Source organism: Anthonomus grandis, chromosome 15 (assembly GCF_022605725.1).
Source record: "Anthonomus grandis grandis chromosome 15, icAntGran1.3, whole genome shotgun sequence".
Classification (NCBI taxonomy): Eukaryota; Metazoa; Arthropoda; class Insecta; order Coleoptera; family Curculionidae; genus Anthonomus; species Anthonomus grandis.
This window is the reverse complement of record NC_065560.1, coordinates 12,659,157-13,234,206: the sequence shown is the minus strand read 5'-3', so window position 1 is coordinate 13,234,206 and position 575,050 is coordinate 12,659,157. Positions and strand designations below refer to the sequence as shown.

General features: G+C 33.3%; 15 protein-coding genes, 3 long non-coding RNA genes and 1 other non-coding gene across 28 annotated transcripts in view; 9 read left to right on the top strand and 10 right to left on the bottom strand.

Moving 5' to 3' along the window:
* The first annotated feature begins 11,347 nt into the window (after positions 1 to 11,347).
* On the top strand, positions 11,348 to 12,514 carry LOC126745149 (chymotrypsin-2-like). Its single transcript, XM_050452871.1, has 5 exons — positions 11,348 to 11,476; positions 11,530 to 11,704; positions 11,783 to 11,948; positions 11,999 to 12,268; positions 12,321 to 12,514. Exons 1-5 carry the CDS (start codon positions 11,422 to 11,424, stop codon positions 12,384 to 12,386), a joined length of 732 nt encoding a protein of 243 aa, XP_050308828.1. The 5' UTR covers positions 11,348 to 11,421; the 3' UTR covers positions 12,387 to 12,514.
* A 10,554-nt stretch (positions 12,515 to 23,068) lies between these two features.
* LOC126745148 (centrosomal protein of 131 kDa) lies at positions 23,069 to 50,425 on the top strand. Its single transcript, XM_050452870.1, has 14 exons — positions 23,069 to 23,222; positions 23,279 to 23,401; positions 23,463 to 23,568; positions 23,622 to 24,578; positions 35,042 to 35,327; positions 35,381 to 35,506; positions 35,556 to 35,853; positions 35,904 to 36,047; positions 36,100 to 36,317; positions 40,129 to 40,300; positions 40,355 to 40,599; positions 40,658 to 40,829; positions 50,023 to 50,165; positions 50,221 to 50,425. The coding sequence occupies exons 1-14, from the start codon at positions 23,184 to 23,186 to the stop codon at positions 50,351 to 50,353; spliced, it is 3,162 nt and encodes a 1,053-aa protein (XP_050308827.1). The 5' UTR covers positions 23,069 to 23,183; the 3' UTR covers positions 50,354 to 50,425.
* LOC126745154 (uncharacterized) lies at positions 43,151 to 45,240 on the bottom strand. The gene is made up of 3 exons (XR_007663446.1): positions 44,745 to 45,240; positions 43,805 to 44,061; positions 43,151 to 43,644 (listed from the first exon to the last, which is right to left on the bottom strand). It is a non-coding gene; the product is annotated as an uncharacterized LOC126745154 (long non-coding RNA).
* LOC126745150 (ras-related protein Rab-28-like) lies at positions 50,355 to 104,399 on the bottom strand. 7 transcript variants are annotated; one of them, XM_050452879.1, is made up of 7 exons: positions 97,286 to 98,148; positions 76,409 to 76,545; positions 62,904 to 63,029; positions 62,662 to 62,847; positions 62,489 to 62,609; positions 50,651 to 50,758; positions 50,355 to 50,597 (listed from the first exon to the last, which is right to left on the bottom strand). In XM_050452879.1, the coding sequence occupies exons 3-7, from the start codon at positions 62,976 to 62,978 to the stop codon at positions 50,542 to 50,544; spliced, it is 546 nt and encodes a 181-aa protein (XP_050308836.1). In that variant the 5' UTR covers positions 62,979 to 63,029; positions 76,409 to 76,545; positions 97,286 to 98,148; the 3' UTR covers positions 50,355 to 50,541. The 7 variants fall into 7 exon arrangements, with proteins under 7 accessions (XP_050308836.1, XP_050308829.1, XP_050308834.1 ...); XM_050452872.1 differs by having other exon boundaries at positions 50,655 to 50,758; positions 97,286 to 98,146; XM_050452877.1 differs by lacking the exons at positions 76,409 to 76,545; positions 97,286 to 98,148 and adding an exon at positions 104,331 to 104,399 and having other exon boundaries at positions 50,655 to 50,758.
* Positions 63,160 to 74,337, top strand: LOC126745151 (neurophysin 1-like). The gene is made up of 3 exons (XM_050452880.1): positions 63,160 to 63,288; positions 73,930 to 74,137; positions 74,193 to 74,337. The coding sequence occupies exons 1-3, from the start codon at positions 63,160 to 63,162 to the stop codon at positions 74,279 to 74,281; spliced, it is 426 nt and encodes a 141-aa protein (XP_050308837.1). The 3' UTR covers positions 74,282 to 74,337.
* LOC126745152 (uncharacterized) lies at positions 94,783 to 100,333 on the top strand. Its single transcript, XM_050452881.1, has 3 exons — positions 94,783 to 94,949; positions 95,080 to 95,200; positions 99,825 to 100,333. Exons 1-3 carry the CDS (start codon positions 94,908 to 94,910, stop codon positions 100,049 to 100,051), a joined length of 390 nt encoding a protein of 129 aa, XP_050308838.1. The 5' UTR covers positions 94,783 to 94,907; the 3' UTR covers positions 100,052 to 100,333.
* A 3,372-nt stretch (positions 104,400 to 107,771) lies between the features above and the next one.
* On the bottom strand, positions 107,772 to 125,264 carry LOC126745238 (carboxypeptidase M). Of its 3 annotated transcripts, XM_050452991.1 has the most exons (13): positions 125,048 to 125,264; positions 123,466 to 123,645; positions 122,813 to 122,945; positions 122,623 to 122,756; positions 122,427 to 122,563; positions 122,148 to 122,338; positions 122,037 to 122,066; positions 116,569 to 116,708; positions 110,683 to 110,838; positions 110,442 to 110,618; positions 108,460 to 108,552; positions 108,213 to 108,323; positions 107,967 to 108,110 (listed from the first exon to the last, which is right to left on the bottom strand). In XM_050452991.1, exons 2-12 carry the CDS (start codon positions 123,634 to 123,636, stop codon positions 108,219 to 108,221), a joined length of 1,467 nt encoding a protein of 488 aa, XP_050308948.1. In that variant the 5' UTR covers positions 123,637 to 123,645; positions 125,048 to 125,264; the 3' UTR covers positions 107,967 to 108,110; positions 108,213 to 108,218. The 3 variants fall into 3 exon arrangements, with proteins under 3 accessions (XP_050308946.1, XP_050308947.1, XP_050308948.1); XM_050452989.1 differs by lacking the exon at positions 108,213 to 108,323 and having other exon boundaries at positions 107,772 to 108,110; positions 125,048 to 125,263; XM_050452990.1 differs by lacking the exons at positions 108,213 to 108,323; positions 122,037 to 122,066 and having other exon boundaries at positions 107,772 to 108,110; positions 125,048 to 125,260.
* An 8,248-nt stretch (positions 125,265 to 133,512) lies between these two features.
* Positions 133,513 to 156,639, top strand: LOC126745237 (septin-2). Of its 2 annotated transcripts, none has more exons than XM_050452988.1 (7): positions 133,513 to 133,767; positions 144,548 to 144,800; positions 145,891 to 146,079; positions 152,093 to 152,409; positions 156,012 to 156,165; positions 156,234 to 156,312; positions 156,370 to 156,639. In XM_050452988.1, the coding sequence occupies exons 1-7, from the start codon at positions 133,761 to 133,763 to the stop codon at positions 156,460 to 156,462; spliced, it is 1,092 nt and encodes a 363-aa protein (XP_050308945.1). In that variant the 5' UTR covers positions 133,513 to 133,760; the 3' UTR covers positions 156,463 to 156,639. The 2 variants fall into 2 exon arrangements, with proteins under 2 accessions (XP_050308945.1, XP_050308944.1); XM_050452987.1 differs by having other exon boundaries at positions 156,219 to 156,312.
* Positions 156,640 to 172,440: 15,801 nt separating this feature from the next.
* Positions 172,441 to 201,848, bottom strand: LOC126745023 (esterase E4-like). Its single transcript, XM_050452672.1, has 11 exons — positions 201,685 to 201,848; positions 186,620 to 186,843; positions 177,985 to 178,110; positions 177,770 to 177,929; positions 177,526 to 177,711; positions 173,910 to 174,100; positions 173,683 to 173,851; positions 173,451 to 173,629; positions 173,247 to 173,400; positions 173,058 to 173,193; positions 172,441 to 172,854 (listed from the first exon to the last, which is right to left on the bottom strand). The coding sequence occupies exons 2-11, from the start codon at positions 186,839 to 186,841 to the stop codon at positions 172,671 to 172,673; spliced, it is 1,707 nt and encodes a 568-aa protein (XP_050308629.1). The 5' UTR covers positions 186,842 to 186,843; positions 201,685 to 201,848; the 3' UTR covers positions 172,441 to 172,670.
* Positions 201,849 to 212,271: 10,423 nt separating this feature from the next.
* Positions 212,272 to 423,401, bottom strand: LOC126745020 (matrix metalloproteinase-2-like). The gene is made up of 12 exons (XM_050452670.1): positions 422,713 to 423,401; positions 310,680 to 310,849; positions 301,660 to 301,758; positions 237,368 to 237,517; positions 237,169 to 237,311; positions 236,946 to 237,110; positions 236,707 to 236,896; positions 236,580 to 236,653; positions 236,291 to 236,529; positions 213,109 to 213,413; positions 212,948 to 213,054; positions 212,272 to 212,891 (listed from the first exon to the last, which is right to left on the bottom strand). Exons 1-12 carry the CDS (start codon positions 422,887 to 422,889, stop codon positions 212,644 to 212,646), a joined length of 2,067 nt encoding a protein of 688 aa, XP_050308627.1. The 5' UTR covers positions 422,890 to 423,401; the 3' UTR covers positions 212,272 to 212,643.
* Positions 388,221 to 389,110, top strand: LOC126745030 (uncharacterized). The gene is made up of 2 exons (XR_007663412.1): positions 388,221 to 388,444; positions 388,506 to 389,110. It is a non-coding gene; the product is annotated as an uncharacterized LOC126745030 (long non-coding RNA).
* Positions 423,402 to 463,387: 39,986 nt separating the features above from the next.
* LOC126745022 (kelch-like protein 18) lies at positions 463,388 to 481,774 on the bottom strand. The gene is made up of 11 exons (XM_050452671.1): positions 481,423 to 481,774; positions 481,235 to 481,365; positions 481,042 to 481,182; positions 480,795 to 480,983; positions 480,573 to 480,743; positions 468,243 to 468,376; positions 467,965 to 468,187; positions 467,697 to 467,863; positions 467,526 to 467,637; positions 463,814 to 463,921; positions 463,388 to 463,760 (listed from the first exon to the last, which is right to left on the bottom strand). Exons 1-11 carry the CDS (start codon positions 481,603 to 481,605, stop codon positions 463,550 to 463,552), a joined length of 1,770 nt encoding a protein of 589 aa, XP_050308628.1. The 5' UTR covers positions 481,606 to 481,774; the 3' UTR covers positions 463,388 to 463,549.
* On the top strand, positions 477,488 to 479,926 carry LOC126745032 (uncharacterized). Its single transcript, XR_007663413.1, has 2 exons — positions 477,488 to 477,907; positions 478,022 to 479,926. It is a non-coding gene; the product is annotated as an uncharacterized LOC126745032 (long non-coding RNA).
* A 169-nt stretch (positions 481,775 to 481,943) lies between the features above and the next one.
* Positions 481,944 to 482,014, bottom strand: Trnag-ccc (transfer RNA glycine (anticodon CCC)). The gene has a single exon. It is a non-coding gene; the product is annotated as a tRNA-Gly (tRNA).
* Positions 482,015 to 492,581: 10,567 nt separating this feature from the next.
* LOC126745026 (dehydrodolichyl diphosphate synthase complex subunit DHDDS) lies at positions 492,582 to 493,649 on the top strand. The gene has a single exon (XM_050452676.1). The coding sequence runs from the start codon at positions 492,693 to 492,695 to the stop codon at positions 493,560 to 493,562; it is 870 nt and encodes a 289-aa protein (XP_050308633.1). The 5' UTR covers positions 492,582 to 492,692; the 3' UTR covers positions 493,563 to 493,649.
* Positions 493,650 to 513,997: 20,348 nt separating this feature from the next.
* Positions 513,998 to 539,263, top strand: LOC126745024 (U3 small nucleolar RNA-associated protein 15 homolog). The gene is made up of 8 exons (XM_050452673.1): positions 513,998 to 514,247; positions 514,313 to 514,725; positions 514,778 to 514,964; positions 531,936 to 532,088; positions 532,147 to 532,355; positions 532,409 to 532,618; positions 538,904 to 539,004; positions 539,066 to 539,263. Exons 1-8 carry the CDS (start codon positions 514,158 to 514,160, stop codon positions 539,245 to 539,247), a joined length of 1,545 nt encoding a protein of 514 aa, XP_050308630.1. The 5' UTR covers positions 513,998 to 514,157; the 3' UTR covers positions 539,248 to 539,263.
* A 14,858-nt stretch (positions 539,264 to 554,121) lies between these two features.
* LOC126745029 (deoxyuridine 5'-triphosphate nucleotidohydrolase-like) lies at positions 554,122 to 558,557 on the bottom strand. Its single transcript, XM_050452680.1, has 3 exons — positions 558,464 to 558,557; positions 554,512 to 554,751; positions 554,122 to 554,454 (listed from the first exon to the last, which is right to left on the bottom strand). The coding sequence occupies exons 1-3, from the start codon at positions 558,525 to 558,527 to the stop codon at positions 554,249 to 554,251; spliced, it is 510 nt and encodes a 169-aa protein (XP_050308637.1). The 5' UTR covers positions 558,528 to 558,557; the 3' UTR covers positions 554,122 to 554,248.
* On the bottom strand, positions 554,748 to 558,365 carry LOC126745018 (uncharacterized). The gene has a single exon (XM_050452668.1). It carries the CDS (start codon positions 558,348 to 558,350, stop codon positions 554,796 to 554,798), a length of 3,555 nt encoding a protein of 1,184 aa, XP_050308625.1. The 5' UTR covers positions 558,351 to 558,365; the 3' UTR covers positions 554,748 to 554,795.
* A 15,314-nt stretch (positions 558,558 to 573,871) lies between the features above and the next one.
* LOC126745028 (glucose-induced degradation protein 4 homolog) overlaps positions 573,872 to 575,050 on the bottom strand; it is a 1,256-nt gene continuing 77 nt past the window's right edge. The window contains exons 1-4 of the mRNA XM_050452679.1: positions 574,840 to 575,050; positions 574,553 to 574,720; positions 574,267 to 574,499; positions 573,872 to 574,210 (exon numbers count right to left, since the gene is read on the bottom strand). The exon at positions 574,840 to 575,050 is cut by the window's right edge and continues 77 nt beyond it. Coding sequence (XP_050308636.1) covers positions 574,147 to 574,210; positions 574,267 to 574,499; positions 574,553 to 574,720; positions 574,840 to 574,986 — 612 coding nt within the window. The 5' untranslated portion in view covers positions 574,987 to 575,050 and the 3' untranslated portion in view covers positions 573,872 to 574,146. The remainder of the gene's footprint in view (positions 574,211 to 574,266; positions 574,500 to 574,552; positions 574,721 to 574,839) is intronic.

Here is a 575,050-nt window from a genome sequence, read left to right as displayed (position 1 = left end):
TTTCTTGGTATATATTTGTTATTTTCCCTAATATTTGACACATGGAAAGGTCAATTATCTTTTCTATTGATAAACATTAAGAATTTTTATTTATTTTGTTAATTTTTTTCGCCTCCGTGTTTTTTTATTTAATTATATGCCTATATTATTCCTTTAACAAAAAAAAAATGTTGTTTAAAACCACTACTACCCACGTTGGGTTTCTCATTGGGAAATAATAATTGAATTCATGGAAAATCACAAAAACTTGTTGTGTTTATCCACTTTTGGTTTTAATATGGCAACACGGGTGCAATCAATAGGACCTATAATACTAGGGAAATTGGATATTGGATTGGAGACAAATTAATAAATTAACATTTATTGAGAAATGTTAATTTATTAATTTGTCTCTCATCTCTTATATTTGGAAAATTAATGAATCGGTCAGCAAGGTGATAATTCCAGCAATTTTATGGATCCAACGACAAGCAGTATCCAATTAGCAATTTTTCGACGCGACAACGTTGCAAATTGCAACACAACGTTGCATTGTTACGTTGTCTTAACCGTAGAGACAGCTCCGTTTTAGAACAATCTACGCTAAATTGAAACACCAATTTGAAATTGCTTTTTACACCAATTTGAAAGAGATTTTTATGTTTGTCTCAACGTTGCGCAGTGACTACCCGTTAACTTTCTAAACGCTTTTGCGACGTTTTTAGAGTTATCGATTTTTGGACGGTTGGCGCAATAACGACAGAAAAATTAATTACTTTTTTAACAATAAGCTAATAGATCAAGCAGCTATTCCAAAAATACAACCTTTTTAATTTATCTTTTGAACAGTCCTTATCAATATTTGTTTTGTATGTAGTTTAATATAGTGAATTATACGGGTAAAATACCCGTTTTGAAAGATATACAGGCACTTAATTTATAAACTGAACATAGTTTACTGTGAAAAGATGTTATTTTAGCCCTAAATAACACGCGCGCCCAGAATTTATACCGGATTTCGAAAAAAAAAATAATAAGTAATTTTTTTTATTGGTTACATAAGAAACCCGCTGTCGTTGTTCCTGGTTGGCCTCGTCAAGGGGAAGAACGGATGGACCTAACCTAAAATTTTAATATTTTAATTATTGTTTGCAGTTTGTTGCGCTTATGCAGCACGTTTTACAAACTTTAGTAAACAAAAACTTTAACTTCTTAAAAAAAATCATAAGCTCTTCGAAAAATATAAACTCCGAAAGAATGGAAGAACATTTTAAAGTAGTCCACATGTAAAATTTACTACAAACCTTTCAACTGTTATCTTCCGCTACTTCCATTGGTTCTACATAATCCATATCAACTTCAGGTAAGCTAGTTGTGGGCATTTTTGCATCCATTGCAAGTTACAGAATATTTATTGTCTTTATGTCTTTATATCTCTTCATTTTTTAAAGAAAAACGAAAGAATAAATCTCAATTATTCCAAGCAAAAAATGAATTATAAAAAAATAGATTAAGTAGGTTGAATTGAATATTTTTTCTTCCTCTTATTCTCTCTACCTTTGTTTTTCATCTTCTTCCTTAAACTCTTCAAAACATGTCAAAAAGCTCCCTCTACAGCGAAAAATGCTCAATACAGACGATCAGGCATTGTAATACCCATTTGCTAACGATGGGAAAACGTTGTTCTTACTGGGTTTTTGATTCGAAAAATTGTACACGTCTGCACGTCGTTGTTTTAAGTGTAAATTACTACTGCTACCATCTATAGTAAAAAAATACATTGTAAAAAGAGCAGAGTTTTACAACAGTTGCAATACAGGTGCAGTACGTCGAAGTTTGGTCGAATATAAACGTCGTTGCAAAACCAACGAAATTTTGTACTGAAAACAACGTTGCAACTAGTGAAAATAATAGTAATCTCAACTTAGGTGACTGTAAATTGTTACTCGAGTAGTTTCGCTAATTCCAATTTTAAAATCTTGTCCAATGTAACTTCTTTGGTAACAATCTGTGGCATAAAATCTTGACATACTAAAACCGCCCATTCAATAGGAACTCTACTTTCTCTGCCATACTATTATTAACAAAAAGTTGTGGAAAATAGGGTCGAATTAGATCTATTGGTTGTCGTCTTTAAGAAAGCTTCTTGACATACAAATTAAAACATTGGTAAACAATCAATGAAACAAATACAATTAAAAAAGAATGCTGACACATTGTGCACGTATTAAATAAGGAAGAAACTATATCGTCAGATGCATACGATATACCCAAGTGTGTCGTCGACAAATCGTTAAAAACTAGGCAATCCACAAGACATTCACGATTGAAAATTTTATTTAGAATCAGTCATATCCAACAATTGTGTCGAATCGTAATTTTAGAATCTCAGTACAGGATTTTTTATTTAAAGTTAACTTTAACTGATATCCCATCCACCCGATAAAGTTAACTTCTACACCTTAAAGTTAACTGTGACATGTAACATTATTCCATAAGTTAACTTTGAGTTATTTGTCAAAATAGTTTTATAATACCGGCCCTAAGGTGATTATCTTTACAAATGTGTGTTGTTTGATTGAGTATGGGATTTTGGTTATCTTTATTTATATTCAACTTTAATTCCGGTCAAAATATATATACATACATATAAACCGTTTTGGTTTAACCAGTGTTTATTGATTATAAATAGTAAATAATAAACAAAAACAATTTTATTATGTGTACTGCATTCCCATTTCTTACATATTATTCCTCTAAAAACAAACATATTTCCTAATCTCTTGCAATTATTTCTTGTGTTTGTAGTTCCTATAATTTCTAATTTCGTTTATTTGGACATTATTTAGTATCCAGTATTTTTTGTTACATTAATTTGATTATGTATGATGACCAATCCTATTCGTAATACTGGTATTACTAATCCAATAATAATACTTATGTGCTTACTGGCTGTCGATTTTTTTTAATGAAAATTACATATTAAATAATTCTTACTCTGAAGGAGAAATATATCCCTTCTAATAAAGTGGCTTCAACAGAACTTCGACTAATAGAGTACGACGTATACAAATTCAGACTTTATTTTTATTATTTTTTAAAGGATGTTTTGGCATTTGAAATAACCATTTAAATAAAAATGAAAAACCACTAGGCAATTGGGTATTTACCGCTAATGTTGGTGACAACTTTGACAGTAGATTGATGACGTCATTTTTTAAAAAACAACAGCACCTAAACGTTTTGGTAAATAATAATAATAATAATAATAATAATAATAATAATAATAATAATAATAATAATAATAATAATAATAATAATAATAATAATAATAATAATAATAATAATAATAATAATAATAATAATAATAATAATAATAATAAAGTCTTTTTATTTAGAAAAAAAATACAATTACAAAGTTAATAGTTTAAAGGCGAGATTCAGCGCACAAGGATTCAGATGTCTAAATGCCCGTTCTTCCATCTAGCCTAACTATCTATACTATACTAAATTGCAAAATAGGAATAATATAAACGCTATAAATTATAAAGAATACATCAAAAGAACCAGCAAAAAAAAAGAAAATCTGACAGCATATATGCCTACACAAGAAAAAAGAATCAAATTCAACCCCACAAACAAAACACATCACAAGGCAAAAGATACAGTCTGTTATATGTATATATATCATAATAATATATAGTCTATTGCACTAACTGTTTTTGTTATCATCATCGGAATAGAGAAAAGAAAGTAAAAATAAATCGAAACACCTACTAAATTATGCTTTATTGTTCCTGCAGTAATTTCCTAAAAATATATTTTTTTAAAGAATATAAGCTAAAAATGTTTTCGGTATTAGTTTGGCAGCTATTTATAATGTTTGAAATTTGATAAGAAAATGATCTTTTATAAGTTTCGATTGGGTGAAGCGGAGGTGTTAGCCTTCCTTTAGCCACAATATTAATACTGGGTATTAATATTGTGAACATCTGTGCGAAAGTCTATTTTATTATATAAGTAAGGTGGAGATCTTAAATTATTTATTTTAGAAAACACTGAAGATGCGTGAAAAATCCTCCTATTCATAGTCAACCACCTGGTTTCCTTAGGCTTGTGTTTTATGGGGTTGCGCTTCCTTATGTCATATATTCTAAAGGTATGGTCTATCTACTGCGGAGTGCGCAAGCGGAGTACGCAATGCGGAATACGCATGGATTGATTCGTGTGTAAATAAATGCAGCTGTTTTATGTATCGCGCACTCCGCACACGCTACGCAATCGTCCGTTGCGCACGTCCGTCGCTATTGAACGTGAGGCGATTTCGACGACTGGTCCGCAGCAGTTGTAAACAAACTACTATGAGAGAATCACGTTTTAAATTAAAATTGAATAAAAAGCAACTTTATTATGACAAATCCAAAAAACATTTGCTAATTCTCTAAAGAGCAGGACGATATCCTAATTGACAGCGTGTCTCAACATCTTGGGCTGTATGATGCCTCTCAAAAATCGTATAAAGACAATCTGATGCGAGAGAACATATGGAGGGAAATTGCTGGAATTATTAAAAGAAGCGGTAAGTTTAGTTTATATATTTAAGAAAAACACTTATATTTACATTATTTTTTATTTGTTCGATTTATTAATTTTTGCTGCCAATGGACTTGTCCTTGTCTACTACAAAAGTAGTTCATAATTCCTCCCGTGTTCTAAATGCCTGTAATGTGGCATTTCCCCCAGTTTTATTTAATGGTACCATATTTTTAGTTGGAAGAGTTGTGGCAGGTTCTTCTTCACTTGCAGTTCTAACACAGGGCGAGTTTCTTAGCAAATAATATAAACAACAACACGCTGTAATTAACAGCTCTGATGTATCTGGTTTAATAGCAATAGCTGTGAAGAATATTCTAAAAGTTTGGCACAAGATGCCAAAGGCATTTTCTATAGTTCTTCTTGCCCTACATAACCTATGATTAAAGATACGTTTCTGATTATTATCAGAAACTTGATCTTTTGGATAAGGACGTAACAGGTGTTTTGAAAGCGGAAAAGCTTCATCTCCTATAATAACATGTGGTAAAACTGTATTAATATTTGGCAAGGGTGCTTCCTCTGGAATGCAATAATCTTTGCTTGACAAAAATTCATAAAGCTTTGACTTTTTAAATATGCCACTGTCGCCTTCTTTTCCATACGAACCCACATCTATGCATATAAATTTATATTTAGCATCAACCAAAGCTAGCAATACAATTGAAAAATACGATTTATAATTAAAATACAACGAACCGGTATTACTTGGACATTAGGAAAGTTCCATATTTCTTTAAAGTCTTCAGCAACAGCTCTCATACTTTGTGTTGTGGGTACTGATAAATAAATAGGTACTAACTTCTTGCATATTGCTGCTAGCACTTCTTTAACAATTAAACTTAAGTGGTTATGCGAAATTCTATAAGCAAATTCTAACGAACGGAAGGATTTTTCTGTTGCCAGATATCTGAAAAAAATACATTTTAGCTCAAGACTGCAAAACAAGATGGAGAACATTAAGAGATTTATATAATAGGAAACAAAAACTAATCACGAAGCAACCAAGTGGTACTGCTGCAAGCAGGAGTATTTGGATCGCATGTCATTCCTAAGAGAAGTGCCACATGAAAAGGCGTAAGGTTTTTAAAAAGGTGACCTTTATAGAATGCTATTTTATATAATTTTTTTACATAGGTCCTTTACTAATGTTTCCGGAACTGGGTCTCCAACCTCTGATGGACTTTATGAAAATGACCAAGACAAAGAAAATGAAGAAACTGTTATAGATAAAACTGAACAAGAAGAGAAAGAAGACAATAACACTAAAAAAAGATGTTTTGAGGAGTCTGAAATACCCAAGAAAAGTGCAAACAAAAAGAAAACTACAGATCGCATTCTTGCAGCTTTAGAGAACAGAGGCAAAGAGAGAAATAAATTAATTCGTGATTTATTGTCAGCCCCATCTGAACCTATCACTACGCATGAAACAAATCCGATAATGACATTTTTTCAGAGTATGGTTCAAACTGTAATGACTTTTCCTCCCCACCTAGCAGTTGAGGCAAAAGCTAAAGTTTGCCAAATTGTTACCGACTTGGAATACCGTTCAATTTCTCATAATAAGCAGGCAGACCATTCCTGCGAGCCCTATTGCTATCAGCAAAATAGTATACCAAGAGACGATATTTCTGAGGCTCAGTCAAGCAGTTTAGATGCTATTTCTGATGGGACAAGTTTTCTACTTAATCTTGACTTTAAGACATGACCATATTTTTTTAAATAAATGCTATAATGACAAAAATTATTGTTTACTTACCTAAGAGTTAAAGCGATTTTTTCATATCCACTTATTGAATCTTGAACAAAGCTGTTAGGCTACTTTTCCAATAAATGCGATATTGTTTTACAGTCTTGAGCTAATGTTCAGAACTTCCTTAAATTGCAACTTACTTAATCTAAAATATTCCTTAAACTTTGGTTCATTTTCTTCTAAATGGTTTTAAATTAGAACTTTAAAAGTTCCTTCAGTTCTTCTCCTTTTAAATATGTTACTAACTTTACGCCTTATATTTAATATTGAAAACAGTACCAAATCATCTACCTCTTTCTCTTCTTCTAGCAGCAAAGATAATATTCTTTTTCTCTTGTTCATAGCACGTCTCGTAACAAAACTCCAAAAGAAACTAATAAATAAAAATGTAAACAAAATTATATTGCATTGCGCAGTACGTATTCTAAATAGACCACCATAATATGCGGATTCTGCAAGCGCAAATATAAACGCGACGCAACGCGTACTACAACGCTTGCGAACTCCGCAGTAGATAGACCATACTTTAAGGCACGCATTTTGGTGTTTCTGAATTCTACTCTTTTCAGCAGTTCTCAAGCATGGACCATACACTGCATCGCAATGATTAAGCTGTGATAGGACCAGCGAATCACACAGTACAATTTTTGCTTTTTAGTATTGAAAATACTTCTGGGCGCACGTATATGGGACCCATCTTTGAAAAAACGACATGCTACAAAACGAAATGTAACAGTCCGGGTTCAATGACCTGCCTCATCAACGCGATGTCGGCGTTGATCAGGGAATAGAGCAAGGTCGTTCAAAGGCCGCAATGAGGTTTGGGTTTTAAGTCAAGTATGTAGGTGAGAGAAATTTTATGTGATATCCGATTTATAAGCCATGAAGCGAATAGGGTGCGTGTTATATTCAGGATTCTTTTATTTTATTTGTTCCTTTCGACAAGACGTGTTACTAAAAAACTTGTGTATTCGAAAATAAAAGTGTGTGTGTGTCAATTATTGATACAAGGATTACAAACAAGGGTGGTCTTTTATAAAATAAGTGAAAATAAAATAGGTAAGTTCTTAGTGAAGTAGTTGAGCTTTCTATGTTGGTGTCATGGGGAATATAAAAATTGACCACTTGAAAAGTATAGGTAGATATAATAATTTATAGCTAGCAAATTGACAGTTTTTCGACCAAAAATTTATGTGGTGGAAGTTTATCCACAGATTCAGAAACGAAAATCATGTTTTACAGTCGCCCAGACAAGTTTTGGTTTTAATTTTTTTTTTGTTTTTAAAAGCTTTTATTTAACTTGCAATGTACCTATGTATGTATGTATGTAAGTATGTATGTAAGTATGTATGTAAGTATGTATGTAAGTATGTATGTATGTATGTATGTATGTATGTAAGTATGTATGTATGTATGTATGTATGTATGTATGTAACTATGTATGTTTGGGTCAAATCTTGGAAATCAAATTTGACCAACTTCCAGATGTCCGATTTACGTGAAATTTGAAACACATTCATATTTCCGATGACAATGCAATTTAGTGCTATCACAATTACAAAAAACAAAATGACGGATCCAAAATGGCGAAGTTTAAAACCAAAACTTGTCTGGGCGACTGTAAAAACATGATTTTCGTTTCTGAATCTCTAGCTAAGTTCCACTACATAAAAATTTGATGAGTAAACTTATTTTGGGCAAGACTGTACCTGTCGAATGCACACTTTTTATTTATGGAAATATAAAATAAAGGCACTTTAAAATTAAAGTTACCTGTCAAATTGTTTATTTTTCGACGATTTTGACTAAATGTTTTTAATGTAAATAAATTATAAACTATTTTACTTCCAGAATGTCCCTCCATTCACATCAATTGCCGTTAAAGAAACGGAAACTTAATATTGTAAAAAATGAAAACGAAAAAGTTTTACCATTCAAGCAGAGAAAAATAACTCTTATAGAAGATAAAAAGGAAGCTGTCGAGTTATAGTCAAATGCTGAATGTTGTGTGCAATCAAATGCAAATACTGAGAAAAAACATATTAAAACTGTTTTACTTTCTTTGGATGCAGAAGACTGTGGGAATTAATACTAATATTTCATTACCAAGGACTAGCGGTGCTACCGCACTTAATAAAAGTCAACCTGATAATAAGAAGCAAGACAATGTCAAACTTGCCTTGAACACTAAACGTTGTCGGGAATATAGGCAACGAAAAAAGTTGAATAAAATAATTTCTTCGAATCCCAATACTACAGTTGATGGTGTTTCTGTTTTCCAAGATGTCTCTTCTGTTCAACGATCTGAGGAAAAGCAGAAAATCCAATCACGGGGAAAAGGTTCTACCAATAGTTCATGGGGTATCATCATAGAAAAGAAAGAAGCCAGGGAAGCACCAAATAAAACAGGTAATTGTGAGTCTTTTGATTCAGATATTTTGAACTTTTCAGGATATCTCAATAATTCAATAGTTATTTAAATCCAACAAATACAAAAATTTTTGAAAAGAGAACATTATATTTAGAGCATTTTATGAACACTAAATTTTATAGTAATAATTTAAACGAATTCTGTCGTATATGTGACCGAATTTGGCGGACTAATGATATTTGCTCCATAACCAAGGATATTCTTCCCCTCCTTTATGAAGCTGGCTACCCAAAAATGCATTCGAGTATCGAGGATGAATGCAAATTTTATAAGTGTTGTCGTAACTGTTATTCCACTTTATCCCGTAAAAAAACGATTCCTCAATTATATTTACGAGATACGCCATTATACCGAAAATATGATATTAAAATTAATAACACATTCTTGGGTATACATAAAGGTTATGATTTTGCAGAAGAAAATCAAATATTTTACGACCAGCTTTTCGAGATAAGGAATAGTCAAGAAGACATGATGGACGTAGTTTCGTCGCGTAAAGAAAAAATTTTAACAACTGAGCAATTATTAAACATGCAACAGCAAACAATGTTTTGGGGGGAAGATATGGTGTTACATTTAGCCCCAGGTCAGAAAAACAAACCGTTTGCATTATCTTTTGACGCTGATGCAGAGGAATTATCATTTCCTGCTATCTATTACGGACATGAAAGACAATTTAAAATTAATGTAACTCCTTATATGATGGCAACTAGTGAAATCCGTAGAAGAGATAGACGTGGTGTTACCCCTAATCACATTCTTTACATGGCAGCCAAAATCATGCGTTTGAGAATTATTCAAACATTTCAAGTATTGTTTCGCAATAATAACCATGAGGTAAAAAATATTACAAGAGAAGATTTATTAGATCCAGAATTTGTGAAAGAAAGCATGGAAAAGAATGAGTCGTTTTTAAAAAATATACCTAATTCGATACAATATTGGCAGTCAAAGAAAAAGGACTTATTTTGTATGATGCGTCAACTCGGAAAACCAACTGTATTTGTAACACTTAGTGCATCAGAGGTACATTGGAAGCCACTCTTAAAATGCGCCTATAAATTTCAACAAAATTTAGACGATGAAGATAACATTGACGATAGTATCTTTGATATTATGTCTAATAGTGCTAAAGCGGAATTAGTGAACAATGATCCTGTTATTTATTGCCTATATTTTAACAAATTAGTAGATACAATCATGATTGCTCTAAAAAAAAAGAGAGATGGCCCATTTGGAAAATATTATTTAAAAGATTACTTTCGTAGGGTGGAATTTCAGCATAGAGGTAGTCCACACTGTCATATGTTATTATGGCTTGAAAACGCTCCACCTTCCCACGAGGCACAGTTATTAAATGATGAACATTTACCGGAAACTATTGCATTAATTGATAGTATTGCCTAGCCGAAGAATGTTTAGTTTCAAGCCCCAGGAATTTATAAACGCATGCTCATACTCATACATGCTACAAAAAAAATACAAAAAAATGCACTATTGGCACCATTTTGGCCAATGGATCAAACTAGGGTATTAATTCCGGTATTGCCAGTTAATAAGGATAACTCAAAAGTTTTGTTATGTGAAAAAATGCATGAAGCTTTAGAGGTGGGTTCTTTGACAAGTTTTGAGGAATTCCTTCAAAAATTATTTATTTAGAGTCATTTGATGAGTATTTGGACATTCTTCGACATGGCATTCATCGACCCTCGGTTTTTATGAAACGTGGGATTGAAGACATTTGGATCAGTCCATTTAATCCATGTATTTCGAAAGCTTTGCAGTCAAATATGGATGTTCAGTTTATATTAGATGAATATTCCTGTGCTGCTTACGTTGCCGAATATGTGAATAAAAGTGAGCGTGGCTTTAGTTCCCTTTATCGAGAATTAATAAAAGTTCGTGATAAATATCCAGATATGGATTATGAGATGTGTATGAAAGAATTGGGTAAACTAGCATTAAATAATGTGGAAATGTGTGCCCAAGAAGCAGCTTGGTATTTGTTACGATTATCCATGTCTGAAGCGTCTAGAAAAGTGGAAGCCATACCTACACAGCATCCAATGGAAAGATTTTTAATGAAGAAATCATTGAAGCAAATGAATGAACACTTGTATCTGGTATTTTCAATACGCCTACGATGTTTGCGCATGTTGCAAAATCTGTGATTTTTTTATTTAAAACGTAACAATGTGGATAAATATTTTTAAGGTTTAAAAGTCCTTTTTGAATACATGAATTTACGTGCTGCGTGAATCGCAGGTCATTATCCAGAATCAAACCCAAGCTCTTGGAGTGCTCGACGTGTTTTATAGGCTAGTTATTGATATGAATTAAGTCCCCATAATACTGTAAAAAATTCTTACGGCTACCCTTTTCCCCAAATACTATAAATGCCAAAGCGAATAACCAAAACGCTCTGGTTATTCGCCTAAAATCGGTTATAGTTTCTCAGCCTTGTTTATAAACTTTCTTGAACTAAATAATATTTATGTATTGCAATTTTGAATATTCTTAAAAAAATTATCTAATCACCTCATATAACATATTTCTTGATAAATACATCAAAAAAAATATCTTTGAGTATTAGTTCCGGTACTTAAAGATATAAATGACAATAATATATAAACAATGATCATTTATTCAGCCAATCAGTTATAAAATGTTTAAATTAGCATTTACTTTGGTTATTTTGGGAGCGTTGTGCCCTAATATTGGTAAGATACCTACCAAAAATTCTATATTAAAATACAAATAATATATTTTGTAGTTCAATCTAAATCACCACCTTTAGGAGTGCGAGGAGGAGACAATGCCAAAGACGGCGAATTTCCCTACATGGTGGAAATAAGACAAAAAGGATGTTTTATTTGTGGTGGTACTATAATTAACGAAAACTGGATTCTTACAGCTGGTCATTGTATCAATGAGACTGAAATCGGGAAGTTAGTAATTTAATGGAAAATATGCAGTTTCTTAAATCTCAATTTCTAGTTAATAGTGTATTTAATAAATCCTACTAGGTCAGGTGGATATTCAATAGTTTACGGCACCAGATGGTTGTATAATTGCTACGACTCAGATCCCGACCCTGAAACTGTTATAAACGTAAAAGTTCTTCACAGACATCCAAAATGGGGTAATTTACCATTTACCAATATTCCTAGTTATGACGTCGGACTTTTAGAGGTAAAACTTACAATTATTAGCTACTAGAAGAAAACCACTGTAAATTTTAGCTTAATTCTAGTATACCATATTCTTCACTGGCTCAACCAATAATTTTAACAGAATCTCAAGAGGAGTTACCAATAGGAACTGCAGGAAATTTAACAGGGTGGGGAGCAGCTGTAGTTGGCAACAAACCCATACAAAACCTACAAAAATTAAAAATTGCCGCCTTGCCAAATGAAGAATGCTCGGCCAAGATTGATAATGTGCAAGAAAACGTTTATTTTAATAAAACTCAGTTCTTTTGCACCAATGATACCGACAATGGAGCATGTAGTGTAAGTTTATCGTATTCTTGATTTAGAAAATAGATTAAGATTGTTTAAATAGGGTGACTCGGGAAGCCCGTGGGCTTTTAACGGAATCCAATATGGAATAGTGTCTTGGTCTATTTAAGCCTTGTGGTGCCTATCCAGCTGCCTTCACCAGAGTAGCGTTGCCCGATAATAGAGGGTGGATAAGAAATGTAACTGGAATATAATTATTTTTATATTTTTTATAAAAAAAAACATTAAATTTAGAAACTTAGTTTTTTTTTAAATTTTTGATGCCACCAGCCTTTTTTCTAGCTCAAAAATGTTTCATTTAAGGATTCTTCTATATTTATGTTATAGCTTTCTTAACCTCTCTTCAAATAAGAAATTTAAATTATTTTGTATATTTTTTTCCAAAAAGAAGAGTTCTAGGAGTTTTTTTGATTTTCGGCAGAAACTAATAGCAAAATTTGAGATTTTTAAATACTGGGCAAAACCCGTTTTTTATATTACTTTTTGGTTATATGTTTAAACATCAATCTATAAACTGGCCTCTCCATCTAAAAAACAAAACTAAAAATAAGTGGCACGTAAGAATAGTTGATTGGTCAAATTTACTTCGCAAATATATTTTCTGCTAAATAACCTTAGAACATTGAAAGGCTAGAATTAGCATTATGGTGAAACTATAGGCATTGTGTTTGCATGCAATGCCTCTAATGAAATGATGCCAAATACTTAAGTAGAAATGGCAAAAAAACTTATAATATAAAACTTTCACTTATTTTGACAGGCGCAAAACAATATTATTCCTCTTTAATAAAATATGAAGCATTTTTTTTCATAAAATATGATAAGATGCTACATAAAGAAGTCAACATTCAAAGTTAAATGAATGAAGGTAACCTATATTAGAGAAAAAGGTAACAGCATCGCAACGCCGCTCGATCGCATTGTTGATTCCAATCGACGCAATTTATCTTTACCAGCGACGTCGTTAAAAAAACATTTACATGATAAATATTTATTATTAATAGATAATGCTTTAAATTATAAACAATATTATCGTTTATGAACTCGTGATGCATTTTTTAACATACTTCATTAGTATAAAGATACTTATCTAATAGTAATCTAATAGATTTATTAATAGGTTTTTATTATCCTACGTTTATGACGATGGTTGTCCCTTGATATGATAATATCGATATTTACTTGTGAAAAGATCGGCTTAAATTGCCTTTTTTCCATGGTGCGGTACAAGCAGTACAAGTTTTTACTATTGTCGCAGTTCACAAAAACACTCAAATGACTCACTTTTTATAGTCAAAAGCTAAAGAAAAAACATAGAACTTCACAAATGCCTAATGTAAATACAAAGCCGTTTGCCAAAATTAAATTTCGCAAGATGACATCAGCTTTTGCCTGTGGTGTTTGCGTTTGAAATGTTTTAGAAGCGGTTGTAGGAATAAGAATGTTAATAATTTTTGTTTTGTTTTGAAGATGTTATTTTTGCGCTTAGAAAAACATATATCTATTTCTACTTTTTCTTTTTAATCCAAAATCTAACATCAATAAGTTAAATTAAAATTTTTATATATGAGGCGTCCGGTTTCTAAACTCTCTAAATCCATTTTATACAAAAAATGAGGTAAGGGCCCTGCTGCCATCTATAATTGCTTTTTTATCTTTCTCTAAATAATATCTGCACTAAAACTGACAATTTTATTCTGAAGCATACTTCCCAAAATGTTCCGAAGAGACGCCGTCCAGTTAAAGGTACACGCAGCAATTCAATTTCTTTATCTTATTTTATTAAAACAAAAAAAGGAACACTGTCGGTTTGCAGCAATGCATTTTTATCAATTCTTGGAATCTCAAGATTTAGAATTTGAGCAAAAAATTCTTATCAGATGGTTGTCCTCCCAAAGAAAATCGGGGTGGTGACCGAAAAAGCAGGCATTGTGTTCAAAAAAAGCAATGGGTCACAAATTTTATTAAAAGATTAAACTGTGTAGAGTCTCATTAAACGAGAAATAAGTCCGAACGTCAATATATGGCAAGTGATCTGAGTATTAGGAAACTTTGGAAAATATACTGTAGTGAAAATAAAGATCTAATAGTGAAATATGATTACTTCAGGGACATTTTTACAAAAGATTTTAATATAAGCTTTCAAACCCCAGCTACAGATGCATGTTCTGTGCATTAGCTTAAAATGTCAAATTACAGCTGCTTCGAATCCTGAAACCAAGGCAGAATTAATGTGCAAATCACGAGTTCAAAAACTTAAGGCCAAAGCATTTTATGAGCTTCTTAAACAGCCAGAAGATAATACCATTAAACTTAGTTTTGATTGTCAAAAAAACTTGGTGCTGCCGCGCATTTCAGACCAGTCAGCCCATTATTCAAGACAATTTTATTGGTATAACTTTACCATATGTGATGGTCATTCTAAGGCAACACAAACAAAAGATACTGTAACTTCTTACACTTGGACCGAGAACATAGGAGGAAAGGGATCTAATGAAATAGTTTCAATGTTTAATCACAAATTGTCCACATGCACTTAATCTGGCAGAAACTAAGTGGATTAAGCTATTTTGCGATGGTTGTCCTGGGCAAAATAAAAACTCCATCATGATTGGCATGCTTATGCATTGGCTTCACTTTACAGAAACTTCAGTTCAAGAGATTCACGTAATATTTGCCATTGTAGGACATTCGTTTTTGCCACCTGATAGAGTCTTTGGAAGAGCTGAAAAAAAAGTTAAAAAGAAGGAAGTTTTCCTTCATCCACGAGAATATCGAGAAATATTATCTGATGGTGCGACCGTACTTGATCTTGAAAAAGATTTTGATATCTTTGACTGGAAAAAAGCAATTGAGGTCTGTATTAAGCCACCTAATCAATGGCATTTCCAATTTTCAACTGCAAAGAGAATATCTATAAAGAAACAAAACCAACAAACAGGTAAAAGTATTGTTATTTAAGGAGAAGTAAACTTTAGATCGGATCTTGGTACCTATAAATCAGTGCTAAAAAAAGGGAAAAGCCTTACTTTAATAAAGCCTGAGCCGTTGCCAAAAGTTCATTCTATTAAAAAAGCTAAAATTAAAGATGTTGATGCTCTTTTGAAAAAACATTTTGGATTGAACTGAAGATATACACCAAACGAAGATTTGACTTTCTACAAGAATATTTTTGACAATAATAGTGCGATAGAACAGGAAGATAATGCGAATACTGAAGATGTCATTTATAATATTGAAGAAGACGATGGGCTTAGAATTTAATTTTATTTGGTACATTAATGAAAATATAACTTTGTAGGTTACACTTTCAAAATATTTTGCATTATTTTATAAACTATACGGATCGTTTATCACTTTCGGGTTTTCATAACTCTTTAAATCCACTGTTTGTTAACAAAACTCGTTACATCCAAACTTTTTTATCAAATTGTTTCTCTAGTTACACCTAAAAATATGATTTTTTGTCAAAAAACTAGAAGGGTCTTATTTTTACATATAATAAATTTTATAAATGTATTTTAAATAGTTTTGATACTACAGGTTTTTTACATTTTCTGTAAAACTGCTTATCTTGGATCTAGAGACTTTTGAAACCGGACGCCTCATATGTTGATATGTAGCTGAAAATTTCCTCTTTTGAAAATGCGTCTAAACTTGACAATAGAGAATCAACGAATATGTTTGTAAACAAAACACCCCTTTTGCCCCTGTTAAACTCAAACAAAGTTGTTGTTTACTTATTCTAGCCTTTCAATGTTCTTTACATATCAAAGTAGTTAACTTTGATATGGGAGGGAAGAGTGTCCAAAAAGGCAAGGTCCTAAACTCAAGTGAAAGCAAAACCAAAATTTCTCAAGAAACATAATCAACCTACTACGATTCACGCCCTATTATTTCAGACGTCGATATGTCCGACGCCGAAACCTTCATTAAACTACCCCACGAACTCAAAAAGAACCCGTACTCAAAAAAACCTAAATTCCCAGGCCTTACAAAAACAGCCTAGATAAATGATTCTATAAACCCATTATGTATCCACAAAAGTAATTTATCTATAGTCCTTCCATTTCTATGAATAATTCTTGCCAAAAATTTTACAAAGTTTCATGATCATTTCAAAACCATTGATGAAATCGCAATTTAGAAAAACATTACAGTTTCTGATGTCAACAAAAACATCTCTTGGGACTTGCTTTTGACATCCCTGACCTTTATAACCACCGTAAAGAAGTATTTTAAGTAACATAACCTCGAGTCCCTTACTTAAACAGAACAAATCCAGACAAACTTATGGCAAATAACAATGCTATAATTGCCAGCAGTGGAGTCACTCCCTGTAAAACTTCTTTGAAATCCCCAGATGGCACAAATGTGGCCCAACTGGACATTTAAGCTCCGAATCTCTTAAGCTTACCGAGTATTTCCCCAGCATGTTGCAACTGTGGTTCTACAGCCAACCCCATTACTTCTCATCCTTGAAGATCGGATGCGCTGTGCCGAACACTCACTACTGTAAGAACTCCAGCATGACAAAATGCCAGCTAAAAGCAAAGCATACATACACATATGCACCGGATCACATCGAAATTACCGCCATAGAACCTGATTAGTGCTGCAAAAGGCGCCTTACCGGTTAATTCATGGGTCGCGTGATTTTACATATGTCATCCAGGCTAATTCTTAGTGTTAAACTATATAAATAAATAATTTTTGATAACACAACTTTTATTTGAGTATCAATAAAGGTTTAAAGAAATTACCAAATGGGGAAGTCTTTATGTCCAAGAAACATGCATGTAGGTCACTTAGGTAAATGTATTATATTATTATTAAATGTATATTTCGGCTGTGTAAACAGTCATCATTAGAATAAATAAATAGCAGCAATAGAGCAAATAGTAACAATAGAGCAGACTTTCCATTTGCATTTTGTCCTTTTTTTCAAATTTTTAACCAAAGATGGCGTTGCAAACTATATACACTTTGCTACAGTATTATGCCACAAAAGACGTTCCAAATGCACTTTGTCCCATGCAAATTAAATAATGAAAATACCTTGGACTTTCTATATGGTATATAACAGAAGTTTGTCCTTGCACCGTGGACTTATTGCCATTTGTTTGTCGTTACACTTGTTGCGGTTAGAAGTGTTTATTTTGAGTACTTTCAAGTTCTTTGTTTTTTACAGAATAAATTTAAAATAATGGATTTCCCTGTGACAGGAGATCATAAAGTTGGTGATACGGATCGTGGCAGTAGAAAAAGGAAAAAAAATCTTACGTCTAAAGAGCGTAAAAGTAATGTCAGGTAAGTCTTACCTTTCCGCTACGCGGCCATTCGTATTTGCCAGCGGATCGTGTTTTCGGGCAAATAGAAAAAGTTACACGATCCTACAGTACAATAAAAACACCTACAAAATATCATGAGATATACTCCAAGAAGGGAGACGTTAGACAACTTGGTAACGACTGGGTTGTTTACGATATAAAAACTGCGTTAACCTCTTTAAAGAAAATTGAAGGGATCAGTGCGGCCAAACGGATTATTATTAAGAGATCACAAAACAACAGCAATATTTTGCTTAAGACCGAGTTGTTCTACAGAAATGACGATCCATCCAAGCAATTTCAAACATTACTAAAACGCGGAAAAAAGCTTTCGACTTTACAGCTACCTGTTGTAATGCTTCAAAATGATCTTAAAACAAAAAAACTCCAAACCCTCTCAAAACTTTTGGTGGAACTATCAGGGGCAAATTGGATTAATGATCCTAAGTTAACATGGTTGCAACCTATTCTCTCTAATAACCATGAACAAAATGAGAATCAAGTGAACCAAGATGAAACTGAGGGTGATAATGCTAGCGAAAAAGGTGACATGCTATGTGATTACAATAATGATGACGACGGGAACCTCTATGACATTTAAAAATATTTTGTATATCAAAAATAAAATACTGATCTTATAAACCTACTTACGTTTTTTTCATATCCTTGCTATACTTATTCATGCCGCTTTGTATATACAAACAAAATGCAATTTGTCCAAGGTTAAGAAACTAAATGCAGTATGTCCTACAGTTTTTCAAAGTTTTTTAGGATATAATCAATACCAGATTGTCTGCATATAAGTACATCATTTGCATAATTTTTGATCAATTTTTCGGGTATATCATATTTTCGATAAATTTCTTGTCAAAATTACAAAAAATGGACAAAATACATCTAGAAAGTCTGCTAAACTGTTTTATTTTACCAAATAAAACAAAAATTACCCATATATGTTTTTTGTAATGTTCTGTATCTGATGATGGCTGTTTACACAGCCGAAATGCATAATACATTTACCTAAGTGACCTACATGCATTTTTCTTGGAGATAAAGACTTCCCCATTTTGTAGTCTTTAAAAATTTCAAAACTAAATTACTGTGTATTTATTGAAACACAATAAAATAATATACAGAGAAAATACAACAATTATTACATACAACATTTTTCAGGTGTTCACTACGCACTTATTTTTAGCAATTTTCGCCCGTAGTTCTGTGTTTACAATCGTGGCAACGACCTTTGGCACCTTCGCTTGCAACACCAAGGAGGACACAAGCCCGCTTCAAAAATTCGATAGGTAGTTATAATACTCCCGATCGGGCTACTATGCGTACACTCTATTTTTCCATTCGATTCTTTAGTCTTTTTTAATACTATCCGCAGTTAGTGCTTCATCTGACTGCGGACCACTGCATCGTCAACGTATGAACTGGAGCAGAGAACAGCAACATTGAGAGGCAGAATAGCATAACGTCATCTTCAGCGATAAATCGCAATTCTGTCCAGGTATGCACGATGATCGTAGAAGGGTAAGACGCCAACGTGGAGAATGTCGCAACATTGGATTTGCTGTTGACAGGCATGCACACAGGACTGTTAGAGTAATGGTATAGGGGGTTATTGCCTGTGATTTGCCAGATTATCCCTTCTCTTTTTGCGAGGAAATACGACTGCTGAGCGGTATGTTGATGATGTTCGATAGGCCACTTTACTTCCTTAGCTTGAGGCCTGTCCACATGTCTTTTTTCAGTCAGATAATGCACATCCTTATATTACTCGTCATACTATGGACTTTCATCAAGAAGCAGGTGTTACTGTTTTACCATGGCCACCCCATTCACCGGATTTAACTCCCATTCAACATGTGTGGGGTATAATTAGGAGAAGACTGACTACATTGCACTATCAGCTCATTCCATTACATCATTCAGCTGCGAGGTCGCCAAACACATTTTTTTTTCTTTTATTACTTGTTTATAAAAATATTTGCCAATGTTATAGTTTCATTCTTGATGTGAGACTACCTCATTGCCAAAACGTTCAGTTGATGAAATTATACCTTTTGAGTGTATCACTTCTTATGACAGTTATATTTTTTTAATAAAATTGTAATTATCTAATTTTTAACATCGAGATTTTTCATAATCTTATAATTTTTTCTTTTTTGAATAACTTTGTTTGAAACTTAGTTTGAAAATCTATATTGAGCCGTCATACTATGGACTTTCATCAAGAAGCAGGCGTTACTGTTTTACCATGGCCACCCCATTCACCGGATTTAACTCCCATTCAACATGTGTGGGGTATAATGAGGAGAAGACTGACTACATTGCATCAGCTCATTCCATTGCATCATTCAGCTGCGAGGTCGCCAAACACATTTTTTTTTTCTTATTACTTGTTTATAAAAATATTTGCCAATGTTATAGTTTCATTCTTGATGTGAGACTACCTCATTGCCAAAACGTTCAGTTGAAGAAATTATACCTTTTGAGTGTATCACTTCTTATGACAGTTATATTTTTTTAATAAAATTGTAATTATCTAATTTTTAACATCGAGATTTTTCATAATCTTATAATTTTTTCTTTTTTGAATAACTTTGTTTGAAACTTAGTTTGAAAATCTATATTGAGCCGTCATACTATGGACTTTCATCAAGAAGCAGGCGTTACTGTTTTACCATGGCCACCCCATTCACCGGATTTAACTCCCATTCAACATGTGTGGGGTATAATGAGGAGAAGACTGACTACATTGCACTATCAGCTCATTCCATTGCATCATTCAGCTGCGAGGTCGCCAAATACATTTTTTTTTTCTTATTACTTGTTTATAAAAATATTTGCCAATGTTATAGTTTCATTCTTGATGTGAGACTACCTCATTGCCAAAACGTTCAGTTGAAGAAATTATACCTTTTGAGTGTATCACTTCTTATGACAGTTATATTTTTTTAATAAAATTGTAATTATCTAATTTTTAACATCGAGATTTTTCATAATCTTATAATTTTTTCTTTTTTGAATAACTTTGTTTGAAACTTAGTTTGAAAATCTATATTGAGCCGACCGTTATAAAATTAGTTTATAAAATAACAAGGGGTAAGATGTGCTAATTTCCTTCGAATGTGAACTTTACTGCCTGAGCGAAGCGAGGGTGAGACTTTTTCACTAGCTGATTTCACACAAAGGAAGGGTTTAAAAAGTTTCTATACCCCAATGGAACAGAGAGTAATGGGAATAGACCAGTATCGAATACATAGCGGAAACAGAGTCGTAGCTGCCCTGAGAAAATTGCGAACTCCACGAAATTTACCACGAAAAGTGAAACAATACAATACAATAGTGATCCCTGTGATCCTGGATGCGAGTCGCTGACCAACTATTAGAAAACAAGAAAAGCTACTTTCCTCCGAGAATAGTCTTAAGAAAAATATGTGGACCCATTACAAGATTCAAAAAATAACCTGTGAAGGAAAGGCACGTGTGGTGAAGTGAGGGAAATGACTTAACAACCACGGATCACTAGCACAATAACATTTAGAAAGCTTGCATGAGTAGGTCATGTAGTCAGAGTAGAGAATAGGGATATTGGTATTATTTATAGGGACAGGCCAACTGAAAGAAGGCCGCCAGCACGACCTATACAAAAGTGAAAAGATAATGTAGAGACTCAAGAGCGGAAATATGTTAGAAATACGAAATTGGGAAGAACTAGTAAAAGATAGGACTAGATGAAGGATCGATCTCCTCGATGGTCGAGGAGGCTTAAATGATTAAAGTGTTGTTTGGCCACGTTAAGTAAGTAAGTAAGATTTCTGTGTAAATTCATGCTGGCATCGCCTAAATGCTAAGGAAAGTCAATGGAAAGTCAATGGTGTGCATCTTATGAAAGTAAAACTCGAAATATTTAGTTTTCATACTAAGTTTGCCATAATAATTAAGAAAAAATTAAGATCCGTATAAGATACCTTATAAATGCTATGGGCTTATACTTGATTATTAAATATTATACGATATTTTACTGTTTTCAAGACTATCAAAATATAACATCTCAGGATCCTTATACAGGGTGTCCAGAAATCACATCGCAATATTTTACCAGCCGCATCTTTGTTTTAAAATAAGAAAAAAACTTCATATACAAGAATCTTGAAAAGTAAATTGTTTTTATGTTACAGGGTGTTTTATAATTCCTATTGAAGATGGTTTTTTGTAAATATTTTCGAAACACCTGATCGTTATTTTTCGAAATTTTTATCGTCGGTACTCTCGTCTTATTTCGTTAGAAGCCTCTGGTTTCAAGAAATTTTTTGTTTGTTCGTTTGGTATTTTCAGTTTTCTTTTCTTAGCTAATAAGTTAATTGTTTTAATTTTTCTCAATTATTTACAATTTTGAAATAAAATTTAAAATTTTAAACAAAGAAAACAGTTTTTGATCTTGAAATTAAGTATTTGTAATAGTCTTATGTCATGTTTATACCTGATGATTTGTAACATACCTTTTAATTTTATTAAACGTGATTAAAAATACTTTATGAGTGTAGGTTGTGAAACATTTATGTCTGACAAGCCTGGTACACGCGACTTCGTCCGCGGAAACACCCTTATCGGTGGAATTTCAAAAAGTTCGTTCGTATCCGGGGCCTACATTATAAAAAAACATTGTTGCAGTTAATTTTTTTTTCTTAAGTTGACGCCTGCGACTCGTTGGTGCGGGCAGTCTCCGTTTAAACTTCGAAGCCACGCCCCCTTAGTTCTCGAGGTCACGGGTAACAATTTTCCCATTTTTTACCCCTTATCGGTGGAATTTCAAAAAATCCGTTCTTATCCGATGCCTACATTATAAAAGGAACCCGTTGGCAAAATTTCACGTTTCTAGCTTTTATTGTAGTTTGGGCTCTGCGATGATGAGTCAGTCAGTTAGGAGAAACTCTTTTATATATGTATATATATATATAGATTATTTTAAAAACGGACGCTTCTATCGAAATAAGACTAGAGCAACTTTTTTATGTAAAAATGTTGTTTTTTTTTTAATTTTACTATTTACATAATTAAAAGTAACCAGAAAAAAGTTATGACATTTTTATCTTTGCTGACCACTAATTTTAATCGACCCTGTATACATTTTAGCATAAAGTGTTATAAAATCAGTTAGTAACAATAACAGTAGTATACGATAAAAATTTCGAAAAATAACCACCAGACGTTTCGAAAATATTAGCAAGAAACCATCTTCACTAGGAGCTATAAAACACCCTGTAATATGAAAACGATTCACTTTTTAAGATTTCTGTATATGAAGTTTTTGACTTATTTTTAGACTTAGATGCAGCTGATAAAATATTGCGATGTAATTTCGGGACACCCTGTATTTTACTGACACTCTACATATCAATCAATCAACAATAAAAGACAATTGTTTGTATTCTTCATATCGAATTCACCCCTGTAGTTGCTAGGGTTATAGCTATAAGTCAATCACAACAAATAAACTGATAACCCTACCTTATGTCATATATACCTAAGTTTATTTACAATTTATTATAAGCTGAACTGCTATTAGAATGGATAAAAAGAGTGAATTAAAATTAAGTGGAGATAAGGTACCAAAACATAGTTGGATTAAAATTAACATTTAATTAACATAATTGAGTTTTAGATTAATTTGGAACATAGACCATTAAATGAATTTAGAACAGCCAGTGGTAAAAGTAATGCGTTTTTAACCAAATGCTTTTCCAGACCCGTTTCTGCTTTACCAACGTTTGATTTAGTTGATCAGGTAAAAAGATTGTTTTAACATATATCATAAATTAATATATATGTCATTAATTAAATTTTAGGGAGGTAACTCTAACAGAAGTGGTCAAAGGCCATTTTCGGCAGGATATCTAAGCAAAAACTGGTCTAACAACCTAAATACGGAAGCAAACTCTGAGAGCACTGAAGGTATAACAAAAATACAATTAAGTGTAAAATTTTAATTAAAAAATCCATTTCAGATGATTGGCTTCCCTCATCCAACTTATACAAAAGCCTCTGTTCACAAAAAATTAAACCGTGGGGCATGTACGAGACAACTTATCAAGAAAGTAGCGAAAATAGCTCAGATTTTCCCAATCAAACTAAAGAAAATACCAGTAAAGAAAATAGTTCACTTTCTTCTGAAGAAATGCCTATTGAACAAGTAAAATCAACCCTGGAGCCGGGCTTAGTTACAAAACCACCATTACCAAAAACTGCTGAAAATGCTAAATCAAGTAGCGCCATTCAAGCATATTTTAATATAAAATACGATACGATTTTACACAAAGACAAGGAAGAAAATAGTATAAATCGCGAAACAAAACTTGATTGGAAAGAATCTGTTTTAGACAAGGCAGATTGGAGTAATGATAACGTAAAGGAACCAGATGCAACTTGGAACGAGAATGTGTCTCAAAAAGAAAACGAAACGGATAAGTATTTAAACGAATTGAAAAATGTGCAAAATAGTAATTTTACCGATAATACGAAAATTGTGGACCAATGGAATAACAAAAACACGGAATTAGAAACAATTTTTAAAGATGAAGCTGATTTGAAATTTGATAAATTTTTCCAGTTGAGCTTAGATAAAAAAAGTTTAGAAGTCGACGAAAATAATAAGCAGAAAACGATTAAGCCTAATATCAAACCAAAACCCAAACAAAAAAAACTGAAGCAAATTGTATCCAAGCCACTAAAGGCAGGAAAAGATTTTGAATCCGAGAAACCAAAATCCCCTGAGATTGAGCCATGGGTAGAGAAAATGTCGAAAAAGCCAAATTATTTAGATTTCCTCAATAACATAAGTGATATTGAGGACATCAATGACATGAACCAGAAAGAAGAATCTGGTGAAAAAAATAGTGTTGGAGGCAGTTTGGATGATATCGTTTCCTTACTTGAAGTGCTGGAAAATGAGGATAAAAGATCTCGTAAGTTATTTAATATTTTAAAATATATGTTAATATATTAATATTTTCTAGTAAGAGGGGATTGGAAATTTAAAATAAGAATACTTTTACATTTAAAGCTCATTTCTTACAGACACAATTTTAGTGTCCACTAGTTAAATTTACGAATTAAGGAAAGCTGAAAACTTATACAAAATTATCTGATTCATGCATTACTTTAGATTTAAAAACAAATATATCACAGTTTTCTAAGTATTGTTTAGCAATCCTATCTGCGGTTCTAAGGTATTGATAACGAAGACGCAGTTAAAAAAAATATGGCTCATTTCTTCCATAAAATGTTTCAATTCCAAAAGTTCTTCATAGAAACGAGAAAAACAACTAAATATGTGTGATCAAACCGCATCGACAGGCTTAACGTCACGCTGAAAATAAAAAAGGAGTTTGGGAAAAGACTCATGATAGAATAATATATGAATATATGAATTAAAATTGGAAAATCATTATGTCGTTTACAGAAATTCTGCGAAGTCAGTAAATGAGGTCGATGCAGGCAGTATCGATATGAAAGTTGAGTTTTGCAGATAAATGTGGAAAACGGACTAGATGTGTTCTGTGTAACAGTGCACAGCATGGGATTGGTACAGGCAGATGCGAGGTGTTTAAGCAGGACCTGAGCACTGCTAGGACATACAGTTTTACGGGAGAGAGAAAACAAAAGGAGAACATAGACTACGATACAAAAATAACTGTGACAGTAATAGCAACTGTGATACAAATTATAAACTTAAATTATGAACTTAAATTATAAACTTTATAGTATGTACGCGCTCATAATGAAGATACTACAGATAAATGCTGACATATCTGTTAGTATTTATCTGTCGTATAACATCGCGTGGAAAAGAATGTTAATATGCTGGTAGTCAGAGAACCCAATTTAAGGATTGTTCAGTACATATATTACGGTAATTAACCAATTTACAAAATAAATATAGTATATAAAATATTTAACAAAATAAGATTTTATATCGCAATAAAGCACTTGAAGTATTAGTACTATCATTAAATATCTAGCATAAATAACAGATAACAGGTAACATCAATAAAATAAAATAAAACATAAGAACAACAATGGTTTAAAACAGAGTAACTGCAATAGAAAAGAAGACACACTTTAAGCAAAGTCAAGATATAAAATTATATTGCACTTAAGCAAATTTTAAAACTCATTGAACTGAACTCAGAGAACAATGAAACAAATCTATACTGACACTATTTGAGTTAATCATCATTCTGCCTATTGCACAGTTTTCACCATCCAGTGTACGATGTTGTTCAAGGTAGAATAATCTAGTCTGTCTGAGCACTGTAGTAGGAGGAACATTTAAATTAAGCTGACACAACAACTCAGGAGACTGTATTACATTGTTAAGAATCTTATATGTTGTGACAATATCGCAGTTTTTACGTCGAGTCTCCAACTTTTCAATGTTCAGCAATCTATACATTTCACTGTAGTTAATATCAATACAAGGAATATTAAGCTTGTAAACAATGTATCTTATGAATTTACGTTGAACTTTTTCTAGACACATTATATATTTAGCATAATAAGGTGACCATATACATGAATTCGACTCAAGTTGACTGCGAACCAATGAAAAATACTGAAATTTGATGGAATCAATACTGCTGAAATCATGAGTGTGCCTCTTAATAAAACCCAACATTTTGTAAGCCTTATTACACAGGTTTTCAATATTTTCGAAAAAGTTAGTCTGCAATCAAAAAGCACCCCAAGATCACGTATCTCTGATACCTTCTCAATAAGTGAACTCATTAGATGGTACTGATGAAATGGTGGACTAAAACTCCTGGTAAATTGAATATATGTATTTACATTTTTTAGCATTTAGGACCATTCTATTGTTCTTGCACCATAATTCAAATTTATGAAGATCAGAACAAAGTTCATGATGTGCCAAGTTACTGTCTATAATTCTAAAAATCTTAACATCATCAGCAAAAAGCAACACATTACAATAATCAAAACAATGAACAACATCATTAATAAAAAGATTAAATAAAAAAGGGGCAAGATGGGCACCCTGAGGAATCTCAGAAGTCACTGTAAAAGGACTAGAATAAAAGTTATTTATCTTTACAATCTGTGTTCTTCCAGACAGATATGACTTCAACCAGGCCAGAAGACAACCACCAATGCCATAGAGTGACAACTTTGCAACCAGGAGAGAATGATTAACCCTGTCAAAGGCCTTGGAAAAGTCAGTATATATAGAATCAACCGACATACCGCTCTCCAAGGCCCCCGACAAAGCTGTTTGGTAAAGCAACAAATTAGTGGTAAAGGACCTACCCCTGACAAACCCATGCTGCTTAGTTGAGATTATGTTTTTAAATTTCTCTGATAAAAAATTTCTGACAAAACTTTCAAGAACCTTTGCAAAGTGACAAGCCAGAGAAACAGGACGATCGTTTTTCACATCATCCCTCTGATCTGTATTCTTAAATATAGGAGTCAAATAATTTAACTTCCATGAGGTTGGAAATCTACCTGTCTTGAAAGACAAATTATAAATCAGCTATAGTGGACGTGCCAAAGCAAAAACACAGTGTTTTATGAAGACAGCTGGAAAACAGTCAGGCCCAGGGCCCTTATTAACATTGACATTGGTTAACTTTTCAAAGGCTTCAGATATTTGTACATGCATTTCATTAATATCAAAAGAACATGCAATATCAGGCTGCGTAAATTCCTGAACATCAAATTCATCAGGAGAGTAGACTGAAGAAAAATATTGTGCAAATAAAGATGCTATTTCTTGGCCATTTTCACCCACTGCGTATAAATATTTCACAGTAGATGGAATACTGTTATTTTGTGTCTTATCTCTTATATATTTCCAGAAATATTTAGGGTCACCGGAAATAGAAGATTGAGTTTGCTCAATATAGTTTGAGTAGCACTGATCGGCCTGATTTTTACAGATTGCTCTAAGATTACTGAACATTTCATAGTCTTTAACGGCCTTAGACTGTTTATACTTTGCATGTGCCAATCTTTTTTGCAAGACATTTGATTTCAATTCTGCGCTGAACCATATTGGAAACTTGAATTTATTGTTAATTTTTATGATAGGTACAAAATAGGTGAGAGCGTTGCCCAATGCATTATACAAACAGCCCACATTACCGTTAACATCAGATGAGAATAAACTATCCCAATCGGCATCAAAAAGGTAGCTGTTAAGACCTGCATAATCTGCATTCTTGAAGTCGTGTATTTCTTCACAATAATCAAGAGATTCAAAATTGTTTAACTTTATAAAAATCACCAATGCAGGATGATGTCGATCACATTTAACTAAAAGATTATTTGAGCATGATAGGGTATCATTACTATTGTTACTAAAAACTAGATCTAGATATACCCCATTTGCATTTTGAATGTTATTGATCTGATACATGTTAAGGTATGACATTGTTTCTAGTAAAGATTCTGCAGGCCCCACAACACCACTACCAAACATTCCAAGAGAGTCATTACACCAAGTCAATTTGGTAGATTAAAATCACTGGCATTCAAAATTGAGCTGTCACCATAGTCTTCGGCCACCCTCTCGGTTGTCTCACAAAAACGTTGGTAGTCTTCGGGTTTAGAATTGGGAGGTGTGTAAAAGCAACAAAAAATTCGTCTCACTTTACCAAAAATAACGGAAACCCAGATGGCTTCAGATTCTTCATGAGCCATAGGCAGCAATTCAGACTCTAGAGACGAGCGAACAGCAATAAGTACTCCACCATTCCTGGTTTTACCAGTCCGTTCAAGACATCTGTCCCGTCTATAAATGCACAAAAGCTATGCAGACCCAGTTCACTGTCCAAGAAGTTGCTGTTTAATGAAGTTTAACTCAACATCATTACACCGTATACTGGAGTTGAAGCATTTTTGCAAACTTCAACCAACTTTGTTCTTAAGCCATTTACATCCTGATACTACACTGTCACCTCATTAAGAGCTATCAATTGCCTTGTATGTGTACATTTGGTCTTTGGAAATTTACATTTGAATTTCTGGGTTTATATTCAAATGGACAAAATACAATTCCATCTGGCCAAAAATATTGATCAGAAATTATGTCATAATATTTGTCACTTACACCAACTTTAAATGATTTTATGCTATTACGAGAAGATAGCTGATATATAACTACGTTTTTGTTGTCATCTATCTTCGCCTGATATTTGACAAGTCAATAATGGTACCCTCACAGACTTCTTGGAAGCCATCAGATGTGACAATTGTAACGGACACCCTTCCAGCATATAACCATTTCTTATGAGTCACTGCTACTCCAGATAAATGTAGGTTTTTCCCTGTGCCTCTTAAAACAGCTGGCTTGGAGGCAGTTTTATTGTAAGGCTCCAAAGATGATGTTCCAGGGCTAGATTGTGATAACTCAGGACTGATTTTAGAAGACCCCGAACTGGTTAGAGAAGATCCCAAGTTGGTTTGTGTAATGGCGAGACTGACCGCTGTCTCCAAAGCCTTTTTTGACACTAATGGCTCTTTATCCTGAGTTCTAGAGTTGTTTTTATAGGGATTGTTTGGTTTATTGTTGTGAGCTGGGGCTAGTGATTTTAAACCATTTGGTTGCAATCTTGACATATTAATGTTTGAGAACTTTCAGTTCAAATCACTGGTGCTGGTTGAAGGAGCAGAGTTACCAAGCTTGAAAGTATTGCCGTCAATTTTGTTCAACATAACATTGACTAGCTCTTTGTTTGTTTCATAAATATTTTTCGTAACTGATTCAAGCTTGGTGTTAATTTTGGACTCCATAACATCAAAAAGACCTTGGATCATTTCTTCAAGTCCCGTCATAATGTCATCAGTATCACATCAATAGTAGGTGTTGTCTTAATCTTTGCATAAGTAGATATACAGCATTTTCACCAGGCAAGTAATACAGGTTTTTGCAATAAAACACATCTAACCTCACTTGAAGAAAGACCACTGCAAGATTTACAAATATCTTTTCTACACCTTTGGCATTTGAAACCAAAAAAGACATTTTTCTCTTCCTTAAAATAGCAATTGTTCTTACATGATTCACAGATAAGCTGAATATCCTTGCCCATTCGGTCATCTGAACCACCCTCACCCATTGTAGATCAGGTAAGACAGTATAACCTTAACCCTTATGGAAATGACTAAAAGCACTGCCTTATAGCACAGTATACATAAGTTCAATATTAGAACGCACAGATCACAAGACTAATAGATTTATGTGACAACACTGCCTACCTGGTTTGTTTACAAAATGCACAGCTGATTTTTGAGTTTAACAGTGTATTATAATGAGAAAAACTGTTTTTTAAATCAAACTTGAAATTTCATAGCCTCTGTGTCATTTAAACAAACAGATGCAACACTTTTCACAAATTAAAATGACGAAAAAATCACAAAAATTACTGAGTTTAAATACGGCACAAACAATAAAGTCGCGTGATGTTGCCACACAATGGGGATGGATGTCCAAGCAAGTACACAAATAGATGCAACAATCTGGAAATACGAGGGCCTAAAAATATTATGGCGCACGGCTACAGCGGGTCGAGAATTTTAATGTATTTGGATGCTACATGTCACCAAACATCTGGAGGCATATGAGCAGTACATAGACAATCCAATAGCAGAACGAGAACGGTGGAAACAGGAGGATGAGAAGCGTTGATATTTGGCGATTTTAATTCAAAAGTTATGGAATTGGTCTCAACATCTGAATGGAGCAGGGGCACGACTAACACTGGTGGTGCGCAATGACGGGTCGCTGACGTTTGAAACATTCACAATAGACCCATATAGACTTTACTTTCTCCATAACCTCTCTAGCAAGAAGAGTACGTAACTGGAGAATACTAGATAATGAGCCACTATCCCCACATAAGCACTTATCAGACGTAGATGCTCACAATAAGGCGTTCTTGCCGTTAAGGGATAAGATAACAAACAAAAGCTAAATAAAAGAATCCAAGAGATAACGATGAACCAGGTGTTGGCAGACCCCAATATATTTGCTGATTGACCTAAGACAGGTATTTAATTTTATGATAAACACACCGATGGACAGAATGGCATATGGTACTTGGTCCTATAGTTGTAGAATAATGAGATTAATGAGTTAAGAAATCAATATATCACAGCAGAAGAAGAATGAGCAGAGAAAAAAAAACATCGGCAACAACCCAAGGTGAGGAACAAGAGTCTAATAAGGAAGCATACAAAGAAAAGAGAAAGATTCTACGAACTAAAATTAATTTTGGAAAACAAAGATGTTGGCACAAGCTGTGCACTAAGCTGAATAACGATGTATGGGACAAGCGTACAGGAAGAGATGAAGTAGGAAAAGAAAGGTGGTCAGTATTAGTCACTTTGGGTACCAAAAACGTTTTCAATACTGCACCGCGAAATAGGATAATAAAAAAGCTGAAAAGATCGGAGATCTCACCATATCTGATTAACATCATAATGGCTTTTCTGGATGATCGAGTACTTAGATATGATAAAAATAAAAGAGACCTAACAGCAGGGGTACCACAGAGTATGTGTATCTATTCTTGGATCATTACTGTGGAACATTCTGTATGACCAAGTGCTGAGGCTAAATCATGGACCAAACGTTAGGGCGATGGATTATCCTAATGACTTGGGTATGGTGGTGGCAGCAAGAAATAGAGAGGAACTGATGCTTGTTGTGAATAAAGAACTTGGAATGGATGACGAGCAGAGATTAACACTTGCAGCGGGAAAGACGGAAGCAGTTATCTTAAATGGCCGAAGAGATCGACGAAATATACATTTTATCCTAGAGGACATCTCGTCACAGCTGCTCCACATGTAAAGTATCTGGAGATACTGGTTGGCCAAAATATATTCTTTGGACCACATGTAACATAAGCAGCAAAAAAGATACAGGCCGCGACAGCCGCGGCGGGATATCTAATTTGTCAGAAATTGTGCAAGAGAAAGTCTTAGAGGTTCAGATGAAAATATTGTTGAAATTGAAATGAAATTGTCGAAACAGTGGGCTGCCAAGGCAGTTGTGCATATAGGTCTCCTGATGGACCCGTCATGCCCCACCGGGGGTTACCAGAGCCCAACGGCCTTAGAAAAACCAATAAGGCCTGAAGGACTTAAAGCCACTCGGTGCACTGAAAGTGTTACCCAAGTATTTGAACCTGACGCGCGTGAGTGCTGGGCACTCCCCAACTACATGGTCAACGGTTTCCGTTGCTCCTCACAGCACCACCGGCATTCCGGTTGTCCGCAATACCGATGGTATGGAGATGGCTTCATAAGTGCCAGTGACCGGTTAAAAGACCTGTCATTAGCCGAATTTCGCATCTTTTTAGGTGTAGTAGATTTTTGGTGAGACAGGCAGAGGGCCTACCTATGTGCGCTTTGGCCTGTCTCATACCAGGGGACTCAGTCCATCTTCGGTGGGTCTACTTGCCCAGCAGACCCTTCATTGACGCGACCGCTACGCATTTGGCAATACCAATTATGGGTTCCAGCCCCATCGGCACATTCGCGTATCCCAGTCTGGCAAGAGAGTCCGCTTCCTCATTACCTGCATGGCCTGCGTGGCCAGGTATCCACAGACGAGCTGGACCCTACAGCCAACCCGCACCAGTTTTTTCAGGACTTTTATGCACTCTAGTACAAGCTTGGAGCTTACCTTTGCGGCCGTGATAGTCTTAATGGCAGCTCTGCTGTCCAAGCATATTGATACGACTGTATTGCGGTGTCCGCAGCTTAGGATTTTCCGCATTTTAATACAGCGAATACTTCGGCCTGGAAGACAGTGGCGTGCTCCCCCAGCGAGTATGCCCTATGGGTATGTGGGATCCCACCACAAAGTGGGATCCCACCACAAAGTGGGATCCCACCACAAATTCCCCTATTTAGCAATGCAGCTCTGTTGGAATGCTTCTCTCCTCTCTGCCTGCAATGTGCGTCACGAATCCCTTGCAGTCCACAGTCACTGGAACCATGCAGGCACTGCCCATCAGAAGGAGAGGATATTCCTGTATGGCCCGTGACCAAATTTTTGCGGGACCGGTCTCGCCAGCACGTAGTTCGCTGAGGACGTATAGCCTGTACGCAGTCCTCATTGCCTCGAATTGAACAACGAGACCCAGAGGCGGAAGGCTCAGCACAGTCTCAAGCGCTCTAGTTGGCGCCGTTCGCATGGAACCCGTTATGCTGAGACATGCAAGACGTTGGACTCTGTCCAGTTGAGCACGAATTTTTGCTTTCTCCGTACATGGCCACCAAATGATAGCCCCGTATGTGAGAAGGGGTTTCACAATGCGCGAGTAGATCCAGTAGAGGATCTTAGGTGACAGACCGCAGGTATTGCCGAAAGTCAGGCCCATAGCGCGCAGGTGGCCTTCTTCATTCTGGTGTCTGCATGATCGTACCAGGAGAGTTCGGGATCTAACTTGATGCCCAGAAATCGACCTGTCCTGGAGTAATGCAGCTGCACGCCACCTAGAGATATAACAGGGGGCGTGCCAAAGTTACGTCTCCTCGTAAATAGTAGGAGCTCTGCTTTATTGGGGTTAATCCTGAGACCCTCCGAGAGGCACCATATGTCCAGCATACGCAGAACTCTCATCATAGGGCCCCGCATTGAGACGGCGTCTTTCCCCAGGCAAAGGATTACCAGATCATCAGCGTAGGCCTGTGTGTATAGGCCAGCATTGTTTAAAAGATTTATCAGGCTGTCGACCACAAGGCACCACAAGGTAGGGGACACTACTCCTCCCTGCAGGCAGCCCCTAGCCGCCAACGTTTTGACAATGAGCATGGCCTCTATCCAGCTAACCAAACAGGGTTCTGAGCCTCGGCTCTCAAGTACTTAGCAGATTAATGCGAAAGGGGTGTTGTGGAACGCCCCTTCAATGTCTAGAAACGCACCCAGGCAGGCCTTGCCACTACCCACAGCATCCTCCACCTTCCTCACGAGGTGGTGTAGGTCCGTGGATTTACCCGCCTGATAGGCGTATTGGTGCACATGCAGTGATTTTTTGACCAGGATGCTTTCCTTAAGGTACTGATCAATCAGCCTCTCCATCACCTTCGGAGAACGGACCATTTTATGACTCAGGCTCTATCAGGACATAGGTCCTTTAGAAAATATACACTAAAAATTAAAAAGACGGAGGGCCACTGGTGTATCTACTATAGCAAAAAAGACTCACCGGAACACACGCTTTTTAGTTGTGACAGATGGGTAATAGAAAGGCAGAATTTACAGGCAGAATATTAGGGATCACGGTGACAGTGGACAATTTGACTACCCTAATGATATGCTACGCTATGGTGGGGCTGCATCGACAAAATTCGGCGGATCCCACACTCTCTGAAAGGAGATAAGAATTTAAAACATTTCCCCATATACAGGGTGATTGAGTGAATTTAAAACATTTCCCCATATACAGGGTGAGTTGATAAGACATTAGCCGTATATGAAAAATGAAACGCAGTATTTTCCTGAAAATTTAGTAGTCATGGTAAAAGATAATGCTCTATCGGTCTAAAATATTTTTTAGCACTGCAGCGTTGCCGCTTATATAGAAAAATGGTAACACCTTTGCTTTTTTAAATGAAATACCCTAAATATTTTTATTTAGGGTATTGCATTAATTCATTAATTCATCATTTCATTAATTTATCTGTATAATGCTGACTAAATCAGAGCATACAAAATTAATTAAAATAGTACCTTAAAGTGATTTTTTTAAATTGAGCTTTTTAAGAACTTAAATGACTGAGAAAAAAACAATAGATATTCCCTGATTTTTAACAAAAAACACGCAAAATTATGTTTTTTCTCGAAAACCGCCGGGAAAAGGTACAGGGAATTATGGTTTATCAAATATATAGGATGTTTGATTTAAAAAATCAAAGTTTGTGTTGCCATTTTTCTATATAAGCGGCAACATTGCAACGCTGAAAATATTATAGACCAACAGAGCATTCTCTGTTACCATACCAACCAAATTTTCAGAAAAATACTACGTTCTGTCTTCCATATATCGCTAGTGTAACATCGGTCATCAATCACCCTGTATAAGTAAAAAAAAAGTCCGCATCACGTAGTAGTAGTAGTAGTAGTAGTAGTAACTTGAAGAGCCCAAAGGCGCTAACTAGGCGAGCTCCTCCTAATGAAGAAAAGCAGAACTTCTCAGTTCAAATTGTAGATTTCCTCACATGACCATTTTACTCCGCAGACTAGCCTGCAAATTACATATTGTAACACCAAATCCGCTACTGTACTCCTGTTGGAAAAAAATATGTTAACTTTAAATAACATCTGAATATAAATAAAAAAAAACATAGTCGGAAAAACTTTATTGATAGGGACATAAAAAACACCAATCCATTTCAGATATGCAAATTGCGTCGGTAAAACACTTAGTGGACCATACTCTGAATCAATATGCCACAGAAGATCAAGCAACCAGCAAAATTGTCCACCAAAATGTCAAAGAAAATAATATGATAAAAAACAATATAAAACCGCAAAAAGACCCAGAACGCTACGTCACATTTTCTCCAATCGTATCTGAGATACGACAAGAATTTTCTGAGTCACCCGTATCTGAGACAGGATATTCCAGTTTTGATTTTGGTGAAGTGGTATTGGGAAAGAATCATGACAGTAATAATTACTGGTAATAGTGGTATGGGTAAGTTTAATTAAAATTTGTAATTCCTTTACTTTTAGTCAGCTCCTATCATTTTTGGACGAAGTGGACAAAAATTGTACCAAATCCCTAAATGAAGCCAAGCAAGGAGCAGCTTTAGCTTCAAAAGTGATTGAATGTTCTATCAATTTAGATTCCATTCCCAGGTGAGTTAAGTTTACTGTGCTATTGCCTTATTAATCCAATTGATTATAGGCTACAAGATCTAGAATCACTTACAAAACAACAGCTCTGTCATCAGTTGATAGATCTCAACTTGCGCCTGAAAGACAAGACCTCATGTGTAAATCTTCTGCAAAGCGAAATGTCGACTTTAAGGGAACAGGCAATGACCCAAAATAAAGAAACTGAAAATTTAGTAAAACAAAAACTAAAACAGCAAAAAGACGAGTACGAGGGCGTTGTAAAACGTCATCAAAAGTTTATAGACCAGCTGATTGCTGACAAAAGAACATTAAACGAGCAATATGAAGGGTTGGTGCAAGAAATGAAGGTATTTTGAATTATCCTAAAAGAAATATTCTATTTTTAAACATATTTTAGTTACTAGAAGACCGTTACAATACAAATATGAAAGCTCTGGAACACAAACACCAAGTGGAAGTAAAGAAATTAAAAGAAATGCAGGCGGCCGGAGAAAAACTGCGCAGAGAGCGATGGATCGAAGGAAAAACTCAAAAAATTAAAGTATGACTTACTTTTTAACTTTATAAAACTTTTTTTCATTAATTTATTACAGGAATTAACAGTAAAAAGCATTGAGCCGGAAATTCAAAATATGGAAAAGAGGCAGCAACAAGAACTGGCCGATTTAAGGGCATTACATAAAAGGGAGATCGAAGATTTGGAGTTAAAGGCGGCAAGGAAGTTACAGCAACAATGTGAGAGCTTAAGGGAGCAATTGGTAGAGGAGAGGGAGAAAGCACTTGCGCACGAGAGGGAAGTTATGAGACAGAGGTAAGTATATTAAGGTGTTAAGGGAATGTTAAATTTGAGAACTTAGGTTTATCTTGTGGCAATTTTTCGAAATTTTTAAACTTTGTTATATGCGAAAATCGATATCTATTTTTAATTCAAGAAATCTCTTTGGCTATCAACTGAAATTAAATTCATTTAAAAAGTGTCTCAATGTACTTAAGCAAGCTTGTCGTTCCGCCACAATTAAAAGCAAAACATCCTTAAACTAATGTACTTCACATTTCCACTAATATAATAGCCATCCATCATTAGATACTAAAAAACACAGAAATCCTAAATTTTTAATTTAAATAGGTAGTGTAGCGTTTTTTCCTTTCGTTAGGTTGGAATTAAAACAATCGAAAATAGTAAACTAATTTATTTACACACTTTACTACGAAAATACGATCACTCGCGATTACTAGAGATATTTATTTTTATTGTATTTATTTAAAACTATTTAAATGTCGCGCCAGTATTTTAAACTTTACTTCACTGAATTAACAACTATCGGCGATCCCGCTTCTTATATACTCGGCTGTTCCGGAAGATTACTGCTAACCTTCAAGACCTCGTGCGGTGTACTACTTGTGTCATTCCGGAATGACGGAGAATTAGCTGGTTTCTAGGTATTTACAATATCGTTTTACTACTAAAAACTTATTAGAGTGATATACAACAGATCACAAACATTGCAGATCAACCAAGCAAAGAGTTAAAACTTCGATACCGGTCAAAGTTAAATATCTACAATTTATGTAAAAAGAACAATGAACAATAAGGAACTCTTGGGTACGTGTATTGATAAAAGAAGAATTAATTTTAGATGAACCAAGGAGGAGAATATATTAATTATTTATTAATTAACGAGGGCTAATTGAATTAAAAAGTTACAAGCTGTCAAAGTTAGTAAGTTCACTGCAGCAAATAAAGTTTAAAGATTTACTGGCTCTATTTATTTCAAACGCTTTGAACAAGTCTAACTTCAACCCATTCTGACAGACACGACACGAGGGGCTTCTGTATTGAGTCCCGGATCAAAATGATGACTTGATTCTAGAATATGGTTCGCTAAAGCAGAATTGATCTATTTATTCTGCCCTTAATTCGCCTTCCGCTTTGACCCACGTAGTAAATTTTACATTTTGTTTGGGAATAATCAATTCGGTAAACATCAGATCTATGTATTACTGGAACTCATCTTTGGGGTTGACCAAGTGTTTCAATAAGCTGTTCCTATTCGAGAATATATTTTAGAGTTTATTCATTTGTTAGAGCGAAAACACTTGGCAGCACTGGACGAGACATTCCCAAAATAATTTAAAGAATGTTATGTTTTAGAAGTTTCTGCAGTTTGCTCCAAAAGCAGTGAATTATTCAGTTTTTTGTATAATCTTTTGATTATATAGAGAGGGTAACTATTATAATAAGCCACTTGCAGAATGATATCGTATACTTTCTCGTATTTTTTATTACCTCGAACTTTTCATCGGATAGTGGAAGATTAAATAATCTGTGAAAGAGTAATTAAAATGAAAATTTTTGGCTAAAGGGATGGTTGGACATGACTGTGTCTGTTGCTAAAGGCCTACAAGTTTATTTTAAACTTAAAATGGCTATTATTAATGTAGCTTTTTAACCGTTTGTAAGGTGTGAATTTTTTTTTTATAGTAAACACAAGCACAAAAGCAAAGTCCTATGTCACTCTTGGAGTGGTGCTTGCGCGAAAATATTTGTGGTCATTTATCTTGAATCGCTGTAGGTTGTATACGTCGGGAAATATGTGAGGTGGAAGCCCGTTCCACAAAGAAGATATTCTCCAGATGAATGAGTCCCGATACAGCGACGTCCTTGGGGTAGGCAGGTGGACTCAATGTTGATGAGCCGCAACTGCTAGACGCGTCCTTCTTGCCGGAACAGCCCTGGGTGGAATCAGGCCTGCCAGCTCAGAGGAGCACTTACCGTGATAATACCGGTAGAATAAACAGAGATTAGCCACCTTTCTCCTGTGCTCCAGACTATCCAGACTCTTTGTCAGTTCTGGTTTGTCGATAAGACGAAGAGCTCTCTTCTGTATAGAATCCAGCAGGTTTAATCCAGCAGACATGCGAGCAATACTCAAATAAAAATACTCGATATACAAAAATACTTAATTGACTTATTTATACACTTATACTTCTAATCACGGTTACCTACTACTACTAGAAATGTTTATTTACATGGTATTCATTTACTACTCTTTATGCTGATTTAAAAGCCGTTCCAATATTGCGACTTGAACTGTTAACTGACTCCCAGAGGTGACGGGATTCCTTTTATACTCGGCTGACCATGACTCCGGAAAATTCCGGATTTCATAAACTCTGACACCTTTTATTGCTTAAACTCAAATCCCACTATCAAATTTACTGGTTCATTAAAACTTACTTTTAAGCAAGGATTTTTAACCCTTTATCATATCGGGAAAAAACGTATTGCTATGAACCCTTGCAACCAGCTTTTATACTATTTATCAAAACTGCATAGAACGATTGTTCTGTTCATCCAAACTTTCTTTTTGGCTAGCACCTTTATTACCATTTCTCTCTTTAAAATTTTAATAACACTTTTTGTATAAAAAATTACGAATCTCTTTCTTAGCAGACCTCCCGATAATTGTATCATTAATATCAGAGAAATGCTCTTTAATGTGACTTTTAAATCACCTTCTCATTTATTTATTAGACTTATGCTCGTTAGTTGGCTGTGTGATTCTTTAATTTTTTTTTTACAGTTTGATGGTCGTTGTTTAAACAGAGGTCTGGTTTGGCTATGGAATTAAATCTTTCTCCGTTTCGTGCTGGGACATTTAGTACAATATGGAACAATTAGTGACCATGGACTTAAAAAAAAAACATTAGAACATGGCTTCGGTACGATGATGATTTTATAATATTAAAAGATACAAAAAAGATCAGAAGGATTTCCTTAAATTCATTGATTCAATTCATCCTAATGTATAAAAAGGAGAGGAATTTTTTTCTGTCATTTTTACACCTTTTATTTATAGATAGCCATTTTGATTTGTAATTATGCCGCAAGCCTTCAGCAATAAAAACAGTCATACCTTTAACCAAAAACTTAAATTAATTCACTCCGTTCACACCGTTCTTTAGCTTAGTTCGGGAATGTCCTCTCCAGTGCTGCTAAGTTTTTTTCCCTAATAAATCAAAATTAAAGGTTTTAGAACAGGAACAGATTTGCGAAACAATTAGTCAACAACAAATAAAGAGTTCCAGTAAAAAATATATAGAACTGCTGCTTACCGAAATGTTTGTTCGTGTCCCGAAGGTAAGTTGCTACGTGGGTCAAAGGTCAAAATGGAAAGAGAAATAGGTCAGGGTAAATGAGCACCTCAGACTTATAACTATGATCCGGGATCCAATAAGGCCTTTTTTGTCTGTCAGAAAGGGTTGAAACTAGACTTATTGGAAGTTTTTGAAATAAATAGGGCCATTAAATCTTCTAATTTTATTTGCGTCAATGAATAGACTAACTTGGACAGCTTGCCATTTTTTAATTTAATTAGTCCTTGTCAATAATTAAGTAATAATTAATATATTCTTCCTCTCTGTTCTTCAAAAATTAATTTTCCTTTTGTAAAATACACGTACGCAAGGCTTCCTTATCGTTGTTTGTTTCATTTTACATGTAGATATCTAATTTTAACCTGTATCAATGTTTTAACTCTTTGGATGTACTTAACATGATTATTGTGGGGGGAACGTCAACCTTGCCTAGCCTTCTTGCCTTCTTTTTTTTCTTATTCTAGGTATGAGAAATTAGTAGAATCAGAAGAAAAATCTTACCAAGAACAACGTAGAAGATTGCAAAATGATCACGCAATCAGAATTAAAGAATGCGAAGAACGAGAGGCCCAGCTTCAATTGGAGAAGGAGAGAGCTATTAAACAGGCCCAGGAGGAATTTAATGATAAACTTGATGTAGGGAGAATTTACATTTATTTATTATGACTATATTGGCATTAATTTTTTTAGGTCATAATTCGAAGACATTCGAACGAATTAAAATTACTAAAAGAATCTGGTCAGATCGAGTTCGAGACTTGGAAAGCTAATTTTAAAAAGCAGCAGCAGCAAGTCCTGTTAGAGAAGGAGGCGATTATACGAGACCAGTGCAGGAAGGAGAGAGACAAGGAGATTGAGAATGTCATCGAGAGGCTTGAGAGTGAAGCGAATGAATCGAAGCAACAAATGGAAGAAAGTACAGAAAATAGAATTAAGTTGGTCCTAATATTTTAATTTGAAGATTTCCCATTAAAAATTGGTACTAACTTTTAGACGTCTCAAAGAGAAATACGAGAAAGAAATTAAAGACTTGGAAATTGCGGAGAAAGAATCTCAAGCAAAATTTATAGAGTCTAAAACTAAGCTTCTTGAAAACGAAGAGATGGTGATTCAGTTGAGAAATACCATTAAGCAGCTTGAGAGTCAATTACAAGAATACAAGCAGGTATATAAGATATAAAAAATTGTGTTTATTTCCAACTTTTTCAAAATTAATAACAATAAGCAAACGCTAATTAACACTACATGAAAATAAATATGCTCACATTTGTGGCGGTACTACCTACTAGTTGTGAGTAGGAAGTCCATATTGGTTATAACAATCCATATTTTGTATTTTAGTCACTTCTAGATTTTAAGTCCATGTAGGGAGTCAGTCCTAATTAACTAGGTTAAGTTAACCCTTATTTCAAATCCATACACCTATAACCATACACATTTTCATAATTTATTAAATAATATAAATACATGTTTCAGTGGACATGGGGTAAATCACCCAGTTATTGGCACCTTAAGGACTTCTCAGGTTTGACATATCCACTAGTTTTCAGAAAATTGATATTATAGTCAGCTTGTGACTAGTTTATGTTCTTTGATGATTCTACTTTGTTCTCAAATGAAAAAAAAAGGATTTTTAAAAAAAAATAAAATAGCAAAATAATAAAAAGTAAAAAAAAGTTTAGAGCCTAATTGTTGGCACGCTTTCCCAGTCATTGGCACCCCCCAGTAGTTGTCTCATCAGTTATTGGCACATTGTCCACTACGCACCTCAAATATTAATGACTAAAAATTTTATGATTATTATATAATATCGGTTTGTTAAAAAAACAATAATTAATCTTTATTATAACATGTAATAGCACTAAAAGTAATATCAAAATAATATTGTTTATAAATAGAACGAGCTAATATTCAAAGGTTTACAAAACGAATAGTTAAACTTGAAAGTAGGATAATAATATAATGTCTTATAAAAATATTTACAAAAAGCAGCCTAAGACTTAGACAAACAAGAGGCACAAAGAAATTCTTTTTTATATAGACCTTTCTTTTCCAAACATTCTACATGATATGTTCTCGTACAATTCTGGTTTCGACCAGTTTTTAAAGTCCTGGTTTCGACCTGTTTATATTTTTCACGCAAACATAGCAAACTTTATTTTGTAACAAATTCTCCATTGATGAAGTGGATGCCGTCAAAGGTGTGCAGAGAGAAAGACGCTTTTTTGGCGGAGAACTGAAAATTTTTCTAACATGGCTTTGATGATCATCCTTCCTTGCAGTTAGAGTCTTGCCTTTGTTTTCCTTTTCTGTCTTTTTTCCAGCCTGTCGCTTGTGTCTCTCTTCTTTTCTTTGATTCTTCTGCTCTTCCTCTTCCCTCGGAAGCTGTTCTTTTTCCTCAACAATATTTTTTAAACCCGACGACGAAATAACATAAGGCATTTTGGTTACTGCTCTTTTGACCTTCCTCTCAAGTGTTTGTGATTTAGGTAAAAATAATTCTATGGACGACAAATTATCAACCGGTGTTAGAATTTCGGTATCAGTATTCATCTTTTCATTGGCGTTATTCTTCTGCTTTTCTTCTATATTTGTGTCGATTACCTCAATAACTGTGGGTTCAATGGTGAACTGTGCTTTATTTAGGTCTGAAAGTCTTAGGATATTATAATTTTCCCCTTCTAAAACAATAGACATATTTGCTATTTCCTCTTCTGTATAATTTGTTTCAAAATCGCCATCTGCCATTTGCCTAAAGGATGTTGAAAAAAGATCTTTTTCGCTTATTTCATTAAGGTGGTTAAATAATCTTTTTAAGGCTGCAAAATTCTCGTCGTCCGATGTCATTCCCGCCTGTCCCAGTTCCATAAATTTTCACCTATTAGCTTTTTGAACAAAGTCAAACTTATTTGTTTTTCTGATCGGCCTTCACTAATATTTGCTTCTAGTTCTCCTACACTATCAATAATATTGGCATTTTTTCCTAGGCACTTGGTATAGTCTATTGCATTAGAGTCCCAAGGAAATAATCCACATGCTTTAAGGCCATTTGATATAGTTGTTGCATGAAGTTTTTCTACTGCCGTGTACAAAATAGGAGCAAAATCTTTCTTTCTTTCTTTGAGCAAAATTTTTCTTCAAATTCTTTTTTTTGTAGTTTCATGAATGGATGATTTCTTTTCCAGTGCAAAACCCCATAACGCCAAAGATTTTTTAATGGTGTGAAACTGGCAACATCGGCGGGTTGAAGAATTCGAGTGAAGTTGGGATATAGGGCTATTAGGACTATCTCCAGCCTAGAGCATAAAGTACTTAATGTTTTGTGTCCATCAACAAATACTTATACTGGAAACACAACTCTAGATTTGATAAGGCTGGGATGTAAGACAAATTCAAGGTAAAATAAAAAAGTTTCGGATTTCATCCAGCCATTATCAGTTAACGCATATGTCGCACGCATGTATATGCATATGTATAACGCATCGTCCTTCTGGAACACTGTCCTTTACCGATTGTGGAAGTCTCTTGTTTGGGAAGATGATCATCGGCGGTGTTATTGTACCCGATGCTGAGAAGGTGAACATCACAGTGAGATTCTGTTTCGCATCTCCCATATCTACTTCGTAAACGTTCTTGGAGCCTTTTAGAGCAACGACTTTTCCAAGTTTTGGCACATAATAAAAGTTTATTTCGTCGCCATTAAAAATTCTGCTGGGATCCTTCATGATGTCAAATAGGTCCTTCTTTTTTAAATAAAATTCGATATCTGTGAAGCACTTTTTAATATCGCTTTCTGCTACATTTGCTGAAGCTGAAGTAACCGCCTCTGCAGTTCGATTTGCTAATTCGGGATGCCGCTTTAAAAAAATGGTTCAACCATTTATCGCCTGGTAAATTCTTTTTAAATGGTGCTCTTCTATCAGTTTGATTTAGAAATGTTTGAACAGATGTTTGAATGTCAATTTTACGCCTTGGGCAACCTTTGTACTGACTATCAATAATCCATTCTTTTAAATGAATCTCCAAAATGGTTCAACCATTTATCGCCTGGTAAATTCTTTTTAAATGGTGCTGTTCTATCAGTTTGATTTAGAAATGTTTGAACAGATGTTTGAATGTCAATTTTACGCCTTGGGCAACCTTTGTACTGACTATCAATAATCCATTCTTTTAAATGAATCTCCTTTACCTCTGTCAAGTATGTAGACGGACCTTTTTTTATTTTTTTGAATTTTTTACTAAGTCTGAACTATAGGGTTGCCCTTGGAATCCCATGCTTTCGAGATGTTGCCTTTTTTGATTCTCCTGATCGAATTTCTTCAAGAGCTTTTTGAATAATTTCCTCGCTATATCTAGTGGAGCCCTTGAGGCGATTCTGTTTTTGTTTTGGAGCCATCCTAAAAAAGAAAGGAACCTATAAAACCTCCATACTTAGGTATCAGTGGCAAAGCGTACGAGTAGACAAGGTAGACACTGTCTACCCAAAATTATCCAGTTATTTGTCATTAATTTATCACGTAATTATTTCATGTAATTGTTGAATTAAAATTAAAAAAAAATTAACACAGAACGTAGTCGCTATCCTTACTATTATTATATAGTATCTAAACATGATTAATCTGAAGGCGCCTGCCGCACCAATTAAGATAAAAATACAGGGCTGACACCCAATTAATGTATACGAGCCCCAGGAAGACACATTCATATTTGTCTTCCGAAATTTGGAGCATCTAATCGAACCAAATACGCATCAAGCAGGCTACAGAGGTCCGGCCGCATCAGCATTCAGCCTATTACGTATGCAAAATTTACTCGCGGGGAAGACATTCGAGCTTTTGTCTATCGAAGTCGACCAGCTATTTTATTATGCTGTTGAGGGTTATTGTTTATGGACACGCTTGATCTGGTCGGCCGCAATACATCTTTAGTTTTGTTTTGTTTTTATGAATCTGCATTGGGTGGGGGCGCGTGCTATAGTAATTTAATAATTAGTATTTTTATTTTTGGGTGTATAGAAAAGGTTTTTTTAGTGGTTATTTATGAACGTGTAAAATGTGGGTATTTTTAAAATTAAACTTACGTGAGTATTGACAATGCAGTTCATTCAGCGAGCTCCACCATGTATACAGCAAGAGATTGAGAGTACCATGAAACAAAAATGTTTACGATTTACTGTACTGACCCATCTAATAAAGATTAAGTTTACTCACCGGGGAACCTCGGTCCCCTTGATTCAATCATGCCAACAACCATCAATATAGTTACTTTATGTTTGCTTATAATTTACATATATATCTTCTTTCTTCGACGACTAGCTAGTGTCCCCTAAAATAGTTAAGGCTACCCCAGACGCTCCACTGCCGCTAAGCAGTAAGCATCTCAATACTCGGAAACTAAGATAACGTATACCGAGATCTTAGAATCCAAATGTGTCAATCGAGAAGACAAGTGAGGGCCCTCTATAACTCACAAGACCAACTCGAAGGAACTGCGCGCTCAGAGGGCATCCCTGTCGATTGCTACATAATCGACCACAACCTGGTAATACCTCGCTAAACAGCGACAAACTCTGGTATACCATAAAACTCTAGCCATGGACTTATATAACAACAATATAAAATATACATGTCGACATGATTAACCTGTGCACAAAACAATCACAACCATTCTAATATCCACCTAGTGGACAAACACCACCACACCTGGTCAACTATGACCACTGGCTCTTTATAAGCCGAAGTGCCTCTTTTACTTTTCTGGGTCTCTCTCAATCTCTGCTTATTTTATTATTTATGTTTGGGGTATAGATTTTCAAGGATGTAAGATAATTCTCGGGCGATTGAGACACTTTTAAACGAATACAAGGTTTTTATAAAAATTACGTTTATTAAATATAATTAATTACTTTAGGATATTTTACAAACGACTGTTCGATATTGGCAATTGTATTTTAGTTGTGTTTTTTGTAAGTAGGTAGTATTTATTTTTATCTATCTATCTTTTTATGCTAGTAGTAATTATTTTTTATATCACTACATAATTTTTCTCTTTGAGTTAATATTTCATGCGCTTTCATTCTCTATTTCATTAAAGTGAATAATATTCAATACACATTTTTTTCTAATTAACGATTTAACTTTAGATTTAAGATTTTAACGATTTATTGTTTACCCGAAAAAAAAGTTCACGCTTCGCCACTGTTAGGTATGTAAGTTTTTTCTTGATGAAACAGCCTATATTTTATATGCTATATTTTTTAAATTATAAACACCGCAGATGTAACATGGAACAAGTTCCCTTGTTACATCTGTTTAGATACATTAAATTTTAGGAATTTTTTTTTGTGGGTATAACAAATGCAAAACAATGGCTGATTGTTTGCATTTGTTATACCCATGATTTTTTTAAAATGAATCCCTGAATTCATGATTTTTTTAAAATGTAAATAAAGCCCTGTATGAAAATACAGTCAAATAATTTTTGGTTTAAAAAATATACAGGGTGTTTAATAATTGAGAGCCTATAATACAAGAGTGTTTGATTTTGAGAATAAAAGTTAATAGGAACATATTATTATATCGTAAGCCTTAAATTTAAAAAATAATGTTTAAAAAATTCTAAAAATTATACCTGGTGAATTTAACAAAAAAAAATTTAAAGTTTTAAGACAAAACTCATTGCTTCGGATGAGCAAATAAAAAAATAAAATAGGGTGCCAATGATTGGGAGAATATTATTAGCAGCAATAATCCAATAATTGGCATAGGTGCCAACCACTGCCAATATAACATTTTTCTCTGCCTATCATTGGCACCCTACAAATTTTCATTTATATTGAAAAATATGTATTTTTTTAAACGAAAAATCATTTTAAAGATAGTTAACAATATCACCAATAAGAAAAATAACTATTTGATTAAGAAGTCATAAAGTTTTCACGTTAGTTATGAGTACCAAACCCTTAACAAAATCATAAATTCCTACCTTGTTTCAGTTTCACGCACGACACGTCAAATTCGATTCGCAATTTTACTTAAACTTAAAGAATAATAATACGCGTTGGCGGTTCACTAGTCTCGGCGATGTTGCCAAAATTACCTTCATTAATAAGTTGACGATAATACTGTCAGATTCATTTTAATTTCTGCAAAAAATTAAACGGGGTGCTAACAATAGGCTGAGTGCCAACGATTGGGTGTTTTACCCTATATATTAAATTTTTTACATATTTATAAAACAGCGATCTAATTAAATAAATTTTGAAACTTACTGTTTAAATTGTAAATCAATCTCTAAGTTCCGCCTTATATTTTGTTATTTTTTTCATTTCTTTAATTTGATTTGGAATCATATTCTATATTTTAAATACTAACGAAGTAAGATTTTTTCTTGCTTTAGTTTCGTGACATCAATGTAATGTACTCATGTTATTTACCACACTTCTGGTCTTATGTGGATGGGTTGGATAATTTACAAGTTTCTTTTCCTTAAAGATTCTGATTTTCTGCAATTTTTTTGGTACAATTCCCTAACATTCAAAAATTTAGAGTTTAAAAAAGTTGCTCTATAAATTATCTAATGTTTCTAGTATAAATACCTTTAATAATCATTTTGATATGGTATTTAATCTTTGCAGACTATAGTTATTTATGCTTTCCTTTGCACACAGACCACATGCTAAATGAGATTCTACAAGGATAAAATATAGTTTTCTTAAATTTGTTTGATTTAAGCAGTCTCTGGTATATAAATCTAGAAACAAGATATCTTAATTTGTTAATCAAATAGTTCATCTGTAAGTCCCACCTCAAATGTCGATCAATTTAAAAGAAAGAAAGAAAGAAAGAAAATGTGCTATATTACGTAAGAATAATCTTGTGTACAAGCATTCTACAAGCTAAAAAAACAAAACAAAAATACAAATAATTTCAAAAATTGACAAAACAATGAACAAAATTAAACACAAGAAGACAAAACTTTTTGAATATACTTGAATTAAAGATAACTAAATAAAACAATCAATTACTAAATAAAGGTAAACTTGTTGACAAAACTAGAGAAAAAAAACTTTTCAACATGTCCAAGGTTAAAACCTATCATTAAAAAAGTCAGCCAGGTTATAATGTGCCTTAGCCAATAAAAGCGTCTTTAATTCTCTTTTAAATTTCTTAACATCCAATATATGTCTAACGCATAGAGGAACATGATTGTATTTTTTTTTACTTATGTAAATTAATGAGTTTTTGGTAAGGGAAGACGTAGGAATAGGTAGAGGAACATCATTTACACGACGAGTCAAATGGCCAGTGTCAGAGGGTAGTTTGGGAATTTTGTGAATAAGAGCAGCTGTTTCTAAGATAAAGAGTTAGGATTTTTTTAGAAATGAAGAGGGGTTTGCAAGAATCTCTTCACTTAGCAGAACAGGCTTTTTTTTTAATAACAAAGACAATGTTAAGTAGCCCCTTATTGGTTAAACCCCAAAAAGGCAAGCCATACCGAATATGAGATTCAATAAGTGAAAAGTACACTGAACGTGCAACCACCCCTCCCAACTCTTGTTTTGCCATTCTTACTGCAAAACATCCAGAAGATAATTTCACAGCTAAATGTAAAATATGATCTTCAAACCGAAGGCGACCATCAATGGTAATTCCTAGGAACTTGCAGCACTCTTTATTCTGCAAGAGGGAATTTTCGTCAAACATCAGACCCTGAACATCGCACTTAAACCCCATAATAGACGTCTTTCTTACATTAAACACGAGCCTGTTGGAAGCACACCACCCTGATAAAATCTGAAGGTCTTCAAGGATACAAGTCTTAATATAATCAGAATTTCTATGGCTCCATAGTATGGTGGTATCATCAGCAAACTGAACCACCTTGCCCTGCAGTTTTAATGAACTCAAGTCATCCACATACAGTAAAAATAACAGTGGTCCCAACACTGAACCCTGGGGAACGCCGCATTTCAGGGATCTAAAGCAGACAAACGCCCAGACACTGTAACCTTCTGAGTACGATTTGATAGATAGGACTCAAGCCATCGCAACGCTACGGCCCTAACACCATATTTATCGAGCTTAGATAACAGTATTCCATGATCCACACAGTCAAATGCTTTAGATAGATCACAAAATACTGCCGCCGATGACTCTCCAGAATTCAAGGATACATAGACGCTCTCCAAAAAGTTAAAAACAGCATCATGAGTCCCTTTACCGGCTTGAAATCCAAACTGATTTGCAGACAAAATGCCATTATGATGTAAAAAGGACAAAATTCGACTTTTTGCAAGTTTTTCAACTATCTTAGAGAGGGTAGACAAAATAGAAATGGGACGGAAATTACAAGGCTGATCCAAATCTCCACCCTTATGAATAGAGATAACCACTGCCTCTTTTAAACATGAAGGAAAAATGCCAATATGTAAAGAATTGTTTATGGCAGAAACTAAAGCATTTAAGGCTGAATCAGGCAAAAAGGGTAACAACCTCGAAGATATCCCATCGGCTCCAGATGATTTATGGTTTTTTAGGCGTTTGATTTAATTTTTTACTTCGTTAAGATCGACAGGATGAAAAAAAAATGAATGCTCAACCGACACTTGTTGAAGATAGTGTAAGGGATCAATGTTACTACGAATGCCCTTGAGCAAGATATGAATGAGATGCTGAATTACTAGATATTTTATTAAATTAATAATAATTAGTATTTATAGAATCAGATATATGTAACGTATTAATATTAGAAATTCCTGAGTAGTGTAAGAACTAAATGTTATAAAATGAGTTTTATTAGCATTTAAGGTGAGAGCATTAAAATTAAACCACTCCTTTAATTTTGTGAACTTCTTTACTTTGCCTTGCAATGTTTTCTTTCTCTATCCACGACTCAGATTTAACGAATAAAAATGTACCCGCAAAATAAAAATATCATCCGTAACGCTTCCTATTTTTCGATTTAGCTTCAGGTCAAATCCATCATTCATATAAAGAATAAATAATAATGGACCGATAACTGTGTCCTGCGGAACATATTTTATAATTTTTAAAGAGATTGTTGTTTCACCTATTTTACAGCTTCTTGCCGATCAAATAGACAACTTTTTATTAAATCAAGACACCTACCAACAGATTCTAATTACTTAAGACGCTTGGAATGACAAACGGTTTCAAAAGTTTTGGCTAGATCGACGAATATACATACATAGAAACGACTCTTTATTTTCTAGGGCCTCATAAATTGGCTTCATTAAAGAAACTATAGCATTCTTAGTCGATCTGCCAATACTAAGATAGTGATCCTACATTAGAAAAGCTGAAACTATAAAAAAATTTAAATGTCCGCTATTTTAGATGACTGACAACCTAACCAAAGAAAGAGTAAACCTGAAAGATGCCTTACGAAAAGAAATGGGAGAGGAGGTGCAGAGTCTGGAAAGAGAAGTTGCTCGCTTAAAAAACAACAGGGATAAGGAGATTCAACAGTTATATTCTAGGTATTTCTTTAGCATTTTCTATAAATCAGTTATTACATCTTTTACATTTTTCTAGGATTAAAGTATCTGTGGCCAGAAAAGACGAAATATTAAGCGAATTACAAATTGAGCATAAGGCTCTTCAAGAAAAATGCATCTATTTGGAAAACATGTTAGAGCAACAAAGAAAGGAGTATTTAATTAAATAAGTTTGATATTTTCTAATTTTTAATTTTAATAAATTAAGTGCTACTGCATTAAACAAGAATCTTTCGACTTAATCGGTTGTTTAACTTTAGTTTGTTTTTTGTTTCTGTGTGCAACTTGTTTTTCTACAATAGGAGTTTTAGGTATTAGTTCTACTTTGAGCACAGATAGTTGTTTGTCCTTCTCCTGGCTACTTAACGGCATACCTAGATATTTTGCTATTATTTCTATAAATGAAGAATTTACCTAAAAATGCCAGAAACATAATTTCAATATTTATTTAAAGTTTCGTTATTTACCTACATTTTCTCCTGTCTTGGCAGACACGAAATAATTGCTTAGTTTATTCTCATGTACAAAATGGTTTGTTCTGTCTAACCTGACCGCCCTTTTATGTTCTATATCACCTGCAGAAATAAAATTTACTTGTTAGTTTTATTTTTTAATAATAATGACCTTATTGTATTATATTATATTAGTGATATGATTTAAGTAAGACTAATTTGTTTTTTTTAAGGAACTAATTACATTACATTATAAAAAATAATTTATCGAAAATATTGTAGCGTTTTAACCGTTTGTTAGGCGTGAATTAAAATAATGCCATGTGCAAAAATAGTCAAATGATTCATTTAAAGACCTTCACTCGTCTCACGATCTCTTACGAGTACTAAAATTATTTAGTTTCACTTTATTTACTACAACTTATGTCCGATTTAAATATCGCGCCATTATTTCAAACTGCACTGCACTGAACTGTCAACTAATTCTCAGCGGCGATGCGGCTTCTTACATATTCGGTGACCATGATTCCGGAAGACTTGCTGATCTTTCACGTGTCTCCAGACGTCATACAGTAGATTACAAAGATGGTGTTAGTCGATATCGGCAGAAGGTTCCCCTCTTGTAACTAGACCTATTGTAGAAATAACAGTCAACAGTTTTCTTTAGAGAACGACGTTGGGGAATATAAGAGCACAACAGAACTAATACGTACGTAGCCCACTTCTAACATAACTTTGACGAATTATCCTCCAGTCCAGGTTATTGAATCTGCATGCGAGTTTGGGAATTGCTAGGCATCTCAGATCCTCCGCAACTTCTTCTTTAGAAAACACAAAGCAACTTATAGGTTGGATTCTGGTGTGACGCCTTTTGTAATCAGGTAGAAGATCTTTGTATAATTTCGTATAGACCTGAGGGGACGTGCCCGCGACGCGCGCGCGACGGGCCAAATTCGTGCAGTATGTACGGGCTCGAAGGAGGCGCGCGAGCCGCCCGTTGTGGGCGCGCTGCGATCCATTTTCTGTCGGTATTTTCGACGCGCTCAAAGAGGCCCGTCGGAGGCGCGTTGGTACAAGTTAGTATGGTTTGTGGCAGCTTCCGAGGGAGACACGTCGGAAATTAATAAAAAAAATTAAAAACAAAATCTGTTGCGATTTGGACCGAAGACAAACAACTTGATTTAATCGATTTGTATAGGGGATTTCCAAATTTATGGGATCCAACAAATAGAGATTATTTTAAGAAGGACAAAAAGCTAGATGCATGGAAGGACATTGCCTTGTCACTAGAAATTGAAAATGTTGATGATGAAATGTGCAAAAAAAAATTAGCAGCTATTATCGACATATCGAAAGGAGAGGAAAAAACAAATATTTTTTTATTTTTGAACAGATAGTTATATAGGCTCCTTAATGCTTATTATGTAGAAAAAAGTATTTTCATTAATACTTTTATTTTTCGCTTTTATATTTGAAAGATAAATATAAAAAATATCCGACTTTTAGGTGGCGCGTGGCAGGCCCGTCGCCCCTCGCGGATAAAAAAGTCGCGTAGTGGGCGCAGTAGGCCCGTCAGAATAAAAAGCCCGAGAAAAGCGCACCGCAGACGCGTCGCGGTCACGTCGCGTGCGCGGCGCTTTAGGTCTGTACTCGGCTTACCAGTCTCTTCACTTATTAAGTTGGATATATTGAGTACTTGCCCAACTATGGGGTTAGACCGACGCAGCTCTAGGCTTTTTCTAAACTTTTTACGAAAAACCTCAGGTATTCCTCGAGACATTGGTAAGACCTTAAGTCACGTATACATTGAACGGGACGTGCACGCGACGCGTCTAATAGAATTTTTAGTTCGGACACGCCTACCGCGCGCTTACTAGGCGCCATTTTTAACCATTAGGAGATACGCGCCTGCCACGCGCCACCAATCGATTTTATCGATTGTAATAAAATTTTCATTTAAAAGTGCAAACAAGCTTTAGTTTACTTTAGCTTTTGAGTAATAGTGTAAGGTACTTCTTGACTATCTCTGACAAGACATTGCAGCATTATTGACCCTGGGTTGCATAGTAATTGCAGAAAGTTTACTAAAAAAAAATTAAAATCTCGCTGATGATGGCGATAACTGATTACTCAGTGTTATATAAAACACTGAGGCACATGTTATAGCTTAGCGTCTTCGTGGTTTTCATACTAACCCAGAATCACTCGAATGACTCGATCTTTAACCTTTGGCGACCTCTGTATCTTGTAAATACCATCGTTGATGGATTTCAGCATTTTGTATGGCCCATCCCAGAATGTTTGAAATTTGACAGATCCTTCCGTCTCCTAGGGTCATAGAGCCAAGCTAAGTCACCGTTAATTGTTCCATAACCTCTGGTCTTTAGCATTGACATCATATGCGTCCTTCATCCGATTACTGGCATCTTGAATGGAAATGCGTAGTTGATTATAAATGATATCCATTCTTCTACGCAGCTCACTGACATAGTTCTTCCCGGCAACATCGCATCCTAACGGGCAACCAAACTTTGGTTTGCACAGAGATCGCACAGAACAAAGACTTTTTGAAACTTAATACCTTGGTCGAGCTCTATTTTTGTCATCCATCAACATTTTCAAATGGTTTACGCCTAATTCAGCTTTTGGTTTAGTGACGTTTAGTTATCACAGTTTATTACCTCAGTTTCTGTAAGTACCTTGTCTTTAGTAAATTTTATTGATATTCTGACTGACTTATTTATTGATATTCTGACAAGCTGATAGCTAATTAATTCAAAAATAATAGCAGTAAACATTACGCCCCGTTAAAATTTATACTCTACACAAGATTCAGAAGTATGACGTTCCTGGAAGTCAAAATTAATTTTATGACAGGGAATTATTTTAAAGCAGAGTTAATATTCTATGCTAATCATGATTACGTGACAAGTGACAAAAACGACATAAAAATTATTTTGTTCAATTAGAAAAGAAAACTCGTTAAAGCTGGTAAATATCGACCTGATAAAAGGAAAGCGTTCCTGTATCATAGCTAAAAAATGCGAATAAGTAACACATAGCCTCAGTCTGAATCCACATTGATACGTAATTATGGATCCGTTGGGACCACGTGATTGCTATCAGCCAATAAGAGGCCCGAAAGTTTTCACGTACTTACGTGAAGAAAACACGGAGAGAAATTGGAAATTCGAACTTCATTCCGTTTTTTTGGTCCGTTGTACTATTTGTTTTTTATTGTTATTTTTGAGTTTTTACCATTTTTTTTTACTAATTGTTATTTTGTACCATTCTTTTTAGAATTTTGAGTTTGGGTTTGACACCGAGTTCCAGATATCTTAAATGTGACTATTGCGGCATTTTAATTAATAGTCAGTGCAAAAATTATTTGGAACACCAAAGTTTCCAAATATAAATAGAGGAAAACCAGGGTTTTACTTTCGAGCGTTGCGCCAATGAGGACAATATTTTAACTTTAGGAGCCAAAAACACAGCAAATTAGATGACGAAATGTTGGTTTTATTCATTTATGTCAGAAAACCTCTATGGGATCCAAAAACTCCTTTACAATCAAGGCGTAAAGATAGGTTGAAGCAATTGTGGAAGGTCAACACCAAAAATTCGAATAAAAATATAACGTCATTTTACGGATACGCATGTCTCTAGTGGATGGAATAAAAGTCACGGATATGCTTGACAGCCTCACGTATCAGTAATTACGTACCAATGTGGATCCTAGCTTTCTGGTACCAAAAAAATTTGACCGGTGCGTAATTACGTACTAATGTGTATTCTGGCTCAATCCACATTGTTACGTAATTACGGATCCGTTAGGACCTCGTAATTTCTATCAGCCAATAAGAGGCCCGAAAGGTTTCACGTACTTACGTGAAGAAAACACGGAGAGAAATTGGAAATTCGAACTTCATTCCATTTTTTTGGTCCGTTGTACTATTTGTTTTTTACTGTTATTTTTGAATTTTTACCAACTTTTTTTTTACTAGTTGTTATTTTGTACCATTCTTTTTAGAATGTCGAGTTTGGCTTTGTCACCGGGTTCCACACATTTTAAATGTGACTACTGCGGCTTTTTAATTATTAGTCAGGGCCAAAATTATTTGGAACACCAAGGTTTCCTAGTATATATGGAGGAGAACCAGGGGTTTACCTTCGAGCTTTGCACTAACGAGGACAATATTTTAAATTTAATGGCCTCCATGGGATCTGAAAACTCCTTTACAATCAAGACATAAAAATAGGTTGAAGCAATTGTGGTATAGGTCAAAACTGTAAACATCAAAAACTCGAGTAAAAATATAACGTGATTTTACGGATACGCTTGTCTCTAGTGAATGGGATAAAAGTCACAGATAGGCTTGATAGCGTCACGTAACCGTAATTACGTACCAATGTGGATTTAGGCATAGTTTTACTATTTTCGGGTGTGCTATTCTTACATAGATATATCTATGTAGGCACGTTTTCGTAAAGATAAGTAAATTTTTCAAAATTCTTTGTAAGGCTTGCGAGCATATTTTTCTGACAGTCATGATCAAAATCAAAATGAAGGTAAATTTGGTAAAAACCTTGACATATATTTTTTTGTTAATTTAAATTTGGGACTGTCATGACAATATATGACAGTTTCAGTCAAGATTCAACACATCTAATTCAGTGCGCGTCGAACCGAATTATGATGCGGGTTTTTGTTGTGTAGGCGGTTTATTCAGAACCATAAAAAGGTAGAAGCAGGAATAGTGCTTTTAAATACTTTAGCCGTCTAATTAAACCGGCATACAAAATACAACTTTTTGCATGTAAGTAAATATTTCGAGACTGTCTAGTTTTAAATTGAGTAAGCTCCAAAAAATGAGTAGGTATTCGGAATATGCAGAGTAGTCAAAGTAGATTATTGAACAGTTTTATCGATAACATTACCCCCAATAATCAAAATGAAATTTAGTTAACGTGAGCAAACGCATTAATTGCAATAATAGTACCCATAAATATAACGAAAAATACATATTGAATACATCTTTTTTTAAAAAAAAATTTACCGTCGGTTACTCCCATCAGGTTTTGTTTTATCTAATATGCTTCTAAGCAAGGGGTACAATGAAGTTGGTGCAGTAACAGAAAATGGGACAGTAACAGTTCTTGGAATTCAAGTTGGTATTAAAAAAAAAAATTAGTGTGCTTGAGACTACATGACTAAAGTAAAACTAGCTTCTTTAGCTCAGTAATATACGAACCCTAACTTTTTCTTTTTCTACCTTTACTAGCTCATATCTTCTTCTCAACTACTGTTCACACTTTTCGTAATGCATTTGCCAGCTTACTCCCCACCTCAAGCGTGCGTAAAAAAGTTTCACTTCCAAAATAAATGGTTTTTGACCAGATAATGTTGCGAATATAAAGAAATCTTGGCATATGCTACACAGTACATATTAACAACTAATTTCGCGTTATGGTTGTGCAGCTCATAACTTAACGTTGCTAGTGTCTGACATAATCAAACTAAAAACCACTGAATCCGTCGTTAAAGCGTCAATTAAAAAAGTAACAGAATATCAATCCGTGTTAAGTTCTGATATTTCAATGACTCATCTTCGAGTCGCAGGTATCCGCCACAGAGCACTAAGCGTTTTATGGGCTCTGGTTTCCCCCTTTACGTGAAGGCAACTAGGGTGATTTTTGCGGGGTTTACCCTTAGTTGTGCTTCCATGCATTAGTACCCGACAACGTTCAGGTCTTTGCATTTTTTCAATGATATGAGCTTGGTTGCCCTCTCATGCTAGTAGAACGCTGTCGTCTGCATATCCGCAGCAAAAATATGCACTGTCGTGTCAGCAGGCTGTCCCCCCTGCAATCTTCCCTTGCACACCTTGGCTTTTACCGTGATGCTGTTGAAAATCGCTGACACCTTCCTATGATTTAGCAATTAGAACACTGAATACACATAGGCATTCAATGTTTTAAGGTTTAGCATTTGGTTGACCCAACCACCTCTATCATAGGATTTATATCTCGTGTACCTATGGCATGGTTGATTGAGTCATATGACGTGTTGTCAAATGCTGCATCAATATGTAAGAAGGCTTTTTGGTACTATTAGTAATTACCACACCCAAGTAAAATATTAAACAATATACGTTGCACTAACTCAGGGGCATTAACTGTAATATTTAATATTTTATGTAAATATGTAGTATTCCCTAGTTTCCTCCTGTTTTCGTAAGTAATTATATTCAAAGTTTTCGTGTAAGATAAAATAAAAAAAAAATTTGATTTCTATATTGATAAGTGAAATAAACCAGACTCCATTTAATTGAGGCAAAATTGTATTTACTATACAGGGTGTTTCAGAACTATGGGATCAAACTTCTAGGAGTTGTTCTGTGCAATAGTAGAATCCATTTGAGTATAGGAATCCATGTCCGGAAATGTGTCACTACGCCACTACGGCCCTAAGACGCGTTTAAATTTAGAAAAAATATTAATTACCTAAATAGGATCTGATGCATTTATTTTTACCTTTTGTATATAATACCATCACAACAATTGTTCAAAATGTCTTCCTCCAACCTCAATACACCGATTTAAATGCCGCACATGATTTCGACGGACTACACTAAAAATTTGATCCTCGTTTTGAACGATTTCAAATGCTGCTGTTATTCAAACAGCGTAGACTAAAGACTTTACATGTCCCCACAAGAAAAAATCGAGCGACGTTAAATCGGGTGACCTAGAAGGCCAAGAAACTGCTCCAGCTCTGGCAATCCAACGGTGCCCAAACCGCTGAGCCAAATACTCGCGTACTTGTACAGCAAAGTGAGCCGGCGCTCCATCATGCTGAAACCACATTTGCTGTCTAACGTTTGTGGAACATTTTCAAGGAGTTCTGGGAGAACTTCCTCCAAGAAACGCAGATAAATAGGTCCTGTTAACCGTTCCGGTAGAAGGTATGGCCCAATTAAATAATCATCAACAATGCCTGCCCATACGTTAACAGACCAACGATTCTGATGTTTTCTTGGAAAAATTGGATAAGGATTTTCTTCGCGCCAAACATGGCTATTCCTACTATTAAAAATACCGTCTCTTGTGAAAGAGGTTTCATTGGTCCACAAAACATATCGTAAAAAATTTGGTTGTGCAATGATGTGATCCAGAAGCCATCGACAAAATTGAACTCTAGGATGATAATCGGCTGCAGTCATACCTTGAACTTTCTAGAAGTGGTAAGGATGGAGTTGTTGCTCGTGTAGTACCCGCCAGACAGAAGCGTTACTCGTATTCATATTCTTAGCGACGTCACGTGTGCTATTTGATGGTTCATCGGCAACTCGCTGAAGCACCTCTTCGTCAAATTCGACCGTTCTTACGGTTCGAGCAACACCAGTATCATGCATCTTGGTCTTAAACATGTCTGTCTCAGCGAGCCGCCGATGAACCGCAATAAACTTTTTGTATCCAGGATGCTATCGTTCGGGATAACGTTCATGATACAACCGCGATGCTGCTCGTGCATTCATCATTGCAGTTTGTTGCTCCGTATGCCAAATGCATATCCGCCAATTCTTGATTGGTAAAGTTTCCATTAGCAATAAATGTTTAAAAATTGTAAGCTATAAAATTTTTAAACACGACATTGAGAATTGACTTCGAGAAGCATTGATTTTAAACAATTGTTGTTATGGTATCATGTACAAAAGGTAAAAATAAATGCAGCAGATCCTATTTAGGTAATTAATGTTTTTTATAAATTTTAACGTGTCTTAGAGCCGTAGTGGCGTAGTGATGCATTTCCGGACATGGGTTCCTATACTCAAATGGATTCTTCTGTTGCACTGAACAAACCCCAGAAGTTTGATCCCATAGATCTGAAACATCCTGTAGACAAAATGCATAATAGAGAAAAATATGATTTAACATTTAGTAACAAACACCTAAATTGTCTGTTATTAAATTCTAGTACTTAGAAACATTTTGAAACCATGAGTAATTAATATGGTTATCAAATAAAAATACATCAATCAAAGATTATACCAAAGTCTATCACTTACACTCTTTTTTAAAATTGACTTGATGAAATTATAATTAATTTTGTTTCTTTGCTTATAGGTTATAGCATTTATCTACATTTATTCGAAGTTTATTGAGTTTTCTTGTATTAGTAAGCAACCGTTAATGGCTTCAACCGGTCTTAAGATTTTCAGAGCATCTGCATAAAAAGCAAATTTTCAATGATCAAAACATTGAGAAATATCATTGATATACAGGGACTTGGAGGGGTTGCAGAGAGACTCAAAATAAGCAAGTTTGCGCAATAAACCCAAAAATCCAAAAATCATTAGATTTTGAGATACAGGGTGCCAAAATTTTAAGAAATCTTAATTATCACGATATATTTGATATCCCTCTAGATATTTTTTTGAAAATTAGTAGTATGTTAGTAGTTTCTAAGCATTTAGTACTATTTTTTAATGCATTTCATTTATTACTTGAGTAGCGTCCGTGCAAGGTAGAACCTAGAGAACTCTTTAAAAAAATGGTACAGCCCTGTTGTTTTCAAATAAAAAATATTTCTCAACTTTTCATTTAATTTAGAGTAAATTTTGTCTTTTGGCTTTGTTTTCTCTGACGTACTGTTTCCGAATAAACAATTTAAATCCATTGTTGGAAATTTATTCCTCGCTAAAATGTTAGTTTGTAAATTCATATGTTTGATACTATTTACGGTATTTATTGTAAGGAAATAAATACTTGTATTTAATGTGAAATTCGGTACCAAAAAGTGCATTTTTGCCCTTTTTAATGTTAAAAATAAGATGTTTTGTTATTTATTTTTCTTATAAGATACTTTCTAATTTTATCACCTTGTATTTCAAAACATAATCATTTTCGAATATGGAGGAGGCTCTCTACAACCCCTTCAAGTTTGTCCCCTAATTATGAAACACCATGTATATGGCAAAAAATTAAGGTTAAAGATGAGATCCTTGAAGAAGTCCAGTTCTTCAGTTTCTTACATAAATTCCATTTATGTAAACATTAAACATGCAATCATTTAAATAGGAGAAAACCAATGTTAATATAGAACCACTTACCAGAGAAAAACAAACCTCCGTTGGTGGTTTGTTTTTCTCTGCACTTACGCCGAATTTTGATTTTATTTCACATACACAATATTCTTCGTCAAACAGCTTCATAAAATCTCTATAAATCAGATTAACCCCTTACCGCATACTGTGCCAAATTTAGAACATGTTTTTTAAGCCTAATTTTTAAACAGGCATTGTGGTTTTATGCCGCGACCGCAATTTGTCACATATTTGGCACCTTCGCTTCTTTATTTTCAATTAATATTGCCGCCGCCTAGCCCTTATTTTGTGAATTAGGTCAAATCTTGTTTAGCCGCCGGCATCCACATGTTACAACGTTTATTTACAATGTTGAAGTGATCATAAACCACATAAAAATCTTTTTTTTTTGTTTGTAAGATGATCTATGTTTTGGAAAGTATTTATTTATGTGATCTGGGTATAATTACGCCCTTCGATGCATATAGTTTTCAATTTTTTGTCATTTATTTACTTGTGCCATATTTGACGCAACTTGCAGTAAAGGAAAAATCATTTATTTTTTCAGATGAATCCAAAACGGTTTTACGGTAGTAAAACTGTTGATATTCTAAATCAAAGTGGTAGTGAAGATAAAAATTTGTCAGACGGTAACCTTTGCCAAAACAGAACAATATTTTTTAAAATTTTATTGGAAGAGTCCAGCGAAGATAAACAGATTGAGAGAAGAGTTGAGGATGACATAATTTGTAAAACCGATTAGCCTGATAATGAAGATGATGTTCCCCTTTCAACCCTAGCTGCAGAATACAAGACAAAGAAAACAAACAAGGTGGTTCTTGAATGGGAAAAAAACATATGAAGGTAGCTGAGGAAGACAAATTATTCAAAGGAACTGAAATTTCAGGAATCGACATTTTGAATTTTGATGATAATATGATTTTTTCAAGTTTTTTTTTACTGATGAAATATTGGTGTATATAGCGGAACAGACTAATATATATGTTATCCAATGTAGGCCTGAAAAACCAGCAAATATAAGCAAGGAAGAAATAAATATTTTTATTGGAGTTTGCATATACTATACATGTTTGTAGCACACCTGCCATCTACTAGAACTTATTGGAGCAGTACCTTGGGTATTATTGCAATAACCGAAGCTATGACATGCAATAGATTTGAAGAAATAAAGCGTTTTATTCACTTCAATGATAATACAAAGCAGCAACACAATCATGATGAACCTGACTATGATAAGCTTTTCAAATTTCCCTTTTTAGAAAAAATGCGAGAAAGATACTTACTTGTTCCAAAAGAAGAACATCTTGCAGCTGACGAACAAATTATTCCTACAAATGCTCGATCAACCCTTAAGCAATATAACCCGAAAAAACCCCATAAATGGGGTTACAAAGTATTTGTACTAAGTGGAGTATCAGGCTTCAGCTATAATTTTGATTTTTTTTCTGGACCAACTAAGTTGCACGCTCATCAACCAGATCTTAGAGCAAGTAGTAAGTCAGTTCCTACGAATCAAAATTACAGTTTTTTTTGATAATTGGTTTACGAGCCTTCCACTACTTCTATATCTCAGCAAAGAGGGCATTTTGCCTCTAGGTACTGTTCGCAAAAATCGAATTTCAGATTTTGATTTTACTAAGGAATATGCAATTAAAAAAAAGGAAGGGGCACGGTTGTTGAAAAAGTGGCTCGATAATAAAATATTTACTACAGTCAACCTATTTCTAAAATGCAGAGATTTTGCAGAAAGGAAAAAAAGCACATTATGATCCCTCGTCCAAAGTGTATAGAAGTATACAATAATTATATGGGCGATGTGGATCTTTTGGATTTCATGCTAGGCTATTATAGGATACTAATAAGATCAAAAAAATTTTACCTAAGAATTTTTTTTCATTTCCTCGACATGTTATTTTGTAACTGTTGGATATTATGGAGAAGATCGGTCATAAGTACGAATTCTGACGAATGTTCTTGGCTTGGGAGTTCAAACTTGGATTGGCGGAAATTTTAACAAGATCTAATGTAATATCAGGAAAGCGGGGCAGACCTAGTTGCGCACATCAACAACTAGAATTTAAAAAATGGAACTATCTTTTTGCGCAAATACCAGCCCAACAAATTCGTCGCGATAATGTGGGCCATCTTCCTGAGTGGTATGAAGATCGTCAGAGATGCAAATTTCCTGAGAGTAAGGGTAAAACCCAAACTACATTATGTGAAAAGTGTAATATCAGGTTGTGTTTAAATAAAGATCGAAATTGTTTTCGCCGTTTTCACATGGAATAATTAAATATTCTCAAGGTTTATATTTAGTTTAAATATTTTTTGATGTATTTATAATGTTTTTAAATAAATACGTTTTCTGGTAATTTTTTTATTTTCTTTTCCTATGGGAAAATTTGTGCCAAATCTGGCACATGTCAAAAATGAATTTTTTTTTTTCAAAAACAAAACATTATTAATTTTTTTAAAATATTTTTCTACTTAATCTTACGGCATAAACTATCACATAAATTTTTTTCAACTTAAAATAAAAAATCATGCAGTATAGGGTTAACTATTAGAAGTTAAAAAAGTTTGGCGGCGAAAATACAAGCTTTACTAATTAGATGATAATTGTTTTTTTTTAATCACTCACTTAAAATAGACCCCAAATATGATCATTTCCATACATCTAGGTAATGACCATTTTAGAGGGATTGATTAGTTAAACATAAATAGAAAACCCTGATAAAATACTTACATTTATTTCCAAAAGTGGTTATAACCATTTCTTCTGGCGAAATACTTTTAATTTTGCTCAGCCAATTTTCCAAAGAATCAAAACTGGGATGGCTGGTTATATCATATACCAAGATTATAATCTAAAGAATACTACTACAAACTAGAACACATAAAATATTTAAATATCCTCACGTTAACTTGAAACAAATAAGTTGCCATCATGTGCCCGTTGAGTTCTAATCCACTTACATCAGTGAGTCTAACTGTAACCTCTTTATTTCCCAAAAACGATAGTCTTTTGACATAAAAGTCGGCTCCTATTGTGGGCACGTAAATTCTAGAAAATTCTTCAAAACAGAATTTTTTTATTAGGTTAGTCTAAAATAAAAGTAAAGTTAAAATATGTCGTCTTTATAAGATCTAACCATTTTGACCTTTCCAACCATTTGCTCTCCCATCAATACGACTTTCAACTGTTTCTCGTTAGCTTCCTCTTCGGAATCAGACATTTTAGTCACAGCTACTATTATTCATATGAAAAGCCTTTTGTCATTGAAAATCTAAAAATCATGTAAGGGATTTTATATTCAAACCGTATTTTTATTGTAATATTATATGAAACGACGTATAATATAAAGAAGCTAGGAGGTTCTGGATTTAGTTTAGTCTATTTTCTCTGAAGTTGTAAAAATGTTGAAAACTCTTTTATTGTGGGTAGTTGCTTGTAATATTTTTGTGTCGGGTTGTCTCATTACTAATTGCCCTAGAGGAGGTAAAAGAAATGAAAGATATGAGCTTGTAGAGGCTAGAGTCAAGAAGGTAAGATAACCAAAGTCGAAAAACAATTTTAAAATGAACATGTAAACAGAAAATCTTTAGGTACGGGATATCAGACAATGCATGGATACTCATTAAAATATAAATTATCAAATTAAATCAAAATTAAATTACCAACCATACCATACAAATCATAATATTAGCTCTGTGGTTTTAGAAAAGTCGATCGACCGTGGATGAAATATTCACTATTAGGATGCTGAAGTATTGGAAATAAAACGGAACATTGAATCAGGTATTAAAAGATTTTAAGCAAGCATATGCTAAGAGTGAAATTGTGGAATACCGTGACAGAACTGGGCATAAAAATAGTTTAATTATAAGATTAACTAAACTTGCTTGTGCAAAAGGAACTAGAAGTGCAGTAAGAGTTGAAGTAAGCCTGTGAATCTTCTTTAAAATCAACAGTGGTCTAAAATAAAGAGATGCGTTATCCCCATTTTTTTTAACATAACTTTGGAAAGCATTGTGTCAAAAGCAGAGACATAAACAATACTCTTTGAAAACCAGGGTCCTAGTTTGTACAGGGAGAGATCATGAAACTGGAAAAGGCTGCAAAACAATTTAGACTTCGAGTAAATGCAGATAAAACAAAATATATGTCTAAGAATTCTTAGGAAGTTAAATGGCCCAGTTAAGAACAACACACAGCAATACAGAATAAGAACTAATATAAAATTGGAAGAACTATATAACGAACTATATAAAAGCTTGAGATGGGCCATGTTAAGAGACAAGATCAACGTCTGTAAAAATGCAGGCAGATTGTAAAGTCAGCAATGACTTACCCTGGGTTGAAATTCTAGAGAGAAACAGAAAGAGAGCTATATTTTATATTTCCATAAAATATGGGATAGAGCTTGGCAGAAAAATGACCTAACATTGGCAATTTCGTGGCGAAGCACTTATTTTGGATTCACTTACTTTTGGATGATTTAACAATGACACGATTCAACTTATAAATATACTCCATTTTCCGATAACAGATATCACAATATTACAAAAAAAAAACAATAAATGTCATTAAATCACTTAAAGCACAAAAAAGGCATATAATCTAACACCCAAATCAAATGTTTAAGCTAGAAATGCTAAAGTGGTTTTATTAAACTTAAGTTTATTTATTTTTTTTAAGAGTTTAAGCTAAAATATCAATTAATAAGCACAGTATTTTTAAGAACTTTTTACCTAGATCTGTACTATTGGTCTGTAAGCTTTTCAAAGAAAAGTAGTGCTGGTCCTTGGTGTCTTGCTAAACATTTAGACCAAGGTGAACGTTCTACAGAGTATATTTTAAGTTTATGGCCAAAATAAAGAAAACGGTGATGCACTATTAATGGAGCAAATAATGAGTTGCAATATTAGTGACAATTGCAGCATGTAAAGAATATGATTTCTCTTGACGAATTTTTTATTGTGATTCGGGAATCTCAAAAACCAATTTTCTAAGAAGGAGATAAGCAGTACTTATGATCGATAAATTTAGGTTAAATTATTGGAAACAAATTATTTGGTTGTTTTCGTATTAAAAGATGGATCAAAATATCATAATTTTTTTTAAAGTAATAGATCAGGATCTTCACTATTTAACGTTCTTATTGATTTGTTTTTTTACTTAATATTAAATGAGTTTGTTAAATATTCTTCAAATTTAAAATCTTATTCTCCAACAGGTAACAAATCCTAATAATAAGAAAATTAATTAAATATTTACAGATAATTTAATAAATTCAGTAATTGAGTTCAGAAGCAGTAACAGTTGCTGATGCTGCTGTTACTGCTTCTGATTTTCTTTTTGCCAAAATTGCGGGCCCATATACCGGGTGGTGCGTCGCCGAACGGAACATAGGAAAACCCATGTAAATTTTAAGGGGGTCAATTATTGGCTTCCCTGTACATTTTATAAAAAAAATGTAACATAACTTTTTGAAGAGACCAATCTGGCAAACCCTGGTGCAAAGTTTCCGAAAATTTTAATAAGCGAATCTTGAATTATTCAATTAAATGTAATTGCAAAATTAGCAAATTTTCAGTTCAGGTAAAACCAAACGGGCACCAGTAAAATGAATATTGTTACTGACGTGAGGAATTTGAAGGAAATGAAAATTGAAAACAAGTATGATTTATTCAATCAACGAAAAAATAGCCATAATTAAGTGGCATTATGCGGGAAACAATAAAATTAATTAATTAAGTAATGCTAACGTGTCTTACTTTGAATGTATGGTTGTCAGATTGATAAAACGAAAAAAAACATTTCTTATATTCGGCTGTACGTCAGATTTGACAAAGCCTTATAACAAATTGTTTGCTGGTGCCTGGTGTCTGGTTTTACCTGAACCGAAAATTTGGTAATCTTGCAATTATATTTAATTAAATAATTCAAGATTCGCTCATTAAAATTTTTTGAAACTTTGCACGAGGGTTTGCTAGATTGATCTCTTCAAAAAGTTATCTTACATTTTTTCTGTAAAATGTACAGGGAAGCCAATAACTGACCCCCTTAAAATTTACATGGGATTTCCTATGGTCCGCTCGGCGACGCACCACCCGGTATATAGAGAACACTTATACAATTTATAATGAAAGACATAATGAATAAACAAGACCCAGACCAAGAATGGGAAGCATTGAGAAATGTTATTAAGACGACAGCAGATCACCTTCAACTAACACATAACCCCATAAATCGGCCAAACAAACCCTGGATCACACAAGCGACCATAGAAACAATCAACAAACGAAAAGAAATGAAAAGGAAGGGCACCCTAACGAGAGAAGACTGCGACCTGTACAAGAGGTTAAAAAAAAAGATACAGAGACAATGCAGACAGGATACAAACAACTACATTAAAAAAATATGCAGGGATATAGAGGAACATCAACTCACCCATGACACCAGAGACTTGTGTCAAAAAGTAAGGGAAATAATACGCAAATTCAAACCAAAGACTTTCACAATTGAAGACAAGGACGGAAAGATAGTATGGGAAGATGAAAAAGTGATAGAACGATGGAGACAATATTGTGAGGAATTATGCACCGAAGAAACCAAAATAGCGATCGAACAATAGAAAGAAAACACACAATTTGAAATGGAGCCCAATATTCTTATGTCTGAAATTAAAGAAGCTATATAAAACCTAAAGCTAAACAAATCCCCAGGAACAGACGGAGTTCGTGCTGAGCTCATAAAAGTACTAGGAGACCCGGGAACCAAAATCCTACATGATATATGTAATAAGATCTGGCAAAGTGGTCAATGGCCTAAAGACTGGAGAACGTCTGCATTTGTACCTATTCACAAAAAGGGATCCACCAAAAAATGCGAAAATTATCGAACGATATCTCTAATCACACATGCCAGCAAAATCCTGCTTAAAATAATAGATAGACGATTGCAAAACTACGTAGAGAGTCAAATCCCTCCAGAACAAGCAGGCTTCGTTAAGGGAAGAGGGACTAGGGACCAAATATTCAACATCCGCCAATTAATCGAGAAAGCCCGGGAGTTCAATACCCCCATGCTCTTGAGCTTTATAGATTACAAAAAGGCTTTCGACTGTGTTCGATGGAGTAGTCTCTGGAACGTATTGAAAGAAATGGTCCCTCCGCATTTCATATCTCTAATAACCAACCTATATGAAAATAACAATGCCATAGTTAGTCTCGACAATAAAACATCAAACATTTTCAAAGTACATAGAGGCGTCCGTCAAGGATGTATCCTATCACCGAGACTCTTCAATGCCTACGGTGAATTCATAATGAGACGAGCCCTGGAAAATTTTGAAGGAGGTGTGTCAATCAATGGTAGAAAGATATGTAATCTCAGATACGCGGACGACACTACCCTAATAACAAGAGATGAAGATGAGATGGTTACACTTATTGATCAGGTCGCTAATGAAAGCCGAGCTCTAGGCCTCGAAATAAATCTAGACAAGACCAAGTTAATGGTCATTGACAGGAGTAACACCATATAGTTAAGAAATCTGCAAAATAGAATTGAAGTAGTAGATGAATTCATCTACTTAGGGTCCCTAATAAACAGTAAGGGAGGGTGTGAAACAGAAATAAGAAGGCGGATAGCATTAGCGAGGACAGCAATGTCAAACTTATCCAAGATATGGAAAGACAGACCCATAACCAGAAACACGAAAAGAGCCCTGGTAAACACCCTAGTGTTTTCGATATTTTCGTATGGTTCCGAATCCTGGACAATAAAGTCGAGCGACAGGCACCGAATAGATGCTTTTGAAATGTGGTGCTGGCGGAGGATGCTTCGCATACCCTGGACTGCACACCGGAGCAATGTGTCGATATTAAACGAATTAGGAATCACCGATCGATTGTCTTCCAGCTGCCGACGCCGCATTCTGGGTTACTTCGGACACATCACCAGGAGAGACCAAGACAATCTAGAAAAACTTATCGTGCAGGGCAAAGTAAAAGGTAAAAGATTAAGAGGAAGATCCCCATCACGGTGGATAGACCAAATTAAAGAAATTACAGGGCAAGCCTTGCAGACAAATATAAGAGTAGCAGAAGACCGACAACAGTGGAGACAATCGATCCATCAGTGTTCATAGACATGACGTTACAACTCTTCAGGAATGAAGATATGATTAAGAAGAAGAATACAACTTATATTCCGGAAAATTGTCTTTAAACATAGTTTTTTAGTTAATTTGGTTTAAAAATTTCTGCACCGAAATCTGAATGTCAATTTTGCTTTTTGGAACACTATTTGTTTGGCTTTTAACAATTCAGTTAACATTTTTCGTTTCTTCATCAGATAACGCTGTGAAATAATGGTCCTATAAAAATTTTCTTAAATGTATCCCCCATACTGATACTATAGGATTGCATTTGTCAATAAAAATCTTATTATTAGAAACTTCTTATTTATTAGAAATATCTTATTTATTACAAACTTAATTTTCTTTAATTTAAATTTAATTTTCTGCAAAAAAAAGAACAATAAAAGGAGAGTGCCAATAATACGCAAGTTTGTAATTTCGTGGTTCCTATAATTGGCAGCTCAATATTTTAAAGATTTTAAAATTTTTTTACTAAATAAACATTTTTGAAGAATTAAAAAAAACAGTCAGTACTAACTGAACTTTTTTTTTTTTATGGTAAACACAAGCACATAGACAGAAAGTCCTATGTCACTCTTGGAGTGGTGCTTGCACGAAGATATTTGTGGGCATTTATCTTGAATCGCTGTAGGTTGTATGCGTCGGGAAATATGTGAGGTGGAAGCCCGTTCCACAAAGAAGATGTTCTCCAGATGAATGAGTCCCGATACAGCGACGTCCTTGGGGTAGGCAGGTGGACTCGATGTTGATGAGCCGCAACTGCTAGACGCGTCCTTCTTGCCGGAACAGCCCTGGGTGGAATCAGGCCTGCCAGCTCAGAGGAGCACTTACCGTGATAATAACGGTAGAATAAACAGAGATCAGCCACCTTTCTCCTGTGCTCTCCTGTACTAACTTAATTTGTATATGACATTTTTTATTTACAATAAAAGTAAAAGTGACAAATATTTAAAAAAACACAAACTTTTAAAGGGTACGAATAAATGGAAAACACGTATTTCTACTACCCAATAGTTTACACTGTCTTTTTATACAATCATATGGTTCAAACTAAATTAAAAATATATTTTAAAACCATTACTTAGACCTTAAAGCACATAAATCTGCATATTAAGCCAGATAATATTATTTAAAGTACGGCCCGCAAAAGTATTTAATCCGCCCCGCCGAGGGTCGAAAAGTTTAAAGTAAATTCTGCTTAATAGAATAATAAATGTATAGCCTATAGGAGAAGTGAAACTATAACTAAACTTATATATTATAGTTGTGTAGTTCATGCGTTGCGTAATAAGGGGCGGAAAGTGTGGTGAAAGGTGAAAAGTGAAACTCAGACGCCAGCTTTTATGTTAATTTTATCTCTTGTTCTTATTTGTTCGCATAACTCTTTACATTCATAATTTAAAAAAAAATAAGCACCCCTATTACGATAATGAAGTATAAAAAAGAAAAGCCGATTCCAATGTGCTTTGATGAATGACGCAGAAAAAAAGATATATGCAGAAATCTCATGAAAAACATTATTCTGCGTTGAGCAGATAACGGATTATGTTTATAAAGCAAAACAGGGCTCAAAAGGCTTCTCACTGGCTGGATATGTTATGGCTTAGAAAATAGCTAAATGTAACAAACCATCCTCAGAAGTAAAAATTGTAAAAGATTGTATTTTGAGTATGAGCAAAGTTTTATGTCCAGAAAAAAGAGTTTGAGTCTGTCAACTTGTCGCAAAAAACAGTAACAACGTGAATTGATGCCATTGCATCTAATTTGTCGACTCAATTTAAGCAGCGTATAAAAAACTTAAAATATTTTTTCGTGACGACAGATGAAAGTACGAATAGAAGTGACACTGCACATTTATTAGTCTTCATTAGAAGCGTTTATGACGATTTTCTAATTGGAGTCGACGCAGATGATTCTTACCTTCTTTACAACACAAGGAAAGAACCAATTTACACGAGTAGTGTGGCGAAGAATGATTGAACTCACTTTCCGCCTTTAAAATACATCTAACCTGTGAGTGAGGACAAATTAAAGGAATTCAGTTAGGCATTTTTCTTCACACACGAAATTTCGCAAAAAAATTGAAACTAGGTTTCAAGATTTTAAGAACATTCAATCAACGCTAGATATTTTCTTGATGCCGTTTCATGTAGACCCGCAAAATGTATCCGAAAAACCGAGCGCTAAATTTCAAAGGATGATTGCTCACGCCTAGAAAATGTTGACAATGTTTGGGTCATCTTGTGCAACATACTTTTTAGACTACGAATTTGCCGAAAAAATCAATCAGAAGCCTATTGACTGTTGAACACATTTTCGCATTGCTAAAAGTTGCTTTATATAGTAGAGCCGCATAGGGCGAAAAAAAGTCGTCTGCGTGCCAAACGGTGATGAAAGCAAACAACATATAGAGGTTAGTTAGTATTAAGTTACTGATTACAGAAAATAATGTTGCCCTCCCCCACCCCTGCGTCTCTCATCCCCCAACCCCTAAAATGTATTTTTTTAATTGTTAATATCTCGGATATCAATAGAGATAGAATAAAAAAAATTATCTGTTATTTTCACAAGTGCGAGGGGCATAACAAATGTTATATTGACTAAATCAATATCTCGAAAACTAAATGAGATATATAAAAATATAGTGTATGATAATTTATTACACATTTTTCTTTTGTAAATATTTTGAAAACAAGTGACCTTCTCGGAAAAAAAGGTTAAAATAAAAGTTTTTGCAAATTTCATAAGCTCTTTAGAAATGTATATAAGTGAGGGTAAAATCACTTCCTTCCCTAAAAATTTTAAAAATATAAATTCGCGCTGTTGGTCGGTAAAAGGGGTGTTACATAAAGGTGGCACAAACAATATATTATACCTGCCTAATTATATAATGGCTAACAAATTAAAAACCTTTTTTAACCCCACCCCTCGCTCCAACCCCCAACTCCCAGCCCCAACTTGAATTTTTTTTGCAAATATGAACAAAGAAAAAAGCTCGTATTTCGCGAATACGAGCAGGTCTCTATTTTTAATTTGAAGAAATTATTCCAGAAAGTCAACGTGGTAACTTGCATATTTTCAAAATAAATAATTTGTTGCCTAAATAAGGGTATTTTTAAGGTAGTTTTGTATTTAACATCAACATTTATAATATTGTTATAATTGATGGCATGGCAGAACTTCATCTTTTGCAAAAACCTAAAAGCATGAGGACCTATTTAAATTTGGCCAACCATTTTATATCTGTCCTTTGGAATAAATATGGAAAATATGACGAAATACATTTAGTTTTTGACAGATACGATGATTCTTCTCTCAAACAAAAGACTAGAAATAAAAGGTATGAACAGAGCACCACCAAATAGTTTACTATTGGAGACCCTCTTAATATATCAAATGTTCAAATCAGAGATTTGTTGTCAAGCAATAAAACAAAAAACGAATTATCAGAGTATTTGTCAAAAAAATGCCTGGACTCAGATTCGTTCAACAACAAAAAACTTTTTGCATCTTGGAACAGAAGCTGCATGACCAAAAGCGAAAATATTGAAGATCTTGCATCCAGCCAGGAAGAAGCTGATACCAAAATCATTTTACATGCTACATATGCTGCCAATCATGCTGAAAAAAAAAGAAGAAACATGTATTACTGTGTGCTCTCCGGGTATGAATTTACTACACGAAATATGTATGTAATAAAATATTTGTACATTTATTATTATATTTTTTAGACACCGATATATTTATTTTTCTCTTGAAGTACAGCGAAATCTTTGGTTGCCAACTGCAGTTTCAGACTGGAACAGGAGCAAAAAAGAGAAATGTTTATAAAAACAAGATAGGCCAACAGCTCACGTACTTACAGAAACGGGCTTTACTCGCGTTTCATACGGCTACTATCAGGCTGCGATGTCACAGGAGGGTTTGCAAAAAAAGATAAGAAAATATTAATGATTAAAACTTATAAAAATAAAACAATGTTTTTCTGCTAGTTTACATTGTCTTTAGGCAAACTGAAGTTTTTTAAAGCGTTTCAAGCTGCAGATGATCAAATATTAGCTTCTTTAATCGATCTTGGCAATACTGAAATAGAAGTGGAGAAAATATCAAATCAGCTAGAAAAATTTATTTGCATGGTGTACAACCTAAAAGCCAATATAACGACACTGGAGGAGTTACGCTGGTGGGAATTTTCCAAACAGCAGCTGGAAAGTGAGCAGCTCCCTCCAACCCAAAGTTCACTATTAACAGCTTTACGAAGAGCCCGATTACAAGCATATATGTGGATAAATGCCCTTAAAAAAACTCAAGTAGAATTAGAACCAATCGAGTATGGCTGGCGAAAAGAAAAGAATGTGTTTCTACCAGTTCTATCTGATCTACCAAATGTTGCGCCAAATGAAATTTTAAATTTAATCTCATGTGCCTGCAAAAAAAATAGATGCACCACAAAACAGTGCAAGTGTGGTCAAAATAAACTTCAATGCACGGAGAGTTGTATGTGTGTGGACGAACTCTGTGAGAACCACAACTCTTTTGAAAATGAAAGTTCTGATAATGAATATTTTTTTTTTATCTGTAAAGTAATTTTTAGTTTTTTTATGTGCAATTTATTATACCAATCTGTACTTATTAAAGTAATAAATAAATGTGTTTTTTTTATTTAAAAAAAAAGAGTCGGGGGGAGGTGGTATTAGTTTGGGTTAAAGGGGAGTTAGGTTTCTCGGTTTCTGATTCAACCACAAAAAAATTAAATCGCTAACAACAATAGTTTCCGAGATTTAAAAAGTTTACCCCTTAGGGGGGAGTGGAAGTGACTTAAACGTGGATGGAGGGGAAAATATGTATTAATTATTATATTTTTACTATCCTAAATAATAAATAAACTAAATTTCTATAAAAAGGTTGGTACATTATACTAAGTATTTTGCTAAATCTAGTGTGTGAATATATTTTTTTTGGTTTTATGATCGATTTAATTTTTTTTTTAGGGGAGGAGTTAACGTAATCCAAATAATATGCATCTTTTTAAAAAGCTTAAGAAATTTGCATAATAAAATAGTTGAAGTTTTTTTTATAGGATGAAATTTTAAAAAAATATTTGAAAAAAACTAAAATTTCCAACAAAAAAACATACAAATTTGAATATAGCTCCTTTAGTTTTTGAGATATTAAAATATTTCTAATGACCTTTTTCTTTCTACAAGTACTTGGGATTCTATCAGTAAAAAAAGTGGACCGCTAGCATTATTAGTTTTCGAGATACAGCGATTTAAAAATTTTACCCTTTAAAGAGGGGTTGGGGGTGACTGACGCGGGGGTGGGGGAGGGAAACATCGATTTTCGTAATCAGTAACTTAATACCATTTAACCTATATAGGTTGTTTGCTTTCATCACAGTTTGGCACGCGAAATGCCCTATGCGGCTCTACTAATATGTCTCACGCGTCTACCATGGCATGGCCTTCGAATAAAAGTTAAAATAAATAACATTTAAGGTAAAAGGTAATTTGTAACATTTGCGGGAAATCTCATAATATTTTTATAATATTTTGGTTCAAATCGTTAACACAAAAAGCACCTTTTTTATAAGTTTGGCCCTCCTCTAGAATTCCTTATACTTCGTGGCCCCCCATTAAAAAAGTTTGCCCACCACTCGTCTAGGAAATAAGGAAGGTTGCCGCATTATAAAGTATTAATTCATAGACACAAATATCTTTCAAGAACTTTATAAATTATAAACATATTTTTTAGTGCCAACGATTGGGTAGGTGCCAACTTTAGGGCAGTTTACACTCTTTTGCAAACCTGGAACAAAAAACATTAAATATCAAATTTCTCTTTGATATAAGATCAAGCTAAATTGAAAGTTTTGTTAATGAGTATAATTTTATGTTCTTGCCAAAACATCCGGTCGAAAATTAGTGCAGCATCAGTTTTATAGTTGCATTATTATATTTGCTTTAATACCAACTTGAAAAGGTACATCTTATGTATATATTTTTTTAATATTTTATAGTGTACACCCTGTGGTCCCCAAAATACCGGCCAATGTTTTGGACCTGCTATCTGCTGCGGCCCTTTTGGTTGCCTGATGGCCACCAAGAAAACGCGACGCTGCCAAATTGAAGGAATGTTCGAAACACTGCAACCTTGTATTTCAGGATTTAGCGATTGTAGAGCAGGAAGTGGCAGGTGTGCTGCCAAAGGTGTATGTTGCAGCCAAGGTATAAGACACGAATGCTTCTTGTTATTTTATTACTACATTTTTGTTAATTTTAGATTCTTGTTATGCTGATAAGGAGTGCGATATTCAAGAAAATTTACGAAGTTCATCTACCATGGAGTTATTTAAGTTATTAGGACTTTAAGATGGAAAATAATTTACCTTATTGATGATCCATTAAACCACTATGCAATTAACCCACTTGTTTCACATTGACAATAAAAGGAAAATATAATGATGCCATGGTCAATTAGAAATCGCCAATAAAAGCTCCTAGGCGATTAAACAATACAAACAGAGCCGAAAAAAGAAATGAATAAGTGTAACAAGTGTAACAAGGAGTGATTTACCTTCTAATTTTTTTTTATTTGATATTTTATTTTCTATTTTAGAAAAATTAGTTAGAAATTTTTACCTTTTTAGCAATTATTATGGTAATACAAATAAGCTTGGACATGGCAAAAAATTTCTTTTTTTAAGGCAACTTTTTCTCTTATGCAGATATTTCTAATTTGTTAGAGAATGTATTACAAGCCGTCCCTTTATCTCCAGTAGAGATTTTATTCACAAGCCGAGGGGAGAAAGGCGATGAGTAATTCACACGAATCAGACATAATATTTGACAAATGGTTTATTCGGTTATTTGGCAATAAAATGCTGTTACCTTTATCTAAATAAAACTACAGGCAGATGAGACATGAGGTTCTACAAGTCACAAAAAAAGAAAAGTCGTTAAATACAGTATAATGCATTACATTATAATACATTATAGTGGCGTAATATTTTTGTGGTACCTAGGGACGAAAGTAATTGGTGATAAAAGAATCTACGGTATTACTATCGCAAAAAAGCTATAGAAAGCGAAATTCTCTCTGCTCATTTTATGAAAAAATACTTATTTTTAGACCCTGATACACACCAGTCACTCGACAAAACAGCGCCGATTGTTGAAGTAGATAAAAACACATACAACAAAGTTGTTATTATAACCATAATAGTTCTAAAATTATTGTGATTCATGACATCACCTCCAATTGATGATTACGTTATACATAATGTGTGCAACCGTGAAAAATAAAAATAAATAGTACGTTTCAGGGTTGTATTTATAAGGATGATATCATTTACAGCCGAGAATGGGAGACTCCTTCGATCGAAGAACGTAGAACAGGATCGAACTAAGGTAGATTTCATTTTTAAAATTTGTTCCAGCAGATATTTATTAGAAATTTTATGAATGTTATAAAGTCGGTACAAGGTAAACACGATTTTGACAATTTTTGATTTTTTTTCGGATAACTCCGGACGTATTCGGAATTTTAAAATTTTTTAAACGTCATTTTATTAAGCTCCAAATTGCGCAACTTTGCCTTTATTTAACTGACCCTGTAAGTCTTACGGTTTCCGTGATTCCAATGGTCAACCTCGAATTTGGGACACCCTGTACAAATAGTCATTATACTGTCATTATGCGAAACTAAAGTTTAAGTAAATCAAAAATGGTGTCCTAAATTCCAGGGACTTGATATACAATGATATACCTAGAAAATTATTACATTAAAAAATAAAAAGGGAAAATAGTTAATAGTTAATAGCTTTAATAATTGTTATACACAATTGTGTTTTCACGAATCAGGTATAAAATGCAAAGAAAACTTAAACTTAGACAATACAATTATTTACAATAAAACTTCCTTTAAATTTAGGTATAAAAAATCTAAAATGTATGGCGAATTTTTTGTTAGTACATTTACAACTTATCGTTTAAAATAACTGTTTGGTAGCTACAAACTTTAACCATCCTGTCATCTTTTGAGACGACGCGACGGTAGTTTGTTAACAGGTATTTTCTTTGCCTGGTATCATACTGATGAAGATCCTTATGAAACACATAATCATTCATGCTCGTTTTCACATACATCAGGTTCTCTAAAACATATAATATATAATTGGCATAATTGATATCCGCAAGTTCACAATTACATTCACACAGTCTTGTCTGTAATAATATTTTTGATTGTGCAGAATGCCTCGATGCAAAAATAGCATATGAAAGTCTACAGTAGAACAGGCCAAAGTATGCTGCTCTTAGTACGCTGAGAGACACACAATTTCCCAGTTTCGCAACAAATATAAACTTCTCTTCAGTCCACACACCACTAAGTCAATGTGGACATGCCAAAGCAGCCTAGTATTAAGCTAAACTCTCAAAAACTTTCTTTTCTTTTTGAGGAAAAACTTACAAAAACCAAAACCTTGTCGGTTTTCTTACCATTCAAATATAATCCATTGACTGCGAACCAGTACTCAGCCCTCTCCTGTAACCTCAATAAAACCGCCATAGTATCCTGTGCAGTTTTCAAGAAATGGTTGTGTCATCAGTGTGAAGTGTGAACTTTGTTGTGGGTTCTAAAATATAATAATAGAAAAAGTATGGGTCCCAATACTGAACCGTGTAGCATCCTTATGGTGATCACAATTTCGACCGATATCACATCACCAACCCTAACTGCCTGTATTCTGTTTGACAGGTATATCACGAATAAAAGATTTGTATTACTGAAAAAGTATTTTTTGGGTTTGCATAGGATATTATAACAGGGTGAAAGACCTTGCTAAGGTCACAGAATAAGGTTGTTGAAAGAATCAAAAATAAATTGTACCAGATCCATAACACCTAGAGTAGTATTTCTACCTTTTCGGAAACCAAACTGGCAAGCTAAATAGGTATTGTGGTTAAAATACTCAATAATTTATATTGCCATGCATTTCTCCAAAATTTTTGAAAAGACAGGCAATAATGAGACTGTCCCAATAGTTTTCAGGCGTTTGAACAGTGGCGGCTCGTGCTTTACAAATCTGGGGGTTGCAACTGTAGGGGCCCGTCGGTGATCGCGAATGAAAGACTAAAAAGATTATCGCTAGCGCCTTGGCGGAGGCTTTTTTCGGTGTCATACCCACTTTTAAACGGCCAAAATAAGCAAAAAAACTGGAACTTTTGATATGGTGCAATAATTAAATTAAAAAAACACAAACGAAAGAAAAAAAACTTTAATGACCTAATACCCTAAAAATAGATAAAAAGCGTATGTCGTAATTATAAATTATTTACAAAGAAAATCCATCCGACGTTCTTTAGACTCGGCAAATTTATCAATTACTCTTTGATTGAAATCAGGAATGCTTTCGATAAGATCCCTTTCTTTGGAAAGCATTGCCAAAGCAGAAAGTCTTTCTTGGCTCATGGTGTTTCGTAGAAATGTTTTTATCCTTTTGAGAGTAGAAAAACACCGTTCTGCTTCAGCTGAAGCCATTGGAATGGTAATTCAAATTTTTAAAAGCTTAATAGTTTCACTAAATGTTTCACTAAGCTCACCATTCTGAGAAATATAGTCAAACAGCACAAGTAGTCCCGAGATTGATCTAAATTCCTGTGTTTCATAAATAACTCTTAGTTCTGTTCGGAGCTTTTGTTCTATAAAAAATGGGTAACCCTTTATTGTTTCTTTAAATTTTATTTCAGGAAAATTAATACTATATTGGTTATACTGCTCCGAAAAAAAAAGACTAGCGGCGACTAAATGTCCGGTAAAACTGAATCGCTCCTTTCCTTGACAAATAATAATGTCACATACTTCTTTTGCTTCTCGACAAAATTCTGTAGAGTCATCCAGCCTCCGTCGTTTGGACGTGGATGGCTCCGATAGAGATGGCTCAATAGCGTCCGTGATATTATTTCTAATTTCCATTAATTTATTTTCAAAAGATAATATGTAGGTATTTGCAAGAGCAGCGTCAATTTGCCTCGATTGAAATTTACTAAATAAAATATCCACGTGAGGCATTATCTTATAAAATAGATTGAGCCAAAAAACAAAATTTCTACTTTGAAGAATTTTCACATACCCTGATGCCTGGTTTGTGGTGCTAATATTTCTGCTTTCATTTAAAATTTGTTTCATTGTCTCTAAAATGCCATCTTTGTATTCAAATACAGTACAAACAACTCTAGAATTAAAATTCCACCTGGTCGGGGCTGAGCGTGGTAAGCGTTTTTTCACAATCTGGTCCAGTACTAACGATCTCTGAGGACTATTGGAAAAAAATGCACAAATTCCTTGTAAATTGGCAAAGAAAATTCGAACGTTTTTGTTTGCAGAAGCAGCATTTAACATTATTAAATTAAGTTGATGTGCATAGCAATGCATGTACGCAGCATGTTCATAAGATTTTTTAATTATTGCTTGCACCCCGTTAGACGACCCGCTCATAACTGATGCACCATCGTATGTTTGTGCAATGAGTTTGGTTTTGTTATCTTTAACATGTTTGTCAAGCTCTGCCAGAATAACCGAAGATAAAGTTTTGGCGTCATGATCACAAGGCACCAAAAAATCCCAAAAACGTTCAACTGGCTTACCGTTTACGATGTACCGAAAGACAATTGCCATTTGAAATATATTTGATACGTCACTAGTTTCATCGGCTATTATGGACAAAAAATCTGCTTGTTTTATTTCCTTACAAATCTCTTCTTGACATACATTAAACATTGTTTGCAAAATCTGATTTTGGATTGTCTTCGATGTACCTTTAAATACTGATGCTTTTTGTAAATGTTGTTTTAGAGCACCGTCTAATTCAGCACTAAAATCAATCAAGCCTCGGAAAACCCCAGGATTAGAAGATGACATAGACTCATCATGTCCTCTTAACGCGAGTTCGAAAGCTCCACAAAAACGTACACAATTAATAATAATGTTTAAAATATATCGATTTTGTTTTACCTGTTCGTTATGCAGGTCAATATTTCGACGATATGCACCACTTAATTGGACTGCTACATTGACACTTCCAAAAAGTGAATATTGTACGACATTCTTCATATGTGTTGCCGATAATGAATGTTTTTTAATGCGGTCTCCTGAGTGATTAAGATCAGTAAAACCTACTTTTGTCCAAGAAACTTCGCCTCCAAACAATAAACAAGGAAAACAAAACAAAGCATTTTTTATTGGACACCCACAAAGCCACGTATGTTTATTGTACAAGTCAGGATTAAATGTTCTCATAAAAGTCCTTTTTTTGCTAGACACAGATTGTTCTATTTTTAAAGGCGGAGTAGGCCTGCCAAGTCTTTTTATCTCAGCCTTATCATTTAATGATCGGCTACAGAACGGCTCTGCAATTAAACTTTGCACCGAATTCATTTTTACCACTAAAGCTTTAAATTAAAATTTATTTATATAAATTATGTTTACAAAACAGTAAATTAATTCAACACATAAAAACACAACAACGTACCGCGCCATAAACTGAATCAATGATCGGATTTTATTAAATTTGTCGGTAAAATAAACAAGGTTTGCACTATTCTTGCAACCACACGCACCTTATGAGAAACATTATAGCCGCCTCCTCCGACGTAGGCAACTTACAATACGCCGTAATACAATGTATGTATAATCGAGTGGTTTTCAGTTTGTGTGCACACCGCCGACCGTCCGTCAGCGATCTCGATGCGACGCGATGTAGTATAGGAAATGATTCTTTTTTTAAGGGTGTTTTGGTAAAGTTTTAAATTAATACTTGATTGCAATTTACAAAAGATGCTATAATATAAATAAAAATATGTTTCGTTTTTTTTAGTCTTTTTTTTTTGGGGGTTGCGCAAACCTGCAAACCTAATGAGCAGCCGCCACTGCGTTTGAATCACCCTTTTTTAAAATATAGGAGTTACCAATGGTTTCTTTAAAAGAGGAGGAAAAGTATTTATTTTTAAACAGAAACTAACTAACTAAAAGCTAACAAATGTGCAGGCTTTTTTATGTCATTGACTATAGTATTCCTCTGGTGAACTGGAATTTTATCTATTACATCGTGTGCAATATTTAAAAAAATTGTTAAAAAAATCTGCCGTGACAGTACTGGATTTTCTCGTTCTTCTGGATATCTTCCTGTTAGCATTTATGATGGTCCTGGATGGATTATTAGAGGTTCTGATTAGGGCATCATTTGAACTGACTTTTGTTGTGGCTTACGCTACTTCTACTCACTACTATGATCGAAGACCACACGTCAATGATGTGTGACAATCTCGATCTCATCATGATACGCCAAGCGTGCAATCAGTTTATTCATTATTTGTAAATTAACCTAATATAACATTTAAAAAAACAGTTAAAATTAGTGTTATTTTAATAATACAGTCTACTACACACGTATAATGGTCCATACGAGCGGACGCAGTTCATCTGTAGCAGAAAACAATGTGACTGTGCGAGTAAGAACCCAAATCTAACCTAAAATCCGTTTTTCCTCGCGGCTCGGGCCGAGTCAAGTTACGACCGTCGTCGGCACGAACTTACAAATATACCTGGACTGTCAATTCAATGAAAAGTAAATGACCATTACTAGGGGGCCGCCATTTTGCGTGATTGTGTCCTTTCGATGTTGGTCACTCTGACAAATTTTAGTTGTGCCAACTGTAGGGAAACAAAATTTTTGAGAGGTTATGTTTACAGAAATAGAAAGTTACATATAGGTAAGAATTTAAGATAGTTGCGTTAGATCTGTGATTTTTCTGGTACTTCTTTAAGAATTTCGTTAAAATTTATGAAAGAAAGTAATCCTCACCTAAAATGAGACAAAGTTTCAATCAACTTGGAATAGATGCATGCACTTTAAAATATTTGTTTTATTATTCTGATAATCTTGAATCTCATAAATTCTAATACCATGAAAATCATGATATTCATTTAAATCTTTGCTTGTATTTACTTAACAAATTTAGTTAAAAACACTTATTTTCTTTCTATTTTTACTATTACGAGTTTTACTTTCCTTCCATGTGCAGTGTTTCCACATTAATAGGTACAACCATATATAAGAATCAAAATATAGATGTTTTTATGAGGGTTTGTAATTATAAAGGGTTTATGTAGTAAAAATATACTATTCTGTCAACAACTCAATATATTATTCTATTATAAACAACACAGACGGACAACTCACAATAATTCGGTTTTGAGAAACTGAACCAAATACCTTTAAATAAAGATGGTGATAAATTATTCACGTATTAAATAAGGAGAAAGATACATCGCCTGTTCCAGACGATATACCCAAGCGTCGTTTACAAATCGCCAAAAACTAGGCAATCCGCTATACTCACACGTCAAACGTCAGCGTCGTCAACTTCATTACCGTTATTTAATATATATTTTGTTGGCAACACTAAAACTTTTCAGAGTGACCAACATCAAAAAGACACAATCACTATAAAAATGGCGGCCACCATGCAGTGGTCATTTTTGGGTATCGCGGCCATATGCATTAGCAGTCCAGGTATATTTATAAATTCGTGGTCGTCGGTTGTTCGTCGGATAAAGGAGCAATTATTTTTTTCATTAAATTTAATTTGCATCAATAAACATATAACATGACAGAGCTAGAAGAAAAATTAAGGGCGTAAGCAAGAAGCGTGGTTCTATTAAGTCAAAACTAACTATTTTTGAAAAATTCACTAAGTAAATACACACACTGTAGCAACGTTTACCGGATGCTCAACAATTAATTAGTCAGTTTGATGACGCGCAAACCGATAGTGGATGCGTTTTAGAGGATACTAATTTAGAATGAATTGAACGCGAACAGTTTAGTAACAGGTATTATAACATTTTAACAATAGCTAAAACAATAACAGAAAATAATTCTAGCGACGAAAACAGTGATATTGCTAGTCGTGCTTCGGGACACGTCGGGACAAGTTGACTGGTGCGGTGAAACTTCCTGAGATTAAGTTACATAAATTTGACGGTTTATTTCAAAATTGGCTAGAGTTTAGAGACATTTTTCAATAATTGATTCAAGAAAACAGCAGAATTAACGACATTCAAAAATTTCATTATTTGCGAGCCTCTCTTGTGGGTGCAGCAACGCAAGTAATTCAGTCAATTTAGTTTTGTGCTACTAAATATGACGTGGCATGGAAGAACCTATGCGAAAGATTGAATAATACAAATTTACTTTTACAGAATCACATTCATGCAATTTCTAACTGCCGACCTGTTGATACAGAGTCAGCCTTTGAAATTAGAAACTTAAGTGATAATCTGTTCAAATATCTTAGAAGCTTAAAACAATTAGGTGAACCAATCGAGTATTGGGATACATTAATAATATACATAGTTTTATCTAAGTTGGACTAGCACATCGCGAGAATGGAAAAGGCTTAAAGCACAAACAGCAAACGTTTTGTACATTAGACTTTTTTAAGAATTTCCTAAAAGAGAGAGCAGATATACTAAAGAACTAAGAATGTAATTTAAGAATAAAGCAAATTGATTTAAAACAATTAAAACAGTTTAGTTATGAAAATAAACGTACATATAAAACATCGCGAGGACTTCATACAAATACGAATTAAAATAGTAACAAGTTGAATTTTGACGGTGCGCAACCAAGCGTTTTTTATGTAACGGAAACGATAACATTTTCTATTGTGCAGAATATTTGACACGAGCTTAAATTATGCATTAACTGTTTAAAACGAAATCATGCTCCTAAAGACTGCAAGTGGTCAGGTTGTAGGCTATGTCGTTTAAAACACAATACGTTATTACACGGTACAAATGGGCATACTAATACTAATTAGTCAGAAAATTAGTCATATTACTTGTACTGTTGCATAAGCTCAGAACGCACTTCTTTCTGCGGCACAGGTATAGTTTCGCGATATATTCGGTCATTATATAACCGCACGTGCTCTGTTAGATTGTATTTCTCAACTTCATAACTAATGCTTTATATGAGAAACTAAAATAACCAACTATACAAACCGATTTAACAATAACAGGTGTAAGTGATAAAATTGCACACTCTACGGAAAAATGTCAGGTAAAAATTCAGCCAAAAATTAACACTTTTTCTTTTGATTTGAGTTGTTTTATCCTAAGAAAAATAACAAGCGACTTACCGGGAATGATCATTAAGCGTTAAAAATACCGCAACATTTTAAACTTATAGATTCTGAATTAGATATTTCCGATAAAATTGATTTACTACTGGGGTCGACGTTTTTTGGAATCTCTTAACCTCCGGAAAACAAGAGCTTGGAAACCAGGGCCCTATCCTGTAAAATACTGAAATAGGATGGATAGTGTCTGGACCTTTAACGTTTGTTAAAAATTTTATGATATGTAATCTCAGTAAAAACGTTTTACTGCAAAATCAGCTAACTAAGTTTTGGGAGCTAAGGAAATCTCAAACAAAAAAACCTCTTTCGAATGAGGAGGTCTTATGCGAAAAACATTTTATCGATACGTTAGAGTACTCAACGGACGGAAGATTTATAGTGTCTTCACCTCCTAAAGATTCGCCAAAGAAGCTTAGAGGTATGCGTGACTTAGCAATCAAACGTTTTGTCAGTGTAGAAATAAAGCTCTTATCCAATGAGAAGTTACGAACATTATATGTTGTTTTTTTATAAGAGTATGAACAGTTCGGTCACATGACAGAAATAGAAGATAATTTAAAAAATGGTAAGCCAGAATATTATTTACCTAATCATGGAGTATTAAAAGAAACAAGTAGTACGACTAAACTACGCGTGGTATTTGATGCTTCAGGGCCCTCTACATCGGGGCTATCATTCATGATTCAATCTGACTTATTATCAATCTTAATGCGCTTCAGAATGCGAGCCATTGAACTCTAAGGTGATATCAAAATGATTTGCAGGCAGGTATTAATAAATCCTAAGGAACAAAACTTGCAAAAAATAGTGTGGCGATCGAATCCAAATAAACCTATTAAAACTTACCAATTGAATATCGTGACTTATGGCACCATCGCGGGGTCATTCCTAGCAATACACTTCTTACATCAAGTCGCCATGGAATGCGAGAATGAACATCCAAAAATTGCTAAAATTATTAAGGAAGACATGTACGTGAACTTACTGACGTGCGTAGATTCACAAAAAAAAGCAGAATATGTCGTTAATATCACTCACAAAGTTTTACTTAATCGTGGATTTGAATTACGTAAATGGCAATCAAACTGCTTTAACTTTAATACTAGAGATTCAGATATAGTAGAATTCATTGCCAATAAAGACCACGATACAAAAATTATAGGGCTCCAGTGGCCCTATACTTACTTTCAAAGTTATTCTGACAATTGAAATTGATCCAAAAAGTATGACAACACGAATTGTGTTATCCAGAATAGCTACAATATTTGATCCACTAGGTCTGACGAGTCCATGCATAATTAATATTATGCATGGACTCGTCAGACAACGGTCTTAGTACAGAAATTATGGGCGGAAAACCTAACATGCGATCAGCCTTTACCATTTCATATTTTAACATTATGGATTCGTTTTTCTTCAGAATTAACCATGCTGGACAGACTAAGGATTAAAGGTTACTTGTCAAAATCCAAATTTTATTGCTCTACGCGGATTTGCCGATGCATCCGAGGCCAGTTATGGGGCCTGTATACATTTTATCGAAAAACAATGACGGTGATTCAAAATGCAATCTGTGTGTGCCAAGTCTAAATTAGCTCCTCTTAAGTCTTTGACGATACTGAGATTGGAGTTATGCGGAGCATTAATTCTAGCTCAGCTTCTTACTAAAGTCTTAGCATCTATTGATATAAATAATAATAAGGTATATTGCTGGTCAGATTCCGCAATCGTCTTAGCATGGTTAAAGACGTCTTCAAATTTGCTAAAATAATTTGTTGATAATCACGTCATGGAAATTCAGAAACTCACTAGTACATTTACTTGGAATCATATAGAATCCCAGGAGAACCCAGCCGATCTTGTTTCACGCGGTTTGGAACCTAAGCAGTTGATAATTTCAGATCTCTGGTGGCACGGACCAAAATGGCTATTTTATCCCAGCCAATTCACCTCATTTTGGTGGTATTTAGGAAGGGGGAGTAAAGAGCTTTAAACATAATTTTAAGAGAATAGTAGGTTCATATTTATTATTTCTATTCAATCTGCAAACTTTAGATGCGCGCATCGAAGCAGTACTAAATTCCCGACCACTCTGCCCTCTGAGTTCCGATCCCAATGATTTATCCACTCTAACTTCCGCACATTTCCTCATCGGAAGATCAGCAATGGGGATAGCAGAACCTTCCATGATGCATTTGCCGGACAACCGACTTTCCCAATATAAGTTGGTGCAAAAGGTTCAGCAGTTTGGAAAAAAATGGAAAACTAACAACGGTAAGCTTGAACTGGGACAATTAGTTTTGGTTAAAGACCACCCATCAATCTACCCAGCAATCTACCACCCATGAAGTGGCGTTTGGGACGTGTTAGCGCAACTCGTTAGCGGAAAGGACAACATAAATAGAGTGGCCTCAATCAAGACTATAGACGGGATAATCAGTAGGGCCATCGTTAGACTCTGCCCACTTCCATGTTAAAAGCCCATCCTTTCAAAGCGGGGGACATGTTGTAGCTTGCGCTACTTCTACTCACTACTATGGTCAAAGACCACACATCAACGACGGTTCTCAAGAAGCGACAGACATTCTCATCACGACACGCCAAGCGTGCAATCAGTTTATTCATTATTTGTAAATTAAACTAATATAATATTTTAAAAAACAGTTAAAATTAGTCTCAATATAATAATACAGTCCACTACACATGTACAACTTTGACTTCCTGTAATCCTCCTCAAGACTTAAGTGAGCATATTATCTGCTGAACTCACCCTATGTTTCAACTTATGTTTGACCCCTGTTCTGACCTAATAGTCCTACATAATATGATTTCTTAGGGAATGCCCACAAATAAGCATTCCTGAAAACATTCATAAATTATTTCATTAAATAGGGCGACATACCTTCCTTATTTTGTAAAACTCATTTCTTTCGCATTTAGAAATTATACATATTTGTAATTATGCATATCTAGGTGATCTGACAGATTTAACTAAGTGTATGTGTTAAGAAACAAAGATATGTTCAAATACTACTTCTTTTTAAGAAAAAATTGTCTGACACAAACCAAACATCTCAAATAGATCTGTCAACCAGATACATATTTAGAATTAAATTTAAAGGTTAGGTTTAAAGTATTTGATTATAAATTACGATTCAGTAGTTTATATATCTTTTAGATTTCCCTTAGCATTTTGACGAACTAAAAACTAGTTCTAGATCTTTAAATTTCCTCTTGAATCCGATTTTCAATTTAAAGGTTATTAATAAGTTTGTTTGCGCGAGAAATTCTGAACTACTTTCGGATTACAGTGCATGCGCTTTTAAGGTTTGTCGATCGCGGAACACAAATATTGTGTACAGAATTAATTCCGTACACGTTCAATAGATATCAGAGTTAAAACAAGAGGGTATAATCCTGCAAACAGATTCAATTTTTTTTAACAGTGATTAACGATTCATAAAATACAGAAACTATTGTTCGTACGTTAAATATATTTGGTAAGAGTAATTCTTATATTTCAATTGAGCTTTTTAGTTATTCTAATATATGACATGAAGTAAAATAATATTGTTTTAACAAAATTTCAGATCTTTTTTTTAAATGATGATGCATAATTTAGTCTCCAGTGACGGGGAATTAAAAGAGTTGCTTGCAAATCATGAGGTACCAAAAGTACACAATTACTTCGAAGATATTGTTCCTTTGCTCACTGATGAAGAATATGTGTGCTATTTCCGTTCAAGCAGGGAGGAAACCTAACAGTTATCTGAACATTTGAAGCCTCTCAATATTATCATCATGAGATTGTAAATTATGAGAAAATACTTCCATTTAGGGTTTTACTACATTTTTGCGGTTTGTCAGTAATGAGGCTGCTAGTACAGAGTGGTGGTTGATCGATTCGGAATAACAAAAAGTTCTCTTTTTAAAGTTACAAGTACTTAATTCTTTGATTTTAAATGTATGTTTTAGGCTCAGGTTGTATGTGGCCATCAAAAGAGAATTCGCGATATATTCATAGGCTCAGTTCACGATAGCCGAGTTTTTCGATCATCACCATTTAATGATACTTTAACAGAAAGATGTTGTGATTTTTTTCTCATTGGAGATAGCGGAAATTACGGAAAAGACATTTAAAGATAGAGGTAATTTAACTAGAAGGCAAAGGAACTTTAATTATCTTTTATGTTTTAATAGATATTTTAATTGACCACTGCCTCGGATTAATAAAACAAAAATTTTCATAATTGTATCATTTTAAATTAAAGAATACAGAAAATATTGTTCATTTTATTAGAGCTTGTGCTGTTTTGCACAATATATCACAATATCATGTTATAAATGCTCTACAACTGAAAATATAATTTTTTTAAATGTGAATTTTAGGTATTCAATAGGTATTAGGTAGGAAATAGGGTACTTTTTCAAAATAATTATAAAGGTTGTATTCAGAAAAATATACTATATCTACACTTAAAAATAGGAAATGAAAAGATAACAATTAAAGATTGGGTCTAAATTACAGATCATAAATTACCATTTAAAGAACACATCACTACAAAACTTAAAATAGCCTATTCAACCCTAAAAATGCTTTATCCACACATACATTATTTAAATCAAACAACAAAAAGAACATTATGCGAATCCTTAGTCTTATCTCACTTTAACTTTTGTGACTCAATTTATGGCCCATGTCTGTATAATGAAACAAAACGCCGAATTCAAGTTGTTCAAAACTCCTGTCTAAGAATTATTTTTGGTATACTAAGACGCAACAGCATTACTTCTAAACTTAAAGATGTAAAATGGTTAGATATGGCAAGACGTAGAGAGTCAGTTTCTTATTCAGTTTCTTTTTATTATAAAATTAAAAAAAATCGCATCCTTCAGTACCTTTTTAATAAAATTAAAATAAGAACTTTAGCACATCATGTAAACCTAAGACAAAGATATCTTGTTGACATTCCAAGACATCATAAGGAAATTTTTAAATCATCTTTTTCCTATAATGCTGCCAAGCTGATAAATAAGTATAAAATTAATGATTTAACATTGTCAGTCTGCTCATTTAGAAATTCAATTTGAAATCCTATTCAATTGAAAACTCTCTCTTTTTCTTCCTCTTTATTTTGTAAATATATTCTTATATATATAATTATAAAAAAATAAATAAACAGTTTACTTCGTGGCTTCAACAGCCCCTACGTAATTGTTAGGATGCAAAAAATTAGGCCATTTAATCCCGCACAATTATATTATTATTTCTTTTGCAGCAATATAAATATTGAATTGTTAATTGTATTGGGAATTTATAAACGTTATTATTACATAATATTTACTTTTAAACTAAATGTAAATTCTACCCTATAAAAGCTTTTACTAAATATTTTATCCTAAAGCCAATATAACTACAAAAAACTTTAATTCGTGCAAATGTCCGAGAAAGGCAAAATTAATTGCTTTTTAATATATTCTTTCAACAAACCAATGCGTTCTTCGAAAATCTTATTCTTTTTAATTTTCTCTGACAATTTCTTTTCTTCAACTTTTATAATTTTTTGATAAAATTCTTTTCCATCATTTCTTATTTCTTTTAACATGTCTCCTTTTAACTTCCTTGTTTTATAATGTTTTTCCTTCATTTTTTGTTGCAATTCGTTTGCAATAATTTCATACATTTTCTTCAGGTTTCTTAATTTGAGAGACCCAACTTGATTACGATTTTTTTTGTATAAATCCAAAAACATGAGGGCAATATTATATGTCCATTTAAATGACTTGTATCGTGAACGAGAAGGCACAATTAATGTACAAACTCTGAATGCTCTAAAAATAAACACAATGCACTTTATTATAAGTTTATGTTATTCAAGTTCTAATAACTTTTGTGAAAATATAAATTCCTTTTTGTTAGAAACAACCTAGCCATAAAAATGATTTTCAAATATTAACATAAAAAAATGTGTCTATACTAGTCTATTTTTGTTTATAATATACCCATATTTTAAATATGTTTTCCTTCATCTATTGCGAGGTCTTCGAAAAGATCATAAAATTGTCTTGAACAAACAATTGTTTTCTTGTTGAGATTACAATAAAAAAAACTTGTTTGTAAAACTTAAATAAATATGATTAGCTTGTGAAAGCGTTCGCGGGTTGCGAAGATTCCAAATTAGTACGGGATTAAACATACGCAATGTAGTAGTTTGAGCAATTTCTCCCGCGAACAAAGCTAATAAATGAATATAAAATATATTCTAAATATAACCTTTTTTAGTTATCATAAAGGGTATAATATTGTTATCTCTAGTTATGTCATTGCTATAATTTTTAAGAATTTATGTTACGAACGCTACTTTATAATTTTATGTTTATGAGCATAAAGCCTATTTTAAGTCTACATTGAATTCATTATTCTCAAAATACAAGTCAGCTTAAGAAATTTGGATTCTTCTTTGGATTTTGTTTTTTTTTTCAAGTTGACTCAAGGAGGTACTACTACCTTCCGACAAACAAAGTGGGCTTACAACTATAATATTTTTTGTAACTCAAGATTCAATGATCAATTTTTTGGCAGAGAGAGATGAGAGCGCAATATCGTGTAACAGACGAGGAAAAAGTCTGCGAAGTCGAGCTCGAGGGTCTGATTGTTGGACGGGCCGTGGTTTTACATGTGCGGGCGGCTGGGGATGATATTTTATTTCTAATTTCTATTATTTTATATTTAAATATCTGTTTGGCAGGTACTTAAAAGTGTGCTCCCTTATTGTCGTTTCTTTATCGCTTTATTTTGTAGTTTTTGGCAGTTCTTTTTATAAGCTGTTTTTTGTTCTGTTTTTGCTATGTTGTTGCTGTTTTTGTTGTTGTTGCTTTGTTAATGTTTTTGTTGCTAAATACGTTTTTTTGTCGTTAATTTTCGTAAATTATACCACCAAGATGGCATTGTGGAGACCCTTTGATGTGTCAGATAACGAAGCTGAAAGGCCGGAATATAACGAATTTTTAAATAAAGACCTACATGTTCAATCACAGCGGCTAATATTAAATATTTTTAATTGCTTGAAATGTGAAATACCTGAAGCCTCACAAAATCAAATTTTAACAAGAATTTGTGAGCTTACTAAGCTGGCTCGTACCACCGTTTACAGTGTGATAAAAGCAGGAAATGTCATTGATCATTCTGTAAAACGAAAAAAATGTGATAAAAAACTTAGAAAAATTGATGATATCGACAAAAATGTTATTCATCGATCTATTTATCAATTTTATAGTGAAAACAAAGTTCCATCATTAGAAGACATTCAAAGAAAGCTACTAACGGATTATCTCGACTACAAATATAAAAGTCTTGCTACATTACGTTGTGTATTAGTAGAATGTGGATTTAAATATAAAAAGTTAGATAAAAGGATGGTTATTATGGAATCTCCTCGAATTGTAACATGACGACAGGAATATTTAGAAAAAATAAAGGAATACCGTCAATTAAACAGGAACATAGTTTACCTAGATGAAACTTGGTATGATACTCATGATGTCGTTAAGTATGGTTGGGTGGACAACACTAAAAAGTGCTCACTAAGTGGACCAAGTTCTCGCAGTAAACGTGTTATAATTTTGCACGCAGGTGGTGATAATGGCTTTATCCAATAACACCTCTACAAAAGGACAAAGCGCTCCAAAAAATTTTGCTCGTGACGTCACGCGTTTGGGCCGTGCACTTCGGGTTGATTTTCAGGTGAATTCGGCTGTTGACGCTGCCGTTGTTCGTCCGCGGAAGGCTGCCTGGAACGCTGCCAGACTTTGCAGATTGCCGTGAACATTAGAATGCTCTATTACTATCTTAAAATAATTAAATCTATATCTTTAACTGCTCTTACTTTACAATTTAGTTAAAAAAAAGAGTGCATCCTTATTTTCTTTTCATAATTTAAACTTCCATTTTTTCAAATTTTATCATTTATCTAATACCTTGTTACTTGCCAATAGGAGTTCTTTCTATATAAATCTGACAGCGGCGCATCTACTAGTTGTGCCACCTGATGAAACGAGAGGTTAGGTTGTTTATATTTATGTTCTGTGGTTGCCGGTATTTCTGACGAGATCCGCAGTAAACATTAGCTCATTTTTGTATTTTTTTCTAAAATCGGAACTGCTTATTTCCGCGAAACGTGTATGTTATATTTATGTAAACTCTTCGCGTACTTTTAAATCGCAAAATTGTACTTAGGACTAGAAAAATCCTCGGAAAAACCGGGTCTCCGGCGCGCCGCGGTTTTATTTGTTTATATCAGACTTTAATACTTCGGTTCGTGTTTAATTTAATGTTTTTCTCCTAGTTCGGCTTGTAGTTTATACCAGAGTGTAAATATGCCTCAAATGTGTTGTGTTCCGGGTTGTAACGGAAACTAAAAAACGGACCTAAAGTGCATGTCTTCGGTTTTCCTAAGGATATACATAAATCTAAGGGGAAAATGGGTAAAAGCCATACACAGAGATGACTTTGAGCCCACAAACAACACCAAAGTATGTGAAGCTCATTTTCCTGAAGGTAGTATAATAAAGAGTACTTTATTATATGTTTTATTATACATATTAAGTTCAAGATTCCAACACAGGTAAAATTTTTACAATAGAATTACTAAAACCATGACTGAAACTTTTGAAACTTTTTTATATAGCAAGCCAGTTTGTGTTTTAACATCAAAATTTAAAACTCTATATAGTTCCCATAGTTTAGATGATTTATATGCAATACTTAAAGCAATAGACCTTACTATTATTACCCTGCCTTTGGAGGAAAATGTTACCAATAATGACAACCCCGACTGTGACTTAAATCTGCCACCTACAAATACTGCTACCAATACCCTTGGCAATACTATTCTCGATCATGCCAAACCATCAAATGACATAAATAAAATGAAATGTGTGTTCCATTTTGTGTCAAACATACTAAAAAGTTTTAAAAACATTGAAGACAACAAAATAGTGCATTCTTTAGATTTTATTTGTGAACAATTAGCTTTGCTTACAGCTGCAAAGGAAAGGTACAGATATTCAAGTAGTACAATAATTTTGACTTCTATAATCTATACTATTAGTCCTCATGCATACAAGTATTTAAGAGATTATGGATCCCTAATTTTACCACATCCTCAAACTATAATGGGTATTTGTAACAAACACATGACCAATCCCCACATAGATGAAAAAAATGTTTTTAACTTATGCCCGAAATGTGTTTAGTTTACTAAAGGATCATGAGAGATTTGTGACACGACTTTTTGATGAAATTCATATTGACCCTTGCATGGACTATAAAGCCGGTAATATCACTGGAACATCAGTCAATAATAAGTCTCTAGCTTCAACCGCATTGACTTTTATGATTACAAGTGTGTGTTCCAGCTTTAAGGAAGTAGTTCACATAGCTCCCATCTCCAAAATTACATCAGACATACTTTATAATTTTATTAAGACAATTATTGAAAATTTAGAGGAGATTGGGTACATAGTTTTTTAATAGTGTGATAATAATGCCATTAGTCATTTTTCAACTGCAGACCAACTTAGCATTGTTTATCCTCATCCCATAGATAATCAGAGACCATTATTTTACCTATTTGACACAGTTCACTTACTTAAATGTGTATTTAATAATTGGCTTAACTCTAAACCAGACCAAAAATTTTATTTTCCTGATTTTGACACCTCGAAGAAAAAATGTGCTTCTTTTTCTGCAATTAAAAAATTACATGAACTGGAGTATACCTAAGCTTTTTAAGCTTTTAAAGTCAATATATGTATTTATGTGTATATAATAACATTTTTTACTACTTAATGGTATAAAAAAAATTAAAAAATACCTAAATACGTATGTTGAATTTTGGTGCAGATGTAGGGGAGTTGGGAGTCTGCATTTAATATTACTATACACATATACACCATAATATTTAACCTGACATTCAACCAGAACTAAAACATACCTTTGAATGTTTCCTGAACTCTATTCTATTCCTAGCATTTTTTAAAATAAGCCAAATATTGCGATATTAGCATATGAAATCCCTTGGTTTTTAAAAATCGGTGGCCCACATCGATGACGTCACGCGCCAAGCACTAAGGCCTTTTCTTTGAGTGGGTGTTGCTTTATCCCCAATGCGTTGTTGTTGTCGGCCAAAAAGATAAAGGATTCGTCGGCTGATTACCATGAGGACATGGCAGCCAATCTATTTGAAAAATGGTTTGCTGAGCAATTCATTCCCAATTTACCTGAAAACTCAGTGATTGTGATGGACAACGCGTCGTACCATTCGCGTTTACATCAAAAAATCCCAAATAATTCCACAAAAAAGGATGAAATTCTTAAATTTATAGAAAGCAAAAATATGAGCATTCCACAAAAAGCCATAAAGAAAATTTTATTAGAATCCATAAAAAATGAACATTTTAAAAAAGAATACGTTATCGATAAACTCTGCGAGGCAAATGGCCACACCGTATTACGTCTACCGCCGTACTACTGTATTTTTAATCCCATAGAAATGATTTGGGCTACTTTAAAGGACCGAATTAGAAAATATAATCAATCTTCAACTAACGATACTTTCGTATTAGAAACTATAAGGGCAGTTGTAGAAGAAATTAATAAAACAGACATATGAAGGAATTGTGTTCGAAGTGTTATTGAAAAAGAGAATGAGTATGGTATTTTACCTCATGTTAACCCCATTATTATAAATCCAAGTTTGGACTCCAGTTCCGAAGATTCAAACAGTGATTTTTGAGTTTTTTTATAAACATTTTAATTACTAAGTATAATGAATAATAATAAATATAATAATTTTATAAATCCTCGTATAATTCATTTGAATTACATTATCTATACATCGCTTACTTTTACTGAATATAACTAGTTTTTATCTATACAGGGTACCTATTCAAATTTAAGTTCAATATGTTATAACAAAACTACTAAAAAAAGTATATAAAATATTAGCTAAATAATAAAACATGCGTAACATTACAGGTAATAATCTATTCTAAAATAGAGTGATTTATGGCCATATGCACCATATGTCATATGCACACACTTTAGGCTTAAGCCACTGATTTTACATGTAAAATCGAAGGCTTAAGCCACTGATTTTACATGTAAAATCGAAGGCTTAAGCCTAAAGCGGAGCTTAAATACCACGGTGCATATGGCCATTAAAATTTTAATAAATATAACCAATTTTAGATTTTTAACATATTTTAAGAAATCATAGCTCTCTATTTTTTGCACGCCTATGCTTTATAAAGAAGATGCCGCTTATTCATTGTGATTTGGATTTTTTGCTGGTCGAATTCATTTTAAATAGACTATACATCCATGTCGCTTTCAGCTATAGTGAAATCGTCATTACCCTCTCTATTAACCCAAGATTGCCATATAATAGGACCTGTAATATCATCTTTTTACAAGATCACAAATACATCATAATTTTTCCACACGAAAATCTAAGTTGGATTAAAAAAAAAATCAAATTTTCACAAATTCTCTAAAGTTATACTAGTTCTCACAAGAATATATAAATAGAAAATAAATATCCTAAATCACTCCCTGTCTTCTTTATTACGATACGGACGGCTACCCGCGAGTATAACAGAAAACTGAATCGTGAAAACCAGTTTGAGTTTCAACATTGTGGAGACGCACATTCGTGACTTCTAAATCGATTCGGGTCAATCTCATCTTGTTTACTTTTCAGTTTGTTGTTTGGCTTGAAATAAGTGGGTTAAGATGGCCATCAGTCGTTTATCAATTATCAAATTTCTGGAACTGGTAAGTCTCTTTGAGTATTTTGTATAACAAGCTTTGGAAATTATTAATTGGCACCTTAAAGTGTTTATTAACAAAAAATATTAAACCTCACAATTTTCCATATGCCCTGTAGTTTAATATTTTTTCTTAGGCGTTGGCAGTTACCTGCCTAGGTCTTCACTCAAAAGCCGCCGTTGGAGATTGGAATATTGATACGTTTTCAGCAGTGACTTTTGGAGGATTTATTATCATTCTTATTGGAGGATTTGCAGGTTTGTATTTAAAATGATTTAAAAATCCCTAAAAGTTATAATATTATTTATTATTAAAAAATCCGTTCATAAGCATTAATATAGTATCTGATATCCACTGGTTAATCTGCTCTAATAAGACACTTACAGTTAAAAATAATTTTAAAACCCCAAAAAGTGTAGTTTTATTATTAAAAAATCCGTTCACATTTATTAATAAAATTGCTAATATCCACTTGGTTTATTCTCTGCCATAATAAGACACCTACATGCAATAACAGTTTATTTTTAGATTGTTATAAAACATACATATGAGCTAATCTCTAATTTTGTTGATTACATACTTCACAATACTTCAAAAGAATTTTAATTAATCAATTCAATTTATCTACTGCTGAGAAAAGCATATTAAGATACTTACAAGATGTTATATTTATACTATAAATAATCCTTGGATGTAATTTGTTGGATTGACTTAAGACACGCCTTAAAAATATTTTCTTATCCGTTATTGATTTCAAAATAAAAATGATATTTTCCAGAACTTTACTCAGCCGCGGTAATAAAACCCACACAATTGGGTAGAATACACATATTTTTAGATATTAATTAACTACAAGAATTAATATAATTACAAAGGTGTGGCAAATGTGAATTTTATCCAGTTGTATTATACAAACCTTGGACTGGAGTGGGATTGGGAAATTGCCCTTTGCACTCTGCTTACATCCAGTAAGGCCCAATTAAAATATTCGGCATTTAATTACTTTTTATAAACATATATATTGACCTGATATTCAAGAAGGTCAAAAAATAACCTGGCAAATCAAATCATATTAACATAAGTAAAACTGCATAACTTAAAATTTATTGGTGGAAACAATTATTGCGCATAATTTAAATATTTAAACTTGGCTTGCTTTTTCCAATGAATTCTTGAATGTTCATTGTTGACATTGTATTTTTAATTGAAAAATAAATTAAAACTCTAAACAAACGACATGTACTGACATAACTATATAAAACGTCATAGTTATTTTTACGGATTCTTCACCTTATTCATATTCATTTTTAAATCACCTTTGATTTTTTAAAAGTAGATCCTTATTGAAGTGGAGACTTGCGAGATGGGTTTTGTGTTTTAATTATGATAACATCAAAATCGCAATATTCTGTATATCTGAAAGGTTAATTCTCCCAAAATTTTCAATTAAAGCAAATAACGTCAAAAAGTCAGTTTTTGAATGTTGAATGAAAAAGGTGAGAATATTTTTTCAGAACAATAAAAATAACGAATTTTTTTAAAATTTAATATGAAAAATAAGACGTAATATATAACCTGATTCACAATGAACACACCTGTAATATTCATAGCTTAAAAATTCGCACACTTTAAGTGCACAGCTCGATCGCGGAGTTGTTTCTATTCAACTTTTTCGGCATTGCACCCTTGCAAATAATATAGGGTCTTCTTTTTTAGGTCAAAAGTCTTCTTTTTTAGAATTTTATGAACTTAAAGTCTGCTGCTGATGTAGAAAGTGCAGCACGACCGCCTTTCTTCGGTGAAATTTCGAGAGGTTTGTGTTTTTTTTTCTTCTATTTTCTTCTATTTTCTTCAACATTCTCTGATGATGTCAAAATGATGGCTTTCAGTCATGAATGAACTTTTCCATCGGAGCACTACTTTTGAAAAGACTGACCCCTTTTGATACTCTTTAAGTTGATTTGCTTTATGTGATCAGCATAAGATAGACTGACCACTACTGATGTCGTCACCTCTTTATGTGCGCCTGACTCCTTAACATCAGAACAAACTATTGCAATTTGACAATTATAAGTACTTTTTAGTGCACTTATTTTCCCACTTAAACTGCCTGCTAGAAAATCTTTAGATGTATGAAAATCTTTAGATATTTGGATCAAATAGAAAAATGCCAGTTGCTCGGCAACCAGTTTTTATATTCCTGGGAGTGGCCCAGGAATATAAAATATAAGCCCCATCAAGACATTTATCAGCCATAGATGGCACTTCGGCCAATAAGATTTTACATCAAAGCTTGATAAAAACATAGATATAAAACATAGATAGATGGACCAAATACTTACATCTGATGGTTGCATGCGATGTGAACAATGGGGGAGAAATGATCATCATCATCCCATGAGCAATTGCCATGTCTACAGCTTCGATACTGAGATGGGAAGTGTTGTTATACAAAAGCGATAGAATCGGGGAATATGCGGATGCATTCGGGTGCTTTATAAAATTTGACATAAAGTCCACGATTTCTGTAGCAGTCATCCACCTAGGTTCATTGATGATATCAATCGCGCTATTTGCAGCCTTTTCCATAAAAATATTATACATATTTTTTCGTGCAAAATATAAAATGGCGAAATCGATTGGGCCCCTGGGTCTTTCGGCCGATGTCTTCTGTCCGATCCAGCGGATCCCCTTTTTGCTATCAATTTCACCGATTTCGTGGGCATTGTTGGATACTCTCGTCAACATTCCCAATACGGTGTGGCTGGAATGGGTTTTAATCGAATGGGTTTTAAAGAGTTCCTAGATTGGTGAAGAAAGCTTTTGCGCAATTCGCACTGATCTGTTCTGTCTTCGTAAGGATAAATTTTAATGGCGATGGATAATACGCATAGAACCAATCGAATGACACTCTTTGATAAACATCCTGCTTAGCGCTGAAGATCTATAGCAACAGAAAGAAAAATTAGTCGAAAATTTAAAAAATCAAAAGAAAATGAACTAACCGTTTTATCACTAGATTTGCTACTAAGTGATAAAAACAATCCGAGGAAGTACATGGATCGAAATTTGCATTGCTCAATTTTGAGATGTATTTATATTGTATGCTCGTGCAACTGCAATAAATAATAAACTCTATAACCTCCCCACTTTTACTGTTTCACGATTCCTCAATATTTTCAAAACGGTGAATTACTAATAACGTCATTGTATGTTCATGCAAAAAAAATCCGTTTAAAGTGCACTGAGTAATAATTCATTTGCATATTCTAAATACCTTTTCTACTTACTTTAGAGACTAATCGAAAATATCACGAACAAGGTTGATCTACTACACATTTTCCCATATATTTTCGAACCTTTATAAAAATATTCTATTAAAATAATTTAATTTAACGATCTATTTATGTTTACAATTTTTTCCAATCTATTATTATTTTTATTATTAGCTTTTTCAAAACCAGTAGCATTTTAAAAACATTGTAAAAACAATACGAATTCACACATACTCCTATGCATATACTATCTAAGAATGGAAATGTTTCAAAACATCTGTATTACCTATTTAATTTTTATCGTATTAATTTTCGTTTTAACCTAAATAAACACGTTATCATATTAAGACTATGGTCATTATTGGTTTTACCACTTATGTACTAGAATACTTAGGTAGCCATTAGTTTAAGCGATAGAATTTGATAAAATGTTTGACAATTTTAGCTATACAAATTTCTATTTTACTTTCTATATAAAAATTGGCGTATCTTTATAATGTCTTTCTCCTCTCAGGTGCTGTCTCTCTTGAGGTTGGTGACCATTATGGCAAATTCTTCAAATCTTCATTCAAATGTTAGGCTCGATGGATCAGGGTATTACCATCCATGTTTGTCCAGTTTTTTATGTTACTTAACCAAGATATTTTTGTTCTCCCTATGCGTCGTTTACCTTCAACTTTTCGTTCCGATCCTTCCTACTGTCGCATTAGATGTCCCATATAGGCTGCTTTTCTTATCTTCTTAATTCTTGCCAACTGAGTGGTGCAGGGGGTATTCTGTCTATCTGTATATCAACCATAGTTCAAAGGCGTCCAATTTCCGAAGTTGTTAATGCTTCATCGCCTATGTCTTACAGCTATATAAGAGCAGGGCCCACATAGTCTCATTTCTAGAAATAAACCCAGATTACGCAGTATATTTCGCATTTTTAGAAAACTGTTCTGGCAATACCTATTCTTCGTTTAATCCCTTTAGCATAGTTCAGCTAATGGTTTATTTCCCTGCTGAAGTATATTGGTAGCTATGAACATTCTAAAAACTGTTGATTTCGATATTTACATATTATTCTTGTGAGTTTCAATCGAAAACCATGATCTTAGTTTTTGCCGCATTCACCTCCAAGCCCTACAATTATTCCTGTGGGAGAACCTTCAGCTGTCGTCTACGTATCTTTTATTGTTGATCAGGATACCGTTTATTTTTGCTTCTTTTGGTTGGTCTTCTAACGATTCTTTAACTATATACTCCACTTATACATTGAATAGTAAGGGGGATAGAAAGCCACCTTGGCAAACTCCCCTGTAATGTATTTCTCTTTACATTTTAATAACACTATTTTAAACACTAAATATTTTTATTTATTTTTAATTTTTTTTATTTAATAACACTGACAAAAGTTGTTCTAATTGCAAAATTTCATGCATTTCGACGCATGGAATTTTTTCTTTTGACGCACTGTACGTTTTAGTAATCTTCACAAGTTTTCCTTCACTAATAGCCGTTAATGATCAACGGATTCATTTATGTTTTATCTTTGTTTGTTCCTCGCTAATAATCTTCAACCTAAATAAGATTAATTGTTTTAAAATGTTTTACTTTTTTTTAGGTTATATCATCAGTGCACCGATAAGCAAGAAAATCGACATTTTTTACACCTTAGTGGGCTGCGCCATGTTTGTGGCTGCAGGTGCCCTTAACATCAAACATTTCGAAAGAAGCTCTTGGGGATCCAGCGAAGTACGAGACTATGGATTGGCCAAGGGCTCGTTAGCCGTCATCAATGGAATTTTCTTCTTGTTCGACTCTTTAGTTACATGGCGTGGAGATTTTTAAAAAATATATCCCTATCAACTACCTCGTGGATTATGTTCTTGTTTGCTTAGCGATAAGTTTATTTATTTTTAGAAACTCATATAATATATAGGTGTTGTACAAGATAAGCTTTAATCGGTATTTTTAAGATTATTCTGAATGCAATTTACTGTAAATGCGCGACTCTATAGTTTATATAATACTGTTTATACTTTTATAATTTGTTAAAAACCTGAAATTTTAACATATGACCTGATATTTTTTATGCATTTTTTCGTATTAAAATAAATGTATTTTGGTGTATATGATTTATTGTTTGTGTTAGAATCTCTTATGTAATCAACGAAAGAACTTTTTTTCCAATATACAATCAAAAATTTAAAGAGTAAGTGATCAATGTGGTACAGTGGTATCGGAACAGCCGGTATGAAATAGATTCGGAAGTTTTACTTCAAAGGACCTTACTCACCATTTTTACATAAGTATGGGCGACAAATATGGAATACTTTTTTTAAAACTGCAAAATTATAAGAATTTTTATTTTTTTAACACAAAAATATTAAAAGTAATTAAAAAACATGTTATATTAAGCTATTACAACTTGTATTTGTAAAAAATAAAAACGTTTCAAAAATCGTAATAAAAAAAAATTTTAAAAATAGGGTCACAAATATGGAATACTTAGAAAACTAAACTAAATACTCAATCTATTTGCAGAAATCGCAAATATAAATGCCAGATACGTATAAGGTACATTGCAAATGACACCATAAGTTGCAGGATTTGCACTGTATCCACTGTTTCTCGGATTTTTTGCTTTCCAAAAACTTTCCACCACAAAACAAGCACATAAACATCCGGAACGTTTTCATCATTTTCGCCAGTACATAATGAATCATCTGAGTCATCATCTGCCACAAAGTCTCCTTCAGAAGAGCTACTTGATTTTTCTGAACTGTATCCCAAATTTTTAGTCTTACGCTTAGCTTGACTTCTTGATGAGATGGCTGTTGACGTGCTGGGAGTATCGGAATCAGGCAAGCTTGTTTTACTCCGTCCAATTTGTTTTTTAACTTAAAGTTTTGATGTAGGTGAAACAAATGCTTTTGCGGATGATTCCAATTCTGTTTTGTAAGGTAACGCAGTTATTACGGCAGCTTTCCCTGCTTTTCGTCCTTGGTTGCTGGTTTTTTTACAAATGATTGAAACAGGCGAGACCATCTCAGGAGTTACAATATTTGTTGGCGGCTTCGCATTTTCAGTATATTGAGGTACTGGAAGAGGGACAACAGCATCAACTTCATCTTTTTCGATAGTTTCGGAAGCAAGAAAGTCAGATTCACGAAAGACATTTGGATTAAGGGGAAAAATTTCGGTGGCTTTAAAACCATTAACAGCAATCTCACCACGCTGAACTCTTAAATAAGCATTGCCGAAAATTTCCATCACATCAAATGCAGTTACTGGTCTGGCATTTTGTCGTACCCACTTTCTTATCTCCTCACTGTAATGAGCTTTGAATGGTCCCATAAAAGATTTGTCATGGGGCTGAAGTTTAAGTGTTGAATGTGGCGGTAAGCACACAATCGTAACATTATTTTCTCTGGCCATATTAATGACATCAATATTGCGAGTATGCGAGTTATGACCGTCTAATACGAGCATAACTGAAGATTCAGGTGTAGGCTTTACTGTCGCTACAAAGTCTTCAAACCATTTTGTAAAAATGTTATTTTGTATCCACCCTGATGGATGACATTCGAACTTTGTCCCAGGTGGAGCCTCCTTTGTAAGCTGCGGGCTTAAGTTTTTTCTGGGGAATATAACTAAGGGTGGAAAAAATTACTGAACGTTTTCTTTGGAAAAGCCCTTGGCTCTAGCAAAAGATGTGCCTATAGGTCTTCTAAATGACAATGTATCTGAGTGCCGTCTTATAAACAGCCTAAGCCAGCCTTTTTCAGCTGTTTCTTTGCCAAAAGGATTTGGCAGATTATTTTTAACAGCAAGCTGATATGCCATATTCCTTATGTCCTTTCTGGTTAAACCAAAATACTTACTTTCCATATGAAGTAAGTACCTTATAAGTTCATCTTCTAGTTCTTTTGTAAGCAGTGTTGGTCGACCTAGTTTTGTTTCAGCAGAGATATCTGGATCTTCGTTTTTCTGACAGTGTCTAAAAAGGGTTGTTCTGAGAACATTGTAAGTTTTGGCTGCCTGCAGGTACCCCATTTTCTGTTCCTTAATAGCACAACTTGCTTGTATCATATCATTTTTTTCGTAACATTTTCTTTTTCGACTACCTTTTGACGCCATACTGAAATAAAAAAAAATGACATAGTTCTATTTCATCATATAAAAGTTGAGGTTTCTAACGCAGAGTACAAGCACAAGATTGAATAGGTTTACAATGGCCTCTCTTCTGTTTATTACTTTTTTTTTGCTTTTTTAGTTACAATAATTGTTATTGATATATTATTTAGTATAAAAGCAATAAAACAAATTAGAGACGGAGACGGACCGATCGAAAAAAACCTTAGATGAATGCACTTCGACAGTTTCAACGTGCAATTAATAGAGGGCGCTTGCTACTTTTCCTGATTTACAACTATTCCATATTACTGACCTATTCCATATTTGTCGCCCTTACTCTACATGTAGTTTCGAGGTGGTAGACGTTGGTACAGTCGTAATAACTAAATCTTCAAACATACAATACCTTTATACCTAAATTTAACAGGACGTTTCGGTTGGTGTGTATCTCCAACCGTTATTAAGTATAAACTAACAACAGTAGTTGTTGTTATTCTACGGGCTTATATACTAATGATGTGCGTAGTAATATGGAACTTTTGGTCATGCGTGAAATGCATTATATGGTGCAGAGTCGTGACAGTAGAGGTCTCCCAATATTGGGAATTTCAACAGTGGACATTTTGTTGAAAGCTCTTGGTGATATTTTCTATCTTCGTCTTAAGGTCGTCACTATTGTTGCAAATTGTGGCCACTCTTTTATGTAGTGACTTGATGACTTCCACCTTTGTTGACGTCGTATGATTTGAGTTATAGTGCAAGTATTGATCAGTATGCGTGGGTTTGCGGTAGACTGAAGTCTTAAGGCACCCCTTATCGTTTCTCACAAGAACGTCTAAAAAGGTTAGGGACGTCAAACGGTAGGGTTGATTCAGTTTTTAACTTCATCATAAACTTGATGCTGCAGTGTTGCAGGAAGCCCGTTAGCTTTGCGTCGGTTTTGTCCCAGATGATAAATGTGTCATTTACCTATCGAAGCCACTTCCTGGGCTTAGAGTGTGCTGTTCTTATTGTGTTCTCTTCAAACCACCACATGTAAATGTTGGCTACGACTAGAAATTGTGGGTATCCCATTAAGAGTCCTTCTTCCTGGGCGTAAAATTTTTGACTTGAAAGAAGGACGACAAACTTCAAGTGGTAGTCGAGTGCATTTAGCAAGGGTCGTGTCCTTTACGAGCCTTTCCTTAATGATGTTTAAGGATTCCCCGATGTAAATAGACACTTAACATCAATGCTTACTAGACCAAACTAGAAAGTCTAGTGGACACCAAGAATTGGATATATCATGAATGCAGAGACTCATACATTGGCGAGACAAAGTGGACCCGAACAGGAAAAGTTTCCAGATCAGGAATTGCAGAACACGCTAGGTCTAACGGCCACAACATGCATTGGGCAGAAGCAAGAATTCTATGTAAGGGGCAACAATGGAAAACCAAGAAAATTTCTTAAAGCAACGTATATCGCGCAAAATCAAGGAACCTTCAGCCAGCCCAGTATTGACATTCCCAATATCTGGAGACCTCTATCGTCAGGACTCCACATGACTAGAATAGTAGTTGTTGTTAATTTATAATTGACAACGGTTGGACATAGCCAAAATGTCATGTTAAATCTAAAAAGGCGTTGCAAGTTCAAAGATTTAGTTATTTTACATACATGGTTGTGATTCAATAACGGATAAATTAAATAGAAGGGTTTTTTTTGGAAAAAAAATCGGTCATCGGGCATATTTCAGACGGAAAAAAATTCTTAAAAAAAAACTATATATTTTCGGAATCTTCATAAAAATTTGGACGTTTATTGTATAATGTCCTATGCCTATCCTCATATGTTCACGAAATAATTTTAATAATTATTATAATACTTCATTGTAAAATAAATTGATAAATTACATTCCACATTCTTTAAATTTATTTTATTGAATGCTGGAATATGTGGCTGCCATTATTAGCATTTGAAACCATTTATAAACAGTCATTATAATTACCTCTAGTCATCTACCATCAGTAGAATTTAGGGTAAGTGGAGAGAGGCTGGAACTCTTAAGAATCTTGGTGGACCAGGAACAACTATAGCGTTCCTAATGGTAAAGAAACTGGATATCCCGGTTTTATTACAGGAAAATCGGATCGGACGGAAGTAATAATAATAAAAACTCCTTTGAAAAAACTTTGATGGAACAGCGTTATCATGACTTTTTAGATGACTTAATTGCGGTACTGGCGGTACTGTATCTTAATGAAAATAACCCAGATATGCCAAATTATTTGCTTTGCTTTATGCTTACTATGCTACGGTATTTAGAAGACTCCTACATGATGTTTTTCCAAGCCGGTAAATAGGCAGACATGAATCAATTGATTGACCAACAACGTTACCTGACCTTAATTCACTGGACTACTTTCTTTTCATCTATATCAAAAATCAAGTGTACAAAGACCACAAACGCTTGATATCTTTAAAGATCGCATTCAAAATGTAGGTATTTAGTTAGTTAATATTTCTCTAAAGACTTATGTTGCACTAAAGTGTTCAAAATAAATAAATGCAAGTAGGAAGCACTTGAACGCATCACCACGCATTCAGGGAAGTAGTGATAAGAACCTAAGAGAGAGTTTTTTGTTGACTTTCCTAGTTCAAGAAGTCTAGAAATACGCAACTGTAAAAGTGAACTTTTGCAGATAAGGAACAGTGTCCCTAGAGGTCTCAAAGTCGAATCATAAGTACATACATTCTCTGTGCTACAGAAACATATCAGCGTGGCAACCCAATCTTCAGAAACAGTAATAAATATGTCGGCAAAATTCTCTTTTCCAGTATACATTGTACATAAGAGCGACGAAAACTTTTCACCTTTTCCCTTCCAGTTTTGCCGTTCAAATTCGCATAGAACACGACATCACTAAAAGGATAAGTAATGATGCAAAGATCAATAGGTAATCAAGTCTCTCCTTTCAAATATCCAGGCAAGGACGGTATATATCTATACCTCCTTTAATACAATCTGATATATACACTTCCCATCTGGTGAACTTATTCAAAGCCTCCTAGGTGTATATTGCTAAATGATGGCGAGATATGAGAGTTTTTTTTCAAAATTAAATAAAAACTTTTTTTTATTCTTTAAAAGGTGACTCTCGCAATCCAAAACTCTGGATATCAAAGAGACATTTTATATCACTCTGTTTACTTTAAATTTGCTAAGCAAAGCTCTGTAAGACGAGGTGGATCGAGGCGATGCTCTCACAGCATACATTATGTATCTGTTCTTGTTGTTTTTGTTTTGTTCAATAGGCTCTGCTATGAGGCAATTTGCCAGCACGATTTGGAGAAAATTCGGGAAAACCGTCGGGTATGTACCCTGTTCTCCGAATCGACGCTTTCACTATATTAAATTATCAATCATAATCGAAACAAGTGCGCAATACCGTTGTAAGATAATTATTTACCTCTTGCCCAAGAACTCTCGTACTAACCATCTTGTTTTCCTCCACATTCAATAGAATATTAAGATCTCTGTTCTCTCTTTCTTCGGCTCTATTTTCGATATCCTGAGTTGAACATTTACAATTATTTATTACGGTACCTTTGGACTCGAACTTATTGACAATACGTTTAATATTTGAAATAGGCGGAATGGGCTTGGTGGGGAAATAAACTGAAAACATTTCAGATACTGCTCCAAAACTGTTTCCCGCATAATGCTACTTAATTATGGCTATTTTTTTGTCGATTGAATAATTCATACTTGTTTTCAATATCGACTGTCACTGACTTATTGACACTTTTCCTCACATCAGTGACAATATTCATTTTACTGGTGCCCGTTTGGTTTTACCTGAACCGAAAATTTGCTAATTTTGCAATTACATTTAATTGAATAATTTAAGATTCGCTTATTAAAATTTTTTGAAACTTTGATCAAGAGTTTGCCAGATTGGTCTCTTCAAAAAGTTATCTTACATTTTTTCTATAAAATGTACAGGGAAGCCAATAATTGACCCCCTTAAAATTTACATGGGTTTTCCTATGTTCGGCTCGGCGACGCACCACCCGGTATGGTAGACTTATTAACTGTAAAATATGTCTTTTAAAATAAGATTTTTAATTGTAAATTAAAAAAATCACTCAGGCACTATATAGAATAAAAACTTCTTAAAAATATTAATGTGAAAAGCAAAATAAAACTAACACATAGAAAAATCATTTAAAATAACGATTCAACCGGCTTTTTCCCAAATTAGCTCCTACTCTTTCTCGGACCTCGCTCTCATATGTCAACGAACTCCAAGCGATCACACGGCGCGTTATGAGTAGAGGCTCGTCCATTATGTCAGTGGTTAAAACCTACTGACCAACGTTTAAGGAATAAGACGTATGTACCAGATCAGTTTCTACAAAAATTTCTCCATAACTACAACCCGACATATGGCATTCGAACGGATTTCAGACTTTAAAAGAAATACTTTTATTTCTTCCTTATTAAGAAGATATTGCATCCCAGTCATATGAGCCTGTTCAAAGATAAAACCTACCACCGTTCAGCTCTGTAAAGGCAAAAACTTGAATTTTTCAAGCACAATGAACGTAGAAATAAAAGTCTTTTCTCGATTATTATGGGGAAAACTAGAAAAACATGTTAACCAATGCAACGTCTGCCTAGACGTTGCATTCATTTGTGGTGCTAAAACAATACGTTACAAAGAAATAGATCAGATATATCTGTTAATGCTTTTATAAGGTTTTGAATAATTATTCGGATTGCAGAACCAATTTAATTGGAGCTAAAAAGATATTTGTGCCATTTTTTTGTTGGGCTATGGATGATACATGCTGCAAGGTAAGCATGAAATGTTTTAAGACCCACTTAATTTGTATCATTGGTAATCAAATATTATTGGTTTTAATTCTGGATCATTTTTCAACCTTGCAAGATTCCCATTTAAATAATTTTGTTCGAAACCAATTAGCCAGGTGGCAACCTGTTCAGCAAAAAACCGAGGTAGCTCCAGGTTTTCGTAAAATCTAGAAAATAATGGTGATTTGTTCACCCAACGATTTTTACAGACGAACTAAGTTGACATTTAACTTTCTCAAAAATTAGATTAAAGTGTTTGTGTAAGAACCAATAAACATTCCAAGAGCTGGAATTGGTTAATTTTGGAAATCACTCTGGAAACGAATAATTCTAAAAATATCTGTGCAGACTTCGTATTTTATTGGTTAAGTTAGATGCTATTTATCTTGATTTTTAGAGTATGGTGTTACAAATTCCATATCGTATGCAGATATCAGTGAAACCAACTGTTTCCGTGATCTTTAGCTTATAGAAAAGCAAAGGGTTGCCTAAGTTAAGAAAATAATTCAATAAAAAAATAAATATCAATTATAGGGTGTTGAGACACAAGAACATAAAAATAAAAATTAGTAACTTCTAGACATTTATTTCAGATAAACAAACCAATAAATAAGGAACATTCTTGCAAAATTACTAAGGAACTAGTTTTTTATCAGCGTGAATCTAAAACTATGTAATCCCAAATAGCGAAAAGAAATACCAAGAAACTATACAAATTCAAATAAATAATTAACCAAATATGTTAAGCATGTTTGACAGCCCATTGGTAATTGAAGAAAAAATCCCACCTTGACTCTGATGTGGCTGTTGCAATTGGTAGTTGGGCTGTGGCGGAATATAAGGGCTCCTATGCGGGTGGTAATTTGGAATATTGGGTCGATTAAAGTTGCTATTGTACCCATCTTTGCGCTATTATTAAATAAAATTAAATGCAATACAATAAAAAAATTGTTCTAATTAAATTAGTAATATTTGTGTTATGTTGGAAATATTTACACAAGTAATATTTACATTTCCTTAAGATTTAGGGAAAAAAATTGCATCTTTGCTAGGTGGCATGCCGTCTAGTTGTAAAGGAGTCTTTGGAGGATCTGTCACTGGCTTATTGAAGCGCTGCCAACTCTAAAAAATTATTTACACAAAAAATCCCTAACACCTTTAAAAATCATTAGTACGTGCATATTTTGGTAAAAGGTTTTGTGATTAGTGGACCATGTAAATTAGTTTAATTATGTACATTTGTGATAAAATAAATTACCTTAGCAGCAATTAGGGTAACGTTGAGTAGAGTGGGGTGCTGATCTACCACCATAAATTCAACCTCCCTTGGTACAAAGCCGTCCGCATAAACCTAGACAAAATGAATGTGAATTTTTTTATTTTATTCTTATAGTTAAGTTTGTAGGGCGCTTGTATGAAATTATCACAGTTTCGTAACGTTTCAGGGTTCTTCCCGCTCACCTGCTTGTTTTGACTCTTGGCTCCGAGGGAAGGAAACTATCTTTTGTCGCAAATCTTACGAATCGAATTAATTGATATACCTTCTATCGATGAGAAATGCATGCACTCATGAAACTTCTAGATAAGTGATTTTCATAAATCTAACCTTTTCTTAATTTTTCTAGTCTTTATTTTATAGTAAGGTTTATACAAATATTCAATATCATACTAGTTAGATAAATGAACAAGAAATATTTAAATTACAACAAAGGAATCTTTTTATTAAATTGAAGACAATCGCATGTATATACTACCCAACATCACATCTGGTACATCCATTTATTTGTTCATATAGAAGATAGCCTGACCCTGACAGTGAACAAGGAATAGAGCTGGTACAACATTATTTGAATCATTGAAAAATGATATTAAATCTAAAGTACTGTGACAAGATAATTATGTTACTTACATAACAAATCTTTAACTGTTCGAATGAATCTCAACTAAGGCAACTCAGAGCAATTTGGTTTGCAACCTTATCGAATACTAAGCAGACTCAACACTGACGGTCGGTGACGCTTGAATCAAGCTAGTACAAGCTTGTGGTAAGGAGAAAAAATTGGTTTGTCTATCAAAAATTCTTGAGGTACTTGCTAGTGCACTTGAGAAGACTTTGAAAGTGAAATCTGTGTAGTAGGTATTCACTGTCTGACCATCTTGAGGGAAAAACAAGGTCCTCTCTAAATATCAGGTATCTTAAAAATTTCCTCTGTAGTCCAATTCATTTACATATCTCTTATATATAGGTGACCAAATAGCAGAGTTAAACTTTGAGCTACTCCTAACTAAAGAGTTAAATAAAGCTGTGAAGGCGTTAATATTGTTAAAAAAATTACAGTTTCGCATAATAGAACCTAGCATATGCCTGGCAACAGAGATTGCCTCCTCTATATGCGTGGCGTTGAATGCAAAAAAGTTGGTCACCAATTAATAATCCCAAATCTCGTGTACTATGCGTTCTGACCAGAATTAAGTCACCGACATGATAATCGTATTTTACGGGAAATCTTCTCCTACTAACAGACCTCAGCGAAAACTTGTCGACATTCAACAATTGGCGATTTTGAGTACACCACTCCTAAACAGCGTCCAAGCTACATTGCAGTCTCTCGAAATCCTCATCAAGTCTTCACGGTCAAGTACAATCAACTAAATGCTCTACGAAAAGAAGACTGAGACATAGAATTCAAAATAACTTTGAGATCGACTGACTTTTTCAATCACCAGTGAAGTAGAATTTTTAAAAAAGACGTTGAACCAGGCGCCAAATAATATGCTTAGACCTCAAGAGCCTTTTTCCTAGTATTCCTCCTTCCTATTGATTTTATCTTTTGTTGAGAACTTCTCTGAACCGACTCAATATTAAGTATCTCTTCATCCTTCTTAAACTAGTGCTTTCCTGAAAGCTTTCCTTTTTAACAGCACGTTTTATCGACAAGTGCCTGGTTTAGCCAGAATCTTATCGTCCTTCTTTTCTCAGAGAGATTTTTATGCATAATGTAGAAGAGAAAATAGGAACTTGGAAGCCAAGGAAAGTTTATAGGAGATGCGTCGATAAAATTTTTATAGGGTAGAATGTAGATCTAGTTATCTTTAGTGATAAGTAGCGATATTTATTTAAGACCCAAGAACTATTTGAAAATATGCTTTACAACTTGAAGCTAATAAGCTAACGTCAAGTAAACAAAAAATAGTTTCGAAAAATACAGGAGCACGCAAAAGCATATGCCACATATTTACCTCCATTTTGTATACCCCAGGCAGCAAAATCCTCCAAAACTCTCCAAACTTCGTGGTTTGAAATCCGACATCCCGCGATTTAATTTTCAATGAAGCTTTTTCTACCGGATTTCCTGCTTCGTTATATACAAAACCTTGAACGCCTCTGTGTGCTTCTGCCAAATATTTTATTAGTGCCTAAATTATTAAAAAATAAATTTGTTACTACAAAGCTATACAACATTTCGAAAAATCTACTTACTACTTTGTTATCTTCCCAGTATTTAGGTAGTTCAAATGCGGGTGGATATTTGCAGCAGGACACCTCCAAGGTGACCTCCATACAACCATACCAAACGTAGTTATAATCTTGCATACCGCCAGTAAGGGGATACCATTCTGCTCCATTTGTAATACCCTATATTTAAAAAACGCAAATCTAATTATTTATTATATAACGCGTGAAATTTTAAGAGATTAAGGGTTAAAAAAAATAAAAGTATTATTTTAGAAGTGCAGAAAGTGCGAAATTTTGTAGACTTGCAACAATTGAAAAAATGAGTTAAATTGATCTTACAAATATATTAAGCCTTGATTATTAATTCAAAGTTTTTTAAACTAGTAGCAGCATAAATTTAATCATCTACGTACGGGCACAACAAAAAAGTCAATAGTGCCGAAATTTTAGGCAATATGAACATTGGTTCTTATTTTTTAATTATTGAGAAAACCATTGATTATTGTTGTCATTAGTTGGGCGAAAGTAGTTTGTTTTAATCCCCTGTCCCATGACAATATTATCATATCTCGATAGAATTCAAATAATAACATGGCGACGACTCTTTAGACGAAGAGTTAAGAAAAACTGCTTTACTACATATTTATGTTGGTCCAAAACAGCTGTATACTTTATGAAAAAAATAATAATAAATGAAATAAACCTTTTAATGTTACAATAATTTAATGCAGGCGGCTTCTCGCTTTCTTAGCACTGAACACTAATAGCTTTTTCAAAATGTAACGCCTTGTCATGCTTAATACTTATTATCATCAAATAATTTAACCTATCCTTGCCCATAGTAAATCGTAATTTGTTTTTGATAAGAGCAACCTTGCTAAAAGCTCTTTCTCCAGAAACAACAATGGTGGCAAAACGAGTAAACGTCCTAATGTATTACATACATATATAGTACGCATTAAGACTAGACTGCATTAAGGCAACAAAATATTCTGGCAACCGCACATAGATATAGAGTAGACTTCTTTGCGAACAGTATACAACTAATCAATTTCGTTTCGCAGATCACTCTCAATAAAATCATTTGGGTTTGCGTTTTTTAGTGTAGCAGCGACCGTGACAAAAAATTTTACAAAATTACTTCTGGCATTGTAATTTTCATCTGCAGTCTATTTGGAGTCATTCAACATTCAACAACATTCAATGGAGACATTCGAGGAACAGATATCCGAATATCAATTTGGTTTTATAATTGCAGTCGGAAACATAGAGGACTTTCTGCAGTTCCAAAGATGCAGGGATGTCAACTATGATGTATACGCATGTCTGATCGATTATGAATCGTGGAAGAGGAATCGTGGAAGAATACTTGGACGATAAATATTTCAAATAAATTTCAAATTTCTTTCTATAGCGACACAAAGAAATTCACATTGGAAAAGCATGTCAGACAAGAAGTCACTATCTCCTCGAAAACTATTCACCGCCCTGCTGCAGAGATTCATGAAGAATAACAGTTGGAGAAATATTGGAGTCAACAAAAATGCTTCAGGGATCTTGTGCATAAGTCGGCCTTAAAATTCACTTTTTTAAAACACAATACATGACCAAGCTTGTTTTGGCCAAGAACATTTTTGCAAAGGGAACAATTGTATGTCTATAAATATGTTAGCTTCGAGATTTATTGGCATTAATTAATTGGGAAGAGACAATCAGACCATAGAATTAAACAGGTAAATAGGACTGATATGGATAGCTTTGAAGGTCTTTGATTAGTGTCTTCCCGTTCTAACATATGGAGCAAAAACACTGATCCTTATCAGGAAGGTAATAAACAAAATCCAAGAAGCACAGTACGACAGAGAGATCAATGTCGATTTTTTTATTACTCAGAATCAAAGTTCTAAATCATATAATTAGGAAAAGAATTGGTGTTACGGACATAGTTGAAGGGATTAGAACTGGGCAGGCTATATTGTCAGAGTCAGAGATGGAAGATGGACAAAGAAAATCCTAGAATCGAATTCGAGGACGTCCTTCAACAAATGTTTGGATGACATCAAGTGCATCCAGTACAACTGGATAAAAATTACTGAGATAAGATGAGAAGCAATGGAATGATTTACGGGAGGCCTATGTCCAGCAGTGGATTTAAAACGGCCACTGATGATGATGATGAAAGTATTGCAATAATATCTGTGAGTGTTTTTAAGTTGAAATCAGTATGACGAAAAAACCATGATGAAAAAAGACTGTCCTAGTCACCCATTAAGCATTACAATATTAAAAATTCTAAGTTAATTATTAAATGTAAAAATCAGCTCTCTTGGGGAGATTGTAATTCATTTAATAATTATTAGTAATAACAAGAAAGGACCTTGATTATTACTAAGAATATCCTTAAGTGCAGATAGCATGCTTAAGACTTGATGGAGATCGAATGGAACAGGTGAAAATATTATATAGTTAGACAGATGCGTCCTCTCGCATTTGATATTCAACTTGTAATACGTGTTAGTATAAGAGGATGCCTTCTTCTATTCTTTGAACGGAGCCAGATTGAATATTATTCGAGACGCCGAATATGGTCTTCATATTAATGCAAACAAAATAAAAACAAAAAGAAATATAAATGGAGATCACCTATATGTCGGCAAAACTCAAACTGAACGTGTTCAACAATATTGCTACCTTCGAACCATCATAAATAGATAATGGGACAGTGTACAAGAAATAAAATGTATAGGAAAAGCAAAGATGGTAATTCACAAAATGGGTGCCATCTTCAAAAGTCACAACATATCTCTTGAAGCAAAAGTAAGGCACTTAAGGTGTTATATCTTTTCTGTTTTATTGTATGGCGTATAACCTTGGACACTCACAGAAGCCACCACTAAAAATCTGGATGAATTTGAGATGTGGCTATATAGGAGAATGCTCAGAATACCATGAATAGCTCACATTGCAAACATAGAAGTGCTAGGAAAAATGAAAAAATATCTAGGAGTCATGTACATTGTACACCATTAAAAAAAATATATAATACCTGTTGCTTTTTATATAAAATAAAGATCAATAACCATAAAAGAGGACCCAAAAAACGGATTTATCAACAGCATTATGCATTAAGGGACTACGAAAATCGCATCCATTTTTCACAAAGAGACCGACGTATACAACAGACGAAAAACAATGAATGGCCAGAAAGAAGATTTGACAAATTTTCTTCGTTTTGTGAATTCTTTGCACCCAAAGATTTCTTTTACCATTGAGGAAGAACAAAATGGTAAACTGCCATTCCTAGACCTCCTTATAGAAAGACTCAATAATAAACTAATATTTGAAATATATCGTAAACCCACAACTACTGATAATGTCATTCAATACGCGTCTATTTCTCCCTATCCATACAAATTTGCCTCTTTCAATTCTTTCTTTTACAGACTTTTTAACATCGCCCTGTCAAAGGAAGCGTTTGCTAAAGAGCTTAATATTATAAAACATATTGCTTTTAATAATGGATTCCCACTTTACTTAATTAACAAATTATACTTTAAGTTCTTAAATAAATACAGGTTGACTTACAATCTTCTTCATGAGAAAGACGACAAAAAGTCCTTTAGATCTTTGTCCTTTTTCGGCTCAATTTCATTAAATTTAGCTAAATTTTTTAAGACTTCTAATATCAAAATCGCTTTCAAAACCGCGAATAATTTAAAAAAACAGTTAGTGAGCGTGATAGACAAGGCAAATGTCTTTTCGAAATCAGGGGTTTACTCTTTGAAATGTCGGGATTGTGACGCTGCATATATTGGCCAATCTGGAAGAAAAATTTCTACACGCGTTAAAGAACATGTAGCGTTGTTTGAGAAATTTAAAAATACAGACGTCCGTGATACAAAGTCAGCGTTTGCGAATCACCTGTTAGCTTCCACACATCACTTTTCTCCAGAGGTCGGAGCTGAAATACTTCATGAATGCCCTAAAGGGAAAAAGCTTGACCTTCTGGAGAGGATGGAAATTACTAAAGCCAAGAAGAGTCCTGTTCTTGTCTGTATTAACGACGTATTTAATTTTGAACCCAACCTTATTTTTAATAATCTTATTTAATCAATTTTATATTTACATAATTTCTTCCAACTGAAATAAGTTTAATATTGTGTTAAAATGCCTTGACTTAACAACAAATGTTTTGAACTTCTTCTCAGTGTTCCGGTAGCCCATAGGTTATAGTCTCTGGCTTGTAAGCTTGTTGTTGCAGGTTCGATTCCCAATAGGTGTGATATTATTTTGCAGTTTTTTATTTTTTATTTTTTTGGTTCTAAATAACTGTATAGACATCCTAACCTTAAATGTATGTTTATTTACTGTTTTGCCAACGTTAGTGGCTTTTTAAGGTTTTAGTCTTTTTAATGTCCTCCTTTTTTTTTCTTTCAATACTTATTATTATTGTTTTAGGCCTGATGATGCTCTGAATAGAGCGAAACACGTGTAGCTTTAAGTAAATGTTGTGAGACCGTGACTTTGTGTTTTTCATTGTTTTTCGTCTGTTATTAAGGGACTACGTTTATGAAAAGCTCAGTAGAATTATTTTTAGCTGTTATAAAAGAAGTTATAGTTTCTTTAGGCTTGTTACTATTAAATATGTGATCTATTCCCGATCTTTCATTATGATGTCGTTTCTTCTTCCAAATGCCCATTTGACTTTCTCTGAGCTAAGTCGTAATATTAAAGTTTAATGCAAAAAGTTAAACTTCTGTCAAAATTACTGTCCAATCCCTGAACCAAACAATATATATATCGATCAAAACTTACAAGTTACTTGTTGAATTGATCATTGAAATGATTTTTTAAAGATTAAAGTCACAAGATTGGAGGTACCTGTACAAAAAGCATAAAAAGATAAATTTTGTAGTTTCAATCAGAATTTTTCAATATTTTTATAATATTTTTTTCCTTGTTGTTTGCTTCAACCACAAAGTACCTTGTAGTATGTGCACCATAAGGCGCATTAAATGTGCATGATATTTATCCATGATAATTTATCTGACTCTAAAAAAATTTCCGCACGTGATTCGTTGTTGCTGGCACAGTTTTCCTTCACACAGCTGCAAATCGATGTTACAAGCACTTGAGCAAGCATTGATCTTCATAGCAAATTGTTTATTTATTTTTTAAAATCGATTAGTTTAATAAAGCTTTACCGTATGATCTATACCGACTTTATTTTGCGGACATAATGGAGTATTAAATTTCGAGACAGTTTTACCACTAACCAAAACTCTTTATTTTTACACTAGAAACGTGTTTCGCTAACGATGTTAGCATCTTCGGGAGAAGACTACTAACTAGTTTACACTAGTACTCACTTACCTGGACATGACCGAACAAGATAAGCAAACATATAAAATAGGAGGTGAACAAAAAAGTAACCCAAAATGTCTGTTACTTAGTTGACAGTGATTGCAATCACTGTAAAATAATTTTGTAATGGCGGCATATAAACAGGAGGTTCTGGCCATCAAACTACAAATATTCATAAAACCTCTAATAACGATAGATTGGATCAGTTAGTTACATCAGGAAAAATAGGTCCCGATGTAATGTTATTATAACTTTTTTGTTCAAATACACACTTGATTTATTCATTATCATACATTATCTTTAAAACTAATCTTTTTTTTGTCATTGTTCCTTATAGTAGTTAAACAGCAATAATTACAAAAAAATCGAGGATTAAAATTTAAGTTTTGGCATTATCTGGGTTAATAAAACTGCTAATGAAGAAACGCTAGTCCTATTGAGATAAAAATAGCTGTTAAAAGGACCAATAATTTTAATTTGTTTGTGTTTTTTTTTATTTTAGAAATATGATAGAGATGTGTTAGAATATCTTAATATCACACTTACTCTTCTAAATTCGGTTTGTGAGGTTTGACATTTGACTCCTTTACTCATTTTAGCATGATTGGTCGAGTAAGTTAGTGCCAAATGCTTAAATACGTCATCATCCGGTGTCAACGAAGGTGTATGAGTATATGATGATAACACTAAAAAAAATTAAAATAATGCAGGTATCAGATGGGCTATTTTAATACATGCACCCAAATTGTATGCAAAGTAAATAAGATATAGAAAAATGTTGAAAAGACCAAAGTTGTTTAGGATAAAGGGGTACATGAATCTGGTGGTCGTTTTTCAAAGTTAGAGTAACTTTTTTAAATAAAAACCTCCATCTTTTGTAGCAGACTCGGAAAGTTTTACGTTTAAAACCGTATTTTACTTCGCTAATTTTATTATCCTAACCTTGGGAAGGTCAAATCAAGGTCAAGTTATAAAAAAACTGCTTTATAACTATTAATTAATATTTCTGTTTGAAGTAAAGATTTTAAAAATAATTTGGGTCAATTATCAAGGTAATTTTTAGGTTGGAGTGATTTCATTTAATGAGGACTCTATTCAGGCTGGCTCCCATCTTGGATAACACTTCAATTAATTAGTTGTTGAGGATCATCAATAATAACAAAGCACAAATAGTAAACTGTAACGGAACACGTTCAATTCTGTCATATTCATATTAAAATTAAATACAGTCTTAAAAGGGCTGATATGATATTGATGAATATGATTTTGGCAGAATGTAATAAGAATACTCGAAAGAAACAGGTAGTCTGTGTATCGAAAAGCCACACATACCGGACAATACCTACACTTTGATTCCAATCACTCTGGTTCGACTAAAGTTGGAATCATCAGGTCTCTGTAAAATCGAGCTTTAACCATCTGCAATAACGACGCAGACTTTAAGGCGGAAGTAGCACTTCTTACTAAAGATCTGCAGCAGAATGATTATCCCAAAAAACTTATCCATAAAACTATCCAGAGGGCGAACGAAACCAGAACCAAGCAAGAGGATGAATCAACTGGGCTTCTCGCAATCCTTTATATAAAAGTTACATACGAGAAAATCCGACGAATTGCTAAGAAGTTTAATCTAAAAACCGCCTTTAGATCTGGCAATACAATAAGAAATTCTGTTTCCAAAACAAAGCAAAAATCTACAGCAGACACCAAAAACTGCATCTACCAGATCCCTTGTGAGTGTGGCGACTCATATGTTGGCGAAACCAAAAGACCTTTGGCAGTTACGACCAAGGAACATCGCAAATGGACGACCACTGGAGAAGTAGCCAGATCAGGCATAGCTGAACATGCTTGGACAAACGGCCATAACATTCACTGGTCTGAAAAAAAAATCCTAATGAAGGAATCACACTGGCGAAAAAGGAAATTTCTGGAAGCTGCCTACATAATGCAAAACCAGGGCGTCTTCAGACAACCCAGTGTGGATGTTCCCAACATATGAAGACCTCTTCTAGCAGATGCTCTCTTCACGCATCATGGGATATCACGCCTCATTGATGCTATTAATCATATCTAAGCCTGCAGATTAGGAAATTGCTTTAGTTTATACTTGATAACGGTCGGAGATACCTACCGTGTTGTAATAAAAACAAAGACAATGTCAGTCCGACTACCTGTTTCTACATTACCATTATCTACCACTTTCAAAAATAATGCTCAAAAGGCTGTACGCTGAATGTCTCCTTGATCAAAGACATCCTACTGATAATGCTATACGCAATTTACCTGAAAAAGATCGTCCTGGACTTTCTTTAAATACCATATTAATTTGGTTGAAGCATTACAGGTAAAACATCTGCAACAGCGTGTTGAATTTTGCCAGTGGGCCTTGCACGAGATTTCAGATAATCCAAACTTTTTTAACTTTGTCTTAATTTCTTATGAAGCAAAATTTAAAGGTGATGTAGATCATCAATATCGCTGGAGCCTTATAGTATGGTGTGGGATTGTAAATAGTTATTTAATTGGTCCTTACTTCTTTGAAGCTAATATTAATCAATATAGCTACTTGGAGTTATATTAATCAATATAGTTACTAAGGCTGCCAGAGCTATTGGCAGAATTAAACACGAGGCGAAAAATGGTACTTTAGCAATTTGGTGCAACGCCACATTTTGCGGTAGACTTACGACGAGATCGAATTTGTAAAGCACGCGCTGAGTTTCCAAGACAAACTTTGTGTACGCGAATTTCATAGTCAACGCATATTAAAGGTACGTTGTGTCTTCAGGTAAATGGAGGCAACTTCAAAAACCTTTGCTTCGTAATTAAATATGGGACAGACAAGGGGTCTCACACTAATGAAGCAGCCTAAAGAAAACAGACAAACTTACTACGTCCGCGTCGTTGTTTCCAAATGAATGAAAGCACTTAAACCTGAAAATGCTCAATTGACTTCAAGGACAAAATGGTTAAGGTTATTGAAACACTTGTACTTGATCCACCTGCTAAAGCGTTTCTAATTTGAGCTTAGCTTTAATTGCTAAGCTTTTTGTAATTTAACTTTGATTTGACCTCAAGGTTACGAAAATAAAGTTTGAAATATTATCATAAATTTCCGCTCTTTTCAAATCCGCTACAAGAAATACAGGTTTCCATTAAAAAAAAATTACTCTGACCTTAAATTGATCTTGAAAAATGACCGCAAGGCCCAAAAGACCTTCACAGAAATACAGGGTGTTTCTTAACCTATACGCATAAACTTGGAAAATTATTGCTAACGGCAAATAATGACTAATAGTTAAAAAAAAATTAGTAAAATAGTTTTAGTTACGGAGATAAACGACTTATTAATTAAAATTTAAAAAAAACGTAAATTTTCAAAGTAAATGTTTATTTAACTATTATAGTAACTGTTCGAAGTTATTTCCATGACTTTCAATACATAATTGAGCACGCCTAATCCAAGAGTTGCAGACAGCAGCTAATCCAGGTTGTAGCCGAATTTCCTTGGCGGCAGCAAATATTCGATTTCTTAATTCTTGTTCATTGTCAACTTCGGTTACATACACCAGAGATTTTAGGTGGCCCCAAAAATAAAAGTCAAGCGGATTAAGGTCGGGTGATCGAGGAGGCCATCCAATTGGACCACCTCGGCCTATCCATCGTTCGGGGCACATTCGATCCAAATGCTGTCGCACTGGTCGCGCAAAATATGGTGGCGCACCATCGTGAAGAAACCACAAATTCTGCCTAATGTGAAGAGGGAATTCTTCAAGGAGTACCGGCAAATTTTGTCGCAAGAATTGTAAATAAAAAGCACCAGTTAGACGATTATCCAAAATGAAAGGGTCAATAGGTATTCCGTTTACAATTCCAGCCCACACATTTACTGAAAATCGTTGTTGAAAGTTTGTTCGCCGAATGGCATGCGGATTTTCAACTGCCCAAAAATGCGTGTTGCGAAAATTGTGAATACCATTGCGTGTGAAAATTGCTTCATCCGTAGCTAAAATGTTCCTGGTAAAGTTTGGATTTAACTGCTGCTGATGAAACAACCACTCGCAAAAGTTTACTCGAGGCGCATGATCCCTTGGAAGTAAAGCTTGTACCCTTTGGACGTGAAATGGATACAGAGATTCATGCCTTAAAATTCGCAAAACTGTGACTGGTGATAATCCAAATTGCGTTGAAATTATTCTAGTGCTTATGTCAGGATGCTCTTCGATGATATCTAAAATCAAATTCTCCAGATTTAAAATGCGCCTAGGTCTAATGGCTCCACCAAGTTACCAAACCCAGGGTAACTTGGCCGCAAATTTCCAGTTTCTCTACCCCGCTGAACCACACGCAAAAAAGCTTCACGCGACGGATGATACCTGGACGGCTATTCTATAAACGCGTGAAACAACATTCTAAAAGTTTATTCTGTAAACAGGGGGGCGCTCACATCGTGCGAAAAATGCGTGATCACACTTCTACTGCTAAATTGTGAGGGAGAAGGGTATCCTAACCTAACTTCCGAGACAGGTGATGAAAATCCAAAAAAAATTGCGTTGTTTTGTTTGGTTTGTTGGTTCTGATTATAAAAAAATCCCTCCGATTATTATTATTGTGTATAATAATAACCATAATATGGATTTTGCTGAGCTGCTAATCGCTAATGAGGTAGGTATTAATAATAGGTAACATTATTGTTTATTAATTTGCAAAAAATCACTATTCTGACTATTCTTATGGAACTTTTCTATAACTAAATTTAAGGTATTGGGGAACCTCCGTGATGCTCAAGAAGATTTGGAAGGAGAAAGGCAAGTTTTCCAAAGGATTGATCCCTTTGCATCATTAGCCAAGCTTTATAAAAAGATTCAGGATAAACAAAGAACTTGCCCGTGATATAATTGAAGTGGTAACTCCATATATGCAAGCTTTTAACCCTAATGTTTCATCTTCTTTTCGCCATTGCTTCCAAGTTTTACAGGATGCCCCAGGGAATGCATTTAGCGTTACAGTGATGTTTTCCCACAAGTTTTGGACGTCTTTCTTTGCAAAACTATTTGAAAATAGTCCACTTTGTAGCTGGGGGTGTTTTTTCATGCACTCAAAATGTTTTTTGTCCATTGGTCATGGGGGTCGATCGATTACACTCTGCCATTTTAATACCACAGACTACTTCTATCTAATTTCTAATTTATTAAAGTGGTAACACTAACACAGATAATTATTAATGTCTTTTAAACCGTTGTACAAAAAAATAAATAATAAATACCCGGCATGCGGTACGTCAAATGTCAAAATCCTTGTCAGGTCAGCGGCGCGTCGAACGTATGAGCGCGCGTATTCTATTGGTCGAGAATCTGGCAACGCTGTAAGAATTACACGATCACTGCTATTACAGATGTCACTGCTATTACAGAATACTAATTTTTATACCTAGGGAGAGGAATGTGATGTGAGATCCCTTCTCTCAGGAGGAAGTGTTACTTCCTCCAAAATTACAGAATAGCCGCCCTGATCGATACCCAATCTGATGAGGAAACCTTTGTGCATAAAGATTAGCTGCAGCCACACTGTTTTATCTTGATTCCCCGTATGCCAGTAACATGTCCGTTAGTTCCTCATTTGAAAAATTATGCGGCATAATTTTAATAAAAAACGAAATAGGACCACAACTGTATCAACTGATAGAAAAGTAGGTACTACTAAACATAATAAACATCATCCTAACTTGTTTACTTCTTAATTTGAAAACAAAATTCCACCTGATAAAGTTATTACTTTTTGTGAAAAAAAAAGAATTATCTAAGAAACTAAAAATATTTTACTTACATTTTTTTCACTATTAGTCATTATTTATCATTAGCAATAACTTCCCAAGTTTATGCATATAGGTTAAGAAACACCCTGTATGTCATTAGATACTCCTGAACAACTTTCGTCGCAACCATTTTTCTGTATCTCGTTTACTTTTGAAGCAATTTGGGGGCATAATTAAAAGCTCTTTTAACACTTACTAGAGCAAAGAGCAGTGGACTGACAGACTCCTTAATGCAGCATTAAAAAAATATACTTACGAATACTATTATGATTAAATTATAATTTTTAGTTATCGCATCATAACTTACGTGAGTTCGGGGTGTTATCGAAGGGATAACTGGCTACTAGGGCGCCACCGTGCAAGCTACCAGATAAAACGAACTGGATTTTCTTAATCCACTCTTTTACAGCCTCTGTCTCTGGTTGAACGCGATTTCGATTATTTTGTTTAAAATAATCCGGAAAGTTTCGGTTAAGGTCGACGCCTTGGGAGTTATATCTAGGAAAACATAGTGTTATTATTTCTCTAAACTGTCAAATCTCTCATGATAATAATTCAGATTATAGAAGTTATGAAGCTTATTTACCTTCCAACTGCTCCATCACATTTTCCCTCCTTAGATACCTCAAATCCATCTGGATTCATTGACGGCATTATATGAATCCTTGTGTTGTCCAATAACCATTTTATATAATTATCAGTTTTGTAATGCGTTACCAAATACTACAAAATGATAATTACCTAATTTGCTAATTTAATAATAAACTAGAAAAGTTTTATACCTCAATAAGTTGCAACAGCAACTCGCGGCTGACTACTTCGTTACCATGAATATTTCCAATATATTTAACATCTGGTTTGCCAAGCATATGTTCATACGGTGAAGCAGAGACTACCATGACCCACAAGTCTTTACCTGATAAAAAAACATAACTAAAAACATTGTAAAGGAAACTATTTTTGACAAATTACCTCTGACAGAAGTTCCTATGGAATATAAGGCGGTTAATGAAGGATATCTCGCATTCATTTTTCTTAGCACACTCGTTAGTTCGTCATAGTGATGGTATTTGTGTTTAATTATTGGCTCCTCTCCAAATCCATCCTGAATAAAGTGATTAACAATTTTTATTTTACTATAATAAACTAGTATTCATAATTAAGCAAGAAGGAAAATATATTTAAATAGAGAAGGGTTTAATTTTATGTGTCTTTTAGAGTTACGCAAAATAATTTTGCTTCATCTTCATTGCTAAGTCTTTTAGGTACAAGAGCAGTATTTATGAACTGACAAACAATAATATGGTAGCAAGTTAATGTAATTGTTAATAATATCGTAAATATAAATTATGAATGTGATTTAAATTCAGTTTTTACATGTTAATTTTTTTTAATGCCACTGGAATTAATTTATATTTTCGATAAAAAATATAAAGTTTCTAACAACAGAACATAAACCAAAACAAAAATACCACTAAAATTTTTTTTTAAATTAAGATCTTTTATGAGAACGATCAACATTTTTTGACGCACAAAATCGACTTTCTGAAAAAAGACTATTTGAAATTTGAACCAAAAATTCCTTTTTTAATTAAATTAAAAAAGGCAAATTTCTCAATACTTACAATTGTCCTTTCCTCAACAGTAACATTATTCTTATAAACATCAGGAAATCCTATGGAAGCCCCAACCTTAAACTGATTATTCAAATTGTACTGACTTCCATCTGGTGCTGCATTAATTATTAGAAACGGTATTAACAGGAAGGTGACGGCATGTCGTATCACAGATGTCATAATTAAAAACTAAAAAAATACAAACAAACAATGTATTATGAAAAATCATGAAAGTGGAAAATACACGACGATTAAATTATAATTTTCGTCAAGTTTGCGGCGATTTGGTACGTTAGTTTTTTAATCGGTACATCATCATATATGTTGTAAATTATAACGGTTCTTTTTGTCTTTTAAGGGAAAGTAGTCCAGATTTAAGTAGGACACCAAGTCGGATTAATTTTTGTTAACAAATAATGCATTCTTTTACGTATCTACTTATTTTGGGAGCATGTCCAAAGTTGAAAGCAATTTAATGTTTCGCGTAAAGTGTAATCTTGATTTACTTAACGGCCTTTAAAGGTCCGGTAAGTAAATCAAGAAACCCGGTTATTTATACAGTTAGCCGGTTATTTTAAAGCCGAAATATATAAGTATGAGTAAGAAAATTAGACAAGGTCTAAATAAATATAAAATATGTAAAAATCCGAATCCACCTGGTAGATTGTACACATATATTTTTAAAAACAAAACAGATTTTCTTATAATTTATTTAAAATTTAGTTCACCTTGTCAAATAAAAACTTAAATATGTATTGTACAGACATATTAATTGAAATTAATTCACAATAAGGAAATAATAAAACGTCAGATCTCAAAGAGGTATTCTCTGGCACCCAATAAAAGTAAAAGAGCCAAAAACAGGCATAAGGCAAAAAATTCCAATTTATTAGAAAACCTTAACTAAAGGTAAAAAAAGCAAATTTGAATATATTAGACAGTGAGGCAATACTTTAAGGATACGTGGTTAATTAAGCTGGTTTAAGAATGTGTAATGTTAAAAATGTGTAAATTAAATATGCAAGTCGCTCTCTCTGCTTCTCATATTAGTCCTCATATTTTGCTCAAAATTTCGCAGTGGATTGTTTTACTTGCTTGCTCAAATTAAAAATAAAAGCTCCCATAGAGGTATACATTATGTTGAATAGTTTAAAAATTTTTTTGTTTTTATGGAAAAGGGAAAATTAATTTACCCCTAATTACAATTCAATTCTGGAATGTCGTGCAATATTAAGGAATTTTATAACAGAGAGCTTTTTAGATACATTAATAAACTAGTTCGCCTTATAACAATAAAACTTAAGTATTTATTAATTATTAATCTGTCAATAAATCAGATGCATTTTAATAGTTCATTGTTGTGTGATCAATTTTTACATACAATAATAATTAAATTAACGGATTTTTTTTAAAGCAAACTTTGTATATACAAATTTAAGTTTTAATGATTTTTTTTAAAGAACCAACCAACCAAAATTTTCATGAAAAAAAACATTAAAGCATATCAAGTAGCAAAAATCTAGTCCATATGGACTTTTTATTTTTCGAAAGCCTAAGGCTATTTTTATAATATGTCCTTAAATTAACTTACCAAAAAAATACAAAACTAAATGAATACCCCAAATTTCATTTAGAACGATAATTTAACGGAACGAAAAAAAACACAAAAGAAGGAGTTTTCCCTGAGTGACACAATTTTCCCTTCATGAAAAGATTCTCTTTCTCCGAATCGTCCGCTTTCACACGATTCACGTTCGGAATATTCAGTCGATAAAACTAAACTGAGGCTGATTTTCACCTGAGCTCGTCACGTTTCGAATTATTGAAAATTTACCGTTGAATGAAGGTGGCGTCGCTCGGGGAATATAAGCCGCATAAATTGAGGTTAATCGTTAAGAAAAGTGAGATTTCTTCGTTGTTGAAATGAATCCTATAGATAATTTTAAGGTTTAAATTTGTCCTTTTTAAAAAAAAAAAACGCTAATAAAAAGTAATAATTTTAATTTTTTATAATTTTTTTACTAAATGACTTTAATCTTCCTAAACAATTCTTTTCCATATTTTCTTCCCTTACATTTAAAAAAAAAACAAGATGTTGGAATAATGTTATTAACAACATCTGGTGGAAGAAATTTCTCAGTACCCATTCAAACTTAGCCAGAATTTGTAATTCTTGGCTAAATTATTCCACAATGGTTTGTCTAAGGCCGAACAATACTGTTACTGAAGAAGCATGACATACGACAAACGAAAAAAGATCTTTACCAGAATCTTGAATTATAGAACATTAAATGCAATAGATTCTGTTCTTACTGATATAAGAAAGCAGCGAGGAGGAAAAAAGGGATCAACGGTTGCAAAGAAAATCTTTTAATTGACAAATGTGTTACCCAAGACTGACTCCAGGCCTAAGTATGGCTTGGATTGACTATAAAAAAGTTTTTGAGGCAACATCACATGAATTATTATTACATCTCGTTAATGACTTTAAAGTTTCTTCTATTTCTCATATCAGTATCGAAAGACTGATTATATTCTGGAAATCAAAATTCCCCATAACATCAGGAGCTCAAAAAGTTGTCACAAAGCATATTGCATTAAAGAGAGGTGTTTTCCAGGGCGACTCACTTAGTGCTTTTCTCTTCTGTATATCGCTGCTACCAGTATCTAATCGACCAAAAAGACGAACAGTCTATTATTAGACTAGAGTCAAGTAAATATCTGCAATAAAAAAGCATAATAACGAAGGCTCTTAGAAGATCATATGAGTAAGCCTCAGCATGGAATGTTTTAGAGAAGTGTAGACAATCTTAACCTTTTACAAAGACTCACTTTTGGCTTCCTGAAATCTGCTAAGCTTAAATCTGAGACCGAGGGTTTTTTGCTTGCATGCCAAGATAGCATAATAAACAATTAAAATTAAGTAAGACTCAAATAAACACTCCGATACACTTAAACGCGTATCGGAACCAATTTAACAACATTCCCGATAACGTGTCGAGTCAGTAGACAACACATTCGTCGACACAACGATGCTCTTAGGGTGCTTTACTCTTACCTCAGGTACTACTACAGTATGGATGAAACACCGGTTTTGCCATTTGCTCCAGGCGACATTGAAGGGGTTGTGAAGAACGCATACCGAATTCGTTCTGATTGATAAGAGGAGAAGCTGCACCAACAAAAACTCACATCGATTGCAAAGAACGGGAAAAGCTAGGCAAATACAAAGATCTGATTGGTGAACTGCTCAGGTATGAAGAACTGCTCAGTATGAGGTTCCCTAGTGGAAGAACTAAAGACGATCCCGTCATGTCAAGATTCATCCGAAAACCTGTCGATGAAGATACAGAAATCTAGTCTATTCATTTGTTGTGACAAATGAATTTGGTCGAAGATCACTAACCCAGCGAATGCGAGGAGTGGTCTTCGATACGATTGGCCTTCCGCATGACGCCTTATGGGGTCGGAGCCATAAGCAATGTCATGTCGGACTTTTTATGATGATGTAATAATAATAATAATAATAATAATAATAATAATAATAATAATAATAATAATAATAATAATAATAATAATAATAATAATAATAATAATAATAACCTCCGTGGGGGACCGGGATTAAAGAATAGTCCTCCGGTATTCTCTGTCTGTCATAAAAGGCAACTAAAAGGATAACTTGGGCCACAAGGATTAAATAGTGGCACACACACACTCATGAAAATGGAGAACAACCGAAACCTCGGAGAAAGGTCGCTGCCTGGGGATCGCCAGGGCATGTCTGGAGCCGCGGCGCTGAACATGACAGCATGCGGACCGTCATCGGTGGCAGGGTGCTGAGGAAGCGGGCTCCTGCCATTTAAAAAACAACAGCTTAATCCCCAGTGGTACAGAGTCACCAAACCACCAACCAGGTCCAACATACTGAAGGTGTTGCCCAGGAAACTCATCCAGTGCTCTAACTGGATGGCTGCCATGAACGAATCGATAATGCGCATTTTCTTTAAGGTGACAAATTTATATAGATTGGTTACATACAACAGCTACATGTCGAATTCTGCAGACAATATACACATATGAACGTGACTGAGCAGAGAGTCGCTGGCCAATACCGCGTTAATCTTAGAAATAACTTGATCCGAGAGATTCGAATTAACTCTATGAATAGGGAAATCGGAGCAGTGATAAATGATCAACAGGCCTTACATGAAATACGGGGGGGGGGGGGAAATAAAGGGCAATTTGCAGGACAATGCCGACCAAGAGACATCAGAAGCCGAAGAAAACTTAAAAAGACCCACCAGACCAAGCACCGTTACCAGAAGTAATAATAAATCAAGAAACCTAAAATGAAGACCAGAACAACGAAAATAATGATGAAGTCCATGCTGAACTTAAAACAGAGTTTCGAAGGACAATGACAGAGTATGAAGGGTAAAACCCCTCAACAAGACCAGCTCTTCCTAGAGTTAACTCTTTCCGCAAATTGACTATTCTTCTTGATGCTGCCAAATTAATTATACCTAATTATATTCTTACAATTAGGACACTTAAACAGCTCCATCTATTAATCTACTGTGGGACTACCGCTGTTATTAAAATCCTGGGATTAAAAATAATAAATACCCAGCAAAGTATTACACGTAATGAGAGGCCGACAATAACGCGTTAGACCCAACAACATACACAGAAGGACCCTGAAAAATGTACTCCGGAACAATGTCTAGAATATCCTTAAACAAAAGTTATCTATTTTTTTCAGGATGCTTAAGAAGGTATTAATCCAGTAATAAAAGAAAATAAGATAATTTGATTTTTGAACAATTAGAGAAGCAATTTTATCGAAAGCTTAATGACATTGCTCCAACAAACACTGCTGTTAGCATTTACCCAACTAAAGAAAACATCGAGGAGTTCTGGGGCACTCAATTAACACCTAGTGAATGCAACCTCGACACTCAATGGCTAGATGAAGAACGAGCACAGTGAAACATATATTCAATTGAAATTTTTACCATATTTAGTTGACGAAGTGACTAACGTCATAAGAAAGCTACTTAACTGGAAAGCTTCAGGCCCAGATTACGTCCAAAATTATTGGATTAAGAAATTGTGGTCAACACATCAACAACTGACCGACCTTCTAAACGACGTACTTACGAATCCTCAGAATATGCCCAATTTTTTAACAGAAGGCATATATCGACCAATAACATGCTTACCCACACTCTATAAACTAATTACATCTTGAATTACTGAACGTAAATACGTTGTGACCAGACTAGTATCATAGTGGCTCAACAGACAGGATGTACCAGAGGTGCCATAGGATGTAAAGAACAACTAATTTTCGATTTAGTAGTTTGCAATCAGGCATTATAATGACAAGAGAAACCTTTTCGCAGCATATATTGACTACCGAAAAGCTTTTGATGCATTTCCACATACATGGCTTACTGCTGTAGTTAAATTGTATAAAATAGGTAACCACTTTAATTTCCTTTTTAAAATTCACTATGGCATCTTGGCGAACATCAATAAAATTCCAGGTGCCTAACGGTAACTGCATTGGTATTAATATGATTTCTATCGGTAGGTGTATATTCCTAAGTCCACTTTGGTTTTGCCTTGCCATGAACCCACTCTCTAGCCAACTGAATTCAACTAGGTATGGATTCGGCTTAAAAAAGAATAATAGGGAACTAACTAGAGTAAACCATCTACTTTATATGGATGACTTACAAATTGTTACGGCAACACAAAATCAATTAGAACAGAAGCTTAAAATAGCGGAAAAATTCTCTGATGATATAGAAATGACCTTTGGATTGCATAAGTGCCGAATTATAAACATTACTAAGGGTAAACTGTAAACTACAATCAGGTGACTTTCAAATAGAAAACCGTCCAGTAATTAATGCTATGGACGAAGAAAAATCCTACAGATATTTAGAAATGAAGCAGGTGCAAAGAATAAACTATAAAGAATGAGCTAACTATTGAGATCGACTCAGTCAGCAAATTAGTAACTTCTCTCCGTTCCTTTTTCGTAAGAAAGGCTGAAACATCACACATTCATCATGCCGTATGTGAAGCAGACGACTCAACACCACTTAAACTACAGGAGCTTGAGCTGCTTATACATCAACGCACCGAGCAAGAAAAAATGCTAGCTTGGATGGGAAAACCACTACATAGAAGACATATTCACGAGGTTCAACAAGAGTATGTCGACATAGCGGCGACGAACTACTGGTTGACTTCGAGACAGCTTTTCACTGAAACTGAAGGGTTTCTTGTGGTTTTCGATAAATCCGTGGTGGAAAGTTTTCAAATAAACACCCTGTATATAGTTACATAGATTACCACAATATATTGTGGATAGTAATAATATTTAGAAAAAGTTTAAGGTCGTTTACAAACTTAAGTTTCGAGCATTTAATAAATTTAGTAAGATCAGCAATAGATATCAGGAAAAAGGGGACGTAAATTAGATCCCTGTCGGACACCTGAGGAAACCTCGTAATTATGAGAACGTAAACTACTAATTTCGACGAATTGATCGCGGCTAGTAAAATAAAATTGTACAAGAGCAAAATTATCCAAAAATCCCAAGGCATTAATTTTAAAAAGAAAATGTTTATGATCCAACTGATCAAATGCCCTTTGAAAGTCCATATAGGCTACATCTGATGGCCAAACTGATCCGGCGTAGTACAAATGCTCTGAGAAAAACAAATCAAGTTTGTATCACAAGACTTTCTCTACATAAATCCATGCTGATCTGATGGTATAAGTTAATTTAGTTGCAGTTAATTTGTTTTTCAATTTTTTTGAAGCTAAAAAAACATAACTCCACCAACACATTCAATTTAGTAAAACATTTTTTCTGAGTTACTAAATTCTGCGTAGACACTTAGAAAAAATGTTGAAAATAGCTTTAGAGGACGAAAATTCTCTATCCATCTATTTATAAGAAATTAAAGGGTATTGTTTTATTGATTTTAAATATATCATATGATTAAATATACAGGGTCCTGCAACAGTGCGTCGGTCTTCCATAAAGCCTAAAAAAATTAGGTTAAAAATTTCTAACCTCTTAAAAAAATTTTGGGACCTAATAGCGCATATCTCGAAAATATTTTGAAGTATACAGGGTGCTTCAAAAAAGTAGGGTGATATAAGCAGCATTTTTTTTTAAATGGAATGCCATTTTTTTATTTTATTTTTAAGACCGCCTTAGGCTACCTAGTATATGCGCTAAATATGGCTGCTTTGTCATGCGCAGTTTGACTGCAATGATTTTTTTTATAAAAAAAATCTAAAAATCATTACATCATTTAATTTCATCTTGATACTAGAAATGTTAATTCAATGTCAATATTGGACTTAATTGATATTCTAGAAGAATGGAGAATTATTTTGACTTAAATTGTTTCCTTCTGTCATATACAGGGTGTTTGTAGTTAGCAATCATATATTACGAATTTCAAAGCTCCATTTCTCGCTTTTTTTAAATGGAACACCCTGTATATTTTTTATCCATTTAATGAAGATTTAATACATGAACATTTTTTATTATGTAAACATATTAGCTATCTTTAGTCGTTTTTAAAATATTCACGATAATAATTAAACAAGCATATTAAAAATATTTATCATTTTATTATTATTACATTAAGTGTTCAATATGTCCTCCGTTTTGTTCAAAACATAAATTAATACGTTCCTGAAAACTTCTTTCTACTTCATGTAGCATTTGTGGAGTTACATGAGCAAACGCATCCCGTATTCTCTGCTCCATATCTACTGCCGTTGTAGAACTATAAACAATTTCTTTTACAAAACCCCATAAAAAAAAATCTAATTTTGTTAGGTCAGGTGATCTGGCTGGCCAATTAATAGGTCGATTCCTTCCAATCCATTTTTCTTCAAAGGCTACAGTTAAATATTCAGTGACATTTTGAGAAAAATGTGGAGGAGCTCCGTCCTGTTGAAACCACATTCGGTTTCTAGTAATTAATGGAACATTTGCAAGTAATCTAGGCAGTTCATTTTGTAAAAATTAAAGATACATTTCTCCATTGAGATGACCATTCAAAAAAATAGGGACTGATAATGGTGCTTCCAATAATTCCACCCCACACATTGATTGACCACCTATGCTGATAGTCGATCATAAAATGGGGTTTTCGGATGAATAATAATGAAAGTTATGTCTATTTACTGATCCATTTTTATGAAATGTTGCCTCATCCGTAAATAGGACATTATTAAAAAACGTGGGGTCGTTTTGTAATTTATTTCTGCTTCAAGTACAAAGTTCAAGTCGGTTTTGTATATCCCCATCAAAAAATGCTTGATGTTCATGGATGTGGTATGGATGAAAATGATTTCTTTTTAAAACTGATCTTTCACTTATTCCAACTGCTGCTCCGATATTTGACTGACTTAGGTGAGGATCTTCGGTTACCGTTAATAACACATCTAACTCTTGCTCCTGATTAGTAACAGGCCTCATTCTATCTTGCTTGGGGTAACAAACACTCCCTGTCTCCACAAATTTTGCTAGTAACCTTCTAAAAGATTTTTCTTCTGGACATTTTCTATCAGGATAGCGCGCCCCATACATTCGAGAGGCTAAGAGGCAATTCTTTTCAGGTTACCTCAACACAAATATCATGTCAACAAGTTCGTCTTTGCTAAAATGCATTTTATAAGTATGCAATTTTCGTTCAGATTAGATTTCTGAAACAAAACTCCAAATTTCTTTTAAAAACAAAGTTACGATAATTCAAATAACTGAATACTTAAGCTGATAATATACATACAAAAATGATATTCTCACCAAAATGTCAAAAATTTATTAAGAGAAACAGGTGAAATATTTTGCTTGGCAACAAAAAAGGCATTAAAATACCTATTTTGTTAAGAATGCAGATTTCCTGGTTCTTATTTAAACATTTTATTATCTACGGATAATTATCGTAAATATTTTAAAAACGACTAAAGATAATCACCTAAAGATAAAGACCTATCAGGTCCCAAAAATTTTTTAAGAGGTTAGAAAATTTTAACGTAATTTTTTTAGGCTCTATGGAAGACCGACGCACTGTTGCAGGACCCTGTATATCATCTAAAATATTTCGACAGACGCCAGGAACATTCGAACGTGTGTCTGCCAATCAATGCTACTTAGACTAGATGCTTATATTGATGTTCAGGGTGGTCACTTGAACGACTTTTGTAATCTTATTAAGTATTTCTTGAATAAATAATAATAAAAAATGGCGAATTTTATTTCATCACTTAGAAACTGTATTATTTTAAGAAAAGAATGGAGGAGCGAAAATTTTTCCCTTGTTTCTTAAATGACAAATTTTCAGTTCCGTAACAAATCTAATTAAAATAATAATAAGGACATAAATTATATAAAAAATTATAGTTTTATTTTTTCTATGCGAAAATTGCGCATCGAGTGAAAAGCGACCAAAGCAGTGGCGTACCTTTTCATTAAAAAAAAATATTCAGTTTAAAGCCAACATGAACGCCAATGGCAAATATAAAAATTTAAATTATTTGTAGGAAAAACGCTACTATCACCCTAACCCTATATTGTGAAATCTAAAACGTTTAAGACATTTGTTCATAGAAACTTATTTGCCTGACAAAATATGACTGTTAAATTATCTCCTTTCTTAGCAAATAAACTCTTACTATAAAAACGTAAAATACTAAGACTCAAAATAAATCGTGCTCCGAAAAAATACTCTCAAACGGGCCTTCACCCTTGATAGGCGTCCATGCATTGAACAACGAAAAGGTGCAACTATAAAGCAGCGCAGCGCCGCGACGCCGACGCGCCGCTTTAACAAATCCGCGCATCTATTGATCTTCCAAATTGAATTGAAATTTCTGCACGTCTAGCTTTGTTCCCGCACTATATTTTCAACCAATGAAATGCTTTCGAATGCCTTTAAAATATATCTGATTGGTCAGGAGCGTTTTACGGAACAAACTATTATTGTTGTGGGTCTCCCTTCCTCGGCATATTCAATTCTACTACATTGTGGGTCTCGTATTGAATGTCGTATATGTGTGTGAAAGTAGTGAAACATAGATTGATGTGTTTTGGTTTATTATTATTATTATAATAGTTTCTTTGATGTTTACTTATAATTGAAATATTATAAATTAGTGGATGAACTGGTCGTGGATATGTCAGTTTAGCTGACATTTTTTTGGGGGGTGGCATTTTAGGGTGTTGTTAAAACGGTTTAAGGGAGGAAGATTTAAAGCACAATATGACTGGTAAGTCTTATCATATTGACCTCAAAAATATTAATTTCTAAAGCTTGCCATGTGCATCAAATTATTAAGTGCTCTCATAATTATTGTAGTGAGAATAGGCGGTTATTATGGGTGAAATTGGGCTCGTAACCGCATCCGTTATAGCGTGCTTAACAATTTTAATTTCATATATTAAGTTTAAAAATATTTTTAAATAGAATTAGCAGTAACAAAAGCGCAAAACCAATTATCAGGTTTAACAAACAAAGTTATTATGTAGTTAAAATACACATTAAGCATTTGGCCTTCGCATTACATACTTGATTCTATAAAATTGAAGTTCGTTTCGACCGTTAAATATTTTTTAATAGATAAGCTAATAATACGCTTTATGTAAATTTACATACGAAAAATGTAAATAAGGCGATAAGATTTTAGGAAAAAATATCATGCGCTTGGACTAAAGCAGGATTGGTGTCAAGGGGTAAACATAGTCAAGTGAGACAGAATCCTTTATAGTCCGAGTTCCGATAAGATAAAATCATATACCACAAAATACCTAACAATTTTCTTTCCTTAATGGGGGTATTTTTATTAAGTTTTTTATCTTATTAAAATAAGAATAAATGAAAAGAGAATGATGAAAGGATATTATTTGCCATATCTACTATGAGCAGCTAACATATGAAACAGGTTCACTTAAAAATCGGGTATTGATTTTTAAATAACACAATCTAAATTTTCTGGTTTTTGTCATATAATTTTTATTATTAGTAACCTCGGGAAAAAAATCAAACCGATGTAAATTCGAAGAAATACTTGTGCTTGTTTTTAAACAATTTGAAATATGAGCAATTTTTTACCGAAAAGAAAAGGTTTTAAAAAAATTGTATTTACTCCTCAAATTTTATAGATTTTATTTAATTACAAACTAAGTTTAACGTGATGTATCACGTTAAGTAAACGTGAGTTTAAGTTTAACGAATTCAATATTTTGTATGGGTTTTTATTAGCTATGCGGATAAGCATTGCATGTTGAGGCTTAAAAGGTGCGACCACATTTTCAATATTTTTTTGCAATTAAAATGGCTTAGCATGGATTATAAATGAAAGTTACACTAAAGAATATTTAAAAATAAAGTATTTTCTAATCAACAATCTTCCTTCACCACTCATTAGTTAAAGCTCAATTCATCCTGTGATCTGTGATATTAGATTTAAAACTATGCTAATAATCTTTGTTCCAATGATTATTTATCTATAGTCAAAGTCAAAAAAAGCTTTACTGTTTTAACAAATAATATGTCATAAACAAAGCAAAACTTACAACACACTAAAAAATCTTTTAAAGACAATAAATTTAAGAAACAGAGTAATAATTAAATAGGTGAGAAAATACAGTCAATATTTTTGAAAATAATAATCTCCATAAACTTACATATTGTATCCATGAATAGGCTAATTTTTGTCAATAAATGTAGAAACGACATGGTGCGTTTTGTGAACGAGGGACAAAACGCAGGGATTGGAAGAGGTACCAAGTGTGAGCCTCATGTAAAGTTAATATTATCAGATTGTTATTATGGAATTTTATAAGTGTTTTACATTTAGTCTGAATTAAACTGGAAATCTCCATGATAAATACGTTTATATAAACCTTACAGTGTGTCACCACAACCACCCCAAAAACAAATTCCTTTTTTCATGGATGGAAGTTAACCAAAACAAAGTAAACATTTCTAAAGAATCTTCCACCCAACTCATGAATCACAACTTTCACTGTAAAACAACTTCGTGCAATCTTTTGGCTGTCTCAGCAATATGAGTAGAAAACTTTAAATTGCTATGAATTAAAATCCTGGACATCTAAAAGTTCATAATTTATGATATCTGAAGTCTGCGCTTAAAAGGGAATGTACTACTCTTTAAGATATTAGATATTATTGGTGCACATATTTTTTTAAAGAATCATTCCACTAAATAGCACTGTCTGCGAAAATGGTAAATTTTCTAGTTATTTTTACGTTCGGCCAGGGCCGAGCCTAGGGTATTTGCCGCCCGGGTGCGAGAGCTAATTTTGCCGCCCCTTCTGCAGTGATTTTTATAAAAAGTGTTTTAAAAAATGCTCTTACCAAAGTACAACGTTTAAAAAAAAGGGTGTAATAAAAAATCATATTGAATTAAATTCCAAACACACATATATTAATCAATATATCAATATTATCTATACAAAAATATACATAAAAGCATATATTATTTACTTATATAAGTATTTCTATATTAATATGTAATTACATCGATATAAACACCTAAAGAAAATATATTTTACTTACATACTAATTCAAAGAAATTAAAAAAAATCAATTAGAACCCTGATTTAAATGCTATTACTTTAACATTTACTTTTCTTGCCTTTTTATATGCAAATTCCCTAATTAGGTCGGTAACATCTAAATTAGAAACAATGTCTTCCTGTATGTTCCTGTAAATACTTATTATTGATAAATTTGATAGTCTTGATTGGCTCATTGTGGATGTTAAGTAGTTTTTTATTAATTTTAGTTTGGAAAATGAGCGTTCCCCATGAGCTACAGTGACTGGCATTGTTAAAAATATTCTTAAAGCTACGAATAAATTTGGAAATATGCCTTTCAAATCGTTAGCAACCAGATATATTAATATTTCTTTGGCCGAGAAAATATTTCTATCATTAATGTAAATTGATAATATGTCGATTTCATTATAGAGGTCCAATCCATTTATGTCCATACTTTTTGTTTTAGCGTCAGTTAATTTAGCTTCTAAATTCTTACAATAGGTCAGTATTTCGGGTTTGGAAAATGCTTTCAAATTGTTTAAAAAACCAAATAATTCAATATGTTTTTGTAAATCGTGAAATCTCTCATCCAATTTTGAAGTTGAAATATCGAGAATATTAAAAAAAAAATTTACTTTAAAATTTATTTCTGGAGATTGGATTGGCTCATCCTTGTGTTCATAATCAAAAAACGTTTTTTTTTCTTGGTCTTATTAAGTGAATAACTGGAAAGAAAATTTCGGCGTCTACTTCTTCCGCAATTTTCTTAGATTCATTTATCATGTCTAAAAACCCGTTTTCCGATCTCATTTGTGTCAAAAATAATTTGATTTCTTTTAGCATCTGTAAAACTTCTGGTAAAATAACATTAGACTTTTGCAGTGTTTTGCTTACTATATTAATTTTTGCCAAAATGTTGTACCAAATAACTAACAAATAAATTTATTAGGGACATTGCAATATTCTTTGTTTCATTATCTCTGCTTTCATCCTTAAAAAGCGTAAACAGAGCATCATACACTTTTTCTAACTCAAATCTAAGAGTTTTTATTGCCTCAATACGGCTTTCCCAGCGGGTATCCGATAAGGGCTTTAGTGTTAGCCTGGGCAGCTCTTTTAAGAGAGCATTCCATCTGTAAATTGAGGCCGAAAAAAAGACAAATATTTCCTGAGTAATGCTAAAAAAATTAGTTACTTCTAGACAGCTTTTTGCTGCATCATTAACTACTAAATTTAAACTATGGGCGGCACAGGGTACAAAAAAGGCTCTAGGATTAATATTTAAATTTTTTTTGTAGGCCATTGTGCTTGCCTTTCATGTTTGCTCCCTTATCATAGCCCTGACCTCTCATATCGGCAATATCAATATCCAGTTCTTTTAAATAATTTAATAAAAAATCTGTTAACCCCTGACCAGTAGTGTTTGTAACTTTACAAAATCCTAAAAAATGTTCTCGAATTTCTATATTTTTAGACCAATCATCAATAAAAACGAATCTAACAATAATGGTAATTTGTTCTTGGTGACTAACGTCAGGTGTACAGTCAAGAATGATTGAGAAATATTTGCATAATTTTAAACATTTAACAATACACTTTTTTACTTTTTCTCCTATTAAAAAAATCAATTCATTTTGTATTTTATCTCCCAAATAATGCGGCATTTTGTTCCCATCTTTTTGGACTCTATCAATATGGTGGGCCATTACAGAATCAAATTTTGCAATCGTCTCAATTAATTTCAGAAAATTACCGTTACCCTTATCAAATAGTTTTTGACTATTACCCCTAAAAGCTAAATTTTGTCCAGCTAAAAACTGGATAACAGATATTATTCTCTCTAAAATCGAAATCCATCTTTTTTTTTCCATTTGAAATAAATTTTGATTGATAGAGTCCACAGTTAAACCTATTTCTATTGATTTTTTAAATTCAAGCCGCTTCCTAACTCTTTCAAAATGCCCCTTACTGGTTTCGTATCTTTCTAAAGTCCGAGATAAATGTCGCCAGTCACTATAGCCATTCCCCTCATTAAAACTATTATCAGAAACTTTAAATAATTTACAAGGAAAACAGTACTCTGAATCTTTAGATTTTGAGTAAATAAGCCAGGTTCTAGGAACTTTTTCATTGTTAGTTAATTTTTTTTCAAAGTAAGCAGCGCTAAAACATCTATTTAAATTATTAATGGGATAATTAATATTTTTAATTTGAACAGGTCCTATTCCTAAAATCAATAATCTAATATTATCCGTTAATATTTCGGGCCAATATGCTGGATCTTCAAATCGTTCTTTATTTACCTGAATAGCTTCAATGTTCTCAGTTTGCGTATTTGCTGGCGTATTCGTCGAGTAATCATCTTGTTTCAGTTCATCTCCTGATGGTTGTTGATCTCCATCATTTGGTTGTTCTACATCGGCATCGGCTTCAGTTGACGTCAAAGGTAGAACATCCGGCCTTTGGCTTGTTGAAGGTTGAGGTTGTGCCGGTTGTGGGATCGTTGATGACGCAAAAAACTTTTTTAACGAACCTGCTAACCGCCTGTCTTCTTCCTCCTTTTCTAGCTTCCTTTTCCGGTATTGGGAACCAGAAAGCCTCTTTCGACCATCAGCCATCTAAATCAACAAATATTTTTTTTAGAATTGGAACAACAATCAGACATTACTTTTTTCAATCAAAAATTGCTTAAGGCATGAAGTTCTAAATATTTGGAAGATATTAATAAAATATTTTAAGCTTACCGTTAACAACACAATTTTTATATAAAATGTATTAGAAATAAACACTAATCGACAAGTCGCTTTAAAACTCGCAAATTAAAATAAATTAAAAACAAAAGGGTGGGAATTTCTAAACATTACACCCCCGCTTATTTCTGCAGCTTCAAAATACATATTATTTATTACCCAAAAGTATTGAAATTCCGCAAGAAATAAATTTCGAGGAATTATTGGTGGTACTTTACGCGGCTCTTTTAATTACGCCGCCCTTATAACATCATCAGCACCGGCGGCGGCGCCGGCGCCGCTCTGGTTGAACTCACCATAATTGTGGTGCTATTGTTTTTATTACCTGGTCCTGGTACCTATTTATTTATCTATATAGATTATTATTATTATAGCAACGATTCGGGGAACAATGCAATCAGTAAACATTGTATTCTGTTGGCGCCTTAATTATAAGTTTTAAATTTTATAAATTTTTGTTATTCATAATTTTTTTTCATTACTTGGCGCTTTTTTATTGTATTTTTCGGATATTTTGTCGCCCCAAATGAGCGCCGCCCGGGTGCGGCGCACCCCTTGCACCCCCGGCACGGCTCGGCCCTGCGTTCGGTAGACAACTGATATACAGTGCGGCTCCCCACTCTCCCTCTTATTTTTTGAAAGCATTTACATAAAAATTTGAAATTTGACACACATTAGCAACCTAAATATTACCTTTTGGTCCCTAACTCATTCTGCAAAACTTTAAAATGGCGGCGGGGCACCATTCTGAATGCTGTATGGTCCTAGAATATTAAGTCATTACTTCTACCCCTAGCAAAATAGAAACCTTTCAAAATCTTATTTTTCGCATTTTTATTTTCTTTATTACACCTGAACAGGTGTAATAAAAGTATATTCGCGAGGAAAAATCCAGAGCATCCCAGCTATCCAGAATAAAAATAGGCGGATATTATAGTAGCTATGATAAGAGATCCACAACAGTCTACTTTCACAGTTGGTGACACGTGTGATGTATCTTCTGCTACTGTGAAAAGGGTACTTAAAGGATATACATTTCATCCGTTTAAAATTCAAGTGGTTCATCAATTGATAGAAGATGATCCTGATCGATGTATGGAATTTTGCGAAGAATAATAGGACCACAGCTTACTTATGTGAAGATCATTTGTTTCAGTGATGAATGTACTTTTTTTCAGTGGGAGCTTTCAAACGATGTGTGCCAAATTTCACATTTTTTTATAAACGCATTCAAAAGATAAGAGGGGGGGAACAATTAAGAGCCTCACTGTAGATTAACAACAGCAATGGTCTCAATACTAAGCTCTGACGTACACCAAAGGCTATTTAGGTGAATTTTGGATGAAGTACTATTTAACACAACTGACTGGCTCCGGTTAGATTATAGATAAGAAGATAGTGTAACGATATACATCGAAAACCATAATCTAATTTATGCAGCAGTGATTCTTGTTTACCACAATCAAAAGCTTTAGTCAGGTCATAAAACACTGCCGTGGCGACATCTTATTTATTGAGACTGAAGAAAAGCTGTCTTATAAGAAAGTAAATATGGTATTTTTTAATTCGGAAACTAAATTTTCTAGCACACAATAAGTTATGTCTTTCCAAATATTGTACCATCCTCTTCTTAACAAGTCTTTCAATGATTTTTAAAATGGTTGTTAGAAAAAAATGAGCCAGAAACTCTATGGCCAGTCAACGTCGCCACCTGTGAAGAGAGAAACAATCTTTACCCACTTTAGCCTATCAATAAATAATTAATCGATCGATTCCGAAACTATCGCGAATCGTTCATCCAACCATGTAAACTTTTATTTTTCTCTAGTGGGTCTGTAGGAAAAATATTAAATGAGGACAAAATAGGCGGCGCCATAAGCTTTAATAGATAAATGAGAGAAGAACTTGAATCAACCGATATCTGTATTCTAGACGCATTCGAAGTGTAAAAGTCATTTAAGATATCACTTGTGATTTTACTATTAGACAAATATCTATTTTTAGCATATGATTAGTCTTAAATAATGCGTCAACATTCTTGCATCATCATATCGTGGAGCATTTTCCTTTGTATTTTCGACAGCACTCCTTGTAGTGGTGAATTTTGTGTCTTAATTTACCTTTGGAGGTAGCTAATATCGCTTTGCTTCCATGTGATATTTCCAAATGAATATCCCTTTGCACAGGTTTTTGCTATTGAGTTTAATTTTTTAAAGTTGTTTTAGGCTTATATCGAATTCGAATGTTATTTTTTCTTTGATTTCCGAATGTCTGTTCCTTGTACTTGCCTTATTCTTAAATACTTATAGGTCTCTTTTGGTTGTATCGACTTAATCGTGTTTCATAATTTACTTAGATAGTTTCATTTTCGTGACAAAGGGTTCAATACAACCAGAATGGACTCAGTCCGTCTTTTTAAAATATGACTTTTTTAATTTTAATAGATTCTGTCATTATGCTGTTCATTAGGTTGTATTAAAGTACTTCACGTCGACAAAGATCTAAAAAGTTAATCACATGTGGATTGATTTTGTAAATTTTTTAAACTTGTATTAGTGAGTCATGACTGAATCAATGGCCTTTTTATAATCAATAAAAGCCACGAAAAAAATCTCTTTTTGTGGTATGCCTGGCTTCCTGTTACGGAGTCAATGACAAGTCGCTCCTTATATTCGATGGCATTTTTTGTACATCCTTTCTATTCATCTGTATATTGTTGTGTTCGCATATCTTTTGAGCAATACAGAGAATGAGCACTTTATATAAGGTTGGCAAGCAAGTAATAGGGCGGTATTTCGCAGGATATTCTTTGTTAAGATTATCTTTGTAAAAGAGGGACCTATTTCTGTGTAAAGGTAGGAGACATTAACTGCGGATTTATGGATATGTGGTTAAAGAACATTATTATTTTTCCATGGGTACAAAACACTTTCTTTAGTCAAAAATTATGCACTCCATCACAACTCGATGTTTCCAGTTGTGTGTACTTTTAATATTACTATTATTATTATTATTAATAATATTATTAGTATTATTATACAAAACATACATGCACACACAATAATGAAAAAATATATATCTGATCAAACAAAGAAGCAAACAACATAAAATTTTATTAGCATTTTTACGTAGATCAGCAATTTTTCTCAATAATTCATCTCTTAAAAACACACTATCTTAGCCAATAACAACCCCATCCTTTTGATTCAAATATCAAAAGGATGAGGAACCGTCATCATACCTGTAAAAAATGTCTTATGGGTGCGCCAAGTGTCAGCCCCAGTTTCCAGAGGCTAGTTCCGAGAGCTTTTGGTGTAAGCCCTATCGATAATAATATAACTAGGACTACTTCGACGCTATTTGCATGTCCACTACTGTCAGATCTCGAAGGCTAGATTGCATATTTACATACCTGATACTTAAGATGTTAATTGGTATCCGAACCTCTATTAGTAGGGCCGAGTTAACTTATTTATTTACTACGACTATATTAGGCTTGTTATTCGTCACCTGTCTTTAAAGATTTTTAAGTACCTTCTGGGGTTAAGTTACACTCCCTAATACTTGTATTACGTACTTGGTGGCATTTGTCCTACTCGGTGTTTGGCTCCCTAGTCTTGAATTTCTTATAGTTGTTGGTATTGATTACTTTATCTTAAATTGCCATCATAAACCCCACTGTCTCAGGTAAGAGTGCGCCTTGGGAGAGCCACCTGGTGGATGCCTCTTTGTCGATATAGGCTCGTTATTAAGATCACGATGTCAATTATGTAACTCTTTCTGAGCCCATTCTTTCTTTTTGTGGTATCTGATTTCACTTCGAACGTTATTTTGGGCGAGTCAAGATTAAGAGGAGTATAGTAATTGTTTGCTTTCGCAATAGTATTATGAAGACTTGAGGCTTGAGCTTTTACGTAGAAAAACTCTCTTAAGTTATCTAACAGGAATATAGGTTTTTAACATAGACAAGTATAAATTGCCTAAATGAGATGACCTGCATTTAGTTCTAGTTTAGATAAGAACGTTATCCGTTGTGTAAACTGGTCCTTGTTTTAGCTTATTTATCTTTGAGCATTCTTACTTGTTGAAATCTCAAATACTTGTATCTCTTGCCTTTCTCTATACCCTATATTATGTCACCATTTGGAAGCCCTTCTCGATGTGTAGAGCTTCGCATTAATTAAGACGATGGAGGTTACCGGAGAACTTTTGAGTAATCTCAGGCAGTTGTCGCGTCTGTTGTTGCTTTGTGGCATAAATCTTTAATCATCCATATAGAGAAGTTGGGAAACAATACAACTGGTGTTTCTGTTGGCCGTAATTTAAAAACCATATTTAACATGGTAAACAGTGAGTTCATTGCGAGGCAAAACCATAATGGACTTAGATAATCACCATGTTAGATTTCCCATTAACAGATATTTCATTCTCATTAACAGATATGTCAGTTAGGTTTATGCGATGGAAAGATAAGTCATTATCGTATGGTGTATTTTGTAGACTTCTAAAACATTAATAAACCAAGAATGCAGCACATTGTCGAAAGTGTTCTTGTAATCATAGGCAGTTCATATATTTCCATAGTTCTTTGCACCCGTGCTCTCGCTTACACTCTTTTTGCTCTTTCGCTAAAACGTTGTTGGGTTCGAGATGTCTGTAAATGCGGTTATGATTTTAGTATTTTCTATAATGTTGGTAGGCATGTAATTGGTCTATATTGTATAGAATCATCTGTTTGTTCACTCTTAGGCGGCATAATTGTCATACCCAGTGTAAGGAACCTTGTGGTGTCTTCCGGAGGGTGGAGAATGTGTGTGAATTAATGTACGCAAGAATGATGTTTGCTGATGAATTTTTTAAACTAGAAGTTTTACATATTATCAACTCCTGGAGCTTTCCAGTTGTAGATATTATTAATAAACTTCTTCGGTTGTCATTTCGATGGAATATTTACCTTCTCCATCTCTGACATCATCCAGGGAGCATTGTTGTTAATAAATACAGAGTTTTCCTATTTTTTATGGTGCATTTTACGGACTTCGATAACTGCTTAGATTAAGCCTTTAGTATTCTTTAAGCAGGTCAATATATGTACTCACAAACTGTTGATGTTCTAGAGGCTCAGTATTTCTAACTGAATTTCTAAGGCGCCTCGATAGTTTTGAGTTCTTTTAAAATTCGGTGAGTCGACCCAGCTTCTTCTTGAGGCAGAATTTGAAATTGTGAGTGCAAAAACTGCGGAATAAATATTTGGTGTGGTTTTGTTTTAATCAATACCTTATTTTTAAATGCATTTGTTCCATATAACTTTATTTACTCACTGTATGAAAAACAAAGTCTTGTCATACGTAATTTAAAACGGGATAAATCTCGCCTATTTTTATCCAACATTAACCCATAATTAAACGAACTCAAACGTACGATAGGAACGATCTGCATATATTTTGCTATTTATTTAAATCCGTGGTTGTTGTATCGTGACCATAGTCAATTTGAATGACGTTTCAAGTTAGTCCAAAACAATTTGAACCCACTTGGCATAAATTATGTAGCACAGACATCAAGTGATACCTACACTAGAGCCAATTACACTTGACAATCCAATTATAACTAAATTAATTTTTTTACACATGCGTAGAGGTTGCATCTCTAATCTCTATATTCCGTGTATTGTCTATATTGGTATAGTTCTAATGTCAAAATTAAGAAAAAATACATTTTATTTATTTTTTAGAGACTGGTAGAGATTATATCGGTTTCGCCACCCTGCCGGATCAAGTACATCGAAAATCCGTTAAACGTGGCTTTGAATTTACTCTGATGGTAGTGGGCGAGTCTGGATTAGGGAAATCAACCCTGATAAATAGCTTGTTCTTAGAGGACCTATATAAGAACCGAATAATTCCGGATGTGAGTGAAAGAATTACGAAAACTACCACCGTAGAAAAGAAGACGATGGAAATCGAGGAAAGAGGGGTTAGGGTGAGGTAAGAGAGTGTTCAAAATTACGACCTGGCTGTAATTAATTTCCTTTAAAACGTTAATCCAGAAATATGAATATGAAAACATCTATTTATATTTGTAATTACTTCACTAGATGCGGTGTCAACATATTAATCCGATAACATCGTAAAATTTCTTGTTAAAGTTTTATAAAAGATTCTGAATGTTCTTTAAAAATAGAGGAATCCAGGTATGACAGTACCAATGTTAAGGCGATTCTGCGCCAACCTGAATTAATTTTCCTAGGAAATTCTGAATATTTTATTTCATATTTTCGATGCTATTGCTTGAATCCTACAAAAAGGTAAATACTTTCGCAGATATAAAATATATATACATAATTATTTTCCTGTACATATTTAAACAGAAAAGACTAAATAAATTAAATTTAAGCACCTAGTTTAAACTTCTGTACATAAAAAATAACGTAGATTATATATTTTATTATTCTTTATCTCATGAAGGGTCTAAAACATAAAATGTTATAATTTCTTTAATTAATAATATCATACTAATTAAAAAGCACTTAATTTGTTTTTAATTAGGTACTTCGGAAATTGTTATTTTAAAAAAGATGGATGTAGTACTTTTTGTTGCTTGTGAAAATCAAAATTTTCATTGCAAATAACAACTGACCTTGAATTGACCTTGAAAGGTAACTTAGACCTCAACATAAAAAAAAACGAAACACTAGATGTTTCGCCCTTCATGGTTCCATAATAAAAAATATCAACTATAGATGCAAAAATCGTTTGATCTTCTGAATGTAAAATTTGTTGTTCTTTCTGATTTCGGAATAAAAAGTAAGAATAAAAATAGGAGGAAGTCTCTATTTAAAAACAAAAGTTGAATTTCTAAATGACCTTGAAAACTTGGGTGAAGAGCAAGGTCACCACTGAATTTTTAAATCAAAACTAAAAAAAGTTTATTGTTACACTATTTGTATTACTTTCAAAGGAAAAGTACCTAACTAGTATATGAAACAATATTTTATTTTCTAACGTGTACTACAAACAAAATAATTATAAGCGGAAATGTACTAAATAAAGTGAAACTCTAAATCTTATTTTTTAGACTGACTATAATCGATACACCCGGGTTCGGAGATGCGGTAAACTGCGAAGACAGCTGGAAGGTGGTGACCAATTACATCGACGAACAATTCAGGCAATATTTCACCGATGAAAGCGGCCTAAATCGTCGAAATATTCAAGATAATAGGGTCCATTGTTGTTTGTATTTTATACCACCATGGGGCCACAGGTAAAATATAAAACTTAATTTTCATAAAACGCTAATTTACAAAATTCATTTTTCGTTATCTTAAGCAATGCAAAAACAGTAGATTCTTACTCAGTTGAGTAGAGATTGTCTGGTGAGACCAAAATATATTTTTCCTTCTAATGCAAAAGTTGAGGCACAATGTTTTTAGCAATAAATTATTATTTAATTAAAATATTAAGGTCCATTCTATTTTTAAAGCTTTTCGCCATAATTTATTCATAGTTAATTATATTCTACTGGTAGAACTTATTAAGGAGTTTAATTTTTTTTCCAATGTATGTATACTTGCATTATCTGCATTGATCCTGTGGTTAATCTTATTATTGGTATAAAAAGTGGTTTATAATTTCTCTAAATTTATCTAGTATCTAAAGCATTGCAGTGAACTTTGTGTGTTCGATGTGTGTGTAATTTTTTTAATTAAGTACGTAATATATTTCAAACAAACGAACAATCTATTTACTGAACGTTTTTATTTGTAAATCCAGTTAATCAGTTAATGTCTTTAATGTAGTACTTATGATGACATATATATATGTTTTGTCTTAACTTTTAATAACTGTTAGTTTTTTTCCTTGTTATTAAATGTTTTTATTGTGAATTTTGGGTTGGACCTCCGGTACGATCATGCCCTTAAAAGTGAAACATGTTGCCATAAGGCTTAGATTTAGTTTTATTTTATTCTGGATTACAAATCATTATTTTACTGAACTATGAACCACTTTCTTGAAATAACTACTGCTAATCACATTTATTCATTCCTACAAGAAAAACCTTATTTCACGAAATAATATTGGAATTGCCCATGTCAATATAAGATCCCTCATTCCTTCCTGGTATTAGCGCTAGACAATTTTTAAGCCAACTGGTCTAGAAGTAATAATTCCGTAGATCATAGGTAGACCCGAGCAATCGGGAATTCGGGACTATTGCTATCTCGCTTGCTCACATCGCGCTAGAAAAGGCGGCAAGCGATGTCACTTGACTTAGCATTTTTGGGCGCTAGATTCAAATAGCGCGCGCGCGAGATTCAAATTACTTGTCGAACTAATTTTTTTTTTGGTTTTATCTGGGATAGAATTCAATATTTTTCGAATGTACGAGAGTATTATTTTTGCTGTCGGCGGGCCACCAGTATTGTCAGCCACGAGTCTGTGCATCCATGATATAGAGAAACTAGGTTGTTATGAGACGCCCGACAACTAGGTTATAAAAATTGTTACAAAAGGACAGACGCATTAAAGAAAAACGGAATACTGTGGGATGTTTCGTCAGATGAAGTAGACAGAAAGATAAAAAATATCAACAGGCAGTACCAAAGATAATGCAAAAATTATCAGTTATTGAAGAAATCCGGAGCAGGCAAATCATTCGCTTTGAAGTGATTTGGGTTATTCACCATTAAGTTTTTTAAAAGACAAAAATAAACCAAGACCAAGTAGGACTATAGACGGATTAACAAATACACAGGTAAATATATAAATTTTATAAGTACCTACTTAATCATGCACATATTTATACATTATACATTTTATTATTTTTCCCTAAAAAATCAGTACTTACTCCCAAAAGACTATTTACAAAATTTAACTCACATGGAACTTGAACTTGCTCGGACATAATATATTCAGTAAACTCTTTTCTTATTTTCATATCTTCTAGAGATGATTTTCGTGCAGTCTGTTGTAGATTAAAAAAGATTGTAAAGTTTGTTGATCTTTCCTCCATGCGCCATCTTCTAGTATACCACTAATATGCTCTACATCAAAGCTCCCTGTTGGATTATATTTATGTTTCGACAAGACACATTTTAGGTAGTTATGTAAACAAAAATGCATGCCAAAGTCACTTTTTCTACCTTTTCTGGCTGTAGCCGCATTGGTTTGCAAAACACTCGAAATATAGACGCTATAAAATGCCAAATAAATTTTTTACTATTCTCTGAGCACGTGAAATTCTATAATTAAAGACACGTTCAATAGATCCCTTATCTTGATGGCCACTATATGATTTCATAATGCATGGTTTAAGGGGGAACGCATCATCTGCGACCAAAACATATGTACTTTTTTTTTCTCTTCCAAGAAGAACACTTTTTATGGCATTTAGTTTTCCTTCAACCAATAGCCTTTGAAATGGCGTACTTTTAAAAACACCTCCGTCAGAAATTCGTCCTTAACAACCAACATTTGCATACAGAAAATTATAATTTGCTTCAAACACAAAGGACTGCAAAAAGAACCACACTAAAAGTTCCTTTATAGTTATAAAATTCACTGCCACTGAATGTAGGTGCCTCGATGTGCTTTCCGTCCGTTGCAATGGGGAAACGTCAAATCTTGTTGAAATCATCGTTAAGTTTGTTCCATTCTTCTTCAGTTTGAGTAGTCTGAAATAAAAGAAAGTTCTTATATTTTTTAATATATTTGGACGTTTTATGCAGTTTTTAACAACATACATTTTTTACACTAAAGTAAAAGTTATTGGGAATCAGGACTGCAATAAAGCTCACTTATCTGATGAGCAGCGTTTCGATTCTTTAATTGATTCTTCTTCAGGCTTCCAAATATTTACGCCATTGCAAATTTGACAAAGGAATTTGTTGGATTTGGGTTCAAAAATAAAACCAGAAAACCCAGTTTATTTAAGTGTCAAAGTTTTCACATTAAATGAATCGAAACGTCGAAACTTAAATCAACTAAATTAACTGGTTTTCTGGTTATATTTTTTTGGACCCAAATCCAACAAATTCTTTTGTCAAATAACATAACTCGGTTTCAAATGTTACAAAATATCATGGCAAATTTACGTAAAATACTTGAAAGCCAGAAGAAAATTCAATTAAAGAATCGAAACGTTGCTAATCAGATAAGCGCGTTTTATTGAAGTCCTGATTCCCAATAAACCTTACCATAGGGTATAAAGTAAGCACGCTTCCACATAATAGATCATACATTCTTTACTTTATAAGAAAGCGATGATTCAGGTAGTGAGGAAGAGGCTGAAGAAACCGAAGCAAATGATCATTATACCGCCAGCGTCAGTCAGAATACAAACAATATCGATGAAATACAAGAGAAAGACGAATATTTGCCGAATTAATTATCAGTAATACACAAATCACAGTAAACACTAACAGCTCTCAAGCAAAATCTACCACAACCAAGAAAAAAGCTTTATCCACTAGAGAGAAACAAAATGCAGAAGTTGATGAAAAAATGATGCAAGTGTATAAAAAAATCAGCAAAGAACATCCGTACAACACGATGATTTTGACATATTTGGTGAGGTAGTTGCTAGAAAAGTACGAAAACTTTGGACTCCGTATGCACAAGCTGCTGTCTAGCATTTAATCAATAATCTTCTCTACAAAGCAGAAATAGAAGTATATGACAAACCAAAAAACATAGAAGCTCAAGAGTAACTGACACCGTTCCTAAGTTTTCAATCTCAATTGCAGCTCACACCAGTTCTACGAAAACTAGCAAGCACAGTTATAAAAGTCCAAATAGCATTCGACCCTCCACAAGTGCTCTTCGCATTGGAACCTACTCCAGTACAGCCAGCGTTGAGACTTACTCAAACCCGCCAAGCATTGAAACTTCTCACTCATTCATTCATGTAGTTTTCAGATACATTCAAAGTAAATATTATTAAAAAAAACTTTTATTTTTTCTATTAATAATGTTAAATTTTACCTTGACATGTGTATTTAGGGCACTTGTAAGAGTATCGCAGGTTTCAGGAATTATTAATGATATTGCTTGTTTGGATACTTTGAAAAGATACTTCAGACTCTGCTAATACTCCTCAATTGCCAAAAATCTTAAAGTAATCTCTAAACGTTCTGATACACTAATGGCATTTAGAAAATTTGTATTTTTTTTCTGTTTTGGGGTCCAATGATTTGTATTAGATGTTTAAGATCAGTACTGGTCGTTCCTAAAAAGTTTTTAAAGAGAGATAGCATTTCCTCACTAATACCTATATTATCTTTTCGTTAATCTTATCCAAAAATTTCTCATCATAGTTTTTTTGTCGCTCCTTTAAGCTCCGGCTAATCCAAAAACGTTTTTTCTTTTTTTGGTTTAGGAATAGAAAACCAGCTGACATACTAAATAAGTTGTTTTCTGTTTTCAAAAAATTGCATTATTGTTGCGTTGCTGATTTGTTGGCGGTTTTTTGGCAGACTTTTTGAAATTGTGATGTTTCGGGTACCCATATAGCAAACATATATTATATGTAAATGCTATGTATATTCATAATATCCTGACATATATATTCTGCTGTTGAATTGACGTATATACATACAATGTCTATTTTTAATGCTCTGTTTATTTTATGGATATGAGATAAATGTACATTTGTCACATACTAGGTAAAACATGGAATATACTATTAGTATATACAGTGTATATCCTGAATGTACTAGATATTTAAACAATATCCAAGGGTTATATTCTATGGATATCTCATAAACATCTGCTATATTCTATGTATCTGTTACGTGTATCTTTGTATAATATACATATATATTTTTAATATTCCAGGATATATAATAAATATTCATTTTATAAGGTATATAGGTACCTATATCCATGAAACTCGTTCTACATATACCATATATGCATTATGTTCTAAGTAACAAAATGACGCCTTAAATACGTAATTTTTCGTACTTTCTGGTCTACATGACGAGTCATTTTAACGTCCTTACTACCTTAAAGTAACGTACAAATGTCACATCCAAAATGAAGTCCTAAATAAAGGCTAAAAGACGTCTTAAAAGGAATTGAAAAAGGCTTCTGGAAGACGTATTTTACAAATATTTTTATATACATGGGACGATGTTTAAAGACTATTTTAGGTAATTTTAAATGTAAGTAACTTTAAGGTCTTAAAATATTTTTTGAGGACTTGAATAAATATTTTTATTAAAATTCCAAATATATATGTATTTATTCATTCGTGAGTATAATAAAATAAAACAGAGATTTGTTGGTCAAGGAAACCCTAAAAAAGGAGGAAGGAGAACAGACGGAAACATTCGTCACAAATATACTGCCAAGTTTTAATTTTAATAAAAGGAAGTTCGCGATAAATTATGCCATGTTTTCCTGTATTTTTTTATCTATAAACAAGATTAGATCAGGTTGTATAAACGCTGTATAAAATAAAACTTTTTTGTATATAAACGGTATATTTCAGGTGGCAGAACATTACAAATAGAAGTAAATATTACATTATAATCAATGTAGTTTTTTACATACACTTATATAACAAATATTTAAAATTATATATTATTCTTAAGGCATTCTAAGAAAAACTAATGATTTTATTGCTTCCGCCTTAAATATAAATTCCGCCTTAGTACGTATTTGTTGTACAGCAAATACGGTGCAGGTGATCCCGGGTTGAATTCTCTACATTGTCTGTGATTTTTTATTTAATACTTTTATTACTTTAAAACTTTGTTTTTTTTTTACCAATCAGGACAACATAAAGACGTTAAAGTGATCTTCCTAAAATGACGCCAAGAGACATCATTGTCAATGTATATATCGAAGGTAGATATTAGCAAGCGACAGTAATATTCACAAAATATATACATAATATTATTTAAACTAGAACATGAAAAAATAAAGTTAATCTCAATGTGTAATATATATACATAGAACATACACGATATTTTTTGCACTTTCTGGGCTTTATATAAATATCGCATGCTATGTGGGTAGTATGGAAGAGGGCTCTGCAAATAATATACTTGTTTTGTTCCATATTGCATAATAAAAGCTATTATTCATACTACGATTATATGAACAACCCAATTTTCAATATGCTTGTTATTAAAAACAACGTATTTCATATGGAAAGGAATATCTTATTCGTAACAATTACAATGCGATTCCTTACAATCATGAGTAATAATTATCCTCTACCCTCTCTTTAATACTCTTGCTTCCTCACCAATACCTCTATTTGTCTTTAGCCTACGTCAAATGGACCTAGAAATGCTAAAACGCCTCCACTTAAAAGTCAATATTGTTCTGGTGATAGCAAAGGCGGACACCCTGACCACCACCGAAGTGGAAAAACTGAAAAAGAACATCTTAAGGGACGTGAAGGAGCATAAAATTCAAATGTACGAATTTCCGGAATGTGACAGTGACGAAGACGAGGAATTTAAACAGCAGGATCGGGAATTGAAAGCGAGTGTGCCGTTTGCTGTGGTGGGAAGCAACACGATTTTGGAGATCGCTGGGAGGAAGATCAGGGGTAGGCAGTACCCTTGGGGAGTAGTCGATGGTAAGAATTAATTAATTAATTAATTAATTAATTAATTAATTAATTAATTTATTTATTTATTTATTTATTTATTTATTTATTTATTTATTTATTTATTTATTTCTTTATTGTAACTTAATTTACTTTGTATTCTATATCATTTACCACAGTGTTATACGACGCTGGTTCAGCAACAGTTTTTTCTCTAGTAGTCTGCACGCGTATACTCGCTGTGTCTATATCATATGCGGCATATACTAGCAGCAGGTTTGATTCACTGGTCCCGGTAATAGATAGATTCATTTTTGGCTTCTGTTACTACTTTCTCTAAGGCGATTTTAAAAGGTGGGGGTGATAGTGCGTCTCACATAACCAGGTCTTCACCAATCTTTACTCTGCACCTAGATACTTTCACACAAGCTCTGGTTACTCTGATCAGCTTAGGTGGGGTACCAAACTCAGCCATTGTATGACATATTTTGACCCTTTTACACTGTCTTATTTGTAAATATCTGGTAAAGTTCTTGATTGAATTCCCAATTCTCCTCTAATTGCTAATGGTAATTAGCCTTATGGTAAACAGTATGTGCGTCGTTGATTTGTTTGCTCTGAATCCACCCTGGTAGTCTCCTAATATTTTTTCCGTAAAGGAGATTAGTTTTAAAAGAATTACGTTCAAAAAGACTTTATAGGCTTCATTGGTTAGTGGTAGCCCTTTGTGGTTTTTACAGAACGTTCTATCGCGTTTTTTTTTGTGTACTTAATTTTACTTGTTCTTTGCTCTAGATATTCTGACTCTGATTTTGGCTTTAACCAGAAAATGATGTAAATTGGTATCTTCCTCTCTTCAGCTTTTTACGTCTAATACATAACGCCCGTGCTTTGCATGTAGCGCAATCTTTTTGGCTCCTGATTATACCATCATAAGATATATCATTTTGTGTATATCTTTATATTCAAACACAGTGAACTTTATTGTTAATATATTATTGAGATTAAAATTATTATTAAGATTTGCCACTCTTAGATCATTGTCACTGGAAGCATGTTGCAGGCTGTGAAAGTACGTCCTTGAAAAAGCTAAGATTCTTGCTGGGTTTCTGGCTTTCCTTTCCTTGATGTTTGACATATTCAGTTGAGCTCCACATTCATAAAGGACATGTTCAGCCGACTGGTTATCTCTTAGGAATTATTTCTAAGTAAAATTTTCGATGACGTCAATTGTATTTAGGTACTTGTTAAAACTGCAGTGGCCTGTTAACTTTTTGGGAATTTATTGTTTTTCCTTAATACCTAAAGGGCACATTTGGGGTTAAATTCTCCTGGTTTGTTTAGGCCCGCTTTGGTCTGACGTATTTCTTCTAAGGCTATTAAACTTGTTTGTGTGTGCATCCGCACGCATTTGTTTTCGCAGCAATCATCGGAGATTGCCTAAAACGACTCCCAAATGTCGGTGTCAGACTTTTGATTTAGTGGACTGTATTAGATTTTGAGATAGATTAAAATTTATTATGATTCTTCGTTTTTTTAATAAATCTTCGAACGCAAATTACTGATGCATAATGGCTTACCTTGTCTTCGTTGAAGTCGGGCTTGGTAGCGCTACCAGTTCATCGTTCCTTCCATATTAGGCACTCACACTTTAGGTAAAGTTTAATTTAAGTCCATTAGAATTAATTCATTAAATAATTACTGCACGAAAATCATCGGCGGTCGATATGTCGGCTGTTAGCGGTTAGCTGTTTTACAAAACCTACTTGCAAGTGTGTGTAGGTACTCCTGCGGGTACTTTCTTCCAATTTTTGGCCATCCATTTCGCCTGCATTGCGCAAGGTCAGTAAGGTTACAAGCCCGCAAAACAAAGCCTATTTTCGCGAAAAATATATTATAAATAAAATGGTTATTTATTAAAGAACCATCCTATAATTTCCCAATTTAAAGATTCCAAAAAATAATTATAAAAAAATAAAAATATTCAATATTAATTAATCTTTTATTATGTTAAATTGATATCCAATATTCTACCCACCAAAAACACTTAGCCCAAAGATAAACAAAACAAGCCCAAGAATAAACAAAAAAGTAAATTACCGTTAATTGGAAAATTATTTAAGCTACTTATAATAAAAAAACCTATTGCCCTGGCAGGGGATATATCTTAGAGGTCTTTAGAGTCACAACTCGTACAACACCGTCTTTAACCGGGTGCGTACTAATAATTCAAGCAAGAGCCCATTCAATCAAAAGCCCATTCAAGCAAGATCCCATCCATTCAAGGGGAGGTTTTTGTTCGTTTTTTATGAGGACCAACAATCCTTCACGAAGATTGGGTACGTGATTAATCCATTTACTTCGTTGTTAAAGCGTATGTAAATATTCCTACGTCCATCTTTCACAAAAATCAGAATGCATACGTTGCAATAATTGCCAGCGGTTGAGACGATTTAAAGATATAGAAGAATAATCAGGTTCGGGAAATGAAGAAAGTGGTTCTAAAGTAGGGAAATGTCCGGGAGTCAATGGAGTGAGATCGTTCGGATCTTCACTAATCGGTGAAAAAGGTCGAGAATTAAGAAGAAATTCTATTTGGGTTAAAAGAGTATAGAACTCCTCGTATGTCATTATTTAATTGCCAACAACTCTATAAATGCCACTTTTTGTTTGTTTCACCTTAGATTCTATTAGCCCATTGAAATGAGGTGACCCACTAGGGTTAAAATGCTAATTAATGGAAAGCTTAATAGATGCAGCTTTAGATAGTTCGATCAATTGGTTATTTCCTCCCTTATAGTTCATTTCTTGATCCGAATATAAATCAGAGACCCTACCGCGACGAGCTTTAAATCGCCTAAAACTAGCTAGGAAGTCAAATCCGATGACAATTCAAGGTGGAGCTTTAGTGGCGCAGCAAGCAAATAAAGAAATATAAGCCTTGGGAGTTTTCGCCCCCCTGTGCTTCTCCATAGTAATCAGAAAAGGTCCTGCATGGTCCAAAGTTACATAAGAAACATTCCTTTATACAGATTTACTTCGAAAGCTTTATGCGAAAAAGGAAAGGTTTAGGCTTTTGTTTAGGAATATATTGGAAAATATAAAAAGTGTTGTGGAAAATGTTTTACTCTAGGAAAAGAGCTGCCAATAAATAGTAACTTTCTGGAAAACTTTTCATTTTCTTCTTAAAATTGACTGATATGATGAGAGTACTTTGTCACTACTTACTCTATCCACGATTCTGAAAGCTCTATTCATCATATCACTAAAAATACCTTCGAACATCGAATGGAGAATAGTTATTATAATAGTTATTTCAGCAAGGTACTCTATCACAAATATTCCCTCTCTACTTAATGTAATTATAGTAAGCTGTCTACTATTGTATTCTACAGTATCGGTGATAATCATACTCATCGTAATAACTAACGCTTTCTTTAGTGCTATGTGATTCTCAATAGAGCAACTACATAAAAGCCTTAAATTCGAAATTTCTAAGTTATTTACCTTTCATTATAAGTTATAAAAGATTGCAAGTAGAAAAAAAGATATGTATAGAATTCATTGATTCTTTAATTTTCTACTTTACTTTCCTCTCATACAAATAAACGAATAATTATAATTATTTTTAGTGGAAAACCCGAAACACAGCGACTTTATAAAATTACGCACTATGTTAATCTCCACCCATATGCAAGACCTGAAAGACGTTACTGAGGACGTACATTATGAAAATTTTAGGGCTCAATGTATCTCCCAAATTTCGCAACATGCCAGAGAAAGAGGGTAATAATTTCATATTTGTTTAAACTTAGTGCATAATCTATTTTTTTACTTAGTTTTTCATTTTCTAGAAAGTTAAAAAGAGAATCAGCTCCGTATGACTCTGATATTACCGAAACGGATCGATTACTGCTGCAAAAAGACGAAGAAGTATGTATTAGTATTAAACTGATGTTACGGTAGTAACACTTATTTTACTCGTTTCAGATTCGTCGTATGCAAGAAATGTTAAACCAAATGCAAGAAAAATTGAAAGGAACCGCTCAAGAGAGAAAGCACGAGAGCATCATTGATGTTTAGTTTATTCGTATGTGTGTCTCAATAATATTTAGAGAAACTAATAATTGTAACATTCCTTTTTTTATTTAGTCTGTGTCTAGAACCAAAGAGTCTGATAGTTGAATTTTTTTCTCACATTTATACATATAATATTATTATTTATTATGTTGATTATGTTAATAAAAAATATTGCTATAACTGTTTGGTATTTTTTAGAAGGAAAAGGTGTTGATGCTTTAGTTCTGAAATGGGTTTAGAAATCGGAATACGGTCTCTAAGAACTAACGGTCAGATGGAATAATTTGTTTATAAACGCCAAGGGAAGGATTGTCTAGTTCTCTAATATACATGAATATTAATTACTTTATCTTTCGTCGAAAATCAAGAGACTTTTTTGTTTAGCATATTTATTAGATCAATACAAATTTGTACCTTCAGAATAGTTACCCACTCAGCAGAAGCTGGCTACAACTATTTTATCCTAGAGAGTTACCACTAAACATAAATTATTAACAAAATACTTTTAGGAATTTGGGGAAATGAACAAAGTTGAAACTATGTATTAATTAATAACTGAAAAATACTTTTTCATTTGGTCCAGATAAAACATCACCAGCAGTAATAAAATTTTATGTTCATCGGTATCAAATTTTTAATTTATCTTTACAACCCTGTAGATTTCCCTTTATATTTATTGGAAGAATTCATTTATTACAACTCTTCAGAAATCATAAGCAGAACAGAGTTTGCACTCACTAGACCATACCTAAAATATTTGATAGCTTCACGACAAAGCATTTTTTTTGAAGCTTTAGTAATAATAACATTGAAAAAACAGCATAGGTTAAAACCTGGGAGGTCTACAATTACGAAACTTGCATATCGAGGTTACCTGTTGAGCGCAATTAAGAATCGGACACTTACTTGACTTAACCAACAAACTTGAGTGTATGGGGTTGAATCGTCTATTGTAAAATACATTTAAGATAGATTTGCAGTTCTTTGACAAGACGAACACAATTTTTTTTGCACTAATAATTTCATTTTCAAGAAAATAAGAATATCTGGTGTATAGCTAGCCCTAATAATACAGAAACATGCTTAGGAACGTGTCAGAAACATTCGCTTGCGACAATAGAAACATGCCAGCAGTACATCCTTACAGATGTACGAGAAATGTTTCTGGCACGGAACTTGTCACCTTTTTTAACATCTGTATATCTTTTGTGGGAGGTTTCTATGTCATTTTAGAATGTTGTATGCATATCTTTAGAACATGATATATTTCCTGTGAAAATATACGCCAAATGTTTCATTTAAAACATTTATAGTAATATATTTGATTTAGATCTTATTAAACAAAAAATCCATATTTAATTGATTAAGCATTAAATATATTTGATCCATACCTTCATAATATAATACAAAACAAAAATTACACCTATTTTACATAAATATATTTTATATTAAGTCTTCGAAACCGCAGTGAAAGAATCATATCATTGCATTTAACTTTTTAGAGAAAATCTCTAAAAACCCAGTCTCTGTTAAACAACGCCCTCTGACGACTTCACTGAAAACAAAGTAACATTGACAGGTGCATATTTTGAAAGCCCTTTGAATTTCCTTTTAAACGAGTACCCACTTGTATTACTTTTAATAAAGAATTTGAGTACAGGGCGATTAAAAAGTTGCTTATTTATGATCTTCCCCCACCCTTCTCATTGGAGATATGAAGAAAATTCTTTAGCCAAATTAAGGCAAAATTAATGAAGATTATTCTGATGTTTTCAAAATGGTACCTAATACCGGCTATTTTAGACGAAATTTGATTTTTTTTATATACTGTGCAGTTAGGCCCTCTTTTGGTAGTCTTAGGAACTTGTAAATATTTTCCAGCCATTTTTTTGGCCACTTCAGGAAAGCTTGAAAACAAAAATGCATTCAAGATATTGAGTCTTGCTGTTTTCTGGAGAAGTCAGAATTTGAATTTCTGGTCAAGCCATAATACATACACAAAAGTTTATAAATTTATAGAAAAAAAAGATTATTACTTAATCTCTCAGACAATTTATTGATCAAAACATCATCGCCTGGAAAATATAGAATCCGCTTAAAAACGTCAGTTTAATTATTAAGTAGTTATTAAGTTGTCTTGTGTATTGGCCATCGTAATTAGTCGGTCGGCTAGAATAAACAATTGTTGGTCCCTGAATTGATAAATACCTTAACATGTTAAGTAAAGATCTTGAAATAAAGTTACTTTTACAAATTGTCCATAGGTTCTCTCTTAAGACTATATAGGTGTTTTTACCGTTCGTTACGGTGTAATTTTTTTTTTTAATTTACTTTAATTTAAAAAAAAAAATTTAAAAATTTAAATATTGCGCCAATATTCCGACTTGAACTGGTCCCCCGGCGGCATGGCCTCCTTATATACCCGGCTGACCATGGTTCCAGAGGATTCGCTAACCTTGTTCGCGTCTCTAAAGATGTCATCTCTTTAGGTTAGCGTTAATGTACCTTTGGTATTTGGCATTTACATCATATGCGTCCTCGATCCAAAGAAGAGACAGAGTTCTCTTTCTATCACTATTCGAGTCGAAGACTCTCCCTTGCTTTCATGGATGGCCGATCCCCAATCGATAAGCCAGCAAGAACAAATGAAAAAACTATCCTTCAACCACTAAACTTTTTGGAAGTTAGAATCTACTTTGGCTAAATAGGTAAATTAATGGTGCTATTTATTCGTTAATTATGTCTTCTGACTGCGGGTAATATACAGTAGTCCTCCGAACGCCTTACAGATGTTCTAGAACAAGTTAGATTTACGACATTGGAGACAGTTGACTGAAGTAGTTTTTCACGACCATTATGTACTTATTCTCTACTTTTGAAACCGTTCAAACCGAGATGTCTTTCTGACACACCGGCATGAATTTCTTCTATTTTCGAATTTTGACATTTAGGCGCAACGCGGAATAAGGCATCTTTTCTTTTTGCCGTTGTGGTAAAATATTTTCCGCCAAGTCCATTCCACATTTATTGGTGATTTCATTCTCTAAAATTCTAGTGAGTCTGATTGTGCCCAATATGACTTGACATTGGGGGAATATTTGGAAACTTCTTCCCGAGTGGGCTTCTCCTTTTATCCAGGTTAGAAATATTAAGATATCTGAGTCTCTCTTTCTCGCTGACAATGTTTGCAGCTAGACAGTCTTCTTGACAATGCATCTGCATTTCCATGAATTCTCCGTGCCCGGTATTCAGTATGGAAATCAAACACCTGAAGCTTCTCTATCTATACTTAACCCTTCGGATTTTTAAGCTAAAGGAGCCATTTTAAAGCTGCATGAAGTCAGTTCGCATCAGAAATTTCCTATCGAGGGACTTGTTCTTACACCTTCTGAATGTCGAGGAGTAGTGTACTAACCGAAAGCGAAAATGGATTTGTGACGTCGTAATATCATGAAATTTAAGATTTGGGTATGGCGTGTCAAATTTGAATTTTGCGATAGGGGAAAGTGTTGTACCTTGGGTTATTTTTTGTTTTTTTATTTTTATACTTTCTAGAACTATATATATACGAAATTTATTCCATACATTAGTTATACTAGCTCTTTAAACACGCAATTTGAGTTTTAAACATAATTTTAACTTACCAGTTTTTAGTAAAATTTGTTTTAGCTAGCCCTTAAAAGATGACCCAAGGTACAAACGAGTATTGTACCTAAGTATATTAACATATACTTATATGTTAATATACTGGTCCAAGTTATAACCAGTTATAAGAAAAAGGAATGGAAACGATTTTTTAAAGATTTCTATTAAACTATCTTAAGGACATATAAATCGTTATAAATATATTTGATAGAATGAATATATTTGCAAACAAATACTTATTTAAGTGAACGATTTCTGTCCAGCAACTTTCACTAAAACGAAGTCTCCTTGTTGAATATCAAAATCTTCAGATATATATTTAGTATTATATTTTGGTCATTTTTATTAATTCTTCTTCTCTAGCTCAGTCCTCAAATATTTCTTTATCACTACTTGAAGTTGATCTATCATCATATTTAGCAACACTTTCTGTTACATTTTTTAAAACACGTTCTTCAACTATTCTCTTAGTAACTTGAACTTTTCCAGATGATGCATTTGCTAAAGTCTTTAAGGATACGTGACTTTCCTCTAGCTCTACCTGACTTCATTTTGCGAGCTGGTGCTTTTGAATAGGGCCGTAACATTTCAGGTATAATAACATTTTCTGACGTTCGCGCCAATTAGAGCCATCAATTTTCTGAGCCGTGACTTCAGCTTGTTCTCCATTCGGTTTAACGTTGACTTGTTTACGACCGTCAGTAGACTGATCTAAAAGACGATCGGTCACATATGATAACAAAAACTTGCTCTCTTCAAAAATATTTTTATTGACTGGATAAAGACCACTTACTTCAAACCCCTTCTGAATGTTGGATGTAGTAAATGCTTTTGGAAATGCCTTGCCTGCAAGGTCAGCTACATCATAAATGGTAATGGTTTGTCCAGCATGCATATTTATCCACTTGCTACATGCGGCATTATGATAAGTTTTCAAGGGCCCAAAAACTGTTCTGTCGAGCGGTTGCATTTTGTGACTAGTGTGAGGGTGGAACGTAATCGGAATAATGCCAAAAATTAATAACTGGGACATTCACATGGCAATCGTCATTGACTAAGACTAGTATAACTGGATCTTTAATTGATTGTTTCACATGATTGTTGAAGTGATTTAAATACTGAAAAAATAATGTTTCGTTTGATCAACCTGACGGATTTGCACCATTTATGGTTCCAACTGGACAATCCTTCAGCATATGGGCCTTAAGATTTACTCTTGGAAATATCATCATTGGCGGGATGTGATTGCCAATTCCATTTATTGAGACTATAAGTGTAACGTTTTGTCCTCGTTCTGCAGTGGTCATTTGACCCAACTGTTTTATTCCCTTGGGTCCGATTATTTTTGGTGGCACATGGATAATTGTTAGGCCTGTCGTGTCGCAGTTCCAAATCTTTTCTGGTGTGAAATTGCCGCGAGATAGGCCTTCTTTGCAATTCCTAAAGACAGTAGTTATGTTTGTTTTATTAAAGGACGTTGATCGGGCCAAACTCGAAGAGACAAATCTGCATGTCTTTTAAGGAAGTGCCTTAGCCATTCCTTTCCAGCTATCTTATTTTGGTCCCAATAAGGTGGATGTAACTTATTATTTGCAATTGCATACTGCTATAATGAGATACAAACATGCATTTAAGTCAACCCATAATGCAGGCGTGCGGCAGTGAGAAGATTTTAGGTTTTTAACTCAATCTCTTCTTTTCTATTAAAAACCTGCTCCACACTATTGGCAGCAACATATAAAAATTCTGCGGCTCCCGAATTTCTGAAGGATTGTACGTGTTTGATAAGCGTAGTTTTGGTTATGTTATAGCATCTTGCCGCTTCCCTAACTGATGACTCCCCATTGATAAAATTATTAGCTGCTGCAATTATATCCTGGGACTTTATATGCGCTCTTTTTGCACCTACTTTACTTAGAGGCATTTTAATATGACTATCTGAAACAAGAGAATCTTTTAAGGTATAGGGTCAAGTGGGGTAATTGCAAACGATTTTGTCAAGTTTAAAAATTTTCGGTTTTTATCTGTGTGGCGCAACTTCTGTTTAATAAATATTTTAGCTACAATTAATTTACTATATTGCATAGACCTTATATTTTGCGAAAATCCAAAAAAACATTTAAAAAGCTAAGAATTAAAAAAAAATCAATAAAAAGAAAAGTTGTCACTGTTTACTTTTACCCCAATGGTATTGGGGTAATTGTAAACAGCTACTATAAAAACCATTTAAGTAAATAAGAAAATTTGTGGGGCAATAGTAAACATTTGAATTACTGAAGTACAAAAAACATTCCTATTTAGTTTGAGTAGCTGTTTACATTTACCCCTAAAAAGTAAACGGCATTATTCTATTATTGAATTTTATTTAGCTAAGTATTAAAAAATACTAAAAATAGAATACAAAATAACTTATTTTTTTGCCTTATAACATATAATAACAAAGAAAACCATATAGATTTGTTTAACATGTAAAAATCTAGGGAAAATTTGGTAGCATTTGGTAACTTGGTAATTTTTTATTATTAGTCATAAAAAAAGGTTGGTACTCTTACAAAAATGTAATACTAGAACATTAATCTTCTACTACTGGAACACTTTTCTCAAAATAGTAATATATCCTTTCTCCTTGGACAAGAATGAAACTTCCAGTTTTTAAATCCGGAAGAGCTGTCTTGTTTAGATCAACTGGGTCTTCAATTTTCTCATCTTCCCAATCCCAAGGGCTTTCGCTGTCACTTACGATGGCTTCTATATCAATATTATCATCTTCACTTGAACTATCTTATTTGCTTTTCTTTTTGATTGACTGTTTTGTTTTTTAGGTTTTTTTGTTAGTTTTTCTTCGGTTTCTAGTATTTTCCTTTTTTGCTTTTTTTGTTTGGGTTTCTTCATCTTCTTTCCGTGTGCTTGTTTAAGCCTATCAAGGACGTCTTGATTTGTTAAAATTTCGCCATATGTCTGCTGTCTTAATCTTGGTATTACTTGCTTTACTATTGTAGTGACGTTTTCCTTTTTTTTCTGGCGACTTAAAGAACAATTTGGTAAGTGTGTGTGGTGTGTCTAGTATATTACAACTAGATGTACAAGTTTCAGTGGTAAGGTGTTTACAAGATTGTTTTTTTTGGTCAAGTGTTGGAGTTGCTACCCTCACTTCTAGCGACGTAATTGAATAGTCGTAGAGAATATCGGAAATACCAAGTGGGATATTTTCAGAGTATCTTTAGGGCTTTTTGTTTCTTGTAAACCATTATTAGGTTCTTTACATGAATCATTTTGATTCTGCAGATATTCTACGAATTCTGGAACATCTTTAGAAGTATCTATATCTGTTTCTTGTAAACCATTATTAGGTTCCTTAGAGAAACTGTTTTTATTCTGCGGATATTCTTCGATTTCTGGAACTTCATATTCATAATTATTTCTTGGGCTGTCCGTTTTTTGTAAACTATTATTAGGTTCTTTTGATGAAGTATTCTGATTCTGCATATACTGCTCTAATTCACGCTGTTTAAAGGAGGCTATCAGAAATTTTGTTTTATCGACAGGAAAAATCCCGCAACTACTAAAACCAGATATAATATTTTTTGCTTTTATTGCATGAGTCCAAACTTCGGCTAGTAGTTCCACAAATTCCGATTTAGACAATCTTCCGGTTCCCTTACCCATTTGTTTCTTTCCATACGCGATAAGTTTTTTCTCCCAAAAAGTCTTGACACAAAGTCTTCCACCAAACACGCATTTGTCAAGGGGTTGTAACATATCCGTCAAATGGCTTGGTTACTTAATCAGGGTAACATTGTTAGAGATAGCTTCTTCAACTATGCGAACACTAATACAGCTAACATGTTTGGTTTGGAAGATTCTTTAATTGTCTTATATTTTTTATATGAGGGATAAAGCCCTTGGTAAACCAAGTGAAAAATTGTGGTTCCTCCATCCAACCATTTTTTGACACTGCATACAGAGTTCCAGGATACGCTTTCTCGGACACTCAGCGTGCTTGTACACCAGCGTCCTTAAATACAATAAGAGGAGGAAGCACAGAACCATCTGCTCCCACACATGCTAGGACTGTAGTAGATTCGCGACCTGATCCACCAGAAACACGATTTAAAGGCTTGCCTTTTTGTCCGATTGCCCTTAATCGACTTGGGTCACTTTTAAAGCCCGTCTCATCCGCATTAAAAAGGAAACATGCCTGTTCTGGAGATGTTATTTGGAATTGATTAAATGCGTTGCTTATATCTTCATAGAACTTATAAATTACATCCGGCCTTCTAGCCGACATTTTTGCAGATTTTCAGGCTTTTTTAAAGATAAAAGATTTTTATGCCGTTTTAAAAATGAGTAATACCAATCTATACCTGGGCGGTCATCAACAAACTGTGTAGATATATTACGTGATTTTACATACTCCTGAATGAGATCTAATAGTTCATCCTTATCGCACAGAAATCCAGCTTTGGCACGAGCCAACAAGCAATCGACAATTTACTTTTCTGTGTCATGAGAAAACGTTAATTTACGACCTCGACCTGTAGAATCAAGGGCGGTTCATCTTCCATTAAGGCGCTGGGAAATAACGGAAATTGGTACAGAGTAGTGTTCTTGTGCCTGCCTGTAAGACATATTTCTATTCTGCACATCTCGAACGGCATTTTCTAGGTCTTCCTTGGTATAAGTTGGCCCATTAGTTTTTCTAATATACCTTCTGGGCATCTGAAACAAATGTATTTACTAAAATTTATGTTCACATTTACCCCATAAGTCTGTTTACATATACCCCAACCACGCGTTTACATTTACCCCCATTCACTTTTTTTCGGGGTAAATGTAAACACTTTTTTTTAAGATATTAAGGTAATATTTCACTTTAAAAATATATTTAGGCACAACAATTAGGGTATTTTTAACAATACAAAGCTTATTTTATAGTACTTACCTTTAAAATTAAATTTTCACATAAATATTCACACAGTGGCCACCAATGGAAAAACAGAATTATTGTTATGGTTGGAATGAAAGCACAAAAAAACAAACTAAAATCGAGCCTGCAGACACCTGCATCTTTATATAGTATGAAAGGAGAGGGTAATAGACTGTGTCCGGAAGGTATAAGGTTTTAGCGGCAAATTTAAAAAGATTGCCTATGGCGTTTACAATTACCCCTGTTTACATTTACCCCACTCGACCCTACCTATATAATTTAAATAAAACTAAAAATTATATTATTTTAATAAATAATAATAAAAATAATTGTAATGTTAATAATTTAAACGGATGTTGACGGATAACAAAGATTAAATTGTATTAATACGCACATGTTAACATCAATTAAAATTCTTGAAGCGGAGAAGGATATCCTGTCTCTAAATAGAAACGCAAGCAGTAATTTAAAAGATTTGACGACTACAAATCTTCACAAAATCTACAAACTGCTTAGCAAAAGCGCATTTCAACCCACGAGCAAAATCAAATGTACTAATTTATGGTGATTCTAGTGCTAGAGGTTTCTCTTCTCTTCTCTCAGGTATTCTGAGCTCGTCATACAACACCTGTGGTTATGTGTTTAGTAATGTTACAGCCCAGACCTTATGTAATTATGCGTTTCCTCTCATTGTTAACTATACGAAGAATGATGTTGTTGTTGTTTGTCTTGATTTTTCTTGTACATTGCCATCTTTTTCCCAAATAAAATTCTTGCTATCAATGGGCAGGATAACTAATGTAATTGTTTGTATTAAATGCGATTTTAATAAGTGCTCAAAAAGCAGATATTACAATACAATTCACTTTATGAATTCTTTCATCTGTAACCGTAACTTTTCTGTGAGAATAATTATTGATGTCAGACAAAATTTTAGGTACCGTCACACTGCCAAATCTATGTGCAAACTTTTATCTTTATATGTTAAAAATACTTTTCTGTCATCCAAATTAGTATTGCATCTTTAGGTATTAGCAATAGTGCGATAATCAGCGATACACCCTTGATCGAAGGTAGGTTCTCGGTTACGCCTCAACTAGACCAATCTATAGACAATAGATACCCTTGCTATTGGATCTTCTTTTTTAATAGAAACTCTCACCATAATCAAGTTGCCCTAGCATTTCTTAATGTTCAATCTGTGCGTTCAAAAGTTAGCGAATTGGAACTATTTTTTTAATCGGTTAACTTTCCTAGTGTGTTAATTCTTGTTGAACACTGGTTGAGGTCTGACGAGCCTATTGATATCCCTGTTTATGTACTAATTTCCAAATTTTCACGCAAGCAATATACACATGGTGGTACTCTTATTATGTTAGAGAAAGCTTTTTTAACTAAATTTGTGTTTATTACTATTGACAGATTTGATCATCTATTGATTGAAAAGGTGTGCGAGTTTTCTATTGTATTTAGCAGTAAGTTAAATTTGTATATTTTAGGATTGTATCGATCTCCATCTGGTAATTTAGATTTGTTTTTAGAAAAGTTGGAGATCCTCTTAAGTGCAATTTCGGTTAATGCGATGTTGATTCTGACTGGCAATCTTAATGTAAATTTTTTAGACAAGTCTAATGGATCAAATCGACTGCTTTTTAATCTGTTAAACTCATTTAATTTTAGGATGCACGTGGATCAGCCAACCCGGATTTCAGCATTTTCTTCCTCACTGATAGATTACTTCTGTACGAATTTTAACCAACACGAAAATCAGTGTACAACAATCAATGCCAGTTTGTCTGACCATGAGGCAATAGTGGGATTAGTAAAGCTTAATAGTGCAGCTAATGAGAATAAGTTTGGACGCGATAGACTTTATACTAGAGCTAATTTCCGCATTTTCTCTTTGCTTTGCAATATGTCAAGTTGGAATAATGTATTGACTACTGTTAACCCACTGCATACCTTTCATCAAATAGTATTAAACAATTTTAACACTGCTTTTCCTGTTGTCAATATTAAGAAACGAAATAGAAAACCTTGGTATACTCAGGTTTACGAGTATCTGGGAAAAATATGCGTTCCCTTTTTTACATTAGAAAATACGCTATGAACAATGCAACATTTTTAAATTATTATAACAGATACCGCAGGATTTATAGAAACTCAATCAGAATGGCTAAGTGGACCTACTTTCAAAGGAGAATAAATAATTCCTCCAACAGAGCAAAAGAGTCTTCGAAGATTTTAAATGAGCTAAGGGGCAAAAATAATGTTTTGGTTATTCCAAGTACCTTAGATTCCAATGTCCTCAATTTCTTCTACTGTGATATTGCTAGTAACCTTGCAGCCAATCTCTTACAAAAAATAGATCCCAGGAGCTATCTCAGCAATGTGGTAGTAGCCGAATCTTTCTTTTTTGCCCCCACAAGAGCTTAAGCAGTTAATGGTTAATATTAAGAAGAAGAGTTCATCAGGTTGGGATGGGCTTTCCTTAAAATATTTTCTGTTTTACCTCTTGTTGCTTTGCAAATCTTGGCCGAGTCAATTAACTTTTCATTTATGTTTGGAATTTTCCCAGAGTGCTTAAAAAGAGCAATGATCGTTTCTCTTTATAAGGGTGCCGATCGCGACTGTCCTTCTTACTTTAGACCTATAGCGTTATTGCCTACTTTAGCCAAGATAGTGGAACGGCTCATTAAGGTGAGGATGGTTTCATTTTTAAATAGGTTTGGCCTATTGAGTCTTCAGTAGTTTGGCTTTCGTGAGTCTGTGAGCACAAATGATGGTATCTTCAAATCGTGTCCAGGCTGTCAAATTTAATGGTGGTATCTCTAAGGAACTTAATATAAATGTGGGTGTTCCGCAAGGATCAGTACTTGGTCCTTTACTTTTTCTCATTTATGTGAACAATCTGCCACAACTGCAGGTAACTGGCAAATTTACATTGTTTGCCGATGATACCACCATCCTCTGGCACGACTCTGATGTTTCTCAAATGGAGGCCAATATACGTGCAGATTTGTTAAAAATAAAAGACTGATGTGATGCAAATTTTTTGACATTTAATGTTTCCAAATATCCTTAATTTTAAATGTAATACAAATGATATATGTTTAAATAATGAAGCCATCACCATGCCACCATTCAGTAAGTTTTTGGGTCTTTCCATAGACAAGTTCCTTAAATTTGAAGACCATATTGTGAATGTATGTAGAAAAGTCTCATCAGGCTGCTACGCCCTAAGGGTTATTGTCACCAGTCTTAATTTCTCCATCGCCAGATCTGCATCCTTCGCGATTATCGAGTCGCACCTTCGATATGGAATTTGCTTTTAGGGTTCATGTTCAAATTCACTTTTTAGTTCAGTGCTTGTAATCCAGAAAAGGGCCATTAGATATCTATGTGGGGCCAAGCCTCATGTCGCCCGGTTTTTGTAAGTCATAATATTTTACCCCTGTGTTGTATTTTTATTTTGGAAACAGTTTGCTTAGTTTTTAGAAAATATAAACAGGAACTCCACTTAGGAAGCCACTATAATACGCGACAAAATTATTTGTTGAGGCTACCCATTCCTCATTTTGAACTTGTCCGTCGCTCTATCATATATGGAGGTAGAAAGCTGTTTAATAAACTTCCACTAGAAATAAGACAACTTAAGACTGAAAAAAGCCTACGTACAAGGACGAAAATATTTCTTGCTAGTAAAGCGTACTGTAGTTTAGGTGAATTTTTTAATGATTAGTATTTAAGTATTTTTCAAAGTTTTATATAATTTTATTTTATTTTAAATTAGTTTCTCGTTTTTATTCCTTTAATGTACAGTCTATTGGCTTTGTCTACAACTTCTATGTTTATATTGACAATAAAGCATTTTTGAGTTTGAGTTGAACAAATTGTTCAATAAATTACTTACCACGATGCAAAACACAAAACACTATAGAAACCCACACGGCTGATTTTTGACATATAGTAGATTTTTGACATATATTATGTAGCTGCCACCTATCGACTGTATCTTTAAATAATTTATTTAGACACATCGAAGAAATATTAACAGTGGATAAAAAATTAAATACACCGACCCAAGGTACAGACCGGTCCAAGATACAACACTCTCCCCTGCTATACCGTGTGATTAAAATTAAATTATTAGGAAATCTGGGGTTCTTTCGAAAAATACAGTAGGCAGATTTAAAAAGTGAGAAATTGGGACTTTTTCTGTTAGCGGTCTATTTATGTAATCTTTATATGTAAGTCATTTATTTCACATTTTCTATTTGCGTACTATAATTTCTAAAAGACTGGTACATCTCCTACTAGATACTTAAGTCTGGGTTTTAGAAATTTAACAAAAAATATTTACAAAATTTATCATTATATTATAAAAAGAGATTATAGGAAAAAATTCTGCGATCAAAATTAACAGTTATGCACGCTTGCTAGAACATTAAATAAAATATGAAAATTCGTTCTTCTCAATCTTTTTAAATTAACCTACAACTTAATTTAAAAAGTCAAGTAAAATTTAATCATGATGAAGAGGTATTTCAAAAGGTTATAGTAAATGTATACTTAAACGCCAATAAAAATTTAATAAAATTATAAACAAATTACTCCCTACTTAACTCACCAGTGATGTTCCTTAACATATAATGGGCCTACCAATGGAAGTGATAGAAGTTTAGTGGGCCATGTACGCAAAATGGTATGTGTCAAAACGCGGATCAAGCGTCAGTTGTGTTAAGTATACTTTGACATTTCATCATGAATCGTTAAAGTCAAGAGCAACGTATAGCTATCGTGAAAAGGTATTACGAAAATGCGCAATCGGTTAGAGCCTGTTATCGTGCTCTTAGAGAAGATTTTGGCCATCGTGGACGGCCTTCTGAGCTTGCAATAAGGCGCACAATTAATAAGTTTGAACGGGAGTGCACACTGGATAATAAGCCACCAACGCGACAAAAAAGTGCAAGGACTGCTGAAAATATCGCCGCTGCAAGAGAAAGTGTTGACGCGAATAACAATGTGTCTGTTTTGCGCCGTTCTCAGCAATTAGGCATTTCACCAATGTCGCTGTGGCGCATTTTGAAGAAAGACTTAGGTCTACATCGATATAAGATTGTTCTATCTTGACTGAGCATGGTTTGCGAAGAACGTTTACCGACTGGGCCCTGTTGCAGTTGGAACAAAAATGCCGATTTTGGGAAACAAATCATCTTTTCAGATGAAGCCCATTTTTGTCTTAGTAAGTGTTTGACGTTGTCAATACGCAAAATTGCCCCTTCTGGTGTCAGAACAATCCCCAGAAATTAGTACAGGTGCCATTACACCCGTTAAAAGTGACTGTGTGGTGTGCTTTGCATGTCAGTGGAATTATCGGTCCATACTTTTTTGAGGATGCAGGGGGGCGTACTGTGACAGTCAACGGCGAGCGCTACCGCGACATGATAACAAACTTTCTTTGGCCTGCAATTGATGGTGGAGACTTCGAACAGAATTGGTTTCAACAGGACGGAGCAACATCACACACCGCCCGAGCCACAATTAATTTATTAAGAGAGCGTTTTGAAGATCGAATAATTTCGCGACATGGCAATATCAACTGGCCACCAAGGTCCTGTGATTTTACTCCCCTGGACTTTTTTCTTTGGGGATATGTGAAGTCAAAGGTGTATTCTAACAATCCTCAAACCATCAATGAGTTGAAAGTTAACATAACTAGGGTTATACGCGAAATTCAGCCCAACAAGAAAAAGTGATTGAAAATTGGGTTCATCGTCTAAACGTCTGCCGCCGTAGCTGATGTGGACATCTTAATGATATTTTGTTTAAAACATACAACATGAAACATCAATCATAGAAATTAACCAATTCGTTTTTATTTTTTAGCAATTTAAACTTATATCATTCTTATTGGTAGACCCTATATTATAAATTAAATAAATTTGTAATAAAAGAGACAATAAGTAAAAATGTTAAATGTTAAATTTACAGTTGTAACCATTTTTCCATTTATCTTTAAGAATATCATAGTTCCAAGATTTGTCTTAGATCTCTCTAAAATTGCTCATGTATGGAAACTACTGAGACTGATCTTCTTTCAGGTTTGTGATTGTAAAAGTTTTGACATTGAAGCTTCACTGGGTATTTTATTTTGGTGTCCATATGAAGCCACATAGTCATTGAAAGGCGTAGAGGAATATTTTCCAATAATACTGGAAAATCATTATATAAGAACTCCAAAAATCTTGTTACAATTCTCCCCATACATTAACAGACCATTATGTCTTGATTGACAATTATGTTTTGGATTGCTTTAAACTTATGCGGATTGGAATCGGAGTAATGATGAGAATTATGTCTGTTAAAAGATCTATTATTATAAAAAGTCCATTCATTGGTAAACGTTATTATCTGCAACCTTATCCAAAGCCAACATAATCAATCAATCATTGCCTGAAAGTTTTTGGAAACGACGAATTTTATAGGGATGAAAGTGATTTCGGCTTAGTGCCTTACAAACACTTGCTTGACTAATGTTATGATTTTCGGCAATTTAGTCCGATATGATCTTCAACAACGTCGAAAAAGAATTCATTGTCACATTTATTATTGCTATAATATATACAGTGTGTTCCATTCAAATTAAGCAACTTATTGCCTTGTAAAAACTGTAATAATTGAAGCATAATTTTCGAACTTCCTGTAAAAATAGTCAGTTTTTTACCTACGAAATGTAAAATTTAATATTTAGATGCTCCACGGTGCAAATATGGTAAAAAAAGAGAAAGCACATATTAGGGAATTTATCATTGAAATTGTCTCAGTATTTTCACAAAAAACAAAATATATCCAAAACTTTAATATTTAGGCTGGGTAAACCTTAATAAAATCTACCATAATTTACGACTTAGAATCCAAAAATCAAATATTATACTGAATGTTCCACTTAAATAAACATAACTTTGATATATTTCTGCATTTTGAAACACCCTGTATGTCATAAAAATAATTTTAAAAGATATTTCTGGAACACCTCTGATATTCTCAATTTTTACAATTTCTTTTTACCCTGTAGGTTAACCAAAATATTTCGTGTTGTATGTCATGAATAACACTGTATATATAAAGTAAAAGTACGAAAGCAGTTTAAAAGTACACCTACATAATTGCAAATAATTTAAAATACTTTGTTAAATAGCGCTGTAAATAAACCTGAAAGACCTAAAAGGTACATTATTTGACCCCCGTTCAGTAGTTCCATTTATCAAAAATAATAAATAATGCACGTAGTTGTGCAAAATTTTTCCAGTTTTAGAAAAATATTTGCGCTATAAATAAAATTTTCACGGAACTCAACACAAATTGGGTGTAAACGTGACTTTAGAAAATGTACTAAAGCAACCAAATTCATAATAAAAAAATAGTTTTTATTAGTACAAATATATTTGAATATTCACACACATGGTACAAACAATATATACACTGGGCCCAATAAGAATAAATAATTCGGCTGTCTTGTATGATAATTAAGTATTTTTTTTGTATTTTTTATTTCATTGCTCGTTATTCTACTACTAAAATTATTCCTTAGTCCGTTGTACATTGCCATGGGTCGTAGTTTCCGGAAAATCAGCCTTTAAACTTTAATCTTAGCATATTTGTCCAATGGGAAAAGTTTTTCCCATTCAGCGTAACGTTTCTCAAACAGCTTCTCTTGTAGAGTTAATTTGTTCCCAATATCCAGGTATTTTTGATTTTTTGGAGTGTACGGTTCCCATTTGATGTTATCCAATCTGTCATTTGGTGTGGGGATGGGCGTACTGAAAGTTCATAATATATTTAAGTCTAATGCACGTTATCTTGTCTGGTTCTAGTATAGAGTTCTAAAGTTAAGATGCTGCATGCTTAGCAAAACATGCATAATAAAAAAAATAGTAATACCATTTTTATTTAGTTAAAGAAAAAAGAAACTAAAAAATTAAAATAATGCAAATTTTTCTTCTTCTAATACTCTACGACTTACCCAAATTTAGCAAAGTTTGCATAAAGGATTGTAAGTTTAGTCACCATCTCAACCTCCTTAGGAGAATTTTCTTTGAATAGTGGAAACAGTTTAGAGATGTAAAAAAGATAAATTAGGTCGTCATGATGCACCACCCCTAAATAATTGATTATTGTATTTTAAGTACTTTTTGGGTTAAAAACGACTTACCATATGGCTTGGTGCCATTGCTGTCAGGCGTGTAAAAATGACTGTACCTCCCCTGGTAACTAAACTTGTAATAGAAGGTGGAAGCATTGTTTTTTTCGCTTATCAATTTCACAGCTCTGTTTACACCAAAACCGATAACTGAGTCTGCATACAACTAAAAATTTAATTTTCAAAAATAAATAAACAATGTCTATAATAGGTTACCTCTCCCAGTTTAGCAAGGTTACTTTTGTCAATGGGTTTATCATCGAAATAGATTTTTTTCAAGGTTTTACTGATTGTTTTCGAATTATCGGTTTTTCTCTCATATAAAAATGGAATTGGAGCAGTATCCTCCCATTTTTCATTTAGCTGTTTCAAAAGCGTCTCATTGTTAACCACCACTGAAAAAGTTAAAATATTTTAAACTTCATTTATTAAAACTACGAACACTTACAAAATGCCTTCTGGGCAAACTCATCCGTCGTGACACCAGTAATAAAAGGCACCTTCTGGAACTCGCCATTTTGAATTAAGGTTATGGGGTGAGCTGTCAAAAACCGGGGTTGCCCGAAATCCTTTTCCATCACCGGGGTCCAAATCATGACAGGGTCAGTGCCAAATTCCTGTAAAAAAATCATTATCAAAATACTAATTTTTTCCGTCATTCTTTGATCTGCTTACCTGGAATTTGGGTAAGCTTTGACCCAAATCGTTAGCCGGTTTTGTTTTTAGGCATTTGATGATGTTAGCAGCAGTATCATCGGGACAACCCAAGAATTTGGCTTGTTTCTTGGCTAATTCAAGTTGCTCATGACCGATGGTCCATTGGGAGGTTGGGGAACCGCTCATAGCAACTGCTTTATGGAAAAGACCTAAAATATTGGCAATTTTAAATAATTGAGCAGAGATTATGTAAAACATTTAATTTGTCTAAATACCAGTTCGCTTTAACTCAAGACGCGAAAACTTTTTTACTAGAGTAAGCTAATGAATGAAGAAATAGATGATATAAAAAATCCTAAGATAATAAAGTAGTAAATAAAAAGTAGCATACACTAGTTTACAAATTTTCACTTTTAAAAATGCACCTCGACAAAAAGTCGTTGTTAGGACTACTTTAAGCGCACTAAAACTGAAAACGACAATTTTTTTTTTAAGAATTGTTTCCAAGATTTTGGAGAAGAATTGTTCTTTTTTGTACCATGGGGCAGTTATTACATGCAATCAAAATTAGCGAGCGTCATTTTTTTGAAGTGCATTAATTTTAAAAGGCGAACATATTTGCTTTACGGCAATTTATGATTTGCATAAAGTGTCTATTCACCAGTGCCAAAAAAATATTTTGGATATTTTATTGACGTCAAACTTTTATATTTGAAATCGCTACTAAATGTATAATATAACAAAGTGTTTTGTTATATTAGTGCAACACAGTCTAGTAATTTGAGTGTCACACGAAAGTTTCCAACCATAAGACTATCTACCTGTTTTGGACGGTTGAACGAACTTAGCAAAGGCTTACGGTCATACTCAAATGTAAGCTACAATTCGAGGAGGAAAATATAGGAAAGCAGTCTATCCCGAGGTATCATCAGTAATAAAGACCGCCCCACATTTTTCCCAATACCCGGAATGCGAAGCACCGATACTAAAAGTAGATCACTCAATTCTCAAGAAATCACATCTTCGATATCAAATGTCAGCAGATTTATATTTATCAGCCGTATATTTATTAAACTGTAGAATACAGAAGGAAAAAATTTTGGCATTTAAATAATTTGCCACGAGATATACATACAGTGCATCCCAAAAGTGATGTCTAAATTCATTTAAAATTCAGGGGTGTGTTCGAAAAAAAAAACGCTCGGACCCGTCGATTTTTATTTCAAGTTGCGCATTTTTGTACGTGAAGTTTGTATATACAAGGTTGCTCAAAAATAAATTACGACCATCAACTTAATTTTTTCAAATGAAAGCACCTCTTTTTTATTTAATTTTGGAATTTCGCGTGGATTCTACGTATGTTTCATGCATCATGTCCTATACCTAAAGTCAACAGTTATCGAAAAAAAGACGACCAAACATTATTATTGAAGTTCACCTTACGAGTCACCTTATCTCTGAAAATTTTTATACAGAGAAAAATTCCATTCATTCTTGTTTTTTTATTGTTGGCTGGTGACCGTGTATTTTCATAAAAACTGTATGACAGTTGTACGCCAAACAGATATTGTCAAGTGTGAAGTGTACGAGCAAAGTTGCGGTTTTCACAATGGTAAAGTTAACGAAACGAGAAGAAATAGATATTCTGTGCATGGTTGGGTTTGGTGATAAAACACGTACTCAAAGAGAAGCTGCTCAATTATTCAACGAAAGCCATCTTGATCGTCCTCCAATATGTCAAAAGGTAGTGAGTAGAATAGAGGTTAAATTTAGAGAATTCGGTCATGTTAGAGATCTGCCGAAATCTGGTCAACGATGAAAATGAACAACTTGACGTTTTGCTTTCTTTGGAAGAAAATCCATGCACTCCTCTGTCGCAGATTGAGGCAAATTTACACATGGCGAAATCTATAGTTCACCGAATAGTTAAAAAGTACAAATATCACCCCTATAAAGTTATTCCTGTGCAAGAGTTATTTGATGACGATTTCGATAGGCGAAATGAGTTTTGTGAACGCTTACAAAACATGTGCAATCTAAATAATAATTTGGTAACATAGTAACAAATATTATTTTTTCCGATGAAGCTACGTTCTGTTTGAATGCTAGTGTGAACAGACAAAATTGTCGATATTGGGCAACAGAAAATCCGCATTGGATGATGGAGGTAAACACCCACTACACTCAAAAACTAAATGTGTGGTGTGGAATAGTGCGCGGAGTAATAGCTGCCTTTTTCTTTGAACAGACTTTAATGAGACAAGTATATCTCGATTTTCTTCAATTTGAATTAGTTCCAGCATTACTAGCTCTATTTCCAAATCCATTGGACCCAGACTATCCTGACAAAGAACTAATTTTCCAGCAAGATGGCGCTTCTCCGCACTATGCGTACAGTTTTGGATGAAACCTTTCCCAATCGGTGGATAGGAAGGAGAGAACCCATCGAACGGCCTACTAGGTCGCCTGACCTAACACCAATGGACTTTATTTTGTGGGGATACCCTTAAGTCGAAGGTATATGTTAATAGGCCAAATAATCTAGACGACTTGAAAGAGAGAATTCGCAGAAAAGTGCACACCATAACTCCGGAAATGATTGAAAATGTGCAACGAGACTATTGATCGCCTTGGATATTGTCAAGCCGTGAATAGCAACAATTTTGAACATTTAACTTAATTAATTAGTCTTTTAATTAATTTTTTTTGTTTTCGATAACTGTTGACTTTAGGTATAGGACATGAGGAATGGAATTCTAAGTAATTTCACGCGAAATTCAAAAATGAAATAAAAAAAAGGTGCTTTCATTTGAAAACATGAAGTTGATGGTCGTAATTTACTTTTTAGCAACCCTGTATATACAAACTTCACGTATAAAAATGCGCAACTTGAAATAAAAATCGACGGGTCCGAACGTTTTTTTTTTCGAACACACCCCTGAATTTTAAATTTAATACATCTCAAATATTTGTTAAAATGACCCCGATATCACGTATAGTATACGATATATTTTTTATACCCGTATATATTTTATAGTGTAATAATGGAATATCATTCACAGGGAATCTAGAAAAAAGTAGGAAATATATTAACGTGTATGAAACACGCTAATGATACCAAAAATATACAAATAAAGAAAACTTAAGAATAGAAATTTACCTAAAAGTAGACGAATAGACGAAGATTTTAAAAATAAAATTTATTTTAGAAAAATGCAGTGGTGTATTTTTTTTTATTAAAAAATATTAACGATTAGCGCCTTATGAACGCCACTGGTAAAAATGATTTTTTTCTTGTGCGTCGAAAAATGCTCCCCGATGCATATATGCAAATTTAAAAAAAAAACAGCTTTATTGGTTATTTAAAAAAATTTTTTTTAAGTTTTACCACTCTGCAGATCCGAAAGTAAGCGGTTTAGAACAAACGCTTCTATACATTTTTTCTACGAGATTTTTGCAAAAAACCAGATTTTTTGCAAAAATCTCGAAAACGGTTCTTTGAAAAAAACATTTTTGTTTTAGCGACCTTACATTAGTCTTATCAAGTCGAGGTACATTTTTTGTGTAAACTAGTGTAATTGCTTATATAAATATTAGGCATTTTTTTATTGCAAATCAACCAATTAAACCTTACCTACAGACATAGGCGATACCATATGCAAAACCACACTCATGGCACCTGCACTATAACCCATGATAGTAACAGAGTTGGGATCACCACCAAAAGCCTCAATGTTTTGTTTAATCCACTTCAGTACCTGAACCTGGTCTTTTAGACCATTGTTTCCTGGAGCATCCTTTTCACCAGTTGCCAGAAAACCTTATAGATATAATTTAAATATGTTTAATTTTGTTTTTTTTTAAATTTTGTCTTATACCTAGCGTTCCCAATCTGTAATTAAAGGTAACCAAGACAACATCCTGGTCCAGCAGGTAATGCGGACCTGCCCAATAACTAGCTCCACCAACACTATAAAAACCGCCAGCGTGAATGTACACTATCACTGGACGTTTTACTTTGTCAGTTCCTTTGGGTAACTAAAAATATTTATATTTTTAAAATTATTTAATATAGACTAATAATTACACTTACTTTATTGCTATAAACGTTGAGGAATAAACAGTCTTCAGACACTGGATCTGAGGTAGGTTGAGGACACAATGGAGCATCAACAGTGGCATTGAAGACTCCTTCGTGTTTCTCTATAGGAACTGGAGGCTAATGTGTAAAATAAGATTAGGGAGTGCTTGCTATTCATGTGAAGATTATTTAGTTATATACTAATTAAATGTATTTTTTATTGACAAAAAATATTAAATTGTTTATCCTTTTTCACAAAAATCGGGTACAGCGAATAAAGGAAGGTAAACTAGTGTCTGGCTACTAATCCTATATGTGACCACAAAAACAATACGGATAAACTTTTTAGCCGCGTGGTTTAGTTTTATTACAAAAAAAAATTGAGCAGAGCAAAAAGTTATTTTAATTTATATATTTAATGGTGCACAATCATAATAACTAAAAAAACAATTTGGGGAATAGAACATGATTTCTCAGTCATCATCAATCAATTAGTCACTTATTCACAACTTTAACAACAAGGAAGTCGTTTCTGGATTTAATCAAAAGAGGTCAATTATTGGTTGCATGCATAGATATAATGAGAAAATTTTTCTGTATCTGTTTGTCTCGTTATGTCTGTTTCTCAGTGGCCTGCTGTTCTTTTCATTCACGAACCTACTATTGGTACCAGATCATGCAACCATGGTGGAACGAATCAATGAATTACACAGTTTGTAATTGACCTGCTCCATCAACACTCAACAGAATGCTCGGTATATCGCATTCATCGATCCTTAGGGCAGAGCCTCCCCTCAAGAACGTCGTCGCTCTGGTTGCTACATAGAGCTGTATGATAAACATCTCATTCAATAGAGACGCACTATGAGTCTACTGAGGCCTGAGTGTAATGGTGTTCGCACGTATTCCCCCTTTTTAAGTTATAAATACAGATTCTTTTTAGTCGCTTATTTCACATAATTATTCGTATTCGGGCCGGTATCGTGAATTCGTCTTGCCAATGCCTATTTTCCCGCTAAGGGTCAATCTTGCAGTCGAACACCAATTGTTCCGATAATATGGTCAAGTAAAGTTATGGCTTGTGGGAGATCTACCAAAGACGCCCAAATCTCTTTTCCTTTCCACGCCTTCCTGTTTCGCAAGATTCTCAAGACAGTTTTTTTTGGACATAAAATATGTCCAAAATACTCAATTATTTGCTCTGTTTCGTTTGTTCTCAGTCTTTTCATAATATTTATTTGATCTAATATTGCGACTTGAATTGAATTCTACCCATACGTCTTCAGCAAAACATGGGAAATGCATTACTAGTCTTTTTGTCAGTTTTTTTAACATTTTGCCGCATAGAGGAAAATTTGGCATTTGACCACTTTTCCAAATTTTAGTCTGTTCAGCCATTGCATTTTTTGCAATAGCTGATCTACGTTTAATTTCCTTAATGCATCCGCCAGGATGCAGGTACCTGTATGCAGGTACCAGTACCTGCAGGATGCAGATCCATCCTGCAGGTACACAAACTGATCACAACGGCGATATTGTTTATTTTTGTTAGGTGGTTTTAGTTGTTGGCTCTACGTATTACCATAATCCTTGTCTTTGTTCTGTCTCTTGAAGACCTGCTTCTATGCTGATGTTTTCTATTATATCTAATAATTGACAAAATTCCTCTTCAGACTTGGCGAAAATGACTGTATCATCTGCATTTCTCAGATTCAAAGTCTTTCTTCCGCCAAAGTGATACATACCGCTATTCCATTCTTCAGTGACCTTCAGCATAATCCATTCACCGTTTATATTGAATAGGATTACAGATTACTCAGTATACAGCCTTACTTCACTTAACATAGAAATTTCCAGTTAGTCCCTCGTTCACTCTCACTCAAGGGCAGTCATCGTTATATAAATTTCTAATAAGTAGAATCATGTGGAATGGCACTCCCATTCCGGCGAGAACTTGCCACAACTTTCTCCAATCCACTAGATCCAATGCTTTACTATAAATTACACCTCATGTTAAATTCTCTGGATTTTTCTATGATTCGACTGATGTTCTTAATATTTGCTCTCTAGTGCCGCAGCCTGGGTTGAAACCCGCATTTCCTTTTATCATTTGAGAAAGTAGAAATTAGTTTATGGCTGCCTAGAGTATTTGTAATATAATTGTATTGCAATATGTGATCAATGCTATTGTGCGGTACTTGCTGCATAAGTCTCTTGCTCCTTTTTTATGAAGTGCAATATATTGATGTTGTCTTGTACTCTGGCTATGTATCTCCCATATTCTTTAGCAGATTCGGTGCATTATATGCACTCCGATGTATTCTAGGACCCAAATCATTTCGATGAGTATATTATCTATACCAGTGGCTGTATATCTCTTTTGTCTTCTTATTGCTATTTTAACTTCACTTCTAAGTATGTCAGGTTCATTTTTAAAACTGTGTTTCACTTGTGTTGGTGATTCCCCTACACCCTTCTCCATCATCAGATTTCGTAGAACTTTATCTTCATCTTTGATGGAATTATGGTTTCGTGCGAAGGAACGAGTTATCTGATTTTTTTCTTAAACATGTTCTTAGTTTTAATTTTGTTTATGTAATCCTCTATTTCTTTGCTTAGTTGATTTAGGTGCCTGTTTTTGTCTTTTCGACAGAGTTATTTTACCTCAATATTCAGTGCTTGATAGGCTTTTATTTTAATCTCATATTCTAGTCTTGAAGCATTTAGTTATTTCCTTACTTGAATTGAATTCAATTGTCGAAACAGTGGGCTACTAGGCAGTTGTGCATATAGGTCTCCTGATGGACCCGTCATGCCCCACTGGGGGTTACCAGAGCCCAACGGTCTTAGAGAAACCGATAAGGCTCTCTGGTCTGATGGACTTAAAGTCGCTCGGTACACTGAAAGTGTTACCCAAGATTTGAACCTGGCGCGCGTGAGTGCTGGGCACTCCCTGACTACATGGTCAACGGTTTCATCCTCCTCACAGCACCATCGTCATTCCGGGTTGTCCGCAATACCGATAGTATGAAGATGGCTTCTTAAGTGCCAGTGACCGGTTAAAAGACCTGTCACTAGCCGAATTTCGCGTCTTTTTAGGCGTAGTATATTTTTGGTGAGACAGGCAGAAGGCCCACCTATGTGCGCTTTGGCCTGTCTCATACCAGGGGACTCAGTCCATCTTCGGTGGGTTCACTTGTCCAGCAGACCGTCCATTGACGCGACCGCAACGCATTTGGCGATACCAACTATGGGTTCCGGCCCCATCGCCACATTCGCGGATCCCAGTCTGGCAAGAGAGTCCGCTTCCTCATTACTTGCATGGCCTACGTGGCCAGGTATCCAGACGAGCTGGGCCCTGCATCCAACCTGTACTAGTTTTTTTAGGACTTTTATACAGTCTAGTACAAGCTTGGAGCTTACCTTTGCGGCCGTGATAGCCTTAATGGCAGCTCTGCTGTCCGAGCATATTGATACGACTCTATTGCGGTGTCGGTGTCCGCAGCTTAGGATTTTCTGTCCGCTTTAATACAGCGAATACTTCGGCCTGGAAGACAGTGGCGTGCTCCCCCAGCGAGTATGCCCTACTGGTATGTGGGATCCCACCACAAAGCCCTGATCCAGCTCTGTTATTCATTCTGGAGCCATCTGTGTACCAGATGGTCCCCCTATTTAGCAATGCAGGTCTGTTGGAATGCTGCCACTCCTCTCTGCCTGCAATGTGCGTCACGAATCCCTCGCAGTCCACAGTCACTGGAGCCATGCAGTCACTGCCCATCAGAAGGAGAGGACATTCCTGTATGGCCCGTGACCAAATTTTTGCGTGACCGGTCTCGCCAGTACGTAGTTCGCCGAGGACGTATAGCCTGTACGCAGTCCTCATTGCCTCGAATTGCACAACGACGTCCAGAGGCAGAAGACTCAGCAGAGTCTCAAGCGCTCTAGTTGGCGCCGTCCGCATGGAACCCGTTATGTTGAGATTTGCAAGACGTTGGACTCTGTCCAGTTGAGCACGAATTTTCGCTTTCTCCGCAGGTGGCCTTCTTCATTCTGGTGTGTGCATGATCGTGCCAGGAGAGTTTGAGATCTAACTTGATTCCCAGAAATCGAACTGTCCTGGAGTAATGCACGCTGGAGTGCTGCACGCCACCTAGAGATATAACAGGGGGCGTGCCAAAGTTACGTCTTCTCGTGAATAGTAGGAGCTCTGCTTTTTTGGGGTTAATCCTGAGACCCCCCGAGAGGCACCATATGTCCACCATATGCAGGGCTCTTATCATAGGGCCCCGCATTTAGACGGCGTCTTTCCCTGGGCAAAGGATTACCAGATCATCAGCGTAGGCCTGTGTGTATAGGCCAGCATTGTTTAAAAGATTTATCAGGCTGTCGACCACAAGGCACCACCGGTACCTTAGTAGGTTTTCTTACTTATATTTTGTCTTAAGTAACATGTGTTATCCATTACTTCCTCTTTGCTTTAATTTCATTTGCGATGCCTTTAGCAGCAATATTTAGTATGGATTTTGATTCTTGCGATTTATATAGTCTATCCGGTATCACGGCTTTTGTGTGTGTATCATTATATCGCAGATGCTAGAAGATGTTCAATTATTGTTTTTTTATGCTTCCATATTTATATTCCATATATTCATATTTATGAAAGTATACTACTGAAAATTATTTTGAGTTAATATTTTCTATTTATGTCGATTAAACTGGTAAAAATAGTGTTTCGATATGGTAAAATCTAATTTTGTTGCTGTGGAGAAATTTGACGTGCCATTGGACCGAGATGCTGCGTGCATCCACGTAATAAGGCGCAACCGCACCTAAAAATTAGACTAATATTAAAATATTCATAAGTAAGTCATTATTCACCATGAATAAAGTTAGCCATGTTTTATTGATAAATATGTCATTCTTTCTATGCCACGTGACTACAGAACAGATTACCAGACAGTGCATTAGGAGCAAAAACAACAATTATATCGGAATAGTGTGCCGGGAAGAAAACGAGAACGAAATGGAAACTAAAAGTTAGTAAAAGTCTAAATTATATTCACCAAGTAGATGATGAACAAAAAGTGACTGCCCTGAAGTGGTTGTTAGGCACAAACGAAAAGAGAAAAATCTAGTCGCCTTTAAGATGGGCGTTAGTACTTCAGTAGTCCTTGGACTGACCACACATTGCTGTGTGGGTACTCCAAGATGGCTACTTAAGAGTCGTAAGAATTCTTAACTATCTTCCAAGATAAAAACAAAGCAAGTTTCTTGGCGATGCGAAATTTCATTTGGAGATATATAAGAAGGATAACAGGTACTGTCATAAATGCTTAGCTCGCAGAAACAAGTGCTGAGGTACAGGCTTCTTCAAAGTGTGTCGAGTATCGATAAGTACTAATTGAGATCAATGGTTATCTTTCAAAGTCCTATCAGGCAGACCGAACAAAAACACATTATTTTAACCAAAATTTAAAATATAGGTGTAATTTTTTCCACACAGAAGTATGAAGTTTGTATATTCAAGAAAAGTAGTTTAGCTCCTGTGCAAATAAAACAATCTATTGTAACGATGTTTTAAACACCGAGAAACCAGCTGATTCTCTGTGATTCCGAAATTAAACAAATGGTACACCGCACGACGTCTCAAAGATTAGTGGGAATCTTCCGGAACAGCGTTCCATCGAGTATATAAGGAGCCGCATTTTGTCAGTTTTTAGTTCACTGAAGTCAAATTCGGAATATTGGCACGAAATTTGAATAGCTGTAAATAAATATCTCTAGTAGTAGTCGTCTGTGATTGTGTTTAAAATCGGATTAAATAAATCGGTCTTAAGTGTGTGAAAGGGCCAAAGCTGATGGATCTAAAAGTTGTTGACCTAAAAAGGGAGCTGAAGAAAAGGGATTAAGATACGACGGAAAATAGAACGGATTTATGAGAGCAGCTTCGGAATGCATAACTTGAGAAGGCAATGATCCGGACAATTTGGATTTTGCTGAAACAAGCAATATCAGTCAAATGTTGATGAGATTTTCGGCAAAATTCTGCAAAAATGAAAGAAGATTTGAAAAACGAAATGCTGGAAAATTCCACGAACTTGAAAGTGAAGTTGCAAGAAAATTTTGCCAACCTCGAAGCTAATTTGTTGGAAAATTATGCAAAGTTAAAACAAGGTTTAAAAATGAATTACTAGAAAATTCCGCCAATCTGGAAGCTAAATTGCTGGAAAATACTGCAAAATTGGATAAAAACTATGCCACACTAAAAGAGAATTATCCCTAAATTGGAAGAATTTTTTTAGAAAATAAGAAAGAATTTAAAGAAGAAAGGTCATAACAAGATTGCAACATTGGACGTCGACATTATCGATTAGCTACTCTGTAAACCTTCAGCAGTGGACCATAAAATCCAAGTTTGTGCCAATACGGGATCTGTTGAGCTGATGCGCCTCAAACTGCCTTAATTTGATGGTACTACAACCTAGAATGTTCATCAGCATCGGTTTGAAGGGGCTGCAAGCCATTTCGAAAGAACTAGATTAGTTGGTAGTTCATAGACCAGACCTGACGTATAGTTGAGCACAAAATTAATACGGGAAATGCTTATCCCATCCGACAGCTCGAAGACTATCGCTGGCCAAGAGAGAGGAGGTTGATAAAATTATTGAGTATAGTCAAGTAAGACGTCATAGAGCCATCTAGCAGACCATAGTCTTTACCGGTGGTAGTGATAACCAAGAAAGACGGCTCGATCACATTCTGCATAGATTACCGGAAAATTAATAACGTGACTAAAAAAGAACTGCTATCCTCTTTATCGCGTCGATGACATTTTGGACACCCTGGTTGGATTGAAGATCTTTTTCACCAGACCTAAAAAGTGGATACTAGCAAGGTGGGTTGGCCACTGGTGATCGGGAGAAGACGGCTTTCACAGTAGTTGCTGCATTATGCCAGTTTACCGTGATACCATTTGGACTGTGCAATGCCGCTGCTTTTGTTAAATGGCTGATGGAAACGATTTTAAGAGGACTACTTTGGAAGACCTATCTGGTTTACCTTGATGACATTATTGTGGTAGGAAAATTGTTTGACATGAAAGATCTTGAAAAAGTGTTCCTAAGGCTACGAGGTTCTGGATTAAAGTTGATCCTAAACTTTAATGTCATCTGTTTTAAAGCGCCGTGCAATACCTGGGTAACGTCATGCAGTCAAGGAGTTGCGGTTGACAAGGCAAAGATCAAGATTTGCCACGTTTCTAGAGATAAGCACGAGATACGCTGCTTTTAGGGATTAACCACTTTCTACCAATGTTATGTAAAAGGATTTACCAACAATGCAAAACCTTTTAAAAGAGGCTGACAAGTGCACCTATCTCGAGCCATACCTCACCTGAAGCAAAATTTGTACTAAATACCGACGCTAGCCACATAGGCATAAGAGCTGTGTTGTCCCAAATGCAGAATAGCCAAGAAGAAAAAATAATTGTCTATATTAGTAAGTTGCTATCCAACTCAGAGCGCAAATATTGCATCAATTTCCGAGAGTATGCTAGCTATTGTAAAGCGATGGAGCACTTCTATAAATACCTCTATGGGTAGAAGTTCCTGCTGCGACCCCGACCATGCATCATTAAAATGGCTCCTTCAGTTTAAAAATCCAGAGGAACAAGTGGTAAGATGGATGATGAGACTACAAGAGTTTGACTGTCATACTGAACATCGAGCAGGGAGAATCCATGGAAATGCAGATGTTTTATCAAGAAGATCGAGTCCATAGGATCGCAAACATTGTCAGCGAGCAGAGGAGATGCTAAGTTGTTATGAACCCTCATCGTCGATAATACTTGGCAAAATGGAGACATTATAAGAGATCAAGTGAAAGATTCCGATATTCACATAGTTCCAACCTAGATAAAGGACTGGAAGAAGCCAACTTTGAAAAAAAGTTGTATTTACTCCAATGTCAAGTTATATTGGGCTTCATGGAAGTCTCTATTTTTGGAAGATGGACTCTTGCGGCGGAAAATAGTTGACCACGACGGCAAAGAGGAAAAATGGCAAATCGTTGTGGCTTAATGTCCAATTTTAGAGTGACTAGAGGAAATCCATGCCGGTATGTCAGGAAGACACCTTGAGGTAGCAAAGACCCTTGTAAAAAAAACCGAACAATTTTACTGGGTCAATAGCAAGGCAGACGTAAGGGACTGATGCAGGAAATGCGTTATATGGGCGTCAAGTAATAGGCCGTAAACAAGCAGAAGACTTTGTTGCGTCAGTACAACGTGGGAAGTCTTTCTGAAAGGATTGCTGTTGATGTTGCTGGTTTATTTCTCGAATCAGAAGCAAGGAATAAGTACATGGTGGTCGTGATGGACTACTTCAGCAAATGGGTTGAGCATACCTTTTACCAAACCAGGAAGCCTCTACTATCGCCGACTTCTTAATAAAAGAATAGATTTGCCGATTTCTACAATCGAATCTACAACTTTTACATTACATATAACGTATCAATATTGAGCACATTCATCTTGAGTTAATGAAAACCGCAGCGAACCAAGATACATTATAATAGCACTCTATGTTTATAGATTTAGAAAATTCAATATCAAGCAATAAAATAAAAAATAATAGTCGGTTTTACTTACTTGGAATCGGAGGTCTTGGACAGGCGCCTTAGCATATCTGATACCCCTAAATGAATAAATCGGTTTTCTCAGTCTAGATAAAATTGTCGAACCTTGATATTGACCCAGTGGTGTGGTCACTATAGGAAATTCATCATTCTTAGGAGCCGCATTTGTATCTGGATTCGGGTAACTTTGCACTATCATCCAAAGAGACGCTAGTAGGAAAATTGTACGATACATTTCTAAAAAAAAAAAGATTTAAGCCTATATTATTAAGTGTAAAAAATATCCTTATTTAGAGTATATAAAAGAAAGTTGAATATTAGTTAAATAAACGATAGCTAGAGATAATAGTAAGATGCTCTAACATTAAGGTATATAAAGTATGATAGTTTACAGAGGATTTAAACCAATTTACAATGCAAGTACAAAGTTAAATCAAGAGATTAACTAGCAAAAAAAAATATTTGCGATCGGTGCAGAATTAAATTTATTCGAGAGAACTTACTTACTTATACAATGAAAAAACAGGTATCAACTAACTACGACATAGTGAAACCATCAAGGCAACTATTTAGAGCAAATAAAACAAAACCTGTTTTGACCCCAGTGTTGCCAATTAATTGGGATCATTTTCATCAGAATAAACAATACAATTCCTTCAAAATCCTTATGTGGAGCGAGTTAAATAAAATTATAACAGAAACATTATTGAAATAATTAAATGATATACAAATAATAAAAACTTAAAAACGATTTCTTGTCTTGCATTTTACAATTAGTTTAAAATATATTAAACGCTAGTAACATAACTATTATAGTATCAAAAGACATCAAATAATAAATATTTAACAAACAGGACAATCTCCAGATTATTCTAACTTGATAAGTCAATGCTAAATAAATCTTTGAAAAGAAGCCCCACTTCTGAAATTAGACAAAAGGAACATTATAATCATTACCACTTGTAGAACTTAACAGGGCCATAATTGGGAAACATGTAAGATGATTGGGCTCGGCAATTCCAAGAGCAAGGCAAGCAGAAAGAATGTGCATATAAATCTCTTTAGAAATTCTTGCTTCAAGGACTTAAGACCTCGGTTTAAGCACAATAAGAAAGGAGATCATGAACAATGAATATCAGATCCACTCACTGCGCTTCCTCTGCACATACATACATACTTCATAGTTAAAGTGGAAAAACAAAAGAAGATTACCTCTGTGGAAAAGTAGTCAAAGTCATCTTAGGGAGATAAATTAGGAAAAAGGAACTGAATATTAGATGAAAAAGTAACTGAACTCCTGAAGATGTGGACACTTCTTCGTTTAGTAAGCTTTAACGACAGAACTAACCTCTTTCCACTACATACTAAAGAGGCGTAAAAAGGAATCCTTCACTAACAATTCACACTGCAGCAAAGCAGTTCAAATTATATTTGGCTAAAAGGAAGATGAAAATGGATCTACCAGCAGGATTTCAAAACCTTCATGAGTATTCGATGATCTGAAGTTACGAGGAGTGGTTTAAGAATGGGAAATATTTAAAGGACTCCTGGATTTTAAAATAATGAAATGATTCTTGGATTTGGTCTTGATAACCTAATGATTTTCATATTATTAAATATAAAATATGTAGGGAAATTTTTAAATGAGCATCAAATATTATGGATGTACAACAAAATGCGGTAACTATTTTAACTAACATGGCAACATTTATATTTCTATGTATCAAATAAATTTATCGGTGAACAAACTGAAGGCATCATTATATTTTTAATCTGCCAACAAAAGCAGGCACCAAAAAATACACAAAGCTTACAAAAAATCTAAATGAGCTTCTAATTTTCAAAACCAGTTTACCAAAATACCAACTAAACTTCAAAAACTCTAAAAGAGCATCTAATTTTCAAATTCATTTCAACTAATATATTATACAATCATCATCAATTTTTTTTTAAGTTTTTATTTTGCATTCGGCAACAACTTTCGCCTAAGGCGGCGTAGTCCTGCTCATTTGCCGCTTTTCCAACGTCTAATCCGCTCTCGTGATTGGTCACTTTGAGCATCTTAGAAAAGTACTTAAAGAAAAAACCTCATATCAAAATAAGTTGAAAATTGGTTAAAGTGTTTCTTATTCGATTCCGCACAGATTCACTATTTTGTTTTGTGATATTCGATCTGGTTATCTTAAAATTTAATAAGCTGTAAATAAAATACCATCGGTAAAACTGGCAACGACGTGAAAACGCCCGATCAAGATGCAAGCCAGCCTGAACAGCTGACGAGGGAAGCCAATAGTAGCAAATCACAAAATGTAAATTATAACGGATCGCCAAACAAAATAGTGAATCTGAGCGGAATCGAATAAGAAACACTTTGACCAATATTCAACTCATTCTGATGTGAGGTTTTTTTTTAAGTACTTTTCTAAGATGCTAAAAGTGACCAATCACGAGAGCGGATTAGACGTCGGAAAAGCGATAAATGAGCAGGACTACGCCGCCTTTGAATTACAAAAAAATCCGGCAACGTGCGTTTATACTGGAGCGACAGTTAACTGCGTTTGGGATTCCCATATACGTTTATTGGTTATGGTGTATATAATATTTCAGTAGTATAAACAGTTGCTTTATGCACTGTTTTATTCGTTTTAAACATTAAATAATCATGGAACTCGATACTGTTTTACCCGGGAATAGTTCTGATGACAATATTCAAATGGAGAATGAAATAGAAATTCCTGCATATCGTTGAGACAGTGATTCGGAGATTGAAGAATTAGAAACAAAAAAAAAGCGTGGCGAGAGTAAGCAGTGGCTCTTTGTAAGAAAATTTGCATGTGTTTAAGAAGCGGGGGAAGTTGTTCGTGCAGAAAATACTTGGTTTATTTTAATAACACATATGAATGAAGAAGGAAAGAAAAGGTTTTATCGCCGTAACAAAGTAAAACGTCGTGGCCCTCAGTGTGCGGCACAAATTTATTTACTGTTTGAAGCTACATTAAATGCTGTTTTGCTCTATCGTGTAGAGGCTGCCCATAACCACGAGTCGATTGGAATTCGTTCTGATTACGGAATAAGTTAGGAAGTTAAGACAGAAATAAACAAACTATTTGATTTACATTTGAAGCCTAAAGCTATTTTAAAAAGTCTTAGTAAGATGGAGGGAGTAAAATTACCATCAATGAAACAATTGAACAATTATCTATCAAGTCGTAGACGTGTTAAATACGGTTCCTCAACTATAAGTCTAGAACTGGAGCGATGGATATTAAATCATACAGCAGTTCCCGAGGACATACACCAAGTGTTTGTACTTTCTTATTATATATTCGAGGATGAACCAATGTCCTTTCGCTTTGCATTATCTACAAAACATTTACTGGGGTTAGCAGAACATCATGCAAATATTATCCATGCTGATGCGACATACAAGTTGATTTGGCAAAGGTTCCCGGTATTATTTGTAGGAACTACAGAACTACATAGAAAATTTCATCCGATATGTCTAGGAGTTTCGACAAACGAGCGTCAGGAAGATTTTACCATGTTATTTAATAGTTTAAAAGAACAGATTTTGTTTGTATACGGACATTCTCTACAACCGTCGGTATTAGTTTGTGATGCCGCAAAGAGCATCCAAGATGCCTTTGGTCCTGAACCCATTGTGAGAATGTGTTGGGCACATGCAAAAACAAAAATGCAAACCCATGGTTTAACAAACTTGCTCAGACAAAAACGCCCGAAAGAATATATTACAAAACATTGATGCTTTACAGTCCGTTAATTCTCCTGAAAATTTTACTAGCGCATCACAGCTTTTTATGAGGAAATGGAAAACCCAAACTAATTTTATTGAATACTTCAAAGAAGAGTGCTTAACTCAAAATCGCAATTGGTACCTAGGTGCTGCCCCAGGATCACCAGCCACAAACAACGCACTGGAATCGTTTAATAGAACCATAAAAGATAGCAATACATTACGCGAAAGATTTCCTTTGTCTCGTTTTCTGGTTATCGCATCGGAGATGGTTAACGAATGGTCCTGCAAAACTACAGAGGAGTCCTTTTCAATTACTCCGCTTATTAAACTTCCTGATTGGACAAAAGCATATCAATGGGCAAAATTAGACAAAAAATAAAGGTGTTAGATGCTGACACAAAGAACAATGTCTATATAGTACCAGGAGGTCAAGTATTGGATGTTCAGGCTGAAAAACCTTGGAAAACTTTCAATGAATTCAAAGATTTTTTTTTCCACTTGGAGAGTAATAATTCCCAAAGAAAAAGATGATTGGATGAATGGTAGCTGCAATTGTCCACAGTTTTTTAAGATGTATATGTTCAAACATCTTCTGGGCCTAGCAATTAGATTAAAATATACAGTTCCGCCTGTAGAGGCAAAAAATATCCATATTGGACACTCTTTTGTGTTTCTCTCACTTAAGTCACTCTTTTTTGTTTTGTGGTTCAAATACTGTTTTAAAAATGGGATTTTTTGTTCTTTTTGTTTTATAAATAGAAGACAATAAAGTATATTTGTGATGCCTATTTTTGTTTTATTTTATGCTCACTAGCTTTTGTTATATTATAAAGTAATTATAAAATACCTAAGTTCAAACTGTTTTTAGAAGCTTTATTATTTAAATAGCTATTCAGATTAGTATAAAACAGTTGACAATATTAACTTTATTAGATGCTAAAGATTAGATGCTCAATAAGTATTTTTGTTGCTTCACCCAGTTTTTAAACGTGCTAAGAAGTATAAAAACTGATGTTCGATTATATACTACCCAAATATATATGATATTTTTTGCACACATGTGAGTATGTGTACTCATTTCTGATGGTGAACCATAGTAGCGTATCAAACAAAAATGCATGATTCAGTAATATAAGTAAAATCTAAAGTGTTGTTGTGACGAATTCATAATGAGTTACTTATTTTATTGGGTGGTACTAAGTGACTGTTATGATATAGTAAATATCAATTTAGAAAATACTGCCTCATATGTTCAATTATTTAAAAAAAAACAAAAAAATAGACTATAATTCACGTATTTAGAAAAAACTCAAATCAAACGATACCTTTCGGTATATTTAATTTAATCAAAGTACAATAAATCTTAAATACTTATTTTGACTCCTCTGAAGAGTCACCAGAATTTCTAGTAAAGGGCTTTTTGCTTCTTAAAATTGTACTTTAACTAATATTCTAATCATGGTCTAAACTATAAACACAACTCTCACAAAAGTCAGGATCGGTTCCAATTTAAGATATTTAGTGTTATGAAATTATTCCATCGGTTAAGTGTGGTAAAAATCTGGGTTTTTAACTTTAAAAATTCAGCATGCAGTTCTTAAAAAAATATGTTTTATTGACTAGAATGAGAGAAGAATGAAGTTGTCAGTCTGACTTAAGTTAACAACTTGACTTCTGTAACATGTAATACCGCTACCGTAAAGAATATACTTTTAAAAGAAAAATATAAATAAAAATATTTGACATTATAATCGCCTAATAAATCTTTAAAATATAAATTGTTACCTTTACCTTTATTTTGCCATATTTGCTTATCATTTTATGTAAATTTGATGTATACCTGGAATTTAACCTATAAAATGAGGCCAATTTTCATATTTCCTCGCACCACACAATTAAATTTAATAACTGTTTTACTTAATGCTAATGATTACAGCTAATACTTATTAGCTTTAGTCATTGTTTAAAAAAGATATACCTATGCATATAGTTCCTACAACAAATAATGGACAGAATTGTTTTAATAAATAAATAATTTTCTATAATTATTAATTCATATATTTTATTAAACCAAAATGTACCTTAAGTCTAGCCTATGACTACTCAACCTAAGATATAATTACAAAATCATAAAATATAACGAGTTTTAAACAGCAATATGAATGGCGGATATGAAAACCGTGAGATTCAGAAAAATTGTTTTCAGTTGGAAAATAAGCAAATAGACAAAACAAAAAAAAATAAATTTAAAATATAAGAAGTTCTGTTACGTGAGAAAATGCGATGTTGATTCTAGGTTAAAGGTAAGACATGGAAACTTAAGCGAATTCGATAGTTTATTATACCCTAAAATAGCACTAAAGGGATACATCCGTGAAATAACGCTAAACGAAAACAACGAACAGATAATTTATTTATACACCTTAGATCGACGTCATGCCCACCTCTTTAAAAACTTTTTTCTTTTACGAAGTTAAGCTGAATATACAGGCTGTCCCGAATTACAGTGTCCAAACTTAAACAGATTGTTAAAGTTTTAAGAAAAAAAAATTTTTTTTGGTCAGAACCATGATCAAAATGTAAAACATAACGACGAAACTCATAACACTGTACAACGTAGATAAATTTTGAGGTACTGACATGAACTAGAAGTTCACATAATGATTCTTATGTTTTTTGAAGCCTCACCAAGAGTTATCACATGCTAAAAAACTTGGAAATGGCAATAAGTTCCCTTGGTTTTACGTCTTGGACTAGGTCTAAATAGCTTGAGTTCGTTTCATCATCTTCGGAGTTAAACGAAGAATTTTCTTTCAGAGGAAATTGTTCAATGTGTCAATCCTATTTTAGCGAAAAGTCTTTTGGAAGTACTAAAAGGCTTTTATGATAGGTTAACTTATTGTTTAGCCAAAGATGGAGATCTATTCGAGCCTCTTATTTAAAGCATCAAAAAACTTTAGAAATGTCTGAACTTTCGAGTAATATTTTGCAAAATTTTATGGCAAGTAATACAGACTCTCATCAAAGTCAGATGATTATCAACGTCATACTGAAAATAACGACGTAATAGGCGAGTAGCAGAGCAGACTAAATGCATGCGTGCCAGTTGCCACATTTTGCCTTTAAGCATCTATCCATGCATATTATTTAATTCCCCAACCTGTATATGTATATTTACTTGTATGAATACTATTATACTAGATTTACTATTTACTTACCCTAGACATAGTATACTAAGGTATCATATTACACAAATCAAAATAGTCCAAGGAACAAGAAAAAAAGTTGTTTTATTTTAACCCCTTGTTGCATGGTTTTTTATGTTTGTCGAAAAAAAATATATAAGATAAATCAATGCGCACACGTAAATGGAAAAATAATTAAAAAATTATATATTGTGTTTTTATCAACATTTTTAGTAAAAAAGTGTATGTACCATATATGAAGCGCTATGCACTAACTATTTTTTAATCCATACTGAATAAGTTTTACAAACTTATTATTCAGTATGGAATCGAATTAAATAATTTCTGTCTTTATTTAAGCATAGGGGTATTTGGAACTTAACACAATAAATGTACGTCTGGTATTTGCACTCTGGATGCTTGCATCTATTTCTGTCATTCTCTCTTCATTCTAGAAAATGATCGATTCTGTCTTTTCGAACTTCAGTTTGGGGTATTTCAGTCGTAGGGCCACGTTTCTTCTTTTGCAAATAAGCATTTTCAAGATTGGCGCTAGGTCGTCCACGTTTTCTGGTTAATACAGATTACCCACTGTTGCATAAGGCATCTGCAATAGCCACCTTAAAATCTGCAAGTGGCATATATCTATCATTTTGCCTTCTCCATAAAAGCCAACTATTTACAACGCACATGTCTATAAAATTGAAGAAAATGCGAAGATACCATTTCTTGGATCTAATTTTAATGCGATAGTAACCGAGCATAGAGTCTAATAAGTCTACACCTCCCATGTATTCATTATATTTCAAAATTGTTTGCGGGCACTCCACATTCTTGTAGTATTTCTCGCTTCTAAAAAATCTTTGCTTAGTTCCCGTTGGCTGTGAACCGACGTAGGATGATAAAGTTGAGACAATTTTATTGTCATACCAGCAAACGGTACTTAACTTTACGTCGTCTTTAATAGCAGTTTTCTCTTGCGAAGTCCAAGTTTTTTAAACTCTTTTTCTGACAGCATTTTACATCCTTGAACTCGATTCAAGAGCACAGTTCCAAGAGGATGGATACCATTCTTGATCAAGCAAACCATAAGCGGGACGCTAGTAAACCAATTATCAAAAAAAATCTTATGATTTACGTGTTTGGGGACTCTTTCAACAAGTTTCACCACCACATTACTACTAGTTCCCAAATCAGTAGCATCGGCAGGAACGATGTTGCTCTGAGAACCAGCAAAAATGTCGAAACTGTAACTAAAGCCGAAGATTCCAGTCAGCACAAATACCTTAAAGCCCCACTTGTGTGGCTTTTTTGGATTATATTGTTTGATTGTCGATCTGGCCCTAGTGGGAATACTTTGTTCATCGATCGCAATATGTTCTTCAACAGGAATTATATTTAGTCTTTCTTGTAATCTTTCTAGTAAAGGTCTTATCTTGAATAACTTATCATGACCGGGCTTGCCACGAGGTATAAAATTATCATTATTATTAAAATGTATAATTAATATCGTTTCATTTCTTCCCACCTGTTACATGTCATGACCCTAGATATGGCGCGGTGGCCTAAATGTGGTGACCAATAGTGCCTAGCTTAAGGAAATTGTATGATGGACATATATAAACACATGCCAATGAATTGTTCTATTTTATCTTCTGTAAGGTTTGCGCGGGACGGTTTATATGTTTTTGTAAGCAATATAAGTTTGATTCGGTAGTTATCGTCGATATAATTTCATTAGTCAAGAAGAACTTAAAAAACTCTGATGGTGTCTCTAAATCAGCAACCTCTGGGGGCATATTCAAGTTGCCCGTAAATTCAAGCTCCTTTGGATCTTTCCTGAGATTTCCGGTTCTCCAGGATCCTGGATTTATCTTCTCCGCAATTTCCTGGAGAGTCATATTTTCACTATCATCAGACTCCACATCCGTTTCAGGAATGGTTGTCTCTTCATAATCTCCTTCAGGCATAGAGTCATCACTTTCGTAGGCTAATATATTATGATGGTTTATTGGGATTGTTAAATATCTAGAATATTATTATACTTTTATGATCTCTGTATGTGATTATTTAATATTCAAATTATGTGAATATAGTAGGCTTTGAGCTACGCGTAACAGATGGCGCTAATAGTGTTATAATTTAATATTCGGGACTGTAAGTTTTCATGCTTTTACGCTTCTGTACTGTAGTAGCTCCCCTTTTTTTTTATTACTGGTATTTAGTTTAAGAAGAATACTTTTGTTATGTGATCAATGTGATCATTTATTTATTTTCTGTAATCACCATCAAACGTTCCTAATATACTTTAGTTTAATTGCTAACAAGGAGTTTCAATTAGTCTAATATTTTAACAGGGATATTATTGTCTTCATCATCTGACAAATCGGGAACATCACTCTCATTATCCTCCGGTACATCCCTAACATATTTGCTGTTAATTCCGTAAAATATTTTCGGATCCATCTAAAACCAACCAATCTCTTATTACCTCGTATATGTGCATGATATCCCATATATGCATCAAAACAATGTTTCTACCTAATGTCTAAAAAAATTAAAAATATTGGTTGAACTCACCTTCAAATGAAAGTGCAACAAATAAACTATAAACGTCTATTTTTTTAATCACGAAACTAACTTTTTACTAAACAAAAATGACACTTTAAAAACATAAACATCGACTACACCGACAAATATGTGATTCTCAACTGGAAAAGCGCGCCAAAAAAGCGTGCTTTGTTGCCGCGATGTCGAAATTGTTTTCACGTGTTTATTCCTCGGTCCCAAATATGCTACATCATGCATTTATTTAATTTTTAGATTCTAGGATCTTGAAAATATATTAATTTTAATATCTATCATATATGACACAAGATGCAGCAAGGGGTTAAGACAAAAAATTTCATTGCAATATCAATTGGGTTTTTTATTTACCAGTGTAGTAATTTTTTTTTTAATTATACGCTTGCAACTATAACAACAAAGGTAGTCATACAATATATTAATAAAGGCTTTATCTTTTCTATTAACTTCTACTTAAATTTTGTTATTTTCAATTTTTAATATTGTACTTCTTAAAATTGTCATACATTATTATTCCCCCGGTATAGAATCATGTGGGGCAAGTGTGCGCAGGCTCATTTTAACAAAACTGACTGCCTTCAGTATTCAGTACTCACTACGACGCGACGTTGGACAAAAGACTGAAGCGTTGTCTGGTAAGGTTACTTATAGTACAGTCGTACTGTATGAGAATGGATACAAAAATTAGATAGAGGATGAAATTTGACGGTAAGTTGCATAGGTTGAGAGAGTACAAAAACCAAAAATGCTAACAAAAATTCCAAGGGTTTTTTTTTAGGGGGTGATTGGGGATGGTCTTGGATTAACGCTACCCCTTTGCACTCACAACTTTGACTCCATAAGATAAATTGTTCAAAAAGATCAGAGCTACCTTTTCTTCCACAGAGCCGAATTCATCCGAGTTGATTTAGAGGGTGTAAAGGGGGTGAAGTTTTGAAAAATTGGTTTTAAATTAATAACTTTCTTGGAAAAAAATCCACAAATTTTGTTCAAATAGCAAAGGTATAGCTCTCAAAAAGACGCGTGCATTGATTTATATATCGACTATGCAAAAAATTTTTGGCCCCCCAAAAAAATTATCAAAAAATCCAAGAAATTTACATTTTGAAATAACTCGAAAACTATACATCAAAGAAAAATGTGTTAGATGTACAGAAGGTAGAGAAAAATGTTATCTTCAATTTGATAGTAAAAGCAACCCTCAACTCCGTACGTAAACCACCCTTATGGGAAGTGAAAATTTTGAAAACCTTTTTTGGAGAAACTATCGACTGTACGATGTTGCTTCTACGCAACAAATTGAAGCAAAAAGTTTAAGCTATCATTTCATCCACAGCAAAGAGGTGATAAATTGCATTTTAAGGGCTGTAAAATTAAAGGGCGCATATTAGAAACCAATTTTTTCGAGTTATCTCTTCGGGTAAGAATTTTTCAACTTTATCTTAAATAGGAAAGAACTTATGTAGAACGCAAAAAGACGCTTCGATTGATTATGAAATCATCCCTTTGTCTTAAATAATTTTTAAACCAGGCATTAAGCGAGAACATTCTGAATGTTCTTGATGGACGACTCGACTATCAAAATATTTCGGGTGAAAACAACCCCTGACATATCATCCCCTTTCAACTTTTACACAATATTCATTCTATTTTGTTTTCAGCTGGCGAGAAATTTGGAAACTCATTACGTTCATACTCTACGATTGTTACTTATACTTTTGGATACTTTTTGCATGATCAACTAAGCGTGTATTTTAGAGGGAAAGTAGTACATCACAAAGATGTTAAGCTAAAAAGAACGCATCCAAGAATTATAATATCGACCTTCTTTAGTTTTAGGATTGTTGGTGATAATTCTTACAATTTTTAATTGAAATTATAATTATGTTGCGGTAATTACTATTCATTATATCCAAATATTCTCGTTTATGGACCTTGTTTTATTAAGTGCATATTGAGACTTGATAAAATGACGCAACAATGTGTTATTATAAGCGAAAGGCACCACATAAATTGTTGCAAATGACCAATTCGATGCAGCTATTCAATTGATTACTAAAGGCTTAAGTAAAGGAAAAGCTACTGAAGAAGTTGAAATGAAAGATAGTACTCTCAGGAAACATTTAAAATCTGTCTTAACTGGACCTAAATTAGATAGATTTACCGAGACATTTACTATATAGCGAGAGATAGAGGAGATTTAAAACTATTTCAAAAGATGTTATGTTTTTTATTACGCTCTTAATGTGACTACTTTAAGAACACTGATCTATAAGGAAGCTAAACCAAAACATCATTCTCACTGTTTTAATAAAAATTTAAAGATTTAAAGGTGGACATGTTTGGATATATGGTTTTTTGAAGAGAAGCTGAAATAAATCTATCTCTAAGCTCTCTACAACCCACATAAACTAGCATAGCGAGAGCAATGAGGTTTAATTTTACAGGGTGCGGCATAATTTCCCTGTTTTTAAGGCTTAATAAAAGAAATGTTATTTGAAATAAGCACTGGTGCAAGCGACTTCTGAAGTTTGCATAACTCTTGCAAGCATTTCTTGAGATATTCTGCAAATTTCCAGGCAGATTGCATCGATTGCATCCTTTAGTTGTCTAATAGTCGTTGGACTATGTTTGAAGACTTCAGCTGTAACCCCACAGAAAGAAGTCGCAGGGCGTTAGGTCGGGCGAGCGTGCAGGCCAAGAAATATCGCCTTTCAGAGAGAGCAAACGTCCGGACAACATTTCTCTCAATACTTGCATTGAAGCTCGAGATGTGGGAGCTGTTGTCCCATCTTGCTGAAACCAGGCATCTTGCACATTGAGTCCTGCAAAGGCTGGGGCGAAAAAATTGTGAATCATCGCTATATAGCGTTCCGAATTGACAGTAACAGCGTGATTTTTTTCTTCAAAGAAGTAAGGGCCGATTATCCCCATTTCAGACACGGCGCACCAAACTGTCACTTTCTCACTATGTAGAGGCTTCTCGTGTATCTCTCTCGGATTATCAGCGGCCCAATACCAAAAGTTTTGCTTGTTTACCCAGCCAGACAAGTAAAAATGTGCCTCGTCACTAAAAAAAACTGCGCCCTGAGGTAAATTTTGAAGCATAATTTCACATGCAGCACGTCGATTGTTTCAATCACGTTCTGATAATTCCTGTGCCAGAACCATCTTGTATGGATTAAAATGAAGATCCTTGTGAAGAATTCTTCGCACAGTGCGGTCAGATAAACGAAGGGCAGCTGCGTGTCTGCGTGCAGAACGTCTAGGTGACCGTAAAAATGAGCGTCTCACAGTCTCGATGTTTTCGGGTGTCCGAGCTGTCCGTGGCCGTCCACCTCCTTTTTTGATAACAGATCCAGTTTCTCTGAAGTTCTTGACCCACAACACAATTGATTTTCGGTCCGGGACTCCTTCATTTCGCGGAATTTGGAACCTTATGCGGAACGCCCGTTGCGCAGCAATAAGTGACCGATTTTCGCGGAGGTACACTTCCACGGCGAATGCGCGCTGTGCGTTGGTCCACATGATGCTTCAGACTAAAACATGTTTAAACAAAACTGTTTCCCACACGGCTCTTAGTGGCGGTACCCCCACTATTCTGCGACGCCGCACGGCATTACGAGGGAAGATTAAAAATAGGGAGACAGTTATGCCGGACCCTGTATTTAAGTTAATCAGTTTTACAACTTACAGAACATACGACATTGGTTTGCGCCATTGCAGCTGTGCCAGAAAATAAAAGGTTATTAAATGAATATATCTCCAGGAAGTACTGGAATGGTTTTTGATTCTGAATTTGTAAATATCATTCTGTTTAATCTTTAATATACCTTAGAATATCTTCATCAATTTAAAGAAAACGTACAGGCGACTAAAGAGAGTCTTGTGTTGTTGATATTCGTTAACCTCAGTACCGTCACTTTTCATGGCTGCTTTTATTTTTATCATGATAATAGTATCCATTTAATTACACACCACAGATTAGTCCAAAATGTAATCGCTATAGATCGTGGATTTTTTAGCCTGTTAAAAATTAAATTTGCATACGAGTGTGACAAATGGTTAAGAACCAATCCAGGGCGTGTAAGAAAGGTAGCCTAAATAATTGATGGCTTTTAGTAAAGTTGCGATAGTTAGAAATGATACTTCAGGATTTAAAAGAGAATCTTTGCCAAATTCTTCTAATGCTTCTATGATATCAGAACCTCTACCGAGTACGTCTTCAAAATTATGTACGCTACCAAAATCATTAGACCCAGGTAACAGATTTGGCTTAAGCAATGGTGACTACACTATTGGGTCCTCCAGCAACTGTAGATATACTTAAACCATTTATTGTACTCTCATCTATACAACCGTTTCCAAAAGCTAAAGTACAAACTAGACCAAGATAAGGTAGAAAATCAATAATTGCTACTGATAGTCCTTTTAACTTAGAGCTAAAAAAGAAATGACAGGAAGAAGAAGAAGAAATAGCTAAAAAAGCGACGTTTAAAATTAAAACCGGGCATACCTTGTGCAAGTAGATAAAGTTTCCAAAATGTCTAAAAAAAAGAAGATTGACGCTACAAAAGATAAAACTATTAAAACTAAGGCTAGTCAAAAAAAGTAGAATCTAAGAAAAATAATTACTTTTATTTATTTACTTTAATAATTACTTAACTTTTGTGTGGCGAAGAATACGTTGATCCGCCGACAGAAAATTGGATCAATGTAGCTCACTAATTTTCAAACAGGTTCTTCTATATGTGATCTATGTAGATATTACTGATAACTAAGTAAAAACTGATAAAAATAATTTACCTCGACACAGAAATGTTAATTACTTTAATCCATATTCAGTTCTTATTGCTATAAATATTAAAAATAAAATAAATAATAATAAATATTGATAAGAAATGATATTTATGCCATTAAATATAGTTCGAAATATAGAGGTGCGCACATATACCCTGACATTAGGGTAAGTGTACGCATTCTGACTAAGTATTGTTTTATATTTTTTCTAAAATTACCATTAAGAATATTTGATTTTATGTTACGTAATTAGTAAATCAATAACTTTAATTAATGAAAACATTTATTAAAATGTATTTATCCATGCCTGTACTACGATGGATTTTTGTGTTTTTAATAAAGTAATGTCTAACAGTGTTTTCAAAATGAATTCAGATGTGTTTAATTTTGATATTCTCCAAGTAAATTTATATAATTGTCTTTTTTCATTTAATTGCCTCATAAGTAAAGGTATACTCCTTAGACATTTTGATGCGTGTAATTGAATTTACGTTTAGAATGTTTTTTTCAATTCCATTTTAATTTCCATTTAAAGAATAATTAAATACTTGCTAAATGTTCCTTTATTTCGGAGAATATGTAAAAATTTTGAAATACTTATTTGCTTAATATGTTAAAAAACATTAGCTTAAAAACGCTTTATTATTTTTACTTACGTACAAAATTAGTCTTTATTGCCAAACATATTTAAAATTTACATATAATATATTAATATAGAAATAATAGAGTTGAAAGGTATGCAGTACTTACCTGCTTTTATTTGAGCACTCAATTTTTTTATTACATTATTAATGGGCCAGTTTGCGAAAAAAACCGGCACTGTGACTTGCTCCCCAAATTTTCGCTGGTTTATATAGACTCAGAAAACGGACGGGGCGTTTAGCAAATAAACTAGTTAAATTTTGATTAAATAATGGCCCGAAAAGTGTTTCTTATCCTAACGCTCGATTGTTTGTCCTATTTATAGTGCACAATGTAATTTTTGTAACCATAATTTATTTAAATTACCGTTGGGTTTTTTCCAAGGCATCTAGATTTTTTCTTGATAAAACCCTAGAACTTTTGTTTAATTCATAAATAGTTTTAAAAACTGGTCATTAATGTTAAGTAAAAATGTTAATGAGTATGAAATTATAAAGTGTAAAAATGTTCTTCGTCATTCAGTCAAACTTTGGGAAAAGGTAATTCTGAACAAAGGTTTTCACAGGTAGGACCCAAATAAACTGGAAACCTTTTCCTAAAGCTTGGGTGAATTTGACCTTATTACCTTTTTACACTTAAAGTGTGCGGGGTCCGTTATTTAGAAATCTTTCGCACGTAATTATAATTGCACATTGTTGGTAAGTATTTTCTAAGCAATAATATAAATAATATTAACTTACTATTGCTTAAAAATTTTACTTATTATTTAATTATCCTCCTAGTACGAAAGGTTAGCATTCTTAAATTTAGCGTTAGTCAAACGTTTAGAATTTGCGCATACCCAAACAAAATTACGAAAAAAAATATACATTAAAAGAGAGAGATAACAAAAACATCGTCGAAAAATAGGAGACCACCTCCACAGGATATAAACTGGACGTCGATAAACTCCCCGGCAATAACGCTTACTTATTACCGGTTAGACCCAAGAATCGTATCTTTCCTCTACTACTCTTGGTTGTTCTTTTGCTTTTTCTTCTTTTTGCTTTCTGTCACCGAGGGTTTGCTGATCTTTTTTTTAGTACTATGGTGGGTTCTGCAACCTCAGGGTACATCTGCCCTTCAACCCTTGTTGCGGGCCCTTCCTTAGTACGGCACACAAATATCCTCACCCCTGGATGCTCCGCTTGAACACGGAATCCGGAATCCTTATCCTTGAAATTGAAGCTTTGACTGGAGGACTCGCACGGTTCAGTCGGTCCAGTTCATATAAAGAAATCTTAATAGTGCTAAAACAAGGGCCGAGTGGAACAGCCCGATATCGGTTCACTGGTAACCAGCTGCGAGAATTTGTGGACTCTCTGATGCTTTTGCGGACACCTTTTAGCGGTGGAGCTCAGTCACTGCATTTCTCGGCTGGTTCCGAATCATATTCTAATTACGGTCATAAACCAGGATTGCCTGGATCTCACGGATTTCCGGCATTAGGCATAAGTTGGACAAAGATACCCTGAGGTTTCTGGAGCTTCAAAATCCTGGCCTCTTATGCTCCCAATTGAAAATATGGGGGCGCATGGAAGAGACTAAGAACTTCAAATTAGTGCTAGAGATTGATGAGAGGTCGGCTTAAACAATAAGAGAAAGGCTCCCTATTTTATAGCATCCTCAGGGCCTCCATATCTTTAACTGGGAGCATAAAAGCGGCTGGTGAGGCTTAGGCTGCTACATCCTTCTTTAACCCCAAATATCACTGCTGTAACAGAGACTACTGCCGCCGATTCAGCGGCCTCTGTAGCCTTCGAGGAGCTAGGGCGATCTATGGATGATTACAATCCTAACTTTGACGACTAGGAATTTTGGCGACTACCCAGCTTCAAATCTCCTGCTAGCGATAAGCAGCTCCTGCTAGTAAGTTTTATTTTCAACCACAACCTAACTTCTCTCGCTCTCTATTTGTTTGGTTTAAAGATTAGGCGACCCTTGTATGTACATTTTGCAGTTCTATACAAATAACCTTCAGTAAGGGAGAGGAAATACTAGGCCACTCCAGGCAATAACTGCGAAACGTAGAGCAGGCCTGCTCACAAACCATGTATCCTGCAGGAACACCTAAACAGACTTGGAAAAGTAGATGCACGTGTACACACGCATGTATACAGGCTATGGAAAAGAGGAAGATATCACTCTTCACATTTTATGGTTCTGCATTGAATCAGGGCAGAACAACATCCTTGGCGACGCCAAACCCTTACCAGAGAGTATAAGAACCTCACCACTGGCCAAATACTAGACTTCCTAGAAGCAACAGAACTGAACATGTTGAAGTAATTTTATGGGGCACAATAAGACTGCAACAAAGCAGATCGCAGTGCAGAACACCAACTGGTACCGCCCAGTGGGGAATTCTTAGTGTATTTCAGTTACCGAACCTGAACAGTTACCGTACCCACACTACCGGAAGTTCAAGAACTACCGATGTGCATAAAAAATTTCTTCGCCGACAAAAAAATACATATTCTGTAAATATATATGCATATTATATCTAGGGTAATTTCAAACATGAGTAATTTATTTAAACATCTTGTCGAACTCAACAAAAAAGTTAATATACCTAAAATCATTTATATAAAAGTTGCATTAAGAGAGCAATTTTATAAAAATTATTTTTTTAAATCTTTATTAACTTAAATGGCTGCCATTTTTACAAAAAAATGTTTAAAATTATCCCCACTTGTTTGATTAACACACAATCTGTCTCAGTAAATCCACACTGACTCTTAAATCACAAGAATTTTCAATGCGCTCTTAAAGTTCTTCCTAAGTATGTACTGCTCTGTCGTGATACACCAACTGGTTCAAATAGACCCACTGAAAAAAATCGCAAGCCCTTAAACCTGTAGAGCGAGGAAGCCAAGGAATGGATCGACCTATTTATCTATATATAGATATATAGATATATATCTATTTAGAAACTTTTTATTTAGGTGTTCGTGAACTTCTCGTCTAAAATGTGGTGGAGCTCCATCATGTAGGAACCACATATTCTGTCTCACATTTAGAAGACCATCTAATAATTCTGAAAGATTGTGTCAAAGAAAATTTTAATAAATTTCACCGGTCAGTCCAATACAATAAAAAGAGTTCAACAAGCTTACCATTTACGACACCAGTCAAAACAGCTGTGTAAGAAATCTGACATTACACTTTGTACACAAACCTACGTCGCATTTGGCTCATCTTGTTCGCAAGATCGACCTGCATTCTTCGTATCTAATATCATTAGATACTTTATGAAAGGAACGGCTTGACAGTTAACTAGCTAGTCGGCCACCTTGTTTATCAGGCACTCAGCATTTGGTAAGATAGGCTTGCACAATTTCAGGCCTAAACTCTAACTGTGTCAACTTGTTACCAGATTTTTTATGTAGCACCCACGCATTTTGTATAGTCGCACCTAGCTCCAAGTTATCAAGCTCCAGTAGCATTTTTCCCTCATTCCTATTCTGAAGCAATTTATATTTTCATCGATTAGGTCGGTGCCTCCCATTGCATTATTATATTTACCAATCAGACATGGACTTTGAACTTGGGTTAATTTTCTTATCGGCGATTGTACATATAACATATTGACGATACATTTACGATGCTGTCCATCTTACAACCATAATACCTGTTTCTCTTTTAAGACTCGATTCTACATCACCTCTTTTGCGTTTCTGCATATTAGCTTCCGACTTTATAGGGCAGTTTTTGAGAATGCGATTTTCTCGCACTGTTCCGGTAAGGCTATAGTCACGATCCTTTATATGTTTTAAAAGATGGAGGCTCCTAAATAAATTGTCGCAGAAGAATTTGTAGGGGAAATTTGATTTAGCACCAGGCAATTGATCTAGTATTGTGACGAATGGAACCGCACCTGCTCCTAAAACTTTATAATAATAATTATTTGCTTTGGAATCGGTTCCTTGGTACATGTTGAAGGTTACGAGATACCTACTTTTAGTATTGAGGCACCGAACTTTGTATCCGAAGCGAATCGGCCTTCCTTTTACTCCTGTTTACACGAGTGAGGCCCAATGTATTTCACCACAGATTCGTCCTAATTTAGTTCGCCTTCAGGAACATTCTTTATCTTTTGTTGTAAATACTTGGCTAAGGGTCTGATCTTGTAATATTTGTCCCTTTTATTGATAGATTTATTATTTGCAAGATAAAAAAAACGCGAAATTGTAAGGAACCGATCTCTTCAAATAGCGTTCATGATTATTGCATTACCCTTTGTATCCCAGTAAAATGTTTTTCCCGGGAGTTAATTATATCCCGACAGGATCAAAATGGCAAAAAAAGAAAAAATTCTCCTGCGGATATTTATGGGACGTAAAAGTTCTTCTGTAGTGCATAATTCGTGCATTGGTTTAGAATATATCTTATTATATCCTCGTCGAAAAATAATTCGAACATCTCGACAGGTGTCAACGTATTGAAAGCGTCGTAGCTTTGTTGTGGGAAAATAGCGGTATTGTCGACCAAATCACCCGTTATTCAATTTAGGGACTCACATTAAATTTTCTTCACTTGAGAGGTAGTCTGTGGAATTAAACTTTCAGTGCTTTCCTGGGAAATATCCATCGTCTAAACTGCATCTTCTTTGATGTCTCTACCTTGTCTGCTTCTTCGCCATACATTTGCACCTCAACATTTGCTTTTAGCTGTTTTCTAGACAGATTATCGATAAATTGCCAGAATCTTCAACGTTGACGTCATCTTCGTAAACCATGTTCAAAGTTTCTTTTAGAGAGAACCCCCGTCTGAAAAAAAGATGCCGCTAGATACTAGCGTTGCCATATGACAACGCGATGGTAAGAAACAAAATGTTGTAAAAGTTCGATTTCTTCGTGGGTTGTCAATTATCACAGAGGGAAAAATAACCTTTCTATTAGAGCATAAATAATCTAGCCATTCAATTGTAATAGTTATTCAGAATTATATCCATTTTCACAACTGACAAAAACGGTGACCAATAAATCTCAACAACGAATTCAGTTTTTGTAACATGTATATCTTATTTAGGTCACTTATTTTCTGCAGATCGGCACGTTCTTGGGAATAAAACAAACTAACATAACCTGAAAATAGTAAGTTTCGTACATGAATGCAAGTGTTGCCATGTGGCAACTCCAGTCCTTCATTGGTTAAAGGCAACCTTTCCGCATTCAACCTATATGCTGCGGCTGCATTTTGTTGCCACTCTCCATAGGTAAGTGTTATGTCCAGTTAGTGACATAATACTACTGATATAAACATGAGCCATTTTTCCGACAAAATAACCAGACCAATGAAATAATATTAAAAGACTGATACAACTGATCGCGCTAACCACTCTACCTCGTGGAAAAAGTATAACTTATAAAGAAGCAAGAGAAGCCTTGGATCAAAAGGGAGTGGCAATGGCCAAAAGGACCACGCTTTAGGAACAGGTTTTGTACTCAATTCATCTATGCTAAACTCGAACTCTGACAGTTCTGAGGTTTGAGCCATCATATAAGCCATCCTGTCAGTGCAGGCATCAACGGAGGATAAAGATGAGGAAATAAATATCGGTTTTACGACACTTTGGAAAAGAAACTAGCAGAAGTTCCACAACATGATAAGAGCGCAATATCACGAGGGGCTAGAGCGACATATTCTGATACGTCGCTGTTGAAATTACTAACACCAGATAGAGTACTGATATAAATGAGCATTGGAAGTTTATATCTGAAACAATTACAGAGACAGCTATAGAAAGTTGGTAGCGGATAAACCTAGAGGGCAACACAAAAACCGCTGGTATGATGGAGATTGCGAAGATGCTATGGAGAAGAGGAATACTGCTAAAATAAAAATGCCAACAAGTCTTACAGGCGAGAACAGGGAAAAATTCAGGCGACTAAGACCCTAGGAAAAAAACTGTTACAAAGGAAAAAGAGAGAATGGCAAAACATGGAGGCAAATGCACCAGAAGAAGAGGAAAAGAATAACATAAGATACTTCTACTAAAAATTAAGCTCTACAAACGCAGGATTTAGACCCCGGACCGACACTATCTTAATGAAGGAAAATAGCGATCAAATAACTGACAAAGTAGAAATATTGCAAACATGGAAAAACTACTTCCATTAAATGCTTGATAGAGGAACTGCTGAAGAGGGGGAACTACTGGATTTGCTGGCTATGGATCAACCTATTCTGAAGAGGTACTTTTAAAAGCAATAAAGAAACTAAAAAATAATAAAGCTCCTGGGGGAGACCTAATCACAGCTGAACTGCGTAAATATAGTGACATAACACAGCTGCAAAACCTTATTAAAATTTTATGGGAAAAAAGGTATTCCTGATGACTAAAAGGATAGTATTATGGTACCCATCCACAACAAAGGTGATAAAGCGGTTTGTAAAAACTACAGAGAGATAAAACTAAAAAGGGTCAAAATATGGAATACAATGGTTGAGTTTGGCATCACACCAAAGCTGAACAGATTAACCAGAGATTATGTGGAAGGATTAAGGTGGAGAGTAAATATTGGTAATGACCTCTAAGACATGTTTCAGTTAAGCACAGGTCTAAAACAGAGAGATTCATGCTTTTTAATATGGCATTGGAGAAAGTAGTAAGAAAATCGAAAATCTAATCTCAGCTATTCCGAGCCAGTGGATCAAACCTGCTACCATCTTAAAGCGTCATAAAAATAAGAACTATTTTATAAAATCAAAAAAGAAGCGGCATATATGGGGCTAAAGTCGCTAAACGAGGCTAAGACACAATATATGCACGTCTCAAGACCAGGCAGCGCTAGCATAGTGTGACCATGGACACAATTTTGAAAATGTAAAACAATTTAATGACTTAAAGTCCACAATCACATCTAATATCGACATGAGTGAAGAATTCAGAGAACGCTTAAAGTCAGCCAACTGGTGCTTAGACGCCCTAAAGAATATGTAGTAAGGGTGGGGAGAGAGCTCAACAAATGAATCTAAAAGTCCCTTCTCGGCAACGCCAGAATCCTCCACCCATACTGCCTCCGTTCCCAATGTACGGTCTTTACTAAGTCGGCCAGTCCTCTAAATAAAGGCTTGCACGTTGTCCCAGTCTAGATCTTTAAAATCTTCTCGTTGAAGTAACGTTGCTCCAAAAATGTTTCTTTTCAGGCAACTCCACCTGTTGCAAACGCCTAATATATAGTATGAAATTTCCTTCCCTGTACCGCAATTCAGAGACAGCGAACTTTTTCTCATTTGAAAAAAATTTAGATGATTATTTAGGCAGTTATGCCCAGTTAAGGTTTCCACCAAGTCTTTGATTGTCTGTCGGCTCTTTGTTAAGAGTCGCCTTACTTTAAAGCATCATTATCTAGTATGATGTACTGTCCTATGTACACTATTCTATCCTTCAATTCTTACTTGTTTTTTCCCAGACCGAAATATTAGATTCCTGGAAAATTTATTTTTTACGGAGGTGGAGACATGGCTCGAGTCCTAGGAAGAAGCTAACGGAACCTTGCTAGTACATTAGCCCCTTCATACCCTCAACACTCTGGTGCCCTGACTTACCTTAGTCTCACTTCCTTATGTGCTGTCAGTCTTTCCAATGCGTTTCTGCACTCCTGAACTAGCTCTGAGTCACTGCCCTCTGACTATCAGAGTAGATGCAAAACCCCTCGCTACCTTCCACTGCTTCCCGTTCGTTTGCTACTTCAATTATAGTAAACACCTCCATTTGGCAAACCGTGGTGTGTTTTTCTAGCGTATCCTATACATTTCGGCTCCAGCTTAGCTGGTGTCTTCCACCCACGACTCAATCTGTGTACCAGGCCTGGAAACCGTTTAGCTCCTTCATTCGTTAGCAATTTTTCCCCTGTCGGAATTTCCACCAGAAAGCCTTTCTTTAACCTTATTTTGCTATTCGCTGTAGTACATCTGGCTGTCTTGTTCAATTGATATTCTGTTATACATCCTGAGAGCGATCGTCATACGGCCTTATCCTAAGCGAACCTTACGCCATTCTCCCTTTCAAACTAAAATTGCCGGGATCCCAAGATGAATGTTAACTAACTGTTAAGTATTCGACCTGCTGCCCCAATGTTAGGTGAGTCTGATACTTAGTGGAAGGTTTAAAGCCTGTCAAATTCCACCTCTTAGTAAAGAGAATGAGATTGGTCCTCTCAGGGTTGACCGACAGCCCTGTTTCTTGACATCACAATTTCACTATTCTGCATGCAGCTTACATGCGCTCATAGACTGTGTTCACGAACTTACCCCTGATTATCACTAGTCTATCGTCCGCGTATGCTTGTACATAGAATCCTTCAAGTTCTGGCTTCCTGAGGAGACTGTCCATCACCAGAAGCGAGAGGTGTGGCGAAAGGCAACTGCCTTGTAGGCAGCCACTTCACCCTGGTCTTGACATAACAACCTCCTTGTGTAGCACTGATCTTCGTTTTTCCAGCGCTGTTTTGACCCAGTTAAGCTAGAGAATCCCTGGTCAAAAGGGCGTGGCAGAATGGCAGATGGTATCTGCTTTCGCCTTATTAAATGCTTCTTCCACATCAAAGAAAAGCGCTAAAAAAAACTGCTATTTCCTTGTTCTCTGTAGCTTTTCAGCCTTTTTCACCACTCGGTAAAGTGCTGTTTCCGCCGCCTTCATTAGAAATAATGTCAAGGTTATTACCCTAAAGGACTTTGGTTGGCGGTAGTCTTTCTTGCCCGGTTTATGGATAAAGGTCACATCTGCCGACCTATTGCAATGCTGGCCTCAAAAACTATATTTAAGTAAGGAATTGTAGTTTCGAGCCTATCTGCAGCATCATGGGTTTGATTCCATCAGGCCCCGCAGCCTTATATAAACTAAACTCACCCACTGCTCAAACTATGGCTTCGTTTCTTACTATTTTCTTGGCAAGGTTCCAGTCTAAGTACGCCAGGTACTCTGGCTCTGGAACCTCACCATAAAGGACAACACTTTCTTCTCCAGGAAAGTTATTTTTAAGAAGGTCGATGATCTCTTGTTTGTTTAAGGTCCATAGTTCACTTTTTTCAAGCATCTTATCTCAAGTTTCCTGTTAAGGCCTAGTAGCTCCAGAAGACGAGCTATGTCGGAGAGAGATTCCATCTCTTTACAGAACTTGCACCAGCAGTGTGTTTCACATCGTCGGACTTCATTTTAAAATTTTCTTCTATAGCTGTACACATTACTGAGCTGTACACATTCCAATTCTCTTAAGTTGCCCCCGTGAGAGCGAAGTGGTGCGACCTTCTTACGTCTTTTTTAAAACGGTCCAAATGTCATTCCACCAGGACAATATCTTGCTGCTTAGTCTCCTCCACATGCTGCCTCAGTAAGAATTGATAATTAAACTGTTTACTGTTTATTACCTTACTACCTCTGTATCCGCAGATGGCTCTACCTAGAGTATCCATGGACTCAACTAGACCCTCTTGAAATTTGGTACATCGGATGTCTAGTATATCCCTTAGGGACGGATTTAAATACGTTACTAGGAAAACGAACGTTAAGATTTAAAAGAAAAATGCTGAGGCAAATTTTCGGACCCACTAAAAACCAGGTTACGCAAAGCTACCGAATTAAAACAAATGGCGAACTAAAAGAAATATACAATCAGCCAGAACTCATTAACGCCATAAAGATTGAGAAGGCAGCCAGACGATAGAATGGTCCACTTAATATGGGACAGAGCAGCAGAAGGAAGACGACTAATTGAAAGACCAAGATTAACGTATCATTCTGCTGGAATTTGCGTTTTAAGATCAGCAATATCCGCAGGTTGTGTTTTATAAACAATGGAGTTAAGATCCTCAACGAAGAAGTCTAAGGGTGTTAAGTCCGGTGCTCTTAAAAGCCATTCAATTGGTCCCCTCCTGCCAATCGATATATACAGAAATCTCTCATTCACCACTATCGAACAGGAAGAAAATAATGAGGTAGAGCACTGATAACAAATCCGCTTCCTGTAAAATTTAATTGCCCTCTGTATTAATATAGTTTCTAGATCATGGGTGATAAGAGGACTTTCCCGTCTCTGCAGGTATATTAAGGTATAGACAACCTGTCAGGTTTCCTTCAATATGACCCAATGCAATAGTTTTGTGCAAACAGTAAACACTAATTTGAAAACCAAAATCTCAATGCAACGCGATTATTGAAAAAACTCCTAGACAAATGACAACAAAGTGAGATGCCACTGAAAATAGAATTAAATACCCTTTAAAAAAATGTATGTATGTGCCACTTGACCCCCATTTAAGATTCTCAGGGTGACATCTACCTCTCCTAGGGGATTAAAACAATAAGGCTAAAATATTTATTTAAAGTATTTCTCTACAAATAAATTTACCGTCTCTTCCCAATTTCTCATATTTTTAGCTGCAAGAAAGATATTAAGGGTAGGAACTTTTCAAATTGGCACCCAATATATGTATCTTCAACATTGTCCACGATTGATAAATAAGGCATTGATTAAAAGATAATTTCAACATTTCTGCAAATTTTACGAGGTCTCCGTTCAGATCATCGGTACACTACAATCTCACTAAAGTAATAAAACACCAGAATTTACAAAGAAGCTTGAAATATGGAAATTAAGTGGGTTACGTTTGTTTCTCAGAAGACTTAGACGAGGCATAAATAATACTCACTTTAAAGTAAATCAGTGTATTCCTTATTATAAATGTTATTTAAACTAATACAAGTACTGTGTACTTTTTGTAATAATAAATATAAATGTTTAATAGCTATTTACATCAATGTACAAGCATAGCTTTTACACACTTTTAAATGTAATTATGTTTACATTCAAAAACAATAGTATTTACTTCCGGCCAATCAAAAATTAACGATAGCGGACGATCTCTGATCGATTTGGCCTAAATATTCAAAAGGTCAATGAAATATATAAAGAGTTGCAGAAAAGTGCACTTAATTACCAAAATTAATAATATATATTAGGCACAGTCTCTCGAACCTATCACAATGATTTAGCGGTGAAATGAGCCAAAGACGCATAGCGATCACCGTAGCAACAAAACGGTTGCGATCACAATAAAAATGGTAAAACAATTATATTTTAAAATAAATTTGGCAGAGCCGCTATAACCGCTAGCCAAGGGCAGTTTTTGGTTTAAGTCGTTATTTTCCTCTAAATCTAGTTTGCATCCCATCCACACTGGCGCTGACAGTTTTTGTTCATAATCTTCTACTCGCATTAAATTGTCATTGAATTTCCAGAAACCTTTGTCTTTGAAAAAATAGGTTTTTCCTAAAAATCGTAAAACACTTTGATTTAGGTGAAATAATAACCTATCTCGAACATACCATCTTTCCATTGAAAAACTGCGTCGATATTTGGAGATACTCCTTTCCACATTGGTGTCATATTTCTGGGATAATCTTTTTCGACCTCATTAATTTCATCATCAAATCTATAATAAATAACATTAAATTTTGCAGCTGTAAAGAGTACCAAGAATACTTACCTCCAATACTCATGACCGCTAAAAAAGTAAGTTTTTCCATTGTATCCCCACACCATAGACCCGTCGATCTTTTTCACAGTTTCGTTAAAACCCAAATCCGTTAGAGGCCGGGGATATCCAGGAAGCAAACGGTCCGTATCAAAAACATAATATAAATCGTCTATGAAAAATACGATGTTACCATCACCTCGTTCAAAAACGGCGTCCACGTGGGTGAAATTTCTTGGAAAACCGGTGAATTGTCTTTGAATTTTCGCTGGAAATTCGGGTCCTACTCGGCCATCATCACCTATCCTCCAAAAGTACTGAAAAGGACATTGAAAAATTGTATTATTTTCTCAAAAGAAAACTTAAACTTTCATATATTTTTTTATTAGGTATGGGTTGGCGCCGCAAAGAACAGCATCGTATGAAAAAGTTGTAATTATGAAATACTAAAACGTTGGTATCGTACTAAAATTATTGGAGGATTATTAAGACTATTAAATATCAAAGTGTGATGTGAGAAGTAGCACTGTTTAAATATTTTTCTGGATGCAAATTTATGATTTCATACATATGTACATTTATTTGGATACCGTTTTTTTAAGTAACGAATACATAAGTAAAATTTGAAGGAGCATGTGTAAACAATATTCTTCCTTCCAACGTTATAAGGGTAAAATTAATAAGTTAAAGTTAAAATTATTACTATAACTAAATGTTAGATTTATGTCTCTTTGAAACGAAATGTCTTCTGAACTGACATGTTTCTTTATATATTAAACTAACATGACTATACAGGGTGACAATTCAAAAACTCATGTAGACCCTATTTCAGGAACGAAAAGCTGAATAAAAAAAAACGCTGAGAACAGTTCCTATATAATGAAGGGGGAACAAAAACAAGTAAACTATCTCTTCCTTATCTGCAACCCCTTGGACAGGGTAAGATGCAACCATAAAATCTTAAATAGAAAAGGCGGTCAAGTGATACATTATCTTGAACCTCTTGAAAAATGAGTTTCAATGATATCATAGAAACCCACATTTTAGAAAATTCTTACACATATTTATTATTTTTATTATTCAATTAAATGTTCAAAATGATGCTTACCGATATCCTGGCATGTTTCTTAAGAATTCTAAACATGTCAAGCCCGTAGATATTTTGTATTTGTTTATTTGCCGAAAAAAAGCCTTGTTTATAACTATTCGCCTTTTATTGCCACTTAATTTACTTTAAAACTAACTTGTACTAATATACTTTTGGTTCAATAGCGTAAATTAAAATTTTGGTTCATTGAAGGTTTATTGAGGAATTGAACTCAGAATGAATTCAACTTTATCAACCCGTCCAGCAGCTGTAGTAACTGGATTATCTCCTGAATCAATAAGAAAAGTACTCAAATTTCATTTCAAGTATTATCCCTATAAACCACAAATACTGCAAAAATTGGGTAAGGATGACTCGGCCAGAAGAATCCAGTTTTTTGAATTAATGACAGATACAATTACGGTAGGACCTCAATTAGTTAAAAAAATTGTTTCAGTGATGAGGGCTTGTTAACTAACATGTCTTTTTATTTAAATGGGCATGTTAGTTAACAAGTAAAACTGACGTTACTGAAATGATGAGAATCCACACGTAGTTACAGAACAGTATATCCAGTATCCCCAAAAAATTAATGTTTGGGCTGCTAAATTGGAAGAAAGGTATTATCGGCCAAATATTTATACCAGGAAATTCAAATAGCGACATGCATGCTAAAATGTGCTAAAATGCCCGAACCACTAATAGTTCGGGAATTAGAAAATCATAGAGACATACCCCTAAATTTATCTTTAGAAGAACGCTTACTACAATTCCAATAAGATGTAGCACCTCCTTATTATGTAGTTCCCGTTGGGCAATGGTTGGCTGATCATTATTCTAACCAGTGGATTTTTCTCAAACCACAGAGAATCGCGTTTTTTAATCACATTTTTATTTCGTAAATATGACTTTTCTAATCATTGTTACCCTGTATATAGATAGATACAGGGCACGAATAATATTCCATATTTATAAAAAATTGGCTTATGTATTGTATATCAACCCCTTACCGCATACTGTGCCAAATTTGGAACATGTTTTTTAAACCTAATTTTTAAACAGGCATTGTGGTTTCATGCCGCGACCGCAATTTGTCCCAAATTTGGCACCTTCGCTTCTTTATTTTTAATTAATATTGTCGCTGCCTAGCGCTTATTTTGTGAATTAGGTCAGATCTTGTTAAGCCCCCGGCATCCACGTGTTACAACGTTTATTTACAAAGTTGAAGTGAACATAAAAAACATACAAATCTTTTTTATTTTGTTTGCAAAATTATCTATGTTTTGGTAAGTATTTATTTATGTGATCTGGGTATAAATACGCCCTTCGATGTATATAGTTGTCAATTTTTTGTAATTTATTTACTTGTGCTATATTTGACGCAACTTGCAGTAAAGGAAAAAATCATTTATTTTTTCAGGTGGATCCAAAACGGTTTTACGGTGCCAAAACTGTTGATATTCCAAATCAAAGTGGTAGTGAAGATGAAAATTTGTCTTTTGGTAAAGACGACAACCTTTACCAAAACAGAACACTATCTTCTAAAGTTTTATTGGAAGAGTCCATCGAAGATGAACAGATTGAGGGAGAAGTTGAGGATGTCATAATTTGTGAAACCGATTATTCTGATAGTAAAGATGCTGTTCCTCTTTCAACCCTAGCTGCAGCGTACAATAAAAGAAAACAAACAAGGTGGTTCTTGAATAGGAAAAAAACATATGAAGGTAGCTGAGGAAGACAAATTATTCAAAGGAACTGAATCTTTAGGAATCGATATTTTGAATTTTGATGGTATTTTTGATTTTTTCAAGTTTTTTTACTGATGAAATATTGGTGTATATAGCGGAACACGCTAATTTATATGCTATCAAATGTAGGATGAAAAACCACTGAAAAACCAGCAAATATAAGCAAGGAAGAAATACATATTTTTATTGGAATTTGCATATACATGTCTGTAGCACACCTGCCATCTACTAGAACTTATTGAAGCAGTACCTTGGGTATTACTGCAATAACCGAAGCTATGACATGCAACAGATTTGAAGAAATAAAACGTTTTATTCACTTCAATAATAATACAAAGCAGCAACACAATCGTGATGAACCTAACTATGATAAGCTTTTCAAAATCCGTCCCTTTTTAGAAAAAATGCGAGAAAGATACTTACTTGTTCCAAAAGAAGAACATCTTGCAGTTGACGAACAAATTATTCCTACAAAAGCTCGATCAACCCTAAAGCAATATAACCCGAAAAAAACTCATAAATGGGGTTACAAAGTATTTGTACTAAGTGGAGTATTGATATTTTTGATTTCTTTTCTGGACCAACTAAGTTGTAGGCTCATCAACCATATCTTGGAGCAAGTAGTAATGTGGTAGTAAAACTGACAGAGTCAGTTCCAAGGAATCAAAATTACAAAGTTTTTTTTGATAATTGGTTTACGAGCCTTCCACTACTTGTTTATCTCAGCAAAGAGGGCGTTTTGCCTCTTGGTACTGTTCGCAAAAATCGAATTTCAGATTTTGATTTTTCTACGGAATCTGCAATGAAAAAAAGGAAGGGGCACGGTTGTTAAAAAAGTGGCTCGAGTGGATGATACAGATAGATGTGTCTGTAGTTTCGTGGTTTGATAATAAAATAATTACTACAGTATCAACGTATGTAGGCAGTCAACCTATTTCTGAAGTGCAGAGATTTTGTAGAAAGGAAAAAAAAGCACATTATGATCCTTCGTCCAAAGTGTATAGAACTATACAATAATTATATGGGCGGTGTGGATCTTTTGGATTCCATTCTAGGCTATTATGGGATACTAATAAGATAAAAAAAATTTTACCTAAGAATTTTTTTTTCTTTTCCTCGACATGTTATGTTGTAACAGTTGCATATTATCGAGAAGATCGGTCATAAGTACAAATTCTGGCAAATGCTATTTGCCACGGCTGAGTTCAAACTTGGATTGGCGGAAATTCTAACAAGATCTAATATAATATCAAGAAAGCGGGGCAGACCTATAGTTGTGCACTTCAGCCACAACTAGAATTAAAAAAAAGGAAATATCCTTTTGCGCAAATACCAGCCCAAGAAATTCGTCGCGATAATGTGGGCCATCTTCCTGAGCGGTATGAAGATCGCCAGAGATGCAAATTTCCTGAGTGTAAGGGTAAAACCCAAATTACATGTGAAAAGTGTAATGTCAGGTTGTGTGTAAATAAAGATCGAAATTGTTTTCGCCATTTTCATGTGGAATAATTAAATATTCTTAAGGTTTATATTTAGTTTAAATATTTTTTGATGTATTTATGATGTTTTTGAATAAATACGTTTTCTGGTAATTTTTTTATTTTCTTTCCTATGGGAAAATTTGTGCCAAATCTGGCACTTGTCAAAAATGTAATTTTTTTTCAAAAACAAAACATTATTAATTTTTTTAAATATTTTTCTACTTAATCTTGCGGCATAAACTATCACATATATTTTTTTCAACTTAAAATAAAAAAATCATGCAGTAAGGGGTTAAATATTTACCTCAGAATGCTTTTGATTTACAAAAACTGAACTGCAATGGTTCTATGATGCTGAATCAGAGAATAGAGAATTTATTTAATAACTTGCATTAATTATGCACAGTTGCAATTTAAAAATGACGAAACAATACAAACTCTCTCTTACAGCCTCTGTAACATACTACTAAAGGTGCATCCAGACCGAGTGCGCCAAACCGCGCAAAACGTTTTGCAACATTGCATTCGTTGTGGACGGGAAAGTGCGCACAAACGCGCACTAACGATGTTCTTTGCGCGTGCTCATTGTTGTTCCGCCAGTTGTCATTACATCAAAAGAAAACCGAGGATCGTGCGCGTCTTGGCGCGGTGACTTTTGACGAAGTTTTTGAAGTGAACTGTTAATATACGTTTATTTACTTGCGTGTATATTTTATTGATTGTGTTCGATATCCACATTGACGGTTGGTGGTAATCATGTGATTAGGAGTGTTTGACGAGTGGACTCACAAAAAAATAATTAGGTTAATAAATATTCATGAATCTAAGCCTAATTTTAAACAAATTCATTAAACTAGTATATGAATCTTCAGTTGAAAGGAACCGCAGTAATAGCCAATCTTTCTTACACAGAAATCGCACTCCTGTAGTTTGTATCACGTTTCTGTCTTTTGAAGCCAATTAAATTTATAAGATATTCAAAGTTTTCAGATGACATTCGGCAATAGCTTCTAAATTGTCGAGAACGAGGCATAATAGCTATTTATGTATCAAGGGCATTGTAAGGACGATAATAATTAGAGTCTAACAATGCCCGTGGTGCATACAATGCTTTATGTTTTACCTAAAAATTGATTTTTATGAACAAAATTAATTTTAATATTAATTAAAAAATAGGGTCTACCTGTACAGGTAGGTATACGTACATACCTACCTACAGAAATTTACCAAGTGACTTGCAGTGATTATTTAAGTTTGACTTTGATGTTTCTGTCAGTTAGTCAGTTGGCATTTTTTGTTTAAATATTTGCTTAAAATGGAAGAAATTCCACAAAATATAAGAGAAAAGGCCATAAAAGGGACCGAAAATCTTTTGCCAGTTAAATCAAGGCAACAGTATGATCGGGAGTATGGCATATTTGGTATTTGAAAAGATGCCAACGCAATTGTTCAAATAACCGAAACCGTTCTAATCCGGCATATTTTCAGGAACTGGTAAGTTATTGATTTCATTTTAATAGGTACATATGTTTAACAAATTTTAATATTTTTAGTCGGAAAAATACAGTCCGAACTCTCTCTGGACCAAGTATTCTACCCTAAGGTCTACGTTAATGGTCTATAAAAATATAGACATCTCGCAATACACCATCGTCTCATATCTTTTTTAAAAGTTAAGTCAAAAGGATATGTCCCGAAGAAGTCTAAAGTTTTGGAAGGAGAACAAATAATAAAATTTATTAAGAAGGCTCCTGATGATATCTACTTCGTACACAAAGTCATATTGGTAATGGGTGTTTTTGGAGGTTCAAGACGAGATGAGTTGGTCAAAATGACCATTGATGATATTGAAGACAGAGGAACGGTCTTGGTTATAAAGGTACCATAAACTAAAACATCAACTTCAAAAAGTTTTACTATCATTGAAGAAGATTTAGACGCTTTAAATTTAATAAAAAAGTATGCAGCATTAAGACCAGCTGGAATAAAGGAGCGAAGATTCTTTCTTACCTATAGAAAGAGTCGCTGTACAGTACAACCTGTTGGAAAAAATACCATAGAAAGCGTCCCAACATTGATCGCAAAATGTTTAAAACTGGATAATGCAAAAGCTTATACCGGCCACTGTTTGCGTCGCACATCGTCAACTTTACTTGTTGAGGTAGATGCTTCGTTTGAAATGCTAAAACAACATGGGAAATGGAAAAGCTCTTCAGTAGCTGAAGGATATATAGAAGAAAGTATTTCATCCAAAAATAAAGTAGCCAAAATGATTGCCAATTCAGTTAATTCCGAGGTTAATTCCGTATCGACTATTGAAAATTTTTAATTGGAAAATTTACAAACTATACAAAATAGCGTTAGTGCTGCCACCTCTACCATCACAAAAAACACCGACCATTCTATAGTGGGATCAGCTACGTTTTCTGGGACATTTCAAAATTGTAATTTTTATTTTGGAAATAAAGTTTAATTTTTAGTATTTAAAGAAACATTATTTTTTGTATAAAATCGATGTTTATTCTTTATTATGAGAGAAATAAAATTGGATAAGCAATAAAATTTCCGGGCATTATCATAATGCCCGCTTATAATGCCCTAGGTGTGATAGCAGGCATTATTGCTACCATAACATATTCCGTTTCTAAGGTACTATAAATCAATAATAGATAGGTAAAACATAAATTATTTATTAGATCGCTTCCACTATATTTTTTTTACTCTGAAATACCTTTGTTACCAGCTTCGTCTTTTCTTTTTTTGAGCTTTCTCAACATGATCACATATTAAAATGAAGGCTGTGGCGGCAATTACAATGTCAGTATCACTCATATTTTAATATTGACACAAAACTCTCTATTTACCGAGCAATATTCATCACAAAATTTAAAAAAAACCAAACAACTAATCGCAGGGGTTGGAACACTGACAAACAACTGTTTGTTGCAGAGCGGAGCAGCCGGCTTAGATGTTTCTCACGCAAAGACCAAATTATGTTTGCTAACGTTCCGCAGCGTTGCGCAACGCCGCTCAGCGCGGCTTGGCACGATTCAACGCGCCTGGTCTGGACGCACCCTTAACAGCAGCGACTTGCGGAGCGGTACATACAAGGCTATACTATATATTCATAGAGAAATGAATATTAAAATATACTTTAAATTACTCTATGTATATATTGTATATGGTATATACGAATATTATACAGGGCCGCATTTGAATAATTTTATGAATTTATATGACATATTTTTAAAAAATTGTTATTTTTGTTTTTTATTTTAAATATATTATTAAATGTACGGAACAAAAACTCCTTGCGTTTTGCTACATAATCCCCACACTATTAAATTAAAATAAATGTAAATTATAATAATGTAAATGCTAAGCTAACACTAAACTTATTGAACATAAATATAAAGTAACTCGCAGATAAAATTGATTTTAATGGCAAGATCTGTGTGCCTAATAAATTCAATATGTTCCTACCATATTGATGATACCATATTGATGGCTTAAGAAATTAAATTTAAATCATTTAAAATAATACCTAGAAAGCGTACATCCTTTTGGAAGACTAATTATTTACAATACAAAATTTTAAGAGAATTCACGTTTGGTTTCTTTCAACTATAAGATAAGACAAACATTGTTTTATCCATATGCCTCAAAGGTCTATGCTAGAACCGCTCCTATTCATATTATTTGTTAATGATCTAAACAAAATACCTGCCATATGTGCATGTTTGTTTTAGTTAAAAGACTCATCAAAATGGTCTAGGAGGACAAGAAAAAAGCCGTTTTATTTTTAGACAAAAAAAATTAGTTTTCAGAATGGATTGCATTTATAATTTGTTGGACATTCCTTTGAACACACCTACCATATTCATTATATTGATATTCAATAAATACTTTGAATTCTTTAAATAGTATTAGGTATACTGAAAAATGCATTCATTACAATTTTCACTGCTAGTGTAGTTAGGATTTGTTATAATTGGACGTGCAACATAATTAATATGTAAAGACAAATCGTTAAACACAGTTACGACCTGTTGTAAATCTTGAATTTTACATTTGTTACAATACAGTGCATTATAACATCTCTGGCGTCGCAGAAGCTCTAAATTAAAATCAAGAGCACTATAGAAAGGTTGATATTTAAAGAGACTGGTGAAGTGAGAGAAAGACATACTGGTCCAACGGAAGCAACAGAACCGATACATGATAGGTTTATTGGCCTTCAGGCATTACCAAACATTAATATTAATTCCATATGATCAGGTAAACTTATTAGCACTATCATTCGAACTAAAAATGTCGAAGTAAATATATTATCATGTCAATTCACACCCCTTGTAGTATTTTTAATAAAAGGAGGAAGCCTAAAACTAGAAAAGAGATCAATCACCCCCCAAGATTGAGTCTGGTTCAAATTAAACTTAACATTAAAATCATCAGTGATGCTATTTTTTTTTAATTATCAAGCGGTCCAGGAAACACTCAAGGCAGTTCAGAGAAGTATCAAGATCTCACACTTGTGATCTATAGAGAATAAAAATAAGACTCACCAAAATTGATCCTCATAACCTCAAAATCCACTTTACCATTCACTATTACTACCAACCAGTTAAGATGTAAGTTTTAAATTGGGTTGTTTGACATTGAAGTTTCAATAGGATTAATCTGGTCCTGGATTAAAGCATTTGAACAAAAAACGAATCTCGGGATTAAATTCTGAAACCCATTGTTCATCCACTACCTTCAGAATTTGGTAACAATTTTGTACTTATGAGTGGCAATACACGTCCGCATATTGCAAAAATCGCTAGAGACTTTTTGGAGCACCACAATATTTAGACATTGCCATGGCCTGCGCAATCCCCAGACTTAAATCCTATCGAGCATATTTGGTATATATTAAAAAGGCGTATTTAAATCAGGGAATAACGTTCTGAACCAGGAAAGCGTTGTCGAACTGCATGCAAGAGCAACAATTCTAAAGAGCAACATAAGTACAAATTATTATACTGTTATTAAGAAGTTTCAGCAGTGTTTCCCAAATTAATTCAAATGTGTTTAATTTCAATATCTTCCAAATAAACTTTCAAACTTTCAACTAATTGTCTTTAAATACCTTTGTTCACCAGACTATTTTATATTTAATCTATAGGGATAAATTCACTTGTTTCACGAAAAAAGAATCTCAGAAACTCAAATAACCATTCTTTCGTTGGTATAGTCTTCGCTAGTCTATGGCCATAATGAAAATACCGTTTCATACTTTTTGATGTTTCACAAGCACTTTTTGATTCCGATTTATGCTATTTTTTTTAATAGAATATTATAATAGTTCTCCACTGTTTAAATTGTTATAACAATTTTCAAAGATTCGTAGTTTTTGATTTTTAGTGGTTAGTGATTTTGGTAGCTATTTTATTATAAAGCCTTCGTTTCAAATTATGTTCAATTATAGCTATAAAAAAAGAAATATTTTAAAGACGACTATTGAAATTAATTCTTTTAAAATTTATCGCTAAAAGGTAAAACACGTTGTAGAATATAAATGAAATTTAAAAGTTTGACACAGTTCGGCTTAAAAAACTTATTTTGTTTCAAATATATCAAGATTTGCATTTCGATTCCACAGTGTGAGTTGTGAACCCACGATATATTCGTTATTACACTTTCTTGAGTAGCCAATCAAAATTGTTAAAATTAAACAAGAATTCTCGGCCTCAAGAAAAATTATAATAAGTTTAAAATAAAAGTTAGGTTATAGGTTTTGCTTTAAAAAAAGCATCATCATACAAAAAAGTTAAAATTTATAAGTATATTATGTTTTAACACATTATTGCCTTCAGAAAACTGTCGATTTTTAAATGGTGTCATATTTCACGTCTTTACGGAGTGTTAGTTTTATTACGTCTGATAAAAATATATAAAGCAATAAAACACAATGTATATCAAGTATTTTGTCCTACGTTACAAAAAGAGAGAACTCGATTTGCTCGATCAATATACGAACATAAAAAATAATCGCTAGGTGTAGACTGAAACCGTTCGTATGCTTGGCATATTCCGTCCCGCTCACAAGTCTGTCTCTTGAGAGACTTTAACAAACGCAATTTTTTATTTTAATCTTGTTTAAAGTTATGACTTTTATGAGGTTCGTGACTTAATGCTATGCATTAAAGTTGCAGCGCAACTATAAATTTTAAAAAAATATCAAAAAGTTGTTAAGCAATTAGGTTGCTAATAGTGGTGTAGAGAACGATGGAATACAAAATGTTAATCCACGAAACATATAAAAAAGTGGTTTTAGAAGTTATAAGCCTGTTATAAGGAAACAATACTAGTGCATCAGAGAGAACTCTTAATTCCATACATATAGCACATAATGTAGAGGTTTTGAAAAGAAAAATATTTAAAAAAATGTATGATGAAAAGCTGATTGAGTTGAAATTAATTTATTTATGAAAACCTATTTCCAAATGTGTCAGATGGGAATAACCATAAAAATAGCATAATATCTAATAATTTATAAACGTTGACACACATATTTGAATATTTGCCAATAATCCATTCAGGGTGTATTTTTATTATTTCACTTTTTCATGTCATTTATAACGTTTTAAAAAATATGCATTTTTGATACAATTCCTTCAGTTTTGGAAAAATGTTTTTTTTTATTTTTTAAAAATCCACCTAATCTGTGGGACAAGATTGGAATTACTTTTCTACAGATGTTAATGTGATTTATAACGACTTTTTGACCATCATACAGCGTGCCGTAGATAAATATGCTCCACTCCAACAAAGACAAAATAAATCTAAATGATGTTCGTGGATAACAGATAAAGTAAAAAAAGCGCAAAATATTGGAGATAACGCATATAAAAAATGTCCTATCACTATATTGGAAAATGACTGGGTTAACTATAAAAAAGAAAAAAGTAATGTGGTGTCTGTTTTAAGAAATGAAATGAGTGCAAAGGCAACTCTAAAAAGATGTGGTCCACTTTAAAGCCACTAGCTGGTAGTGGGAATAAATCTGCAGATTATTCAACACTTGATTTTGGTCAATATTTTAATAGTGTGAAGGAGAATATAAACAACTTTTATGCTGACAGTTTACAAGAAATACCCGAAAGCATTGAAATCAAACAGTAATGGAGTGGAGTGTATTTTCTCAAACTTTGAAACCTTAACGTTGTCTCAACTCAGAAAACTAGTATATAATAAACAAAAGCACTAGTGACAATAATCTGTCAATAAAACTAGTTAACCCATTTGACCCTGACTTAGAACATTGAAAGGCCTTTCAATGTTCTAAGGACCCTGAAACTATATTTTTCCGAATTTGTATATTTTTTTCTTAAAAACGGTCAATAGAAGGTCCCATTAGTCGAGAAAAAATCATGATTTTTTTTTTCAATTTCCAGTTTTGGAAAAAACGGCGGTCCTTTTAAAAGGACGGTAGGATAAAGGGCTACTATTAAAAAAATAAGTAAAGACTTCAAAATATGTTTATATATCTTACAATATATATATCTTACATGCTTAGCTAAATACTTAAAACCTAAACTTAAAAACTAATGGCAATTTCGAAGGTCCTCTCTTAGTTGTTTTCCTGTACGTTTCGAGCAGCTATATCCCTAGGTCCCTTCTAAACTGAAGTTGGTAAAGAGTACCACCATTATTCCTATGTCTTTGTCACTACGGTCTACACCTCCCATATTTTCGTTGTATGCCTTGATCAATTGAGGCTGATTTATATAAACATGCTTTTTTTCAGCCTGTGAAAATCGTTTGACCTTATTTACTGGCAAAACTGAACATGCATTGGTGGCTAAAGTAACAACGCTGTTGTCATTCCATTTAGATAATGCGATTTCATTATCGGCAACACCCCATTCAAATGTACCTCGTGTCTTTTTCTTCAGAACTGCCGCATTGGTAAATGGAGATTGTGGGATCCGGTTTTCACGTATAGTACCAGTTGCCTTGATGTTCCTCAATTTTAGCTCCTTTAGAAGTGACAAAGATGTAAAAAAATTGTCAAAAAATATGTGTAAGGGCTGGTAAGGCATTTTCTGTAAAACATCTGCATATTGGAGAACAAGTGACGCTCCCAAACCCAGGTGTTTATATTTGTCCGAAATTGTTGTCGACGCACCTTGGTAGGGATCAAATTAAACAATGTATCCAAGGCGTAGGGTACCTACCCAAAATTTATACCCCCACCTTATAGGCTTGCCTCGAATAAATTGCTTACCGCTATGTCTCCCAAAATACGGTATCATGGCCTCATCAAGGCTGTGATTCTCTTCAACTGGGGCATAATCAAAAAATTTTTTATTTAGGCTCTTGAAAAGAGCAGTTTAGAGTACTTTTTTATCAAGGGAAGTATTATCACTGCAATGAAGATTACTCATTATGAATTGAAATCTATCTCTGGAAATAGCGGCTAATATAAGTTTATTCTGGGTATCGTTGCAATTTTGCCAATAAATATGTCGCCTTGGAACAGTTGTATATCCACTGACAAGTAACACCCCTATGAAGCAGTACATCTCGTCTGCAGTAACGTTACCGGGGCGGTTTTTTTGCTGTGCATAAATATTGGTAAAATTGACAATTTCTCCTACCAAGTTCTCATCAAAGAACAGCTTGAAAATATTTCCAGGGGAACGATTGCTTTGTGCAGTTTGAACTGATTGCCATTGCATAAACGTAGACTCTAAATCTTTATTAAGAGTATAGTCAAACGTCTTTATGTGTTTAGGTCGCCTTTCAACAAAAGTGGATAGTGGTAGATCGTCACCACTGTCCCAGTCGTCTTCACCTTCTACGTCAAATTCAATTTCCGCCGGGGCCCTTAGTTGCACTCCGGGTAAATTATTTGGTACTACATCGTCTTCAGCCCCAGAATCTTCATTGGTATCGCAGTTTTCGTTGGCATTTTCGGGTGGAAAAATTGTAATGCTTGTAGGAATGTCCGACGTAGAGTCATGCTCCAATTCCTCTAAGATTTCTGCCATGGTTAGTGGCTTTTTCCAATACCTGTAAAAAACCACATAGTAGTATATAATCCTACCGTCCTTTTAAAAGGACTCGTTTAATTGAACGCTCCTGGATTGATCAAGAAGTATGAAACATAACCACAAATATATAAAAAGGTCAGTATGTTATGTTATTTGTTAAAAACAATCAAAATAAACGAGTTTTAACATATCTTACCTTGAGTCACTCATTGCAAAATCACTAGAAACACAGCGTGTTTTATTCGTCACTAGGTAAAATTAACAAAATCCTAACGATCGCGATTGACCTTGTTTAAGATGTTAACTAAATATAATGTGACACTGGCGACATCTTCAAACCGTCAGCTGAATCAAAAAAATACAGGTTTCTTTTTGAAATCCTTTTAAAAGGAAGGTAGGCGTAAATGGATTAATGACCTGTTTTGTGTCGTGGGCTACCCACTTCTATACCTAGTGAATAAGTCAATAAAAACGGAAAATTTTCCAGATAAATTAAAAAGTAGTGTCATAGTTTCTATACCCAAGGTTTTAACACCATGTATGTGTGACACTCACACACTACAAGTGACCTCCGTCCTATCAACTAATTACCAGTTCTGGATAAAATTCTAGAGACGGTTGTTTGTGGACTGTTAAAGAACTATTTTGAGACTAACGGTTTATTATATGAAGGATAATTGGGATTTAGGAGCCAACATGCATGTGAATCAGCTCTACAGTATGTGTGTGCAAATTGGAAAAGAGGTGTCGGAGTCTAAGGTAATCCTAAGTGTTTTTGTCGACTTAAAGCTTAGACTTTAAGTCTAAGTCTTTAGGTCTAAGTAGTCTCTAAAGTGTCTCTAAACTGGATAAAAGATTTCTGTAGCGTAGATCTCACTGCACTAGGGTTAATAATAAAAAATCATCGTTAAAGGAAAGTGTATGGGGTGTCCCACAAGGAAGTGTGCTAGGGCCACTACTATTCATTATTTATGTAAATGACATTCATTTCTGCCTAAAAAGTATTTTTTAGAACAAAACCTCTAAACGATGAATTTCAAATTTTATATTAGTGACTGTGTATAAAATTAAATTAAATAGTTTAAAAACAAAATGTATGATAATTGGGTCTAAAACATGGTGTCAAAAATATTGTGCGTTGGGTCAAAAGATTTATATAAATGGAGAGGATATTGCTTTTGTGTCTAGTATTTAGGTGTAATGTTAGACCCACAACTAACATTCAGTAATCATGTTGATTATATGTGTAAAAAAATTGAAAAAAAAAATTGATTTTTCTGTTTTATTTCAAAATCTCTGTCTCCGTGGGCCAAAATGTTAGTTTTAACACTATTATTTTTCCCCATTTTTTATATGCAAGCTCTTTGTTAATTTCTTGCATAAAAAAATATCCATAGATTACAACTTCAACAAAATAAAGTTATGCGCCTTTTATTAAATTGTGATAAATATACACATCTATTCAAAGCATGTTTACTACTAGACATGCCAAGATTTTAAGCGATTTATTGAAAAGGCAAATTATATTTTAATCTTTAAAATTGTGAACAGCTTACAACCAGCCTATTTAAAGTCATATCTAATAACTAGAGAGAACTTTCATGATCATAATTTGAGGTCAAATAATCAATTTATCATCCCCAGGGTAAGGACGATAGCTTTACAAAAATCATTGTTTTACAGTGGAATTCAATCTTATAATTCCTTGCCCGAATGAATGAAAAATGTAGATTCACTAAAGAGTTTTAATAAAAATCTTATGGTGTATTTAAGGAACTAACTAATAAGTATAGGTATTATTATTACTATGTAATAGCTTTACGCTAGCCAAGTGCTAAATAAACGTTTTATTTATTTATCTAGTTTAGGTTTATATCATTTTAGGACTGTATTCAGTTCAGGCTGACAATTTAAGAAAAAAATGCAAGAATACGTTAATTCCTTGCATTTATTCAATATATAAAATGACATTATTCTAACGATAAAGAACATTTAAGACGGCTTGTTACAACCAGATAAAATAAAAAAGAAAACCGGAATGACCGACGAGATTTTGAAATTTGGTGGAACGATGAAGCAAAAAGAGAGACCATTATAGCGCATACTACAGAAATGATACTTAACAGCGCTTACAACAAACATTAAAGAGTGTGACATCTAAACTTAAACATCTGTCCACCCTAACCAACAATAAGGAAAGACCTATAACTAATGTTGCTGACTTGACACAGACACGGAAAACATTCACAGAACAACTCTTTTATGACTCGCAAAGTAGATAATAACACAGGTCTAGATATCCTCCTTGACGAGGTCAGAGCAGCAATAAAATGAATGAAGGAAGAAAAATCCCCGGGACCGGATAATGGAAATATAGAGTTCTTGAAACTTTTTGATAAAGACAGCATGTATGCCATTTCAAAGCATAAAATTGGCTAACTGCATTCAAGTTAAATCCGAGAAAATCAAGTTTTACTATTTCATTTTATATTGATTCTCTCCTGCATAGGTAATCTTGCATCGTTATTATTAACAAACAATACTTGTTTTTGTGAACTAAAAAGAATAGTGACTTATAGGATTCCATAACGAATCCATTAATATAAAAAACTCAATATTGACGAAACTGTCACTTAACCACTTTTATGCTTTAGACGGCAGATGTGGTGGTTAACAAATGTGTTAATAAGATCTACAGTTCTGATAAGATTCTATTCGAGTGGCTCACATTGGAGTCTATCTTGAGGAGCTAATCTAATCAGGAGCTAAAAAGTGTGAATACTTTAGAACAATAGGTGTGATAAGCCATCTACTGAAACTATTTGTAAAAATCATACACAGGAAAATCTACAGGATCTGTAAAGAGCAAATAGCACCTACATAGTTTGGTTTCAGCTTTTGATAGGGTAACATCGAAAAATGTTAGAAATTCTGAAAAATTTAGGCTTGGATGGAAGAGACATCAACGTAATAGTCAACCTGTACTAAGAGCAGCTTTTGTCAGAATCGCAAATGAGACAGCAGACGAAATAAAGGCATTGAGAGATGTCAGGTAGGGCTGCACTCTCTCCCCATTATTGTTTAATATTTATTCAAAATTTATGTTTAGAGAAGCCTTACAACACACAGTTTTAGGAATATATCCGAATAGAGAAAAAGTGAACAATATTCAGTAGTTTTTTTCGACAGAGAACAGAGTGCAGTGAACAAGGTATACAGTGACCGCCTAAGGTTCGTCTAATTTCATATCTAATTCTATTTTTCAAATCTTCTACGTTGTTTGTCTTCTCAATATAAACTTTACTTTTCAGGTACCCCCATAGAAAATAGTCGCAGGTATTTAGGTCTGGTGACCTGGCCGGTCACTCTATTGGCCCTCTTCGTCCTATCCATCTTTCTGGGAACACTGTATCCAAGTAATTACGGACATCTCGAAAGAAATGTGGCGGTGCGCCGTCTGCGCCGTCTTGCTGAAACAACAAATTATCTTTCCGGACAGCAGGGTCTTGTTCATCTGGTTATAGTGTAGCCAACCCAATAAACATTTTTGGTTTTATAATATTTGTGGCAACTGTTATATCACCTTCCTTATATACCCTACAGCTATATAAATAGTAACCGAAATATTTCCGTTACTCCTATAAACCTGTGAAAGATCCTAAATGGGGAGTTTATAAGGGTATCGGCAACCCATACTTGGTAACGTTATAAACGTTTAAGTTGTGAGTCAACAGTAACCAAACTATTTCCGTAACCGCTATAAAACTTACCAGAAGAACCTTTAAGAAACTTAAGCGATATAAACTAGTGTTGAAAATTTTGTGGTTACTCTTATATACTTTGCCTATAAGAGTGTTCAAAATAGTTCTATATACTATTTTCTCTCATATGTCACTTGTCACTTTTCACGTCTTGTCAGATGTTTCTAAATATAAATATGTTTTTTCTCTGTTATACACATTGGCATACCGTTGTGGTTCTTTTCTGCCTCTCAAAAACAATAATACAATGACTTGTCACTTTGGTGACATGAGAATCATGAGATACTAGGTATAACAAATTAAAAATGGAGGAGATAGAAAATAATTTTTTACCTTGAGATAATGAAATTAAGAGTAATTTGTATCTAAAAATGTATGTGCGAATGATTTTTTACTGTAAATGTAACTAATTCACTTCGAAAAAATATAGGGGCCATCAAAATACTTACTATTATTTTGATGAAAAAATAATACTAGTATTTTTTATATTGCATTTAGATATTAATGAAATCATAACCTTTAATTTTTTTAATATTACACGATTTATTGTCGGGTGCCTTTGTTTCGTGAAATAGTTGAACCATAAATAGTAAAATCGTGATGAATTTCTACAAAATAAGTGAAATATATTGATTTTTCGGTACTTCTTTTTTATGTTTATGTTTATTTTTCAAAACAATCATGGCGGAAGTCTAAGTAACGTTATATACCATTTCGAAAGCATTATGTCACTCAAAGAGCTGTTAAATAACTATTAGTGATGGTATATAACTTAACGAACTATAAGACACCTTTATATAACCCTATGACTACAGGCAGGCAAGACGTGCCGCAAATAGAAAAATTAAAGACACTCACTTTACTTCAAATAATTAAGTTTTGACCAAAATTTGATTTTTTCCTAATAAATACGAGACCTCAGCTAACTAAAGTAATGTTTAACATAATTAAGTATATTTTCTCTTCTCAAATACGTTCTCTTCTAAAATATGATTTATTTCCTCAACAAAAGGCATCAAAAACCTTTCAACACCGGTGGTTTGCTTTTTCCACTATAAATACCAATTGCCATTGGCGTTAATTGAGGTACTTCAAAAATATTAAACAGTATTGGCCAGAATTCGTCCTTAAAGCTTTTATATATTGGCAACCCGTCTATGTTAATATACAAGGAAATATTTGATATATTCTGAAGGCTCTCTTGACATTGATTTAAACAAAATCCAAAGCCTTGATGCCAATAGTATCCATTTTCTCCCATTTGTTGAATTGAAATTATTGTAGAAGTTCCTAACAATGTTCTTGGATCTGTTGGTAATACATTTGGTAAACGTTTGTTAGTAATTCTCATTACTTCTTTTAACGCTCTCTGTGTAATATTAAAATTACATGCCCATTTTTGGAGATCATGCTTAAATTGTTAATTTTTTTCTCGTTCCAATACCTCCTGCTCTTCATGGCCTGAAACATCGTCATCGCCAAGTTCAACTAACCATTTATCAATGTTCTCGTTGTTACTAGCTCTTTCTGCACAATCTTCCAGAGATTCATCATAAGGTACTGTTGGAGATTTTGGAACTTCTATTGTAGGCCCTTGTGGATGCTTCGCTAAACTGATAGGGTTTACATATTCTTTCTCGGATAAAAACTTTTTTTCATCACCAGTCAGAATTTTGCTAAAATTTTTTGCAACTTTGCGACGAAAAGAAGTGCTAAACTTCATTTTTTTCCAATTATAACTCATATTTAATAGCAACAACTATAAACTAATTTTTGCTTGTTAAGTAGGTACCTAGTTACCTTATTATTACTTACATCATAATAAAGTAAAAAAATAAATTGGTTATTTGATTTTTGTAAGGTTATGTCATTAAGAGTATATAAGGGTAAAATGTGTTACCAAAGCTTATTAAGTTTTATAAAGGGGACAACCATCACTAAGAGTGATATAATTTAATTTGAAAAACACTAACTTTTATAAGAGTAAACATAATCACTCCTATATAACTAAGGTAACCGAGTTATATAAATAATGGAAAACGCTATATCACCACATTATATATCTGTAGGTTACAGTAACACTATAAACATAAAATATTACTAGAGTAATTTTATAAAACCCCAAAACTTGCTTATATATCTTTGTTACCTTTATACAACCCTTAATATATCTTGTGTGTTACTATAAGTTGCGGCAAATGTTTATTGGGAAAGCAAGGATAAGACCTTCTTGAAGAAAATTCAAACAGCGTTGTCCTGTTAAGTTTTCTTCGAAAAAGTATGGCTCTATTACTTTATTTTCCACGATACCAGCCCAAACATTAATAGATTTACGGTATTGTATAGGAGCCTAAGTTGCCCAGTGTGGATTTGACACTGACCAGTACCGACAATTTTGCCGATTTACGACACCGTTTAAACAAAAAGTTGCTTCATCCGAAAACAAAACTCGTAACACAAACTGACGTTTATTATTGCAAATGTTCATCATTTGCTCGCAAAATGGGTTTCTTTGATCAGGATCGTCCTCATTTAATTCATGTATAAGTCTAATTTTATAAGGGTGGTATTTATTTGCTTTTAAGATGCGTCTTACTGATGTTCCGGCTATATTATTATCAACTGAAATTTGAGAACTTGCATTGTTCGGATTTTCTTCGACGAAGAGCAGAAGGTTTAATTTTGTTTCTTCAGAAATTTTTGGAAGACCTGATCTTGGCAAATCCCTAACATTGGTTGGGTATTTGGCATTAAACAGTTTACTTACTTCTTTTTGCGTGCGCACTCGATCCCCGTACCCTAGCATCATCAAAATTTCAATTCGTTGGGTTTCCGTTAAATTAGCTATAATTTATTCTGATAAGAACTATTAATGTTTGAACTGACAGTGACATTCGAAAATAAAGATTCTTTACAAGTGCAACTATGTGTGTGTGTCTATATGTGTTTATAACATTATTTTTATTCTCGATTTTACCTTAATTTGTAAATTGACGTACTTCTTTGTTTTCTTGTTATTTAAATGTAAATATTTCGGTAACAGTTGAGTTTTGCGATAAGGTATGTTATACGAAACTTGCTTGGAATTTCGCCTATATTTCATAAATTCAAGAAAAAATATAGCATTCTATTTAAATAATGACCAATGACGTCATATCTTTTTTTTGTTCCACCCTGTATACAAAAATTTATGTGAATTAATCCGCAATATAAAATAAAAATCGACGGGACCGAGCGTTTTCTCAAAAAATCATGTCTCTAATTTTAATCGAATTTATGTGAAACTTTAGGCGGTCACTGTATGGTCTAAACATTCACAATAAAAAAAACTAATGCTTATAAGCAAAGACAAGAATAATAACTGTCAGTTATCAGTATAATCTGAGCAGTATTACCTATCTCGGAACTTTAGTGATGAGCAATGGAACCCGAAAATACGAAATTAAATTAAAAAGGTCTGGACTGCATTCAGCAAGATAAGACTTGCGTTTACAAGCCATCAAACATCAAGATAAGACTGTTTATGCTGTCACTTTCTTCTATACTATTTTCCATATCCACTATTGAAAATACCATGGACAGACCACATAAAAAATATCGATATTCTTAGCAGAATGGGTAAGAAAAAGGAACTGGTAGGATAGGAAGAGTAAAACAGGTTACCCCGATGGCGTTTGATGTTCTTTAGATAGCTTTGGAGCGACGCGTAAGAAAGAAACGAGATAATGCAGGTTATACGGTTTTAAATGAATTAGATTCTATAAAGCCCGTTTTCACTCCAGAACAAAAAGTAGAACTAGTTAACTATTTTAAAGATAAGGAAGAAAGATTGTTTGGATTGACTATAATAGAATGTAAGCAACTTGCTTTTGAACTTGCCGAACAAAATAAGATTAAGCACACATTTAGCAAAATTCATAACATAGATGGTCAAGGATGGATCCGTGAGTTTTTAGATAGGCACAAAAAAGCATCAATCTGGAATGGGCTTTAACATGGTGGCTGCACAACAATTCTTTACGCTATTGGAAAAAATTGTCCAGAAATACAACCTAACAGCGGAAAAAAGCTACAACGTAGACGAAACGGAAATTAAGATCAATCAGTGATATTCTAAAATCCTAGCTTTAAAAGGAAAGCGCCAAATTAGAACCTTTATCTACATGCCTCCTATGCTAATATTTCCCAGGAAATAAATGCAACAGGGGTTTATGGATGGTCTCGTGCCTGGTGGATGGGTTCAGCTGAATCAAATCGGGTCGATAAATAAATCATTGGTTTTTTCATGATTTAAGATGTTTGTTACGTTTTCTAGAGCTTTAAAAAAACCAGTCCTGCTTCTGCTTGACGATCATGGAACATGGAGTCTAAATACTATGTTTTCTAACCTATTGCACCCATGAACTACAGGCTTTAGATGTTGCATTCATGAAGCCATTAAGTGCATATTATGGTGATGAAAAAGTCAGAAAAATGCTTAAAACACATCCTGGGCGGGTACTAACATTTAAACAAATTTCCTCCTTATTCAATGGTGCATATATAAAAGCAGCAACAATGGGTATTGCAATAAATAGTTTTAAAGCAACCGGCGTAGGGCCTGTGGATATGGACGGTTTTTTAATACGCAGATTTTTTGACGTAGAAATTGATCCTAATAAGGCTAAAGTCAAAGGGGGACCTATTTAAAGAAATAGGAATAATAACATTATACAATCCATCAACGAGAAGACCCGAGCCTCAGCAAGAGCCCTTCACTAGAAAGGGGACGCCGCGCCGGAGCCTCAACCAAAGTCGTCTACTAGAGAGAAGATACCTGAGCCTCATAGTTTTAAGTTTGTGAGTCCCAAAGAAATCTTACCAGTGTCTAGGGTATGTCAATCCAAAAAAGCAGTGACAAAAAAGGGAGGCAAAACTGCTGTTATAAAATGAAAAGAAAAATAGTCGATAATAAGCAGAGACGATAAGAAATTAAAATCGAAAAACACTAAGAAAATAGAGATAGATTCAAAAGGGAAATATAGTGGCACTCCCTGCTTGTACTGCGGAGACTTTTATTCCAGTTCCACAGTATGTATAAGCTGGTCTAGTTGGCATAAATAGGCACACAGTTCATGCGCAGGCGTAGAAGATAAAGATGACGTAGCCGTATTAATTTGCGAATTTTATCAGTAAATTTTTTTAGTTTAAGTTTAGTAGAAACTTTAAGTTATTTTAGTAAAGAGTTAATACTATAACAATGATATATGCCTTATTTTGAGATTTTTAAAGTCACAAATTTGGTGGTAATCCTCATTTAAACCTTAAGTACCCCATTCAGCCCGCATTTACTTTAATGAGATCTAAAAACGAATTTACTTATTGTAGACTATCTTGCAAGAAAAAAAAGTAGTAGAAAACACAGTGTGAGTAGAAGGCAAATATCATGGTTAAAAAACTTAAAACCTGGTTTGGCATTAGTACAACTGAGTTGTTCCCGACTGCAGTGAACAAAGTTAAGATAGCATGTATGATAGTCAACATTCGAAACGGATAGGAGCTATAAGAAGAAGATTCTAACGATACCTAGACATCTTTTCTTAACACTTAAATCTTAAGTCACAACCCATATGTGTGTTTTATTTGTGTCAGTATTACCAAGGACATTCAACCGCTACTGCCATCATGTCATTCATTATACACGCCTGGCCAAGTCAAGTCGTGGGTGCGGAAATCATAATATTCACTTGCAATTTAAAAAAATAAGTGCTAATTTAAAACGAGAACGACAGCGTTTCTCCTACTCCTCCTACTAATTAAAATGGAACGTAGACTAATTCCTTGTGCGGTTTCCATATGCATTTCCCCTCTCAGAGGCACGCAGAAGTGGGAATGGTTGGAAGCTTTGCCACGAACTTGTATTGAATTTTAATGTATTTTTCAGGATGTGAAATTCTCTTAATGTCTCTTAATCTCTTATGTGGTTTCTCCTGAGACAAATGTCATAAACTTCTCTTTAAGTTCAACTTTGACGCAAGTATAAGCATTTAACGGTGAGATTAGAAAATGGATACCCTAATCAAATTACTATACCTACCTCATCCTTAAAAATAAACAATTCTCTTCTAATCACAGCTACTGCATCGTACGAAGTATCACAGGTTTTGGGTGGACTTTTCCGATTTCCATGGCCGGTATTGGTAGTAGGATGATATTCTTTTGGCGGTGAAGAGGACGGTTGATGTCGGTTATGCCTTGTTGTTGTCTGGTGATGATGGTGTTTGGTAGTTTTGGCAGTTGTTGTGGTAGTGGTTGGAACATAAGGAGGATACCGACCTAAAATATATTTTGTATATTCGATTCTAGTTATTATTAATATATTTTACCTGGTGGTGTATGTTTATGATGATGGTGTGTAGGCTTTTTATTAGGATTCATTGGTTTATACGGGTAATGAGGCCTAAAAATTATATTAATTATTATAGAATTATATTTTCTTTATTTCCTACTTACTTATATGGGTGCTTGCCGTCAGGATACCGTGGATCATACGGATAATGCGGATTTAAATTTCTTCTTGGTTGTGTTATATACGGCCTAATGGTAGTTGTGGTGGTAGTAGTAGTGGTTGTGGTAGGTGCTGGTCGTGGCGGTCCTGGATAATACTGAGGAATGCGGCCCCACTGCTTTTGGTCCTTCGAACCTATTTTAACTTATTAATATAAATTCAAGTGCATAACAAAATATTTTACCATATAAAAATCTTATAGCCAACTTGTCATCATCAGGAAGCTCATAGTCAAAACCACCCTTCAGCTCAGAATACCAAGGGTACATAAGAGCACCCTCTACATTTGAATGTGACAAACCTAGGGCATGACCAATCTCGTGGGCTGCTACATTAAACAGGTTTGTACCTATAATATTAATTATAAATTCATTTAGGAGGAAAATTAATAATGTAAATGTCTATACCCTGTTCGCTATCGGTTGAGGTAGTCCAGGTTTCATCCGCGTCAAAATGAACGTCCACACTCGATCGGGTTCCAGTGGGGAAAAAGGCGTGAGCAAGAATAACTCCTTTGCCATCAAAGGGGAAATTGTCTCCATGGTCTCTCCTGAAGTCAATATTAATATTTAAAAATAAATCATGTATAAGTTTAAAGATATTTACCTATAAAAATAAATAAGAATATCCGCCCTATCGCTGTCTACTTCAGTGAAGGTCAGTCTCGAGTGTTTAGACCAGACTTCCAAAGCCTTGGCAATTACATACTTTACTTCATAAGGATCTAGATCTTCTGCTAATGATTTAGATCTTAAACTGAAAAAAATGGCAGCAATTAGGTTCAATAGTAGCAAAAAATGAATAACATATTCTTTCAACCAAACAATTGTCTTATTTATATTAAATTTATATTTAAAGTAAAATAATAGATATTCTTGTAATCAGAAGAATATCTTTATATATTTATTTTTGGCAAACCATTTTATGTTTGTTTTATGATGGTTTGAATATGGTAGAAAAATAATTATTGAAAATCTTATAAATGTATTCAAGCGATTTGTCGTAAAAGGAAACGGAAGCATGACAACTTGTTTTTTACCAGCTTATAGTAAGTACCTTGAAACAAAAATCCTCTTTCCAAACTCATCACTGTTTAAAGAACTATAATATATGTCACTAATAAAGCAAATTTCGGCGAAAAAATGTATACATGCTTCTTTCAAAAAATATTGTACAACAAAAGCAAACAGGATTTTACTATACAATCATGGGCAAATAGGATTATATTACATTTAAAATCAGTAGTTCCGTTTAAGAAGGCCATTACTGAGAAAATTTCCTATTTATGGCGGATCATATTCAACGCGCTACCACAGATAACGATATCTCCCAGCCTCTAAATATAATTGCTAGAATTTCCCAGTGGTCCATACTTGACCTGCTGTTTAACATTTATGCTGCAAGTTTTTAACAGCCGAACATTGACAATCTTATTTGTTCCAAAGACAGTAATCTTTATACTAATATTTTCATTCACGAACCAGAAGTTCAACAAATATTTGTCTTACTTTTGTGAGCAATGTTCATAATAATTATAAAATATCATTTTCTAAAGTGAAGAAAAAATTACTATAATATTAAATAGATATGGTCATAATTTTAATTTTACTAGCTCTAGTCAAAGTGTAAACTTTGAGTTGAAAAAGAAAAGAGAGAAGTTTGACGTTTGAGCGTAGCAAACTCTAAAAATTTCGACACAGTTGTTTAAAAAAAAATATTTTGCAATCGTAAAATTTTATATGCAGGAAAGGTATAAAAACTATAAAATGGCTACATTATATTTATAGATGTTGAGGAATTGATCATTACGCATAGAGAGGTGCTTAAAGGCGAAATATGAAAATGCGCAACCATATATTTCGTGAGCTCTGGTACTCGCTTGCTACGTCATTGTTTTTAAATAACACGTTTTACAAAATATTGGGCGAAAGTTTAGGCATTTCTAAAATATTTTTCTACAACCCACATAAAATTGTAGCCTCAAAATGTTTATTATGATGTGCATTGCATAAATAAAATTAAAGCGTTATTGTAATAAAAATAAAATATAAACTTAGATAAAAGTATAAAAATGTAAACACTATTCACAAGTACAATTATTTTTTTTTTAATAACCTTAACAAAAATTAATTCTTTAAATAAAAAGCTGAAACAGGCCTCCTTCTTTGAGAAAAATAATAAGTTAACCTATCATTAAAGCCACTTCGTACTTCGAAAAGAGTTCCTGTGAAATTGGAACATTCAACTATATTCTCCCGCAACTTCTCTACATTTGTTGATCTACTAATTTTGAGTTCATAAATGGTCTCCTTGAGACAACCTTCAACAAAAGTCATCAAGGGACAAATCTGAAGATCTAGGAAACCATTTAATATCGCGAGTCCGACTAAAAAGACGGTTAGAAAAAGTATTTGTTACACATTCTTTAAATCTTATTTTTAGGTGTTTATAGTACCATCAATAAAAAATGGCCTTATAATATCATCGCCCCAAATACCAGCCGAAACAATTAGTTTTTGAGGATACGAAAACTTCTGTGCTCTTTTCCCGAGACCAATATACAGGATGTCCCGAAAATAATGGGGCATAGAACAACAGTAGATTCTAATTATGTCAAAATAATGTGGTTGAGGTTAACTTGCCTTATCGTAACTTTAATAGTAACTGAAATACAGGGTGTCAAAGTATTATTTGATTTATCGTTTTTTTCTCATAGGTTCTGAACCAATTGACATACTGACATGAAATTTAAAACATACGAGTCTTTTAAAAAGAAAAAGAAAATTTCGTATACAGTTTTCGTGTTTTCGGTATTGGGCGTTAGTTTTTACTTTTTTAAATCCCCTCACTTTTTTGCAGCCGTATATTGGTTTGAAAAGTAACAAAATAATTTTCTTTTCTAATTTTACATAAAAAATTTAAACTTTATTAAAGTCACTAGGAGCAACCATTTTCGAAATAATCGCACTTCTAGATTTTCATAATATGTGAATGACTTATATTTATGTAAAATTAGAATAGTTACTAAATAAAAAATATATTACGACTTTTTTGTTAATTCTTATATCATGACCAGAGTAAATCGTATTTATCTATAGTATTTTTTTTATATTTTATTTTCAAATAAATATTCCAAAAACAATAATAATCCAGGCCATCCAGGAATGTCCTCTCCTTCTGATGGGCAGTGACTGCATGGCTCCAGTGACTGTGGACTGCGAGGGATTCGTGACGCACATTGCAGGTAGAGAGGAGTGGCAGCATTCCAACAGACCTGCATTGCTAAATAGGGGGACCATCTGGTACACAGATGGCTCCAGAATGAATAACAGAACTGGATCAGGGCTTTGTGGTGAGATCCCACATACCAGTACGGCATACTCACTGGGGGAGCACGCCACTGTCTTCCAGGCCGAAGTATCGCTGTATTAAAATGCGGTCCTAAGCTGCGGACACCGCAATACAGTCGTATCAATATGCTCGGACAGCAGAGCTGCCATTAAGGCTATCACGGCCGCAAAGGTAAGCTCGAACCTTGTACTAGAGTGCATAAAAGTCCTGAAAAAACTGGTGCAGGTTGGCTGCAGGGTCCAGCACGTCTAGATACCTGGCCACGCAGGCCATGCAGGTAATAAGGAAGCGGACTCTCTTGCCAGACTGGGATCCGAATGTGCCGATGGGGCCGAAATCCATAGTTGGTATCGCCAAATGCGTTGCGGTCGCGTCAATGAAGGGTCTGCTAGACAAGTGGACCCACCGAAGATGGACTGAGTCCCCTGGTATGAGATAGGCCAAAGCGCACATAGGTGGGCCCTCTGCCTGTCTGACCAAAAACCTACTACGCCTAAAAAAACGCCAAATTCGGCTAGTGACAGGTCTTTTAACCGGTCACTGGTCACTAGCAGAAGCTATCTCCAAACTATCGGTATTGCGGATAACCCGGAATGCCGATGGTGCTGTGAGGAGGATGAAACCGTTGACCATGTAGTCGGGGAGTGCCCAGCACCCACGCGTGCCAGGTTCAAATACTTTGGTAACACTTTTAGTGTACCGAGTGACTTTAAGTCTTTCGAACCAGAGAGCCTTATCGTTTTCTCTAAGGCCGTTGGGCTCTGGTAACCCCCGGTGGGGCATGACGGGTCCATTAGGAGACCTATATGCACAACTGCCTTGGCAGCCCACTGTTTCGACAATTCACAGGGTGTCAAAGTATTATTTGCTTTATCGTTTTTTTCTCATAGGTCCTGAACCAATTGGCATACTGACATGAAATTTAAAACATACGAGTCTTTTAAGAAGAAAAATAACATTTCGTATACATTTTTCACGTTTTCGGTAGAGTGCGTTCGTTGCGTTAGTTTTTACTTTTTTAGAAACTTTTTTTTTCAGTCCTGTATATCGGTTTATAAAGTATCAAAATAAATTCCTTTTTTTATTTTACATAAAAAAATGTATACCTTATTAAAGTCGCTAGAAGTAACCATTTTCGACATAATCACAGTTTTTTTGAAAAACTGTGACTATGTCGAAAATGGTTGGCGTTGGAAACAAGACAATTATTTATGTCAAACTTTTTGAATGTCATATAAAACTTTCAAAACGAGTAAAAAAGTTGACCATAAATTATTCCAAAGAATTTATAGCAGACTAGGAGAAACTGGATCATTTCGGCCAAAAATGCCTGTTTTGGGCCGCAAAAAAATATTTCCCAAGAACAGGAAAAAGAAATTTTAGTCCGCGTAGCAGAAAATCCCGTGTTAAGTACTAGGCGAATAGCGGCAGCTACAGGTGTAAGCAAATCATGTGTTGGTAAAAAACTTCAGAAAGAAGGAATACCACTTTACAGCAGTTCAGTGTTTCCACCAGATTTGCCAGCCAGAATGCAGTTTTGTCGTCAGTTTAAAAATATGCAAAACGCAGATCCAATTAGCAGAGTGTTATTCACAGACGAGGCTACATTTACTAGACGCGGCGTATTTAACTTTAGAAATGCTCATATGTGGGATACTGAAAACCCCCATTCAGTTGTCAGTCATCATTTCCAGCATGAATTTAAAGTTAACATTTGGTGTGGTATTATTAAAAACCATAGGAGGTGTTTTAGAAGATATACCATTAAATGTTAGGCAGAACATGTGTTTTATGCAAGATGGGGCGCCACAGCGCATTTTTCTCGACAGGCACGCAATTACCTTGACGAACAATATACCAAACGTTGGATTGGCCGTAGAGGACTTATGCTTTGGCCTGCGCGTAGTCCATACTTAAACCCCATGGACTTCTGTATTTGGGGATATTTGAAATCAATTGTTAATGATATTAAATAATCTAAATAAACTAAATGTAAACATTTTAAATTCTGTAAATATGTTAAAAAATTATGAGGATCTTCATTTTAAAATACGGTAGTCATTTGTTAAACGTATTTCAAAATACATTGAAGTTAATGGAGGGCATTTTAAACAGTTGTTATAGTAGCGTTATTGGTATGTTTTTTTATTTATTATTGTTTTTGGAATATTTATTTGAAAATGAAATATAAAAAAAATACTATAGATAAATACGATTTACTCTGGTCATGATATAAGAATTAACAAAAAAGTCGTAATATATTTTTTATTTAGTAACTATTCTAATTTTACATAAATATAAGTCATTCACATATTATGAAAATCTAGAAGTGCGATTATTTCGAAAATGGTTGCTCCTAGTGACTTTAATAAAGTTTAAATTTTACATGTAAAAAAAATTTCTAAAAAAGTAAAAACTAACGCAACGAACGCTCTCTACCGAAAACGCGAAAAATGTATACGAAATGTTATTTTTCTTCTTAAAAGACTCGTATGTTTTAAATTTCATGTCAGTATGTCAATTGGTTTAGGGCCTATGAGAAAAAAACGATAAAGCGAAAATACTTTGACACCTTGTGAATTGTGAATTGTCGAAACAGTGGGCTGCCAAGGCAGTTCTGCATATAGGTCTCCTAATGGACCCGTCATGCCCCACCGGGGGTTACCAGAGCCCAACGGCCTTAGAGAAAACGATAAGGCTCTCTGGTCCGAAGGACTTAAAGTCACTCGGTACACTAAAAGTGTTACCCAAGTATTTGAACCTGGCACACGTGAGTGCTGGGCACTCCCCGACTACATGGTCAACGGTTTCATCCTCCTCACAGCACCATCGGCATTCCGGGTTATCCGCAATACCGATAGTTTGGAGATAGCTTCTGCTAGTGACCAGTGACCGGTTAAAAGACCTGTCACTAGCCGAATTTCGCGTTTTTTTAGGCGTAGTAGATTTTTGGTCAGACAGGCAGAGGGCCCACCTATGTGCGCTTTGGCCTATCTCATACCAGGGGACTCAGTCCATCTTCGGTGGGTCCACTTGTCTAGCAGACCCTTCATTGACGCGACCGCAACGCATTTGGCGATACCAACTATGGATTTCGGCCCCATCGGCACATTCGGATCCCAGTCTGGCAAGAGAGTCCGCTTCCTTATTACCTGCATGGCCTGCGTGGCCAGGTATCTAGACGTGCTGGACCCTGCAGCCAACCTGCACCAGTTTTTTCAGGACTTTTATGCACTCTAGTACAAGGTTCGAGCTTACCTTTGCGGCCGTGATAGCCTTAATGGCAGCTCTGCTGTCCGAGCATATTGATACGACTGTATTGCGGTGTCCGCAGCTTAGGACCGCATTTTAATACAGCGATACTTCGGCCTGGAAGACAGTGGCGTGCTCCCCCAGTGAGTATGCCGTACTGGTATGTGGGATCTCACCACAAAGCCCTGATCCAGTTCTGTTATTCATTCTGGAGCCATCTGTGTACCAGATGGTCCCCCTATTTAGCAATGCAGGTCTGTTGGAATGCTGCCACTCCTCTCTACCTGCAATGTGCGTCACGAATCCCTCGCAGTCATGTCATCAGAAGGAGAGGACATTCCTGTATGGCCCGTGACCAAATTTTTGCGTGACCGGTCTCGCCAGCACGTAGTATGCCGAGGACGTATAGCCTGTAAGCAGTCCTCATTGCCTCGAATTGCACAATGAGGTCCAGAGGCGGAAGGCTCAGCAGAGTCTCGAGCGCTCTAGTTGGCGCCGTCCGCATGGAACCCGTTATGTTGACACCCTGTATTTCAGTTACTATTTAAGTTAGGATAAGGCAAGCTGCCCTCATCACATTATTTTGACGTAAGGAATCTACTGTTATTTTATCTCCCATTACTTTCCGAACACCCTGTAGAACAACCGAAGGATTCTGTTTCCCATGTAATGGAAAGAAAATTCACCTGAAAATAGAATATTTTGTAAAAAACTTGCATTTTAATTTGCTTTTTCCATAATGGTTCTACCAAATTCCATTCATTTTCGGGTAATATCTTCTAAGTTTTGGAATATTTGAAATATTTGTTCTCATGTTTATTTGAAATACTAGTTACATTTTTATGGTCCTCTGCCTGAGTCTGATTTCCTCTCAAACACTTTTATTTAATCATGTTGAATCTACTTCTCGGGCACCACAAATCATTTCTTCTAGTCGTTCTTGTTCCTGGATTCTTTCGATAAAAGGTTTTTACACTTTAGTATGCGCAATCTTTAATTCCCCAGCCTGTATATTCCCAAATTAGTACTCTCTATTTATCTATTTTTATTTCAGAAAATTATGTTCAACTCTTTAATAGATATCCACAGTTTACATATTTAATTCAATAAAGAAATATTACATACTATCCCTATCATATAAAGGAGTTATTTTAAAAAATGAAAATTACAAAAAACTCTGTAAACCGACTACCAATAGCTATTGTTACTTTGATCAGCCTTTTATTTAATTTATGTATTTATAATTTTTACCATATTTTTCATTTCTTCATTTTTATTATCCATTTGTTGTAGACTTATGGTACAGTTTAAAATGTTAGATAAGTAAGTAGAATGTGGTTTTTTATAAAAAGATATATAATCATTTTATCAGTAATTTAATTTCTATTGAATTAATTAACAACTCAAGACGTTAAATGAAAGCTGAAATCTCAGCCTGTATGTGCTAATTACAATATTTCTAAAATAAAACAGGGTGTTTCAGAACTATGGGATCAAACTTCTGGGGGTTGTTCAGTGCAACAGAAGAATCCATTTGAGTATAGGAACCCATGTCCGGAAATGCGTCACTACGCCACTACGGCCCTAAGACGCGTTAAAATTTATAAAAAACATTAATTACCTAAATAGGATCTGCTGCATTTATTATTACCGTTTGTACATGATACCATAACAACAATTATTTAAAATCAACGCTTATCAATGTCATGTTTAAAAATTTTATAGCTTACAATTTTTAAACATTTATTGCTAATAGAAAACTTTACCAATCAAGAATTGGCGGATATGCATTTGGCATACGGAGCAACAAACTGCAATGCACGAACAGCATCGCGGTTGTATCATGAACGTTATCCCGAACGACAGCATCCTGGATACAAAAAGTTTATTGCGGTTCATCGGCGGCTCGCTGAGACAGGCATGTTTAGGACCAAGATGCATGGATACTGGTGTTGCTCGAACCGTAAGAACGGTCGGATTTGAAGAAGAGGTGCTTCAGCGAGTTACCGATGAACCATCATATAGCGCACGTGACGTCGCTAAGAATATGAATACGAGTAACGCTTCTGTCTGGCGGGTACTACACGAGCAACAACTCCATCCTTACCACTTCCAGAAAGTTCAAGGTATGACTGCAGCCGATTATCATCCTAGAGTTCAATTTTGTCGATGGCTTCTGGATCACATCATTGCACAACCAAATTTTTTACGATTTGTTTTGTGGACCGATGAATCCTCTTTCACAAGAGACGGTATTTTTAATAGTAGGAATAGCCATGTTTGGGACGAAGAAAATCCTTACGCAATTTTTCCAAGAAAACATCAGAATGGTTGGTCTGTCAACGTATGGGCAGGCATTGTTGATGATTATTTATTGGGCCAGACCTTCTACCGAAACGCTTAACAGGACCTATTTATCTGCGTTTCTTGGATGTAGTTCTCCCAGAACTCCTTGAAAATGTTCCACTAAACGTTAGACAGCAAATGTGGTTTCAGCATGATGGAGCGCCGGCTCACTTTGCTGTACAAGTACGCGAGTATTTGGCTCAGCGGTTTGGGCACCGTTGGATTGCCAGAGGTGGAGCAGTTTCTTGGCCTCCTAGGTCACCCGATTTAACGTCGCTCGATTTTTTCTTGTGGGGACATGTAAAATCTTTAGTCTACGAAACTCATGATTTAGAAAAGTTTATGGACGATTTTAGTAATTTTATGCAGAGAGTAAGGCAAAAAGAAATAATGTATAAAAAGATAAAAATAGAAAAGCAGCAGTATTATCCCAACAAAAAACCTAAATAAATTTATTTAAAACAAAATGTTTATAACTATTTTATTATTGCATAACATCGCTTTTGTAAGTGCCCTGTTCTGGTATTATATCTAAGTGGTGTTGGCTATGTTTTGTATTCATGTCATTTTTTGGCTTATGGTAAAGGATATTTTATTAATAATATAATAATATATTTATAAAATATATTTTTTTAATTTTGCCTTTGTTATAATTAAATAATATATTAGCGTTTGTTTCATATTTATTGGTATTTTTTTGCAACTTTTGTAAGTAGAACCCTTTGAGCAACGTTATATATTAGTAGATTGCTTAATAGATGAAGTAGATATAATAAATTTTTAATATTCTGCATCAGTGTTATGAATAAACCTACTTTATTCAAATATAATCTGGTTATTTTATTCTCTCAGATCCTAATAAATATTAGTCTTTTCTCATTGTTGAGAGAGAATACAAAGAATGTTTTCCATTATTATGGCTCATTTTCATAGTATTCAATTGCATCGGATGTATGAATCACACGAGACAAAAAAGTGTAATAGGTATATCATAATAAAATAATACCTTTCTAAACTTTTTTATTTTAAAATGAAAATGTTAGATAATATAATGGATTACTAGATAAAATAATAATAAGTGTTCTTTTTAGACTATTTAATAAAATTATCAATTTTTTATATTAAATTTTAAATGAGCGAAGTTTAGAGACTGAGAATTAATTTAAAACTATGCATTAAGTGCTTGAAATGAGATAAATTCTATTTAAGTAAAAGTAAAATTAATAAAATCATGTAACAAAAGTATTTTCCGTCATTTGCTAAAAATAAACAATTTCTTTACGTAAGTAAAGTGTTCCGTATGTTTATTTTTCTCAAATACCATAATTTCTCTTATAATCAGATTTGAAATACGCGCCTTAATTATCTGAGCCAATCACAAACAAAGCGCCATGATTGGCCCGCATGGGTGCGGAAATTAATGTATCCTATATTTGCTTACCCAGCTATGTGCTACTTAAAGCAAACACAACAACATTGTGTTATATCTGTAAAAATGTTGATGTAAGTGTAAATTTTATTTTTATCTATTGATTTCAGTTGTAAACATTTTTTTAGAACTTCTTTTTTTCACTTATTTTACATCGTATTATACATAAGTAATAATCAGGCTTCACTCAGCAAACTAGCGCCCCAGAGAAACAAAGACTGGTAAAGTAGAGGAAGACTGCAGAAGAGATGGATGGATGATATCAAAGAGATCGCTGGTAGAAACAACTAGCTCAAGATCAACAGGAATGAGAAGATTCGGAGAGGCCCGTCTTGTCAACATATCCCAAATGTACTCGATAGAATCAAAATTAGGGGATTGCGCAGGCCATGATAATACGTCGTGCATAATTACAATTTTTTTTAAAATCTTTCAATGGAAATCAAATAAGACCAAAAACCTATCGAAGCTCCAGCCCAAACCATCAAATTGCCGCCTTGGTTCCTGTCAACTTCTTGCATATTTTGCAAGCAAGACGCCTTGCCAGGTAGGCAATTTATTTTAATAAAAAATGCGTAGAGTAAACGAATCTATGAACATTAGTTTTCGTTACATTAGGCATGATCAAGCAAGTGTGTAAATAGGTATAGTTTAGATTTATTCAACAAATCCCATAAAAGTGTCAAAAGTTATTTTAAACATAATTATAATGACAATTTTGAAATTTTGATTTAAAACGTGTCAACTACTTGCTAGATATAACGTTATATTAAATTAAACTTTCCCTTAATTATCATGCAGCCTGTCCCTGCCCCCGAAGTCCTGCGTTAAAATTTATTACCAAGTATCATTGTATCAACAATATTCATTAATGGGAACATTGCGCTATGTATTTTATAGCCGAATTAAAAAGATATATTACTTGATATAATATAGAATTATTTCTTAATTTTCGAAATCTATTTTTCAGCTTAAGTTATGCTGTATAAGTAAAAATGGTTTTATTACGTCACCAAAACCTTGATAGACCTAAATCCTTCCATTTTCTGTTTAAAGCTTCTTGTTAAGATGGGATCAAATGGAATTGCACCGAAAGTTTCCATGCAATTTCATTTGAAAGCGGCAAATATGAGAAAATTAATTTTGTATCAAAAACTTTATTGGCATAACCACTTTTTTATACCACACATTTCTAACATATTCTTTTCTTTATTTTATTTATTAGTATTTAGTTCAAAATGTATGACTAATCAAGGATCTATGAGTAAGTATAGGTTGCAACGCTTTTAGCAATTTTATTTTAGGAGTAGATACAAAATTAAAAATATAGGTGAAGCAAAGATTGAGAGAAAAGTGAAAAAAATTATTAAAATTGAATTCGCTAATTCAAATTGCTTATGAAATCAGTGCTTTTTTAATAAGTAACACATGCAAAAAATTATTTTTAATTTATAAAATTGATGTGATTACTTTTTTGAGTATGATTTTGCATTTATATATTTTTTTAATAATAGACCTACCGTTCAAAATAAATTCCTAAACAAAACTTATGACTAATAAAGTCTTCTTCAATGTTGACGATATGACCCTGTCAATCGCTCACTCAAGGAGGTTGTGAGGGTTTAAGAGACACATCACACCCAAGTTGAGTGAGTGATCGACAAGGCTCCTCCAATCAAAAAATCTAAACAAACTTTTCAACGCCCCTCGCTTCTCAATAAAATTTTTATTACTTACCCAACGGATCGGGCACAAACACATGCACTGACGATGCGAATTAAAAACTACCAATTATTTTAAGGTCAATTAAAACTTTAACCACGTCATATGAAATAAAATCTTATTTGGATATGGTGATCCAGCTTTCAGGAGAGACACGACGCAAATGCTAGAAGAGCGCCGATAACTTTAAATTTATATAGAGAGACTCAGTCTATCGCTTTCCGATGATATTTGTGTCTGCGCATCGTCAGTTTGTAAAGAGAGAAGAAGGCGTTTTCGTTGATGATGACCTATTATATAAAAATGATGAAAAAAGTTACGGGCATATAAAAATTTATTTTTATTCTTTGAGGTTTACTACATTAATTAAAAATATACAGGGCTTTGTCATCGTTTTTGAAACTGTCTACGGCATCTCACTTTTTTAAATGAATTTGTATTAACTTGTAAAATAAAACTTGATTTTTTGCAAAAGCCACCAAAATTGGAAAATTGTTAGTGCTTTAATTTCTATTCGTGAAAACGTACCCGTTCTTCCTGTTTCAATATCATTCAGTATTTTTGTCCAGTCCGGTTTAGATTATAGAAATATAGTTTAAGGTATATTTTCTTAATTAAGGTATATTTATATATATATATATATATATATATATATATATATATATATATATATATATATTAACAAAACACTCAATAATACAAAAATAATATACAATCTAAGATGTTCGTACGCAAAATAAATTTAAGATTTAAAGATTAGAAAATAATGGAAGATATACGAAACGAATAATACAAAAAATAAATAAAAATATATAACTATTGCCGTTGCTTCTGGATTAAATGCTATTCACCAAATCATGAAACATTATCGCATTTGTCTCCGGAATCGACTCTTTAATATAAGGTTTAAAGAATTTAAAATATTATTTATCTTTTGTGTTTCCTGGTATATTAATTTATACAAAAATATTTAAAATGTTTTTGACCAATACTTTTTTCTTTTTATTTGTCTTACCATGAACGCCAATAATAACTATTTGCCTTTTACAGAATTTATAGATTGTGACCACTCTGTCGTGCTAATCGAGGTGGACTCAAACGGACTCGCCACCTCTGAATATTAAGGGACTAGATGCCATGGAAAGACCCTGATCATAGCTGTAATTCAAATACCCACAATACAATATGAGGAAGCCTCACCTCTCATCAGCGTTTTGCAACGCTATTAGGAAACGAGTTATGGATCTGACCCTCATATCTAGCATATCAGTGACTGGAGAATCTCTAAAGAGAAATCTATGTCGTATTATAAACGCACCCTTTTTGAAGTAAAGGAATCGATAAAGAGTTAATCGCTCTACAGAAACCCCAGCGCAACAGATTGGTTGAGATACGAGATCTCAAGATCAACAGTCTAGAATCACTGGAAACACATCTTGCATCACTTGTGAAATAGGATGCATCAGATACTATAATATCCTCATTTCAAGACAGCTGCCCTATAAAGGTAAAACACTCCACGAAAAGGGTGGAACCCAAATCTTGAGAAACTGCACAGCAAAGCAAGATAGGAATTCATTACAGTCAACAAAACCGGAAATTAAGAACTGTACAGGAAAGGTCCAACCACTTATCGCAGAGAGTTAAGGAAATCAAAAAGCAAATCTTGGAAGGTTTTTTGTGGGGATTTTAAGGGCATTCCAGCCATACCCAGGCTGCACAAAGCCATTTCAAGAGAGCACGAATCCGACAGGATTTGTGCGGGAGCGAATGACACCCACACATATACACTTTCAATAGGACATTCGAGCTTCTTCTTAGGACTCACTTTCCTGACTGCAGTTGTGGAGCTTTGGGTACTGACATTTAAGTGGCATGGCCACATAGTCACTAAGGGGCGACGAACTAGGTCATCTAGGAAGAGAGTGGAAATCTTTCAGATCTTACAAGTCACTGGGGGTCAGATAGCATTTTTCCAGCACCGTGGTCAAGAGGAAATGCTATCTTCTATCATCATGTTGACCATCCAAGGATTTGGGGGGCTGTAGGGATCATATTCATAACCAAGGATGGAAATAGACCCCCTGAATCTCTCAAGTTCTATAGAAATAGTCAATAGTGCATTTATGCACACTAAGGGAGCCTTCGATATCGCGGACTTCCTCGCAATGCAAATAGCACTGTCTAATAGACGAGCTGATCCGGTAATAGTAAAATGGATCAGTTGCATGATGATCCAAAGGTCGATTAGAGCCTCATAGACTATATAGACGATTGCACAACAGATGTAAGATGCCCTGAACAGAACATGTGAATGGTGCACTTTAGAGCGGATATCTATAAACCAGGCGAATACGGCCATTATGCCAGTTACTAGGAAAAGAGTGCTGAACGTCTCCAGTTTTTGAATGAGCGGCATCGACGTGTTTCTCAGAGAGAGAGAGAAATATCTGGGTTCGGGCGATTGGATAGAAAACTCACCTGGAAACCACATCTCGAATCAATACTAAAAAAGGCCACTTTTCAAAGGCGCATCACAGAGGCCGTGAAATCAACCCAACGCTGGGCATTGAGGCTCTTTTAAACCTGACACTGCTCAATATGGCTATACAAGATAAGGCAGCGACGAGGGCAACTTCCACCTACAGGAAAGATGACCTTAAGGAGGTCAACTTTAAGGAGGAGAACTTTACTGGTCATCTGTTAATCCTGAGGAAAATCTAATCTATCAGGCAGCGACTATATGGCCTGAGTAAACTGTTTCAATGGAAAATGCAGGGTCCTCTTCGCTACAGAAGAAGAATGGTGCGCAAACTTAAGGTGGTTGCAGGGGATGGATCGCAAATGTGGTACAGGGATGGATCAAAAACGCTTCAAATTGTTAGGGCAGAAATGGTAAGGCCTAGAGCACACAAATTCAAGCGTAGAACAATTTTGCAAGCGGAGCTATATACGATATTGAAGACAGATACGATATTGGATACAGGGAAATACAGGTTAAGATATTCTCGAATGGCCAATCGGTTCCTAAGGCCCTGGAGTCATTGCACATAAAGGTCCACATTACTACTAAATGTTGCAGCAAGGTCAATGACCTGGCGACTCGGAATAAGAGTTTATTGGACCCGTCCCATCTTTTGGACTCAACAAAGTTTTCCTTAAAGGTAATATGCTCCTGGATGATGTGACATTGAAATGATATCAATGGGTTCGTTTACACTAAAAAGTTCCTGAGCTTCGGCGCTTGGAGGGCGGATCTAGCTCTAACACTGGACAAGAAAAGTCTACAAACGATGGTAGAGGCGTTCACAGGCCACTACATATGTAACAGCCCCTTATATAGAATATGCTTATCCGATACCGACATCCGCATATTCTTTCCACAGAGAAGATTGATTGCAAATTGTGAAGCACGGAGCCACAGGAGATACAGAATTCTTCACACCTATCCGCTGAGTGAAGAGGATCTACTAATGCTTTTACTGAAGGAGCTGAGCTTGTTCACCAACGTATTGAACAGATTGAATAAGAGAAGCATAATAGATCAATGCAATACAATAAAAAAAATAATTCAATGGTCGCAGTGGAAAAGGCCACTGTGGGCCAGATCCCATTGCATTACATTACATTACATCTTCCTTTGGCGTACGTGTTCAATTTGATTTTCTGTTTCTGGTGGCAATGTTGTTTCTGTAAACAATCATAATTAAATTTATGTAATAAAGCTTCCTCATATCTAGAATTTCGTATTCTTCATATAGTAAATGTGTTTGAAAAAGACGACCTTTCTCAAAAATTATTTTACTTATCCATTTTTGGACAGCATCCAATTAATGCAGATGGCAATCGCGGACTCCTTCACATCCCATCAATTGGTAATTTAAATGATATTAGACCAATAAAATATATAACGTTAGGTCATTGCCGTTTAGATATTTTTTTAAATATTTAATTTTTGAAATGAAAGGATTTTGAGTTCAAGAAAAAAATGGCCTATTTATATTAACAGGTTTGATTTAAGGAGTTTTTGTGTAAGATCTAAATGTTAACTAAATATGTTATGTTTTTCAAGCCATTTAGTGATTGTACTAAAAACTTTCTTAGCAATGTGTTTTAGGACTTGCCATATTTGCCCAGTACATACATAATCAAGGAATACCACCGTATCATTGGCACCACCTACTACTTTTTCGTTTGTTTCTGGTTTAAGAAAACTATTTATGTAAATAACAAATGGAAGTAATCCCAAAACAATATTTTAAGAAACACCGCGTGTTATGTCTTATCCTAACTAACTGCGTCCTATCAGTAAGATAATTTTTTCACATTTTATTCACTTAACCACGTATCCCACATTACTCTAACTTCTTAAAAGAGCAAAATGGTTTACTATATCGCACGCATTTTTCAATTGAACAAATATACTCAATACTGGCTTATTTTGATCATATAGATCTAATGTAAGTTGAATAATGGCATCCTGGGACGACTTCTTTTCGGGAAAGCCAGATTTTGGGATAACATATTAAAACTCGGGAAATTATAATTCTATGTTTACAAATTTTCTCAATAATTTTTGAAATACATGATGGAGCCAGTGAAACCAGTCTAAAGTAATATTACATTATTGATTACTCCAGACTTGTGTAGTGATATGGCATTCCCTATTTTTAGGATATCTGAAAAAACACCCATATTAAAACATAAGTTTATAATTTTGCAAAGTGGATTTTCAATGTATTTGAAAATTAAAGTATTTGTCAGGCCTTATGCGGACTATCGTAAAAAAAGGCATAATTATAAAAAAATATCTGCGGTCTAAAAAATGGGCAGTTGAATGGCTCTAAAAAGGATGACAGTGGCTATTAAGATTTTAATGGTGGAGGCGCTAGCACCGAAGGGGAAAAAAGGAATTAAAAAAAGATAAAAATTTAAATATGTAAGGCATGAAACTTAAGCAATAAAAATTTATATTTTTTTTTGAATTTTTATATAATTCCATTTCAGATGTATTAAAGGTAGATATGACAGAGATTCCATATAAACTCGAAATTAAAAAAAAGTTGCAGTTTAAGAACTAAAAAATACTTTGAATATCGAGAAAAAGGACTCAGTACGCAGATCAAAACAAAAAGATGATTAACCTTAGAAAAAACTCGAACATCAAAATAGGCACATGGAACCTGCGCTGCTTATATGAAGCAGAAAAAATTAAGAATATTGTGCCAGAATTGTTTTTTAGGAGTTAAGAGTGACACACGATGGCTAAACTATAGAGAATACCCCACAACCAACGGTTCAATATATTTTTCAGGTAGGAATGACAATCACCGTATGTATGTCAAGAGTCGCAATTTTAGTATCCAAGAAAATAAACAAATTGGTCATAAACTTTATCTTTATATCTGATCAAATAATATTACTTTATCTCCAAATCAACCACTGCAAATTTAACATGATTGAAATATATGCCTCGACAGCAGATAAATCAGACAAATTAATGGATGAATTATACAGGGTATTTCGGGAGGAAAGGGAAATATTTTAGGAAAGTACTCAGAAGGTCAAAATAAGATAAATTAACCCATATTTTTTAATCCGATTCTTAACCGTTTCTGAAATAATCAGGTACAAAGTTTTTTTGTAAATTTTTGGAATAATTACGTTCTCTGTATTTCTAACTCACTTTGCAGGTATTTCATCATTGTTTGTTAATACCTATTTATTTGACTGGTAGTTTTAACAAGCATGGTTGTCAGTTTGATTGATTCTAAACGTTTCAATTTGAAAAGAGTAGTTTCTATTTTGTAATGGCTCATACATTCATCCATAGGGAGAATGCTGACATGACATTCGTGTACGGTTTCTGTAATGGTAGAGCATTACGTTCTGTTGATGAATACCGACGTCGTTTTCCAAATCGAAGAATTTCTAATCAAAAAAATGTTTTCATACAGTTTTTGCAAATGCTCAGGAAACTTCGATTAGCTTTAGATGTGGACGTTTGAAAAACACTTAGGAAAAACGGTTTTAAGCCTTTCCATATTCAGTCGGTTCAACATCTTCAAGAGGGTGATTATGGCTTAAGGGTTCAATTTTGCGAATGAATCCAACAAAATCGAGGCCTACATAAATACATTTTATTTAGCGATGAAGCTCATTTTACCCGCAATGGAATTAATAACCGACACAATAAACATTGGTGGTCAGATGAAAATCCTCATGCCACGTTTGAACGAATCGATTCAGTGTAAACGTGTGGTGTGGAATGCTGAACGACCAGTTGTTTGGTTCTTTTGTATTAGATGAGCGTCTTACTGGAGAAGGATATTTACGCTTTTTGGAAGACCATTTAATACACATGTTGGATGATGTGCCGCTAATTGTTCCACACTGTTGTCCACACTCAACACGATGGAGCCCCGCCTCTATCATAAATCAAAAAACATCATAAGCCATGGACCACTAAGGGCTTACGTGTTTCTGCAAAAAACATGCGCTCATTATCACACCTGAAAAAATTTACAGACAGCGTATTTTTTTCATAACTATGTCAAGCTTCATAGAAAAATGTACCATAAGACTATAAAAGCTGCAAAAGATATTTACTATAATAAAAGGATGTTTGAATCAAGTAATGTTGTCAAAGAAACATGGTCTATTGTAAATGAATTAAGAAATATGACTTCTTCATCTAGCACTATCCCTACTTCACCTGAAGACCTTAATCACTACTTTGTTAATGTAGCTAAAAATCTAATGGCTACCGTAACACTTTCTCACGATCCTCGTTCATATCTCCTAAATGAAAATCTACACAGCTTCTTTTTTACCCCCATTGTATCAACAGAGCTTCAAAATTCAATAAATGAAATAAAAAAACAAATTATCATCTGATACAGATGGGCTCACTCTCAAAATGTTTTCCAATCTGCCGAATTGCACCTTAATCCATCTAACAAACTTAATTAACAAGTCATTCCAAAATGGAGTCTTTCCTACCTGCCTTAAGACTGCAATAATTATTCCTTTGCATAAGGGAGGAAATAAACAACAAGCTTCAAACTATCGCCCAATCGCACTCCTTCCCACTTTATTAAAGATCATTGAACGATTGGTTAAAAAAAGGCTCTTTCGTTTTTGTTTAAATATAAAATTCTTACTCCTCACCAATTTGGATTCTTGAGTAACAAGTGCACAAATGCTATGTGCAAGATGCTATGTTTACTCTCTTTAATAGTGTTTACACCAGTATAAATAATAATCATTCAACAGCAACAATTTTTTGTGATTTCTCCAAGACTTTTGATTGTGTAAACCATAACATCTTAATTGACAAATTGAATCACTATGGGTTCAGAGGAACGCCCCTTGAGTGGTTTAAATCGTATCTCAGTTACAGAAATCAGCTTGTAAAGGTTGATACGACGAAGTCTTCTTGCAAACCAATAAGAATGTGGGGTACCTCAAGATTCAGTCCTGGGCCCTATTTTGTTTCTGATCTTTATAAATGACATAGCCAATCTTAACATCAGTGGCAAAATCTGTCTTTTTGCTGACGATACTAGCTTTACATGGAGCAATCCGGATGCTAGGGAACTACATGCTACTATGTCTAATGACTTAATTACCATTAAATCGTGGTGCGATTCTAATCTTCTGTGCCTAAATGTCTCAAAAACTAAAGTCTTATCATATAAAACTACTATTCAACCCTTTGTACTTAACAACACCAGTTTGGACGTCGTTGAATCTGTGAAGTTCTTGGAACTTAATGTTGACTACTTCCTAAAATGGGACTTGCATATTGATGCTTTATATAAAAAATTAAGTTCAGCATGTTTTGCCTTAAGATCAGTTTCCAGGGAATTAAGTTTCCAAACATCAAGAACAGTTTATTATGACTATCTACGTTACGCCCTTCCTTTCTGGGGCACATGCAGTGTGACTCCATTTGAGCGCATCTTTAAACTCCAAAAGAGAGCAGTTCGGTATCTGCTTGGACTTAATAGCAGAGCTCACTGTCAAGAAATCTTTAAAAAATATAAGATACTTACTCCCTCTTTATTCATATTGGAATATATTTGCTTAGTATGCAAACGTAAGTCAGAAATGCCAAGTAGGCCGTCTCACAATTATTCACTTCGCAACGCAGTGCATGCTTTTTATCTGCAAACCCCTCGGTCCGAATTAGTAAAAAGCTCTATTCTATACAGAGCCAAAAAGATGCATAACCATTTGCCTTTGGAAATTAAATCAATTACTTCTTTTCCTCGATTTCATAATGCTTTGAAGGCGTACTTTCTGAAAAAAGCCTTGTACGCAGTGGAGGATTTTTTTCTAGGATAACTTTTTGGGTATCACATACATACTGGCTCTTTTTATATCTTAAAATAGTGAATATATTAGTTTTTTTTAGTAAATGAATTGCACTTTCATTCTGTATTTAATTAATTTACTGTTATTGACTATTGTGTTTATTTTTATTGAAATTTTATACATCATGATGTATATTGACCAGGTACATTGCTTTTGTACAGTTTTGCATGTATTTATTTTGTTTATATATTTATTTTTTTGTTTTGTGTGTTTTGTTTTGTTTTGCTTTTATATGTTTTTTTTATTAGCTTTGTCTACAAATTTTTTTGATTTTTTGACAATAAAGCAGATGATTGATTGATTGATTGGCTCATTTTAGTCGCCGAATGTGTAATTTCTTAGATAATCGTTTTCCTAATTGTTGGATTGGCAGAGGAGGACCTCAAGTTTAACCACCGAGATTACCAGACCTAAATCCAGTGGATTATTGCCTCTGGGGTAAATGAAAGCTCTTGTGTACGAAACACCAGTAGAAACCGTAGAAGGACTCCACAATCAAATTTTTAATGCTTCAAATATTATTAAAAACAATCCCCAAGCAATTAAACGTGCAACACGAGCGCTTAACAAACGTGCTGCAGCCTGCCTTGAAGTTGGTGGGGGTATTTTCGAAAACATTTTAAATTAGGGGGATGTTGTTTTTTTACTAATATTTGTTTGTGTTGCTTTTATAATAAAAAATCTTACAAAAATATGTGTTATGGGTTTATTTATCTTATTTTGACCTTCTGAACATGTTCCCAAAATATTTCCATTTCCTCCCCAAACACCCTATATAATAAGCTTGGCAGTATTTTGCAAGCAATGAAACCCAGAGATATCACTTTGATCTTACATGCAAAATTGGAAGGGTAAAGCTGGCAAATACGTTGGAGAATTGGTACTTTAAATAAGAAATAAGAGCAAAGATAAACTTTATTACTTCAATTTAGTCAATCATATGATGTAATTATAGTGAACACTTTCTACAAAATTTGATATTAAATGTTGTAAAAGTTCTGTTAGTTTTAAGAAAAAAGTATCCCAGTGGATAGTAAAGGTACATTCGCGTGAAGAATTTAACAGTTTTGTCAATCAAAAGAAATGCAAATACTGAATTATAGACCCAGATACTTAAAGGTATTGAAATGATGAAGGGAAAAAGAGGATGACAGTATCATACAAAAAGCAAAATGCCTTTTGCTTTTTCGACCTACCCAACTTATGAACGTTTATTAACAATTACTGTGAACTTTTGGCGAACTTTGTACTATTATTTAGTTTGAATTGTATTTTACGCTTAGTAAACGTCTAATTTATTATTATTATTATAAGCTCCCAAACCGCCAACATGAAAATCCCTACAAGATAATCATAATAATCTTATCAGGAACCAACTTATGAACAATAAAAAAACTATCCAGAAGCGGAATATTTCTTTAGGCCATAATCCTATGATATATATTTCCCTCCAAATAACAAAAATTATCACATTATAATAATAAATAATTTTCGATTTCGATTCGTTCGATTACGAAAGCTTTTAAATTTTTCCTAATCGAACCAACCGAAAGAATTCTGGCAAAGAAAACCTGTTCCCAGAAACAAGAATGGATGACTCCTACGATACTTCAACTGATCGAAAAGCGATGGACACTTAAGAACGAGAAGTATAAAAGGATATCCAAAAAACAACAATTCGCAAGCCAAAGAAGAGTGGTACAAAGAAAAGTGTGAAGAAATAGAAATACTGCAGGCTAAACACGACGATTTTAATTTGTATAAAATGATTAAAGAAATAATAGGAACATAGAAAAACAAAATAAAAACTAGAATAAGATAACACAAAAAATGCAGAATAAATCGATGAACAGGAGGAGAGTGGATCCAAAATAATAAAGTTAGGAGTCGTGTACGCTATAAAAACTAGTTTAGCAGTAATACACACTAGAGACTCTAACTGGAATAAATTCGCTAGCGGTCTTGAAAACAATATTTCAGAAAAACGCAAAAACATGTCTACAAATACTACAAATATGCGGCCTTGAAAAAATGTATGAGAAAAATTTAATGTAATGTTCTGTGAAACTCTTGTACTTTCCCACTTTAACTATGCTGATTTTATTTATGGCCCTTGTCTTCCTCAAGCGGCTATATATCGTATTCAAAAGGTGCAGAATACATGTATTCGTCTAATTTTTAATTTAAGAAAATCAGATCACGTATCACATAAAATTAATGATTTGAACTGGTTAAATATGTCAAATCGTAAAACTCAACATTTGGGTGTTTTTATGCATGGTTTAATTACTAATTCAACATTCAGATTTAAATCTCTAAAAAATAAATTTTAAACCAATTTGAGCGTCCATGATATAAATACCAGAAATAAATTTTAATATATTATTCCTCGACATAATACAAGAATTTTTTTACTTATAATGCGATTAAAACATGTAACTCCTTGCCAAACAATGATTTACTACTTCATAATTTAACTAAGTTTAAGTCAGGATTTAGGTTGTATTTGTTTATAGAACAGTTGAGCTCCTATTTTTTAACTCACTAGTATCGTGTGCTCCAGAGGTAGCATGATGGTTAATACTATACTGATTATTATTATTATTATTATTATTATTATTATTATTATTATTATTATTATTATTATAATGATGCGATACTCTCTTGGCGGAATGTACATCGATTGACGATCTTAGATATCTTAAAAATTCAGAAAAATATGCCGCTTTTCCTCTTTAAAATACCCTGTACATAATATATTAAAATAGACTAATTAATTTCTTGCAAAAAAATAATTAAATGTGATTTCGCATTTTGAGACATAATTTCGTTCTTCTACACTAAAGTGCACTAACCTTCTATCGAAAGGGTCTAGGAGCAAAATTGACCGGAAGAAATTGTTTGTAGTGCCCTAGAAGTGAATTCGGTACGACCAAGTAGTTAAATTAATTTTTCAGAATTTAATGTTTTTTATAGTATTTGAATTTTTCCACTTTCATCAGAGTTTATATTTCATCTTAGTTAGTATAATGCTAAAATTTTCATTATACAATACACAATATAACAAACATTTTGAGACTACGATTCTATGCTTAGAAACAACGACGTTGCAGGCGAATAGCAGAGCGCACAAAATGCATGAAAGTGCGTTGCCGTATTTTGCTTTTATGTACCTCTTTATGCGTAATGATCGATTCTTCAACTTGTATATTCTTCGCCCATAGAAAATAATCTTCGTGCACTTGATAATTATAGTCTGCAATAAAGTATAACGAAGACAGAATCTATAAAATGAATCCATAGAGTGTCTTATTCCATTCCAATTCATTCTCGTTAAGTGGATCTTGTTATATGCCTTAATTAAATAAAATCTTTTATAATCCATAGAGCTTATTAGAATATTGATAGACGATAGACACTTAGTAAATTACACGTATAACATAACAAATGTAGGGCCACTAACATGCATTATAAATACTTTGGTAAATAAAAGTAAAATAGAGCCAGAAAGAGGAGGGCCTCGAATGTAAAGTTAATACATTTTTAATACAAGTATTATTATATTATCAATACCTAGAAAAACTTTAACAGTATTTGTATCTAAAATTTAAATAGAATGAGTTTATTTATTGTGTTATTAAGAATAAATGTTCAAAAAAACCATCTGTTACCAACTAGTAAGCTGAAAATATATATATTTTGTTAGTATTAATCAAAAGTTGTATAACATGCAATTGCCGAATTCGTTTACAATTACAGAGCCAGAAACCCACAGCCATAAATAATAGACAATTTTTTGGGGAAAGCGAGTTTAAATTATTGACTAGCTTCCATCACGCCAACCTTACAATACATAGACGGAAATAAAATAAGTAAACCAACACTATGTTGTAGGCGTTCCCTAGGGAATGTTCAAAATAAAAGATATCGAATATCAAGGGCGTGTGCTATTTATAGTATCGCTTTCACTTGAAAAAAAAATGCCAATCATTTTTAATTTTAGATACCAAAACTACTTTTTTTATCATAAACATCACATCGACAAGCCGGAAAGTAAAGGGTGTTTCAATAAGAACGCAAGATTAAAATTGCGCAACATGTCTGACAGTCATCTTGTCACATAATTATAAGTTGACAGAAGCGAGTTAGTAAATATGGAGCATTACACGGTAGAACAATGCATTCTGATTGTCAAAAATTGTTATCCAAATAGTAAAAATTTTAATTGCCACTATTCCTAAAGTGCCTCCGATGATCAGTCGAAATAATGTTTCTAATTCAGCTTATGTGAATTTTTTTTTTTTTAAATTAAAGTACTGGGTCGGTTTGTGATACGATACGAGCTGGTAGAGGTGTGCAGTACAAAACATCACGGTAGTTAGCGAGAGTGAAAGAAAGGCCAGAGACAGACAAGAATTGGACATTTCAACAGGCACTCTTCAGCAAATTTTTTGTAAGAATGTACAGCGCGTGCCTACATAATCCAACTGAGTGAACAACTTCTACCAGCAGACTGCCAGAAGAAGGTAATGATGATCTTGCACGAATTTGCTCCTGGTCGTGTCATTTTTGAATTTGGTGATCAGAACTGGCCTCTATGTTCTTGCGATTTAACCCCTTTAAACTTCTGGCTGTGAGGTCATCTGATGTCACAGGTTTATTGCAATAAGCCTGCAACTATCAAAACACTGAAACCCGAAATTAAACGCTGTATCAATGAAATAATACTACATGTATACAATAACGTTTTGGAAATTTCGTCAAAACGGGACGCATATATGCCAGCAAAGACGTGGCTGCCATTTACAAGATGTTCTGTTTCATACATAATTCCCAAATGTATATTGTCTAAGGCAATAAATATTTCAATACTTTTCTACAGAAAATCATGTGTTATTAAACAATTAAATCTTGCGTTCTTATTGAAACACCCTTTATAATCATAATCATACATTTTTACAGTTTGTTTCTAGGTTTAGTAGACTTCGATTTTCACATATTAAACTACCATAAAGATTTTTTTTTAATAGAGTTAAATTATAATGATGCGATACTGTCTTGGCGTAAAAAAAATCAGAGAAAATCGAAAAATATGCCGCTTTTCCTCTTAAATGAAATACCCTGCACATATATTTAGAGACCTTAAAATACATTTTTGTATCTAACATTAGAGCAATTCTGTTAAAATCGAACAATTGATCAATATTATTTCAAGTTTAGTGCATTTAATTTAAAATCCACGGATAATCGAGAAAATCTAATAGTTTTATTATTGTAGGAATAGTTTTAATAATAAAAACTCTCGCTATACTAATAACTTGGATATGTTTCATGTTTCATATCTATTTTACCAGACTATATATATATTCAACTTTAATAATTATCATTTTTATTTTAGACACGAATGTTGTTCAAGGAAATAGAAGGAAAAATTTTCTCTTTGATAATAAATTCAAAACACCCTGTGAAAAATTGCATCAGTTAGTTACATTTGGTTGTGAATAAAAAGATAATAATTCTTTTAACAGTAATGAATATTTATAAACGAGCACCTATGAATCTTATTTTTGTGAAATAAGATTACAGATTAGGAATAAACAGATTTAATTTTCCAGATAAATATCATAGAAAGTTATAAAGTCCAGTTCAGAGATCTATTAGAATCTTTGATGTGTCGCAGATGCCGCACTAACTAGTCCGTGCGCCTATGTCGGATTTATTGTCGCATGATATACAGTACCGAGCAAAAGTGGAGAAACATTTTATTTAATAAATATAAAGCCAGAGTAATCAACTATTGCCAATAAACAAATACTCACATTATTTCTTGAGGTTTAAAGGAATGCAAAAACATATTTGGTATTTATAAATTCTTGCAACAAAAACAATCTATTTGCTTATCTTTATTTTATGAGGAGCAAAAGTAGAGAAACATTTTTAAAGTTCTTAGTTTATGTTTGCTTATTGAAAGCAATACACAATAATATTTTGTTAATTAATAAAGAATAACCTGTAAATATGCCTCGAGGTATTACTTTGGCGTTATGTATAAAACAGTTGATAATATCAAAATATCAATCGGGTGTTAAGCAAGCAATCATTGCTAAGCAGTTAGGATTAAACCGCTCAGTCGTTTCCAAAACTCATTAATAGGTCCACCTAAAACTGGTAGGCCTAGAAAAACGACGCCTAGAGTTGACGAGAAGATTAAATCCTTAGCTCTTAAAAATCCATTTAACACAGCAGTGGATATAAAATCTCAACTAGACGATGTAAATATTAGTGTCCATACAGTTCGAAGACGTTTAAGGGACAGTGGCTTGCCGGCAAGAAAACCATCCAAGAAACCCTTCATTTCGAAGAAGAATCGAACCGCCTGACTTCAATTTGCACATGACCATTTAAACTGGTCAGAAACAAGATGGAATACAGTATTATTTTCGGATGAATGTAAGTTTAATTTATTTCCTTCTGATGGTATTTTATGGGTCAGGCGTCCTAAAAATAAAAGAGTTGATCCAAAGTATACTTTGGGCACTATTAAGCATGGAGAGGGATATGTACAAGTGTGGGGTTGTTTCTCTGGTATGGAAATGGGCCCCATTGTCAAAATTGATGGGATTATGGATCGGTTTAAATATTTAGAAATATTAACTGATAATATGTTGCCATATGCAGAGGAAAACATGCCATTGCAATGGAGGTTTCAACACGACAATGATCCGAAGCATACAGCTAAAATTATAAAAAAAAATTTTGAGGACAAAAAAATAACTGTTGTTAAGTGGCCAGCTCAGAGTCCTGACCTTAATCCCATAGAGAATCTATGGGATTTAGCAGACAAAAAAATTCGTAAGGAACATCCCGAAAAATTTAAAAATGGAGACGAGTTGTTTGAAGCAGTTGAAGCTGCATGGCATTCTGTACCCAAGGAGACCTTAGGGAATCTGATTGGATCTATGAAAAGGAGATGCCTTGCAGTTATTAAAAATAAGGGATATGCAACTAAATGTTAATTTGTTGTTATTATATATTTTCTTTAAATATGTGTTTCTCTATTTTTGCTCCCTGTTTTTTTTAAATTAATTTACATATGGCTTTATAATAAGTAGAATTATATTGTTTATGTTTTATTTTTATTATCTAGTTTGGTGTACTATTATAGGAAAAAAAAATTTTAGTTAACTTTAATAAAATAAATTTAAAAATAAAAAAAAAGTTTATTTACTTTTGCTCGGTACTGTACATGTTTAAATGGCAAAATTTTATATTGTTTATCTATGAAATCATTTTAAATATTAGTAAAACCTTATGTTTTATACTATTTTTTATTTTTCTTTCGAAAATGTAAATTTTTAGAAACAAAATAATATCACAAGAAAATAATATCAAAAAATTGACCGCGGACTAAGCTTGCGGATACAAGCATCTTACAAAATATTTTAAACACTTCCAGTACTCACAGACTTATCACCTCTTTTTAGCCAGTCTATTAAACAAAGATAATACCCCTGCGTCCTGGCGATTCCTACTTTAGGCTGTGCAAGTGATTGTGTATCTCTCTCTATCCCACTGATTTTAAGAATTACGGGGCCGTACCCAAATAAATTATTGGGCTGTTTTTGTATTACTTTCGACGTGTTTTTAAAGAGATCTTTAAGGATGGGTCTATCACCTTTAATAGTTGGGAGGGGAGTCATGTGAGGTTATTATTACTGGATGGGTTTTGCCGGTTTTCAATCAATCAATCAATCAATCAAAATGGTTTATTTGTCAAAATTTACAGTTTTATAGGTCAATAAAAATTATAATGAAAAAAATTATATTGACAAATTGGACTATTCTCTCGATTATAAAACCGTTTTTCCTAGTAAGCACAAGCAAAGAAGGGATGAAAAAGCCCTTTACAATTTACAAAAATAAAAATAACGTTTTTATATAGAAATGCAAAGTAAGATATACAATTAATTAACCTAAGATTTTAAGACAGGCAGCGGCAGTGCGAAAACGGATGAGCGCAAGGAGACAGGACAGATGAGGCAAAAAAAGACTCCAAAAAATAACCCCAAGATGCGTGCATCGGTCTAGGCTATCAAAAAATATACGTATGTATGATACGGAAAAAGACAGAATAAAACTAAAAACGGACTTTTAAAATAGAATCTCCGAACATTCCACTGAAAATTAGCATATTATATACACATGTATATCTTATGTTACATGTTACTATTTCTTGTATTATGTTATTATACGCATTATTACATTTTATATATCACCCTACTTGAATTAATTGCCAATTCTTTGCTCCATAAGTAGTTTAGATTTTATTTGACTAGAGAAAGCTCCCAAGGGCATTTGCTTTATGTCATTGCTTAAGCCATTCCACATTAATTGAACAGCTACATACTTAAAGGAACGTTGAAATGCTGCGCTTCTATGCAATGGTACGATAAAAACGTTGTTATTTCGCGTGGCATGCGCATGTTCGAATTCTTGAAACTAACTTCTTAAATTAAATGGTTGATTATTATTTACTATGCGATATACAAAATTATACATATGTAGCTTTCTTCTATTGTTTATATTTAATATTTTATTGTTATTGAGATAAGGCGATATGTGGTTTCTGTAGGGGATACTATAAGAGAATCTCATACAGGAATTTTGGACTTTTTGTATGATTTTTTTATTTTATGAAGATGAAGAATTTCCATAGACTACGTCACCATAATCAAATAATGACAAAATAAGACTATCGCACAATAAGTACCTTTGTTTTGCCGATAAATTTCGCTTAAATTTAAGAAGTTTTTTTAAACGTAAATAAGCAATTTTCGTTTTATTTTTTATGTGAAGTTCAAAATAGAGAGAGCTGTCAAATATAACGCCTGAATTTTTTACCTCGGAAACGACAGGAATTGAAGCATTATCAATAGATATAGGATTTAAGGATAAGTTGTGTGCAAGCCTTTGCCTTATATTAAAGTTGGAGCACACAATAAGAATTTTAGATTTTGTGGCATTAAGCCTAAGATTATGATCTTCTGCATATTTATGTAAACTAATTAAATCACTATTAAAATTTTGATAGAATAGATTTATATTATTAATGTGAATTGGAATATAAACTGGGGAATCATCGACATATTGTTGCAAAGTAGCGTGTTTTATTACTTTGTACATAACAGCCACGTAAATAGAGAAAAGTAACGGCGATACTATAGAGCCTTGAGGAACTCCCTGGTTAAAAGGTGTAAATTCTGAGTAATGCTTTTCAGACTGCTGAACCACCATAACACAACTTTCTCTATTACGCAAATAATCCTTGAAAAAATTTATACCGCTCTCTGAAATACCAATATAGTTTAATTTCGCCAATAACATATCATGGTTAATGGTGTCAAAAGCCCTACTAAAGTCCAATAAGGCCATACATGTTGGCTGACCATTCTCCTCATTTTCCCTAATATCATTTAAAATACCCACCAAACTACAAGCAAACAAGGTTTTGCTTTTTACACGTTTATGAAAGTGGGGAATTTAGAATGTGGCCTGTATTCGTCTAAATTTTTTGCAGTTTTTACTGTGAGGAAGTGTGTTTTTTTTATTTGTGTTTGTGGATTTGTCTTGGTATTATACCTAAAGACCTTAAAATATTTCGACCCTGGAAAAATAGGCAGGAAAATTTGGCAAATGAAGAGGAAAGCACAACTAATCTCTCCTAATATGGACAATAACTAAATATACTTCCACCTTTCTGACGACATAATTACTTTTTATCAAAAGAAGTTGGTACTAAATATAGAAATGGGGGTTTTCATAAGTATATTATTATAATAATATATCATAATATGTATTAATTAAAAAAAAAAAACAAAAATAAAAGACACTGAATATGGCAGCCAAAATCCCCATGATTACCACCAAGTAAAAATAAATCTCAATACCCAAAAAAAGGAAATATATAAAATTTGAAGACAAACCAAAACATTTTACACTTTTGTGTCAAAAAGTTAATCTTTAATGCCTTAATCCACATAATAAATGGGCCTAAGTAGTTCGTACCACCTATTCTCTCATCAATTGTTACAAACACCCCACTGATGGCGCTAAAAACTAAACTTATTATATTAAAATTTTTAGTTAAACTTATTTTACGTACTTAAATCTTATATTTAAATTATATATTATCTTGCTATCAACTATCCTGAATTTCTAACTTAATAAAACTAAACCCAGAAATCCCGAATAAAAAAGTTTTAAATACAAATAAATTTTAAGGCCGGACCTGTGAAACTTTTCACACTTGAGTGGCTGTGACTGAGCTCAAACGTCTAACAAAATAGTACGTGGGCGCATGTAGTCAAATTTTACGAATCAAATGTATAAATTCTTGAAAAAATGCTTAAAACTTTTCTAAATTAAAATTCGCATATTTACCGTGCGTTATACGTTACGTTATTTACCGTGTTTATGTATAAAAAATGTTATAAAAAATGCGTATCATAAATATACATATTTACTGTAAACATGGTAAACTGTAAACATAATTTCAATGGGATTTACAATACAGGGTGTTCGAAAAATAGACGGAGATATTTCAATGAGTGATTCCTTGTAAAAAAATATGAGAAAAAGTTTCTATAAACATGGGTCCGAAAAAGCACAGTTTTCAAGATACTGGGTGATACATTATTTTAAAAATATAATTTTCTTATTAATATTAAAAAAAATATTTAGTCGATTCTTTTAAAATTTGGCAGTATTACTTGTTGTATTAAGAGGCTAATTTAGCCCTAGATTAAAATTATAAGGTTCAGTGGCGTCCCGGGGGTCATCTTAGCAAATATTATTGGCAAAAAAATGTACGCCACCGCCTTTTTTTAACTTTAATATTTGTTGTTTGTGTAGGCATTTAAAAATACAACTTTTTTGCCTCTTGTATTTTTTTCGTATCCCACTTCGTTTTCGACAAAAAAAATAAATACCATTTTATTGCATGCCACCGGACAAAAATGGTTTATTAGTTTTTGGTAAAAAAATAACTGGTGTTTTTATTGCAACAACAACTACAACAAATGCTGGAAATGTCCACCATCCATTTCTGTACGCCTTCCCAAATTAATGTTAAAAAAAAAAATTATCACCCTGTATCTTGATTGTGGACATTTCCGGAGCCATGTTTATAGAAACTTTTTCTCATATTTTTTTACAAGGAATCACCCATTGAAATATCTCCGTCTATTTTTCGAACATCCTGTATAAATGGTATAATGCACAAGGATTATGTCACTTAGGTTACATTGGACACTCATTCTCACTCACTTCTCACCTTAACGTCTATAACTTCTTAAAATATATAAAAGTCGATTATGAAAAGCTAATGTAAGTAAATATAAATATTTAGCGACATGCTGAGGTTATTTAAGAAGTGAATGATAGCTTAGTTATTTTAAATAGAATATCCTGCATAATAATATCTAGCTTCTCCACTAAGGCAATGTCGAGGACTCTATCTGTATTTCTGACTGTCCAAAACAAAACAAAGAGAGGATTTTAATTGCCTGTACAATTTAACAAATAACTCCGTTGTGCTGTCTGGAAGATATAAGTAATAATTTGAAATACACAAGCATACAAAAAGTGACCCAAAACACCAAGAAGTAAAAAATAATCAATTGGAATAAAAAAAAAGTTTAGAAGCTTAAACAGGTAGAAAAAAATTATTCAAATAATAAGACGAATTAACTAGAAAAACATAAAAATGTGTTTGGACAAAATGAAAAATGACTCTAAAAAGTGACAAATATTTGGCATACCGTGAAATGGGGTGAATTTGATTTCGCGGGGCGACTTTGATCACCATATCAAAATATTTTACATTTAAATTTCCCGCGCATATTAAGTGCCGATTTTTTCCGTTCGGTACAAAATCGTATTCAGTAATGGTGTAGCTAGTGATCCATGTGCATGTTTTTTGTCAGTTAAACGTTTTTTTTTTGGAGTTTGCGGCTCTCAAACATGTAAGTAATATTTAGACAAAAATATAACCTTCCAAAATTTGACTGCTATTTAAAAATACATGCAAATTGTGGATATGTGCGTGATATATTTAATATCCTGAATATCTTATATTTTTATAACCTCAAAATGAAGTTTGCGGCGTTGCCGGATTTTGTCACATTTTAAGATTTATTGGGTGGTGTCAAATTGATCAACTGAATTGGGTGAAATTGATCAGCAAATTGTAAAGCTTATATAATTTTAAGCGTATAGTACTACTAGTAATAAAAATATTTTTGGTTTTAGAATATTGACATAATGCCGAGAGTTTATAAGAGAAAAGTTGGGGCACGAAGGTACAAAGACTACGGTCAAGAGTCCATAGAAAAAGCGTTAGAAAAGGTCATAAATGAAGGGTGGAGTTTACGCAAAGCTGCAAAATGGTTCAAGATTTCTTACGGGACCTTAAATAATAGATACCATGGGCGTCATGTTAAAAGTAAAGGCAGGCAAACCGTTTTTAGCTCCAATGAAGAGCAATCAATCCTTAAATGTGTTGCTATTTGTGGCGAATGGGGGTTTCCTCTTAATTTAACAGATATAAGGCATATGGCAAAAAACCTGCTAGATACCCAAGGTCGTTCAGTGGCAAAATTTCAGGACAATTTACCCGGTACCGATTGGGTATTTTCGCTATTAAAAAGACATAATAATGTAATAACTCAAAGGCTTGCAGCTAAATTAAAAGGGCTCGTGCTGATGTTTCCAGGCAAACGTTAACTGAATATTTTGAAAACCTTAAAATACCCTGAACGAGTGTGCAATTTTACTAAATCTGCAACCTCAGTGATGATGTGTGGTTCTGCAGCAGGAGTTCTTTTGCCACCATATGTAATTTATCGAGCAGAAAAAATGTGGGCGCAGTGGACTGAACAAGGACCAAAATTAGAACCCTGTAGCATAGATAGATGCTGTGCAGCTGGATCACAATACAACCGAACGTCACATGGGTGGATGGACGCCGAAACTTTTAATGACTGGTTTAAGTCTGCGTTTCTTCCACATGCCAAAAGACAGCAAGGGCGAAAAACTCTAACAGGCGATAACTTAGCCTCACATTTCACAGAAGAAGTTATTAGACTGTGTGAAGAACATAACATTGGATTTGTATGCCTGCCAAAGCGCGACACATTTATGTCAGCCGTTGGACGTAGGGTTTTCAGTCACGTAGGTTTTAGAAGTCTTGCTAGAATGAAAAAATACGTATCCGACACATTCATCAATTGACAAAAAGGATTTCCCACATTTGTTGCAAACCTTGGTGACAATGGATAGTAATTTATCCAAAGATAAAATACCTCATGCGGTTAAACGAAATCTTATTTCTTCTTTTAAAGCAAGTGGCATAGTCCCTTTAAATCCAAACCAAGTATTAGACAAGCTGCCTACAGAAGATTTTAATCAAGTCCAAGCGCAGAACGTGTTGGTAAATTACTTACAACAACAGAGATTTTCAAATGCTCCAACAAGACGAAATAAGAAGAGAATAAAACTTGATATTCAGCCAGGGAAAAGTGTGACAGCCCAAAATGATTCCAACAGTTTAGACAGCGACGTTGAAGAGCCTATAACAAATGATAATTCCGACGATGACATGACCGCCGACGATCTATTTATCCAGTTGCAGGAAAACGAAGAAATTGAATATTTGGAAGTGAGTCAAAGTGAGATCAAAATTGGGACATTTTTATTGGTTAAAGTGTTGGGGAGCATGCAAAAAAGTGTTAGCTATCGTTACATAGCTTCAGTTCAAAATTTCAATGAAAACGAATTCGAAGTTCTGGGACTAAAATCTGTCGATGGAAGAAAAACTGTTTTTAAACCACAAGAAGGCGACTAGTTTTCCATAGAGTTGGTAGATATAATTGCTATTTTGCCAGAACCTACCGCTGAATGCGTCAAAGGTCAAATCATTTATCAATTCAAAAAAGCAGTAGATATTAAGGAGATGTAAATCCTTACTAGGCGCATTACTGCTTCTATCTATTAATTGAAGATTTGTTTCTTTACTTTTTGAATGTCTTTTATAAGTTTTTGTAATTTTAAATAAGTGTTTTTAATAAAGTATTAAAAAACTGCAATGTTTCTTTTTTATTTTACCTAAAAAAATAACCAATTAGTGAAATTTTATGACTGATCAATTTCACCCCAAGACCTAGAATTATCTGTAACTTTTAAACGGATTGATGAAGTTAAGCGGGGGTTAAATTGTTCATAATGCATTTTAAGGCATTGCAAGAAGAATACAATTATATGGCACTGATCAAAGTCATCCCCCTTTTGCTATGAAATTGATCACACCTTATTTTGGCATTTTTTTAACGACTTTAAATTTAGAGCAGATACGATTGCAAAATCCTTTTACGGCATCCATACACAATCATTTATGATTAATTTTAATATCGATACGCAGTTATCAAAAGAGTTACAAGCAAATTTACAAACGAAATGATCAATTTAACCCCGTTTCACGGTACATGAAGAAATGAATGATTAAGGAGCCGTTTAGTACCTTTCAGTAAAAAATGGCGTTAAATGCCACGAAGAACACTTAAAATTACTTCAAAATGGCGACCAATCATTGAAATAAAATAAATAAGAGTCCAAAACCTAGTTGATTTAAAAAAGTTATTTGAAATTTTTTAAATGTTTTAAGCAATCATCTCCAAATATCTGGAACATATGCAAAAACCGCTTTAAATACTATGAAGTAAATTAAAATGACTTCAAATGATTGGAATAAAATTGAAAACTTTTAAATTCTGAAGCAAACAGAACAGTTTTTCTTTTCTGAAATTCCATTGTCCTTGTTTTAAATTTAGTATGTTGCTTCGATAGAGAAGTATATACAACCATTATACACTATAAATAGTATGACGTTCGGTCATGTGTGAAGTGTCTTAGATCTTCCAGTGTTCCGACAGTAGGGGTCTCCAGATACCTGAACACTGGACTAATTGAGGATTTATCGGTTTTGCAGAACATAAGTTTCTTCGAGAAAACATATTTTCTTTCAATACTGCTTCTTACATAAAATCTTTACAATATTATCTAATCAATGTGTGTCGCAGCCATTGGACCAAGCATGTTATGCTATTCCTGATTTGGAAACCTCTTTTTTTCAGGTCCATTTTAGAGGTTTTTTATACTTTTGACTAATTCCAGTGGTCAGTAGGCATTCTGTCTTCGCCTTCGATACTAAACCTCATATGGTTGTCTTTGAAATGAAGACAGTCTTGATGTTAATATTCCTGGCAATAATAAATATTTCATCGACATTATTTATTGGTGCAAAAGCGTTACAGAGTTAGCAAACTTTCTAAAGGTCAAGCATCAATAGCATGTCTCTTAATATATTCAAATGCTAATTTAGGCTCTTTATCAGATTAATTGAACCAGTGCCTGCTCAATATTACATTAATAATACTGTTCCTTCTAAAGTATTCATAATCAAAGTGTTTGCTTAGACACTATGACATTATTGTGGGTCGAGCATATAAAGAATGCATATACAAGAATTCAGTAAAAGAGGTAGTTAGGATTTTAAAAATATTCTTGCCGTAAAAGCTTTGTACACATATCTGGTCAGATCTGTATTAGGGTTACATTATAAATTGTCATGCAAAGGTATTTTATTTAATGAGCAAACTATACCATATCTTAATATACCTGAGGTTAGTAACATATAAGACTTTATTTGGCCTTCAGGCTCCAGCCCGACATACTCGTAATTTTCCTTTTCTTCATATACCTAACTGTCGGACCTGGTACTTGCATATTAGCCCAGAAACATTGTGAGCACTTTGATTTATTTAATATTAGTAGATCTAGGTTAAAAACTCTAATTCATGAGAAAATCTTAAAATAAATACTTTGCGTAATCTTTAAAATGTTTCTTTATTTTGAACATTTGTACGTTAAAATAAAGATAAATAAATAAATCAAGCTCACGACAGAGTTGAAAACTTGAGTCAGCACTACCCTTCTTAAATGTTCATCTAAGGACTCATCCTAAGGACATCTGTCTATCGAAAACTAAACACACAGGACAGTACCTACACTACAATCATATTAGTTCGACAAAGTTCGGATCATTGAAGAAGCCCTGTATAGAAAGGTAACAACAAGCTTAGCCTCAACAGATAAATATAAAAATATTACCCAAAACTTACACCAGAACTAAGTCCAAGCAAACTAATAAAGACAACTATTAGGAAAGCAGCAGAAATGACAAGGAAAGAGCCACTTTTACTGGAAGATCTTAGAGGTTTTTAACGCTTCTCTACACTCATCAGGAAACATCGAAGAAAATAAGGAGTTGCCAGAAAATTCAACATTAAGACTGCCTTTACTTCGAAGAATCATATGAGGTTTATTTTTGAAGATGCCTTGTGGACACCAAAAATTGCGTATACCAAATCCCTCGTGAATGTAAAGAATCAAACAAACTAAAGAAAGTGACCACTTAAAGTCAGGACAAAAGAACATTGAACGTGGACCCGAACAGCAGAGGTTTTTTAAAGATTTTGTGCAAGCAAAAGCAATAAAATAAGATTCATGGAAGCAACTTATATTACGCAAAATCAAGGAATCTTCAGCCAGCCCAGTGTCGATATTGCTGACATCTAGAGAACCCAACTATTGAGGCACTATAAGATCTAATGCACTTCATACATAACCAGACTTCACACACCTCTAGTATATAAGCCTGTAGAATAATTTTTATTGTTAATTTACACTTGATAACGGTTGAAGATCTTCCCAACCGAAACGCCGTGCTAAATTTAAAATAAAGACATCTGAAATTTGAAAATTAGACTTTACTACTTTACCGAAGTCAAACAAGAAATAGCTCGGATCTAAAAAATTACTTTAAGAAAAACGATAGTAAAAATTATACAATTTTCTCCTTTATGACTTACGGGAATATCCCCACATTTTTTCATTTGACAGTTCTAACTTTATATTAGTAAGAAAATATTAAGTTGACATCGACCTCCAGTAAAACCAGAACCATGATCTTGAAAATATCTTAGACATAGCTGCTCTAATCGCATCACAGCAAGTTTATTAATTTTACCAAAATATGTTTTTTTTTTATTTAATAGCATTATTGTGCTGAAAACTACAATGCTATGAAAATAATTATCTCTAGTATGACCTTTTATCAACATCAACTAGGCCGAGTACCATGGATAAAGTCCAGTGCAACGATATATTAGAATGGCCACCCGTCAAAACACCAGCATTCCACCTGCCAAACAATGTCATCCACCTTTTATTTGACGGGTGACCATTCTAATATATCGTTGCACTGGACTTTACTTCTTTCGTTTGTTATTCTGTTACAGCAGTTGCGTCAGTTTGACAGAAATTTGCACAATTTAATGCCATGTTCGTCTTTACAGATGAAGAAATACACAGACATGCTACTAGTATATGGATATTGTAACGAAAGTTGGAGAGCAGCAGTGGTTGATTACCGCCGTCGGTATCCAAATCGAAGAATGCCCGATAGACGAGTATTTGGGAGAGGTTTTAATCAACTAAGAGCAACAGGATCATTTCCAACTGCTTAGGTCAATCAGCAGTTGCCCAAGATGTAATAGTTAATATGAACTAGTGTTTGGAGAATAATGCATGACTTTGGCTTGTATCCATTTCATCTGCAACCAATCCAAGCAGTTCATTAATCTGGGCCATCGTATGCAGTTGTACAATTGGCTCATTGCACATCGTAATTACATTTCACTAATGAGGCTATATTTACCAGGGTATCAATAATTTAAGTAATTTCAATTTCTGGCAGTTTAAAAAACCCCGTGCAACTATCGAACGGAATTTCCAACAGCGCTTTTCGGTTTTTGATCGGTGTTTGGTGTTGTTTGTTATGAGTTAGTCGGCCCTTATGTATTTGATGGTCGTTTAACGTCTGCAATTTACCTTTAGTTCTTACAAGAAGAACTGCCTGTGTTGTTAGAGGATATTTTAATTCAAAGATGACAACAAATGTGGTTACACCATGACGGTACTCCGCCTCATAGTAGTAGAAATGTTACTCAATATTTAAGTAACCCTTTTTCTCCTTGCTCACCCGATTTAAATCTTTTAGACTATTACTTATGAGGACTATGCTTTCAATGTGAAGCAGAACAATTTGAACAATATTGTAAATAGTTATTTTTAAAGTAGTCATATTGTTCAATAAAATTATTCTTCGGCCTTATTGCTGTTTTCACCACAATAAAACCATTAAATTTTAAAAAATCATACTTGAGTAGGGAAGCATTTTCTGAACCATGTTCATAGGACATTTCTGACTCGAATTACCTAAGAGATACTTATTTGGTCTTCAAGGTCGTCATCCCCACTAACTTTACATAAATCGAAAAACCTTATAATTTATAAACTAATGTTATGTTATTAATATTACTCAAAAAACCAAAGTTTTCATTTCAAAATTTCGTAATGAAAAGACGCCTTCTAAAAGATAATCCCGAAACAACCCTTTTTAAACTCGGTTGCATGGGGATCACTGTCTGGTGTGCTCAAGAGAAGTGGCCACTCGGCATCACCCGGCAATATGACGTCAGGGCAAATTTAAGGGTCAGGAATGAGTGGGCCCTTAGCGCGGCCCTGCCTGTCTCTAGAAGGGCCTTTTGAGGTGGCGCCCTCCCATTGTTTGTGGCCCGGATATCAGCCAAACTCGGGAGTCGATCAGATAAATTTATATATCAAGAGGATAGATTAATTGCCATCAGTCAGCTTGTATTTTTTGAATGCATCGAAATGATTTAAATGCATTTATCTCAATATGGCATTCATTGGAAAAAAAAATGTTTTTATCTGTTACTAGAGTCGCCCACCATATGCCGATAGGATTTGTCGGTGTATCCTGTCGCATATTTGCCCGTGATTTCAGTTTTTGAATTATTTAATTTGACGTTGTGATAAAAAGCTGGTTTTAGTTCTCATACACTAACGGCAAGACATGATTTTAGCCGATCAACTTCAACTAGTAATAAAATACAATTTTATTATTTATTGGTCGTTGCTACAATCACATGCTCATATCTGAACTATACACTCGCATACATATGTATATTGATTACAGTAATTAAGCCTCATTTAGATAGTTTAAAAGTAAATCTACAGAGTGAGTTTAGTTTATTTTATTTGCGCTATTCATTATTGAGAGTTGGTTTGAGGGTATTTAGGAAAAATTCGAAAAGAGCATTAAGTTTCACTTTCTAATAATAATTCTAATTAATTTTTGGCGACCTGCAATGTAAAATATATTATATTTTCATTTATGATTAGAATTAAATTGTTACAGTCATGTTTATATTTTACAAAAAATATCATCGTATACATTAGATACCTAGAAATCCTAATTTCTGTATATACAGTATGTAAGTCCTTATTGACTTTTTTGCTTTGTTTTAAGAAACGCGTTCAGGCAGCATTCCGTGTTCCAGTAACTTAACCCTGTTGCCTACCATTCTTAATTCAAAAACTGCTAGTTACTAGTTTAACTATTTTAAAATAATTTTTATTTAGTAGTGATTATTTTAACTTGTGCCTTTTTGTAAAAACTCCAATTATATCTTAAACACAACTATACCGATCTATACTCCACAAAATACGAAAATATACTCCATACTATAGTTCAGAGTTTTTAAGCCTAATTCAGGTACGAAAACTGCCTGTATGTCCTTGACAATAACATGTTCCCATTTTGCCTACATTAATATGTGGATACAACATTCCGTGCCGCACTTGTCCCATTGTTGCTACCTATTTTAAATTCAATCAGAGTAGCTTCTTATTCATAATTTCTTTAGTAAAGATTGGCAAAATCTGTGTTATTAATTTGGTAATTTTGCGGTTCTGAAAGCTGCCTGTCCTTATGCACCGATCGTGTGAAGAAACGCATGCAGAAAGCATTCCATGTTACTGTAACTTAAAAGCGTTACCACAGCATAAAGAAACCAGCAGTCTCACTCCGCTCGAAAATGTAAGCGAACTAATAGCATCCTTAGCCATGCCGCAGCCATGTTCTCCGGATGCCGAGCTCACTGTTTATCGAACTGTGTTCATAGGTGTATCGCCTAGTTCAGCGCCGTACTTAGTGACTATTTTAATAGCATTTTTACAAAGCGTAGCGTTTTTTATAAAAACTTTTGTATTAAAAGAGGGGTATATCAAAAATTATTAATGAAGCAAAATAATTGACTTTGCCAAAGTTTTTAATAGCTGCAAATTTGGCTGTATGGTTTAAATAACATAATTAAGCATCAATTAAAGTTGCAGCAATGTAATTTTTTTTTTGATTTTTAAGGACATTATTTATATTTCTGCCATTTTAACAGTGTTGCCATATTTAAAAGAGTTGCAAAATTGTATACTTTTACTTTAGTTGGTACTTAATAATATAACAAAAATTCGCAGATGTTAGAATTGTTTTGAATTGTTGCCAACTATTTGTCTTTATTTATTGGCCTAAGAGTTTCTATTTGAAATATTACTTTATTTGTATAATTAGTTATCCTTAAACTACTATGTAGTCAGATGTTAATCTAAAAGCGTTACTATACAGGGTGTTAATTAAGTATGTACTATAAATTATTTAACAGGCGATCGTTTGAGTAATTTTAAGACAAAAAGTTCATATGATAGTTCATCAAAAGTTCATAGGTCCGCAAGTTCTCTGGCGGTGTTATTTATAACATTAAGGAGCTAATTTACCCCTAATATGATTAAATTTATTAGGTTCAGTGTAATCTCGAACGGGACCTGAAGAAATATTTGTGGCAAAAAAATTGGGGCACCTGAATTTTGTGCCATTTTTAATATGTTATTTGATTTACTCAAATACAAATACAACTTTTTCGATAATATTTTTCGAGAAAAAAAAAGTCCACTTAATTGCATATCCCTGGATCACACAAGGAATTTGGGGAAAAGTTTCATTTGGAATTTATTATTAACTAAGCAAGATACGAAAAAAATTCAAGAGACAGAAAAGTTTTATTTGTATTATCCACAGAACATAATAAAAATTGCACAAAAGTCAGTGGCATATATTTTAGTTGTTGTTAAATTTTAACACCCTGTATATTGAGAACGAAGAATTTCTGGACATATGTTTATATGAACTTTTTGTTTTAAAATAACTCAAAGAATGGTCTCTTAAATTTATGGTACATACCTAATTAACTTCCTGCACGTATTCTTCTATATCGTCGTTGTTAGATGTAGAAATGCGATGTTTATTTTTGTTTAAATATTTTGTTAATGTATGAACTTTATTTATATTAAAAAATCAATATTTGTACTATGTAGGTATTTTTATTTTACAAGAAAATAACATCTAAAAAAATGTTTAAGTCCGGCTCTAGCCAAGGCAAAAGCCGCGTGGACCGTAGCGAGTGTCAGCGGCATCCCTACTATAAGCAAAAATGCCTCGCCTGCGTTAGTACACATGCACCGAACTCGCTTATTCAAGCCAATGTATTTTTATTGAAGTGCGACTGCTGGTTTCTTTATGCTGTGGCGTTACCAACTAGTTTAAATTCCAAAGCTGCTAGTAAGTAATTTAAATCAATTGTTTTTTTTTATTGGTGGGAAGTATTTTAACTTGTTCTCTATTGTTTTTTTTGAAGTTGAATTTTGAAAATTCCATTTATTCCTGGACTAGTTGGGGTATGAAATGTGCCTATATAGCCTTGACGTATCACCTGTTCCCATTTCGCCTAAATTAGGGTCCGTTTTCATGGTCATTATATTTTGTTTAAGCGTAACATATCGCGTATTTACGCGTACTATATCCATGACAAACTAATCAAGAGTTTTCCAATATTTAAACTTTTATTATTTAGCTTCTTGATTGATATTTCAAACTAGCAAAACATTTTTAGCAATACAGTTTGGTTATGATGAGAAAACGTTGTTTCCTATCTCTGCTTTCACTTCCACCAAAAAAATCCTTAACTTTTCTTCTACTTTCTTAACAATGTGACAAGATAAACTTATAAATTATTAGAATGGAGAGAATCCAATATGCGTAGGATTAGAAAATTATAATGAACCATTTTTTTAATACTTATGTTATATGAATTCCGATAACATTTAAGGGAATCGATTATTAATCTCCGCGAAAGAGGGTGCTATAGAAAGTCATCAGACCTTAGACGCATATTTTTTAATTAAAATTTTCCCGCATTTTCATCGCCGTCGAGAAAATCATAATCGAATCTGCAAATCCGGCACTAAATTGGTAAACGCCGAAGTCAGAAATCGCTCCGAAGCTAAGTCAACTGAAAAATTACCGAAGAGCTCTTTAGTCGCCTATTCATTCACTTCTCTAATTGTGTTACCTATATATGTGTACATTCATCTATACCAGACGCTATTGATTTCAACGTTATCCCATGTTTATTTTTTAAAGCATCTGGAGAAAAAGAACTCTTCTTTAAATGGAAAAGTTTTCTAAAGGAAGCGAAAAAAATTAGTTATAGGAACAAATCATCAAGTTTCAATTTCCGTGGCTGGCGGCAACAGCAAATTATAATGGTTTGGGTGTGCAAACGAAATTATGGAGAAATTGGCGAATAAAATGCGCAGCAGATTGAACGGTTAACTCCATTAAAGAGGCGCGACGTTGTCGCTTAGGGTAGGAGGGACAGAAGCGTTTTGCCAATCTTAAATTTTAATGAGGATCGAAGGGGTAGAAAAGCACCTGAAAAATGAATATTCCAGTAGGGGAAAAACATAAATTTCGTCAGTGCAAATACAATATTATTTCTTCTTTTTTTAATGTCAGAATCTTACTTTGACATACATTCGGATTAATTGATATCGTTATACATAATAACATTCCTACAGCTTAAGGAGTTCGACAGGGATGCATATTGTCACCGCTTCTATTTAACATATACACGGAGACGATAGTTCAACTAGCCCTAAAGGATAATTCAAGAGGATTAAAGGTAAATGGTATTTCCATTAACATTTTAGGATAAGGTGAAATGAAAATTCCACAGTTTCCATCCACTTGTCAATAGGACAAAATCCCCTCAGAACAAAAATCAGGCTTCTATCAGATATGGTGCTTGAGTCAGAATTGCAATGCATTTTACATTGGACAGACCGGTAGCAGATTTTCTACACGTGTCAATGAACATTCTAGGGATATTGAGAAGAGCAAGTACCGAAATATTTTGCCTACAAGCATTAAATCTAACTTTTCAAGATATGTTTACACTAACGACCACAGTTTTAGCCCCGCTACTGACATGTATATGCTTTGACATCATTTTAAATTTCTGTCACAAAAGTAATAAACAACAACCATTAATACGTTAATAATCAAGTACATCATTCTTTTACTCACTATGTTTTAACTTCTTCTTTACAACTTTTTGTTACATGATACTCATTGAGTTCCTTCACAAAATACTAAACATTATGTTAACCGCGCTATTTATTATATTCTTCATGAACCTTCTACTTTCCTCTTGCTTTCAACAAAAATTTTGGTAGCACATCAGATACCCTGTATGCCAATTTTAAACTTTTGTAAGTGTATCTTATATTAATTTAAAAGTTCTTGTTTCTTTGTTTAAGCCCAATTACTTTTACTGTCCCCTGATGGTGAACACCGCTGGGTTCGAAACATGTTGGCAATTTTAAACCAGATTTATGTAAAATTAACAAGTGCAGGGAGACTGTGTGATTTTCGGTTGACCTTAATCTACGACTCCACTGCAAGTTTGGACTATTTCTTCATAATATAAGATACGCTGACGATACGGCAATCTTACCAGATAATATTGAAGATTTACAAGCCATCGTAAATGCCATAAAGTCAAAAGGAAAGGAGATTGGCCCTAAAATCAATATAAACAAAACCAAACTGATGATAGTGAGCAGACAACTCAAGAGGGTAAATAAGTTCAAATAGTGGTACACAACACTGAACGAAAAATGAAACGAGGAAGAAAAAGAAAATACGCATGTAATAAGGCACTGCTCGAAACACGTTTATCAAGTTTTACTTATCTTGTGTGTTAAAAGTGTTACTGTTATATTGTGAGTATACTTTTATATAGAGTAGAAATCCGGTTACTAAAGGTCAAATTTCTTTTGAGGAATGAGGTCTTTGAAAAGTGGATCGTGTAACTAATGAGCAAGTCTTACAGAGAACAAACACCGACCAACAACTGGTAGACAAAGAAAAACATGCGACTTAGCACATACTCTCTCTTTAGATACAATTTACTAAGAACTATGCTATAGGGAAAAAAGAGGACCAGATCCAACGACACTATTGGCTTCGCAATTTCCAGAACTGGTGTAACATCGCTGATGCCGCATCGATATTCAGAAGAGAACGGAACACCTTTGCCTATTGAAGATAACGCCCACGCGATAAATAGCTCATAGCAATAGAAGAAGAAGAAGAAAAAGAAGAAGAAGAAGAAGATACATGCTTTATTCACTACTGTTTACTATGTTTTAACCTCATTTTTTTATATTCTTATTTTATAATGCTTATAATATTCCAAGTTGCCAGTATATTACTCAATTTTAACAGAAGTAAATAAAATGATAAAATAAATTATTGTAATTAGCAGAAACTGATTTGCATTATCTATTAAAAAGCAAAAAAGAGAGTTAAAATTCGATTAATAACCAAAACTATCCACAGGGGATTTAGGTGTCATCTTTATATGTTTTTATATTATAAAAGACGACATAGGTATTTGTAAAGTATCTATTGAGTATTGGATACCAAAATTACGCTTTTTCCCTTAATTTTTTTTAAAGAAAATTCATTGTTCATTGTTATCTCGCAAATTTTTTGCTTATTTCGTCCGGTCGATATCCAGCAACCATATCGAAAACGCAGCATATTAGAGGTGGGGTATTCATATGATTGGTGGCGATGATACGAATCTCATTATACTGTCGACTCAATAGTCAAAACCGTTTCGCATATGAGGGCATATTGTATATTTATATAATACGTATGTCACGGCGTATAGTATATATCTAAGATTTAATTTTAGTACCAATAATACGATTCTTTTGATACGAATCACTAAGTTAGTATGATTCGTATGATTCGAATATTAATAAAGATTCGAATGGCCCAACTCTAGAGTATATGTCGTTTGGCAGCAACCTATTTATAGTCCGCGCCCGCCGTTATTTAATCAATATAATGTCTTGTCTTTCCTGGAATTTTAAGATTTTTTGTGCAGATATTTACAATGAACAACTAAATCAATTCATGGTGATTACAAACTTCTACAAACTACGGTGTCAAAAGTCACAAAAATGTAAAAATTAATCAAAAATTCGAAGGATAAGGATATAGATAAAACTCTTCCTTTGGGAGTTATAGATGTTTATATTTATTAGCATCTAACAATTCAATTATTTTTGATCAAAAAACTTTCGTTTGTATAGATTTACACTCAACATCTCAAATCGGTTTACATATTAATTATATATTGTAGAAAAAAGTTATCCAAATCCTTTTGGAGGGAGTTTTTCATTTATTTTACATTTGACTTTTTAATTCATTTTCACAACAAAATCTTAGTTTTTAAAGATTTGTAACCACCATAAATCGATTTAGTTATTCATTTGTAATATCTGGACAAAAAATTATTAAAATACCTTGGGATTCATAGGAGATACGAATATTGTATCGATTAAATAAATAACAGCGGGTACGGACTAGCGGACTGCGAGGTTGCTGGAAAACGACATATGCTGCATTCTCGATTTACGTTGCTGAATATAATAATAATAATAATAATAATAATAATAATAATAAGCTTTATTTCCAACAGGTTACATATACCCAGTTACAGGAGAATCAATTAAATAAATAAATGTACAAGTACGAATGCATGAACTGTATTGGATTCATGCAACTAAACTATAAAATAATTGCTATGTAATAAAAAAAATTAGTGAGTTTGAGAAAATTAATAATAAAAAAATAACACTACTAGGATAGAAGATCAACACAATTAGGATAAGAAGAATTCATTTAAATCAAAAGAGCAGAAAAAAAAATGTGTAAATAAATGTATTCAAACTAAAAACTAAATAACTAAAAACTAAATAACCTACCCTCCCCCACCGACCATACGCAGGTGACTCAAAATAAGTGCCAAATTGTCATGGTGAATGTCACAAGAATCAGCAATAGTGTTAAAGTTTTGACACATAAAGTAAATAGGACTCTGGTATAGAATGTTGGACCTGGCTGTGTCCAAGTTAAAAGCTAGACACTGTCTAGATCCTGGGCGTGGTATATGAAAGCAAATCCTTTGCAAAAGGGATGGGCAGTCAATTTTATGGTTAAGTAAATTAAACAAGAATTTCACCGAATGCATTTCTCTCCTTTTCGCAAGTGACCGTTCAGTATATCTAGAGAGCAGCAGGTTATGGTCAAAACCTCTTGGACCGACTCCATCATCCTTAAATACCAAACATTTAAGGAATCGCCGTTGGACTGATTCTAATAGGTGAATGTGCTGGTTGTAAATGGGAGACCAAATGAGGGAGCTGTAGTCCAGCCTGGATCTAACAAATGGATAGTAGAGAGTTTTGGCAGTAGCAGTGTTCGAAAAAAGTTTGCAATTTCTAATAATAAAGCCCAGCATGCGAGTAGCTCTAAAAACAGTATCTTCGATGTGAGGGATAAGAGAAAATTTTTGGTCAAAGGTGACTCCAAGATCCTTAAAACAGGTAGACCTTGCCAGAGACTCTCCATTAACTGAGTAATTAAAGACAACTGGACTTTTGATTCGAAAGTAGCTGGCCACATTACACTTGGAAACATTAAGGTTAAGCCGGTTTAAAGTGCACCAATGGTGTACAGTATTGATGTTCTCTTGCAATTGACCACAATCTGCTATAGAGTCAATCCTATGGAAAAGCTTTAGGTCATCAGCATATGCTAACCGAGAGCAATTGAGGGTGGAGATCAAGTCATTAGCGAAAACGTTAAAGAGAAGGGGGCCCAAGTTAGAGCCCTGAGGAAATCCAGAGGTGGGTGAAAAACAAGCAGATCTAAAGCCTTCGACTACTACAAACTGAGAGCGGTCAACTAAATAGGAGTTAAGGAGCTTTATCAAGCGATCGGAGAATCCAAACTGGCGTTCAAGCTTATTTAATAGGATGAAGTGGTCAATCTGGTCAAAAGCCTTTTGAAAGTCTGTGTAGATAACATCGATTTGACTTCTATCATTAAGTCCTTCGCACACAAACTGAGAGAAGAATGCTAGGTTTGTAGTACATGAGCGGCCAGAAAGGAAGCCATGTTGATCGTTGGCCAGCATGGACTTAACCTTGGGAAAAATTAATTTATAAAGAGCCAACTCGAATAACTTTGAGAAATTGCACAGAATGGATATAGGGCGGTAATTCTCTATTGTTCCAGTATTGCCCTTTTTAAAGATAGGGCAAACTTGGTTTCAGATATTGGGAAAAATACCTGTGATAAGGATCAGATTAAAAATGTAGAGCAGAGGGTCTGTAAGTGCAACAGAGCAGTCCTTAGCTAAAAAACTAGGAACTAGATCTGGGCCAGAAGTCATTTTGCTTTTGAGACACTTACTCGCCATTATAATGTCGGTAGCCGCGAGCGCGACGACGTCTAGGCAAGTTAAGGGAGGTTCAGAGACGACAGGATGATCGCTGGGAAGTGAGTTCGTGTATACACTCCTGAAATAATCTCCAAAAGCGGACACAATGCTGTCAGGCGTATTGTATGATTGGTTAGTTAGAAAGCTTCAGTGAGCCGGGGATTTGAGACTGATTACGTTTGCTTCGAATAAAAGACCAAAATTCACTCGGATCGGAGGTTATTTTGTTCTCAATACTATGGATGTACATTTTGTAGGCTTGTGCAGTTAGAGCTTTAATTGTCTTGCGCAGAGATCTAAATATCTCTAGATGATGATTAGACTTAGAAATCTTATAATCACGAAATGCTCTTTCCTTTTTATATATATTACGAATTATGTCCCCCGAAAACCAGGGAGGGAAACCTCTTTTACGTTTTACCTTGAAGGGTACCGCTCTAGCGAAAGTGTTGTTCAGTATATCATAAAAAACATCACATGCAGAGTTGACGTCCTGCTGCACCATGACAGGCGACCAATCAGTATCTAGTAGCAGCTGATACAAAAGCGGAAAGTTAGCCTTTCTAAATTTAAATTCCTTCATTTCAGCTTTATTAAGGGGTAGGTTATTGAGAGAGATAAGTTAAGAATTCAAATGACAGAGAAGGATGGTAGGTATCCTCCGCGACAAGAGATGCACCGCTGTTAAGTACAGAGATATTAAAACTTGCAAAGATTAAATCCAAACAGCGAAGATTGTTATTTACTACGTTATTGAATTGCTTATAGTTTAGGAAATCAAAAAATTACTTAGAAGTTGACGGTTACTATTGGGAGATACCGAGTGTTCAATATAAGTGGGGACATTAAAGTCTCCCAGGATAATCACATGTTCAGAATTGATTACATTAACCATGGAAAAGGCTTCGAGAAAGCGTTCTAATTGCACGGAGTCGATGGAAGGAGGAACGTACAATACAAAAATATACAATATGAAATGATTAAATTTGACTCTACATCCTACCAGGTCGATTTCCGGTATTTCTTGGCTGATCGCAGAGAGGTCGAGGGCTTCCGAGAAGAGGTGGTTCAGAATCCCCAGTAGAACACCACCACCCCTTGAAGCAGCAACAAGGTCAGTTCTTCTTTCAGAACGGTACATTACGTATTAGTTGGGAAGGATTTCACCATCAAGTATATCATTTTGGAGCCAAGTTTCTGTGATGGAGATAATATCATAGCCAGAAGTAGACGCAGCACTAAAGAAGGTATTGGTCTTAGAGCGCAGGCCGCGGGTGTTCTGGTAATAGCAAGAAACTAGATTTTTTAAGGAGTGGAAGGAGGGGGAGGTGGTGTTTTTTGCCGCTATTAAGGGATTACCATTGCTATACTTAATGAAGAGGTTATCCTCCTACCACGGTCCCTGCGCAGCCTTAGTTCTTCCTTGACTTTATTGATTCTTTATTAATTATTCTTTACTCGATGCATTGTAAACATATGAAGTATTCTACATTGCCAAGTTGCTTTTTTTCATTAACCTTTTTGAATAGAAATATATTTTTTTTATTCTGAAAAGTTTGCTGATTAATCTTAAAGGATATATTATTAGTTAGCAGCTAAGAGAAAATTTTAAACAGTATATTTTTTAAACACCTTAAAAAAATATTCAGTGGATTAAGAAAAATATATATTGTATAAAAAATTTAAAAATCGATTTGACATCATTGTCTGAGAGATAATGAACTTCGCCCATGGTTGTAGCTAGGCTTATTCTAGGCATTCAATGTTTTAAGTTGTAGACTAAAGTACCAAAAGGTTGGTTTAGGTTAGTATTTTCCATTCAATAAAATAGTTTTTTATTCGTATCATGTTTGGAAAAACAAAGTTACCTAACTCTATTTAAAAGATTAAACAAGTTCAGAGGCCGATAGATAAAACCTTAACTCCTAAGTATAAAAAAATTGATTATACCTCAAGTAAATTATTGGACTTTTACTTTGATTAGTAATATATTCAAACATTTCTGAAAAGTTTGACAAACTGAAATATAGCACAAAACAGGTTCGTATTTTCAGACGAATTGCAATATTGCCTATGAGCCCACGATGGTCAAAGAAGAGTCAGAAGACGTGGACGCGTGAAAGGGTCTATTTGCTGTTGAACGAAAAAGCTGAATCAGCAGAAATAGGGAAATCCGGTTAAGTATTTTTCCAACGCAAATTCAAAAAAAATTCAATTGACAAAGTTCTAAAATCGTTTGCTTACATTTAAGAGCTGGAGAATCTTTAGTTCCAGCAAGAAAACCTCCAGCCACGTACTGGGTCGGTTACAGAGTTCGTTCAAAACTCAAACAATCTGTTATAGTTCTCTCGTTAACCTATTCTTCGTCTATTATACAGGTCTGGTATATGATGACTAGTGGAGTTCGAATCGTTATACATATCTAAAATTCAACGGCACCTTTATTCACAAAAACTCAGTTTACTCACAAAATTATTAAAATTAACAAAGCTTTATCGAAAAATCTAATTCTTTGAATTTGAATAAAATTATCCATAATAGCTAAAATAACTTCAAGCAAGTACAAAGTTTTAACACAAACTTGCCATATTTTCTTACCCTACTTTACTTATAGAGTTCATCACATTCGTGACTGGTATTTTTAATTAAATCTACAATACAGGCAACCGGTAAACCAAAAGTATAGCTTATATCTGAATTTATAATTTGACCAAAGAAACAAGGAGCCAAAATGCGAAGTGATATAGAACAATTAATCTTCTGAGTGACATGCGAAAGCTATCCTGCAAAATCATTCATCAAAGAATCTATAGGATTTGTGAGGAAATTGTCACATACAAAATTTGGATTTATGAAGGGCATGCGTACAAAAGATGCACTTTTCTGTCTACTGTTTTAGCCCTATACGTTCTAGAGATAGAGTTGTGATATTTTTGCCTGTTTTGTAGACTATTCGCCTTCTGATATGAGTTCGATAGAATAAAACGGGGATGAATGATAAAGATCTAAGGATCATTGAAAACATTTACTAGAATTAATCAGCTACTATTAAAATTTATATCAAAGACTAAACGTACATAGTAAACATTCTTCGAAGGGTTTGACAGAGCTATATCCCGTCACCACTCATATTTAATCTCTTCTCGGAGACAATCTTTAAATAGGCCCTTAGAAATACCGACAAAGGAATTTTGCTCAATGCACAACGAATGAACAACATGCAGTAGTCAAATGATACTGAGGTTTCACTAATAACATAATTAACTTATAAGAGCTAATGAATTAAAGACGAAATTAAAGGCGTCAGCAGGAACATAGTTCAACAAGTTTACCGATCAATAATAATTAAGACCACTCACAGAAGATCAGGGTTAGAATAGAGAAAGCAACGCCCACATTCAACCAAATGGAAAAACTGTTTAACAGTCACAGCCTCAACATTGACATAAAATCAGACTCCCCTGATGCTATATTTTCTTGATTCTTTTCGTTTCGTTCTTGATAAGAGGATGTTGAAAATATCATGGGTGAACAGAGTGACCAGTAATGAACAACATCAATAGAGGAGCATGAATTTCAGAGTACTCCAGACATATTATGAAGAACGAAAGCAAATATCGGCTTAAAAACTTAAGAACATGGTTCTCAAAAACTACTACTAAACTATCTAAAACAGCTCTGAACAAAGTTATCATATTAAGAATGATCGCCAAAGATTCAGAACAACTAGGCACTTGAAGAAGACAAAGATAAGAAACCTGATGATTCAATTGATCAATATATGATAAACTTCCTTTTAACAAAATTTGGTTACGAAAACACAAATTAAAGAAAATTAGTTTTATTTGCTACATGAAAAAAATATATGTTTACCGTCCATCATTACACTCAGCTCTTTTCCCACTTGAAAATATTTATATCATTATTCCACTAAATCGGTTCTTTTATTCATGTCAACATATAAAAACATTAACGCTTAACGTCCATCATTCCTTTTCGAGGATTCACATATGGACCGGACGTATCCTGGACCAGGTAGAGATGATTTATCCACTCGACATTAGGGTCAGACAATTGAACAGTAATTAGCAATATTTTCAATTAAACCAGCCTCGATGACGTCGCAGTTATGCTGTCAGATACAGATTAACGTAAAACTGTGTTTTCATTATTTTACAGAGAAGAGGTTTTTTTCCGTATTACGTAATTACCATTTCCGTTGATTAATTTTTGTTTTAGAGATAAAGGGCATTTTGATAATTCGATCTGGAACATATATGAGGGTTCTTACGGCCAATTAAAATTTATATAGTATTGTTCATCATTTTAGAACAGAAAAACCGTGCTGGGGGTGGTGTTGCAGTTCCGTGCAGATATTTTTTAAATGGTTGTTTTTGTCCCGACTACATTCCTGTTTAATTCGTTTGTTAAGAGTTTTAATCTTTTGTTTATCAATTTTATTGTATCATTGGATATCTAGTCATTTACTTACATTTACACGTTCATTGTTGTGCAGACGTACAAAATTGGCTCTAAATTCTAATTTCTTTAGTGAATATCCTTTAGTGAAAACCAGATTAGTCCGAAGACTTATAAAAAACCCAGTCAAACTATCGAAGTTCCGCCTTCATATTTATCAACTTCTTGAAGAGTTTGCGAGCGAGAAATGTTGCTCGGTGTTCGCCACTTGCTCAGCCTTGAATCAGGAGGTAAATTAAAATTCAATATGTCCATTCACGCTCTTGCGTGATGAGTGATTCTCTTCAGCCCCTCCTGAACTCCATTGCTATGTCCACAAGGTAATACTGGACCTCTAACGGGACGTCTAGCATGATTTTCATCTAACCTATTCCTTATTGTTTCAGCACACTAATATTGTGACAATAACGCCACGAACATTTTGAAGCTCACTTTTTAGCTGGTTGGCAGTAACATTGGGTTTGTAATACCAGAAGGCGTGAAAACCTTTCATATATAGTTTCTGTTGCTCTTGTTGGAGTTTCTCCAGTGTCTCTTTCTCTCACATCATCTTTATCTTCAAATCTCTGCCTTAATCTTTCTATAAAGCTCTTGGTAGAATTTACGGCTTTTGCGACAACGCAGCTGTTCATATCACCCTGTTCCATAACAACAACTCGCTTCTTTGTAAAACTGTGTTTTACAACCAAGATGTTACCTTTGCATATTGATTATGTTGCATAATATAATAAATTAATGTAAGAAAAGTCATAAAGTACATTCAAAGAAATATCAAACAAGGAATATAAACATAATTTATCGTGGAAACAAATTTTTTTGTATAAAAATTAAGCATTTTTTTTCTTAATTTTCTAGACCATTTTACTAATTGTATTTTATGTGATTGGTCAAGAGAGCGCAAATAATTATTATTGGTGCATTCAATCATATAAGTTATGAATAAAATATTTGATTACTTTAAACCCCATTTTATCTGCAGTCTAAGCCTTATCACCTCGATCTTTAATTTAGATTTAAAAAAATGCGTTTATAAATTAATCCTTTACCTATATATTAGAAACACCTGATTACACCTATCTACTATAAGAATATTCTAATTTATCCTCTAACAAAGGCATTACCACAATTTTTTTATCGTATCAGATTTAATTTATAATAATTTAAAATCATCTGCTTATGGTTCATGATAACCAATCATTCAATAAAGATCGGCCACTAGCCGAAAATTACTAGGTGATATGGTTTTTTGAAATCAAGTGATTCCATGTCACATGAATCATATTTGGTTTTGCAAGCAGATTATGTAATGTAATGCAATGGGGTCTGGCCCCGGGAGGCTTTTTGCACTGTGACCGTTGTTGATCTATTGTATCCCTGTCCTTCTATCTTATCTCCCAGTCTTTTCTCCTATCCTCCCCTGTCTTTATCTATGCAATACATTCGCGAACAGAATCAGCTCCTTTAGTGGGAGCTTCCTCAGACACTTTACCCAGCGTACATGTATGTAGAATCCTAAATCTCCTGTGGCCTAGTGCTTCACAATTTGCAATCAAGTTTTCCATCGACTCCTCTTCTTCACCGTGGAATCTGCAGATGTCTGTATTGGAGAAGCCCATTCTGTATAGGTGGCCGTTGCAAGTGTAGCCTGTGAGCGCCCACTTTTTGGAATGGGCCATGCAAGATGGCCATTTCGCGATCTCTCATTAGGGAAAGCTTTGTTGAACCCAAAAGATGATGTGGGTCCAATAAAGTTTATCCTTCATTCCCGGTATGCCTCTCATGTCCTGGTACCCAGATCAGAGTAATCTGATTCCGAGTTGCTAGGTCATTGAGCTGTGGCATTCTACTAGTAATCTAGGCCTCTATTTACAGCCGTTGACGGTTCTAAGAACCGATTGGCTATCTTAATCCGTATTTCCCTGTGTCCTCTTGGGGACAGGATTTCCACAGTCCCCGTAATCACGCAGTTTTGCTTAGAAAATTGTTGTATTCTTGCTCAGTGTCATGGATTTGTTTGCTCTAGAACCCACTATTCCTGCTCCATCCGTGTATAATCTCTGCGATCCATCCCGTCATCATGCAACCTTGGGTTGCATTCTTTCAATGCAACCCATATTCGAGTAACGAGTAGTTGGGGTCGAAGGATTCGATTACTTCGAATCTTCGCATGTATCAGATATTAAAGTATCGAGTAGATACTATCTGCACATCTCTAGTGGATAGCGGTTTTTGTTTCACGTGTAGTAACTAGTAATGTCGTTCGAAGAAGAGCAAAAGCGCCTAGATGCCTTATGGCAGGAAATGTTGTCAGATGATGAAGATGATGCCTTTCAATATGATGCATCTTCGGACGAATATCAACATCTTCCCTTTTAGAGAGGACTCTGTATTTTCTATCGAAACAGTATACCAGGTCCATATAGTCGCCCTTTTTACGGCCGATATTTCACCTAGAGAGTTTTTTTGACGAGACCCAGATATTTCACCCTCTCTTTTGGAACGATTTCGTTGCCGATTATAATTGAATTTTACAGATTTATTTATTTATAGAAAAAACAAATTCCATAAGCTTATGTCAGTGCTATGAGCACATTTATTCCGCTAAATCCAAGTTATTTCGGAGAACAGCGAAACTTTTTGTTTCATCAGGATGATTTACTTATTTATTTATTGAAGTTTTAATGTATTTTGTATGAAGCAGATGTATACAGTGCAGATTTGCCAGAACATATACCACCAGTTAATTTAGATCCAGAAAAATTGACGTGAACCTATCTATTGCAAATATATGTCAATTCTACAAATATTAAGAGACATCAAATCAAATCAACTATTTATTAATACATTACCCAGTATGTGTTTGTACAAGTTAAAATGTAAGTCGAATGACCAGAAAAAAAAATATATAAAGAAATATAAATAGTATAAAAAGTAGAAAATTTTATTATTATTTATAATGCAAACAAAATATACCAAATGGAAAACCTAAAGAAAACAAACTTTTTTACGGAATCAGTAGATAAATGCAGGTAACAAAGTATGACTCCTATATAGATATAAAAATGTATATTTAGATATAATTGCGCCAAAGACAATACTCCCACCAGGCGACCAAAACAATCTCGTCAAAAAAATAAAAAGCATCATTTACCAAATATAATTTAATTTTTCTAAAAAAGCATCTTCAATTTAAGATTTCTTATATCTAATGAACTAGGCGTAACAGTGTGGTCAGTGCCTTGTCTAGTTCTGGAGGGCCTACGAAGATCTGTGAGAATGTTCCTACTATGCCAGGTAATTATAATGGTGTATATCTTAATAACTTCTAAACTAAGAATATTCTTAACAATGTAAATTTAACATTGATAGTTGTAGGCTCAAGCAAATGTAGGTACATGAAGGTCTCTAAAGTACTGCCTACAACAATCTCTATACCACAGGCCAACCATGGACCTGATACATCCCCGTTAAAGTTTCCTGTAGATGCCTATTACTGCCCCAGTTTAGAATTGCATATTCGCAGAAAAGTAACCATGGTAGGCAGACAAAATAGTAGACAAGGATGCAATAGATTTTAAGAATCTTATCCTAGAAAACATTCTACTTAGTTTGCCTGATAGGTGATATACATGTTCTTTTCATGTTAATTTAGCATCTAAAGTGGCTCCCAGAAATTGTGTGTGTGAGAAGTGAATTTCTTTTTAAGCAAAAGTTTAACTTGTTGGTCTTTGATGCAGAGAAAGTCTTTTGCCAAATACTATTTATGAATATTTTATTGCTATTACCTATCATGTCTAAAACAGGATCAGGAGCAGAGTACTACTAACATTACTAGTATCATATGTAAAAAGGATCGGTTTTAAATGTTAAAACTTTGTCAGTTGACACACTGTTTATAAAACCAACATATTGAAAGCGACTCTGAAGACAGGGGTTAACACGTTGAGTGCCACCATTAAAAAAAAAATGGTCCCGGAGGCCGTTACATTTTTTATATGTAATAGTGCTTACAATTACATAATAGTTAAAATATAATTTTAAAAATAATGTTTTTTTATTTAAAACTTTGTACTTTTTGGATTTATTTTCATGGTGACACATTGGTGTCACGAGGCTTGGAAATAATTCAAAGGTTCAGGTGGCCACATGAATCCAATGTGTCACCACAGTCGGTTATGTCCGTATCCCCACCGCACGCCAACAGGGAACGTGACATGCAGTAGCCCAAACAATATTGAGTGAAATGTAATCAAAAGATATGCGTAAAACGTGTTTGGTCCGCTATACTGGCCTTTAGAAGCGTGCGACGGATCGTTAGAAAATCCAATCATTCAGTTCAATTTAGTATTTGTAGTGGATAGCGGTTTTTGTTTCACGTGTAGTAACTAGTAATGTCCTTCGAAGAAGAGCAAAAGCGCCTAGATGCCTTATGGCAGGAAATGTTGTCAGATGATGAAGATGATGCCTTTCAATATGATGCATCTTCCGACGAATATCAACTATCAAGTTCCTCTGAGGAATCAGATGATAGTGAAATGGATTCGCCTCCCAGAAAAATAAAGCGCCAAACGAAAAAAATACAAGTTGATTCCCCTCGTGGAGCCACGACAACACAAGTTGATCCCTGTACATCTCGTGAGGGTGCAAGCAAAGTATATAGATTTCAAAATTGTTAGACTGTGGTACAAGCACACAAATTGACTCAATTAGTGAGGCCATAGAAAATGTTATACGATCATTGCCTCCAATTGACTCCGATGAAGAAAAAAATGATTCACCTGGAAGTGGCCAAATTACGGATATAAATTGGGCACCAGCGACTGGCCAGTTTTTGAAACCAATCAAGTTTACAGAAAATCACTCGGGATTTGTTCCAGACATGTACGATAACTATGAAAAGACGCCGTATGAATTTTATAAAATGTTTGTTACTGATGACATTTTGGAACTTATTGTAAGTATTTTTGAATTTAGTTTTTATTTGTATTATGTGACGCAATATTTTGTAGGTAACTGAAACTAATTTGTTGCCCATCTCAACAAAAAAAATGCTTATCCAAAAACACGTGTGCTTACATGGAAACCAACAAATCACGAAGAAATTGAAACGTTTCTTGGTGTAGTGATGTGGATGGGTTTGTGTCCATTTCCAACACAACAGTCCTACTGGAGAAAGAAGAAAATCTATAAAAACCTTTTGCCAGAAATAATTTCAAGGAATAGGTTTCAACTTCTTCTGAAAATGCTACATTTTAGCAACAATGAGGTTATAACCGAAGATAGGTTGCGAAAGCTAAATCCCTTACTAAAAGAAATCCGTGAAATTTTCCAGCGAGTCATTGTGCCCTCCGAATATGTCTGCATCGATAAAACCCTTGAAAACATCTTGTCGGACTTGCATTGTCTTATTTATTTAATGTAATACGAAGTTTACACTTGATAACGGTTGGAGATACTTACCAACCGAAACGTCGTATTACATTAAATAAATAAGACAATGCAAGTCCGACAAGATGTTTTCACTGTACCATTGTCTACCACCTTCAAAAACAGATAAAACCCTTGTGCCATTCCGAGGGTGATTGTCTTTTTTACAATATATTAGCAAAAAAAAACACAAGTTTGGTATCAAACTTTTTAAACTATGCCTTAGTGGTGGTTATACTGACGATTTCAAAGTATATTGTGGAAAATCAAAAGATGAAAATGTTAGTGTACCAACCAAAATTGTTCTAGATTTAATGGATAATCTCTTAGATAAAGGAAGAACTTTATGCACCGATAACTATTATACGTCATGTGTGTGTGAGAAGTGAATTTCTTTTTAAGCCAAAGTTTAACTTGTTGGTCTTTGATGCAGAGAAAGTCTTTTGCCAAATACTATTTATGAATATTTTATTGCTATTACCTATCATGTCTAAAACAGGATCAGGAGCAGAGTACTACTAACATTACTAGTATCATATGTAAAAAGGATCGGTTTTAAATGTTACAACCTTGTCAGTTGACACACTGTTTAAAAAAGCAACATATTGACAGCGAATCTGAAGGCAGGGGTTAACCCGTTGAGTGCCGCCATTAAAAAAAAATGGTCCCGGAGGCCATTAGATTTTTTATATGTAATAGTGCTTACAATTACATAATAGTTAAAATATCATTTTAAAAATAATGTTTTTTTATTTAAAAGTTTTTACTTTTTGGATTTATTTTCATGGTAACACATTGGTCTCACGAGGCCTGGAAATAATTCAAAGGTTCAGGTGGCCGCATGAATTCAATGTGTCACCACGGTCGGTTATGTCCGTATCCCCACCGCACGCCAACAAGGAACGTGATATGCAGTAGCCCAAACAATATTGAGTGGAATGTAATCGAAAGATATGCGTAAAACGTGTTTGGTCCGCTATACTGGCCTTTAGAAGCGTGCGACGGATCGTTAGGAAATCCAATAATTCAGTTCAATTTAGTATTTGTAGTGGATACTGGATAGCGGTTTTTGTTTCACGTGTAGTAACTAGTAATGTCCTTCGAAGAAGAGCAAAAGCGCCTAGATGCCTTATGGCAGGAAATGTTGTCAGATGATGAAGATGATGCCTTTCAATATGATGCATCTTCCGACGAATATCAACTATCAAGTTCCTCTGAGGAATCAGATGATAGTGAAATGGATTCGCCTCCCAGAAAAATAAAGCGCCAAACGAAAAAAATACAAGTTGATTCCCCTCGTGGAGCCACGACAACACAAGTTGATCCCTGTACATCTCGTGAGGGTGCAAGCAAAGTATATAGATTTCAAAATTGTTAGACTGTGGTACAAGCACACAAATTGACTCAATTAGTGAGGCCATAGAAAATGTTATACGATCATTGCCTCCAATTGACTCCGATGAAGAAAAAAATGATTCACCTGGAAGTGGCCAAATTACGGATATAAATTGGGCACCAGCGACTGGCCAGTTTTTGAAACCAATCAAGTTTACAGAAAATCACTCGGGATTTGTTCCAGACATGTACGATAACTATGAAAAGACGCCGTATGAATTTTATAAAATGTTTGTTACTGATGACATTTTGGAACTTATTGTAAGTATTTTTGAATTTAGTTTTTATTTGTATTATGTGACGCAATATTTTGTAGGTAACTGAAACTAATTTGTTGCCCATCTCAACAAAAAAAATGCTTATCCAAAAACACGTGTGCTTACATGGAAACCAACAAATCACGAAGAAATTGAAACGTTTCTTGGTGTAGTGATGTGGATGGGTTTGTGTCCATTTCCAACACAACAGTCCTACTGGAGAAAGAAGAAAATCTATAAAAACCTTTTGCCAGAAATAATTTCAAGGAATAGGTTTCAACTTCTTCTGAAAATGCTACATTTTAGCAACAATGAGGTTATAACCGAAGATAGGTTGCGAAAGCTAAATCCCTTACTAAAAGAAATCCGTGAAATTTTCCAGCGAGTCATTGTGCCCTCCGAATATGTCTGCATCGATAAAACCCTTGAAAACATCTTGTCGGACTTGCATTGTCTTATTTATTTAATGTAATACGAAGTTTACACTTGATAACGGTTGGAGATACTTACCAACCGAAACGTCGTATTACATTAAATAAATAAGACAATGCAAGTCCGACAAGATGTTTTCACTGTACCATTGTCTACCACCTTCAAAAACAGATAAAACCCTTGTGCCATTCCGAGGGTGATTGTCTTTTTTACAATATATTAGCAAAAAAAAACACAAGTTTGGTATCAAACTTTTTAAACTATGCCTTAGTGGTGGTTATACTGACGATTTCAAAGTATATTGTGGAAAATCAAAAGATGAAAATGTTAGTGTACCAACCAAAATTGTTCTAGATTTAATGGATAATCTCTTAGATAAAGGAAGAACTTTATGCACCGATAACTATTATACGTCATGTGTGTGTGAGAAGTGAATTTCTTTTTAAGCCAAAGTTTAACTTGTTGGTCTTTGATGCAGAGAAAGTCTTTTGCCAAATACTATTTATGAATATTTTATTGCTATTACCTATCATGTCTAAAACAGGATCAGGAGCAGAGTACTACTAACATTACTAGTATCATATGTAAAAAGGATCGGTTTTAAATGTTAAAACTTTGTCAGTTGACACACTGTTTATAAAACCAACATATTGACAGCGACTCTGAAGACAGGGGTTAACACGTTGAGTGCCACCATTAAAAAAAAAATGGTCCCGGAGGCCGTTACATTTTTTATATGTAATAGTGCTTACAATTACATAATAGTTAAAATATAATTTTAAAAATAATGTTTTTTTATTTAAAAGTTTGTACTTTTTGGATTTATTTTCATGGTGACACATTGGTGTCACGAGGCTTGGAAATAATTCAAAGGTTCAGGTGGCCACATGAATCCAATGTGTCGCCACAGTCGGTTATGTCCGTATCCCCACCGCACGCCAACAGGGAACGTGACATGCAGTAGCCCAAACAATATTGAGTGGAATGTAATCAAAAGATATGCGTAAAACGTGTTTGGTCCGCTATACTGGCCTTTAGAAGCGTGCGACGGATCGTTAGAAAATCCAATCATTCAGTTCAATTTAGTATTTGTAGTGGATAGCGGTTTTTGTTTCACGTGTAGTAACTAGTAATGTCGTTCGAAGAAGAGCAAAAGCGCCTAGATGCCTTATGGCAGGAAATGTTGTTAGATGGAGAAGATGATGCCTTTCAAAATGATGCATCTTCCGATGAATATCAACTATCAAGTTCCTCTGAGGAATCAGATGATAGTGAAATGGATTCGCCTCCCAGAAAAATAAAGCGCCATACGAAAAAAATACAAGTTGATTTCCCTCATGGGGCCGCGACAACACAAGTTGATCCCTGTACATCTCGTGAGGGTACAAGCAAAGTATATAGATTTCAAAATTGTTAGACTGTGGTACAAGCACACAAATTGACTCAATTAGCGAGGCCATAGAAAATTTTATACGATCATTGCCTTCAATTGACTCCGATGAAGAAGAAAATGATTTACCTGGAAGTGGCCAAATAACGGATATAAATTGGGTACTAGCGACTGGCCAGTTTTTGAAACCAATCAAGTTTACAGAAAATCACTCGGGATTTGTTCCAGACATGTACGATAACTATGAAAAGACGCCGTATGAATTTTATAAAATGTTTGTTACTGATGACATTTTGGAACTTATTGTAAGTATTTTTGAATTTAGTTTTTATTTGTATTATGTTACGCAATATTTTGTAGGTGACTGAAACTAATTTGTATGCTTCCCAGTCTCAACAAAAAAATGCTTATCCAAAGGCACGTGTGCATAGATGGAAACCAACAAATCACGAAGAAATTGAAAAGTTTCGTGGTGTAGTGATGTGGATGGGTTTGTGTCCATTTCCAACACAACAGTCCTACTGGAGAAAGAAGAAAATCTATAAAAACCTTTTGCCAGAAATAATTTCAAGGAATAGGTTTCAACTTCTTCTGAAAATGCTACATTTTAGCAACAATGAGGTTATAACCGAAGATAGGTTGCGAAAGCTACATCCTTACTAAAAGAAATCCGTGAAATTTTCCAGCGAGTCATTGTGCCCTCCGAATATGTCTGCATCGATGAAACCCTTGTGCCATTCCGAGGGCGATTGTCTTTTTTACAATATATTAGCAACAAAAAACACAAGTTTGGTATCAAACTTTTTAAACTATGCCTTAGTGGTGGTTATACTTACGATTTCAAAGTATATTGTGGAAAATCAAAAGATGAAAATGTTAGTGTACCAACCAAAATTGTTCTAGATTTAATGGATAATCTCTTAGATAAAGGAAGAACTTCGATCGGCGAGATGTATTTGCACTGAGCACTAGACACGGAAGTGAAATGGTGGACGTCAAAAGAAGAGGAAAAGATGTGAAGAAGCCTAAAATTATTGTCGAGTATAATAAATATAAAGCGTACATTGATATCTCCGACCAGATGAAATCCTACAACTGCAGACTAAGAAAGAGTCTGAAATGGTATAGAAAGCTAGCTATCGAAATTTTAACTGGTACAGCATTAGTAAATGCGTTTGTTTCTTACCAAGAACTTACCCAAAATAAAATGTCAATAACAACGTTTAGAGAAGAAGTTGTCGAAGGTTTGTTAAAATTAGATTCGCAAAACCCAACACTAGAACGTAATGAAGATAATAAAGAACAACACCGCCTTGAAGATGTAGGACGAAGTAAGAGACGTCGATGTATAGTTTGCTACAGTAAAATGACCCAAGAGCTTGGAAGAAAAGTCGCTGCTTCAAAAACTTCACAAAGTTGCTTCAGATGTACGTCATGCGAGCCATTTTACTGCCTAGATTGTTTTTTTAAGTTCATGAAGTTAAAAAATCCACAATTTTTTTTATGTAATAAGTTTTTTTTCATAAAAAATATTACATCTTATTGTTTTTTATATTTTGTATTTCGCTTTTAAAACAATAAAGCTTATTTGTAAGAATCTAAGATGGTTTTATTTCCAAAAAAGAGAACAAATAAAAACAAAATTTAAAAAATCGTAACTACTGACCCAATTGTCCCATGGTGCCACGTCGGCTTCACTATTCTGGCCAAACACATTTTTGGGATCCAAAGGCCGCCTACTCAAAGATCCCATGCATTTAAATACGCTTTGTGAAGCCAGCCGGGCACCACGCGGCAAAAATTACACATCGATAGTATGAGACCACTGTGGCTTCACGCGACCACATACTCCCAAAGCTTTATGAAGCCATATTGGTCTCATACGGCACTCAACGTGTTAATTAGTATCAGATCATTAACATCCACAGATGGTATAATTTTAATTTCTGGATAAGGATTTCATGAGAGACAAAATCAATCGTTTAAAAGAGGTCATAAAAATGCATAGTTATCTATACCCAATTTCCATCTGTCCGTGATATTTTGTGCGAGTCTATTTATCTTCAACAGCGGCTCGGCTGTTGAAGATTTGTTATTTCTAAAATAAAATTGGTGGCTGTAAATAGATTGTTTTTTTTTTAATTTACAGTTAATTGATCTCTTCAAACTGACTAAAAAATTTCAGAAACTATAAAAGGAGAGAAATTGAACGATAATTTGTTACTTTATCATGAGATCGTTCACCCTTATATATAGGAATCACTATCCCAGTATTACTATCGAAGCAGTCTCTACTCCTACTATTTTTTTAATCTTTTAATTTTCTCCCTTACAACATTAAAGAAGTCGGCTGAAAAAACTCCAAACCAAAAAAAACAGAAATTTATGAAGGATCTCAAATATTCAGCAGTTTACTTTACCAACTAAAAGGCTAATTAGAGAGAGTAAAACTTTATTAAACCAAAATGAGATTTAAGAAAGGAGGGCGAAATCATCAGGCTTTACTGCTATGAGATTTAATTTATACTTGCTCTATGATTTAATAATTTTAATTAAAAATTCCGTTTTCTTATTTTCAATTACGTGTTCGATTCAGTTTAACTAAAATTGATTTAATAATGCAGCTATCATTCAAAGACATTATATTAAAAAATACTGCATAATAACGCAATTTTATTAAATATTAGTTCATAGCTAACGTATATTTTCTGAAAAATTGTGAGTAAATTCTTTACACTAAAGCTACTTTCCTAATGGCGCAGCCCGGAAACTAAATTGATTCGCCTTCATCCAGGAGCGATGCGGAGGTAATCTAATAATAAACTGATGGATTGATGGAGGAAGTCAACGTCGGTAATAATCATTCTTAGGAAAATCTTAGTTGAATGTAGGACCGCGACCGCAACGAATTTGGGGTTTCATAGTATCGATACTGATAGACGATGTACTTTGTGAAAACCGCGTTTCCTTTGACAGCATAAATTAGGAAAAGGGAAGGCACTCTATTTCGTTATCTAATATTATTATCACGTATTCCTAATGAACACATAGTAGGTGAAAATTGACAAGATAGTTATCATTCTTACTAAATCATATTAATATCAATAATTTTTTAAGTAACATTCAGTTCTAAATTAGTCAGGCTTTTAGTACAAAATCTTATTATATTTCAATTCAAAGGTAATTTATTTAGCGCGTTAATTAGCTCTAGAGATTGTATTAAAGGACGAATTTATTATATTACTACTACTCAGAGCTAATTGATTTATCACTGCTAAATGGCCTTAAATGAAAAAAAGTCTTACCTCCATTTCAAGTCTGTATATGGCCACTTGGTGCCGTGAATCGCGTATCTTTTCCGTCGTCCTGAGGTTAGTCCTAGTTCTTTATCCGGTAATCCGCACCTAAAAGAAATTAGTTTATATTTGTAAAAAAATTAATTGACTGTAAAAAATATATCGTAAAATTTGAGGATTAATACGTTTTATGTTGTTAGCTACAGAACAATAAAACAGATAAGAACTTGTATATGAAGACCTAAGTCCAAATATTTTATTTTGAGCGCAATGTTATATTTTTACAAAACTTGATCTGGGAAATATCCTACTAATTCAAAACAGAATCTTTAGCAGAATTATGACCTCAAATAAAACTTTTTTAAAAAATATTTTTTTTTCTAGGAGAAATGCCGATGTTTTGGCCTTTAATGATCTTGAGAGCTGATAATGATACGTTACATTCTTCAATTTCACAACTAAATAAGCAAGTGAATAAATAAAAAACTTTATAAACACAGGCAGTCTTATTTTTTTATAACGGTATGCAAGCTACTTTTTTTTTAAATATTTTGGTTACATCACATTTTTATAGATTTTAGAGGATAAATCTTGTATTTTAATCCCAAATATATACAATAAAAGATTAATGTTGAAATGAAATATCTACTCGCTTTCAGACATAATGTATTTTGGACACCTGTCAAAACTCCTGCTCATTTAGTTTTCATATCAACTATGTTGCCACCTGCCATTTGCATTGTTTGTCAGGTTCTTCAATACGTTTCAACAGATTCCTTGATAGGTGACGAAAATAAATCATGTCTGGCTGCGACTATACCTATTTCTATTCAAAAAAGCAGTTTATAATCAAAGACGAGATTAAAAAACATTATGAAGCCCCTTATTGTATACAGGGTGTCCGCTAATTAATGGTACATGGAAAACTCTGAAATAATGGTACTGAAAACAGACTCCTGATGAAAAAATATTACGATTTAACTATATTTACCTATATCCAAAAGTTGATATTACCTGAGATACAGGGTGTTAAACTTAAACCTTTTTTTTTCCCCAATAACTTTAACAAAAGTTAACTTTTTTTCACAAAAATTTGTAGTTAGGGGTTTTTTAGGTCGAGAAATTCATTTTTTTAACAAATTAGGTGTACAATGTAGGGGGCGCTGTCTGCGACATCTTGTTCTCTTTCATAAGGTCATAACTTTTTTGTGCTTAACTGTATTTAAGTTTTTATTGAAAATAATACTTTTTTCATATTTTTTACGTAAAAAAGGTATACTACTTTCGGGTCGCTCAGAGTCGCCGTTTTCGAGATATCTGCCTTCAAATTATTTAGTACAGCAGCTCAAGCAAGCAATAATGTCTTGTTACTCTTTACCAATCATTTTTTACATCATAAATAATGTTTTAGTATAAGTCATTGAGAATAATGCAGACAAAAATTGGATTATCATTTAATTAACTTTATTTAAAATAACTATGACACTAGAAGATCTATTGAAAGAAAATAACATTAACGAAAACAAACTTAACTATGCGACTGATAACTTTTCCATTTTGAAACTGTGACGAGATTTAGTAAAAAAATAGATCTGCTTTTGACAAAAACTGTTCAAAATGTCTACCATTCACTTCAATACATTTAACAGTTCTTTTGCTGAAAGATCTCCTAATTTTAAAAAATAATTGTTCGTTTCGTACGTCTTGTGCAGCATATCAAATTCTCTGCCATAGTTCTTCTCTGGAATTCACTATTTCTTTGCAAACGAGCGACTTCATATAGCCCCATATACAAAAATCCAGCGAGTTAAAATCGGGACTTCGCGCCGGCCATGGCCTCTGGCTCCCACAACCTATCCAGCGATTAGGAAAACGGTTGTTCAGGTACTCTCTGACAGCTCTAGAGAAGTGTGCTGGCGCTCCGTCTTGCATGAAATACATATGTTGCCAGCGGAATATCATCGAGAAAATCTGGTAAATGTGTTTCTAGGAACTCAAGGTAGAGTTCCCCGTTTAAATTGGGCGGTAGTTCGAAAGGGCCCAATAAATGATTATCGATTATACCACACCATACATTAATTTTGAATTCATGTTGGAAATGACGTTCGTGTACTGAATGTGGATTTTAAAATGACCATGTGTGTTTATTTCTAAAATTGAAAATGCCTCTACGTGTAAACGTTGCTTCATCAGTAAATAGTATCTTATTCAGAAACATGGGGTCGGCATTTATTTGGGCACGGCAAAAACGGGCAAATTCTATCCTGGGCGCAAAATCATTTTCTAATAAATTTTGCACAGGAGTGAAATGATACGGATAAAGACCCTCTTCGTGAAATATTTTACAAATGGATGACTTGCCTACTCCAGTTGCCGCAGCAGCATGTCTTGCACTTATTTCCGGATTTTCAGCCACGAAATGTACCTGTTTCTCCTAATCGATCGTAAAGATTTTTGAAGATCTTGAAATCAGGTTGTCTTCGATTTGGATAGAGTTCTGAATATCGTCTATAGGCTTCGCGTCCATTAAAATTTGCCTGCGCATATACACACAACATATCCCTCATTTCGGCATTTGAAAAAAGATTGTGCCTCGGCATTGTTTCTCAACTTACGAAAAATTTAAAAATTCAACAAAACAGTAAACTGGATGCAAAATAACAGAAAATACTAATTAAATATTTTCTGACAACTTTGAGCTAATCAACAAACAACATGGCGGTTTCCTAACAACTGCGTCTCTAAAGTTCATTTGCTTTCTCATAGCTTACTTTAAAAAAGCGAATTATTTCCCGAAATTATTAATTATTCAGCCGGGGTCGAATGCATGGTGCACTAAATAATTTAAATACAAATATCTCCAAAACGGTAACTCTGAGCGACTTCAACTTAGTATACCTTTTTTACGTAAAAAATATGAAAAAAGTATTATTTTCAATAAAAACTTAAATACAGTTAAGCACAAAAAAGTTATGACCTTATGAAAGAGAAAAAAATGTCGCAGACAGCGCCCCCTACATTGTACACTCAATTTGTTAAAAAAATGAATTTCTCGACCTAAAAAACCGCTAACTACAAATTTTTGTGAAAAAAAGTTAACTTTTATTAAAGTTATTGGGGAAAAACAAAAAAAAGTTTTAAGTTTAACACCCTGTATCTCAGTTAATATCAACTTTTGGATATAGGTAAATATAATTAAATCGTAATAATTTTAGATCAGGAGTCTGTGGTTTTTCCATGTATCATTAATTAGCGGACACCCTGTATATGGCAACAAATTCAAACGGCATCAAAGGTTTTAGGTGCAGGGGAAAGGGCTTTTTCACACTATAATTGTATATTATATTGTTTATAAACGACACGACAACGACAACGATGTCGGTGGACACATATAGCCTGTCCAAGCGAGGGGTGGTTAAAACCAAAAGTAAATACCGCTTCATACAAGCGATATTTAGTAGAATTAGAATTTTATTTTAGTAGAATTTAGTTTCTATTTACCGAGAGACGTTAAATGACGTCATCAGCTTAACCGCCAGTAACCCTGTTTAATAGGATAGTTATAGCGATTGACAGCTGACAAATAAAAAATTCGAAAACGGATTGTATAAACAAACAAAAACTACACACTGACGTAATAGAATAGACCGGCCGTCAAAATATACAGGGTGTTCGAAAAATAGACGGAGATATTTCAATGGGTTTCCTTGGTTATATTTTTTCTGTAAAATGTACAGGGAAGCCAATAATTGACCCTCTTAAAATTTACATGGGATTTCCTATGTTCCGCTCGGCGACGCACCACCCGGTATATACATATTTATCAAAAATACAAAAATTTATTAGGCCCAATATTTTTTAAAAATTGTAAAAGCATCGGTGGGTTTTGTTCAAATTCCATCCAAAAAAAAACCGAAGTTTTTTCTTTCATCTTTGCGTATATTGTAGCATTTTATTTTTCCTTTTAAATTGATTATTATTAAAATAAGCTAAATGCTCCATTCGTGATAAATTACAATATGAATTGTTTTTAATTATCAAGAAAATAAGGCAACAATTTCTCACGATTAATACAATTGAAATACATTTTTATTGCTCATCTTAAAGTGGAACACCTGTTCGGGTATACTAATGGCGCTAGTATCGAGACGCCGCGGATTTATTGATTTATTGGGTTCTGCTCCCTGCCTTGGTTCTTCATGGGTCTGTCACTTGTCAAGATGGATATCGATTGCCACTTCCGGTATTTCCGCGGACTTGGTTCCCGTGTGTTGGTACTGTTGGTAGCAGCGCACGTAAAACTTTACGGCCCAACCAAAGAAGTGAGGATGCAAGTTATGACTACCAGTGACCACCTAAAGTTCCGCATAAATTCGATAAAAATTAGAGACATGATTTTTTGAAAAAACGCTCGGACCCGTCGATTTTTATTTTAAGTTGCGCATTATTTCACATAAATTTTTGGCGTCTTTAGCCAACTCATTGATCCCATTAATCATATATGTATAAGTCTGCAGACTAGGAAATTGCTTTGGTTTACACTTGATAACGGTCGGAGATACTTACTATACCGACTGAAACGTCGTGTTATACCAAAAACATAAGCAATGTCAGTCCGACTATCTGTTTCTAAAGTAAAAGAGGTTCCAATGAATCAACAGTAACAAATATTTTATACAGTGACCGCCTAAAGTTTCGCATAAATTCGATAAAAATTAGAGACATGATTTTTTGAAAAAACGCTCGGACCCGTCGATTTTTATTTTAAGTTGCGCATTATTTCACATAAATTTTTGTATACAGGGTGGAACAAAAAAAAGATTTGACGTCATCGGTCATTTTTTTAAATGGAATGCTATATTTTTTATTTCATTTATGAAATATAGGCGAAATTCCAAGCAAGTTTCGTATAACACACCTTATCTCAAAACTCAACTGTTTCCGAAATATTTACATTTAAATAACAAGAAAACAAATAAGTACGTCTATTTACAAATTAAGGTAAAATCGAGGATAAAAATAATGTTATAAACACTGCCAATTGTTTCTATTTCCATGGTTGCACTTGTAAAGAATCTCCATTTTCGAATGTCACTGTCAGTTCGAAAATTAATAGTTTTTATCAGAATAAATTATGGCTAATTTAACGGAAACCCAACGAATTAGAATTTTGATGATGCTAGGGTACGGGGATCGAGTGCGCACGCAAAAAGAAGAAGGTGAACTGTTTAATGCCAAATACCCAAACCATCCTATTTCTCAGTCAACAGTTAGTAGAATAGAGCACAAATTCATAACTTCAGGTCATGTTAAGGATTTGCCAAGATCAGGTCGTCCAAAAATTTCTGAAGAAACAAAATTAAACGTTCTGCTCTGCGTCGAAGAAAATCCAAATAATGCAACTTCACAAATTTCAGTTGATAATAATGTAGCCGGAACGTCAGTACGACGCATCTTAAAAGCAAATGAATACCACCCTTATAAAATTAGACTAATACACGAATTAAATGAGGACGATCCTGATCGAAGAAACCAATTTTGCGAGCAAATGATGAACATTTGCAATAAAAACCGTCAGTTTGTGTTACGAGTTTAGTTTTCGAATGAAGCAACTTTTTGTTTAAACGGTGTCGTAAATCGGCAAAATTCTCGGTACTGGTCAGTGTCAAATCCACACTGGGCAACTGAGGCTCATACATAGTACCGCAAATCTATTAATGTTTGGGCTGGTATCGTGGAAAATAAAGTAACAGGGCCATACTTTTTCGAAGAAAACTTAACAGGACAACGCTATTTGAATTTTCTTCAAGGAGATATTATCCCTGCTTTGGCTGCCCTATACCCAGGCGAACAAGACCCTGCTGTCCCGACAGATAATTTGTGGTTTCAGCAAGACGGCGCATCGTCATATTTCTTTCGAGATGTCCGTAATTACTTGGATACAGTGTTCCCAGGAAGATGGATAGGACGAAGAGGGCCAATAGAGTGGCCGGCCAGGTCACCAGACCTAAATCCCTGCGACTATTTTCTATGGGGGTACCTGAAAAGTAATGTTTATATTGAGAAGCCAAACAACGTAGAAGATTTGAAAAATAGTATTATATATGAAATTAGACGTATATCACCCGAAATAATTAATAGTGTTTTACATGAGTTTGTAAACCGTCTTGCTTTCTGCCAAGAAGTAAATAGGGATTAGTTTGAACACTTAATACATTAATAAGAGTTTTCACAGTTTATAACATTTTATCCTCCATTTTATCTTAATTTGTAAATAGACGCACTTACTTGCTTTCTTGTTGGTTAAGTGTAAATATTTCTGAAACAGTTGAGTTTTGAGATAAGGTGTGTTATACAAAACTTGCTTGGAAGTTCGCCTATATTTCATAAATGCAATAAAAAACATAGCATTCCATTTAAAAAAATGACCGATGACGTCAAATCTTTTTTTTGTTCCACCCTGTATACAAAAATTTATGTGAAATAATGCGCAACTTAAAATAAAAATCGACGGGTCCGAGCGTTTTTTCAAAAAATCATGTCTCTAATTTTTATCGAATTTATGCGAAACTTTAGGCGGTCACTGTATAAAATATTTGTTACTGTTGATTCATTGGAACCTCTTTTACTTTAGAAACAGATAGTCGGACTGACATTGTTTATGTTTTTGGTATAACACGACGTTTCAGTCGGTAAGTATCTCCGACCGTTATCAAGTGTAAACCAAAGCAATTTCCTAGTCTGCAGACTTATACATACATATATGATTAATGGGATCAATGAGTTGGCTGAAGACGCCCTGGTTTTGCGTTATGTAGGCAGCTTCCAGAAATTTTCTTTTTCGCCAGTGTGATTCCTTCCTTAGGATTTTTGTTTCAGACCAGTGAAAGTTATGGCCGTTTGTCCAAGCATGTTCAGCAATGCCTGATCTGGCTACTTCTCCAGTGGTCGTCCATATGCGATGTTCCTTGGTCCTAACTGCCAAAGGTCTTTTGATTTCGCCAACATATGAGTCCCCACACTCACAAGGGATCTGGTAGAATCCAACATAGATTTTTGAGGTATTGCGCATACCATACTCACATTACCCTTGAAAATCATGATTAAAATAAGATAGCTTGTAAAATTAATATATTTACTGTTAGCTTCCCTTGTTTTGTCTTGCGCACGCCTTCGCCCTTTTTTTCTGCCATTTGCTGTTCCATTAGAAATCTTATTGACTTATTTATAATATAGTTTATTTTATACAGAGGTACCGCGCAAAAGTGCACATGATTTGTGTTATCGGCCACTATGGTCGCGCTGTAGTCCTTTTTGTCCTCGGGTTATACCGGGTGGTGCGTCGCCGAGCGGAACATGGGAAAACCCATGTAAATTTTAAGGGGGTCAACTATTGGCTTTCCTGTACATTTTACGGAAAAAATTTTAGATAACTTTTTGAAGAGGCCAATCTGGCAAATCCTTGTGCAAAGTTACAAAAAATTTGAATAAGCGAATCTTGAATTATTCAATTAAATGTAATTTCAGAATTACCAAATTTTCGGTTCAGGTAAAACCAGACACCAGCCACCAGCAAACAATTTGTTATAAGGCTTTGTCAAATCTGACGTACAGCCGAATACAAGAAATGTTTTTTTTTAAATTTTGGTGGGGAAATAAACTGAAAACATTTCAGATACTGCTCTAAAACTGTTTCCCGCATAATGCCACCTTATTATGGCTATTTTTTCGTCGATTCAATAATTCATACTTGTTTTCAAATATCGACTGTCACTGATTTATTGACACTTTTCTTCACGTCAGTGACAATATTTATTTTACTAGTGCTCGTTTGGTTTCACCTGAACCGAAGATTTGCTAATTTTGCAATTAGCAAATTTTCGGATTGGTCTCTTCAAAAAGTTATCTTACATTTTTTCTACAAAATGTACAAGGAAGCCAATAGTTTACCCCCTTAACATTTACATGGGTTTTCTTATGTTCCGCTCGGCGACGCACCACCCGGTATTATTAAATGTTGTTTTTTTTTGTGAATTAAGATTTCTCTCGTTAATCTCGTTTTAATTCTATTTTTAATTTTTGATTGCATTTTAGCGTAGTTTACTTTTATATTTTATTTTCAGTTTTTTTGATAATGTATTTGTAGCCAATTTTGATAAGTTTTGAGGCCAAGTTTTTTCTAATGCATGTGATTCAAACTGTTTATAGGATTATCCCGTGTATTAACTAAATAAACATTGATAGAATCTCTAGTGTATTTACCGAACATTGGGTGAATGTTTAGGTACTAATTATTTTTCAAATTTCTCGGAAACAAGAAAAAAAGTAGATGAGCCATTATCCATAAAAAAAGTGTTGTTTAATAATAGTTAATTCGTAGTGTGTCGTATATATCATGGTTATTTGTTTGTTGAATTTTTTCAATAATTTCATCTATCAGAATTCCTTATTCAAAGGGGAGATACACATTATGTAAATATTCGCTATAGAACCACCCTGGCAATCCCCCAGCATAAAACTGAATTTCTGAAAAGTTCTTTCATATATACTTCTGCCTGTATTTACAATGGCCTACCTGCAGAAATTAAAGATTTAGGCATGGGCTCTTTTAAGTCTAAATTTAAAAAAATTTTGGAGGCTGCTGATATTTTAATACGGGTGTAACTTTGATTCTGGTATGGTTCTCTGAATTATTTTTGTTCAAATTTTTATTTTTAAGAAAATTGTCCTTTTATTATTTATTGTGGTGGTTATTAAAACACGCCTAGCAGTACTTTCCACCTTTGTATGTATATAGAATAGATGTAATTTATTTGTTGCATACAATAAAGATTATTTTATTTTATTTTTTGTAACGTAGTGTACAAATCTAAACTATTTTCATGTAGGTATTAATGTATCACTTAGCAGCAATGTAAAAAAAAGTAAAAAACAAATAAAGGATTTTATTAATATAATCGTCAAAAAGTTTCCAATTTTTCTTTACCATTTTGTTTCAATTTTTAATTGACTACTTAATCCTAAATTACCTTGGCGTTCTGAGCAATTTCACAGTCCTTAGGTCCAATTTTCCAGTAGCAGGAATACCGGCAAACTCCTGCATATCTCGGATCGCGTTTCGGATCGAATCCTCGGTCCTGTAGGCATTCGCGCCATCTGGCGATCGGGCGATGTACCCGAATCGCATTAAATATTCTTCCTGAAACAAAGAAAACGCATTAATTGGGCTCTTTCACCATCCCGTCAGCGAATTGCTTTCCGTGCCATCTAGATAATCATATCGGGAACGTATTAATTTATAGGCATCTACTGTAGTAAACGAGATGTATCAATAACCCTGATGTTTCTATCGAGTTTTATCGGATGCAACTCTATCCAGTCGAAAACGCCAGTAAAAATATTTGTTCCACTTAATTAAACGCAGGTTTAAAAAATTATGACTGGCCTAGGAATTACAAAATAGGGTATATTGTATGACAGGTATCAAGGCAGCATTTTGTATAAATTGCAATATCTGTTATAATTAATTATTTGCAAATATCCACAATTTGCTGAAGATACTTATACACTATACTGATACACTAAAGCGACACTATAAAGAAGTTTTTTCGACGTTAATGACGACAAAATCATCGTTGAGAAATTCGATACCTGGTGACCAATTATATATGTTTGTTCATGAGTCCTTATATAAATCTTAAAGAAGCTATGAACATTTGAATTTATTAAAAAAAAAATCGTTTAAAAGTCTGTTCTAATCAGCGATTTGTTGACAGTTACTGGTAAATCCCCTGATAATGTCAATTATGTCATTAATGAAATGAGCGCAAGTAGGAGATTCACTTTAGCAACGGACATATAGACCGACAAGGTGCAAAGGAGTTTTTTAGTTCTCACCATCCTTTTTTTGTCCGGAATCGGAAACTGAACTATTTTCATGCACTTAAAGTAATACGTCTACGTAACAGGCATACTGGCCAGTACGTGGCTAGACTTGAATGAATTCATCAGAACTTGCAAAATTTGGAATATAAAAAAGAAAAATTTCATAGCAGTAGTAATTTATTAAAAGCGGTAGTATTAGCCTTTGGAAAAAATGTAGCCTTCCTTGATTAGCCCACTTATCAAGTCTAGTAGCAGAAAAATTCAAAAGTTAAATCGATTGTCAATTGGTTTAATACAAATGTGGTAGCTAGTGACGAGCTTCGAAAAGCAACATCTTCCGAAACCAAGCTAATCCAAAAACTCAGTACCAGATGGAACTCAATTTATTTTTTTATTTTATTTTCATTCTTATTTACTTACATCACTTAACAGACAAACTCCAATAATAGAGTGGAAACGATGTATATAAACATGAAATCATCTTATCAAAATAAAATTAATATTACAGATATGATAAATTATTAATAAATAAAAACAAAGATTATCTAAACTAAGGGAACTCTTCTAATTTCGGCTAGGCTTCAGTTAAATATATCGCATTGATTCTGTATAGAGTTGTATGTATTGCAAACTCTACGTATAGGCGAAAATCTTGTAATGTTGGTTCGAGGTATTGAAAGGTAAAAAGTTTGAGAACTGCGAGCTGATAGCCGAGAAGTGTGGAGTGAAATTTAGAGCTTGCAAGATCTCTGGCGAGTCAATTACGCTATTAATTAATTTATATAAGAACTGTAAATCTGCCGAATCCCTTATTTCCTGTAAAGATTTTACCTGAAATCTTTCAAGCAAACGATCATGTGAGAAGCCGATTTCCGGGTACACTCTTTCGCATTTAAACCAAAGGAATTTAAGAAATTTTCGCTGTATATTTTCAAGCTCTTGAATATGGTTCTAATAATGTGGCAACCAGACTTGGGAAGAATATTCCAAAATTGAACGAACATAGGTAAAGTACAGGAGTTTTCACAGGAGAGAGTTCCTGATAACAAAATTCAGCATTTTATAACTTCTTTTTATGATATCTTCGATATGAATACTAAATGAAAGTGACCTATCAAAAATGACTCCCAAGTCTTTGAAGTAGGTTGATCTTGGTAGTATCACATTATCAATTTTGTATTAGTAGGCAAGTTATTATTCTTGCACCATTCATTCACTGAGTTAATGGCTACGAGTTTATTGTTAATCAATTTGTTATATGATTTGCGTATATGATGCGTATATGATGCGTTTTTGGTAAGTAACGCCCGTCATTAACGAAATATTTAATCGTCACAAATCAGAGCCGTCAATGGTTACTGCACGAAAAGCTGTAGATCTGGAAAAAATTAAATAAATATTGTTTCTTGAAGCAGCAACTCGAGAATTGTGTACCCAAGTCTAAGTAATTAGTACTAAAGTTATACTATTGATACATTGTTTAAATAGCAAAATTATGATGCATTCAGAAAGCCTTAAAATATCGAAGAAGCTAAAAAGGCGATTTGGCAGTACTGAGATTTCTTCTTATTAGCGCTATCGATCTTTTGCAGAACAGCCGACTAAAAAAATATCATTGAAAAACATACCGTTGATGCAGATGATGAAAAGTTTGTCGAGCTTAGCACTGTTGGAACTTTAGCTTAAAATGAAACTTAGGTGTTTCTAATATTATCTATTAATAATTTAGCGTAAGCATTACAAAATGGTTCAACACACCCGACTTGCTGCGGAAGATATGGCCACTGCTGTTGCGGTAGAAGTTAGAAGTAATATTAAGAAAGAAAAAGTTCTTCAATCTAGATCCAAGTCTAGGATGTATCCTATTTTATCAAAAATGTCTTTTTGACAACGTCTGTGCCATCTAAAAGACTCTTTTCTAAAGCCGAACCGACGTTGAAAAAATAAAGAAATTATTTAACGGGAAGAAAGCTGTCAAAAGTATTCTTTTTATATAGGTTCTCATTGAAATGGTGAAAAAAAATTCGGGAGGTGATGGTACTCCTATAAAAATAGTAAAAAAAGTTCCTATAAGTATAGGGTCGGAAATGCATATTAAGGGAGAATTTAAAAGCTTAAAAAACGAGATTATATTATAAGCTTAAAAAACGAGATTTTGACAGAAAAATCCTCAGTTATAAATTTTAGCCCTAAATCAAATGGTACATACTTTTTCCTACAAAAAAGTACTCTTATTGCACATTGCGCAGAGCGATGGTTTTCCAGAAAATTGAAAGCAAAGAGTTTGCTCTGATGGGTTGCTAACTGATTTTACCAAAATTACCAAATTCCAAACTTCCTTATAAAAATAATGCATTCCCTAATTCATTCATAGTAAATGTTCAATGTGACGACCATTTATTTCAATGCAGGCATCTGCTCTTTTTATTCACAATCTGCGCACCCTGTGAAATATGCCTGGTATACGAATTTGATTAGAACAGTCAAGAATGCGTTGCCGTAGTTGCTTTTCAGTATTAATCAGCACTGAGTAAACTAAAGTTTTAAAGTTATTTCATAACTACTTGATTAGCAACCCATCAGAGCAAACTCTTTACCTTCAATATTCTCGAAAAACATCGCTCTGGGCGATGTGCAACAAGAATACCTTTTTTGTATGAAAAAGTATGTAGTTTTTAAAAAATGTACCCACGTTGCAAAAAAATAACCTCAAAAAAGTTATTCAGGAAATAACCTCCTGCCTTTGCAAAAACTATCCTTTTGGATTTTCCAAATAATTTTTCAGTGGGACCATTTGACTTAGGATCAGAATTTATGGCAGAGGACACCCTGTATAGCGCGAGCGTAGAAAATAAATTTTAAAGCATATTTTTAAGTTAAATATTTATATTTTTTAATATAAATATTTAACTTATTCCTGTATGATTTCAATGTTTTTTTGTCAAGAACTCAAAAAAAGTTGTTTATTTATCTAATATAATCAAGTTATTGAAATAGTGCCTATATTATTTAGTACCAAAATTTAGCTCATATTTAGTCAAAACATCGATGTATTGAAAGATTCGATACTTTTGCTTTCGATACATCATTTGATACCAATATAGGTTTTTCCTTGATTGCAAATCAACGAATCCGAACAATCTGTGAGTATGAAAAATTATAATTGTTCGTAAAAAATTCACTCTGACTAATCTACTTGACCTAAAATAAATGTCCTTCCCTTAAAACAATGAAGGGCTAGAATTAGCATTGCCGTGGAACTGTAAGCAGTTTGTTTGCTTGCAACATCTCTGATGCAATCATGCCAAATGTTTATGCAGAAATGTAAAAAAAAACAAAGTAAATAATATCATAAAAAAATTTTACTTATTTTGACAGGCGCAAAATAATACCAGTTCTCTTTAATAAAATATGTAGCATTATTTTCATTAAATATGATAAGATACTCTATAAAGAAGTCAACATTCAAAGTTAAACAAATGTAGTTAACCTCCCTATATTGGAGAAAAAGGCAACAACATTGCAACGCCGCTCGATTGCTTTGTTGATTTCACCGAAACAAGTAATCTTTACCAGTGACGTCGTCAAAAAATATTTATATGATAAATATTTATTATTAATAGATTATGCTTTAAATTATAAACCATATTACGCTTTATGAACTCGTAATGCGTTTTTTTAACGTTTTTCATTAGACTAAAGGTACTTATCTAATAAAAAGCATTTTTATAGAAATAAAAAATATTCTATAATTATTATAGATTTCTTAATAAGTTTTTATTGTTCGACGCTTGTGACGACGGTTGTCCCTTGATACGATGTTATGACAATAACGGTATTTACTTGTAAAAAGATCGGCCTAAATCGTCTTTTTTCCATGGTGCGGCACAAACGGCAAGTTTTTACTATCGGAACAGTTCACAAAAATACTCAAATGACTCAACCTTTTTCCCTTTTTCAACCAAAAACTAAAGAAAAAACACAGAACTTCACAAATGCGGTTTTAGGAATAACAATGTTAATAATTATTTTTTTTGCTTTGAAGTTGTTATTTTTGTGGTTAGAACAACATATAGCTATTTCTACTTTTTATTTTTAATCCAAAATCTAGCATCAATATAAGTTGAATTAACATTATTATATGTGTTGATATATAGCTGAAAATTTCCTCTTTTGAAAATGCGTGTAAACTTGACAACAGAAAATCAATAAATATGTTTATAAACAAAACACCCCCCTAGCCCCTGTGCACATGTTGAACTCAAGCAAAGTTGTATACTAATTCTAGCCTCAATGTTTTTAGGACCTACCAGTTTTGAACATAGATATATCCATCCTCAGGGATTAGTGTACAAACTGCTTGGACCAAAACATATTAAAACGTTAATCCCAGATTCTTGAATTACGTTGTAGGACGACTTAGAATGATGTTTTTACTAATTATTTACTAATTTTTACTTATTAATTTACTGCAAGTTGGACAACTTCTTCAAAATTGGAAAGAATGTTAAATCACATAATTCTCAGTTATGTCTTTAATTTATAACCTTCCTTTTTATGTTTCCTGTTAAATGAGCCGGTCCTACACCAGTAAGTGCATAATTCATATAATTTCTCTTATTCCCCAAAAAAAAGTTGCAAAACAGTTATTCCACGTAAATTATAAAAAAAGAAAAGTTTCCAGTATAAAGATATCTCTAGACAAAAATGCAATATATACGATAAAATAAATTATAGATCTACATTTATTAGTTTCCTAAACGAAGCTCAAACTTGTTGACTATATAATGGAAGAAATACCTGAGAAGTTTTGCATTTTCAGATTTCTGGTGATAGTACTCAACTTCTAGAATTGAATGGAGCAAAGTAGAGTAATTTGTTTGATAAATCTGGTATTCCCCTAGAATATGATTTGGACCTCTAGTTTAATTAATAATAATTATACCAGCGACAAACTTTTAGTTTGGTTTTTTACTTTGTGTAGACGCTGTTAAATTATATAATAGAGTAAAAAAACATTAAAAACTGCAATAGATTGCAGCATAAATTAATTTAATAAGCAGATGGTGTTCTTGTTTTCAGCCATTATTCGGTTTAAAACTTGATGTAGGAAAGTGCATTTTTATGATATTTACCATTATACATCAGAAACACATAAAACTATACATATTCAAAACCTCATTTAAATATGCGTTACCTTACAGCAAACTGTATATAATTAATACATAATTTTAGTCTTACCTAACCTTATTACTTAACATATTATTGAAATGAGAAGTTTAGTTTAAGATATAATAATAATAAAGACTTTTATTTCAATAAATATACATTATAAATACAAGATTTTAAAATAATGCCCTAAGAGTTACTCTAATTTAACCACAAAAAGAAAAAATAGCATATAATTGTTTTTTTAATTACATAATAAATAATAAAATTAAGATTCTATTCCATAAAACTATAATATAATACGTATAGGTTAAACATAACAATAATGAGATTTATAGAGTCTTGCCGAGATCAACAAAATAATACGTATTTTAATTTAATATTAAGAATATATTATAAGGTTATAGATGCAGGAGCCCATTTAAAATCAAATATGATTAAACAATAAATTTTATAAAATAATACGAATCTTGTTATTTTTAGATATAAAGAGTTGCGGTTTTCGTAACACTGTGCTACTTTCTCGTAAAATTAATGATGCTGTTAACAAAATTTTCATAGCCCTTTTATTTTTTAAGATACAGGGCATTTTTGAAATTTTCGCATTTTGGGACGCCCCTCGTATCTCCGTTATTTTAAAAGTTTTTGTAAAAGTAAAAACTTATTCTTATATTTTTTTAGTAGAATCTAGTGCTGTAGATATATATTTTTTTTGATTAATATTTTTTGAGTTATAACCCAAAGTTATGTTTTTTTAAACGGAACACCCTATATATTTATAGTTCATAAAATTTAGTAAACACTATAAGAAAACAACCGTATAACAAAACATCATTTTTACAAGAGATGTTCAAAATGACCACCATCTTCTCTGATACAAAATTGGGACATCTTTGTAACCCTTTGAATAGCATTCAAAATAATAATTTGTCTCCTTCTCAGATTTTAAAATGCTAAATGAATTGCATCTTGAAGTTCTATTAGATGATTGCATTGTCTTTTATACACTTCATCTTATAAAAAAAATCTAAAATCGAGAGATCGGGGGGGACCGTGGAGGCCATTTAACAGGTCCGTTGGTACCTCCATGTTTGAGAAAAGTTATTTTCAAGAAATGTCCTCACTAGCCCAAAGTTATGACTTGGGGCACCATCTTGTTGTAGTAATAGACAGTCTTATATTGGGCTAGAGGGATATTTTCCAGAAGTTCTGGAATAACTTCCTCAAGTATGTATAGGTGCCTACGTGCTGTAAGACCCCATTCAAAAATTCGGTATACTATTTGTTTTCCCAAAATAAAACAAGACACTCCAACTCCAAAGTGTCCTTGTTGTGCCCTTTCAAATATTAAATTATTTAAATTTCTATTTTCTGCATGCCAGTTTCGAGTATTATGTTGGTTAAAAATGCCCGCACTTGAAAAAAAGCATTCATCAGACCAGATAACGAGTCTGCCAAATAAGTTGTTGGCATCAATTTGCTGCAAATACCATGGGCAAAATAGCGTCCGGTATCTACAAACCGTCATAAAATTCTTTTTCTTCCCTATTTTCTTTATTGTATGCTTTAGGACGCGGCTGAACAAAAGATCCGTGCCCAAGTAAATTGTCCTTTAAACGAGCAAATATACCAAAAATCGGTTGCTTTCTCTCTGGATATCTACCAAGCATCAAATTACAATATTAGAAATTGGTAGGTAGTCATATAACGGCTTCTTATCTATGGAAATATAGTTCCGATATGATATGCTAACTATAAAACATACAAGCATATCATATTTTCAATATTTTCAAATGCTGGAGCATAAACTCAATCAAAAACAGAGAAATGTCAAACAAAACCCGACAAATAAATAAATGTCAACTAACATTTATTTATTTGTAATTTTTTTGTTTCTTATTATAAATACCATGGCCTGCCATTAAATTATGAATTTGATCATTTAAATTTAGAAAATGGTTATTTATTTGCGTATTTTTGAAAATAAGTCCATACTGTTATATATTTTTAAAAAGGTAAAAAAAAGGCCAATATTATGAACTATAAATATACAGGGTGTTCCGTTTAAAAAAACATAAGTTTCGGTTATAACTCAAAAACTATTAATCAAAAAAATAATATATCTACACCACTGGATTCTATACGGAAAAAATCTATATGAATGAGTTTTTAGTTTATAAAATCTTTAAAGATAACGGACATACGATGAGGGTCCCAAAATGCAAAATTTTCAAAAATGCCCTGTATCTTAAAAAGTAAAAGGGCTATGAAAATTTTGTTGACGGCATCTTTAGTTTTACGGAAAAGTAGCAGTCTCGCGAAAACCGCAACTCTCTATCTCTAAAAATAACGGAGATATCCCGCAAAAGTACCCAAAATGGGACACCCTGTACAATGTATGTGATGGCATGCCCTCCTACGGATGTTTTTGAAATAGATATTCCCTAAATTTATATTTAAATTTATTTACATTTAAAAGTTTAAACTCATATTATTATATTATTATATAATTCAATAGAATTAAACAAGATCTTTTGTAAAAAGTAGATTTAAATGTAGGCATGGTGAATCCTTTATTCCTTATGTTCAAATTATGTACTTTACCCCTAGGGATAAGCTTATTTTTTAGTTTTATTATTGAAGAATGTTGATACTGGTACTGTAACAATCTTGTGTACAAAATTTTCTAAATGAAGCTTGTACCTAATTGACATGTTAAGCCATTTAGTTTCTTTTATTTTATGTGATATACATTATGTTCATTCCTTTTAATATCATATATTATTCTGCAACTGCATTTTTTGGATTCTTTCTTTTTCTACTAATCGAAGACCAAGCACGTATATAAAATCACAGTACGAATAATGGCTCAGGACGAGACTATCACACAGTATTTTTTGTAATCTAAAATTAAGCGAATGTCTTTGGCTGTATATTAATTTAAGAGAAAGGAAAGATTTTTTATTTAAATGCTTAACGTGCTCGCTGTAACGTGAATTTTCATCGAGGATTAATCCAAGATTTTTAGCTGAAGTAACACAGGGGAGTTTTGAGCCATCTAACACAATATCAACGTTTTTCTTAATAATGTTGCTATTTTTATTATTGGCAATACTTAAATGTTTTGACTTGCTTGAATTAAGATGCAGATTATACTGATAAGATAATGTTCTAATAGTTTAGAAGCCCATATTGACCTTCTGCGCCGTATCGACATAGTTAGATGGGTCAAAATTGTATACAAGCTGTGTGTCGTCAGCGAAAGCAGTGACTGTTCAGTAACTAGTAGATTGAAGAATATCAGAAGCATATAATATAAAAAGTAGCGGAGACAGAATTGATCATTGGGGCATACCAGAATATTTATAGTTTCAGAGCAACGTGTATTGTACGAAACTTTTTGGGATCGATCACTCAGAAAAGAAGAAATAATGTTACAGATTTATCCCTAAACCCGTAATAGTGAAGTTTGGCACAAAGAAGTGAATGGTCCAAAGTGTCGAAAGCATTTGAATAGTCTAATAAGACCAAAAGGCTGGCCAGTCCCTTATTGTTTGAATCGATAATGCTATTTGTAACCGATGCTAGGCAGTAGATTAGAGTTTTAGAGTTTTTAGGAAGCCACATTGGTTGTCCGGAATAATATGATGATCGGTCACAAACGCATACATGTGATAGTATAAGATTTTTTCAAATACCTTTGAAAGTGCTGGCAAAATGCTTACAATTCGAAGATCTGATAAAGATTGTAAACCTCAAAAATAACTAAGACGATTTCTAAATAACACACGGATTTTATTACAATGAAATCAGATTAAGACAGAAGAGAATAAAAGAATAAAAATATTAATATAAATGCAAACGACTAAATTAAGCTAAAATAGAGTTCTGTATCCGACAAGTGCACGCTTTTCAGGCCAAAACCCAAGTGTCCCTCATTTGGGTTCAAGTTGCCCTAGATCCATTTGTGTAACCCGATACCCAAAGAAATAGTCATCTTATTTATGGGTTCCTAATGGTTTTAAAGATTTTGCCTGGTTCTTGTTGTCAAGTGGTGATAACAAGATGCAGAATTCCTAATTTTTGCTAATGGTTTGCCAATTGCTATTCTCCAAGAATTGGGAAAATATTGTTGTTCAATATAGCAGTTGACTTTATGTAAAATGTATGTGTCTAAGAAGGGATCTACTTAATATTTTCAGTAAGATATACAGGGTTTTCATTTGATATCGGGGTGATTGATTGCGACTAAGTCTTCAAACGGAAAAAAACTTTCATAGAGGGAATGTTAATTAAGTTAGAGCCGTTAGAGGGGCTACTTTTTAAAATTAATTTGATTGATACACGGTGTCCCAAAAAAGCGTAGTACATGATTTGGTGTTTCTTTAAATGAATCCATCTATATTTTTTTTCCGCAATGGAAACTCTCTTTAACCCAAAAACTGTTTTGCCCTAAAATGCGACCTAGTTAAATTGCCTAGTTATTAACAAGTTAAAGAAATTTTCACGAAAATCAATGTTTCACTTAAATTTTAATATTTACCACCGACGTTTTTTATCCTTGAGTCCTTGGCACCCCCCTTTTCATACGGGGTGATCAAAATCGTTGCTTAAATAATAATATATTCAATTTAATTTTGCGCAATTTTGTTAAGTGAAACACCCTGTATATTCTTTTATCTTTAATTTGATACTAACAAGATACTAACAAGTTTACCTTCATCTCTAACCGTTTTCTCAAAATGTGTTCATTTTAAGTTTTACTTTTTAACTGAAGTTTTTACTTTTTAGAAATATTATATTCCAGAGTACTTATAGGTAATTAATATTGTGAGGTCGTGAACCTCAGCTGAACCCAATCCGTCGCCACCACATGTCACCCAATAATAAAGATGACAAAATGCCGGATTCCCTAATCAAGACAAAGTGTTTAGTTAACTTGAAAAAAAAGGCACAAACTGAAAGAACACGAGGCGCATCTGGCGCGAACCATAAACAGAAACTCAAAGAAATCCCGTCTCGTCATTTATTTGGCGACAACGACCACCAAGAAGATCTAAACTTGTCTATATACACGTGACGTAATGTATAAAAGGTACAACGGGGTCTTTGTATGGTATTTATTACACTTGCGTTTTTATTCAATTGCCGTTAAGTTCCAATTTCCATCTTGGTAGTATAATATATAGTATACTCGACGGTATTTCACTAGTCAATAGTTACCATAGTAATAATAATATGTAACTATAACACTTTGTTCTTGGGAATTAAGACCATTTCATATTATACCAGTAATTTAATTGCAAATTATAATAATAAACAAATTTATTTCGAAACAGGTATTGATAGTAAGCACTTTAAAAGATATAATATTAATTTGAAAATGGCGAATTTAAAAGCACCTACATGATTCAACTTAACCGATATCTACTAAAAAAATATATATTTGACGGCGGCTTGCTAATAGCTTTAATTAAAAGCAGAGATAATTAAGAACACAGGTAATTGGCAAAAACAATAAAATGAACTATTAGTGATGTAATTAATTTTACGGAATTGAGTTTGAAGGCGAGAGAGTAGTATTTTTTGAGGCAGAGAACTATTCGTTTTTTAGATATTACCCAAAAAACTTATAAAGCATTAGAAGATAATGGGAACTGGAGAATGTGCGAACAGGTGAACATAATAATCTCGTCGGCATGACTAATATTGAAAAAACTATAGGAAATACTTAAAAAACTAGGACTAAGTAGGCACTTCTAAAGCATCAGAGCTACTAGCAATTGCTCTCGTTGTCAAGATATTGAACTGTTCATGGATGCAGAAGAATGAAACCAAACACCACCTAAAGCCCAAAAACATGGCAAGTCGAGTCCTAGATCTTAGTACTTTTAATATCTATACAGGTTTCTCTCATCGAAAGGCGATGCCGTATAAGGCGTAAGCAATATTGATAATACTTTCAATATCAAGAACTTGTAGAATTTACTGCAAATGAACGAAAAAATAAAATTGTACTATTTCTAGAATTATATTGAATAAGAACAGATTACTGCACTTAAAATTTTATAATTAGGGTAACATCATAACTACGAAGCATATATTGAATTTAAGATTGCGAATCATGTTAAAATGTTGATCTCGCTGACGACTTTAGTCAAATAGATATTAAGTTTGCCAGGTATTCTGTATTATTATTTCGAAAATATTGAAGCATCATTTCACTGATTTGAAAAACGCGTCATAAATTTATGGCCTTTTTCTGTTATAATACTAAGGATTGACAGTTTTCATTAAATGTTTCGGTTTTTTTTTCAATTTCACGTATTGTGTGCAGCATTATCTGTTTTCCTTTGACAATCTAGCAGTTCACAAATTCACAATGTACGAATATGAAGACTTATTAGTGTGGTAAACTTTGCATCAATAATGTTCAAATAATGCAAATAAATTGCAACGGCCCAATTTGATGATACTTAAAATGGAGGTATTACGTCTAGCAATCATCATCAACTTTTTTTTCATATAAGAGTCATTGAATTATCCAAGAAATACAATTGAATTTCCTGTATTTCTTGGACAATTCAAGAAATTCACTTGTATAGAATTCAAAACTGTGATGTTGGCAATTCCGATCATGCGCAAAAATTTTGTTATTTTCTATAGGTACATCAGACTATCTAGACACATTATTTTTTAACCTATGAATACATTTTGACGTTCTTCATCAAAATATCAATAAATTTTATTCATTTTTCTGCGCTGTTTTCATTCCTATTAATTCCAACCTTTTATAACATAAATCAGGTGTTATGGGAAAAATGACTTTTGCAGTAATAAAATTATAATTATTTTTCCCTATTATACGAAGGTAATTATTGTTTAATTTGGGTTGGTTTTTATGGAGAAAAAGAATGACTTTCCTACTCTTTGCGTGATGTTTAATAATTAATAAAACAAGGTGGTCCCTAAGAAATAAAAATAAATTAATTCTAAAAATATCATAAAAAGGTATCTTTTTAACCATAACTATGTATTCATATCTTTATAGCAGTATACGCGTCTTACAAAAAATAAACTCTTCAATCAATTCAAGAACTAAATATGTTTGAAGTAGGCAAATTAAAAAATAGGAAGTACGTATGTACTTTTTTATTTTATCCTTTGAATTAATTATAAAATTACAAAAACTGTTAGGATTGTTCTTTGATTGATTCTTTTACATTGAAACAACTGCTAGACTTCCACAGAAGAAAAGATTATGCATGTTATGGTCTGCAAACGTCATTTTTCCCATAAAACTTAGTGTTAAGAGCGGTTGCACTTATATAGTAGTACAGGACATTATACTTTATTTAACAGTAAAACGTATTTAGATTTTTACGTAGATTTGAAAATTTAATTTACGGCGTTTAAAAAATGCAGTGTTCCCGTATATTTATTTTGTTTAGGTTTTTTTATTGCTTTGGTTTGTTCTTGTGATGTCAATATATATAAACACGTTGTTCTTGAACTTCAGTGAATAACTGTATTAGAATATGTTATAAACTTTATTTGACTGCTTCAAATATCTATAACCAATTATATTTAAGCCATTTTATGCCATTTCTAAATTTCTGTGTTATTATTTTTTATTTTTTTATTAAATAATTTGCTGTATTAAAAATAGTAAAACTGAAATCGATAACAGGAATAAACAAACACGTTGATTTTTTTTTATATTTTCGTGAAAAATAATAATCAAAGGATTTGAATGCCTGGTATGCATTCAAAACCTTTAATTAGTATTTTCACGAAAATATAAAAAAAGTCAAAGAATGTTATTTAAAAAATTAAATTATAATAAAAAAAGTTAATAAAAATAATACGAATAAACCAAATGATCATAGTAAATAAAGATATAAATAGAAGGACTTCAATTTTCCACCATTTGCGTACTGCTTTGCTCACACAGAGTTTTTCAACAAGTTTATTTTCAACAGAGTATAGAAGAATATATATATCACAATAGTTCTTATAGATAATAATATTCCTTTGGTAAGTTAAGGCTGGAGGTTTATTATAACGAACTTTGTATGGTTATATTTATAAACCATTTTCCCTCATACACATTACCTTGATCAAAATACTCGATCATCATTTACATATGTACAATATCATTCTGATGGGATATGGATAAAACTTTTCCTTCTCCAGAGTTATAGCTTTTATATTTTTTAACATCCAACAATTCAATAATTTTTTACCAAAAAACTATTATTTATTATATTTTATAGAAAAACGTTGTATTCAAATCCTTTGGGAGTTTTGGAAGCCTTTTTCAATTTTTTTAATATGACTTTTTCATTAATTTTCACAAATAAATCTTAGCTTGTAGAGGTTTGTAACCATCATAAATCCTTTTAGTTATTATACAGGGTGATTCAAAATTGCAAAGATTTCAAAAGCCTATTTACCAGCGAAAAATAAGAAGTTTTTTTTCATAAAAACGGATGTCTTAACTTGTTTCGTTTTCTAGATACAGAGTGTAAAAGTTTTTTATTATTTTTTTTGTTATGAAAATCTGTTTTTTTATGTATCTGTTAGTTAGGCTAAGTTAAATTTTGAAAAGAAATTAAATGAATCTCAATAATCGATGCTTTATTATTATTTTTTTTAATAGGGCCAGGCACAGATTTTGATTTTTTTCCTGGAAACAAAGCTAGAGACGAGTAAGGCTTAAGAGGCAAGAAAGTTACATTATTGACCGCTTAATCTAAAAAAAAAATAAATTGTGAAAAACGCGGTGGCGTACGATAATTTTACCTATAAGTATCAACTAAGTAGCCCCCTGAAACGCCACTGGAATTAATAAATTTATTTTATTCCGACCAAAGGAGGCCCTTTATAACAACAAATAGCCCTACCAAATTTTATTTAAATCGGCTAAAAGGATTTTGAATAATTGATAAAAAACCGATTTTATTAAAAAACTTATACACTCTGTATCTAGAAAACCAATCAAATTAGGACATACGTTTATATGAAAAAAAGTTCTTAATTTTGGCTGGTAAATATGCCCTTGAAATCTTTGCACTCAATTTTGAATCACCCTGTATACAAAAAATTATTAAAATTCCTTGGGAATTATAGGAGTTACGGGCCTTACATCGACTATACACCATCGGGCGCGGACTTTTAATAGGTTGCTGGCAAACGACATATGCTGCGTTTTTGAATTGTTTTGAAAGTATAGAAAAAAGATACAAGGTGGCAACATTGGATACTAGAGTTGGGCTATTCGAATCTTCACTGAGATACGAATTGTACTCACTTAGTGATTCGTTTCAAAAGATCGCCGTGACATACGAATTGTATGAATGTACAATATGCCCTCACATACAGCATATTGTACATTTGTATAAATGTATTTATATAATATGATGCCAATAGTACGAATACGATTAATACGATACATACGAATTGCGATTGGCGATACAACCTAAACGCAGTTGGTAGATCTAGGGCTGTTCGGTGCGATACAAATTTATACGAGTACGAAAAAGTTGGTTTGGTTTGTGGTTTTAATGGCTTCTGCTGCAAGGAAATCTGCCAGTACGATTTGGAGATTCAAGAAAACTGTCGGGTATGTACCCTATTCCCTGAATCGATATTTTCACAATTTTTAATACTGAAATGCACGGAGACGCCTCCCCTGCGATGCATCCAGCATCATCCGGCCTGGCTACCGGCGTGAATAGGTTCAGCTACCACTGGCAAAGGACAAGGGCAGGAAAGGGTCTAGGAAGGGTTCCAAAGGATAGGAAAGGAAAGAACGACCACGTGTTGACTGGGTGCAGGATGACGCGGAAGTGGGCTTGATACTTTCACTAAATTTACTTCTTAAAGGCATGTTATATCCAACGGCAAGGGGTAGGAAAGGGTTTAGGAAAGGAATCCGAAGGATACGAAAGGAATAGAACGACCACGTGTTGACTGGGTGAAAAATGACGCGGAAGTGTACGAAAAAGTTTTTACGATTCGTATGAGTCGACGGTACAATGAGATTCGCATCATTGGTACGAATCATACGAATACGACTCATCTCTATTACATTGTAAACATATATTAGGTATTCTATGTTGCCAAGTTGCGTTTTTTTCATTAATTTTGTTGTTATGAATATTTTTTTATTCTGAAAAATTTGTTAATTAGTCTATAGGTAAGTATTTTTCAAGTTTTTTCACTGCTACTTCAACAAGAAATATTTCCTTCCCTGTTTTTTTGAGTCAGGTCTATTGTGCCGAGCGAGCCTGTCTATTTGAATTTCCCAATCAAAGTCCATTAAGTATTGAATTGAATTGTCGAAACAGTGGGCTGCCAAGGCAGTTATGCATATAGGTCTTCTAATGGACCCGTCATGCCCCACCGGGGGTTACCAGAGCCCAACGGCCTTAGAGAAACCGATAAGGCTCTCTGGTCTGAAGGACTTAAAGTCACTCGGTACACTGAAAGTGGGTAACACTTTCCAGTATTTGAACCTGGCGCGCGTGAGTGCTGGGCACTCCCCGACTACATTGTCAATGGTTTCATCCTCCTCACAGCACCATCGGCATTCCGGGTTGTCCGCAATACCGATAGTATGGAGATGGCTTCTTAAGTGCCAGTTACCGGTTAAAAGACCGTTCACTAGCCGAATTTTGCGTCTTTTTAGGCGTAGTAGATTTTTGGTGAGACAGGCAGAGGGCCCACTTATGTGCGGTTTGGCCTGTCTCATACCAGGAGACTCGTCCATCTTCGGTGGGTCCACTTGTCCAGCAGACCCTTCATTGACGCGACCGCAACGCATTTGGCGATACCAACTCTGGGTTCCGGCCCCATCGGCACATTCGCGGATCCCAGTCTGGCAAGAGAGTCCGCTTCCTTATTACCTGCATGGCCTGCGTGGCGAGGTATCCAGACGAGCTGGACCCTGCAGCCAACCTACACCAGTTCAGGACTTTTATGCACTCTAGTACAAGCTTGGAGCTGACCTTTGCGGCCGTGATAGCCTTAATGGCAGCTCTGCTGTCATTAAGGCTATCACGAGCATTGAGAATATTCATACGACTGTATTGCGGTGTCCGCAGCTTAGGATTTTCTGTCCGCATTTTAATACAGCGAATACTTCGGCCTGAAAGACAGTAGCGTGCTCCCCCAGCGAGTATGCCCTACTGGTATGTGGGATCCCACCACAAAGCCCTGATCCAGCTCTGTTATTCATTCTGGAGCCATCTGTGTACCAGATGGTCCCCCTATTTAGCAATGCAGGTCTGTTGGAATGCTGCTACTCCTCTCTACCTGCAATGTGCGTCACGAATCCCTCGCAGTCCACTGTCACTGGAGCCATGCAGTCACTGCCCATCAGAAGGAGAGGACATTCCTGTATGGCCCGTGACCAAATTTTTGAGTGACCGGTCTCGCCAGCACGTGTGTTTATTTATAGGAGTTTTTTTCTGGCTCCTTTCACATTCTACATTGTTTTTTTACAATATGTTTTGGGTACGATCAAGTAGCAACAACTTGGTCCTAAATAGCGTACAAGAATCATATGGTTTCTGGGAAGATGTTTCCGCTGTTCGTCCATCCAAAGTAATTATTGTAACTGTAATGGAACTTTGCTTTAAATATAGATGTAGTTCTATTTCTTAGCTTCTCTTAAAGTTGGTTTCTTCACATCCGTTAGTATCATCCTTTTGCATGTGGAAGGTCGTTTCACCATCTGGTGACATTTTCCTTTTCGGATGCTGTTACTCTTGGATTAGATAAATTCCAGTGTACGTTAAGTATGAGACGTAACATTGAGCAACCTATCACAGCTGACCAACCTATGAGAGCAGTACGTAGTGGATTTATGGCAAAGTGCGCCATATTACGTCGATACTATATACGTATTACGTCGTTGAAAAGTTTCGGAAGTCTTGGACTAATGTTGGTAAGTCGTTTGTACTGAATCTTATCAGTACTTGGATCTTTTCAGTTAGAGGCACTATTTAGCACTTCATAAAGTTCATCCATGGTGATCATTTAGGACGTCATAATTGGTATTTTGTTTGTGATGTGATTTTCTTATTTGATTTAAATGGCTAAAGATCTGAGTCGGATTGGGTTTTCCCATATTTCGCCCAAGAATTCTTTGATCTTTTTCGCTGTGAATACTTTGCGTTGCAATAATCAGTTTTTTTTATTCTTTAGCAGTTTACTTTGTGGATTGGCTCTTTGATCTTCTCTCATTAAGGTCCTTGGTCCATCATGTTTTACATCCAAGTTTTCTATTCTGTTTTGTATTATCGTTTACAGTTTGTAGTGATGAGAATCCACACAGTTTGATGGTAGCCTGGGCTGCGCAGTATATAAGTACATGCAGTTTACCACTGTTATCGCATTTGTATACCTCAATTTGTACTATCTTATCGATATCATGGATTTTTCCTTTAGATTTCCAGATGTCTACGCGTATTTTCCTTATTGGAGGTCTTAAAGAAAGGTCCATCCTCGCATATTTTTCCAGACATTCTTAAAGAACATTAAATGCTTCTTGGATTTTAAGCCTAATGAGTTGTAATTGTGCTCTTTACTATAATTATTATATAAAACAAATCATTTTTAATCTATCGTTACCCAAAAGCTATACTACCACACTGGCCATTCAATAAAAAGGAAGATACAAATAAAAATGATTATTGCTTATTTCTTTTAATTATATTTGATTTTCCTTGAATTATTTTTGTGAACTTTACATAACCTGTTTATTAAACTAAATTATTGTATTTCTCAAATTTCCTCAAATAAAAAAGTGTTAAAGAAGATGTCGACAATTTTTTCAGAGGCAGATGATTGTGGTAAATTTCTAAGTTATATTAATGAATAATGATATGCAAAGAATTGATTTAATAAAAAAACATTTATTTAATAAAAAAACGATACTTGAAAGAAGCTAATCGCCAAATTCAATTTATGTACATTCTTCTACAGGCAAATAAATATGCTACTGATTTTTTGTTCTACAAGCAACTGTCTTTATTGTCGATGATATAGTAATTTCATGTACACCAACAAAGTCAACCATTATTTTACAAAAACGCAAAAAATCTCATTGTAATCAAAAGCTGTTCCGCTGGCCTAAGTGCATAATTTCCAAAATAAAAATTAATTGAATTAAAGTAATTATAATATAATTATTACAGCTCCTACTATGACATACTATCCTACGAACCAGGACATTTACTAACATATAAATACTCTTATAGTAATATCTAACATGTCCAATTTATTTTTACGAGAAAATAATACCTAATTTAGAACTTTTATTTACTTGCATGAGAGCTCTATAATTGTAGATAATATGTTTATATTTATGGCTATTTAAGGCTGAATATATTGACACTTCCCTGTCCCCTGTCTATATATCTTTTCCTGTTTATTACATGTAAAATCCAGCCTTCAAGAATATCAAGCTTTTAAAAATATTCATTCCCTTATTGACAGGAATAATAATGAGATCTACATTGACTTCCAACGCATTATTCGTATCAAAATAGGATCATTTTTCTATGGACCCGTATTGTATAATAAATTGCCAAACGACTCAACATCATTACGAATGAAGCAACTTTTAAGCGAAGATTAAAGAGTGTCTTATTTCTAAAAGTTTCTATAGTCTAAATGAATGTTTAAACGATAACTTTAATAATATTACCTGATCTACAACATTTTGTAAATTTTATATGTTTTTATATGTAATTTACCTATCTCTAGAAAGGCAAATTAAATGACCAATATTTCGCAGCACTATTTTAGTTGTAATGTTGGTTGATTTAATTATGGATTGACTGAAACTCTTTTATCATACCACATCCCAGAATTAGGAAAAATATTACATTCATGTTGATTATACGTGTTTTTTTGAGTCAAATTAGGAAATCAATTATAACTGAAAAGTTGAACTAAAGTAGAAATAAAGCAGGCTTATCAAATTACTTATTTACATAATTCTCAATTTAGCGCAATTTACAAGGAAATATAAACGAACACATCAAAAAACAAATTTCTTGATTTGTCTTAATAATGTATAATTCTCCAGATATCCACATAACATGAGATTTAAGTGGGTGGTAATTTATCTTGTTTGTAAGGAGTGTTGTTCCTTCAGTTGACGTTAAATGAAAAATGATGTACCCAAAATGTTGGTTACCTAGTTAGTTAATATCAGTTAAGGTTAACAAACCCTCTGATTGCCTATATTGATCTAACCGCACTAAACGGTATATTAGATCAGCATTTTACTTATTTTTAAGTGTCTCTAGTCTATTTAGGGTACGTCTCTTACTCTTAGGTATAAGCTTTATATATCAATATAATATCTAAACTTACTAGAGGGCTTTCTATTGAAGAATTATATTCCAAATTTACACTTTTAAACATATATATTTTTAGATTCATTAAAAAATGTCCAATTTGGCATTTCTCATCTAACAGATCTACAGGATATACGCGTAAAACGTGTGGTGCATGCTATATGAGTCTTTATAATTTTTTCGTACTTCCTTTGCATTCACTGCAAAATTAGGGGTTTGAAACGCAAATTAGTTATCTACTTCCTGTAGAAGTCAAATACCTTATTTTTCTCTATTTCTTTCCTTAGCTTATTTATTACATTGGTTTTCTGGCATAACATCGGCTTTTTTTTGAAGCCACACAAGATGTTCTTTTTATAGATTCATCTAAAGATAAAAATCATATATGTATCATTTCGTCGCACTTATACATTTTGCTGTATTGTAGTGCATGCATATTGTAGTGCTTTGTTAAATTGAGGCTAAGATTTGCAATCTTACATTTCGGCTTTTAGCAACCATCAACAACTTTCGTTTGATCTGTTGTTCATGACAAAGTGATTAAAATTTATCTTATTTGGAAAAGTACATACATGCAATTTAGTAAATAAATTATTTGGTAAATTGTTTATCTACTACTATTCCAAAGTTAAATCTGACAGGATAGGTCTGAATCCTACCGACTGCACCATGACAAGTTTCGGCATAATAAAACAGCTATTTATATACCGCTTATCTAATAATTTAGAATTAAAATAGTCTTAAAGAGACTTCAGATTTAAAGTGAATAGATTACATAAACTAATAACAATATACAGTGACCGCCTGAAGTTCCGCCTAAGTTCGATAAAAATTAAAGACATGATTTTTTCAGAAAACGCTCGGATTCGTCGATTTTTATTTTAAGTTGTGCATTATTTCACATAAATTTTTGTATATAGGGTGGAACAAAAAAAATGTTATATGACGTCATCGGTCATTTTTTTAAACGGAATGCTATATTTTTTATTGCATTTATGAAATATAGGCGAAATTCCAAGCTAAGCAAGTAAGTACGTCTATTTACAAATTAAAATAAAATGGAGGATAGAATGTTATAAACTGTGAAAACTCTTATTAATGTATCAAGTGTTCAAACTGATCCCCGATGACTTCTTGTTTGGCTTCTCAATATAAACTTTACTTTTTAGGTACCCACATAGAAAATAGTCGCAACAACAAGGATCCCAACAACAGGGATTTAGGTCTGGTGGCCACTCTCCTGGCCGGCCACTCTATTGGCCCTCTTTGTCCTATATCCATCTTCCTGGGAACACTGTATCCAAGTAATTACGGACATCTCGAAAAAAATGTGGCGGTACGCCGTCTTGCTGAAACCACAAATTATCTGTCGGGAGAGCAGGGTTTTGTTCGTCTGAGTATAGGGCAGCCAACGCAGGGATAAGATCTTCTTGAAGAAAATTCAAATAGCGTTGTCCTGCTAAGTTTTCTTCGAAAAAGTACGGCCCTATTACTTTATTTTCCACGATACCAGCCCAAACATTAATAGATTTACGGTACTGTGTAGGAGCCTCATTTGCCCAGTGTGGATTTGACACTGACCAGTACCGACAATTTTGCCGATTTACGACACCGTTTAAACAAAAAGTTGCTTCATCCGAAAACAAAACTTGTAACACAAACTGACGGTTATTATTGCAAATGTTCATCATTTGCTCGCAAAATTGGTTTCTTCGATCAGGTTCGTCCTCATTTAATTCGTGTATTAGTCTAATTTTATAAGGGTAGTATTCATTTGTTTTTAAGATGTGTCTTACTGACGTTCCGGCTATATTATTATCAACTGAAATTTGTGAAATTGCATTGTTTGGATTTTCTTCGACGGAGAGCAGAACGTTTAATTTTGTTTCTTCAGAAATTATTGGACGACCTGCTCTTGGCAAATCCCTAACATGACCTGAAGTTATGAATTTGTGCTCTATTCTACTAACTGTTGACTGAGAAATAGGATGGTTTGGGTATTTAAACAGTTCACTTACTTCTTTTTGCGTGCGCATTTGATCACCGTACCCTAGCATCATCAAAATTTTAAATCGTTGGGTTTCCGTTAAATTAGCCATAATTTATTCTGATAAAAACTATTATTTTCGAATTGACAATGACATTCGAAAATGAAGATTCTTTACAAGTGCAACCATGGAAATAGAAACAATTGTCAGTGTTTATAAAATTATTTTTATCCTCGATTTTACCTTAATTTGTAAATAGACATACTTATTTGTTTTCTTGTTATTTAAAAGTAAATATTTCGGAAACAGTTGAGTTTTGAAATAAGGTGTGTTATACGAAACTTGCTTGGAATTTCGCCTATATTTCATAAATGCAATAAAAAATATAGCATTCCATTTAAAAAATGACCGATGACGTCATATCTTTTTTTTGTTCCACCCTGTATACAAAAATTTATGTGAAACTTAAAATAAAAATCGACGGTACCGAGCGTTTTCTCAAAAAATCATGTCTCTAATTTTTATCGAATTTATGCAGAACTTTATGCGGTCACTGTATATTTTCTAATAACAATATACGTTAATGTATGCTGCAATAATGATTAAAATATATTTTTGTGATATATTTATTAACTATTACTAAAGTGTCTTTATATTAAAAGAGGGAGACTGTTACAATTTTTGATTAGTTACTTTTGGAATGTAAGAATCTTCAGCCTAGTCAATTAAATATTTATTTTGCGCAATATAAGTCAAGATATACACAAATGGTGTTATTCCATAGCCTTTTCCATTCCTTAGTTTTATCTCATACAAGGTATAAAGCATAGGAAAAATTCCCTATGCTTTATACCTTGTATGAGATACACCATCTTTGGATGTAGAATTCCTGAGTAAAGAATTTTAAACTTTATAAGTACAAATATTTTGTTATAATTAATAGATCTCCATGCAAAACTATTAAATTAGCAACTTGTTAGGTAGAGATGTGAAGTGTGGTTGTCTGCCAAGAACAAGATTATGCAGACTACTTCTTGGAACAAAGTACTCTACCAAGTGTCGAGGAAGGTTATATTTTACAATATGATGCACAAACAAATCAAAATGGACGTCAATGCAAAATTTAAAGTTTAGGCGTTTAAGGGTCATATATGTCGGAGTGATGTAATCAAATTTTCGCTCTACATACACAAAGTGCATGCAACTACTTTGAGGCATCTGAATTCTACGCTTCATTTTTGCTATAAGAAAATTATAGTAATCTAGCAGTGTAGTCTAGGTTTGATAAAATAAGATCTTCAAGCAATAAATCCCTAATGTTTTGGTGAAATATATATTGAAACGGGTACAGATTTCTAAACAGAGGTTAACTTCTTTAAGAAATATATTGCTGTTGGAAGGTTAAGGAAATGAATATAGATGGAATAGTTTATTGATCTACCAAGGAAGCTAAAACAGGTTATATCTGGTTTTATTACCCTCAGATCCAATAATCAAGTAACTTTCCAACACTTTTTCTTGGATTAAGTAACAAATCTTCCCAGATATTTTTCGAAATTTGCAGTTATCAGAGTAAAGTTGCTGGGAGTAAGAACCGCCTTAGATGGCAGATACAAGGTGTGAATTATAAAAAAAATGATTCAAGAATAAAACTTTTCGGAACTCTATGCTGAACGGAATGAGAATTATTTCACTCCATCCGCCTCCACAGTCTGCCTCTAAGATTTCGCATAATCCAGAAGCTACTTACAAGCCTGAGCAGTAAAACCAAAACAATGCAACTTCGTAAACAACAAATAAGATCAAATGCCTTACTATAATCTAACAGCACCAGGCAGGACACAAGTGGAGCATCAAATTTTTTGAAATATCACTGGTGAACTTACTGAGTGCCGTTTATGTATTATGACAAGCCAAGACCGAAGTCAAAGTCCTGACTGAATGGTAGGCAATACGTGCCTAGGTGCAACAAAGTTCATGTTCATATTCATGTTCATTGATCATGTCAGACACTAACAACTCGAGCATTTTCCCAAGATGCTGTTATATGATCACTTATTCTTGTAACGTCTTTTAAAACATTTGGTATATCAAAAGATTCCTTACAAGAAACAGTTTATTTATTTAATGTTGAATAGGTTTTTTAAAGATTATTTCTAACTTTGTTTAACTTTACTTAAAGCTCATATAACCTATTTTCTCAGTGCGTATTGCAAATGAGAAATAATGCTCAAGATCGAGATAATAATTTTTATCTGCGAGACTAAATGTGCGCTAATAAAATTCTTTAAAGTTATATAATCTTAAGCTTAGATAAAGCTTCTAGGTAATCAGGTTAAAAAATTCAAAAGTTTTGAACTGTCAACTAGACCTAACAGTGATCAAATTGCTCAAAGAGCTAAGAGAATTCAAGAGGAAGCCTTTCAATGATATCATCTGATGATGTTTCTCGCACTGTCTTGAAGTTTATGTAACTAATAAAAGCATCAAACAATACTTGAAGTTTCGATAGCCTCTATAAGTAAAAACAGTAGGGTTAAGCTGCTTAGGAACAGAAGAAAGTTTCGAATAAATAAGCCTATGGTCCGTCATTCCATACTAATCCATGGCAAAGTTTACTGAATAAAATACTTTAATAAAATACTTTTGAATAAAATATTTTATTCAGTAAACTTTGTCCATGGACCTCAATTCCAGACTACAATTAAGGTATATCGAGTTGACTTCTTGATTACCTGAAACACATTGGGCGTTTCCAAAATTAAACTGGAATACAGTATCTCAGACAATGTCATGCAAAGGAGCTAATGTGCTCAGTATCAATGAAATCCAGTTGCTTCTAACTGCAAGAAGCGAGCCTATACACAATACTCATGCAAACAACACACTGATTTAATTAACTTCTAGAGGAGTCAATGAGGTCTTTGAAAAATAATGTATCCCAGCACTGTAGAAATACTAATCATATAATATGTAAAGCTGTTACTTAACCATGTCTTAAGTAAATGTTATTAATCACTAATTCTTTGGTGTCGCTAAAAAAGGGAGTTGTTAATATTGCCTTGACTACTGACTGATGTTTTATTATCCTGGTTTAAAATGTTTAATGATTGACATTTGTCTTATGTATTTACGAAAAGGAATAACAGAGGTAGATGTGCATATATTAATATGCATTTGAGAAGGAGAGTTTGAAATTATATCATTATTATAAGTATTTATAGAATCTGGTAAAAACACGGCATTCACTGAGCTCAAATTTATAGCTTGAAAACCATCTACGATGAAAGTGGGCGTTGAAGCTGCCAAAAAATGTAAAAAAAATTGTATTTTCGGTTAATTTAGATACCCATCATCTAAATATTACTCGCTGTAGGTAATAAGTTTCGTAATTTGACTTCAAACTTATTTTACTTAGGTGTTTTTCTTATGATAGAACTTCCCTTTTCTCATATTTGTATATCCCGGTTTTAGATCTTTTCGTATTTTGTTCCTGCATTTTCAAAATCAAATCAAACAAGTAAACAATGTTGTTTTTCTAGGCATATAGAGTAAAGCGGGGGAATATGCCGCATCGGGTAATATGCCTCAGTTCGCTCATAGCTCACTCTGGCGGTTACGCCATCGCACTACCATATTAACCTGTCGACATTAATATAGTCAACCACCTGTTTACTGATTTCCTATAATTTTGATCATTTAGTGCACGATAAACCCCAAAAACTGGTAAGTACCCACCAAGAATTTTTTTTATACAATATATGGTAGGAGTTTTTAAAAGTTTTTGTGATCCGATTGAAATAATCCACGTTGCTGTGGCGAGGTGAGATTCATTCAACCTAACATTTAACACCTTCGCCGCTGACAGTATTTACACCGGGTTTTTGCTTTTCAGTTGAAACGTTGGTGTTGCACCGTGGGGTAATATGCCGCATGAAAATGCAAGTGCGGCATATTACCCCAAGTAGTTTTTTGATAGGTATAGCTCATGGTGATTCGTATTTTTTTATCATTCTAGATAAACACAATGCCACGTTCTTATATTCGGAAAAATAGAAGGGCCCAATAGTCAGAAGTAGATCTTCGAAATGCAGTCAGTGATATTCGTGCAGGCAAAGGGTCGGTTCGGGAAATAAGTCGTACTTATAATGTTCCAGTTAGAACCTTAATAAGAAGAATACGTTCCGGAAATGGCATTTTTTGGATATGATGGCATTAGGTCGCAAAGGCTCACTTACTACGAAACAAGAAGCAAGTTTAGCCAAATATATACAAAACATGGCATTTCACGGCTTTGCTTTAACTGCTCATGATATAAGAAAACTTGCTTATTCTTTTGTGGTCCAACAAAATATTCCACAAAAATTCAATACTAAACGGAAAATGGCAAGACAAGACTGGTTTCTAGCCTTTATGAGAAGACACCCTGTACTGGCCGTTCGTAAGGCTCAAGGTATGTCTACTGCCAGGGCCAAGAGCATGACAAAACAAGAATGTACACAATATTTTGAATTACTGAGAAACGTTCTTAGAAAAAATAATTTATTGAATACCCCAATAAGATTTTTAATCTCGATGAAACAGGATTGCAATTGAATACCAATCCAGGCAAAGTTGTGGTAACAAAAGGCGCTAAAATGGTAAATTGTATCACAAGCCCTGAAAAAGGAGAAACTATTTCCGTTATAACCTGTGTAAACGCAGAAGGAACTTTTTTCCCACCCTGCTGCATATTTAAGGGCAAAAATACAAAACGGGAATTCGAAGATTGTTGTTATGGGCGAAAAGTCAGCTTATGTCACATCTGAAATTTTCTTCCAATGGTTTAAAGACTTTTTATTCCGCGGAAAGGTACCGGTAAGGTTCTATTAATTATGGATGGACATTCCTCTCACTGTTCCAATGTCGAACTCTTAGATTTTGCTGTAGCGAATGACGTAATCCTGTTTTGTTTGCCCAGCCACACCACTCATTGGCTCCAACCGCTTGATCGCTCATTCTTTAAGCCCTTGAAAGCTTATTGGGCTCAAACTTGTCAAAACTGGGTACATAACAATCCTGATCGAAATCTAAGCCGATTGCAATTTGCCCAACTATTAAATATTGCCTGGTGTAAGGCTGCAACAATTCCCTTTTAATCCCGAAAAAATTCCTGATTATGCTTTTATGGTCAACGACGAACCATCGGTTGAAGATTCTTAACCCAGAAGAGATTTCCAGTGAGGAGGAGAATGATCCCAGACCAGGTAATGTCACTGCAGTTGAGGAACCTGAAGATACGAATCCCTTTGAAGCAATTTTACCGGTTCCACGCGTCGAACCAGGACCAAGTGGCTATAAACGGAAACAACATGCCGAGATACTAACTTCACCAGAAACAATTTCTGCAAAACGGGCAAAGAAAGAAGAAAAGAACAAAAAATTGAAACAAAAAGAAGAACGGAAAAAATACAAAATATTAAGAAAACGAAGAAAACCGGGATACCAAAGAAGAAAACCAAAGAACTACCAAGCCCTTCTTCGTCAGATACCTAAACAGAAGTAGGAACGCAGGAAAGCGACGAATCCGAAGTCGATATTGATGAATCAGAATTTTGCGCACAATGTTATGGATCATTTTACGACAAAAAGATCCGAAATGCGACTGGCTTCAGTGCGTGACATGTATGAAATGGATCCATGAGATATGTACGAGATCTGACAGATTTTGCGAAGAATGTACGCCATTATCAGAATTTGCTTAAAGAAACAGTTAAATTAGAGGATATCTACTAGTAGCCACTAGGAATTATATTAATAAGTTTTTATGTTTTGTATTTGACTTCTTTCATTAGAAATACATTTATGTTTTTGGGATCGAGAGTTTTCACGTCGCAAACCTACATGGGTACGCTCTAAGGTTTAGTGTTCGTATTGCGAGTAGGTTTGATGGATGTCGGAATGTGAGCGATTGACATTTATGTTGCCACATTTCCCCGCTTTACTCTATCAAACAGTTCCTATTTTAAAATTCAAAACATTTAATGATTTGAAAATATTCAATATTCGCTACGGCTAAACTTCAAATTTTATTATTTTAGAACTGAATTATATTTTCCACCTTGGATGCTCATTCAATACATAAACAACCTACGCCACTGCTTGAGTTAAAAAAAAATAAAAATTAGGGTTAAGGTTTTATGTAGCCCGATATCAAATTTCGTTCTAAAAAATATGGTAACCTGATATCTGGATCGAATAGAATCGAATTTTAGCGGAATATTGCAACCTTGTTGCTTTGTCTACGAAATTTCAATAAGTTTTAATGGTTAGATGTATCAGTTATTCCTAGACTTGCAATACATTTTTCTAAGACCTTTTATTATTCCCTTATTATAGGAATAAGAGGATAATCTTTAAAAAGCACTGACCCCTAAGAGGTGGAATAAAAACAAAATTTCATTTTTAAGTCTTTCTCCTTTTTTACCAATTTCTAACCGTTCTCCAGATTTCGATTACTTATAGAAAACGATTATCTTTATTAATGTTTATTGTAAAATACTCTCTATATGTTGTAAACCTTCAAGTTAGGAAAAAAGTTTCAAGTTAGAAAAGACGTGAGGGAATATAACGACAAATAGTTAACGAGGAGTAATGAAAAGCATGAAAGTACTCACGAAAATATTCTCAAAAGGAAAAACGGCAATTAATAAACTGGAGAATAAAGACGGCATTACCACGGATAAAAAAGAAATCCTAGAAATTATAAAAGACTTTTGCTCAAACTTTTCCAGCGAAAGACCAGGAGAAAAGAATTTAAATCCCTAATCAGGGAGCAGAGAGCTGCTGGAAATAACTACAAGGGAAGTGAAGAAATCATTTTCAGAGATGAAGAACGGTATAGCTCCTGGTGAAGATGATATTGTGATCGAGGCAGTCAAGGAAAGGGGCGTGTGATATTACTAAAGGCAATAACAGTTTTACTTAATAAATGTCTTATAGAAGCAACAGCCCCTATAGAATGGATTATCATGCACAAAAAGGGAAATATTGCCAACCTAAACAACTATAGGCCCGGTAGCTTATTGTCACACATCTACAAATTCTTGCTATGCAGCTTGAATCCAAACTTGCCTCCTCTAGAACATGAAGGTTTTCAACAACGTTGACCCCAAAAAAAAATAATCACAAAAAAACACGGAATTCATGACGGACCTAGTCCCTAGGCAAAGCTTGTGGTACAGGGAAAAGAGATCTTCCAAGTGACATCCTATAAATATCTAGGACATGAGATCAGAGAATCGGCAAAGATAATGCGAAATCTAGCGGAGTATTGGGCTAACATGGTAAACTTAAACATATATTTAAGTGAGATTTTTCGTTGTGCCTTAAACGTAAGGTAAAAAACTTGAAAGTATTGGCCAAAAGGCCAATGCGTCAGCGTTAACGAAGGAATCAGTAAAAAATAATGACAATAAAATCTGTATTGTTCTGACGAACTCATAATGAGTTACTTCTTTTATTGTACGGTATTATGTCACTTGTAGCAAAAAAAAATAGAAAATACGTGAATAATTCTATTTGCTTCTTCTTTTCAATGTTTTCGTGTGAGATTGAGTATTTTCTAAATTGCTTTTTGCTATAAGTAACGTAATACCCAATAAAATAAGTAATTCAACAAAGTGACAGTTACACAACGAATCATGGAACGATAGGAATAGAGTATAGTTCCCAATGACAAAGAACCGGGGTTACAGATGAGGGAATAGCTTGCTTGAAGTGGAATTGGGATGGACATGTACCAAGAATGAATGCCATATGAAAAATAGCCCAAAAGAATTATAGAATGGTGACCCAGAAAACAAGCATTCAAAAACCAGGAACGACCACCAACACGCATCTCGACAAACTGAATTCATGCTGCTCAGGGTTGAAACTATTGGAGATTATTAAGAGAGGACTATATTCAGCAGTGGACGTTGTTTGATTTAAAAAAAACACTATACGTTATGCTCTACATGTATTATTTAGTAACAGTAGTTTTTTTGCATCATCTTTTAGGATAATTATTTTTTACATTGTCCGCTACATATGTTAAATGAAGTTGTGTTAAAATTTTGCGTACAATCGGATGCGAAATGCATAAAATAATATATCATTCCGTTTAAAAAAAGATTAACTTTGGTCTCTACTGCTGTTGTGATGCCTCCTGTACTGCGTATATGATAACATTTATTTTATTAATGTAAATTTGAAAGAGATCTATAATTTTTCTTTGGGACACTTTTTGATAAAAGAGGGGTTCACGAATTATTAAGGGGGTCCGGGACTTTCTGGTATATAAATATTCTGTAAAAAGTAATAAGTAGAATTTGAGTTAGGCCAAATCAGAACCAAATTTTGGACGATTATATGACTCATTAATTTAAAACAGTAAAGCCCACCAGTTCTCTCCGAAACATAGACTTATATTATTAGCAATTATTTCACAAATCTCCAGTTATTTTAAATTGCAAAGAATTGAAACTTTTTTTACAAATCAAACCACAAGTTCTAAATTTGTTTTAAGCTTTCAAGAAATATCTTTTAATAAAATAAATTAAAGCTCCTTAAATAAATCTGGAAAAGGATGTGTTCGTGGATTTTTCAGTTCAGCATTTCGAGGGAATTTGGTATTATTATTGCATAAATCCTGTAATAGCTTTATCCCTTTTGTGCGCCTTCTCCCTAGGGCTAATTACCACACGCCCTTTATTTGTACTAATTTTTCACTAAATTATTCATTCAAGTTTTTATATGTAATATACAGGATGTCTCTAAAAGGTATAAAATTCTAGGACATATTCCTGAGGTCAAAATAAGCCGATTTAAAGCAACTTACCTTAGTCCAAACTTGCTTTGTTTCTTAGTTATAACGTGTTACATTTAAAAAATAAAAATAAAAAAAATAAAATCGTTAAAAAAATTAATTTAATTTTTTTAACGATTTGCGAAATAGCACTTTGGTATCTAGGGATTGGTTGGTATGAGAAACTTGAAAATTGGCCTCTTTTTACTGCGGCCCATAGAGGGTGCTCCATACTGCACTGTTAATGGTGTAAAATAGCCAAGAGTTTTTTACAAGTGTAGTTTTTATTTTTTTTGTGAAGGAAACAATTTTCCTAATACTTTTGACTAAAGAGGGTACTGTTAAAATTAATCGTTACCAAAGTATTTTGTATTTTATTCTTTAATGCCGCACTGGAATAAAAAAATAGTATTTTTTTTAAGTTAGAGTTTTAAGTACCATCAATAAAAATTGGCACTATATGTCTAATAGGATTTCCCAAAATGCCAGCCCAAACATTCAATGACCCTTTTGAGGACACAGAGTACGGAACTGAAAAGTTCATTTTCCTGAAAACAGCGGAACGATTGGGTTTCTCAGGTAAATGCACTTTACTGTGGCATTTATGACAATCTTGAAAACAAAGGATGTCGATCAAAATTCGAAACCACCGATATTATTCTATAAAGAATAAAAATAGGAAATACCTATCAGACGACCGGCGGCGATCTCTCATCGACGAGAGGAAGCGGTGTTGCCATTATTTTCGACATTGCATAATCATAAATTCCCCAACCTGTATATAACCAACTTACATTTCTAATAAAACTATATAAGACCATCCAAAGAATGATTATCGATTAAAATTGACCTAACATAACTTAAGCCTGAATACCATTGAAAAACAATAAACGAGGTAAGCCAAATCACTAAATATGACCAAAATTCGAAAAATCAAAGATGTTTGTATACAGTGCTTCAGTATTATCTTTAAAATATAGACTAGCACAACTTCCAAGGTATCGTATCCAGAGTTAGTTCAGTAAATTTTAAAATAGATAATGGACAAACACATGATGAATCTGGAGCCACATTGAAAGCATTTTAGATGAGACCAAAAAAACAATACGACAATCCTTTATAGATTAGTTTATTTAATTCAAAACCAATGCAAATACACAAGCTTTTCCAAAAAACATAAATAAGCAACAAAATTTTCCATCATTTTCAACAAACGAAAACATGCGAAGAAAATGAAATACATATTCATTCTGTTCTTAAATTCACTATTTCAATTTTTTCGTTTAAATGTTATTAATAGCACTTTTAAGTTTTTTTGGACTAATTTCTAAAATCTGTTTATTTATACAGGGTGTCCCGAAATTACATCGCAATATTTTACCAGCCGCATCTTTGTCTAAAAATAAGACAAAAAGTCCATATACAGTATGGTTCAAATCTGCATTGTTTTTAAGTTACAGGGTGTTTTATGAATCATGTTAAAGATGGTTTTTTGTTAATATATCCGGAACGCCGAGTTGTAATCTTTTGAAATTTTCAACATTTACTATTGGTTTTATTAAAAACTGATATTGCAACCATTTTTGCCAAAATGTATACAGGGTCGTGTAAAATAAGTGGTCGGTAAAGTTTAAATTGTTAAAACTTTTTTTCTAGCAACTCCGTAATAATTTTGGTATTAGAATTGAAAAGAACAAACATTTTTACATAAAAAAGGTGCTCTTGTCTAATTTCGATTATAATTTAGAAAATGTTTTAAATGTATTTGAAGAAAATCCGGGGGCAAGTATAAGAAATGTGTCAAGAGCCACACATATCCCTCGCTCTATAGTAAGTAATTAAAAAAATTACTTATTGTTACGATAGTAATTTAATTTTTATTAGATTGGAAGAATGCTAAGATCCCAAGGGTTACATCCGTTTCATTACCAGCGGGTCCAAGATTTAGAGCCAGACGATTTTCCGTTGAGGATCCAGTTTTGTCAATGGGTAATTAATAATCCAAACTTAATTCCTTCCATTTTATGGACGGACGAAGCCACTTTCACACGAAATGGTTCATTTAACATGCATAATATGCATTTTTGGGCAGATCAAAATCCAAGAGCCATAAGGCGTAGTAATTTTCAAAGAAGGTTTTCGGTAAATTTGTGGGCGGGATTAATCGGGGACCAACTTATTGGCCCTATAGAATTACCCAATCGGCTAACTTCGGAGAATTATCTTCATATGCTGGAAAATAATCTTGTAGAGCTTCTGGAAGAAGTTCCTATTATCTTACGCCAAAACATGATTTTTCAACAAGACGGAGCAGCGCCTGCTCATTTTGGTCGCAATGTGCGTGAATGGATGAATAACCATTTTCCTGAACGTTGGATTGGTCGAGGTGGTCCTATAAATTGGCCTCCTCGATCTCTAGATCTAACTTCGTTAGATTATTATTTATGGGGACATTTAAATGAGTTGGTATATGCCGTGGAGATAAATACCCGTAAACAACTGATGCAAAGGATTAATTGGGCTGTTAATGAAATAAAGAGAAATCCATTTTTTGTTTTAGGCGCTACTCGCGCAATAACGCGTAGGGCAAGATTGTGTCTTCAGCAAAATGGAAACCACTTTGAACATTTGTTGTAATTTGTGCTTTTTTGTTTGGTGTTTTTATGTTTTTTTTTTACGTAATAAATTAATTGTTCGTTTTTTTTACCTATTCAATTACATTAAAAAAAAAACAATTGAACTCGAAAAACAATTTTTGATCTTAAATAAAGTATTTGTGATAGTCTTAGGTCATGTTTATCCCCAACGGATTTTTAAGATGCTTTTTAATTTTATTAACTGTTACCAAAATAACTTACGCGTTCTCTTTGCAAAACATTTACATCTAATTTTTTCGAAAACGGAAGCTCCTATCGAAATTAGATAAGAGCACCTTTTTTTCTGTAAAAATGTTTGTTCTTTTCAATTCTAATACCAAAATTATCACGGAGTTGCCAGAAAAAAAGTTTTAACAATTTAAACTTTACCGACCACTTATTTTACACGACCCTGTATACATTTTGGCAAAAATAGTTGCAATATCAGTTTTTAATAAAACCAGTAGTAAATGTTGAAAATTTCAAAAGATTACAACTAGTCGTTCCGGATATATTAACAAAAAACCATCTTTAACATGATTCATAAAACACCCTGTAATTTAAAAACGATGCACTTTTGTACCATACTGTATTTGGACTTTTTGTCTTATTTTTAGACAAAGATGCGGCTGGTAAAATATTGCGATGTAATTTCGGGACACCCTGTATTTACAATTTATACAAAAAAAGTAAAGAACATCTGCCTCCAGAAAATCATAACATACATATATTTACCCAAAATGTCAAGTTTACATGAATAACTATGCATACTTACGAATTATAAATAAAACATTTTTTTTTTAAATAAAGCAAGTTATTTGATGAGAACTAAATTTTATTTTATTCTCTCCAGTAAATCTTTATACTTGCCTACAAATTTGACACATTCTCATTAGCACAATTATGTTTTTCCTGCACAATAACTGATTTCTAGGAGGCGCCATATTTTAGTATTATGGTTTCCAATAATCATATGTATTTTATTTGCATTTTTGGTATACCAAAATCTGGAAAGATTACTTTCAGGTAAAAACGTTTTTTAATTAAAACAACTGAAAAACTAATCCATAAAAATTAAGCGAGCTCTATCTTATGGGAGCATCTACAAAATTCAAAATACCTGCTAATCCGGCAAATCTTACGAAATTGCACTACACCAAATGGAAGGAAGAGCAGAAAGAGCATGCATTTAAATATAGGATTAGAATAGAAATAAAGGATATAGGATTTTGAGAAATTATTTGAATATACAGAGAAATAATATTGCTCGTAGAAGAAGTCTTTCTTACTTTCAAACATGCTGGTAGACTCCCAATAGATCTTAACACTAGACATCTAGACTACAAAGTGACGCTGATTCACTAGAAATATTTACTATGAGAAATTAATTAAAAACTGGCGTACTCAACCAAAGGAATAAGACCCAGTGTCAAATATGAAAAACTGAAATTTCTGAACGAAGACAGAAGATATGCGTACACAGAACATGCTATCAAATAAAAATAATATGGTTTTAAACATTTTTTTAAAAGATATAAGTTCAAAAAATAGAGGATATTCAGCCCATAGACTGTATACTATTTTACAAAGGATAAGTATGTGGATTAACTATTTGGTGTCTTAAAGTCGAGAAATCTGGAACAACAATTAAGTTTTTGAAGCATCAAATAGTCAATATCTTTGCAAATAGTCAAGCATTAATAAAAGTTCTACTAAGAACGTAAATTAGCTCCTCACGAGGTCCGGAGGAATCAATACTAGAGGATACTGGGTAGTAGGATCAATACTAAGCAACTTAGTGCAGTTTGAGATGTCCCTCTATATCACTATCCTGGGAAATACTGAAATTCGGTAGGAAACAATGACATCATCAATTAGAACAATGACAAGGCTAATAACCTGAAAGTGCATATTAAGAAAACATTTACATAAGATATGTCGTGAAGAACCATTGGGCAAACTATGTAATGAACACGATGAATAAGCCTCTCATATCATTTTCGAGTGCTTTGCAGACGCTTACTAAAGAAATCAATACCTTCTAAAAAATATACCACCCAGGTGTGTACGGTCACAGAAAATTTTTAAAGAGGCTACTGCACTTTTAAAATAATTCAATAAGCAATTATTTGATGTCTTAAATTTGAGCAATCTGAAATAAAAATTGAGTTGTTGGAACATCATAATTGTCTGTCTAAATGATACTCTCTGCTGAAATAATTATCTTTGCAGATAGTCAAGCATCAATAAAGGGTCTAACCAAAACATAAATTAATTCCTCACGAAATTCGAAAAAATCAATATTGAGGGTAGTGGTATTAATAATAAGCAACTCAGTGCAGTTTAAGAGATCCCTCGATATCACTATCTTGAGAAATACTGAAATTCGGCAGGAAACAATGATATAATCAATCAGAATAGTGACAAGATTATTAACCTGAAAATGCATATTAAGAAAACATTAACTGAAGATATGCCATGAAGAACCATCGGACAAACAATGTAATTAACACGATGAATCAGCCTCTTATTTCATTTTCGAGGGCCTTGTAGTCGTTTACGGAAGAAATCAATAGCTACTGAAAGATATATCACCCAGGAGGTATGTTCACAGAAAAATACTAAAGAGGCTACTGCACTTTTAAAACAATTAGACATCAGGCTGACTTTTTATAATTTTCTCATTAGAGTGTATAAGTAACCAATGGCAGTGTATGTGAATTGAAAACTCACTTCATGAACACTCACTCAAGTGTTTTGTGATTAACCATAATCAAATATGCAACAACCTGATATACATATATACATTTAATATGCCCTAATGTGTTATTGCAATTACTTCGTAATAAATAGCTCTATTTAATACAGACAGAAAGATACGGTTCCTCTCAAAAATGCAATTTCAAGAATTAGTAAGATAACGATAATGCTAGTGTACTATTTGTGAGTTATTAGATATCACATCCATTTCCACTGGATAAGGATTCACTATTTTCGCACCGTTAGGTAACAAAAGAAAAATACCCGATGTATATAGTGGGAAAAAAAATTAGCGTTTTTACTCATCATATGGAATTGTAGAGGCAGATTAAGAGAAATTGGTAAGATTTACACAAAAGCCTAGTGTGCCACTACAGTTTTAATACTTATTTTTCTATTTAAATCATTTAATCCATTCATATTCTTATTTACTATTGTCTTCCGCTGGTCGTATAATAAAATAATGTTCACCTCATGCATTGGTAATTTACATAAGTGAAGAACCGCCAATAGTGCCGTGCCTTAAACAGTTTATTTGTTCAGTATGTCTTTTTTTTACCGAGTGATCGATTGATGCCGTTTTCCGAGAACTTGTTCACATTAAAATGCGAATGTTGCATATACAGGGTTATTGAATCAATGTGGATCAAGCAGGATGCGGTATGTTGTGTTTCGATAATAAGAAGAATGAGACATACTTTACACCTCGTAAAACCGATTTTATAGGTCTTTGTGTCTCACTATATAAAGAAACTATAAAATATCAATAAAATCAGGCGCCGTATGTTATTTTATACTAACCTGAGATTACCGAGCGGGTTAGTCGAATAAAGTTGTATGTTTCCGGCTGACAGACTGAATTTCTAAAATTAACCCGAGCGACGAGTGCATTTGCACGCCTTCGCACACATCAACACACATCCTTTTCAGATTTTTATTTTATTCTTTTTTGTTGTTCAATTCAGCTTTTATTGCATATTAATTTGGTTCATTTGCAGTTTTCCTAATGTAAACGATTTTTTACAAATTAGCAAATTAGCGATTGATTCCGATAAATAGCAAGTCAATCTTAGCATAACTACAATTCTTTTAATTGTTATGAATCTTGAGAATTTGGCATATACATGACATTTGACAGACTTGACAATATTTGATATGCAGAAAACGCAAATTATTTTTTTATAAAATAAAATCAGCGGATATGTCTTTTAGGGCCAAATTACGGACCAGCTGGTAAAGTTCCTGTGTGTTATCAGGCAGATAAATTCTATCCTCTCGGCAAACCTACCAATAGTTGTAGGAGGAATTGTGAACCAAATTTTAACCGGATATTTATAACCTTAATTTTTCTTTTTTCTAATTTTTATTTTCTTTATTTTCCTGAGAAAATAAACGAAACTAAATAAACGAAAAAAAAACGAACATAATGAGTGTTTGGTTTTTAATTTGTAATAATAGTTATAGATACTTGTTTTGTGCCAAATCCGACATTATTTTTGTTAGTACTAGTATTAATACGTATTTGCATTTTTGCTACTTGTTTGTAAGTATCCTACCAGACATTTGCCAATGAATCACAGTACACAGCTTTTTAGAAACTGTATACTGTGCAGTGAATTTGGTAGAATTTTAATGTAAAAAAGCATTATTTTTTTAGAGGTGTCTCAATAATCTGATAAAAAAAAGAATACTGCCCTCTTTTTTTCAAAAAGAAGTTATTTTGCTCTGTAATTTAGTAAGTCAATATGCGGGTACAATTGAATCAAAGAAAACTGATGCAACGTCAAGTTTAATGTAAAAAACCCTATGTCAGGGATTGTTCGAACCCTGAATAATCTTCGCACAAAGTATAAGGGTATAAAAAAAGATCCAAAGTAGCCAAGAACAAACAGGAAATATTTAAAACTGATGGCGGTAGTGCAACCATAACACCTCTTACCCCCTATGAGGAAATAATTTATAATTTAATAACACTGAGTGTTGAGGGACTGCCTTCAAGATATGACGATGATAATAGGTGACAAAATATGGTGAATCAAATTTGATGTTCCTATATGGGATTTCTTAGATGTATGTTTTCTTTTCATTTCTCAGTCACATAAGTCGGGCATTATCATATTAAATAAAGAGAGATTTAACTAGATGAAAAATAACAAAATACTCAAACAGATTAGGAAAAAAATTTAGAATATTATACACAAACTTCTTGCAAAACTATGCAAGCTCCAACGCTTTGAAAAATTTGAGGTTATAAATTTCCTGGCAAATCTTTTATACGCTGCTTTGTCCTGTTGTTAATTTATTCTACTGGTAAGCAAGAATTATCCCGCTGTTAAGACAAACAAGAAGTTCATAATTAAATTTTTAATGTTACCAGCAGGATAACTTTTCCAGACACTTTACCAGCCGGTCCATAATTTGGCCCTTAAGGCGGTATTCTGTATATCGATTTTAGCCCACCTTGACTTGATTGTTCAGAAAAGGTGGGTAACATCTCCTGAGATATTAATAAGGGTTTTCCACACACCTGAATATGTGAATTTCTAGCTGTATTAATAAAACTTAGTCTCAGAACTCCGATTAGACACGACTCTCTATAATTTGTATTTCCAAATGTAAATTATCCATATGAATAAAATGAATATAGACAATGCAAATAGAATATTTGAATAGTACATATTTATTAATTAACATCATACACTTTCGCTATTACTATATATTCAGCATACTTATGAATAAGAATTGTGTTAAAGAGAATATAAACTTGATAATGAGGTGTACGCACCCAAGCTAAGAAATTGTGCTCGTGCGAAAAAAGTATGATGATAGATTTTGATATTTTGACCGTTTTTAAAGCTGATGAGGTAAATATCGTTTGATGATAAATTTAAATTAATCTTAAAATATGACAGTGAGTAGTCAAATAACCAAATCGAAAATATCGCGATCGAATCGCGATGTAAGACTTCACCCTTATTCGTTCTAAACAAATTTTTTGTCTGGATATATTCAGAAAAAAATGACATTTTAATGTTAAGAATTTGTTATCAGCGATTATTAAATTTGCGCCTGTCTTTATCATTCTTAGTTAAAATTTTACTATGAAAACATGAATATTGATGTGCTTGGTCGAAGAATACGCCGTAGAGTGTAATTGAGGAAGGTTATTCCAGAAAAAAAGTAGCAGAAATTCTCAATATAATAAGTCCGGCCGCACAGAGCATAGATTCGATATTTAATTTATGGCATTATCAAAAGAAGGCCCTATACTCAACATCAAAGAACCAGATCACCTCAAGAATGTTTATTAAGTAAGTTGACGATTAGGAAACGAACCAATACTGCACGAGCGCTTAAAAATGACTTAGCAGCCACAATAGGAATCGGAATTTCTGATCAAACAGTAGATTCACAGATAGACTTCATCAGTCTCAATTGTGTGCTAGGAGGTCGGTTAGAGTGCCTCGTTTGATAGCAGAGCATCGAAGAGCTCGAAGAATTTTGGCCGGAGCACATTGTCATTCGACAATACCACAATAGAGTAATGTTTTGTTTGCGGATGAGTCCAGATTCTGCTTACATCACAACGATGGACGAGTTCGGGTATGGCAACGAACAGATGAGCGGTATTTGGACTCAGCTGTGCAAGAAACTGTTCAGTTTGGCTAAGGGTTTATTATGTTATTGGCTAGTATATGTTTCAATAGAGTGTACAGACTTAGTGGTAATTGCAAACGGTTCCTTAACGGCATTACGTTACTTAGAAGAAATTTTAACACCACACATGATTCCTTTTGCGGATAATATGGGAACAGATTGGATTTTACAACACGATAATGCTTGGCCACGCGTCGCTAGGATAACAACAATTTTTTTAAATGACCATAACATTGAAGTTATGGAATGGCCAATCAACAGTCCAGATCTCAGTCCTATCGAACATCTGTGGGATAGATTGGGACGAAGATTATTGGAGCGGCAGCCTATGCAAACCATCCACCAACTTGAAGAGCTTCTTGTTCACGAATGGGAACAACTACTTCAGAAGTTAATCAGACACTTTATTGAGAGTATACTTAGTTGTTGTGCTGAAGTTATCAGAGCCAGAGGAGCGCATACTTACTACTAGGAATAGTTTTAAGATACTGTCTTATTAAACGATGGAAAAAATAAAATTATTATTTATTGACTGATTGAAATTTGATTTTTTTATTCCTTAATAATTAAGACATTTAGAATTTGAACAGTAGTCTTTCAAAACAGTCAGACAAATAAAACGAAACTTTTTCAAAAAATTATTTAAATTTTTTCAAGTGGCTCGTTTTTCGTTTTAAGTAGTTTATAATACGTCCTTGGAGAAAGATGCAATAACGACTAAAAAGATATTTTAACCTGATGTTAATATAACTTCTTTATATCAAACATCAACTGGTTACATTCTCTCTTAAGTTTAAAATTATGGACGTGGCGAACCAACAAGTATTACTAAATGAAAATTTGAAGGATATTGAAATTAAACACGTCAAAACTCATTTTGGAAACAGTGCCGAACATTAATTTATCGAAAACGCAATTTATTAACCCATTAACCCCAAAAGATTAATAATATATGACAATTTAGAGAAGTTTAAGAAAAAACAAAATTTGAAGAAAATTTAATAGAAAAGAAATAGTTGTTGTTGATTAAATGTATGACCATCCCTATTATTTAAAGCAGCTGACTGGCATCTGTTTGGCAGGCTCCTAATTAAACTGTCAATGTCGTTTTGCTCAATTTGTAGCCATTGTTCCTGAATATACTTCAGCCACTCTTTTCTAGTCTGGAACACTATTCCTGGATTTAAAACACGCCTTTTGAACATCCCAAATGTGCTCTTTAGGATTTACATCAGGGGATTGCGCGGGCGATACCAATAGCAAGTCCAACAAATAATAAGCAAACTTTATCTTGGAAAGAAATTTTTTCGTTTAATAATAAAACGTCTTTTTTCCTTGTCTCCCTAGCACATTTTGATGTGTGTATATTTTAAAGAAGAAGTAATCGAAATATTATATTATATTACATATTTTTCTCAGTTACATTTATTTATACTGTACACAACTCTGTAATGAGGTTTTATGAATTTAAACTTATTACAGAGTTTTGAAGCAATTCATTAGCTCTAAGCACTAAGCGCTTTTTCAGCCGGAACTAAAATAGTATCGAGCAGCAATAGTGCAAAGTAACACAAAAGTATATAGTTATAACTGCACCTATATTTATTTTCAGTCAGTATTTATAGTCAGTTATAAAAACCACTAATGTTTTTTCAGAATGCATGTTTTCCCATGTTCAACATCTTCTCTTTATCAATCGATCCTTATTTATTTTAAAGATAAACAAAATAAAATAAACTTGTAATAATAAATACGTCGCTATTCTTCTAACATGTGTCATTTTCCACTTATAAGATAAGAAATACGTGTAGGTAAAGATCGGAAGTTGATAGGGAGAATGACAGGAAGCAGTTATTAAACGTAGGCTTACTGACTAATCGCGAAGAAAATTACTCCTTACTTTATACTGCCACGTTTTTATAACTCTTTCAATATAAAAAAATTTAATTCCTAGTTGATTTGTAGGACGTCGTTACAGCTCCAGAATGAAGCCGAAGAAGTGTCTCAGTTACTTGCCGCTATGTTTGAGGGTCTAAAATGTTGACGAGTAATTTTTAAATTATGACGCCTGACATAATTAACTTAAAAAGATAACTTTATTTCGAAAAATTAATAAAGCAATATATTTCCGTATAATAACTACTTATACAGGGTGTTTCGTGATTGACTGTACAAACTTATGTGGAGTATAAGCTATGCCTGGGGTATAACAAAATGGATATTTAAATTGATTAATTTGCCTTTATTACCAACATAAAGGGCGGTTTTCATATTTTGGTAAAAACTTGTTCACGCTGTAGTTCCTTAACCGGTTAGCTGATTTTTAAAAATTTTGGATACAAACATCCTCTACACTTTTTGACATTTAGAAAGTCGAAAAGTTCCCGGGCCCGATTCAGCCAATGCACAAAGGAGCCCTTTAATTGTGAGTAACCCTGTACATCGAAATTGAGCTTTTTGACTTTTTTCCTCAAGAATTCCATACATATCTGAAGAAAAATATACCACTATGTTGAGTGGCACGAAAAAGGTTATGTACAAAAAAAACATCTTTAGATGGTACACACGTGTTTTTAGCGATGTGTGCATTAAAACTATACCTTTATTTTACTCTTTATTTTATAACGAAAACTTCTTTATTTTTTTCTCTGCATGCGTGTTTCGCTAACGATGCTAGCATCTTCGGAAGAAGACTTAAACTTTTTAAAAAGAGTTAAACCTGGGTCAGTTTTCGCAAAGCTGTATATACTACCCTGTTTCTGACTGAGATAGATTGTTCCATGCTTTTATTTCGCAAAATATCTAAAATTCTGAGAATTACTCGAATTATGTAATCGGGCAACAAAATCATCTCTATTTCTGGGAAGATGTGGGTGCTCACGGATATTAAAAAGTATCTTTAGAAATTATGACTCTGTAGTTTTTATTATTGGTTGTATAAATCAGAATAAGAATTTCTTTCGTATTGATGAGACTCCTTACTTTTAACATATTTTTTCGCCAACAAAAATGTAAAACATACGACCTTCCATCTAACTTATTTAGTCCCATTTTAGAATATAACCAGTTGCATTTTTTTCAGAAGGGATTTGCGAACATAACTCTATATATGCTTAAAGAAATACTTTGCTATGGGCCCCTCCCTACATTACGTTACAATTACCGTTAATCTATGAAATATACAAATGCGGAAATGTGCTTTTAAATGATCGTGGCTTATATCCTTTATTTTATAAATTAATTTGATTTTTAGTAATTTTTTCGACTACCTGTAACCGAGACCTCGAGCCTCGATGCGTCATGTCCAAAGTAACTTTGCAAGTCATCAGTGTGTGTGTGTGTGTGTGTGTGTTGTGCTCTTTGTCTTACACAAGGAACTATTAGGAAGGTAATGGACATGGTTTTTGAAGTTAGTTCAAGTCCCGTTAAAAATTGTACTTATATTTATGTTTTTATTTTTCGATTGAGGGTGAAGAAATCACATAGAGAAGTTATTTCTGTATGTGAATGTATGTTAATACATATAATGTAAAAAATATAAGTATATTTAATCTAAATCTAAAAATAGAAATTAATTTAATTATAGGGAAAAATAACGGAAATTCCTATAGAACGCGAATCCCGTATCCATTTACAATGAACACCTTAATGTTAACAATACTTAGAACACACCTACCTCGGTTAAAGCTGGTATATGTAAGTTTTTGATCTAACCTCATGAATATGATGTTTTGATTATTATGTATACTTTACTCCAATGTTATAATTTTATTAGATGCCTACATATTATTATAGATATACACGATTCCTTAATAAAAATTAAGAATAAATTAAGCGTCTCAATTAATAACTCTTGACATTAGATTAAACTAGAGCAGGAATTTTGTAACAGGACGTTATAAAACCACTAATGAACGGGAGGACCGGAATATTTAATCCGTCAAAGTTTGGTTTTGAGTTATAAAAAAATACTAATGATATAATTCTCTATATGTTAAAATAGCTGACGATAATGATAAAATGAAAAGCGGCCTCTTTGATATTTTGTTATCAGACAAAAGCCTTCGATTATGTGTCACTCGACATGCTATTGCGTATACTCAAAATATACGGCTTTAGGAGATGTTTTCTGTCGTAGCTTAGGTCTTATCTCTTTAACGGGAGCCAAAAACTTTAATTTGGTGATATTTCAGACGAGTTAAATGTGTCGTACTTGGTCCTCACCACGTAAGTAAAGATCTACCATCAGTAATTGGCAGTGAACTTCTTTTGCAGACCATAATTTTTCTTTGGCATAATACGTTATAATGGTATATAATAAATTTTAACTAGGGCCTTAAAACAGTTTACCTAATGAATTGTATTTTTTCGCCTTACAAGACCTATTCAGGTCAGACTGATATCTGTGAAATCTAAAATATGGATATATTCAGCAGTATACAAGCGAATTATTATATACGGTTCCGAAACATGGACAATGCCAGAACGAATTAGCTTTAACTCTTTTCGGCAGTGTGGTACATAAATCGTACCACAAATAAATAGCTAAAAGATGCATAGTGGTACAAAAAATAAACCACCTTTTAAATTCATTTTCCTGTTCGGCACAGCGACATACATTCTGTACCACATATCCCTACCATATATTTAAAGAACATGGATGCGCATTTTTACTATACTGCATAAATATTTCCTGTCTTAACTGGTCAAACGCATTAGATGTTGCAAGAAGCACGTGTTTTTGTTTATAAATATTTAGTGTTGTTTTTATTTTGATAAGGTACCTAAGCATTTTATTTGCGTTTTATGATGTATATATTTATGTAAAAAACATAAATGCAATAAAAATTAAGGATTATGGTTTGAAAAAAACATAATTTTAATGAGTCCCTAATTTGTCCCACTATGCAATAATTTATTTTTTTTAAATTTATTTTCTTTTTTTAGGCTATGGCTTTCGCTGGCAGCAGTAAATATCCTATGGACTTAAAATTGGTCGATATGACTGAAAAAGAGTTCTACGACGAATTAGAAATGATAAATAAAGTTCCAAGTGATCAGGAATCAATTATTTCAGAAGAGTCCTACAATGAAAATGATTTCTGTGAAATACAGCCTAATAATATTATGATCAGTAGTGATGATGACTCCAGCGATGATGACGTCCCACTTTCAAGGTATTTACAAAAATCAAATAATCAACCACCTAAAGTTTAATGGTCTACTCAAAATTTACATCTAATACACCCGGCCCAGCCGTTTACTGAGACGGAGAATCAAGGTTTGTCTTGAGTTACTACAAAAGGAAGATCACCTGTTGTCACCTTACTTTTTTTAATCTGTTTGTAAGTGACGAGCTTATAGAAGACATTGTTTTTCAAACAAACCTCTATGCTGAACAAGAATTTCAAAAAAATAACAAAACATATAATCCTACAAATACAAAAGAAATGAAGGTTTTCCTTGGTCTTAATATTCTTATGGGAATCGAACCACTACCTAGTTATAGAGACTATTGGAGTGTCGACGAAGACATGCACGATAGTTACATTTCCCAGTTTATGGCTGTAAATAGATTCGGTTGGTTGCTTAGCCACGTTCACCTCAATGACAATAGCGTAATGCCAAAAAAAGGGGATTCGATAAACTGTATAAAGTTAGGCCCTTTATAGATAAAATTAAGGAGAATTTAAAAAAATATTATGATTGTACAAAAAACATCGCAATCGATGAATCAATGGTAAAATTTAAGGGGCGAAGTACGTTGAAGCAATATATGCCGAAAAAGCCTATAAAACAAGGCTACAAAATTTGGACTTTGGCTGACTCAAATGCATATTTATATGACTTTGATATTTATACCGGTAAAACCGATGACTACATGGAACATTCGTTAGGGGAAAAGGTAATACTTAGACTTACCGAGGATCTCCAACAAAAAAATCACCTGATTTTCTTCGATAACTTTTTCAACTCGTATATGTTATTAAAAATTCTCAAAGAACTTTCCACAGCATTCATGTTCAGTCGAACAGAAAACATCTTCCAAAAATGACTGAAGATAAACTTTTTAAGCAAGGTGAATATGATTATTCAATAAGTTCTGATGGGATCAGTTTGATTAAATATAAAGATAAAAAAGCAGTCCATATTTTGACCAATTATCATAATCCAACGGTAAAAAGCTCTGTGCAACGAAAACAAAAGGATGGTAGTAAAATCCCTGTTCCTTGTCCTATGGCACTGGTGGACTACAATAGTAACATGAACTTTGTGGACCGTTTCGACCAAATGAAATCATCTTATGAGCTAGATCGTAAAAGTAAAAAATGGTGGATGAGAATTTTTTTCCATTTCATTGATTGCTGCGTCGTCAATTCGTTCACTCTCTATCGACTAAGAGGTCTAAAAAGGTTACCCCTAAAAGATTTTCGTCGAAGAGTTGTTGATGCGTTATTGGCAGAACGATACGTCCAAATTAGTGCAGATCATGAAACGCAATCGGAAGCTTTCAAGAAAATAAAAAGAGTAGTACCAGACGAAGTGCATTTCACGTCATCAGATCATCAGCCTGTAAGGACTACAAGACGAAGATGTGCCAGATGTAGTACCAGAATCCACCAAGTTCGTACTGAATGGTCTTGTACAGTGTGTAAAGTTCCGTTATGCTTAGGCAAATCTAAAGACTGTTTTCAAGAATATCACAAAACAAAGTAGATATTGTTAATTTTGATTATCAATTAGTAAAATACTTCTGGTTTTCTGTAGAATAATCGTTTTTTTATTTTTCATAATTGCCTCCTAGCCTTAGTTCAAGTTGCACGGTGGTACACATTTCGTACCACCAATTATCTGTCTTTAAATTTTTATGAATTAGTTCAATTATGATTGAGAAAATTTAAAAAATCAGAACTTTTAGTATCTGTGCAACATGGGACTAGAAACGGGGAAAAATCTTGTGCCTGAAAGAGTTAAGACGCTTTGAACGACAGATGTTGCCGAAAATCTTTGGACCTATAGTAGATGAGAGGACAGATATCGAATAAGAATAAATGAGGAGCTCAAGAACATGTACCAAGTTTATTTATTTTTTTTTGCAGTATCAACAGCAATTAACATCCAATAACAGATATGAAACTTAAAATATAAAAGTACATTAAAAATGATATAAAAATACAGTAAGAATATACACCATATAAACTTATAAGTAATAATACACAATTAAAAAGCGTCTAAGTGAGTATTACAAAAAGATAGATGTCTATAACTTGTCTATTTAAATTTTAAATTAATTCAGAGAAATTTGGCAAATATCAATACCAGAGGCATATTTATTAAATAAGAAACACATTTTATACCGGGTGACACAGAAAAAAGGGGACACTAAATATTTTTTTTACTTTTCAAGATAAATACATAAAATTTGGTATAGCGATAGAATAAGATCATCTTTTAATATATTCTGTTGTTATCCTTCCGGTTTCATCACTTCCGGTTTAACAGGATGGGATACTAACTTTTTTTTTTTAAATAGGACAATTGGTATTTTATTACATATTTTGATAGCCAATAATGAGCTATGATTTATACCCAATTCTGAGAATAATAATGCTGCATTTATTTATACAGGTATAATTTTACTTTACAGACTTTTTTCCAATAATTTTATACGATTATTTTTTAAATCGGTTAAAAAATATGCCAGAGGAAGAAGAAAAAAAGTAAGTCAAAAAAATGAACGAATTTAATAATTAAAGTTAATAAAAATAGCACATATGACTTTAATTTATTCAATAACAGGGGGCTTTGTGATACGCCTACCTATTTTTTTTAACTGACATAACTCATCATATTTTGTCAAACATCATATTAATATTTGGGAATAAAAGAACAAATTTTTCAATGCAATTTTTTTTTTAATATCTTAATACAACATATTTTATTTAACATTTACCTAACATAACGCAGACACACATAAATGGTAAACAAGGAAAAATATGAGGTTTTTATAAATTTTTCTAATATAAATCTTTTTACATTTATTGTTCGAAATGACCACCTTCTGGTCTAACGAAAATATGTTTGCGCGGGAATATAACGTACGGCATATCAACTTTTTCTTAATTGGTACATAACATTTGAAATACTAGCAAACACTAAAATTCTTTAAAAAAACTACGACCAAGTTATTTAAATAATATTTGCGCTTGACAAGATGTCGTGTATTATGTTATTTGAAAAATAATTGAAAAACACGTCAAAAGGCAACCCTTTATTTAATGAATCAAAGCTTTCTCTGCTATTTCTATTATTTGAATGCGTTTATTTATGTAAATTAGTTTTTTCTTCTTATGAAAGAAATATTCATATCAAATTATTGGAAAGAAGTCGCAGTTTAAAAGTGGTTGTTTTCAATAATGTGCTATTGTGTGCAATTAATGCGCAAAAATTAAGTAAATGCTAAAATTAATGGACATTTTAAATACGCGTGTAAAAAATTTAAGTCATAAAATGCAATGAAAAATATTGCGTGATTATTGGTTAAAAATAAAAAAAATAAATAAATTAAAATTTAAAAAAAAATTCTATGAGTATATGACAAAAAGTAGCAAATACAGTATCGGAAGTACGAAATAATATACAAAGTGTTCCATTTAAAATGAGAAAGTTAGTATCGTTTAACCGGAACTGGAAGTAACGAAAAATAACCGAATATGTCAAAAGATCTCATAACGCTCTGATAACAATTCCATCGATATACCAAATTTTATTTGTTTATCTTAAAGAGTAAAATAGTTATTAAATATTCCCTTTATCCTATGTCACCCTGTATATAGGTAAAACCTACAAACTATTAATGCAAGGAAAATCCAGGTAGAAGCTACTTCTTAATCTTAATACTTCTGGCATTAAATGAGAAGTTAATGCGTTTTTATCATTTTATGTTTCAATGTTTATCTATATTTTCCATAAATAATTCCAACATATGAAGTAGAGTCCAATTAAAGTCCAGTTCAGAGATCTATTAGAATCTTTCATGTGTCGCAGATGCCGCACTAACTAGTCCGTGCGCCTATGTCGTATTTATTGCCGCATGATATACATGTTTCAATGGCAAAATTTTATATACTTTATCTATGAAATCATTTTAAATATACGTAAAACCTCATGTTTTATACTATTTTTTATCTTTCTTTCGAAAATGTCTATTTTTAGAAAGAAAATAATATCCAAAAATTGACCGCGGACTAAAATCCAAGCATCTTACAAAATATTTTGAACACTGCCAGTACTCACAGACTTGTCACCTCTTTTTCACATTTTTCACACCACTGTTATTATTAAGAAAACAAGTCTAAAATTTTGTTTTTTACAGCTTACTGCCCCTGTTGTCCTTCAGCTACACAAAGACTGCTTCTTCCTCCATTCTCCGGAAAAAAGGAAAAAAAGTCCCTTCTTTGCCATAGTAAGAAAACCCTATTTTTATTAATTAAACAAGTTTAAAGTTTTGTTTTTTTTTAGATTACTGCCCCTGTTTGTCCTTTAGCGGCACAATAAAGTATATATAATGTAATGCTTTAGTATCCATATGCTGATGTGCGAGATGAAGTTGGAATTCATAGCGGCAACAAAGAAACTGTTTCCTTCCTTAATGGAAGAAACTGCTAAAAAACAAAGGCAAAAAAACAGAATTTAGAAAATTGTATTAACTCTTTGGGCCAGATTCAAAAGGAGTGGTTAAATTTATAAAAGTATTTAGTATCCTCACTGTAGCTTTAGGATCCAGTATACTTTAAATGTAGTGTTTTGTATAAGATTTTTAGTTTTTAGTATAAACATTTATTTTTGTTCATTTTCATCTAATCTTTCCTAATATGCACAATAACAAAAAGGCAAAAAAATTAATAAATATTACATTCAGGATGTAAAGTGTGTTTTTTATAAGTAAAACTTGTGTCTTTTACACGCATAAGATATAGACAGCTAGATGATTTTTAATCTAAAGTTTGTTTAAAAAAATATACATCCACTTTTCTGACTACATAATTACTTTTCATCAAAAGAAGTTGGTACTAAATATAGAGATGGGGAGTTTTCATGAGTATATTATTAAAATAATATATCATAATATGTATTAATTAAAAAAAAACAATAATAAAGGACATTAAATATGGCAGCCAAAATCCCCATTAATAATCACCACCAAATACCAAAATATTTTACACTTTTGTGTCAAAAAGTAGATATTTAATCCCTTAATCCACAGAATAAATGGGCCTAAGTAATTCGTACCACCTATTCTCTCATCACTTGTTATAAACACCCACTGATGGCGCCAAAAACCAAACTTATTAAATTACAATTTTTGGTTAAACTCATTTTACGTACTTAAATCTTATATTTAAATTAAATATTATCTTGCTATCAACTATCCTGAATTTCTAACTTAATAAAACTAAACCCAAAAATCCCGAATAATAAAGTTTTAAATACAAATAAATTTTAAGGCCGGACCTGTGCAACTTTTCACGCTTGAGTGGCTGTGACTCAGGTCAGGCGTCTAACAAAATAGTACGTGGGCGCATGAAGTCAAATTTTACGAATCAAATGTATAAATTCTTAAAAAAATGCTTAAAACATTTATTTATTTAATGAAATGATTAAATATCCCTTAGAATATTACTTTATGACTCTTTCCACATAAAATTTTGCGATTTAGATATGCATGTCATGTGACAATACAAGCAATACCGGCCCCCCTGACTATTCGCGGCACATCAAAGATTCTAATAGATCTCTGAACTGAACTATATCAAAGCCTCTTTCTGAGTAGTAACTAAACTTTTTAAAATATAAGTAGTTAGGAGTGCGCTCAATTTAGTTTCTAACCCAACTCAATCCAAATTACATTACAGATAACATATAATAGAGCCATATTTTTAGTTTTGGCAAAACAAGGTTTACAATCACCTTAACACATACACTTTGGTTAAAATTCTTCGTGGCCCTAATAACAAATACAATACGCTTCTTTAACTTTAATACTTATAAGATCAGCAAAGGTTTAACCACAGGCAGTAGCACAAAAGGTACCATCAATGTTGTAGATAACTCTATATATCTATCTTAGGGAGGCACATTTCTGTGTATTGTGGAAAAAATGGTTTTCCGCGCACCACTTAACCACTCTATTAAGATGTGATCCTGTAAGAGATCAAACTTACGTTGCCACACCGATCAATTTCAAAGAACACTTTGAAGTCATCAGGAAACAAAAAGGCAACAAAATGGATTTACTGGAGTAATAAAAAGTAATGATCCCAAATTTGATCCTGGGGAACGCCCGAATCATTAGGATAAGAATTCAACCTAAAACCATCAATCTCTCGGGCCTCTCTGACCAGTAGGACATCAACAACATAATAAGAGCAGGAGCTACATTCATTCGTTGAGTTTAACATTATCAAGACTTTTTTGAAGTCAGTAAGTGCAATATGAACAGTAGACCCTTTGTTTAGCAAATTATGGATATACTGAGAAAACAACGCCAAGTTCGATAATATAGATTTTTGGGTAAGGAAATCATATTGTTGCCCAGATATATGATGTTTAATATCCTCATACAGTGTTTTAAAAAGAACAATCTTAAGCACATTAGCAATGTCATTAATAATTGACTTATTTATAGTTTAGAAAACGAAATAAAAGCACAAAGGCTCAAATGAGTCGGACCCGACAGAAATCGCCGAATGAACGTCTTATCAAGAAGATATAGGAGGAGACCTTTAGAAAGACCAGGGCTCAGATGGAGATAGATGTAAAAGTCTGCCAATTCCAGTCTCAGCAACGACTGACTCCATTTCTCTATTATTTTTTATAATCAAATTAATGAATATTTCTCAGTTAATACTTACTTTTCCTATTGTTTTGTATTATTCGATATACATTATGGAGTGTTCTCTTCAGCATACACCACATATATGTATGTGTAAGTATTTATTTTGTATAGTAGATATATAAACAATATAACGTAGGTCTTTGTTAATTGTTTCTCAACTATTTGTAATTTTGTTTAGATCCTAGATCCAGTAGACTGACTTCTCTTGGATTGTATATTCTTTAAATATTAAACCATATTTTGACTTTAAGAATAAAAATAATACAACCCGTGCAATGAAAGAGCTAAAAAAAGTTGCTTATTTCAGTTATAAATTTTAAACCTGTAAAAGCTTCCAATACCGCTACTTTTGTTGACTTTTATGAAGAACATTAAATTACTGAAAATATACAGTGCTTAAAAAACACACATCATTTTATATATACCGAGAAGCTTAATTAATAAATGTTGCATTCAATAAAGTTTTATCAATCACTTCCTCACCTGCAGCTAACCTCAGCTTGGTATATCAAATACAAATCCCCGTCGGTGGACACATCATTTTAAGCAGCTCAAAATTGTCTATTCAACCGTAAAATATCATAAAAATTAAAATAGTTGACCAAGAAGCGAATATTAAGCAAAAAATGTGTAATAATAATCTATATTTTATCGACCTCAAACTTTGGTAGGTATATCAAATAGCTACCCTATGATTCAATATTTTCAAAGGGCACACAATCTGCTCCCAACGGGGTCAAAAACGATTTAGTTAATGGACTTATAAGCAATTAGGGTGTAAAAAGGTGTGTTTAAAATAAATAAACAGTTAATACAGTTCAAAGAATTAATAATAAATATAAGCATTAAGTTTAGCCTCCTTAGTGTTAAATAAAGGAAAAATGTAGCAGGCTTAGGAACTTAAATTAAATTAATTTTATTTTTTTTAAGAAATGCTGACGTTTCGGACTTTATTTAGGCCCTCTTCAGAGCTGAAAATGACGCGTTACATTTTCACAATTTAATCAGTAAATCGTTTTTCGTGCATCTCTCTCTTTTTTACGTCAGATATTAAGGGTAAAATAAAAGCACTGTAAATAACTGTAGTTATTATGGTTAATATCAAGTTTTTTAAATAGTTATATGCCATATTATTTAATAGTTATAATTTGATTCCTATATTGATGATATTTCCTCCGAAGTAACACAGGATAGCATTTTGAAGATACGTGCTAGTGCTAAGTGTTTTTCCATTTAGATATACTTTCCATATGCCTTATAGAATTTGACAACTTATTATAAAACTTAATTTAAAAGTTTAGTTAGTTAAGAGGGGCATATAAAAAAATTGAATATAGTGACTGTGTTTGTATGCTATATGTTTGAGTGTTTGATATATATATATATATATATATATATATATGTTATGATATATATATATATATGTTAATAGAGCATTTATTATATCCTAATTTTGACGTTATGACAAGAAGACTTGTATCGTCAGCATAACATATGATTATTGAATTTTAGTTTACGATTTTGATAAGACCGTTCAAAATCTGATAAACAATATGAACCCATAATACTTTCATCTGATTTGCCGATTTATTGTCAGTATTTAATTTATTTGTTTTTTAATGCCCCTTTCTGAAGTCTATCAGAAAGATAAAAACCGACATAATCAAGTATATTGCCTCTTACGCCATATTTATTTAGTTTATATAGTAAATTTATATCTATCTGCACAAAAATCTCTAGCTAAATCTTTGCTCTTCAGCTGATCCAAGATAGCGCTTGTAAACTGAAATATTGCAGTTATTATTGATTTGCCTTTAATCATTTTGAAATTAGGACCATAAATTAAATTTATTGAAAGATCAATTAGCCTTAAGCACATTATACTAGTTCAAAAATTCTTGGAAAGGCTCGCAGACAGACTTATAGGTCTATAGTTATTAAAACATTTCTAGCATCCTCCTTTAGAGAGTGGATAGATTTTGGCAAGTTTTTAATTGATTTAGATAATTGCCGAATTTCATATAATTGATGATATTGAAACGAAATTCGGGAACACACTTTTATTGTCAACGTGAAAAACACTAACCTAACTCGCCTTGACTGTCGTTTAATTGTTTTCAAGGTAAAAACTGACTAAACAATTAAAACTGAATGAATTGTCACGAAGCGCGTCCTTTTTAAAACCCGATGGAACAGTTTCGAGATATTTGGAATTATCTTCATTGTTTTTGCCGAAAGAGAGCAATAATTTCAAGAGAATACTGACAGTCAAAGCAAGCAAGTATATAAATTCTAGAAAATTAAAACTACAGGGATTTACAATAATATAACCTAAATAACCTAAATTGGGGCCAAAAAGGGGCTCTCGAACAAGATGAATTACTTAAAAACTAAACACTATAGATAAAAATAAAAAACCAAACGTTAGTAGAACCCTACAGAAACCCTACAAATCAACTATAACTACAGAATACTAATAAAAATAGTACAAAAACTAGGAAAATAATTAATGTATTTACATTTTCATAATACTGCTCCCCTCTAAAGTTTCTCAAACATGGGACCACCTGAGTCATGATAGGGCGCTAACCGGACGATGTTTACAATTTTCATCTTCGTTGTCGGATGTCGCTGGATACGGTACACCACGTCGTTGATTCTGGTGACCACATTGAATGGACCTTCCCAATCCTTTTGGAGCTTTGGTGACTTGCCCTTCGTCCTCCGTGGATTGTATAACCAGACTTTATCTTCATATAGGTAGTGCATAAAAATATTTTCATTTCTCGTCGTCAATATCCGGTTATATACATCCATTTTAAACTGCTGAGCATTCATAACATCAAATCCTAATATGACATCATCCATGATTTCTGCCACTAGTACTGGCTGTTGGAATGTTGTTAAGCCAATGGTGACTGTAGCTTCATGCAATCCAAGAATCGGAATCCTCTTTCCATTTGCAGACTCCAGAATTAAATTGGGTGGTGCTGAAAGCCTACAATGTGCTACGACGTTCGGCTTCACGATAGTATGACTTGATCCTGTATCCACTACCGCCTCACATTCACGGCCGCATATTTTTCCCGGTACTACCAAGCTCTCTCCAAGATGTGGCAGCCGGTTTAGTCTTATACGTGGGGCTTGGTAGCACCCAGCCAGCTTGCGCCCCATAAAGCTGACTAGTTGAAGTTTGCCTGGTTCCTTGGATCTCTTAAAGGCTTGGAGCATTGACGTTTAAGGTGCCCCTCCTCATTGCAATTCCAGAATTGCAATGGTCTTTTAGGTTTCCTCGCTAATAATGATTCAATCTTCTTTAGGCGGTCTTCGAGATTACTTTCCGAAGTTCTGATTTGTTTTATTCGTGTCTGCCTTTTAGTTGCTTGAAAAGCTGCCTCATACTCTAGTCCTTGGGCTAAAGCTTCTGAAATACTTTTATGATGAGCCATCCATAGAGCGTGGTTAGTATCTGGATCTCAAACTCCGTCAATAAAACAATTTATAGAAATTTGTTCTCGGAACTCTGTTGGGGCTGAAGGGTAAGCCCGATTTACTAATCGAGCAACATCGGCCTCAAACTGTTGGAGTCCTTCCTCGGGTTGTTGTCTTCTAGGTTTCAATTGAGCCTGGTACACTTGTTGTAGATGGGCTTCACCGTATCTCATCTCTAAGGTACGCACCAGTACGTCGAAGTTGAGCTAATCCTCAGATGGCACCATTCTTAATATTTCTGTAGCTTCTCCTCTAAGGCTTAGCTTAAGATTTATTGCCTTTTCTTCGTTATCCCAGCGATTACCCCTAGCAGCGGCCTCAAATTGATTCAAATAGGTACTCCATGCTTCTTTGCCGCCGAATTTTGGTGGCTTTACTTTCATCATTGTTTGCCAGGATCGGGATAAAGAGGAGTCCGTTTTACTTTCATCTCTAGTTCTTGGATCTTTTTTTGTACTTGTCTCAATTCTTCTTCTACTGTTGCTTCAAAGTTAGTCATTAATTGTTTCTGATTCTTCTCCAGATCTTCTTTAAGTTGTAAAACTCGTTGCTCTTGTTTTCTGTCTCGTTCCTCCTGCTTCTTTTTAAGATTATCTTTTAAAATCAGTAAGTCATCTTTCATGGTTCGAATCAGGTCTTCATTTTATTTCTTCAGGTCAGATTTAATTGTCCTAAGTAAATCTTCCTGTTTCTTGTCTCGCTCTTCTTGTTCTTCCCTCTGTTTACGGTCTCGCTTTTCTTATTTGAAGTCTCGTTCTGCTTGTTCTTCCTTCTGTTTACGGTCTCGTTCTTCTTGTTCTTTCCTCTGTTTACGCTCTCGTTCTTCTTGTTCTACTTTTTGCTCGTCAAACTTCCTTAATAGCAGCTCCATCAATTTCTCGGTCTCCATCTTGGCCTGACTTCTTGTTAAAGGCATCCACTAAAATGAGCTTCCAAATATCCCACTTCTGACACCAATTGTAACGAAATTCGGGAATACACTTTTATTGTCAACGTCAAAAACACTAACCTACTTCGCCTTGACTGTCGTTTAATTGTTTCCAAGGTAAAAACTGACTAAACGATGGAATATTTTCGAAATATTTAGAATTACCTTCATTGTTTTTGCCGAAAGAGACCAATAATTTCAGGAGAATACTCAGACAGTCAAAGCAAGCAAGTATATAAATTCTAGAAAATTAAAACTACAGGGATTTACAATAATATAACCTAAATTGAGGCCAAAATGGGGCTCTCGAACAAGACTTAATTACTTAAAAACTAAGCGCTAGATAAAAATAATAAACCAAACGTAAGTAGAACCCTAAAGAAACCCTACAAATCAACTTCAACTACAGAATACTAATAAAAATAGTACAAAAACTAGGAAATAATTAACGTATTTACATTTTCATAATAATATTTTAAGACATTTAAACATAGTGATTATTTTGAAACTAACGAAATAACTAATAACATTTGCTAAAAACTGATCTATGGTTTCAAGGAAGTAAAGTTGAAATATTTAACTTTTAAAAACTCTGCAATCTATCTTAGGGTCTTTATAATCCTAAGCTAAGATTTACGAAATATTTTGGGTAAGAAAGGATATTTTGCTTTAAAGAGTATAATATCGCAAAGAGAATATTTAACCATTATAATATTTTAAAGTATGGTATTTCATACTGGTACTGCTTCTATTATATTTTGCATAGGGAAGTAGTAAGGTAGGTGGTTAAATATATACAATCCACAAGTATTGCATGTAACCTTTACTAAATATTAAAATATGAACCACGCCATATTTGCTTGAACTTTAAGAAGTGATGAGCAAATTTTATTATTAGGAAGAAAATATTTGCTAACTAGTCCCACACATTGAATAATTTTTAAAGACTTACTTATTACTAGATTATGCTAATAAATTTGAAATCAACGATTTTAGTGGTATGTCAGAAAAGATCGCAAAAGACTGATTCTGTGATTGTACAATATGCTAAAATGTAAAAAATATATACATTATACGTTCGTATCAACAATGATTGCTAGTATTTACAATGTAACATATATGTATGTACCCACTACCCATCAGAAAACAAAGGAATAAATAATAAAAACTATATAATTTTCTACAAGAAATTTCTTTATTTCTTGTTCATATCTCTGTACTATCAGATAATAAATTATAGTATTTTGAATAAAGCTATAAATAATAAAATTCTGATTTATAGATGTATTGCTTCGAGGTTTATTGCCTCTTAAAATGTATTCTAGTTATAATTTATCAGTAATAATTTTGTAATATAGTTCTTCCTCATTTATAAGTAAATTGCCAAAGCATGTAGTTTACACAGTTCCGTTAAATATAGTTGTGCTGGTAGATAAAGCCTAGGCTTATTAAATATTATTTAACAATACTATTTTGTATTATTTTTAAGGATTTCTCGTAATATGCTCCACTACAAACTGAAATTCCATATCTGTGTAATAACATAATAAAGATATAGACGCTACCTCAAATACAAGGATAACTTTAGGAAATTTAGAAACTTTTTAACTTGCAAAAATGTAAAGTAAGTTCACATATCCACTGTCCCTTAAGGTACTCCCATATTGACTGACCTTGCATTACTAAGTTCTTAATTATTTTTGTATACTGGATTATTTGGTACTTTTAAGATAGAATTTGGTACTTACAAGCTGATGTATTACTATTATCGGATTTTTTGCAAATAAGTTATTTTATAATTTCTCAATCTTAAATATAATATAGACAATATAATAAAAATTTGTCTTAAATAGACAATATAATAAAGACAACTATTAGGAAAGCAGCTGAGATAACACGGAAAGAGCAACAGCAACTGAAGGGTTCTGCATGTTTTTTAACGATATTTGCAGGAAAATTCATCATTAAGACTGCCTTCACTTCGAAGACAACCATGCGAGGTTTAGTATCGAAGACTAAGCCAGAATTGCTACTAGAGACGAAGAACTGCATATACCAAGTCCCCTGTGAATGTAAAGAGTCATACATAGATGACACAAAGCGGCTACTGCAAGTTAGAGCAAAACAACATCGAAAGTGGACCCACACAGGAGAGGTTTCTAGATCAGGAATAGCAGAACATACTTGGTTCAATCCACACAGCAAATATCGGACATAAACAAAGAGTTTGTGAAAGGAGCAACATTGTAAAAAAAGAAGTTTCCTGGAAGCAACTTACATCACCTAAAAATAAAGAATCTTCAGCCTGGCCAATGTTAATATTCCCAACATCTATAAAGCCCCTACTGCTGGGACTTACAAAATCTAATGCGCTTCACGTATGTGTTGTACACCTGCACACACCCCTCTGTAGAATGTTATTGTTGTTAGTTTACCTTTGATAATGTTTGGAGATACTTCCCAATCGAAGCGTCGTGCAAAATTTAAAGTTTTACTGGATACTACAATTTAAAAAATTCTCCTGAAAGTCATAAATGATCAGATCACAAGTTCACACAAGTCCTACTGACTCCCATCTGTTAGCTTGTGGGTAACATCAAACATTACACGGTACAAAAATGCGTCCTGATTGTCAAAAGTTATTATCAAAATTGTGAAAGTTTAATTGCCAGTATTCGTAAAGTACGTCAAATGTTCGGTCGAAATAATATTCCTAAATCATCTACAGTGAAAAGGTTACTGATGTAAAATACACGATACCTTCATCGATACTAGTTCAGGACAAAACAACACGGCAATTCGCAAAAGTGTCGACAGAAAGGCCAGAGACGTCAATTCGTCATTGGGGACATGAATTGTACATTCCAACACGCACTTTACAATGAATTCTCACTAAAGATTTACAACTGCATGCCTTCAAAATCCTACATTGGCAACTTCTGCGAGCAGATCATGAACAGTGAAAAGAATTCACCAATTGGACCCTGGAGCAACCTGCTGATTTTGCAAACAAAATATTTTTTATTTAAAGATTTCACCTCGATGCCTTCGTTAATATGCAAAATTGTCTCATTTACGGCTTAGAAAATCCACGAATGATTTATCAGAAATCAATGCATCCACCACGTTTTACTATATAGTGTGCATTATGGTCTGGAGGTATGATAGAACCGTTTTTCTTCGAAAACGAAAAAGGTAATGTAGTAACGGTGACTGGTGGATGTTATCGTGGTATGATAACAGTTATACCCTCTGTATACAATAAATACTTTGTGTAAACCAGACGTAGGCGGATGCATTGGTTGCACATATAAGATTTAGTTATTAAGCACTTTTTAATTATAAACTAGAATACCGTTAAGGTTAACCAGCTCATTTGTTAATGTACTTGCTGTCAGTCGAAATAAACTTATTTTTTTAAAATTTGTTTTGAACCTCACGAACAAAACTGGCGCAGTCGGTAGGATGCATCAAGCGTGATCTGATCAAATCGTCGCTTTTGTTTCCACAACTAATATTGCATACCCAAATTTGAAAAATAAAAATTTCGCGAGCGGCAGTGCGTTTCAGAAGGCTCAACGACCAGAGAAGATACGACCTATTGGAACTGATTGAGGAACAGCATCGTCCAATCCATACTCCAGGGAAGTTCGTCCTATTGGTACGAGAGGCGGAACAAGCATGTCTAAGTGAAACGTGTCTGTCTCATGAACGTTCAAGTCTCATAAGTAGTACTCCAGGGAAGAGACAGCATCGCTCGTCCTATTGGAATGAAGATACTTTTGTTAACACTGTAAGTGATTTGATTTTTGTTTATTTGGTGCATTAATAAGAAAGAAAGTAATATTAAAGAATTTAAATTATTGATTTATTGATATCTTTACTTGCAAATATTTATATACGCAAGATAGTATATTATTAATTTGATTGCTTAAATTTTAAACCTTATATTTATAATTTTTGTAAAGATCTATTTGTATATTTTATCTATATACACATTAATTACCTAAAAATGCCAGAATCAAAGTATGCTTTAATCAGATACCAACCTGACAATATTCCAACAATTGATGGTAATCCTAGAGTTATAAACAATCTATAATTTCAACTTTTGCTGATAAAAGATTAATTGACTGTATTGTACAAGATATCATTTGTTGTCGACCAAAAAAAGATGAGTCACCCCAACAATTTGGTCTAAGACTCCAAGACATTCGAAGCCTTTGATTTGCAAAAATTAATGTTTCCCCAGATTCAAAAGACTTGAAACTGTTAAAAATATCAGAATATTCAAATTTAGTTTTAAAAACTTTTATAAGTGGTCTTAACTACCAAATGCAATTAATTGTACAAGTAAAATCTCCCACAACGTTAAAAGAAGCTATGAGTCTTGCTTTAGAAGAAGAAAACTTTATGAACTATAAAAATAGAAATCATGATTATAAACCAACACAACACCAAATTAACACACAAACATCTAATAATAACCCAAATACGAACCATTCATTTAGACCTCAATTTAATAATCATAATAGACATTTTGCTACTGCTAGAAGATCTAATTTTAATAGATTTGCACAAAACCCTAACGTTTTTAATGCTAATAACCCCCAAATTAGACCATTTCACCCAGGCTATCCGTTTAGACCACCACGCCCCCCACATAACTTTAATCAACAACCTTACAATTTAAATATTTTAGTAACAGAAACAATTTCAATAATAACAATAAATTACCCATAAAAGTAAATAGTGAAAATTTATTAATCTTAGAAAAACTAATTGAAGTTAAAAGTTTCGTAAAAGAATTCGAAATAATATTTATTTTTGAATTTTCATTGGTTGACAAAGATTCGTTTCAATATTACCATTTATTTGCGTTACCAGTACCAAATAATCAATCGTTCCTTGTTAATTTACCATATAATCAGTATCTGTCATTGAGTAACAAGGTACTTCTACCATGATGAAAACTGCCTGGAAATCCAAATGGACCAGTTCCTATGTAAAGAGACACCTGTTCGGACCATCCACCATGTGTAGTACAACTCGTCAAGTCACCGACGAAATCCAACAAGAATTAAGAAACCAAGCGAAGAATCTCCAAGAAATGGCATCAACTGTATACCTTATTAGAATAAGTTTTTGGACAAGTTTGATTTACATTTGTATTTTTATTGGTATCTCGAGTTTTCTTTTCAGGAAGTGTTATATGAAAGTGCGTAAACTCAAACAACCCTGTGAAGTTCCTCAGAACGAAAAACATTTTCTCAAATGTATTTCACCCCTATATAGATTAAGATTATTTTATTAATTTTATTGTATTGTTATTTCTATTCAATTTTTATATTTTCTATTTTTTGTTAGAATTGAATTCCTAAAACATAATAATATCCAATATAGGAAATCAATATAATGAAATCATTCCCTTTAGGATATGCTTTCATCTAACAGGGGAAGAGTTATACCCTCTGTATAAAATAAATACTTTGTATAAACCAGACGTAGGCGGATGCATTGGTTGCACAGATGATTTAGTTATTAAGCACTGCTTAATTATAAATTAGAATACCTAGTTTAAGTTTAACCAGCTCATTTGTTAACGTACTTGCGGTCAGTCGAAATAATTTTTTTTTTTAAATTTGTTTTGAACCTCACGAACAAAACATATTTTCTTGTGCCTCATTTGGAAGCTATTGAGTCTATATAGTCTCGACGACATGGTGACAACATGGCAGGACAGTACCATGTGTATACTTTAAAACATACCACTTGTCAAACATTGACGATCTTGCAAGAGTTCCTGGTCGTATCAGTTCCCGATTTGGTGACCTGAATTGGCCTTCACGCTCTTGAGATTTAACACATTTAAACGTGTGGTTCTGGGATTATCTGAATTATTTGAAATCTTGCTCTTATTGAAACCCTTTATACAGGGTGTAACATAAGTGATGACTTTAATTTTAAGGGGTGATTCCTTGTCATTTTTTAAGTAAAAAAGTTCATATAAACATATGTCCGGAAACTCTTCGTTTTCGAGATACAGGGTGTTAAACTTTTTTTTTAATCGAATTTTTTGAAATCTTTACATTTTGTTAGTCACTTTATAAGGTACCTTTTGGAATTCTCACATCTGGCCTAGACATTTCAGGGGCTTGCCCACGGGCTAAGTCGGATGATTTTTTTGTAAAAAAAATATCGCCCGGTACATTTTTTGTAAGTATGATATTTTTTTTAAATAAAGCATCTAAAAATGAAACTTTTTTGTCTCTTAATTTTTTTTCGTATCTTGCTTCGTTTAGAAATAAATTTTAAAAACCATATTTTAGCACGTCTCGGGCCTCCATAAAAAAACCTAAAATGCTTCAAAAATTTTATTGTTTTATTGGGCATACTACATCTTTATGCAGGTATGTATACAAATTTCTCTGATAAGAACATTCCTATGTCTTACATTAACATTTACCAGGTACTGGGTACTGTTAGTTGAATGTGTTTTACTGTGCAGATAACTATGAATAACGCCGAATTAGCTCAAATGCATTTCATTTATGGCCTTGCAGATGGAAATAGTGCAGAAGCCCGTCGAATTTATCATGAAGGCTTTCCCGATAGACCAATTAAAGCACAAAGAACTTTCATAAGACTCCATGCCCGTCTGTGTGAGACTGGATCTGTCAATGCTCATGCTGAGCGCGTTGGTAGACCGAGGGTAATAATGACGCCACAACTAGAGGAAACAATTCTGCAAGCAGTGGAAGACGATCCGTCAACTAGCACGCGAAGATTATCGTTACAGTCTAACATCAGCCACGAAAGTGTTTGGAGGGTTTTGCACACAAATTTACTTTATCCATTCCACATTCAGCTGGTGCAAGCACTGTTGCCAACAGATTTTCCTGCACGATTAGAGTTTTGCCAGTGGTTTCTTCAAAAAACTGCCCAGAATCCAAATATTACGGCTAAAATTCTTTTCACAGATGAGGCCTGTTTTTCACGGGAAGCCATCAGAAACTTTCACAATAACCATCTTTGGGACTTTGAAAATCCCCATGCCATTGGAGAAGGTGGATTTCAACAGCAGTTTTCTGTGAATGTTTGGGCCGAATTTATCGGTGATCATCTTATCGGACCGCACTTTCTCCCTCCTAGGCTGAATGGTGATACTTACAGACAATTTTTAGAAAAAATATTGCCAGATTTATTAGAAGACGTACCACTAGCAACAAGAAATACCATGTGGTTTATGCACGACGGTGCACCTACTCATTTTAGTCTTGTCACTCGAAACTATCTAAATGATACTTTTGCTCAGCAACGGATAGGTCGGGGGGGACCTCAGCTATGGCCAGCACGATCTCCAGACCTGAATCCTCTGGACTATTTCTTTTGGGGATATCTGAAATCGCTTGTTTATGCGGTGCCAGTTGTGGATGAAAACGATTTGAGAAACCGGATTGTAAACTCTTCTAATGTCATACGCAACACACCAGGAATTTTCAAACATGTGCGGCAGTCGATGGGAAGAAGATTGCGTGTTTGTATTGACAGTCGTGGTTCTCATTTCGAGCATTTGATTTAATAAAATTTTGATGATATTTAAAACTAAAGTAAGTTTTTATTATTTTTCGCAAAAACTAAGCGATCGTATTTTTAATTGCTTAAATTTGTACAAATATATCGCACAAAAAAAATGGTGGCATAGACAAAAATGGTGGAAAAGACAAACAACAAATAAATGTTAAATAGGTAACCATTTGCGACGCCATTGCATTAAAATTTAAACATCAAAAATAGCATCTTATTAAAGTTTTCGGTCAAGTATGCGTTTTGCAAAAAAAATTATTTAAGGTTTTTTCTTAGTTGTTAAATAATAAACATGCTGGTAATTTGTCAGTTAATTTTAAAGCATTTTTTTTATGGAGGCCCAAGACGTGCTGAGATATGATTTTTAATTATTTATTTTTAAACGAAACAAAAAATTCTATGTTATACGGCACGCCCCTGACATTTCTAGGCCAGATGTGAGAATTCCAAAAGGTACCTTATAAAGTGACTAACAAAATGTAAAGATTTCAACAAATTCGGTAAATGCGTTAATGAGATATTAATAAAAAATCGATTAAAAAAAAAGTTTAACACCCTATATCTCGAAAACGAAGCATTTCCGGACATATGTTTATATGAACTTTTTTACTTAAAATATGACAAGAAATTTACACCCCTTAAAATTAAAGTCATCCATTATGTTACACCCTGTATAAACGTAATTAGAGCAATTCTTTTTCAAAAAACTCTTGTTCATATTTCTCAAGTAACAAATTAGAATCTTACAGATTTATATGACAGGAAATGAATATGAGTAAATAAATGATTAAATAGGGGATCTTTTCTATTAGTCACAAAAATGAGGTTGCTGAAAGTGAGTTAGCATTATTTCCAACCACCTAAGTATTTTACATCAATGAAATCCCATGATTCATTAAAAATGTCAGAAATTTTCCCTGCTTAAGGCTAAAAAATATGAATTTAAAGTTTCTTATTTTATACCCACACACGCAGTCTGGCAAGTCGGGTTAAATGGATTCAAAGTGGATTTCCGAAAAGAATGATTTGACTTAATAAAATAAATAAAATAATTAGGACGAGAGCTTCGAGAACGGAAATGTGGAATCGTCTTTCGTCGCGCCAAGTTGTGCCATCATGTTCATTAACCCTGCTGTGTGTCTGACTCATTTAGAAAATCGCGTGCACGATTATCGCATATACAATTAATTTATTTTTGTCGTTCTTTCTTTTAAATTTTGACGGGACAGAAAGGATATATGTTTGAGGCTATGAACCCGATATAGACTGGAATAGAGACACTTTTTTTTTAATAGGTTATATGCTCAAGGTTGTAGAATTACACTTTCTTGCATTTGATTTCTGAATTGAGCATTGAGTAATCAAATGCAGCAAAAAGTATATGATGAATACTGTGATGAGTTTGATCTCATGCATAACCCAAAATTACTGACTTTGTTTTAAATGGATGTTTTCCTATTTTTCCCAAAATAATTTATTCAGTGTTCTACGAGCAATCAATTTTAATATACTGGATATTTTTACTGTAGGAGGTCAAAATTTTGCTTCCTGATAATATCATCTGAAATGTGTCACGGATTACACTTGGGAACTCTAGAGGCCATTGCTCTTATTTTTTTTACCATTTTTATTCAAAAAGCTAAGTAAACTAATCCTTTTGGTCTGTCACTTTTTTACACTCATTTTTCACTCTTTATAGGAGATCTAAAGTTGGTTCTAAAATTAGCTACCCAATTTGACGGTAGCACTCCAGGAAGATCTGGTCAGGCTGGTGCAAGCCAAATGGCATGAACTTATTGTACGAAAATGTAAGTATAAAGTTTCATAAAGAATCTTTAATTATAATGTCATGTGACTAATAACAACACTCACTGGAATGCATGAATCTGCTCAAGGATGTATAGCAGGATTGTTTGACTCTTTTATCTAGACTTCATAGCAAATTAAAACTAAACCCACTATTATGCTCCTCGTTACTTTTAATGGTGATAAAACTGGATAAATGTGAGAATAAAACATCAATGAAATATGTGTTTGGAAAATACAACACAATACATAATTGTAATATGTATGTATACCGGGTGGTGCGTCGCCGAGCGAAACATAGGAAATCCCATGTGAATTTTAAGGGGGTCAATTATTGGCTTCTCTGTACATTTTACTGAAAAAATGTAAGATAACTTTTTAAAGAGACCAATCTGGCAAACCCTTGTGCAAAGTTTCAAAAAATTTTAATGAGCGAATCTTGAATTATTTAATTAAATGTAATTGCAAAATTAGCAAATTTTCGGTTCAGGTAAAACCAAACGGACACCAGTAAAATGAATATTGTCACTGACTTGAGAAAAAGTGTCAATAAATCAGTGACAGTCGTTATTTGAAAACAAGTATGAATTATTCAATCGACGAAAAATAGCCATAATTAAGTGGCATTATGCGGGAAACAGTTTTAGAGCAGTATCTGAAATGTTTTCAGCTTATTTCCCCACCAAGCCCATTCCGTAAAAAACAACAGTTCTTGTATTCGGCTGTGCGTCAGATTTGACAAAGCCTTATAACAAATTGTTTGCTGGTGGCTGGTGTCTGGTTTTACCTGAACCGAAAATTTTGGTAATTTTGCAATTACATTTAATTGAATAATTCAAGATTCGCTTATTAAAATTTTTTTAAACTTTGCACGAGAGCTTGCCAGATTGGTCTCTTCAAAAAGTTATCTTACATTTTTTCTGTAAAATGTACAGGGAAGCCAATAATTGACCCGTGATCATTTCCATGTTCGGCTCGACGACGCACCACCCGGTATATAAAATGTGTTTACAATACTAAAAAAATCTGTTTAACAGAAATGACTGAAGATTATATACGAAGAAAAAAATTAAAAATGTGAAAATCAATAAAACAAAATCTTTTTGCTAGCCCAAATTAGGATTCCATACATTACATAATTTTCGAAAATTTAGACCATTTTAGAATAGCATGGTTTATAACTAAGTCGAAGTAGGTGGTGATTTATGACATGCTGCTAGGAGACTTTTTGCAAAAACATACCAAGAAGGATTTTTTGATCAGATTTTATTAAAAAAGTTTACAACAAATCTTCCTAATATTTTTTTTTACACTGGTACGGTTTTGGAAGTTTTTAGTTCTGACGGGAAAATTCCTTCGGCAATTTGGTAACTATTGCAAGATGTTCAGAAAGTATACAGGGTGTTCCAGAACTATGGGATCAAACTTCTAGGGGTTGTTTAGTGCAACAGTAGAATCCATTTGAGTATAGGAACCCATGTCCGGAAATGTGTCACTACGCCACTACGGCCCTAAGACGCGTTTAAATTTAGAAAAAATATTAATTACCTAAATAGGTTCTGATGTATTTATTTTTACCTTTTGTATATGATACCATCACAACAATTGTTCAAAATGTCTTCCTCCAACCTCAATACATCGATTTAAACGCCGCACATGATTTCGGCGGACTACACTAAAAATTTGATCCTCGTTTTGAATGATTCCAAATGCTGCTGTTATTCATCCAATTAAGTCTTGCTCTGATTTTACTGGAGTTTCGTAGACTAAAAACTTTACATGTCCCCACAAGAAAAAATCGAGCGACGTTAAATCGGGTGACCTAGGAGGCTAAGAAACTGCTCCAACTCTGGCAATCCAACGGTGCCCAAACCGCTGAGCCAAATACTCGCGTAGTTGTACAGCAAAGTGAGCCGGCGCTCCATCATGCTGAAACCACATTTGCTGTCTAACGTTTAGGGGAACATTTTCAAGTTCTGGGAGAACTTCCTCCAAGAAACGCAGATAAATAGGTCCTGTTAACCGTTCTGGTAGAAGGTATGGCCCAATTAAATAATCATTAACCTTGCCTGCCCATACGTTGACAGACCAACGATTCTGATGTTTTCGTGGAAAAATTGCATAAGGATTTTCTTCGTCCCAAATATAGCTATTCCCACTATTAAAAATAGCGTCTCTTGTGAAAGAGGCTTCATCGGTCCACAAAACATATCGTAAAAAATTTGGTTGTGCAATGATGTGATCCAGAAGCCATCGACAAAATTGAACTCTAGGATGATAATCGGTTGCAGTTATACCTTGAACTTTCTGGAAGTGGTAAGGATGGAGTTGTTGCTCGTGTAGTACCCGCCAGACAGCGTTACTCGTATTTATATTCTTAGCGACGTCACGTGTGCTATATAATGGTTCATCGGCAATGGTTCTCGCTGAAGCACCTCTTCTTCAAATTCGACCGTTCTTACGGTTCGAGCAACACCAGTATCATGCATCTTGGTCTTAAACATGCCTGATGAACCGCAATAAACTTCTTGTATCCAGGATGCTGTCGTTCGGGATAAAGTTCATGATACAACTGCGATGCTGCTCGTGCATTGCAGTTTGTTGCTCCGTATGCCAAATGCATATCCGCCAATACTTGATTGGTAAAGTTTTCCATTAGCAATAAAAGTTTAAAAATTGTAAGATATAAAAATTTTAAACATGACATTGAGAATTGACATTGATAAGCGTTGATTTTAAACAATTGTTGTTATGGTATCATGTAAAAAAGGTAAAAATAAATGCAGCAGATTCTATTTAGGTAATTAATGTTTTTTATAAATTTTAACGTGTCTTAGAGCCGTAGTGGCGTAGTGACGCATTTCCGGACATGGGTTCTTATACTCAAATGGATTCTTCTGTTGCACTGAACAACCCCCAGAAGTTTGATCCCATAGGTCTGAAACACCCTGTATTGCTAGTCTGTTTGGTCTAGTTGGTCAAAGCCAACCAATTTAATTATTATTACGGTTTTTTGTTTTACCTTAATGTTTCGTTTTGAATCAGACGCATCAAAACACCATGCGAGATGATTCCAAAAAATAAAGCATTACTATACTCTACCTTACGAAAGTTTTCCAATAATTTTCCGCGCTTATATAAAAATATAAATTCGTGTAATGCTCGAGTCCGATAACAATTTTTTGTTATATTTTTTACTTAATCGGACCACTAAACTACCCAACATATGATTGCTAATTTTTACTTTCTTAAGGTAACGTGAATAGACTGTGTTTTATCCCTATTCAGACATAAGTTATTTGCAAAAGACCAATTCTCAATGCTTAAATTTTTTAGTTCCAAACGATTGACATTTACAATCATCATCTGCAAAAATTGTTGGGGTATTTTTAGGGTAAAGATAACAAGCAAAAGACTTCAGAGATCTAATAACCAGTCTACATTAAAAAAAAAAAAACGTCGAATGCACATTAAAAATGGGCCCTGAAGTCGCCATCGAATCTTAAATTATAAATTTTAATAGTATCAGTTTTAGCATACATTTATTTATGATAAATATCTTATGTGAACTATATCTAAAAAAATTCAAATTTTCGACAATAAAAATTTAACAAAATACGACGAAATAAACTTAAATCATTTGGAATTTGTTATCTAGATTTGTACAAAATATAGAATAAAAACCCATCAATCTGTCAAAGTCACTTTTGTCAAAAAGTGAATAAAACTAATAACATATGACAAGAAGTATATGAAGTTTTTGTCAAAATCTCAGCGTGAAAATAAACTTGCAATGCATTCGTCTAATCGTTTCGATCTTAAATCTTTTATTTGATTGCTGGTTATTCTTTGCTTGACAGTCGACGAGAAAGGTGTATAGACAAAAACCACTTTGACCTCTTGAGTTAGAGATCGTAATCTTTCTGTAATTGTTTATGTCTAGAGTTATAAAAAGCTCCTTAGTTTCTACACTTCGTTTGAAGGATAAAAGTGTAGTTTCATTTTTTTCTACACAAGTTTATAAAGTGAACGGCAGAAATATGGAAAAAATTCAATAAAAAAATAAATGAGGGCATGTTCGAAAAAACGCTCGCATAAAAAAGTATGGTACTTTACTATCTTTTTTTTTTCAGTTTTGTCTAGTATTTATTATCATACTTAGCGACATGACCTCAGCTTAAACGTAAATTATCCTCAGCTTTGCCCTTGGCGGATTTACGATGTTTGGCATAAAACTAATGAGATTGGCAACATTGCAAGTGATTTGGCAAGGCTGCGCTTTTATCCTTGATAGAACACGTGTATTAGAACCCATTCTTCCCATCTCTCAACGCTAGCTTTAACTGCTTCCGTGATTTTTTACTGCTATCAGTAAAGTTGTGTCAAAATGAAAAAGCGGTCTTTGGAGCAGCGTTATACCATTCAACTTTGTCTTCGGGAAGCGGTTTTTGAAACATGATCCAGGGAGGGACCAAAAAGCAAAATGAAAAGTGGTGGAAAATAATATCAATGCTAGTTAACTTTTTTGCAGAAGGGGAATCATCTACGAAGAATTTGTTCTTCCAAGACAAACTGTCAACCTTGTCAAGTTTTTTATGAACAAGAAGGGTCATTCCCGTCAGACCCGATACTTCAGACATATGGATACTCCATCATGAAAATGCCACATATCACACTTCGTCACGGAATGCTTGACCTCAAAAGGCATTCTTGTGGTTTCCCCTTATTCAATTGAGATCAGACGCTGTGATTTTTCTTCTTAAACTAAAAAATGTCGTTAAAGGACGTCACTTGAGGAACAATTTAAGAAAACATTACCGATATGCTGAAAACCATATCGGTTAAAGCCTTACAGTACTGCTCTACTACACTAATAGTAGGAAAAACGCCTCTGGTGTATAACTGCTCATCACGAATATTTCTATCCCAAAATCTCTAAATGATTTAAATAAAAACTTTTCTAGGCTTGCGAGGCTACTATAAAAAACATCGCCAAAATAACAAAACCTATGACAAATTATCTAAAAGAAAGTCACAAAATAGGCCATAGTTCTATATTCATTAAATTATGAAATCATTGCAAACAACTGCTTACAAATTCTCCAGTACTACAATGTCCAGATTCTTATTCAAAATGTTTAAGCAGCATATTAAGAAAATAAATGATTTTAAAATCAATTACCGAATTGCTAATGAATTTTGAAGGACCCAATTGGAGAACCTATAACAATGACTACTGGTCAAATTGGGATATTTGGTAATCTATGGCAAGATATTAGAGTAAAGCGGGGGAATATGCCGCATCGGGTAATATGCCTCAGTTCGCTCATAGCTCACTCTGGCGGTTACGCCATCGCACTACCATAGTAACCTGTCGACATTAACGTAGTCAACCACCTGTTTACTGATTTCCTATAATTTTCATCATTTAGTGCACGATAAACTCCAAAAACTGGTAAGTACCCACCAAAAAATTTTTTTATACGATACATATATCGTATAACACATTTGTGATCCGATTGAAATAATCTACGTTGCTGTGGCGAGGTGAGATTCATAACCTAACATTTAACACCTTCGCCGCTGACTGTATTTACACTGATGTTTCGTATTTTTTTATCATTCCAGATAAACACAATGCCACGTTCTTATATTCGGAAAAATAGAAGGGCCCAATGGTCAGAAGTAGATCTTCGAAATGCAGTAAGTGATATTCGTGCAGGCAAAGGCTCGGTTTGGGAAATAAGTCGTACTTATAATGTTCCAGTTAGAACCTTAATGAGAAGAATGCGTTCCGGAAATTTGGATAAGATGGCATTAGGTCGCAAAGGCTCACTTACTATGGAACAAAAAGCAAGTTTAGCCAAATATATATAAAACATGGCATTTCACGGCCTTGCTTTAACTGCTCATGATATAAGAAAGCTTGCTTATTCTTTTGTGGTCCAACAAAATGTTCCACATAAATTTAATACTGAACGGAAAATGGCAGGACAAGGCTGGTTTCTAGCCTTTATGAGAAGACACCCTGTACTGGCCGTTCGTAAGGCTCAAGGTATGTCTACTGCCAGGGCCAAGGGCATGACAACACAAGAATGTACACAATATTTTGAATTACTGAGAAACGTTCTTAGAGAAAATAATTTATTGAATACCCCACAAAAGATTTTTAATCTCGATAAAACAGGATTGCAATTGAATAACAATTTAGGCAAAGTTGTGGTAACAAAAGGCGCTAAAATGGTAAATTGTATCACAAGCGCTGAAAAAGGAGAAACCATTTCTGTTATAACCTGTGTAAACGCAGAAGGAACTTTTTTCCCACTCTGCTGCTTATTTAAGGGCAAAAAGAGCAAAAAACAAAACGGGAATTCGAAGATGGCCTACCACCTGGCGGCAAGGTTGTTATAGGCGAAAAGTCAGCTTATGTTACATCTGAAATTTTCTTCCAATGGTTTAAAGACTTTTTTATTCCGCGGAAAGGTACCGGTAAGGTTCTATTAATTATGGATGGACATTCCTCGCACTGTTCCAATGTCGAACTCTTAGATTTTGCTGTAACGAATGACGTGATCCTGTTTTGTTTGCCCATTCACACCACTCATTGGCTCCAACCGCTTGATCGCTCATTATTTAAGCCCTTGAAAGCTTATTGGGCTCAAACTTGTCAAAACTGGGTACATAACAATCCTGGTCGAAAACTAAGCCGAATGCAATTTGCCCAACTATTAAATATTGCCTGGTGTAAGGCTTCAACAATTCAAAACGGGACTTCCGGTTTTAGAACCTGTGGGATTTACCCTTTTAATCCCGAAAAAATTCCCGATTATGCTTTTATGGTCAACGACGAACAATCGGTTGAAGATAGTCTTAACCCAGAAGAGATTTCCAGTGAGGAGGAGAATGATCCCAGACCAGGTAATGTCACTGCAGTTGAGGAACCTGAAGATACGAATCCCTTTGAAGCAATTTTACCGGTTCCACGTGTCGAACCAGGACCAAGTGGCTATAAACGGAAACAACATGCCGAGATACTAACTTCATCAGAAACAATTTCTGCAAAACGGGCAAAGAAAGAAGAAAAAAACAGAAAATTATAACAAAAAAAAGAACGGAAAAAAAATACAAAATATTAAGAAAACTAAGAAAACCAGGATACCAAAGAAGAAAACCAAAGAACTACCAAGCCCTTCTTCGTCAGATACCGAAACATAAGTAGTAACGCAGGAAAGCGACGAATCCGAAGTCGATATTAATGAATCAGAATTTTGCGCACAATGTCATGGATCATTTTACGACAAAAAAGGTCCTAAATGCGACTGGCTTCAGTGCGTGACATGTATGAAATGGATGCATGAGATATGTACGAGAACTGACAGATTTTGCGAAGAATGTACGCCATTATCCGAATTTGCTTAAAGAAACAGTTAAATTAGAGGATATCTACTAGTAGCCACTAGGAATGATATTAATAAGTTTTCATGTTTTGTATTTGACTTCTTTTATTAGAAATAAATTTATGTTTTTGGGATCATTAGCATTTTTTATTAAAAAAAACTCCTAATTCCTAATTTTTACATAATGAAAACATGTCGCCATATTACCCTGAGCTAGATGCCATATTACCCATGGGTGCGGGTAATATGGCAATACCGTATCATTGGACATTTATGATTATACTCTTCCTGACCGCGAGAATATGGCAACGAGAGTTTTCACGTCGCAAACCTACATGGGTACGCTCTAAGGTTCCGTGTTCGTATTGCGAGTAGGTCCGATGGAGGTCAGAATGTGAGAGATTGACATTTATGTAGCCATATTTCCCCGCTTTACTCTATTACGTTTGTAAAATTTTAGGTATTAACAAATTTGTTGCTATCTTTTAAGGACCGAAGATTTAATCTATATTCTTGTTTATGTCTAATATAAGCACAAACGGCTTTGTGTTTATATTAAACATTTGTTCCATTTGTGCAAGTTCTGTGTTTTTTCTTTCGTTTTTGGTTAAAAAAGGAAAAAGATTAAGTCATTTCAGTGTTTTTGTGAATTGTTACGATAGTGAAAACTTGTTCCACACCATGGGAAAAAGGCGATTTAAGCCGATCTTTTCACAAGTAAATACCGATATTGTCAACAACGTATCAAGGGACAACCGTCCTCATAAAAAAAACTTATTAAGAAATCTATAATAATAAAAAAAAAGAATTTCCATAAAAATTCGAACCTTTATTCTAATGAAGTACGTTTAAAAAACGCATAAAGAGTTTATAAATGGTAATATTGTTTATAATTTATAGCATAATCTATTAATAATAAATATTTATCATGTAAATAATTTTTTACGACGTCACTGATAATTGTGTCGGTGAAATCAACAATGCGATCGAGCGGCGTTGTGATGTCGTTGCCTTTTTCTCTAATATAGAGACGTTATCTATATTCATTTAACTTTGAATGTTGACTTTTCTATAGAGTATCTTACCATATTTTGCACTTGTCCAAATAAGTACTAATTTGTGTATTATAAAGTGTTTTTTTTGCCATTTCAACATAGGCATTTGGCATCATTGCATCAGAGATATGGCAAGCAAACAAACTGCCCATAGTTCCATGGCAGCGCTAGTCCTAGCCTTTCAATCTTCTAAGCCTGTAACCATTTCGAAAGTACGTATTCACGGAGTAGGACGCGAAAACTATCAATGAACCTGAATTTTGGGAACTATGCTTTTAAAGTTCTATCTATAGTCTATAGGTGAAGTTTTTTATTCAAGTTATAAAGCGTTGTACTTAGAACATTGAAAGGCCTTCAATGTTCTAAGGCCTTGTAACTTGGGCGAACAAAAGACTATATCAGCTTTTACGCGGTTAGTTGGAAACGCAGCCAGGTCGGGGATGTAACGAAATAGCTTCTGGGTTGTTCATTACATTAGATTATATGGAAGAGTGAATGTTTGAAAAAAAAACTAGAATCGCAAATTACAAAAAAAATGAAAAAAAAAACTGGAAATATTTTATTATAAGTCGATAACTTCTAATTAAAAAAAAGACTTTTAAAATAGCAGAAGCTCCCTGCGTATCAGAAAGTAAATGGGGCAGTCATATGTAAAGTTGGTTACACTTATACCAACGCTAACCACGGAAGCGAACTTGAAAAAATCGACGTCAAAAAGCTCTTCAATGGTATGTTATGAATGTTACCAATGAAGTTTATTTTTTCTATAATGAAGTTCTATCTGAATCTGCTCTTAGATTCCAACGAAGATAAATCTGTTTAATGACTATGAACACATTAAAAAGTATTGTTGCTTGTTTCAGAATGTAGTTATTTATTTTATGATCTTAATGTGGTAACGATACTTATCTAAAATTGCGTTTTTGTTTAGTTTCTGTAATCTTATAAGAAGGTTTATATCGCAAAAATTGTCTTTACTTATCTACTCCCATTTACTACTAATTTTAAATAAAATAATTTTCCTTATTTAAAATAAGCCAGCCTTGTAGATCTCAACTAAAAAAAAGCTCTGCTGAAAATCCTTTAATTTTGCTTTAAAGAAATTTATAAATTTACTTTATAAGAGTCTAGCCTCGGTTGTGTTACATCAACGTTTCGATCAAAATAAAATATTCTATTCGGGATTCACATTTTGCGTGTATAGTTCAGTTCAGAGATCTATTAGAATAACAGCATTTATATATTTTATCTATGAAATTGTAGATATACGTAAAACCCCATGTTTTACACTATTTTTTATTTTTCTTTCGAAAATGTCAATTCTTAGAAAGAAAATAATATCAAAAAATTGACCGCGGACTAAAATCCAAGCATCTTACAAAATATGTTAAGCACTCCCAGCACTCACAGACTTTTCACCTCTTTTTAGGCAGTTTATTAAACAAAGATAAAACACCTGCGTTCTGGCGATTCCTATTTTAGGCTGTGTAAGTGATTGTGTATCTCTCTCTATCCCACTGATCTTGAGGATTACGGGGCCGTATTGTTATTGCATTATATAATCTAAAGATCTTAAAATGTTTCGACTCTGTAAAAATAGGCAGGAAAATTTGGCAAATAAAGAGGATAGTGTTTGTGCGGGCCTATGGAGACCAAGGGTGCACAAGAAAGAAAATAACATTTTTGGTGAAAACAATAAGAAGAAGACGCAAGGGAAGTAGAAGTTCTAGGGGAAAATCAAGCCGTTTTAAAATGTAATTGTTTAAGTACAGACGCCAAACGAATTTGTTTAAATGTCTATAACAATCTAAGGAATGATTCTCGGTTCACAAATGATTGTAGTGCTTTGCAAAAAACAGCGTTTTAGCAAAAATCCCAAATAATAAAATTTTAAATACAAATAAATTTTAAGGCCGGACCTGTGCAGCTTTTCACGCTTGAGTGGCCGGGACTGAGGTCAGACGTCTAACAAAATAGTACGTGGGCGTCTGTAGTCAAATTTTATGAATCAAATGTATAAATTTAAAAAAAAAATTAAATATTTATTTATTTAATGGGATGATTAAATATCGCTTAAAATATTACTTTGTTTTTTTTTGACTCTTTCCACATAAAATTTTGCGATTTAAACATGCATGCCGACAATACAAATATGTGATAATACAAGTAACGCTGGCACACGGACTATTCGCGGCACATCAAAGATTCTAATAGATCTCTGAACTGGACTTTAGTTACAGCAGTGAGGTTAGGTAGCAATTTTCTTTACTTTGTGCTTGTTGCTTCTGTATTGTTTTGTAAAATTTGTGTATTTTTTATATTGTTTAGTGACAAATATTCTGTAACAACAAATGGATAAGCTTGAAATACACAACAACAAAAGGATGATGAAATTAAATATTCTGAAGATATAATCAACTAGCTACTCAACCAAGATCTCTATAAATGTTGATAATAAATCAGTCAGATGATTGTCAAAATTGCGATTTAATGTAATTTCTCTCTGTGGCCATCCATAAATGACGTAAGACGTTTAGGGGAGAGGGGATCTGCCCTTATCTTACAAAATCTTACACAGGGGGAGAGGTGATTAAGACTCTTACCTAAGAAAAAAATTTCAATATTAAGGAAATTGTAATAATCCAACAAATTTAAATTTTTATTTAAAAAAATTTTAAAAGTTGAATTAATTGATTACATAGGTAATTTTTTTGTTTAACAAGCAGAAATTACCTCGACTAAATTTTTAATCTCTGATTTAGGAGCTCCTTGATATTAAAAATTTTTAGTATGATTATTCGAGTAGAGTTTATACGAGATTAGGTAATATTAAGAAAGTTCGTGTGGATAATAGTCCAATATCACTAAAACAACAACTGAGTAAGTTGAGCACCAAAGAAAGTTACATGTGGATACTCTTTAGTGATTAGTCTTTTTAATACATCAGCAATACTATACATTTCAGGATCCGTAATATTTCTTTTAAGAATAAAAATTTAATTCCTATTTAAAACCAATCGATAGTAGTGTTGTCTACTACCTGTTGAACAGAGTACATGTACGTAATTTGTCATTTATGCGATATCTGAGGGTTAGATCAAATAGCTAAAGTTGACATAAGTTGAAAGTTATAAAGGATTTCATCAAAATTTCAGTGAATATCAAAATTGATAAAATGTCAACCTACTTACATCCGTCTCTTTCCAATGCTTGGGTAGAAGTTTATTCTTAAAAATTTTTCCATATCTGTCAGATCGAGACAAATGTATTTTGGAAGAGGAAGAAAAGTTAATATAAAAGTGATTCAAAAGGGTGTATAAATGTATATTGAGGGTAAGTGAGACCCAAGTGGCGGCGTTAAGCAAGCTATGGTAAGGTTGTTTTATGATTACAGGATGATAAATCACGAATTCCTATCGGAAAAAGAGCGGTGGAAAAACAAGCACCTATTATTCACCATTAACGTACCGAGTGCGATTGCCTGATCATGATTGGGTCGTTGCTGAAAGACACACATTAATTTCCTTCCTTGCACGCAGGTATTCCAATTACAGATGCAAAAATAGACAATACTGAAGAGGTGACATATACTGGCCCAACTTACATCAAAATTCGTTTTGAGAAGCATTCGTCATTTTCTGCAGATTCTCATGGTAATGATTGTAAAAGATCTTGCTTCGAAAAGATCTTTCGAACTGTGTGATACTTGCGTTTCCACAATTCGAGAACTTAGCGAAAACTACAGAAGGCTTGATTAATGAGATATGATAATGAAACTACAGAAGGCATGATTAAAGCTGTTAAGATCCTGACCATCGATGGAGAGCCAGATGAAAACCCACGATTCCCGCTTGCTTGATAGCTTGCTTGAGTTATCAAACAAGTTATTTATTATTTGAAACCCTATGACCTCCACTACCGCTCAAAAGTATTTGCCTACATATGACTGTTTTAAAGTTATAACTAAAAATAATAAACCCATCAGTTATTCTTATAAAACGGTTTATTTATAACAAAATGAATGTAAACAATGCATTTTTCAATTAATTAAATTTAAGAAAATCAAATTTTGGATTCATCTACATATCCGTCGATTCTTAATAACAGCTTCACAGAGTTTCGGTAGTCTTCTAATTAATTTGTCCAAAGTTTCGTGAGGTATCTTGTGCCACTCTTCTTGGATGATCCTCCACAAGTCTTCTTTTGATGTGGGGCATGATTTTCGCACTTGTCTATCCAGTTCATCCCACAGTAATTCGATAGGATTGACGTCCGGTGATTGTGGGGGCCATACCATAACTTTCAGAAGATGTTGCCTTTGTAATTCACCTAAATATTGCTTGCACAATTTCGGCATATGCTTGGGGTCATTGTCATGTTGAAAGATGAAGTTTTCTCCAATTATTCGAGTACCAGATGGAAGTACATTATCACTTAAAGTTGTTTTGTAACCCAACCCTCTTTTCGAAGAATTCCCTCTATTCTAATTAGATCGCCCACTGCAGATCCTCCGAAACAACCCCACACTATCACCGAACCGCCACCGTGTTTAACTGAGGCTACCGTACAGTTCTCAGCGACCCTTTCATTAGCATAACGGCGACCAAAAACTCACCTCTTCGTTCCAAAAACCTCGAATTTCGACTCGTCACTCCAGAGAACTTCAATCAATGGTCCATTCTTTGTGTGATTGTGATATTAACATTCTTTAGTAGCGGTTTTGATACAGCTTACAACGTCCTTTAAGATCAGCATTATAAAGTCGCCGTTTTACTGTCGAAACACTGACCGCTTTTTTACGCTCCTTGTTGATTTTTGCTGTGATTTCAGGAGCGGTAAGGCGTCTATTGCGTTTTCTTGTAATTATAATATTTAAATCCTACTTTGAACTTGTTGCCTTTGGCCTTCCCAATCGAGGTTTGTTGCTAATAGTCCCTTCTCTGGTGAATTTCCTAACATTATAATCGACAGTCCGCCTTGGAATTCCCACATCTGTCGAAATTTGACGGTTAGTCTTTCCAGCCTTATGAAATCCAATGATAATACCTTTTGTTTCTATCGATAACTTTTTTATTTTAGCCATTTTAAAGAATGTTGAAAAACCAGCAAAGAAACGGTGACAATCGTCAATAAGCAAGCGAAATTATTTACCAATGTTACACAAAATCAAGTCTTGAAGACTAAACACCTTTAAATGTTTTAAATTTCATCAGTAACGAGCTGTACACAGATTAGTTTTTTAGAAGAAGTGCATATTTTCACTACATTGTTTGTTATTTGTAAGACTATTTGTAAATACTCAGTGTTTTTCAACGAACCATAGTTGATAGGTATGCTGTTTAAGCACATATGCAATTTACAAAACAGATACAATCTAAATATATGTATAAAGATAAGATTTTTGTATCTAATTTAAAATATTAAAAAGAATACATGATGGGCAAATACTTTTGAGCGGTAATGTAAACGACATCTTTATCGCTACAAAAGCTCCTGGTAGAAGCAGTTTTAACCGAGTTGAATGACGTATAGCCCCACTTAGTCACTAGCTGTCCGAACTCATCCACATAATTCTTTCGAAAATCATCTCGATGTTAGTCAAAAAACTATTGATATAAACTATTCTTTCTGACGTTTGGGACTATCTTGGTATAGACGGTAAACCAGTTGTTGCCGGATACATTTATTAACATGGTAGTGGTGACTCCGAAATGGTATTGTATCCACGTACAGGAATTATAATACCTTCTTCAAATCATGAAGTGCGATGATCAGAAATATTGCGGTGTTAATCGTAGTGATTTACGAATGATTTTACCACAGCTTTCTACCGCTACCTGTTCCAGTAGTACAAACTCCGGCTTTAATAATCCCTTCTCCAACAGACATCAAATACAAACAGAATTTTGTCCATTCTTTATAAGATTATTATTAGATATTCACAAGCTCTGAAACGTCCATAATAATAAATTAATGCAATATGATCTTTAATGCCCAAGTGTTCGATGCAGCATCGAAGAACGTACTTGCAATATATGTGGTGCCTATTTTGCGCCGAGGAAAAAATCTGTTGAATCACAAGAGAGCCTTAGTTATAGCCCGAATGCAAAAAATTCAAATGGTAGCAATCTATGTTTTATTGCTCAGCCTCATTCATCTGACTGACATGAAGAGTGGCTTGATGATAAATATATATACATATATGTTGAATCTGTTGAGGAATATGAAAAAGCAGAAATATTTTCTGCCAGCCAAAAAAAATTTTTTTCATCTTACACAGGGAGGAGGAGGTATCTGAAATGATTAAAAAAGATCTTACGTAATTTATGGGCGGCTTCTCTCGTAATTTGCCAACTCTGAAGTGACTGTACAGGATGTCCCAAATTCAAGGGTATCCATTGTTACAGGGTCGGTTAAATGGAGGTAAAGTTGCGCAATTTAGAGCTTAATAAAATGACGTTTAAAAAATTTTAAAATTCCGGATACTTCCGGAGTTATCCAAAAGAAATCGAAAATTGTCAAAATTGTTTTGACTTTAATTAAAGAGACATCGGAAAGCTAAAAACAGTTTTTCATTGCCACTTTTTATGTCCTATAACATGACGCAAAAAAGTTCCGACGTTTCGTTTTTTGTCGATCATCATCAACTTTATTTTTTCTTATGGGCGTCATATTGGATTTTCTCATTTTTAAAAAGTATTTTTAATTGCCATTAAAATGATTACTCCTTCTAGTACTTCCCATAAGAACTCCATGAACGCAAGGGAGAAAGATATATCAATAGAATTTCCATTTTAAAGGCAATTAAAAATACTTTTTAAAAATGAGAAAATCCAATATGGCGCCCATAAGAAAAAATAAAGTTGATGATGATCGAAAAAAAACGAAACGACGGATTATTTTTTTTTTTAACATAAAAAGTGACAATGAAAAACTATTTCTAGTTTTCCGATATCTCTTTAAATAAGGTCGGTAAAAGATAAAAACGATATTGACAAATTTCTGTTTTTTTGTATATCTCCGGAAGTAACTGGAATTTTAAAATTTTTTAAAGGTCATTTTATTAAGCTCCAAATTGCGCAACTTTTCCTCCATTTAACCGACCCCGTAACTCTTACGGTTTCCGAGATCCCACTGGTCACCCTCGAATTTGGGACACCCTCTACAGGATCTCAAAATCAAAAAACTCATACTACATATGAAAAGTGATTTATTAAGAAAAATGTTTTTTTTTATTTAATACTCTCCGTTAAGATCAATTTGTAAATCAAGGAAGTTCGATTACATCTTTTTATTATAGTTTACTTCCTTTCTCGTAAAGTCTTGAGTACACCCTTTAACAACACGTTTTGTTGAAATAATTTAAAACATATTATTGTATAAAGAAAGAAAATTTATGGTGGTGTATTTTTCAAATAAAAATTTGTTCCATTGTGTCTTTTATTTTGTAAAAATATTTTCAGCCTAATATGCGTCTCTTTATTTCAAGTCATATTTATCTCCATCATTTTTTAAGACTATCATCACCGAACTAAACAGCGCTTTGTTCCTTACAGTTACCCCCCAATAACTTTTGTGTTTTCAATTCTACTTGTGACCTTCAAATTATGGAAATACCAATTAAAATTAGAAAATTAGAACAAAGTAGTATGAGTAGTTTCGGAGCAGTATGACCTTACCATTAATCTATTTTTTTTTCTATTTTAAACTTCAAATTGCGGCAGTTTCAAAACAACTGAAAAAAGACGAACAAACTTATACATCATTATGTGACATTATTGACCTGCATTATTGCTGTTATTAATCGAAAACATGATGTAACTGTATAGTTCTGATAGTTTGATAAGTATGATAAGATTAATTGCTCCTATTATAAAGGACTAAGGAAAAATATACTTATAATTTTTGTCATGTATTAGATCAAGCGTTAAAAAAACAATTTTATTACATGGTTAGTGAAATAATGTTAGTCACGTAAATCAACGGAGCATCACACATTAAAATTCGGTAGAGCCACTGTGCAACTACCGTTGTCAATTAAATATCCGGTCGGGTTTGTCGATTATTACCTGCGAGCGACAATTTATTTACATATTCTCATACAATAAGGACTTTTGTCCCATCATCTACATGTTTCTCGTTTTGACTTTGATTGATGTGGGGAGTCAACAAAAATTACAATTATGATTTAGGGTTTGACTTTTTGAGGTTTGCCCCCTTATAAATGCGGAGTTAAATTGATCCAGGCGCCACATTAATAATGATTCATAATAAATTTTAAATGGGCACAGAGACGGCGACCGTCATGTTTTCCGCGAAACGCTTATACGGAGTTAACATTCAAGAAATTATTGATTGTTTAAACTGTAATAGGAAAGCGAGAGTTTGGCTTCTTGCGTTTTTTTCTATGACGTTAGACTGTGGTTACATAGTGCATTCAATTCAATATTAATAGAAATCTTTGCCACAAGCTCATTTATAATCTGTTCGAAAATAAACATGAAGGTTTTTGGTAACTTGCGTTTGTAAGATTATTTTTTCCAATTTCAATTTTAGAATTTAATTAAGTTTTAGTAAGAAGTACTTATTTTCTACTGAAAATGGACATTTTGACTTTTACTCTATTAGACTTGTACTTAGAACATTGAAAGGCCTTTTAATATTCTAAGTACCTTTATATTTAGGGTTACCTTAGTCTATGCTACCATACCCAAAAATATTGTAGAACTAAAACAGAGGCTCAGAATCGAAATTACGCACTTAGTTACGCCAAATGTTTTAAGAAGTTTACAAACGGAATTTTATCATCATTTAGGGCTTTGTCAAAAAGTAAATGGCTTTCATTTTGAACACTTGCCTTTGCTGCATTAAATACATGGCTACATGACGGTATTCAAGATGGCGGGTGATATCAATCTATCAAGTTTACAAAATAAAGTAAAATCACAGAAAATAAATACCAGTACAAGTGTTCTCCAAAGAAAGCTGCAAAACTTAAAAAGAAAGCAATCAATGGATGGTATAGGTAATAAGGATAAGTATGCTACAATCCCATTGTAGCATCCTTAAAACAATGGGATTGTTTTAAGGATGCTATTTTAAATCAATAACTTTTTTCCTAAAAAGTTCTTTTTCAACATCGGGAGTAATGTTTTAATTGATTTGCAGCAATTTTAGGTGTCCGTTAAGAAAATGTGATTTTATTTATTACTGTTATTTTTTTGTATTGTCAATTTTTAGTCTGTAATAAAACCAACTTCAGTTGGTTTCAATCAAGATGTTTCACCTTTTAAATATGTCATTTTTAACTTGATTATTATAAATATATATTACAAAATGTCTGGTCTCTAATTTTCTTTTCGACAATTTAAAAATTGATTAAAATTTATTTATTACAAGAAAAACATGGAGAGAAATATGAAATGTAAATTTTATTAAAACTTGGAGCTATAGAATTTGTTCTGATTAGTTCTCTCTGTTGATACTGTTGGCAATACAATACATATTTATTTCAAAATTTGTTTTGCCATTATTTTTCACATGAATCATTGAAAGAATTTATTAATTATTAAGGTTTGCCCTAACTATTTTTTTATTTTATTTCATGCTCGTATCATACCACTTCATGTGTTCACTGAGACGAGACATAGGCGTAGAGACTAAGAGCGCTGAGCACCAGAATTGATCAGAGTGAATGTTTTTGTTATAAATTGTTTTTTTTTACGTTTATTTTTATTTTCTGTAGGCGTTTGTCTTTTAATTAAGTTTTTTTTTCAATAATATAGTTCTAAGTTATGTTAAGAATATTTAATTTGGGGTCGTTATATTTTATGTATGTATTTTTGCTCTTTATCTGGGTCTGGAATGTTTTGTTTTCAAATTATTTTTAGTAATATAGATTATGTAATTATTGTGTATGTTTAGTACATGGATGTTAGTATTTGAGTCGTTAGTCCTGAAGATTTATCCCAAAACATTACCTTAACTGTCTGCTAGCTGAACTATATAATTTATAAAATGTTCCTTTTTTTTCATGTCATAATGTTGAAGACTAGAATTTGCACCACAGAAATTTGAACTTGTCGGCCTTTTATCTGCATATATAGTTTTGTATTTCACTTATAAATATTTTCTGTATTGAATTTTTGCAAATAAAAAACATTTATTATTATTATATTATGATCCTCTATAGATTTAGTTTGTCTTAGTAAAATAGGGATATTATTAGCCTAAGGATAATGTCTTTGCATGTAAGAAAATAACATAAAAATCTTCACAATATTTTCTAATCTGTTTGTGTTGGCATAGTTCAGTGCTAACAAAATACTTCTAAACATTTTTCGAGTGGTTGTAATTTATATGTTGCAACCTTTGCACACACAGATATTAGGTTATCTAGGAGTAGATTGCAATATTCTGGTCATTATTATCTTTGTGTCAACCTAGCAAATCTGCTATAATATTGTAAATTCAGTATTTAGGACTTAAAATAAACTTTGTCTACTTCTTTAAAACTATGTAAATGTGTATGTATAAGGATAAAATAAGGGGAAAGTTAACAGGGGTACTGTTCCTTCCAAATAAATAAAATATAATATCTCTTATAATGAATTATTGTATATTATGTATATAACTTTAAGCAATTATTATTCAGCAAAATCAAATAATAAATGTATTAAAGAAAAACATTGTTTTATTTTCATTTTGAAATTGGTGATATGTTGTACACTATTCTTAACTGATTATTGCAGTACATTAACTCATTTAGATATATGTAAAATAAAGCTGAAGAGTTTTATTTTACCTTGATCAATATCTGTTGCTAACCCCTAATCAAAAAGTAACCTCTTTAATTAGGTGTTTGGATATTGCGATTAAATAATAAAATTATGAGATTTCTTATTAAATAAAATTTGAATTTTTTTTGATTTTTAAAATGTTTCCGCCTTAATTTGGCCACGCCTGTCCACTATTTTGATTGGTCAATTAGATACGTCAAACTGTCAACTTAGTTACAATAGTTTACGTTGCCAAGCGAGAGGACGCTAGCAGATTTGTCAGAAGAATTTTGATCAGTTTATATGCAACCACCACTTCTCTATATATTTATGTTTTGTGATACGAAATAAAAAACATAATAATGACGTTTTAAGGCCCCAGAAGGCGAAATCGAGAGAGGATCTTTTACAAAAGCAGAGAAGAAGTTTCTGATGATGAACATGACCCCTAAAAAGTGATGCCGAAACGAAAAATTAAAAAAACAGATCGGTAAGAATACAATCCAGCAATTGGGACAGCAAATGAGCAAGAAGAAGATGGGCAAACACAAAGTAATTTTGTAGGCAAAGACAGAAAACTATCCCTGTACCTATATCGTGTAAAAAATCAAATTACAACAGAGAAAATCAAAGGATACATCACAAGAAATAAAAGGTTTTCCAAAAAACAGCTTGTTTTGTGTACCACTGTAGTAAAACTCTAAAGAGCTTTTGTGTTTCTGCGCCTTTTAGCAAAAAAAACCGAAATGTATGATCCGAAGTTTTGGCCAAATGGTGTCAAAAGGTTCTCATTGATGCTAATGCTGAATGAAGGCTGGAATTTTTCAGTACAGTAATAACCAAAGATATGAAATCCATTAAATGGGCACCACGGCTTTGCTGGCATATGCCTACCATTTTGACGAAATTTATTGACATAAACCTGTGACTTTAGATAACCCCCCAGCCGGAAGTCTAAAGGTATTAAAGCGCAAGAGCCTGGAGGCCAATACTGGTCATCAAATCGGGAAGTGATACGACTAGGAGCAAACTCTTGCAAGATCGTCAATGTTTCATGGGCGGTACATGTTGCTCTAATCATTCTAAAACCACATGTCATCAATGAGGCTTCTAAATGAGGCACAAGAAACCCTATTATAATAGCCCGATAACGTTCGCCATTCACTATTACTGCATCACCTTCTTCGTTCGGTCCAATCAATCCTCCAGACCATAATGCACATCATATAGTGACACGTTGTGGATGTATTGCTTTCAGATGAATCATTCATGGATTTTACAAGCCCCAAATGCGACAGTTTTGCCTATTAACGAAGCCATTGAGGTGACAATGAGCCTTATTTTGTTTGCAAAATCAGCAGGTTACTCAAGGATCCAATAAGTGCATTCTCTTCGCTGTTGATGATCTGCTGGCAGAAGTTGTTGAGTCAGTTGGATTTTGTAGGCTTGCAGCTGTAAATCTTCCGCTGAAGAGTGCCTGTTGAAATGTTAAATTCTTGTGCATTACGAATGGTGGCAATTAAACTTTTACCCTTTTGATAAAATTATTGACAATCACGACGCGTTTATTAACTCACACACATCACACTGTCACGTCACAATCATGTGACCGCATGACTGTCAAACGTGGCGCGCAATTCAAATCTTGCGTTCTTATTGAAACACCCTTTACCGACAAAATCCAAACCTTTGAAAAAGCTTTTACAAATATAAATATATGCGATATGTGAATTGCTGTAGTTGAGTGTATTATCGAAGAACATTTGTATTGTTGAACATTTGATTTGCATTGTTGCATTAATATATCGACCTTATGGCACTGACTTTTATTTTTAATAATAATTTATTTTTACTTTAATTTTCAATGTGCACCACAGAATGTAAATTTCACTACAGTTTTCTAGCAAGAGATTTCAATATACATGTAGAATATGCGAATATTAAAAAAATTCTGCCCATATACATCCTTGCCTCGTTTGATTTGGAACTTAAAATAAATGAAAATATCATATTCACACAAAATAAAGGAAGCTGTATCGATAATATATGTACAAATATCATGGAATATCACGGTTGCGTACTAAAAATGCATAGGTCAAACCATACAGCACAGAAAGTACATTTTAAAGTAGGAGAATCACAACAGTGACACTTGGCTAGGAGGTGAAGTCAGACTATGAGTGGTAAGCTATGCAAAATACAAAAACCATCATCACCCTATTCGAAAAAAATAAAATTGCTCTAAAGCTCTTTTTAGACTCATCCAAAGCATATGATACACTGGATAGAAATATAATTAAAAAATATGATTTCTATGACATATGAGGCAATGCAAAAAGTTTGTTTGAGTTGCAGGCAGGGGCCAAGCTGTCGAAATTTGCAAAAAAGGAAAAAATGTCAAGTTTATTCATAATTTTCACTAATGATTTATGTTAGTTTACACAAGAACAGGATAATCACGATATAAACTAAAATTTTGCAGATGACACAAATGAAGTGATTGAAAGAAAAGAAACTCTAATGAAAATTTAAGTACTCCACTGGATTCTACGCAAAAAAATCTACAAATATTAGTTTTTACTTATTTAATATGTCTGACAATAACAGTTTTTTAATATTTCTGAATTACAGGGGATGACTGAAATTGATTTTTTTTAATTATCTTTTTTTTATTTAAGACTATGGTAAATTTTATTAGGGCATTTTAAGTTTCAATAAAAAGTAGCACGGTGTCGCGAAAACTGCATCTCTCTATCTCTTTTCATAAGCGAAAAACCTCATAAAATATACGTTGTACGTATTTGGTTTCATACATTTTTGGTTTTAGATGTTCTTCAGAAAATAAATGAAAGTAATACTTTTGATAATCATCAAAAATGAGAGTCCAAATGTTTAAGCTTCGAGGATGTCAATACACCGCGTGAGAGATATTTGCATTTGAGTCAAATCAGTAACAACAATTATGTTGATTGAAAAAAAAAACATTAAGAAAATAGATGAAATTGAAGAGTTGAAAAAACTATGAATGGCAGTCACTACCACCTTCATACAATTCTTGATAGTTCATTTTATACGTGTGCATTTTATAATACTTTAGAATTCTTTGGACAGTGATCCATCAAGTTGTTATTGCTATTGCATATTGGTTCTTTATAAAATATACAATGAAATAAGCTCCACTCTCTCCACAATAGCACCATTTTTTATCTAAAGGAGAGAAACATAGAGATCACTAATGATATAAGTGCATCAACTACTTCACTGAAATTAAAGTGAATAGTTTTACTTATGTTATAACTACATATCATTCAACTGATAATCGTTAATTTTGAAACGATATTTTTCTTAAAAATTTATTTGTAAATAAGAGATCCAGAAAAATAATTCTAATCTTATTTAAGGAAGAAGTCCATTCTGAAGTGAAGTCAATATAAAATTCAAAAGTTAGTAGGGGAAGTATTTTCTCCACTAATAAAACGCTAATCCTCTAATTTCAGGAGTTTCGGCAAGTGTTCTTGCCATCATCAGACTTGGGTTACTTAACACTTACACGTATAAGTTATTGTTTAGAATTTGTGTAAGTGTTAAGTAACCCAAGTCTGATGATGGCAAGAACACTTGCCGAAATGCATAACTCCTGAAATTAGAGGATTAGCGTTTTATTTGTGGAGAAAAGACTTCCCCTACTAACTTCTCAATCTAATCTTATTGTTTGGCGATAAGCCCTTTCAAAGTATGTATCCCAACATAAAGTGTATGTTGGGATTCTCTATATAAAAAATAAATGGGGAATCCGCTATAAAGAAGCTGTTACAGTGACGCAAGTAATGTATAAATATATCCCTCTTAAAACAAAAGCATAGGAGTCCCGTCCCCTTATTGGTATCAAATGACCAAAGGAATCGATCGATAACAATGAAGTTAAGCGAGTGTTAAATTGCGCAATGCTGAACCTATACAGGAAAAAATTTGAAACTTAACACTCGCTATTTGTCAATCTTGTCTGTTTAATAAAGTTTGATTTAATTTTTATTTATAAACACAAGAAAGTGGATATAAAATGTATACATGTCAAGTGTATTTACAAGATGGTCAAGGTGGTCAACTGGCAACTGTATTGATCGCTTGTGAGAAATTCAATTAAGATCTAAAAATTTGGTAGAGATATTATTGTAAGATCATTTTGACTAGTTATATTTAGTTTTATCGCATTTCGAATTATACAGGATATTTTTTAAGTGAAGATTTTTTTATTTTTCAAATAATGTTTTTAGAAAAGTTAATATTGTTCAAAATTATCACCATCAGATTCGTTAGCACAAACTGTCGCAGGATATATTAACAAATTTGCACACGGACTTATTTGAACTTTGATATTTAAAATGACCATAGTTCCTTTTTTTGAGTTTTCGAGAAAACGGTATTTGAAATTCCTATATCATACAAAAGAAAAATTAGAAAAAAAACATCCTGTAGTGAACTTAAAAATGAATTTCGACATATACGGAAAAATATCGTCAGTTCCTAATTTTGAGGACCCTTAGTCAACCTTCGATCACACTACCCAGGTCATTTCATATGAAAGAAAACTATTCTCACTCTCCTTCCTAGGAGCGAACGAATTATATCGAATATTTCACCTATGTATCAAATATGTCCATTTGGAAAGACATTCAAAAAAAATTAGAGATACACAAGTTTCTAGAGAGTTGAAATTATGAAAAAAAACTGGTTTAATGTATAGAGGACCATGAACTTGACGAAGTTATTATAAAGACTGAGTCAAAAAACTACAAAAAAAAAGTAAAATCAAATTTGGTCACAGAACTGCACATAGGCAAAAGCCTGCATCTACATATATACATATATTGAGAAACCAGGCCTATATAAAATGAAGCAGAATAAATTTCGTCAAAAAATGTCCGAAGACTTGCTAATGGTTAATGCCGCCTTTGTGGTTATCTTATCGAATACTGAATATAGGAGAAAATGCTAAATATCTATAAATGAAAAAACTGATTGAAAAGTATGTATTGTATATTCTGGTGTATTGAGCAATTGGTGTATTAATGAAGCAAAAAAGCTTTGTAGTGTTGATATGATATTAAAAGTATCCATATGACTTGAAAGTTAACGTGACCGCTCTATTTGTGACCCAGTGACTATTAAATATACCCCTAATAAAAAAACTACAAAAATACACATAAATAAAATTAAATAACGGTATCACGAATGACGCAAAAAATATCTAAATTAAGCGCAAGCGCACACGCATTTTACTTTGATGTGCCCCAAAAAACCGACACCAATCTGGTTCACGAGATGCGTATTCAAGTTATTCGCGAGAGGTATGCGGCGAGAAGCTACGAAAGCGCCATCCAGGTTTATTATATCATTAGTCAAATCATTAATCAAGTTATAACATCAATCATAACACAAGACACATCCAGGACCCGACATCAAGTCAGGCCACAACTTACTTCTTAGTACAATAAAACTTAAATTAACGAAAATTAATATAATAGCTACGAATAAATAAGAAAATAAACTAAAAAACTTACGCATAAAATAGAATGCACAACAGTACATGAAAGAACATCTAAATACTGACAGAGATACGTGTAATACAAAAGAACTCGAAAAACTACACAGAACAATTCAGGACATACTCGATAAGCACCTAAAATCAAGAAGACTAAAGAAAAAAGAATGTATGACGGAAGAGATAATAGACATGATGGAAGGAAGACGCAAGGTTATAAGCCGGAATATAACAACATGCAAAAGGATAGACAAAGAAGTTGAGTGATTAACCAAGAAATGCACAGAAACTATTACAACAAAATCATGACTCATTCAACCTTTACGAAAAGGTCAAAGGGGCGTCAGGTACCTATATTATATAAGCCTAAAAAAGTTGGACAACTTGGATTAATAGTCGAGGAAACTTAAAAAGAAAGGACGCTTGGATAAAAAATGTAGAGAAAATATTTAGGGGCGAACGACACAATGACACAAGTAACACAGACTAATAAACTGGATCTTTGATTACAACCGACGAGGTAGGAGCTGTTATAAGAGAAAACAAAAATAGCAAAACAACAGAACCTGATAACTTTTACCCATAATTTGTAAAATTAATAAATAACAACGGAATCAAACGCAAAAAAGTGTAATGAGTTATTTGTCCATTCGAGAAGAGGTAGGCATGATGAACTTAAATCTCTGCTAAAAGAGAATTGCATAGATGATAAAAATATGAGAATCATCAAACATATTTACTATAACCAAAATGTTAACACAATAGTAGACAACATGTTGGTAGAAGCAATTTCAATAGAGCGTGGAGTGAGACAAGGATGTGTACTATTCTCCATGTTGTTTAATGTGTATTTGGAACATATCTTCAAACAAGTTTTGGAGGAGTGTGATAACGGCCAACGTTTGAATATCAGATACGAAGCCGACGCAGTGATATTCACAGCCAGTCTAAATACACAGGTATTACTGAATAGAAAATTGAAAAAGTCGAAAAAGGCAACGTATATCAGCAACATTTATAAACATTACCTGCCGCTAAAAATCAGTATCTGCGTAGAACAGTGCTATACTTTTTCATTTCTGCTATACGGAGTGGAGACTTCGATGCTCTCGGAAGCAGCTACGAGAAAACTAGAAGCGCTCGAGATGTGGCGTTGCAGACGCGTCCTAAGAATCCCCTGGATCGATCGAGTCCCAAATAATTAAGTCATACACAAAATAGGAAAGGAATTCAAAATTATTTCCACAATTACAAAACGTAAATTGGAATACCTAGGCCATATTATGAGAAACGAAGAAAAATATGGCCTCCTCCAAATTAATTTTACAAGGAAAAGTGTACGGCAAGAGAGACTAGAATGAAGACGAATCTCCTGGCTTCAACACCTAAGAAAATGGTTTAAAATAAACTGTTGCACACAGCCGCCAACAGAGTAAGAATTGGCATGTTAGTTGCCACCATTCGGCAACGAACAAAAAGAATAAAAAGAAGATTTGTCATGCATGCATTTCTACGCATCTTAGCTAATATACACGTAAGATTCTGTAAAGTGTTGCTAAATGAAGGAATTTGCAAAAAGAAATGTACAGCAAAATTAAAAAATAATCAGCGTTTTTTATTTATAAAATGATGTATCGAAGCTTGTTTAATGAATGAATTGGCAAAATAGATTAAAAAAAAAACGATTAGAAGAACCTAACCAAAGCGATGGTGTAAACTGAGGTAGTAAGTAGGTACATTACTCTTTTATGAATATTTTAAATTTCAAATCTTTTCCAAATCATCAATTATTGTTAAGAAAATATATTTTACAAATTTTAAAATTTAACGAAATCTTTCATGATATTTACTAGTAATTACCTACTAGTGTAAAAATATTTAATAAAAATATTTTAGATAGGAATATAAGAAAAGATGAAATTAAGTAAAAGTATAAAACATAGTTCTATTATCCCCAAAACGAAATTTTATGAAGCTACCGAGAATCGATCGAGAAGACAGTTTTGGGTATTTGAAATAACAGCAAACAACAATTCTTAAAATGTCAAATATACGACTTTCCTAAGTCTATTGAAAAATTAATTTAAAAAAAATGAAATTTAAATTCTCAAATAATGGCTTAACTAAATTTCTTCCACAGATTTTCGTGTCAGATGTTTGATATATGTGCAAAAGTAAATCATTACCTACTAATTTTGTATATATATATTTGAAAAAAGTTGCAAGTAAGTTTAGATTATATATTATTAATTATATAATTTAAAGTATATTATAAGATAATATGAAAGGACCGCATATAAAAGAAATTTTTGAAACCATATCATTTAAGAGTTCATGACTAAAGTAATGTCAAATGGAATTTGATGATAGATTTGATGTAAGTTTAATTCGAAATTATTTCATTAGAAGGGAAACTTTAACCTCACACATATAATTCTAAAGGCAATATGGCGTCTCGTATTTTATCTATTATTGAACTGGTTTTTTTATGCGACTATGCTTTGCTAGAGTGCAGTCGCTGTTTTTATCATTCTAAGGAACGACTATTGACCACTCGATGTCTTTTGCTAATGAAGTTTGAAACACGTACTGAATGGTTAATAAAATGTTTTGGTAAAGTGGCAGAACACGTTTTGCTCACTTGGTTTCAATGCTCCAGGACTTTGTCTATAACAAGTTTCTTATAAACTGAAAATCGGTTGCTTGATATGCAGAGCTATGTCAAGATTTTTAGGAACTCATAATGATATTTATCTTACGCTAGAACTTTAGGAAGAAGAAAATGGATGTGGTAATGAGACTGGCTCTACTACGCAGGAACCGTTCATGATATCATTAGCTCAGTTAACAACAGTATAACAACAGAAAAATCAACAAACGATACAAATATCAAGCGTCGTGTTTGAATAATTTACAATTAGTTAACATCAACTCTTTCCCAAAATAAATAAATATTGTCTTTTGAGTCGCAATTTTCTATTTAAGTCGTTTTTAAAAAGATGAACGATATTTTCATAATGACACCCATTCGCTGACTATATAGACATAAAAAACAAAACAAGTATTGCTCTATATATCTACCTCACAAGCTTGAACAAGTATCTTATTATACCCGCATGAACTTGATGATGACTGTCGGTTTATGAACTTCATGATTGACAGTCGCTGTTACCGATCAGCAATGAAAAGACGAATGGCTATAGTTCATAGCATATTCATAAATTTAATGTCCACGTTCGACAATGTGGTTGTGATCTCTTATTATTCTTATAAATTCAAAATAACAAATTGTAAATAAGCAATAAGTATGCTGCCGTCCATCCTTAATGCGAATATCGAAAGTCGAAATTGAAGTAAATTTATTTCGATCCGAACGGTCGATCATAATAGAGATTTCCCATAAATTGTACTTTACCATAAACATTAACATCGACCATCAATCGTCCAGTTTATTAATCAACTTTCGTAACGATAACTACGTACCAAAGTCAATATCTTGAATTTATTTATACCTGAATCTATCTGAACTTAATATTGTTTTAAACTTGTTTCTATCGTATTTCGCCCTATAAAACCTATATTTTTGTAGTAATTGGAGCGATATGGTTTTAAGGCTTTAGTTTGCCTTTTATAAGAAAATCGCCTCCATATCCCTATATTGTAATTCGCACTTTATACTCAAACTCAAAAATGCTTTATTGTCAATATAAACCTAGAAGTTGTAGACAAAGCCAATAGACTGTACATTAAAGAAATAAAAAACGAGAAACTAATTTAAAATAAAATAAAATTATATAAAACTTTGAAAAATACTTAAATGCTAATCATTAAAAAATTCACCTAAACTATAGTACGCTTTACTAGCAAGAAATGTTTTCGTCCTTGTACGTAGGCTTTTTTCAGTCTTAAGTTTTCTTATTTCTAGTGGAAGTTTATTAAACAGCTTTCTACCTCCATATATGATAGAGCTACGGACAAGTTCAAAATGAGGAATGGGTAGCCTTAACAAATAATTTTGTCGCGTATTATAGTGGCTTCCTCAGTGGAGTTCCTGTTTATATATTCTAAAAACTAAACAAACTGTTTCCAAAATAAAAATACAACACAGGGTTAAAATATTATGACTTACAAAAAGCGGGCGACATGAGTCACGAGGCTTGGCCCCACATATATATCTAATGGCCCTTTTCTGGAGTCACAATATGGTCTTCAAATTTAAGGAACTTGTCTATGGAAAGACCCAAAAACTTACTGAACGGTGGCATGGTGATGGCTTCATTATTTAAACATATATCATTTCTATTACATTTAAAATTAAGGATATTTGTTTTGGAAACATTAAATGTTAAAAAATTTGCATCACACCAGTCTTTCATTTTTAACAAATCTGCACATATATTGGCCTCCATTTGAGAAACATCAAAGTCGTGCCAGAGGATGGTGGTATCATCGGCAAACAATGTAAATTTACCAGTTACCTGCAGTTTAGGCAGATCGTTCACATAAATGAGAAAAAGTAAAGGACCAAGTACTGATCCTTGCGGAACACCCACATTTATATTAACTTCCTTGGAGATACCACCATTAAATTTGACAGCCTGGACACGATTTGATAAGTAGGAACGAAACCACTCAAGGGCAGTTCTTCTGAAAGCATAGAGCTCCAGTTTCATCAGCAGCACTCTGTGACTCACGCAGTCACATACCTTGGACAAGTCACAGAATACCGCTGCTGCAACTTCACCAACATTCAGTCGGTTGTATAGGTGCTCTAGAAAGCTAAAGATAGCATCATTTGTGCTCACAGACTCAAAAAAGCCAAACTGCTGAAGACTCAATAGGCCAAACCTATTTAAAAATGAAACCATCCTCACCTTAACGAGCCGTTCCACTATCTTGGCTAAAGTAGGCAATAACACTATAGGTCTAAAGTTAGAAGAACAGTCGCGATCGCCACCCTTGTAATGAGGAACAATCATTGCTCTTTTTAAGCACTCTGGGAAAACTCCAGATAAAAATGAAAAGTTAATTGACTCGGCCAAGACTTGCAAAGCAACAAGAGGTAAAGCAGAAAATATTTTAAAAGAAAGCCCATCCCAACCTGATGAACTCTTATTCTTAATATTAACCATTAACTGTTTAAGCTCTTCTACACTTGTGGGGGCAAAAAAGAAAGACTCGGATACTACCACATTGCTGAGATAGCTCCTGGGATCTATTTTTTGTGAGAGATTGGCTGCAAGGTTACTAGCAATATCACAGTAGAAGGAATTGAGGACATTGGAATCTAAGGTACATGGAATAACCAAGGCATTATTTTTGCCCCTTAGCTCATTTAAAATCTTCCAAGACTCTTTTGCTCTGTTGGAGGAATTATTTATCCTCCTTTGAAAGTAGGTCCACTTAGCCATTTTAATTAAGTTTCTGTAAATCTTGCGGTTTCTGTTATAATAATTTAAAAATGTTGCATAGTTCATAGCGTATTTCCTAACGTAAAAAAGGGAGCGCATATTTTTCCAAGATACTCGTAAACCCTTAGTATACCAAGGTTTTCTATTTCGTTTCTTATAATATTGACAACAGGAAAAGCAGTGTTAAAATTGTTTAATACTATTTGATGAAAGCTATGCAGTGGGTTAACAGTAGTCAATGCATTATTCCAAGTTGACATATTGCAAAGCAAAGAGAATTTGCGGAAATTAGCTCTAGTATAAAGTCTATCGCGTCCAAACTTATTCTCATTAGCTGCACTATTAAGCTTTACTAATCCCACTATTGCCTCATGGTCAGACAAACCGGCATTGATTGTTGTACACTGATTTTCGTGTTGGTTAAAATTCGTACAGAAGTAATCTATCAGTGAGGAAGAAAATGCTGAACTCCGGGTTGGCTGATCCACGTGCATCTTAAAATTAAATGAGTTTAACAGATTAAAAAGCATTCGATTTGATCCATTAGATTTGTCTAAAAAATTTATATTAAGATCGCCAGTCAGAATCAACATCGCATTAACCGAAATTTCACTTAAGAGGATCTCCAACTTTTCTAAAAACAAATCTAAATTACCAGATGGAGATCGATACAATCCTAAAATATACAAATTTAACTTACTGCTAAATACAATAGAAAACTCGCACACCTTTTCAATCAATAGATGATCAAATCTGTCAATAGTAATAAACACAAATTTAGTTAAAAAAGCTTTCTCTAACATAATAAGAGTACCACCATGTGTATATTGCTTGCGTGAAAATTTGGAAATTGTAAACTGTATATGTATAGGTCTTTCAATGTCCCACTTGATTCCCAGATTTTAGGTCAGTTAAGTAAATGAAAATCTGGATTTATAGTCAACTGACTGTTTTTAATTAATTAAAGAAGTCTTGGAACAGCCCCTTTAAATTAAAAGTACTCTTTTGACATTAACAGCGATATACAGGGTATTAATAAATAGAACGAAAAAATTCAGGGGCTGATTCTTGGGTAAATTTTAAGAAAAAATCTCTAGATGAACGTATTTCCTAAAAGGCGTAACTTGAGCTACCGTGTAGTAAAGATTGAAGGAAAAAATATCTGTTTTTTTATAATACCTGTAAGTGTAGATATTTTATTTATTATATTTGATGCATCAAAAGGCATTAATTTCACTATTTTTTTTAATTTGTACCAGTGACGTTCGTGTAAGGTATAAAGTAAATATTTTTGATGAAAAATATGATACGCCACTTTTTTTTTGTTTTTTTTTGTTTTTGTAATTTTCATTTATTTCTGAGCAAATTAGATCTCGTGACTTTCTTTTGTCCGAGGTTGCGTATTCGATTAAAAAAAATAAAATCCATCTACCTAAGTATATTATGTGTTTATTATAATGTTTAAAAAATTAGAATCGCATCTATGATGATTTAAATCAAATGAAAGAAAAAGAAATTAAATTATTAAAAAAAATTTTTAAAAATGACCACCCTCTGCCATTATGCAAGAGTCTTTACGTCGAACGAATCCGATACAAAATTCCGGGAGAATTTTGAATGACGTCACATGAATTAATTATTTCTCAAGTCATCAATATTATTACCGGAATACTGTACGCCAAAGTTTTTAAATGACTCCATGTGGTAAAATCTAGTGGATTCATATCTAGTGACCGAGGTGGCCAAAACTGAGGACCGCCTCAGCCTATCCTACGATTTGGATATATTTCGTCTAAATAACGACGTGCTAATAAACAAAAATGGGCAGGAGCCACATTACTTTTCTAACATCTAGGGGTACCGCCTAAAGAAGTCCTGGAAGTATGTCTTGGAGAAAACGAGTGTATGTTTCCCCATTCAATCTCTGTGGTAGAAAATGTGGAGACCACCTTATTGGCGGTCTCCAATGATTACAACCCATACATTTAAAGAAAATTATTGTTGGTGATGAGCTTCAGCTATGGCATGGGGATTTGCATCTGCCCAAATGTGGTTATAATGGTAGTTAATGATTGCCTCTATGGAAAAATTAGTTTCGTCGGTAAACAGAGTTTGCCTTAAAAACTGAAGTTTTTGCTCAATGACTTCTAACATGCAACGAGAAAATTGAAGACGCCTAGGAAAATCTCGTGGTAATAGAGCTTGGACTCGTTGTACGTGATATGGATATAATAACTCATCCTTTAAAATAGTCCATACCGTCATATGATTGACATATATGTATACCAATCAACCAATCTCGACACATGTTTCGAAAACGATGTTAGCATCTTAGCTAGAAGATTAAAACTAAACTAAAACTACTTACAAATCTCCTCGTAACTATTAGAGCGGAGAAAGCAATGAAACAGAAAAAGCATGTGGCCAAACAAATCTTAAGCACTAACTAAACTATATAATTGACTATAAGGGATTGGACGGAACTCTGGAAGAGATATTATATAATGGCAGACATTCCACTTGTCATAAAAAAGATAACAAGGGTGACAAAGACAACAATAAAGACGTACGGCGTAGTATGGCCGATTTCCAAGGCCAATAAGAACCGTTGTTATTGAGCTGTTGCAGGGTAAGGTGACCCAAGAAAGGGTGAGGTAACCTTATGAGTTTAAAAATCTTGGAGTTATGTCAGTTGCGGACAACCTAGACAGGTGACTTATGTCACCCTTATATCTTATCTCTGACATCCTATTAGTTATGGTAATATGCATCGCTTATAATAAATTAATTATGAAAAGTTTTCCAATGTATGTACTGATAACCAAACAAGCAGTTTACAAGTTGGTCAAGAAATTTTTGAAACAGAGTCCAAATTATTGCCGATTTACGATCTTGACAATTAACAGTCGCTATTACCGATCAACAATAAAAAGTTCGTAGCCTTTTCTTAACTTTAGTGTCTGACGTTCGACAATACGCTTATGATATTATTGTCATAAATACTTTGTAAATACAAATCGTCAATGAACTACGCGCCCTTACTACGAATATTGAAAATCGAAATTGAGGAAAATTTATTTCGATCCGCACCGTGGAGTTTATGATGCATAATATGGATTTCCCATAAATTGTACGGTACCATAAACATTCACGTCGATCATAAGTCGTACAGTTTATGAATCTTTCAATCTTTTATAACGGTGACTACGATTGAATTAATAAATATTATTAAAGTTAATAGCTTGAATTTACTTATGCATGCCTTTTATCACAAAAATGGATTCATATCCCTCTATTGTGATATTGTTCCTATATATATATGAAGCTTTTTTTCACTTGAAAACCAAAGTACCTCAAATTTGCAAAATTTGCTTCTAATTAATACGTAGGCTGGTGCCATCAGGCTCATCTATCGTCCAAACACGATATGTATTTTAAAAATTGAAAAAAATCTTGGAACAGCTCCTTTAAATTAAAAGGACTCTTTTGACATTAACAGCGATACATTTAAAATGACAAAAACTTATAGATGCTCATTTTAGTAAAAACCTCAAACTTGTTCTCATTAAATCTGTAATCAAAATTCAAATAATACGTTGCTATTGGGAGGCATGACTCAAGATGCCCCCAAAGAAGTACCCAGCTGCTTCGACAAGAAGATCTTTATCAAAATCTGTCTCTCACGCTCCCCAATCAGTCAATAAATAAAGCTTTCTTTATTTGTCACTTGCAACCCAAAGTCACACAAATATGCAAAATTTACTTCCAATGGTGCCATTAAATACGTATTTTAAAACTTAAAAAATCTTGGAACATCCCCTTTAAATTAGAAGGACTCTTTTGACACTAACAGCGACACATTTAAAATGACAAAAACGTATAAATGCTCTTTTCAGCGAAAAGCTCACCTTTTTTTGTTTTCATTAGATCTGTAATCAAAATTCAAATAATGACTTCATACTGGGAGGCATGACTCAAGATGCCCCCCAAGAAGTACCCAGCTGCTTCGACATTTTCCTGCGTCTAAACGGTGTAAGTTCTTCCAACTTAAAATACGTAAAAACCCATTTTTATGATAAAATATGCACGAGTTTCGTACAGTCCTCCACCGGAGCAATCACCGTTTCCAAGCAAAGTCTGGAACACCACAAACATCGCTACGAAAAAGTATCTACGCCAGTGTCCTGCAGCCACATCCCGAGGTTCCAGCAGAAAGGCTTAGTGGTCGTTTGGCCACAAAGAAAACGATTTTATAATTGGGCAAAACATACGTTGATTGCTTGGTTTTTAGCTCAAACTATGTTCTTATTGTACATAAGTAAAATTTTACCGAGTGCCAGTGTTTTGCCGTTGAAGAGGCCACCATGGACGTATAAGAGGAAACTGAGAAAACCGCTCCAAAAGGACTTTATTATCGAACCTGACTGGAATTCACAACCTGAATTTGAGGAAGAAGACGAAAAGGATGAAGATGTCGTTGTTAACTAACAAAAATAAAGCTTGTAGTGATTTTGTTTAACGAAAAATGGTTTTTTCGTCGAAAGTTACATTCTTCCTATATATAAGTACTTTATTAAGTTATTTCCGAGGGCCTTTCCTAGACAGGAAATTAGATGCGTATTGCATATCCTGCCTAAGTTCAAACGGCACAATTAAGAAACCTTGTAAGGGCTGTTCCCCTTATTCTGCTTAATTGAGCACGAATAGATGGACTATATCATATAGTTCATTTCAGTCATTAGTAGAAAACCTGCAAATTTAATACAAGTATTTTCCTTTGAATGTTATCCCGTTTTCGAGGGTTTGTAACGATGTGAGATTTAATTTTAGGGCTCGAACACACGAATATGGGGTTCTATACAATAACTTCACCCAAACTTTTTTATGAGATATCAATATTAGTAGATCTCTGTAAATTATAGCTTTCTCTTATGAAACAATTGGATTCACTTAACCCTTTTTATTTGAAAGTCTTCAGCTTGGAAAATAGTTAAAAATAATTGTTTGTACATAGTTTGTATAATTGATGCTGCGAATATTACGAAATTAAAAATATTAATATCTCAAACACCTAAGCCTCCAAATTTAAATTCTAAAAGATTTATTTGCCAAAAAAATACAATATATCAATTACTAGATTTACAATGTTAATTTCCTAGCAAATAGGTATGCATCTCGATTTTAAAAGAACCGATACATAAAGCCACCTTAAATAAAAAAGGACATATGAAATGGACCCTTAGAAAATATAATTTAATTTGAACACAATTATTTACTATTTCCAATTTAAAAAAACGCAATGTGGATGCTAATGGCAAGGGCAGGCAAAGAACAGAAGAGAAAGGAGCGCAGGAAGTTAAATTGAAATAAATTACCCACAGCCATCGACAAAACAGAGATATCAACAACGCTCACAATACAAATTGTAGTTCTATTAGTTTTCATTTGAAAATACAAAAAATACTATCAAGAGACTATGAATGCATATCATGTATAAATTGATTTGAAATTCTAAAACAAACCTTTTAATATATTTTTTGTACTACAGTCTGTAAAGACGCACGTTTTACGCACTAGTGCCTAAAAAGACTTTTTAGTGTGTAAAAAAAGTAGTTTAGGACACTAATGCGTAATGTAATTTGGTATTTTCAATTTTTTTAAATTATTTTTTCAGTAGTAGAAAATATTTTGTTTGTTACACGTATGTAAAATCCCTTTTTTTTATTCATGGGAACTGTCGACAAACTTTTCATTAATAAAAAAAGGATCATTTTACACACCTGTTGCATAAATAAATATTTTCTACTACCGTGCGTAAAGTGCTCACTTTATACACTTCCCAGGGTGTGTAAAGTTTCAGTTTTTACGCACTAGTGCCTAAAAAAGTCTGCACGAAAGAACGCACTAGTGCGTAAAAAGACTTTTGTTTAATTTGACGTTTATTTGACTTTTAATTCATAGTTTGTCAACAAATCCTTTGACGTTGTTTTTACCGTAAAGTCGTTTAAGTGCGTAAAGTAATTTGATTTTTTTCATGTTTTCTTTGGTAGTAGAAAAAATTTTGTATGTTACACGTGTGTAAAATCCCCTTTTTCTATTCATGGAATTGACAAGTTTCTCTTTCATAAAAAAAGGATCATCTTACACAATTGTTACTATTTATCTTGTTACTATTACTAACTATTTTGAATTTACAAAAAAAAATGTTTTTGTATAAGCAGGTAAATGATTCCACATTTGAATAGCAACAAAGCTGAAAGATCACTGATACACATCTGTACCATGTTGGTCTACCCTATAGTGATGTCTAGTATTGTGGGAATGATCACAAATATTAAATAGCTCTTTTAGGTATGGTAATCGCGCAGTTTTGATTATACGAAAAATTGAACGTAAAAAGCTAAAGCTGCTATCAACATTAATCCTAAATTTTTGACTTCATTCACTACTGGTATATTTGTATTTTGGATTTTTTTTTGGAGTATAGTTTTAAGATTTGTTAGCATTCTGTTTTGGCTTGTGTTTTTTAGCAGATTTAGAAATCATTATTAAATTGTGCTCGGGGAAACAGGTAAGGAATTGGGACAAAATGGCGTATGCATCTGTGAAACATCAGCATACTGTTAAAGTTTTGTATAAGGCAAATATATTTCTATATCAGCTACATACAAAAAATAATAAAAGTCCTAGAATAGAGCCTTGGAGTACTCAGTACAGTATTTAAATGTACATAGTTCGATTTTGAAATTGAGTGTTAATTTTTAATTACAACACCCTAGAATCTATCAGAAAGATAAGACTTATATGGGCTTAATAAATTTAGTGATATTATCTGAAAAACCAAAATAGTGCAATTTTTGCAAGTAACATCTCATGATTAAGGGTATCAAATGCTTTACTAAAATCTAGAAGACACAGACAAGTTGTTGGTTTCTTATGTTCGTTATGTCTTATATCATTGAAAAGCTTTACAAGACAAGTAGTTGTACTGAACTGTTTAAGAAAACCGGCTTGGAATGATATTATGCGAGTCACAAAATTCTATTATCTGATCATAAATATGTCTTTCCAAGATTTTGGAAACAACCGCTAGAATACTAAAACTACTGGGCTTAAATCTTTAAGTTCCGTAGGCTGGTAAACTTTAGCTAGTGGCTTGATTATAGCTTTTTACCACAAGTCAGGAAAAGTATTTTCCAAAATACATTTATTAATAATATTTAAAAGCGGTTTTTTGCAAAAAGGTAAACATGAGGTTAAATTTCTTATAGAATCTAGATATAGATCATCTTCTCCAACAGAGTTGGTACTGATTAAACTCATTACTTTTACTAGAGTTGATTCATCCATTAATCTAAAACTACGCTTATTATTAATAACGTTAGGTTAATATAGGTTAGCTATCAGGTAAACTATTACAATGAGCAAAGCAGTTATTAAGGATATTACCATCATTTAAATTAGGACGAATTTTGGAATTAGTGATATGTATAATATTTATTTTTTTTACAGTATTACAAAATCGTTTGTTTCTGATAAACTTTTAAAGTAAGCATTCTTTTCACGGATACTTTTGTTTCACGCATGTTTGGTAAAATTTCTTAAAGACCAAATGTAAGTTAGATTACTGAAATTTCGTCTTTTTTTAACCAATAGATTATTTTTAATCTACAAAATGTTATTTTCACTGCATAGTTTTTTACGATGCCTTTATAATCTCGTTGCTTCGATAGCTGTTATTAAAATATTTACTAAAACTAAATTGTGTAATATTATGTAACTTTTCCATTTGATTGCAAGTTGTCTTTTTAGCAATTTGTTCTATTTTTTTTAGAAAACCATGGTCACATTAGTCCAGAAAATAAAATTACGATAAATTTTTTTTTTAGAATAATAGTTCTGAGAAACCGCTCTCATATATTCAGCTATGGTTCAAATTTATATATTTTTTCGGGTAAGGATACCTCAGAATCATCAGATATTTCTAAACTAGCAAGTTTTGACTTTTTTCATGAATTGCTTTGAGATATCTAGAACTATTTTCACTATCAAACCGTACCACTATTATTAATTTAATTTGTTTCAAGTGTTTTTGATAGTCAATTGCCATATCAAGATAACACATTGCAGTTTCTATCACATTAGAAAATATAAAATGATATTTTCTAATGTGAACAATTGATTCTGGTTTATTGCATACTATAGACAAATCGATATACACATCAAAATGGTCTAAGGAACACTTAGAAATATAGTTTTTTTCGCCTTATAAATTTTTATATATTTATTTTTTCATACGGAATAGATACTACCTTTAATATTAAGATACCAACGAAGTAAAATAAATATTTGGGTACAAAAAATCATGCCAGAACAGCGTTTTTTGCTACTTGCATATTTTGTCGAAATAACGCATGAATTAATTGTGATTTAGTTTTTATTCAATAAAAATGGAAAGCCGACATTTAACTCGAGAGGAAATGCTAAGAGCAGTCGGAATGCTTGAGGCAGGAACAAGTCAAAGAGATGTTGCAAGAGCTTTGGATACATCTCCCAGTGTAATTAACCGTTTGTGGACAAGATATAGAGAGACAAATGATGTTAGAGAAAGGCATCAAGGCCCGTCGCGAATTACCACACCTGCCCAAGACCGTTTTATAACTTTGCAAGCTCAAAGAAATCTCTGTTTTGGTTCAGCAGCTCTCACGATTGCATAACGTCGAGGTTTCAGGTCAAACTATTAGAAACCGTTTTGCATGAGAGAGGACTTCATGCCAGAAGACCCCTCGGTTAACTTTAGGAAATCGAGGTGCAAGATTAACGTGGTGCCAAGAACATGTTAATTGGAATCAAGAAAGATGGGCCACAGTTCTTTTTACGAATGAGTCTTGATTTTCATTTTATCCTGATTCTTTCATTTTATTCCAGAATTCGTGTCTGGAGAGAGGAAGATAATGAAAGTCGTTTGCGTCATGCCCGGGAAGTAGTAAGGCAACGTGGTGGATCACTAATGTTTTGGGGTGGGCATTAGACTCATTTTTGTGGAAAATACAATGACTGGAATAAGTTATAGGGATAATATACTACTGCCTGTAATTGTTCCATATTTACGCGAAATGGGCCCAAATTCGTTGTTGCAACAAGATAATGCCCCACCACATCGAGCACGGCTTGTACGAATCGCTATTGAGGAAAATCAAATCAATCTTCTACCCTGGCCCTCTACCTCACCGGACCTTAATCGAATTAAACATGTTTGGGATTGGTTAAAAAGGCAACTTCTTCAACGATTTGACTTTTTTCAAAGCGCTCTGGAGCTTCGTCTTGCTGTGACACATGTTTGGGAGGAGTTGCCCCAAGAATTAATTAATAATATAATTTTAAGTATGCCTAGGCGATGCCAAAGTATTATAATAATAGAAGTGGACCATCTGGCTACTAGTTTAATTTGTATTTGGTAAATTTTTATTTTTATATAATTTTTTTTAATAAACGGTAATAAATGGGATTTTATTTTTTATTTTTATTTGGGCCCTAAATTATGAGTAAATTATAATCTACAAAAAAAGTTAATAATTATATTGTTATTTTATTCGAATAATGTAAAAAAATTGCAATAATTAACTTTTTTCCAATCTTCTCAAAAATATTAACATATTTGTATGTGTTCCCTAGACCATTTTGATGTGTATATATCGTATGGCAGGATGTGTTCAACAAAGCTCTTATAATATATTCCATCTTCTTATACATATAGACAGGTATTATTTATGTTTATAATAAATATGTGTGTGGTCCGAGTTTCCAAGGATATATTTCCTACTAATGAATAATTAATATCACGGTTTTACATATCCTTTAAAAACTGGCAATATTGTGAAAATATTTAAATTGAACAACCTATAATACGTTTTTCCAGCTTTATTTGTTTGTTGCAAACATTGAACTTCTCAAAATTAATTCTATTGCATTTTTTAGACAAAATTCTAAATGTACACTTTTCTGTATAATTGAAACTCTTTTTAAGGGAACTTAAAAAAATTTACTATCATCAAATATAATTAATGTATATAAATTTTAATATTCACCTGACTTTGTAATTAAATTATTTTGATTATGGTATATGCAAGAGTGGTTTAGGGGAAACGTCATTAATTTTACACAACAAAAAAATTACAAGAATAGGTTCTAAGATATTAAGCCAGACTGAGACTATATCGGCTGTGATATAACAACTTTGAAGACTTGACAGGACATTAAAGAATCTGGAATATCTGAGAGAATGAAACATTAGAAATTATGTCGGATCTCATGATTCCCAAATACAATTTTAATCCACTTTTCGAAGTTGCCTATCCAAGCAAAGAAGAGTGGAACAGCAATTCGTGAGGATCTGATGTACCACAGTCAGAGGAAGCTATTTCGTCCTTTAAGGAATCTTGCATCGGTCTTCTAGACAGACGAATTTGCAATATTCGTATGTGCAAAAAAAAAATAATAGGAGAACCTACAATAACAAGCAGATTCTTATAATATGTTAGGGGTAGGTTGCCCTGAACGCACTTGATAACACCTGGGTCAACAAGTGCTTTACAAGCACTTGCTATGGAACTGTTTACTGGAACTAAACAAGCTAAGAAATCGTAATAAAGTAAAACTTGTGTGAGTTTTTTACACAGCGGTATACCACAGAGTCTGATAGACCATATATTGGATCAGAGCTTGCATTAGAGTGCCACAGAATCCCATACGCAGAAAAATATGAACATTTCACCAGAGACATTCTAACGTTCAGAAGGAATAAACTGTTATAAAGTTGTGTTGTATTTTTATTTAAAAAACGGCCTTATTTTTAAGAACCATAACAATGGACTTACTAGAGCGGATGCAGGTTATAATACTCGGCATTCCTCCTATGTTAGATTACTTACTCCTAGATCTAAACAAATAAAAAAATGAGTAAAGTAAGAAGAATTTCGATCATCTAGCTTTATCCATAGGACAAAGTAACACCAGCTTGGTATTTACACGCTCTACCAAGACTTTTTTTATAAGGGCTACTATAGCCTTTCAGAGTAATCTTTCCCTGAAAGATTTTTGCCCAATTTAGGTTTTCAGTTCACATCTTTTCATTGCTAGTATTTGATTTGCATGTATTTTGTGTTTAAATTAGGATAAATTATAATTATTTATTGGTACAATAGTAAATGTTTCTTTACTCTGATGTTTATTTTACTGTTTTAACATATACTCCTATATCTGGCTTCTATTTTTAGCTTTATATTTTTTTGTGTAAAGTTTTGTAATATTTTAATTTTAGTTATAGGACTAGTACTCTATCAAGCGTTCTTAACAACAATATAAAAATTGTTTTACAATAAAGCATATTTTGAATTTAAAGAACCCGGTTTAAAGATAGACGGCCAGGTGAGAAGCGGTATGTTTCTTTTTTCATAAGGCAAAATAAAGTCTAACAAACAACAGATCCGCAACATGCAAAAATATCGCACTTAAGTTACGGAAGAATATATTCAAGCATGGTTTAACGAGTTGGCAAAAAAATCTGGATTCTCTCCTTGTCCGAAAACTGGCCAAGTTCCTGGCATTAAGACACCTACATAGTTAAGAAAGGAAGTGAGAAAGAAAATGTAGTAGAGTGTTAGTAACTATCTCAGCAGACAGTAGTATTTGTCCACCTCTTGCAGTTTTCCCGTACGTGAAAACTCCAGAGGCTGTCGTTGAATCTATGCCTCTTGACTGGATATTAGGGAGATCAGAGTTTCAATGAATGCAAAACCTATTCTTCTATTATTTGATGGTCACATAAGCCGCAGTATTTAAGCATTTTTAATAATGATAATGATATACCTAATCTTATATGTATAGCACACAGCACATTTACTACAACCAGCAGACATTGCGGTTTTAAAGCCAACTATATCTCATTTGATACAAATATGCCAAATATCGTATATGCAGAAGCGATATTTCTGGCATATACAGGGTGTTTTTTTTAATATTGCGACATAATTCAGTGGCGTGTTCCATGGCTCAATTAAGCAAAAACGTTTCTATGAACATATGGCCTAAACGTCTTAGATTACCCTTCTGTAGTTACACTACAGGGTGGTAAAATTGAAAGGAAAAACTTATTTTTTTCGATAAATGCGATACCCCTGTAGATACTTTTCTGAAAATTGGTACGCAGTTTCTAATCATCCATAGCGTTTTTCCTATATACACATATATACACAGAATATCTTAATCAAGTATTACTTTTATAACTCTATTCTCAGCATTTTTTTGAAGTTTTTTTGGCAAAACATTGAAATACTAACAAAAAAAGTTAAATAAAAAACACCCAATATTATCTGTATTTACAGATATACAGGGTGCTTCCTAATTACGGTACGAAACTATACAGGGTGAATCGTTAGGTCGTTTTATGAAAAAAAGCTCCTATGAACGTATGTCGGGAGTTGCTTTGTTTCTGAGATACAGGGCGAAGTATATACAATGCATCCGTAAAGTAGTGGATAAGTTCAATACAAATGAAATTGACCGTTTCTGAAAAAAATGCCCAAACCCGTCGATTTTAATATTTGGTTTAGGGTTTTTCTACGTAGAAATTAAATATACAGGGTGATTTTTTTTTCAGCAAGATGGAGTCCCGCCACACTATGCTTTACCCGTTTGCAATTATCTAGATGAAGTTTTTTCTAATCATTGGATAGGTAGACGAGGGTTCATTGAATGGCCATCCAGATCGCCAGATTTAACGCCCCTCGATTACTTTTTATAGGGATACATAAAAAGTAAAGTGTATGTCACTAAACCAGCCGAGTTTAGAAGATTTAAAAGAACAAATACGCCAGGAAATTAGAAATATTACTCCAAATGTCATTGACAATGTTCAAAAAGATTTTTTAAATCGCCTTGGTTATTGTCAGATACCTAATTTAAACGTTTAATTTAGATAAGTATTTCTTTAATTTTACATTTTATCATCATTTTTCGTTCAAAATTGCTTATGTAACCACTATTCATCTGTACCAATCTTTTGTAAAAAATGCGTTCTTTCTGCATTAAAAAATTGTGGTTTCCATTTAAAAAACATGTTGATAATGTCATATCTTTTTTGTCATCCGATATACTTAATTTCCACGTAGAAAAACCCTAAACCTAATATTAAAATCGACGGGTTCGGGTATTTTGTTCAGAAACGGTCCATTTCATTTTTATTGAATTTGTCCGCTACTTTACGGATGCACTGTATATATGATTTTAAACATTTCTTTTGTAGACAGTAGTATCTACATTTAGTCGAGTATATATTTAATTTTTCCACTTAATATACCATTTAAAAATGTCGGAGTGGGGATACTTAAGGATGACTCACCCATTCATAAAAATATGGTGGTTCTAGTTTTTCCAACCTCTATGACTATTATTCCCTACGGCATTTTTCCAACTATTATATTTTACATAACACTCACATTGAAACTTTTTAAATTGACACCTTGTATAAATAATTACGTATGCCAAGATATATTTTAAAACATGAAAAAATATTGCAGGCATAGGAATTAACCTAGCATACCTTACCTAGCATATTATATAGAAGTATAGAAGATAAAAATATACTTCTGGCTCATGTTCAATGGTGACCTTGGATATCTCCTGAATACGCCTAGCATATGCCAAATGAGCTATTTCAATAGGAATATACCAATTAGGTATCCTGGGGATATGCATGCAACGCGTTTATGCTGCCTGGGTGGGTATTTGCATTTAACAGATATTTACCATTTTGACATCCTAGAAATGGATGTCAAAATTCAGAAAATCCTATGAAAATTCAATATAAAAAGTGGATTTTTTTATTGAGCATCCTCTTTTCATAAAAAACAAAATTTTTGCTTCTTCTAAAAGTTCTCAACGAAAATTATTTATTAGTCCTGAACTGGTATTAATGGACTAATCCTGTTCTGTTTATTATGTTCAAAATTTTTTTATTTTATTTTTTTTTTGTAGGATTTAATGGGGAGGGATGGGGTTGGGTTGTGTTTATAGTATATTTTCACTGTACTGATTCTCCTTTAGATTTAGTTTAGCTCAAGATATCGAGCGTTAAATATGGCCTTCCGATTTATCACAGTGAGGTGTGACTGTCATATTTAGCCACACACACACACATACAACGCTGTGATAAGTCCGAAGAGAAGAGACAATTTTGCTGTCTTTTATTCGTGGAAAACAATATTTTTTATTAAATTTGTCTAAAATACCTCCCTCAATACACTGCTTATCAAATCCTGCAAAAAGAAATATTTTTTCGATATTTTTTGTTTTTTTTTTAATATAAAAAAAATGCTCTGCAAAACTTTATATTTGCACACATTTTAGCACATGCAAAAAAACCTTTTTTAAGTGAGGCCTTTGTATATTAACTTTTTGAACATTTTCAATTACCTTGAAATGTTCAAAGAGTTAACATTATTGAATTATTAAAAACAAAAATAAAAGGAAAGCATGCATTTTTAACTGTTTAAATTCCACAAGGGTCAACTTGATCTAAGCATGCTCCAAACACGATATCGCAGACGTTGCAGTTGAATAACACTAAAGAACATAAAGATTTTTTGTTAAACCTGACCTAAAAGTTTTCATTGGTTAATGATAAATTTAATAGCTATCAGGGTTATACACTCATGAAATGGAAGATCAGAATCAATAATAAGGCCTAATTATTAGTATCTTAAATTTAGTTTTTTCCATATTTTAGCTACCTACTCGCTTTTTAATTTGTTAAGAATTACCTCACTCTGTCAAGCTTCGTCCTATACAAGTGTATATCGTTAGCTATTAAATAAATAAATAAATAAATAATGTCTCGTATACCAAAATGTACAAACGCGGAGTCTAGCCTAGGGCTAATCAAGTTAACCTCTAATTACATGAACAAAAATATATACCAAATTACACAGATAGGAGTTATAAAAAGAAGATAATAGAAAACCCGTAAAATCCATGAAACCTATCTTGAGTTGGAATTTAAGCAATGACATAAAACTAAAAAAGAAAAAAAATTTAAAAATTTTCCCTTTAAATTATAAGACATCTGTAACGTGAGAAAATGCGATTTTGATTTTACTTTAAAACCAGCAATAGACATGCACTTAAGTGAATTCGGAAGTTCAATATACACCGAAATAGCATTAAAAAAAACATCTGTGAAATAAGACAGAATGAAAACGAGGAGCCGATAATTTAGTTACACATCTTAGATTGAGGACGTGCACATCTCTTCGAAAACTGAATTTTTCACGAAGGTAAGCAGGGGAGGATGTCAATCCAAGCAATCGATGCACAAAAACTGCCAACTGATGAAGATAAAGATTCTCTACAGGTAACCATCCAAGAGTATTTACCACATTTTTTCTGAAACTCTGTCATATTTTCTTAAGTTAAAAACGAATCTAGAGCTATTGGAGATGGATCGAAAATAAATTGTGTATTTATCTACATAATTAATCTTCCAATCCTATATATTTTTTAAGTCGCTTTTCCAACTAATCAGCTTTCATTGGATACTGAAAGTATAAATAGAGTGCTCGTATAATAAACAACCAATTCGTTATACAGACCGATTTTTTTGTTGTGTAACTATAAATAACGCAATAAATACACACAGTTTGTTTGCTGTGAAAAAAAAATAAGCACGTATTAAACCGACCTAGATAACTACTAGTAGATAAGGTGAGAATTGGAGTACATAATAAAGCCATTGCATCCATAATGATGAACGGTAAAAATGTATAACAGATGTCACTCATGTGTAGTAACTCTTTGGCGCCAAATTTAACTTACCAAGTTCCCATCGAGAACTTCCCTTTTGAATATCCTACTGTTACTAGTTGCGTTCGGTTGACACTGGCACTTATCGACGATCAACAAATAAAGCAACACTAAGAAATACCACCCCCGACACTTGAGTGTGACACTGCAACACCGCAGAAGTACCATTTTCACTCTATTGGTGTCCATTGTCACTCTCTTGTAACAATAGTTTTGTTACCACAAAGAAACGATTGCGACAGCAGCGGAGCGCGCGACGAGGGTTACATATGTGCTGCAATAACTTTTTTTATACTTTTTTTTTTAGTTGACTAGAATAGTGCGAGTTTTCGAACCCATTTCATTTTCACCGCTTTAAATAGTGCTTTATCGTGCCCCTATCATAATAGTGCGTGTGCTCCGGCCTGATGGTGCGAACACACCTCATAATTATTTGATTTCGTCAGAACGCTATAATATGATAATAACAATAATAACAACTGTTGCTTTGTTCTCGTTTTAATGCGGCCTTAAACCTGATCAAGAAAAATCGTTTTAATATGATACGATAGTGATTTTAAATTAAATTATTAGTGATCATTATAATACTCGCGCGCGCACCGCCTGCTTATTTGCTGCTGCTCTCTTTACTCGGTGCCCTGACGACGACGACACACGACGAAACAACCGACTTGTATGTGAGCAAGACTGAAATCGAAAACGTTGTTCAGCTGTTTTCAAGATTGTATTTTGTTTTCAGGGCGACCGTCGGGGGGGCGACCCCTCGCCACCCTTCCCCTCCCTACTACTCCTCCTCTTCCTATCGCTTTCGCGCTTCAAGAGGAAGCGAGAGCGAGCGTCGGTCATCCACCGCTCTTTCTTTGTCGCGCAACGCGGGCGTCGCGTCGATGGCCGACGTCTCGTTTGTAGCGCCGGGCGAGACGACGTCAGCGGTGGTGGCGTCGTCGTCATCAGCTGATTAGATATGCGATATGAGTTATGTCGGAACTTCTATTAGAGCTACCACGCACATTATAAAGTTGTTTTGGTTAAATTGAGCGTGGCCAAAGAGGCCTTACACAAGTCCGAACTATTAAGTTATGTCTAGAATTGCGAACGGTTTCTTTAAATATCTTTTTCATATTTTATTTAAAAAACGCACCATTGCTGACCCTGATGTTTAATTCAGTATAATATAATATTTAACGCATCCCCCAACCCAAATTTTGAGTCACATAAGGAGATTGTAGAAAATTTCGTGAACTACCGCTTTTATTAGAACGTAAGCAACAATTTCGCCGGTTGTTACGGTGAAAAAATTGAAAAACTGCATGATTGCACACCTTGCGGAACAAGAAATACGAAACCAAGTATTTATTATTACAGACTTGTAGGTATTTTGATTATTTGCGATTTGATATATTAAAAAGTACACTGAGAAAAAAAAGGCTGCCATAACTAAAAACTTAGTAATAGTAGCCCGAAAGTGTGGCTAGCATAGAGGGCAGGTCAACAAATTAGTTATAAGAGCAGGTATAAAATAGTACGAGGAATAGGGCGTTCCTATTGTTAATTGGCAACTAAAACTCTGGTAGCTTTTTTAGAACTCCTCCTATGGTTTAGGTAACTACATTTTTTGGTTATTTAATATAAAGAACATTGTTGCAGTACTCACAAATTTTATTAAAAATTTTATGTTTGTTGTTAATAGAACTAAGTGTTTAAGGTTTCATAAAGCAAAAAGTGGTTACACAAACTGTGGTTCTTCTTCAGTGAAACTAATAAACTTAGTTTTCACAACTAGCTTTTCTGGTTTGTTTTAATCTTATTCTTCGCATCAGCAACCAATAATTTTTGTTATCGATGGTGTAGCACGCAAATGTGGTAAGTACAAAAATGTTAATTTGCAGGAACTTCATTTTTAAAGTTTGACTGTTCGTGGTATTAGATTCTTAATTAGCACATATTTTGTTTTTAAGTAAAATTATGGTGTTTTCAATTAAAACATTCAACTTTTTTTTTGTTTAAATTTATAATTAGGCTTGAACAAATTTAATTAGTATCGACTGCCTGCACTTAACACATTTGTTGAGCTACATTAAGGGTAAGAGGGATGAAGTAACTACCAGTTTAATTCTAAAATAAAAGTTTTTATTACTTTATTACTTACTAGCTAAGTACATAATTATTGTTTAACTAAAAATTACTTAAGATTAGTAATATAACTTAAGATTAGTCATCAGATTTTGTTTCAATTAGTTTAGCAGAATTACCTGTTTGCGGAATTCCATTTATAAAAGAAGCATAATCATCCGGTATTATTTTACTTTTTAATAGAGAAATTAAATCAGATTTCTTTTTTTGAGACACTGGAAGTCTAGAACTATATTTTGATTTTAATTCTACACATTTCCAGGTTTTCTTTTTTCCAGGCTTGCCTTTTTGAGTTATATCAATTTCTAGAAATTGTTCGTCGGAAAGGGCATATTTATAGAATATGGTAGATGGTTTTTCCTTTTGGAAAGGAAACCATTTTACATGCAACCAGTTGACTTTTTCATTATTGGTGTTATCTGTGGTATTTGCAACAATTTCGGACACCAATTGTTGTAGATCAAAAGTCATTAAACTCTAAAATATTGATATTGTATGGACGAGGCTTAATCCTTGCCATTGAAATTAAAAGAGCCCATTTACGGATTGAATAGACTTTTTTGTGTTTCTGTGCCCTTTCTATAGTGGCGTGCATCGAATCAGCCTCAAGGTAGGAATGCCCAGACTCCATAAATTTTAGATCAATTATTTTAAGGTTCTCGATTTTGTTTACTGCGTAAAGCATTGCTGCAGCCACATTTTTGTTACGATTTTGGCCGCCAGCAGTATCGGAAAATGATGCTACATGAGTTACTGACTTCGGTAAATTAAAAAGGTATTTAAGAAGGCAAGTTCTTATCTCTGCGCTTCCCTTATTTCCATGAGTCTCATCCCAAATGAAACAATGGCCATCAGAATTAGATCCATCAAAAAAGGTAAAGTTGTAAAGTTGTACCTGTTGTAAAGTTGTACCTTTTTCTTGTATTGCCTTTTTTTTTGTCTGCAGCTTTCATGTCCAAGGCTTCCTTTTCGCGTTTTTTATGTTTATCATGATCTTCTTGTAAGTCTGCTTTATCCTTCGCACTATTATAAGCATTGCATTGAAAACACTGGTCTTTCTTCGGAAGGTAAAATGCCAGTGTAGGTTCATATTCATGGAAAATTTTTTGATAAACAAACCAGGAAACTGGGAAATGTTCAATTCCGAAGAAAGATAGTGCTTTGTCGAATCACGCCTACAATAATGGGACTCAATCCTGGGAAAACTATCGATATGATATTTAACAAGCTGCTTTATTTCTTCAGATGTATTGTTGGGTGGAATGGTATCTCTTCTTCTATCATACCCAGTAAACACACCAGAATTGCTCATGTGCTCGGCACAAGTTTCTATGATTCTGTGCGACATGGCAAAAGTTGCGCAAAAAAACTTTAAATACACTCTATGTTTTTTACCAAATTCGTCTTTCAAAAAATAATGTCGTGAGCATTTCCTGTTTTTTGTTTTTGGACTATTTTTTTCTCTTGCAGTAGCAACATTTTCGATGTGAGAGGCAAGATACATTTTTTGACGGACATAGTCTGCTAGTTGATAATATTCCAAACATAAAGTGTGTCTGTGTGCTTCGGAAATATTATCTTGGCATTTAAAACGGCAGTTTGTGCAATCCACTTTCTTCGGTTTTTTCACGGCAATCTCTCTACCACTACGATTGACGTAAGTTTTACCGCTTAGTCTTAAATTCTTATTTATTGAAAATTTCCAAAGCTTTCTATTGGCCTTACGGCATTTTTTTCGTTTTTTCGGTAAATCAGAATTATTCGGTAGAAAGTCTTTGGATGTTAATAACACTTCCTGTTTTCTTCGTTTTGGAGAAAAGTGTTCTTTATCAATATCCGAATCTTCATCCTCCTCAGAAGGTTCATAACTTGAAGTATATCTTGAAACGGGTCACTTTCATAATCTATGTCATCATTTTCATATAAAAATTAATCTTCTGAAGAGTCAACGTATTCTTCTGATGAAGCCGATAATATTCGTGTTTTTCCTAAAATAAAAAACATACATTATTATGTGAGTATAAAACTTGTATTCCTTAAACTTAATAAAGAAGATAATTGAAGTATTATTTGCCAACCTTTGAAAGCATTTTTATAAAAGGTAAAAAAACACGAAATCTACAGCATCACAAACACATTTCATAAAATAACGAAGGTTACATGTTTCGCTCGACTAGAGCATCATCAGACCTAAACAATAATTAAAATTATGTAACCCGAAAAAAGGAGAATTCAACAAAAACTTACCATAACATACACAAAACACCTGACATATAAGTAAACAAAGATTACAATAAAGTGGCACTACTATGTAACCTTCGTTATTTTATTAAATGTATTTGTGATGCTGTAGATTTAGTGTTTTTTACCTTTTAGAAAAGTGTATGACCAGCATCTTTGGGATAATGGATGAATTTTTCGTTTTAAAAGCATTTGACGTTCCTGGTAGATTTTGGCTAAGATTTAATGACGGATTTGTATCAGGAAGAGGAAAATCCTCTTTTGCTAAGTCTAAATCATTCGTTGCTGGTTGAAAGTTTATTTTGTCAATATTCTTGGTTGCTGGAACGACTATATTATCCACAGGTGGTGATATTAAAATACCAGATAAGATATTTATCGATGTACTTGCTTCTCTTCCTAACAAAATACCAAATAATAGTATACAAAAAAAATAACTAAATATATTAGCATACAAAGGCACTTCTTAAAAAGTAAAAGCGACTATTAAGTAAAAAATACTTACCACCTTGCCTATTATTATCAGCAATTAATGCTAAATTAACAATTTTTTTGCCCTTGATGACATACTAGTTTTTAATACACTCGCAGGATAAAACTGATAAAATCAAATGTCGTACTGGGGGACAATCGCTCTTTTACTCTGCCAAAACAAAACAACAAAAAATTTTGAGGTTAGAAACGGGGTAAGTACGGCATTTGGAGATTCAGAGCATCATCTATTTACACGCAAATGTGTTGAAAAAAAAAATGCACTTAACACATTTCTCTTACCATTATGTGTTTATTTATTTAATGGTTAATGCTGGTCACAAGGAACCAAAAAAACTTTTTTGATCATCATTAGGAGAAAAAATATGCAGGGTACTACAACTTACCCTTAACCATATATTCTGTATAGTCCTATGGTTGGAACCTTAAGTGTGACACTTAAATCACCAAACAGTTTTACGACAAACCAAAATTCTTTATTTTCCAGCTTTGCTGATGACAGTTCATAAAACCAGATGACATCTAGTGCCATAAGCGTCGCTAGGTAACAACTATTAATGCCAACCTTAACATGATTTTAGACTAGGGTGAGTGCAATTGGATTGAGTTTAACACAGCTAAGACTCAGGGTGTTGTATTTACGAAGAAGGGTGCCTTTTGCCGGTCCAAGCCTTATGATGTCTGAGCTTACTTTGCTGCTATCTTCGTCACTTCGCTTTGGTGTGGAGGTTGGTATATAAGTAATATATCTTGGCATGATCATGTAGCAGGAATAGCTAAAGCAGCCTATACACCGCAATCGCTTTTAACGCTTTACAAGGCTCAGATTGGAATGTCTCTTGAGTATTGGTCCCAGATATAGAGCTCTGCACTTATATGAGATCCAGAGGTAATCAGAACCTTGGACAGTTTGGCGCATAGAAGGAAGGTGGCAGACCTTACTCTGGTTTATCGATACCATCACGGTAAATAAACACGGTAATCACCTAGAGCTGTGCACCCAAGACCTACTTGACAGACAGATGCGACTTATGAATATAGAATCCATCTGCAGACGCCTAGTGTGTCTGGAGACTGGAAAGCTATATCGGGATTTCTTTTTATGGAGAAGTGCAAGTTTGTGGAATCAGCTTCCAAAGCACGTCTTGTCCGAAGATTGCAACTTGCACAAGTTTAAGAAAAATATACAGATGCATCTTCGTAACACTAGCGCTACTCGTGATACTCGAGTACCATAGGGTTTGCCTTTTGCGCTAGTGTATTTTGTAAAGAAAAATATAAATTTTGTATGTAATTTTATTTTAGTTTTATTCTTCTTCTGTAGATGCTAATATCGTTAGCGAAATACGTGTCTAGAATAAAATAAAGAAGTTTGGTTTGTGGTAAAACTGGTTTGTGATTATAAAGTTGTTTTCGTTAAACTTAGCATTGTCAAAGGGGGCTTTACACAAGGTACACTATTAAATTAAGTCTCGAAGAACTCATCATTCGCTAACCCTTATGTGTTTGCTTATTGATTAATGATGGCCCTAAGGAATCAGAGTTTTTTTGAACATCCTTAAATGTTACGAACTACCCCTAACCATATATTTTTTGTGTATGAAAATATTAGACGTTCTTTATGTCAATTTTGATTTTTAATTTCCATGGTGCGAACATTAACTTAAAAAGTACATGTTTTTATTTTAAAAAATATTTTTCTACTCATCAAATTCGCGATCCTAATGAAATATCTCATTAAAACATAAAAACTGCTTGAGAAGTGATTTTTTTATTACCAAGCAAAGCTTGCCACATAATGCTCTGGTATTACTACTATAAGATGGTATTTAGGTTGTAAGTTCTTATTTAAAATCTAAAATTATTATGTTTGCAAACATTAAAATTTCAATTTAGAACCGGATTACAAGTAAACTACTAATTTCACACCTTTACAAGACATTTTCCAATGCATCGCTGTACATTGTAACTCTACAACTTTATAACTCTACAACTTTATTGGTACCGACCTATTCAAAGGCTTGTATGCTTGGCTTGTATTCCATTTCTTTCAATTTTTATATCTGCCATGAATAGGACCATGGGTAGAAACATAAATCCCAAAAAAAAATATTTTTGGCGTGTTCAAGCTACCCCACGGTTGGGGCAACTTGCACATCCATGGGAAAATGTTGCCCCTTAGTCATATTATTAAGAAACGAAGGTAATCTATTTTATAAGGGCGATCGTTTAAAAAACCAATTACAACCTAATATTTAAGAAAAAAAGACATATTTCTTATCAAAATACATGAAATATAAAAACAAATTCCATATAAATGCTTAGAAATATTAATAACTTTGGTAAAATAAGGCACATTCTTTGAAAAAATCACAAATGTAACAAAAAAAACTGACTAATTATTGTCAACTTGGTACTCCTTATTGGCATTAATGTCATCGAATAAAGATTCATTTAAGAGTCCACATATCTGTGTAATCTTTCCAATTAATATTGCAAATACCACATTGGGAGTTGGTCTTTTTTTCCGTATTTCTCTTCACGGTAGCACCGAACATAAACTAGAATCTTGTTCTTTATACTGTGACGGTAGCGAGCAGCTGTTGTATAGCAAAATGCAAGATGAATGGAGTCTCAGGGTTTTTCGGCTGTAGTTCGAGATTCCTCAGGAACGTTTGAAGGATTTTCAGAAAGAAGAGACGCTTTACTTCCAGGTTTGACTTTTTTTCCTCTTTAACGTTATTTCCTTGTTCCGCAGTGCCCCTACAACAAATCAGCCATTAGGAATGCTTTTTAAAACTTAAATTTTTTTTCATCAGGATTTGCAAGAAGCAAACTGGTTGCTCCGAACTCTGAGGTTCGAAAATTATTCTTTCGGCATACAACCTTGGAAACGAGACTTCTTTTTTCACTATTCTAGCATCTTTCTACATTTTCTTTTCAGTGGGGAGAATACAGCCACATCAAGGAGATGCATTCAATATGTGACGTTGGCTGTAAAGGGGACATAGATATTATTTGTACCAGATGCCTTTATCACCCTGGGTGTGGCTGGTAGGTTGTCACCAATGAGATTTCATGTCAATATTTTTATTCCAGTAAAATGCATGCATGCAGAAAAACGATGCACTAATGATACCAAGCAGTACATACCTGATAATTGGTACCACCATTGACCACATAAACGCAGTTAAATGTGACTTGTTAAATGCATTTGAGTTGTCATTGAAGGTATCCATTGTTGGAATACTTCACCATTAGGATTTTAGACTGGCGTCCTCTTCAGAATTGCCGCCAATGAGTGTTCGTTCCTAGCTGAAAAACAAACATTATATGCTGTTGACACCACATTATATTGTTTCCTTTATTGATTCCTTAGATATGTTCTTTACAGTGACTCAGCAGGCTTGGATCCAAACTAATGTATTTTAAATATGCCTTTGGTAACGTTCTATCTAGGCCCAGTGGAGCTATATCGTATTCAATTATTGTCCATAACTCAACGGAAACTTCTGCTCCTACTAGGATATATTTAAAAATGCCAACTTTCCATATTTATGTTTATAAAAAAAAAATTTAAATTTAATCTACAGAGTAAGATAAGATAGCGAATGTTTCAAAATAGTTATGTTGTAATAAGTGTGTAAAATTATCCTTTTTTTATGAACGGGAATCTCGCAGCCGCATGAGGTGTAAGCGAATTTCATTTACAAAAGGGATTTTATAAGCGAATATATAGTTCCTTATTACCAAAAAAAATATTTCAAATATTCTATTACCTTACGATGAAAGGATAGATTTATCGGGATATTCTATAAGTCGGGAAGCACAAAAAAGTATTGCATTTGCGAACACGTGTTTCTGCTCATTGACTTCTTGAGTCAAATAACCAAATGAAAAAAGGAAAAATACATAAAAATTACATGCAGAAGGCGAGGAACCAATTAGTGTAAGCAAGTGCATTGTCTGTCATAAGACCAGGGTGGTTCGATATATTATATCAAGAAAATAAAGGTTATATTTAAAATAAATAAATATTTTTGCATAAGACGTCATAAATATCAGACAATCAGTTCAACCATGGGAAAGACACATCAATAGCAAGAGAGGCCTGAGGCTATATCCAAGAAGGTCTCTACTATACTGATTAGTTTTCGTATCCACTTACGGAAAGGAATAAGAAATAAAAGAAGAATGCATTGCTTGTGCTTCGCAAAGCACACAGTAATAGCAATCACATGAATTATGTTTCAAAAAGAGCACTAGATATTTTTACTGGATGCACTAAAAATAATTGACAAGAAGCGAGAATAAAGGCTTGTTGGTAAGCCTGCTTAAAACCACTATATATCAACAAAATTCCACAAAGAAAAATACCCTGGAAGGACTAAAAGAATCAAAACTAAATGAAACACTTTCAATTACTCTTCTCAAAAAATGCCTTTAAATATCAACTCACGAGACAGTTTTACCACCAGTGATGTTAACATCTTCGGGAGAAGATTAAAACTCAAATTTCTACAGTTTTAATCTGTTCCCAAAGATGCTAACATCGTTAGTGAAACACGTGTCGAGAGTAAAATAAAAAGTTTTGGTTAGTGGTAAAGCTATTGCATGATTTGAGTGTCACACCATAGGTTCCAACTATAGGACCTTTAAATATCTTTAAAGAAGCAGAAATAAAGGCGAAAAACAAGGCCAAATCCTTCAAGATATGCAAATAAAGACTGGGAGCTGGAAAATAAAGGAAGTCAAGTCAATCTATGACATATAATCATATAAGATGATTCCTTAATAGTACTTCAACAGACACTTTTCTATAAAATCACAGACAGGCAAGGCTGAGAGGGTGACTCCCCATTAAAAGGAGAACTAGTCTGGTACGCAGACAGCTGAATGATCAATCAAGGTTTACGAGCTGACATATATAAGCAAATCTTGCTATGAGTTTTTTAGAATTATGCCACAGTGTTTCAGGCAAAATGTTGCCGCTCTTCAATACTGTGCCATGTCTATCCAACATAAAAATAAAATTATATATTTAGACAGCCAAGCGGCGTTAAGAACCATCAGTTTCCATAAGGTGAAATCTAGGCGAACAAAAGAAAAACTGTTTAAGGAGCCACGGAAAGTATGTCCAATAAACTAACTCTCTTATTAGTACGCGGCTACGAAGGCCACTTATAAATTAAGGAAGCAGTCAAGTTAGCCATGAAAAGAGCCAGAGACTGATTAATAGACCCTGAGCCGTTCTGTGGCATTGCAGCAGAACGCGAGGTTAAGGTCAAAAACTGGGTTATGAGTCCCACAACTGATAGTTATTAATAGCAGGACAAAGGCAGAATAAAATCTTCATAAAAATCTATACGACCAGTTTACTACACACCTTGAATCACGATCAGAGGGAAGTAAGGATAATAGTAGGTTGATTAAGATGCCAGTGCAAACTAAACCACATCCGAGAACCTTAAAAATCATAGACCTTAGGAGGATATGTAAGCAGGAAGTAGAAATTATGAATATATATGGTGTCACTACCAAACAATATGCAGGCTTATGTTTGAGAGACCACAAGCCCGGACCAAGAAAATACATACAGACTAAAAAATTCTAAAAGACCAGCCTAGATAAAGAGCTCTAGCCCAGTTAGGAGAGATTTCATTTATGAAGCCAACCAACCCTTTAATCTACTCTAATACTAGTAGACATTCCAGACGAAGATCATATCCAAGTAAATATATCATATGTATGAAAGAATGGTCTGGCAAATAATTCGAAATACATATTATGCCTAGAGTACGGAGAAGCTGCACAAGAAATGCCATCTTTGGGACTTCCTTAGTTCATACATAAGGTTTAAAATCGCTTCTCCTAATCAATTGATAAATTCCTCAGGAGGTGGAACATGATGGAACCTGATTGAAGTCCGACTTAGAGGAAGAGTAAGACTGACTAGGTTTAAATTTTTAATACAATTATGATGTGATGACCTGCGTATAATATTCTATATCAATGTGTGAGGTTCAAATGAACTTTTAACTCAAAAACATATTTTAATATTAAACATATTGAACATCTGAGTCTGCATCAAATAGTTTCATCAAATTTAGATCTAATATCGAAAAGTGATATAAGAAATAACACAATCCTTAAATCTTTTCGTGTCCTACAATTATCTGAATAACCTTATTGCCTGTACCTATATTGGGCTAAATTACATAATTTGCGTTACTTCAAATTTAACAGTTTTTATATATGTATGTTTGTAGGTACTATTCACTGACTAACCACTAAATAGATGACGAAGGTTGACAAATAATTGACCTAGTGTGAGGTGACGAGACCTAATAATAATAAACCATAAAGTTAAGGAAAATAAATTTTATGAATTTTAAAGAGACTATATAGGTCGGTTGGTAATTAAACGTGATTGTTTAAATTAATACACCTTAATATATGCGAGATTTTAGTCCAATATTTATGAATATATATAATATATCCAAGCTTTCCTAATTTTTTATAGTTTTTTGCAATTGCAGTTTTAGTAGAATATCATCTGGACCCATTTTAAGAAAAAAAGTTTTTATGAATATAAGTCCTAAACGTCTTAACTTTTGAGATACAAGGTGTTAAAGTTTTTAAAAAAAAGTCAGTTTTTTAATAATAACTTAAACAGTATTATAGACATTTTTATGAAATTTGGTACATGTATTCTATGCATCAAGACGCATTTTTTGATGTGCAAAAAAATATTTTCTGTGCCAGTGGCGTCCATTAATATTATTAGCCATTTACATATTATTGACATTGCGCGCATTGATATAATTTGCCATTACTGATATTCAGAATAATAGCCTGGAAACGAAATAACTTCAACAAATAGTTCAAAATCAAATAAATGATGCGCTGTGGTAGTTTTTAACAATTTGACATTTAAAATAATAGCTAATAAAAAACATGCAAATGCGACTCCGCGTTTTTATTTATTTAAATAAAGACGCGTTACAGCACTTTTACTCCCATTTACTTTTTAAACTCGTTAAAAACATGAGAATTTCTTAAATTATTTAAATTATTTAACTTTTCATACTTCTTGTAATAAATCTGATCTCTTAATTTGCTTGCAATCGACGAACAAACATTTTCACACCGCATCAAATTTTTAGGGAAGTAAAATTGTTTTTATTTTTTTAAAGCGGAAATAAAATCGGACGATAAAAAACCAAGAAATCATATTTGCTAAAAGGTGATTGAGGATTTTAAAAATAATTTTTATTTTAAGAAAAAGCAGTGGCGTATTTTTTTTTCACTAAAAAGATTCACCAACCTTTAAGGACGTCACTGGCAGAGAAAATATTTTTTGCACGTCAAAAAATGCGCCTTGATGCATAGAACACATGTACCATACATAAAAATGTCTGCAATATTGTTTAAGTTATTATTAAAAAACTGATTTTTTTGCGAACTTTAACACCCTGTACCTCAAAAGTTCAGACGTTTAGGATATATATTCATTGACACTTTTTTTCTTAAAATGGGTCCAGGCGTCTAATGAATCACGCAAACTATTAAAAATTTTAACCTTGACCTCTCTGTTAGAATTAGTCTCATCAGTACTATACACAAAAAGGTTAAAATATAATACTGTTTTAAACACCCAACATATACATAATACAACATAATGGGAACAGTTAGTTGGATGGCAAAGGAGTTTTTGCGTTGATATAACTGAATCTCGAAAAAAGTCCGCAAGTGGAAACCTCTGAGATGGATAGCTTCCATCTCGTTCTATAACTTCTTTTCTATCAAGTTTCATCTATTACATAACCATATTTAAATATTCGCACATCTATCTAGTATAATCCTAGATTTAATTATCAGTCTGTTTTGATTTGATTAAAATTTGTAAGTATCGCCAAGTACTTTTGTGGGATTTATTTATTACTCTAAATCGACCCACATTTATTGCAGCAAACAGATGTTTACAGTTTTCTCTTAAAGAACAAGTTCTTGAACGTGGTTTATTATTTTGATAGCCAAAGCATTTTACCATTCAGGAAAAAATTTATAAAAATATTTCTGCTTAAAGAAAAGTAATATAATTTGCTTTCTTTGCTTTTTATTAACCTGTATGAACCATTAGTATGCATTTAGCCAATATCTGCCACTCCTTTAAAATTCAGATTTATACAAAATGAGGAGGTTAAACGCGTTTGTGAAACCGCGAAAAGTGAAGCAAATAGAGAGATTAATACTAAATAGAACATACTAAGAGAGCTAATACAGAACATACTAGTAGAGCAACCGGTGAGTAACTTTATGGCAACTAATCATTTCTACGTTTTTTCGAAATCTGGTTTAGTATAGACTCACAAAAACTCAATTGCTTCAGGTTTTTCAAACAAATAGGACTTCAGGTAGATTATGTAATTTGATTCCAAAACAGAACGAATTTGCCGTGTGCGTACAACATAAAATTCACAATGTATTGATGGATGCTGGCATTAGATGCTCTTGGTTATTTATATCATATTTAATTAAAATAAAATTATTTTTGTTAAATTCCTTTTAAAGAAAATAACTTGTACTACTAAAAAATAAATATTTAAAACCCCTTCTGTACCTAAACAGATTAAAATTATAATTATGTATGTATATATGTATACAAAATGAGTATGTATATACAGTGCTTTTATTTCAAAACGACCCACCCTTAACAACTTTCTTAAAAAAAAAAAAAAATACGTCAAATTAGATATACAGGGGGACGTTTAATTATGCATTTACTGAAGTTCTGTCAATCACCTCCTCACCTCCAGCTAACCTCACTTTAATATGTCAAATGGGAACCCCCATCGTGTGATACATCATAGTAAGCAGCGTAAAATTCTCTATTCAACGGTACTAAAAAAAATGAAACCGGTAAATATGTAAGCAAATAGTTAGCGAAAATGTCTAGAAATAATGAATATTTTATTTACGCCAAACTTCGGTATTTTAAATGAATACTTTTAGTGTGGTACCTACATCATTTTAAAATTCTTACATTTTTTATAATAGATCATCAGAAAAAAATACAAGCAATTTAGAAGTTAAAATGTGTGGTAACAAACAGTACATTTAGTTCAAGCAAATTATTTATTTTTTTAAATAAAGAATGTGTACCGTTATTTGCGAGAAAAGAGTGTCTTCAAATTTTTTGCAAAAATCTTTACAGTCTTATAACTTTGTATGTGTATTTATTTCACTTATATTTTTTGCTAAACCTAAACTTTTATTATTGTTAAAACTGTCAGTTTGACGCGTGCAATTTTTCAATTTTAGTTAAAACAGTGAGTTAATAAAATGGTGTATACGCTAGCCGAAAGAATAGAAATAATTTTCCTTTATGGAGCTCAAGATCGGTGTGCTCGCAGAACCGCGAGAGCATTTAATGAAAAGTATCAAGATAAAAACGTGAGCCATAAATACGTATTAGAATTGATACGAAAATTTGAAGAGACGGTATCGATTTGCAATAAGAAAAAATATGAAAATAGAGTTGTCGATGAAGCATGCCAAGTTGAAGTACTAGGACAATTTGCTATGGATCCAAGTTTGTCTATACCAAAGGCCGCAAAACTAACAAATATTTCCACTGGTTCCGTACACAAAGTTTTTAAAAAAAATAAGTTCTTTCCTTATAAAATTCATATTCTTTATGAACTCGGAGAAGATGATTTTGATAGGAGAATTCAATTTTGTGAAGTGATGTGCCAGCGAATTGACGACGATCCCCATTTATTGAAGAACATTTGCTTCAGTGACGAATCGACCTTTTTTTTAAATGGCCTGGTGAACAGACACAACTGTAGATACTGGGATAATGAAAATCCGCATGTTTTTCGGAAAGGCCATACCCAATATCCCCAAAAAATTAATGTTTGGGCAGGAATTTATGGGAATGAAATAATCGGGCCATTTTTTTTAAGAAAATTTGACTGGCGAAATTTATTTAAACCGTTTAGAAAATGCAATATACCCTTCCATCATCCAATCTATGGAAAATCAAGTAGATCAACATGGTGCTATATTATTGAATGAAAATAATATACATTTTCAGCAGGATGGAGCTCCCGCGCACTACACTTTGGTAGTTCGAGAGTGGCTTGATGAAAATTTTCGAGAAAAGTGGATTGGCAGACGTGGTGCAATCGAATGGACTGCGCGGTTTCCGGACCTAACCCCACTAGACTTTTTTCTTTGGGGCTACTTAAAAAGCAAAGTTTATAAAACCCCACCTAAGAGTATTGAGAATTTAAAAAATAGAATATTTCAAGAATGCAGAGAAATTAGCGGGCAGACCCTTGCCAATGTTCGTAAGGAGTTTGAAAATAGGCTTTTTTATTGTCTTGCTAATAACGGCGCGCATTTTGAACATTTAATAAAATAAATTTGTTAAACTAATTAAATTTGTTTTTCTACCCTACCGATTTACACTTTAATTGCTTCTTGGTCAATTAATTTTATTTCTTTTTATAACCATTGATAGCATAATGAATGCCCTTTAAAATAATGTATCACACCATGGGGTACCCATTTGACATACCAAAGTTTGGCGTAAATAAAATATTCATTATTTCTAGACATTTTCGCTAACTATTTGCTTACACATTTACCGATTTCATTTTTTTTGGTACCGTTAAATAGAGAATTTTACGCTGCTTACTATGATGTATCACACGATGGGGGTTCCCATTTGACATATTAAAGTGAGGTTAGCTGGAGGTGAGGAGGTGATTGACAGAACTTCAGTAAATGCATAATTAAACGTCCCCTATATATCTAATTTGACGTGTTAACAAAACGCCGTTACAAATATTAATTTATTTTCAAACGGCTGTACTGGTTAAAATAAAAATTCAATAATAATATCAATGATCTTGCATGTGGTAAGTTTGTCTAAAAATATAGATACTATTTCTATTTCTTTTTTTGAACCATATCACGGTCAAAATGAAGGTGATTCTGCTCATAGTGCAATTGATAATGCTGTTAAAAGATCGGGCGATTTATTTTTACTATCCCAGTTGGCTCCAATTATAAAACTTGCTAGAAAGAATAATCCATACATTGTCCATATGCTTCTACTGCCCATAACTTACGACGATTTTATGAATTTTAAACAAGTTTCAAATGATCTTTTAGTAAGAAAGGATCATGCATGGAACAATATTGACTGGAAAAATATACGTGAAGTAATGGTAAAAAATATAGCACCGAAAATATTTATTTTAAAAATAGCCACATGCAAGAAGATTATAGATTAATTACTTTAAAATGAACAGCTTTTAAAATCTCGACTTTACCACCTATGTTAAATCATCCTATTGACCCAAAAATATCATCTGAAAAATTTTAATATTTGATTATTATTATTGCCTTATGTAGTGTCTGCACGCCAATAATAAAACTCAAAGAACATTCTGATTTCTTTAAAAATTTACCACATTAGCAACTTCTTACTATACCTAACGTTTTTTTTTGGTTTAGGTATGTTTTAAATTTTTAGTAGCTTCTAAAAACCACCGCTTTTTTGAGTATAAATTTATTTAGTTTTCTTTTTTTTAAGAATAAAGTAAACTTTATTCTTAAAAAAGCACTACACAACTTAAAAGTTATTAAGGTTTTTTATGTAAAATATTTATTTTTTTTTTCATGAAATATAAGTTCACTCAATTTTAAATGTCAACCTAATACGATTTTTATAAATGGATTAGTGAATTGCTATTGATTAATGTTGAATTTTAATTAATAGTAAATGATTTGATATATTTTTATTTATTGTTAATTTTATTCATTTATAATTTTTCATAATTTTATAATTACGCTAATATGGATTGTTATTTGTTATTGTTTTAATAGTTTATATTACTTGTTGAAATGTAGCAACATATCATATTGACAGTATTATTTTTATTATGGAGTGTTACATTGGGTGTTGGGCTAAAATATTATTTTGTATTTGAATTTCTTTGTTTTGTAATGGGGTTAATCCCGTAAATAAAGAATAAATGTAAATAAATGTAAGAATTATTATACAACAAAAAGCTGTGAGAGTGATGGGTTGATTGCATTACACAGAAGATTGTAAAAACATGTACATAAATCTTAAAATTTTCAATGTACCTAGTATTTATATATTACACAACATATTAGTGATTACTTCACACACGAAAATGTACATGATCATTTTACCAGAAATAGAGAACATATATATATACTTCAATTTAGTTTTTGTTTTTAAGTGTTTATATTATTGGTTATATCTAAAAATGAATATTCTATTTATATGTTTCAATTTAATTATTTTTCCCTTTTGTTATAAATTAAGTTTAACTTGTTTAAAGCAAATTATTTGTAATTTTTTATTGGGCGTAAGTATGTATTTTCATTAAGATACAAAATTTTAGCATACGACCAATAGGCGTATCTCTTTTAAGGAATGATTTAACCCTATCATATAAAGGTTAAAGATCTGTAACTTATAATAAAATTTCTGAAAGCGCATATTCTACTATATATAGGGAGTATAAAATATTAATACGCATCTTTAATTTTTACCACCATTTTAAAACTTATTATTTTCTTAAAACTTACTTTCCTCAGAATTAAGTATTTTGAGATACGCCTCTTAGGGACGAATTTGGTTAACATCGTGCACTTAGAACATTGAAAGGCTAGAATTAGCATTGCCGTGGAACTATGGGCAGTTTGTTTGCTTGTAACATCTCTGATACAATGATGCCAAATGCTTATGAAGAAATGTTAAAAAACCACACTTTATAAAATCATAAAAATTGATCACTTATTTTGACAGGCGTCAAACAATACTATTCCTCTTTAATAAAACATGAGGCATTTTTTTCATAAAATATGATAAGGTACTCTATAAAGAAGTCAACATTGAAAGTTAAAGGAATGTAGATCACGTATATATTAGAGAAAAAGGCAACAACATCGCAACGTCGCTCAATCGCGTTGTTGATTCCACCGACATAAGTAATCTTTACCGGTGACGTCGTCAAAAAATATATACATGATAAATATTTATTATTCATAGATTATACGTTAAATTATAAACAATATTACCGTCTATGAACTCTTTATGCGTTTTTTTAACGTACTTCATTAGAGTAAGGGTACTTATCTAATAAAAAGCGTTTTTATAGAAAATAAAAATTTTTAAATTATTATAGATTTCTTAATACGTTTGTATTATTCTACGTTTATGACGACGGTTGTCCCTTGTACAATAACAATATCATTATTAAATTGTGAAAAGATCGGCTTAAATCGCCTTTTTCCCATGGTGCGGCACAAACGGCACAAGTTTTTACTATCGTAACAGTTCACAAGAACACTGAAGTGAATCCATCTTTTTCTTTTTTTAATCAAAAGCTTAAAAAAAACACAGAACTTTACAAATGCCGAATGTAAGCACAAAGCCGTTTGTTAATAGTTTTTTTTTGCTTTGAAGGTGTTATTTTTGCGTTTAGAATAACATATATCTATTTCTACTTTTTATTTTTAATCCAAAATCTAACATCAACAAGTTAAATTAACATTGTTTTATAACTGAAATTTTTTTTTTTTGAAAATGCAGGTAAACTTGACAACAATGATGACTTGACAACAATCGATGAATTTGTTTCTAAACAAAACACTCCTCTTGCCCCTGTGCACATGTTGAATTCAAACAAAATTTTTCTTTGCTAATTCTAGCCATTTAATGTTCTAAGAGCGTACATTTATCTACAAATATCCTTACTTCCAGAAAAGTTGGATCAACGAATTTGTATTAAATTTTACTTTAAAATTGATTTGTGCAGAAACTATCAAAATAATGAAGACAAGGATACAGAAATAATAAATGATCAAAAAAATGGCCGCACATTTTTAGATAGCGATTCATGGTCTGGGCGGTTTTTAGTAACAACACCTTTGACTATAAGAGTATTATGCATTATAAGTATAGTTGTCTTTACCAGTACTATTTTGCGGTCCTCATAAGTGCCGCTAAAAGGCTCCACCAGCAAAATGAAACTTGATGAAAGGTACTATATGTTCCTAAAGATATGAAGATTAATTGACGCGAAGAAGAAGAAAACGGCCATAGCCTTCAGCAAGCGGTGATTGGCTGCTTTTCATTATGCTAACACGCTAGCACATGAATCAAATTTAGTGCACATAATATAGAACTGTTAGTTTGTTAGCCTTCATGTAACTTATTGAAATTTTCATCATCGGGGCACCCAGTTATGAAAATTTCAATAAGTTACATGTAGGAACAATTGAAACTAATGCATGGAACGCTTTAAAACGACGATCGACTAAAAATTCTAAGATTTTAAAGGTTTATGAGTAACATGTTATGATTCTTGATTTAATATATCGACAGCATGCATTCTGTACCCTTTGGTTTTTTTTGTTTATTGAGAGCTGTAAGACATAGACCATACAGTGCGGCTCTTAATTGTCCCGCCGCCCTCTTATCTTCTGAATGGGTTTATATAAAAATTTGAAATTTGGCACACATCATTAGAAACCTAAATACTACTTTTTAATCCCTATCTCATTTTGCAAGACTTCAAGGAGGACAGCCATTTTGAAAAATTAAATTCAATAGAAAAGGAGATCATGCGATACATCGTTTGAAAGTTCCCACTAAATGCTTTATGGTCCCAGAATATTAAGTCTTTACTGCTAACCATGGCAAAATAGCAGCCTTTTAAAATCTTATTTTTTGCATTTTTATTTTTGTTACTATGCCTGTTCAGGTGTTTTATTTATTTGTAGATGTGTTATTGCTTTCATTTATGGCCAATACATAATAGTTTACTTTTGTCGGAATTTAAGTAAAATTTAGGTTTTTATCAGCAGATGATTGACTTGTGGTTTGTTATAATAAAAAAAACATAGATTTTTAAGTTCACTGCGTATGCTTGAGTTTGATAGTGTTTTCGAGTAAGAATTATATGGTATAGATGATGAAGAGCAGAATGGATAAAAAGATCCAGTAATATTATTATAGACCACCTTCTACGACCGATTATTTAAAAATAATAAGTCAAACCATAATATTTCAGCTTAGAGGATGATTCAGTATATTAAAGGCTTTTTAGAAGTCTATAGAAGTAAAATACTTACCTTGCCTTCATCCCAGGTCCGTACGCAAATTAAAAAAAAAAATTCTAGGCTAGGTAAACAGGCTAAAGGGTACCATAACCCTAATTTTTCTTAGTAACTTTTGATTTTTTTTTAAATAAATTTAAACATATAAACAATAAAGTTTAAGAATATGTGTTTGAATGGGAGTAATATGGTAATATCGGTGAGTTATATAGAAGATGACTGAAAAGATGTCAGAGTTATGAAGAAAAATGTATCAGATATAATTTTTTAATTATTAGTCGAGATGCAAGAGATCTACTGGATAATAAAAACGTATATCAAAATAACAGCTTAAAAATATACAAAGCTGTAAACAAAAACCCCAATACTGAAGACATATAACTATTGGCTAGTCTAGGGCCAAATGTTTCCTGAAACACAGGGTTTACTATCAGCTATACAAGATCAAGTAATTACTACTCGTATATTTAAAATTTATGACAAAAGATGGCACTATTACTGATGATAGATATAGATACGGATACCAAAACTCTGAATCTCTTCGGCATGTAAAAGGAGGATGTCAAATATTTGTACCTACTAATTACAGAAAAAAACATAATAGTGAAAACTTTACACCAAGAGGTAGCTTTAAAATTAAATCTCTTAGAGGCTAAGAAAGATCCATATTATACACGATACTACAAACTCTACTGCGATCGCATCATCTTGACCGATCAAACACCAACAGATAATAGACCTGTCATAGTGTTAGTGGATATAAAAGATAAGAAGACCACTTGATAGGTAGGTAAATAGATAGGTAGCTTAATATCCCCAAAACAAACAATCTGTTTCAAAAACATGTAGAGGAATTTTCTAAATACCGCGACCTAGAAGTTTGTCTACAGCAACAATGCAATGGCGAGAGTTAGGACCGTACCAGGCATATAATTAACCACAGGAATTGTCCCAAAAAAACTGGTAAGTATAGAGAGTAGAAAGCGTTGCTACTATCTACAGGTCGAATAGTTCCTTAGAACGACCCCACGGTCGCGATAACTTAAAAAAAGCTCTCCTAGAGCTTAATCATTTTGATACGGAGGCATTTGAAATAGCCTGAAAATAATAATAATATTGATTCGTTCTCTGAAGGATCAAGCATTAGAAGAACAGTAAATTGGTAGAGGAATGTAATTGGAAATTAAATACAAATTGAGTTCATTTACAATTTTAAAACTTTTAGTTATCGGCATAACTTTGACTGACCTGTTCAAACTTTCTAAGCCTAAATGCAAAAACGAAACAGGTATTCTGTATTGTTTGTAAACTTTCTTTATCTTTCTTTGGAATTGCTAGCCAATACACGACAAGTAGTATGTAGTATGAAATTTGCAAATCCAATTTTTATATGGGGAGCAAATCTTCTGACAAAGTCAATTATTAGAACCAAGTTTTTAGCAAATTTATTAAATGTGAGTTCATTAAAGTTTGGAAATTGTCACTTTGCAAGATATAATTCGTTGATAGTCCAAATATCAGCATTTTAGCATTTTCTCATTTAAAACTAAATTGTTTCCATCAGATCAGACAAGAACAGTTTCTTTAAGGTCACGTTTTATTTTAAGAGCTGTACTTATATAATAATCTTTAGAAAAAGAAAAGTAAGAAAAAGGATTGTCAGCATATTAATAAATCGAACAATTGTTTATAAAGGGATGAATCAAAGGTAGTTGTATTTATGTGTTGTCATTATTTAGTTGTAACTTAATAATTTCTTTCAAACTTTTTGAAGCTTTTAGTATAATAGTAGATCTATTGCCAGAAAGGTCAGTTGGGCAATTAGTTTTTTGAATACGAATTATGTTAGCATATTTCCACTGACTTGGACATTAAGCAGTTGAAAGGCACCTGCTAATTATAAAGGTAAAAACATCAATGAGCTGAGGAAAAATTAGAGATAGTATTTTTAGACCTGTAGAGTCCTTGGTTTGATTATGTTAAAAATTTTCAAACATCATGAGCAGAAGTAACTTCTGAAAAGATAATCTTAATTATCTTAGCAATAAGTTGATTAGCTTACCTGGTATCAATAACTTTACTTAGCATGTTTTGATTCTTGCTGACCGGTATAGAGCTAGCAGAGTTCAGGGCGTTATTAACTGGTCTATTCGCGTTCGTGTATTAACGAATTTTCTTATGTCTTTCTTTTATACTCAAGCCTATTTAAATCCAAATTGCCTATTGGTGTAAACTCTATTGAAGTCAATAGATTCTTGTTCCTAGGTCACAACATCAGTTTCAAGTTCAGAGTGAACCAAGACGCTGGAGACTGGCTGAAACTGATTGAAAAATTGTTTTTTAAACAGGTCTGTATCAAGAGTACGGAACACATGTAACATATGTTCTTCAATTTTCCGATATCTCAAAATCGATTATTAATTTTATTTTGTACGATATTATAGTAAATACCTTTTTCGCAGTACAGTACCTACAACAAATATGAATACATTTTTCTAATCAAAAATTGTTAAGTGCACTCCATAAAATCGAAATTTCTGTTCTAGTTTGACACACCACCATATTTCGAAATATTCTCCTAAATAATAATAATAATAATAATAAATATTTTTTATTTGCATAGAAGAAACAAAAAAAATACAAGTTTACAAAATCTAGCAATAAATTTACGCAAATAAAAGGCCTACAAATTCAGAATTCTGCCATGGCAGATTCTGGTCTTTAACATTGTGGCCCCACACTTCATTAAAAAAAAAATGGTAATTTCAGTAACGCTCATTAACAGTAACGCTTAACTAATAACTGATTAAATACAGCTTTTTCTTTAATCCTATACCTAATAAACCTACATAATACTACATAAGAGTTCTAAATTCTAAATTTGACAGTTTAACATCAAGCAAAACAATACACACTGCAAATACCCAAAAAACAGATTAAATTTTTTGTTAAATAACAAAAAATAGAAAAATTATTGCAGACAATAAATAAATAAATAAAATGATCCCAATACCAAAAATTGCAATAAATTACTTAAGAAAACAACCATTCAAAAAGTTTAAAAAAAAGAACTTAAATTATATACCCTGCTGATTCATTAGATTTACAATCATCCTCCTACGAAAAGTATTACAAGAAATTAATAATTGGTCCGGATCCAAATTTAAAGAATTTATTTGATAAGCAAAATTGTAAGAAAATGATCGTTTAAATAACTGTGTTTTATGTCTCGGAATGAGAATAGTATTTCTTCTTAAATTTAAATGGTGTACATCATTTCTAAAAGTTATTTTTTGATAGAGATAGGGCGGACTACGATATATTAAAATTTTATAAAAAAATGTTAAAGAATGAGCAATTCTTCGATTATGCATATTAAGCCATCCAAGTTCGTGAAGTTTATGGGAAATGCGGTTTCTCCTACGAATGCCAAATATTAGTCGAATGCAAGAGTTTTGGAGCTTTTGCAGTCTACCCCTATCCTCATAATCAAGACACCAGCCATACACTACATCACAGTAATTACATTGTGAAAGGACCAATGAATCACATAAAAGCTTCTTAATATCTTTACTTAAATAGTGTCTATGCAAATAAATTAATTTCAAAGCAAGATATGCCTTTTTAAGAATATTAGACACGTGATGTTTAAAACGAATATTATTATCTACTATAAGGCCCAAACTCTTACATTTGTCAACAACTGGAATTCTTTCGTCCCCCAATTTAATGTTTATACCATTTAAAATATTATTTACATTAGTTCGATTACCTATGAACATTATAGATGACTTCGAAGGATTTAATTTTAATAAATGCTTTGAAGAAACATCACAAATAGCTTGTAAATCTTGATTAATTTTAAACTCAGCCATTTTAAAATCTCCTGGTAAAAATGAATAATATAACTGCGTGTCGTCTGCGTAAAAATGATGGGCACAATGCTTTAATTGAAAATAAAATCTAGACGTGTAAATGATAAAAAACAAGGGTCCTAAAATACTACCCTGAGGCACACCACTTTCAACTTCCAAAGGATCAGATATGTCGTTATCTATTTTAACACGTTGAATCCTATTATTTAAATAAGAGGCAATTAAATTAATAGCAGCATCAGAAAAGCCAATATAATGAAACAAAGACTTTAAAATTGAGTGGCTAACGAAATCAAAAGCTTTAGTATAATCCAACAACACCAGAGCAGAAATCTTACCCTCATCTCTAGCCCGAATTACGTCATCAATAACGTCCGCCATAGCCGAAGTACAACTATAATTTGTTCTAAATCCAGATTGCTTAGGTGGTAAAATATCATTATTATTAAGAAAACTACGAATTTGAGAGTCTAGAATGCGTTCGAGAATTTTTGAAAACGTTGGTAAAATACTAATAGACCTAAATTGACTAAAATCAGTTGGATTATGCACTTTCGGCAATGGCAACACAAAGGCTTCTTTCCAGCATTTGGGAAAGTAGTTTTTATTAATACACTCGTTAACAATATGTAAAATAAATGGTATAATAAAAGGACAGCATAGTTGAATTAACGTAATATTAAGATTATCCACCCCGAATGCTTTAGACTTAATACGTAATATAATTGCAGAAATAGTATTATAGTCAGTGGGATGAAAAGAAAACTTATTTAAGGTTGGTAATGCATTCTGATCATAAAAATTAATTAACTCATCACAATTATCAATATTTGTCACTCTTGTACTATCTATAAAATATGAATTAAAATTGTTGGTATTTACAAAAGATTTAGGAATTTGCTTCTGCTTTGATGGCAATATTTTTCTTAGTTCACGTCACTTGTCCTTGTATGTACAATTCTCAAATTTATCACTATAAAAAGCCCTTTTTTCCGCTCTAATCGCTGTTGTTGTATAGTTTCTAAGCTGTTTGTAATAATTCCATTTAGCTGGCAGTTTAGTTGTTTTAAAATCCTTTAATGCCTTATTTCTTAATTTTTGCAATAGTTTAATATTATCCGTCAGCCACGGAGAATCTTTTTTTTTTCGAACAACTATAGTTTTAATAGGAGCATGCTTGTCGAATAATTTGAGTAAATTATTGTTTAAAAAATGTATCTTATCATCTATGGATTCGAATTCATATATTAAATGAAATGGAACAGCCTCCAAATCCTCTTGAAAGTTGTTTAGGTTTATATCTTTTAAGGATCTATAAGATACAACGTGCGGTTGTACAATAGACTCCGTCACATTAAATTCACAAAAAACGCCAAAATGGTCAGAAAATGTAGAGCTTATTATGCCAGATTTCAAAATGCCAACATGATTTGTAAAAATAAGATCTATAATTGAACTAGTGTTGTTGGTCATACGAGTATGCTCGGTTATAAGTTGCTTCAAATCGAAAGTTTCACACAAAGAAATAAGCTGAGTTGCATGACTGTAATTTAATTTAGATATATCAATGTTAAAATCACCTAGACACGTTATATTATTAAAATTTGAAAAAATGTCAATTAGTGTTTCCTCTAAAGTTAAAAAAAAACTCTGAATATTTGAACTTGGAGGCCTATAGACTATGCCGAAAATGTATGGCTCCTTACTAATAAAAATTTTTACCCATAAACTTTCAAAAAAATCATGACTTTCAGATAAAATAATTTCATATGATAAACCATTCCGGACATAGGCAACAATACCACCACCCCTAAGATTTTGACGATCATTTCTTATTAATTGATAATTACTGATCTGTATTGCACTACTATCAATATTAAGACTAAGCCAACTTTCGGTGACTGCAATCAGGCTAAAGTCCTTTTTACAATAATCATTCTTAAAATCCTCAAAATGAGCCAGCAGGGATCTACAGTTAATATGTGCTATTTTTAACGACATAAAATATTGCGATTAGTTATAAGTTTTTAGGAATAATATATACTTAGTTGTTGCAGATTTAGGTACTTACTAGTTATGCACTTGTAATAAATTGATATATCTGTATAAAATAAAAGCTGAAGTACTCTGGTTATAAAAAAAAAAATCTTAGCCAAGAAACTATCTAACTACGTATATTCCTAAGTATAATAAGTTAGTTTAATAATAATAATAAAGAATAAATATAAGGATTATACCTACACCTGCACCAAAACAAAAATAAAAAAAAAACTAGTTTGTCGTAAAGTTAAACAAAAAGAGTTTAGTAAGCCAATCATATATAAAAAAGTACCTGATGTTTCGGACTTGTTCTTAAGTTATTCAGTCCCAACATTGCTTTTAAGGTTGATTAAATCACTTTCCGAGACTACACGATGCACCGAACCATCACTTGTTTTGACATAAACATTGCCACTAGACACCCATGCAAATTTGTTTGTAAAAAGGTTTATTGCTCGGTCTAATAAAGTAAGCCGTAATTTAGTGAGATCCTCCTTAATGTAAACACCGGTGTTTTTTAACATTTTTCTGCTCTTGAGTACCGACAAACGGACATCAGCAGTAGAAAACCGTACAAGCACTGCCGGCGGTTTACGGCCCGGAATTTTTGGCGAAATTCTGTGACATTTTTTTATTTCGCTACCGTTAACCTGCAATTTTAGTTTATTATTTAATATAGACAGTACGGTTTCTCGGACATTTTCATTTCGGTCATGTTTGATGCCGAATATACGGACATTGTTGCTGCGCATTGTTTGTTCTTGATTGTCTAGTAGAGTTCTAAGTTGACAGTTCTCTTCCTCCATCCGACTTAACCCTACTTTAAGGGCTGCGATTTCTTGGTTTTGAGCTTCTAGCTGTTCATCAAATTTTTCTCTTACTAATGCAGCTACTTTCGCAGCTATTTCAGAGAGAAATTTATCGTTAAACACACTAGAAATTATGGATTTTATTTCTCTCACATCTGTTGTTGAGAAACCCATTTTGGCGGGAAATGATAGTGGATGCCTTGAATGCAGTTAACTATTACAAACCCTGGACACAAACACTCAAAAACAAGTCAATCGTATGAAAAGGCTATTGCTCACCCCTAACTGTAGTATCTTGTAAAAAAAACAACTTTAAAAACACTATTTTGAGGGGATTTTTGAAGAGCGACAAACACTACGTTCTCTCTACTCGAGCGTCATCTATACTTTCTATCTACGATTTATTTTTCCTGATTATCCACATATTTCCCCGATTTTAAACATATTATAGTAAAAAATATTCTTACTGTTTCCCTATTATGGTAAAATTAACTATAAATATTGACCTATATAGTTTGACCCGATTTTTTATATTAAATATATATTTTTGGTGTACATTTTTGGTAAATAGCTGTATATATATTTCATTTTATTTTTTTTTACATTCAATAAAAATATTAAATACAGTATATTTAATTTAAATACCGATGAAGGTTACAAAAACATAAAAAATGTGTCATCCGTATCAGTTACTGCCGCGTTTATTTCTTTCCGTTATCTTTGTTTAATGTTCTTTGTGATGTACTACCTACAATCTTGTTTGTATAAAAAAGGAAAAGTTGTTGATAAGCACGTATGGGTCTTACTCAAGAAAAAAACTGACAATATAACTATTAGCAGGAATTTCCTGTTTGGATAACACAAATTAAAATTTCGACACTACATATTTGTAAGTTTAATCACAAAACATTATAATATATCAAATTTACGGGCTTCGATGTTGAAAAATTAATTTTCAGAGAGTACCAAACTTTCTGAAGACTTATAGAACAAATAAAAGAACAATTTTATCACATTATATGCTTTAAAATTTAAAAAATAATAATTAATATACAGAGCGATTTGAAATGGATGATACAGTTGGATTGGAATTTAAAAAGTGCATTCTCCGTCCAATCCAAGCAATATTCAGAAGAGGAAAATGTATATGAATTATAAATCGTACTGCTTTTTTCTGCATAACAAAAATTGTGCTTAAGACTCCCTTATTGGATGCTCCGGAACGAATACTCCTAAAGACTTCTTACTTACTGCAAAAATTTTGCAGCTCTCGAAGAACTTAAAGACGAAGTGACCTTAAGACGACTATGTGATTAATGTAGAGTAAGAACAAAGTCCCAGGAGATCCTGAGAATAAATAAGTCGAGTTCACTGCTTCAAGATCATCTCTAAAGTTGCTTTTGGTATATATACATTTTTATGTTTTCTTGTTTTCTAGAACGTTGTTTTATGTCAAACTAAATATATTATTGTAATGTTTGCTTTTTCTCAACTCTTTGTTTTGTGCTCTTACAAGCGTTGCAGATGAATGTCATTTTCTTAACGGTAAGTCACTTTTCCAGATGTGATTATTTAGCTTTAAAATATGACCAATACGAATTAAGATATTTAGATTTTTTTGAATTTGCTAACGAAATTGATAGCTTCAAACAACTTTTTATATTTAAAGCTTAGATTATCTAAGCCATTTAAAAATTTTAAAACGTATGACGAGGGATACAAAGATGTCCAAATGTAATAAATAGGGGAGACTGGGGTCAATTGAACCATTCTGTACAAATATTTTTTTCTGGCTAGATAAATAGTATAATATGATCAAAAAATAGGTAACATATAGCTGGGAACTTGACATACTTGACCTAGTAGTTAAATTTGACTATAGATAAGCGAAAAAATATATGCAAATAAAAATAAGTGGTGGAGCATAATGTTTTAAACGACCCCGATCAAGGGTCAATTGAAACACATTATGGGGATAGTTATAACAAAAGCAATATACATTAAATAAAAAACACATTTCTTTTTATTTTCTTTTATTATTCAAAAAAGACTCAAAATCATATAGAAACTGTAAAAAATGCCTGATAACAACAACAACAAAAATAACAGAAGCTAATATTTTGCTTATGAGGAGGAACATTAAACAGAAAAAGTTTAAAAACAAAAAACAACAACTGGTGGTTCTTATAATATAGATGTGTAACACTTAACTTTCAATTTTTGGTCAGTCACTTTGGCAATTATGGCAAATATAATATGTGAGCTCTTGTGATGTGCATGCTTCATGCGACCACATTTTGCAGTTAGTACATCGGATCCACTGTTCACCTGGCTTACTTTTATTAAATGGTTCAACACACACCAAACAAAAACATTCACTTTCGTCATCGGTAGAATTTTCAGATGACTTCTTTCTTTTTCTCACGGGTGCTTTTTTCGGGATTTTCTTTGGACCCTTCTTTTCGGTTTCCAGATTCCGTTTGACCTTTTGTGTTTTCTTATTAGCTTCTCTCTCTATTTTCTCCTTTTCCGGTGTATCGGTGTACACGGTTGACTTCCTGTTTTTCTTTTCTCTTGCGTTTATTTTTCTTGGTGAAGCTTTTCCGAAAGGCCTAACAACTTCTGGTGAAAACGTGTTATTTTGGGTATTTTCGAAAATTTCACAATTTTTTAGTCCCCGAGAAGTTGATGCCTTTGGGTTTTGAAACTCTTCTTCTAGGGTTGGTACAGTCAGATTGTTTCCTGGATTTGAACTAGGATGATCATTTGGAGGTTCGGTTGAAGGCAACCTATTGGTAACAGACGTAGATGAGGTAGGATTATCAAATGTATCTTCCAAAGTAGGATCTGTCAGATTCAGATTGTTGCCTGGATCTAAAGCAGGTGAAACTGAGGGTTCGATTGGAGGCAACCTATCTGTGACAAAAGATGGCGAGAAATCTGTCTCCGTAAAAATATCTCTGTTAAAAGGATATATCCCTGTACACTTATATCCGGCTTGGATATTGCTTTATGTAAGAGCCAAGGGCAATGATGTTGCGACAAGTTATTGCTTTCTAAAGAGGACCGAAAACTGTTCTATCGAGGAGCTGACATTTATGCAAGCAGTGGGGTGGGAAAGAAAGCATTACTATTCCATGAGTTTTAAAATAGTCTAGAGCTTCTATACTAATATGGGATGAGTGATTATCCAATGTGAGTAGAGCTTGTGAAGAATTTGTGTGCTTTTGAAAGTGTTTTAAGAACAAGACGAACTCTTTTTCTTGCATCCATCCTGACCCGTTTCCAGCCCCAATACACCCTGGTGGACCATCACGAATAAAATGATCCTGAAACCGCAGTCAAGGAAAATAGACATGGGCGGAATCGAATTGCCTAGTGCGTTTATTGCCACTGTAACTGTTACGAGTGGTAACATGCCTCTTTTTGCTACAATTCGATTTGGTTTCTAGACTGTTGTCACACCAGTTTCGTCTACGTTGTGAATATCCTTTGCTTCAAATTTGTCTCGATCCACTATCTATCTATATCATATTTAATGGTTAATTTTAAGTCTCCGAATATCTTTGGTTGACAAACCTTGATAAATGTCCGCAGCTTTTTTTATGTACTTTGCCATTTCGGTTTCTTGAAGTTCATTAAAAACTTTATTTGTAGGTTTATAGCCCATTGTAACAGGTGGTTGACCTTCAGTATTCCCCGCAGCTTCTTTCTTTCCCTTGTATCTCAACAAAGACACATGAGAGATCCCAAATTGGTCGGCAGCTAAGCGTAGAGAACTTCCATTTTTGAGCTCTGCATATGCAGATTCATATAAAGGATATACCTTTATATGAATCGACTTGAACGATCAGTTTTCGGGACTCTTTTACGGGGCATCTGAAATGAAATAAACTAATTAATTTACTAGATTAATGTCCTAACTAATGAAAGCTGACAAACAAACTAAACACACTACAGACTCAATTACAATTTATTTCATTTTAAAAATGAACGGCGGGGTCAGTTAAAACGTTATAAACGTCCCCGTTACAACTGACCCCAAACGACTTTTTTAAATAAATGACACCATATTTACTACAAACAAAATTAATTTCAAATTTAAACCAAAGTAAAATAAAGCTAAGTTAATGGCCTAACTAATGAAAACCGACAAACTAACCAAATACACATACAGACTCATTTACACATGCATAAGAAATATAGCAAATAAATATTATACATACAATAATATTATAAATATTATACTTACTTTGGATACGTGAAAACACAAAATCTCGCACTAGGTACGTATACTTTGTTTAATGGCCCGTGGCGTACTGCCAGAAAATGGTTGTCGATATTATGGTCTATATTACGCGCGCAATTTGTTTCTAACTTGTAGCGGAAGAATGTTTTGATTACTGTTTCAATTGACCCGTGTTACAATTGACCCCAGTCTCCCCTATTGCTCTTAGAGCGTTTGTTTCCTTTCCAGATCCTTTTCTTAAAGCAGTATCTACACTATGGGCATAGCTTTTGACCTAAAGACGTTGGCATAACGTGCTATGACTCGCGATTCGATGCTTCTCAGAAAATTCAGCATTTTGAGTATTCGTAGAAACCAAAAATCAAAACAACACAACAAACTAAAAAAGCGAGGTAGAACCGTAAGTTTAAACACTAAACCATTTAAATAATACATGCACGATATAAATACAGATTTAAAGTACAAAAATGTGGTTCAAGTAAATAAACGAACTAATCACAGCTTCACTCATCTGTTGGTGCAGTTATAATTAAGTTGACATAATATGGAAAAGTAATAAAATATTTTAGGATTTATTTTGTGTTTTTAACAAAATTTGATATGTGATTTATTTTTTATATAGAAAATCTTAATTTTTTTTTTTAAGTTATGCTATAGAGGGCGCCATCAGCAACATTTTGATTTTTTGTAAACTCCATAACTTTTTTAGGTTTGGCATAATTTAATTTTTTATTTAAAATATGCATTTTGCAAATATTTTGCTTAAAAAAAGTAAATTTCAAAAATCTCGCTAAGGTTAACCCTTTTCGCGATATTTACGTTTAAATTTTCAATACGCTCCAGATAAATATTTGTCACGGTTTATGTTCTTGTCAGTTACTTTGATGAGTGGTTGTAAAAATTCAAACCCATATATTTAGTAACAATATCTATTACCTTTTATTGCATTTTTAATATTAAGGGGACGGGGAAGTCGAAGATCTTGTCCCGCAAGTTAGATAAAGGGATCGGTACATTTTTTTTTAAAAACAAATTTTATTTAAGAAAAATTACAGATACGGATTTACGTTAAACTATTGACAGAACAAGTAAGAATGAGGTAAAACACAAAAGAACATATATTTATAGACTTCGATATTCATGGTCGTGGGACAAAGCTGACATCGGCAATTCCATGGGTTCGCTGGAAGTGACCATAGATGATGTTCACATAACTCGCACGAAGTCCAGACTTTAACCTATTAGATTTTTGCATATGGGGATAAATTAAATTAATTATAAACATATTAACTACTGTTGAGTCATTTCGAAATGAGAATTTATATTATAAGGGCTTATCTTTCAGTAAAAGAATTTTAAAAAGCATTGAGATCAATAGAGGTTATGTCGATCATTTACTTGCAAATATTTATAATTTATCTTTTGTATTTTATCATTTATTCAAAGTTTTCATTTTTTTTAAGTCCATTGAAAATTTTAAATGTAAATATCTCGAAAAGGGTGAATAGTAGCGAAATTTTTGAGGTATGCTTCTTTTAAGCAAAACTGTTTGCACAATACATGTTAAATTAAATAGTTTACAAGAATCAAAATCTTGCTGGTGGCACCCTCTATGACATAATTTTAAAAAACGTTAATTTTAATAATTGCTATATAAAATAAATAATGTCCAAATTTTATTAAAAATGAAGAATAAATGCTAAATTTATGGCCAAAATAGGAATTAAAACACCCTAATAAATATAAGTTATTGATACTAGATATGCCAATCAATTTAATGCTAATATGCTTAAGTTTTCCTTCCCGGAAGTTATTTTTGCTCATATATTAAAAATGTTTGACATAATCAAATTAAGGCCTCTATTGGTTTAGAGAATATCGATCTAAAAATGCAATTTTTTCTCAACTCATTGATGTTTTTACTTTTATAATTATAAAGTAAGAATCTTCCGGAACCATGGTCAACCAGGAGCTCGTGTCGCCGGAAGGCATATTTACAGATGCTAGCATGTCTTGACACCAGGGTGTTGAAATCGGTAAGGTTTTGCAAAAACAGTACATTTACAGATTTGGACACCAGAGTGTTTAAGCCAGCAAGGATATTGTAGTGGCTATATAAGGGTTTGTAGTGGCTATATATGCACAGATGCTCATGAATGAGTCTCCGTTAGCATCTGTACTAGTGTTTTTAAAGTCTAAGTAGAAGTCCATTCTTGAAGTCTTGGACGGGAAGACTTCTCCACAAATGAAAATGCCAATCTGTAGCCAACAGTAATTGTTTGATTGTTTTTCACGTAAACATTGCAGCTATATAGTGTAAAAGTCTGATGATGAGTGAACTCATCGAAATGCATTACTCTTGACTAAAATATTGGCATTCTCATTTGTGGGGAAAAGTCTTCCCGCCTTCCCTAACCCGCTATATTATTTTTCTTCTTTCTTATCATCTTCAATGCGTGTCGCTGTTAATAAAGTCTTTAATTTACGATTTACCCTCGTACGTCAAATGTCTGAGACTCTTTGTAATCCTATTGTAGCTGCAGATCCACGATGAAAGTTCTTCATGAAATTTTTGTGTCATGAGTCAAAAGTTCCAAGTTTCTTAGTGGAAACACTCTTGAAACACATAAAATATTGTTAACAATTTCATGACACATTATTTCACAAGACATTTATTTCATGAACAAGTCTCAACGTGTATACGTGATATGCGCCGTGTTTCATTTGAAATATTTGTCTCACTTGCTGTACGTGAGTTTCAGTATTGTTTCTGAAACAAAACCGATATTCTGTGTTTGTGAGTTCGAGTTTGCTTAATGAAAATGAATGAAATAAATGAAAAGAAAAGAAAAGCGTGTAGTGTCAATTGATCAAGAGAACTTACATTAAAATTAATTGGATTATATGAATCTCATTCGAGTTTATGGGATTGCTCATTAGAGCAATACAAAAACCGAAATTCTAAAAAGTCCTCCATTGATGCTATTTCAAATGCTATGGGAATATCAGCTCAAGAAGTTAACAGTAAAATTCATAGCCTTCGGTGCCAGTTTCAGCGCATAAATAGAAAACTAAAAGCGGTCAGACTACAGGTGGTAATTTTGTTATTAAATGGGAGTTTTATGATGCTTTAAAATTCATAAACTTGCCAACAATTGGTATAAATGAAACTCTAATTGACTGACTAGTAAGTATGTTTTTTATTAAGTTTACAAGGTGCTGCAAAAATAATGGCGAAGACTAATGCACTTATACAGTGAGTCCCAGAGATAATAACTAAATTAATTTAAAATTTAGTGATTTGATTTTTGGAAAAACGGTCGGACCCGTCGAAATAAGTAGAATTCAAAAATGAATTAAAAAAATCGGTATTTCCATTTGAAAAAATAAAGTTGATGGTCCCAACTTATTTTTTGTCTACCTTGTATATATGAATTTGCCATTTAGTTTTCTTGCCAAGGAGCACGTATTGACAACTCCTCCATAAGAAATTCGGCCCACGCTTCCAACATTAATGTATATAAATTTATAATCTGCGTCGCCCAATGTAATTAAAATAGAGACTTCCACTATGTTGAGGTGCTTTAATATATATAATAATATTTTATATTATTTATTATATATATTATTATATATATAATTTAATATATATATGTTTACCAACAAGGACACCTAAGCAGTTCGGAAAGTTCCATTTATTCTCAAATTGCTGTGAAATCTTTAACCACTCAGTGGTTGGTGTCTGCAAATAAAAAAAACATGCTTAAGCAAAAACGTATAATCTAAATAAGTAAATATTTTAGGTACTATGTTCCTGAAACAACGTTTTGTTTTCAGACAAACGAAGACAATATGACTGATGATAACTCACAGAATAATTAATACAGAAGATCAAGGAAGTAATTATTCAAAGTATAGCTCAGAAGTTTTGCGAGACTCTTCAACGTCAGATGCTTCGAATTGCAACACTCCAGTGGCTTCTACATCACGTGTTACACCGTCATCTTGTATGTCTCAAGATACAACCACATCTTTAAGCTTGAGAAAAAAGAAAAAAAAAGACCAAGCGCAAGTCTTGCTGGACCGATGTCTTGGAGTTATGTCGAAGACAGCAGATTCCTTTGAAATATTTGGAGACTATGTGGCGGATGAATTGCGAAACATGCATTTGAAAACTCCTGATTTGCAGAGGCATGCAAAACGAGAAATACAGCGAATCATTTTAAATATGAATGACAGCTATGAGTCCAGGCTACGTAATGATAATTTGTCTCAATCGCAGATGTCTATTAATGAAGATCCAGCCATTTCTTCACAAGCGATATTTTTTCACAGTTGCAGCTGTTTACTTATAATAAACCTTCACAGTTTCAATCCATTTGTGTAAATAATCCTTCATTGGCACCAGCAGTTATACCCCGGTTGAAGATATTGCCGATGATGAGGATAATGACATTAGTCTTGTGAAGTATTATGAGGAAATCAGATCTGCATTATTTAAAATGTAAAATACAACTTTTGTATAATAAATATAATTTATGGATTACATGCAGGTATTATTCTTAATATAGTACAAACAGGTATACGAAATAAATACGAGTAGGTAATAATAATAATAATAATAATATGTCTTTATTAAAAAAAAAGCAATATTAATCTTACAATATTACTTAATACTACATTGCCAAAGAAGGCAAAGATTAGCTTAAAGCTACTCTTTAACTCTTAACTTTCCTAACATTCACAGTTTAAATGGAGAAAACGAGAAAAAAAAACAAAAAAAAAGAAACAAGTATATATAAAGTATTTATCTTCTAGAACACTAGACTATATTATGGATTGATTTAAAAACAAAAGTTAATGATATTTCCTATACATATTTACCGAAGTATTAAATATTGGTTTATAAGTATTAAAGAACTTAACGGCATTATAAGTAAAAGATCACTCGAACAGAGCTGTGGAATGGTGCGGCATGGTCAAGATATTGTATCTAATATTTCGAGTGTGAACCTGGTTTCTTGGTATTAACTTTTCAAAAAGATATTCAGGTCTTTGACTAATATATAATCGATAAAGAAAAGTAGATGTGAAGAATTTAAATAGGTAAGCTAGCGTTAACCACCTCAACTGAAATATAGAGTCTGATACATGATCAAACTTTCCGAGGTTAAAAATAAATCTACAGCAAGTATTCTGCACGCGTTGCAGGCAGTAACGATTTATTTGGTCTAAGCAAGGATAATAAACGATAAGGCAGTAATTTAAAATAGATAAAACAAGAGCACTACGAATTTTTTTCCTAGTTTTAAAATTTAAAAAGTTTTTATTGGCATAAAGCATACGCATGCGTAAATAACACCTCTGCAGAAGAGTATTAACATGTTCCTTAAACCTCAAAGAATTGTCTATTTTAAGTCCCAGAACCTTCACAGTATCAGAGAACAAAATATTTTCGTTATCCAATTGAATGTGAACAGTTTCCATTATATTTTTATGTGATCCTCGGTTTGAAAACAAAACCATTTTTGTTTTATTAGGATTAATAAGGTTATGCTCTTTTAAAAATTGATTTATTACGTTCAGATCAGCGTTAATAGTATCAGCCACGTTATCAAAATTAGCAGAGTCAAAATAATGTATGTATTGAGTGTCATCAGCATACTGATGTATTTCAGAATCTTCAACTAGACTGGGTATCTAAGTCAGAAGTAATATATTCCGCCTGAAAATCTGAAGTATATATAAGAAATAATAATGGGCCTAGGATCGACCCTTGTGGAACACCAGAAATAATATTTTTCGAAGCAGAATATTCATTATTTACCCTCACTTTCTGGGTTCTACGCCACAAGTAAGTTTTAAAAAAGGACAAAACAACCTCACTACAGACATAATATTTCAATTTCGCCACAAGCAAATCATGATCGATGACATCAAATGCTTTCGAGAAATGAAGAGCTATCATAATGGCTGAAATCTTTTTGTCAAGAACTCGCATGATATTATCGGTGACGTTTAGAAGTGAAGTAGCTGTACTATGATGTTTCCTAAAACGAGATTGATGGGAAGGGAGGATATTATTTGATATTAAAAATGATGACAGCTGTATATAGACTATTCTTTCGAGAACTTTGGAGATTACGGGAAGCAAACTTATCGGACGCAAATCTTAAACACTTTCAGGACTGGAGGATTTGGGAATCGCACGTACCACTGACTCACGCCAGGCCCTGGGAAAATATCCTACCTACAAACAACAATTTATAATATGAGTGACATATTATAAATTGGTATATCAGGGAGACATACGTCGAGTTATGTTATCCACACCAGAGGCATTGGACCTAATATTTTTTATAGTTTTTTCGACGGTATTTTGGTCTACTAAAGAAAAATGAAAATTATCCTCGGTAAATTTATTACTGGTTAGTTAATTTTGTTTACACATTTATCAGATTTATTAAAGACGCTTACAAAAACATCATTTATTTGATTTGTATCCGATGTATTAAACGGCAGCTCGTTATTATTCTTGGTTGTTTTAATATTTAAAGTTTCTAGACCTTTCCAAAGTTTTTTACCAGTTTTGTCACTCTACAAGCATGCAAGATATGCAGCTTTTTCTCGTCTTATTGACGCCAACGCAAAAATTACGACACTCCCTGTAATATCCCCAATTTTCTAAACACTTGTGATTTTTGTATTTAGACAAAGCCTTATCACGTTCCTTTAAAATAAGTCTTAAGGTGCCTCTGTCAACCAGGGAGCTGGCTTTTTATTGACTCTTATAGTTCTGTAGGGTGCATGAATATTAAATAAACAATTAATATTTCTAAAATTTTCTAAATATTGAACTTTTTTATTTATGTCCTCAAGATAATAAATACTATCCCAGTAAATATGTGATAAATTGATCCTAAAATATATCTCATTGAAATATTTAAAATTTCGGATGGTTATAAATTTTTGTTTTTGTCTTTTAACTACTAATTTTAAAGTGCAAAAAGGTATTTGATTGTGATCACCCGATCACCCGAAACAACGGTGCCACTTTTATATATTATATAAGTGAGTGGTAGCGATCACCTACAAAAAAATATATATATTTATAATAAAATCAGTTCTTTAAAAATATTGGCCTTTTTCGGGTTTCTTATTGCGATGTTTCTAGAACGGTTCAAAGCAATTGACCAAACGTCATAGTAATGTCATTAAAATGATAAGATTTGTCAATATTTGTATTGGTCTGCTGCTTTGAACGGTTCTAAAGCCGTCCCATTGTGAAATCCGAAAAGGGCTAAAACCTACTTACCTGTTGCTAGAAACCGAAGAGTCAGTGCTAATCTCTCAACTGCGGGAATTGAATTTCGCATGAATGTATTCTGTGTTGCTATCGCAGGTTTTATTTTGCTAATACTGAAAATCGGCCGCCGACATCCTGAGAAAGTTTTTGTAACACTCCTGATCCTCTAGTTCTAACTTTTCCAATAAGCTAGTCATTAAATTGTGTGTTTCTCTTTGCTTAATCCAATTGCGTACCCAAAATTTATGAGATCTTTTTTTTCGGGAAGCTATTAAATAATAATAAGCTGCAGCTCTTCTTCGATCTTTTTTTGTAACCATCGCTTCTAAATACGCACAAACAATCAAATCACTGTGGAAACAGCAGAATATAGTACAACGTGTCTCATGAACCAAAAATTTCAAACTATCGCGAAAACCTGTGAGTGAATAAATTTTATCCTCATTGTGAAAACCCATGATGAAATAAATGTCTCATGAAATAAAATTTTTATTACATTTTTATTTCAATGAGGACACGCACCTTTATAATGAGCCTGATTTGTTGTTTCAATTATTGCGAGTCTTAAATGTCAATTGATAATATAATTGTCTTTATATATACACTGGTGGCCAAAAGTAGATGTGACAAATTCCATTTTTACGGATATATTTTATCTGAAGCAAAGGAAAAACCGGTTGAGCTTATTAGTGTTCAGGAATGTAAACAACATAGTTTGAAGAAACAAATTGCATAGATTTTTATTACTTGCACTTTTTCTCAATATTTTTTTTATCAAATTCCAATAATTTTGTTTAACTGCTAGGTGGCCAAAATTGGATTGACAAACAACATATTTATTCAGTCTCTGAGGTTTATGCGTTGGTTTCTGTTGATTTGACTTTCCTCACTATTAGTTTTGAAAAATATTCACAATGCCACGTGGTATAACTTTATCGATCGATATTAAGATGCGAATAATCGACGATTACCGGAAAGGGGTTAAACAGGCGGATATTACTCGAAAATGTTCGCTTTTGAGGGCAACAGTAAGTCTAATACTAAAAAAAAATTAATCTCCGTGGAAATGTTATTCTTCTAAAAAAAACTAGCCGACCAAAGAACACTAGTCGTGTTGACAAATTAATTTTGAAAAAAGCAAAACTTGACCCATTCGCAACTTCAAAAGAAATCAAGCTGCATTTGGAAGAAGAAAATGTGGGTTCAGTAAGTTGTCGTACCATTAGAAGGAGACTTCAATATAGTGATTTAAAAACAAGACGCCCTGCAAAGAAACCACTGCTAAGTTTAAAAAACGTACGGGCGCGATTGAGCTTTGCTCGAGAACATAGTCACTGGATAGTCTCCGAATGGAAAAAGGTTATTTTTAGTGATGAATCAAAGTTCAATTTGATTAATTCGGATGGCAAAAGATATGTTAGACGTCCTGTGAACCAAAGGTATGATCCCAAATATACGGTGTCCACAGTCAAGCATGGAGGTGGTTCCGTGATGGTTTGGGGGTGTTTTTCCGGCTATGAGATGGGTCCACTACACTTAATAGAAGGCACGGTGGATCGTTTCGTGTATAAAGACATACTGCAGGATATTATTGTACCTAACGTTGATGAAGTTATGCCACTCAACCACTACTTTCAAGATGATAACGATCCGAAACACGCATCCAAGGTCGTTAAACAATGGTTGACCCAAGAAAAAATTAATGTTATCAAATGGCCGACACAGTCACCGGACCTAAATCCGATCGAGCATTTGGGATTACGTTGATCGTCACATCCGATGTAAAAATTTAAATATAAATGTAATGTAAAAAATAAACAAGAACTTTTTGAAGCTTTGAAGGCATGCTGGATATCCATTGACACGTCCTCTATTGACAATTTAATTAGGTCAATGCCCAAAAGGTTGGTGGAAGTGAGAAGAAATAGAGGCTATGCAACGCATTATTGAATAAAACCCTTCAAATTTTCTATACTTTGCTTTGAATTTGTCAATTTAATTTTGGCCACTTCAAAATTGTTTAGTATTTTATTTTTTTTTTATAAAACTGGGTATTACGAATAAATAGTTTAAATATACTTAAACATTACAAATAGGCTCCGTTGTTTTTTAATCAAGTACTGTCCCACCTAATTTATCATTTCCTAAACCGTGATATAAACAAATTTGAAAAATAAGTAGTTGTCAATCTACTTTTGGCCACTAGTGTATCTTTAGATCTACTGTTTTAGGTATTAACAGAGTTGTCTGTTCAATTATCAATAAGAAACTCTAATGATTCTATATAATAAAGCATGCTTTGATTTGATCTGTATTGGGGTTAAATTTGACTTTTTGGTCCAGGACTGATTAAAATATAGCATAGATCTCCATAGCATAATAGTAATTATATTTTCTAAAATATCTCATCAGTTTACACGTTAAAACAACCAATATTTAGGAATAAGTGCCGTAAATTAGCACTAGATGGCATCAATATTAAATAAACTAAAACAAGTACATTAAATTATTCTAAAAAAAATGCAATAATTTATGGGATCGAAATGACCCCGAGTCCGACGCCGCCCTCGTGGGCAATCATATCAGAGGCATATTCCCATTTATTTTTTTGTGGGTCGTAAACTTCAACGGTGACCAAATTGGACATGCCGTCGTAGCCTCCGACCGCCCATAATTTCCCCATATTTGCAGTAAGTGCGACCCTACTTCGTGGAGCGTTCATTGGAGCCACGTAACTCCATCTAAAAAAAAACAAAATTTTAAATTGATTTAACACATTTTGTCTTCAACTCACTTGTTAGTTCTCGGACAAAAAACTTCGACCGTTTGAGAAAATGAACTGCCATCGTATCCACCGCAGGCATATAATTTACCACCCAACATGGCCACACCCAAACGACACCTAAAGTATATTTAAAATAAAATGTGAGTTGGGCTTTAATTAAATATAACCAATACAAATAATAAATTATGAAAGGTACTATCAACCAATAAGCATTGAAAATTGGCACTAGATTCTTAAAGAACGTTGCAGCAACAAATGTGTTAATAATTTGACAGAAATAGTAACAAAGTGTCTTTCTTCATCAAAAATCTCTAAGCAAATAAAGTATATGTGAATACAAAATTAAATCATGTATGTATTGCTAATGGAATATTACGCTTGATTCGAATAAGAGATAAATTCAAAAGACTGGTAAAACTGTACTTAATAACCAATACAATAAATATCGTAACAAACTCGAATCAAAGTATCTCTAATAATAAATTTAATCTAATTGATAACAGTTTTAACCCAAAACTAACAATATTGACATAGCTAACGCTTTTATTAAATATATCTTAATAAATTTAATTAACATATTTTAATATTTAATTATTATTTATTAATACTGTAGATGACAAAACCTTAGATCTTAAAATATATAAATTCTTTAAAAAATTGCATGTCATCAGATCTGTGGTTCATATCTGAAAACCCCGCATATTATAAATATTATATTAACAATTGATTGTGTTGCTTTAAGCTTCAAGACGTCTATAACAACACCTGTTCGGTGTTGGTTGGAAATGGCGGTTCGAAATCAGAATTATCCACTTATATTACTTTTATGATTTTTACCAATAAACTTAAAACAAACAATAACAATAAGTTAAACAATAAACTTTATCTGTGCGAGAGCAAGAAACAAAAGCAAATTAAGATAGACTGCCAAAAATGTGGACGATAAGACCAGACCAGAAGCGAATTACTAGTAAAACAGCTAAACGCGCTATCACAAAGCTGAAAAAACCTTTCTTGTGTGCCTTACTGGATAATTCGAGTATACATAACTGTTTATTAATTTTCCTCTATATTTACGATTTAAAATCGTTTATTATTACAATTTTAGATATATATACAGTGCTTTTCTTTGAAGTCCCCCCCCCCATTTATTTTTTGAACGGGTCAAAAAAAATTTTTGAAACTTGGCATAAGTAAATTGGTCTATAGATTGGACTATTTATAGATTGGACTATTTTTCACTGTAAACTAGGTAGTTGTAAATTCCAAGATGGCGGCTGGGCGACATCTTGAGAAAAAATTTTAAATAGAAAGGGAGGTCGTGTGGTACCTCATTTTAAAGGTCTCAATGAGTACTTTGTAACCCTGAAATATTAGACCCATATCTTAACTCGTTTCAAAATGGCGGCCTAATAAAAAAGTATTTTTTTTTTAATTTTAACGTTTTACATTTTTATGATTTTTGAATAGGTAAAAATCAGTGTACGAAAATAAATGCGTCACTATTTTATTTTGACATAAAAACGACAGTTCTAAATGTCAAAATAACATATAAGCGCCATCTTGAATAAATGCATTAAATAGAAATCTTGTGTTACCTCATTTAAAAGGTTTTATTGAGTATTTTTAATATTTATTACATGGACTCGGTGGACTCCGTTTTGACCTGTCTAAAAGTAACAGCCAAAAAAATACACTGTTGCGATTTTATTAACGTTTTTAATAATAATATACAAATAATTTATAATTTTTGAATTTTGGATTTAAAGATTAACTTTTTGGTTTCTAAAGACTTACTGAACCGCCCTCGTATGTCACATTTCACGTTAAAGGTTATTAAACAAAAGGATATCGACAATTTTGTCTGTGGACATTACCATTTAAAAAAAAGTACATTCGTCGCTAAAACAAATGTTGCGCACGTACGTAGGTTGCCTTTCTACTCTCTCTGCCATAATTTCACAGAATTGCACTCTTCGGTCAGGATCATCTTCAGTCAGTTGATGGACCATTTGGATCTTGTATGGGTGAAACTTATTTTTTTTTTAAACTCTCCATGCCGTCGAAGTTGAAACTTCACAGATATCAGCAACAGTTGGAGTAGAATGTTGGGGATTTTCTATTATTTCGCCAATTATTTGGACTTGCTTTTCTTCTGAAATAGACATATGGCCTGGGCGTTTTTTATCCTGGACAGTACCAGTAGTTGTAAATTTATTTACAAGTTCCCTTAAATATTTACGGCAAATAGGACGATCAGGAAAACGTTCGTTGAAAACCCTTTCAGTCTCATGAAAATTACGCGTTGCTCCATAAATAAAAATTGCTTCTACTTTTTCCTCCAATGGACGAGAATTAACCATTTTGAAAAAAACAATAAATTCAAACTGCCAAACACACTAAACAATATCTAACAATGACCGATACAAGAGTAATTTACCGGTTAAGGAAAAATATCTTAAAATTTTTTTTCGAGTTTTTTTAATAGCTATTTGGTTTTTGGAATGTCTAAATAATGTTCAATAACCTTTAACGTGAAATGTGACATACGAGGGCGGTTCAGTAAGTCTCAAAAAGTTAATCTTTAAATCCAAAATTCAAAAATTATAAATTATTTGTATATTATTATTAAAAACGTAAATAAAATCGCAACAGTGTATTTTTTTGGCTGTTACTTTTAGACAGGTCAAAACGGAGTCCACCGAGTCCATGTAATAAATATTAAAAGTACTCAATAAAACCTTTTAAATGAGGTAACACAAGATTTCTATATAATGCATTTATTCAAGATGGCGCTTATGTGTTATTTTGACATTTAGAACTGTCGTTTTTATGTCAAAATAAAATAGTGACGCATTTATTTTCGTACACTGATTTTTACCTATTCAAAAATCATAAAAATGTAAAACGTTAAAATAAAAAAAAATACTTTATTAGGCCGCCATTTTGAAACGAGTTAAGATATGGGTCTAATATTTCAGGGTTATAAAGTACTCATTGAGACCTTTAAAATGAGGTACCACACGACCCCCCTTTCTATTTAAAATTTTTTCTCAAGATGTCGCCCAGCCGTCATCTTGGAATTTACAACTACCCAGTTTACAGTGAAAAATAGTATCTATAGACCAATTTACTTATGCCAAGTTTCAAAAATTTTTTTTGACCCGTTCAAAAAATAAATGGGGAGGGGAATTCAAAGAAAAGCACTGTATAATATTCAAGATAGACGAAAAGGTTCGGATTAGGAAATGACGGGTGAACAGACTTTTCAGCCTATAAAAGCCTATACAATTACATCTACTATAAACCATTGGTCCTTCGAGCCTTTTGGCAGTTATTATTCTTAAAAAGAGTTGAACTCATTTGTCCAATTGAATTTAAAAACAAAATATTACCTTGAGTGCAAGTTTTCTGCTTCTCTTTAAATATCACAATATTACTACTTACTTTTGCTTGAATAATAGAATACTATTGTTTTCTGTTACTTACTACCTATTAATAGACATAATTATATTGTTGCTTTCATATAAAGTTTAGTGCTTTTGTAAGTAAGTAAAATATTATTGCTTAGATTAATACTTTTGCTCAGGTTAATTAAAATCACAAATAAATAATGTTGCAAAAATGTTTGACCAAAGTTTAAAAACAAAGCCTTAGAGAAAAGTGTAAAAAAGTGTAAATGTATATCATATAATTTGAAATTGATTGATCAATTGTTTACCTTTTAGAGAGCATAGACGGCGCCTCCACCCACGTATTAGTCGCCGGATTATATTTTTCGACGTCATCAAAAATAGTAAGGCCGTCATGACCACCCAAGGCGAATATGTACCCTTAATTAAACAAAATATATATAATATAAAAAAAAGGATAAATGAATAAAGATACAAACCTTGACAAGCAATAATCGCTCCGGCACTCCTCGATTTACTCATCGGGGCCAACGAGCACCAAGAGTTAGTGCTGGGATGATAACTTTCCACCGAGTTTAAGGAGGTAACCCCATCGTAGCCCCCACATACATAAATAATATCTCCAAGGGAAGTGGCGCCTAGCGCACTAAAATAGATATTTATTTACCATTTTTGATTTAATTTTGAACAATAATTATTGATTTGTTGATTATTGGTGTTATTCAAAACGAAGTATTGTGGACGGACCTTCTTTTACAGTTCATGGGGGTAAGAGTGCTCCATTTCTTTTCTCGAGCATCAAACACCTCAACGCTGGACAATCTGTCGCGACCATTATAACCCCCAAAAGCATATAATTTATGTTTAATTACTGCAACTCCAAGACGAGATCGCATGGTGGACATTGAAGGGCCTAACGTCCATTTTTTTGTATTTGGATCATAAAATTCTACTGTAGAAAGTGACTCTCCTACAAATGGTATATGTATTAAAGTTTTAAATGTAATACCATTTTAGGAGCCTACCATGCCTATTGAGTCCACCGACAACATAAATATACCCTTTTATATCGCACACACGAGGTTCAGTGCGAAACGATTGAATTAAGGCTCTACGCTCAGGTAACAAGTGAAATGTTAATGCCTCGTCTATTAAATCTCTAAAAAGTTTACAATCTCTGTTTATATTAAGTTTATGGGTTGGTATTTAGACTTGTTTATTATGCGTAACGAATGTATGAATTATCAATATTTTCACCTTTTTTAAATTGTACTTTGAACACAAAAAAATAACTTTAAACCAAAAAGTATCTGAGGCAAAACAGTCCATTTTGAAAACTAATTTTTTGAACGACGTATTTCCTGGACGGTACGTGTGATTGACCGAAAAGGCACCGTAGAATGGCCTGCTAGATATCCCGATCTTCGGCTCCTTTGGATTTTTTTTATAGGGCTCTGTTTAAGTTAAGGTATCACTCGAGCCCTATTCTCATTAAAAAAAAATTGACACGTGGTAAGATCGAAAGATCTCACCAGATCGGGAGACGCAATTTCTGTCAATAAATGTCCCCCTCAATATTAAATTTGACGTGTTCGGCCGTTTTTCGCTAAACAATTTATTAGATTTTTGGGGTGGACTGTTTTGTCTCGGACATCCTGTATATGGCAGTATCCAGTATGTGTATTAAGATTTATCAATTTATGAAGTGTGTTTTAACGTTATACATGGTGCGGCAGTCAAACTTGCAATTTCGATAAAACCGTGTAGGCTAAGAAAGTGGGTGGGGGCGAGTTGTCAAGGTTGTATTCCCAGGTTAAAAGTATTTTAGTAGTCATGGATCAATAATCTAAACAAGATCGCTCCATCATCGTGAAGGCATTTTATGAAAGCTAAAGCCGCTTCCGTGTTCATTTCCAAATTAATCATAACCGGCCCGTGTCTTTTGTTAACTCAATAAACTATGGGTGAAAACCTTTTACAAACGAGAAACATAAGAGGTGGCACTGCAAGTTCAGTGAGAACTTCTGCGAATATTGAATGTGTAAGAATGCCAAGAAGTCCTCGGACATCAGCGCGTGTTGGTTGGATGTCCATCATGGTTTGAATGTTCTTAAGTTCATCGAAGTTTAAGCTATTGAGTTCAAAGGGCTGTAAATCAATAGCATTAGGGTGAACATTTAAGTCTGAGTTCAGCTTGGTTGATTCAATGTTGTGAAAATGGGTGTTTGTATCGTGGAAACCTTTAATCTGATAGTCCTGAATTTGTATGGTGCAGCTAGGGTTTAACTCAAGGACAAGGGTGCCTTGAATTGGGATATTTTCTTTATTATGGCCACATTGTTGGACAGCTACGGTTTTTTGGGGTGAAACAATTATCCATTTTTCTTGTTCCAGCTTCTGGATTTTCAAAGACTTGACCTCGGTTTGAATGGCTCGACAATTTGAGGAATGTTTCGAATACAACATCATTTGTACTTCACATGGCGGATCCTCGGATACGCTCAGAGGACTGTTTTCTTTGCAGAGGTAGATTTCTGTAGCTACCTCTTGAGATTTGGCATTGAACAGTACATATGAGTGTTCATTTAGGATAAGGTATTGACTTTGAGGGATAATTATTTGGTAAATGGAATTTAAGGGTACGGGCAAAGGGTAGAGGTGATATAGTACATAATTTTCAAGTTCAACTATAGGTACCTCTATTATAAAGAATATTTTGTTTTCCTTTGTATAACCCTTAATTTCGACAATTTTTTCGAATAGTAAAATGTTCTCTAAAGTTGCCGCAAATGTTAAGTTAGTTTTACTTAAGTTAGGGCCAATTAATTTTATTTCATTTAGAAGTTCTTTTGGGTCGATTATTGAGCTGTGAAATATATTTAATTTCGAGAATGTAATCGCTATTTCAATGTTATCGTATATATCGTATATATTTTGATACGCATTTATCACTTGAGAGACAAGTATTTCACTTAAAAAGAAACAGTATGTATTTGTATTATTCAAATTCATTTGTTTAACCACCAATTCTAGTTTTTTTACACGATTTTCTAAAATACGTTGATTATGTGACAAATTTTTGCTTATGCTTTCGAAATGTTCGACAGATCTCTTCCAACGAGGGTGAGGATTAGTAAGGTTCTTGCCAAAATTTCCATTTGTCTCTTAGCCTAATTTCCTAAAGGAATCGATTTTTGTATTCCCAGGACCTAAACTATAGCTGTTCTCAATCCGGTGCTGAACGGGTGGTTGCTTCAATTGTGAATTACTTCCGACGATTCTTGTTCTTTGAAGGTTTCTGCAGGTCTTCTTTCAGCTTCCAGGGATTGTAGCGGTCTTCAAACCGTAGAAACGGACCCAAATATGGCGATTTTTTTCCAATATTGGAAAGACCGAACTACCAACTGCGCCAGTTATAGGACAACAACCAGCATTTGCTTTTTTAAAAAACAAATTTATTGAGAACAGGTACTAACTAACTTACAACTAACTTGATTGATAGATAATGACTACATCGTTTACTATGATAATTATTGTTGCTCTTGTCTATTACATTATATTTATAGGTTCTAAAAATGATGACAATACAAACTAAGCTATTTCTAAAAAAAGTATGCAGGGTCGGAATAAGGTGGCGGGTTGGTACCCGTAACTAGCTTCACGGTCGAGACACACATGCCCGCAACGAGTCCGCACCGAGCACGGCCGTGTCTCGGTTGTGAATTGTCGTTCGTAATCATATGAAGTAGTCTTAACATGACCGCACCGTGCCCGTGCGCCGACTCCGCACCGAGTCCGCAACGAGCTAGAATAGTTTTGTTTAATTTTCAATGGTGACGGTGCGTTGTACGGTCTCGAACGAGCAATAAAATTTAGCTATTCAAAATGGAAATTGAAAGGTTAATAGAGGAAGTAAGGAAGTTTCTATCACTGTATGATTAAAAAAATGAAAAGTATAGGAATACAGATTATAAAGACAGAGTGTGGAAGAAAATTTCTTTGGAATTGAACAAAAAAGTGGGTCCAAATTTATAAAACATATTTTTAATAAATTTAATTCGAAAAATTGTTAAATAATTTGTAGTATATTAGGTAGATTTTCGCAACATCCGGTTGTCTAGATGAGCGAATTTGTTTTAGTAAGCGGCTATTATAATTTGTTCCAGTTGTAATTATTTTATACACCGTGAAATTGATTCTTTTTTCTAAAATGCATTACAGCCCATTTTACAAAAATCAAACGAAGATTGAGCTTGATATTTGAAGTGGTGTGTAAGATCAGGTGTAAAAAAACGACCTAGAAAATGTTCTAATTCATATTTTAGGATAGGAAACATGCAGTTTTTTGAAAAGCTTTTATTTAACTTGCAATGTATGTATGTATGTACATATGTAACTAACTATGTATGTTCGGTGCAAATCTTGAAACTCAAATTTGACCAACTTCTAGTTGTCCGATTTTGGTGAAATTTGGAACATATACGGTTTTTGGTGAAATTTGATACATTTGCGGTTAGATAGAGTAGCCCCAGGCTAGATCTCGCCGCATTTTTGGATAATAACTTTTGTAACTATTTTCGTAATATAAAGGCATTTATTATTATTATTATTATTATTATTATTATTATTATTATTATTATTATTATTATTATTATATACGTAATTCCGGAGACAATGAAATTTAGTACTATTTAGTACTAAAATTAACTAAGGTTGGTACTTCTATATCCATCAAAAATATTAATTAATTTTTCGAAATAAAACTTCTTTAAGTTAACGTTTTTATTCAAAAATTTTAATTTGATTTTAACTTAATTAACTGGTAACGATAGTTGTATACGCAAATTCCAATTACTCAATATACTAGGTTTTTATTTAGTTTTTAAATTTACATAAAAAAAGGTTACAAAGTTTAATTACCAATATTTTTACCACTAGATTCTACATTAGTTGCTTGGGATTTTCGTCTCAGAAAAAATTTTTTTACGGCGAAGAAACCAAATAACTACTAAAAAACATGAATTTGAGACGATATAGATTTTATTTACTACATTTTAGCGAAAAAGATGCAACATCTAAAAAAACTGGCAAATATGATCCATAAATTAAATTATTTAAATTGCCAGAACTGTATTTTCCTGCCAATCTACGCTGCCCTCTATAGAGCTAAAGAAATCATTTAGTTGTTCTCGTATTGCGAATGCTGCATTTGTTGATCATTACCAAATTTCGAAAAAAATTTTCTTTGAAATAAATTTAATGTACCAACCCAATTAAGTTTCGATCCAAACTGAATACTTTAAAGTGCGTCATGACCGTCCAATGCGATGCGGGATGCGGCCGTGTGTCGGAGATGTGTGTTTTGGGAGATAACGCACCGAGACACGGCCGAGCTACGCTGCGGGCACGGTGCGGTCTCGGTACGGATATGTGTGCCCCGACCTTCACACGTTGCTCTGGACGAGCGACGAGGCGCCTTTCAATCTTTCCGGCTCCGTTAATAACCAGATTTGAATTACTGGAGCGATGAAAACCCTTAACAACTCTATCAAAAAAGTATGCATTATTTTCCACGGAAATCATAGGCCCATTCCTTTTTTAAAATAAAACGGGACAAGCTGTTACGATCATTCTTTATTCCTCGTATTTGCGAACATGGACTGAATGATGAAACGTTATTTTAACAAGATGGAACCATATGCTACGCGGCCCGTGTGAGCATGAATCCGCTCAACGAAGTTTTCTCAAATCGGGTGATATCCATAGCCATTTCTCGGCCCGCCCGTTCACCTGACCTCACTGCATGTGATTTTTTTTTGTGGGCCTTATACGCTTAAAGAACTTAAGGCGAGAATCCGTCAGAAAATCGAAATAATCTCTTAGCAGATTCCATGATGTAATGGACAATTTTTAAATGAGTATTGTTCCTTAAATGCTTTTCAACGTAAATTAATATGATATCAATTAAAGAAGTTTAAAAAAGTAACCGTGTTTTTTCTACACTTATTTCAGAAATGCAGATTTGACTACCTCACCCTGTATGTGAAAAAACGGTTTTTAAAACCAATTGCCATCAATTTAAATGTGAAGTTAGCAAGTTGCTCCGAAAAGGCAAAGTGTAATTAATAGGCATTCTTTGTCAACTATTTCAAAAATATATACAGGATGCAGATTTTAAAAGTTACCGCAGCTATTATCTCAGTATATCAAACAATATTTCAGAAAGACACCGTGGTGCAGAATATTGCACCGTGGTGGCACCGTGAAGTAGAATATTGAAGGGGATAAAATTTTGTGTAAAACCAGAGCCTCCCACTTGACTGATCAATAAAGCATTTAGATTCATACAAAGCCGTAAGTTTTTAGAAACTGTCTTTATTTCCAAGCAATTATTGAAAGATTAAATGAAAATACAATTTTTTTTTAAGATGACAGAAAGCTTGGCTTATCATTAGACACGACGACACTATGACGCACAGAGGAGAGGCAAGTCGATTCATACATGGGACGTATAGTTTGCAGTTTTGAAATAAGAATAAAAAAGTGCATTTATATTAGTTTATACTCCTGACAATGTTGATTACATACTATGATAATGCCTGTTGCGCACTGTTAGGAAAACTGTTGCTTGAAATCAGATCTACCATTTTCTTAAAAAGACAACGTTGCTATATGTCTCGAAAATTATTCTAAATATGCACAAGGGACTAACTATCACTTCCAAAGTGAAGAAAACGATACTGGACAAATCAAAAGCTCTTGAAAGTTTACTTCTGGCAGCTTGTACAATTTGAGAAAACTGTCGAATTCGATTTCTACACCTCACAAGTCTATGTAATTTATCATTGACACAACAGGCACTCGACCATGTCAATGTGACTAAATATTTACGTTTATGTTGAAAATACAGTTCTGCACATTAAAGGAACCTCACAATGAGATGCGCATTATGAACCGCGCACAATTGGAACTCTTCCCCTATAATCAAAATATACATTCTTGTCATTCTTCATACTTGATTTATACAATTAAATTGTGTAATCACAAAATTGAGAAAACGATTTCATGATGAAGAATCAGGTGTAGAATATGTATTTGACAGCCCCGAGGAACGCTTTTAAGTTTAAATATTCTTTCCACAAGTGGACCTTTTGTTGAGTGAGCTCGGCGCGCTGCATTCTCGGATATAGGAATTGTCAAAGCTTTTTACATCCATCATTGAGCTGCAAGATAGCCTGAGTGAAATGAAAAATATGAAAATGCCGGAGCTTATTTTGTAGAGCTATATATTACTTCTACTGCTGCTGCACTGAGAAATGCATACCCAAATGATTTTTTTTGAGAATGATTTGCAAGACGAAATCGATTTGTTGCATAAGATTCGCAAAGAAATAAAATAGGATACAAACTCTGCTTTAAAGCACAAGTATGCATTACTTTTACTTGTTTTGCTGGAGAAAGAATCTTTAGCAAACTTGCTCTGATAAAAACAAGCTCTCGATCCACCATGGGCCAAGACATATTGAATGATGACCATGAGCATTGAGCATGAAAAGGCAAGTTTAATCAGTTTTTAAGAAATTATCAGTTATTAAGGGTTCAGTGCAAAAAAGGCAAAGAAACGCGTGCATTAAATTGTAACATTCATCAAAAGCTATATAATGCATTACATTCCTAAAAATGTAAAACTTCCAGTGATGGGACTATTGAATGATATAGACAATTATATTGTTATCAACATAAATGAATAAATATGTTTGTTGCATTTGTTGATTCTGAAAATTTTTTGCTTCATTACAAAATTCCTTTAAGTCAAAATTAAGTGTTTTTGTCTGCTCAACTTCGCTTAAGGAGACAGACAAATATATTTTATTACATTATACATTATCAAAGAGTGTACTTACCAACAAGATTTTAAAAAATATGGTATTACCTCATTTTACAATCAGTTTATATAACTGATATTATTATCAGTTTATAGTAACGTATAATGAGATTAGGGATTGTGTAAGTGACTAAAAACAAGCCTAGCTTAGATTGTAATAATAATGCAAAAATGCTAAAGAGCGTTCAAAAAACATCCGCTGCCAAAAAAATCCAATGTTAATGATGTTAGGCCAATATCCATTTTACCAATAGGGAAAGTTTTCGAGATTGGAAGATTTTGAAATCCATAACTGATGCCCTTATTTGTTTAGTTGAAAAGATTATAAATGACACTGAATGTAAAGAACTGAATGTGGGTGCCGTTTTCTGCGACCTAACAAAAGGATTCGATTGTTTATCTCATAGCCTCTTTATCTCCAAGCTTAGCAGCAATATAATTATGATCCTGTTTGTATTGAGTTTCTTAAAAGTTTCTTTCTCTTCTTCTTAAATCTTATTTGAGTAACCGGCAGTAGGTACTTTGTTTCTATGGATGGTAAATGCTCGGGCATGAGTAGCATTACATCTATATATTACAAGGAGAAACAAGTATTTGTAAAGTAAAGCAAGAGGCAAGTGAGTAGTGGTTTGCTACAAATGAATTGTCACTGAATGATACTAAAACACAAACAATGCATTTTAGTCATAAGAAGGAATATGCCAGGCAAGAGATATGTAAGTTTCTTAGTTTCAGTTTGGACAAATTTTGTCTATTTTGTTATGAATTAAGTGTGAACCCCTGCAGAGCAAGTGGTCAGAGTAAATACATAACAGAGTAAAAGCTAGATACATTTTGTAGCTAGTTAAAAGCTAGATAAATATTCTAAGAAACTGCTTGACTAGCTTGCTTCTATCTTTAAGATAATTAGATAAGATACTTGTACACCATTTATAAGACTAATATAATGTAAAATTGCTAATAGAGCATTATAACTTAAGGTATCAAACGCCTTCGTAAATAATAAAAGAACTAGTAAGGTCAACTTTACAGTACTCCACTAATTCAAAACGGTATCTTTGATACTCAAGAGAACTGTACTGCAACTATAGCCTTTTCTCAACCCAAACTTAGTCAAAGGGATTACTTTTTTTAGGGAAAGATTTCACTTAATTGATTGTAAGTAATTTTTCTAAAATTTAGTAGCATAAGTAAAATATTATAGGGTGGTTGCGTGATATTTTCAATAGAACTACTTTTTGTGGAGTGGTATGTCAAATTTTCTGGACTATTGAGGTTTTATTTGTTATTATTTTGATATAGGCCCAAGAAGATCTTTGTTACTTATTAGTAAAAAACATGTTGTTTTCTGTTCTGACAGTTATAAAAATATTACCGTAATCAGGTCAAATCTCCCAAATTTTGGGAATTTGAGACTCTTCCCGATAAACGATTAGGTTGGTTTCTTCAAACATTATGGAGTTAGAGGAACGATGTTTGATATTTTCCAGAATTATCTCATATCAAGACTCCAGCACACAAAAATTAACCACACAATTCTCCAGCATGAATCCATGAATCATCATTTTATTTATTTATACAAAACTCTTTGTTGAACTTGACATTAGTGGTGTAATCTCTACATATATACTGTTCTATTATGGAATAACGTACGTACATAATAGTGTAAATAATACAATAAATAATCAGGGCAATTAGTGGAATAAAACAAAACAAAAAGCCATAAATGGATTTTACCTTATTAAGTATCGGCTGAAAAGCCTTAATTTCTCATTATAAAACACAAATGATATGGCCTTACCCAATAAATATAAAATAGCCAAATTTTGACAGGGTTTGCAATAGTAACTCGGAACGATAGAAAAAGGAAATTGAATATTTGGGTTTAATAATTAACCAACACTTAAAATGAACACACCACATTGATTATACTGTAAAGAAAAATAAGAAAGATAATATATAAATTTTACATTCTAACTTACATTTTACAATTACATTCTAACTTCTGAATGACAACTTTATTAATTTACAAAGCTTAGGTGATTCTTTATCAGTCCAGTGTGGTACTCATAAAATTATTTTAGTTTTAAGAAACTGCACAGAAATTTAAGAAAACTGCAACTTAATAAAAAAAGAAAAATAAACTATAGCCCTCAAAATATTTATATATTAAAAAAGTAATGAACATCCAACAAAAAAATCAGATATGTTTGTGGCTTGGTTATTAGGAAGGACTAGGTTTTAAATTAGTAGTATGATCAACAGTTGCCATATCATTTAATTTTTTGTTTTGCATTTTGTAAAAAACTGTTTATTTTAAGTATGTGATATAGTTAGTTTTCATATAGAATCAAACAAAAATGTACAATATTTGTTTTCAGCAGAGACAGTATGTGAATTACACATCATGTTTTTATATATTAGTCAAGTTTTTCTCATTTCTATTTTTTGGCAATTTTGTGTTTAATAAATTATATTCATATGAATTATATTAACCCCTTGCTGCATCTTGTGTCATATATGATACATATTAAAATTAATATATTTTCAAGATCCTAGAAACTAAAAATTAAATAAATGCATGATGTAGCATATTTGGGACCGAGGAATAAACACGTGAAAACAATTCCGACATCGCGGCAACAAAGTACGCTTTTTTGGCGCGCTTTGCCAGTTGAGAATCACATATTTGTCGGTGTAGTCGATGTTTATGTTTTTAAAGTGTCATTTTTGTTTAGTAAAAAGTTAGTTTAGTGATTAAAAAAATAGACGTTTACAGTTTATTTGTTGCACTTTCATTTGAAGGTGAGTTCAAGCAATAATTTTAATTTTTTTAGACATTAGGTAGAAACATTGTTTTGATGCATATATGGGATATCATGCACATATACGTGGTAATAAGAGATTGGTTGGTTTCAGATGGATCCGAAAATATTTTACGGAATTAACAGCGAATATGTTAGGGATGTACCGGAGGATAATAAGAGTGATGTTCCCGATTTGTCAGATGATGAAGACAATAATATCCCAATAAACCATCATAATATATTAGCCTACGAAAGTGATGACTCGATGCCTGAAGGAGATTATGACGAGACAACCATTCCTGAAACGTATGTGGAGTCTGATGATAGTGGAAATATGACTCTCCAGGAAATTGCGGAGAAGGTAAATCCAGGATCCTGGAGAACCGGAAATCTCAGGAAAGATCCAAAGGAGCTTGAATTTACGGGCAACCTGAATATGCCCCCAGAGGTTGCTGATTTAGAGACACCATCAGAGTTTTTTAAGTTCTTCTTGACTAATGAAATTATATCGACGATAACTACCGAATCAAATTAATACTGCTTTCAAAAACATATAAACCGTCCCGCAAACCTTACAGATGATGAAATAGAACAATTCATTGGCATGTGTTTATATATGTCCATCATACAATTGCCTCAAGCTAGGAACTATTGGTCACCACATTTAGGCCACCCCGCCATATCTAGGGTCATGACATGTAACAGGTGGGAAGAAATCAAACGATTTATACATTTTAATAGTAATGATAATTTTATACCTCGTGGCAAGCCCGGTCATGATAAGTTATTTAAGATAAGACCTTTACAAGAAAGACTAAATATAATTCCTGTTGAAGAACATATTGCGGTCGATGAACAAATTATTCCCACTAAGGCCATATCGACAATCAAACAATATAATCCAAAAAAGCCACACAAGTGGGGCTTTAAAGTATTTGTGCTGAGTGGAATCTCCGGCTTTAGTTACAGTTTCGACATTTTTGCTGGTTCTCAGAGCAACATCGTTCCTGCCGATGCTCCTGATTTGAGAACTAGTAGTAATGTGGTGGTAAAACTTGTTGAAAGTGTCCCCAAACACGTAAATCATAAGATTTTTTTTGATAATTGGTTTTCTAGCGTTCCGCTTATGGTTTACTTGACCAAGAATGGTATCCATCCTCTTGGAACTGTGCGCTTGAATCGAGTTCAAGGATGTAAAATGCTGTCAGAAAAAGAGTTTAAAAAACTTGGACGAGGATCTTGACAAGAGAAAACTGCTATTAAAGACGATGTAAAGTTAAGTACCATTTGCTGGTATGACAATAAAATTTTCTCAACTTTATCATCCTACGTCGGTTCACAGCCAACGGGAACTAAGCAAAGATTTTTTAGAAGCGAGAAATGCTACAAGAATGTGGAGTGCCCGCAAACAATTTTGAAATATAATGAATACATGGGAGGTGTAGACTTATTAGACTCTATGCTCGGTTACTATCGCATTAAAATTAGATCCAAGAAATGGTATCTTCGCATTTTCTTTCATTTTATGGACATGTGCATTGTAAATAGTTAGCTTTTATGGAGAAGGCAAAATGATATATATATGCCACTTGCAGATTTTAAGGTGGCTATTGCAGATGCCTTATGCAACAGTGGGAAATCTGTATTAACCAGAAAACGTGGACGACCTAGCGCCAATCTTGAAAATGCTTATTTGCAAAAGAAGAAATGTGGCCCTACGACTGAAATACCCCAAACTGAAGTTTGAAAAGACAGAATCGATCATTTGCCAGAATGGAGAGAGAATGACAGAAATAGACGCAAGCATCCAGAGTGCAAATACCAGACGTACATTTATTGTGTTAAGTGCCAAATACCCCTATGCTTAAATAAAGACAGAAATTGTTGCATTCGATTCCATACTGAATAACTGAATATGTTTGTAAAACTTATTCAGTATGGATTAAAAAATAGTTAGTGTATAGCGCTTATATATGGTACGTACACTTTTTTATTAAAAATTTTCATAAAAACACAATATATAATTTTTCAATTATTTTTCCATTTACGTGTGCGCATTGATTTATCTTATATATATTTTTCTGATAAAAATAAAAAATCATGCAACAAGGGGTTAACACTAAATCTGAATAAAATTGACCATGATCTAAAAAAACAAAATTTCTATGTTTTTAATAAGTAAATTACAAAAAAATATGATGTGATTGCTAAAATCTATGTAAATTTTTTTTTTAGTATATTTGCACTACTAATTAAAATAACAATGTCTTCAATAGAGGATGTATTTTGCATAGGCAAATATATAACTTAAAAGCATTAAACCATCAAAAAATTCAAATGCCAGGGAGTAGTTTAGAATAGCTACGAATATCTAGAAGATATAACAATTACATAAAATATATAACTTCAAATAACAAAATTTGATTACTGTTTTTTTCCTTAGAAATACATTTACTAATTAATAAAATTATTAATTTTGCATTTTGCCTTTTCAAAACAGCTTGCTAACTTCATACCAATTTTAAATGTCAATTAAGAATTTTAATAAAATTGTTTGAGGCTTAATTTTTAACCTGGTAATTTATACAGACATTTAAAATAAAAAACCAATATTTAAAATAATAAACTAATTTGTATTGTATTTAAATTACTATTGTTCTTACCTGCATTGTATTGAATATCTAATTTGTTCCTCATTCCTTACTCTATCAGTAATATACATGGGAGATAATAAAGGTATTCTTACTAAAGATAATAACTCTGGTAAATATTCCTTTCTAGTCTCTGTATCATGTTTAATCCACCTCATACATGCCTCAAACACTTGTTCTTCACTAAAAATAACCTGTTTCAAATTTTTCCAATTGTTTTTACCATAAACTTACTTGTCCACTCTGAGATCATTTTTACCCAATAATGCCTTAACTTCCATAAAAGTTAAATTTAAATATTCCTCATGTTGTGAAACTTCTGAAAAATACCATTCGATATATTTTTCTGCAGAGTCTTTTAAAGTTGATGAACCCAGTTGTTCAGCAAAACTGCGAAATCCTAGTGCATTTTGAGGATGAATCCTAAAATAGACTTAAAGTTTATTAAAAAACAATTCTGTGTACAACTGTTATATGTTACCTTTGCAATAAATAGGTGGCACAAGCATCCCGAACTTTACTTATCTGAAAAAATGATGCCCCAATCATTATGCTTTGGACATTGTTCATATCCAACACAACTTTGCCTGTATAAGCGAAATTCACTAATGCTTCCAGTGCCCTAAAATTATATTTTTGATCAACTAAGTTATATTAGTCATTACTGAACTCACACCACATCAATGCATTTGATTTCAATCTCCTTATTTCTAGCCTCGACCATATCATTCATAAACATGGCATGAAAGTAAGGAATTGTTGAGGCTAGTACTAATTTATGAGCACTAAATTGTTGCCCTTCAACCTATGGAAAATATATTTTAGCGGCCTATAATAACACATATGTACTTTAGTAAGAAACCTTTAAAATAACATCACAAAGTTTTCCCTGACGTCTAATATCCGCCATTAGGGGAAAAGCCGAGGGGAACAAGTCGTTTTGTTGGAAAATCATCGTTTCGTTGCTCATTTCCAACAAATCCCTACTTAATGAAGGCTCCTCTAGGGTCTGCTGGGAGTCACTGAGGAACAAGTTTAATGGCATTTTGGGTTTTCAAAATGCACAATTTTATCTGAGGTAATCCATGAAATTATTCAAATGAATAAATGCATTAATAACTTAAACATGCCGCTATTTATGTTTTTGTATAAATTATTTTCTGATATAAACATAAACAATAGGAACAAAACAAACTGGAGAAGTTTGTCACTGTCATCACAATTATTGACATTTCCAGAAATGACTGAATAGAATCTTCAGGCACTAGGAGTTAGTTACTGCGAATCTGGTTCCACGTGACTTTTGCTTAAAACGTCTAATGAATGGTCACGTGATGTAATGGTTGCAAGTAAAAAAATATTTGGAGAAAATTAAAAAAGTTCTGCACTGCCCGGGAATCGAACCCGGGTCGCAAGAATGGGAATCTTGCATGATACCACTACACCAGCAGTGCTATATGTTTTACTCTCGAGAAGTCGGTAATATTGTTTCTTTGATAAAATCGATATTTTTTTAATAATACATCTATATTTTAATAAAAATGTTACGTGAATTACTTTATTAATAGTAGAAAGGATGAGAAAGAAAAATACATAAAAGGATGTGGAAGGAAGTTTAAGTTCCACTGGACGGATTTTTTTAAGTAGACAAAATATTTATTTTTAGTTTGTTTTAAAAGAATGATGATTAGGTTTATAGGGATATTCATGTCATATCATATTAAACTGTGTTTATGTTTCTTCAATTATAATATAAAACACAAGGCCGAACTAAAACACAGGCCCGCATAGATCGCTATCTCTCTCGCGACATGACGTCAAAATAACAGTCTATTGAGACAACGAGGAAGGGGAATTAGAGGCGCTCAACGGCGGCGGCCGCGGACGAACGCCACATACCTGTATTACGATCTTGTTGCAACAAGTGCCGATCAGCTGAATTTTTTCTTTTTGAAAATGTTCTTTTTTTGATTTTTTATAAATGTGTAGATATTATACATAATTACTATTTATTATTTTTTAATAAATTTAATAATTTTATTTACGTTAAATCATTTCCCAAGATGCTGCTACAATTAGCTGTTTACTTCTAACAAAGAAAATAATAGTAAACTATAGAAAATCCATCCCATGTAAATTTTTTGACCACCTAAAAGAATCCCCGCTTTTCGAGCGAGGATCCATCGGTGAAATTACGCGTTGAAATCTGGCCGATCGCTTGGCTGTGTTGCAAAATTTAATTTGGCGGCTGCGACTCGGCTGAGCAACACAATATTATTTTTGTTATTCGCTCTTGTGACGGACATATCGATACAGGTTATCAACACCGGCAAAGCTCTCCGTCGATTTTTGACAAAACTTATTTACAAATAATTGTGTTATTTTTTTAAAATTTTATCACTGGTTCTGTAATACATAATGTCGGGCAATGTATGCCAATATTATGACTGTAGGCGAACTAGAAGAGAGAATCCTACGTTAAAGATGATTAAATTTCCTTATAAAAATCCAAGTATTTGCGAACGTTGGATTTTAAATTGCGATAAGTCCTAGAGTTCTATAAACATACTCAACCTTAACAGTGCCTTAGTAAGTAAGTACAGGGTGTTCCATTTAAGAGGAAAAATGGCATATTTTTTGACTTTCCCAGTATATTTACAAAATTGAAGATAGCCAATCGACGTATTTTAACTCGGAAAATTTGAAAATCGTAATAAGAAAACAATTCCGTAAAAAACAAAAAAGACTAACGACATTGTTTTCTTATTACGATTTTTAAATTCTCAGAGTTAAAATACGTCGATTGGCTATCTTCAATTTTGTAAATATACGGAAAAAGTAAAAAATATGCCGTTTTTCCTCTTAAATGGAACACCTTGTACCTAAAGTTCGTTTCATGAGTCTTTTTCAACTGTGGCTCCTAGAAGAGCCAGGTATAAATACGTGTATTTTTACGCAAAGTTACAGCTGAATACCTGTGAAATGAACATCACCTACAATCTATATCTATCTCAAGTTTTAATTGGGAACTATTCGGCAATGAAAATTACAGTTAACCAAAAACTATAATTTTCTGACTTTTAGGTAAATGAAAAATGTGTGAGGTGGCAACACTATGAGGTGATGTACAAAGTTAAATTTTGAATACTGAAAATTAAATTTAAAGAATAAAAATATATAACACCGGTTTAAATATTCAAATTCCAAAACAATAATTACTTTTAAATAAAACCTTAAAAATAGTACCATAACAAATAATAATAGTTATTTATTAGAGTAAAATAGGCGTTTTAAAATTACTGCTAAAGCTCGTGTAGTAAACTTCATCATTTTACTCCCTATTAATTATTTTACTGCCTCTTCTGTAAAAGTCAATAAAGTGAACTTTTTGAGTGAAGGCGAAAAATATATTATTTTATTTTATTATACTGAATCTTCTAATCTTGACCAACTTTAAAGTATACAAACTCAAAAATTAGAAAGATAAATTGTAATCTAAAATTGTAAAGCGATTTTGGGGAAGTTTGAGGATGGGATCGTTGATATAAATATTTTTGATAGAATTTCTCTTTTGCGCGCCATCGGTTTTTTGTGCTCATGCAGTTTTGTATACTTAGTGTTGCCATTGCTAAGTGGGACACAGGAAATCCCATGTTATTTTTTATAGGGATTGGCTTTCCTCTTTAACGTATTAAAATTTATTAAAGAGCACTAAAATCTACAGCCTATAAAATAGAACAGCAATAAAATAGCACGTCACGCACAGACATTTTTTACTTATTTAAATAGCTTAAATCTCTACCACTTGTTACTTTGATAGTCAAAATACCTTTGACATATATATCAATTCACGCCGATTCTGTGAGCTTTATTAAGCTTTATAGCTAAAAATCTATATAAAAAATTATCTTTTTTAATTGCAATGTATTTATAGGTAACAACCAACATTTTTTTATCTTGACTAGTGGACCGTCAAATAAGTTTGTCATTTTATACATGACTACTGTATTGGTAGTAAATACAGTAGTCATTTGGCTTTTTACTTTGAGCAGTACCTGTAAGTACAGCGTGACAAAAAACTCATCAAGATTTTTGAACATAACCTCTAAACAGACCAATTAAAAAAAATTAAAGTTATTTTGTTGGTAGAAGATTTTATTATTCTTTAATTAACTTAAATATTTTTTCTCTCTACAAGGAGAGTCAATATTTTCCTAGGTCCCTCTTGGCGATGCAACACCCGAAATAAAAATTAATCATCAAACGGTATTTTTATTATTTACCGATTTCAGGAAACGCAACGTTACTTGGTATGGATCTGGAAATCCTAAAAAATAAACACTTGTGTGAGAGACATTTTGCGGACAGCGCTTTTAGGACGGAAAAACGGCGTTATTTAACGTTATTCGTATTTGATTAAGAATGTTATTGCGCCTGTTAAAAATTTGACTTCAATTTATTTCAACACCCTATACCAAATTTGGTACACTTATGTTTTAAGTGGTCCTGAACAATAATCCAGTACCATTTTTCAAAAATAAATATCGCTAATACTACTTCTCAATTTTTCGCACTTCAAACTTGAATACTGTAGGCCATGACCTGCTTTCTCTAAATGTCGAACTTGGCTCATAAGTGCCATTTTTGACCATCTATCCAAGAAAAAAAAGTTTTTGAAAATTGGTCAAGAAACAAAAATTTTAGAGGGGTGGCTTACCTTTAAGTGGGACACACTGTATAGACATAATTTAATATAAGCTAATGAGCATTAATTTCCCGTATAACCGGAAGTGCCACCAGCATACGACAAATATTTAAGTCGTATGCCCCCCCATCCCTATCAACCCTATCAAATAGCGAGATTTTATAATTTCTTGTTTTCGAAAACAATTCTTTTGTAAATGGTTTTCGACTACGTTCATCCAGGGACACGCTGTATTAAAAATGTGCATATTTTATTTGCAATTTTTTTGTCAACCCCTCATTTTTTTAACTAGTTTGTGGATTTTTTAGGGAGAAAATTAAGGAAACAATACCCATTAATTGCATCAAAATTTATGTTTTTTTTAATCTGAGACACTCTGTATTATCATATTTCTGAAAAATCCTACAATTTGAGTTTAAACACTTAACTGTATCAATTATATAGCTGTAAATTAAAATAATTCGTATTTCTATTGTATTAGATTATATATACAGGGTGTACAGGTGTATTAGATTATATAGATTATATGTATGTGATGTACAAATAAGTATAAGTATTAGAATTATTTTCTTTTTTTTCGTCTAAAAGTGTTAATTATTCGCGCATCCAAGATTTTAGTAATAAATGTTATAAAAATGTGAATATGTACTACCTACATGTATATAAAAATCCAATTTTAGAATACCTAACTTAAGCAGGAAGTATAATATACATATACATATATTATGTAAGTACATACCTATATTATTAAAATTAACAAATTTTTGTTATAAAATATAAGCAATTATGCACCAGAATTCAACCCGGCATTTTGTCCTGTTTATTTAGCTTTAAACCATAACTTTTAAGTTTTTTCATAAAAATAATATAGGTACTAGTAATGTTTCTTCGATTTTGTTATTTAAAATGTTTGTGAAAATTATTTTCTATTAAAACATATTAAAACATATTCCTCCACTTTGTTCCTAATTAACTTTAAATGTCAACTTTAAAGATTAAGGCCTTATCAATAATAATTCTGCGATGCGGTACAAAGACAAATCAATGCAAAAAAAAGCCAAAAATTAAGTCTTTATAGATTTGGAATTGTTTTATTTTTCTAGGCACGTGCATTTTTTTTTAAATTTTAGTGGTTGAAATAATAATGGAGAAATTTTAATTTTAATGCGAACAAAACCAAAATGATGACCCAACAATGTTTCACGATTTTTACACATTTTTTCAATGCAATAATATGGTAGGTGTAATATTTTATGTAGTTTTACAGAGGCAAATAATGCAGGCGACAAAACCTCACTATATATTAAGGCCCAAGCAACTTTATCTCAGTGTATCTAAATAAATAAGGCAAAAAACATAGTCACAAGTTTCTAATAATAAGTTAAATCAATATGTTAAGAATAAACTAAAAATTAATTGAAACATCCATTTTCCCAAAACTTAATTTTTGTAAATACCTCGTTCTGCCTTTATACGGCGCGGCGCGGCGCGAGAGAATTATTCACTAACAAATAAAATTTAAAATGTTATCAGTAATGGCAACGTCGCTTCGATTCTTACACGGTTAGCGCATAAAATATTCTTATTTAAGGAAGCATTGATGTCTTCTTGTCGGTTCACAGCTTGCGATTTACGTAGGTTATCTATTCGTTAGTATAATTATCTTTGCTTCTAAACAATAAATTTAGCACCGAAACTTCCTTAATATTTTATTTTACCAGCATTAAAATAAACATAAATCGTGCACCGAGCCGTGCACCCTCCATATATACGAGCTCAAATACCGGCCGATAGTGTGACGTCGCGCTTGCCGCCTGCTGGCCTGTGTTTTAGGTCGGCCTTGATAAACACATATATATAGTAAATTCGCCAGCCACGGATCTAGAACGCAGCATAAGTCCTATATAGTTTGCCAGCAACCGCATATATAGGGCATGCCTCGACCTTTTATTTGACCATTATAATCCCCATATCTTCTAAAATTTCCAAGGGATTCTAATAATTTTTGTTACAAACCCCTACAATACAGAAAATCAAGTTGAATGGAAGAAATGTGTAGTTGTTTTGAGGTTGTCCGCTTGACCGAAAGATGGCGCAGTATGTTAGATAATCTGTTTTGTTTCATTCATTCTCCCATAGATAGAGGCACTCTTTATTTTATAACTTTAGTTTTCCCGATTTACTTTTTATTCTTGCTGCTATTATTTAGTTTTTCCAACAGGCGTTTTTTGCGCTAGATCTAGGATTGTTTTATGTTATGTTTGGTGGCAATCCTTTCTATCTAGTGGTTTAGCGCTTTTTTTAGCTTGTTTACAAATTAAAACTACTTACGTTATCATTAATTCTAATGAATAAATTATTTGAATCGAGTAGAAATGATCACAAACAAAAAGTGAAATCGACGGTCTCGAAGCATAAATCACATCCATTTTATATCTGTCATTCTGTCACCCATATATTTAATACTTAACATGTATGAAGCTTGTATTATGAAAATCGGAATCGTATGTCGGCCATCTTGCTTGGCAAAATTGACAGGGAGCTGACAGACAGTTGTTGACATTGACTGATAGAACATCATTTGTCATTGTCATACAATTTGAGTTTGTTGTTTGTTTTTCATTTCAATGAATGCAAGCGTGGGTTGAGTTTGCCATATCGAGGGCTGGACGGCAGGACCTCGTAAACCTTAAAGTAAGAATTTTACAGGAGAGAAGAAAAAATCAATTAAAATACAGGAAAAAAAATTCTCCGCATTTTTGCTTTTAAGTTAAATTTAAAATTAATACGAAAACATAATACGATACAAATTAATTGAATTAATTTTTATTTACAGAAACATTTATGTCGGTTACAAGGCACTGCATTTTTAAAAGTGTTGCTTACGAGGTAATGCACAAAGAACAGTAAGACGAAATTCATTACTCCATAACATTGTTTATTGAAAAACCAGTAAATAATAGGAACTAAAACAAATTTTATGCTTACAAAATACACAGAATATTATTAAATAAAATAAACTTCAATTCTAATTAAAACCAAAAATATTCTATTATTGTTAAATAAAAACTGTAATCACAGAAAATAGAAACTTCGTTAAAATATTGTCGATACAACAAGATAATCATTTTGCATCAAAAGGCAGATTATCGTAAAATGGCCAACAATCTTGAGGTATACATTTTTTTATTGCTTGAAGATGGTCATACTTCGTTTTGGTTATTTTATTTTCTGTATATAGGGCGGGAAATTCAATAAGCTCAAAATTTTTGATTTTATTTGGACGATTGAAGATCTCATGAAATAATTCATCGTTAAAATCCAGTTTAAATTTGATAAGACCTCCATAATACTCTAATGCTCGAATATCCGTCACAAGCGAGGTTTTTGATGGTTTTATCGACCCATATTTCATTAGGGCTTTTCTACTAAAATCCCTAAGAAAATCGAAATCTTTCGTTTTTGCCACGTATAGTGTCGAATGTCTTCGCATGTAATTCTCAAATAATCACTAGGTAAGTATATTTCTTTGTTTTTAAGTCGCTTTTCTATTGCGCTATGCACTGAGTCACACTCCATTTGAGTATGACCCTTTTCAAGGAATTTTTGGGTGATTTTGATATCATAATATTTTTCACTCAGGTATAATAAAGCATTGGCCAAGATCGCATTTCTATTCTGAGCAGTACACCCATCGGAGTATAATTATTATAATAGGTTTTTTGTCACCACCACTAAGAAATTTTTCTTCAAGAAAATCAAGCAAAAAAGATGCGTATGTTGAGGCCTGTCCATCTGCTTGAGTTTCACTATACCAATAGTAAACTACTTCTTTAGTAGCCAAATTGTAAATAGTGAAATTGTGAGAACACAATTTAGTTTTGTAATACAGTGTACTCGCTGCAATCTGAGGCGATAGCTTACCAGCTTGTACATCCATTGTAATAACGCTACATCTTTCCAATAGTGCATCTGCTTAATTTTTTTCTTTCTCAGCTCTGGCCCTATTTTTTGCATCTATGTGCTTATTGTAGTCTTCATCAGATACGTTTCCATTTTTAAACATAAAACAAAGATCGCACTGATCCTTTCGAGGAGAAAAAATAGCGATCTTCATTGATGTAGCAACCTACCTTAATAGCTTAAAACAAAGAGCTTTACGATATTTAGTCTGACATTCCTGTTGGTAAACTTTATACAAATCGTTCCAAGACTGAAAATTTTGCTCTAGATAAAGCCTGTCTGTATCCTTCCTGCAGTAATGGGATGGTAATTTATTTAATTTACTTAAAAATGTGTCTAAAAATTCTCTATCTTCCTTAAAAATATATAGATGCTTCACTTGGGTATCACGTGCTTTTACTCTCCCATGATTTGCCGATAAAGCCCAAGATCTTGCAGACCATTCTCCTAAGCTTAAAGTATTAAGATACATTGACTTACAAACTGGAAGGTGGGCATGGCTTAAAATAAGATGGTATTTCAATGGTATGGACCGTCTTGAATTTTCTGTTTCAGGCCTTTCCTGTCACATACCTTTACTATGGTTGCTACAAACACTTTTCTTTGTTCCCAGGACTTCTCTGACCAAAATTTGGAAAAAATATTTTTTCTATCATCATCCGTAAATTTTCGGCACTGTTTTGAGGGATCTTTGCAATTGCATCGAGGCTTTAGACGTCTTTCTTCTCGTGGAGTATCATGAAAAGTATTGTTTTGACCTTTCGGTTTCCTAAATCCAATCTATTTCCCTCCACTCATTCTTTGTTTTTTGTTGACTTCTTTTTTTCTTTGTCCTTTGGTCCGTTTCTTTATTTCTAATTGCGTTTCATCTTCTGAACTGGAGCTGTTTTCTAACACACTATCGTCAGGCGTGTTCGTACCTTCAATCGCGTTTCCTGTGGCCATTGATTCTGAATCTGATTGAATTTCTGCGTCTATCAAACTTATTTCATCACTTTGTCGTTCTTTTGGCGCTGAAGTTTTCGGCCATTGAAAGGCCTTTTCAAGTTAGAATATTGGCGCGACTTTAAAATTGAAATAAATAGTAGTAAATAAATTATCATCATCGACATAGTCCTTATTGCGTCCACTACAGGACATAAGCCTTTCGTAATCTGTGCCACGCATAGTAGTACTGCGCTGACTTCATTCAGTTGCGTGTGATGCATTTTGTAGCATCAGTTCCATCGTACGGGAGGTGTCGCGTACTTTGTAGGCCTCATTTCTTGGTCTCCGTTCAATTATTCTTCTGTTCCATTTCAGTGAAGTGATTTTTCTTATGGCTTCTTCAACTCCGAACCTTCGCCTTACTTTCTTGTTTAGGATTCAATTTGATTTCGGTTTATTTGTAAGTTTCTTTGTGGTGATTTTCATGACGACCTTGTAAAGATATGATAAATCGCGTCGAGAGCTTGTCTTTAACCCCTTCATTGTGCCTTTTTTGAGCCTCTTTTAAAATATAACTTGTTTGTCTGTTTAGATCACCTTTTAGTTGTTCCCATGTTTTTCCTAACTTATAGACTTAAATACGAGTTTGCTACAATTTTATTGCAAATATAAGTAGATATTTCTTAGAAATATTATAGTCATAGGATTATAATTCACTTTTTTTCCTTGTTACCAAAGCATTATTGTTTAAAGGATTTATGGATTGTATTATTATAGCTTGTAAATTTTGTTTAATAAATGTTTCTAAAATAAAACTCAAAGTGTGGGAATCATAAAGCTATAAGGCTACGGCCAAGCTTGAAAAAATCTTTGAATGTGGCCGCGCTTATAAACCCGCGACAGAGTTTTTTTTTTTTAATTCATTCATTTTTTGTAATCATTTAAGGGGATATAACATAGGTTCTCGAACAATATGTGGGCTGGCATTGTTGGAGAACGATTAATTGGTCCAATTATGCTGCCTCCTCGTCTAGCCAGTAACAGTTATCTAATTTTTTTAAGACATGTACTGGCAGAACTGTTAGATAATCTGCCCCTAAATATACGACAAAACTTATAGCTACAACATGATGGAGCGCTAGCTCATTTTTCACTTATTGTTCGCGAGTTGAAGGCACTGGATTATCCGCGAAGGCTCTGTCTGTGGCCGTGCGCTCTCCAGATCTAAGACCTTTAGATTTTTTTCTTTAGGGCATATGAAAAATCTTGTTTATAAAACTCCAGCCGAATCAGAGGAAGATTTGGTGACTAGAATTTCTGCAGCTGAACTAATGCCAAACAGGCCTGATGTTTTTAACCACGTCAACCTTAATCTGCTGCGTTACAATAGATATATCGAGCATGGTGGCTGGCATTTTGAACAATTATTACTTTAAGTTTTTCTTGTAATTCCAATTGTTATAAGAATTTGTTTACGTTTACAAAATTGTTAATTTGTTGTTTTTTCTTTACACTACAAAACTATCCTATATTACAGTAAAAATCATTTAAAAATGCCTTGAGTTAATTTATTACCACATTAATCAAGTGCAACATTAACTTTAAATTAAGACAGTTCTTTTTTATTTACAGCACAGATTTAATTCTTTAAATATAAAGTAGTTCCGAAGCTATAAAACGCAAACTATAGTTTTTAAAGGTAATCTTCAAGAGATCTAGCTCCCTGAGGAAGCATTTCCGGACCCATGTCCCTATAAACTTTTCTTTTTTTTGACGTTTTCTATGTACCCTAGAAGTTTATAACATGATCAACAGAACATCCTGTATAATAAATAAATTGACTTATCTTAAAGTAACTGCAAGCCTTTTTCAATTGAAATAACATTATTGAATCTTGTTTTTTGCCTCTGTATACCTTCTTTGACGTAAGAACAAATTTCGTCAAATGAAGTTACACTCATTCTGAAGAATAAAAAAAAACTTTTTTCATGATTTCTGACAATACTAAACAATGTGTGAAACTGACCACATGTAACTCTTTGTGTGTTAACTGAATGAATACTGTATTTTTTTTCTTTCGCTTTTTCTTGAAATACCTCGATACATTAATGGCTAATAGTAAATCATCTTCTATCTTTGAATTATAAGTGCGGCCACATCAAAAAATTTTTCAATACAGTGTCTGGATCGCAACGTTTCTGTCGCAGCGACCAGGTCGCAAGCTTAGCCGTAGCCTAAAAACACACAAGCGCTAAATATGAAATAAATTCTTAATGTTTATTTTAGTTGTGTGTATTTATAATCTTTTATTTTTATTATTGCTTGCTTGTTTTATGGTATTATTATTATTATTATAACCAAGAATTCAAAAATACAGTTAAATTCGAACCACACCCGTAATGAACACTCTATACCTTAACCTCAATTTAAAAGTCAAAATCATATGACCGTCCGACGGTTTTTTCTTTCTAAACGACAAAAAGTAAACAAACCAGGTACGAAATAAACCAAGAATTTTTAGCAAAGAATATCTAAAAATGTCTTGGATATCGGAGAACTCTTTAAGCCATATACAAAAATTCTGTATAAACGTATTAAAGTGCGGCTCCATTCCTAATCATGTAGCCTTTATCATGGACGGTAATCGACGTTACGCCAAAAAGCAACACGTAGCCAAGGCGGAGGGCCACTCAAAAGGATTTGATAAATTATCAGATTGTCTTAATTGGTGCCTCGAACTGGGAATTAAAGAAGTAACCGTTTATGCTTTTAGTATAGAGAATTTTAAGAGAACTAAGGATGAAGTAGATCAGTTAATGGACCTAGCCAGGGAGAAGTTCAGCCGACTATTTGAAGAAAAAGACAAACTTATGGAGAATGGTATCTGCATAAGGGTAATAGGAAATCTTACTTTACTTCCAGATGACTTAAAGAAGCTTATCGCTCGAGCAATGATTATGACCAAAGACAATAAGAATGCTATATTGAATGTGGCATTTTCTTATACTTCCAGAGATGAAATTGCCAACAGCATGATGACAATTGTAGAAGGAGCCAAACAGGGTAAAATCGAAGTAGATGACATAAATGAAAGCCTAATTTCCCACTGTCTTTATACCAATTTAAGTCCAAATCCAGATTTATTGATCAGAACTTCAGGAGAAGTGAGGTTAAGTGATTTCCTGCTCTGGCAGTGTGCCAATAGCCAAATTTTCTTTGCTGAAGTATTATGGCCAGAATTTAATATTTGGCATTTGCTACAGGGAGTGTTTTACTACCAGAGAGGATTAAGAAGTATGCAAATGAAAGAAGATCCCAATGTACAGGAAGAAAACTTTAGAATAAGGAAGTTTGTGAGTGACTTAAATGAAAGAAGATGGCGGCAATTAGAAATATATGCTAGCTAATGATTTAGTAGTATTAGTGATATTGTTTTTGCATTCCAAATGTATAAATAAGTTAAATTTAATAAATTATTGTTAATCAAAATATAAGGGTTTATTTGAATATTTTAGGCCCATTATTCAAATGATTTCCGTATCTGGATATACAGATTCCTACATGGAGTCTTTTTAGCATTTAGTCTCATTCAACAGTACATATACTTTTTTGAGGCAATAACAGCTTACAGGTACAATTAATATTTTTAAAATTTTATATAATTGAATGTCAACTGAAACTTCTTTTTCAGAAGATTTAAATATATTTACACTAATTAACTTATGGGGTAGTTAGAGAACACAGGAAAAAAATTATGTTCTATGTTGTTGCTAAAGAAATTGTGTAATTTCTAAGGTTTATACTAATTGTGATTAAATTTCCAATAGACCTTAAAGTTAAATAGATAATGTAAACAGAAACTTAGTAGTTTTTGAATATTATAGTTTAAAACTTTATTGCTAAAAATCAAAATATCAGCTCTAATATGTGTCATCTTGAGGGCTACAATAAATTTATATTATTTTGTACATTATTGAAAACAATATTTGCATTAAAACGACAAAAAAATCATAATAATAATAATATTTCTTTATTTCATATTACAAAGTCACATTATACATGAAAACTTAAATAAAATGAAATGACGTCACAAAAAAAAGGCTTATTTAGAAATATAAATGTCTCCCTGAAATATATAACTTTACATACTTAAGTAATCGTTCAGACTATACGGTTCTAAAGTAAGTAGTAAGTTTTTCACCTTTTGTTTAAATCTGTTTTGATTTCCTATAGTTTTTATTTCATGCGGAAGTTTATTAAATAACTTTATGCACATATAGTAGGGACTCTTTTCAAACAATGAAAGCCTATGTATAGGGTAGTTAATATTACATATGCGAGTATTAAACCTAAGATCAACAGAAGTAGGAAACTTATCTCTATTTTTAAATAAAAACATCACTGCTTCAAATATATACAATGCATATACAGTTAGTATTCTCCATAGCGTTGATTGAAGAGGCGAGTTCCCTTTTCAATCAACGTCCATAGATAAACAGTTTATAGGGGTTAATTGGTATTCTCTTAGATCTAAAAATACCTCTACATGATTCCAAGTATTGCATCCCAAACATTATTGTAATATTTCTAATTACCCTTTTTTGAATGACAAATACACTTTGTATCTTAGAGTTGGCCGCCCAGAAAATAATGCCATACCTAGCTGAAGACTTAAAGTTCGCAAAATACAAGGCTCTTCTAGCCCATTCATTTTAGAACTGTACGGAAACAAAAACAAACTCTATTCAGCTTAATTTGTAAATATTCAATGTGATCTGAAAAGTCTAAGAATTCATCAATATGTACACCCAGAAATTCAGTTGATGCTTGCACTTCAACCTCAATATTGTTGAAGTTACTTCTTTTGGGGTTACTTCCTTGTTTTGTTTTAAAAATTAGAACGTGGGTTTTTTGTTCATTCAATATAAGCTTATCTTTATTAAACCAATCTTTGGTTTTTTTTAACAGAAGATCTCCATTCAGGCATAGCTGAGAGATGTTCGAAGACGCCACTAATAAATTTGTGTCATCTGCACATATTGTTAGAGTATTACATACTGTTTGACTATTATTAATAATTTCAAAAGGCAAGTCATTTATAAAGACAATGAACAAAAAAGGCCCCAAAATACTCCCTTGTGGTATACCTATTTCATTAGCCTGAATTTCTGATCTGCTGCATTCTACCACTACTTGTTGGACTCTATTATTGCGATAAGAAGTAAACCATTTTAAGGAATTATTTCTCACCCCATATAACTGTATAATTTCTTTATTAATAAACTTAATAATTTCTTTATTAATAAATTTCTATCTAAACAATCATATGCCTTAGAAAAATCTAAAAATATTCCCAATGAAAGCTTTCCTTCTTCCAAATTTCTCAAAACTGCACAAGTGAACTGAAATGTGGCAGATTGTGTAGATCTACCCTCAAGGTATCCATGTTGGTTGTCAGATGAAATATTGCACTCTTTTAGAAAACTGAGAAGCTGATTGCAAACTGTCAACTCAAACAGCTTTGAAAAACTTGGAAGTAGGCTGATCGGTCTATAGTTTATTTATTTATTTAAGTACAAGGCTCTCCTACAGATAGACTAAGCAATCCAATAACAGGAAAGCACAAAGTATCTTATGAATTAAAATACAAGTAAGCGCTTTGCCAAACATTACATTTTCACACAAATACACCAAGCAATATAAACATAACTAACTTATTTAATAGTATCTCTTATAAACAATAAAGAAGCATATATACATACGAATAATGACAATAGGGAAAAAAAGGACAATATTTGTCGTTCTTTACGAAATTAGGTAGAACTTAAATGAAGCCATACTGGAGAAAAATATATCATTATTCAAATTAGTTTCTTGAAAATTATTAAAACTACGGGCGCATCTGAACAATGGAGAGTTAGACAAATAGTTTGAAGAATATCTTGAGATGCTAAAGGTCGATCTATTACGCAAAATATAAGAATTAACGTTGATATGTAAATTTTCCAGACAGAAAGGGCAGTCTATTAAATTATTAATAATTTTATAAATCAATATTAAATCAAAATTGTTTTTACGACTCTCTAAGGGCTTCATACCATAAAATTTTAAGTTATCATAGTAAGTAAAAAAATGTCTCTGTCTATTAAAGCGAAAATTTAATATATTTACAAACTTTCGTTGAACCCTTTCAATTTGGTCAATATATTTGTGATACATCGGATTCCAAGCCACTGTCGCATATTCTATAGTAGGTTTAACGAACGCATTATATAATAATATTAATGATGATTGATTACTAAAACCCTTTGTAATTCGAGTTATAAAACCTAGATTTTTTAGAGCTTTCTGAACAATGTTTTCTATATGAACGTCGAAGAGCAGTCTGGAATCCAACGTCACACCTAAATCCTTAATAAACTCCAAATACTTCAGGATAGTGCCCCCGAGATAGACATCACATTTGTTTTGTGTCTGAGATAGTTTTCTGCTAAAAAGTATAGAATGACATTTTTCTGGATTAATAAATAATTTATTTAAGGTACAGCACCTTTCAAAATTTGCAAGATCAGATTGCAGGGCACGAAAATCTGATACCTTCTTAATTGTTGTAAAGATTTTTAGGTCATCTGCATATGCAAGATATCTACAGGTAGAGAAACATTGACCAATGTCATTTAAAAAAATGGAGAACAAAATCGGTCCCAAATGAGAACCTTGCGGTACTCCTGAAGTTACGGTTGTACAAGAAGACTTTACTCCATTTACGACAACGTACTGAGAGCGATTTGTTAGATAACTTTTAATGAGTTTGAGCAAGGCCCCGTGCACACCGAAATTCTCCAACTTCACGAAAAGTGTAAGATGATGTACCTTATCAAAAGCCTTGGAAAAGTCGGTGTACACAGCACAAGTTTCCAGACCACTATCCATACTTTCGTTTATACTCTAAATAAATGGTATTAAGTTGGTTATAACCGCTCTTTTTTGGAAAAAGCCATGTTGGTTAACATCAATAGCTTCTTTGACCTTAAAGAATAATTGTTTTAACAGCAAATATTCAAAAAGTTTACCAAAGTGACTAAGCAGGGAAATAGGCCTGTAATTCCGTACATAGGTTTTTTCTCCAGATTTAAATACTGGCACAATTTGAGCTGTTTTCCAAATATTAGGAAAAATGCCGCTGGATAAACATTGATTATAAAAAATTTGCAAAGGCTGGCACAAGCTAGGACAAGACTTCAAAAAAAATCAAGGAAAACCGTCTGGGCCAGGTCCCTTTTTAGGATCCATAGATATAAGTGCCGATTTAATGTCATTTATATCAATATGGTTAACTACAAAACATTCTTGACATTGACTAGGCTCAATTAAAGTTGGTGTATCAGAATGTTTAAATACTCCACTAAAATACTTAGAAAAGAGTTCACTAATGTCAACACAATTCGAAGCTTCCTGATCATTAAATTTCATTTTTATTGGTAAGCTTTTAGTGTTTTTTTTGTTGTGAAAAAATGACCAGAAATATTTAACGTCTTTGACAATGTTTATTTCTGTTTTATAAATATAATCTTTGTAATCATTGCGTATATTAGTCTTTACTGTTTTGCGTAAATTTGAAAAGTTGTCGTAATCAGATTGTCTTCTGTACAGTTTCCACATTTTATGTGCCATTTGTTTATTTTTAATTGGATTGATTGTGTGTTTGGAAAACTATAGAGGGTATTGTCCCTTATTGATCTTAATTCTAGGAATGTGGTTAATAACAATGTTATCTAAAACTGTATAAAAATATGCAATGTTAATATTTACATCTTTAGATAAAAATAATTTGTCCCAATGAGTAGAAATAATAATTTCATTGATAGTGTCGTAATTGGCATTGTTAAATTTTAACTTGGTATATGAATTACTAATAATGTTTTTCTCCGATATTAAATTAACATTTATATCCAAAGACATGTGATGGCTATCTTCAGGCACATATGGATCCATACTTTTATTTACAATAACTTTTGTAGAATTAGAAATAATAAGATCCAGAATTTTATCACGAGCATTAAAGACGTGATTAAATTGCTTTAGATTATTAAAGTACAAAGCATCAGAAAATGCTTTGCTGCAAGGATCAGTGGCATAAATCCTTAACATTCGGTTTTTGTGACCATATTAAATTAGGTAGATTAAAGTCACCCATTATTAAAAAATAACTATTAATATTAGTGCTTATAATATTTTCTAGTTTAGACAAAAAGTTTAGATAGTTATTTACTGCCGCATGAGGTGGAATATAAATAGTGCATAAAAATAATTTTCTGCCCCCCTCTATAGTAACGCTCACCCATATGTCTTCGATTATTGTGTTAGAATTACACCACTTAGAGACAAGTTCCGTGTGGTATACGTCACGAATCGCCAATAAGACACCGCCACCATCACTTTTGCCACTAATGTTAGCGTTCCTATCAAGTCTAAAAACGTTATAGTTGTCAGGAAATAGCTCCGAGTCCAGAACGTTGGGATTTAACCAGGACTCGGTTATTGAGATACAGTCGTATAGACAGGTGCAGGCAAACTGATAAAAGTCTACTGTCTTTGTCCTAAGGCCTCTGGTGTTTTGGTAGTAAATAAAAAATTGCTGAGACGAAGTCATTAAAAAAAAAGTTGTAAGTTGCCACAAGAAATTACAAAAGTACTAATTAGAAGATATAGTTTATAGTGATGCTAGCACGGAAGACAGAGTGTGCTCATTAATAATATTAATGGCTTTGCTGTTCTCGTCCCTCTTTATGAAAACTTTCATTTCTTTCACCCAGCAAAATTTGAAGTTAGAATTTTTACAAAATTCCCTAGCTTTCTTGTGAAGTTACTTATAGTAGGGTGAAAGGTGTTCGTTAACAAATATTTTTGGGCCATGTTCAAATCCTAAGTCTGTTGCCTTTAACCCGTGATTTCTTTTCAATTTAGCGGCATTAATAAATTCGTTTCTTTTAGCTACGGATGAGAATTTGACCACTATGTTTTTGGGTTGGGTTGAACTGTTTGTACCCTTAGCATATCTGGCAACCCTATGACATGACACGATATGTCAAATTCATTAGGATCGCCCTTTTTTTGTAGATTGCTTTTGTAGATGAGGGCACTTTTTAATTGGTCTGGGAAAATTCCATGCTTTAATAAGTTGTTCAAAATGTGGCAAAAAACTTGAGATATGGTTGGAATGCAAACCTTGACAATACTCGCTGGTATATCATCATTTCCGCAGCTTAATTTATTTTTTACTTAAGAATACTTAAAAGTTCTCTTGGGCTTATGGGCTTTAACAAGAAGCTTCTAGGGTTGGCTGTTGTTTTTTTTATTCGTTTGCCATGTTGTTTGTTTTAAATCTTTTAAGAGATTAGGTACTATTTTAAGCAAAAAATTGTTGTAATCATTGGCAGCTTGATCAGCTTGCCCAGTGATAGACTGTTTTTGATTTATGAATTTCCCAGAAACTTCTTTGTATATAGTCCACATACATTTATTTTTATTATCTGATGTCCTTATCTTATTTTCATATTTTTTATATTTACATTTTATCAACACATCATAATACGCTTTTTTTACAATTTTGTATCTATCTGCATACATAAGAAAACGTTGCTTTATAATAAAAAGAGTATCTAATCTAGCCTTCACTTCCCTAACTTCCTCATTATATTTATATAGATCTTCTTTATTATTTTTTTTACATATTAGTTTCTTTGGAAAACTTTGATTAAAAATTGGTACAAATATATTCATAAAAGCTCTCCATTGGCTATTTACATCACAATCTTCCTTACCAAAAACGTCAGCCCAGTTTCCTTACTTTAGCTGTTGAATAAAAAATGTTTTGTTTGCTTCAGAAAAAAATCGTTTATGTTGTTTTGGGTATGCATACTGGTTTTTGGTTAAGAAAATTGTTTTTTGCCCTTTATGATCTGAAATATGAGTTTGCAAAGTCATGACTAGAACACAAGCAATATCAATATTGGTAAATATATTATCGATGCAACTATTTAACCTAGTTTTTCCTGTAATTGTTGGATAGAAATTAAATGAGTTCATGATTGAGAAGAGTTCTTGTTTATCTCTATTAGGTTTCAAAAGTTCAATATTAAAGTCACCTTCTTTTGACTGGCTGTCAAACACAAAAGTAACTCTTCTATTTTTTTTAAATATTTTTATATCTCCTTTTAGAGGTCTATATACTGAACACACATAAAATTGTTCACCTGCCAGAATACACTCGACGCAAGTACATTCAAACTGCTCTTCCATTGCCAACCTGTTTATAGTTTTTAAAACCTTGAAAGTACATGTTTTTTCCACATACACTGCTACTCCACCATTTCTCTCGGCAGAAGGAAGAAGCTAAATGAAAGTTTCTAATCTGGAAAATGATAAGCTGATCCCTTCTCTTCCAATGTTCTGTTATACAGATGAATTTGCAATCGGGGTTTTCCTCAATTAGGTGGTTTAATCTATCCCGAGAATTTCCAATTGAGTGAATATTTTGGTGTATAATAGCTGATCCTTTAATATTTATTGTTTTACCTGGGATAGTTGTAGTTGAGCCTATTTTTGGTCCAAAAAATGTTGATTGTCACTTGAATAGTTAACTTGTTGTCGCATTTTGTTTAATTTTTGCAAAAAAGCTGGACAATTTGGATCTCTTGCCGAGTGGATTCTGTCACGTAAGTTCAACTTCTTACAGTTAGGGCAGTTTAATGTAGTATTTTCCGGGCATTGGTGACTTTCATGTTTTTCTCCGCATTTTGAGCATCATGGCTCACCTCTACAATACTTAGCAACATGACCAAAGTAACAACACTTAAAGCACATAGCTAGATTGGTGTATTCTTGTACATAAGCTTTAGTCAAATTAAAACTTAGGTTGTCATTTTTATAATCATAACCATTTAAAGATATCAGCTTTAGTTTGAAGCACCCAATTTTCTCTATTCTTATTTCTGCATTCTTTCTTAGTGATGACTTTTATTTTGTTGTTTACATCGTTTCCAAAAATAACTTTTATGCCGGGATTTTCTTCTATTAGTTCTGCAACAAAGTATTCTGGGTCATATCCTTTTTCAATGCCAGTTATCAAAAACATAGGACCGGTGTTTTCTAATTTTTTGGTTTGCAGATTCTTGGAGTTCTGAGTGCAATTTGTAGCGCATTTTGTTGAGTTACATCTAGGCACTCAATAATTATTCCTCCATTTCTCAAGTGCCTTACATTTTTAAATTTTTCTTTCTTGTCAAGGGTTTCAGAAAGGTTCTTTTTTATTTCCTGCATTACTCCCCTAGAATTATTTGATTCTTTGGTTTTTATTAGCGTCTCATATTTATTTATTTTAGGAGGAGTTACCCATTTTTTCTCAGATTTTTCTCCCTCTTGCTCGATTGACTGATTTGTTTTCAATATCGTACTGTATATTTTTGTCGACTGTGCGGCTTAATATTTGTGGGCTTAGGAGTTGGTATATGTTCCTCACATAATCCTTCAAACTCTTTTTGATTATCGTTTATATTGCCTATTTGTTGCAGCATCATTTGATTTTATTTCTCCAACGATCCTACTTTATAGGCTAAACTGGTAACTAAGAAATTGATTTTTAAGGCTGCCCGTTTCAAATTTGTTACGTCGCTTTTATTTGGGACATCGTCTTCGGAAAACAGTAAGACGGTCCCTATTGCCTCACTAAACAATTTTATTATATAGAGCAATGAGTGATGCGCGTGACCTGTCAAACTCGTTGGAGCGATTTTCATTCGCTTTGTATAGTTTGCTCCTTGCCTGAGCATCTTGGGGACTAGTTTCCGAGCGTGACCTTTTTGATGTGACTGGTTCTATCCTATCTTCAACTAGTTGTAATTTTGGAGGAGTTCTAACGATTGAATTCCGAGGCTTAAAAATGTTTTTTGAATTACAGAGATCGGGTTGATGCATATTAACGTTCTTATTTTGGTTGAGCTCTACTTGATGATTAAAATCATTATTTGTAAATATTTCGAAATTGGTATTTTTATTTCCGTTAACCTCTGCATTGTTATCTTTAACAGTGGATTTCATCTGCGCTGTGGTATTCACACCGATGATTGTATTTATTTCAGATCTTGAAATGTTTATAGATCCTAATGAATTTACCCTATTATGTCGTAGATTTATATTGTATCGTCCTTTTTTTTTAACACCGTCTTTTTCGCCGCCACTTGTCATATCCATATTGCACTGTTTCTCTTTTTTTTACTAAAAAAAAAGAAAAATCGCTTTACGGTTTTAATACGGAGCACTCGCTACTCATACGCGCGTATATAGGTATACTCATATATCATCATATATGGCATCACAACTGCATCTATTCTTTTTATTCTGTTCAAGTAGGTGACTTTCTAATTTTTTAATATTTTTATTAAAATTAAAACGGTATATGACGAGATATGATCTGCGAATTTTCAAAATTTGCAGACGATTTTTTAACCAAAATTTGCCCTCAAAAATTGCAAGATCTCGGCTAATAAGAAAGCTATGCCTTACCAATGGTCTAATTCGCTTAAGAAGTACGAAACTAAGAAAAGACCTTTGGAATCATGAACATAGCGCTCATAGGTGCCGAGAAATTGGCGGTCATGGTCATTTGCGCACGGTAATTTTTTGACTACCAAAAGAGTTATTTTCCTTCATGTCGAACTAACTATGAGAGGCTGCTTGTAGAGTCCTGTATCCTGTGCTTTGGGGTTTAGGTCAGTAGATATTTTTGGACTCATAATGTCTCCTAAACATAATAATTGCATGACGTGTTGATTCCTAAATTAGGTATTATTAAGGTGGATACTAGCTAGATAGATTCCCAGAGATAAGAGCACAACACTCCACATGAAAAGAATAATGCAACTGATGCTGTAAAGAGGATTATACCACTTTTTAAAGTTGAACTATTTTACAGAGTATTAAAATAGGTATTTAGTGTATAGTCCAAGTAAGTTTCCAAGTCCAAGTAAGTATTAGTAATCTGTGGTATAGTCTAATAGTCTGCCTAATGTCATCAAATTGATAAATCCCTAATGCGGGATTTATCAATGAGCTTATAGCAGCACGAAGGAACCGTCAAATCGAGATTTGTTGTAAGAACTCATGGATATACCCATCGCTTTAAATTTACTTAAAAAATCCGTTTGAAAGGATTTTTATTTATTTGTATTTGTAGTAATTGAAATAGTCTTATCAATAGCCTCCAAGATATTGTCAGAAGGAAATGAAAAATAAATAGGCGAGTATTATAGGCATATATTGATAAACTGATGTTTATTTAAGATTTGTATATAAATGAGAAGTATACCCAAATATACCGTATATGAAGACGTATTTATAGCTTTACCTAGTGTGACCTATCAAGTATTCTCTGATTAGAGACCAACCGCTCTTTCAAAAACCTAGACATTTCAGTATTGTCAGTAATAGATGGTGATTTAATTTATCAAAGGCCTTGGAATAATCGAGGAGGGCCAAGATTGTCAACTCTCTGCGAACAGCCTCCTGTAAGATATCGTCTGCTATTTTTAAGAGAGCAGTTGAACGGCTGAAATTCTCCTTGAAGCCGTGTTCAATCCGGCATGTAAAATAGCAAATCTATTCACGTTAGCTCTGATCTGACTCTCCAAAACTCCCTCTACTACCTACTTTTAAAACGGCAGGGGGAATTCTCATTGACTATTGAATACTGATAAAGTATGAAGATTGAAGATTTCCATGAATCTGGGAAAGTTGACGCTTCGATACAATAGCTAACGAGATGGAACAAAAACGGAGAATGTAGGGATATCAGTGGAGCAGCATAGATACGCCAATGCAATTTGTTCCAACGCCTTCTAATTTGATAAAAAATACAGCTGACTTCACTTCCTATGTGGTGTCGTCAACTGAAATTCGAAGTTTCCGGCATCCTCCATCACATTTTGTGGATAGTAAGACAAAGTCGTAGTGTTAGGAAGGTTTCGGAAGTTGCTGCATTTACAAAAATGCTATTTGTGATTTCAGAGTAATATAATAAAGACATTTTATATTCTTGAATTACAACAAAGACAACATCTCTTTTTTTAATTTTTATATTGGGAAATATTGTGTAAAATATGTCTATTAACTTACTGTGAGATTCTTCTATCAAATTCCGGGCTAGAATAACATTATCCTAGCAGATATTACTACATTGCTGGTGAAACCTATTATAGTTCGACGATTTAAATTTAATTTGCATAAACACTTAAAATTGGTTTTCTCATTTTCTGCTAGGGCTGTCCTGAAGAAGTAAAAAAAACAGAAATATGTGTCGGCCAATAATACTCTAAAACAAATATAATTCTTAAAAAAATCAAAATATAAGAAAAATGAAGGAAAACTACATCGAACACTAGGCACTAAGTAAAACTAACAAACACAAAACAACTTTAATAGAAATACAATACATACATGAACCACATATTATTCCTAAAAAGCTATAGCGCAGTAAAGAAATACTTCAACTGAGTAAAAAGGGTTATGAATAAAGTCTTTCTTTTTTTGAATATATGAAATGCATGAACCCTTAAAGGCACTAAAACATTTTACTCCGTTATGAGAAACCGTGGTTCTGAATAGTCAATGAAAAGGTGAAATTACGGAAATATTATTTCTGTTAAATTACCGGTGGGTGTTAGCATATATCACATTGCATTAGCATCATTTTCCCTAACATAAAATAGGCTCACTTAAATAAATGCACAGGGTAGAGTAACAGTTTTCAATTTCCTAGTTGGATTTACAGTTCTCTCTGTAGCTTAAACGATCAATCGTCCTCACACATCTTCTTTGCAAAGCAAGAATCTTAGACATGTGCACCGAGTGTCCCCAACTGATAAGACAATAATATGTCATTTTAGAATAGAAATAGCAGAAATAAGCAACCCTGAATATCACCATTAAGATAACAAATTACGGATAAGGAACATGTATCTTTTGGATGACTAGTTGGATGATAACTCTTCAACATGACATAGTCAGGTCAAACATTCATCAAAAGTGACGTAAAGGAAATTTACAGTTACATTCAAGAGATGTTGGAAAGAACCAAGATTTCGAAGAGAAAATACAATGTGATGGATGTTGGTTTCATTGAAATATAATCTGTTTGAAACAGCCCTGTTTTTCAACCACACGATTCCTGAGAGACGCGAGAAATAGTGACTTTACCAACATCATCAATTAAAGAAGTTGTATCGTTCGCACAGAGATCTTTAACATGGAGCCTTGTGGAACTCCCTATCTCAATGCTAAGCTCTGCGACTCACACTCTCAAACAACACAAACTGACCTTGTCAATGAGATAGTACCGAAGTAACTACTGGAGCCAAAATTATATTAATTTCATCTTTGTAAAGAATAAGGTACTCACACGCAAAAGCTCTCGATAAATAAAAAATGTGGCTTGAGGGTACAAGCCACCCTCAAAGCCCTCAAATACCTTCTCGCATAAAACCATAACTAGCAACATGGTTAAATACAACTCCTCTCTCGATTACATCAATAACACTTGGTACCACAAAATCTTTGCTGGATTCACTTTGGCAACATGCGCAATACAGAAATTTCTAAGGTTTATAATAAATGTGATTAAATTTCCAATAGACCTTAAAGTTAAACAGATAATGTAAACAGGAACTTAGTAGTTTTTGAATATTATAGTTTAAAACTTTATTGCTAAAAATTAAAATATCAGCTCTAATATGTGTCATCTTGAGGACTACAATAAATTTATATTATTTTGTACATTATTGAAAACAATATTTACATTAAAACTACAATAAATCATTATCTCTATATATTTTTTTAAATAAAAATAGTAGGCATTACAACTGCATCTATTCTTTTTATTCTGTTCAAGTAGGTGACTTTCTAATGTTTTAATATTTTTATTAAAATTCAAACGGTTTATGACGAGATCATAACCAAAAATTGCCAGATCTCGGCTAATAAGGGAGCTATGCCTTACCGATGGTCTAATTCGCTCTTAACAAGTATGAAACTAAGAAGAGACCTTTGGAATCATGAACATAGCGCTCATAGGTGCCGAGAAATCGGCGGTCATGGTCATTTGCGCACGTTAATTTTTTTACTACCAAAAGAGTTATTTTCCTTCATGTCGAACTAACTATGAGAGGCTGCTTGTAGAGTCCTGTCTGCTGTGCTTTGGGATTTAGTTCAGTAGATATTTTTGGACTCATAATGTCTCCTAAACATAATAATTGCATGAAGTGTTGATTTCTAAATTAGGTATTATTAAGGTGGATACTAGCTAGATAGATTCCCAGAGATAAGAGCAACAGACGCTACATACAACACTCCACATGCAAAGAATAATGGAACTGACGCTGTAAAGAGGATTATACCACTTTTTAAAGTTGAACTATTTTGCAGAGTATTAAAATAGGTATTTAGTGTATAGTCCAACAGTCTGCCTAACGTCATCAAATTGATAAATCCCTAATGCCTTTTGCTAAGGCGATTGGCCTTGGGTAGAGCTTATAGCAGCACGAAGGAACCGTCAAATCGAGATTTGTTGTAAGAACTCATGGATATACCCACCGCTTTAAGCTATTTTTTTGTATAAAAAAATTTATACCATTGCATTTAAGTTTTTTGAGAAAATTAGTCATTTGTGTCAGAAAGCCGAAAAAAGCCCTCTAGCGGCGAGATGTAAAACTAAAAAAACATGAAATATAATAATATTCGTAGCTTAATAATAGCTCTTTTCAACTAGCCCAAGTTTGATAAAATCGGCTAAGGCGTTTTTAGTATACAGCGTGTGTTTTAAGCCAACTTTTGAACACCCCCCACCACTTTATTTTTAGAGATACAGCAAAACTATTCAAATAAAAAAGGTTCGGATTAGTCTCTACTTTAATAATCAGCTATTTTTTTGTTAGGTTAATTCAGCAAAATTTACAGAAACATCAGTTTTCTCGATTCAAGATTGCAGTTGCGCCCCCTAGCGGCCATTTTAGAAACTTGAAAATATTTTCCAGGTCATTTTCTTGGCCATTTTAGTAATAAATTTTTTTATCGCAAGCTTCTACGATGAATAATTTCCCAGATACAGTACCTCGCATTCTTATTTGGCCACCCTCTACATTATTGAAAACAATATTTACATTACAACTACAAAAAATCATTATCTCTATAAATTTTTTTTAATAAAAATAGTAGGCATTACAACTGCATCTATTCTTTTTATTCTGTTCAAGTAGGTGACTTTCTAATGTTTTAATATTTTTATTAAAATTCAAACGGTTTATGACGAGATCATAATCAAAAATTGCCAGATCTCGGCTAATAAGGGAGCTATGCCTTACCAATGGTCTAATTCGCTCTTAAGAAGTATGAAACTAAGAAGAGACCTTTGGAATCATGAACATAGCGCTCATATGTGCCGAGAAATCGGCGGTCATGGTCATCTGCGCACGTTGATTTTTTGACTACCAAAAAAGTTATTTTCCTTCAAGTCGAACTAACTATGAGAGGCTGCTTGTAGAGTCCTATCTCCTGTGCTTTGGGGTTTAGTTCAGTAGATATTTTTGGACTCATAATGTCTCCTAAACATAATAATTGCATGACGCGTTGATTCCTAAATTAGGTATTATTAAGGTGGATACTAGCTAGATAGATTCCCAGAGATAAGAGCAACGGACGCTACATACAACACTTTACATGCAAAGAATAATGGAACTGATGCTGTAAAGAGGATTATACCACTTTTTAAAGTTGAACTATTTTGCAGAGTATTAAAATAGGTATTTAGTGTATAGTCCAAGTCCAAGTTAAAGTAAGTATTACTAATCTGTGGTATAGTCATCAAATTGATAAATCCCTAATGCGGGATTTATCAATGAGCTTATAGCAGCACGAAAGAACCGTCAAATCGAGATTTGTTGTAAGAACTCATGGATATACCCACCGCTTTAAATTTACTTAAAAAAATCCGTTTTAAAGGATTTTTATTTATTTGTATTTGTAGTAATTGAAATAGTCTTATCAATAGCTTCCAAGATATTGTCAGAAGGAAATGAGAAATAAATAGGCGAGTATCTAATCATAGGCATATATAGATAAACTGATGTTTATTTAAGATTTTTACATGAATGAGACATACCAATATATACCGTATATGAAGACGTATTTATAGCTTCACTGAGTGTGGTCTATCAAGTATTTTCTGATTAGAGACAAACCGCTCTTTCCAAAACCTAGAAATTTCAGTAATGTCAGTAATAGATGGTGATTTAATGTATCAAAGGCCTTGGAATAATTGAGGAGGGCCAAGATTGTCAACTCTTTGCGAGCAGCCTCCTATAAGATATCGTCTACTATTTTTAAGAAAGCAGTTGCACGGTTAAAATTTTCCTTGAAGCCGGACTACTACCTACTGCGAAATGGCAGGGAGAATGCTCTTTGAACATTGAATACTGATAAAGTATGAAGATTTCCACGAATCTGGGAAAGTTGACGCTTCGATACAATAGCTAACGAGATGGAACAAAAACGGAGAATGTAGGGATATCAGTGGAGCAGCATGGATACGCCAATGCCATTTGTTCCAACGCCTTCTAATTTGATAAAAAATACAGCTGACTTCACTTCCTATGTGGTGTCGCCAACTGAAATTCGAAGTTTCCGGCATCCTCCATCACATTTTGTAGATAGTAAGACAAAGTCGTAGTGTTAGGAAGGTTTCGGAGTTTGCTGCATTTACAAAAATGCTGTTTGTGATTTCAGAGTAATATAATAAAGACATTTTATATTCTTGAATGACAACAAAGACTATATCTTTTCTTTTAATTTTCATATTGGGAAATATTGTGTAAAATATGTCTATTAACTTACTGTAAGATTCTTTTATCAAATTCCGGGCTAGAATAACATTATCCTAGCAGATATTACTACATTGCTGGTGAAACCTATTATAGTTCGACGATTTAAATTTAATTTGCATAAACACTTAAAATTGGTTTTCTCATTTTCTGCTAGGGCTGTCCTGAAGAAGTAAAAAAAGCAGAAATATGTGTCGGCCAATAATATTCTAAAACAAATATAATTCTTAAAAAAATCAAAATATAAGAAAAATGAAGGAAAACTACATCGAACACTAGACACTAAGTAAAACTAACAAACACAAAGCAACTTTAATAGAAATACAATACATACATGAACCACATATTATTCCTAAAAAGCTATAGCGCAGTAAAGAAATACTTCAACTGAGTAAAAAGGGTTATGAATAATATAAAAATATATAATATAAATAATAAAGTTTTTTGAATATATGAAATGGCTGAACCCTTAAAGATGCTAGTAAGGCACTAAAACATTTTACTCCGTTATGAGAAACCGTAGTTCTGAATAGTCAATGAAAAGGTGAAATTACGGAATTATTATTTCTGTTAAATTGCCGGTGGGTGTTAGCATATATCACGTTGCATTAGCATCATTTTCCCTAACATAAAATAGGCTCACTTGAATAAATGCACAGGGTAGAGTGAGAATTTTCAATTTCCTAGTTGGATTTACAACTCTCTCTGTAGCTCAAACGAGCAATCGCCCTCACATATCTTCTTTGCAATGCAAGTATCTTAGATATGTGCACCGAATGTCCCCAACTGATAAGACAGTAATATGTCATTATAGAATGGAAGTAGCCGAAATAAGCAACCCTGAATGTCCCCATTGAGATAACAAATTACGGATAAGGAACATGCATCTTTTGGATGACTATTTGGATGATAAATCTTCAACATGACTTAGTCAGGTCAAACCTTCATCAAGACTGACGTCAAGGAAATTTACAGTTACATTCAAGAAATGTGGGAAAGAACCAAGATTTCGAAGAGAAAATACAATGTGATGAATGTTGGTTTCATTCAAATATAATCTGTTTGAAACGGATCTGTCTGTCAACCACACGATTCTTGAGTGACGCGAGAAATATTGACTTCACCAGCATCAGCAATTAAAGAAGTTGTATCGTTCGCACAGAGATCTTTAACATAGAGCCCTGTGGAACTCTCTATCTCAATGCTAAGCTCTGCGACTCACACCCCTCAAAAAACACAAACTGACCTTGTCAATGAGATAGTACCGAAGTAACTACTGAAGCCAAGTTATAGTAATTTCATCTTTGTAAAGAATAAGATACTCAACACACGCAAAAGCTCTCGATAAATAAAAAATGTGGCGTGAAAGTACAAGCCACCCTCAAAGCCTTCAAGTACCTTCTCGCATAAATCGATAACTAGCAAGATGGTTTAATACAACTCCTCTCTCGATTACATCAATAACACTTGGTACCAAAAAATCTTTGCTGGATTCACTTTGGCAACATGCGCAATACAGAAATTTCTAAGGTTTATAATAAATGTGATTAAATTTCCAATAGACCTTAAAGTTAAATAGATAATGTAAACAGAAACTTAGTAGTTTTTGAATATTATAGTTTAAAATTTTATTGCTAAAAATTAAAATATCAGTTCTAATATGTGTCATCTTGAGGGCTACAATAAATTTATATTATTTTGTACATTATTGAAAACAATATTTACATTAAAACTACAAAAAATCATTATCTCTATAAATTTTTTTTAATAAAAATAGTAGGCATTACAACTGCATCTATTCTTTTTATTCTGTTCAAGTAGGTGACTTTCTAATATTTTAATATTTTATTGAAATTCAAACGGTTTATGACAAGATCATAACCAAAAATTGCCAGATCTCGGCTAATAAGGGAGCTATGCCTTACCGATGGTCTAATTCGCTCTTAAGAAGTATGGAACTAAGAAGAGACCTTTTGAATCATGAACATAACGCTCATAGGTGCCGAGAAATCGGCGGTCATGGTCATTTGCGCATGTTAAAAAGAGTTATTTTCCTTCATGTCGAACTAACTATGAGAGGCTGCTTGTAGAGTCCTGTATCCTGTGCTTTGGGGTTTAGGTCAGTAGATATTTTTGGACTCATAATGTCTCCTAAACATAATAATTGCATGACGTGTTGATTCCTAAATTAGGTATTATTAAGGTGGATACTAGCTAGATAGATTCCCAGAGATAAGAGCAACGGACGCTACATACAACACTCCACATGCAAAGAATAATGGAACTGACGCTGTAAAGAGGATTATACCACTTTTTAAAGTTGAAGTATTTTGCAGAGTATTAAAATAGGTATTTAGTGTATAGTCCAAGTCCAAGTAAAAGTAAGTATTACTAATCTGTGGTATAGTCATCAAATTGATAAATCCCTAATGCGGGATTTATCAATGAGCTTATAGCAGCACGAAAGAACCGTCAAATCGAGATTTGTTTTAAGAACTCATGGATATACCCACCGCTTTAAATTTACTTAAAAAATCCGTTTTAAAGGAGTTTTATTTATTTGTATTTGTAGTAATTGAAATAGTCTTATCAATAGCTTCCAAGATATTGTCAGAAGGAAATGAGAAATAAATAGGCGAGTATCTAATCATAGGCATATATAGATAAACTGATGTTTATTTAAGATTTTTACATGAATGAGACATACCAATATATACCGTATATGAAGACGTATTTATAGCTTCACTGAGTGTGGTCTATCAAGTATTTTCTGATTAGAGACAAACCGCTCTTTCCAAAACCTAGAAATTTCAGTAATGTCAGTAATAGATGGTGATTTAATGTATCAAAGGCCTTGGAATAATTGAGGAGGGCCAAGATTGTCAACTCTTTGCGAGCAGCCTCCTATAAGATATCGTCTACTATTTTTAAGAAAGCAGTTGCACGGTTAAAATTCTCCTTGAAGCCGGACTACTACCTACTGCGAAATGGCAGGGAGAATGCTCTTTGAACATTGAATACTGATAAAGTATGAAGATTTCCACGAATCTGGGAAAGTTGACGCTTCGATACAATAGCTAACGAGATGGAACAAAATCGGAGAATGTAGGGATATCAGTGGAGCAGCATGGATACGCCAATGCCATTTGTTCCAACGCCTTCTAATTTGATAAAAAATACAGCTGACTTCACTTCCTATGTGGTGTCGCCAACTGAAATTCGAAGTTTCCGGCATCCTCCATCACATTTTGTAGATAGTAAGACAAAGTCGTAGTGTTAGGAAGGTTTCGGAAGTTGCTGCATTTACAAAAATGCTGTTTGTGATTTCAGAGTAATATAATAAAGACATTTTATATTCTTGAATGACGACAAAGACTATCTCTTTTTTTAAATTTTCATATTGGGAAATATTGTGTAAAATTTGTCTATTAACTTACTGTAAGATTCTTCTATCAAATTCCGGGCTAGAATAACATTATCCTAGCAGATATTACTACATTGCTGGTGAAACCTATTATAGTTCGACGATTTAAATTTAATTTGCATAAACACTTAAAATTGGTTTTCTCATTTTCTGCTAGGGCTGTCCTGAAGAAGTAAAAAAAGCAGAAATATGTGTCGGCCAATAATACTCTAAAACAAATATAATTCTTAAAAAAATCAAAATATAAGAAAAATGAAGGAAAACTACATCGAACACTAGGCACTAAGTAAAACTAACAAACACAAAGCAACTTTAATAGATAGACAATACATACATGAACCACATAATATTCCTAAAAAGCTATAGCGCAGTGAAGAAATACTTCAACTGAGTAAAAAGGGTTGTGAATAAAGTCTTTCTTTTTTTGAATATATGAAATGGAAGAACCCTTAAAGATGCTAGTAAGGCACTAAAACATTTTACTCCGTTATGAGAAACCGTAGTTCTGAATAATCAATGAAAAGGTGAAATTACGGAATTATTATTTCTGTTGAATTGCCGGTGGGTATTAGCATATATCACATTGCATTAGCATCGTTTTCCCTAATATAAAATAGGCTCACTTGAATAAATGCACAGGGTAGAGTGAGAATTTTCAATTTTCTAGTTGGAGTTACAACTCTCTCTGTAGTTCAAACGAGCAATCTTCTTTGCAATGCAAGTATCTTAGACATATGCATCGAGTGTCCCCAACTGATAAGACAATAATATGTCATTTTAGAATGGAAATGGCCGAAATAAGCAACCCTGAATATCGCCATTAAGATAACAAATTACGTATAAGGAACATGCATCTTTTGGAAGACTAGTTGAATGATAACTCTTCAACATGACTTAGTCAGGTCAAACCTTCATCAAGAGTGACGTCAAGGAAATTTACAGTTACATTCAAGAGATGTTGAAAAGAATCAAGATCTCGAAGAGAAAATACAATGTGATGGATGTTGGTTTCATTCAAATATAATCTGTTTGAAACGGATCTGTTTTTCAACTACACGATTCTTGAGAGACGCGAGAAATATTGACTTTACCAGCATCATCAATTAAAGAAGTTGTATCGTTCGCACACAGATCTTTAACATATACCAAAAATAAGATCTTGAAGCTCTAGAAAGGAGCCTTGTGGAACTCTCTGTCTCAATGTTAAGCTCTGCGACTCACACCCCTCAAACAACACAAACTGACCTTGTCAATGAGATAGGACCGAAGTATCTACTGGAGCTAAAATTATAGTCATTTCATCTTTGTAAATAATAAGATACTTAACACACGCAAGAGCTCTCGATAAATAAAAAATGTGGTGCATGGCAACATGCGCAATACAAAAATAATTAGTAAGTTCCCTCTGTTACGTCGACTACACGAGAAAACGAAACGGAAAAAAAGAGAAGATACGTTACTAACATAACCAATATATTTGTTTTTGGTGTTCATAACCTACAAAAGAATTCTCATGATTTTTGGTTGGGTTGTGTGTTGGTTTTAATGTTTTGTGTATCCATCGTTATTTATAGAGTAAAAAAAAACCTGAAGATAACATCATTTCATTGTAAATATCTATTAGAGAATTAAAAATAGAAACACCTAAAAATATGTCTAATTTTAAACGCCTGAACACAAAAATTTATGAGAAAAAGGGACCAGAAATCACCCCAGATTTTGTTTATTGGAAGCAGTTAGGGGTAAGCCAAATGAGCTTGTTCGATTTTAGTAAATTGCAGAAATCAATTAGGATATACCCTTTTAGAAACCAGTATTAGTAAAAGAATTTGGACCAGTAGACTACATAGACTTTTCACCGAAAGAGCCCCACTATTTTGCAGTTACCTGCTCTGTAAGGGTCCAGTTATATAACCCCATCACCAAATTAGTAGTAAAAAACTTGTCTAGGTTTCGGGAGAATGCTTATGGTGCAGTATTTAGGAGTGATGGAACATTAATTTTAGCTGGCGGAGAGGAGAAAAATGTCAAATTATTTGATGTTTCGACTAAGAGTATGTTGAGGTTGTTCAAAGGACATACTGCACCAGTTCATCGTGTAGGTTTTATCCCTAAAGAGCCTCAAATAGTATCATTTTCTGATGATAAAAGTGTGAGAGTGTGGGATATTCCTACTGAGAATATTTTGAATACCTTTGAGGGACATAATGACTATATTAGGTATGCTGAATGGAACATGAAATTAGAATGAACTATTTATAGTAAATTTTAGGGCAGGTGTAGTTAATCCTGATGTACCAAACATAATATTATCAGGAGGCTATGATGGCATGGTAAAAATGTGGGATACAAGAACCAACAAGGAAGTCATGAAAATGAATCACACTAGTGCAGTAGAATCATTACTTTATATGCCAGGAGGAGGGATGGTTTTAAGTGCAGGAGGAACAGATATAAAAGTATGTATTTTGTTTTTCGTAAATGCATGTATTATATTATACACATTCTATTTACTTAATTCTATTCCAATAACTCTAAATAGAACTTAAAATAATTTGATTCTATGGTGGTTATAGTGATTTATGAGATTTGACAGAGTTAAATTCTGTGTGAAAAATGACTTATTTTCAATGTTCCAGGGGTTCATTAGAACATATGTAGGTTGTTTATGGTGTGTTTTTAAATATGAATTGATAGAGTTTCTGAAAAATCTTTTTGTGGTAATTTACATTTTATGTTATTTTAAAATTAAGAACATTATGTTTATGTAATATGGATCTATTGAATGCATCTGTATAGAGAAATAAATTTCTCACACTATTTAACATTTTTAATTTTACGCAAATAATTAATCAACTAAGTAGAATAAATATATCAAATAATACTTCGACTTTAATTGATATTATTATTACTATGCCAAATTCAATTACTGATCATAATCTTGTTATTTTAAATTTTCCTAAAAAAAGTGATTCTCAGATCTCTTCCAAGAGGATGCATCAATTATTGTTTGATACCAACTTTAACATTGAAATAGTACTGAGGTAAATATAAAATGATAAATGAACTCTAATAAAGTATTAAGCATACTCCACAAAAAAATAATAACATAAAAAATAAGCCTTTGATAGTGTGGATTATAAGCAATATCATTTTTTTTGGGGGATAAGGCACATCAAAAGTATTTAAAGAATAAAACTTTCATATCTTAATCGTTATAAACAAATGAGAAATTATACATCACAACACTCCATAATCAGCGATTTTTTTTAAATTCAATTTCAGCAAATAACAATAAGCAGATTTTTTGGAAGAATATTAGTAAACTTTAAATGCATTAATAAGTCCTTGAATCTACCTGATAAATTAAAAAATGTTTATTTTTTGAATGCAGTAATAATTCAAAAAATATTGCAGAATTTCTATTTCAAAATTAAATTGTCAAAATAATTTAAATGACTTTAAGGCTAGCTGATGAACAGAAACTTAATAAGATAATTATTGCCATCAATAACACTGTGGGTGTAGATGGAATTTCAACCAGGGAACTCAAAATGGGTATGCCTTACTGCATCAATCCACTTACACATATTCTGTATATTAGACAATACATTCTCATTATTAAAGAAGAAATCTTTTATTTAACCTATTTTCAAAAGATTTTAAGAATCTAAGGCTAATAAGTAAATTTGATCTCAAGATGCTCTATTTTCAATTGTATATGTGATTAATGCTGGGCTTATACGCCTTTCCTGTATCACTTGCCTGGTCACCTTTTTATTCTAAGCATATGGAGACATTTGAAGCCCTTCAAAAAACTTTCTTCATTTCCTAGCTTTCAAGGCTGAGATGAACTGGCTTACTAGAATTACTAGAATTCTCTAGAAAAAACTTACTAGAATTCTCATACTAATTATAAGATAAGAAAGGATTTATTTAATATTGATTACGGTTAGGAGGACTCATTTGGATTTATTCAGTATTTTGAAAAATCTTTATAATAATAGATGTCAGAATCCTGCTGTTTTGTTTGCCATTTCATTATGGCTAAATGGAAACTAAGTTAATTGGAAAAATGCTTTATTGTATAAAGAGTAGACACACCCTCAGAGCTAGAAAAAAAATACATACTAAACTAAAATCGTTGAAATGATAAAACCAATACAAGTCAATCTTAGTATCCATTCCCAAAAAAAAAAGTGGCTTATGGTGGTCTCCCCACATAAAAATCTTACAGCCTGCTTCTGCAAAACCAAAACCGACTGCAAGAGATACAGACTTGCAAAACCCCAAAACTGGTTATCAGATCTCAGATGTGACTTAACTAATGCAACATAAACATTTTTTGCCAAATCTCCGTCTAGTTCATTGCGAATCAATCTTATGGCATAACAGGTAGAGGTCAACCTATTTCTTAGCATCGCAATATGGAAATTAGACTTTAAGGGAAAATCAATACAAATGCCTAAAAATTTGGTGTAGTCTTTTTTGCGATTTGTTCCCCATTTAATGACCTGCGGCCTGGAGTATCCCCTAAAAACATAATTAAATTTGTCTTGCTTTAGTTCCATGTAATCTTGTTTGCATGTTTTAATATCGCTTATATCCTTCTGAACTGATTCTCCCAACGTAATGTTATTTCTTCCTAGCCACATTATTATGGTATCATCAGCAAACAATGTAATGGATCCATCCATGCTAATGAAAGCTAGGTCATTTATGTAAACAAGAAATAGTAAAGGGCTGACACCTGTGGAACCCCAGAATCAATCCTGCACATAGATGAAACGGCGTGTCGCCAACCAACTGCTTGTTTTCTAGTTAATAGATATGATTTAAGCTATTCAACAGCACATTCTCTAAATCCATAACAAGAAAGCTTCTGGAGCAATATCCGCGATCCACACAGTCAAATGCCTTAGAAAAATCGCAAAACACTACCGCAGTAATCTATCCTTTATTAAGACCCAAGTACAGTCTTTCCAAAAGATTAAAAATGGCATCACTAGTACTGCTCTTATCCATAAAGCCAAATTTATTTTTGTTTAATAGATTATGATTTTCTAGAAAAGAAGACATGCTAATTTTAACTAATTTTTTTGACAATCTTTGAGAGTATTAGCAACCTTGAGATGGGTCGGAAATTTGCAGAGTTAGTAGAGTTTCCCCCTTTAAAAAGTGGTTTTGTCAAACGAGATATTTATAATTTCACAGATCTCTGCAAATATTGAGTCTTACTGAGGTTACAAAATAGTCTCAAAGAAATATCATCAATACCTGGTGAATTCTTGTTTTAAATTTTTCATAAAATATTCTTAAACTCTTAAACATCTCTATGATATAGTCAAAAGGATTCCTCACAGATAGTACAGATATCTTTTTTTTTTGTTTCAGTTTTAGTTATATTTTGTTCCAGTTGTTTCTCAATTGTTGAATAATAAGTATTAAGAGTATAGATGATCCACGCCAGTTTGATAAACATTCCTTTTTTACAGTTTCCCTTAAGTCGTTAACTAACTTAACTATTTGCGTAAGTTCTTTTGAACTAAAAAAAAATAAATTACAAATTTTATTTTAATAGAACGCCCTGTTTGTTATTTTGATGATTTTTCGGTATATTTAATTGAAATATTACATGTAAACTCTAAAGCATTATATTTTCAGGGACTTAACTTAATCTTGACCCCTTCTGTAGATAACTCTGTTAATTCTTTTAAATTAAAACTTAAGAATAGAACAGTTTTACCACTAACCAAAACTCTTTATTTTACTCGCACGTGTTTTTCTAACGAGGCATCTTCGAGCGAAGATTAAAACTTTGTTTGAAGCAGTTTTAATCTTCTCCCGAAGTTGCTTGTTGTTGTTAAATGTATCTTATCTTTTTACATATAATAACTGTTATTATTTTTTATAGTGTAGGAAGGCAAGTGATTGGTCTATACTGCCGTCCTAAGCCAAAAAGACGCATCTCAAGATTTTAAGTTTTTGAGTTATTGCGATTTATCAGTTTTTTATTACAGCACTCGTATTTATTTAATTTTTGAATTTTTTTTTAGTTATTTTTAGTAATGTGTTCGAGTAATAAATAACTTTGAAGTTTTATTTGTTTAGAAAGAGATTTTTACTTAAAAATGAGATGCGTCTATTGCGCTTAGGATTTTAGTACAAATTTTAGATACGTCAAGAAGGATATTGTATTTTGCTAATATTATTATTAAATATTTGCTAATATTACAAAAGAAATGGACAGCTTTATTACATACTTTTTAAACAAAGGTTTATTGAAAGTGAATAAGTTTAACATATCAGCTTACAAAAAAATACTAACATTTTAGTTTGAGTGATCGTCTTGGGAAACTGGAAGGTCTTTTCAAAACTGAAGCCTGTTCTTCATTATTGCACCGAGGTTTTTTATTATTAACTCTTTCTTTTTAGATGAAATTCCAAGGACTTTTTGTTGTTTTTTTGGTGGTGGCAGTATTTTATTTTTTGTAATTTTGGCAGTAAGAAAATCAAGTGCAATTTTTGGACCATCAAAGTCATCTTGGTATGTCATAATATGGGAATCCCTTTGGACAGATACTTGGACTATAAGTTTATATTGCGAGGTGTAATCCTCCCAAAGAAAAAAATGCTGTAACTCCATTGGCATAACTTCAGTTTGCCGTGCGGGTTGTTTTACGGCTTGAACAAAATCTGCAAAATCGTATAGTTTGTTGTCCATCTTTTTCATTGACTGTTCAACTTTGTGATGAAACGAATCCACGAGCGGTGCTCGAAATATTTTATAATAATTTCATTAGCATTAATTTCATGAGAAATAACAATGTAGAGCAAAAATGAAAATATTGACCAATTTTTATTTTGCGCGGAGCAATTATCAAGCCATAATGTTATTTTCACAGCGTCTCTCTTCACAAGGAAAAACTGGTAAAATGTGCTTATTAATTCATCTTTACTGCGTTTAAACAAGGCGTCAAACGTTTTGTCATTCTTTTTTTTTGCCAATTGCTACAAAGCTCTCATTGTAAGCTGTTAGTCTGTTTGTGAAAATTGCAGTTTTAAATGTTTCCAGTCTTATATAATAACTTTTTCAAGGTCTGCGCAGTATATAATCTTATCTCGTTCTTCTGGTTGACTACCATCATCTCTGTAATTTTCACGCGACTTTGTTGCTCTGATTTGTTAGCAAAATATTCATTTTCTTAGCTACTACACGGTACTTTTCATAAGAAATTTGTATATTGGGATATTTAATTAGAAAATCCTGATTTACGCATTGCCGCAAAAGTAAGGTCACTAGGAAGGTAAAGACCTTGGGGTGCATGCTCTCTCCGATAGTGTGAGATAGTTGGGTTGTAAGAATTAATATGATTACGAATCACTTTATCGTCTATTTTATTGTGAGGTTGCTTCGTGCATCTTGTGTCAGCCACAGATACTACAGAATTATTAGCATTACGCAATGCTGTACGGATAACTTTGTCACTTTGTTTATGTTGTGTATGGGCTTTTCCACACACGGTATTCTGGGTTGTGATTTTTTTCTTCAATAAAACACCAATTTTTCGGTAAATAAGTGTAATTAGAAGAATGAAATAAAGCACTGCACTAACCGTACAATTCTGTTATTGTTGTATAAAATATACAAATAAAAATTTTACAAAGTAAAATTCTGATTCTAACCGAATCTTGTGTTATATACTGTTTAATGACCTGTTGGCCTAAAGTTAAAAGTGTGAATGTATATAAAAATATGGATGGAGTGGAGAATGTGGCTGTGTAAAATGCTTACATAATGAAACGTTGCATTTTTGATTATAGGAGGATCTTTGTACTATTTGTCGGCTTTAGTAAGGAAATTGAATAAGCGGTTTTAAGAAATTAAATCTAATAACTCTGTTTATAAAGCTAAGACTGTTTATAAAACTTAATATGCCGCCTGTAATAAAATATTAAATTTATATCATGCGGCTGGCGCGGCGACTAAATAAATTATAGTCTAAACATACCGCCCCCTTTGAAAGGGTTAACTTTCAAAAAAAAAAATTAAAAATCAAATAAAATAATGATAAAACAACTTTAGTACAAAAAACCAACTAACAAATAAAAATGTTAAAAAAAAAAAAATTTGTAAAAAGTGAATTGAAATAATGTACATTACGAATATTATAATTAACAAATTGCAATTCAATATTTTGAATGCGGTGAAAATCTTATAAACTAAAAAATAAAAAGAGTTAATGCTAAAATATTAATCTTAAAATTAAGTATAAGAACTTATTATACCACTACTTATGGTCTATGGGTAAAGCACAAATCTTAGTAATAGCTCGTTTCAAAATACCGTTGTTTGTACGAATGTTCACTACACGCACTATATTATCTTTACCGGGAAAACACTCTACTACACGACCTAGCTTCCAAAATAATGGAGCTGTGTTATCGTCCTTTATTAATACTAGTGTCCCTACTTTAATACTAGGAAATTGAGTGCCCCATTTGGACCTTTCCTGCAAAGTATTTAGGTAACTAAGAGACCATCGACGCCAAAAATGTTGTACTTGTTGTTGAATACGCTGATAGATCGATAGTCTATTATCTGGTATATTTATTATATCCGTTTGAGGTAATGCTGTTAATTTTTGCCCGATTAAGAAATGCCCAGGTGTTAAAGCCGCTAGATCATTAGGATCACTAGAAAGAGGTACCAATGGTCTTGAATTTAATATGGCTTCAATTTGAATAAAGACAGTTAAAAGCGATTCATAAGTGTGCATTTCCTACAATTCTCTTTAAATTAAATTTAGCTGACTTGACACATGCCTCCCATAGCCCTCCAAAATTAGGACCATATGGTGGTGAAAAATGCCAAGTTATTTGATTGATTTCTAGAAATTCTTTAAAATTTGATCCTTGTATTAATTTTTTAATAGTGTCTTTTAATTCACGCTCAGCACCAACAAAGTTAGTACCATTGTCTGTATAAATATTAAAACAAATGCCTCTTCGAGAAATAAATCTTTTTAAGCAATTGAGGAATGACTCTGATGATAAATCAGCTGACAGTTCGAAGTGTGTGGCCTTTGTTGCAAAACATACAAAAATACAAAGGTAACATTTGACCGTAATTCTGTTTTTGGTTTTACCATCTTTTACAAGGAAAGGACCAGCAAAATCAATGCCAGTAGAAATAAAAGGTCTTTGAGGGATAACCCGATCCTTAGGTAATTCGCCCATTTGATTGCATGCAGGTATTGGATTTGCACGAAAGCAAATAATGCATTGACGAAGAATTTTTTGAACGACATGACGACCATTAATAAGCCAAAAATTTGATCTTATAGCTGACAATGTTGTTTGAGCACCAGCATGTAAATGCCTCAGATGTTCATATCGTATAATTAAAGTTATGAAATGACAGTCACTAGGAATTAAGATAGGATGTTTACCATTAAAATCTAAATTTGAAAACTTCAATCGACCTCCAACTCTCAACAAGCCATTAGAATCGATAAAAGGATTTAAGCGCAAAATTTTACTTTTCCCTTTTAAAGGTAAAGATGCTTTAAGACATTTGAGTTCATCAGCAAAATAATGATTTTGAATTAATTTACATAAGGTAATAGTAGCATTTATTAGTTCTTGCTTAGATAGAAGACTATAGTAACGTAAACCCTTTGATTTGGTTTTTGAATTATAAATAAATCTTAAACAAAAGGAAATGACCCTTTGAAGCCTTGTATAAGATGAAAAATTATTAATAAAAGTGATGTTACTTTCAAATGTGGTTAAGACGGTTTGAGTATTTTGTTTCACCTCTGGAACATTCGATGAAATATTAGAATGTAAATAGGGCCATGTTTGTTCTTCATGTTGTAAGAATTCAGGACCAAACCACCAAAGTTTGCAATTTTTTAATGTATCTGGGTCTAATCCTCTGGATATCATATCAGCAGGATTTTGGAGGATTGCAGGATTGGGTTGATACATGACGCCATTGGGAAAGAGTACTGGACTGTTGTATTTCTGATATTCTGTTAGCGACAAAAGTATTTAATTGACTGGGTTCTAAAGCTAACCATGATAAAACTATACTAGAATCAGTCCAAAAATAAGAATGATTTATTTTGACATGTTGAATAGCATTTAATACCTTTGAAGATAGCCTTATGAGTAGCAAAGCACCACATAATTCTAAGCGTGGTAAGGACAAAGTTTTTAATGGCGCAATTCTAGATTTAGCACAAATAAGTCGCACTACTACATCCCCAGAATTATTGCATGATTTAAGGTAGCAACAAGCTCCGTAAGCCTTTTGCGAAGCATCACTAAAACCGTGAAATTCCACTGAATTATAATTTAGACAAAAGATTTGCCTAGGAATTTTAATCTGATTTATTAAACAAATTTGCTCACAAAAGCTGATTCAGGTTTGATGTAGATCCATTGGAACACTTTCATCCCAATTAAGGCCTAATTGCCATAAAGACTGAATAATAATTTTAGCCCTTACAATGCAAGGACCAACAAGACCCATAGGATCGAAAATTTGTGAGGTACTTGCCAAAATGGATCTTTTAGTTACTGGATTAATATTAGGAAGACAGATCGTATACTGAAAAACATCATCTTTGGCATTCCACGTAATTCCTAATGTTTTTGTTGTGTCATTTTCTGTAAGAATCTTTGCTTCTAGTGGGGAATTTGAAAAGTTATTAAGAAGGGTATTATCACAGGCAAACCATTTTCTAAGATTGAAACTTGCAGATTTTAAAATTTCGTTAACTTCCTTGATGAGAACTTTTCCTTCTTGAATTGTGTTCGAACCACAGAGCCAATCATCGACGTAAAATGATTTTAAAATTTTGTCAGATGCTACGGGAAATTGAGCTTGATTCTCGATAGCTAGCTGTCTTAGACAACGAATAGCTAAAGGAGCTGCACTAGCTGTGCCATAAGTAACTGTATTTAGCTGATACTCAGCTAACTCATGAGAAGGATCAAAACGCCAAATTATTTTTTGAAAGCATCGATGATTTTCCTGAACTAAAATTGATCGGTACATTTTTTCTATGTCCGCTGTGAACCCATACCTGTAGGTTCGAAAACGAATTATAATATCAATTAAATCATCCTGAATCTTAGCACCCACTTTCAAGGTGTCGTTAAGAGCTAAACCACTAGTTGATTTCGCTGATCCATCAAATACCACTCGAAGCTTAGTAGTAGTGCTCGATTCCTTGAGAACAGCATGGTGTGGAAGATAAAACCCTGTGTTTATATGAGTTGATTGATGAGAAACCTTGGTCATGTGATTAAGTTCAAGATATTCCTTCATGAATGCATGATATTGTAATTTGAGATCAGGATTATTACTAAGTTTTTTCTCAATGTTATAAAATCTTTTTAGGGCAATGTCATATGAATCCCCCAAATTTGCGAGATTTTGTTTAAAAGGTAAACTAACGACAAATTTTCCCAAATTATTTCTATAGGTAGTTTCAACAAAATAGGTTTCACATTCTTGCTCTTCCTTAGACAAAAAATGTCTTGGCTGACACTCTTCAATTTTCCAAAAAGCTTCTAATTGATTTTGCAAATCAGATGTGTTAGATGTAAATAAATTGCACACGGAGGAAAAATTTTCCAGAAAATTAAGTAATATGGGCCCTGAAACAATCCACCCTAATTTTGTTTTTTGCACAATAGCGCTGGAACTCTGTAATTTGATTTGCCCAACACTCAATAAATTCCAAAAAATTGAAGCACCTATCAATAAGTCAATAGGTCCATTTTGATTAAAATTTTCATCGGCAAGAACAATGTTTTTAGGAATTTGAATGTTTGACATACTAAATGATACATCGGGTAAATTCTTTGTGATTTTGTCTGTGACTAGACATTCAACATTTTCTAATGAAAATGAATTGATTGATGATTTGAAATTTTTTTTTTACACTTTTATGTATATTTGTCACATTATTGCCAAAGCCTTCCACTGAATGACTTATATTTGAGCTTGGTAGCTTAAGTTTATGAAATAAGCTCCTTGTAATAAAATTTAATTGAGAGCCACTGTCAAGCAAAGCTCGACAAAAGTGATCATTACCGTATTTATCTTGAATTAAAATACAAGCTGTAGGAAGTAAGATGCATTGAGATTGAGTTTTGGATGATAAAGATGTATTAATGACAGATAAAACTTGGGAATCATGGTTTTGTGATTCAATAGCGGACTCTCGAGGCATATTGGACTCTGAAACGACTTGAATATTATTAGGATTTTGTTTATGTCCTATAAATGGTTTTGGAAAATGCAACAAAGTATTATGTTTCAAAGAACATTTTTTACATGTTGCAGTACTGCAACACTCCTTACCAGAGTGACCTGGTTTCAGACAATTTGTGCAAGCTTTAAGTGCACGAATCCTGCCTAACCTATCTTGGATGCTGAGTTTTAAAAAGTCACCACATGAAAAAATAAAGTGATCTTTTTTACAGTTTAAACAAGTTGAGGAAGCTATTGAATGATTTGAACTGCGGTTTTGAGGCTTGAATTCGGATTTATCTGAGGTTGAGGAAGATGCAATATTTTCTAGTATTTGACAACGCTTATTTAAAAATGAAAATAAATCATCCGTAGTAGGCGTGTCTGTATTAATTTTTAAAGAAATATCTTCCCACTCACGTCTAGTAGAAGGGTCTAATTTAGATTTTATATGAAATATGATAAAACAGTCCCATTGATCAACAGGTAAGCCTAATGACTTAAGAGCTCTAAGATGTTGATTTGCATTATCAAGAAGACCTCTGAGTAAAATATGAGATTCTTTATTAATTGGCTGAATTTCAAAAAGTGATTTCATATGGGCTTGAATTATGACCCGTTTGTTTTCATACCTCTTGCATAAAATATCCCAAGCAACATAATAATTAGACTCAATAACCTCCAACGAGAGAAGAAGTTTGGCAGCATCGCCTTTCAAACATGATTTAAGGTACCAGAATTTTTCAATATTGCTTAGTGATGCACTATTGTGTATCAAAGATTTATAAGTATCTGAAAATTGTAGCCAAAGCTCATAGGAGCCATAAAATTCTGGTAGTTTAATTTTGGGTAGGTTTGAATGGTATTGCAATGATACGTTTTGGAAATTTTGCGGAATCGACTCTGCGATCTGGGATTCCTGATGTGTTTGATGAATATCTCTGAGATGTTTATCAATGATAGTTTTAGCCAAACCTGAAGATTCAAAAAATTCATCCTCAAAGTCAATCCTAAATTGTGAGTGATCCTTAGAATCAAATAATTCCAGATCACCCTGAACTGATACAAATTCAGGCCATAATGATTGTAGCCGTTCTAACCTGACCTGTAATTGGCCAATTTGATTTGGATCAGAAAATGTATTTACAAAATTTGTAAATCTTGAAAGAGCATCAAAAATTCTATTTCGTGCTAAAGAGAGAACTCTAATTTTAACGTTTAAGTCCTCTGATGAGGATGATTGTGTTTCAGGCATTTTGTTAAAAATAAATTAATTCAACGTTAATTAAAAGAAAAAAAAATAAATAAATAAATCAATAAAATTGTTTGAATGCAAAAATAAAACCAATTAATTATGCTTCTGTGTAAAAAAAATAATTAAAGTGTAAATAAACTAAAGATTGTAACACTATCCAACAAGTACCACTCAAAAATAATGTGCTACTCGAACTTTTATGATATATGACGTCGATGAACCTTTTCCCGCTCTTGACCTATATATCCTAAAGTTAAATAAGGTAATGTAAATAAAAAATAAGAATGATTAACGACTTAAACTCGGAAAGTGGGCCGAAGAATCGTCAAGTAGTCCTGTAGCGAAGTGAAGTACCTAATGTTGTTAAATTAGTCTGCCTCTGGAGCGGCTAAAAACCCGGAGATTCACTGCGTCGTCGAAAGCGTGTCTCAATGCCTGCCAATTGGTACCCCAGAGAAGATCGAAATGCTTGAAACCAAAATCAAAAAAATCTCCTTTTTTCGCTTGGTAAAAAGGACGAATTTTCTGGATTCGGATGCTGCTTGTTTCCTTGCGTTCAAATTGATGTGTGTTGCGATATATAAAAAATTTACCTTGTCGACTGCTTGGTATGATATACCTGTGACTTCTGCCTAATATAGGTATGTATACCTATCTGCTGTCCACCAATCTGCCAATCTGCCTATCCGCCAATCTGCCAATCCGCCAATCCGGCTCGAAGGACCATATGTTGTGTATGGGCTTTTCCACACACGGTATGGAATATTCCATGGGTATTCTGGGTTGTGATTTTTTTCTTCAATAAAACACCAATTTTTCGGTAAATAAGTGTAATTAGAAGAATGAAATAAAGCACTGCACTAACCGTACAATTCTGTTATATTGATATTCTGATTCTAACCGAATCTTGTGTTATATACTGTTTAATGACCTGTTGGCCTAAAGTTAAAAGTGTGAATGTATCTAAAAATATGGATGGAGTGGAGAATGTGGCTGTGTAAAATGCTTACATAATGAAACGTTGCATTTTTGATTATAGGAGGATCTTTGTACTATTTGTCGGCTTTAGTAAGGAAATTGAATAAGCGGTTTTAAGAAATTAAATCTAATAACTCTGTTTATAAAGCTAAGACTGTTTATAAAACTTAATATGCCGCCTGTAATAAAATATTAAATTTATATCATGCGGCTGGCGCGGCGACTAAATAAATTATAGTCTAAACAGTTTATTAAAGCCGATAGTTGTCAAAAAAAAGACTAGTTCTCTGTTTCACAGGTTTTGATGAAACATGATGTAATATAAAAGATTTTCTGTCTTTATCATTTGAAATTTTCCAAAATTCAGTGTTAAAAAATTTTCTTCTTTCTTCTGATATCTTCAACAGACATTTTTTTAAACAATCTTTTCCACAACCTTCTTTAACGCTGTGCTTTTTCGCAAGTGATTCATGTTTAGCTTTTTTTCTGGACATACTGATAATTCGAACTTCTTTCTTTTTCGAACTGTTCCCTTTTTAGTATATTGAATGACAGATGCGGTATTATTTACTTCAGTTGCGTCGGTATCTACAAAACCGTCAGAATCCATAACATGCTCGTCTTGAATAGGTTCATGCATCAATTGTGGCTCGGCTGCTTCCGTGATTTGATCACATAATTCAGTCACTGTTTCCAACTGAATATTTTCTACTTCTGACGTAAGGGGGCATAAGTCTGCTTCTTCGAGAGCCTCAAAGTGACCTAGAAATATCGAGAAGAACTGGGCTTTCCGATTGTATGTGTATGGCAGGGGCGATTTCTGTTACACAATTCCCAGAGTTTATGTCGTTAATAAGTTCTTCACTGCACTTACTTGCCGTGTCGCTACTATCATTTTCCGAATCAGGGTCAGTCGGATAATAATCTAAATCTTTTGAAGCCTTACGGTTTTTATTTTTTTCCTTGGGTTGGAATGCTTGTTTAGTTTCCTTGTTCAGCGCCAACATGACCATTTTTTTTCCTCGAAATCCTTGTGTTGAATCTAAAAGGGCAGGGCAGAGTTAGTTTTAAGTATTTTTAATAATAAAAACTATTTCTGGATTTTTCAAAAGATGTACACCTTATTAAACGTAAATAGTAAAAAGACGAATAAACACAGACAAAAGTGCTGCTCAGATAAAGACGGCCGCCGAAAATCCGATCTAATTGAATAAACAAAATTAAAAATAATTACTTACCGGTCGAAAAATTACCAAAAATCCTAAGCGAAAAAGGCGCATTTTTGAGAACCGTCATATTCGCTTGGGAAATTGGGATACGGTCTAATCGGAGTAGAATTTTGTATTCTTTTTTAAAATGCGTGTAATTTTGTTACCAATTTTTAGGCACTATGGAGTTAAAATGCGTCTTTTTCGCTTAGGAAATAGGTTAAACATTGTATTTGGGGTCCTTAAGAACCATAATATAAAAATTGAAAAATGTTGAGATACGCCCTTTTGGCTTAGGACGGCAGTATAGTTGGTTGGACTCTTTGTGTCTTGAGTTTTTCAGTTTAACATATGGCTTGCCGTGGGTCAGGAATTTTGGAAATGAGTTAAAATCAAGAATTATTTTGTTTGTTTTTCTAGCGAGTGCTTCATGGATGTGATTGTATTTTATCTACTCCTGAGCATCTGCAGTTATGAGATGTGATGATCCATTTGTACTGGTATATGATTGTGTCTTTTTGTTTCTGTTCCAGTTGTTATTGTCGTTGTGTTTTAGAGGTATTGACCAAATATCAAACCAGAACTCTTAATTCTTGTTTAGTAGCTATTTCATTTATTGAATTATTTTCTTGTGATGTTATGGCTTCATAAAATTGGTTTTCGCTTTTATTAAGGCTAAATTGGCATATTTTCTTTCATTGGACTCTATATCTATGAAGTCTACTAGCTTAAATAGGTACTTTTTGTTTCATATTATAAAGGGTTTCTGGTTCTGTTTGTTTCGGCTTATTTTTTCATTATTTTATTATAGAGTTTTTTATCTTTTTGAATTTATTGCCGTTTATGTGTTGGGTTGGGTTGAGATTTTATATTCTAATTTGCCGCTTTGGTTTATACTCTCTTTGTATTATTATTATTATTATTATTATTATTATTATTATTATTAGGGAAGACCGGTGTCAATTGTAAGAAAATATGCTTTTTTATTTTTTGTTGGTTAATCTTGCGCTCTAAAAAACTAAATTTATTTTGCTAAGAATATGTTCTACGTTCGATTAAACTTGTCGGAATTTAAACTCAAAAAATTTATACTAAAATAAAACTATACCACTTTTTAGGAGGCTATGACAACTGTTACAATTGGCACCTATCTGGTGTCAATAGTAACAAGCATGGTGTTAATTGTAACAACCATCTATACCGACGCAAAAAGTAAAGAAGGGGTTATAATAAAATACTTCACCTTAAAATAAGTTTATTTTTTACGTAAAATAGGAAATATAAAAATATTAATCTTATAATTCATCATCAGAATTACAGTTTGCGCAAACATAAAATGGGTTTTTATCTGTGCAGGTTAAATGCGCCCGTTCTCTGCAAGTTCTACATTGTATCCATTTTTCTGAGCTTAAGGAATATGATCTAGAACACACTAAACAGAAAGTGTCATTATAGAATTAGTAGTCATTAAAAGAATCTGAAGAGTAATTTTCCACCGGTTTTTTCTTAACTGTTTTATTCACTTTCTTGCTCTTATTTTTATTTGTGGTGTCATCTTTGCCAATTTGCCGTTTTACTGAAACTTTCTTCTTTAAAGTTTGTTCTTCAATAGAGTTTTTTCTGGTCAATCAGTATAGCAGTTTTTCTATTCATTCGACCCCCTTTTTTCGCTTTAGAAAGATCGGCTTTGGGCAAAGGTTTTAGAACTTATTAGGTGTAATAAATGCTACCGGTTGTAGTTGAGGCGAAGGAATGATGGTCCTGACTGAAGAATTAGTGTCTCTTGTCGTTGATTGTTCCAATTGACTTTCAGCTATTTCAGCAGGTTTAGCGGTAGGTAAAGGTAGCGGTTTGTTGTAGATTGAGTTTGCTGTAGGGTTTCATCTAGTGGTCTATCAGTTACCGTTGATGGTAAAAAATCTGAATCTTGAAAAATTCCACGGTTAAAGGGATAAATGCCGGTGCAAGAAAATCCTGATAAAATATTTGTTGGTGTAGTGGCTAAAGGTAAAAATGATTTAACAATTGATGGTAAATCATATATTGTCATACGCTTTCCTGGATTGTTCTTCATCCATTGATCGGCGTAGTTGTTGAAATATATTGATCCAGTGGTTGTAGACGGTGGGAAATGTGTGGTGGAAAAGACAACAATGTTATGAAATTTGCTCTGCAATAATCTATTAATGAAATGGATACATGTGAAGAGTGATTGTCTAATAAAACCAAAACTTTATTAGTTTCGCTGGGTTTAACGTGTTTCACAAAGTGTTTTATAGAGTGAATGAAGAAACTCATTTTCTTGCATCCACCCGGACTTATTTCCTTTTCCTACGCATCCAACAGGTCCATCTCCAATAAAATGATCCTTGAAATGCAACCGGGGAAATACAAACATTGGCGGAATTGCGTTACCAACAGCGTTTACAGCCACACACAGCGTAACAAGTGTTCCACGCTTCTGACTTGCTACTGACCCTACTTGCTTGGTTCCTTTTTTTTTGCAATGACCTTGGTTGGCTTTTGCACCGTGGACACACCAGTCTCGTTAATATTGTAAATATTTTGTGGCTCAAAATTGTGTCTTTCCAAGACAGTTGCCAGTTTGTCAAAAAAGTTGGAGACATTTTCTTTGTTGAAATTCATGGCTCGCGCAAGACTTGTTGTTTGGGGTGTGCGAAGTGTTAAATGAGGATTTCTTCTCAGGAAAGCTACAAGCCACTTCATTAATCTTCACTAGCCTGTTCTACTTCATTCCATTTTTGAGGATAGTTAAGCCGATTGGCAGATGCAAACTGAAAGGCTAATTAACGAAGATCCCGTGTAGTGAGGCCAAAATACAAATCGACAGTTTTTTCACAGTATTTGACTAGCTGTGACTCTTGCTCAACAGTAAATACCCTGTTGTAAGGATTGTACCCCATCTTAGGCTGTAAATTATTACGTAGAGCATTTACAAAGCGATTTAATGAAACATGGCACATTCCATAACTTTTAGCCACTTTCCACAGACTGCTCATTATCAATAACCTTTCTTGCTGCTTCTTCATAAATAACTTTAGGTATCAGGTCTTTCTTGGTCTCGATTTTACCATTTTTTATGACTATAAAGAAGAAAATATTTTTTAAAGAAATCGTTAAATATTTTAAAAGAGACTTGATAATTATTTGTTGTCGTATTGGCTTATAACAATAAGACAACAAATAATTTTGCCATATAAGGAGTCAACAGATAAATAAATTAAATCGGCATAAAGTTAAAATACAACTTTGATTTTAACACGTACACGTTACAATTGACACCGTAGTACGTGTTACAATCGGCACCTGATACCCTTCAAAAGTGAAGTGTACATTTCTGTTTACTTAAGAAAAAACAGCCAACCGCTATCCACTAAAAAATAAAGCAAAAGCTTTATAAAAGCCTACCCTTACCTTAAAATATTGTCAATCTTAACACTTTGGGATTCACAAACAAAAATGTGACGACACGTTTATTTACTTTTTCGGCAGTTTATTAAAATTTGCCTACAGAACGAACGGCACGCACGAAAGATATATTCAAACTAATTACGGGTCAGCAGAACCGCATTTTGCTTTGGCCCATGCGCGTGTTTCCATAAAATTAAAAAGGTGGCGCTGTTGTCGGTCGTGTTACTTTCGACACTTGTTACAATCGACACCGGTCTCCCCTACTATAAATTTTATTTCACTTTAGATTTGGGATGTAATAGCAGGAGGAAAACTAAGAGGAGCCATTGCACAGCACCATAAAACTGTCACATGTCTCAGGCTAGCTTCTAATGGTAAAAGACTATTATCAGGCAGTCTTGATAGACATGTAAAAATTTATGATGTTGGTACTTTTAAGGTGTGTATAGGTATAGCTATGTTTAGTTGATTTTTTATTTAGAATATCGTATATATAGGTGGTTCATACATTGGACTTTCCCAATGGGATACTTAGTTTAGGAGTGTCTCCAGATGATTCCACTTTAACAGCAGGTTTAGTAGATGGTGTCATTGCAGTTCAGAGGCGCCCAGACCAGATTGAAACAGAAGTGAAACCCAAAACAGCTTTTCAACATAAAAGTAGGGAAATTCCAGTTGGAGTGGATGAAATTGTGCCTAGCTTAGAGTATATTATAATTTACCAGTTAGTTGATATATCTCTAAAGGTTTTCCTTTCAGGCATGAATCTGAAGCGAAATTTGACTATTTTTTAAGGAAATTTGAATACTCCAAGGCATTAAACTCAGCATTAAAACCAATTATTGTGAATAAACACCCAGAGAAGACTGTTGCTGTGTTAAGAGAGTTGCAAAAACGAAAAGCTTTGCCAAAAACTCTTAAAGAGAAGGACCTGAAAACGATTAAGAATGTAATTAAATTCTTTTTAAAGTAAGTCTTTTAACCATCCTAAATTTTAATTTATTATTCCAACACAAAAGAATTTAGTTTGAGAAAAAACTATACGGTTTTAGCACAGCCATCTTTACTCTAGCCGCGAACATCGCAAGGCAACACCGCGAACCGCTTATGCTTCCGGATCGAATTAATAGTCGTATTTAACGGGACTCGGCAATGATTTTAAGTTTTTTTACTAACAGAAATGCCCGTTTTGTTGAAGGCATTATGCTATTCATTGGAAAATAGATTTGATATGATTTTTTAACTTTATTTTCATAATATCAAGATTATATCCCAATTTATACAACAAAAAAAAAATTTACCTCTGGATGTTTACTTATTATTGATCAAATATTTTTTTTTGGCTTTTTTTCGAATAATAATTCTACATATGGTAAATAAATGGTGGATACAAAGTGTTAAATTGTAAATTAACATGCAAAGCCTGAATTATTACATATTATACAGTGTGGTACATAATAAATGTGGAACAATGATTGTTTTAAATTGAAAGTTAAGTATCATCAAAAATGTCGTCAAAAACACTTACAGAAATAAGTATGAGATTGGGTGATTTTGAACACAAAATAGCCAGTGTACAGGGCAGATCAAAGCATATTATCAGTTTTCTTAAAGTAAATATAGGTAGATATGGTTGCCTCCATCTATAATCCGTTTTGGTCACCTGTCAAAAAGCCAGCTTTTGACTAGTCAAAGAATGGAAATAGCAGGTGGATGGCAACCAGTTTTTTGACAGGAGACCAAAACGAATAATTATCGATAAAGGCAACATTATATTACATATTTTTTATAGATAGATATGTTTGATATCGGTTTGATACCTCTATAAAATTCAAAGAATAGTTTTCACTGGAATTTTCAACATCAAAAAAATTAAAAAGAAGAAGAAAAATGGAAGGTCTCACCCTCACGTACCCACCCAGAAACCCTGAAGGGGTATCCAGGTGCCTTCAAAAATAATGGCTTCAAATGGAGCTTTAAATATAATTTTAAATTTTAATTTTGAACCTGTTCAACGTTTTTATTTTTATTTTTAAATTTAAAGCTCGAATAATAAAAAAATGTACTTTGAAGAATTTAAAATATAGTAATAAAATTAAAAAATATATAATTATTATGTGTAAAAGAAAATTTTCTTCTTCTTTCCAATATTTTTTGCGACATTTTTAGTCAATGGTATTATCAAATGTGGGTCTAAACCTTTATTATCGAGGGGTAATACAAAACAGTGTCTACATACTTGGTGAATAGCTCGGTGAATAGTAATAATACAAGGTGTAAAAAATAAAATTAAAAAAAAAACTAACTATTTACAGGCATGCTTGTTTTTTTTCGACAGAAACTTACTTTATGTTATGTTATGATCTATTTTTTAAAAGTATCTAATTTTCGATATTTTTCTTTTTAACATAATCGTTTAGTAAGATATTAGAAAATATAGAGCATGCCATTATCAAAAGGGTTTTATGTTCCCTACCGCAAACACATTGGATAAAAAAATCTTTAAAGATTTCATTATGTTCAATGCTTTTTAAAGTCAAATCAATTAATATAGATTTTTGATTATCCATCAGAAGAAAATCATTTTCATTAGAAACATTATTAATGTTTTTTTCAAAAATAGCACACATATGAAATAAAATTCCTTTATTGATTTCTGTTGGAATACTCAAACCTCCACGCTGCAGATAGTTAAAATAGTCATTATCAGTTAAATTACCCTTACTTTTAACCATCAGTGAGATACAAATATTGCATATGACTTTTTGAGAAATCTTATGTGCAGCATACCCTGCAATATACATCTCAGCTGATTTATCAATCTCATACTCAATTAAATATTTATTATCAACAAGTAGGGGTAAAAATTTGTCACAATCAGTATTTTGGGGGCTCATTTGGGTCCAGTCAAAATCAGAATCTTTAATAGAACTGTCAACTTTGTTCCTAATATCTAAAAGGGAAAACTGACTTCCAGAAACTTTCCTAAATATTTGTTTAAGCCTAATCTTTTTTTCAGCATTAACAATGTCATCAAAACTAATGTTGTAATTGCATCCACCTAACAGTCTGTATTTACCAAAACGTTTTTCCAATTTCTCGGTTGTAAATTTTCCTGGCAATATATAAGAAATAGAAAAATTGTCAAAAGAATAATCAATTATTTCAAGAAACACTGTGATACTATGACGGATGGCAGAATGAGTATCAATTGTAAGATGGCCATTGTTATTTTATTGTTGTTATTTATAGTGTTGCGAAAACAGGTGTTTTGGGACATAAATCATAGGCTGGTTCTACATAATATATTTTTTATTTTATTATGATTAGAAACTATAAAATAAATTTTTAAAGTAAAATTATACTGCAATAACAATAATTAAAATCATATTTCCTACTAAACGATCTATGTAGGTAACAAAATTATTTAAAGAAACAGTATGAGTAAATGAAATAAAGTATTTTGTTGCTGATGCATAAAATACAAGAAATAAATATAATGGGATAACCCTTAAAAAGCTGAAATGCCTCAAGTTTGGTAATAATATGTATAAATAAACAGGGTGATCCAACGAATAGTATCCACCTGAATAACGCCTCCCAATTTTTTTTATACTTTTGGACTTGCCGATTTTTATTTTAAGGGAAAAAACCTTTTTATTTACTTTTTGCCTTACCACTTCATCCCCTAAGCGGGGGTATCACCCCAAAAATTTTAAATAGAAAGGAAGGCCAAGTGATACCTCTTTTTAAAGATCTCTTAATCGTGAGTATTATTATATATTCACTTACCGTATTACTATTCACTCGGGAGGTTTAACGGCTGTTATTTAATCGAAATTTTCGAAACTCTTTGTGTCTTGCCTCTAATGCCTCTTCAGAAAGGGCTCCGATTGGTAAGTCGAAAAAATCGATTATGTCACAGCCGTGAACCAATACCTTGTGAACAGTACTAGGCATATAATACCATTTATATAATTCAAGATAAAGCTCTCTAGTCTCGGTTAATAGTTCTTTGAATTTTATAGTATTTATTTTAGAGCCAGAGGCAATTACTCTTAATATCAATGAAAATTTTTTAATGAGGTTTTCATTAATGCCTGTTATTTTTGAGCTTAGTTTAGGATTACAAAAGAAACGCCTGGCAGTATTGCCATCGTTTGTAGAGCCATACCCTTGTTGTCCACTATTAACCCCATTTCAGCTTTAAAACTGGTTTGAATTTTTCGTTTAGTCTCTTCCATGATTTTTTTAATTTTCTTCACCCTTTACCTGCCATGTCTAAATTGATAACCGATGTGCGATATGCAACAGACCTTCAAAAAATCAAATCCAGCAGTGGAGTGAAGACAAACCAAATCGATAATAATTGTGCTCGAAAGGTGTCTTATTTAACACTGTATGCAGATTCATTTCTTTGGGCGCATCTTGCATTTGCGTTGGTGTCAGATAAAATATTTGCCACACTTCCATCAAACATAGTAAGTATCATATCAAAAGAAATACAAATGATTTTCCCTCCAAAAGAAACTTCATATTTTGTTAATTGACTAATAACATTTTGAATTTTATTTTCTTCTTGTCGAACAAGTGCGCTATTTTCCTTAGAAAACAAATACTTAATTGGGCGGCAATAGTGCGTAGAAGAAGGCTTTGGATTTAACCAAATTATTTCTTGATTTTCACTGATTAGTTTTGAAGGCACAAATGCAATTAAGAACATATATTCATCTGTAAAGGCAGGATATTCTTCTGTAAATTTTTGTTTATAAACGCTATGTCCTGCACTACCATCAAATCCCCATTTACACTGAAGTTTTAGCTGATTACAGGAGAATTTGTTGTCCATATCTGGTATTTTTAAAATACTGTCTATTGTTTTTTGAAGAACTTCGTGCAGATTCACTTCAACAGACACTTCCGTTACTGTTATTTGAGAGGGAATATATTAATTTTTCTTTTCCAGTATTGTCCGATAACTTGGAAAACAATTTTTATGTATACCATTAACAACAGATCGTAGAACATTGTACTTTCTAACAGATAAGTTTAAATCATAATACAACGCTAAAGTTTGTTGCACATTTAGAGTTTTTTTTTGTTCTTGAGGATCTATATTATTAAGTTTCAAGGATCTTTTAGCAGCAAAGCACAGTTCTTCTGAAGTTTCGGAGCATGAAACTAAGTTTTCTACTCTTCGATTTTTTGTTTTTCTTGAAACTGCGTCAAAATTTACTTTTGGATGACCTCTTTGGATATTGCTGGTTCCCGGTTGATCAAGGTTAGGTCCTGGCTCTGATATAGAATTATTATTTTCTGCTGGTATAGATAAATTACCTTTAAGCCAATTGCCATGCTTTGATTTAAATAATTTAATATTTCTCGAGCAACCTCTCCATAATCTTGCGAGATTTAGGCAAAAAAACATACTTTTCTCCTCCAGAACTATCTCTATATATTCCGGTGGATATTCTGTTTGCAAAAATTGCATTAATTTTAATTTTATATTATCTTTGCGTTCACTTTTTTCGCTTGTTATCCATACTTCAAGCAAAACTGCGTTTGGTATTAAGATGGCATTATCTGAGAAAAAAATTAATTACTCAAAAAGTGCATATTAGTAGCAGAAATGGATAATGATTTTATAATATACACATGTGAGGGTACATATATATAAAATATCTTCGATATGTTTTTTTACTTTTTTTTGAAAACCTTACTTAAAAATTGGATACTCGTATTAAATGATTTTTTTTACTTTACTATATTTGTTGTTCAATTTTTTTTAGGGTAGTAGTTTTAGAAAAAACATTTTTTTCTCTTTTTGTCACACTTACCTCTAGTTGTAATATCCATAGTAAAATTAACTTCTCACTACTACTTTCAACGAAATAAATGCTACTAAATAAACATATAAACTGAACAGAAATACTTATACTGATAACGAAAAAATTTTTTTTGCCAAATGTTAAGATCACTTTGTTTGAATGTTCCGCATTTTTGGTACATTTTTGCTTTGTTTTTATGAATTACGATCCTTTTACTAATATAATAACATATTTGGCTTATTCTGATCGGAACTTGTATTTTGAGATTTTTGTCCATGGGCCGCAACACTGTGCGGCGCACCAAACTGTCACTTTCTCACTATGTAGAGGCTTCTCGTGTATCTCTCTCGGATTATCAGCGGCCCAATACCGAAAGTTTTGCTTGTTTACCCAGCGAGACAAGTAAAAATGCGCCTCGTCACTAAAAAAAACTGCGCCCTGGGGTAAATTTTGAAGCATAATTTCACATGCAGCACGTCGATTGTTCCAATCACGTTCTGATAATTCCTGTGCCAGAACCATCTTGTATGGATGAAAACTAAGATACTTGTGAAGAATTCTTCGCACAGTGCGGTCAGATAAATGAAGGGCAGCTGCGTGTCTCCGTGCAGAACGTCTAGGTGACCGTAAAAATGAGCGTCTCACAGTCTCGATGTTTTCGGGTGTCCGTGGCCATCCACCTCCTTTTTTGATAACAGATCCAGTTTCTCTGAAGTTCTTGACCCACAACACAATTGATTTTCGGTCCGGGACTCCTTCATTTCGCGGAATTTGGAATCTTATCCGGAACGCTCGTTGCGCAGCAATAACTGACCGATTTTCGCGGAGGTACACTTCCACGGCGAATGCGCGCTGTGCGTTGGTCCACATGATGCCTCAGACTAAAACATGTTTAAACAAAACTGTTTCCCATACAGCTCTTAGTGGCGGTACCCCCACTATTCTGCGACGCCGCACGGCATTACGAGGGAAGGTTAAAAATAGGGAGACAGTTATGCCGCACCCTGTATAAAAAATAAATTTTGTGAAAGCGTCTATTTTACAAAATTTACTACAAAAATTTACTCTCCAAATTCAAGGGTCGGCACATGGTCCTGACCAAATCCAAGACAATTGAACCGGAGACCTTCAAACGCAGTAGTGTAATTTATGACTTGTTACCAAACTTTCTTTTCTTAAATGATAAGTTTTTAAATTTCTGTTGAGCCAAACCAAACTATAGTGCTATTGTTGTTAAGGTAATTTTGTGCAGCGTTTATGGAGATGATTAAAAAAAAAATTTCCTTCTTCTTTCTACCTTCTACTTTCCTTGATGACGTGCATCAAAGTTTATTCGGTTCCTTTTTTAAGGTTAAAAACTTATTGTGGGGTATATTCTACCTTTAAAGTCGGCACTGCCTCCGTCTTAATTTGTTATTATTTTTAGGTATCTTACTGATCTTAGATTCACAAAATTCTTAACAGACGTTGCAGATGAATTTTTAGATATAATAGCAGAGGATGTTGAGGATTTTCCTAAAGATGTTGGTAAGCATATTTATTTTTGTAAATAAATTTAAAAAAATAATCATTAAAACGTTTTGTTTAGGATTACTTTTAGTTCAATTACATGAATCCTTAGTAAAAGAGGAGAAACTAATAAACGACTTGGCACAGGTTGAAGGAATGATGCAAACGTTATTGGCTGCCCAAGTGTCATCGCATTTCGATCAATGTTTACCGATTAAAGTGAAACAAACAAATGAATGTACAGCTTTAAATGTTAAATAAACAAAAATTATATTTTTTTGGTTGTTTATTTGGTGATTCTTTTGGATAGAGCTAAAATTAAACGAGAAAAAAATTCTTGGAAACATCTATCGTCCACCTGAAGGCGATTTAAATCTTTAGTATTGCTTTCTGGATAACATTCATAACATGTGTAGGGCATTTTGGGTAAATCTCTCAGACAATTAAAACAATAAATTTTGGTCAGAATGGTTTATTTAAAATTAAATGAGATATATATATATATATATATTATCGTATTATCGTTGACTTTTCGGACACCCTGTATATATATATATATATATATATATATATATATATATATATATATATATATATATATATATATATATATATATATATATATATATATATATATATATATATATATATATATATATATATACAGGGTGTCCGAAAAGTCAACGATAATACTGAAGAGGCTGATGGAGCAACTAATAAGCACCCAGAAAAACATTAAATGACCTTAGTAAAAAATCGATGGTTTTCGAGATATTGGCACTTTAGTGAAAGTCACCAAAATCCTACTCTTGGATCAGATTTTCGATTGTCACGCCTTAAACATAGATATTTTTTAGAATCTCTTTTTAGCTATGCAACACTGAATAGCCATTTTACTGATCAAAGACAAACATTAAACTAAACGGCCAAAAAATTTAATAAGAAATCTATTCTAAAATAAAGTATTACTTATTTTAATTTTTTAAACTTTGAATTTGACCGCTCATACTGGACCGAAAAATTGTACGGCAACCCGGCTAATACCTTAAAAAGCTTTGCTCATGAGCAAAGCATAAGCTTTGCTCATTTAATTTAATTTTGAAATTACTCAATATGTTTTAAAAAAGGCTTTACTGTTATTGTGATAGAGTGAAAGATAAATCTAATCCACCTTATGAAAAAAATAAAACAAACTTATAAGTAAGTTATGTTCAAAAAATATTTTTATATAACTTACAAAAAAATTTAAAATCAAATAATATGTTCGAACTGTCTACCACCAACGCGAATGCAGGCGTGGCATCTTTTAATAAATGACCTATTGATCCATCTTGCATTCCTGGCAGCGTTAGGATCTTGGGCTGCATCATTTATTCGCTGCCGTAATTTAGCAATATTATTTATTGGTCTTGCATAAACATTTTCTTTTATGCAACCCCAGTAAAAAAAATCTACGGGGTTTAGGTCTGGAGACCTGGGAGGCCATAAAATTGGACCAAGTCAGCCGATCCATCTGTTGGGGTATGTTTGGTTTAAATACCGACGAACTTCATGGGCATAATGTGCCGGGCAACCATCATTTTGGAACCACATTATTTGGCGACTGGCCAAAGGAACATCTTCTAAAAGAATTGGTAGATTGTTTCGACAAAAATCGAAATAAGCCTGCCAGTTCAAATTTTCTGGTAATTCGAATGGGCCAATTACACGTCCGTTCAAGATACCGGTCCACAAGTTTACTTTAAATCGGTACCGTGACCTTTTTTCTCGAATAGAGTGGGGATTTTCCAACGCATAAGTGTGCAAATTGTGCATGTTCATAAAGCCATCCTTTTTGAATGTACTCTCATCCAACCACAGTATATTATTTAAAAAATTCGGATCCTCTTGATTTTTTTGCAACATTCTGCGGCAAAATTGTAGGCGTGGTTCGTAGTCTCGAGGTAGTAGGCTTTGCACTCGTTGTACTTGTACATAATAAGGGTGACATTGAAATCGCCTAGTGATGTCGTTTACTACCGATTTCGGTATCCCTGTTCTTCTTTCGATTGCTCGTGCCGAAGTAGTCGGATCATTTTCAATTTCTTCTAAAACTTGATCAACATAATCAATACGAGGTCTTCCCTCTCGAACAGGAGCATGAGGCCTTTTGCCTTCGGAATATGAGCGGTGAACATTAACAAATACACGATAGTCAGGATATCGGGCCAAATTCGGATATCTTTCTTGATAAAGATTAGATGCTGCTAGAGCATTTCCTCTGCATTCACCATAAATGAGATGCATGTTTGCATATTCTTGGACGGTATACGACAAGAGCATAATAAATGATTAACCAATAAAACAAACAGCTCAAAGAACACAATTCACAGGAAAATGAAGTCAAAATCAAATCCAAAGCAAAAGGTAACAGAAACGTTAGGATACAAGCAAAAAAGTAGTTCACGGAATACTTCACTGTAAACAAACTAAATTCCAAAAATTTTTGTTGTTTATTGCTATGGTGATAAGAATTACCTTCGCTCTTGATTTTTTAAATTAAATAAAAACATTTTAAGCATAACTTAAAAATTTGTTTAATTTTTTTACAATGATATCATAAGGTGAATTAGGGTTATTTTTTACTATAACACAATAATAGTAAACTGTTAAAAAAACATTTAGGTAATTTTAAAAAGTAGATTAAATGAGCAAAGTTTTTAAGGTATTATCTAGGTTGCCGTACAATTTTTTTGGTCCAGTATGAGCGGTCAAATTCAAAGTTTAAAAAATAAAAATAAGTAATACTTTATTTTAGAATAGATTTGTTATTAAATTTTTTGGCCGTTTAGTTTAATGTTTGTCTTGGATCAGTAAAATGGCTATTCAGTATTGCATAGCTAAAAAGAGATTCTAAAAAATATCTATTTTTAAGGTGTGACAATCGAAAATCTGATCCAAGAGTAGGATTTTGGTGACTTCCACTAAAGTGCCAATATCTCGAAAACCATCGATTTTTTACTAAGGTCATTTTATGTTTTTCTGGGTGCTTATGAGTTGCTCCATCAGCCCCTTCAGTATTATTTCGCTATAGTTGGTAGTTGAAATAATTTTAAAACCGTCTAAATATATATATATATATATTTATTTTATATATATATATATATATTTAGACGGTTTTATATATATATATTATGACGGTTTTATATATATATATATTTATTTTATATATATATATATATATATATATATATTTAGACGGTTTTAAAATTATTTCAACTACCAACTATAGCGAAATACAAAGAACAACTAACTCAATCTTTCCAATTAAAACGGTCGAGACGGTTTTCTCTCAAAGCTCAGCCGGGATGTTGACGCCTTGGCATTTTCCGCGAATACCGATAAACACATAGCCATAACAACTGTAAGAAAAACATTGGGACTTCATAATTTAAATCGTTATTTTGCCTAAAAATCGGCCAAACTGACAATAAAGCCGTCCCGGCTTTCTCAAAATTAAAAAAAACTAAATCTATTAAAAAAATATAATTAAAATAACTTTACTAGAATCTAAGAATGTAAGCTTCTCAATTATTGTGGAATAATTAACAGATATATGGTTTCATGTTATCGGGTGCGACCACCCCGTTATAAGGAGGTTGAGAGTAACTTGAAAACCTTCAACATCTTCAATCACATATCTGTCACAATCCAATATTTTCTTAACTCTATAAGGCCCTTTAAATTTTGGAATAAATTTTTTATTGACCCCCGCAGTAGTATCAACAAACTTAATCATTACGTAATCCCCCACATCATATACTGAAGCTTCTTTACGCTTTTTGTTATAACTAGTCTCGTTACACTTTTGCAGCTATAATGTATAATGGTCAATAGCGGAGAAGAGAAGGAGAACTCATCGAATACCAAAAGTATAGTGGAAGGTCATGTTTTATTAGCAGAACAAGGATCTGAAGTAATCTTTGAAAATATTAATGTTTATAAGGATCCTGGCTATTGGCCAAATGTTTTATTGGATAAAATTAAATTAACTCTGATAGAGTTAGGGCCTACGCAACTAATGGAGGCTGATATGACGTTTCCTTTAAATAAAGACAATATAGAGGATTCTTATCTATTTATTATAAAAAAAATGTGTAATGGAGAAATAATTCCGAGGGTTTGGCTAGTATATTCTATACAGTATATTCTGAATCAAAAGATTGTGTATATTGTTTTCCTTGCAAAATATTTAAAACTTTTTCTGGTGGTAGTGCTTTGGTTGAGGGTCATAAGGATTGGAGACATTTAAGTCAACTTATAGAAAGATATGAAAAGTCAAAGGGGCATATTTGTAATACAAAATCTTGGCTTGATTTAAAACAATCAATTTCTTCTAAAACGACAACTGATTCACTAAACGAAAAATTAATAAACATGGAAAAAGATAGATGGGTTTCTGTTTTGAAAATTATAATTTATGTTGTCAAGTTTTTAGCCGGTCAAATTTGAGTTTTAGAGGTGAAAATAACAAGATATACGAGCAACAAAACGGAAACTTTTTAAAATTAATCGAAACAATTGCCAATTTTAATGAAACAATATGCGATCACATTAAAAGAAATCCATCAAATATGCCTCATTATTTAGGTGTTTATATTCAAAATGAATTAATTTTCCTTCTGGGAGAGCACATAAGACATGACATTATATCTATGTTAAATGCTAGTAAATATTTTTCAATTATTTTTGATACGACTCCTGACGTGAGTCATCAAGACCAACTAACTATTGTAATAAGGTTTGTTTTATTAAATAATACATCAAAGCAAATCGAAATTAGAGAGCATTTTTTGGGATTCATTTCAATATCAGATTCGACACGACAAGGCTTAACTAATGTTTTATTGGATTTTTTGGAGACTCACAACATTTGTTTAGACGATTTAAGGGGTCAGAGATATGATAATGGAGCGAATATGAAGGGTCGCAATAATGGTTTACAAAAAAAAAATTATTGAATTGAACCCTAGAGCTTTATACGTGCCTTGTGCAGCCCATAGCTTAAATTTTGTTGTTAATGACGCTGCAAAAGCATCTTTAGAAATTACAAGTTTCTTTGCTATTGTGCAGGAACTTTACGTTTTTTTCTCCGCATCAGCTAAACGTTGGCAAGTTTTAAAAGATGAAATCCCAACGTTAACACTAAAACCTCTTTCTAGTACTAGATGGAAAAGCAGAATAGATGCTCTGAAAGTTCTTAGACATAATTTAGGAAAAATATATGACGCTTTATTTGCACTTTACTCTGATAATAACAGGGACTCCGATACCAAAACTATGGCTAATTCATTACTCTTAAAAATTAAGTCGTTTAAATTTATTTGTTCCATTATTATATGGTATAATGTGTTAACAAAAATTAATATTGCAAGTAAAGTGATGCAGGAATCGATGTTGCCCTACCTAATATTATTTTAATCTTAAAACAGACTAAAACATATATATCTAGTATTAGATCAGATGAAGGTTTCACTGATATTTTAGAGGAGGCCAAAAAAGTTGCCGACAGCGCCGTAGCTACAATGGTTCCACGGGTTCGGTGGAACCAGGCCCGCCACTCTCAAGGGCCCGTAGCCAGCTAATAAACATAATAATAAATAAATAAACAAAGGATGTAAATTTAAACTAAAACACAATAATATATTGTGAACTTATATAATCTAACAAACCACATAAAAAACATAAAAATCCAAAACTCAGTAAAATTCTTACATCGATGTGCCTATCCGCAGCCGAAGCAAATCTTTTCTCTTATTAACAGTCTATAAAATGAGTTCCAATTATAAACATTTATCTGGTGCAAGTAAAAGGAAGAAGAAAGCCGAGCTTGAAGAGAAAACTCGAAAAAATCCAAAAATTTACAAATTTCAATTTTTCATTTAATCAATTCAAGCAGTTCCTCTTTAACAAATTTTGTTACTGGTGGGATTGCTACACTCTTTACGTCTACGATTGTGAGTCAATCTCTTAGTGGTAAGTATTTTACAAATTTTCAATATCTCACTTCTTAGGTCTCGAAACATAATTATTTATATTAGGCCGGCCAAATAGTACAAGTGTTCTTAAAAACTCTCTATCTTTTATTGACCTAATGCCGCCTGGCTAGAACAGTTTACAAACAAAATTATTGAAGTATCATACTATCAAAAGTCTCTCATCAGCACAACGATTCATTCCTTAGAGTAAGCCATAACTTTTAAAGTATCAAACGGGCTTCTCAAAACAACTACCTATTATAGGGTTTCTACAATAAATTAATCTGACGACTTAGCCTTTCCTGACATTAAGTATGTTATTTTACTTTGTTTTGTTTTACGCATTTTTTACATATTTATGTACATACATACATATTAATTTAATATTAAAAATAAGAAGGAATTTTGGTAAAAGAAATTAAAATCAATGGTTATGCCTATTATGAATGTTATGTGGTATAACAATCATAACATAATCGTTTATTTTAATTTTTTTTTAGGTGAAAATATTACTGAACCTGAAATTGAACTTAAGGCAAATACCAAAATTTCCGACCTAACTAAATGCTCAACTAATAAAGATGAATTCAAATCAGAGATACTTATCACTGATGAACCAGATATTAATGTAAGTAGGTGCATAGTCTGACAAATGGATCTGTAACACTAACGTCCCGTAGGTTTTACATAAAATATTTCTGTTTTTATTAAAATCGCATTTTATGATCAGATTGTAAAAAACCTATATTAAAATTAGATCACGAATAAATTATAATTTTTTTTTTTGGTAATTTGTATTAAATTTTTTTATTCGTTCGCTGTTCCATATCCATTTGTTCCGTTCCACATCTCTTTATTCTAGAATCTAGATTTAGCTCTAACGCTAAAACTAGGAATAAAAAAATAATATTTATAGGTAAATTTTCCTACGGACAAAGCTAATTTTGGCGAAGCTTTATCAATCCAAGAGAAAAGATTTATTATTGATAACGAACCTTGTCGTCCACGAGGACCATTTCCCAAAGATGCAAATAATAGAAGTTTTTCCTCATTTTATTATTCAGAAATATCTAAATCTGGCATTAAAACAGAAATATGGTGGCTATGTTATTCACTTAAACTTAAACTGAATAAATGTTACTGTCAACCATGTTGGTTATTCTGTAACTTACAAAAACCCGATCAATTGATTTATGGTTTTAGTGACTGGAATCACTTAAACCGTATCATAAAGAGACACGAAGCAAATGATGAGCATAATAATTGTTGTGCTTTTTTTGATAAATGAAAAAATAATAAAACAATAGACAAAGCCCAAGAAGATTTGTTTCATCAGGAGATTAATAAATGGAGGCAAATACTAGAGCGAATTATTGATGTAACTCTTACTTTAGCGACAACAAATATGCCATTTCGAGGTACAAATGAAAACTTAAATTCAAGCAATCCAGGAGTGTTTTTGTCCATTATAAAGTTACTTTCTATGATCAAGTTTTAAAAAATTTATTAGAGAATCATTCGAAAATGTCAACTACTTATTTAAGTCCGCAAATACAAAATGAAATAATAAATCCTTTTTTTTCAATAATTATAGATACTACTCAGGATATATCTAAAATTGATCAGCTTAGTCTTATTTTTCGATATGTTTCTGTTTAATATGATCAAAATAAGAAGTTAGTAGATCTTGTTATTAAAGAGTCATTTATGGGTTTTATTCCAATTGAAAATCAGACATCGGAAAATCTTACCAATGAAATTATAAATGCAATTAATGAAATTAGCAACTTAAAGAAATTGCGTGGTCAAGGTTACGATGGTGCCGCAAATATGAGCGGTATGTATAATGGGGTTCAATCTAGAATTTTAAAAGTGGCGAAAAATGCTCCTTTTTTACACTGTGCTGAGCATAATCTTATTAATCTTATTAATATTGGTCTTGAACGATTCTGTAAATAATGTAGAAAAAATTACAAATTTTTTTGATTTAGTGCAAAGCTTGTATGTTTTTTTTGCCCACAGTATTAAAAGATGGGCGTTGCTTGAGTCATGTAAGAGCGAGTCGAATGTAAAGCTAAAAAACTATTAGCAACCCGTTGGTCTTCACGAAATGATCCTATAAAAGCCTTAAGATTTAGGTATCTTGACTTAGCCTTAAGATCATGGCCTTGTCAAAAATTATTTTAACATCAAATAATAAAACTGAAATTGACGACTCTAAAGGATATAAAACTACATTGCTAAACTTTGAAACAGTATTTCTAATTATTTTGCAATCTAGAATTTTAAATAGCATAGACGCAGCATCAAAACTTGCAAAATGAGCAGCAAGATATACAAAAATCAAGTAAACTCCTGAAAAACGTTACAAATGACATATAATCTTCAAAATGAGTTTCTAAATGTAAAAAAAGAAGCTCAAGCCATGGCGAGTAAATGGGGTATAAGTCCAGAGTTTGGCCAAAAACGAATTTCTAAACGTAGACGTTTTTTTTGATGAATCTGCAAATGACTTTGTTTTTCAAACTGCGGAAGATATCTTTAGAGTTGAAGTTTTTTATAAAATGCTGGACATTATTATTAGTCAGTTACAATGTAGAACAGTTAGTTTACAACAAATATCTACTAACTTCAATATTTTGGATACAGAAGTTCTATTAAATTCTAGTGACACAGTAATATACCAAATGGCTGAAAATATTCGTGAAATATATCAAGATGATATATCAGATATACTTTCGAATCAATTATTAGCATTTCGAGCATGTTTTTCTGAAGAACTTAAAAATATTAGGTCAGTTAAAGATGTGCTTAAATTTATCCTGGTTGACAATTATTCGTCTAGTAGTAGCTTTACTGAAATAATAACATTATGCTTCCTATATCTGACAATTCCTGTAACGGTTGCATCGGCAGAACGATCGTTCTCAAAATTAAAATTAATCAAAATATATTTAAGGAATTCGATGAATCAAAATCGATTATCTTCTTTGGCAATGCTGTCCATTGAAAATAAAGTTGCTCGCTCTAGATTTAAAGGAAATTATTAAATCATTTGCGACTGCTAAATCTCGAAAAGTAACTTTTTAATGGTTGTATTTCTTCTATATTAACTTTGTATTTGTAACCTTTTGTAAATGTTTTTTATAATTATGCACATATGTTTTTAATATTTTTCCGTAACTATTGTTATTAGTATTTTTGTCTTAATATTAATTTCAAAAAATTTTAGTTAACATGTAATAGCCTTTTAATTTTTTCTTTCCTTAAGCCGTCGATCTATGGAGAGACGAAGGTTAGTATCTTTTTAGGGGCCCGCGGATATAGTCTCGAACCCAGGCACGTTATGTTGTTGCTACGGCGCTGGTTGCCGAAGATATTGATTGCGACCCTTCGTTTCCTCCGATTAATATTGTTAGACCCCGAACAAAAAAGCGTTTATTTGACTATGAGTGTGTAGACGAGGCCCTTAAAAATCCAGTTGATCAGTTTAAAATTAATTTTTATTTTGTTATATTAGATACTACATTATTAAAATTGGAAGAAAGATTCGAGCAAATGAAGCAACATGATACGTTGTTTAATTTTCTTAACAACCTACATAGCTTTCTCCAAACAGAAAAATCAATTAGATTTGCAAAATGTGAAGCTCTTGAGAAACTTTTATATGATCCATCAAAAAATGAAAAAGATATTTTAGCTTAAGATTTATCTGATGCAATTGATAATGTTGCACCCTATATTTCCCCTGAAATGAATGCCTTAAATGTTCTTACCTACCTATTTGTAAATAACCTCATCTATGTTTTTCCCAATTTAGTAATTTCCATTAGAATTTTCTTAACATTACCTGTCACAGTAGCTAGTGGAGAAAGAAGCTTTTCTAAACTCAAAATAATAAAAAATTATTTACGATCCACGATGGGTCAAAAGGGGCTTTCTGACTTATCAATAATTAGTATTGAAAAAGAAATTGCAGAAAATATAGATGTGTCTTAACATTGTTAAAACATTTGCATTAAAAAAAGCGAGAAAAGCAAACTTTGTATAATCATTGGATATGTTAGCTACCTGCCCCTTTATGTATACATATACATATTATAAAGTGCATGTTGCGTATGTAAATAATATGTATGTACGTATTTAATTACAACTTATTTGTAAATACATTACATTACAAATAAATTGTAAATAAAATTATGATTTAATATAAAATAAAGTGTTTATGTTTCTAAAATGTTGTTTTTTTTTAACGCTAAATGATTTCAAGTTATTTATTTACAAATGTTTATCAAAGGCCGGATTCGGTGGGGTAAAGGAGGGCGGCAAAATTTTTTTCAATACCCTAGGAACGGCCCTGGCTTCATGTGCTTTATTTTATTTATTTTTTTGGATTTTATGTCATTACATATTATGCTGGTATTTTATTTATATTTCTCTACATTATTAGATTTGGTGGTTGCTTTTGTGTGCTAGTTATTCAAAGGTTAAATGGAAGAACACCACATGCTTTTGTTTGCATGGAGTGAATTTTGCCTATGAAAAAATTTTTATGTTTAAGATATTAAAATTTAGAACAATTATTGTGCATTTCCCAAGAATATTATGATGTAAGTTTATCTATGTATTTTATACATTACCTGATTTAACTTATTGAATAACTTTGTATATAGACATCAATAAACTGAATTGAATTAAGTGGATTTAATTATTGTATATTACGACAAACCAAATCCTGTTACCTTCTAAAAAAAAAAACATGCTTTATTGTTATTAACAAAGAAAAATTGTTCTAAACAAAGTTACCTTAAATTACTACCGCCAAACTTAACCACTACACCCCATACACACTCGAGTTCCAAAACAAACATCAGAAAAAAAATACATAAAAAGTAAATTAAATTCCATAATTATCTGCTCAAGTATAAGAGAGCAAGGAATTCAAACATACAAACAAATCAAATAAAATTCAAATACTGTAAACTTACACTTAGGGAAAATTAGAATGTGTCGACGTAGTATTCATCCAGTGAATAGTAACATTTTTTGGTCAAAAGTATTTTCAATTTACGTTTAAAAGTGTCAATACATGTTGCCTCCCTGATTCCACCTGGTAAACGATTGAAAATTTTGATTTCCTCGTAGAAAATAGATTTTTCTAGTTAATGTGGAGGAGGGGATTGGAAGATTTAGATCGTTCACTTGATGCGTTAAGTATCTTGGATTTGGGGTTATAAATTTAAAGCGATTTGCAAAAAGTAAGCAGGCCACTTCCTGAATGTAGAGGGAGAAAACAGTGCATATGCCCAGCCTAACAAATAATGGGCGACAGGAATCTCTTGGTTTAGCCCCACAGATGTAACGTACAGCACGCTTCTGTAAAACAAGCAGCATTTTTAGAAGGTAGGCAGCTGCATTACCCCAGAAGCAAATGGCATACCTAAGGTGGGATTCAATTAATGAAAAATATACAGATCTTCCAAACTCCAGAGTAGCCGCTCTGACTGCAAAACAACCTGCAGACACCTTTTTGCAAGTACCGAGGATATGCTCTTCAAATCTGAGTTCTCTGTCAATGAATATGCCCAAAAATGTTGTATTAACAAACTGCTGAACTACTGAATTAGAAAAAGGCACGTGGTCTAGAGCACACTTAAAACACAATAAGTTAGTTTTTTGAGGATTTAGTGACAGCAAGTTTGATTCAAACCAGAGATTTACTGCCTGAAGATCAGTTGCTAATGTAGTTCGCAGAGTATGTGTGTCTGTAAATTTCCCCCGTACATTAAGATTGATAAGATCATTTATGTATAGGAGAAAAAGTATAGGCCCCAAAACTGAATCCTGAGGAACTCCCAAGGTGATAGGATGGTAATCAGAGTACTTAGATCCTACAAGCACTCGTTGTTGCCGATCCTGCAGATAGGAAGCAAACCAAGAAGATGAAACTCCCCGAAAACCATAATGATGAAGCATCCGCAGCAGACACAATCGAAAGCCTTCGACAAATCACAAAAAACCGCCGCCGAAACTCCACCAGCATTTATCTGGGAGTAAAGCTCATGAAAAAAATTAAACATGGCATCATTGGTACTGGTATTTTCACGGAAGCCAAATTGAAGTCTGGTGAGGATGTTTTTGGACTTTAAAAAGGACATTATTCGATTTTTAACCAGTTTTTCGATTACCTTTGATAGCGTAGACAAGAGAGAGATGGGACGAAAGTTGGAAGGATTATCAAGAGCTCCACCGTTGTGAATTGGGATAACTTTAGCTGATTTTAGGCAAGATGGAAATATCCCCTTGCTCCAAGAAAGGTTAATTGCGTCAACTAGTGCCTTTAGCGCCGTTTCTGGAAGGTTGAGAAAAATCTTAGCTGAAAGGTTGTCTTCTCCAGTTGAATTTTTATTTTTTTCAGTAAACAGAATATCCTTGAGTTCGTTTAGGTTTGTAGGTATAAAGAAGAAGGAATTTGGAACATGAATGGCTGGCATAAAGGAAAGAGGATCCAGAGAAGGGTTCAAATTTTGCTGAAGTTGTAGAGCAATATTAGAAAAAAAATTGTTAAAATCATTGGGAGAGACTTCAGGGCATCGTCTTGACTTGCTTACCACAATTGTGACGAATATCATTAATAATTTTCCAGCTCTCCTTATATTTGTTAGATGAACCACTTAAACGGTTGGAGTAGTAAGTTGGCTTAGAGATTCTTATTAGACGACGATACAAGGCTCGGTAAGAATTGAAATAGTTATGAAAAACTGGAGAGTCAGAACTTTCTTATTGTGTGAAGAGATCTCAGATTTCTTGAAGATACTTTCAAACCCCTCGTGAACCAAGATTTTATAGGTTTGGATTTCCGTTTGATTTTAATCATTGGGAAGGAAGCATCAAAGAGCTTAACAATTTTTGTGTGAAAGGAAGATAAATCGAAAATAGCATTCCAGGACTCAAGAGCTGAAAGTTGACGAAACTTATTAAAGTTATTAATACCAAAAATTCGACCATATCGCTATGTAGATACACTACATTCCTTTTGTATATTTGCTATTTTACATAGTATAAACTCATGGTCTGATAAAGCAGAATTTGCGACTGTACACTCCACCGAGTCATATGGAAAATTGGAACAAATATAGTCAATAGTGGAACTTGTTGACTGTGTTATACGAGTAGAATGTTTTACAATCATATGTATATTAAATGCCCCCATTAGATGATCGAGGCCCAGAGTAAAGACAGAATTTTTATCATTAAAGTTGATATTAAAGTCTCCTATAAGAACTACGTAAGCCGCCGATGGAATTTCAAATAAAAGTGCCTCTAATTTTAAAAAGAATTCGCTGCAGTCTCCTAGAGGAGATCTATAAATACAAATTACATATAAGTTTATGGATTTGGAGTAAATTACAGTAAATTCAAAAGTCATTTCCTTTAGGAGATGGTTAAATTTATCTACCTGTTGAAAAGAGTTGAGTTCTAAAAAGTTTTTACATAATAATATCATACATCCACCATGTGAAGACAAAAACTAGACAAAATAACATAGTCAAAGTCAAAGTCATACTTTATTTGCCAAGTTTACAAACTTATGCTAAAAGCTTCCTAATCCTAGAATTTATAATACAAGTATTTATTTGGTTATATAGGACAAAAACAGAATACAGAATCGATTTTGATTGTACATAGAAGCATATTTTATATAAACAAAGACAAAACCAAATAATTTTAAATATTAAAATGAATCGTTAAAATACTCTTCAATGCTGTAGTAAGCTTTTGGTAAGATAAATTTCTTTAGTTCTCTCCTAAACTTTTTAAGGTCTGTAACAGTTCTAATCGAAAAAGGAACATGATTAAATATTTTACGACTAATAAATATAAGAGAGTTTCTCGTAAGTGAGGAGGTGGGGATTGGAAGAGATAAGTTGCCCACTTGACGAGTATTATGACTGGAACAGTATGGTGGACTTACGGACTTATGTATGAGTGTTGCAGTTTCCAATATAAAGAGTGAGAAAACTGTTAAAATTCTTTCAGCTACAAAAAGAGGTTTACAAGAGACTCTCAGACCAACACCACACAGATACCTTAATGCTTTTTTCTGAATAGTAAAAATCATGTTAAGGAGTCCCTTGGAGCACAATCCCCAAAATGGCAACCCATAACGGATATGAGAGTCTATTAAGGCGAAATAGACTGAACGAGCAAACAACCCCCCCAACTCATGCCTGGCAACCCTGACTGCAAAACAACCAGAAGAAAGTTTAGCAACGAGGCCCAAAACGTGGTTGTCAAACTTTAAACTCTCATCAATGAAGAGGCCGAGAAATCGACAATAATCCCTACCATGTAGTGGGCTCTGCTCATCAGTAGTTATCTTACCACGTTTCTGTGACACATGCCATCCACATCTGAAGAAGTTGATGACACATGCCATCCGCATCTGAAGAAGTGGATGGTATTTGTTCTTGAGCTGTGCCGTCGAGGTCATGCAGATCTGAAGAAGACACAATATGTCGTCGACAGAAGTGCCCTTTAGGTGTAGCCGAAGAAGTGATGACGTAACGCTGAAGAAGTAGTAATAAGAAGAAGAAGAAGTTATGACTAATTGCCAAAGAAGTAATTATCTAAAGAAGTCATCAGCGTGTCTCATCAATTTCTTCAGATGTGGATGGCGTTCCGTAGCCGAAGAAGTTATGACGCAACGCCGAAGAAGTAATTAGCATAGGGTGTGGTCGGTGAGGGTGCCTGAGGCAACATATCACCTAACTTAATATGAAAACTCTTTGTGGCAAAGCCACTTTTTTTACTATTTGCGCATATTTCTGTTAATTGCCAAGGTTAAAAAAACCAATTTTGGTCTACCGCGCACCTACCAAAACGTCCGTACCGTTTTAGTATAATATTATTACAATCATATTTTACCGTCGAGTGCGAGCAACAAAGCGGTATCGGTAACCGAGACGACGACGACCTTGCTTAAATGTTAATTACTAATTTATATATGTGAATAGTAATACTACTAATAGGTACATACTTATTTATTGATGAACACGTTTAATAAAACACATTGTTGTAGAAATAAATATATTTTTATTTAATTTAAGTAAAAGAATTTAGATATTTAAAAAATATATTTTTAAGTTATATCTATAATTTTAAATAAAATAATAATAACAACAATTTTATTTACTTTTATAAAAATCATTTCTTAAAAATTAAAACAAATCACTTTATTTGTTTTACATATTTTTTTCTGTGGAGCCGAATCCTTTTTCTCCACGTTCTGTGCTGGACATGTTGTTGACTTCTTGAAGTTCTGGATAGAAGATCCTTTCACATATTATTTGAGCTATCATGTCGCCAGTTCTAACGTGAAAATCCTCATCCGAGTGATTGAACAGTAGGATCTTAATTTCACCTCGATAGTCCTCATCGATAACGCCAGCTAATTAAAAAAAATTTCATTATTACAATATATTTTTGTAAAAAAAATAAAACTTACCGCCTACATCAATAAAGTGGTTTACAGCTAAACCAGACCTTGGAGCAATCCTGCCATAGCAGTTTTTCGGTAGCTCAAATTTAAGTCCAGTTGATATTAGAGTTTTTCCTTTAGCTGGTATTATTGTGTCATGATTACTTTTTAAATCATATCCAGCAGCCAGTCTACTACCCTTTTCGGGTGTATATGCGTGAGGTGTGATTTTTGTATATTTTAAAATTGGACTTACTTCTTGATCGGCTTAAATGTATAAAAAAATTTTATTGAAAATGGATAAAATAAATTTATTGATTATAACCCCAAGGTAGTGTATCGGTATATATATAATTAATAATTCTTTTATCATCGTATGGAGTAAGAGCAACTTTTCTCTGGTTTATTGTGTAGACCTCATGTTTTTTACTTCGAATTAAATGTTCTTGTGTATAAAATGTGTCTTTATGAAATAAACAGTTATAATAGTCATCAAATGTTATTGTTTTCATTGAAGTATTAGTAATACCTTTAGCCTTTTTAACAACTTTATCTGAATCAAACAGTTTTAATGCATACATTTTTGATTTAAGACCTACAAATTCACTCATAATTTTGCCATTATTCTCATCTTTCATTAATCCTAATACTTTCTTATTAACTAAAGGAATATTATAAATGTTGTCTACAGGATAATCAGAAGTGTCAAATCTATCTGTATCATTTCTAATAAATTCATAGATATCTTCCACGTGAAAATGGTAAATTAAAGAATCAGTGTCAGTATATAATAGTTTGGCATCTGTATTAAATTTAGGTTTAATATAATTATAATGAAAATCATATAAAAAAAGTTTAGAAATTTCTAAAATACTAAAACCCGCATATATAGGTTTATTAAATTTAATATTTAACCTTGACATTTCAATTATAACCATGTCATCATCAAAAATGGTTAAACTATGGAAATTAGGTTTTGAAATGTAATTTTTTGCTCCATATCGACCGAGCCAAGTAGTTACTACTTTAACATCTTTGTATTTCCTCACGTTTTCCATAGTTTTTCCGAAAACTGCATTATTCATTAACTTAAAAAAGTTTTTTTCAAATTCATTTTGGCTTTGTTTTCTCAAATTTGTATTTAAATCAATGTAAGTTTTTAGCCAAGGTGATTGTTTAAATTTTAAAATTTTATAAACTTTAGTAAGTTGTAAACCAAGAGATAAAGCTTGTTTTAAACTTCTGTAATGAATAACATAGTTTTTCTTATTAAAAAGTGTTGTCAATAATTTAGGTTGTTTTGATGATGTGACAGGTGGTATTAAGCGTTCTGGACATAGAGGTAAATCCTTGTGTAGATCGTGGAGTTCCTTAGGATATTCCAAATCTACTTCAAGTATATACCCTACATCTGAATCGTCTGGTGTATTAATAATATTTTCCGAATAGTAGACACTTATGTCAACCCACTTAAAATCACCAGTAGGAAGCGATTCACTCATTGCTGTTCCATATAAATTGTTAATGTCAAAGTACATTAAATATGATGATGGCAGATCGGGGTTAAACTCATTCTCCATATATTTATTGTTAGCTTTACCATAACGATTACTACACTGAGATACTCCACCTCTAATTCCGCTTTCAATCATCATTATTTGATCAATATCGGTAATTAATTCTAATGTAACTTTTGAAATTAAAAGGCAAGAATCGTAGGCCAATCCAGGGGCAGTAAAATATTTTAGACATTCTAAACCATATGTTTTATAACAAACTTTTCGGAAATTTTCAAAAACATCTGCCAAAAGTAAAATATCAGTCTTTAAGTATAACTCTAAATATTCTTGTAAATTTTGAATTTGAAATGATTCCCAAATTTTAACAGCAAAGTTATAATCAGTCTGTGTTACATTAGATTTTTTAAGTTTGGAGTAAAAAGCATCAATCGATGGTAAGCTATTTTCCTTTAGTTTTTCCCAACAATCAAGATAATCATATGGAAATATACCTTTTCTTGATATAAGATTAAATTCAGTCTCATTTTTGCAAAAACTTTTAGTAATATATTTTTCAGAAGAACTTAGGTAGGAACTCAATCGATCTAAGCTGCTAGACATAAATCGAAAAGAATCCAAAAATCTAAATTGAATACTTGTATTTTCTATATATTTTGAAAAAGATATAAATTTTTCCTTGTTAACAGGTAATAAGGTAACCGAGCCCGGTATTTCGGTTGTCAATTTCCGTATAATAAAGTGACTATCGTAGCCAGAAAGGTTGTGAAATATTACAGGTATAATATGATCATCTTTATAATTGAGATTACATAAAAAGTGAGCACTACCCCTATATTTACCCGTAAAATGACAATGATCTTTAACTTTTATATCATCTTCACTAAAAGGCTTTTGACAAATATGACACATAGTAGATGTGTTAAATGATTCTTGCTCTGATGTCGACAAGGGTAACATTGAAACAATATTATAAAATATAGGATTTAATTGATGTGCTAATTTTTGTAGTTTTAAGCAAAACCAACTTATACAGTCTTGCCCCGTATATAGCTCAAATTTTGATAGAGAATTATCATAGCTACATAATAAATAATAAGCAATACTGCATGGAATATGTTTTTGATATTTATTTACATTAACATTTAAATCCTCATATTTTTCTAATATACTCTCAATATCGGCATAAATGACAAATGGAACTTTTTCTTTATTTTTAAAATGTGAAAATGATATATTCTTTTCCCTTTCAGATGGAAGTGATACTTTAATTTTATTCATTTTTTTACAGGCAAACATATGCTTATTTAAAACTTGTTCAGAATAGAAATAATTTAAACATCTGTCACAATAAACTTTTTTATTAGTAATATCACCAATTTGCTTATTTAATAATCTTGATAAATTTTTAATTAATACAAAATGATATGTTCTATGAAATTGTAAGATATGCTGACCTAAACCATTATTATCATCATCATCATCGTCATCTGTATTAAAATTATCCTCTTGATTTATAGAAAGTATTAATAAATTAACCTTAACTAAAAAGTCATATTGACTCAGACATACAGGTACAACTTCTTTTTTCTCCAAACTAAATACATTCACTCCGATATTATTCATTTTCTCAAATTTACTTATATCTTTTATTCTAATTGGAAAACTAATATTGTCATATTTTAAAATTTCACTAAAATGAGGATATGAAGATGTTCTACATGGATTTTGATTTGTATTACAGGGATTAAGAGCGGCCACAATACACCAGAGAAAACAGTATTTATCATTATTTTTAATATTAAGAACCCCCTTAGTATTTTGAATAAATTTCGGCACCGTAATGTAAGTAGAATAGCCAATATTTATAGGGGTATAATTATTAAAATTAATTTTTAATTGTAAAATTTCATACAGTGCCCAACCGGAATCTCTCTCTTGAAACTCCTCTAACTTTGTTAAAATATTAGTTTTTATGTAATCATTATAAAATTTTCTCAAATCGGTGTTACGATCAACTATTTGATTTTTGGTGGTAAAATGTTTTAATTCAATTTCACCAGTTTGAGGTTTAATAAAATTACATAAAAATATAACATTTATTTTTAACAAAGATTTTTTGAGTTCCTTTCGTACTTGACATAAAAATGATCTAAGAGCTTTTTTGAAAAATATCAGCGGGTCCTTAATATTAAAGTTAACAATTGCTCCAGTTCTTATACGATTATTAAAACATGATTCCAATGCAGTCCAAACTAATTGTTTCCCCTTTTTATTATTATTCTTTTTGTATTTAAATTGTTCTCGATAATTTTTAAAAATACTTAAATTTGATTCTAATTTAATCATAGATTTTCTATCTATTTTTTCCTGACTTCTTAAAAATTTTTTTAAAATTAAAATATTTTTATTTAAAAATTTTATCCACTTGCAATAATCATTTTTATTTTTTATAAGCTTACCAAGTTCGCCAATTTTTAACAACATTTTTTCACTCAACTCGCTAACTTCTTTTGTAGTAGACATTATGATGAGAATAAGTGTTATAAGTTTACGTTGTAGAATTAAATTGAATCAGATATTTTCATATGTCTCGTATAAATATACTAATATCAATTATTTGGAATTATACTACTTAACCACATTTTTTTTTTTGTCAAACCTTTAACATTCACTGTCCTATTTGGTTTAATAGTGTCTTTTAAAAATGCATAAAGACCTTCCAAGGGTAAATAGTTGACGTCAGTAAAGTCCCAAGGCAATCCATGTAGATTTCTTGTTATCCAATCCATTTGTTTCCCTTCAAAACTGGCATTATCATCAAACCGTTGAAACCAGTGAAATGGAAATGGAAATTTAACAAAATGATGAAAAACGTCACCATTTTCCATATCAATTATAGCAATCTCCTTACAAAGAAATGGACTTTTTTTATATTGAAATCCTTGAACGTCTAAAATATACATGATGCTAGTTGTTTACCTTGGACAACGTGCGTGTATCTTTCACTATAACTTTTAGCAAACTAAAGTTAGAAATTATACAACATGCATTATTTAAATCATAAAATCTATTTTTAATAACACATAGGCTTTAGTTTGTTATATAAAGAATATACATTAACAAGTGCACAAAAACAATGTGATCGAGAGTGATAAAAGCATAGAGGTTCAGTTTTTTCCATCTCCACTTCTTTTTCCTTCTCCTCGACATTCTCTTTAATTTCGATAACAGGTTTCAGTGAATACTTTTCTACATATTTGCATGCATCTTTTCCTTTTACATATATCCTATGTATATTTTCTTTATCTGTAAGATTTTTCAATATTTCAGAAAATTCATAAACTGGGGTATATCCTTCGTACCAAGGAATGCAGTGTTGATTTATCATTGCCCATTTGGCTTCTTTAATAATTTCATTTGATAATTGATCCAATGCAAATGGTGGCTTAAACACAAAATGGCTTATTTTTTCTCCATCATAGACAGCCAATTCTTTAGGAAGAAACTTTTGGTTTTCAAGTTTAAAACCTTGAACATCCACTATTAAAAAATTCATATTTTTTTTTAAACAATTATATTTGCCTCACTATTTTTGTAAGAGGGTTATAGGTAAATACGCGATCGTATATCACCAAACAGTAAGCTGAAGTATCTTTGTCTAAATCACTATTTAACTCAAACTCGACTCGCATAACTACCGGACCTGACTGAAGCAATTCTTTTTGATGAATACAATTTATATAAGAGATTGGTGCTATGGTTTTAAACTGTTCGGGATTAAACATCGGTTCATCGGTCTTTGAATAATAGGTGGATTGAAATTGTGAATACATTTCATAGAGGGTTGCAAATTTGTTTTGTTTGATATCTAAATTAAGGTCTATATAAGGGTACCGTTCAGAGTTTAGAAATACTCTTATAGACCTTAAATTAATATCATGAAATTTACTCATATCTTCCTTAAGCTGATCTCGTTTACCACTTTGGAATGCAATAATTACGTGACGGGGTGTTTCTATCTTAGTTGATGTTTTCACTGGCCAATTATGTCTATTAGTTTTAAGAAGCTCTGGGTATTCAATTAATTCCCAACATCTAAACCCAACTTCGATGTCGACATTCTTATCAATAATTTTTGTAAGAAGCAATTCTTGTGATATTCCTACAGAAATATGAGGTACATTCCAGGATACCTTACTCAGGGTTACCTTTAATGATTCATTTGCTTCCGTAGTCGTAACAGCATTATTATCAGTATGATCTCTAACTAGAATCAGTTCTTGTTTAGAATTTATTATCACTTTTTTATAATCTTCAAAAAATCCCATGAGAGTTTTTAATGGAATGCTTACATTAAAAAAACCCGTTTTTTCATCCACTATTGATTTTTTTTCAGTAGTAGTAGTAGTAGTAGTAGTTGTTGGCAAATACCATCCGGCATTTTCAAGCTTATTTACTTCATTATTATTGTATGATAGGTATCCATTTAGTGTTGATGTCATACCTACATCTCGCACGGAATCAATTGTTACACCATTGAGCTGATACCTCATTTCTTTAAATAGAAAAGCTACTCCATTGTTGATAAATGATGCTTTTTTTGAAACTGTTCCATCACTCTTGGTTAATTTTCCCTCTATATAGAGTGAACTTTCTCCAGGTAAAGTATACTTTTCAACTTCATTAACGGGAATCACTATTTCATCGTTATTTCCCAGTTTTGTTGGTAGGTATGGTTCATAGGAATGTGTTTCATAATGTGTAATAGAATTATCCATTATGAGCTTTTCCGTAACATTAAGAATTGAGGACATTTTTTTTTTTTAATTTACGTTTTACAATATGATAAATCCAAGTGATTTTAAAAAGTTTCTATTAGACTTACTTAACGGTTTCAAATTAAAGTTATAACTAAATTTATTTTTTTTATGTTTAACTTTATATACTTTATTTGTAAACATTCCATTTTCCTTTTTATTATATAAGATAGCCATTATTCCAATTTTTTAATGTGTAGCCTAATGGTAACGGTTTCGTTTCTAAAGTTGATTACGTCTCCCTCTTGATCTATAATTTTTACAATAATTTTATCTATCACCTTTACAACGACTGGAAAATAAATGATATTTTGTGGACTTTCAATAATTTTATATCCAGGTGGAACATTGGGAAAGAATTGATGAATAATGTGAACGGGTTGTCCGTTCAGGTATGATCCTTCGGCTATACTACAATCCACACAAAGAGAATTTACTTTTATTATCTCTGCTGGAAAATCTGACTCATGATATTTCTTATCACCCTTAATTGTTTGGTCACTTTTAAAGCCTAAAAGCTCTCCAATAGTTCCCTTTTTAAAAACGATATCTGTAGATGATTTAATTTTACACTTTAGGGTATTATTGTTTGCACGTAAAATAAAGGATATTTCCCTTTCTTCAAATTTCTCCTGTAGTAGTTGATTTAAATCTTCAATTTCATAGCTTCCCAGAGGTATTTCTATGAAATCTCCTTTACTTCCATAATAAACCCTATTATTTGAATAATCAATATTGGGAATTGTATAAAATGTCTCAAAATTTGTCAAACCCACAACATAATCTGAATTATCATCTAAATAAATAGGTGGATTAAAATTTGCCGAAAGTATGCTACTTTTAGCTGAAAGTGTTATGGTAAACGATGACATGCTTCTTGATAACTGTTTATTTTTTATCTGGATTAAACAATTTGGTTACCTATTATTATAAAGGAAATGTAGACATAGCTGTCCACAGTTAGATTTATCATATGTTTGATACGGATCATGGTTATAGCTAATTAAATTTTTATTACCATCACTTAAAAAATATGCAATAACTTCTTTAGGGGGCCTTAGATTACCGAAGCTATCAAAATAACTTATTTTTTTATTTTTTTTAACGTATGCCGTCCAATGTGTACCTGGACCAGAATTACTATCCAAGTTTATAATTCCACTTTCAATTTTTCTAATTACTTTTGGTAATTTATCTCGCATGAAGATGCCTCTAAAATGAGAAATGTTTAATTTTTTAATATACCTATTTATATCTAGGTTTGTTAACGGCTTATTGTGAGGTAATATATTTAATAGTTTTTTGGTTTTAGATATAACCCATAACCATTTTTATATGGTTTTAAGTAAAGACCACTTCCTTTTTTCCCAATAGCTATCTCTTCCATGACACGATTATGTCTTTTATTTTCTTCTAATTTTTGTTGTGCTGCCTTTGTATCATTAATGGCTTTAGCAATGCTTGCTGCCCCTCCTCCTAAAGCGCCTAAGGCAGATAGCCCTGCAAATATTGGAATTAAAGGAAGGACACCACCTTTGATTTTTGGAATAGGAATTATTCTTTTTGAAGAAATTTTCCTTTTTTTAAGACGTTTTAAGGCACCATTGGTTGTAACGTTTAACTTTTTATAAGACTTTCCGATTATACCTTTTTTTCTTTTACTTGCAGACGCTTTTTTTCTATTTTTCTTTTTTGTTAAACCCATCCCCAATTTGGATTTTGCTTTCATTATACCTGCAATTCCTAGGGCGCTTAAACGTTCACCCACACCTGCATCACTTGACCTAAACCGATTGATTGCTTGGTCAGCCAATATCCTATCGGCCTTGTTACGACTTTTTACGCTAGAAAATTTACTGTATGCAATGTCGTGATTTTTACACGCTTCGTCAAGTTTATTTACGCCTTGATGACCGGCAGCTAAACGTTTTTCCAATCTTGTACCGGGCCCACAAAAATTATAACCAGGAATGTGTAATTCAAATGGTAATTTATTAATTACAGTATTTAAGGAGCCACCTTTCGGTGTGAACTTTAGTGTCATAATAGATTTTTATATAATAGTTAATACCCTTTTATACTTCGAATATGTGGTTGGAAAAACAAAAGTTTTCGTTACCAGTGAAAAATTATGACCTAAATATCAGTAATGGGCAGATATTTAAGAAACATGGGGAGTTGTTTGGAGGTGAATCAAAACGGGGAATCATAGTGGGTCCATCTGGCTGTGGAAAAACTAATGTAATGATTACATTATTAACACACCCCAACGGATTACGATTTGAAAATGTTTATGTGTATTCTAAATCATTATATCAACCAAAATATGAATTTCTAAGAAAATTATTAAAACCACTTAGGGGAATAGGTTATTTTGAGTCGTGTTTTGAGCAGGATATTGTACCACCAGTTGACGTTAAACCTAATTCAGTAATAATATTTGATGATATTGTGTGCTGTAATCAAAGTATTATGCGAGATTATTTTTGTTTTGGTAGACATAAATATACGGACTGTTTTTACCTATGTCAAACGTACTCATCGATTCCTAAACAATTAATCAGAGATAATGCAAACCTACTAATTATATTTAAACAAGACGGAACCAATTTAAAACATATCTATGATGATCATGTAAATATGGACATGTCATTTCAACAGTTTAAAGATCTCTGTTCCACTTGCTGGCGATCCGATTTTGATTTTATTGTTATTGATAAAGATTGTGGTGTTGAGACTGGAAGGTATCGAAATAAATTTGACCAGTTTATTCATTTAAATAAATAAGATATATCACTAAGGAGTTAATTAGTTTAAAGCCTATAGTTTGGAAGCGAACATGAATGAAAAGTTAGTAAAAGAATTAATACAAGCCCGTCAAGCTGTAAAACGAAAACTAAAATCTTTAAAAACAGATGTGGCCAAGTCTCAGTTTCGACAAGAAAAAGAATTTAAACCAATTACAGAACCCTTAAAAGAATTAATTAAAGCTGTAAAAGCGGAGGAAAAAATTAAAACAGAACCCTTAACACCGCCAGCATTTTCTACTCCTCAAAAATTTAAAACCGATTTATCACCGCAAAAAAGACGTCAAACAAATATTTATAACAAATATCTACCTTCGGAATTACCATCATTTTTAACAAGAGAAGATACATTTGAAATAAACGATGAGAATGACGATGATGTATTTTTTAATCAACAATCATCTTTAAGGGAGCCTCGTCTAAGTTCTACGAGACGAGATAATTTAGATGAATCTACCATTACTGAACCAACAACAAAAGAAATTAGACAGAGTATTTTTGAGTTAACCAGAAGTCCGGCATACGAACAATATCTTGAAGCATTTCATCCGCTTGTAAGAGGTTTTGTTGATGCATCTTTAAAAAGTGAACGAGATTTAGATAATACGCATGGCCTATTTCATGATGCAGAAAATGAAAAGTGGAAAATTGGCGACAGTGAAGCTGACTTTGTGCAACAAAATTTTAAGATTCAGGATTTAATCTATGAGGGTACACCCGGTCTCTATGAACTTTTATTTTTTCAAGAACCTCGCGGTTATACCTCAAAAGATCTTGACAATTACATGGATATATTGCAAAGAAGCAATGCTTATAGAAGAAACTATGATCCAAAGGCACAGATTCAAGGCACTACCGACCCAAAATACTTAACAATAATAAAACCGTACTTGATAAAAAAGGGAATTTTAAGATCTACTTCCACATCTAGTGCCATTCCTTTTTCTAAGCCTAAACCACCGTCAGAAACACGCCCGAGAAGTACTAGAATAACCTCGAAAAAGGGGGGAGGAATGATGATGAATTTAACAAATAAAAAAACTGATTATGTCTATTATGATGATCCTAATGAGTTAGTGGAACGGTTAAAATTACTTATATCATCACAAATGGCAGGGCATACCGGACATAATAATGAAATAGTCTCCATTATTGAAGAGCTAAAGGAAGCAAAAGTTATTTTATAGACTGTTTAAACCACTATATGGTATTTTAAAAATGTCTTTGAACAAGTTCGGTTCTCATCTTCACTTAAATAGGAAAAACTATAGTAAAACTGATACAATTACTTTTATTCAATTAACGCCCCTAAAGTTGTTTTACAACATATCATTAACATTTATGGGAAACTGCTTTCCAAACGATGAGAAATTTACTTTGATATTTGATAAAAAAACATTTTTTAAATTTCCATTAAGTTCTGGTGTTATTATAGGGGCTGAATATCCAAAGAAAGAAATATTCTTATTAATTAATGGTAAAAAAGGAAAATTAGAGGGAAGAGAAATAAAAGAAGGAGATCTAATTGAGTTTGGTAAAGAGCCAAAATCCTCAATTGACTTTTTTTATGGAGAATTAATAATAAAATGTCCCGTTTTAGTAGAATAAAACAATAAATAAGTACAAATAAAGTTTATTTCAAAGATGACTTTAGACAAGTTTGGATCTCACATATTTCATAAATATTCCAGAATTGATGATGATAATCAAGTTAATTTAGTCAACATTGCAAATTTAAAATTATTTTACCATATAACATTGCCATTTCTTGGTCACCATGACCCAAGTGAAAAAAATTTTGTTTTAACCCAAGATAAACGAGTTTCCTATCGATTTCCAACTGACTCTGGTGTTATTATAGCCGGCGAATTTCCAAAACAACATGTAAATTTATTAATAAATGGTAAACAAGGTGGAGTGGAAGGAAGAGAACTAAAGGCAGGTGATTTAATTGCATTTCGACGGGATTCAAAATCTCAGATAGACCAATTTTATGGAGAATTAATAATAAAATGTCCTATTTTAATAGAACAATAAACATTAACCATGAGCAAGATAAAAGAAGATGTTGTTAATGAGCTGCATAGATTAAGTAGGAAAAAATATCCAAGAAGACGTGTTATAGTTAAAGGACTTAATGATTTATGGCAGGCAGATTTAGTGGAAATGATTCCATATCATAAGCTCAATAAAGGTTATCGATATATACTTGTAGTTATTAATGTTTTTTCAAAATACGTATGGACAAAACCCATAAAGTCAAAAACTGCTAAATATGTGGCTGATGCAATGGCAAATATTCTTAGCAATGTTAAAACACCACCAAACAACCTACATACCGACAGAGGATCGGAATTTTACGGTAAACATTTTCAGGAATTAATGAAAAAATTTAAAATAAATCATTATAGTACATTTTCAAATGTAAAAGCTAGTGTTGTGGAACGAGTAAATCGAACTTTAAAAACTTTAATGTGGAAAAAATTTAGTTTGAGAGGAAATTATAAGTGGATCGATATCTTGGATGATATTGTGCAAAAATATAATAATACAAGACATTCTAGCATTGGAAAAAAACCAAATGAAGTAAACGAAAAAAATGAACAAGACATTTTAAAGTTTCACTTTAACCATATAAAAATGGTTGATCCAAAAATTCCTAAATTTAAAATTGGTGATCATGTACGTATAAGTAAACAAAGAGAAGCATTCACAAAAGGATATACACCCAATTGGTCAAATGAAATCTTTCAAGTGAAAAAAATTAATCTAACAAATCCTACAACCTATTTACTACAAGATGAAAATAATGTGGAAATTCAAGGTGGTTTTTATGGGGCTGAGTTGCAAAAAGTAAAACATCCTGACGTTTATTTGGTTGAAAAAATTCTACGGCGTAAAGGGAACCAAGTTTACGTAAAATGGTTGGGAATGGATAAGACACATAATTCTTGGATTCTAAAAAAAGATGTTTTGTAAAATGTTAGTTAAGTTAAATATATTTTTTATTATTAAATTTTTAATTTTAAACCAAACCATGTACATAGTAGAAGATTATGTAATAAAATCTGTTAAAAGCAAAATTATTCTTTGGTTTTGAGTAGATCAACTATAACCACAAAAGATGTTGAATCAAATATTAAATTCATTAAAATATTTATTTGGAATAAAGTGTGTAGTGAAAAATAATAGTGATAGTGTGACAAACATTTATAATGAAGAAAAACATAATATATTATGTGAACAATTATTACAAATTATAGGTGGAAAGAAAAATGTGCGAGAATTGAATGCAAAGGAATTAGAAAATCTACCAATGGATTTCTTTTTAAAATATGTGGATCCCATGACTTTATTATTTATTTGGAACAAACTACCTGCTAACTATAGACAAGAGTTTGATTTACAAATAAAATTACCATGTTTTATTCACTATAATAGACCAGATTGGCGAACACACGTAGATGGACCTCCTTCACCACAAAATAAATGTTGTTTTTGTATTAAAGCTCTTGCTAAACAAAATTAACCAATATTCAACAATAAACCATGATTTGGTTAAGTCCTACATTTATAACACTAGTTGCAGTAGTACAAAATGTTTTCTACGTTCATAAACCTCCGGAAATAGTGTCTGCATTTGTTCAACTGAAAGGTGAAAATTTTTCAAGTGATAATTCATGGATACCCTTACTATACAAACGCATTCATAATGAATCAGTTCCAATATTTTTTACATGGATTCCAACTACCATCTCAATGACCTCTAGACATAGACTTCACTATAGGTTAAGATTTCGATTCATTAATGGAACAATACTTGAAAGTAGGGACTGGACAACTTTTAGTAAAGGATTAAATACAGAAAATTCTATAATTATTAATCTAAATTCTAATACTAGTGGTAATTACTTAGAGTTAAATACTTTAAGATCAAATTTCCATGTCTTTATGTATGTAACACAGACCATTTTTATAATTACTATACTAATTTTAGGTAATATAATATGTAAAATGTTGTATAATTTAGGAGAACAACAACAACAAAAACAATTACAAAATGTACACCGTTTAATTTAAGAGAATAATAAATATCATGTGTATTTATCAATAAATAAGTATGTACCTATTAGTAGTATTACTATTCTCATATAAATTAGTAATTAACATTTAAGCAAGGTCGCGATACCGCTTTGTTGCTCGCACTCGACGGTAAAATATGATTGTAATAATATTATACTAAAACGGTACGGACGTTTTGGTAGGTGCGCGGTAGACCAAAATTGGTTTTTTTAACCTTGGCAATTAACAGAAATATGCGCAAATAGTAAAAAAGTGGCTTTGCCACAAAGAGTTTTCATATTAAGTTAGGTGATATGTTGCCTCAGGCACCCTCACCGACCACACCCTATGCTAATTACTTCTTCGGCGTTGCGTCATAACTTCTTCGGCTACGGAACGCCATCCACATCTGAAGAAATTGATGAGACACGCTGATGACTTCTTTAGATAATTACTTCTTTGGCAATTAGTCATAACTTCTTCTTCTTCTTATTACTACTTCTTCAGCGTTACGTCATCACTTCTTCGGCTACACCTAAAGGGCACTTCTGTCGACGACATATTGTGTCTTCTTCAGATCTGCATGACCTCGACGGCACAGCTCAAGAACAAATACCATCCACTTCTTCAGATGCGGATGGCATGTGTCATCAACTTCTTCAGATGTGGATGGCATGTGTCACAGAAACGTGGTAAGATAACTACTCTCATCAAACAAAAAACCCTCTACATTACACTTAAAGCCCAGAGCAAAAGTCTTATCAACATTGAATACAAGCTGATTGCAGATGCACCACTCTTTAATTTTGTGAAGGTCCTCTACTATGAGAGATCTGACTACTTTTTGATCTTTATTATGCCACAGAATTGTAGTATCATCGGCAAACTGAACCATTAGTCCATGCAGTGATAGAGAGCTTAAGTCATTAACGTATAATAAAAACAAAATAGGACCCAATACTGACCCTTAAGGTACATTACATTTAAGATGTGCTATCGCTGACGAAAATCCAGATGCAACCACCCTCTGTGTGCGGCCAGACAGGTATGACTTCAACCACCCCAAAGCCACTCCCCTAAATCCATAAAAATCAAGCTTTGACAGCAGTATTCCATGATCCACACAATCAAAGGCCTTGGACAGATCACAGAACACCGCTGCTGCAGCCTCCTTGGAGTTCATAGATAGATACACATTCTCCAAGAATCTGAAAATGGCATCCTGCGTGCCCCTAGATGACTGAAATCCATACTGATTAGGGGACAGCACATTGTATTTGGTCAAAAAAGAGACAATTCTCTTTTTTGCAAGCCGCTCAAGAACCTTGGAGAGGGTAGACAAAATTGATATGGGACGGAAGTCGGTCCAAGCTACTACCCTTATGAAGAGGGATAATCATAGCTTCCTTTAAACAGTATGGGAACTCGCCCTGAAGAAATGACTGATTGACTGCCCAAACCAAAGCACCCAAAGCGCTCGCAGGCAGAAGTAACAGCAGACGTGAAGAGATACCATCGGAACCCGAAGACCTATGATTCTTCAAGCACTGAATTGTTTCAAGGACCTCGGTGGCATCTACAGGGTGGAAAAAGAATGATTGGTTGATAGCATTCCGATTAAGATACTGCGATGGATCGCCGTCACTGGGAACTGCTTTCAGTAACTTCTCAGCAATATTAGAAAAATAGTCATTGAAATCATCGGGCCCCAAGTCCGATTCAACCAACCGCCGGCGAGAAGACTGCCTACATTCGTTAATGATTAACCAGCTTTCCTTCTGTCTGTTACCGGACGAATCTAAGCGCTCATTGTAATACAGTTCCTTTCTGACTTTTATCAGATGCCTATAAATTTTCCGATAATCCTGAAAATAAGACCTGATGAATTGATTGTCAATAGATTTGCGAAGTTTTGCTAAGCATCGCAAATTTTGGGCAGATGTTTTTAGTCCCGCGGTGATCCATGGTTTTCGTCTCTTGGATTTAAGTCTAACCAAGGGAAAGCAGATATTTATTTTATCACGTAATGTATAATCAGTGGCGGCTCGTGGGTCAATCTTCAGGGGGGTCATTTTGGTTTGAAAACTTATAGTTTACTCTAATAAAAAAAAAACAAATCAAACTATTGATTTTTTAAAGTATTTGAAAGATCTTTTAGCATTTATATTTTAGATAAAAAATACAGACTTAGATAAAACTCAATAATATTTACCGAGATATTTACCCTATTAAGCGGGTAAAAATAACTTTAAATGCTTAAATCGTTTTCCGAAAATTAACTTTGCCTTTTTATTAGAGTAAATATTTTAAATAAAAATATAAGAAAAAGGGTATAAACAGGTTATCGAAACCACTCTACCCAGAACCATCGTACGTTTTGGAGATCGGCCGAAAAAGGACGAAAATGCGTATAAATTTACAAAAAATATTTTTATTGGTTTATGTTGACTCGCCGCTTTTTGCAGGATAAGATTAAGTTGATGGGCATAGCAGTGAATAAAGTGTGCATTTGGGAATATTTCTTTAATTTTTGTTTGTACTCCTCCCAGTTTACCGCTCATGACTGATGCACCATCGTAACTTTGGGCAATTTATTTTTCAGGTGCTTGATTAATTTTTGATAATTGAAGTTCTTCCAATATTACATTAGTTAAATGTTGTGCTGTGGCACCTGGAGGGTTAACAAATTTCCAAAATCCTTCATGTACAATATCAGTTAATACATATCGCAATATGACAATCATCTGCGTTTTATTGAAGCTGTTTGTGGTCTCATCTACTTGAATTGCCACAAAATTTGTCTGGCCAATCTCTTTAATTATATGAGTATGTACAATGGCTAACATTGATTCTAAAATATCGTTCTGAATTGTTTTTGATGTGCCTTTAAATCCTGTACTTTTTTCAATATGTTCTTTAAACATTAAATTCAGTTCAGAAACAAAATCGATAAGGCCCAGAAAAATTCCAGGATTATTGGAGCTGATACTTTCGTCATGACCGCGCAATGCAATTTCGAAAACTCCGCAAAATTTTACAGCGCCGATTAGTTTGTTTAAAATATACCTATTTGTAGAAACCGATTCATTAAAGTCATGCACAGATTTACGATATACATTATCAAGTTGCTGTCTTATGTTAACACCAAAGTATATAGTTTTCAACTGTTAGACTGTGTTAACACGTCCTAAACTTGCGTAACTCATTGATGAATTTATATGAGTAGTGGAAGAAGCAAGCTTTGTAATTTTCACTTTTAAATGCTTAATGTCAATTACTCCATTTTTCGTCCATACAGCATCATTCGAAAACAGTAAACACGGGTAGCAAAAAAATGCATTTCTCACACTGCAGCCACAAATCCAATCACACAAATTGTACATTGATTCTTTAAAATATTTTTGAATATCTTTACCCCTATCCTTTGTTGTTTGTTTTAAATTCATATTTGGTTTTGGTCGACCACTTTCCTTTTTCTCAAGCCGTCATAATTATTTAAATTAAAATCTGCTGGAACATCATAACTTAATGTTCCAGCATATTTCGTGCGGGTGGCAAACAGTAACTATCTAAAACAAAACTGAAAACATTCATCCAGTCGGGCCGTCGACTACGTTAGCGATATAGGACTGAAAGGTGACTCTCACTCCCGCTCACGAAATGCTAATCTGCCTTCTTTGTTCTATTTTACATGCATTTCTTCATAAGCCGTAAGAACTGTATAGGGACAATTTAAAATACGGCCCAGCCATGGGCTTGTGATGCGCGCGAGGCGCGACGTTAATAATATATTTATTTGTTTTGCCAATGCAGACTGCTTAGAGAATTTTATAATTCACAATGAAGTTTTAGATAAAAGATATTTATAATAAAATTGGTATTTTTATGAGATTATTTAAGGGGGGTCATTGACCAATTGACCCTAAGAAGGAGCCGCCACTGTGTATAATAAAAGGAAGAAAATGGTTGTGGAGCAGCCCGAATTGCATTCCAGTTAACAGACGAAATGGATTGAGAAAATAAATTCAAATTGTTCCCGCTCTCCCAATGCGGCGGCCAGATTTGTTTTTAGTCTTTAAAGTCACCAGGGAATTGGACATACACCCCCTCGTGGCCCGATATACCCACTGAGTGCACTGAACAGGTAACACCGTCCAGATTACTGCAGAAATAATCAATAGTGGTCGATGAAGAGGACGAAATACGAGTGAGTGCATTAACATGCATGGTGAGTGCAAATGATTTGAAGATTCCATCAAGAGAAATTCTTTGCGGTAAGAAAACCTCCGAATAATTAATATTAAAATCATAGAAAATATTTTTTTATGTGGCCATGTAATATACAAGCCAAATCAGCAAAATGATTAGCATAATTGCATTCAAGTATTCGACTTAGGTCAATGCTGTTTCTATGGAAAGCTTTATATAATGACAGATTACTATTATATACGACACTGCAACCCGGTCCAAAACAAGGGCTTGTCATAACGAGGAAAGTAGTGTTTTTACAGGGAATAATAAATCGTTCTTGGTAAAATTGGAAGCAAGAGCTGAAGCAGTTAGTACCAAATCACGAGTCAAGCAACTAGGTTTTAGAAAATATTGAATGTTGTACACATGTCCCATTTTGTTACGTAAAAGCTTAAGAAACAATCTATTACATTTTCCAGCTACAAACGGACAGCTACAAACAGAAGCTTTGGACGAAAATCATCAGGTTTATTGTTTTGTTTATTAATCTCAGTACGCACATTCCTGGAGTCAGTGACTGTTGATACCACCTGCTGAGTTTTCAAGAGCCCAATCTCCAAAAGGTGGCTTTCTTTTTCTGCTTCTAAAACTCTTATAGAAGTCACCATCCCTTCATTAATAGAAGAATACTCATCAACATCTCTTTGTAGCAAAGAAATTTGATGTTTATATGCAAGACTCTCGTTTTCTATAGCGTGAATGTTGGTAATTAGGTCCTTATTTAAATCCGTTAATTTGTCCATTTTGAGTAAAAGGTCCATTTTTTCCTGTTCCAGAGACTTTACCAACAAATTCAGATCATGTTCCTTAGTCTTAAAGTTGTCAATCTCGTAACTAAGTTCATCATTTTTTTTATTGAGAATATCAAGTGTCGAAGAAAACTTTCTTTCCGCTTCAAATACTTCATCCTCAAAAACCAGACTATTTCTACGAATTCTCTCTGAGTGTCTATCCTTTTCCCTAAGTTCCTCCATCATACTCTCAATTTTCTATTCATAGGCTCTAGTTTGACCTTTTTCTTCATTAAAAGTTGTCTGACATCTTTCCGTACACAAAATTTTATAGCCTCCCAACCTTATAACCTCAGATTGCCGTTCGAGGCAACTAGGGTGAAAGATTGAGTTGCAGGCTACGCAGCAGTAATTTAAAAAATCCTTATTTTTACAGCACTTAAAGCTAAGATTCATCTTATAAAACTAATATTTCTAAGAATTTAAATGTGCTGCTGAAACCTAAATTTCCCTAAATCCTAATTATAATGTGAAAATGTAAACATAAATACTGAAATGTTAACAGAAACAAAAATAATAACAATACATGCCTTAGATAGTCCATAAAAATTTAGTTCAGTCTTATCTGTGAATAATGTTGAAAATGCCTAGTGGATCCCAGGTGCGAAAATAACAATGGAAATACCATCAATTGTTAACAGAACTGGGCAGAGCAGCCGTTTAGAAGTTGGAGTGGAATTTCTTTATTTGAGGCTCCCTGTATTGAGAAACACTCCTCTCGTTTTCGTAGTTATCTCCAAAACAAAATTTCCCATATGATGATATAACATTTACTATGAGCGGGCTACTTTAAACCATAAAAATGTGACCAAATAGTGGAGCCTTGGAACATACGTCTGATATTTACAACCAATATTATGAACTCATAACATAACATAATTTGGTAGATCAATAAGCTCACCCGGTTTAAGCCAGTGCTCAGTAAGTAATAAAATACTAGGATAGTTTAAGTCATGCAAAAAAAGTGAAAGTTTACTAGTTTTATGTCGCAGAGATTGAATATTTCATTGACATTTGTGAGTGAAAAAACCTAATGTATCAAGTTGTTGGACCACCTGAAAAACTGATTCCAATAAGACTGTGATGCGTCCAAAATGGGGTTTACTTTTCTCTATAAGTGAATATAATAAAACATCAAATTAAAAATGTTACTCTTTTCATTAAATAAATAATTTATAAAAAACTCACAATTTACACTATTCTTGCCCATATACAAAATATAAACATATTCAAAATAATTTACATACTTACAAAATCAATTTAACACAGTTTTGATAATCAAGTAAGGTACAAATTTCAGTTCATAATCAATGGTACAGGAAAAAACAATTTTAATCTTAAAACAATGCCAATGGAAAAATAAATACATGCGAATTATATTGTAACTATTGAATTAAAAAAAAATAAACCATTTTTACCTAAACTCATAAATTTGTATGGAGTTTTCAGGCACATGAGTCAAATTTAAGGATTGGTACCTAAAAAAATTTAAACTAAAAACACATTAAATTTTAGGAATATAATGACTTTTTACCACTCAGAGCTCCTATGGTAGTAAAAACCCTCTATTGTCGCCTTGGATTTTTGGAAGCAAATATAATAAAATCCAGCAAAAGAGGCACCATTGATGTCTCGGATTGTGTGATCGGGCACTAGAAAGTGCTCTTTCCACCTCATAAACACAAAATCGGTGTTTGATAGTTGATTATAGTCAAAACTATCAGAGTTAAAAGTTTTCACATACTGGTTAAATTGGGAAAATTTACTCTAAAATAGAAGACACTTTAGCCCATATGAGATTCAAATTATTATTTTCTTACCCAATGTTTCCTATCGACCTCCTCATCTGCATCCCACTTTCTAGTCAAAAATGGGTATTTTTTACTAATAATCTCGCCATCAAAAAATGTGGTCAGCTTAGGGTACTCTTCTGTTAAGCCATTTATTTGCAAATAGCCACAAAGGTATGAGTTTTCTTCATCCACATGCTAAAATATAGGCTTTATTGAGGATTATGCAAAGAAGAAAGCTTTGAAACCTCCCTTAATGCGACAATCGTTTTGTAAACGTCGGGGAAAAATAAACCTACATTTAAGCATAAACTCACCTGCAAAACAACCTCGACTTCATACGAATTCCCTTTACTTTTTTGAAATCCTTGAAATTTAGATCCATTATACAACAAACTCTTGGTAATTCCTGGTTGTTTAGAATTGGCTGGAGGTGGTAACGTTGGATGCACTTTTACCGGCATATTTCCCGTTTCGATACTATGTACTTTAAATCTTAAATCCTGTTATTAATGCGAATTTTAGCTA

Bases quoted from the DNA above. Each gene is read 5' to 3' on its own strand.
- LOC126745149 (XM_050452871.1), top strand. From the start codon at position 11,422: ATGTTTAAATTAGCATTTACTTTGGTTATTTTGGGAGCGTTGTGCCCT. The intron at 11,477-11,529 runs GTAAGATACCTA...TATATTTTGTAG, and splicing joins AGCGTTGTGCCCTAATATTG to TTCAATCTAAATCACCACCT. The intron at 12,269-12,320 runs GTAAGTTTATCG...TTGTTTAAATAG, and splicing joins CCGACAATGGAGCATGTAGT to GGTGACTCGGGAAGCCCGTG.
- LOC126745148 (XM_050452870.1), top strand. From the start codon at position 23,184: ATGGATAAAAAGAGTGAATTAAAATTAAGTGGAGATAAG. The intron at 35,328-35,380 runs GTAATAGTGGTA...CTTTACTTTTAG, and splicing joins CATGACAGTAATAATTACTG to TCAGCTCCTATCATTTTTGG. The intron at 40,301-40,354 runs GTAGGGAGAATT...TAATTTTTTTAG, and splicing joins AATTTAATGATAAACTTGAT to GTCATAATTCGAAGACATTC.
- LOC126745150 (XM_050452877.1), bottom strand. From the start codon at position 62,978: ATGTCTGATTCCGAAGAGGAAGCTAACGAGAAACAGTTGAAAGTCGTA. The intron at 62,848-62,903 runs GTCAAAATGGTT...CTTTTATTTTAG, and splicing joins GAGAGCAAATGGTTGGAAAG to ACTAACCTAATAAAAAAATT. The intron at 50,759-62,488 runs GTAAGTATTTTA...TTATTTCTGCAG, and splicing joins AACCACTTTTGGAAATAAAT to GTGATATAGAACATAAAAGG.
- LOC126745151 (XM_050452880.1), top strand. From the start codon at position 63,160: ATGTTGAAAACTCTTTTATTGTGGGTAGTTGCTTGTAATATTTTTGTG. The intron at 63,289-73,929 runs GTAAGATAACCA...AATATTTTATAG, and splicing joins TAGAGGCTAGAGTCAAGAAG to TGTACACCCTGTGGTCCCCA. The intron at 74,138-74,192 runs GTATAAGACACG...TGTTAATTTTAG, and splicing joins AGGTGTATGTTGCAGCCAAG to ATTCTTGTTATGCTGATAAG.
- LOC126745152 (XM_050452881.1), top strand. From the start codon at position 94,908: ATGGCCATCAGTCGTTTATCAATTATCAAATTTCTGGAACTG. The intron at 94,950-95,079 runs GTAAGTCTCTTT...ATTTTTTCTTAG, and splicing joins TTATCAAATTTCTGGAACTG to GCGTTGGCAGTTACCTGCCT. The intron at 95,201-99,824 runs GTTTGTATTTAA...ACTTTTTTTTAG, and splicing joins TCTTATTGGAGGATTTGCAG to GTTATATCATCAGTGCACCG.
- LOC126745238 (XM_050452989.1), bottom strand. From the start codon at position 123,636: ATGACATCTGTGATACGACATGCCGTCACCTTCCTGTTAATACCGTTT. The intron at 122,067-122,147 runs GTAAGTTATGAT...TGCTGCATTAAG, and splicing joins CGATAACACCCCGAACTCAC to GAGTCTGTCAGTCCACTGCT. The intron at 110,839-116,568 runs GTAAGTGTGATA...TTTTAAATATAG, and splicing joins CACAAACCGAATTTAGAAGA to GGTATTACAAATGGAGCAGA.
- LOC126745237 (XM_050452987.1), top strand. The intron at 146,080-152,092 runs GTAAAATATAAA...ATTTGTCTTTAG, and splicing joins ATACCACCATGGGGCCACAG to CCTACGTCAAATGGACCTAG. The intron at 156,166-156,218 runs GTAATAATTTCA...TTTTTTACTTAG, and splicing joins CAACATGCCAGAGAAAGAGG to TTTTTCATTTTCTAGAAAGT.
- LOC126745023 (XM_050452672.1), bottom strand. From the start codon at position 186,841: ATGTATCGTACAATTTTCCTACTAGCGTCTCTTTGGATGATAGTGCAA. The intron at 177,930-177,984 runs GTAAGTGTAATT...AAATATTTTTAG, and splicing joins TCAACGTTTATAGCAATAAA to TTACCCAAAGGAACTGACAA. The intron at 177,712-177,769 runs GTATAAGACAAA...TATATCTATAAG, and splicing joins TTACAGATTGGGAACGCTAG to GTTTTCTGGCAACTGGTGAA.
- LOC126745020 (XM_050452670.1), bottom strand. From the start codon at position 422,889: ATGGACACCAATAGAGTGAAAATGGTACTTCTGCGGTGTTGCAGTGTC. The intron at 236,530-236,579 runs GTAAAATATATT...AATATATTTTAG, and splicing joins TCATAAACATACACCACCAG to GTCGGTATCCTCCTTATGTT. The intron at 213,055-213,108 runs GTAAGTATTCTT...TATTTATTATAG, and splicing joins AGCGGTCATGAGTATTGGAG to ATTTGATGATGAAATTAATG.
- LOC126745022 (XM_050452671.1), bottom strand. From the start codon at position 481,605: ATGCCATTAAACTTGTTCCTCAGTGACTCCCAGCAGACCCTAGAGGAG. The intron at 481,366-481,422 runs GTTTCTTACTAA...TATTTTCCATAG, and splicing joins TTTGTGATGTTATTTTAAAG to GTTGAAGGGCAACAATTTAG. The intron at 467,864-467,964 runs GTCCGTCCACAA...TATCTATTTTAG, and splicing joins CCCATGAACTGTAAAAGAAG to TGCGCTAGGCGCCACTTCCC.
- LOC126745026 (XM_050452676.1), top strand. From the start codon at position 492,693: ATGTCTTGGATATCGGAGAACTCTTTAAGCCATATACAAAAATTCTGT.
- LOC126745024 (XM_050452673.1), top strand. From the start codon at position 514,158: ATGTCTAATTTTAAACGCCTGAACACAAAAATTTATGAGAAAAAGGGA. The intron at 532,089-532,146 runs GTGTGTATAGGT...TCGTATATATAG, and splicing joins ATGATGTTGGTACTTTTAAG to GTGGTTCATACATTGGACTT. The intron at 532,619-538,903 runs GTAAGTCTTTTA...TATTATTTTTAG, and splicing joins GTAATTAAATTCTTTTTAAA to GTATCTTACTGATCTTAGAT.
- LOC126745018 (XM_050452668.1), bottom strand. From the start codon at position 558,350: ATGATTAAATTAGAATCAAATTTAAGTATTTTTAAAAATTATCGAGAA.
- LOC126745029 (XM_050452680.1), bottom strand. From the start codon at position 558,527: ATGTCTACTACAAAAGAAGTTAGCGAGTTGAGTGAAAAAATGTTGTTA. The intron at 554,752-558,463 runs GTAAGCTTATAA...TATACATTTAAG, and splicing joins GTTAAAAATTGGCGAACTTG to CCGATCAAGAAGTAAGTCCA. The intron at 554,455-554,511 runs GTAAGTTTTATT...TTTTTTAATTAG, and splicing joins CCACTTTATTGATGTAGGCG to CTGGCGTTATCGATGAGGAC.